Source organism: Leuresthes tenuis, unplaced genomic scaffold (assembly GCF_036924035.1).
Source record: "Leuresthes tenuis unplaced genomic scaffold, fLeuTen1.0.hap1 SCAF_7, whole genome shotgun sequence".
Classification (NCBI taxonomy): Eukaryota; Metazoa; Chordata; class Actinopteri; order Atheriniformes; family Atherinopsidae; genus Leuresthes; species Leuresthes tenuis.
In genome coordinates, this window is record NW_027325361.1 from 9,077,732 (window position 1) to 9,528,325 (window position 450,594).

Below are 450,594 nucleotides of genomic sequence, written 5' to 3' on the forward strand. Positions count from 1 at the left end.
GGTTAAGATCTTGGCAACTGACCTGTAGCCTTTCAATAACATTGCTGATGCTCTTTCCTTCACCCTTTTGAAAGAATAAATAATCAGTTTTGACACTGAAAAACTGATTTATTGGTTGATTCAGTCCCATTAACACTGGAAATGCTGAATTGCTTCAGGAGCTAATCTAAATTCATAGTCAATAAATAAGTCAATAATTGTGCTTATTGTGCATTTTATGTTTGTATCTATTTCTGAAGTGAAATTCTTTGCCGAAAACTCACTTTAACTGGTAATGGAATATAATATATTTATTGGTATGATAACAATTGGCTGGATGTAATTTAATTGTCTGCAAAAGTGCAGACAATTAAATCCAGAAAAATGCAGCTGGAGCTTAATTCTAATGCTGTACAATCTGCAACCCCTAAAACTACTTGTGCATAAACAGGCAACAATTATGAGTTACAGCTAACATCTTCAGCATGGCACAGATAATTCAAACAATGCAGGCACTCAGGCTCACTATAGTCTAACCCCCTCATCTTTCCCACGGAACTGTGCCAGGCCTTTCTTTCGTGTCAGCAGAGGGAAAAGTCACAAAAGTGTCACAAAGACACAAAGACGCCATTTGCCCCATGGAAGTACACAAAAACCTTCAAGGTTTTGCATGGTACTAAAGAGAATTGCGTTTCAATCCCTCTGTCTTCTTTGGTCTGTCCAGCACTAGAGAAGTGGGTCAGTGTATTGAGAATAGAATTACACACACACCCACATATAGAGTGTAGCACACAAGCTAGATTTTGTTGAAATAAAAGCTCTACTGCATGCTGAGCTTCTATTCTAACTAAGTGTTACATTTGTTTGTACAATTGTTATCAGTTCAATTTCTAATTAACATTCTAAGACCATCTCAATTACAGACAATGCCAACAATGCAAAAGAGGATGAATACAACAAGCAAATTAAGAGCACTCAAAAGCTTTATCTGTCACCTGATTTTGGTTTATTTGGAGAGGTCAAACCATCAATCTTGTTTTAAGGAAGGAGGATAGCACATGGTTTTTCATAATGCTTTCATAATGCTATAATTGCTATATAATGCTACCTTTATTTAATGTTACTCTTCTCTTTTCCTACGTTTTTTTTTTGTGTGTGAAAGTACACAAAAAGATGTTGACAAATTCTCATTTCCTGGAACTTCAGTAAACCTTTTTACATTTTTGATCACCAGCCAGTATTTTAATCTGATGCTGTCTCTCATTGAGCTCTCTTCTCTTTTCCTCATGGTGATAAAGACAGGATTATATCAGATAAACTCACATATATTACACAAAGCCAAGAGAAAGTGTTACTGTGTGATTTCAGCGAGGAATAACATGAAATTTAAAAAAAAGCAGCAATAAAAGTATTTGAGATATCACACGGAAGCCTGTAATTAATATAGAGATGCAAAGGTTGTTCAGTTAAATCCTGTTTTATTTAAAAAGCACAACAGAACTCACAACAATACTTATCTCAAGCCATCAAAACTATTCAAATCCAAACTAGTGAAATTCATAAAATGCCATTTCATAAAAAGTTGCCTAGCTTAGAAAACCAGCTGTTCATATCCAAATGTCTCTTTGATTCAGTTCCCCATCATGAGTATGGATTAGGTAAAAGTGGAGAGGAAACCTCCCTTTTTACAAAATAAATAAATAAAAAACCTCCAGGAGAAACAGTTTTGAGAAATCAGCCATCTGCCTCGACTGGTTGAAGGTTGAAAGGACAGGAAAGAGGAGTCAACACGCACCAAATCTGCAGTTCATGGATACCTGCTGAGAAAAAAAAGGAAAGAGAAACAACAAACAATTTTTTGACAACAATACTGTCAGAGATATTACACTTTATATTATTTAGATAATATTACACTTTTTATTACACTAGGCCCAGCAGTGTGGGCCTATAGCGGCATAACTAAGGGATATCTAAGGGTCACCTGAGCCATCCCACACTAGAAATTTAAGCCTTTTCTTAAAGGTAGAGAGGCCTGCTTCCAAAACCCATACTGGAGGCTGGTTCCACAAGAAAAACTGAAGGCTCTGCCTCTAAGTGTACTTTTAGAAACACAATTAAAACCTGCAGAGAGCGAACAACAAAGATTTTCCCTTTGAATCTGCAGAGCACTGCCTTCAGCCTCAGAAAGTGACATCAGATGGCCTGACCAGTTGGAGGAACCGGTAGCAACCAATCCTGACGACTTGCTTGGTGAGGCCCCAACAAGTTTTACAAGAAGCTAAAACAAGAAAGATTTAGTAACAAGTTGGTGTATTTCTCTTTGGATTCTAGAATGGCAGACATGACATGTTCTGGTTGTGACTGTGGTAGCATAAATCTGATTCTGTAAGCCTTCATGTTTCATCCAAGGATGCTGTAGTTGTTAGCACTGCTGTATGACATCAAGGAGATTCTTGGTTCAAATCTCAATTTGGGCCCTTCTGTGTAGAGTTGGCATGTTCTCACCGTGCCAGCGTGGGTTTTCTCATGGTCCTCTGGCTTCTTCCCACAGTGCTAAAACATGCATGTTGCATTGCTTCAGAATTGATTCTAGGGATGAGTTAGTGTGACTGATTATCTCATTTGTCTCTGTGTTCGCCCTGTGATGGACTAGTGACCTGTCCAGGGTGTACCATGCCTTTTGCAGGACATGGACATTTGGGTCTGCAGTTGTCATTTTTAGAGAGCCGTTTCACACATATGACCCAAAAAATGCTGGATTTGCAACAACATTTTTTTCGAGGACTGATACAGTTCCAGCCAATAATCTAACAGACACTGCAAATATAGACAAGCATGATCAATAATTTTATTTAATTTCATGTGATTTCTCTTCAGGGCAGAAGGCTCCTTAGACCAGCTGAGGTTCCCTGCTGTGGCTGCCAGTTCTGGCTTATCATAAGTTTGTTTTCTCAAATGTGTTTTCTCTCTGTCGAGAATAAAGCTTCAAGGAACACCACCAGCAGGCCAGCCACGAACAGGCTGCTAAAACTACTTGTGCATAAACAGGCAACAATTATGAGTTACAGCTAACATCTTCAGCATGGCACAGATAATTCAAACAATGCAGGCACTCAGGCTCACTATAGTCTAACCCCCTCATCTTTCCCACGGAACTGTGCCAGGCCTTTCTTTCGTGTCAGCAGAGGGAAAAGTCACAAAAGTGTCACAAAGACACAAAGACGCCATTTGCCCCATGGAAGTACACAAAAACCTTCAAGGTTTTGCATGGTACTAAAGAGAATTGCGTTTCAATCCCTCTGTCTTCTTTGGTCTGTCCAGCACTAGAGAAGTGGGTCAGTGTATTGAGAATAGAATTACACACACACCCACATATAGAGTGTAGCACACAAGCTAGATTTTGTTGAAATAAAAGCTCTACTGCATGCTGAGCTTCTATTCTAACTAAGTGTTACATTTGTTTGTACAATTGTTATCAGTTCAATTTCTAATTAACATTCTAAGACCATCTCAATTACAGACAATGCCAACAATGCAAAAGAGGATGAATACAACAAGCAAATTAAGAGCACTCAAAAGCTTTATCTGTCACCTGATTTTGGTTTATTTGGAGAGGTCAAACCATCAATCTTGTTTTAAGGAAGGAGGATAGCACATGGTTTTTCATAATGCTTTCATAATGCTATAATTGCTATATAATGCTACCTTTATTTAATGTTACTCTTCTCTTTTCCTACGTTTTTTTTTTGTGTGTGAAAGTACACAAAAAGATGTTGACAAATTCTCATTTCCTGGAACTTCAGTAAACCTTTTTACATTTTTGATCACCAGCCAGTATTTTAATCTGATGCTGTCTCTCATTGAGCTCTCTTCTCTTTTCCTCATGGTGATAAAGACAGGATTATATCAGATAAACTCACATATATTACACAAAGCCAAGAGAAAGTGTTACTGTGTGATTTCAGCGAGGAATAACATGAAATTTAAAAAAAAGCAGCAATAAAAGTATTTGAGATATCACACGGAAGCCTGTAATTAATATAGAGATGCAAAGGTTGTTCAGTTAAATCCTGTTTTATTTAAAAAGCACAACAGAACTCACAACAATACTTATCTCAAGCCATCAAAACTATTCAAATCCAAACTAGTGAAATTCATAAAATGCCATTTCATAAAAAGTTGCCTAGCTTAGAAAACCAGCTGTTCATATCCAAATGTCTCTTTGATTCAGTTCCCCATCATGAGTATGGATTAGGTAAAAGTGGAGAGGAAACCTCCCTTTTTACAAAATAAATAAATAAAAAACCTCCAGGAGAAACAGTTTTGAGAAATCAGCCATCTGCCTCGACTGGTTGAAGGTTGAAAGGACAGGAAAGAGGAGTCAACACGCACCAAATCTGCAGTTCATGGATACCTGCTGAGAAAAAAAAGGAAAGAGAAACAACAAACAATTTTTTGACAACAATACTGTCAGAGATATTACACTTTATATTATTTAGATAATATTACACTTTTTATTACACTAGGCCCAGCAGTGTGGGCCTATAGCGGCATAACTAAGGGATATCTAAGGGTCACCTGAGCCATCCCACACTAGAAATTTAAGCCTTTTCTTAAAGGTAGAGAGGCCTGCTTCCAAAACCCATACTGGAGGCTGGTTCCACAAGAAAAACTGAAGGCTCTGCCTCTAAGTGTACTTTTAGAAACACAATTAAAACCTGCAGAGAGCGAACAACAAAGATTTTCCCTTTGAATCTGCAGAGCACTGCCTTCAGCCTCAGAAAGTGACATCAGATGGCCTGACCAGTTGGAGGAACCGGTAGCAACCAATCCTGACGACTTGCTTGGTGAGGCCCCAACAAGTTTTACAAGAAGCTAAAACAAGAAAGATTTAGTAACAAGTTGGTGTATTTCTCTTTGGATTCTAGAATGGCAGACATGACATGTTCTGGTTGTGACTGTGGTAGCATAAATCTGATTCTGTAAGCCTTCATGTTTCATCCAAGGATGCTGTAGTTGTTAGCACTGCTGTATGACATCAAGGAGATTCTTGGTTCAAATCTCAATTTGGGCCCTTCTGTGTAGAGTTGGCATGTTCTCACCGTGCCAGCGTGGGTTTTCTCATGGTCCTCTGGCTTCTTCCCACAGTGCTAAAACATGCATGTTGCATTGCTTCAGAATTGATTCTAGGGATGAGTTAGTGTGACTGATTATCTCATTTGTCTCTGTGTTCGCCCTGTGATGGACTAGTGACCTGTCCAGGGTGTACCATGCCTTTTGCAGGACATGGACATTTGGGTCTGCAGTTGTCATTTTTAGAGAGCCGTTTCACACATATGACCCAAAAAATGCTGGATTTGCAACAACATTTTTTTCGAGGACTGATACAGTTCCAGCCAATAATCTAACAGACACTGCAAATATAGACAAGCATGATCAATAATTTTATTTAATTTCATGTGATTTCTCTTCAGGGCAGAAGGCTCCTTAGACCAGCTGAGGTTCCCTGCTGTGGCTGCCAGTTCTGGCTTATCATAAGTTTGTTTTCTCAAATGTGTTTTCTCTCTGTCGAGAATAAAGCTTCAAGGAACACCACCAGCAGGCCAGCCACGAACAGGCTGCATTTCCAGAATGCGTCCAGCAGAATGCGTCCAGCACTTCCTCCGTAAAACTGACTCTGTCTGTGCCACACAATTCAGAAATTCAGGATTTTGCTGGGGAGGCAGCTGCATATGGCATCAGAATTCTCATACAGCTGCTTCTGGAGAGATGAATCCCAGGCAGACTCTCTCTCTTTCCTGGGCAGATAGACCCGCACAACTGTACTGATGTGTCACAAAACACAAGTGATTGCTACATCTTTTATGAAAAGCCCATGATTCTGAGAGTTCGCAGTCCTGATCATAACTTCTGCCGCGTGAGTTTTGCAGAGTTGTCCAAACCTGTATACTTGATATGATGAATTAAAATCTGATCACCAGCCACCTGGTGTCATCTGATTCCTCTGTGACTATCTTTACAAGGTTTTAATATCTTAGAGCCTTTCTTCTAAACAACTTATCCCATGGTAACAGCGTGCTGAGAAAAGCTGTCAGCATTACCTAATTAGTTGTGTATCAATAAGCAGCTCATGGCACTGTACTTTTTATAATGAGCTCGTTAGTAGCAGATTCCCCTTAGGGATTTATGCAGTGATACACATTAGCACACTCTTGGCAATGACAAATTATTTTTGAAGCTATCATGAATAGAAAAATATTATTATCACCATTGATAATTAGAACTTTTGTTTGCCAATGTGTTTACAAGTCTTTTTTTCAATTCCCTTGTATGCAAACATATCAGTGACTTCAACAGAGCGATATCTCTACTGTGGTAGAAAAAACTATTTGAATGACTTATCACAGAGAGAGCATGCAAGAAAATCTGGATCACACCGCTTATACAGTCAATCATTATTCTGTTCACTCCTGGAATCATGCCAAAGTGAACTTTCAACTGTTAAAGTAAGTTAAACCGCAAAAACTGGTAAAACAGGCCTGCTGGTGATGCAACAGGAACTCTGTTTGACTTGTTAATCTTAAAAGTACAGGTGCACATAAAACTTTGATAATGCTGTAGGTCAAACAATGAAAAATGGAGACTGTCAGACATGTGCTGTAAGGACATGCATGTGAGCAAACAAGTGAAAACACAACAGCAAAACTGCACGTACACACACACAGAGCAGCTGCTGGCTATCTATAACACTTTTTTTGAGAAGTTTAACTTTTAACCAGAGAGTAGGTCTTACATAATTCAGTACCAGAGAAGCAGCGGTGATTTATTCAACAGTACAATAGTGCTGTCAAGTGCTGTTGACTAAATTGCATTTTACAATGTAATTGCTCTCATAAAAGTGATATTGTTCCAGATATTCCCCCAAGCCATGTGAGCTGAACATTTTGTGTCAGAAATAACAAACCACAATAAACATAACATGTTATATTCTTTTTGGACGAAAAGCATAAATGTTTACACACATCGTTACTATTCTAGTTTTATTAGATAAACTTTGTAGAGTAGTACCAGAAAAAAAATTGATCTGCACACCTGCATTAATGCTTTTAGGTTGCTGACCTGGTTTCTGCTGCTTTCATGACTTTAAGCTGAATTTGGCTTTAAGATTTAAAGGAACTTTGAAATTTAAAGGAGGAGAATATGTGTGAAAGTTTAATCATGTGGAAACACAGATTGAATCGTGTCTTGTATTGTGTCTGGGTTTTTCAACACGCCTTGTGCGTTTTTCATCTACTTCTTTCTCTACTTTGTTCTCAGCGTTTGTGCTAAATGGAAGATTAACTGAGCAAGCAGACACCACAACTGAGAGGTGCTGTAACAAGAGAAACTGTGGCATTTACAGTGCAGACTAGAAAGTGCAAATTGGTTGTGGTAAGAGACGGCAATGTGAATGTGTGAATATGCTGTTGTTCTCTATCTTTCAATGATTGAGTGCAATACTATGAAAGATAGTCGCTCGCTGTAGTGAGAGCTCAATCACATACAGTCATATTAAAAAGAATGTATATCTGATGTCAATTCTGAGGTTTTACAAATCCAGACATAATAGATAAAGAGTAATCTGATCTCTACCAGGTCTTCAAATTAGGTCAATACAGCAACACATGACCCATCAGGTTGTATCAATGTCTGTTTATTTTGGCACACTACTTTGGCCTACTTTTCTCTGGTTTACAGGATTTCTTGTGTGCAGCTCTACCAAAGGTCTCATCACAGCATTCAGTCTTGTTAAGGTCTAGGTTTGTTGTTTTGTTGCATGACCCAATTTCAGTCACTTTTTATCTGTTAACACATGGCCTCACATTTGACTCTAGAATATCTTGAGATACAGAGGAGTTAACTGTCGACTCAATAACTGCAAGACTTCCAAGTCCTGTTGTTACAAAACAAGCCTAAATCCCCACCATATGCTGTGTTTGGTTTTCTCCAAAAGTGCTGCTATGCATTATGACCCCACATCTCTACTTTGGACTTGTCTGTCCTTTTTTTTGCTTTTTCTTTAAGTATGACAGTCTGACCTTGGGCTGAACATGTTGCGACCGCCACTACTGAGAAGATGAACAACTGTCTTGAATGGTTTAAACATTGTGAATATTTTTTCTCACTGTGAACTGATGGACTCAAAATTGTATGGAAATGTTGAATGACCCCTTACAGACTAATAGGCCGCATCAATTGCATCTCTAAGAGCATCGTCAATCTTTTTACTCTTTAACATGTGTTAACACACCTTAATGCAGTATGTTGGTCTGGACCAACATACTGCCAAAACTCCTGCGCTTTTAGAGGTGCTCACACTTGCTGATGATGAGTTAAATGAGTGCATTTGATTAGCAGCACATGGCGAATCAAATAATTTATTGTTGTTCATCTGAGGTTGTATTTACCTCATTGTAAGACCTGGTAAAAACCAGATGATTAAAAAAAAAAAATCAAATCTTATCCTGACATGAAAAAACCTTAGAGCTGAAAGAGGGTGCACTTTCTCTTTAAAATGACTGTCTCTCTACACTTAGCTTCCCTCCAACAGATATATAATTTACTGTAGAGGAATTATGTTTTCTGTTCAACTCAAGCTGGCCAAACATCACAGGTCACATGCCTGCAGTCTCTTCAAGCATGTGATGAGGAGAGACTGTGCTTGTCTTGTGGGAACATTTGCACACCATCTTCCGTGTCTTGTGTTTTTCATTCAGCTTCAATTTTATCATCTTTGTATGTGATGTGTTTTGTTATGACACCAAAAGCAAAAGCCTTATTCAGCTGTGGTTCACCATAATATTTACTTTAGAATCAGGATCATAACAAAACCTTGTCAGCATTGTATTTTTCAGGCACTGAATATAAAGATATTGTGAACAGCTTAGCACATGTTAGCACAAGATGCCTGCATTTAAGAAAGTCATATGTATGTGAGTTATTTTAGACAATCTGTGCATGTCTATGCAGTACAGGAAAATAATCAATAGTGCATGAGTATTACTAATTACTGAGTACTATAGTCATATTACTTTGCATCTGTGCTACTGCCCCAAATAATGCTGTAATTTAGGGTTCAGTGTTGTAGTTTTCAGACTCGAAAAAACAATATACACACACATACATACATATATAAAGAAAAAGTTGAATATTCTGTATGTAAATACATAGTAGTATAGAGTATATGCTCCATACGCTTAAGCCCTTTAAAGTTTGAAAGATTTACAATAAGAGCTAAAGAGTACAAAGAGCACAACTTTTTCCATAAACACACTGAATAAACTATGACAGTGAGATGGCAACATGTTTTGTGGATGCAATAATAATGCATCTGCTTGCTGTGTTGAGGAATCTGTAAAAATAGTCCCTTATTGTGGCTTAGTTCAATGTTTATGTTTCTACAATGTCACATTCGAGCAGTGATGAAAAGTGTTGATATATTTTCCTATGTTTTGACCAAAAACACAGTCAGTGACTTCTTAGAATCATGTATTTAGCCCTCCTGAAGGGGTCATCCAGATGATTCAATGTTAAATAAAGTGACAAACACTGTGAGTCTTGACCATTAGGTCAGCTAAGGTGACTAAGTGATTGTGAATTAATAGAAAAGCATTTAGAGTGAACATTTAGTTTTAAATAATAACGAAATCCATTTATTTCTACTGGATCACTTAACACAATGAATTATGGCTTAATGCTGATTGTATGGTAAAAATAGAAAGAGATGGAAGATGAAATTTTATAAGCAGGGTCAAAAAGGGAATGACTTGAAATTGTTGAGTAACAAGAAAACAGTTATCACAACAGGCATCTTGGAATTTTGCATTGGCAGAAAATTTGCTTTGGTAATACTTTAACAAAAGTCTGATTAAATGTTTCCAGTTAGTTTTAATTTTGCTAAAAAGGTAATAAGTCAACCTTGTTTATTATTGCCGTCATAGTGCTTGTTAACTTTATGTTGTGCATTGCATTTACTGTAAGTGCACTAATTTCATTCTTCTGTAAAATACATTATATTGCAATAAGATAAGAAAATTGTAGAGGCTTCATCAGTAGAAGTTTTTCAGTTAAATTCCAGTTCATTTATATTGCGCCAATTTACAACAAAACAAAAAAAGCTGTATCTGGGCACTCTAAATAAAGAAATTCAATAATTCTGAGATACATTATCTGAAAGAGACTCAGGTAGAACTGTCTCTGCCTCTAACAATGATGTTTCTGTTCTTGTTTGTATGCCCTGCCAAGCTGTGGCATGTTAAGATCAGTTCATATTCATGTATAAATCTATCTGATTATTTCTAAGGTTGAAGAAATCTGCTTGGAAAATTCAATAAAAGCATAATAATTGTTTCCAAGGAAATACTGATGTTTCAGTGGTTGGTTTAATGTAATATTACCATCAAAGTATGAAAAAGCAATAACACAAGACCATTCATAGGTAACCTATTTCACCAAGATTTTGAGCATGCAGTGAGTCACACCTACCCGTATGGAGAAAACATACACACTTGTACGTGCACTCTCTTACTCATAAACACCTGCACCCAGTTTCATTGGAAAAACATTCAGTGACCTTGTTGATATTACCCCCTTGAAATATAAATCTGCTCACCAACCTTTTTAGCTGTGTTACCGTGATGAAGTACCATGAAAGTTCTTTAGGTACCACTGAGGTAGACAAGATTGAAATATGAATATGTTTTTCAAATTCAACGTGTTGTGGTAAAAGTAGGCCAAACGGCAATGTTTTGTTTAAATATTCATACTCTACACTTTTCTCCATGTGTTTGGAGCAGTTTGAGAATGATTGTGTTGCTATGGCTTCTTTAGATACTGAATAAATAATACTGCAAGAAATACAGGCTGTAGTTGGGGAGGGACACAGGGCACATATTCATTACTTTAAGGCACAAATTTTTAATCAGACTTTGGAATGCCATAAATGTTAAACATTGTTTGAATGAATAGCTAAAATGTTGATACATTAGTAACAGTTAAACAATTGATATTGAAAATAAAAAGTATTTCATCCACAATCAGTCTGTCGAGTGATAAGAGTGAGACAGTGAGCCAGCATGCCCAATAAATGCAGTCACTTTAGTCACCACTTATTTTTTGTTTGATCCTATAAGCTTATCATGGTATGCCACTTCTCAACAATTTGATGCGACAGAAAAAAACAGTGTTAATGTTGAACATTTTCAATTTTTTTCAGATTATGAAGGCCTCATATAGTTTTCTGTTAACTTTATGGATTGTTCGAACAATCAAAACTGTCCAAAACTGCAATCTTTAACCAGGGTCAGGGTTAATAGTTTCTTCTGACAAAATTAGAAGCAGGTCAGTTAATTTTAAAACCCAAGTAAGTGACAGATAGTCAGTACTTTAAATAGCCAACTACAGACACAGATTAACCTAGATAAAGTTAGCTAACAGTTAGATAACAGTTACTTGTCTGCCAGAAATAAAAAAAAAAAGCGATTTTTGAGGGTTTAAATGTGTTCCCTCTGCTATTACTGCAAACAGTGATTGATTTTTTAAATTTATTTATTAGATATTTTTGCTATTTAAAAGCCTAATCATTGAAGTGATTCTTTAAAATTTTCAAATGAATGTTTATCGTTAATTGACAAATATCACACTTTCATTTTTTCTTTAATTTGAATGATTTTTGTTGCTGCCCATTACCATTAGTTTGCATTGAAAATCTGTCCTGTGGTCTGACAAATAAATATTTGTAACTCATTTTGGACCACTGCATCCTCTGAAAAAATTTAGAGAAATTTGAAATAAAAAAGGAGCTGAAATTTTATATCAAGCAAGAGAGAAAGCACAGTGTCAAACCATCCATCCATCCATCATTTTCTATAGATGGAAGGGAGCCTATCCCAGCTGTCATCAGGTGAGAGGTAGGGTACACCCTGGATGGGTTGCCTCTAGTATGGTCTCCTCAGTTCCTAAATGTTTCACTTTGGAAGTGTGAAGTGCTGCTAAAAGGAGAGGTGATGTGTATAGTGGTAAATAAGCCTCTGGATCACCTTTTTTTTAGAAACAAATCAAGAAAAGAATGTGCTTCCTCAAGAACAATAAATAATTTCAGTCCTTCTATTAATTTCTATGGACTATGGAATTAAAAGTCTTTGCATGATATTGCATTCTGGTTTTATTCAAACAACACTTAATCTTTTTCAGAAACAGGGTTGTACTGTCGGGGCTGCACGGTGGTATTCCTGGGTTCCAGGGTTCCTGGTTAGAATTCCGGCTGAGGCCTTGCTCTGTGGAGTTCGCATGTTCTCCCGTGTACTTCGGGTACTCCGGCTTCCTCTCACCATTCAAAAACATGCATGTCAGGTTTATTGCTGTTTCTAAACTGACCGTAGGAGTGAGCATGCATGGTTGTGTGTCTCATTTGTCTCTGTGTGACCCTGTGAGGGACTGGGGACCTTTCCAGGGTATATCCCACCTCTCGTCCAGTGACAGCTGGGATAGGCTCCAGCCCCCCTGCAACCTTGAACTGGATCAAGTAGGTATAAAAGATGTATGGATGGGTAGTATTCTCTAAAATGCAGATTATAATTATAATGGCAGATATGCAGAACTGAAAACAGTATTCATTTTCCTTTTTGCAAAGAAGTACATGTGTTTCAAAGACAATATATGGTGGAAACTCACATAACCCAATTCCAATCATACTGGATAGTATGATTGGAATTGGGTTTACCATGCTGGTGTTTGTGAGTGTTCAACTAAAGGGAAAAAAAAGTTGAATCTATGCAGATTATGCACTTTCTTCCATACTCTCACAGTTTGTTAGAAAAACATAAACATTAGCTTCCTCAAGGCCATGGGAAGTGAGACTTGTTGATGAAACCTGTCTATTTCTTCCTTGACCGAAGCTTCCTTATGTGGAGGAACAGTTTGAAAACAAAATCTCCCTCTTCACAAAAATATAGTCTGCCTGCAGTCATGCCTTCTTTTAAGAAATAGGTGGTCTGTGAACGATTTTTGTTCTCACAAAATCTACTGTGGGTATAGCAGAAGTTCGATTAGAGCGTCAGGGAAATGCCTTGAGAAAAGTTTTGCATGGGAAGAGATAAGGTCTATTTTCTCATAATATTATGCTCACACTGTTTTTCACACATCTTGTTTGTTGGAGCTGCTAGAGGCCATTTAAAGACAGGTGCATGGATTTGTGTAAAGAAAGAGGAAGATACGGACTGATTTTCAGTCAGACTAAGAAACACTGTATTGCACAATAAACACATTCGCCCACTCACTCAGTCTTTCAGAGCCATGAATTTATTCTCTTAAACATCAGTCTCTTCTAACTCTCCAACAATCCTCCATCCATCTCACTGTTCTGTTCTTATTACATTGTACAGGGCACATTCCCTCACTGTTGTCCTAATTCATCTATCATTTGACTTTCACAGAAATTCTCAACTCTATATGCAGGCTCAGAGGACAAAAATAAATAAGACTAACAGACAACTTGATAGACACATTTGTCAGTTGCTACAATCTAATTGCTCCACTTGTAAGAGAAGTAAAGACAGGAAGCTGAAATTACACATGCAGGACAAGTCATATGACTGACCCAAATTCCCCTATACAGTCTTACACTACATGTTACGTCAGTGTTTAACATGGACAGTTTCATATCCTCCTCACAGCTCTGGTATCACTGCTGGGAAGGATTTGTGTTCTAAGAACCCACATAATCATTTTTCATGAAACACTATATTTGCGGCTCTGTTTTTTGGTTGATCAGAATTATGATGTATATCAACATATACAAGCGAATTCCATCTTTATCAGAACATTACTTCCTTTGGTCTAGTATTGAAAGAACCTATTGATTCACTAGTCCAGAGGTCCAAAGAGCCACGACCCCATAGTCTGAGATAGCTTCTTTATTTTTTCAAAGTGATGGTTCACATTTCTTGTTGGAAAACCAATTCAATCAAACAACCAAAAACAGACACATGACAGTTCCAAAGAGATGTAAAGTTACACAAAACAACTTCACAAAACAGAAAAATTTGGAATAACTTCAGAGTGAATCAAATACCAGCAGGTGATGCAAACCAACTAACAGATGCAAAATGTACACATTGTTTTATAAAATGACTTCATAGATTAAAACAAAAAAAAAGATGCAAATCAACAACAGACAGAAAGAACTAACCAGAAAGAGATGGGTAATGAGTATAAATGAATTCAGTTAATAAAGACAAAAACACTGCTATGAGTGCAAGAGGAAGGCAAGGAGACACAAAAAGGGTCTTAGTTACTGCAATGTGCGAAGCTAAACAACCAAAAATACTTAAATCAACCGCAAAGTGGCTTAAAACAGCCAAAGAGAGATGGAAACTTACTGGTAAGGGGCAAAACTGACATACAAAAAAAGCAAGGACCGCAAAAAAATAGAAACAACCAAACTATACACAATGTAACTCAAAGTGAATGCAAACTAATGAAAATGAAATGCATAAGTAACACATGAATGCAAAAAGAGAAAAGTAAGGCACAGAAACGCAAGAAGACACTGGAAGTAATTGCAAAACAATCAAAAAGAAAAAATGAACAACAACACAAATATGCAAACCAATAAAGAAAAGAAGATACAAATTAAATACAGGGATGCAAAATGTCCCTAAATATACACAAAATGTCTAGAAGGAGATACAAACTGACAAAAAGAGATGTAAAATGAGAATAACTATCAAGATTCAAAACATAATGAGATTCTGTACACACCAGTTGAATTTTTCAAAAAAATAGCATTAGACTATTTATATAGTACAGCATTTACATTAATTAGCTAATAAGCTAATCAACTATTTCAGTTTTTTTACGGTTTCATAAATATGCTCAAAACATGTGTACAACTTAAAATTGAGTTGTTGCTGATGGAGGCCATATTGATCTGCTCTAAGACTACATGTCTAGTGACCGGCAGGCTTCACTTTACACAAAATCTGACACAAAATGATTTAGTCTCGCTTTCAGCTGCTTGGCCTGTTTGCAGCAGTCACAGTACTGTGGTCTTGACATGATGGTGACAGCTGTACTGGACTGAGACAAAAAAGGCACATTGTCATCTGAACCATCAGCAGTGACTGCAGGTCACAAGCCCTGTTCCTGCAAAGCTACAACTTGTTCTGCCTCACACTTATTTTCTGTTTCTCTTTTACATTCTGATACGCCCTTGCACACACATGCACACAAACCCGTACGCAGTCTGTTCTCGCACAATCTGTGTCCCTGGCCTGTGAAAAGCAAAGCCTGGATGAGTATGCAATCAGCATTAACTGGGCTTTTTGAGGAGAGGAATGTGCAGACCAAATAGCATCAGTGGGAGGGACAGCAAGGACTAAAGAAATAAGATAGCCAAGCAACAGTCTTGTCCAGACAGAGCATATCCTCTCCATATTTGTCTTTTCCATTATCTCCTGACTTCAAAATGTGAAGAATGGTAAAGTGACAACTTTCTTAATGAAATATTTAGATGTCCCATGTCCCAAGCTCTCGTGTGTAAAATGTGCACTGTTTTGTGCTTTAAAATCCCAATGTTTTTGGAGATTAACATTTCTCCGTTGTTTCCCTTTTTTCATTATTTACAACAAGTTCCAGATAAAAATAGCAGCTGAACAGAAGACAGAAAGAAACATTGTCATCACTGTTTGTGTGTTGCTGATGTGAGTGGGTGACAGAGAGAGTCAGGGAATGAAGACCATTGTTTGAAGGCACAAATACTGGTATTTGCGTGGTTACCCATGTCTGTTGTATAGTATATGAACGGGAACCAGAGTGGGAGAAGGGGGTGAAAAAGAAGAATGGGGGGGATTACAAAGGGTATGTTGGTGTGTATGAGCAAAACCAGTGAGCCTTGATGGCCAGTTGAGTTGTTTTCACTACAAAGGGTGGATTTTAGTGAAATGAGAGGCTGTAATTCCAGGGATTAAGTCTGTTGGACAAACACTGCACCAGGCTCCGGGGCGCACTTTCTGGTTGGCTTATTGAAAGGATGGAGGCATGTGTCATGCGGATCTTGTTTGGGAGACAGAGGAGCTGATATTTCTTTGCTGCAGTCATGCTTATTCTGCAGGCCTGCAATCAGCAGCCAGTAATTTGCACTTTTCAAACTGGAAAACTACAACATGGGGAGAAAGACACACACACACACACACAGGGAACCTCTCGCAAGTCAAGAGGTTTAGCAAGCTAGTAAAAATGGTATTTGTTAAAGGATTATTTAAAAAATGATCACAAACAAATACAAGGCTGCTCACACATACATACGACCATACTGCCATTTTCTAGCAGTTTCTTGTCATCTCTCGAAGTTACGTTTGAGAAAGAGAGGTGGCAGGGAATAAAATACTATGATATGACTGACTGCTAGAGTTGCATGGAACTCAGGAAAAATGCTAGTGTGAAAATGCAATGTAGCTTCACGCTTATTCTCTCCTTCCTGTCATTACCTCAGCTCTCATCCTTCTTAGGAACTTGTATGCCTCTGTTGTTCACAGTGGTAAGATTAAATATTCGTAAGATAGCATATATTTGACAACACTATTTGCCAAAGTGCAGAGTAAACCTCTATACATTTAAGTCTATCTCATACTCCATTATTAGTCACATAAGAAATCTAGCCCCACCATCTTTATGAAGCTTGAAAAGCAGGATTTTAAAAACTATCAATTTTACAATAGCGTGATACCACAGTTCTGGAAATAGTCAGACCACAATCACTATCTGTCCTCACTGTTTTTCAGTTTTTTTACTTCTGTATTATCTGAAAAGTACAGGCAAAATTTATGGAATTGTAGTCTATATTAGTTTGCGAACATTAATCTTAGACATGGTGTGCAAACAATAGAGAAATTACATAACTCTGAGGCTGAGTCAACTGGATTATTTGGTTTAGTCAGGTTTGGTAAATCTTTGTAGCCACTGCCTCAGGCGAGTATAGTTCTGCCAACTTCTGGCAAACATTGCCAGAACCTAAAACAGACAAACTGCTTGCCAAATGGACCCTCTGCCATTTTGGAATAAAAGGTGAAAACAAAAGGTCTTCCAGTGTTTTCCACTTGCAGCAGCATAAACAAACAGAAACAGAGAATGGTTCTGTTTTGAGAGGCAATTTGCTGTGTAACACCTAAGCCCAGTCATATAACATCAGCTCTTGCAAAATGAGAATGGCTTGAACATGACTGTGTTCAGGGATACTCTTTTGAGGAAAGATGTAGAGTTTGTAGGGTCACAGTGCAGGATCTACACCTGATAGTCAACTCAGTAAATCATTGATCATCTTTAGATTAGAGCTGTGTTTGTCTTGGCGACAGTCTTGTGACAGAAAATATAATTCAACTTTTATACTTTTATATAGAGTCAAAAGCTTACAAAAATGTGTTTCAGTGTTTACCCGGAGAACTGGGTTGTGATGTGGAAAAAATGTACCAGCTTGTACTGAGCTTGGTCTATGGCTGTAAATGAATCTCTTGACCTTGTTAGAATAATCTGGAATTCACCTTAAAAATACATAACTGAAAAGCGCGATTTTTGTTTACCTATCTGTGAGAAAGTTCTTCTGACTATAGATGCACCTCTAATACAGTTCTGCCCTATGTCTTAGATTAACCATTAAATGGATGAATAACTTTTCTTGTGTGAGCGTGTTAGTGACATGGTGTGTCTCTACAGTAACTCCTGTTGTTTTAGCTCAGAGAAGACGTGATTTATTTATGTAAGGAAACATGTTGTGTAATCACTGTCTTAGTATAGTTTTCATGGTGCATTTTAAAGCAGCTCTGGCCTCCCTATTTGTTTGCCATGCAAAATCCTCATCAGCATATGTGCTCTATCCACATCACTTTTTCAAATCTTGGTTAGGTCTAGGCTATTATTTGAATGTTTCCATGTAACTTTCCATTCTCATTCTCCTATCAAGACCTGATGAACATAACCTTTGAATATACAGAGATATGCAATTTTATTTAAACAGTGTGCTTTCCAATATCTTTATATCCTCCCTTACCTGTCTTTGCTTTCAAAATTACCTTCTTTATTGTCTTTAAAAGCGGCCCAACTGTTCAGTGGTAGACTAGCACCCCCTTGTGGCAAAGGTATGCTAGTTCTTTGTCATTTAGAGATTTGAAAGAACAGAGCAAAGTCTGCAGAAAAAATAATAATCTATTGATGTGATACCCTGTGATGTATCCCACATTTTTGACAGTTCTTAACCTAGATGTGTGTAATGACTTAAGAAACAAATCCATTAGTTTTTTACAGCCCAGGACAAAGAAACCAGAAACTTAAAGTTAGAAAAATAAATAAGCATACAAAGGGCATGCTGTAGAAAGTAAAAACTGTAGACCGTGTTATACTTGCCAAGATTCTTGGAGGCTTTCAGAGGTAAATCTTGTATCAGTAAACTTTGCTGAGCAATAAAATGCTCCATGAGTCTGAAATATTAATGTACTATATTGATAACAGGTAATATTGTCACATCTGTTGAAGGTGCAGCTACATTTATCAGCTTTGTTTGATTCAGTGACTCCCAGTTTAAGTCTTCCCCAGGCTCTGGGGAGGATACATCAGTCCATAAGACCTGTTGGTACAGGTTTTTAGTCCCGTTCTTGTGTCTTTTGGCATATCTCAGCCTTTCCCCGTCTTAAGAATGGCTTCTTGACAGTTCCATGGTGACCATTTCTGATGAGGCTTCAGTGAACAACTAAAGGTCCAGATGCCTCTCTCGTGCTTTTGCTTGTTTTTCCCTCTATTTTCCAAGGACATCCCTTTTAGACACTGTTCTCCTGCAGTAGATAGAGTTTTAGGCCTGCCACTTCTTTTGTCCTTCACTTGTCTAGCTACTTTAACATTTTAGGACACACTAGCTCTTTAGAAATAAACATTGTTGCAGCAAAATACGATTCAATCCCTTTTTCTGGAGATGCAAATAAAGGAATTAGAACCAATTAAGTGCCTTTTGTGACAGGCTGTTAAACTTCTTCCTCTAAAAATGGTGAGGTACAAGGACTGGACTGGAAATGAGTGAAAAAGCAGCCAATGTCCAAAGAAAAATTTTGAAAGACCTTCAGAAAGTATGGAGAGCTATTGCTCAAGATAACTTTCAAAGATTCTTTCAAAGTCTGGTTCCTTGGAAGCAAAATATAAAGAAACAAGGGATGACTTAAGACGTTTTCACAGCACTGCAAGTATAAAACTGTAGTTTTTTTTATTTGACTTAATACGTCACATTACTTACTAGAATACTGGAAACATATTTTTTCTCATTAATAAATGTATGTCCAATGATTATATTTGAACATGTCTTTATAGTAGCAGGAAATAAAATGTGACGTCATCTTGCAACCGCTAGGTGGCGGCACGTGTATCATAAAGATTTCTAAATGTCTGCTGTTCAGTTTGTTATCGCAGATTTAAATTTTTCATAAATTGACATATGATTATTGTTTAATATTTTGCATCTAATAAGTTCAGACAAGTAAGAGCAATAACAATTAGCCAGCACTTAAACTGTTAATCTACCAAAATCGTGTATTCATGACCCTCGTTGTATAATTTTATTTTATTTAAAAAAAAAGAGACATTAAAGTGCTCCAAGTAGTAGCATGAGTGAAATATAGCAAAACACGCACAGGGTGCCTGGAGCTCATCCAAAACTTGTCGTCCAATGAGACGTCATTTGCGCCTTGAAGACGTCCTGGCCAGCAGAGAGGTGGTCTTTGTATGACAAAGTTGAACAAGGGCTTCTCACTGCAGATCAGAGAAAACAGGCACTGCTACAGCTGCTGGTACCAGAAGTTGAGCTGACAGAGGCTGCAACAAGCTGCAGAAACCAAAGAGGCGCACCGAGGGACTCCTATATTCAACTTTATTTGGCTGATGCTGTGCACTTCATAAACTGCTCTAATGTCTTTGCCTTTATGTCGAAACTCACCCTAAGATTCCCACTGACGAGGACAAAATATCCAAGAACTCTGACCGAGAAAACTCTTGGAGCAGAAATGGGCAGCACATTGATGTGGCTGTCGCTTATGTTGTCAGTGGCGTTTACCGCCGGGCAGGAGACAGGAACCAGAGCCACAAATGAGGACATCCCGGAGGGCGCATCCACACTGGCATTCGTCTTTGATGTGACCGGCTCCATGTACGACGACCTAGTCCAGGTTATCGAGGGTGCGTCCAAGATTTTGGAAACATCCCTGAGCAGACCGAAGAGACCTTTGTATAACTTTGCCCTGGTGCCCTTCCATGACCCAGGTAAAGCAATTAATTCGCAAGAAGTGAAAGTCAAATTCTGTGATGAGTTTCATTCAATTCCTCACTGTGCATGACTTCTTTCATCTGTAAAATATGTGTACTTATTTTGAAATGTATTTGTTCCTATTTTTGTGGTTTATTCCTTGTTGTCCACACAAAACCCGACAGAAAGGTGGGAAATGTGATAGTTTGCTCTCAATCTACCCTCTGAGTGACTAATGTTCCTCACACCTTCTGAGGAGGGACTATGGGGGACTTGGTCTCTGCACACAGATGTTCAGCTTGACAGTCACTATTATTAGCATTCCGCCAGGGTTACTGTGTGGCTCTAGGTTTGCAGTGTAGCTCGATGATTATCATCACCCTTGGATGCTCTCTCTCATTCTGAACAGTGATGCCTACACAGTATATGATTGGGCTATCGGACTCTTACAAAGTCATGTAAGAGTAAACATTTCAAAGCAATTAATATTCAGGAACCAAGATTTGAATTTGATTCTCCACCTGCAAAAATTGTTCATTCAACAAGAGCAAGATGAGCTTTGTTAGAGAACTCAGTGTGTGTGTGTGTGTGTGTTGTAGAAACTTTGCTGAAACATCTTGTAATGATCTCTTAATGGCCAACAGAGAGGTAGCGACAGAGACAATAGACAAAGAGAGTTTGAGAGTTGTACTTCATACCTGTCTTTAAGAATTTTTCTTTGTGCAGGACCCTACCAAATGTGCTTTGTTAGTATCAATGTGGGCTTACTCCTAACTACTTTGTGATCTTTATGTTTAAAATCTAAATAGTTTAGTCTAAAAATATACTCAGCAGAGGCAGAGACAAACTGTTTTGGGGGATCAGAAGGAGAACAAAAGAATGAATAGACAGGGATGATCTGTGTGGTGAAGACACAAATTCCTATTCCAGATGTTTTTTCTCTGCTGAGTTTCAGCATGTCACAAATTCTTATGAAGCACATTTCCTTAATCATTGATTCAATCTGCAAGCTCTAGGCCTAGAATAATAATGATATTCAAGAAAGAAATATGCTCAGTTTACACAAGTGTAATAAATGAGGAATTCATTATTTGTGTGTGCCTTTTGGGGGGGATTAATCTTAGATCATTAGAAGATGATAAAAGAGATGTGATGCATTATGTCTCAGGCATCGTAGCAGTAGTGGAAGAATGCTTTCATTTGAACCTGTAGCTAACTTGAAGACTTAATTTATAGGAACATAGCCCAGTAATACGATTCTCCTCTTACAGTGAGTTGCAACCACTCAATTCTGAGCTTCAGTGTCACCTCCTCTTTAAAAACCTCACATCTTTGTGTTTGTCCTTCACCAACAAGTGACGTTCGTTAGCTTCCTAAAATGTTTACGAGGATGTCAGAATGTGTTCTCCAAAACCCCCAGGGAATAGAGGAATGATTAGCACAGCACACTGTTCACAGAGACAGCTGAACATTTTGCCAAATGTTATTCTGACCCTGTCTCTCTGTCTCACTTTTTGTCCTTTTCCAACAATATCCCAGCTCCTCAGAGAGGATCCGTTTTGTTTTCATAGGGACTTTTATTAAAGGCTTGTTTCATTTTGACACAGATCCATTTTTCCTCTTTCCTCCTAGCCCAGTGCGATAACACAGTCCCTCCTGTTTGATTTGGCCTCCTTTAAATCAGAGCTTCTCTCTTTATTTACACTGCAATCTGACACAGTAAACACTAGAGTGTGTGTTTGTCAGTCTGCGTTAGTAAGAGTGTCAAGAGGATGCCTGGATATTGGGGTCAGGCCTGTGTGGGAAGATCAAGCAGGAAGTCTCCCCCCTTTCCTCCATCCTGCAGGGAGAGAAAGAAGGAAAGAAAAAGGATACTTCACAAATTATTTTACTGAGGTATAGGGGCTGTGGATGTAGCATTAAAGTCTGAGAACACTTCAATGAAACAGTGTCAGTAATGAATTTCTGCTACCCTGTTGTGTTTTTATTTCATTCACTGGTTATTTCTAAGAAGAACATTCAGGCAATGAGCAGAACGGTAATGTGTGGTTTTAGGCTAAGCAGTCAAAGTTTTATTGCATACAGACTCACTGCACTCATGGTATATTTTTTTGAGAGTTTGTAGCCAAATAAACTTATTTCACAATGTCCCTCCCATTCTCAAGTCAGGGAATGTTGCCTTCATCTCAACTTGTGCATTCTTCCAGTTAACCTTTAATAAAGAGTCTCTGCAATACTGTTTCAGATTTCCACTATGATTTTGCTTTGCTTTCTTTTTTCTATGTACAAATATTATGGCTCTGCTGACATCCTTACATACATATGCTAGTTCTTGTAAATGCTACCTTGCTGTGAGAGGGTGTGAGTCTTATACGTGCTTGTGTAAAGGTTTAATTGGTAAAGGTTGAGATGGGTCAGATTCTGGCACCTTGGGTCAGTGGGGGACTTAACACACTCGCTACAGTAACAAATGTTGAATGCAGTCAGAATGACGAGTGACTGAGGTTTAAGCTCTGTGTTAAGATTTGGATGTTGCACCCAGTTAAGAATTTACATTTTCCCTTTGAGAAAGGAAGTTTCTAGTGCAAAGCATCTAAGTTTGCTATTATGAAATTCTTTGAATTTTAAGTGTTTACATTACTGCTTTGTGTTAACCACTGATTTGTATGTTGTAATCAGATTTTAGCTGGTGAAAACTGTGTGAAAAGAAGTCTGAAGCATTCATTCTGAATTATTCGAAATAAAAATCCCAGTTGGTGCTCTCTGGGAATAAAGTTAATGACCCTGCGACCAGTTTCAACTGTGTTGTTTCAATTTGGTTTTGAGGAATTCAAACACACACTTATTTGCACTAAAGTCAGGAGATGTCACTGCTTGCTTGCTGTATCATCGTGTTAGGGCACAATTATGGGATATACTGTCAGTTTACATAAAATACACCCCACATTTAAAAGTGAGTTACCGTTTAAACCCGTTAGTCCATAACCTTCAGCCCAGGCGTAATATTTGGAAGGTATGGAGGCTGAATGGAGGGTCAAAGCTTATTTGCCTCTGAGCTGCTATGGTGTTTGAAAGCACATACAGCTACGATGCCACCCTTATGTGGTCACAAGGACCACATTAGAGTGAGCTTTGGCAACATAACCAGGATACCTTCTTTATTGTGTTATAGTACAAAGTTATTTTTTCTCAGTTTTCTTTTTTCTACCGTATCTTCTGTTAAAACCTAATATCAAAGCACACAATGTGAAGTACTTAGAGAAACAGGACAAACAGAGAAAGTGTGACTACCAAATACACTGATTAGTTGTGTAACTTCAGTTTGCTCACCAGCATCTTTCTTAGAGCTGTTTTATTCAGATCTTTTGTTTGTTTTAGCGATGTGCTGTGAACGCTGGTTTCTCTGAGGCGATGGCCTGCCTAACAAACATTTTCCTGCCAGTTGTCTTTAGTTAAAGGGAGACGGTTGTGGAGTGATGAGAGGGGATGATGGAGTAGTTTCCACCTTCTCTACAAGATCAAAGGCTCTCATCTCAAAGCCCCTCTTTGTTGGTGTTCAGCGTCTTTTCCTATTCGGCCCTTTTTCCCTTTGTTTCCTTCTTTCCAGGGCAATTTTTTTTGTCTGAGCCATCCCGCCTGTGTGAGATTACAAGGAGCCTGCATTTAGCTGGACAGAGTCAATAATGATGCTATTAGGCAGGAATGTCAAAGAGAGAGGTGGAGATCTTGGAGAATTAGAGGAGGGGAGAGGAGCGTGACTACAATGAGTGTCTAATCTGAGTTTTATGTTCTAACAGACGTAACCTTGAGTATTAAAATGGCCATTCATTTTTAGGACAGTATACGCAACTTCTAACATTGCCCAAAGGGCCCTTTGTGCAACTGTTTCAGCTCCATTTAGCTTTGTAATTGTTGCTCAGGATTGTCTTTCATCTTGGAAGGCAGCACATACCTGATGGCTGATACAGGAACACTTAAATGATTATCCTTACTGTTCCCTTTAGTAGGACAGCTTTCAGGATTTCAACGTTTCTGCAACATCAAGGCAAAACATATTTAAAAGAAATAATTTGTGTTTAGTCAAATAATGTGCACAGTAGATGGCCTTTAGGTGCACTGGCAAGCACATATTTATCTAAAGTAAGTGATCCAGTTCAGAGGCATTTTGAAAATATTTTGATCATTCCACCATGTTAGGTTTGTTTCCCTTCAGGCTTTGTACATGTTTTCCCATCCAACTCTGAGCCTCATCTGGAGATCCCGAGGTTTCATTAGCCCTTTTTGGGACCTTCAGGTCCTCTGTGACATCACTGTCTGGGCTTTTGCTCTCTTCCTCTTGACCTTTTGTGTCTGGATTTTGTTTGTGTCTGTTGGGTAATTATCTAAGCATGAAGACACAAACCTCTGACAGAGACCAGTAGTCAAAAAAGGAAGAGATACAGAGCAGTCATTACCTTATTATCATCATGATCAAAGTGTTACCCTGCAAACATTCAAGGTCAAAATCTTTCTTAGAATTAAAAAATGTTGTGAATCAAATAAGCATATTTCTTCTTCTTTTTTTTAATGGCATTGTCTGGCACAAATGCACACTTTGCTGCACATTTAAACTTTTTTTTTCTTTTTCTGGGGGATATGTGCCTGACCTATCCCTAACTTTTACCATGTGTCCTCAGTGTAAGCAGCAAGGCACACTCAGTTTAATTCCAATTCCCGAGGCAAGTCAGGTGATTTTGATAACCACTGCCTCTCGTTACCTCATGTTGGTGCTCAGCAATTTTTCTGTGGCAGTAATATTAATGTGACTGCATAAGTCTTGAGCTGCTGTTCACATTCAGGTTTTCAAAATATAGTCATAAGCAACATAGTGATGCATTTTTATGCCTTTACAACAAATGTTTGACTCCTAAACCACTTTCCAAACACACTACCCTGGAATCCAAGTGGATAGTTTCCAGCTGCTTGTTCCAGCTGTACACAAACATACACTATGTTCTGACATAGTTTTTGCTAGTGAGCATTTTTTTTCTATTTTACTCATAATAATAAGCAGCAGCCTCAGCACTTTAATGGTTGCCCTTAATTGAGGGCCTCCCTAAGATCAGCATTTTCAGATTGATGTCTAGACATTTCTGTTGAGGAAACTTTTTTTTTTTTTTTACTAGCACATTTTAATTCCGTTGTTTTACATCATACTTTTAGGGTCTTGGGGAACTCTGTTGGAACACATTACAGTTATGTCCATATAGACCTGACTCCAAAGTTGAACATTCACACAATGTGGTGTGGCATGACCTCATGCTGGCTGGGACTTCACTGTGTAAGCTGTTCTTGTACATTTAAGTATGAACATATGTCAGGTTTAAGCAGCGTGGCCAACGAGTGCAAAGTGACATGAGAGTGATTTGCACCCTACAGCACCCTACTGCTTCTATCACATGTATTTTCTACTATGTGTTAAGTATTGGGAAGTTTGTGTAGAAGTCAGGATTTAAGTTCATCTGCAGTGGCAGTCTGATTTTTCTTTGTTTTTGTTTTTACATTTCATTGTTCACCAACGCAGCAACTTTCAAAGGTGATGATATATCAGTTTTCTGTTTGTGGCATTTTATTCCACCTCAAAGTAATGAGAAACAAACCATTGCTGCTTTGATTGAATTTGTTCAACCAGATTCAATTTCCTGAAAAAGGCCAGACAAGGCATTAAATCGTTGTAAAAGAGTAATGATGCTATTGTTGCAGCTTTATGGCTGTAATTAAGCAGCTTTTTCAGTGTAAGTATGGTCACTTAAATGAGAATGCCCACACTGTTTACAGCTGTGTTACTTTGTTGTCTCACTACTGTCCTGTTGTGTTGCAAGTTTATATTATTTACTTTTTAGGGTCTAATTCTTATTCCTACTTCATTGTTTTTGGCCCTTTTCCTTTCAGAGACATATGCCACATTGTGCTGAAGCATTTCCTGAAAAGCAGCACAGCTGGTGCCACATTCATGTGAAATAAGAGATCACATTTGATTGACACAGCAGTTTGAGAGGGGTTTATTTCTGGTATATGTTTGAACCAGACAAGTGTTTTCGGGGAGGTTGTTAAAGCTGAAGGTTAGGTTGCCAGTGCCCTCTGTACCCTGCATCTACAGGGCATGTGTAGGGGGAAGTCATGCATCTACTTTAGACCAGTGCCTTCCAAACATTTCTTATGCCATGGCGCAATTTCTACATTTCAGGTGTGAAGCTTACACTCATCATGGACACGAATGTCATGGCAGCATCGGACTTTTTAAAACTATATTTTCTCATACAGATTGATTGTATAGAGTGAAGAATGTGATTAACAAATTCAAATCTATTATGGGTTTTCGAAAGTCAACAGGAGATAAACTATCTGTTGATAATAGTACATACTTGCACCTAAATTATTAATTCAATTTCTTTGAAATTTGCAAACTGTCTCCTGCCAAGGCCAAAGCTTTTTCACATCTTGTTAGTGATTGTGATTGACTGCAGCTGCTTGCTTCTCTTTGGCAACATTAAAAGGGTTTGCTTAACACCGCTCATTGCATTGACCAAGAATATGTTCAATGGGGAAGTCCAAAGAGCTCTGAGCAGATGTGAGAAAAATGATCGCAGATTGGGAGTTTTTCTTGGAGCCATTTCTGCAACCACAATACCGCATATTCCAAGATCATAGGTTCAAACGATTGCAGTTGAAAAATTGTTGGGAGTTGTGGCCAATCTGTCACTCTCGGCTCTGAGAAAATTGGTTTATATGGGAGGAATAACACAGGAACCACTGAGGCACAGGTCTGAACTGGAAACTGCTGGAACATCAGTGTCACTGTCTATTGTTAGGCAACTTTAGTATCACTATAAAGGGAGAGGACCTAATCCAAGGAAGAATGCCCTCTCCAAAAATGGACACCTTCACACTAAACTGTTCACCATATGGACCACAAAAAAGTCTTCTGGAAGGAAGTTTGATTCTGTACCTGACTGATAACAAACACAGGCATATCTTATGTTTAAAATTACATTTATCTGACACACGTTGGCGCTTGTATTTAAATAAACCATGTTGGAAATCACTACCTCAGACATCTGAATACACCACAGACCTTACTTAATGAATTCATGGAGTATGCATCTGTGTGTGATAGATGGTGCTTCGCCTTATGTTTCTCCAACTGCTTCACTTTGCACAATAAGAATCTCATTAGTAAAATGAGAGGGGAATTCTGAAAAAAATCCCCACCCAGCCATTACTGAGCAGACTTTGATTTCACTATCAATCATAAAATACCAGGTAATAACATAAGTTATGCAGTTTTGTGGTTCTAAGACTGAGGTAGGTCCCTCATATCTCCAAGATTTCTACTTCACTTCCAAAAAATGTTGATGATACTACATTTAAAAGTCCATGTTCAATTGCAAAGACTTAGTGAATTAATGTTGAAATGATATACAGGCAACATTCAGATGCTTTGGAGGTGGTTTTGTAAGTAATGTGGTTTAATAGGTCAGTGTTATTATAATTCAAAAGAAATTCTGGTGACACTGTCTTTGTGTTGAAACTCTTTGAATCGTTCTCCTATTAACTAGATTCACCACAGCTTGACACAGATTCCCCACCATCAGTCAATACTGAGAGAAAATGTAAAGTTTTTAGAGAAGCAGTTAGGAACTGTGATATGAACTCCTTAAACTTTTGATGGTAAATCTAATCAGAGCTCTTTAGGGGTACCCTATTGATTTACCAAATGTGACTTGTGTGTCAGTGGATGTTTGGGTTGATATTACTTCTAAGAGTTCATGCTTGAAATTCAACCTTTGAAATGTTGTTTCTACACACCAACTCAGTAGGGAAAATTTAAATTTCAGCTTATCTAGAACACCACTTGAATGGCTTCAAAAAGATATATTCAAATATAGTTTGAGTTTGAAATTATTGTAAGGATAAAAGATCTTTTTTTTTGTAAGAAAATCAGCAGAATATAGAGAGAAAGTAAGTTAGCTGTTTAACAGTGGAAATCTGTTATGTAAAATATCTGGTTTTAAATAGTGTTGTGGCATCATTACTTTGAAAATACTCCGGGTTGTGTTTTACCAATGAGCTAAAACTAAAATAGATTTTTTTTTCTTAATAATGTAAACAAATGTGCTCCAGATGGGTTTGTGTTGTTTACACTATCCATACCATATTCAGAGCACAAAGTACAAGAGCACAATTGATGATCTGTAAAAGGTCAAACATAAATCTTGGGGCCAGAGAGAGTCAAACAGGGCCTGAGAAAATTATACCGCAACTCTTTTTGTTTCACCTTGAATCCTTTACAGGTGCACAAACAGTACATCTAGTCTCTTGTAACATCACCCAAGCTAGTCTTAAAGCACACAATACATTTAGCAAAGACAGTTTCAGTACATGTTTGTGTAGAGTGTATATGTTAATCTTTTCTTTTCACAGTGCAAACTGTGAACATAAACCCTTGAAAGTGCAAGTTTCATGACCAAGCATGCAAAAAAATTCACCGAATGGTTTGTTGAACAGAACCATCTGGGAAGCTGTCATTGCAAACTGTTTTGTAAAAGGGACAGGACAGAGTTCAGCTCCTCAGTCTTTCACTGTATCACAAGATTACTTCAACAAAACACAACTGATTCAGTTTTGAATCCAGCCAAGAAAAAAAAAAAGCTTTCATTTTTATTCATTGCTCTTATTCCAGTGAAGAAAAACTCTTCTGTCTAGATATAATGTCAGTGTTGACTGTCATCCCACCTAAAATGTGCCAGTAGATGCCATCTTAGGATGCCCTTAATGGTAAGTAGCCTTTGAAATGGATGGATCCATGGGTGGGTGGTTGTGATCATGTTAATTAAGAATCCAGCCGCCATGATACATTAAAAATCTTGGCGAACTCTTCTCTTGTTGCATGTAGATATTAGGAACATTTATTAACACCTTCTTCATGAAGCAGGGAAGTAGTTATTGACAGTTTTTGCCAAATATTTCTGCCTCATTTTCAGCAATAAATATCTATTTTCCCATTTTCCTTCTTTATTCTATTGTGATCCTCTCCTGTGGCTGGTGTTTGGACTGAGTGTAGGCTTTCATTCGAGAGAGAGATAGAAATCACATTCAACTCTCATTTAGCTCATGGTTCACATTAGAACCCAAAATATGCCAATGTTTATATGGGTAATCAATAATGAAAAATAAATAAACCAACTAGTGTCACATGTAGGAGGTAGCGTGGATGGAGGACCCAGGTGCAGACACAGATAGAAAACCAGAGGTAGACGAAATAATTTATTAAAACTAAACAGACAACGTGCCCGAACAGGAACACTATGAAAAACTAAACCAAAAAACACAGAACACAGGAACTGACAAAACTGACTAGGAACAAGAACAAACTGGAGAAACAAAACCAAGAAGTAGTAGCAGCAAAGACAACTCAGGAGGACAACCTGAAGAGAACAGCAGATCTGACAAAGAGTGAATGAAACCAGGAGTTTAAATACAGAGGAGGGCAACTGGTGAGTGAAGACAGCTGAGTGAAATAACACAGGTGAAGGGAGTGGAGCTGATGACCGGACTAAAGAGAGACTGAGGAAGTGAATGGGACTGAGACAAGACAGAAAAAACACAAAAAGATAACTTTTGGATAAAGTTTATGCAGAGTACCATGTGATTATAGGACAGAGCATATAAAAGGCACAGTGGCTGCCATGTTGAATGTGATAGAAAAATATTGTTAACAGTACAAATGGACCAGATTTCATTAGCAATTTCATTTCAAAGAAGACTGAGCCAAAGCCAACCAAACTGCTTCAGAGTTAAAGATTAAATATTTCTAGCTGTGGTTTAATTAAACAGCATTAGTCAATTTTTTACAGTTTACATACACATGGTGGGCATGGCCAGCAAAGTAGCTGAGCTGTAGACATGTTGTGAGGACGCTTGTAGGGGCTGGAGAGAGTCAGTCCAACAATGACAAACTGTGGCAGCAGTTCATGGTGAAAGTTTGTAAAACGACCTAATAAAATATTAAAAGGGTGTTGATGATGATCCTCAACTTTTTATCACTGTGGCACTGCACGAAATCTTTCCACCGAGGTTTGAGTTCTTTAAGTAGGTGCACAGTACTCTGACCTCCACAGTTAGGGACTCACTCGTCAACAAATGATTCCTCGTCATGTAACTCTGGTAAGCATGTGCATATGCAGCCTTAAAAATCCGTTTAACAGTTCAATTCCACAATTTAGTACAACATAGTTTTTAGTATTTCAATGTGCTTTACTCAACTTTAGTTCAATTGTAATGGAAACTGTCTTGGAAACTGTCTTGGAAAGAGGAGGCAAATCAAAGCAGCCAAAGAAAGATGCAGCTACATCTGCTATTGTGGCTACTTGCAGAACCACTTCTTCTTCTTGTGTCACTTATGGACGAATGTGCCACTTCGTACTCACAAACACACAGTAGATTTTCATTTGCTGAAAGGGTCTTTTGTTGCATGGATGTCCACACTACAGAACTATAAATCCCAGTAAATGACAGTCATAGATTTGCATAGACTTAATAATGATTTCTGCCTAGTTGCATCTTTCTGTGCGTTGTTTCCAGCATCAGTTATACAGTTAGTTGTATAGCTTTGGGGAAACTCAGAACTGTCATCTGTCTCTGGAACATGTTCCTCATCGGATTGTGCATCTGGATTACATGCACATGTGTGGCGTGAGAGTTGGTTGGGTCTTGGGCTGTTTGGGATCATTTAAACTTATGAGTGCAACTAATAGAGATCTGTGGTTTTATGGCCCATTGTCCTAAAGCACATTCAATACTGTCAAGTAAAGTGACATATGAGGGGCAGGGCTGCAAACAGCAGACTCTAAACAGCCTGGTGGTCTCTTTCTCTGTTAGTTGTGGTGAGAAGTTTCCATTGCAAATTCAGTTTGTGCTGGTTTGAAAAAAAAGCATGCTGACAGCTCAGTTGCTTTGGGTTAAGCGGCAGTCATTAGTTGGTGGTTAGTGAAGTCATGCATCGTAAGAAGAGGTGCAGTTTAAAAGAGCAATGGCAAGTAAGAAAAATGTGAAAAGTCAAGAAGTATAGGAGAGTAATATTGTACAGTGTAGTCGGTACTCGGTTCTTGATGTCAGACTGACTTTGTAGATGTCTTTTTTGTTGCTACACATCTTAAACCTTCATTTGACGAATTCTTGAAAAACAACAAAAATATCACAAAACTAATGCTTTGAATTTTGAGGCAGAATTTGCTGAAAAAACAATGCTGCAATTGTGGCTCTGTTGCAAAGAAGACATGATTGTGGAACATGACTGTAAACACCAGACATAATCACACTTAATTTGAAATAAATGGAGATTATTATCCCATCAGGAGGACTAACCACTTCCTCTTCACGACACTCTCCCATTTAAAATAGACAATACTCAATGCACTCAGTAAGAATCTTGTTTGTATTTAACAATTTCCTGTTTGGAGAAACGTTTTGGGCTGATTTGTGTTTTCTCAGTTTAGTTGTATATTATATTCTTTATTTATTTATTAATTATTTATGTATTTATTTAGTAATATATTGACTCAGATCTGTGCCAAAACTATCAAAAAGAGAGCAGTAAATTAAAAAAATTAAAAGTTACTATTTAATGAAGTTATTAAAAATGAACAGTTGAAATCATAAAAAAATGAAGACAGAATGCTACCAATTCAATATTGTAGCTCTTTTTTGACTGTGCTTGTGTTTTTGTTAGTTTTGTTGCCTGTTCTCAAGAGAAACCTAACATATGTGCACAGTCTATTAGTGGTGATTGCAGCACATACTGGGGTAATTGTAGAGCACCATGCTGTTGACCTTTTATCTACACTGTTTGTTTGTGCTTGTGTTTGCATTTTCATGTCAAGAGTGTAAATGTACCTAAATCCCTAGACTACCTTATGTCTCTGCCAACTTATTTGCTCCTATGTACGTACGTATTTATTGCTGAACAGTTTTGTCACAGAAACACAATAATTGCACCATGTGCTGTTTCACATGTGTTTTCTTAGTTGGGTTGATTATGTGAATTATACCCCAAAGCTGACTTTCAAGATGACAGCCACTCTTATTCTGGCAGATTTGAGCCTGAGTCAGCAGACTGACAGAAACTGTGTATGTTTACTGCTGTTAAGTGCTGTAACAGCTACATGTTGTGCAACTTGTTGGATTTTGTGGCACTGGAAAAGCCATTTAATCTCCTTTTCATGACCATTTAAGTGAAAAACTTCTGCTCTTATGGTCTGTTACTGAGGCTCATTATTTGATTAAGAAATTAGGCGTATTGGGAACATTTTGCTAACAGAAATCTTAATCTGTCTGGAATTAGGAAACAAAAAACCATCTCTTTTGACTGTGTTGTTGGTGGTATTTATGAACAGAAAGGGTTCTTCAGGTCAGTATTGCTTTATATTGTCACATCAGCGTCTTGTTTCTGGACCCCTGGGATTTGACTTTAAAAAGACAGAATAAAGTTAACGTGCAGGATCCGGTTGCAGAAAACACTACCTTTTGTCATGGTTGTTGCACAAACTCCATTAACAGGCACCTCTTTTGGTGAAAGTGATTTTACAAACGTAAAATTTCATTTTTCAGGAAGATGCTTCATCCCCCACAGAAAAACCCTTTTAGATTAAGAAAACTCCCCCAAAGTTTGGGAAAAAAAATATTTTGTTACCTAGACATAGGGATTGAGGATTGTTTGTTTGGATTCAAGTAAAGTCTCTTCTTTGGAATTGGCTGGTGAGATTCTGCTGCTCTACTCCACCAACTATTGGTTTTCTGAAGTTGTATATTACCCCTCTAAGATGTTTTTTTAGCATATATGTGTGCTCAGGATTGAAAAGAAAGAAGTTTCGGGCTCTAGCTGTAATTGATGTCACTGCTGTTTAACACCCCCCTTTGTCTTGGAGTAAGTGAGCCCATGGGATTTAAAAGGCATAAAACTTTCCCAAACTATCATCACATCAGGGTCATAACTTTGGAGAAATCTAAGTAGTAAATTTATGACACTGTTTCTGTCAATTGTCTGTCATGTAGCAGCTTGTGGAACTCTTATTTATTGCTGCCAAAACTTTAGAATTTATTTGGTCTGGGGACACAAAGGGGTGTGAACTTCCCATGCATTGGCCCTGGAATTCCTTGCTGCTGATGTTGTGTCCAGTGCTCAGTAAATGCTCCAAATGATTCACAGCAAATTACTTCAAGCCTGAATGTCAAGGGAGGTGAAACTGAGTGTGCCATTGGACAGTTGCCCATCTCATTGGATGTTCTGTGAGCGTTAAAACCTGCGTGTGATTCATAGATGCACGCTTTAAGCAGGCTTTACAGATAAATGCTGCAAAATGCATGCATGAAGGCTGAAGTCATTGATTGAGAATGTTTACCAACAGTTTTCTTGTGTCAACAAAGTGCTCCCCTAACAGATTGAGAAAGCAGGATGCAGGGAAGGTCTTAATTTTGTTCAGATTGTGGTAGACATTTTCTTTCTTTTGTTGCTTCTTTTGTCAAACATTCTTTCATGCCAAGTTCATTCACCTGAACTTTTTCACAGCCCTCATCACTGAGTAAGCGTTGAAACACTTTCTCAATGAAAGCCAAACACATCTATGCCCCAGAAATATATGTGTTGCCACAGGATTGTAATTCTTCATCTGTTCATAGTTTATTCACAGATTACAAATATTATTTACAGATATTTTACAACTGAGGTCCTTTGTCTGACTCTGGCAGATGTGGAGACGTGCAGAAATAAGTTATTTGTCGCTATTTGACTGGGGTGCTGTTGTTGGTAAAGCACACACATGACCCTTAAGACCCCACAATGCAGACAAACACACATGTAAAGAATAGAAAAAAGGTAATGACACACAGCAGTGTCTTATGGAGTCAAAGATTATTACACCAGTGGATTTAAAAGAGATTTATTTCATCTCATGCTGTTTAGAGGTCAGGAGTATTAGCCATGGTTTTCCACATGCTGGTACAGAAGAGGGTGGCTGTGGTTAGGAGCACCATCGCCAAAACAGTCTACAGAATCCTTACAACAGCCATGGGAACTTCTCCCTGAAGGAAAGGGATGTCAGCTTTTCCATCTCTGAAAAGATTGGCTCCAAATCCATGTTCCGTTCAGAGCAGCCATGCACATTTCCATGTTGGTTTTAAAAAGCGATCGCCACAAAGGTTCCTTTGCTCCACATTGAGGATTTAAAATTATGCCAAAGTCTGGTTCATTTGGAAAAAGACTTTTTGCATGTTATTGAAACTGAAAGTGCATGTAAAGTTTTTTTTTAATGAAGAAGTATAACATGACAGGAGCTTCTGGGATTATGTGATCCTGGGATTTTGGATTTTGGACTTTATGTTGCCGTCATGTCACAGACTTTGTGTGTTCTCCCCAGTATGAAGTTACAACACTTCAGTAAACAGGAAAATGTCTTGTTTAGACCTGGTCTTTAGACTGAATTGAGGACTGTAAGTTCAAACTGTCCCCTTTTTAAACAGTCAGAGATCCTTTGTAATTGATCTCTCTCAACAAGGATACCCTTGTTTTAAAGTTTGCTTGCATGTGCAGAACTGCACAGCGTGTGTGAGTGTGTATGCAGGTTTTTTTGAAGACCCTCATCAATCTCATTCCTCAGCACAGCTGTAGTGGCTGAAAACCATCCAATTTGACTGAATAGGGATTTAGCAGCTCTTTAGCAAATAGTGCAAAGTCAGCTGAGAAAAAGAAATGACTACCAACAGTGGAAGAGTCAAAGCGCACATGCACTGTTGTCACTATGTGGTGATGCTACACTTTTACTATACAGTGGACGAAGGTCACCATCTGTTGGGCCAAATCCCAAATATAAGTGGACGAACGTCTCTTGACTGATCAGATTCTTGCTTGTAACCTTTCAAAGTTTGCAAACATTTGATTGAGTTTTGTGCTTTTATGTCTTAAAGTTCATATCTTGGTTTTGGATGGTTGGTTAGACAAAATATTTAAATGCGCTGTCTTGCACTGGGAGAGTTGTGACAGGCATTTTTCACAAATTTCTTCTATTCTATATTCAGAACAACCAATGGACTGTTTAAAAAAGGAAACAATCACCAGACCAATAGTCAATGAGAATAGTCATAAGTAATTTATTTGACATCTATATGATACTGATCTAATTAACTGTATTTTCAGGTTTCTCTAATTTTTTAAAAAAGTCACAGTGTCACCAGAATGAGTCTTGACACTGGAACTGTAAGAACGTTAGTGATATCTGTCCACTGTGCTACACAGGACCGCTTTAAACATTGTGGATAAAGATTGCTATCCATCCTTTACTAAGAGTAATGTAAGGTGTATACTACAATTTTGATAATTTCATATTCTTCTTGATATATTTTTTGCCAGAATTAAAAGTCAGTATTAATCTAATCTGTCTTTTAAAAATTTCAAGAATTTCATTGTGATCCTCCTTTATCATTCCTATTATCGGTACGTATCTTCCTCACATTTCCTTCGTCCCTTTTCTTTGTTGATTAGATACATCTTATTTCCTGAGGTTCTTCCTCACTGCAGTTCATACTTTGACATTTTAATCTGGACATCCGTTTGCATTTGCCAAAAGCAATATTTGGCTCAGGAGCAGAATTTAGGAAATAGAAATGCTTTCAGTTATTCATGCGATAAAGAATTGAGCCCTCGGCTCTATTAATCACACAGCTTCTTTTGTGTTGTTTCTTTGCAGAGATTGGACCGGTAACAATCACAACAGACCCAAAGAAATTCCAGAATGAGCTGAGAGAGTTGTACGTTCAGGTGGGTTCAGAGATCACATTCATCAAACTAAGGAAGCTGCAGCGCTGCTTAGGTCATCTGGCCTGAATAAAAGCAGCAGACTCTGGTCATACCAAAAGTCTGGGTAGGAACATCTGTGAGCTGCTGCAGAGCTTGTATTAGTCATTCTAAACAGGATCCTGAAAGAAGTCTCAAATTAAAATCTGGTATATAAAGGATCAGTCATTGAAGACTCTGGTCACATGTTAACACTTTCCTTCTTTTCCTGAGCTAATACAAAAATTGCATTAAAAAATCCAATAGCTAGACGGATACACAGAATACCATCAGGTCCACACTTTTTGTGATTTCTCGAAGAGAGGAAGGCTGTGCAGAAGTTTTATTGTGTAGGATTTATGCAAAGAAGAAAAGTTTGAAACCAAATATGTTCAGTAACAGTAAGATGAACAAAGGTAGCATTCAAAGATTCTGTGAAGAAAGACTTTGGAAAGTGCCCGTGCGTCTTTGGCATGTCCTTTTGCCAGTCTGGTGTATGAGCAGTGTTATTTATAGTAATCACAGAAACAATCCAGTTTCCTCTCACTTGCTGCTTCATTCCCGAGTCTGTTTTTCTTCCTTTCGCCTCTTCACCGGCACAACTGATGAGATTTTGGCCAAAGAACATGGAAAATATACTCTTTGGAATTGCCATTTTTTTAAGATTGGAAATCTTCTGTCAAGCAGGGAGAGGAATTAAGGCAACTCTTGATATCTGTAGGCCTTAGTAAAGTAATGCATGGTGGTTGGAGGGGGGGTAATCCGGCTCAGCGTTGGGAGCATTAAGTGAATTTGGGAGGTTGATGTTTGGCCAGAGGGGATATTTTGGGGTTCAGGCAAGACAGAGGAGTCTTGTCTCGCACCTACCAAACTGGCCCCCAACCTGAAATCATGGGTCACTCCATTCCAGATGTTACCCTTGAGGGTGATGCATACTAGCGAGCTACTGAACCTTTTAGACAGATGTACATGTGTCTGTTAGAAATGCCACAGAAAATATTTGTCTTTGACCCGATCAACAAGACAGTGACACACAAAGTGGATGAGTAGAAAGCAAGTTTTAATGTTGACAGGTTGAATCGACTGTCCACTCGGTTTTATTTTGGCTTAATATCTTTCAAGGCCACATATTCTATATTTGTTAACAGTCCGCTGGATGTATTTCCACCACTCAGGCATGATGTTGGTGCCGTTTATTTGTTTATATGAAACATTTTAAGAGCATTTTAAGAACAAACAATTACATTTGTTTCTCCAGTAGCAGATTCCTTTTTGACAAACTGATTACTTGAATTGCATACTTAATGTGTTATTTAGCTAAATTTGCTAGAAATGCAGGGCAACTTTTTGTTTAAATGTGACAAAATGATGCTCATTAGAAACCCACATGATGGCGGTTTTATTATGCTGTGAGGCTGCTTTGCTGCTTTATTTGGTGCCTGAGGTATTGGATTTATCAAAGGAATGATACAGTAAGAAGTTTTAAAAAGCATTTTAGATGTAAATGTGTAACCAAATGTCAGAGACTTAGTATTGAGGTAAACAACACGCAGAACAGAATCAGCAGCACAGAAGAAGGTTAAAGAGGAAAAGATGGATAGATTTACCATAATTGAATGTCTTTGCAGACAGGTGAAATCTGTGATTGCAAAAAGCTCTGCAAACCTTTTGGAGTGGCAGAAGCTGTCAGAAAACATGTGCAAGAAGCTTCTGGATAGGGACAAGAACTCTTTAGAGCCTGTAATTGTTTCCAAACTATTGGCAATCAAATATTAATGATTGGTGTTAAAATGTGTGTGTCAAAATATTCAGAGTTGATTAATATTGGTTCAATTTAATTTATTAATAAAGATTTTCTGAGTTATCTCTTCAAAATTCAGGGGCGTTAATGTGACTGACCAGCACATAATATTAACTAGATACCGACATTTTGCTGAGTTTATCACTGATGGTCATAGCATTTAGCTCTGAGGACATGGGTTTTTTGTATTTTACTCTACTGTGATAGGACAGACAGAAAGCCCTATTAGGGTGTTATATTCTGGTACACCCCATTTAACTATGACCTAAGTCTCAAACACATAATTTAATTTACACTACATTGTGCATTTTGTAAAGATAGAATAAATTATGTATTTGATCACTGATTTTAGGACTAACAGAGCTGCACAAATTAGTTTGTATAGTTTATATGTTTGACAAATGAAAGAACTCACACATGTACATGTGCACATGAACATTATTGGCTGATCATATGTTTTGCTCTCTTAGGGAGGTGGCGACTGTCCGGAGATGAGCATTGGTGCCATTAAGATTGCTTTGGAGATCTCCCTGCCGGGATCCTTCATTTACGTTTTTACAGATGCCCGTTCTAAAGATTATAAGCTAACCCATGATGTCCTGCAGCTTATTCAACAAAAACAGTCACAGGTTTGGAAAAACACTACGTAATCTTTATTGTTTTCAAGTTCTGGATCACAGAGACCACATTTTCATTCCTGTTTCTGCAGGTGGTGTTTGTGTTGACAGGAGACTGTGATGATAGGACTCACATTGGTTACAAGGTATATGAGGAGATTGCCTCTACTAGCTCTGGCCAAGTCTTCCATTTAGATAAGAAACAGGTCAATGAGGTAAGAGCATTGTGTAATATACATATGTTACTGTACATCCTTTTTACTTAGATTTTTTCCAACTTTTAAAGATTCAGAGTCAGAAGACATCTGACTTCAAAAGACATTATTTAGTCATACTAATCAAATCTTTTGAAAATGGTCAGCGCTTCTTTTAAGCTGTGGAAATTGCTATGACTTTTGCTATACCACGTTCAAATCTGGGCTCCAGATCTTATGTGCAGGAAGCATTTCATTGATTGATTCATACTATAGCTCTTTTTAACCCATCCAAAAAATGTAAATCAACAGTCTTGGACAGTCAAATTAACCAAAGGCTCAAGTTTGAACGTTCTGCTGTTTTATTACTTTAAGGTAAGATTTCTTGCAAAGGAAGTAAGGCATTTATGTATTTCTGCTAAGACTGCAAAAGAGCCCTTTGCTCCATACAGTAAAACAATTCTCTCTCTGGCCTCATGAGGATAATCTTTTCATGAAACACTCAAGATTAAATGCATTAGCTCCATGTTGACAGTTTTTGCCAGCAGAACAGACTTAACAGGAAGCAGGAAAGCAAATGCGAAACCAAGTTTTGTATCAAATGTTTTGACCAACTATTTTTATAGTTCTTTTTCCTTAACAATGTTTTAGATTAATGCCCTTTGATATGTAATTCATGATTTCTAAAGTCACAAATGCTCGCTAGTTCACATATTCTGCTTTGAGTAGCATCTGAGTTTTGCACAGTAGTTTTTGGGTTCCCCTTGGGTACAGGGAGGAAATAGGGGGTAGCACATGTGGGGAATGTTTGAAACTTACTCATGAAAGCTTTCACATGTTTGAGTTTGACCTTGTATGCAGTTGGGGAAGAACACATGTCTGTGTCATAGATTGCACAATATTAAAATGGGATTTTCTCATTATCTCTTTTACAACTTACTTTGTCTATAATTTTGATTACAGATTTCAATTGTTTTGTTCATTTCACCTCATACAAACTATTATGAAATTATGTCCATTGTTCACATTTTCCTCCCATCTTTTGACAGGTTCTTAAATGGGTGGAGGAGGCAGTGCAGTCCTCAAAGGTCCATCTGCTGTCCACTGATCATTTTAGTCAGGTCAGCAACACTTGGCAGATGCCCTTTGACCCCAGCCTTAAGGAAGTCACCGTGGCTCTCAGTGGACCAGCACCTGATATTGAGATAAAAAACCCCCAGGGTATGAATAATGCCACCATATATCAACAGTAATGTCAGTGAGATTCCTTTTTATATTTAGTTTTAGTGTTTATATGGCATATATGCTTAAACTATAACAAACTCTCTATTTTTAATATGTATTGATTTAATCTGAATTTTGAATATCAAGAAAATACATCAAATATGTAATTTGATTTCTTAGATTATTTTATGAACATAAGATTAGACCCCTAAGACTTAGAGTAGAATCCATTTTCACACCTAAATTTGTGATCGTGAATTTCTCATATAGGGCCAGAGAGGATGCAGAGGGTCCTGCTGGTGCCGTTAGGTCTAAACAATATGACTTCAATCTTGCTGTCATTAGACTGAAAAAATGTAGCGCCATCCATCTCCTGATGTCAATAAAGCAGTTGAGGAGAGGCTGGACAGAGCATGCACCAAAGTGCTTAATTGGGAAATAAACTTGACAGTCATCTGCATAATGATGAAAGGAAACTCTATTTCCACTAAATAGTCAGCAGGTACAAAGAGAATAGAGGAGGTCCAAGAGTGGAGCCCTGTGGTACCCCCCTGGTGGTGGTAAAGTCCTCAATGCTAACACAAAAAACTTCTGTCCAAGTGGTAGAACCTAAAACTATTGGAGAGCTGAGTCTGTGATACCTACCCACTGCTCCGCCTTGAGTAACACACAGTCACCAGAATCTGTTGCTAAAAGAATATAATTTTTTTTTAAAAAACAACTTAACAGAGCAGATTCTGTGCTGTAGAGTCTTAAATCCATACTGGAATACCTCCAGAATAGCTTTTTCATTCAAGAGGAGTTTAGACAAGAAAGATAGCTTGGAAACAGACCTAAAGTTTGACAAAACAGACCCATTTTTTTCAGTAGAGGTTGCACAACAGCATGTTTAAAAATGTTGGCACCACACTAGAGGTGAAACTAATATTAATAATAATGAGAATAGAGGGATATAAAGTATGGAAGACATTTTTTCATATTTAAGAAGTTAAGAAGAGCCAACATCAACTTCTTAGATAGTAACAACTTGCACAGCTTTTTTTGCTTTTATTAACTATTTTTCAGTCCCAGAAAGACTCTACTTTTTTTTATAGAAGTGATGACACTGGGTGTTAGAAGATTATGTTGCATTCTCTGAGACACCAATAGCCATAGCAGTTAAAGTACAGCACTGTTGGAAGTTTGAGTATATCAAAATACATTTTTTTCTCTTTGTACACATTTAATCAACATCAGGGATTCATACACCACTGTATGCAGTTTATGCAATACTTCACTAATGTATAAGAAATATATATTGTGTATTTAAAATTCCCCATTAAATCTCAATATTTTATGTTTAACTTGCAACTATGTTACAAAAAGTGGTAAAGCTTTATTTGTGTCAGTCAAAGCTGCAGAAAAGTTAAATAACTGTCTCTGTGTTCATGTCTGGCCTCCAGGGAAGCTTGTGGAGGGGAAAGATGGCCTGACCGAGCTCTTGCACATTCCCAACTCGGCCAAAGTTGTCAACATCAAGGACCCACAGCCAGGGTTGTGGTCTATCAAGGTAAACAATTCATTTTTTTTTACCTGGACACGTGTAAAATTACAGGCTTCTAGTAATTCCCAGAGCTGAGCTGTCCAACTGCCAATAGTTCAGTAGTATGACCTTGTTATGAGGTTGCAGCTCACACACCACGAGGGAGCTGTGCCCTTCAGGAAGTTTCTTTAGTTTAAATGCTGTAGTTACATATCAGCATGTTGAGTTACGATGATGTGGAATCAATTTAACATGCATGTTGTCTGGTGAAAGCGTCTTTCAGCCAACCAAAACACGATCAGAAAGAAACATTTGAGCTCAGAGAGGATTTTTATGAGGGTCCTGGTAGATGACGATAACGTATGTTCAAGGCCACTGCTGTCAACGCGGCCTACTGCGTTTTTGTTGGGGCACTCTTGCTGCTCAGTTGAAAGTGTTGGCACCCTGCTGTCAGTGTAATGCCAAACAGGTCAGCCATTTAACTGCCTGCACTGTCAAAGCCAGATGTTGGGAAATGACAAACATTTTTACCTGAGTGATTTGTTGATGGGGCCTCGATGGCCCCTGTATTCTCTGTAGCCCTCTGGTGGGACAGGTTGTCTCATTTCTGCGTCGCTGTGTTATCTGTCAGAACCCTATCTGATATACAGGGAAATGTCTTGAATGAACAACTATAACAGTGCAGCATTTCCTTTCCAAGCTGAGTGTTCCTGTGTTCAGATGATAATGCTAGAGGGTTGAAATATTTGCTGTTTTTTCTGGTTTATGTAACATTACTTTCTCTTGATGTTTATATTACTTTGTATCCAGGCATATACAGAGATGGCATAAAATGATTCAGTTATTTACAATCAAAAGTCATCATTGGACAGACATGGATGGAAACTACAGCTTGACTAGTTAGTGACAGCTCACTGCCATTACTCAGTAACTGTTATTGTACAGAGAAAAACTGGCAAATATTTTTGAAACTTCTTTCATCCTCATCTGTGTATTAGACTGAAAATCCTTCCTGTCGTGCTTTTACCTTTGGTTGACATTTTTTCAGCATTTGATTGACTGTTGGCGTAAAATTCTTTAGGCTACATAACACTTTTTGTCTCCTTCGGTGGGTAATGGTAAGTGAAACCTTAAAATAAAATAAAATAAAATAAAATAAATGCTCTAAGTTGAAAATTCTTTACCGTTACATGATGTTTTCCTTACAGTTTGAATGCACAGAGGGTTGTCCTTGTGTCTGTGCTTTCGGACATCAGCGAGTGTGGCAACCTGAGGTTATAAGGGATGAGGCATAGACATAAATCAGACTATCTTATAAAAATCTTATAAAAAATATCCCATGAAATTCCACTGTAAGGTCAAGGCCATAGAATGTGGGTGAAAAGGAATTTGAACCTTTCTAATCTGCTTTTAAAAATATTTTGTAGTGATGTGTACAAGCCACAATCGCCCCATTATCACGACATTTTCTGTTTCCCTGTAGTTCTTATATCATTACCTCTCTTACAAGTAAGTTCATTCTGTTTATATTTGCAGAGCAGACAGACCTGGGATTTTTTTTAATCCATCTGTTTCAATTCGTGTTTTAGTGGACTCTTATTATTTTTAACTTATTATTTTAAAAACGGTATGTGTTCAATGACATGTTATTGGAATTATTTAATCACAGCCATCGTAAATCTGATTTCAAGGTTTCTATTCTTAATGGAATTTGTTTAATTGACACATTAATCAGTCTACAGTCGTACACTCCAGTCCAATAAATGTTTGACACAGAATCTTCTATCTTTACCTTTCACTTCTTTCTCATCTCTACTCCAAAGAAGCATCCACGTTGCTTTCCTTCATCTGCTCATTGTCGTCTTTGTCCAATGTGTTTCTGCGCCACCTTTTGAATTGGAGATGGATCCAAGCACAATGTGTGTCTATTGTAAGTTGGCAAGTGTGCAATAGCCATAGTGTGTGTTGTTCACAAAATCCTGAACAATGAATTGGCTTTAAGTGCTGGGCAGGTCATTCTGTATGGGTGGGTGTGAAATTTGGAAATGAGCAGCTTTAATGATAGGGCCTCTTTTTGACTTTACTAAAAGCATGACCTTTAAAGAACCTCTCCCTAATTATAGCCTCATTTACAACCAACTATAGGTTCAGGATAATTCTATTGCAGCCATTAAGGCAGGTTTGATGGCCATCTAAATGTACTTTGTATTGTGACTCCTGATAGTAGGGAATAATGCTTAAGGCTGGGCTCCATTGTTTGAACTAGTTTATGGGCAGTTGTAGGTCAGGAGAAGCTGTCATCCTTCCATTCAGTGGAAGATCAATGGTTCTACATGTCCACGTGCTGAAATGAAATTTCACCTCTCGTCTGGCAAAAGTTGTCCCTTTGCTTCTTTTCAGAGCACTATTATGTTTGGTGTGTTTATGTCAGATGTAACTTAATCACTGAAAACTACAGAGAATCTGCACATTCTCTTTCATTTTAAGTTACTGCACAGTAAATGACGGTTCAGGATTGCATGCCTCTTTCTGCATTGTGACACCATCAAGGTGTTTTACCTAAGGTGAGGAGTTTCCACCTCTCACCAACATATACTTCAGGGTAATTACTTTGTCTCTGTTTCTGCGAGTCTTCAAAAGACCTTCACATTATGAAGACGACATGAGCCATTATCCACATTGATTATAGTGGTTGTGTTTTTTTTAAGTGAAGTATGAGTGTCAGTGTAAATGGGTCATCTCTAAATTGTGGATGTTTTATAAGCTCAGGTGTGATATTTGACAGTAAACAGTGACTCACTAGTTGTGTCTTGTCTGTGCATGTGGGGACTGTTGGCACACAAAATGCTGCTAGACAGCAGTGTCTCAGCTGTGTCTGTCATTAGGCCACTCAGCACTACTTTTGATGCAACAGCCAGACTTCCATTGAACTTATCACCATGTACTATTAAGCCAGGGTTTTGGGCAGGATAACTTAACAATGTTACGTAAAAAAAAGTAGGATAATGGATTTCTAATCACATCACCTTTTTTTTGACCCAGACCTCTAGTGAAGGAAGACACTCAGTTCGAATCACAGGTCTCAGCACCATTGACTTCCGAGCTGGGTTTTCTAGAAAACCCACCCTGGATTTTAAAATGACTTACAGTAGGCCAGTTCAAGGTAAGTCTGTCTAAAAGTAACACCACTCTTGTAGTTTTTTTCACTCATTATGTTGACTTACATCTTTTGAGACAATATACAGAATTTGACATCTTCACTTTCCAGGTATCCCCACACACATCCTTCTAAACACCACTGGACTTTCTCCTCCTGCTCGGCCTGACAGGCTGGAGCTCCTCACAATCACAGGCAAAGTTATCAAAACTTTGCCAATCCGTTATTATCCTGAGCGCCAGCCCTACAGCCTCTGGAACATCACAGAGTTCATCCCACCCAGTGACGCTTTCTTCCTGCGGGTGACAGGATACGACAGGGATGGTTTTTTGTTTCAGAGAGTCTCCAGCGTTTCGTTCTCCAGTATTATACCAAGTGAGTGAGTCTAATGCACAATAAGATACCAGCAATTTGTCATTAATTTGCCATTGAAACTGCCTGAGTGAATGCCAATGTCTTCCTTTTAGGTGCACCTAAAGTGGTGATGCCAGCCACTACTAATGGTTACTACCTCCGGAGAGGAGCTGTCAGATGCCAGGTAGACAGTTTAATACCCTTCACTCTGCGCTTCAGCAGGGATGGGAAACGACTTGGGGTGGACCAACTCTTCAGGTGAGGAAGACTGTGGAGGAGGATCTTTTTGTCTTTATCTGACTTAAGTATTTAGCTAAATGTGGCCATCTTTGTTAATGGCTTGCTTGTACGATTTTTCAATATATAGCACTGCTTATTGCTTCTGAAAGATATCTGTTCAGCTGGTAAAAAGTCAGAATACTAAAACAAAATAGATCAAAAACATGTTAGGCAGTAGAACTACTTCACTGTGTTTGCATCTCGTCATTCCCATATGACTAAATTTGACTGAATTCTTATCAGATCACAGGAAGTATTAGTGCCAGGCCAAATGTATTCAACATCATTCTTTAAAATAGTAAAGATAAAAACCCATTCCTGTGCCTGATTTTATTCCAGTGAGTCTGACAGTGCATCATGGGAAATAGGCCAGGTAACTCTGAAGGATGAGGGCTATTATGAATGCATTGCCATCAGCAGCGCTGGAACAGGACGAGCTCGTACCTTCCTGGATGTGTCAGGTAAGCAGACAACCCAAGACTGCCTGTGTACAGATACAGGCAGTTTTACCAGCAAATTTTCATTGGAAATGACTCTCTGAAGAAGTAATAACACTAAAATCATAGACACAAAATGCAAAGTTCTTAAAAAACATCTTGGTACTAATCTGTTATTTAATTCCACTTAAGGAAGCTGATTTATTTACATATTATGACATGTCGGACAGACCCGCAACACAATGGTATTGACTTTTGTCAGTTCACTGCGGGAATGTAGTTTATGTTAATTAACAGACCATGGTTAGATGCTCACCATCGCTATCTTTAATGAGCCAGGGCCGTTAAACAGGAATGCTCACAGGCTGGAAAGCATTAGACTGTCAGCAAGTGTAATTGGTGTGTGATGGATCTACTGGCAAGTCAGTGAGCAATTTAAAGCACTACTGTATTTAATGTCCTGTATCATGTTTAGAAAATAGCACTTAAATAACGCAATGATATAAAAACACAACATACCGTGGGTGAAATGGTACAGGAAGATGAAGTTTATATCATGCTTGAAAGTTTTACACACACACGCACACACACATCTATATCGGACCAGATGGTTGGAATCCAAATGGCCATTGAAATGGGTAGAGTTTTATATGGTCTGTCGTTTCTTGCTGTTGATCCCATGCAGAGACACCACAGAAAGGCAGAATTAATATGATTTATGGAACATTTGGCCCCAGTTTGCGACAGCATATTGTAATCACTCACAGTGATTATGTCATTGGTCTATGTACGGTATGATATCTGAGCCTGGTTTGTAAAGAAAAGGCTTGTAGAAATTGTGTAATATGATAATATATTGGTTTGTAAATTAGTTCAAGGCTGGGCACAAAGAGAAAACTGTATGGTGATGTCCTGGTTTCTGTTTAAGCAGCAACAATGATTCTGCTCACCACCCTTATAAATGCATGGCTTTTTACAGTCTCATGCAGAATTGAAGTAATAAACTGGATGCATGATGACTGTGATCATTATATTGTCAAACCTTTGAAAAAAGGTAAAACTATAGGGATCATGTCATGATTTATATCTCCAGCCTGACCACTGAGCAAAATAAAAGCTGGCCTGCTCCAGAATTCTCTGCAGTGCATTTATTTTCCAGTCAGAACCTTTTCCATTATGAGACAAGAGAAAGGACACAACAGGAGTCTGAATTCAGTCAGCCTTTTTGTCCTGCCTTTACTTTCCAAAAAAGTTTCTGCTTCGTGGAATTCACCGCACTTTCATCAACATGATGAGTGCCAAGCAGAAACGTAGAAGGTGGAGAGTGGAGAAAAACAGTGTGAAAGGTAGTTGAAAGACACTTTGTGAAACAGAAGAAAGGAAGAGGGAGCCAGGCAGGGATCTGGATAGCATATAAGCGTAACTCATTACTGTAACTCAACAACTTTGTTTTCTATGACAGTTTTTCTTTCTTTCTTTTTTTCAGTTTCCTCTTATGATGTTTTTAAAATTAGGTGAAAATAATCCTCCTCAGATTCAGCCTGTGGGCCAGTTACATTCTTAACAGTATGACAGGTCCCTTCATTTAGACATTTTTACTTGAGATGCGCACACTGACACATTCTAAGCTGCTCAACTGTTGGATCCTTTCCCTCATTTTCCCTTTTTTTTTCCTCAGTGTTTTTCTACTTATCTCTGGTTCAGTACCAAAAAAAGAAATAAACAAAATTTTTAAAAAACTAAAGAATTGACAAAACACCAAAGCCAAAGTGTTTTCAACATGGTGATGAGAGAAAAGTAAGAGATCTACAGTGATGGTAGTATTTCACTCTAACTGTACACTGACAGACAGTCCTCATATGAAGTCGTGAAAGAATGAAATTCACCATCTATTGCATTGGTTTTCCCATGCAGTGAGGATTAAGTAGTTATGCAGTTGACTATGAAATATTTGACAATAATATGGGTAATTTTCAACTTTCATCTTATAATCTTGTTTCAATATAATTTGGGGCAGTGTGCAAATCCAGCCCAAAACAAACACAGAGAACAATTATTCAAATAATTTGAACCTTTTTTATTGAAAACAGTAAAATAACGTGCTGTTAGTGAGAATTTTTTTTTTTACTATAGTTCATTTTAGATTTGATACCAGCATCGTGTTTGACAGCATCATCAAGCTTAGACTTAGGAAAGTCTAAGCTTGGAAAGTCTAAGCTTGGAACCGTTTTCTTTATTAAAAAAAGAACAACAAAACACAAAAAATAAAGAGATGAAAAATTGTAGTACATCTCACAGCTAAATAGGCTGAAGGCTGAGTGTTTAAGAGCTTTTTTAAATGCAGAGTCAGTGCTTGTTCACACTGGTTTTATTTTTAAACAGGGAGAGAGACAGAGAACTTAAGTTAACTCAAAATTTGAAAATTCAGTGCAGATTGTATCATTGAATTCATTGTGTCCACAAGATAGTAACTGCTGCTTCCACTCTCTTCTTACACTGCAGAGCCTCCTCCAGCCATCACAGTCGAGAGTAATGTTACTGTCTCCCCTGGCTCGAGCGCTGTGCTCACCTGTCACGTTGTTAGCACTGTCAACTTCAATCTCACCTGGTTGCGAGGAGGTCAGAATGCCCGCCTGGACCCAAGGGTAAACATCCTGGCCAACCTTTCACTCCAGGTCTCCTCTGTAACACCTGATCATTCAGGCTGGTACGAGTGTGTTGCTACAAATGAAGGAGGTGTGACTGCAGAGCGGATCTATCTCTCGGTGCAAGGTGAGAATTGTGTTTTTTTTATCGTCATGTGCTTGATATCTGGAGCTCGGATGAGACGTTGCACTTGTTTTTTTTATTTTTAAGAGATTGATTTTTATCTATGCCGTGTGGTGTCTGTGCTTGCATGTGTGTATGACTTTGTCTTTGTTACATGTATTTGTTTCTTCTCTGTGATTTACATCTAGGGGGAACAAGGCTTTTAGCAAACACAAATGCCTTCCCAGATATATGATTCTTTCCCAGCTGCCCCATCCCTTCTTTCCTCTCTTGGTCCCTATAATTCATCCAAAGGCTTTATGAGATGTGTGAAAATGATTTATGCTTGACTCTCAGGCAGCACCTAAGAAGGGTTTTCTATCTTCTGACACTTTTTTTGTACAGATGAGAAGATATTGCAGAGCATCAGTCAGCATTTGGCCAGGACGTGTCAATGTATTACAGCTGCTAAAATCCAATATTAGCCAGAATCAATTAAAATGCTATACAGGAGAAAGTAACTTTGTTTTACACATTGACTTTGCTGTACAATCGCCAGTCCCATAAGAAGCTGATTTGAAATCAACATGCTGCTCCCTGAAGCCTAATCTTCTCCTGGTGTGCACCTTCCTCAGGTTTTGTTGGTTTAAAAAAAAAGATGTAGAGTTGTGCGTTTTAGTAAGCTAAGGTTCACAAGTTCCTTGTGATCTTGCTTAGAGCCAACTACCGTCTTTTTAAGGTAAACCTTGTTGAACAAGATTTAAACGCTTTAGGTGATAAGTCATACAGTTAAGTAAAGCAATGCATTTTCATTTACTAGTTTTCTCATTTTAACATCCTCACCTGTGCTTCTTTATTTTTATATATAATTTGTCTTTCTTACTGTAATCTTGTTTAGACCAGATTCTTACAGCATCATTGGATCTAGTTTTTGCCTCCATCTCTCTTTCTTTCTGAAACAGCTGTTAGCAGGGCCTGGGGGTTTCCTAATTACCCCCTGGTCAGTCCCATCCTAGTGATTTAGCCTCGCTTTGAAGTAGGTCAGGTCTGCTTACACCACGAGGACGTAACACAATGGAATTGAGAGCATGACTACACTAAGCTGGCTAAATGTCAAAATTTACATTTCTTTTGATTTAGGCTTTCTTTCTCAACCAATTACTTCTTCTTAAAGACAATATATCATACAATTTATTCGTCATAAAATAGGATTTTGTCGATGTTTCACAAAGCAGTGTATAGTTACAACCACAATATATCTGACCAATTTTCTTGCTCAGTGGGAAAACTGAAATAGAGTGACATATTGAGACGAACAACTGAATCTTGAATGTTTGTTTTCTCTCCTGTGCTTAATAGAAAAAAAGTTTTTGTAGATGATCAATAAAAGAACAGAGATTTAACCCAGTCTTTAAAAGTTATTTTCTTGATTAATGCAAATTATTGCAAAATATAAACATAATTTTCCACATTATACAATGTGAATATAGACTAAGAGAGGGAGGGTAAGAGGTAAAGAGCGAGAGGAGTAAGGTTGAAAGTAATGACAGGAGAAGACTAGCTTTGATTCCCCTACAAGCTGGAGAGGTCAGAGATGCTGGAGATGACTCTTCAGTTGGAACAGGAGGCATGTGAGAGGGAGTGAAGACAGATGAGTCAAGGAGAAAAAAATGTATAGATGGAACAGGTGAAGTGGGGAATGCGTATTAAGACTGCTGCTGAGTCAAGCTTGAAGAATGCATCTTCCCTCTTAGAAACCTCCTTGTATCTGAACTCAGAGGTTTCTCTCCCCCCCTCTGGGCAGGATGACCTTGTGAGAAGCATTGCAAGGATGAGAAAACCTGGTTTAACTGTAAAAACAGTGAAGCTAAGCTTTAAAGTAGCTCTGGCAGTACATTGTTTGACCTTATCCTGGTTGTACAATCTGCACTGCTTAGCCTGAGGTGACACTAACTTTAAGATCCATACGATGGAAAGCTGAGGCATTTAAATTTTTTTTTAAGACAGGGTTGTAATATATCAAGAGTAGTGCCTGTTAATTTATTGGCAGCATCTGGTAAATGCGCTGTATATCTTTCAAAATGTGACGTCTCTCATGATTGAAGTTGGAGCACATGTACATAACGCTTCACATTCCTTCATTCCTTCACACCTACTGTACTTGTGTCTTTTTCTCAACCTTTTTTGGACGTTTCACTGCTGAACTTTGATCACATCAGCACATTCTTTGATTCAACCTGTTGAGACTTTCAGATATTAGGTTATAGATGGTGAAGAAGGAGGAACAACTTTCTTTTCTGTGCCCAAAATAAAAAAAGAAATCCCTTTAATTAGATTACTCACAACCATTTTATATGGATAAAAATTTGAATTTTGTGCTTTTGGAAAAAGTCACTCTTAAAGATAAAGAGTTTATATTTCATGAATCAGTTGAATCCCTAACCCAGCACCCCTTTGTATTTCACCAATAAAGAGGAAACTGTCACAGTCTGCTCTGTAACACTTTATGTCATGTCACAGTTTGTTTAATCATGTTTTGTTCAAGTCATGTTTTTCCCCTGTCACGTTCAGTTCACTCAAGACACCTGGTTAATTGTTTACAGCTGCACCTCATGTCACTGATCACTCCCCTCACAGTATTTAGCTTCCTGGTTTACTTTCAGTCACTGCAGAATCCTCACTATCCCTCCATGCGTTGCACAGATAAGTCTGGTTTTCCTGCCGCATAGCATTGTAAAGATAATCATAGCCATAGTGTTTTTTCATAGCCTTGTTTTGTCATAGTCTTGTTTTGTTGGTCATAGTCCTTTTTTCATGTTAAGTATTTTTGAATCCGGCTCTGCCGCGCCCTCTGTTTTGCCTTGCTCCCTATTTTTGAATAAACATTGTTTTTGTTTTTTTAACTAAAAGAGAACTGTATCTGGGTCCTACCTTCCCACGATCCTGACAGAAACAAGGTTAAAAACATATTGTGAATGCAGTGGTTGTTGCTGTCATCATTCCTCAATAAAAGTTTACATACTTTTCCGTCTTGTAAGTGGAACTTAATTCATCCAGAGTTATGGATGAACCCTTGTGTATTGTTTGGTAATATGCTTTTTCAATACTTTTTTCTCATCTATCTGAAATCTCAGGCCAGCTACACTGTTTTAATACATGACTAACTATAATTTCACATATTATCTTACTTGATGTGTCACTGAATCTTCCACTGACACAATGTAATGTAATCACTGACCTGTCTTTAGTGAACAATTTGATTGTGGCTGGATGAATAATCAGGGGACTTGTTATTTTGCTGCTCTTCCTCCAGCGGTGCCCAGGGTGTCAGTGGAGCCACGGAATCAGACCTTTATGATGGGAGATGATGTACGGATTAGGTGCTCGGCCAGTGGCTATCCTCCTCCCAGTCTGGTTTGGACCCACAATGACATGTTCATTATGTCATCCAGCAGGTGGATTAATTTCCTTTCATCTGAACACTTTTCTATATATTAAGATAACATTTCAGGCATTTGAGAGATTGTTTTATCTTTCAAATTTTTAAGTAAAACACTAATGGCTTCTCTAAATTGATGCTGTTGGGTGCTGTCATGTAACTGGTCATGCTTCAAGTCCCGATGGGCGTCTGATTTATTTCAGAACTTCACATAAAAAACCCCATCTGGAGAAGTTGGAATCAGTTTATCTTTGGAAACTGTTTATCTTTAAGTTGATAGATGTGTTCTCCCCCGATTGAACAAAAGCCATCAAATTCTTGTATGCTCAGTGGTGGTATTTAATCTCCTTGCAATGGAGACTCACTAGCATGAAATAAGACAAATATTTTAAAGTGACATGGTGTAATTTAAAAGTTGTGTTTCTTGCAAGGTAATAATACAGAAACAGGTGTGTACATGTGAGCGAACTCTCCGATTTTCATTACGCTGAATAAACCATCATCCTCCGCTAAAAAGCCTACCATAAAGAGACAGACTGTCCTCAAACTGTCCATTCCATTAGTCACTCATCATATGGTGTTCACTATATAGAGGACTAGTGGCTATAGTGGCTAGGGGTAGCCAGCTACTTATGCATCTCAGACAATACTTGAATGAAGCTGTGCTTCACAATTATGCACCATACATTTAAACAGAGATATATGCATGAGCAATCTGAGGTGCAGCTAGCACTAGCTAGCATTAGCACTCTCTGTGAGCTCCTGGCTGTGTACCATTTGACAGTTTGTGGTGCACTATAGAGTGAATGAAAAGTTTCAATTGAAATTTCAAACCGCACTATAGTGGGAGTTCTATTATATTAATATTTTTTTGCATTATTTACATGGACAGTCGAGATTGAAACACAGACAGTGATTTGTGGCTAAAAACTATTTCAGTCTTCTTGTTAAGTTGGGCCAGTAATTCTTCAAACCTCACTGTCAACATTCCTTCCTATCACCCTCAAATTTGCACTCTTTGATCACACAGAAAGTCCAGAGTAATGCTGAACTGCATATCTTACACCATTTTCAGACACAGGATGACTCCTGATGGAACTCTGGTTATAACAAACATGGAGAGGAAGAATGGAGGAGTGTATGGCTGCTTAGCCAGCAACCAGGCTGGTACCGACACAATGACCTCCATCCTAACCTATCTTGGTGAGTGCCACACAGTCAATAAATAAACATTTAGACTTAGCCTTTGTTGTCTCTGTTATGCTGACCTTTTGTCTATCCTGTGCTTCTCTCCTAGAATCTCCTATTGTGACAGTAACAGTAAGTGAGATTCTCACTGGTATTGGAGAAACCACTGTGATGGCCTGTTCAGCATCTGGAATCCCCCAGCCTGAGATCTGGTGGTACAAAGGTATCAGACCATCAAAACTCATAACACATATTTAGAAAACAAAAACAATTGTTGTTGCGGTAGAACACAAACAATTTAAATCACAAAAGGAAAAGTAATTATATTAAAATATTCTGATGATTTTCATTGTTTGATTATTTACATCAAACATATTTTTTTTTATAACCCCTATTATATTTGCTTTAATCATAAGGTGATGTTCAGCTGCAGTCCTCGTCCGTCTTGGAGGTGGACAGAGTTAGAGGGTCACTTACCATCAAGCAAACCCAGAATGTTGATGCTGGAGATTACACCTGTGTGGCTGTCAATGCTGCTGGCTCCTCGTCAGGGAAGATCTTTCTCAACGTTGGTGGTAAGATTTGAATGTTTAGTTAATGCTATAAAACTACTTCTCTAGTTTCAAGGGTGTTTTACAAAATGAATCAGCACTCCACCCAGGCTGTCTTGAGAATTTAGTCTGCTTCTGTCAGAGCCATAAAATGTGTTTTATGTGACTGATTATTTTTTAACGTTCAGTTTCAATTCAATTAGACGCCTATCTAGTTCATAATACAAAAATTTTTTGTTTTTTTTAGTTGGTGACAAACTTTCTTTAAGTTATTAAGCAGAAGCTCACTCAGAGGTATATCGGGATTGCAGGTCTATGTTATATCCTCTGGTTTTAGACCTCATCACATCCGTGAAATCAGTCATAGATTTCAAACATAGTTCTGGAGCCATACACAGAACTGATGATGGATGGCTTTTAAGCAAAAAGAACTACTTCTAGAACTACTAAGCTTAGGTGCAAGGAGTAAATCTTGGCAACAGTTTGTCTGAAGCCTTCAACCATTAAAACCTTATGCAGCATAAAGGTATATCAGTGCCCATCTACAGAGGGTGCTTCTAGTCTTAACTGGTTTAAACCATGAAGGAATTGTCTTTTTATGGCTCACAACATCAAGTATATCAGTATGTGATGGCTTTGTGGGATGTTATAAAGGCTTGTTTTGTGCGGTTCATGAATTATGCCTCTGCCAGAGCAAGTCTGGCTTTCATCAGAAGGTTACACAGAGGTGTATTCATTATGACAAATGGTTAGCTGTACAAGCTGACACACCCGTGTTTCAAATGTGACACGAATAACAATGCACGTCGAGAAGTCTGGAAATCTTGTGTGAATATTGCATTTGCATATACAGTATATACTGTTTTAAGAAACAGAAGGTAAAGAACAACTTAAACCAAACATGAAACACAACTTGATCGTCTGTACAATGCAATATAGATTTAAAACTATTAACTGACTACAACAAAGAAACCTTTTTTGGTATTACTTGACACATTGATGAGCATAGATTATTAGCGTACTATCTGAACATTCTTTTATGTGCTTACATGTATTACATATATATATGTATACATATATTCATATAAACATCCTAGCATCAACTTCCTAGCTATGTTAGACACCAATCAGTGTCTGTCTCCTTGAAAGGAGATGCCATGGGAATTTAGTATGAAAGTGTGTTCTCAGTAAGAACATTGGTGGATCCATGGGGACATCTGTTTCCAGAATTTTCTTTGACATTTTTCCAAACCATGTTTTTAGGCAGTTGCAAAATATATCAACATACAAAGTATGGTCACCAAATGTGCCACATGTTTTTTAACACAAGGTCATTTAACCTTCCAATTAATTTTGTTCTGTCGTTGGCTCCTAATAAACCTTTGATATATACATCATATGTTACCATGCACAGTTGCTAATAATGTCTCATCTTTATCACTGCTCATCTTCAACCCTGACCACTCTAGCTGCACCTAAATTTACTCGAGAACCATCAGATATGGCGGTGGACATCGGCTCCAATGTCACCCTTACTTGTCATGCCCAAGGATACCCTGAGCCACAGGTCACGTGGAGCAGAAAGGATGGTTCCCCTCTTTTCAAAAGGCCACGCAAACATGGCAGTATATCACAGAGGAGGGGAGATCTACATATAATCAGTAAGTTTATTTGTCAATTATACACATATACATGAAACGCAAAGTGTCTTGGTACACATTTTACTTTGCTTTTCTGTCAGATCTATGGGTAGAGGATGAGGCGGCGTATATCTGTGAGGCCCAAAACCCCTTTGGGAGGGTCCACACTCAGGCCAGCATCACTGTGACTGGACTTGGTAAGAGGAGCTCATGAAATATCTGTTTTTCTCAATGAATCTATTGTTTGTTCGTTATTTTATTTTTTTTAATCCCAAAGAACAAATAGTGCCTTTAAGAAAAATCCAGAACTTTTCATTCTGGGCCCATTCTCTCTTCTATTTAGTATTGATAGGCACAAAACTCTTTCCAATAAAGTAAAGTTTCTTCTTTTGACTGACTTGCAATCGTCATCTCAGTAAACTGTGCAAACTTGAAAGCTTCGGTGTAAGGACAGAAGTATTTGCAACTAAGTGTGACATAATTAACCACATCTTCAACATGCAAAAGCTCCGCTGAGTTTGTTTACAGTCTTTTTTTACACTGCTCAAAAAAACAGTAGTGTGATAAAAAAAGTGTTTGATTGGCTTTCAATTGCAGGTCAAATGACAACATCTGCAACAGTCAGATGTGTAAATTGACTCTCACTTTGTTTGGTATATGTCGGAGCAGAGCACCCAGCTGTACACATTAATTTTCAAGGAGGGTGCTGCATTTGCGATTACAAGAAGTGGCAGCTCACATTTTCTTTACAAAAGCACAAAATTACTGACCATAACATCTCACATTGAGGCTCTGAAAGTGACAACAACTCATAGAAATAAAAAAGGAGAGGGGGATCAATTTTACCCATCTGCAAGACAGCTGCAACAACAGCTGATGGGAAAGGAGTTCATCGCCTTCTTTTAGCGGATTTATCCACACTTTGAATACAATATTTTTGGTGTAAAAAGGTAGGACATGTCAGACGTTTGGCTCAACATTTTGCTGCCACAGCTCAGAAAACCAGTTTGATTTAGAAAGCAACTTATTCCTGCCCTGCAGTATAGCACCATTCTTCTGACTGTCCTGATAAAAATGAGAGCCTGTCAGATGCTAATAGAAGCACTTTTAATTTGGAGGGAACAATAGCCCTGTGGTGTAGCAGGTGTGAAAGTCATCAACTGGCTCTAGATGTTCAGAATCCAGCAGCCAGACTTTTAACAAAAACCAAGAAAAGGTGGCACATCACTTATGCACTCCATATGTTTTAGAATCGATTTTAAGATCTTACCACTGGCTTTTGATGCCCTTTGTAGGCTTTAATCTTCTTATTTGTCTGACTCTTTAGTGAAATGTCCCTGCATGTAAAATGAGTTCTTTGGGCAGAGGACCTTTACTTAAACCATTTGCAACCAAAGCCTCTTTCCTTATTTTACTTGATTTTTCTGATTTGTTTTTTTTATTGACTGATTGGTAAACTGCCCTACAATTATTGTTTTTATAATATTATAAAGTTATCAGTCATGGCATCCCTGCTGAATCTGAGTCTGATTTCAAAGGTTTTTTTGCACCCAAAGAAAAACTAAGGGAAACTACGGATTAAAAAATATCCCCAAATTTCCTGGTGGATTAGGATTTAATAATGACTTTTCTTACCTAAAAAACAGTTTACATACAACAAGATTTAGAATTTTGACAGCCAAGCATTCTGTCTCTCTTAAAATGTCTTTTCATTTCAAGGTCGAAACCCCTTTTATCCCAGTAGTAAATGATTACTTTTATCACATTTTTCTGATAAAGTTGTCTTCTTTTCATGCTCAGTGCATTTTTTGGAATAAGATGCAAGGCTTTCGAGTACCTACATCTTTGTGCATGTGTGTTTCTGTTTCAGTCTTTACATGTGAGTGTGACTTCATTAGCATGCTTCTGTGGCTGTGTGGGAACACATGTGTCTTGTTAACCACCATTTCAGTGTCACCTCTTCTCTGCAGTGTTAACACACTCATTTCTTAAATGTGGGCCAAAGGTTAGAAAGTACAGACCCACCCAGATGACATGTTACCCCACCATCCCTTTTCCCTCCTGGCAACGTTCCTTCAGAGGATACACACACCCAGTGCAGAAGCACATGTACAGTAGTTTTATTTGGACAGTAATGGGAGTGAATCCACTGCTTGTGGATATTGTGTGTGTCAGAGACTGTGTTCTCAGGCCAGTCAGGGTGGTTGTCAAATTCCGCTCAACAACATCCTGTTATCTGTCACATCTCCCAAAGATGACATCACCATTGTCTCTATGAACAATTCAGACAATTTAAATGCTATGTACCATTTTTTTTGTGTGCGTGTATTTTTGTATGGAGTGGGTATAAATATGTGAAAGAAGAAGGGAGTGTGTTGACAGTTTTAGCAGCTGAGTAAATGGATATTTAGTTTAGTTTTGACAGTGTGTTTGTAGCAACTACATTACACAATAAGACGCACTCGAAAGTGCTGCCTTTGAAATTGGCAGTGGTGAAAACATTTTAACATAGTCTGTTATTTTGTCTAAGAAGATTTAAGGTAGATTAGGTATTTACTTTGTTTTTCGTCTCCTTACAGTTTCCAAGACATTCAGATTTCCCATCTGGTGATGTGAATGAACTTAGTCTATAGTTGAATAATGTCTTGTTCTCTCAGATTCTTTGGTCGTTTACATAAACTTTGAATAATCCACAGTTTCACCAGTCATTGCAATGAATCCAGCTGTGCTCAGTGTAATCGAGGACCAGCAGCTAACTCTTCCCTGTCTGCTGCTGGCTGGAAATCCACTGCCTAAGAGGCAATGGCTACACAACTATGGCCTGGTGAGAACACAGAGGAGAAATCCATTGTTTCTATCTGTTGCATATGATAAACTTAGGATCTATTTAAACCTCTTCGAACCACAATCCCTAGGTGACCTCAGACCCATATATAACGGTGAGGAAGGATGGCAGTCTACATATAGAGAGAGTTCGGCTTGAAGATGTGGGTGATTACACCTGTTTGGCTGAGAATGTTGTTGGGGCCACCAACCAAACAACCACCGTCAATGTCTATGGTATTGTAACCAGCACATAGACATGCATGTGTTGACATATACATATAGAACAAGAACTGGGGAAAATTTAACATTTGTACTCACTCTACAGGATCTTAAGGCAAATGTGTCAGGCATGTTAATGCAAGACATATTCTAATATGCGTATCTTTCTCAAGATATTTTTAATTTCCGCCATATATTTAGTACAAAACAAACAAACACTATGAGGATCAGGACAAGACGAGAATCAGTGACTTTATTTTAATTTAAATCGTGTTTTTTCTCAAAGATCTTCTTGCATCATAACAAAACAAAAATAGGACAGTAAATGGAAGCGTAAAATAAGTGGAATATATGTGTTGAATACAGTAAGTTCAACTGGATACACACTTTCTCCAGGTGGAGTCCAGTCACACCACATATAGGTGGTGGCACTGTAGACAGTCATAGGCGCCGATTAGGGGATTTCCGAGCACCCACGTGTGCCAGGCAGCCTGAGATCTTCATTGATTTGCTAATTAGCACTCAGCCACATTTTAACGCATTGCGTTATGTCAGGTAAACCGCCAAAAAGGCCGGACATTAACTTGCTGTTAAACTAGCATAGTGGTTGATTTAGCCAACAAAATGGACAAATTCGTCACAAAAATATCCTCCGACCCGACACCGCCTTCCAGTGAGAACTCTACCGTGTCAACGACTGAGAACAGTAGCAGTGTAGATGTTTGGCAGAAAAAAGGTCGGACTTTTCAAGCTAGCTGGGAAGGTAAATGCCAGTGGATAGACTACGATGCTGCAAAAAACAGTCTTATGTGAGGTTTGCACTGTTTTTCCTTTATCTTCATCGAAGCCTTTTGCGTTAGGTTACATTAACATTAACTTGTGTAGACTGTGTGTTTGTTAAAGAAAACATGTGCGCGCGAGTGTCAAAATAGCAACGAGTCATGCAAGCACATGAGCCCCGACCAGCAAAAACATGAATCGGCGCCCCTGGATATAGTCTAGATGATCCATCCAGTATATTCTGTAAATACTTTCTAGAGACACAAAAACACACTGAACATATTATATATTTTGTCCTCGTGTCCACAGGGCTTCCTACTATTCAGCATGGCCCTCAAGTATTTAGCACGACTGAAGGAACACCCATATCTCTGCCTTGCCTTGCTAGTGGAATACCAAGCCCTGACATCACCTGGACCAAGGTCTGTAGGAGCATTGTCTTTGTTTATTAAAACTAATGAAAAGGAAATTACTTTTACTGTGGTGCAATCAAAGAATGTGTGTTTGCTTTAATGCCCCAAGAAAGAAATACAGAGAAATGACACAAATCAATGCGTTTTGGCAGGTTTTGACATAATTTTCCCCGATGAGACTTCAAAACATGCTATATTAGGAAAGCTCTCTGATCAAAAGCAGTCACAGCATTAAAATTCCTCTTATTTCTGACATCGTGATACACAAAGTGATGCTATTTATACAGTTCTTATTTTTCTGTTCCATGTATACATTTTAACGGAATGTTGTAATGTAACTCAGTAGCTTTTGAGTTGGTTTTGAGCTCTGTTTTAGAGAATTCATTTGAGTATTCATCATTATGAGCTACAGCGTAACAGGTTCCTTTGCTGTTTTGTATCAAAGGTAAGGACTGGTATGTCCTTTCAGCACAGCGCTCACTCCATTCAGGGGCTCTCACAACACAATAACACAATAATAATGCCCACATGTCTTCCTGAGAATACTTGTGTAGCTGAAGTGCTGCATCATCAAAAAAGCTCTACCTGTTTCTATCTGTTATATGCACTGTGCTCACTTTTTAAATGTGGACTTCTGTATGTTAATGCAAACTATAGTCCATTGTACATTTGTGGGCAGTTCCTCCCTCTTCAGTTTTCTACACAACTTTCTTGGAGTTGTAAAAGCTTTGCTGTTAAAGTGAACAGGGCAACAGGGATATATGAAACAAGACCCTGCTAAATTCTGCACTAGCTCTGCAGATGTGATTCTCTCTTTTTCTCTCTGATTCTTTTGCTGTTCTCTTTAACATCAGTCAAGTCAGATTAGTCACATCAGAGCCAAAAAGACAGGCCAGCTATGACACAATCCTGCATTAACTTACCATTTGGTTTGTGTTTTGGTTGTTTGATTGAAAAATATTAATGTTTCATTCACATCATTTTTATTTAACAGCGTGCATGAAAATCAGACTATAATTTAAGCCCTCCCGGGCATCATGTCAAGTGTTAATAAAGCTGACTAAGTGAAATAAACTATGGCCACTACCCTTTCCCTGGTGTAGGGTGGGGAGCTGCTGAACTTGGGTGGTCCATCCTTCTCTTTGAATTCTGATGGCAGCCTTCTCATCACTTCTCCTTCTGGAAACGAGACTGGAGAGTTTGTCTGCACAGCTACCAATGCTGCTGGCTATGCATCCAGAAAGGTTCAGCTCACAGTATATGGTAACCTCTCATCAGTTACGTACTGAATGAAATCTTTAGAAAAATAAAAGGGCGAAATGTTGAATGTCACTTCAGTAAGTTATCACTGAAACTGAGAATTCAGTTAAACAAGTTTTAAAATATGTTCTAAAGTAGCATGTGTTTTTCAGCACATGCTGTAAATGACTAAGACTTGCAGTTTTTTGTTCACTTTAAATGTAATAAAAATATTTTGTTCATTGTTTTTGATTACTTTTACTGTCAAATTATTCTGCTTGATAATCTTTGCATCCCTTGCTATAACAGCTGGCTTTTTTGTCTGTAATGGACAACATGTGTTATGTGATGGAACGTGTTCATTCAAGATTTAAAATACAATTTATTTGTTATTACACAACACAAGCTTACGTAACCAAATGAAAGATTTAGTTTTGCTTTCATTGCAGACATAGTCTCTAATCTAGGTCTGTTTTTACACAGTTGAAATCACCAGCTACAATAAAATGCCATCTGCTTGTGTTGTCATGTAATAATTTATGACTTCATACAATTCCTTTTGTGCATTTTTTTTTTTTTAAACTTGCGTCTTTGAGGTTGCAAACAGCAGATCTGCATCATAAAACAACGTGATGAAGATCACAGATGTAAACATATCCCAAAATGAATTACTTGGAATCAAATTAAATCTGTGTCTCTGTTTGCATGTCCAGTACGACCTCGGCCCAGTGCTGGTGGTGCTGGAGGCTCAACAGAACCAGTGAAAATGTCAGTGATTGAAGGGGAGGATACTGTTTTGCCATGTGATGTCCACAGTGTCCCACCTCCCACCATTAGCTGGGCCAAAGAGAAGCATCTCATCTCCCCTTTCTCTCCCAGGTAAAACACAATTAATACTGAACACATGCACAGAGCTGAGCTTGGTCTTGTACACTGTGTATATTCATTTAATTTTCTTCTTTTTTTCGTGTTTCTGAGAATAGTACAAAAACTACAGGTAAAGCCGTGTTAAAAACCCATGATTCTATATCGTGGAATAACTGCATGGGCTCAGTAATGCCTCTGAAAATAGAGATCACAGGTTATCTGCATCCACAAATAAAAGATGAAGCTTATCCATACAAAGAAAAAATTAAATAAAAACAAAGACCTTGTTTATTTCAGCAAGACAATGCCAAACCACACTGTGCATGTTATACACAGCACGGCTTTTTTAAAAAGCCAGGGGCTGAATGAGGCTGCCCGCAGTTCAGACTTGTCACTCTGAAAATATTTGCTGCATAATGAAACAAAAGAATATGAGAGAGGATACCTCAAACTGTCAAGCTGAGCAGCTGAAGTCTTATGTCGGAAAATAATGGGATAATGTCTTTTCGTGTTTAGAGTCGTATGAAAAGACTATTAAACTAAAAAAAAAACGATTAGACAAAAAAAAGGCCTCAAGTTGTTTTGATGGCAGAACCCAGTTAAGATCAAAGAAAACCAAAGTTGCCAGTTAATTTTGTGTATTTAATTAAGTGGATATTTGAATATTTTAGCACACCTGCCGGTTCAAAGCAGCAACATTTTTTGATCAAGCAAGTTATAAAACTTGTTATTATGGGCAAAAGAAGAAAAAAAAACCTTGATTGTCTTCCAGCTTAATTTCCTGGCAGAACATTTTTACGAAGCAGTCTTTATTCCAGTTATGGAGCTAGCCCTTCTAACAATTAGTTTTGTCATTTAAACAGACTAAAAGACCTCTGTGTCTGTCATTCTTTCATGACCTCAGGGGATAGTCTGTGGTTTTCTGAGATGACTGAGATCATGCTTCACTCTGTGATCTGTTGTATTTACTGTGTGACTGCCACAGTAACTGTAATTATGGTTGATGGTGAATTGGTAAGAATTACTGCAGCATATGTTTACGGTAATAACCAAATCAGTCAATGAGAGGAAATGATTAGTGGGTGAGTGTGCTTTTCTCTATTTGGCAGTATGGCAGGCATAATTGTTACCCAGGCTTCCACATTAAAGTTCAGTTGCTGTCTGATTTTGTGTTTGTACAATAAGTATGTGTATTTGTCCATCCCAGGCATACCCAGCTTCCCTCTGGATCTATGAAGATCTTAGAGACCAGAGTTTCAGACAGTGGGCTTTACGTTTGTGTTGCCTCTAATATTGCTGGTAACATGACTTTATTGACTGAGCTGAGTGTTTTGGGTAAGTTTAAAAGACCTTAATAAAGAGTAAACAATGATATCATAATATATTGTTTTTAAATTTCTATTTTTAAATCTACTGTATACTGTATTTTCCGCACCATAAGGAGCACCTAAAAGCCTTAAATTTTCACAAAAAACGGCTGTGCACCATATAATCCGGTGCGCTTTATGTGTGCACCGGATTCCAAAATCTGTCACGCATACCGCCATTTTGAATTTACCGCGGGGAGCGACGAGTTCACTTTTGCCGCGCCTCTTTGCTCTCCTACATTGGAAATGAATGGCAACTGGCCACTTCCGTCGCTCGCTTTGCGTTCGGTGTGAATCCAGCACCAGGCAGATCACAGCCATTCACTCTGAATGGGGCGAAGATTGTATGGAGCTCGTACTTAGCGATTTAATCGTGCCATCATTAATGCTTTTGCCCATAATGTCCCAGTGAGTTCTTCAGTCTGAGATGGGTGATGCAGACTGATGTGTTGTTTATAAGTTTATAAGTATAAAAACGACGTTGTCCTTGACTGTGGAACTATTTTACGCTGACACAGGGACGTAATACATACACTACGTGTGCTGGCAGCGATAAACCAATCAGAGAACATTAGGTAATACGTACGCCTTATAATCAGGTGCTCCTTATGTATGGGTTAAGTACAGAAATGGACCCCATAATTGAGGGTGCGTTTTATAATCAGGTGAGCCTTATAGTGCAGAAAATACGGTACATGTAATACTTTTAGATGTTACCAGAAGATCACATGATGTGAAATGCACAGATTTTGATCAAATTGGGTGGCTGAATATGCCGTTTGTGGTATTCATTTAATGTTTTTTTTTTTTTAAAACTAATTCTACTTCTGGAAAATGTTGTCATCCCTCCTGCAGTACCTCCTAGAATTCAGCCTGGTCCCAAAGTAATGAAGATACAGGTGGGTCACCCAGTGGAGCTACCCTGTGTGGTGAGAGGAATCCCAAAGCCAACACTCACCTGGACTAAGGAAGGGAAAAGTTATCCGGTGTCACCTGACGGCAGCCTGGCACTGAGGACTGTGGGACTGGATGATGAGGGAACGTACACTTGCACAGCCACCAACTCTGCAGGCAGAGACGAGGCTCAAGTTAATCTTCAAGTCCAAGGTTGGCTTCAGATGTGTACAGAGTTCATTACATCTGTGTGTAAATATGTTATGAGTTATGTATATCTGTTTATTTAGTTTTTTAACCTGTGACACCAGATATACATAAACACAAACATGGGGAAAGAGAGCAAAGTAAAGGCCCAGACAGCCAGGAATTGAATCATTACACTACTGAGTGTGTTGTTATCTATGTGATAGGGACCCTAACAACTCATCAAGTCTCTAGGTGTCAGTAGTGAATGTCAGTGTCAAACATCTTACAAATGTTAAGATAAGACTGTTCTGTACTTTCAGTTTAAATTACAACCGATACAATGCTGTGCAATTTTTAAAAGAGGTCTTTTTCTAAATTTCTTGCATATGCTTCATTGTATTTCAAAGTATGTATTTGAAGTCTGCTTTTGTCCTTGATTCCATCTGTTTGCATGTTTTTTTTTCCTTTTTATTCAGTGCCCCCTGTCGTTGAAGTTCTGGAGCCCCCCTTCAACAGCCCTCTGCAGGAGAGAGTTGCAAACCAGCGCATCGCCTTCCCCTGCCCTGCAAAAGGTGCTGGACTTTCTTCTCCTGCTTTTCGATGTCGCTAAAGAAATCATTGATCCTGCCATAATTTTGGAACTTACATTTGTTTGAAACAAACATCTAGTTAGACAAAGTGCTGCATTAATGTTTTGCATTAAGCAATCAAGTGCAATTCAGCTTTTCCTGGTTACTTACTTCTTAAAAGAATTGTTTGGCTTTCCTTCAGTTGTATCTTTTGGCCTAATTTAAAAGATGTTAGATTTTACTTAAAAATATTTTTAAGTAAGTTGGTTGAGATACGAGGTCAAGTTGGGAGTTTCACCACGAAGAAAGATACAACTGTTGCATATTTTAGAAATAGATTGCCTCTCTATCAGCTATAAAAATAGAAAAAAATAAATTAAATATATAAATAAATATAAATCATACTGAAGATGAGAATTAATTGTAAGTTACTGAATAGATTATGCTTCCTGTCCTCATCTTTCTTTCAGGTCTTCCTAAGCCAGTGATTCGTTGGTTGCGTAACGGCCAGGAACTGACGGGTAGTGAGCCTGGTGTGTCCATCCTTGAGGACGGTACACTGCTGATTCTTGCCTCTGTTTCACCTCTGGATAACGGGGAGTATGTTTGTACTGCTGCCAATGATGCTGGATCCACTGAGAGAAAGTACCAACTCAAAGTCAATGGTGATTGATCTGTTTATTAACTCTTTTGCTGACAAACCAGTGCCTCTCTGGTACAGTATTACTTTCTCACACATCTTTATCATATCATGATCACCTGTGATGCCTCCACAGTACCTCCAGATTTCCATGACAGTGACATGTCAGGCAACCTGTCAGTGGTCCTGAGCCAGCCCGTCAGCTTGGTGTGTGACGTCACAGGAAGTCCAACCCCTGTCATCACCTGGTACAAAGATGGGTCTCCTGTACGTGTAATGTCACTGAACTGAAAAAGCTGCTAATACAGTTTCTGTTTCATTTTTGTGTTTGTATAAAATGTTAAAATGCTGTTTTTCTTAAAAGTTAATACAAAATGAAATACTCATTCTGAGTCAGTAAGTAACTCAGCCCAATTATTTACATAACTTACACTCAACCTCTAGTGAGTCCTACAAAAGGATCGGATCACACTGTTTTTACATGTTTAAAAGAAAAGAGAAATTACAATGCCCTCTCCTTCCATTTGTTAATGAAAGCCCTCGTGAAAACCAAACAAGCTCTGATTGCAGGGTGTGCCATCCAAGAAAGCAGACTTTAATGTTTATCCATTATGTATAAATGCGTGCAGTCAAGACCAGCCTTGGTTCCAGCACCCAACAAGCTTGAATGACAGCATGAAAATGATTAACTGATGCAAGAGGAGGGCGTTAGCGCTCACTTTGCTGTAACATCCTCTTTAGTTGGCTGCCTTTTGCTGATTTGGCTGCTGCATTAATTTTTCCTGCCAGACTCTGATGGGAAAATCAGAGCATGTACCTTAATCTCCTAATGATGGATAATCTAATTTGAGATGATTGGCTATCTGAATGTTTTTGGCTCTGCGATACAATAGAATGCTTGTCACGTTTTTTTATACATTTCACATGTTCTGAATAAATCTTTGTGTGGACTATTGCTATGTTTCTAAGTCTTGCAGCTTTTTTTGGTTGAGATACTAATATCTTGATGTCTTACAATCTGTCCAATAATTACTGTCCGGCAGCATTTTCTTAACTTTCAGTTATGGTGTTGTGTTTGATTAAAGTATTTGTATTGATTAACAGGTAGCTGCCAGTAACAGCATCCAGATTCTTGATATGGGAAAAACCCTGAGACTACTGAAGGCAGAAACCACGGACGCAGGCAGCTACAGCTGTAAAGCCATCAACATTGCAGGCAGCACAGAGAAATACTTTTTCTTGGATGTAGTTGGTGAGTAAAGACAGTGTGCAGTTATCTCATTTCAAACAGGTTATAGCTTTATACTCTGCTCCAAAATATGTAAATAAGTAGATTTTAAAAATCTGCTGCGAAAGATCTGAAACACACCAAAAGACAGAAGACATAAGAGATCATATCTACAACTTGTGGATGGCACGGTGAACTGTGTTCACAGACAATTAGTAGATTAGTAGTTTATTTTCTCTTAATAGTTAACTAATTAATTTAATTCGTAGTTTATTTTCTCAGATGGCTAAACCTTAGTCCATTTATACTTCCGAGGGACTCTGCTTTTCTAAGGCGCTCTTTTTATATCAGGTCATTTTACTGACCTGTTTCTTATTAGCATAACTAGTTGCAGCTTCTTAGATGTATGACATTTGATGTATGACAAAGCAAATGTCTTTCCCCCAGTCCCACCAACAATTCTAGGTTCAGGCTCTCCTCAAGATGTTTCAGCGATTCTCAAACAAGAGGTCACCTTAGAGTGCAAAGTGCAAGGATCACCCTTTCCCACAATCCACTGGTACAAGGACAGAAAGTAAGTGTTTTCATATATTAAGACATTAAATAAAAACTAAACATTCTTCGTTCAATAATTCCAATCCGTCTCACTCTTATTTCTTTCCAGGCTTGTGTTTCTTGGTGACCACAATCTAGAGGTCACTAACAGGGGTCAGGTTTTGAGGATAAAAAGTGCTCGTCTGGGCGACCAGGCCCGCTACCAGTGTAGTGTCATGAATGCAGCTGGAAAACAGTTCAAGGACTTCAACCTTAGTGTCTATGGTGAGTGAGTATTTGGGCACAAGATAAGCAGTTAAGGTAATATGTGCAAAGCCTACTCTTAACTGCCTGCTCTTTTTATTTGCGATGTTGTTTCAGTTCCCCCTTCCATCAAAGGAGGAAACCTAACCACAGAGGTGACAGCACTGCTGGACACGATGGTAACACTGGAGTGTGAGGCACGTGGGGTGCCACTCCCCACCATCACCTGGTACCAAAAAGGAGAGGCCATCCTGTCAAGTCGAAAGGCTCAGTATGTAGAGCGAGGCCACTACCTAAAGATCCCTCGGGCGCAGGCTTCTGATGCTGGGCAGTACACCTGCAAGGTGACCAGTGTGGCTGGGAGCGCTGAGAAGAGCTATGAGCTGGACGTCTATCGTAAGTCTGATACCTAACATTTGTTAAACAGATGAAATGTGCCATGTGTCAGCTTTTATTTATTTATTTATTTTTTATTCTTTGCACAAAAAAGTCTAAAAATCAGTATTATGTATAGTATATTATGAGCGCATCATTGCAAAGATACGCAGCAGCACAGTTTAGTGTTTCAGACCACAGCTGTCAATATATCAGATTTTAGTTAGATTATTATTTCTTCTTTATTTTGTTAATTGAATTACATTTAAAACGGGAAATAAAGAAGTGAATCAGTTGTAAAAAGAAGCCTTATTTGCAATTGATTGATTTTCTTAGCTCAGATTAAATTCCAATATTATAATTATGTGAATAAATAAATAATATTAAATAAGTAAAATAAACAAAGCCTCAGAATGAAGATCTGAAGGTCCCTGGTTCAATCCCGGGTTTCAGCAGAGACCAGGTTCATTATGGATCTTTGTCAACTGGGGAAAACAAATAAGTGTCTGCCAAATGCATAAATGACAGAGAACTTGTACATGAAAATAAGAAAGCATTACAAAACTGTATGAAACGGTACTATTAATGCAAGTGGTTAATAATACATTAACATGTACACCTGAATTGGGTTACCTAAAACTTTAAGAAACCTACCTTACTATTGTGGTTGTGAAAATCTATAATAAAGGATTATTTATTTTAATATAAGACTCTCACTGTCCTTGTGGCCTTTCTGTTGTCCGTTATTAAGCTCTGAAGCTTATTATTATTTGAAATGGAGCTTTAGGGAATGTGGGTTTACTTAGGAAGCATAAGGACTTTTGCAGCAGTTAAGAATGAGTTTAAGCAGCTGTGAATATTTGGCAGACAATATGATAAAAACATTTTTGGAAAGAATTAAATGGAACCAGAGTTGGTTCCATTAATGCATAAAGCAATTTTATATGATGTTTACTGATGAAAGCCTTGAGCATTAGAAATAAATAAGATAACTATCAAACAGAGAAGTCCACAGAGATTTTACAGGTACATTTTTTCTTTCTTCCCATGAATTTCCCACAGTGCCTCCTACCATTGCAGGGGGGGATAAAGGGCCCACTGAGAGGAAAGTGGTCCTTGCTAAACCTCTAATCCTGGAGTGTGAGGCGGCAGGGCATCCTCCACCTTCACTCACCTGGCTGAAAGACGGAGTCCCTGTGCGGGATGGGGAAAGTGTCCGTGTGCTCAACCAGGGGAGGAAAATAGAAATCCTATCAGCCACCATCTCAGACTCAGGAAACTACATTTGTGTGGCCACAAGCATCGCAGGGGAGAAAGAGGTCAAATATGATGTCAAAGTTTTAGGTAAGGAGGCAAAAAATACTGTATTGATTTGGCATAAGGAGATACAGCACAAAAAAACCTTCTAAAGCAGATAAACACAGCTATGTTTCATTGTTTTGTTTTTAGCGAACATTAGACAAACCTTTATGTTTTCAAGGTGTACGCAGTCTGCTTTTATTAATTATTGTACAGCTGGTTGTATGAATGGCATAGCATTACTTAAAATAACTGCAGGACATGTTGTTTAGTTTGGTCTTTAACTGCTTGACAGCTGAAAAGAGATATGCCGTTGTCGGCAGGATTCGAACCTGCGCGGGGAGACCCCAATGGATTTCTAATCCATCGCCTTAACCACTCGGCCACGACAACTCACACTTAACATATGTTCTCCATGCTACGCCGATTCTGCCATCTGTGCATTCCACATGGGAAACCAACACCTGCTGCTTTACTGTGGCAGTGCATATCTGACTTTAATCCAGAACTGAACCCAGACGATATTCTCTTACCTCTTTATCATTTTTATCTAATCTTATGGGTTGTAGAAACACTTCCAAATGTCACTTAGATTTTTTTCACTCCTAGTTCCCCCTTTCATTGATGGAACTGAAGATGTAACAGACAGCACCGTTATAATCAACAACCCCTTGGAGCTGGAGTGTCACGCCACTGGAACGCCTGCACCTGTCATCATGTAACACACCCGTCTCGTGCAAAATCATAAATAAACATGTGAGTGCACACAAAGTCAGTGTAAAAACTAAACTCTCTCCAGGTGGTATAAAAATGGAAAACCAGTCAGACAAGGTGAAGGGTTGCGTATTGCAGCCAGCGGACGACGGCTGGTTGTTTCCCGCGCTCAGGTCTCTGACACAGCTCGTTTCCAGTGTGTGGCCACCAATGAGGCTGGAGACCACAAGAGGGACTTCAGTGTGGTAGTCCAAAGTAAGAAATAAAAGTACTAGAAGTAAAAAGAACATTCTCGATAATTTTGCATATGCTGTGAGTTTAATCTAAGTAACATTTACTCTAAATATAAGCTGCAGGAAATCTTCCACTTTTGGTAAACATATCTTTTTGCCATTTTGATGTTCTGCTTTTTTCCACATTTACAGTTGTTAAATGTTTTTACAAAAATAAGTATATTTTCTGCACCTCTGCAGTTCCTCCATCTATCCGTACGACTGGTCCTGCTGAACGTTCAGTGATTCTTCACAATTCTATCAGTTTGGATTGCTTCTCTAGTGGCATCCCTCCACCAAGTATCACCTGGCTTAAAGATGGCCGACCAGTTGACACAACAAAGGAGCACCTTAAGGTTGGTTCCTGATCGACAGTTCTTGATTTTAAAAAAGACATATCGGTAAGGCATGTAGATCTGCAGGCATATGTGCACATATTTGCCCCAGACATGCAATGAAAATAGTAGTAACACTTTATTTCAAGGGGTTTCTTTAATTCAGTCTGTTATTTTTAATGGTAATCTGTTAAAAAAACCTGGCACAACAGGCCCAGTTGTCAAACTAGAAGAAAATAGTTTACTTTTTGATGTTTCCTTTGAATAGATCTTCCCAATCACATTGTGTCCAATCCAAAGCATGTTGTACGTTATTATGTGATCCATTCATACTGGGACTATGATTCACAAACTTAGCGTCATACAAACTGCAAACTGACTTCTTTTTGCAACCAAGAGTCCCCTGCTGGCCATCAGATAGAATGTAGGTTGAAGGTAATTTAGCACTGGCTGCAGTTTTCGGACACTGTATACATTGTATACATTATATCTTTTGATGGACCGTTTCTTTTATATTTTTTTTATCGTTGGACATTGACATTGATGTGGTGTTTTTAAGCAGCAAAACATCAAGGTGAAGATTGTGTTACTAATTTCAGTTAGTCTGTCACAGGCAATTTCATATTTGTGGAATTAAACTGTTACCAGACAGTTATACATTTCTTAATTATACTATACAAACAATACAGCATGACTCATACAATATGATACTGTACAAAGTATATATATAATACAATATCCCATATTTTCCCCTTTAGGGAAATTTGTCTTGGGCTTAAATGCTGCGTCAATAGATGCCTTGACATTTGCAGCAGAAGTTTATCATAATGATAGATTGCATAAAGTTCCCAGTGTCATACATTTTTGTTGAGCTAAATAACACATATTGCGGAGCTGCCCAATGATTTAAAAAAACAAAAAAAAAACATGAAAAGATTCACTCAGCTTCACTCAGATTTGTTTAAAAGTTTAATAGAGGAAAGCACAAAAGAGCTTTTATCATCGGTGGTTTCATCTGTTAGAGGGCAAAAACTTGTATTTTGTATGTAGGATATGGTGATAGGTCAGTCAGTATCCTCTGAGATGTAAATTGTCTGAAAGAGGTAGTATTCACTCCTTCCTGTCACCTTCAGAGTGATGTGTGTCAGATGAACAAGTTTAATTTTTGATAAGTAACTCTCAGTGTTCTGTGTGTCTGTACCTATAACTACCAAAGCTGCAGTCGGCAGGCAGAACTCTCAAGATCACAGAGGCGAGACTTGAAGATTCAGGGAGATACACCTGCCTGGCCACCAATGCAGCTGGTGAAGCTCAACAGCATATTCAACTCAGTGTCCATGGTAATTCACAGAAACACCACACAATTTCTCAACATGTGTCCCTTGCTTCACTCATCTTTTGGCTTCCGTGGTACATCTTTAGTCTCTCTCCTTTGTGTTATCAAGAGACTAGGTGGAGATTTGTGAATATCATGTAATAAATTGTTGTACTTCCATGTAATACTGTATGTGTCTCTCAGAGCCTCCTATAATCGCCTTCTCTGGAGAGATCATCAACCAGACCATTTTGTCAGGCTTTCCCACTGAGCTTGAGTGCAAGGCCACAGGCAGCCCATTGCCTGGTAAGACTACTCATAAAACAATGTTTAATGGCAATAGAACACAAAACACATCAAAAGCTGAAAATGTTAGCTCATCTTCAATTTGATGGCAGCAAATTGTTTTAAAAAAGTTGCGATGGGAACAACGAAAGACTGGAAAAGTAAGTGATACAAAGAAGAAGCTGGGGGAACATGTTGCAACAGGTCAGTAACATGTTTGGGTATGAAAAAGCACTTTAGAGAGGCAAAGTGTCTCATGGGTAAAGCTGGGCAGAGGTTTAGGAATCTGCAAAAAAGTCAGGAGCAATTTCAGATTCGTAAAGTTGCAAGGACTTTGAACATTTCATCATCTACAGTAGATAATAACATCAAAAGATTAAGAGAATCTGAGGACGTCTCTATCCACAAGGGACACAGCCAAAAATGAATATTAGATAACATGATCTCCGGGCCCTCAAATGGTGCTGTATTAAAAACATGCGTGTTAAAGATATGTCTGCATGGGCTCAGAAAATCACTGTCTGTGAACACAGTTCGCCATCTGCAAATGCAAATTTAAGCTCTTCCTGCAAACAAGAAGCAGTATGTGATCATAACCCAGAAACACTGCTGTATTCTTTGTACACAACTCGTGTAAAACAGACTGAGAGCTGTTGTGGTCAGACAAATTGAAATTTAAAATCTTCTTGGAAAACCAGAGATGTTGCGTCTTCTATCTAGATCATAGAAAAGAGGAGCCGTGCGTCTTGTTAAAAGTGCTACAATGTCTCACTATAAACATTTGATGTGCATTTATGTTCTGTAGTGAATGAACTATTTATCTGTAAAATATGTAAATCATTGTATTTCATTTATATTTGACACAGAGTCCCAGCTTTACTTTAATGGTGCAACAGTGACATTACAGACTGTGCAATTTGTGAAAATCAACCCACTTCTCAATTAACTGATCACCTCAATAAACAAGTTAATGGCCTCTGTCTCTAGTTGAAGACTACTCAATACAACTTGAAATAGATTATGGTTGCAATTAGAGTACACCTGCAGATTGCTGCTTTATTAGAGCATTTTATTCATCATGTCCAGTTTTCAATCAATGATTTATTTTACTGTCTTTCTTATTCATTTTAAAATGAATTAATGCTTCATGTAAAACTCCAATGCCTCAGCTATCACTTGGTACAAAGATGGCCGACCTCTGACCGGTGCAGCTGGTGTGTCAATGCTGAAGCAAGGCCAGGTGCTGGAGATTGAGAGAGCACAACTGTCTGACGCTGGAATGTATAAATGTGTCGCTGTCAACGTGGCTGGAGCTGCAGAGATACTTTACAGCCTACAGGTGTTTGGTGGGTGTTGTTTTTTAAACATTCATGAAACATATGTTTGCTGCGTTTATCCAGTTATGATAAATAAACAATGGTACCTCCAATGTCTTTCATTCTTGTGCCTTACAGTGCCTCCGATTATCTCCAGCCAAGGTGGTACAGTTACAGTCGTGGTGAATGAGGCTGCCAGGCTGGAGTGTGAAGCCTCTGGTGTTCCCATGCCCAGTCTCACATGGTTAAAAGATGGCAGCCCTGTGGCGAGTGTTTCACATGGCATACAGGTGCCCATCAATTCATTGATCAATTCATTGTTTTTTAAATCAAGGATTGATCCAAACATTTTTTGGTGCAACTTTGATGAGACCAAAAGCAAGTTTATAGATACACGTTATCAAAACTTCTATCACTATCATCATGTAGGTAGGCTAAAAAAACATGCATGTTTTTAATGGTGCAAAATGTGACATAATGTATCCCCAGATTGTAATATATAGAATATTTTAGTTTTTGTATATTTCTGCAGGTGACTTTTTCTTTTTACATCTCTGTGTTGTTTGAGTGTGTGTGTGCGCTGATTGCTCTGATCAGGCCTGTGACCAGTTCCTCTCTTTCACTCAGGTGTTGTCTGGTGGTAGAGTGCTGTCTCTGAACAGTGCACAGGTTAGTGATACTGGAAGATACACCTGTGTGGCTGTAAACGCTGGAGGAGAACAACAGAGAGAGTACAGCCTGAGCGTTTATGGTGAGAAAGTCTCTGTTTGCCAGTTGTTGTCCATACATACGTGTATGGACGAAACTTCACTGTACAAAAACACGTTAATATTCTGTAAAAGCAGCCTTTTATGATGTTGTGTGTGATTATTATTTAGATTAAAGCTGACTTAAAGTGGACTAAGCTTAGAAATTATTCAACTTCTTCTTCTTTAAGATTCACAGCAAAATTTGCTATTTAATGCTCTTAATGTACATTTCATAAAAACTTAATCAAATTGTACAACCCTTTTTTTTTACTATACAAAGGCACAACAATTAGTATTTCCCCAAATAAATAATTTGAACAAACTTGCCACAACATCAACAAACAATGAGCTTATTTCAAGTGTTAGTCTCAGTCAAAGTGTGTAATCGCGGGTTTCAGTCCCCTAACCCCTGCTTTGACATTTGGGAGTAGATTCTTCTTTTTGTTTACTTCTGGTTTACAGAACCCTTTTTAATCCAACAATAACATAGCTTTCTCCATCATCATGATTCAAACCTTGAGAAGATGCCACACTAAATTAGAATAGAGTCAGTTTGTTAAGAAACATCTTTAAACATTTGACAGCTTCGAGATAAACTTGAAATTGGTATTCAGATTCTTGCAGGCACTGATTCCCTCTTCTGGAGAAAATATTCCTGTTCGTGTCTCTAGGGTCTTTTTTTTAAACTAACAAATGATTACAGCTGTCTGTACTGTGTCTCTCAGCAGAGCTCCAGACTAAACACAAAAACACATGTATTCAAATCCTAATACAACTGACAAAGGCCTTGAGTAAAATATGTTCATGTGGAGGGAATATGGTTTGACTGGGGTTCAGTAAACCTTGTCAGATCCCCTCATGGGGCTGAGCTTGATGACAAATATGTTATTATACAGGTCTTACCAAACCTAATGTAACAGATCTTGATTAAAGACAAGAAGTTTAGATGTAGGAATTGTATTTTCTGTGCTTGTCTGTGTCTATCCATGTATGTCTCGTATAAATAATGTATGCATAATGACATTTGGTTTAAAAAGAGAAACGAGCTTGTCCTCAGAGAGGCAGATTTCTAGATTGTTTGGCTTAATTGCTACCATTTTTAAGCAGCTTCGTGTGTCTGGCCAAATACTGAGCAGATGGCCTGTTTCTGTCCTTCCACAGTGACTTGTGGTTTGTCTTCCAATTAACATGAGGTCATGGAAATAGATCTGAAGTTTTTTACTAGACCAGGCCAGAAAAAAGGTGGACTGTCCTTTGTAAGAATGATGAACAATGCCTGTTGAACTAGATGATGTTTTTAGTCCTTTAATGTCTTGTTCTTTAATCTGATAGAGCACACTTTTCAGCGGCCATACTACATTTGTGGAGGTTAAAACTGCCTAAACTGTCTGTTCCGCCTGGTTTAGGTTTATGTAGTGCTAAAAGTAAGTGCATGTCATGCCAGTACTTTTTTAGATTTTGATTATCTCACCATTTCATCAAGTGACATGTCAACCATGTGTAAAACATTGATTCTTATTGTTATTACCCCAAGGAAAGAACGTTTTCCTCATTGTCTTTTTTTTCTTAGTGAGGACATTAAAAGGCTAAGGATTTCTGTCTTGTGTTAAAATACAGATGTGATTATTCACAAGTTGATGCTCCACAGTTGTTAGCTAATTTCTCTCAAATGGTTTCCCTTTTGTAGTCTCACAGGTGTTTGCTTTATTCTCAAACATTTAAAAGCCAGATGCACAGGATATTCATGTTGTGAAAAATCCTAGCAACACGCGTCTTTGTTGTCTGAGTCATTTCAAATTTCACTACTTCTTAGCAATTTCTCGGGAGATTAGGTCTGATAAACATCTGGGAAATTAAGCTGCCCCAATTCACAAGCAAATGTAGAACTGGTTTCATGGTGTTATTACATTCTAGGTGTCTGAGCATTTCAGGAAGCAATTTCTTGGTTCACTCATGAGGTAATCTGAAGAGTTGCCTGCACAGAACATGACATAGCAGATTTACTTTTACATTAACCTACATCTAACGTTAAAGAGCATCAAAATATCCACCTAGAATTATTGGGAATTGTTCACACCATAGATGTGATTTTGTCTGAGAATTTATTCAATCACCAAAACATTTTCAGTGACTTGGCTTCATGTCTGCCACAGTGCCACCCAACATCAAGGGTGAGGAGGTGAATGCAACAGTAATGCTTGGACGTCCAGTGGAGCTGCACTGCCAGAGCAATGCAGTCCCTCCGCCTACACTCTCCTGGCGCAAAGATGGTCGCCCCCTCTTTATCAAACCTGGTCTGACTGTATCTGCAGATGGAAGTTTACTCAAGGTAGAGTATGTTAGAGGTTAATCGTTTCAATCAGAAACGCAGTTTGTGGTGCTCGCTATGATAAATAACCATTTCAATGATGACAGTTTCCTTTTTGGCATTGCTTCTTTTTTCATTAACTTCAGAGATGATATATTTGTGCATTATTTCCTAAACTTAAACAACTTTCTGTGAATCTAATTGGTAGGTTGATAGTGCCCAGGTTCAGGACGCGGGCAGATATACTTGTGAAGCCACAAATGTTGCTGGAAAGACGGAGAAGAACTACAACGTCAATGTGTGGGGTAAGTTTATCTTAATTTTCACCAATAACAGTTTGTGTGTCATTACCATATTCTTAGAAGTTAATTTTGACAAAGCAACAGTTAAATGTACTGTTGATTTTCAGCTTTATGTGGAGTTTGCCAACTCATCAGAGACCATAGTATGTGGTGTTTCAACTGACCTGAGGCAGGATGTACTGTATGTTCTGCAGTAACATTTATATTCACATCCACTCTTTCTATAATAAGTGTTGGATGTGAAAAAAGAGCATCGATCTGGCAAAGGAGGAATTATTTAGATACAAAGTTAGGTTTTAAGACCATATCAATACTTCTGCTTCTCTCTGTAAATTCAATGTAAAATCTACCAGAATGACTTAATGGGATTTGAGTGCCTCCTTTTGGTGTCATGTTGTCTTTGCAGTTTCTCCCAGTATCCACGGCTCAGATGAGGCATCTCCTAGGACAGTGATTGAGGGAAGTCTCATCACTTTGGTGTGTGAGTCCAGTGGCATACCGCCTCCCAACCTTACATGGAGGAAGGATGGTAAATGTGCACGTTTGTAAAAGACATTGGGACAAGAAGTTAGAGTCACAGCACAGATACTATGTGGACAGGATATTGAAGCACTTTAATTGTCTCCGTGTTTTCTGCATGTTTTAGGTTCTGAGCTTAAGTCAGATCAGCGGTTAAGGGTTTTATCAGGAGGCCGTCAGCTGCAGATCTCCAGTGCTGAGAGGACAGATACAGCCTCTTACACATGCACAGCCTCCAGCGCAGCCGGCACCACCTCCAAGGAGTACAGCCTGCAGGTTTATGGTACGTATACAACATCTAATCATCTACTGATCAAATTAATTTAATTTTCCTAATTGTTTTTATCACTGGAAAGAAAATCAAATGATAACTGTACTGTCAGAGAGATCTTCTCTGATGCAGGGTAGTGAAATCACTAAAATCCTGCTATTGATACATTGGGAATCTTTCCCTTTACACAAGGTGATGTGTAACACACACATATAGAGGGTACAGTCAGATAAGCAACAGTCCTCTAAAATTGAGAAGTATTTACCAAATACTAAGGGTATGCCTCCTTTTGACAAGAGAAACAAATACTTTAGGTTTGGTGTTGATTACTTTAAGAACTGGATCTTTATATATTATTACTGACAACATGATTATATGTATATAGTATATATATACTATGCAAATACTGTATATCTATACATTTTAAAGCTATATAACATGTAATCATTTGGAAACACTGTATAGTTACCAAAGTTTGCTGTGCTATTTTGGTTACTTGAATGAAACACAGCTCACCGTCTTTTCTCACTTTAGTTCGCCCTTCCATCAGACGCAGTGAAGGCGACAATGAGGATGTTACGGTGACAAAGGGGAGTGATGTGACCATACAGTGTGCTGCAGAGGGCGTTCCGAGACCTGCAGTCACATGGTTGAAGGATGGTAGACCCATCACAGGCCAGCATGGTGCAAAAATCCTAAACGAGGGGAGATTGCTGCAGATTAAAGATGCTAAGGTGTCAGACACAGGACGGTACACCTGCATCGCTGTTAATGTGGCAGGACAGGCAGACAGCAAGCATGACATCAGTGTGCATGGTATGGATTTGTGATTGTTTTAGCTGATTTTTGTTATTCATTTAAGTAATAATACCTGAAGTTCCCTTCCTTCAACTCGTCTTTCATCATTCAGTCCCACCGAGTATAATTGGTCAGGTGCAGTTTCCAGAAAATGTGAGTGTTGTGGTGAAGAATCCTGTTGCTCTGAGCTGCGAAACTTCCGGTATCCCTCTTCCTGTTGTCTCCTGGCTAAAGGATGGTCAGCCAGTTAAGGCAACTAGCTCAGTACGGATCCTCTCAGGTCAGTTTGTGTTCGACCATTTGAGTATTGACGGAGGAAGAGATACTGATATTGTCATGTCAAAAGCTCATAAAACACATCAAGAAAAACGAATTGAGGGTTTGACTGGAACTAGTATTTGTCCCTTATTTTCTCTGAACTTTTTTAAGAGCCCTTGCACAGCAAAGCCTCAATTGGTTTTAAATCTAATTAAACTTGTTTGTAAGCGTTTAATTGCTGTGCAATTAAATGTGCCAATCCTTTGTGTTGATTGATCATTGTCTATAGAGGGAGGTAATGTGCTCTCACCAGGCTTTGGATATTGTTTACATCTTCTTGGAAAAGGACATATTTTCAGATAACTGCAACCGACCCATTTCACCTTTAGGTGGTCGGAGTCTTCGTCTGTTGCATGCTGCAGTTGATGATGCTGGAAGGTACACTTGTGTCGTTTCTAACAGCGCTGGAGAAGAAAGGAAGAACTTTGACCTCAACATCCTTGGTAAAGAAGCACTAGATGTCTATTATTGTCGTTTTTAATGTTATTCCTTAGAATTACTTCAAAATGTCCAGATTTAAGTCACTTTGCATTCATTCATTCAGATGTTTGTTTAGATTAAACTTAAAGAGAGATACAATGATCAGTGAAAGACCATGAGAACCATTTAACTGATTTGATTGACAGTTCCACCGAGTATTGTGGAGGAGGGAACTGTTGTGGATACTAAAGTAAAGGAGAAACACAACATCACTCTTACCTGTGAGGCATCAGGTAAATGACACAATCTCCTAATGAAAAAAGTCTTGATCACTTCTGTTTTAAGTTAGTCTCTGTTAACTGCCTTTAATAATTTCCCAGGTAACCCTGTACCGGAGATTAAATGGTTGAAGGATGGACAACTTTTGCTGCCTGACAGGCGCCACCAAGTGTTGTCTCATGGCCGCTTTCTCCAAATCTCTGAAGCCCAAGTTTCAGACACCGGCAGGTACAGCTGCCTGGCGTCAAACAGTGCAGGAGACCGCAGCCGCCATTTCAATCTCAATGTCCTGGGTACAAAGACAACTCTACTTTATCTTCCTGGAAACATTTTATAAGTGAAACAAGCAACTTTTTTAAAAATGCAGTCATAGCCATAATCTCATCAGATGTGTGTTCCTACTCTTTTTATTTACCAGTTTCTCCCACCATTGCTGGGTCAGATCCTGACATTTCCGCTGAGGAGGTTACGGTAACCCTGAGCAGCCCCACCTCACTGGTGTGTGAAGTTCAGTCTTACCCACCTGCTCTGATCACTTGGCTCAAAGATGGCACTCTATTTGAATCCACTCGCAATGTCCGAGTCTTGCCAGGTTAGAGATCTCATGTGCTGAAAAGAGACTTTATACATTAGAATTAGAATAGCGTGGTATATCTTTTACCTTTGCCTTTACAGGTGGGCGAACACTGCAGATTCTGAATGCTAAAGAGGAAGATGCTGGAAGGTACACCTGTGTGGCTACAAATGAGGCTGGAGAGACACTGAAACACTATGAGGTCAAGGTTTATGGTGAGAATTCTGCATCTATGAAAGCATGGCTATACATAAAAGTCATCAGATTTCTAACAATTACATTTTTACTTGAATTAAACATGTTGAGTCAGTGTTAACTTAAAAATATTTTTTACTCAAGTTCCGCCACAGATCAATAAGAATGATATTCCTGGTGAGGGACTGGTCCCTAAAGAGGTCAAGATCAAGATCAACAGTACACTGACCCTGGAGTGTGTAGCTCAGGCCTTTCCTTCCCCAGCACTGCTGTGGTATAAAGATGGACAGGTAGAGGTTAATAGTATTTGTCTTCATTTTGCTGTTTATATCTGTAGGAGATTCTTCTTAAAAGGCTTCTTTTTTCCACAGATTCTGCAGACTGATGACCACGTGTCCATCACAGCCAATGGCCGTATTGTTCAGATCAAGCATGCGCAGGTATCGGACACGGGCCGCTACACCTGTGTGGCCTCGAATATTGCTGGAGAGGATGAGAAGGACTTTGATGTAAATATACAAGGTGAACTGGGTTGACTGATGCTCACGGGTTAACTGAGACTAACACCAATAACTGCAGACAATATATTCTCAGGGATGAATCCAGAAGCATTTGCGTTACTGTGTTTCAACCCTCAAAACAAAAGGGTTTTAACAATAACAACAACAGGTTTTAAAAAATTGTGCGGTTAAAATATTTTCCACTCTTTTCAGTTCCACCTCATTTCAAGAGACCTGGTGGAGTTGGTGATGCCACATTTCCCACAGGGTTTGGAGGGGATGCTCGAGATGTAATACTTAACAACCCCATCTCTCTGTACTGTGAGACAAACGCCGTACCCCCTCCGACACTCACCTGGTACAAAGATGGACAACTGTTAACCTCTAATGACAAAGTTTTAATCCTGCCAGGTGAGACAGATGAAAAAACAGTGAGAAAGATAGGAAACAAGACAGAAAATAAGTTCATAACCATTCTTATTGTTTTATTCTCAGGGGGGCGAGTGTTACAGATTCCCCGAGCCCAGACTGAAGACTCCGGCAGGTACACTTGTGTGGCCATCAATGAAGCAGGGGAAGACTCCATCCAGTATGATGTTAGAGTCCTATGTGAGTTTTTGATGAGTTTAACAGTACTGGGGGGTAAAGTCTTTTTAAACTGAGCCACTTATGATATTGTATATCTATCCTGCACTAGTACCTCCGACCATACGTGGAACAGACAGCGACATGCCTGATGAAGTCACCGTCCTGGTCAACAAAACTACCCAAATGGATTGCCATGTGGATGGAAACCCCACCCCCAAGATCACCTGGTTCAAGGACAGCCAGTTACTCAGCTCTCAGGAGCCACATAGAATTATGTCCAATGGACGAACACTTCAGGTAACAACCAGGAAACGCAGACAGATTAGATGGGTTTCAGCGATACAACAGGTACAACACTATCAAACCATCAAGACTTCATGTAGAAATTCCAATACTTGAGTAAAATATCTAATAAAAAAAAAAAACTTGAATGTAGAATTTGTTTAGTTGACAGGACACAGAACCCTGCCATAAATGCAACCTGCAATGTTAGACTTTTGTGGTCCATTGCATTTTGGATAGGTGCTTTTTTTTCCTTTGTTTTCCTTTGTTTTTTATTTTAACTGTCGATTCAGTTTCGTTTCAGAGATGAACGGATTATGAAATTGTGGGCTGATACCAATACTGTCATTAAGACTAATGTTTTGGCTGATAGCCATTTGCTAATACTGATTGTTTTTGGCAATTTGTCATCCTTTAATATGAGTGAAATAAGAAAACATGCATTAAATTATTTAGGTTATTGTTACAAACAGTAAGTATATCATCCCTTCATCACTTTATTTTCGAATGAGCACAAATTCTTTCATAAAAACGTTTGACCTACCTTTATTATCACCTCTCACAAGAGAAAATCCTTTGTGTGAAAAACTTAGTTTTTGTAAGCTATTACAGCTTTCAGTCAAGATATTTAATGTTTTCAAAATTCACTTATATATGTATTATCTGTGAACATGGTATCTGCGGTTAACATTGCTAAATTGATAACAAGTAAGACGGTGTAGATTTATATTTTTGCTTATCATGCAGTATTTCCTCCATCAGGTGTTGACTGCTCAGGTATCTGACACAGGGCGCTATGTGTGTGTGGCTGACAATGTGGCTGGAAGTGCAGAGAAACACTTTAATCTTAATGTTCATGGTGAGTTATTTGAAAACATACTGGAATACCTTTTTTTGTTAAATTTGAGGAGTTGATCTGCCTTTTTGGACATGTGGAATCATGTCAGTATAATGAAGGAGACAAAATCTTCTGTTTTTCTGCTTCCAAGATAATTAGAAAGACGTTATTCGCTATATTGAATTCTGCTTTTTTTCTGCCTTGCAGTACCTCCCACCATTATCGGTGTTAGTCCGGAAAATGTGACGGTGGTGGTGAACAACTTTGTGTCTCTCTCTTGTGAAGCTTCTGGCTTCCCTCCTCCCTCACTGAGCTGGCTAAATGACAGGGGGCCCATCCGGGCTAACACTAATTCACTCATCATGCCAGGTACTGATAGGAGCTGTTTTAGGGTCACATTTTAAAAATTCAGTTTTAGGCTTCAGGAAGCAGGTGGCAACCAGTGAGGCTGGTTTACATTAAAAAGATGGTAAATGTTAGCATGATGTTGAAAAATTACCCAGATGAAACAACAACAGTCGATTACTTTAGATTCTGATTGTATTTTTTTCATTTGTGTCTTCAGGTGGTCGTACTTTACAGATTCTTAAAGCAAAAGTATCAGATGGGGGGAAGTACAGCTGTGTGGCCATGAATGCAGCAGGGGAGGCTTACAAACATATCTATCTCACTGTATTTGGTGAGTTCACATCTTTATTGTTTCTAATGTACCATAAGCTTCTGACTTTTAGGCCTTTTTTTTTTTATTAGTGACTAATGTTAATCTTTTCTCTGCTTTGCAGTTCCTCCCAGTATCCGAGGTAATAGCGGAGACTCTCCTGTGGTGGTTAATGTGCTGGTTGGCAAATCAATAACTCTGGAGTGTGAATCCAATGCCATCCCTCCCCCCACCATCACCTGGTACAAGAATGGCAGAGTGGTGACCGAATCAGCCAACCTGCGCATTCTGGCAGAGGGGCGGATCCTTGAGATTAGAGGCTCCGAGGTGCGAGATATCATGTTGTTTGTTGTGGTTTCCAAGAACTTGCAGATAAAAGAAACGTATTATGTTTAATCTTTTTTGCAGGTATCTGATACAGGACAGTATGTTTGCTTGGCCACCAATGTTGCTGGACAAGTGGACAAGAACTTCCACTTGAACATCCATGGTAGAATATGATAAAAAAAATTATTTTTACATCTGAAAATTCATTAAAAAAAACATGCTTTGGAGCAAACATTTCAATATGAAGAGTAGCATTAAAGAGATTTCTCCTTCTGTAGTTCCTCCCAGTATCGATGGTCCAGCAGTGGAGAGGGTTGTGGAAACCATCAGTAACCCAGTTTCTTTTGCCTGTGATGCTACTGGAATCCCTCCACCCAGTCTCACTTGGTTGAAAAATGGACGCGCCATAGGTAGGCCCTTGTAATAATGATAATAATTATGTTTTTTTTAAATATTTATCTGTATAGCACTTTTCTTGAGTTAGGCTGGATGTGTGATAAATGTATCGTTGCCAAAGGAATTTTCAAAAAGATTCAAAAAGTTTCAGGAAGGGATTTGAAGGTAGCTCAACTCTTCATGTGCCTGAGTTTATTGGGCAAAGAGTTCCATAAGATAGAGGCTCTAATGTGAGAGGCCCAATCTCTCTTTGTCACGAAATGTGATTTTTGAAGTGTTAGCAGGGCACTGTCTGTGTATCCTAATGGTAAGGAGGGCACATACCTGGTCTGAGGTGTAATTGTGGGCAAAGTCATTTAAAGATCTGAAGTGGAGCAATAAGATTTTAAAATCAAGACAAAATATAACTGAGCTAGTGCAGGGAGACAAGAGCAGGAGTGATGTGTTCATGCCTCTGGTCCTGGTAATTAGCCGAGCTGCAGCATTTTGAATCAACTGAAGGCGACAGAGGAAGCCCTAAATGATATCTGAATAAAGGGAATCACAGTTGTCAAGGCAAGAGTAGATAATCGTATGCATAACTTTTTGTATGTGAGCAGCTGAAAGGAATGTCCTGATTTTTAAGTTGGTCTTGAGCTGGAAAAATCAAAACTGAAAAATATGTTTGTTTTGAACATCAAAACAGAGGTTAGAACAAAATATTAACACTAGATTCTTGTGATGGTTTTTTAAATACTGCCAAGATTAGAACTAATAGGATGGACAGAATTTAGGGAATCAAACAGAATAACTTCACGCATATCATTATTGAATTTAAGGACACTTTGAGACATCCATACAAAGATTAGGCCTCTTGGATCTGTGGATTGTATTGTCATGTACAGCTTCGTGTCATCTGCATAAAAATGGTAGAGTACATTATGGGGTAGAATAAGCTGGAAAAGCGGTAGGATGTAAACAGAGAACAGAAAGGAGCCAAGCACTGAGAGTCCTATGGTACGTCACAAGTCAGCTGAGCCGTTGAGGAGGCAAAGTTACTCAGAGTATCTAAAAAGTTTCTGTTAGAGAGAAATAGGTGTAATAAGCTAAGAGCCGAATCCATAATTCCAACCCATGATTCTAAACAATGCAGAGAATGTTGTGATGGACTGTGAAATAACCAAAATCAAGGAGTATCCTCTATCTTTACTCAGTAACTGATAAATGGTTACTTTAATAAGAGCTGTCTCTGTACTGTGAAGAGCTCTACAACCAGACTGGAAGCTGTTATCATTCATGAATTATATCAACTGTGCAGAGATGACTTTCTCCAGATCCTTAGATATAAAAGACAGTTTGGAGATTGATCTATAGTCACTTAACACTGTTTAAAACTGACAAGAAAGAAATCAGAGGCCAGAGACATATTCAGAATTTTTAAGATACTACCACAGGTTTAATATAGTTTACAGTTGATAGACTTTAAGGTGTTTGCAAACACATAAACAGCAGAAGCATGTTTGTTATCGTGAATGTCCTCCTGAGAAAAGAGATTCATTGTTATTTTATAATCAAAATACCAGTTGACTTTTACCAAATGGGAACAAACAAAAATAAGAATAAATCACATGGTATTACGTGGTTTGAGAAGAGGAATTCGGTACAGTGGCTTTGTCATTGTCATCTTGTAAAAATAAATTAACTTCACGTTTCCTTCATAGAGAACTCAGACTCTTTGGAGATGCACATCTTCTCAGGGGGCAGTAAACTTCAGATTGCTCGGTTGCAGCTTTCTGACAGTGGCACATTCACATGTGTTGCCTCCAATGTGGAGGGAAAAGCACACAAGAGCTATCACCTCACCATACAAGGTACATGCACATCTTTACTGTAAGTCTCAATCTATTGTAGAAAAAAGGTTAACATCTTTACGATTACACAGTATTGTAATCGTATTTTAACTAACTGGATAATCTAAATCCATTTATCATGACAACCCAAACATTTCTACCATCATCAACTGGATTTCTGCTAACCAAGAATTCGCTATTAGTCCCACCTAGTATCTCTGGATCTGAGATGCCCAATGAGATGGGAGTCCTGCTAAATAAAAGCATTGAGCTGGTCTGTGAAGCTCAGGGTACCCCTACTCCAATCATCCAGTGGCTGAAGGATGGGAAGGTCATCAACGTGGGAAACGAAGGCCTCAGGTACAGAAATTTGTGCTACTAAAGCAAAGTGAGAAAAGTTGGAATTTTGGATTCTGCCAGCCTAGATAAATAGCATTAAAAAGGCAAAGGTATGTAATTGTCAACTAGATATAGATGACATAACATCCCCACAATCTGCCTCCGGAAATTGACCTTTAATATTGATATGATATATTAATATTTTAAAACATTACTTGAATTGTGTTTCGGATAAGGGATGTTTGGTATATTCATACTCAGGGTCAGCCCTGATGGCAGCACACTCACTGTGATCCGAGCTAACCCTGCAGACAGTGGAAAATACACCTGTGTGGCCACCAATGCAGCTGGAGAAGAGGGAAGGATTTTTAATCTGAATGTATATGGTGGGTTTATTTCATTTTTCAAATTCACACCACTTGTAGCATCCAGTAAAGACGATATCTTGTTCATTCTTGTTGATGACATGACTAAGTTGTTTCCCTTTTACTGACATTACTTTCCATTTGCCAACACAGTACCCCCTTTTATACTTGGCAACAATGAGGCTGCTTCGGACCTGACCACAGTTCTGGACAGTTCTGTCAACATTGAGTGTGTTGCTACTGGATCTCCGCTGCCGCAGCTGAACTGGCTGAGGAATGGTCTGCCTCTGCCAGTCTCCTCCAACATACAGCTCCTCTCAGCTGGACAGGTGCTCCGGTAGGTCAGTGGACAGGGAAAATGAAGAGGAGAGTCTTGCCATAACTGAAAGTTGTGGTGTAACACATTCATATTTGTTATGTGAAATAGCAAATATTGTTAACTCTGCCACGAGATATTATCTTAAAACTTCTTTATTGAAAATATATTAGACTTCTATTAATCTGCTTTTCCCACCTTGACAACCATGCAACTACAAATAAATATCAAGTGGAAATTGGCACATTTACATATTAATCTATAATGCTAACAATACTGTTATCTACCCCCAAAATACTGTTTTTCTTCAGAAAACAAATAGTTGGTAAATTTTTAGTGAGACATTGTAACTTTAAATGTGTCAGGATCACACGAATCCAGGCGTCTGATGGTGGAAGCTACACCTGTGTTGCATCAAACAGGGCGGGGGTGGACAACAGACATTACAACATGCAGGTTCATGGTGAGTCTATTAATGCATACTATGGGAGATCCCCTGTGAAACTGATTAAAAAAAAACAAACAAATGAGCTCTTAAATGAATCTTTTCAGTTCCTCCTGGTTTGGATGGAACAGGAAGCACAGAAGCTGTGACTGTAGTCAAGGGAAACTTGGCTTCTTTGCTGTGTATTGCTGATGGCACACCAACTCCAACCACTTCCTGGCTCAAAGACGGACTGACTCTAGTCCCTGATCACAACATCATTCTCCTGAACCTGAATACCACTTTACAGATTAGCCAAGCCCAGGTTAATGACACAGGACGCTACACCTGCATAGCTAGCAACACTGCTGGTCAAGCTAGCCGTCACTTCAACCTGAAGGTTCTTAGTGAGTGAAAGATTATACTTCTGACTCTCTTTCAATTTCTGATTCAAAGACACAGGAAAAATTAATTTCACTTGGTTTACACTGTCATTGTCAGACCCTCCACACATTGAAGGATCTGGTGTAACATCAGAAGTATCCGTGGTGGTTAATAACGTCCTGGAGCTCCAGTGTGAGGCTACAGGTATCCCTGCACCCTCTCTGACCTGGCTGAAAGATGGACGCCCACTCCCACAGATAGACAGCCTGCGCCTCCTCCGCGGAGGAGAGGTGCTTCGTGTGGCCTCCGCACAGGTCAGTCACCTGAGTCCACTATGGTGAAATCCTCATAATACAGCATCATTTCATTTAATATTTTTACGCTTTGTTATAAAACACTGACACCATTCACCCACCAGATGTTGCACATGATAACACAATCCTTCTCCTCTGTTCCCATACTAACTCCCACTTTTTCACACTCAGCTGGAGGATACAGGCAGATACAGCTGCTTAGCCAACAGTCCAGCAGGAGATGATGATAAGGAGTTCCTGGTTCGGGTGCATGGTGAGTAACAAAGTGATACATGTTGCATTATGCCATGTACATGATTTAGAGGAAAAAAAGGCCTGTGCTTTGTATTTCATCTACAACCCTGTTCCTAAAAGTTTGGATACTTTGTAAAATGTAAATAAGAACAGAATGATTTTTATCATTCTGTTTAACTTCATTGAGTTTTGTTGCTTGCATCAAAATTAACTTTTATTTTTTTGTAAAATAATAACATTCTCTGTTTCGGGGTTTGATAGGTTGTCTTTTACTATTTTCAATCATCCATCCATCTATTTTCTATACCCAAGATTTTTACAAGATTGAATAATGTGCTTTTAAAAAGGAAGTGAACTATAGAATTGATGACAGTACATATCTTTGGTGAATGACATTTCAGTTCCTCCTAACATTGCGGGGGAAAGCAAACCTCAAGATGTGTCAGTCCTGCAGAACAGACAGGTAACTCTGGAGTGCAAGTCTGATGCTGTTCCACCTCCAACTCTGACATGGCTCAAAGATGGCAAACCACTGCAGGTTAGTTATTAACAAAAATACCAAACTACCACTGCAATGTTGTCATCATTCCTGGCTTATATTTGTAAATGATTGCTGTCCTGTGTGCAGGCCTCTGCTCGTGTACGCATCCTGTCTGGCGGTCGCTACTTACAGATCAACATGGCAGAGCTCAGTGACAGAGCTCCGTACACCTGTGTGGCGAGTAACATTGCTGGCAAAACCACGCGACAGTTTAACCTGACTGTCAATGGTACAGTTTTTGAATATGTTAGATAAAAGCTTAAAAATGTATCAACTTATTTTTGTAATAATTCTGTAATAACTTTTTATAGACACAAATTAATCATGATAGAAAAATAAAACAGTCTTTCAGTATAAACACATGTCCCCTCAGTGGCGCCTACCATCAAGGACGGCTCCCAAATGGTGTCAGTGCACGTTGACAAGCCAGCAGTGCTTGAGTGTATCGTTAGTGGAGTGCCACCACCTCGGGTCACCTGGAGAAAGAATGGCGCCATATTGGCAGGAAATAACCGAAGGCAAAGCACATGATATATATCAATGAAGTCTCCTGTATTTTACAACATTTTCATTTTGACAGATTCTGTGTTGTATTTAACTTGTAAAAATGTGCACAGGTACACATTTGCAGAGGATGGGTCTTTACACATCCTCTCGGCTCAGGTAACTGATACTGGACGCTATCTGTGTATGGCAACAAATCAAGCTGGGACTCAACGCAAGAGAGTTGATCTGCAAGTATATGGTGGGTGGAAAATATGTCAAAACTAAGTTGTGTAACACAAAGCCATAGTCACGTGATTGATTAGTGACCCTTGTGTTTTATCTTTTAGTCCCTCCTTCCATAGCTGACAGTCACACCAATGTGACGGTTATCGTCAACGTGCAAACCACCTTATATTGTGAGGCCACCGGCATTCCCAAACCCGCTGTCAGCTGGCAGAAAAATGGTCGAACCATCAATACTGACCAGAATCAGAATATGTACAGGTTGATCCAGGTTTTCTCTCTCTCTTTACTAATTTAAGATATTAAGAACTCAAATTGGTTCTGCATAGACAAAACTGGAGCTTTAAACATATTTCATTGAGTACTTATTTTATGAAGAATAGATAAATCTCTAGTCTTTGAGTATTTATGTAGTATGAAAATTCTACAGGTTTGTAGATAGTATGATATGTAGTAAAACATTTTCTAAACATTAACTTTACCTTTTTTGATCATTTCCAGATTACTATCATCGGGCTCCTTGGTTATTATAGCCCCTTCAGTGGAAGACACAGCTGTGTACAAATGTGTGGTTTCTAATGAGGCAGGGAGTGACTCCAGATCCATTAATCTCACTGTCATCGGTTAGTGAGCCTAATTTGTAATGTTTAACTCACCAAAGGGAAGTTTTTTTTTTTCTATTTCACACTATAACTTATCTGTCTGTATCTGTTTCCCTAGTTCCTCCGTCTATAGCAGATGAACCCACGGAGTTAGTTGTAACCAGACTGTCCCCGGTGGTCATTGCTTGTACTGCATCTGGAGTCCCACAGCCCACAATCCACTGGAGCAAAGATGGCATGATGCTCCCTAATAAGGGACAGGGATACAGCATCATGCCAACAGGTAAAAATCATATCCATGCAAATGATGTTTTTTTTTTATATCTCTAAATACATAACCCTTCTTGACAAAAAGTACGTCAAAGAAAGCTGTTGTGTCAGTTTGGACAGTTTTAAAGAAGTATTTACACTACAGAGTAGCTCATGTTTAATGGAATTCTGCTGAGAGCATACAACAAGTTATTTTAGATATGTATGTACACTATGCCAGTGAGGACTTTGGTAACCGTGGTTGAATATATAAACTTACGTGCAATTTGTGTGTGTGTTGATCTTCGCTCAGGTCCAGTGGAGATCACCTCTGCTGAGCTCAGTCATGCTGGACGCTACTCATGCACAGCCAAGAATATTGCAGGCTCCACCCACCGCCACGTGCAGCTCACTGTGCAGGGTAAAAACTTCATAAGAATTTTCTTAGTGGACTTTATGATTTGGCATAGTAGGTGTAACTGACCACATGAAACTGTAAGCTTTGTAAGCTTTTAGCTTACTTATTCACCCACTCTATAGTGTTTGATTAATTGAAACTTTACCACTGGTTAAAGGCAGACAGCTGCTGAAATATTTCACTGCTGTTACACTAATTATGGACCAGATAGTTGTCATTTTCAAACGACAGAATATTTGCACCGTGCATTTATTTTGTTTGAAAATACCCAACTCTTAACCTAATTATATACAACATATTCCTCTTGCTGTTGTTTTATTTAGTTCTTCAGTTGTCCCTATCCTAACTTATTGGACTTGAGTGCTGCTGTCATCAAATTCAAGATGAGCTAATATTTTTCTTGAGATAGTAAAAGTTTTGACTTTCATCTTTTCATATGTTTTCTGTGCTCCGTTTTGAATGAAATATTTCTCCCTGAGATTTGAAAAACATCGCTTTCTGTTTTTATATACACTTTACGCAGTGCCACAACTTTTTTAGGAATTACAGTTGTAATAGGAGCTTCCATTCAACAATTTTTTACCTCTAGTTTTAATAAGTCATACTGGGAGGCAGATGACAAGACAAAGGATGGAAGCACACACACTAAAGCAATAATAGCACAGTAAATTAAGAAAAGTCTCTTCAGTCAGTGTATAAAAGTTAAGTATAACAGTATAACAGCATGTTCTTTCCTCTTCTCCCTATACTCAGAACTCCCAGTGATCCAGTCCCATCCATCCACCCTGGATGTGATCTTCAATAGCCCCATCACTTTGCCCTGCAGAGCCACAGGCTCACCCAGACCAACCATTACCTGGCAGAAAGAGGGCATTAACATACCCACCATGGGTAATTATCCTGTGTATTTGTGAGTCAATAATCACATGAAATCAGTTATGACAAAGTTTCTTTTGATTCACGGTAGGTGGAAGTTTCACAATACTCCCGAACGGAAGTCTGCAGATATCCAAGGCGTCTTTGTCAGACTCTGGGACGTACATATGTGTGGCTCAAAACCCTGCAGGCACTGCACTGGGCAAGACCAAACTCAGGGTGCAAGGTAGGTCACACACTGAGTGGCAGATTGATTATGTTGGTTGGTTAAAGGGAAGCGAGAAACCTGTAAAAATATGGCAGTTATTACAGCTCTGTCAACTTTAGAGCTGACCAAATTAAATTACTTTTACCCTAAGTTACTGTTATGCCTTTAGTTGTGTAAAAACACAATTCTTGTCAATGAATACACCTAATATGTTTACTGCACCAACTGTGTCCTGCAGTTCCTCCGGTGATCCGTTCAGAGACTCGGGAATATGTGGCACCTGTGGACTCCTCTGTGATGCTGCAGTGCCAAACTGAGGGCTCCCCTTCCCCCTCTGTCACATGGTCTAAAGACGGGCAGCAGCTGAGCGACTCTCTACGCCAGCGGGTGCTCAGCTCAGGATCCCTGCAGATTGCCTTCATTAAGCCAACTGATGCTGGACGATACACTTGCACTGCTGCCAATGCAGCAGGCACTGTCAGCTTGCAAATGAGCCTCACTGTACAGAGTAGGTTGCAGTTAGTTCATTATTCAACAAATCACAGATTTTTTATCTTTTAATGGGATCTTTCTTTTGTTACTCATCTTAAGCCACAATTCATCTACTTTCACAAGCTATGTATGCCAGTTACTTATTTGATTTACTCTTATTGTGAGAAAATGTTTAATTTGCACTGGAGGAACAGAGGCCCTTCTATTTTTCTGTTACAGTACAGCATGTTCAACCATTTTACAACTTACAGCAATTCCTTAAATTTCCTGGATTCTGTATAACTTCCTGTTTTTATGCATGATAATAACCTAAAATAGCATGACATTCTAACGAAAATCTTCAACTAAATAAAGAGAACCAATTAAACAATCAAAGTGAACATAACTTGACAATGATGGGGAAGAGTTTTGTGAAAATTTGGCTAAATTTGGAAACTATTGACCAGTACAGCACATCAACTGGGAGAAATTTCTTTATTCAATGGTGGCTTTTCGCACATGAATTGCTCACTTCAGGACCTTCTACATTTTGCTGCATCACCAAGTTTCATCATTCAGTTCAATGATGGATTTTATTTCTACTTCTTAGACTTCAGTGAAAGTTTGATCATGTCTAAGGCCATATTTGTGCTGAAATATCAAATATTTTTGACGTTTCACAAACATTAAAGCACTACTAAATGAATATAAGAATAACTGTACTACTCTTTTAGAAATAAAGTCAATAGAAAAACAAATAATTTAGGAGTCATTCTCACTTTTTTCTCATCCTCCTTCACTTTTTCAGTTCCTCCCTCCATTCGGGGTGGAGAGCAGGAGGTTATGGCAGTGGAAAGCAGTCATGTGCAGCTGGCGTGTGTGGCAGAGGGCATCCCACAGCCCAGACTGGTCTGGGAAAAAGATGGAAATCCTCTCAGTGAAATCATGGGGGAGTACACAATCCTGCCATCTGGGGAGCTGGTCATTGACAGTGCTCAGGTATTAAAGTAATTGACAGAGCAGATATCTAATTGTCTTCTATTCGGTTTTGTTAATGTCTGCGATATGTTTGACTTTGCTCAGTTCTGTAAATAACATTAGTTCCATTCATTTATTTGTTAAAAACCCTCTCTGCCCTAGCTTGATGATGCCGGCAGCTATACTTGTGTCGCCACTAATTCAGTTGGGCAGGACAGTTGGACAGTGACTCTGTCTGTTCATACTCACCCCGTTTTCACCGAGCTACTTGGAGATGTGGCCCTCAACAAGGGAGAGCGGCTTGTGCTGGCCTGTGGCGTCAGTGGGATCCCCTTACCTAGAATCAAATGGAGCTTCAACAACAACATCATCCCAGGTTTTTTTTAGTCATGAAATGTTTGCTTTTAGAGGAAACATTCTCATGCAATTGCTGTGTTTTCCTTCAAGTTTTCCCCTCTCTGACTTTTTTTCTCTCTTGTTTATCCACCTACGCTTAATGCTGTAGTTCACTACGATCATATGAATAGTCACAGTGAGCTGGTGGTTGAGAGAGTAAGCAAAGATGACTCTGGTACCTACACCTGTGTGGCAGAAAACAGCGTTGGAACGATTAAGTCACTGGGCTTTGTCTATGTAAAAGGTAAAACCATTCTCCCCTTAAACATTCTGACTCTCCTCCATCTCACATTGACTACTTTCAGTTTAGCTCATTCTTCTTTTTATTCAGAGCCTCCCATCATTGACGGGGACCTTCACTCCAACAGAATTGAACCTCTGGGGGGTAATGCCATCCTGAACTGCGAGGTACGAGGAGATCCACTGCCCAAAATCCAGTGGAGCAAAAATGGAATAAACATCCAGATCAGCAACCGAATCCGTCAACTAAACAACGGCTCTCTGGCCATCTATGGCACAGTGGTAAGAAAACAGTTAGATTAAGACCTCTTTAGTGTGATATTGGTAAAATTGTGAGTTTGAGTGTTTGATCTTGTGGCTCAGCGACTTAAGCTGCATACCATGTAAACGCATGCATCTTTTCACTGTTTTAACTTTTTTGCACTTATGTTGCGTGTGACAGAGTGAAGATGCAGGCAACTACATGTGTGTAGCAACAAATGATGCCGGTGTGGTGGAAAGAAGTGTCACCCTTACCTTACAGAGTAAGTGTTTCCCTGTGTCAGTCCACTAACTTTATTTATATAGTACCTTTCCTAAAGACATGTAGATCAAAGTGCTGCGAAACATTTGTGACATACACAATAATCACATAAAGTCAGACATAAAGCAAAGTGAAAATGAAAATATACAATTTCACAAACGCTTGTCAGAGACTAACAAGAAGAAAAGAAGAGAGAAAAGGAGCCAGAAATTGTCACAATCTGTATTAGTTGCACTAGGCCTTGCTGTAAGCCTTATCAAAGAAGAAAAATGTTGTCTAATTTTAAAAGTAGAGACAGTGTCTGCTTCCCAAACCCAAAGTGTAAGCTGGTTCCACAGGAGAGGGGCCTGAGATTTTAATATGGGAGAAATATGGTCTCTCTTGCTGGTTCCTGTCAGTTCTCTTGCTGCTGCATTTTGACTTAGCTGAAGATTTCTTAGAGAACTGTTGGGACACCCTGATAATAATGAGTTACAATAATCCAGCCTACAAGTAACAAATGCATACACTTCAGCTTTACTGTAGCATTTTCTATGTGAAGAAAAAGCAAGAGTAGTTTCAGTGAAAGTTTAATCTGATAGAAATACTGTGTTCTATTAGGTGCACCCACCATTGTTGTGGAACCAGTGGGGACTGTAGTGGATGCAGGCACCACAGTTGTGCTAAACTGTCAGGCAGAGGGCGAGCCTACACCCATGATAGAGTGGTCTCACCAGGGAAACCGCCTACTGGCCAACGAGCGCTTCTCCACTTTGTCCAATGGTTCCCTGAGGATCAGCAGTGCCCAGAAGGAGGACACGGCTGAATATGAATGTGTGGCCAGAAACTTGCTCGGATCAGTGCTGGTCAGGGTCACTCTTACTGTACGAGGTGAGCGACACGTCTTGGCTTCCGTTTACCTCAGAGTGAGCTGAAAGTGACAATTAAAAGAATTTCTTTTGACTTCACTATCTTTGTAATCAACAAAATAGAAAAAAAAATGCACAGAAATTGTTTACACTGACCAGATGCCAAATTATATTTAATCAATTTGATTTGCAGTCCATGGGGGATACTCAGAGTGGGCAGCTTGGAACCCCTGCAGTGTATCCTGCAGTGTAGGTGTTCAGAAGAGGCTGAGGGAGTGTAACAATCCTTTACCTGCCAATGGAGGCCGTCACTGTTCAGGATCAGATACAGAAACGCGCAGCTGTATGGCAAAACCATGTCCAGGTGAGAGTGCTTTAAAAGACAGAGGTATAGTATTCATCCTGTTTGTTTCATGCTTGTAAAGTTGTCTGTGTGCAAATGACACCTGTGTCCTCCCCTACAGTGGATGGTAACTGGTCAGAGTGGTCTCCTTGGGAGGAGTGCTCACGAACCTGTGATCAGGGCAACAGAACCAGGCTAAGGACCTGCAGTAACCCTCCAGCTCAGCATGGAGGGAGGCCATGTGAGGGAAGGGCAGTGGAGGTCATCATGTGCAGTGTCAGACCTTGTCCATGTGAGAAAATACATTTTCTGCAAATGAAAGCCATGAACTATCCATTGTAGAGAAGCACAGTAGATGTGACTTTAAGTGAGAGACCTTTTTGTTTCTGCTCTCATAGTGGCAGGTAACTGGGGATCTTGGTTACAATGGAGTCCGTGCAGTGAGAGCTGCGGTAAGGGCATGCAGTCCAGGATCCGGCTCTGCAATGACCCCCCTCCAGCATTTGATGGGCCGCAGTGTGAGGGCACAGACACCCAATCACAAGTCTGCAGTGAGAGACCTTGTCCTGGTAAGGGCACGACTATGTTTTGAGAAAGTCTCAACACTTGCTAGTAATCAAAGGGGCACAAATTTTTTATTTTCACACAAAATAAATGACTGGATCGCTAATTCTTCTCTTCTTGTGTCCTCCAGTGGATGGAAAGTGGTCATCGTGGATGAGCTGGGGAGCCTGCAGTGTTTCCTGTGGGGGTGGGACCAGACAGCGGACACGCCTCTGTGCAAGTCCCGCCCCTCAGCACGGTGGCAGGAAGTGTGAGGGTAATGATGTGCTTATAGATTTCTGCAACAACGACCCCTGTCCCAGTAAGTTTTATAACTTATTTGTTCTTCCTGCTTACATTTTACAAAAGAAGCATATTTTCTTGACAGAATATAACACATGTCCTCCATATCTATTTTTTATACCTGAACACCTCTTTTTCTGTTGTTTATCAAACACTACTTTGCATCAGTTAACGGAAACTGGGGTCCATGGAGCAGCTGGGGCAGCTGCAGCAAGACGTGCAACGGAGGTCAGATGAGGCGCTACAGAAGCTGTGACAATCCCAGACCTACTTATGGTGGGAGAGCGTGTGCAGGTGCTGATACCCAGATACAAAGATGCAGCACAGCCAACTGCCCGGGTGAGTCAGCATGTTTATACTTTTACTGACTCGGGGGTCATATATACTTGATCAAGTGCTTAAAATGAAGATGAATGTTGTGTTTTTGTGGTGTGTTGCAGTTGATGGGAACTGGGGTTTATGGCAGCCATGGGGAGAATGTTCCTCTTCCTGTGGAGGCGGACAAAGAACGCGTGTCCGGCTCTGTAACAGTCCCTCTCCCAGTAACGGTGGCCGGCCGTGTCCTGGAGACTCCTCTCAGCTTTCAAGGTGTAACACTCAGGCGTGCCCAGGTAAGGCATGTAATGGAAGTGATGCATGTCTTTTTGTTTTCACACATGCACTGCAGCCCTGAATATTCTTTTGACATGTTCCAGAGGGGCTGCATGTGGATTGCCTGCATCATTTTTTCTTAGCTACTGCAAAGATTATCCAGCCAGTTACTTTGTAATAGCTCAAGAAAATGACAGATTGAGACCATGTGTGAATACGTCAGATAATTCACTGGAGTATTTACACACGCTAATATATTGTACATTGTTATCCACTTGCTTGGCAACATTTCAGATGCTGTAATTTCAAATATACGTACAAAAACAGTCATCATTAAGATGTGCGCTTCACCCAGGTGCCACTTTTAAATATTTGTATTTAGTGGAGAATCCTGTGGGGAAGTCCATGTATGAACATAAAATATAGAAAATTCTCCAGACGTTCTCTGGGATTCATGTGTAAAAGTGTGTGGTTATTTGTCCACTTGATGCATTTACACTTATATATACCCTCTCTCTTCGTCAGGTGGGCCACAGACAGCTCGAGGAAGCATCTTAGGAAACATCAATAATATTGAGTTTGGCGTCTCCATCCTTAATGCCACCATCACTGACAGCAAGTCCGGCAGTAGAATCATAAAAGCCACTATTTCTAATGTACCGAGGACATTAGGTCAGTTTCATACATACTGCTCTTCATGCAGAAGTAAGTGGTGCTCTTGAATTTTCATAGTAAGACTAACGTTTTAAAATTCAAGGTCCTGCAATGAGGAAGCTCATCTCCATCCTAAACCCAGTCTATTGGACCACTGCACAGGAAGTTGGAGGGGCTTCCAATGGTTATACACTAACAGGAGGTATCTTCAGGCGTGAGACGCAGGTGGAGTTTGCCACAGGTAGAAATTCTCGTTGGCTGCCTATGGAATACATACATTTTTAGACATTTTACAGTTGAGTAGTAGGCTGAATAACGTGATACAACTGGATTCTCCAGGTGAAATCCTGAGGATGACCCACATTGCACGGGGCCTGGACTCTGATGGAGCACTGCTGCTAGACATTATTGTCAATGGCCACATCCTACAGCTGCCTTCACAGGCTGACATCAACATCAAGGTACACAAATTATACAAGTAAATACTTCCAGAATAATGTTTTTGCTTAATTTTGGTATATTTGTTTCACTGTGCATGGGCAATAATAACTGAAGTAAGATTAAAATAAGGATTTTCTAAGTGACAGAGTTCCACATATTTTTTCATATCATTATCATAGCCACAGTGTGGAACAGAGAACATATTTGTTTTTTAAAAAGTCATTTTATAGTTTTTCTGTTTTTTTAATGTTATTATTCATTTAGCCTGTTTTCTAGAAAGTCATTTTAATTATCCATGACAGTATTGTTTACAGTTTTACAGAGACAGCCATATATTTTATATTCTGTTTGCCCTCATTGGGTTTTTTCACCATTTCAGGCAGGTTTTTGTTGACAGTCCAGTCTATACATCAATTTTCCAAGACTTCATTGTTGCAAGGGATTTGTAACCAGCTAATCTGATCACTTCTTAATGTTGTGTTATCATTCTGTGAAAAATCTGTCGAAATAGCCATGTGTAATGCTTTTTTTAATTGTGCTCTTAGGACTACACTGAGGATTATATCCAGACGGGTCCAGGTCAGCTGTACGCCCTGTCCACTCGTATGTTCACCATTGACAGGGAGAGTGTTCCCTACTCCTGGAACCATACTATCACCTATGATCCGTCCAAAGGGAAGATGCCTTATCTGGTAGAAACGCTCCATGCTACAGCCATCAGTGCTCTGTACCGCCCAATGGACGAGGTGTTGGAGTATAGCATCCACGCTAGCATCACCAAGGGTGCGTTTAAAAATGTTTGAATATTTAAAACTTCTGTGAAAGTCAAACCAATTTAGAAATAGATTGGATTTTTAATTGTGACATTGCTCATTTCTAAACAGAATTTAAATGTATCTAAATTAAAAGTGTGTTGACATGATTCCAGGTGATCGCAGTAACCAGTGTCCACGTGGCTTCTCTTTGGTGTCTGCTGGGCCTTACTGTGCAGGTAATGCGAATCATAACATGTTTAGTGTTTCTTAATATCACTTTGAAATGTGTTGTTTCCTTCTTGTGTTATTATCATCATATATACTCTGCAGATGAGAATGAATGTGAGGTTGGCAATCCCTGTTCTCATACCTGCCACAACGCCATGGGCACCTACTACTGCTCCTGTCCCCGGGGCCTCACCATCTCAGCTGATGGCAGGACCTGCCAGGGTACGAAACACACAGCCCCGTGATCGACCCAGATTTAAATTCAAGTCTCATTGCCCACTTAAATCACTGCTCTCTGTCTCAGACATTGATGAATGTTCACTGGGTGGGGATGTGTGCCACGATGGACAAGACTGTGAGAACACCATCGGCTCTTACAGATGTCTCATGCGCTGTGGGAGGGGCTTCAGGAGAACAGCCGACGGCCTCAGCTGCACAGGTAGTTCAGCAGATGTAACTGAGAATTTTAGAAAGTTATTTAGTCATTTAAGTGTTTCAAAGCTGATGTGCAGTGTGTTCTTTGTTGCTCAGATGTGAACGAATGTCAGGAGTCCAATCCATGTAATCAACACTGTTTGAATACCATTGGTAGCTATCGCTGTGCCTGTGAGCCAGGCTTTCAACTCAAGAACAGACGATGCATAGGTGAGTCTGCTCTACTGTAGAGTCTCCTCTACATTAAAATTCTAGTACGTCATATTTAGTGGCCCAGAACAAAGCACTAACTATGTGGCATTTTTAATCACTAGAAGTCGCTATATCCAACACTCTGATCCTTCGGTATTGTAAACAAGTACTTTGGTGTTTAAATTTAGACCTGCTTTCTACATATTTATTTGCATTTCATTTATTTTTCATTTTAGATATAAACGAGTGCAGGCAGAGGGTTTGCCGCTCAGATCAGCAGTGTAAAAACACACGGGGTGGTTACACCTGTATTGACCTGTGCCCCAATGGTATGACCAAAGGTGTTAATGGAACGTGTGTAGGTGAGTGTGCACCACAAAGTAGTTCAGAGACAGATTCTAGTGTTACATTCTGATTAGTTGATCTTTGTTGGTCTCTTGTCATCTGTTCCAGACATCGATGAATGCAGAGACGGCAGCCATCAGTGCAGGTACAACCAGATCTGTGAGAATACCAGAGGCAGCTACCACTGTACCTGTCCGCGTGGATTCAGATCCCAGGGAGTAGGACGGCCCTGCATTGGTACCTACATCCCTCAAGTCTTCTTCTCAGTGCCAGGAACCGGCAAACATACATTTATATTCAATCTAGTATTTTATAACATTCAAAGAGAAATATTTTTTGTGATCAGGCAAGAAATACTGCCATTTGCCAATGAGCTATTCTGTTTAGTCAAGGATATCTGCATCAACATTTCTGTATTACTCCTCCTCTACACTCCCCATCAGCTTGCTTGCCTCTGCCAGCAGATTCTTCTCTTTTTCTTAGTGACTCAGTCCATCGAAGTAAAAACACAACTGCTGTGTTCAGCAATGTGGACATCATAAGCTGCCACTGCTTGCTCACATAACTAAATGCTGCAACACAAACTGCTCATTAACTCCTTACATCAAACAGCAGCTTTTACTGGTTCACAGATGCACTGCATGGTATCAGACCCTTACAGCTATAGCCTGATGCTACATCTACTTGCCAACATGTTGGGTAAACATTACAGAAAAAGTTTTGATTTGTTTTTCTGCTGTCCATTTTGAACCTAGTGAATATATGGACTTGCCTCTTAAGTGTTGTCACTTATTTGAAGTTTCTCCTCATGTGTGCCCCCTGTCTTTCCTCCATAATTGTCTAATGGCTGCCTAAGGATTGCTTGGCTAGACCCGTCACACACATCCATGTTTCCTCTGCTGTTTTCCCTTCCCCTTAAATACAAATGACAGGCTGCAGTGAGACAACTTAATTTCCCTAACTGATAGAGTTTGTGTAGCTACTTCACTAATATTGGGCAAAGTTAAGAGCAAAGAAAGTCAGAAAGAGAGTGGATTAGAAGACTGGATTCTACCTCAGGTGGAGATGTTTTAAAGACAATCTGTAGATCCTGTGATCTTGTCCAACATGCCAGCACTAAGAACTTAAAAGAAAAGACAGTTCTTATCAGTGATGCATCAAGCATTATTGATTATATTCGCAAATCAGAGCAAGAAAAAACAGACAGGTGAGCTGATGTAGACAACTTGTATTTTACTGCTTGTATTTCCATCTTGTGCTGCTTTATCTTCCAAAGTATTTTTGGAGGCAAATTGTGTTCTTTGGCTTTTAAGCTTCACAACTTTTTATTTTTTGTGATTATGATAAATCATTCTATTATAGTTGTTTTAGATTAATCTACCCAACAGGATAGAAAGTAAATAACATTATTATTATTATTATCAAGTTATATAATATATAAGATTCCAAAACAGGCCATTTTACTGGATGAGAATACTTTTGTACTACAAACAAAGTATTTCTCCACCAGACTATTGCTACTTAACTTAGGTAATGAGTATAAGTAACCCCCCCCACTCTTAATTTGTATTGCCCTTAGATCATCTAAATTGATTGTCTCCCTTATGTTGCATTTGGCACGGTCACCTGTTGTTGGCCTATTTGTTAGGAAGTAAGTTGTTTTTTCGGTCTTGTGTCCTTAAAACTAGTTGCTCGTTTCTCTTTCTAAAAAGACCAGCACCACTACCTCGCACCTCTGTCTGTCTCTTACTTCTAACTTTCCTCTGACTCTTAAGTGGTTTCTGACACCTTTAAGTTTGGATGTGGCTATTTCCTGATGTTGCTTTGTAATGGCATACGAGGCTTCTTCCCTTGAGATATTAACACTGGATGCTGATGTCTGTTTTCATCTGACAAGAAATGTTTTTTTTTGTTAGATATAAGGAATTATTAAAACCTGATATTTTTAAAGATAATATATTATCGTATTTTCCGCACCATAAGGCGCACCTAAAAGCCTTAAATTTTCACAAAAATTGGCCGTGCGCCATATAATCCGGTGCGCTTTATGTGTGCACCGGATTCCAAAATCTGTCACGGATACCGCCATTTTGAATTTACTGCGGGGAGCTCCGAGCATTCATCGGGGTATTAAGCCCCCTCCGCATCACTCACCGCGCTCCCTTCGAGCCGCTCACCGCCACGTTCACTTTTGCCGCGCCTCTTCGCTCTCCTACATTGGAAATGAATGGCAACTGGCCACTTCCGTCGCTCGCTTTGCGTTCGGTGTGAATCCAGCACCAGGCGGATCACAGCTATTCACTCTGAATGGGGCGAAGATTGTATGGAGCTCGTACTTAGCGATAGAATCGTGTCATCATTAATGCTTTTGCCCATAATGTCCCAGTGAGTTCTTCAGTCTGAGATGGTTGATGCAGACCGATGTGCAGTTTATAAGTTTATAAGTGTAAAAACGACCGACAATGTTGTCCTTGACCGTCGAACCATGTTTTAGCGCCTTATAGTGCGGAAAATACAGTAAATTGATTTTGAATTTTCTTTGGTCTTATTTGATATGAGGGGTAATAATTCTCAATCAAATAACGTGTGTACTTACAAGTATATCATCTCAATACATTTCTGTCTCAGAAACATGGAAATGTATTGTTATACACTTGGATAATTGACATATTCCCTTCCCCCCTCGTCTTCTTCTTTCTTTTCACCACTTCATTTATTCCTCTTGTTACTCTGAATATCTTTTAATTTCTCCACTTTGCATTCCCTCCCTCAAACCTCCCTTTCTGTCGCCTTGTCTTTTCTGCTTTTTCCTGGTGCTGGTCTTTTGTACTGAGGGCAGACATAAATGAGTGTGAGCGGCTTCCACAGCCCTGTGCCCATCAATGCATCAACACTCCTGGCAGCTTCAAGTGCACCTGCCCATCAGGGCGCCACCTCCTGGGGGATGGCAAGTCCTGTGCTGGGCTGGAGCGGCTGCCGAGCTATGAAAGTTACTCGTATGGATACCACACGTCTCAGTCCTCTCCTGAGCGCAGCTCCAACCAGCAGCTCTTCCACAACCTGGCATCTCAAAGCTACCACTCCTACACAGCAACCACAAACGGGCGCTACAGGAGCCGTAGCCGCAGAGAGAGTCACACACACTCCTCACAGCAGAGCGTCCTCTCTTGTCAGCAGGGTTTTAAACCCAGGGGTGGCCGCTGCTTAGGTAACTATGGAGGACAGGCAGAGTTGAGATGAGGGGGAGGATAAGAACTGTCAGAGGAAACGCATCATCTTACTTCTGCCTGAGGCTGCAAATATTGGCTTAACTTGATAACTGTATGATAAAGAAACATCTTTACTTTAGGTTTTTTATTCTAATGTTTTCTCTGTTTATGTATGTGAACCCAACAGACATCAATGAATGCGAAGTGAGGGACACTTGTCAGCACGAGTGCATGAACACACCAGGAAGCCACAGATGTCTCTGTCCCACTGGTTACCGCCTGATGGCTAATGGCAAGACGTGTCAAGGTGAGAACTTCGGTGTGCCATCAAAACCTGTGCAGTTGTACAACTAACTTATGCTGGAGATAATTCCATGAAAAATCAGCACCTACACTGTGCTTACTGTCGCATGTGATAATTACTCTGTGATGAGCTGTTTGATGTGTCTACAGATGTAGACGAGTGTCAGGAGCAGAACATCCAGTGTGGAGCGAATCGAATGTGCTTCAACATGAGAGGAAGTTACCAGTGCATTGACACACCCTGTCCACCAAACTACCATAGGGATCCATCCACAGGGTAAACCCTCATAGAAATACCCTTCCACACCACCAGTGACTACCAACACCATCAAATCATGCAGAGTTTGATAGATTGATAAGATTGAGTTATTCAGTTCATGTAGACAGCTTAATCTGACAAGAAATCGAATCGGATCGGGTTACTTGCGATCGAATTAAGACCCCGGGATAACTCAATCCAAATGCCCACTGAACGTCCCTGGAGACGACAGTGGATCAGATCGAGCGTTCTGTGCATGCTCGAGATTTTTCCCCGCGATCGCCAGCCGGAAGTCGGAAGGAGATGATATTACAGTTGCTGTCGCCGCCGTCAGAAAGAAACAAACAACGCGATGGAGAATGTGCCGTTTTGCATCCCGTTTGTGCCATAACCAGCTCATCACAAATGTAGAGGGACGTAGCTTCAGCTTGCTCTTCGTTCGCCATCTTTCTCGAATGCCTGAGTTTGTTGTTGTTGGTGGTGAAGACGTCAACCAGAAGTGGTTCTATTAGTGATAGTTGACATGGGAACAGCGCCACCTATCGTACCGGGATATGACATGCTTTGTGCCAGTGATTCGATTCATTCACCGCCATATATCCAAGGATAATTACCCTCAGATAAGGAGCATAACCCAACTATAGCTATAATCGAATTAATCTCATCATGTAAACACACTGAGTATGAAATAAATCCAGTAAAAACAATTATTAGTAGGTTTGTGGATCACCTGAAAGAAATGATTATTTAGGAAACCCACTTTGCTTCTGAATTTATAAGGGTGGGCAAAGTTAGATTACTTAAGCTTTTATTGTACCATGTCAATACATTACTTCTACTAAATTTTTCAATCAAAGTAAAACCAAGGTAGCCCATGGCCCACGTGCAAACAATACCTCTGCTTTTCATCTTGTAGGTTCTGCCTGAAGAATTGCCCACCAAACGACCTGGAGTGTGCACTGAGCCCTTACGCCCTGGAGTACAAGCTGCTTTCTCTTCCTTTTGGTATAGCAGCCAACCAGGATCTCATCAGGTTGGTGGCCTACACACAAGATGGCGTGATGCACCCCAGAACCAGCTTCCTAGTGGTGGATGAGGATGTCACTTTACCTTTTGCCCTGCGAGATGAGAACCTGAAGGGAGTGCTGTTCACCACTCAGCCTCTACGAAAACCCCACACGTATCGGATGAAAGTCCGAGCCCTCTCCTACAGCGAGGACGGAGGCATTGAGTACCAAACGACCTTCATTGTCTACATCGCCGTCTCCGCCTACCCCTACTGAGAGCACTTTAAATGACGTGAGACAAAGGTGTGATGATGAATTGCGTCTTCCACTGAAGCACCACATGATGAAACTGAGTGGAGGTGGTTTTGGACAAGGAACCACACCAGTATGCAGACTGAAAGGAAGACTTGTGTTGAGGGTGGGAGAGAGCCAGTTGGTGGATACAGCCCTAAAGACATATGGAAGTAAAATTAAAGAGAATATGAAAGAGGCTGAAAGACGAAACTTGGGTAAAACCAACTTTTTATTGGCTCTAATCTCTCTTGTGGGAATCTCCCATCACTCTGTCAGGAGTTGGCTATTCAAATTCTTTACATTTTGTTAATCATGTTAATTTCCCTTCCCCTTCTCATTTATTTATAAGATTAATTACATTTATTTCTACAAAGCAGAAACTCCCATTGATGTCTCTTTGATTAACTTATTGGGAAGTGCTTGAACATGAAAATGGGCAGCTCCTGCCTTTGTTTAGCCTTATTATCAATCACTACAGTGGAGATTAACTGTATAGATATGGTGCTCAAATTTGGGATTGAAGACCATACAGAAGTGCCTCAGATAGAAACTCCATCACCCTTCTAACACTAGAATTCTCCATCCAGTAGCTGATACCAAGATGTATTTTATTTTATGTCTTGTACATAGGTGTTGTTTTTCTCATTATGTGAGGCTGTACTTGTACTTATTTTATCCATTTTGTAATAAAAATGTAATAAATGAGATCCCAGTGAGATTAAAAACCCCACTGCATGATACAGCCATGATGCTCTATGAGCTCCTGTCCCATCTGGGCCTAAAGCTTTTTCAAATAAAGCTCAAGACTTCCCTTCAATGTCCATACATTGCACTAAAAGTAACTAATGAGATGTCATGGTTAAGTTTGGAGTAAAAGAGGCCATAATAAAATGACTGAGATGCTTTGCTCAAAATAACACTTTAATAATTTTCTTTTTTTCCAACCATGGTCCTACACAATTCAAAAGCACCATTTTGTGATGTTGGCTTGCCCTTAAGTGCAGACTGTTTTGCCTTTGTTACTGCCTCCCTTGCAGGCTCAGAGGCATATTAGCAGTGGATCAACGGCATAAGCCGCCTCTGTACTAACACATGACAATGATGCGTAACTAAAGGTGCCTCAGTCGTGAAAAGCACATGTGAAAAGGCCAAAAGGTATACAGCACCTTACACACACCCAACTTATAGAAGAAGAATTAACTGGCAATTTATTTTCAAATGCTTAAAGATGTCCTTGTCTGCAGTTGGGCCACAAACAGTCGGTCCCGTTCTCTATTTAAGGCACAATCTTGTCAAGACGGGCCCATGGTTGAAAACACTGCATCATTAAAGTTTTTTAACACCAATTTGTGCTGCTTTCATTTGTCATCACTTGACACCCAAAAAAAGGAAACGGCGATTTTCATTATTTCCCTTTAAAGTGGAAAGATTAATTTAAATCTATCAAGCAACCAAAAGTTCATTAGAGAAGCTGTCGGTGCTCTCGGAGAGCACAATGAGCCATAGATGAGGACTGTTGTGCCATGTCCTCTTTAGCAATCAAAACTCACATACCCTTACATATAGACATATAACATATAGACGATGAGAAATGTTTTCAAAAATGACTCGACATGAAATCAGTTGATTTATACAAAAGTTTTATGTGGTGTGTTTGTCAGCAGGATTATTCTAAAACTAACAACATTTTAGTGCAGAAGCATAACTTCTTTTATCTTTAAGCTAGGCATCGCCCTGTTAAGGCAGTTTTTTTTATAGTTTTTTTTACAAGTGCTTCTCAGGTTTTCAATTTAAAACAAATGTAAGAAAATTATGTACTTTTAATTGTTATGTTACACCTAGATTTAGAAATAAATTAGACGATGAGTTTAAAAAAAAATAAATAAACTGAATATAAAGGTTACCTTCAGCTTTAAATGATAAAAACGAGTGTGATCAGTGTGTGTTCGCTTCCCTCTGTCCAGCAGCCCTCAAATATAAGACTAAAGTACACTGATAAGTTCAGATCCTTTTTGTTTGTGTGATTAAAGCATAATCAAAAGACAGGACAAAGCCATGATCAGCATTCATACCTTTTTATTTTCTTCAAAAAAGCACAAACTTAAAAAAGGAATATCTGAGTAAGGCAGTTTGTTCATCAGTTTGATCTGCTCCCTTGTTTCCGACTAGAAGAGCATCACAGGATAGAATTACACAAAGCAGAGGAAGTCATCAGACCTTTCTGTCCTGGTGTATATTCATTCATCACTGCATTAGAAAAGGTATCTAATGTGTAGGATGCATCATCACTGATGACAGCATTCAAACATGACAAATCATGCTTAAATAGATACCGGTAAGTAAAACATTGTGAGAAAATCCATGAGTGACTAGTCTGGAAATGAGCAAGATCAAATAGATACTCTGGAATCAGATCCCCTCATACATGAGGAGCAAAGCCGAAGTTGCTTAATTTCAAAACTGCAACATTTTAAACCGTGCCACGCTTTGCTTTTATGTTCACTTATATTGTGATAAATCCACCGTGTCTTCTCTAATACACAAGCTCAACGAAATCACCAATACACCCTACATCAGTCAAATGAAAGAAGAATAAATCGTTTGGCAACAGATGTAATCTACCCGATAAGGCAGATTAAATATCAACATGTCCAGTTTTCCTCATTATATAAAACGTTAACTTACAGTCAGTGTATGTGGTGCTAAAGTTATGACTTCCAACGCTCAACCTACAGCATGAATATAAACTGAAAAGCTAAAAAAAAAAAAGTTTCCCAGAGACAAAATAAGTACAAAACACAGGTGTGAAATGCTCAATTTAAAGTTTCAAAAATGGGGTCATGCAAACCAAATATATATATTTTTTCATTTAAATAAATTCCCTCCTCATTTACAGCCGAACTAAAACAAATCATCTTACCAACATCTGTGTTGTCAAACCTCTTCGCCGGGTTTTAATTCTAACAAAGTGGAGATTTGGCTTTTATGTCAATATAACAAAAAGGGGGGGAATGATTAATCCTGCACTTTGTCTTTTCTCTGTTAAATAGTTAAAAATAACTAAGCACGTATTATCATAGTGAGGTGTTTTTCCTGAAAGTACAGAGAAAATGCAGCTCCTATAAACAGTACCAGCAGAGCCACAAAACGCCCTGTTCAGTAACAGAGGGATCATGTCCACACCAGGAACGGCAAAGTGGGATTAATAAGAGTGGTGGTGGTGGAGATGCATCGTGGGTAATAATCCTGCCCCTCCCCTCCCCTCCCCGGCGCGAGTGCCGACCCCTGTGGGCAAATTCATCACCCTCCATCTGTGACTGTGCTTTTCAGGGGACTCCCGCAGTTTGAGTGTTACCCTGAGAGGATTTACTGCTTTTATTCCATCAGGAAGTCTCTGATGCTGAAATAACACGATGGAAAACAAAAAACGAGGGGGGAAAAAAAAGCTAAAACCTTCTGGTTGTCGATGTGGAGATGGGTGCAGGATGAATTACTACAAGTCATGCCTGTGCCTCAGCAGTGTGTGAGCAGAGTGTACAGCAGGGCCACCAAACCTTTTTATTCAGGTCAAGTCTGCCGGTTTTGACTAGATCAAGATTACAGCATCGCAGGAATATGGCTGCAATTTCCTAAGATTTGCTCGCACTAGGTTTGGATCTGCTGCTGCACACACTGAGCACATGCACAGGAGTGACACACACAGAGGGGTTAACAGATCAGGGAATCCACACACACAACACGATATGGGATGTAAAGTTATCTGTAGCACCCTGTGAGGAGTACAATTTAGACTGTGATCAAGAGTGGGAAGAAGAAATTTTGTTTTTAAACCTAATATGACCCACATTGTGTTCTCATTATGCTTGCCTTGAGCAATAAAGACCTCTGGGTTCAAAATCTGTGTCATCTGGTACGGTGCGATGTGTCCGTGAAGAGTTTCTCCGCTCCGCCTTTAGACGGTCTTCCTTGCTGTTAGAACCCTAACGATGCTGCCCACTCCTCCAGCAGCCAGAGCCTGCCAACACAGTCAAGAGCAATGGAATCAGGCTTTTTTATTTTTTACCCCATTTGTAGCACATTTTGTCACCTCAACCAGACTCGAAGGGTCTTAAACGACTGAATTTTTTTTTTCCACCTTCTATACCTTTAGCTAAAACTATCTAAAATACATCAGAGATAAAGCATACAGGTGGTGTTAAAATCATACATGAACCTTGAAACTTTAGGGTTTTTTTTAACTCAGGCTCACGGGATCCACTTCTGTGTAACTAAAGTATAAAATAAATCTTGAAGATTGAAATGAGGGGGGAAAAAACATACGTGTAGATTTGAGCAAATCATGTATTAAGTTTCTTTACCTGCTGTAAACCAAAAGTCAGGACAAGAGAAAAAGAGAAACTGAAAGGATCTCAAAACCACTTCCTTTAACACTTCCTAAAACTGTGCCGCTGTCCATTTGCTCTACACAAAGTCCTCGGTGTAAACAGAAAGAGAGACGCTGACAACTGCAAAGTGTTTGTAAGTAATAAGACTGATTAAAAACAGCTTTATTTTTTCTGTCAGTGCTCTTTCATTTCAGTAAAAAAAAAAAAGCATCATCCGCCTCATGTTCAGTTTTGGTACAGGTAACATATTCAAACATTCATTTCACATAAAAAATTAAATAAAAGAGGAACTGGGATCGTTTACAGTAACTAAGTCACGTGAAGTTAGTAAGTACCGTACTGTGAGGTTTGAGTGTATCAGACTGGTGCTCAAAAGGGTCTTTAGGGACAGAATCGCTCTCACTCTTTAGGACTAAATAAAACCATGAAGTGGACTCCTTTACCTTTTCGTGCCACTGCAGCAGGACAGCGCTGCTGTTTTCCGACGGCCTCTCAAAGCCTTTGTAGATGTATTTCATCAGCAGGTCCACGCCGTTCTTGTCGAGCGACTGTACGCCTTTCTCGATGTCACTGCTCTTAAAGGCAGTGAGCACCTTCAGCACCAGACCCTCTGCGCGGTCCTGGTAGGAGGAGAGAGCAAAAGGTGCCTTTTTGGTCTTGTTTTCGAGCAGATTATCTTCTGAACACCAGAACTGATGCACTCACTGGTCTAAATTACTGAAGATCTACTAAACTAGAATAATCAACATAGATAAATGTTTGAATCATATCACTAAAGAGTCTGAAAGTCCTAACCAACAATGTCTCTGACAGTGAAAACAAACCCCACCTTGACATTCTGGTTCTTTGTGTTAATTGGTGGGTTCTTCAGAACTGCTTGCAAAGCCTCCATGAGATTTCCTGTGCAGTGAATGTTAAGGATGCAACACAGTACAGTATGGCCACCTCCAAGTCTCAACTGCATTTATCACATTTCAATGCATTACTTGAACCACAAGCACCAACATCCACGGTTCAAGCTCATTTTGAGTATTCTTAGCGAAGTTCCTACCAAATACTGTTATCGTGAAAAAGATCTGAAAGTATTTAAAAAATGTTCCCTGCCCACTAACAATATACTGTTCTCCAACAGCAGCGTGTCATGCATGACTGTGCACGTCAAAAGAGGAAGTGCAGAGCATTCAATCCTTATAAGGTCTGCAAAACAGAAAGCAAGGGATTTTGATTTTATGACGAAAGCAACTTTAATGTGCAACTTAATTTGTTTTCACAATAAAATTTCACAAGTATATGAACAAGACAAAGTGTTGAATCTATAGTGACACGAATGCACAGCAGCTTGCAGTGATTACTCACTATAGACAGCCTGAGCAGCCTGGAGCAGTAACCCCTGAAAGATGACTGTCAGGCAAGTCAGGACAGTTCCTGGCCTGCTAGCAAAACGCCCCTCATACAGGAAACAGCAGAAATATCTGGAAACATGCGGATAAATCGTAAAGTCGTAATCGACTTCTTCGTTTGCTAAACGTTGAGGATATCAGGCAAGCTAACTAATCAACAAAAGGATATTGTCTGATGAGGGAGTCCACCTCTGCCTCGTCAGGACCAAGCTGGTTTTCCCCTCCGTCTTCTTCGTCCACAAATTTGTTCTCGTCGTACTCGTCCACGTCCACTCTCCTGAAGCGGGCGGAGATTGTGTTCTTCGACATATCTGCAACGATTCGGGGGTCTCCTTCTGAATCAAAAGGGGATAAAAGTTAAGGCTCAAGCTTGCCTTTTTCTTTGAGACGGTTGTCACAGACGAGATACAAGCGGCCCTACTTCCTGCCCTCTTCGGTTTCCTGCTATGTGTTTGTTGGCTTCCGTTTACTCACCACTGCCGCCAATCGGAAAAAATGCAGCTCTTCTTTGGCCGCCAGGGGGCGGTAAAACCTAAGAAATATATCCACATCCAGTAAGCGGCACGATGACCAGACCGTTTCATCTGCGCATGACAAAGCAAGGAAAGTCTAACACTATCATGTAACATTATTTACCATAACAATAAGTGATGAGTTAAAAACTCCTTGAAATAAAAAATATTAGAAATCCATCTCCCTACGCTGTTTTGTCAGTTTCAGCGCCCTATGTCCAATGCCAAGTATATAAAGAAACATTTCACATATAGATTTACCTTTTGAGATTTTTTTTTCAATAGTTACAATCCTTTAACAAAAAATTCAGCTGTTTCAGTTGTGTTTATGTATATACAGACTTCAGCAATGACTTAAATCATTCTTTATTGTTTACATGTTTATGTCTGTCAACGTTGCCTCTTTTACAGTTATGATTACACATTCCTCTGTGAAAGAAAGATAGGGAGCTGCCCAGAAATAACTGGTTCAAACAGCAGCCTCACTGTTGGTGACTAACTGTATGTAAGCTTATGAAATTATCAGTGTAATGTGATTGCTTTCCTGCTACCCTTAGATTATTTCCTAAACCCAGCACAGATGAATTTATCTATTTTCATATCACCTTTGTTATATTTGTTTATTATTCTGTCCAGTTTGTGTTGATTGACTTTGCTTTTGTAACCTGTTTAACAAAGTTGAAACAATGATTAATTTTTAGCAAGCAATCTTAAACAAACCAGCTGAAAAAAATCACAATAGTAAATTTCAAATAAACTTTATTATTTACATTACTTTAGTACAATGACATCATACTATTTGAAGGTTAGAAGCTTAGTACTACTACTGCTGCTACTATTATTACTACTACTTATAAAAGTAACAATAATTGCAATAGTAATAACAATGATAATAAAAATATATAACTTGTACGACGGATTGAATAAGAAATAGATTTTTTAAAGGAGAATGATGATGAAAAGTAAGCCCAAGCAAATCACAACGACCCTCAGGGCCTTGATATCTTTTTCAGCCGTTTCCAGCGCCTTGCTTTACCAAAACTGATTTGAATGAGAAATCTCTGCATGTATAGCCACTTTTCTGTTCTGAAGTCCCAGTGAAGCAGATGTAATCACAGCCCTGCTGATCCAACGAGGGAGTTCCGTTATTCATTATTATCTGTTTACTGCTGAAGTAAAGTCTTATCTTTGGCAACTTGGCCCATTCACACATTTAGATTGGCCACATGAGTGTGTGTTGTATCTGCAAAATGCTCATCCTCACCCTCCACCTTCAGCTTGCATGGCTGTTTAATCTGAAGATACCCAGATAAGTCAGCTGCAGTGATGAAATCTGGGAATGTGTTGCAACACGTGTACCAGTGTGTACCTGTGTGTGGACGTATGTGCCAACTTTACTGTAGTGATTGCACAGACACCACTACAACTGTGGTGAGAGTCGTATGATATACATTCTCTTTGTAGGTGGCACCACATTACATTCACCTCTCATATTTATTTGCACCAGAGGGGCAAATTAACACGGGGCAAACTGTGGAATCTGCTTGTCAAACTGCTACATGTCAAGACCAATCGAAATTACTTCCAAACACACAAGCCTTCTTCTGGGAAGCCAAGGCAGCAGGATGGACACACCTACTGTGTATTTTCTTTTTTTTTTTTTTGGTTAGAAATTAAATTTCCAATTTCCTTTTCTGCTCTGTCTAGACTGCTGACCCTTCACGTCTGGATAAGCAGAATAACACCGACTGATCCCATTCTTTCCAGCATGTATGAGAAAGTGCTCCTCACCGCTCTGGACATGCACACGTAGGAGTGAAACTGGGCAGTAATACCAAAATGGAAAGACTGTGTGACTGTAAAACAGAGATCAAACACATTTTCTTTTTCTTTTTTTTTCTCACACTTTCCTTCCTCCACACCCCACAGACACACACACCACCTTGCATACATTGGTCATGAGTGTCCTTGTTGGGAGCTTTGTCTAGTGCCCCAACCTGTCTGTGCTCTGTGAATGACTCAGCACATCAGAAGGTGAGGAAGCAGGCACATACATGACCTTTATGTGAACATGCTAATTAAGAGGCTTAACAGGTTTGTCTTAAAGAGATTAAGGCCTGGATGACCTGTCATTTTCTACTTTTAAATCCAGGCACAATTGAGATAATCGTTTTTGGTCCTGGAAACCTCAGTGATTCCCTATCCAACCTCAGAGTTACTGTTACTGATGGTATTGCCTTGGCCTCCAGTGCCTTGGAGTAATTTCTTTTTCCTTCTTTTGACTTATAAAACAGGCCTCAAAAGCTTTATTTTTTCATCTGCATAATCCTCAAAGAAATGCTGAAAATCTGGTCAATGCATTTGTCATATGTAGGCTAGACTACTGCAATGAGTACTGAGAGGTTCTACCAAGAGAGATCACATTTCTCATGCTTTGGCCTCTCTACACTGGCACCGTGTAAATTCTTTTAGAATTATTTTCCAAATTCTCCTTTTATTATATACAAAGCTCTTAATAGTCAAGCTCTGACTTATGGGAAAGCTCTCATTGTTCCTTATCATCTCACAAGATCCCTTCGCTCTTAGCATGCAGGTCGACTTGCTGTACCTAGAACTGCAATGTCTAGATTGGGAGGCAGAGCCTTTAGTTTTCAGGCTCCTTTCCTCTGGAACCAGCTCACACAAGCACCCTTTCTGCTTTTAAAAATAAGCCCGAAACTCCCTTCTTTGAAAGAGCCCATATTCAATAATCTGTATGCTGTTTGTTTAATATGTCGTATTTTGTCCTTTCTACACTTATAATTCTTGTTTCATATTTGACTTCTTGTTTTTTTGATATTTGACTACTTAATCTTATAAAATTCAAGATGAAGTAGGAAAAAACTCAAGGCCATTTCTCTTCCAGTCCTGCAGTGTGTAACAAACCAACCAAGCACTGCAGAATACATGAAACCTAATAAAGTCTAAAAATGCACATGTGCACCCAGCTTTAGTGTCTGAGCAGTGTCTGCAGGGCCTCAGGCCAGGCGTTTCCGTGCCACAGAGAAGGACATTAAAAACTGCAGATTATCCTAAGCATGTAATTAGTACTTTCACATGAGGGGAATATTGCTGTTGGATGATGATTTAATTGAGGAATGCAATGACATAGCAGGTGTTGCGTTTGAGCAGGTCCTCAGACTGGGAGAGCCTGTGGGTGGTTTAATTAATTCTGAAGGCAAAAGTGTTTTTTTTTTATTTACCTGAGCTTAAGGTTGTAATTTTAGAACCATGAAAGTTATCACTTATCACAAAACTCCTATATTTGAGATAAACCAAAAGAATTTATTTACAGAACTGTTTGTATGATAAATTAAGAATGCTTACTATGTGTGTATAGAAAATATAACACTATCAAAGTATGTATTTATGAGCAAGTGTGTTGAAGTGAAATATTTAATCAGAATACGTAAAATGCTCAATTTGACATGTCTTTAAAAAGGGGTCCTTACACCTAAATCAGAGCATACTTTGTTGGTCCTTCTTATACAACAGTAACTGCTTCAAGGCATAAAGGAAAAGAGTCACAGAGAGTTTTTCAGCATTACATTAAAAACACATTTTCCAACTAGATGTAACACTATCTGTTATGTTCTAAAAGAACCTCATTCGAAGCATGTTCATTTTGAAGCACTTGCAAAACATTTCAGGCTCAAGCATTTAAAGGCTACTGTTGTGTTGGCAACTGTAATGTTGATATTTATTTTGAATTCAGTTTACAATTTGAGATTGACATGTCATGAATGCAGAAAAGCCTTAAGCAGATAATAAGGTGATTCATTTTCACTTAAATAGCTGAAACTCTGTGGTCTCTGCAATTCACTTTCTCTCTTGAGTTAAGCTTCCCAGAACTACTTATTCCTGTTTTCAGTAAAGCATGACTGAATACAAAGTTCCTCTTGAAACATTTTGACATAATACCAATGCAAAGGTCAGCAAATTAAGAAAACTCTTGGCTATAACATTAAATACAAGAGGTGTCAAGTGCATGTCTATAAGATAAATGTCCCTTTGCGATTCTGATTCGGTCCCCAACACCAGCAATATATGGCTCTAAATGTCACCTGTTTAATTTTTTCTCTCCAACCCTGCTATTTGTTTCAATCTGTGCTGCAGATTTGCCTTATTTGTTCTTTTGTGTGTGAGTTTTCAGTGGAAATAAGATAAACAAAACCAATAGCATAATCAACTTTTGATAGCTTACAAGTTTCCACCTAAATAATATATTTATAAAGGTTGACTTAAATGTTATGAAAAAAACAATGCAGACTAAAAGAAAAAGTAGTCTCAGTGAACAGCATATTTCTAGAGAATAACAGTAATACAAGTTTTCACTTCCTTGAATGAATATCATCACTTTGGGTAATTCTTTCAAGGTGAGATTTTCTTTGGTAAAAGGAAGTGCATGACTGTACTTGATGACAAAGTATGTCATCAAATTTGTCATCCCCGCTTTAATCCTTATTTGTGTCCTCTGCTGAATTACCGCATGACATGGAATCACAAGTCATTCAAGGATAACCTTTAAAACATTTTATCTGAAATCTTTTGCATGTGCTTCAAATGTAAAGTTTTAAACCTGCTTTGAAAAGGTTAAAAGTTAGAATGTGTTTTTATAGGGATTCCTGTTATTCCTGTTGGTTTTTATAAAATTAGCTTTCAGGCATTTACTTGCAAAGCTTTTAAAAAAAAAACATTCATTATTACTGAATAAATTCAATGAAAGCTTTAAAGCCATTGAAGGCATGAATGTCATTTCTGTTGTGGATTAAAATCCGGCACATAACTGGCTTTTACGGCATGGTTACAAGTTCTGCAAAGGTTAATCCTGTCACCAAAAAGGCAAAGTGGAGGTAAAACCCTGCACTTTTTCCTCAGCTTATGTGTTATTTCAGGAGGGTTCTCAGGGATATCCAATAGTTTAACAGAAAACATTACAAAATGATTAATGCTCTCTTTTATTATTGTCCTTTAACATCAACATGAAAACAATGCACGTCATGTTTTGCCAGTTATGATACAGTTAATGATCGCAGGAGAGTACGTGTGCACATGTCAAATCCAGAGAACTGACTTTTTATCTTGTTACATGTAAACGTTCTCAAACAAATTCTAAATAAAATATATAAGAATTAAAATAGCAACAGCTCGTGTTTACTCTTATGAAAAAAGAAGAGTCAAAAAATAGCATGACAGATTGACATGAAGTCCTCAAAAAATATCAATGATTGTTCTATTTTATGCAAAATCATGTGGGCTATTTAGAGAATTATCCTTAATCGTTTTTTGAGAGCGGCCTTAACATAAATCTCTGTAATACTCTCAAAATGTATCTGTATGGATTTTCAAGTCCCAGCCTGTCCCAATATCATGTCTCACAGCTTTCAATGGCCATTACTTCCCAAAAAAATCCTAAAAATCTGCATAGAAATGTAAAAAATCCTCATTACATTCATGCACTGTGGCCAACAGTTACTACTATCTGTGAACAGTGTAAACAATGTGACCATAAAAACATTTGCTGTAATGTTTATACAGATATTTATCACCGACATCTGCAGTTTTTCTGAAAGATTCATGCAGTTCACAGCCCACCATTTCACTCTTGTGGCTCTTATAAACTTGATACAGCCCACAGCGGTCAGCATTTTAAAAAATAACAATAAAAAAGCTCTAAATTCCCACACAGCAGGCATATAAGGTTAGTGGCTAAAGCGAAAAGTTGGTGAACACAGCAGAGCATTTAGTTGCATGCAAAGTCAGAAATGCAAATTGACATATGATCTTTTATGTTCTAAAATTAGTTTTGGTGCATTTGTGTCAAAACAGGCTAGTCTTTGTACAACATAAGCTGATTACTACTTTCTCATATGTACAGACATAAGACAGCGCTTGAGATTTTCATTGATATAAGTAAATATTTGATTTACCCCAGACACCAAACAATTTCTTTAAAGGACTTAAGGTGAACGCTGCAGTTACAGAGAAAAATCAAAACGAAACCAAAAAGGCAAAAAAAATGGCTAGAAACAGGGTTAAATCGTGAATATAAGTGTTTGCCACTGCTCTGTGTGCAGCCCTCAGGCTCCAGCAGGTAGAGGTGTAGTGTGTCAGATTCCAGGCCTTTACTGCTGCAGGTGTAGGTGTAGTGTGCAAAATTCCACCGGATGCTGTTGAGAGCTACCACTCTCAGGTGTGAGCAGGTCTTGTGATCGCCACACCACTCCATCCAGCCTTCTCTCCACTTATTTTATGAAAGGATCCAGCAGTGAGATGAGTTGGCTAGAAAAGGAAATGGTCATGGAAAAATCTAGCTGTGTCTATATCTAAAAGGCTCTCGGATGCAACACTGTCAGAAAGATAAACAACTTTATCCATGCAGACACAGGGCGCCAGAGAAAAACAGAAGCAACAAAGCTGTTTCCATGGCATCGAGTTTTGTTTTTCCAAAATGGTGGATTTAATAAGGCACTCCCTTCAGGAGAGCAGGGAGTGTTCCCTCTCTGTAGGTGAGTAAACATAATTCAGATGTTTGAGGTATCCAGAAGGGATGCACTTGGCATGTTTAAGAGTCGTCATTAAACATAGCCAAAGATTAAGAGCTCCTCATCCATGTTTCCAAACAGGAATACATGTTTAGACATGCCATCCGGTGAAAAGAAGAAAAAACATGGTTATTTGCATACTCTGTGGTGCATTGCTAAGTATAGAACAAGTTCAGCTCTCATGCAGGTACAACACAGGTGACGCTTCTTACTGGGAACTCACATTTGGAAAAATGCAAATGCAGCTATGCTCAGCTTTGGCAGTGTAAGTGAAGCCAAGAGCAGCCTCATGAGTGGGGAATGTTGGAACTGGAGAAAATTAACATGATGCAATGAAGTGAAGTGAATGAGCACATGGGTTTGAAGAAGAAATTTCTTTCAAAATGAAAAACTAATATATGGCATAGTTTGGGATTTTCGGTGGATATAAAAAAACAATAGAAAGGACTCACAAATGATGTGATGGTAGAGATAACAATCCAGTCACACTAGAAAGTTAAGTGTTCATTTTTTATCATCCAGTCTTCAAACAGCCAGCACGGAAAGGGACTATTAGCTCTCTGTCTGGGTTCAATACAGTTTTTCCAGCAGTCACAATGATGTACAAAAATGCTGATGAAAATGCTGCTGTATTTAAATGTAATCACAAAGCTTTTACTTGTTAAGTTTCTTTACAAAAACCCTCTATTAGACAACTATCTAAAAATCCAGAGTTTAACAAAACCATCATAATTTAAAGTATACAAAGATCAGGATAAGAGCATTTTACAAAAATAAAATGCTTGACTTTTAGGATTCATACTAAAAAAAGTCTGCTTATTCAAAGTCTTAGCTTCAAGCTATTGGTAATAATTTTAAAGATGATTCAAGGTTTTTGAGCTAGGATCTCTATTAAGAAACTTCTTTTTCGGAATCTCACTGAGGGAGAAGGGATGGGAGAGGCTCGAGGGGTTCTCCTTCCGGGACACGATGCGATCCTTGATGGCCTCTTTAATTACCTACAGGGGACAAATGCAGGGATTAAACTCAAAATACATTATGCCTCAAAAGTTCTGACACTTTTATCAAATAAATTGCTGGATACAAAAAGTAGTCGACACTGATCAAAACCCCCTTCGATCCAGAAATGTTGACCTCATGGTGGCACCATGATAAAAATCGAACACTTGTCTCCAGATTCAAAGTCAGTAGAGATTTTCCATGACATTCAGTCGAGTAAAACATTACACAATTAAAAGAATGTGGGACAAGAGCTGAGTGACTCATGATAAAATGAATAATCCTAGTTTATCATCAATAAAATGAGGCTGCAACATCTCAACCCCGGCCAACATACGTAAAAACATGGATACATTTTGCTATGTCACACACATACACACTTTCTGACTGTTGCAGCTGGTAATAACATCTGGCTGATGGAAAATCCACCCAGAAAGTGTTTTTCCACACTGTCCACAAATCTGTCAGCGTGAAGGTATTTAGGAAACAAAAGTACACAAAGTAACAGAAGTATAAGAGATGAGCATAAATTCTGAAATTACACGGAGAGCAGCATGGTTCTCCTCCATTGACTAAAGCATGTTAATAAATCGTGCACACATCACAACTTTCTGTCAGATGGGTTTGTTTGGTTGCCAAGGTGACGAATCCCATCTGAGGAGGTGGCGACAACACCACCACTTTTTTTGAAGAGGTTGACTCTGCTTCGTTGCACCACTCCCTCTTTCTCCGAAACACCTTTTTGTGGCTGCCAGGAATGACAGGATGTGATCCCACCATGAAAAATATGTTCCTTGATTTGAAATTAGCACAGTTTCCATGGTGTCAGCAAATAATCTCCAAGTATGTGGCCTCCACATATTTGGGAATGCTTTTTTTCCCCATATTGTGTGATTAGACTGGGAGTATAAGTCTACCTGATTGAGATAACTGTCCAGTGCAATGAAATCTGAATCCTTACTCAGCAGGGAAGTGACTCATACTAAAAGAAAGTCAGTTTGACCTTGCGCAGTGACACGCCTGTTGTAAACGAGTCAAAACTTGTGCCATCTGGTTCCAGATGGGGCTTTGTTATTCAAAATTTTTTAAGTTGCGCAATAAAAGAAGTGAAAGTGCAAAACTTCCATGCTGACAGTGACTGGAAGTAGATTTACAACAAACAACGGAACGACTCTAATCCGTTCGTGACTCTGAAAATTGCCCAGTGCGGTATTCACTTTTGGTGACCCACAGAAATACTGTTAATTTCCTGTCTTGCAAAACACCTAACTGACCTCGAGGTTGTTGAGAGTGTTGAACTCCATGAGGTCATGAAGCCGGGTGAATGCCTCGTTGGAGTACTGGAAGTTGAAAGTGGAGAATGGTGATTCAGGGTCATCAAAGATGTCAAAATCTGCCACCTCCTTCTCCTTCTCAGTCTCTCTGGGAACACCTGTAAGGTTGCCAAACATGCAAAGAAAGGGGAAAAAAAAGCTGATCCACAGGGATGTGTACAGTTTCTACTCATTATATATATATATATATAAACATTAACAGGCACTTACAGTCCCTTTTTTTCTTCATCTTTCTGGAGGTTTTGATCTTATTACATGATCTTCACCAACAGGAGTACAGTTTTAGTTGTTAATGAAAGCTTGATTGGTCACTAATCTATGTGTCACAAACTTTAAGATGTGTATTTCAAACGTAAAGTGCACTGTGCTGGACAACATATCGTTCTATGTTTGATCTACAACACTTGTACTTGTAGATTAAAACTTATTTACTGGGGTAGACGATCTACTTTTCTTTGTAGCCTGAGGCTAAGCTTTATAAACAGTTATAAATCGAAAAGAACCGTAAACGATTAACTGAATAACTTTCACTAATCCAAAAAAAGAAAGATGACATCCCTTTGAAATATGGTGCAACATTTGAGGAGCCATGAGCATTTCATATAATGTCTTGCTTTTCAAACCACATGTCCATCCATCATGTCATATTCTATACCTTCTTTATCTAATTCAGCGTGTGTGGGGAGCTATCACAGCTACCACTGAGAGAGGGAGAATACACCCAGGACAGTTCGGCAGTCCATCACAGGGCCAATGCAGAGACAACTAAGACAAACGACACTGCACGTTCACACACACTCATACTATAAATTTATTTATAGTGTATTATTAGTAAAAAAAAAATTATTTAAATTTTTTGGACTGTGGGAGGAAGCACCCTAAGACAGCCTACGCATGCATGGGGAGAACATGTAAACTCCACCCGTGTTTGAGGCGAAGGTGCTAACCATCAAACCATCATGCAGCCCACCACATGTCCGATGAAATGCATTGTGGTTCTCTGAGAGCACTGCAAACAGAAATAAATTACATCTCCCATAATGCATTTGCCTTTACCATGAATATTTCTGTAGATCACAACGAATACAATCAAACTCTGAAGGGAGAGGCTCACAGATCCTGGATCTCAAACTCTGTTTAAAACATAAATAAATATGAAATCTGAGTTTGTGACATCACAGAAAAGCTTGTTATTCAAGCCAGACACAGATGATTTAGGCAATCACTATGTATATGAAATTTGCTTTCAAAATCAGACAAAAAATTAGAAGTGCCTTCTGTTCTGAGATGTTCAGAGCATGTCTGCTGATGACTCCGTTTGACAGATCCCAGATCAGCTTAAATGATTCACCCGGGGAAAACAGAGCAAAGTTTGTTTTTGAACCAAACTCAACTCCTTACTCAACGTGTGAAGTTAAAAACACAGGCTCTACATATTAAATATTCTGGTCACCTTCCAGCTGTGGACACCGTCAACAACGCTGTTAAATTGGCCTGCTCTTCCAATGATGCAGGCCAGATGTCAGCACGTTGTGAGGATGGTAGTATGTTTGTGAATATGAGGATAAATGAGGATAAAACATTACAGCTAACTTCAAAGCTAACAAAGGGACGTAGCAAATGACTTTTCTGAACTGAAAAGCTGTTTTATGTCCTTTTTTCACACTTCAGTACAACTTAGTAATTTTCTATATATTATAAGCAGTTACTTTATCAAATGTATTTAGTGTTTCAATGAAAACCTGCACTAAAGAAATTACAGTTGCACACTGCAGCGAGCAGATATCAGAAGTCCATTTATGGATTTTCTCTGTCTATGGGATTCATCATCATAAACAGATTGAGGAAGTATGTGGGCAGACGGCCAACAGAATGTAAAGAGAAGAGTAAATGTGGTGGAGTGTTTCAGTATGCCTCCTGATGTATGGCCTGTTTATACACAGAGCTATACCACTGGAGCGAGAGCTTCCCTCCCAGCACCTAGTTCCTCCAGGAACCATATTTCACTCGAGGCAGTTGTAAAACACTGAACACGCTGTGGTTCACTTGTTCATGTGCACGCAGTTACACCAAGTAGACACACAGTTTCCAGCTGAAAACCTCAGTGACTCTGAGCAAATTCTTTCTACTTGGGCCCCTCAGATGAAGGGTCTAATTAAAAAAAACTGAAACCTGTCTGGAGCTGAATATGGAATGCAACTTCAGGGAAGCAATGTCTCATGTGCTATGAAGTAAAATGACATAACTGTAAAAATCCAAGAAGCGTTGTCATATTTTCCCCACATATGTGAAAATTTCCATACATGCACACACTTACCAGGCGCTTTGAACTGCCTGAAGTTAATGTTGACCAGGACAAAGTGGATGATAGTTGGGCAGTTCTTTTCGCCTTTTCTTGGTTTGAAGACGTAGCATTCTTTCAGACCCTCCCGGTCAAAGACTTTGGGGTCAATCTTGGGGAAAGGGAGCTTGTTCATTCTGGCCCACTTTTCTGCTAACAGAAGCTCCTGTGGCATACATACACATATAAGACAACTCTGTTCTTGATTTCCTATATAATTGGATTATTTCAAGCAGTTAATGATGATTAAAAAAATAGCCCAATTCGGACCTTGAATGGTGGGCTGGAGTCACTTGGTCGAGCAGAAAAGTCAAAGGAGATGATGAGGTCAACGCCACGCTGAGGCCGCAGAATGAGAGGGTAAGGTAGGTTGTAGGTCAGGCCACTGTCAACGACATGGATCTTCTTACTCTTTACGTCTAGAGGCTCATAAATGCGGTCAAATTCATCAGGATCTAAGAAAAGAAGGCAACGTCAAATAAAGAATGCAAGAATCGTGCAAGAATGGGAAAACAGTATTCCACCTAATTCAACTGATCCATGCAGTGACATGCCTCTGTGTTATAACTTTCTCTTCACTGGAATAGAAAACCTGTAGCAACTGGCTGGTGCAAAGTGGAGCATTTAGTAGTATCTAGTTATTATTTCCAAGAGGATGGTAGAGACCAAAAACAGAGCTATAAAGACACCACCTAAATGTCCGCTTTCATCAAACCAGAGATAGCCATGACTGCTCCAAAGGGTAAATCTAAGTCTAAATGCCCTGGACTCTGAAATGAGGCCTGTTCAAGACTCATAAGTGCCAGTCCTGAAACTATCGGCCCTGGCACACACTTGCTTTTCCACTTCTGGCAGATAGTGCAACAGCAGCAACTGACAGACATTTTAATTCCAGTCATGGGACTAAAATTCCTGTTTCCTGATTGAGAGTTCTGCAACTTATTCCTCCACCATGCCACTAAAGTGATAGCTATTGTGTAACAGTGATTGTTTTTTTTACTGCAACAGATCAGCCGACTTGGTCGCATTTGTGTCTCTGAATCAATATAGAAAGAGTATTATGGTTAGATTTAGAAAAACAGAATAAGACAAGAGGTAATATCCCTGTTTTGCATCTATTTCTACATAATTCAGTATCAGTCTGATTATGACTGGATGAATTTATTAACAAATCTTGAAAGAATTATCATGGACTTTTAGACAGAATAAATAATAACCCCAATAAGCAAACTGATAATTTGCTATGTTTTTTTTCATTTTCTTGGTGCAGCATCAATAATGCCAGTAAATCATGACTCATTTTATCTTCCTTGCCTGTTACGGCATCCACCTCCTCTTCAGGTGTAAGGGCGTGGTATGTAATCTCAGTGACTGGAGAGAAAGGGATGCTGGTGTTCAGGTTCAGGCCAAGCATGAAGTTATGCACCTGGTAAGATGTTAAGAAGGAATTAAAATGTTAGAAGCTACAGCTGGCTGTAATTTTGAACACAAAAAAAAAATGTAAGGGCTGTTTAGAAATGTACCTTCCCGGCCCGACCCTCTCTTGTATTGAACAAGGCAGAGTCACTAAAAAGTGAGGTGAACATTCGTTGAACCCAGCTGGCCTGAGCGGTGCGATGAAACTCTTCTTCTGCCTCCTGGTTTTCTGTCCCGCCTGAACACCAAAGTGATAAAGCATTATCAATTGTGCTGGCAACAATAAATATCATGAACAGTTAAAAAAACAAAGTACATGTGAAGCTAAATAAAATCCTACATATCTAAAGGGACTTTTTAAAGAATTTTTAACTTGGGCTGCTGTTGTCTTTTTTTCACCTTCTCATTTTTCTATTCTAACTTTTCTGTGGTATCAAGAAACCTGAAGCACTTTATTTCATGTTAAGCAAATATTTTACAAGCCTCTGTTCAACTTATTCAAATGTTTGCCCAAGGTGTAAGGCATAGTAGGCAGGAAAGATTTAAGGGACCTACTGAAGGTCAAAGATGTGTTAAATATAGTGGTGCTAAAAGTAGAAAAAGAGAACCCAATCACTCAGGGTCATTTATTTACTGAGAAAAATCATATGCTAAATATTTAGGAGAAGTATGTAATGTATTAATACTTAATTTGAAGGTGAAATTATAACCAAGTATTTTCAGTAATTTGGATGACAATCAAATATGAGTGGTTGCCCTGTTTTATCAAAACTCTCAGTGGGTCTACATGATGAGATTAATTTGATTCTTTACAGTGCCATGTAACCCCACTGACTGACATTTACATGTTTGTGGAATTGTAAGAGTTGCCAATGCTCATCAAGTGGGAATAGTTTAAAATGCTATCTCTAATCGCTAATAGTTTGGACTAAAACATAAACAGTCAGAAAAACTGTGTACAAATGGAGGAAATTTAAAACAGTAGTAGTCTCCTCAGGGGTGGATGACCACCAAAAATCCCCAAAGATCTGATGTGTAATAGTCTGTGAGGTCACAAAGAAACCCACTGTAATCTCTTTACTTAGAGCTTTTCTTACACTGGCAATTATCAGAATGTGTACATGAATCCACCATCAAGAGAACACTAAATAACATGCATGTCAGAGCTTGCACAGAGAAATACAGCAGTCTCAAACAAACAAACAAAAAGACTGCTGCTAAAGATCACATGAGCAAGCCAGAAAGCAAAAATGTGTTGTGGATTAATGACCCTAAAATAAAGCATTTTGGTTTAAAGCAAAAAGTATTAAGTTTAGAGGAACAAAACTCTATCTTCCAACATAAGATAAGAACATGATCTAATCTGTGAAACAACATGGTGGAAGTATCTTGGTTTGGGCCTGTTATGCTGCATATTGGTCATGACGGTTACCAGAATTTAAACAAGGAACTATACATGTGAGATTTACGGGAAAATATCAGGATGTCTGTTTTTGAAATGTACATCAAGAGACGGTGGATAATTATGAGAATCAACTAGACTAAATACACAGATCATTCTACCACAGAATGGACAAATGGGGAATGGTCAAAGTGCTGTGCTTAATCCAATATAAATGCTGTTCCAAGTATCTGAAGGGAAGACCTTGTGAGAAAATCTGCAAACATCTCAAGAATTAAAGCTATTCTGTACAGAAGACTGAGCTGAAATTCCTCCAAACTGATGTTCAGGACTGATTAACAGTTAGTCGCAACGTTTAGTTCCAGTTATGGCTGCAGAAAGATCACACTAGATACTGGAAGAACCACCCAAAGATATACAATATTCAGTCTCACTAGGTTCCCTTTATCTACTTTTAGGACTTGTGTGAAAATCTGATGTTTCCCAGCAAAGCTATATAGAAATATAGAAAATTCTAAAGGGTTCACTGTTCATGTAGGAATATGGGCACTTGACAGTATTTGGAACAGCTGATGATTCAAGACTCAATTTTTCTGTCATAACAAATAAAAGCTTTAGTGACGTCAAAGCTGTAATAAAAAGGCACTACAGATCAAATGTATGTACTTCCTCCAGTTCCAAAGCTTTTCATTCTAAGCCGCTTTTTGTAAACTTTTTAATTCTCCACTCCATCTCTCTTCCTTATCCCATCAATGGTTTCCTTAACAGATTCACTCACATGTAAAGTTCACACTTTAAAGATAATAGAGAACGTGTGTGTTTTATTCATTGGAACTATAAGAGCAGAACAGCCTGCTTTTGTAAACTCTGACAGATGGATAAGAGAGGCAAGGCTGTTTAGATCAGCACTTTGTTCATGACCTGACCACAGCAGCTGTTCCAAAGTGGGTGTGTCACACCAACAAATGCAAATAGCAAAATTACCACAAAATTTTCAAATGTGTTAAGGCATCAATTTTCGCTCAAACTCATCAGTGTGAGAGAAAAAAAGTCACAAAAGCATTAATATCATGCTGCAGAAGAAGTCAGTTTATGAAATTCTTGTATAAGGAATGAGTATCTTAGCTCACCTTTGCGTGGCTCATCATCATTGTCAAGACTGTCTTCTCCAACAATGTGCTGAGGTTTGATTTGCTCTGTAAAACAAAAATAATTTCACTCTTTAGGCTTTAAAAGAAGCTTGTCTTATGCATAACACACAACAAAACTGCACCTATAGTTGTTTATTGTTCATTTATGTGACATTATCAAATTCCCATCTGCTGTTTATTTCTGGCAGAAACATGAGCCCTGACATAACTAATACATTCTCAAACTAGGTGGAGACATTCTGACACTTCTGTGTAATCAACACATTTGAATACATAAAGGTCACCCCTGACAAAAGCATTCAATCAAAAGCAAACATCGGATGAGCTGTCAGGAAGCCGATACTTTCTCACTATTGTGGTAATATCCCCTTCAAACACGTACACATACACTGCATATTTCAAAGAATCATTGAGGTAATTTTAGATTGCTCCTTTTAAAGCTGTGAGTTGAACTACTGGCGTGAGGGTGTGTAAACAATGCTGACAGATGACACATAGCAAGTGGAAGAAATGATAGATGACAATAGAATCTAAGGAGGAGGTAATACCATGGAAGTTATTTTTGAGCAGTATACAAATACAAAGGAATTATCTGAAAACAAACACAAAGCACCCGTGACTAAAAACGCAGACACAAACTTTCCCAGACAGAGTGCTGCCAACATAGTATTAATTCTAACTATAATTAAATATTATAGAAAATGTGTTTTTATATAAACACAGGTAGTTTTATGAACCTGAAATAACTCTGAGTGAGTTTTACAGCTACAACAGCAGATAAAAAAAAAGCAACTGAAAGAAATTACATTGTTCATATTTCTATTAATTTTGTGATATTTGATGCATGAGGAGACTCATTTGGTGGCATTTCTCTTCTAAATTCTTTTTTTGTTGCATACATGTGGTAAAAAATGCACATACACTTCTTTTTTGTCAAGTGGACTTAAATGATCTGAGACTGATGATTAATGGTATTAAGTGGAATAAACTGATTAAAAGCTTCTACTCTTATCACACTCTTATCAGGCTGCCAAATTCAAAGCAGAAGACAATTTATTGGATCACTTTTTGAATTCATTTTATTGATTTTCAATTTGTCATAAAAAAACTGGTCAGTCTGAGCACAAAGGAAGAAAAAACAGGAAGATTACCTAACTCCTCCTCCATGGTGCTGCCACCAACTGTGTCCTTGACTCCAATCACTCTGTTGAACAGAATCGAGAAGGCACTTCCCCACACACCTGATGCACAAAATACATGAGTCAGTATGACAACAAAAGATCTGGCACAGTATTGACTGCTGTCATTAAATAATCTATTCTTACCCATCAGAAAATGAAGAGGGTTCTCTTCATATTTCTTTACCACAGTTCCCATGAAAAACTTGCTTCCAAACAAGTCGGGCGTCATAAAAGTTCCGTACTTTGCCATGCCAATTTCATACGGGCTGAACTCCACCCAGTCTGCAGGTTGAAATATCAGTGTTAGCAATCCATAAAGTAACATAATCAACATAAATCATTCAGTAAGTGCCTGATTGTTTTCCATTTAAATATAGAACTGCAGAAAACAGGATGCATTGGTCAGATAAAGTATGGAAAGACACCTATTTCCTGCACTGAAAGCATAGCAAGTATACTTGAAACATCAAACTAATGCTTAAACCCTGAACCGGTTTGAGTATATGGTGATGCTAGCGGCTCTGTGAAGTTGTACTTACCCAAAGCATTAAATTGTAACGCATATTTTCTATGTCTACCTTCATTAGAAATATTATCTTAACATTGGTGTCGGATTTGCTTTTGTTGTCCTTCTGTGTTTTGAGCTTTGAAATGTTTTGTGTTTTGGTTAACTGTCTTTCTTTGTGTATTTTGCTTAGCTTTGCTTCTTGCCATACTTGTTTCACACCAGGTTTCAGTTTGTATGTGTTATCTGTGTTCTCGCCTCCATTTTTTTTTTCAAACTTGCCAGTTGATCGTCTGACCTTTACTTTTGTTTCTCTTTGTCACATCCTGCCCAGTGTCTTTATTCTGCCTTTGAACTATGTTGGCTTATTTTTGTTGGTTTGTATTTTCTTTTTTTAATTTCTATTTCAACCTGCTTTTAAGTCTACATTTGGGTCCTTACATGCATTGCTAGTTTATAATCAGCAATGTGCTTAACTAAGTCTTTGTGTAAGCCTCAAATTATGGGCCAAAGCCTATAGCTTATAGAGAATTATATGGAGAATTTATTCACTGAACGGACAGTGAGTATGGATGCACAGAAATGGTTGCTATCATGTCTGTTTCTGCTGATGAATTAGTCAACAAATGACAGAGAAAATACATTAACACAGGCCACTGACAACTGGCAGTTCTTGAGGAAAGGCATTATAAACAGTCAGTTTCCAGATTTCCACTAATCGCCAAAATCTGTTCAAAAATACAAAAATGTATTAAAAAAAATCAAAAGACATCTGATCAATCAATAGTCTGAATGTCCAAGGATGACTTGGATTAGTTGATCAATTGCACTGACCAAAATAAAACATGCCTGACAAATCAAATGTTCCACAGTTGCATCAAAACTTGGGCCATATTTAACGAGACTATTCCACATCCATTATTCTATATCCTCATTTTATTTCTATTTGTATTTACAAACAGCATCCTCATTTTGACTAATTCATTCTAATCTCAGATGGTGACTTATTTTAGGTCACATATTTCTATTTCTCTGGAACAATTCTGAAGGTTACGCTGTGCTTAATCAATTTTGCGCTTTCATAACTGGACGCAAAAATTTCTCAGACAAGGGACTAGTGATTATAGTGAGTTTGTAAACTTGTGATCAACAGGTTTAAAAGAAAATCTCACGCAGCTTTTGATGTTTTGAATCTTCGACATGCGAGTTTCTACTTTCCAGGCCTGATTTGAATATGCAAATTAAAAAAGGTGGTCTTTAGGCACATCAGAGTAACACTGCACAATAGTATCTCTTTATCAACCTGAAACTTTAAATAGCCAACTTGTGGTTGGTTTTCCAATATTGGGAGTGGGACACCATAATCCTTTCACCGTTTATGAGCCTGATGAACTCCATATGTTTCTTCAATTTCCTTTTCTTTTTTTTTGTATTCATGAATTTAGGGGAAAGTTGAAAAGGAATTTCAGAAAGTAACTTCAATGCAACTGCAATTCAGTTTAAATTTTCTGATCCCACACGATTTTCTGATCCTGAAGTCAACAACTACAGATGGAGAGTATAACTGCATCAGATGAATGAGGATATAAGGTTTTTGACTGGAATTGTAGCCAAAATGATGCGATTTTTTTGTTGCACTTTTTGCTTTTCAAACATGAGGATACAATATGTTCAGACAGTTTATTGTTACATTGCTGCTACACTTGAGTCCAACGCCATAACACCAGTTTAAGTTTAGAGGCCTGGTGATAATGCATCAAAAGTTATTCATCCAAGATTACTGGAGAATTTAGCTGTTCCTTCATTTCATATTCTGTTCAAATATCTGTCTCTGGTCCACTGACGCAGTGTGAGCAGTTGCTGTTGAGGTCACATCAGCAATGAGGAAGTATTGCATAATATGGGACTAACCCTGAGTCCACCATGACTTTGCTCACACTATTCAGTTCCTTGAGATAGTTAAACTGTTATTTGCAAGTAAAGAGCTGTCATTAGATGACAGCCCACCACGTCATGTCATATCCTCTCTGTGGCAGAATGAGGAAATGTGCTTGCTGTTCATTTTGCATGTGGCCTGACTGATCTGATCATTTCCAGCCTGTTGTTACTCATGCAAAGTAGTGCTGTAAAGAATATGGGGTACATGCAACACACTTTTTACCTGCAAACATGAGCTCAGAAACATCTGGCTTGACATGCAGGCATGTGAAGAGAGGAAGAGGACTCTGGGCCTGGTTTATTTTCTCCTGGATGTCACTTAGCTTGATGTCCATCCTCTGGTTGGAAAGAAGGCTATTTTAATCATTTGCACTCATAGATGTTCATAAAGCACTCCAATATTCCACTGGAAATTTAAAATCCATCTGACGAGAACATTTTAAAAGAATTTCCAAGGAACTTAAACAACATAAATGACAGTATATTTAACTTCAACATTACATTAAAAGAAAAGATAGACAATGAAAGATGAACCCAAAAGAAGAACTGGGCCAACAGATTAGCACTATAAATAAGTAGAAATAGAGAAATATGGAATTTCTTTCGTAAGGAAAACAAATAACAACTGTAAGGTGACTCCTACCGCAGGTATAAGTGTCTCTCCTATGAGCATACCGAAGACATCGGTAAATGTAACAGGCTGGCCTGAAGCCTTCTTGGTCCACAGGGCCTGGATGTAGTTAGTGATGTGCTGGGGCAGCAACAGCCTCAGTGGGTTACTGCTAACTCTCTTCATCAGCTCATTGTTGATGTCTCGTGGGCCTCTATTTGGAAAGTCAGGGTGAGCGTAGAGACTGGACATGTACCTGGTAGGATAAAGAAGTGTTGTCCAGATCTCAATGCAAGGTAAAATGTTGTCAAATTTGCTGATACATGTTTAAATAATGTCAAGTAGCATTTTAAAAAGTTTATGCCGGAGGTGCTGTACTTGTAAGGAAGTTAGATCCACTAAGCCAGGAAGACTGAAATAAGCCAGAACAGCTTGCATGGTGACAGCTTCATACCAGCAGAAGAAGGCAGGAAAGTTTGCCAGAGAAGGAAGGAGCATTCACCCAATGAGAATCAGAAAGAAAAAGATGAAGATAAGAAGATAAAAGTGTTTTTAGACAAAAGAGTATTGGGAAAAGCAGGGTGTAAAGACAAAGAACTTGAAAAAGACAGACCATGTGGATCCTGAGAGGCCAGCGACATATGTGGCACAGTCTAAGACCCCAGACTCGAACAGGGCCTTCATCACTCCAGAGAAGCCAACCATGGCCCGAAAACCACCTCCTGAACCTGCTATGGCTATCACTGGCACCTGCAAAGCACACACACAGAAAGTGACAGTGACAATGGGAAGAGACAAAGGACAGAGATGTGCTTCATCACATCATTACAACCTACAGCAGTTAGTATAAATGTAACATTCACTTGAGCACTCTCTTTCAGCTTGAGTAACTTCCGTCTCCTATCTCAACAAAGTGAAAATGTCATGCTTGTTGCATCATATCTTACTTGTGATCTCAGTTTTTCAGATATTTTATAATTAACACTCTGTAACATTGGTACCTCTCAGCAGTCAGTGTTTGCCCTCCTTAAATCATCTTAAGGAGGGAGGTAAGGGTTGGTGTAAGGAAGTAACTGCATATCTCATTCCTCTGTGGCTTCCGGCACAAAGAAGTCGAGCATACCTGGCTCGAGATTACAGCCAGCCCCGTGGGTGTCTTGCCAAAACCAAACTAGCAGGAAAGGCAACTCAACTAAAAGCACTGGAGGAGGGGTCGGAGCTTTGCGAGGACACTAGTTGTGAGAAAATGTTGAAGTGTTATTCGTTGCCCAAGGCCAGACCTAAAGCTTTGAGCAGTTTTACTTTGGACATTTTTTCTTTTGTCTTCACTACAGCTACACATAAGGGTGAATGTGCGCTGGAACAAAGACTGTAAATTAAGCAAACATATTACATCCATCATTCCTGTCTACAAGTAAAAAATGCAATTGTTAAACAAGTATGATGTACATTTTTAATATTTGTCATCTAGGCTCTGACCTTTTCAAAAACTTGATATAGTTGTGAGTAAGGAGTGACAATTTCAAACTGATTATGATGATTGGCAGTTGAACAATTGTTCTTAGTTTCATGTGCTTGATGTCCTGGTAAAGGGTAAAAAATACAGAGTCCATCAGAATGGCATACAAGCTTATGCTAAGGTTTAAGGTGGTACCAACCCATTCTAGGACTTTTGAAACGCTCTATGAATGGCAGAGGTGGCAGCGGGTAGCAGCATTCTCATGGTGAGTGGTGAGACAGCAGGAGTACCTTTAAGTTCTGCTCTTTGAGTTCTGAGAAGAAATGTGAATGTAGCTGTATACTGCAGTGACTGCATGAAGTACACAGCTTCATTACATTATTGTGGTTCTATTGTCAAACTATTATTACTTGCTTTCTTGCAGGAAGAGAACTGATACCATTCACATACCTGTGTACTAAACATGAAACTAACACCCTAATTAGAGAGCAGTGAGGCATTAGATGGATTGTGTGAGCTTCAGACACAATCTGCCTCACCATTTCACTTTTTCAAGGCTTTGTGCAGATCTCTTTAGACAGTTTGACTGTGTTGCATCCACATCTAACCCACTTTAAGTGGGCTCTGACAACTTTCACTGAGCCAAAGCTATTGGCTTTATGTACTTAATGTCATTCACTCAACAAATAAAAATGAATAAGATAATATAAATGTTGTACATACATAGATGTATGCAAAATAAATACCACACTCATAACTCTTTTTTTTTAATCTAAATAAGCTTTATATAAAGATTAATCTCACAATGCACCATCGGCAAAACCAAGATTAGTAAGAATTATGAGATATGCTGAGATTGGCAGAGCTGGCTTTGACTATTTTGCAAAGTGGCCGAGGGCTGATTTATTTTACCTCTGATCGTATATACATGAGTGCAAATGGTTAATGGAAGTGAGCCTTGGAATAAATTTGAGCTATCATTTCACAGATTTACTTAAACACGTCATAACAATTGTCAGTTCAAATAGATACTGAAACATAAAGTTTTTTTGCCCACCTCTTGTGGAGAACTGGGGAGGAAGCGAGGCTTCTCCATGTCTAGCAGCTTTTTAATGCCAAGCATCACTCTTTCTCTGCGGGTTTGTCTGAACTGTTTTTCCTTGTAACACAGGGTGTGACTGAACCTCAGGTCCAGGTTTGTGCTGCAAACAAATGAGAGGTGTTAAGTTTTCTAAAAATGCGTTGCTGGAGAGACAAGTAATAGTTCATGTTTCTTCTCAGAGGCAGTTAGAGATCTCTCAAGGTGCAAAACACAGAAATAGACCTTTAGATCAGATAAGATCTGCTTTTGTGTTTCTGGTGTGAAAAACACTATCAGACAAACTGTCGTTACTTCAGACCCTTTATTACTCATTTTCAAATAAAAACTAACCCTTCAAGGTTTACCAGACCTCCCACCAAGTTCCCTGCAATGACGATGAAACTATTTTTATTGATCAGCATATTACTCAAGCATTCTGTTGTTTCTCAGTCATGCAGCTTCTGGTTTCAATCCTGTGCGGATGACCTGTACTGTCTTTCACTCAAGCGCTTTTAGGCTAAACAGGAAGTAACACAAACAGATATTGTTGTGTATCTCGGTTAAAAAAGCTCAAGTTTGATATTAATACATACCAGATTTCCAATGACATCTCTAAATATACTTTGGTTGCCTGTCAAAATAAATAAAATGTGGTTATTGCACAGCATCCAGTTTCAGGTCCATAATTTCATTGCATTCGTTAAGACCAGACATGCAATTTGATAATATTCATATTCAATCATATTTTCTTAGGATTCTTTCATTTAATCAACCAACTACTAAAAAGTTACTCTGTAGGGGTTCAGTGAAGGTTATAATGAAATATGCTATTTCGTATCAAACTAAAAACCTACGGTGCTATGTGTACACATCCTGATAAAACCATATTTGCATAAATTCTTTGGTAGTGATAGGATTTCTACAAGAATTTAAAGCAAGTTCCTGCAAGATTCAACAATGCTTGCTTTCACAACATGTGGAATTAATGGTGAATATAAAAAGTCAATGAAATTGACATCCTTACTTTGCCAATAAGGAACATTTCCATCTTTTTCTGGCCCACTCTGAGCTTTGTGACGTCGAAGGACGCTGTCCCGAGTGTCTCATCCATCACATAATTGGCATCCATTAATGTTAACTGATTGGAACAAATGGCAAACATTCAGGATTGAAAACATCTCAAAATAATGCATTAGCAATTCTGGTTTCTGTTTATGTTCACCTGAACAAGTTGTGTCAATGAGTTAAACAATGTGCAATAAAAACAGGGCTTTCAGAAAGGCTTTTCAAAAAGAATTTATTCATTTGTCCTTGGATGACCAAGATTAACATGAGTCATTCTGGTGCTATTTTAATGTGGTAATACTTGCATGTTGCTTCATATCAGCCTAAATATGATAAGATGTGTGCAGGTGTTCATCCTCAACTGCATCAACCGGTACTGAATTGAATCAGACTTTAAAATGCAGATCTAACCTCCAGGACATTCTGCTGGTTTGGGTCTAATATGAAATGAAAGGTCTCATTCCATTTTGGGTTGATGTTGTTGTCTATGTGCTTGGTTCTCTTCCTGCTCTCTGGCGCCGTTGGGATGAATAGCTCCACATATGGATCTGGGGTATCCACTAAACATACACACACACACACACATTGAAAAGTCTTAAGCCCAGTCATAAAAAAAATTCTCAAACCACCATAAGTATATTTACAGTAATTTTCCTTATACAAACACAAATGTAAATAACCTTGAAGGCTATTGTCCAACAAACACATGCAACATGATCTGAATAAACAAAAATATGTTTTAAGACTCACAAAGGTCACCCAGCGCTCCTTTGGTGACGTTCTCTGCTCGAACCACTATCACTGTGAATTTGTGCGAGAACTGCTGCTCCACCTGTGATACAACACTCATTCAGATCAATTTGGCTTCACTGCCTTGTGTGACAAAATCAGTCAAACCCAGATAAAAACATAGAAAACAAATCTCTACAGTTATAACATAACACAAGTGAGTTCACTGCTAATTCATGAAGCAATCACTGACAGCATCTGGGGTTTTTGGCAGGCAGACACTGACTGTCACACCCACTGTAAAACTCTTTAGTTCAGAGGTCAGCTCCCAGCTGTGTTCACATTGTTCAGTGATATATTTCTCTTTGTATTTTGTTTGAATAAATACTTTTATAATACCAGATTTTGTCGGGGGAAACCTACCTAGTAATTACTACAAGATGATGAAAAAGTATACTTGATTCTGTGTTATTAGGAAAATCTGTGTAGTCAGTCCCAAGAACACATAGCTAAGCTTAATAACCTTAAGTGTAATTCCCAACACTGTAATGGAATCTTTTTTTCTTTTTTCCGCTAAAATGCCAAATTGCATGCACCAGTTTAAATTTTTTTTCCATTCTAGGTACAGTTAAGTATCCTTAAGGCCAGTATGAGTATATCAGTGGTGCTTTACTCAAAAGATGAGGTTACATTCTAAATAGCAGGCTGCATCACCAAAACTGAACATGCCACGTCAGTTTGTACTTGTGCTTGCCTGTGCCGTTAAAATGTATAAGGCAAAAATTAATAACTCATCTTGAGGTATCCTTCCAGTCACATAACACTCTTCTCTGGATGCATTAATTTCTTCGACCATTTCCATAAACACTGCAGTGTCATGGATAGGATACAGTTAGAGGTACCTCAAGGATTTTTTCTTAAACTGGTGGCTAAGGTTTTTTTTTGTGCAACAATTATTTAATATGAAGGAAAAATCTCATGATACAGAGAAGTCTTTGATACTTTCTAAGGAAATCTTAAGAACAAGACTTAAGGACATTTTGCTCAACTGATTTTATATCAAAGGGCACTTAATTCAGACTTTAAGGAAAACCTTAACTTTGTGCAACTACCACCCAAACTGAGAACTCAAGTTCCATTTGCTTTGGCATGTTGTGTTTGGCCCACCTCCCATTAAAACAGAATTCCACTTGCAGCTTATCTATGTGGCAGGTTTGAAACAATAGGAATGTTCAGTGTCCACTCCACCATCTATCTAGCCATCTATCACAGTCTGAGCAGACTTATTTTGTCCCTTTAAGTTTGAGAATAAACTGAGATATTCCAAACTAATTCACGTTGGCACATTTGATTGATGGTGCTAGGCTAGCTCAATCCTTCAAATGCTAAAAAAAAATTCTCATTAATTTATTGAAATACAGCAGCTTGTGGAAGTCACTGATTTGTAAACATAATTTCCTTTGTCTTTTATTGATATCCATATCAGATTCAACATGTATGATTAAAAACAGCGACTGTTTCCTTCTGAGCTATCATGAAATGCATATTGGTTTCAAGTAACCATTTATTCTGTAAGATAGCAAATATTGTAAGAGTTTTTACAGACAGACAACAGCCCGATAATGCTGTGAATGCAGGTATCGCAGATTATCTCTCAACCATATCTAAACCTTAAAAGAACACGCAACTTATTCAACCTTGGCAAACACTGCAATGGTAATGAACTTGACCTTGATGTTGACATCTTGATTATAATATTTGCACAAATGTTTTATTTTTTTCTCTCTTTTGCTTTGGTGCAAGAAGTAAGATTCAGTCTACTGTGCTTTTATTGATCAATTGTCAATCTGAGCCCTGCCATGGATTGATTGGCTATGATTAATACCACTGGAATCTGTCCATCTTCATCACAGCTTGAATCTGTTTTGCATACTATACTTACTAAAAACAACGCTTCATACTCACAATTATATTGGAAGCCATTGTGTTGTCAGGTGACAAATTCTCAGGAAAGTCTTCGACCAGATGAAAACTTTAACTCAGGAGAACATCTCAGTCAAAAACTGATGCATTTAGAGTCTGAAACAAAGAAATACGACTTTATTAGAGTGTTGCCTTAACCGTAAGTCAACAAAACAGGAATGGACTGTTTTACTTTTGAATATAGTTCTAGGTCTAATGTCCTTTCGAGAAACTGTTACTTCATAAAATGACACCCTTCTAGAAAAAAAAACGCCCAAACTTCTTCAACAACATTAGTATCGGTGAAGCCTTGTGCATCTTGGCAAGGGCAAGGGGAAATGTACTAAGCCACAAAGTCAAGATAAGAAGAACAGGCAAATAGAACATGTTTGTGTATGTGTTCATGTATACCACATGCATGGGATTACAGTTAAAAGGTGCTGTATCTTTGGTGTCCCTAATATGACTAAGCAAATATGTGCAGCAGTTATATGTAAAGCTGGTTGTAAGTTTGCAGACAAGCTGACTATTTTTAGCAACATTAATGATTTCTCTTGAGAATGCTTGAACACATTCATTTGCACGAGGGATGAATGTGCATGTGTGTGTGCTGCCTGGTGATAGCATATCATGGTCATCAAGTCTTTTCTCTGCTGTTCATTAAAGCGTATCATTACTGCTGGGACTGAGAGCACGTAGGAGCGTCTGTGTGTTCACAGCGTCGGTCACGTACTTTGCAACAGAGGCCCAACTTTTGGAGGTGCCAGTTCACCACAGTGCACTGCCCTTATTCTGCAGCATACAATGAGAGCATGCAAGCAGCTTAACCCTGCAAGTGTGCCAAAATAACCTAGATCTCATGGCACTAAATTTTCATATGAGGATGCAAAGTGTGAAAGAGACTCACAGCAACCTGCAATGATGCAAAACTGAAAGCCTCCTCATGTACAAGCATGCTGCCACCTGAGCCATTAAAGGGAAAGGTAGGTAGAAGTACCTGTTAGACACATTCTGCATTTACAAAAATAATTTTTACCATGAAGACGCCATGAAAAGTAAATCCTTGAATTGAGCTTTCACACAAAACGTGACATTCCACACCACCAACAGGCTGATTCTTATTAAGTGGGCAGATTAAGACCAGATCATACAAGGCCTGAATATATGTTTGTACAACTCAAAATGATACGTACAGTTATAGGTATGTATAGACTGTGAACCCCATAAATTATTAAAGGAAAAACATAACATGACACAGCAGCTTTAATAAAAAAATGTCTATTCATTTATACAATTATTTCACTCTCTTATGGGCAACTATTTGTATATGTGTGCACCGGCCTGGCTTATTTAGAGCTCAATACTGACACTGACAGACTGCATCAATAAAATTCCATCTGTTGATGTGCCTGAGTGGCCGCCAGTTTTCAGTCGCCTTATCCTATAGATTGCGTAAAGTGTGAGCTCTCACGAAGACGCTGTTTCAACCTTTCCAACCACCACTGGCAGCAGTTGTTCGACTTCTTAAAATATAATTTCTCCGATTGTCTTCGATTAAGCACAACATTGTATGCTGACAAAGAAGGAAATAGCAACGTACCTTAACGTGATGGCACTATCAAATCATGTTAAATGTGTCATGTTGACCGAGAATATCGTTCCAAAACTGCACGAGTGAAGATGGAGGAGGTGCTTCTCGGCACAGACAGTACGCGAAACCGTGCTGTCAGAAAGATTCAAGCGATCCGAACTATCCAACAGAAGTTGGCAGAGGAGACAGTAGACTTAACAAGTAGAGAAAACAACTCGATCAAAGAGTAGCGGAAGAGTTCGATGAAGAGTTAGAGTTTGGCGCAGCTGGGGAAACTTCAGCCGACTGCCCTGCGCCACACTTCTCCAAATGCACAAGACTGCGTCACTACGTCCACACGGGGGCGTGAAAACATCGCTTGTGGTTAAGAGAATAAACGTATTTTTTTCTCTCCTTATATTTATCTGGGACATACAGACACCCCAAGAGCATGACACATACAGGGGTAACGATCAAGTTCAGTTAAAATATTCCATTTCGTATCAGTCTGTTACTCATTTCCTGTCTGTGTTTCCATCTAAGATTAAAATACCCTTTGAATTCCGAAAAAAATTCCACCAATTATTCTCCAGAATCCCGTATTTCCATGGATAAAATCATTAACGCAATAGAGTTGCACCGGTCCTAATGCCAACACACAGCTATGCTTGATTCATAGATATGTGTATTTGATGATATAACTTTCACGACTTCATCACACATGAACAGCATCTATCGGTTACAAATTTGTATATTTCATATTTTTTTGTGTTTGTTCCTTGAGAAATTTCACGTGTCTCTCCCTCCTTGTGTTGTTTGAATAAATTCAAAACAATTAGTACAGTTGGAGGATACTCAATTGTTTAAATGAAAATAATGCTAATACAAAGTATTTATGTTTGTTGTCGTTTACATAAAGATAATTACGGTTTCTAAAATGAAAGACGCTCGTGATCAGTTTTAAAAATATATGTATTATCATTATTAATTATTTCCATTTTTTAAAAGAATTAACATTAAACCAGGTAATTTATGTATGCTCGGTGCCAAAATAAATGAATATATTGAACAAATCCATTGTTGGATTCTGAACAGATTTTTGGATTGTGAAAGAACAAATTCTCCCGAAATGCATCCATAAACCGTGGCTGTGTAGTCATTCATAAAAAATGACGTCCCATAAGCTGACGTCACTGCGCAAGGTTAAAGAGGCTTCCGCGAGCGCCTGTGGACATTCAAACGTGAGAGCGACTGAGCGACGGAGAAGAGGAACAAGAAAAAGAGGACCTGACGAAGCACTTGGAGTATGAACAGATTTACATTTGCGGGTTTCCTGTTAGCCCTGGGCTTTCTTGTCTGCGAAGGGGGTAAGCTGAAAATAATTTTCCATTTTCCACAAGTAACAAATTTGCGGAAGCAAAAAATAAGAAAAAAATCATATTAGAAGATGGTTTTCTTGTTATTTTATTTAGGGAGTTTCCTAAAAATGTTAAATCTTTTTGAAAAAGAGAGAGAAACAGTTATATTTTGACACTACGCTAACATATTGAATTCTGAGTAATTGTGCATCTACCTGTTCCAGCCAACCTGTGTTGCTCAGAGCCATGCCAGAATAGGGGTGTCTGCACAGCTCTGGGGTCAGATGATTACGAATGTGACTGCACTCGCACAGGGTATTATGGACAAAATTGCACAACACGTAAGTATATGAACAGTACACAGGAGAAGAATCTAAAATTATAATGGGATTTGTAGTGACCTGTTAATTCACCTTCCCTTTTGGCCTTTACAGCGGAATTCTTCACCTGGATTAAAGTGTCCCTGAAGCCATCGCCCAACACAGTCCATTACATTCTCACCCACTTTAAGGGTTTCTGGAACATCATCAACAACATTTCATTTCTCAGGGATGCCATCATGAGATATGTGCTGACATGTAAGTCTAACCCTAAGCTGAAGGCAAAATGAAAAACTGGATTGGAAACCTCTTTAGAACGCATTAAATAATTTGTATAACAACTTGTAGAGAGGCAGTGGTAATGTTTGTAATAAATGAAAGACTAAAAGGATTTTTTTTTCTTCACTCTAGCCCGATCCCACTTGATTGATAGCCCTCCAACATTTAATGCCCATTATGGTTACAAAAGTTGGGAAGCATACTCCAACCTGTCTTACTATACACGTTCCCTTCCCCCTGTACCTGAGGACTGCCCAACCCCTATGGGAGTAGAAGGTGAGTGCTCGTTCTTTACCTTAGGAGAACCAGTTTTCTCAGATTCTTAAACACTGCGCAAGAATGTCTTGCTCTCATTAGATCATAGAGAGAGCACACAAGTTTTTTCTCTCACAGGCTGAGCAAAACCTGCCCCAGCAAGCCAGAGATAAAGCCTAGTCTTAAATAAATACTGAAATTATGAAGCAGACATAAAGAGCTATAATTTTAAATAATCTTTTCTTCAGCATTGTGATTGTGATATTTTATCATTTTTATGCTCTTATTTTTTCCAGGTAAAAAGGAGCTCCCTGATGTTAAGGTTTTGGCTGAGAAGCTCCTGATGAGAAGACAGTTTATACCAGACCCACAGGGCACCAGCTTGATGTTTGCTTTCTTCGCACAGCACTTCACCCACCAGTTCTTCAAATCTGATTTGAAAAATGGCCCTGCTTTCACTCGAGCTAAAGGTCATGGGGTGAGTACAGCAGGTCTCAAGATAAAATAGATACAGAGACCACATTTATCAAATGGATTTTGTTTTAATATGAATCACGTCTTAACTGTGTGGTTGATGTGATTTAAGGTGGACCTCAGCCACATTTATGGCAGTGACCTGGAGAGGCAGCACAAGCTCAGACTCCACAAGGATGGCAAACTTAAATATCAGGTACGAGACGAGACCGTTGCAGTTCAGGCAGATAGATGCTTTAAATCCATATTTGTGGCTCACAGTTGTTCTCTCATAGATGTTGGATGGAGACATGTACCCCCCAACGGTTAAGGAAGTGGGTGCCGAGATGCACTACCCGCCTCATGTAGCAGACTCTCACCGCTTCGCTGTTGGCCACGAGGCATTCGGCCTGGTCCCCGGTCTCATGATGTATGCCACCATCTGGCTCCGTGAGCACAACAGAGTGTGTGATGTGTTGAAGGAGGTCCACCCTGACTGGGATGACGAAAGACTCTTCCAGACCTCACGGCTCATTCTTATTGGTGAGTCTTCAGGCCGTTTTTAAGGAACTTAAATAAAATTTAAAAAACATGACAGGGAAGGTACCATTAAAATGAAAATTAGATTCTATTCCTGTAAGCAAGCAGGGCCTTTTGGGGAAGTTGTAGTCATTATTTTGCTTATCACCAACCATCAACAGGGTTGCACTCAGAGCAGGAAAAATGGTTTATTGTAAAACACAGCTGTTTCCTTATAGCAACAGAAAGAGGAAATGTTTCGGTTATTTACAAAAAACAGACTTTGAATATCTATAATGTGTTATTATTTGCCTTGCAGGTGAGACCATCAAGATTGTGATTGAGGACTACGTGCAGCACCTGAGTGGGTATAACTTCAAGCTCAAGTTTGACCCCGAGCTGCTCTTTAACCAGCGTTTCCAGTACCAAAACCGCATTGCATCTGAATTCAACACACTTTATCACTGGCACCCACTCATGCCTGATAGTTTCCACATTGAGGAAAAAGATTACAGCTACAAAGAGTTTGTCTTCAACACTTCGGTGGTGACTGAGCACGGCATCAGCAACCTGGTGGAGTCATTTTCCAAGCAAATTTCAGGACGGGTAAGAACTGTTAATGCTGTTGTAGCAGGAATCAGATTTGAACGCCATTGTTGTTTAAAGCTCGATGACTTACCTTTTTTTTTTTCTTTTTTACAGGTTGCTGGTGGTCGTAATGTCCCAGCAGCAATCATGTATGTGTCGATTAAGTCCATAGAGGACAGCAGAAAAATGCGTTACCAGTCTCTGAATGCCTACAGGAAGCGATTCTCCATGAAGCCCTACAGCTCTTTTGAAGACCTGACAGGTGAGATAAGTTCAACTTCATTTTATGTGTGGAAAAGATGATGGAATAAGATTAATGAATAGGTTAACAATAACATTGCTCATACCAAAGTATTATTACATTTACCAACTGTAAAGCGCATATGGAAAACATGCCCAAATACTACAACTACAGCTCATACCACAGTTTACTTATTATTAGGGAAATGACTTGGACATAGTCCCCAGTAGCTTTGGAGGTTAGGTATTTATTTCCGTGACTCTAAGAGCCAGATGTTCATTTCATCCTGACGTAGTGTAAGCAGAGTGTCCTCACAAAGAGCAAGATGTAAACACACAGGAGAGACCTCCTGTTTCTGGGGGGACGATTTAAATTTTCGAATGAAGATTTGATCTTGATTTTTTTCAAAAACAGTTTTAGCTTGTTTAAAAAGGAGGCTGGTAGCAAAGGCAAGAGGAAAAAGGTTTAGTTAGCCTTATGTAGGTCATATCTGGGCTGACTTTGCAGCTACAGAACCAGTGAGTGAAGCCAGATTGAATCGCTGACAAAAACCATTTTTTTTCCCTCAGGAGAGAAAGAAATGGCTGCAGTGCTGGAGGAGCTGTATGGGCATGTCGACGCCGTGGAGCTCTACCCGGGTCTGCTGGTGGAGAAACCTCGTCTCAATGCCATCTTTGGAGAGACGATGGTGGAGATGGGGGCCCCTTTCTCTCTCAAAGGCTTGATGGGAAACCCCATCTGTTCCCCTGAGTACTGGAAGCCCAGCACCTTCGGAGGCAGCGTTGGCTTCGACATAGTAAACACTGCCTCCCTGCAGAAGCTTGTCTGTAACAATGTGCGGGGTCCCTGTCCTGTGGCGTCCTTCCACGTGCCTGATGTTAAAGAGACCGGCTCCGTGATCATCAACTCAAGCACATCAAACTCACGCGACAGCAACATCAACCCCACGGTCATTTTGAAAGAAAGGACTACTGAGCTCTAATTATTATAAGGAAGTTTTTAGTAAATATTTATTTATTTATTTCTATATTTATTGTATTTCTATTTATAGATTATGAGTAAGTTTTTTATTTGTACGTTTGTACAGATTTTAGTGTGGAAGAGAAAAGTGTGTATTTATTGAAAATTATTTTCTAAGTTATTGTCTCTGTAATAATTTTAGTCACTGCAATTTGATACTTGAAATTTAGTTTACAGTTTTGACAACACAGTAGCAAACATTACACTCAATGTTTCCTTGCATTAAATGCTGTTATTCCAATTAATGGCCATGCAGTTGCACGGCTGTCTCCATCTAACACTAACGTTAGCGTTAGATGGAGACAGCCCAGCAGCTGGGAGCTTTACAGCATCATAATATAGTAACATTTACAATGACGACGTTGACTGTTTTGATCAGATTTAGCAGACATGAAAGTGCATTTCTGTTAAAGGATTTTGTTTTTAGTCTGCATCAGAGTGAATTGTTACTCTATAGGAATTGTGCGATATGATTGTATGAGCATGAAATTTAAAGTTGTTGCTTGCTCAACTTGCAACTTTGATGTTAATAAATGCTGACAACCCATTTATAAGAAATAAGATGATATTGTTTTCAGTTTCATTTTGAGACATTGCCATTGTTCTTGCATAAACTTTTTGTTTGGCTTTGGGAGGATTTTCCCTCCTTCGTTCTGTTGTAATTACAGTGCAAAGCATGCACATACAGCTGGAGTCAGGTGGACTACTGTGATGAATTTAGTTGATTGGACCTGATTTGTTAGGACAAATGTCCATATGAAGTCTAACAGACAACATGATGGTCATTTTGTTGAGCTGCACAGAACTTGTGTGGTACTGGCTGAAACTTTCATGAGAGCAACCCACCCATCGGCACTTTATGGCCAAATAGAAACCTTTGTTCCGTGACCAACACATGAAAGCCTTCAGAGTTCGTAGGGAAAAAAACACCAAAGTTGAATTGTTTGCACTCATTTCTAACTGTTGTGAGTAGGGAAAGAGCATGGTCTTAGAAGCAGCAAAGTTTAAAACTCAAGCAGGGACAGAGGAAACTGAACAAGACACAGAGATGTCTTTATTAAAAGCTTGCCCCACAGCACCCAGGATGGTTGAACTAAAAGGTTGGACCTGAAAACAACTGTTTACTGATGCAACTTCCATACTGACAAAATTTGAAAGGATCATCAGAGAAGACTGGCAGAAAGGTTCTGGTGCACACAGTTTGTCACATCATAACTTAAAAGATGTCCAGTTATAATCCCTGCAAGCGATGCTTCAACCTCCGAGTAGAAGCTCCAGATATCTGTGACAATATGATATGTCAGTTTTCCTGTCTTAAAGAAAATTACAAACATTTCAAGTTATTTTTCAGTTAGCCTTTTCAACATTTCGGGATGTGAGATGTGAATTTAGAGAGGACAGAAAGGAGATTTTAGGAAATTCATACAACATAACAAAATATGAAAAGAACTAAAAGCGGTTGAATATGTGTACTGTTATCAGTCCAACTATTCAATCCTAATCAGGATTGTAAATGCAATTGTAGCTGGTGATCATTCAGTCTGTTATATATTATTATTATTGAAGACAACAAAAACTTAATATAAAGTACAAATTGAATAGAAAAATGTATTAGTAACAAAGGAAAATGTCTATTTCGGTTTGGGTTCTTTATCTTTCAGAACACATCTTTCAGTCATTCAAATAGCTGAGAATTTGAAGCTTATAAAATAGGAAGAATGAAGTTAACCAACATGTCATCTTGGTTACATTATCAGATTGCATCTCAGACAAGACCACAAGATAAGGTCAGGCTGTGGGAAAGTGTCGTGAGAAATATTCTGTTACCTGCTCTTTACAAGGTAAACAACTAACTATAACATTAAAAGTGTATAGTAATACTTTTTTAAATTTATCTTAATGAATGCTATATATAAACATATTATCTAAATCCTAAAAGCAAGTCACTCAAACCTATAAAGGCATGACGTGAGCACAGTCTCCCACTAAAGTCAGTGTCCTGTCCTACACTCTTAAAGAAAAAGATCTGGATCTGCACCATTATCACAAAAGGTCTGTCCTTGCAAATGCTACACCTTTCCACTAAGTTTTATTAAATTCAGACTTGATGGCAAAAAAAACCCTCTTAAACTTGGCATCTCTATAAATCATGATACAGAGCAAGATATAAATCTGATTAATGCAATAAGGTTGAAGTGGAAGATTTTAAAACAAGAGAAAAAAAAACTCAACAGGTCCAGGTCATTGTTTTAATCTCAGCTTCATTCCCTTTCAAGATATCTGTAATTTACACACACATTTTTGTGCAGATCAAGAGCTTTTACTTTTCCACACAAAAGGTGAAATATGTCCACGCTTGTCAGACTTAAGCAGATCCGCATGCCTTCAGGAAGCATTGTATGATTTCCCACCTCACAGATCAGTGGTAGTGAGATGATGAACCACTTCAGATGGTTTTGTGAATTTCTCTTGGGCTCTGGTGATTCATATTTATCCAGCTCCCTGAGGAAGATAAGAGTATCTTTAGTTCCTTAATAATCCATACCAAGATATACCAATATAATTTTTTATGATTGTTAAAATAACACCCTCTGGACTGAGGTGCTTCAAAGAGAAAATAACAATGCATACATTGGAGCAGTATGAAGATCCCTAAAAAATTCCAATAGCTGACAGGGAAGGAGGGATAAAAAGGCTGTTTTACTGTATATGAGGCATGAGGGGGTTGGTCCATATCCTTTGGACTGGAATTGCACCCAGTCGAAAGGCATACAGGAAACCTTTCATAAGGGGGATGAATTATCAGTGTAACAAGGGCACAAAGTTTTTTCTTCCTTAGGTTCACAGTCCAAAACAAATACAGTGGAAGGAATGTTGACGTGACTGGCTGCACAGAGTGGTGAGTCAGACCACCAGGCATCATCCCTTCTACACACACACACACAATGCCTAACTAAATTTTCCCATCTATTCACACATTTCACACAACTGAAGCAGAAACCACGTTACTCTCTCCACTTCCAACTGTACAACTGAAAACAAAACCACGTACACAACTGAGAACATTGCATTAATTAAGTCATGTGCATCAGTTGTCATCTCAACTGAAGCTCATAAACAATTCCTCATCCAACACACAATCTTTGTCCTGTACTTCAAAGCCGTAGCATAACCAGTCGAAGGGACTTGGCCCATCGTAGCATGAAAATGACCTGATTGTGTGAGCATATCATTTGTTAGTTGTCGTTTCGTCTCTGTCAGATGCCCGAGCGTGACTATTATTATTCCGTTGTGCGTCAATGTGTGGCATGCTCAGATCTTGATCTATTAGACTGAACACGGGAACGCATCTCGCTTTGTGTGGATGTAATGAGCATGAGCAGGCAGTGTGTTTTGGTGCAGGAGAGGATCAGGACAGCTCAGTATGCGTTTTCCTCCTGACCGCCTCTAGACCTCTCTTGGACCAGACCCAGCGTGGATACGGTGACGGAGACCAGAGTTACGTGCCACCTTGCAGGTAGATGTTACTGGGGTTAGCTCCAAAGCTGATGCCATTTGCCATTTCAGGATGTGAAAGACATGGAACCATTGTCCAAAAGCATAAGTTCAAGGCTCTCATAAAAACTTCTTATTCAACTTGCATTTGCAAAAACTAAAGATTCACAGCTCTCACCTCTTTAGTTATATAGTTCATGTTTAACAGAAACTGCCATGTTCCTGCTTAAATGATTTCATTACTACAGATAAGTGTTCAACTCAATCAACCTCTTCTTCTTCCTTCGTCCTCTCCCTCTATCACAGGTCGCCACAGCGAGTCAATCTCGCATCATTGATTTGGCACGATTTTTATGCCCTTCCTGATGCAACCCTTGTTCAACTCAATCAACTAATTGATTAAATTACTTAAAAATTATTTTGACTTCAAGGTGACAGCTTATTGTGAGCTTTGGTGCACTTGAGTAAAACTAAGGTTTAAGTCTGTCACGGTGGCTATCCACATATGCACATTTATGTTGCTGTGCAAAGTTTTCCAGCTTATGTTCATACATGTAATGCTGAGTCTCTATTGTGACAACACATGTTTTGTGGTTGTTAAGGCAACAGCACTGCAGTAGGGACACTCTACATGTGTCATAATAACTGAAGTAATTTTTTTAAAGATGACTGTGGTTTACCTTGACATTTAATACACTCATACGAGTAACATTGTTGTGATACTTTCACAAGCATGAAGCGGTTATGGTGACGGTCTTAGGAAAAAGCCTGGGGCAGATGCCATGTCACTGAAGTCAAACTCTTCCATATTGTCAACAAACTCCTTTTTTGGTTATTGGGTTTGATCAATTAACGTGCCATCTGTTGGATCAGCACATAAAGGTCTAAATCAGAAAAGCTAAAGAACAGAGTTATCAGAAGTTTAAAGAAGTGTAATAAGGGTTTTATTTGGTACAGGACACAAAAGTTCAAAAAGGTCCATGGCACTCCTCTAGCAGTACTATTCTGCAATAAAAAATTCCAAAGACACAAACAGTAAATTAAGAAGATCACAAAGGAACAGTAAATATGCAGAAAACACATGATAATGAGACTATAAACTTAAGGAAAATATGTGGAATGAGAAATTCTCCAAAAACAAAGAGCTATTTAGCACATAAGTGGCAGAGACCTAATGATTAATCTTCATTGAGCTACTGAGTGTGCACACCTATTTGCTTTTGGATTGCTTAATCTGACAACCTTGGCAGAATTAGGTGAATATTATATTATGATCTATCAGCACTACATCGTAGGCACATGAAAGGATTAAAAGAAAAGCCTGTTTATTTTTTAAAAACTGACACCAAACAGAAAAAAAGCAAAAACAAATCATAATCTGCTGCTTCTTTTACTCGTGGCAAGGTTTTAACCCTTCCCCTGTAACTCTCTGTGACTTCAGCAATGAGGAATGTTTCACCTGATGATTACGATTCTGACACAACCCCCTGAAACTACCAAACCGCTGAGCAATAGATAGTCATTTCAGCATCACCCCTATGCGTTGGCTCTAACATACACCAATGTTATCTACACTGTAAATATCCTGGTTTAATCTCAAATGTTTACTACATACATAGTCATATATTTACCTGATTTCACATAAATATGTTAAATATTTTCTAACACATAAAGATAAATGAGAAACACAAGGCAACTGGCAACTGTTTTTGTCCAACTTGTCAAATGAACCTTTTAAATGAATTAAAATTGACATATAATAAACGATTAAACAACCGTATGTGTTCAAACAGCTGAGTGGGTGCAGTTTATAACCAAGCCTTTTAAGGTCAGTCAGGAAACGAAAACCTCTCTATGTTCAAACTATGTCTAAGGATGAGAAAACAGCTAAATAGAAACCTAGAACACCTGTGAAAACTGCCCACGATCACGCAAACATACGGTCACATAATGTCATCAACACACACTCACTGCTTGTTACTCATCTGTCAGACACCCACAAATCAGTGTTGTATGTTATACAGACCATCTGTGTGTCTAAATAAGCGGATGCAGTAGATCACATTACATACCAGAGATGTTAGGGATGATCTCTGTTTATCAAGTTCCACTTTCATCTGCACTTAAAACTGATAACAGTCACTCTATGAAACCTGAAACCTAAGAATTTGAAATATTGCACTTAGACTCACTTCTTTGGGAGTCAACATTAAATCGATAATGACTTACAAATATGCACTCTGACAACAGACGGGGCTCTTCCTAAAGCAGTTTTAAAGTATTGTGAAACAAAATCCACACCTGTGCTGCTCTGTATGAAAATGAATTGTGGTTTTCAGCTGAAGTTGACATGAAGCTCCAGCAATCAAAGTCAAAAAGTTACACTTAAATCTGAATGTTTCCCTCTTTTTGTTTTCACATGCAGTGTTTTCTTGCCACACCACGACAGAGATATAAAAACACAAAACACGAATGTAGAACTAAAAGCAGCATAATTTTATAAACCACAAGCTGATCTGTCAAATGTATCTTTGCTTGTTATGTGAGACTCATGAGTTTTGTTAACCATCCCTGACAGTGAAAATGTTATCTTTGTTGACAAATCAAGGTTGCTTACATGCAAATTAGTGTTGTTTTAAGATATACTTTAAAACTTAGATGACGTGAAAAAATAGCATTATTAAACAGAATTGTTCATATTTTGGAAGAGCATAAAAAACACAAATAATTAATTTGGGTTCTTGGTGTAATTTAAAATGTTTTAAAATGAGCTCAAATTATATTTCTGTCTTTTTGTTTTTGATTTTTTTATATAGGATTATCGGATCAAAAATGACTGTGAGGGCAATCACACTGTAACTTTCAATGCCAAGCTACCATTTTCAATGACAGTGCAGTGATAGTATAGCTCTTACTCAGCTGACGCTCCACTTCTGCAATAGGTTCTATGAAAATAAGCCAGATAGTGTTTACATGAACTTGCTGACAGGCAAACCCACAAACAATACATTGTAAAAACATGCTTCCACCTCAGCTCTTGCCTTGGTCTTAGAGCTGTTGAGTTTATTTGTTACCTTTGAACAGCGATAGAACACCTTAGTGTCTAATCTTTCTGTATGTTTTTTACAGAAAATAGACAAATAACAAAAAACTATGAACTGATTTGATTTATTGCCATTTAGCATGATTTTGAAAGTACTGCCTTTTAATAAGACATGTTGTTTGTGTATCAAGCGTGTATTTTTCTAGTAGAAGTTTTTACAGGAGGGAAGTGGTGCTTTCCCATTCAATAAGGGCGTTCTACAATCATAAGATGCAATTGGCAGATTAGCCTTGTATGTGCTTGTTTACATGATTTCTTTTTAACAATCTTTTCTTCCTGGAAGAACCAGTACCCTTACTGTCAAGTAATTGCGAAGAGTAATTCAAGCAAATCAAGTTTTGTATTTGGGGAATACCCACCAACTGAAAAAGTCCAACTTCTCTTCCGTAGAATACCATTGCTCTGTTTTTCATGTTTAGCCAAACAATGGGACTCAGCTGCCAGTAATTCTGGAAAAAATATTTTGATGCTATTCCTTTTTAGCTGGAAGGTTGGACATGCCTAGCAGACATGTTTCCACGTCTCCAGAAGACGTGTTTGTGTTAAAATTGTTAAAGAAAATATGGATTGAGTCCTTAGATAAAGATTTGAGACACTGAGATTTCTGTTTCTATGTTTTGTGAAACTCTAAGAGTTTTACACAGGTATGTAAAGCGATATAGTCAAACAGAATGAGGAAACTCAAGGTTATGGACACTTAAAAAGCTGAGTTAGCTGAGAGCTGGTAACAAACTGGCTATGGTGTGTCACTCAATGTTCCAGGAGTTCTGGTGTAGCTAGCAGAAATCCAGATAATGAATATCCGGCTAAAGGCTTCCTTCTTCCATTTGAAAAATCTTGCCTGTTACTGCAGATCAAAATGTTAAAATGGCATAAAAACACAATCTATTGATTCGTGTCCAGGGACACTAAATTCTCTGTTTTTGCAGGCAAATTGACAAATGTGCAATATAGACTCATGGAATTTTGTCAAATTGTTGTGAAACAAGTGTTAAATCATGTTTGACAAAGTAGAATGTCACCATTCATTGGTCTGAGGAACCTAGGGAGAAACTATACTAATACCTGAGAAGTATACCTGAGACCAACTCCGGTCCTAATCAGTGAAGTTTTGATGTCACATAACTTTGAAACATTGCACTTAAGGCTGCCTGTTTGATTCACAAAACAACTGCAGAATGTGGTTAAGGTTAGACATTAAAAACTACTTAATGAGGGAAAACAATAGTGATATTTTCTGGACTTACTAGATGCCAGCTATGCAAATAACACAAAATGTGCTGGAGTGATGAAATGGAAAAATGTTACTGACGAAAACAGTTTATCAAGTTGTGTTGATTAGCAAGAAAAACAATACAGAATTTGTGTTTAAAAATACAGTTTTCTCGATTATTTTCCTTCTTGCCATGAGGCCTGGTGTCAAGACTAATTTCTGTTTGCCATTTATTGAGATTGGGCTTCTTCTTTTTTTTCTACTTCTGTTTTCTTTAAAATAATGAATATGAATCTATAAAAGTAATAAAAAGTCTTGTCCCGGACTCTGCGTTCATATGTGCAGACATCTAAGCAACAATATATCCTACTCCTCTAAAAAGGAAAAAAAAGGCACATTCCTTTAAGAATCTGATTTATGTTGGCACTAATTATTGTACAGAGCAAGCTTTTACTGTGCAAAACAGAACGTGAATAAATTAAATATGATGATTTCGTAATTTCTTTGCAGGATTTTTAACAATGTTCCCATTCTGATGTTGCTCTGGTCATACCAAGATGTGTGCTTGTCTTTTCATCAGATATTAATGTAATTATAGAGAAACACACACACAAAACACAAACATACTCAAGCCTTTTTAAAAAGGATAAGTGTGAACTATGTTTCACCTTGTGAATTCTAGACAGCATTTACCAAACTTAATCCATTTCAGACATACACACGTACATTCAAGCAGTCCACATGCCGTACGTGTCATCAAGAGGGACTAACAGCTGCTGTCACACTCGGTCTCAGTGTTGCTTAGCCTGTTTCTTACACAGTGACTAATTGCAACTGAAAAGTGACAATTAATTGATCTTTTCTCCTTCCCATGTTAGTAATGGGCTGTGACACAAAGTCTCAGTCGGTGACACAGCTCGAATGTCTGTCACAGCCCTTTCGCAATATTTTACATTTACTGGATATTGTTTATTAAATCATTTTTCTACTGAATAACAGATGTTACAGTAACTGTCTGCTTTGATGGTTATCTACACTAGAGGAAATTGGCAGCTTATGTAGGTAAGAGCAGCTATGAATCCTGAAAAAGATAACCTCTTAAAATCTTTTAAGAGACACAGCTCAGGAGGAAGAGCAGTCACCCACCAATCGGAAGGTCAGTGGTTCGACTCTGGCTTCCCCAGGATACATGTCGAAGCGTCCTTGGGCAAGACACTGAACCCCACGTTGCTCCCCCAGTGTATCATTGGGGGTATGAATGTGTGTGAATGCTTAGAAAGCACGTAGTTATATCCTAAGACGTGCTGTATGAATGTGTGTGAGTGGGGTGAATGCGGCATGTAGTGAAGCGCTTTGAGTGGTCAGCTAGACTAGAAAAGCGCTATACAAGTACAAGTCCATTTACCATTTACAAATCTTTCAATCAATAATCCCACTATAATCAAGAGCCATTTGATTAACGTTTTCAGCAATTCAGTTGATGTTTTCCAACACATTTCTCACTCATCTCGTCTTGATCGTGTGAATGAAATTGCTTCTTCTTTTTTTTTTTATCCTTGGAATATTTAATGAATTGGAGTCCAAAGAGATCCAGGATTTGGCAGGACAGTCACAGAACACCCACAGAACATTCAGCAAAGCAACACTTAATTGGTGTCCAGAATCTGCACGTAGCTGTGATTTTAGCTGATGAATGATTGTGTATGTGCGTGTTGGATGTGTACACATTCAGTGGCCTTCTCTTTCATATTCAAGTTTAAATAATTGTCCATTGATATTCTTCCAGACATGTTCAAAGACTGAGTGTGAATGCTAGTAGAATTAAAGTCTTAATGTATAAAAAAGGAAAAAACACTAAACCTGAGTTGAGAGGTATTAACACTTCCAGGTCCAAAGGTAAAGGTTGGAGGTCATTTGTTGGAAAAGCCAGACTTTTATCTACAAAATAGCAAGCTTGATTTAATCGAATGTGTGTTTTGCACTCCTATATTTGTAGATAATGTTAATAAAAATGTATCTGGCATAATCTCTGTTATAATTCAACCCAGTCAAGCATAATCTATTTTTCTTACCTTACATTAAGTGGTTGCCATTGTGCTATATTTGTAGACTTTCTGGAAAGACCACTGCAAAATAATCTTTGTTGAACAACTTTTACACATTGACTGAAAAACATCAAAGATCTGCTGTATCATCAACACTCACATAAAAAACCCCAACATTTTATTGGCTTTAGTTCGATAAACATATATGTAAAGAAAGATTTGCTATTGGATTACAAACTCAAGTATATCTCAAACTGAATCAATGCAGAAAGATGAGGAAAAAGTGTATTTTGTCACTCAGCACAATTGTATTATTTTATGCCTGTTCTTCTTTTAGTGTCAGTTGTAGATAGGGCAGTACTTATCACCCTGCATACCAAGAAAATGGAGATTTCTCAAAGGTTTATCTTAACACAAGAGCACCGCAAGGAATGGCATTTTCCCCATTTTCTCCTCATTTTGGATACCCCAGACTCTCAGTCATCTGTCATTCTGTCATCTGCAGAAATTCTCAGATGACTCTGCAGTTGTGAGGTGGTGGACAGAAAGCTGAGTACAGAGAACTGGTGGAGGAGTGAGAGTAAACTGAACTCTAAGGTACGTTTAGTGGTAGTGGAGGATTGCAGATGCCCGATTTTTTTACCTGGACAACAGACTAGACTGAAAATGTGACAGGAAGAGTCTACAGGAAGAGACAGAGCTGACAACAACAACATTTATGGGAAGATGTTTCATATCTTCTATAACTAGTTGCGGATAGCTGGCCGCCTGTTGTTGCTGCAGCATCAGTGCTGGTGGCCCAAAGAAACCTAACAAACTGATAAAGTAAGCTGACTCTGCTGTGGACTGCCTCTCTGGAGCCCTTTGAGCTGATTGTGCAGAGAAGAATTTTACACAAATAAGCTAGATTTAATGGACAATATGGCACGCCTTCTATACAACATAAGCCTCCTTTTTCACACATGAGACACTTAACATTAATTGCTTTATCAATTTGTTAAAATTATGGTTTTACGTTGTTCAGACACTGCTTACTTTTACAGTCACATTTTCACATTTCACTTTGAAACCTACCAAAAACCTTCTGCAGACTAATCACCCCCCACAACATGCAGTATGGCAACACCACTCCCCTAAAGAGCAGCCTTCCACAGAGAGACAAAAAGCTTCAAAGAGCCTGAGGTGTTTCCCTGATCTTTAAACTCTTCAGACAGGGGGCCGCCGCTGTTGCTACATCACCCTTTGTGACAGTTTCTGAAACTGACGTTTCATAAGTTAGCTTTGCTACTTGTTTGACAGCCTATCCTTATGAACCAATGACACTGAGCCTACTAAGTTAGGCTATTACCCTGATAATGTTATGGTCCATTAATAGATATTAATTTAATTTAATTAGTATACTATTGCAATGGTGTGGTAGGCTATGCAACCAACCCTTAATGCATATCTTTTTAATGATCCTCTTCTTTTGTATGTGACACAGGGGGCATCTTGACAGGGAGAGGAACTGAGATCCTTTACTTAAAAGCAGCAATACTACACTGAGAACATGCTCAACTAAAATTAAAGAGTGTATTAAGAGTATTAAAGGTATTTTCCCATTACTATAAGTTAGATATTGACAATGTTTAAATAAAATGTAAACTAGTTCCATGACTCGAATATTGTTCACAGATAAGCAGCAGGATAGTTATTTTTGTCACACGTCTTGTTGCTTGTATATTTATGGTCATTTGAGCCCTACCTGTGAACCTACACAAACAATAGGTGCTGCAAAAGTTTCCATGACATGTGAAATCTTTGTATTGTTTTGTCACAACATATCAGATAACAGGTAACAAAGTGGGGAACTCTCTTTCAAAGCATGTCAGTAGAGCTTGAAATACACTTCCTACGTTGCAGCACATTTACTTGAATATAACTAATAGAAAGAGGTATAGAGATATATTATCAAGTGTGCTTAGATTACATAGATCAGTGTATCTAGCAAAGATAAAATTCTTAGGTATGGCTACTCAAAGGCTAAGACCAACATGAAATTTCTTCTTACTTATAGAGCGCAAATAGCTGATATTGGAGAACATGGTTGAAAGTTGGATTTTTTTATTCATGTATTTATTTCTGGTATGTATGTAATGCATTGAAACATTTGCAGTTGTGGTTTGAAGTAGTTTGCCTTGTCCAACAGAGGGACAGTAGGTAGGCCTTACAGTAGGTAAGCCTATCCAACAGAGGGAACTTTAATATCAGTTTGAAAACAGGCTCTACTGACTACTTAGTGACAGAAGCATATAAATTTCTGTTTGTGACAAATTTTGAGGAAACCAGCAAGCAACGCCATACTGAGAGGACAGTCATGACAGCAAAGCATCAGTGAAACAATGCTCAGATGTATTGCAAATTCCACACCGCAGATTGTGCATTAACAAATAAAGCAAAAACCATTTAGGCAGCTATTGTTCCCTACAGTGATAACAAAATAACAACAAAACTGTAGACTCGCCTGCTAGCTTGCCACCCAAGTGGAACCACAGACAGGTGATGTACATCTGAGTGTTCAGTGCCAGCCGTCTCCCCGCTACATGACAAAGCTGGCCCACCTGCCAGAGACAAATCCCATCAAAGATAAGACAGAGAAGCACCAGGGAGCTTGTTTCAGACATGACATCAATAAGTTAATATGCCCTCACAGTAATAGAGAGCAGAGCATATCTGAAAGGAGCTAAAGACTGTAGAAGTGCAACTCCGACAAGGTCAGTACAGAGATTGCAGACTGATTATACAGGAATGTAGAGTAGGGTTGCATCATTGTTTGAATGCACTTAATTATATAAATTAGTAGAAAAAAATCAAGCATCACCATTCAATGAACTCGACGGTTGTGTTTAAAGAAGTGGATGTAACCACTGTGACATCATCTATTGCTTTGTAAATGTCATTTCAAAGCCTAAAGTGAAATTATTCAGACAGTCACCATCTTGGTCTTTTTGGTGCTTGACACTGTTGAATTTTGGGGTGTACGGGTGGTTCTGTACAATGATTCTTGAAACCTGCTTGCACAAGAATATGCATCTTTGAGGTCAAACGTCTATCTTATTACTAGTGTTTCAAACAGGCCACAGGAACACCCATCAGAAGAAGTGAAATCTGCTGTACGACCTGCAGGAGAAATTTATTGAGTTAGCATTTAATAAAAGAGGTTGACGTATTTCATTCATTTATTTGTCTTGCCAGTTTCTAGTGGTGGTGTATATTTTTAGGTTCTTTTGTGAAATTTGTAGCCAAAATAAATATTAAGATTGATTTAAAAGGTTGAATTTTTTTTCAATTATGTGAGTGCTGCCATCACAAACATTACCACTGATGAAATAAACCAACAAATGAAACAAAATTAAACCTTTCTTTTTTCTATTTAAAACCTCCACAGTTATTTGGATGTTTACTGTGGATGAGTCATTGTAGGATAGTTCAGCAGTCAGGTCATTAAGGTGGGTGTGAGAGACCAGTGGAAAAGGAGTGGAGAGTGGTGAAGCTTAGGAAGGTAGTCTACTTGAGTTGACATGCAATCCAAGATAGACTTCCTGCAGAAACTTCCTCTGTTCCCTCTCTGTCCTTGGAGATAAGATGACTTGATCGAGATGTTTTGTATTTTTAATTTCCATGAACCATGACACCTAAAGCACAAGATCCTATATATTCTCTGTTGATCAACGTCACAGCTTGTCGATTTTTATAAATCACGTGTCTGACAGATATACTGTGACTGAGGCTGCAGGTGGTTTAAATTACGCTAAACCACACTGAAGGGCTTTTTGTTTGTTGACAGTATCCCTGAGTCACACAGAAAGTGTAGGTTGTACGTAAGGAGCATCCTGTGTCATTTGTAAATATTGTATTTCAACACTACGGAAGTACGTATGATCCATGGAGATCATAGCAACTCAACAAACACTTTTTTAATTACCAAACACTGGTAGAGGCAGTGTGTAATAAGGTTTTATATTTTAAAGACAAGATATCAGTGTCTTCTCTTATGACAGTACTTTGTCTCAGCTGTTTAACTCATTCATGCTTACATTTGAAATCTTCCTTTATTTTCATTGCTTTATTTTCATTGAACTTATATCCAACTTAAATACACTAAAGACATGTGAATCAGCAGCAAAAAACTACCTGTTTGATGTATAAAAGGCCAAAATCTTGATTAAAAGATGGTTAACTAAAGGTGAAATGAAATACAATTGAAACTTATCTAATTTGATTGATGAACTGAATAGATACCAGTTTCAAGTTTTTTTTTTTACTTTTACAGCTAGCTATCTCTGGAACCAGTTGTTAAATTTATGTCAGTTTATGTAATTTGGATTTCTCCACCAATCATTTTCATTCAATTATTTCACATTGCTTTGTTTCTGTAACATTGTTTCTGTTGTTTTAAACTATATTTTAATCTGTTTTGGTCATGTGAGGGAGTCATCTGCTTTGTTTATCTCTATTTATTACTTTGAACATTTTATTCTTTTGGTGATGGGTAACAGCTTTTCCTCTGAGAGTTTTTAATCGATCACATAAGAATCATCAGGCAGCAATGTGATATCTATTAATTCTTTATATTATGCATTTTGTCAGACAGAAAGTAAGAAAAAAAGAAAAAAACCTATGTACAACTCATAGAACTGCTTCCTTTTGCTCCGTTTTGAAGGTTAATGCAGCTTCTCTCATGGCTCTCTTTGTGCTCCTCCATCTCCCCCTAGTGGCTAGTTAGTTGGCACATAACATGATGTAACGTTTGGGTCTGTATCACTTTTTCCTTCTGAATCAGAAGTGTTGATGCGGGGCCCCCTAAACCCGAAACATAAACACCAGCATACGTCAGGGATTACTAGCATCTGAATGAATCGCCACATCAACAACTATAACTGGACAGGGGAGATGAGTGGTGTAGCCACTCCCTTTTGCTTGCTCTTACGCACGTGATCAGCTTTGGTATTGCACAACACTCAAGACTTCATGAGGGATAAAGCAGAGGCCCTTGAGGGGTATTTTACCACTAATCTGAAGAATGGAAACCTCATCCCTGTGTCATAAAATTTTCTCTTATTTCTCAATGTCCACTATGATGATTATGAATTTAAGTATGATAGCAGGATGCAGATTTGCATGAAAATGATAACAGAGCTGAAGCATGGCCCAATTTAGAGGTGATCATCTTTTGATCATAATCTAAACCTGGATCCAGGACCCCCTCCCCCAAAAAAAAAATTTTTTTTAGCAGAGGTATCCAGTTATCTTGTTCGTAAGTGCCTGAGAGACTGAATTTTGTGTGTACCAAACATTCTGGTACACATTTTAGTTTCTCTCAAACAAAAAAGATCCTTAACAGAAATGATGAGAAAACACTCAACAGGCTGAGTAATGTTTTACAGGAAGGCACAAAGCATTTTTACAGATTTTTTGGCCATAAGAGTCAGAGAATGGTTAGATCCATGGTTAGAGTTGACTTCACAAATGTGCTCATAAAACAGTTTGAATCTGGAAAAATTCGACAAACTGAGAAGCTAAAACATTTTCTCAGACCACTCTGAGAAAAAAAGAAACAAAGAATCAATGATGTAATGAACTTAAATTACAGGTAGACTTGGACCTGTGCCTATTTCAGCACCTGTGTGCACCTGTGTGTAGTCGGGTTTTTTTTTTTTTAAATTAGGTCAAGATGGACCTCTACAAGCTTGTCAGATAATTTCTCTTGGCAAAGCACATATTGACCTTTACTGTGTTGCTGGAAAGAAGGAAAATGGAAAAAAAAGGGGCCTCTGCAAGAATCACTCTCACAGTCCCTTTCTACGTCAGACATTTGTTTTAGCAACACAGAATGAAAAAAGCCATCACTGTTGAACCAGGAGATTCATTGAGAAATAGCAGGAGGTCTTTCTCACCACTGGTTTAATATGTCTGTCTCACTGAAGTGGAAATGAAACCTCCTGAGTCAGAGCAGTTGAACTAAGTTGACGTTGGACCTCAGATAAAGCAAACCTGGACTTTTAGCCCAGGAGTATAATAGCTCACAGCTGAAATAATATTGACTGACTCTTGTTCATAATAATGACTAAACCACATATTAAAAAAAAGGAAAATTACATCTTGGCTTATGCCTTGACTGTGGAAAGTTACCGAATCATAAAAGTTTTGCATTTTATGGACCAAAGGACCAGAAAATAACTTAATAGGCAGATTGTCATTGATTATACTGGGCTATAGAGGATGTAGGTTTAAGGAAGAGTGGCAAAAAAAGTTTTTTTTTTTAGTTATTACTCTTAATTCTAATTAATCTATTTATTATGCATAAAAGAAATTTAGTGTTGAATAATCCATGTTTTTTCTTTTGTATTAACATTTTTCGTTTATCTCCTTGAGAAGTTTTTGTGGTTTTTAAAATTGAAATTAAACTTCTGTGGTATCGTTGGCCAATGATAAGGCCACATCACCTCCGCCTGTCGCCATAAATCATAGCCTGAAAGAAAGCCATTGCTTAATTCTGCTGTTCCCACCTTATCTAAGTAATGCACCCATGATGAGTCACCAGAAGAATAAAGAACGTACATATTCTACCAAAAGTATAGCATGCGGGAGAGACACGCAAGATGTATTACAAGTAAAATATTTACAGCTTCATAGTGATGGTTATTTACATTCCACACATAAATGTGAGAGCTTTTTCTCTGACTCATCGCTTTGTTGAACGTAGAAACCGTGATTATGATGAATCGTCAGTGGGAAAGTATGTAAAATGACATCATTCTATGCTTTTAAATCCATATACCTGTATGTGAAAGAGCATATACTGTACTTACTGAATTAAACATTAAGTAAAACATGTCCTGCTTCTACGGAGAAGACAAGCTGATGCACATATGTACAATCTTCCTTCATTTATTCCTGGTCCCTTTTTCTTGTGGCCCCAGCCATCACAGCTTTTTTTTTTATTTGTTTTATTTGCATATTATCACTTGCCAGTCTCTCCGGGCCCTGCATGAGGGGAACATGCAAATATGATTTTATAAACAAAAAAGATTCACAGCGGTGTTGGGGGGTCATGAAGAAAGAGAAATTAAACATTTCAGAGTCAAATTCCTTTCTTTTTTCTTTCTTTTTTTTTTACCGTTAACATTTTTCATTCAACGAGAAGTTAAAAAGCTGACCAGGAGTCATCCTGTTAACCAGTTCATCCAGTTCATCAGTGACTATGTGACAGAGAGAGTCTGAATGGGGCACTCTTACACAATCCATGTACTCCCTTAAGATTTAAGATTTAAAAAAATGTTTCCTTTACTTCAACATATTGCTCTGAACCACTGTGCTACTACCTGAGCAAAATAGGTGTTTTGGTCCATTTAGTACAGATCATGACTCTGAGATTCCTCTCTTTTATTTCAGAATAATATGTTCATAATTTTAATACATTTTAAAAAAGACTTTGCTATTGATTTAGACAATTTATTGTTTTACTCAATGTTTCTGCCAATGTGTATACTTGTTCAAGTGTGCATCTGTAGAAAAAGGAAAAAGATGTCAAAAATGGATATAAACTGGTCAGCTGAATGCAATTTTAAGCAACCCATGCTTAACAAGTGGTGAAACCCCACCTGACATGCATGATCTGTGTGCCTGCATAAAAGAGTCCACTAATCCTTTAAGCCAATAAACGTAGAACAGAGACACAAAGACGAAGGACAGAAGTCAAATGCAGTTGCATGAGCTGTCCCAGGAAATACTGCGTGGGTGTGGAAAGCATTTACTCTTCCTATTTGCTCTGCAGTGACTCAACACTCAACTAAGGGAAAGCTTACCGTGAGGTATGCAGGGAGAGACAATGAGTCGCAGCAGGGTTGATTGAAGTGTCTATTTGTAAAAGAAGCAGCAGATAAAGTTGACCTTACTTACATATCATGAATTTTATTTAAATATATTTACATGTACTCCACTTCATAATCTTACACCACCGTATCTCAGAGGGAAACTGTTTGTTACTCCATTGCATTTGTAAATGTATCAATTATTAGCCAACCTTGTCGCTCAAGTTAACAGTTACAAGTAATTATCAATTTACAAAAAATATGTACTGAACGTGTAGCGTCTGCTTGCTGATGGTTCAGTTGTTCAGTCTTATATTCAAGATGAATATTACTCTAAGAAATGTAACGACTTCCATTAACAGTTTATAATTCATACTCCCTTTAGACATGGAGATGAAATTTTGACAGAAGAACTTTAACTTTCAATTGGTTGACTATCTTGAATACAAAGAAGTTTTTGGAAGATCATTTTTCCCCCATTTGTCCTATGATGGCTCTGTGACAGTGAATCATTAAGACATATTTTGCCTTTTAGTCCTAAATAGACTGATTGGTATTGTTCCTGTACAATATGTGTATGTATTTATTTAATTTGTGTATAGTTGTGTTTTACCAGACGATCAAGAAGCTTCCTGTCTTTGTTGGAATTATTTTCTAGACTGATAAATAAAGTCAATATTGAGATACCTCAGCTGATTCCTTCACCAAAATAATATATCTCAATACTTCTTTTGCCACTTATTGCAAGAAATTCTTGAGTAATGTAGACTTATAAAGAGACAAAAAACATTTTATTACAAAACCATAACAAAAGCAACATATTTTAGTATAAGTTTGAACATCGCAATCCTCAATTCTTCACTGCCTTACCATGAAAAAACTAAAGCAAGTCGTGCTTGCTTTTCTGTTATTAATTAATCATTTTAATAAATTATAATGATCTAGTTTTCTTTGGATTCTTAGTATTTTTAACTTTTTTACAGTCAACATAGTGAAGCTGTGTTAACATGTGCAACTCTTTGTTTAAAAGTTTTTTTTATACCCACAAGAAAAACTTTCTTTTTTTACATGATTGTGAGCATACAAAAAGCATAACCAGGCATTAAAGCTACTTAAAGGTACATATGAAAAGAAAGTCCTTGTGTATGGGGGGTGGGGAGACTACAGAGGGACTCTTGTCTTGAAAATAGTTGTGAAGCACATGATTGAGCATCAGTAGATATTCCCCACCCGTAGCTAGCGGGGATCCTATCATGTGTTGATTTCGTGTGAAGCTTTATGCCTGGAAGAACTTTGAATTCCAGACAAGATCACATCATTCAAAAGTTCATCTCTGGGATATGGTGCTCTTGCCTGAGTTAACTCCTAATGTGCTGCTTACAACAGTGAAAAGTAACACTGTAGCTCCTGTGTATTGCTTTTGAATGGGAAAGGCGCTCATCAACAGTCTGATAAAGTGATGCATTAAACGTGTAGTATTAAAAGACCAACAACTTAAAAAACAATTCTGAAAAAAAAGAGAAGTGTTAAGCTCTCTCCCTAATGTTCTCTTTTGTTATCGTATGTAGTCAGACCTTTACCTAGTAGAGGCTTCTAATTCCTGAAGTGAAATCCTCTTAGGATCTATTCTCTATTTCTGTTTCGTCCATTGGGTCCTTTTTTTGAAATCTCCATTAGACCCAGCTCATTGGCTGGAGAGGACACACATGCACAAAACAACACACCGTCCAGCAACAGATAGCTCAGTGAAGAGATCGAGAGTACAGCAGTGCATAATTAGCAACTCAAACACAGGGAGGACATTTTTTGTGACAGAGGGAGGTAAGAAAAACTAATCTTAAAGAAAGAAAAAAATCAGCTGAAAGTTGTATAGAAAAGTACATTTTAAGTTTGAATCTATGAAATAGGAGGTTTTTTTGTGGGTTTTTTGTGGGGACACAGGTAATTTTTGGAATAAATTTAGCCATTTATGCTATGTCATCATCTAAAGTATCAAATAGAGAGATTTTTATAAATTCTCTTTTAATTTCTGTATTGTTCGATAGTGAAGGCTTCTGTGCAGAACAAACAGCTCTTTTTTTGGGAGCTGATTTTAGTCATGGGTTCATGTCTTACTGTGAGTCAGCTGCTTACAAAAGTTTACTGCCAAAGCATTTATACATCGTTTAATTTGCTACAGCTAAACAACTCATGGAAAATGCTCACTTGTGAACTGGGAGCTAGATGGTGGCCATAAAGATCATTAGACCAGATCAGCTTTGTGACTGCAGGCAGGAGGGAGAGCTACTGAGAACAGGCCACTTAATCCAGTTAGATATCGGCTCAGCATATGTCACACAGAAATTACACATCAGTGTGTGGTCAAAAGCATATTGTAAAGGGACTATGAACTGACATCTACAAGAGTTGTATGTCTGCATACACAGTAGATTTAAGGGAAAATAGCAAGCAACACAGATTTGTAACAGTTCAGTAATCCTCTTAGACTGCATTAATTTAATTAAACATCATGACTCACTTGGTTTGCATTAGCTTTACCATAGTGCAAAGATATTAATTGTAGCTGTGACTGAGAACAAAGACACATTAAAATGATTATTCCCCCAGAGTTGAGATTATACAGAATATTTATAACAGAGTCTGTCTACTTGTTTTTTTTTCATACAGGCAGCTGAGCACCAAAATGTCTGACAGACTGGTTGAGTTTGAAGAGAAAGCAACCCACACAGGTGAGTAGAGGATCTGTTTTCTGTTAGCACACCATATTTTCCATGCCTATGTTTCAGGTGAATTCTTAGACCTCAGATTTTGAACTGTACGTTCAGACAAAAGTTGAGTATAAAATACCTTCTGACATGATGTTCTTAGGCATACAAATACTTCACAAAGCAATTGGCTTTAAACAGATAAAAGGAAGACTAAATCAGAGCAGAGAACAGTTTAACAGACACTCTAATCTTCTTTTTATTGCGCAACACTGATTTAATTGGTACACTTCCTTGAGGGTTAAGATAATCCCCACTTGAAAACAGGAAACATCACCTGACAGTGACCGGTTAATTGCTGCACAATGTTAAAAAGGTGTAAATCAGTCAAATATTCCTAGTGCACTAAGGTTGAATCTTGTTTGCCAAACCATGCCGGTTGGTTCCCAATAGACTGTATAAATGAATGGCTGAAAATATACTGCTCATTGCACCTCAGAAACGGAATACAAGCTGCTTTTCGCTTTCTCCACAGGTCCAAAAGGGGTTATCAATGACTGGAGAAGGTTTAAGTTGGAAAGTATGGACAGAGAAAACTTGCCTCCTGCAAAAAGAGAACTGCTGAGACAAATGTCATCCCCCAATAAGTCAAAAGATGACTCCAGAGCAAATCTTAACCGCAAGGTACAAATCAATATCCATAGGGTTAAGTCAGTGCTGATCGTGTTTGACTTTATCTGTGTCACGATGTACATATATGCAAGAAAATGGTTTTTGGGGTTGATCTTTGACACTTCACAGTATGAAACAAGCAATTTCCTGCCGTTTCCATAGCGATAACAGTGCGCCAGAGACATTTATATTGTACTTTTTTTTAAGCATTAGAAATGCCATGTGTGGCGTGTGAGTGTGTCTGAAACAAGTCTGTAAATAACCCTGGAATGTAGCACTATAGATTAATGCAAAACAGGATGTAAGAGTGAGAGCAATTCAGGTTTGCTTCTTTGTAATGATAACTTTGTACGTCACCAGTTTGAATTCTCTCAGATGCTGACAAATGCAATCATAGCAAAAAATCTGAACCAACTATTTTCCTTAATATCATTTTTCAGATGAGTGTCCAAGAGTATGAACTGCTCAAGGAGGAGGATGAAGGTTGTCTAAAGAAGTACAGAAGGAGGTGCATGGAAGAGATGCATAGCAAGCTCAGCTTTGGGCCCAAGTTTGAAGGTGTGCATGACCTGGACAGTGGAGAGGCCTTCCTTGAAGTCATAGAGAAGGAGCATCACAGCACAGTGGTAGTTGTCCACATCTACAAGATTGGAGTCAAAGGCTGTGAGCAGCTCAACAGCTGCCTTGACTGCCTGGCCACTGAGTACCCCACAGTAAAGTTCTGCAGGATTGATGCTGTTTCATCTGGTGCCGCTGAGCGTTTCTCTGATGAATATTTACCTACGCTGCTGGTGTACAAGGCTGGAGAACTGTTGGGGAACTTCCTGTCCTGTGTACAGCACCTAAATGAGGAGTTCTTTGCAACTGATGTGGAGGCCTTCCTCAACAGCTATGGCCTGCTGCCAGAGAAAGAGCTTCCTGCAGTGGAAGATGAAGAAGAAAATAATGTAGAGTAAACAAAGAGTTTGGCTACTGAGGGAGAACAGAAGCTATGTCAGGCAACTGGAAAAAGATATTCAAAGAGACAATTTCTAAATAAAATATGACAAGTTAGTCTTTCAGGCTTTGAAATATAGGAAAACACCCTCTAAAACAGTAGTGTTGGATTGTTTTCTAAAGGAAAATATTTACGTCCAGGTGGTGAGGAAGCCTCAGTAACCCCGACATGGGAGCTGCTGAATGGTGTGTGTGTCACAGCAAGGTGAGAAGATGCAGCGTTCCTCATCACCAACCTGATGAAAGCCAAAACAAGCTAACTGTTACTATAACTGCAATAATTTATTTTTTAATGTTAGGAAATGTTAATTCTGTATGTACTTGTATAAAATGATCATTCATAGCCTTTTGTAGCATTCTATTGAGTTGATATATATTCAAGTTATTTATAAATGAGAGGAATGATTAATAAAATGATATCCCCGAATCAGAAATACATCTATATTCAATATCAATGTGGTGTTCTGCTTAAATGAAAGAAAAAAACTCGCACAATTCTCCAGCTTTTACACTACAATGGCTAAAATACTCCTGATGTTTTAAGATTTGTCTTCAAACATACATAATCCTGCCTCTTAAGCCAGTGTGATGAAAGGTGAGTAATATGTCTGGAAAAACCTGAATGAGTCTCATTCTTGCCATTAAAATGTGAACAGAGAGGAAGTAGCTCATTGGCACTGTGAAAGAGCGAGAAAGTCACGGAAATATACAAAAAGGAAATTCAATATTGAGATACCTCAGCTGATTCCTTCACCAAAATAGTATATCTCAATACTTCTTTTGCCACTTATTGCAAGAATTTCTTGAGTAATGTAGATTCGCCTTTCAAAAAGGAAACTGAGTCTTTGATTTTTATCCTTACTCAGCCAAAATGGCCTTGACTCAGCATAACATCATTGTCATCACCATCAATATATTTTCAGATATATTTTTTAATAATATCTGACTTTGTAAAGGATTTTCTATTTTAACCAGTACATTCTATAAAACAGGATCTTGACCATGATAATTCTAATGAAACATTACGGTTCTGGGATGCATTATGTTGATTAGTAAAAAAGACCTTTGACATCAGAGCTCTGATCACTGTGGCCTAAAAGTAGAGTATTAAACAATAAATCTGTTTATCACTGTGAAGTTAAAACAATATCCACCTGTGTTTCATAATAGTCGTTAATAATAGATATTAATCACATGTAAATTAACGGTCACAGTGGTCATTAAACCAATATATCTGCTGCCAGTGTTAAAATATTATTTCATAGTAAAATTCTTGGAGCTTGCCGTTAGACATTTTCTATATATATCTATGCAAATCTAGATCAACAAAAAATGTATTTCATCACGGATGGCTGTATATCCAGCATGGTGAAGATAAGTGGCAGCAATCTTTTTATATTCAGAACTATACAGGTAAGGAGACAAATTAGCTTCTTCTTCTAATTCTTTTCCAAAGAATTTTAATGTCCTCATGTTTTCTAACAGGTCTTCGATCTATGATAGAAAACTTTCCTCTTGTTCTTTAACCACCACTATCTTCACTCTCCTCCATTACTCCAAACATGCAACCCTACCCTGTGGTAATTCATAAAACTCAAATTATTTAACTTTTTCATTTTGTTCATCTTAAATGACGCCAAAAAGCATTACATGCAGTACTGTGTTATTCTCCAATCACATTTACAGATATTCATTTAGACACTCCACACAAGTGAGGAACAACATTCAAGCTTCAGTACAGTAGAAAGCCCTGACCTCAGCATTAAGTACCAATCTATCTAAATTGTATTGTACAATTAGAACAAGGACAGGAATAAGTTCAAATTGGTGTTAAGGGGTTTTAGAGGTGTTATGAGAACGTGTTCCTGGAGGGTAGAGAGAGACACCCCAATCTGATAGCATTTGATAGCTTTCTGTTGAGATTTCTGTATCAAGCGACTGGGTTCATACTGACTCACTTATGGTCTAATTTTTCTTATGTTACAAAGTACAGCGTCACATGACGAGAGACAGGTGCAAATGGTAAGAGAAGGACATCTGGCCCTCTATCATGACACCCTGCAACCTTTGTCAGAGAAATAGTCATGTTTTTAAAAGGCAAAAAAGGCCAAAGGACCAGACCAGGGATTGGCGTTTCAAACTTGTTTAATCTTTGCTCATTAGTTGGTCAGGTCTAGATATCTAAACTACCTAGCTAGGATCCAGCATGTTATGGGATCTGTAACCTTTGAAATGTGATTCCCATCTCACCTGCACATTATACAAAATTCTGTACACGCACACTCCAAAATAAAATAAACTGTTTTTAAGTCTTTCGATCGTAATCTGAATATTAACACAATATTAACTGTTGTGCTGTTGTAAGTTGCAATTATGTAAGGAAGTCTAGCATAAGAGAAGAAATCTCTGACACCAAGCTGTTTCTTGTTAAATAACCTCAGTTGGCTTTTAAGATAGATTTGACTTCTCTGTGACCCCAGTGAGCTCCAGGCATACCAAAACCACAACATAAAAGCAGGTTTAGATTTGTAAGTAAGGACTTGCAATGTCAACCCACAACTTGCACGAACTGAATCAAATTAACTGTCTCATATTTGCTAAAAACTGCCAAAGCACACAAGCACATTCACTGCTACTGGAGGAAATGTAGATTTATTATAAAATAGACTTCAAGTTTATCAACATAGAGACTGGTCAGTAATGCTTTTAAAGCTTGACTCACTGGTCAGGCAGTCCACATGTTTTTTTTTTGCTTCTTCCTTAAATGTCTCCCTTGCTGAAGAATCACCTATCATCTTTTACTGTAATATCAAAACTATATGAGACATCAACATGTAATGCTAAAGCAAAATGAATCATTAAGAAGCAATGAAAATAGTCATTTAAATATTAATAACAGAAGAATGTCAGAGGGCTGTAGGAAAGTGTCTCAAAACCAAAATGGAGAATGTGATATGAACCACAACCATGTAGCTACAATTCAGACATCAATTGTCTTAATTCAATTCACTTCTATGCTCAACAGTTTCCTTTGAATAATTTCTGCAGCCCCACTGCGCAGAGGAAAAATGAGAGACTTACGAGGCAAGCCCACCACTCTCTCCTATGTTCTTTAATTTGGGGAAAAACCCTGTCACACTGTACACCACCCAGAAAACATCTGCCTATTCACAAAGTTGGGGTCACCATTATGTCGTGGGGGAAATGAGTAGCTGGACTCGTCGTGGTCAGCCTCTTATAGGGAATTTATTGAACAGACCGTCACAGAGACATGTACATTTCAGCATGCATGGAAATTCCCAATGACCTCAGTTTGTGACATCCTCTTATACCTTTCTATATCATTCAGTGTGTATGTGACCCAAACCCAATCTCTATTCAGTGCCTGCTGTCTGAGAATGCCACTACATATTTGTCATTATCTAGACAGGGTTTATTCTGACCTTAAACAACATCTGATTCGAGCAGTGTCAGCACAAAATATGTTGTTTGAGCAGTGTCAAGGCTCTGCTCTCCCACAACAGCTGAGACATGCCCCTATCAACGCACTGCCAACCTGTTCAACTTTCTCATATACATTTATATGCATGTCTTTCAGGCCAGTCCTCTTGCAGGATTAAATCTGCGGTTTAAATAATTCTGGGACATGCTTTTACAACCTTTATAGTCATCTCAATTCCACAGTTAAATAAAATTATTATTAAGGGATTATGCACAATTTGCCAGCTTTATTTGGCATCTTTTTGTAAGAATATACCTTTAGAAAACACCCTCCAACGTGTGAACCTTAACATGGCTACACAAGATCATTTCCAATAAGCTCTGTGATATTACCTGCAAAGAACTCTACTTGTAATTACACATAAAGCAAGAGTTTCTAGATCGTGACACGCTAATACATATTTCACTGACAATATACATGTGATTGGGATTCCGCTGTACCACATCTGGCACCAGTTGTATAGCCTTTAGCTAACAATGCCTCACTTTCACCAAATAGCGTGTGTAAGACCTTTTTGATAACTCCCTCCAGAGCATTTCGTTTTCCTGAGATGCCCAAACATGTCTTCTACTCTGGGTGGCGGTGACCTAAACTAGAATGCTGTATGCAAGAGGGCGGCCAACAAGTCAAAACATTATATTTTCATTTTTAGATGCATATGTGCCATCACTAGCCCACAGAGTTCCAATTGACTAAAGGAGCTTGTACACAAAAACCCTCAGTATATATGACATTCATTCATCAGGACGTAGGGTACAGTGGTAGCAGCAGACATTGTTTGCAAGAGCTGAAAGAAGATTAATACACAATAATTATATATGATTACTCATTTTGAAGTTCAGAATGAAAACTTAAATTTAAACAGTGAGAGGGGACAGTTTGCCTCAATATCTTGCAGAACCCATTTGCTGCACAAGCATGGGCTTCCTCTAAAAAGTATGTTTAGAGTTCCTGGATAACTTTTCTGACTAAAAATGGCTAAATAACTTTTGCGTTTTAAAGATGTAGGAAGGTTACAGATTTTACTCAGCCAAGTTACCCAAATACCTCTGTGAACTTTCCAATTGGAAAAGCATGATTTGACTCATGACTCCACTCAAACAAATGTTTACCTCAATGTTTACCCCTGCTCTGACCACATGATGCCACCCCCACTCTGACTTTTTGAGCCCCCCTTTTGTTTACAATGTTTCGCTAATTGGAGAACTTTTGTGCTTTTCATGTTTGGACTCTTGGAAAGCTCAGATGCCACGCTCTAATTCATCCACATAAAAACTCATTTCACTTGAGGTGATGTCATGAGATGGCGGTGGGAACCAAATATGGACAGCGGATGTGGGCGAGATCACATAAGAGCGAAATGTGCGCACTGGTTGTCACTGTAAATGAAAGCCTATTTTAAGTCATATTATTTAGATTTTGTTAGGATCCTACTGACTCATTTGTTTCAATAATGCAATGATGGTATACAACCTGTTGTTTGACTTCATTTATGCCTAGTTAGATTTTACTTTTTATATACAATCAACACAGTATTAGACTATCATTTTTACTAAGATAAAGGCAGGGTGAGCAATTATTAAAAGATAACAGGGGAAGGGAGATTAGGGCAACCAGGAATCGGGCGTAGGACAAGAGTATGAGTAACAAAACTGTGAGTCCCACAGAAAATTGAGTTATAGTTGACAAAACACACCCAGATTATTTATCATCATTTGGGTTGGTCTAATTGACATTTTCCAGTTGCTTAAGTGAATCAACTGATACATAAACAAATGCAAGATGGGTCCAAAGGATAAGCTGATGAGTAAGAATGTTCCTTAGAACTTCAGTCACTCTGTCCAATGTTATATGTAACTTCAAATAGAAAATCACTTGCCAATATAAATCACACATTAGCTATCTCCAAACCAGGGATTGTGATGTCCATCATATAGGAATGGGACGTGCTAGTGACAAGTTCTGACAACAACCAACATGACTCAGACAAAGGGGTTTGCACTGTAATGTTGCTGTAGGTTATCTTATATCTTGGTAACGTGGCGTGACAGCCAGTTGTAAAAAGTTGTTCTGCCACCTGAAGCAAAAGTTTACCACAGCTCTTCTCAGTTTCGTTCTCTTTTGTCTTGTTGAGGTATCCCACAGATTATGAGCCTATTAGCCACTGAGGTGTTTGTCAAAACTGGTCCAGACAGGGCCCAAATACCTACATGACATATGTTACCAAAGACAAAGTTAAAAAAAGAGACTGAAACTGTGGAAGCAATCAAAGCCCACGTAAAGGGGAGTGAGTGAAACATAAAGCAAACAGTATAAATCTAAGGAAAACTGGTGACACATCTGGATTTTCAAGTGTAGTCATAACTTACAGTGTTTCTAAGGTCATCATCCTGAATATTCTCACCCTCTAATTACATTGTACGAATTGATGCAGGAAACTCAGACTCATCTATATTGTTGAGGGTTAAAAAGAAATTACACTCAACCCTGTCTTGTTCTTTATTTTGTCATATATGAAAATGACCATATATGCAACCATGCTTATCTTGCAAAGTATCTAATATTACCCATAAGCTCTGCGCAAAAATTAATCAAATATAGTATGATAGTGTTATAGTCTTTGTCACAAAGACACAATTATGACCTCAAATTTAAAACATTTATTGGTAGCTTGAGAGTGCTTCTCTGATAAATTTTTGTGTCCTACTGGAGCATTGTTACTGTTATCTTGGATTTTCTTCGACATTCTATGTCGAAAATCGTGATACAGTGCATAGAAAAACATAACAACTTCATACATACGCGTGCTTAGAGGTATTTTGATGTGTGTTTGGCGCCATCTCCTGACTGTGTTTGGTTAGTCGAGACTTAAGGTCAACAAATATATCAGCATTAAAGCATAAGTTTAGCCTAAAATTAAGTCTAAATTACAGAAAAATTTGATCAATAAGTATACATTTTTAAGCAGCTCTGTTTTGACCTGAACAGGAAAGTGCTATCAGAGGTTACGCATCATGATCACGTAAAAGATAATATATTTCCCACAATTCAACAGTAATAACCTCAAATCATCAACTGCGCCTGCTCGTGTAGTTGTTGTCGGAAAAATGGCGGCACTGATGCTACTGGAACTGGAAGCTTCGGAAATATCTAAGCTACCGAAAAACATTCATAACAAACTTGAGAAAATCCTATCAGATCAGCAGTACAAGATCGACTCATTGAAAGCACAACAGGAGCAATTTCGGGTTGATAGTGGTAAGTTATCGGTAGCTATGTTGTTACTTAGCTATGCTAAAGTGTATGGCTCTGCATTGCTTGCATGCATGTGAATGGAGCAAAGTCAATAGTGTGGCTTTGAATGTACAGATTTATTAACTGTACATTTTCACTTGTGTTAATTCTAACAACTTTTTGTACCAGACCTAGTGTTTGATAAGATTGTTGGTTATCGAAAGCCATGATGTTAAGGCTACACGTCCTAGCATTAGCTAATCTCTGAAGCTAACTGCTAGATTTATTTAACGTAAGTAATATTATTGTAAATTACATAAATGATTGTAAAGGTAATTTGAATATTTAATATGACTAATACCAGTAAGTATGTGTGGTAGTTGACGAATAAAATAACTTATAACAGTCTTTCATTTGCTTTTTTCACGTAGAGCAACAATTTTTTGAAAAAGTTAAACAACTTGCTCAAAGTCAGGAAGAGTTTTTGACCCAAACTCAAGAACATCTTAAACTCAAAGAAGAGTTCACCAAACTCGGTAAGAGCGAAAATGTTGCTGTATTTTGAACATATTTATCTTAACTAGGCTTCATTGGGTTGTGTTAATTGACTTGCATTAAATGTTTGCTGTAGGTGAGGAGCTCAAAAATGTACGTGAGAAGAATAAGGAATATGAATCTACACAGGAAAAATTGTCTTCAGAAAAGGTAAGAAAACTAATAAATAACCACCCTCATTTTAGGCTGTTTTACTGCGTGCTGATACATTCCATGAAACACACTGAAATGAAAGAATATAGTGATGACTAATAGACGTATTGCTGTAATAATGTTTATTATCAATTCTCTATTGTGTTGTTTTTAACACAGCTCTATGAACACATTTGATCATATGGTGATTTCAACCAACAAATCAACTTTTTTTTTTTACTTTATAGAAACATTCTCTTGTTCTTTTTTTTTTTTGCAAAAGTGTAGCTTTCACACATGAACTTCAGGAAATTATTCTAAGAATCAGTCCGATAGGTGTCCTCCCATGGATGTACTAAATAAACAGAGATTGTCCACGTGGGATGAATTTGTGCTATTGTAAATACTCAAAAGTGGCATCTTGGTAGAACATACAAGAGGCAGAATATGTTGCAGAAAGTAACTCTGTGTCATGTTTACAACTTGTCAAGGATGTTAGATAACTGCTGCAAAGATATCGGCAAAAGTTATTCACTCGTGTGATGACTGGAGTCAGCTGTACAATCATTGGCTCTCTTCGCATGTTATTGTTTTATCGTCGACTTGGAGACTTGATTCTAAGAAGTTCCAAATGAAATGCTTTCCGATTGAGTCAGCAATTGCCACTTTTACATCTAACTCTCCAAAAGAGTACCCAGAAAGTTTCAAGGCTGTGTGAAAATGGCTTATGATGAAATATTGACTGATTTTCAAGACATGTTTATTCATATTAATTTGAATTGCTTTGTTTGTATAAAGGAATGAAGCAGTTAGCTGTGCTGACAGTCACTTGTGCAGTTATCACCAAACTTTCACATATGATCCATTAAGTGTGTTCAGCTTCTAAGCAACACTGTCAGTCTTTTTAGTTGAACTATTGCATTTGTTTAGATTTCGCTGTCAAAAGCCAAGGAGGAGCTGGAAGGAGAAAAGCGCGAACTTGTACGGACACTGGAGAGGAGATCCCTGGAAGTTGAGCATTTGAATGGTATTCACAGATTATTGATGTGGAAACATTTTTTAAGCTTTTCTATTTCTGTTCATTTAAAATGTTAATGGAACATTAAACTGATGTTTCTCTTGTTTGCTTCAAAAGATGACTTGAGGCAGCTCAATGATAAGTTGGTGGAAGCCAGTGCTTCTAAAATGGCTCTGCAGATTAAGTTGGATGAACTTGAAGCAACAGAAGTGAACATAAAAGTGAGTTAAACCCATTTTTGTATTGAGTGAATCATATTTTATACTTTTGACACCATAAGCAAATTATTGACCAGAGATGTGTTTGTTTACCATTCTAGTACAAGGAGAAGCGCATGGACCAAGAGAAGGAGCTGCTGCATGGCCAGACGTCATGGCTGAATGAGGAGCTGAAGGCCAAGACAGAGGAAATGCTGTCCTTGTCCCGGCAGAAGGGGAACGAGATCCTGGAGCTGAAATGCGCTGTGGAGAACAAAGAAGATGAGGTAAGTTTATTTTCTTTTTTATTACAGTAACTTTTTTTTAGACTTTTTAGTTAAGGTGTTATGTAGTCACATTCTATTTAGTAATCGCCTGGTGTGTTTCCATCAGCCTGTTTAGATGCGCATCAAGAAGTATCGCATCGGAAAATTATGATGGAAACGCCATAATCTGGATTAAAATCCCCTGGTTCGCACAAATGAAAATGCGCTCGCATGCACCGGGTTTTGGTTGATTCCAAAGGCATGGAAACAGCTGTGTTCGCATCAAGTCTAATGTAGCGCACTTTCACCCTGATCTCTGCTTGGATGAGGGCATTAAATAACACGTCTTGCCGCCTTCTCCTCATGACAGCCCCTCTAATCGCCAGGACTAACTGGGCTGATAGCCCCAATACCAGTTGCCTGATTTTTGATAAAGGTTCAAGTCCTCTCTCCATGATGATACACTCCGGGTCGGGAAGCCTGTAAAACGTTGACAGGCTAGTTGTCATGCCAACATGCAGGAAACCGGCGCGAGCTAGTAGTTTTCACCAGAGTCTGTACTTTTGATGGAAACACACACATGATTCGACTTTCTTTTAATGCGCATTTCCCAATGATTCGAGTCACTTTTGGATGGAAACTTGACTACTGTACCCTGTGAGTTGGCAGCTCAGTGTTGAGATGCTTTTAAGTACCGTCTTCAATCTGAGAATATTTTCCATCTAATTTCATTATTGTTTTTACTTCTAGTTAAATAAACTCCAAGATCAAGTGATCAGTTTGAAGACTTCAAATGAGCATCTTCAGAAACAAAATGAGGACGTGATCAGCAAACTGAGAGAAGTATGTGATTCTGATTTGTGTAGTCATGTTTATTATGCAGTAAAATCACCAATTGAGTGAATAAATATACCTGCGTTAAGAGTGATTTGTAATCACAGAAGTGTATAGCCACATAGTTGTTGTTTTTTTTTCAGGCAAAGGAGCAACAGGCCACCATGGAGGAGAAGTTCAGAAATGAGCTTAATGCCAATATTAAGCTTTCCAATTTATACAAGGTGTGGACGCATGCTAAAGCAAACAATGTGATGTATTGCTTTTGTCACCAGAACATCAAAACTCTGTTGCTTAATCCATAAAGTGTCAGTTTCGCATTTACAGTAGATGGTATTAGGACACTTTATGGTTTTCTCTGTAAAAAATGTTACTATGTCTTCTGGCAGGGAGCAGCCGCAGATTCTGATACTAAAAGTGAGGAATTGAGTCGGGCCGTAGAGGAGCTGCATAAGCTGCTGAAAGATGCTGGAGAAGGTACAAAGCTGTGATCTTCATGATCATAAACCAACATTCTGTTCATTTAGTGCTTGATAGTCTATCCTTCCTTGAGGGACAGACTGCATATGATTTGTATTTGTGTTTCAGGTTTGTAGTTTAATGGTTAATTGGATTTTGAGGTGTTTGCGTTCCTCAACTCTTTCTCCATTTCCTCCCTCGGCCACAGCCAACAAGGCACTGGAGGAGAAGCTGCAGGAAATGAATGATGCCAGAGAGAAAACTGTGAGTGAGTTAAAGGACAGGATCCAGAGCCTTGAGAAAGAGCTGGTTAACGCCAATGAACTGCTGTCCAGTTCTAAACTTAGAGGTCAGTTCTTTCTTGTCCTTTTGTAACAACATTACATGATCTGCATTTTAGGGAAGATCTGTGATTAAAAAAAAATTTAATTTCATTTGATTTGTTATAAACCAGCACTATGCCTTGCAGGGATAGATTTACAATAGATAAATGTCTTCTACTTTTTTCTGACTAGGCCCTGTTGGCACATCTGTGCTGACAGAGGAACAACTGACAACAATGTCGCCAACAGCAGCCGCTGTGTCCAAAATAAAACCTGCCATGAAGCTGACTGAGGTATGCCGCTCAGTTTCAGCAATCAAAAATCAACTTCGGTGTAACGCTTAACCAAACCTGGAGACATGTTTGCATACTTTCCTGATAGTTTTTGCTCTTGTACCTATAAAGTGTGTTTAAAAGTTAAACATTGAGACGGAGTTGCCTGTGCCCGTATTTTGACATGAGGTCTGTGTTGTTAGTTGTACACAGCTTATCTGGAGAGCCAGGAGCAGCTGCAGTTGGAGCGGTTGGAGAATAAGAGGGTCAACAAGTATCTGGATGACATTGTGCAGGAAGTAGAAGCAAAAGCACCCATCCTCAAAAGGCAAAGGGATGAGCATGAGCGCATGCAGCAGTCAGTGGCCAGTCTTTCTGCCAAGCTGGAGCAGGCTGTTACGGTGCGTATTGCAGAGTTGAATGTCTGTGAAATTGGATGATTTCCATTTCATTCCCATGGTGCTCTACAATCTCAAAAAGTTGTCTGTACCATTTTTATTGCGTCTGTATTCACAGTCGAGAGTTTGGGATATTGAATTTAAATGTGTTTGTGGCAGGAGGTGCACCGTCTGCAGAACGAGGCCGATGAATCTAACAAACGTTCATCTGTCCTGGAAAGGGACAACCAGAGGTTTGAACTCCAGCTGGCTGACACCGCTCAACAGGTAGGTTCATGCTCTACTTCATACAGAGAGGATCTCTACTTGCGGTGAAGATGAAAATATAAAAAAAAACGCCTGAAATGTATACACTCTGTACCATCCTCTTTCCTTCCTGTTAGGTTCGTGTGCTGCTGATCGAGCTGGAAGAAGCCCGTGGAAACCATGTGCTTCATGAAGACTACGAGAGCTCAGCTGACGTCAGCAGCACATCAGAGGTGATCAGCCAGCACTTGGTGACCTTCCGCAGTGTAGAGGAGCTTCAGAAGCAAAACCAACGTCTTCTTGTGGCCCTCAGGGAGCTCAGTGATGCCCAAGAGAAAGAGGAATTTGAAGCTACTGGCAAAAAGTATGTTAGTCTGTATACTTATCACTTTGTTTGTCTTTGTGATCAGCTTGTCCACAGTGAAAGACGTGGTGCAATTCAAATTCCGCCGTTGTAGTCATCACAATTATTGGGTGGAAGGAAGAACAAGCAACAAATATATTGATAAACCCACATTTGGTAACTGTCGTTGCTTTCCACAAATAACTGTGTCAGGCGTGGAGAACTTGAGCAGAGTCTGGTGAAAGCTCAGGCTGAGTTGGAGTCTCTGAAGGAGCAGCGCAGCCAGCAGATAAAGATGACTGAGTCTATCGTGAAGCAGAGGGACATGTACCGGCTGCTGCTGGCTCAGGCAACGGGAGTCGCCTTCCCACAACAAGGTAAGGCAGACAGTAACAAGACGGAGATGGAGTAGTCTGCAATAGAAACATTTGCATATATACAGAATATACACAAATGTTTTTTTAAGAACTCATTTGAATCTAAATGTAGTTTCTAGCATGTCAAACTACTTTCACTTGGACTTCAAAATGTTCTTCAGTTTTTGCTGTATATTTTAGTGTTATTACTGTTCCAGTAGTGTATCAAAACTCCTGGTTGTTTGATCTCAAGGTACCCCACCTGAGGAGTTCTCTCTGACCTCTACCCCTCGACGTTCACCAGCAGCCACCCCCACCACAGGGACACCTACAGCACTCGTCTCCATGGCTGCAGAGTCGGCTGAAGCATTGGAGGCCAAGGCAGCTTTGCGACAGGTGAGCTCCACATTTGCCGCATTAAGTTCAACCTTAAAGACGTGTCCGTTTGAATTTTTCCTGTCAAAGCCTCACAGCAGAGACATGAAATTAAGTAACCTTGGTGTAACTGTTGGCATTATTGTGCAAACAGTTAGTGTGTGTGTCGTTTATATGGAGTACTGCCTCGTATGAAAGAAGGCTTTCAGTTCCAGGCTTAAGTTTTTAATATTCTTCTGATTTGTTACCTTTGTTACTATTTTGTGATTGATTACAATGGGAAAGTATGTAGACCAGGTTTCTCTAAATGCTCACAACTAGGGATTAAACTGTCACTTTTACTTAATCAAAAGCAGGTTTATTGTGTTTTATTCATCCCTAATAAACATCACTTAGACAGGAAAAACTGAAGTGCTGTGAAAGTAAGTAAAATCTGGTTGACTCTGTAGTTGCAGGAGGTGTTCTCAACATACAAGAAGGAGCGCATGGAGAGTGACAAGACAATGACTGGGCAAAATGAAAAGCTCCAGGAGCAGCTCTCTGTTCTCCACTCGCAAAATGCCAAGATATCCACCCAGCTAGAGTTTGCTTCTAAGAGGTACATTTGGGAAACACTTGGCAGTCGGTTTTGCATAGACACTCTTTTTCTCTCCTATAAAGCGACTTCCTTTTCTACACTTGCAGGTATGAGATGCTCCAGGACAATGTTGAGGGCTACAGGAAAGAGATTGCTTCACTTCGAGTGAAAGAGCAGAAGATGGCAGCTGCCACGCAGAAGCTCGAGCAGACCATCCACACAGTGAATGAGGATCTTAAAGCTGCCAGGGAGAAACTCGCCATGGCTGAGGTTTGATTTATCATCCATTGTTTCTGAGTTTGTTTGTTTTGTTTTTTTTATTATTGCTAAGATAAATTATAAGGTGTTCGATTTTAAACTGTCACTGCTTGAAGAACTACTGAGACATAAACTGTAAATTTGTCTAATCTTGCCTTTCAGGGTCATGCTGAGAATCTGCGCAAGGAGAGAGATATGTTGAAGCTGGTGGAGTCCAAACTGAACCAGGAGCGAGAGAACATGCTGAGCCAGCAACAGAGCCAGAACCTGCTGCTGACCAATCTGCAGGCAATTCAGGTAATGCAAGTCTACTTTTTATCCTCAGGAACACATACACACAAACAAAAATGTTAACCCTTCTGTTTTTCAGGCCACCCTTGAGCGTTCAGAGACTGATACACGTCAGCGTTTCAACAGCCAACTAGAAAAGCAGGAACGTGAGATCTCCCAGCTACAGAAGAGGCTTGAACAAGAAGTGGAACAGCGCCACCTGCTCAGCAGAAACCAAGACGTAAGTATCATATTGAAGTGTTCTATTGGATATATTTAGAATAAAAGATTTTGAAACAATAATTTCAGATGTTTCTTTAGAGGTGATGACTTGGTTGCCGCATAAATTAGCAGACCTAAAGTCAACAGAAAAGTACAGTCCTTCCTAACCTGATTTTACTTATTTGCAGATCCAGTTAATGGATGTGAAGAGGCAGGTAGAGACACAAGTGGCATTGCACCAGAAAACAAAGGAGTTACTGAATGCGGCCGAGTCGGAGCTGAAAACCCTCAGGCTGCAGCAAGGCAGCATGGAAGCACGTCACACTCTGAGCTCACCATCCACCCCCATCATTCGAGGTTGGCATAATTACATGTTTACAAGCAGGAGCATTTAAAGGGCGTCATGATTGTTTATATATGCTCAACTAACAATGGATTCTGGATGTCATGTTCACAACTTTTGAAAAGCAATTCATTGGTTAACTTTCCAATTGTTTGAATTTGTTTATTGGTGCAATTAAACAATTAAATTGCTTACAAATTTCCATTTTCTAGTCAACTGACTCAGATTTTGTACTTTGCCTACTTGGTTAAGCTTGTGTGCACTGCTCCATAGCTCTTGTCCATGTGAGGTGACATACAGTGCAAGAGCTCAACGATATCTCTCAACCACACTTTTCAGTTTATGTTTAGCAGTTTAATGTTACTCATTTGTTAGTCCACAATGCATCCTCCCTCGGTTTTACATTGCAAATTGTTTCATCCAGTTCCAGGCCTGCAGGGTTCAGATCCAGACAGAGAGGACCTCCAAGGACGCCTGCTGCTGGCTGAAACCCGTGCAGAGGAACTGGCAGAGAGCCTCAGGGAAGCCACCTCCAGCATTGAGCAGTACAGAGCCATGGCTCAGAGCCTGGAGGAGTCTCTGGACAAGGAAAAACAGGTTGGAGGCACAGTCATGAAACAGCTCTCAGGTTATACGTGTTTATGGATCCATCAGCTCATTAACTATTATCAACACTGAACAAAAGATCAAAGCTGGAAAAGTTGCTGAGTGATTGTATGGCAAACAGATCCACTGTTACATTTATAAACGCACAGTGTTGATCTGATGGAACTGAAAGAAGACTTATTCAGATGTGATATAAGTGTATTGGCTGTCAATTAAGGGGAAAATACTAAGCTTTTAATGCCACCTATAAGGAACTGCATTGCATTGTAATAGTTTAAGAAGGTTTTTATCACAGAGCACATGATATATTTGATAGAGAAATATATGGAATGCATTTATATAGCACTTTTCTGTTTTGCTGACTACTCAAAATGCTTTTACACTACATGCAACATCCACTCATTCACACACACTGATACAGCACTTCTTATAGTGTCTGTGGTTGGTAGATGACTGTTCTTCCTGAGCTATTTTGCTTTCCTGAAAAGAAAACTAAATCTAAAGGTTTTCATACATTTTATTGTTTTCATTTAATTTGTTACAATCAATAAACTACAAAAAAAAAAGATATTTTGACTATTCTTAGTTTAGCTTTGAACACTTACTCTTGCAATTAAAAGCTTGACACTTAAGGCTTTTGTGTTGATTTCATACTTGTAAATATCCAATGACCAGGTAACAGAGCAGGCTCGCTCATCCATTGAGGGCCGTTTGAAGGAAGCTGAGGAGCAGTACCGCAGGCTCGAAGAGAAGCTCCTGGAAACAGAGAAAGAAAAGCAAGGCTTGGAGGAGCACAAGAGGAGAGCTGTGGCCTCTCTTGAGGAGCAGGTATAAAATTTTGCATCGTTAAGCTCTAAATATAGGTGGACATATGTGCAAAAAAGAATACAAACAAATGTGAAACATTCACTTGTATATACATCTAATTATATATATGTATCAGGAAATTATAAAAGGAAATTGCTGATAGTTTGTCTTTTTCTAGATAAATACCTTGCAGAGAAGTCTCAGCAGTGCCCAGGCAGAACACCAGGCTGTGCTACAGCGGGTTTCTGTAGCAGAAGCCCAGCAGCAGCAGGCTCTGCAGGACACCCAGGAACAGGTAAGCAGCGATAGTAAAACTTCAGCATGATTATGATCAGACTACTACAAGCATTTATACTCAGAAAAGTGTGTCTGGAGCCCTTTATAGAGTATATTGAGATGATAACAAAACTTCTTCTCCATCTCCAAGGCTAAGCTGGCAGCTGAAGCTCAAGACAAGTATGAGCGTGAAATGATACTCCACGCGGCTGATGTGGAGGCGCTGCAGGCCGCTAAAGCTCAGGTTCTGCAGGCTGTCGAACTCAGACACCAGCTAGAGACGAGAGCCCAGAGGGTCAGTGCTGAGCTGCTGGAGGCCAGAGTCTCCTGGGAGGAGCAGGAAAAGATCCTCAAGGTTGGTTTTAGACTTTGCACAATAGATCCTTTTCATATAAGACTATATTAGGTGTTTTAACACTGATTTTAAAAGTACTTGAAAGCCAAACGAGGCATTTTTCAAGACTCAGTTAAACTGTATTATATTTTCTTTATAAATTATGTGTTTTTAATCTCTATTACAGATATTGCAGTTGTAATTTCTTTCTTATCTTACAGGAGGAGACTTCCAAGATGGAGAGCCGCTATGAAGAGTTGCAGAGGCAGAATACCCTCCTGCATGAACAGGTCCAGACAATGAGCAGTGAGATGGCTGCTAATATGCAGCGTGCCAATGAGAGTTCCTTGAACATATCACTGACTGAAGAGGGAAAATCTCAAGACCAGCTTCTTGAGATTCTCAGGTAAGATATCTCTGATCATATCTGGTAGATGAACATCTAATCTGTATGTATACGATTCGAAAAATGTTCAGTATCTCCCTTATTGTTGTGCTTTGACCAGTTATATTGCTTAATGCGGTCTTGTCTCGCCACGTTCTCGATATTTTTAAAATCTTGACTCTTGTTCTCCGTCACAGATTTGTGCGTCGGGAAAAGGAAATTTCAGAATCTCGCTTTGAGGTGGCCCAGGGTGAGAGTTTACGTTACCGTTTGAGAGCGGAACACTTGGAACAGGAGCTCAAAGAGGTTCAGGACAATCTGAGCGCTGCAAGGGAGAGAATGCAGGTCTGTTTAAACCATTTTGATCCAAAGATCCCACAATTTATCACAATAAACAGTTACATTTCAGTTTTTATTTCTGTATGAAGAAATGAAAAATGAAGTTTTTGTCTGTCTTTCTTTTAGTTGATCAGAGAATGAATAAGTGGACAGGAAATGGACAACTAATTTTAATCTTGTCAAGCACTCCAACACTACATTTTGCGGTATATGACTGATGCCATCGTGCTATATTTATGTTTAGGTGACTGCAAGGACCCTGGCTCAGCACGATGAGCTAATGAAGAAGACTGAAACGATGAGCATCTTAATGGAGACCAACAAGATGCTGAGAGAGGAGAGGGACAAGATGGAGCAGGAACTTCAGCAAACTCAAGCTAAGGTATCAGTCTTATTTTATAGGAAAGTATTAGTGATGATAGTTTTGTTTGCTGAGTATTCTGATAGTTTTTGCTCAAGCTTGGCTTTTGTGTGTTTTAGGTGCAAAGGCTTGAGTCGGACATCATGCCACTGCAGCAAGCTAACTCCGAGCTGAGTGAGAAAAGCGGTATGCTGCAAGCAGAAAAGATGATGCTGGAAGAAGATATAAGGCGTTGGCAGACTCGAACTCAGGTCATTTTAGAGAATAACAGATAAACCAGTAACACCTCTTTAATGTAGAGGAGCATTTTAAAGGTTTTATGTTTAATATATTCATTTAATTTTTTTTTCCTCATTCTTCAGCATTTGGTGAGTCAACGGAAAGATTCAGATCCTGAAGAGTACAAGCGTCTGCATTTTGAGAGAGAGGGACATCTTAAACGCATCCAGCAGCTCAGTGAGGAGAGCAGCAGACTCAAAGTAGAGGTGGCCAGGTGAGGGATTACACCTAAAATTGCCAAATTAAGCCAAATATTAAATGTTTATGTGCCCTTTTTCCCCCCATCTTTTTGCTTTTTTTCCTCCCAACCTGTTAATTTTTCGAACTTTTTCTCTGTCTCTGAATAGGGCAAATAATCTAACAACATCACTGCAGGGTCAAATGCAGAGTTTGCGAGACAATATGAGTAAAATAACTGAAGAGAAGAATACAATGAAGAAGGAAATGGAGACTAAAAACCAGGAACTCCAGGAAAAGATGCGAACTATCACCCAGGTCAAGAAGATTGGACGTCGCTACAAGACTCAGTACGATGAGCTCAAAGTGGCACATGACAAGGTAGTAGTTTCTGTCTTCGCTCGACTTCGATTCAAAGCTTTAGATAAAAGTTAATGGTTTTGTTGTGTGCTTTATTTCGTGAACCGACAGTGAGCAGCATCAGTAATGCGCTTGTTTCGGGTTGATACATCATACTCCGTATCTTGCAGGTTGTTGCCGAGGCTGCAGTAGGCCCATCCCAAGACGAGGAAGCTCGTCAAGCCTTGGTTCAAGAACTGCAGAGCCTCAAAGATTCTCTGAATCAGGCTGAAAACAGGACCAAAGAGCTGGAAGGACAGTTGGAGAACGTTAACAAGGTTAGACATCATAATTCATAGCAGATTTGCATCAATCATTTTACTGAACATTACATTTTGTACACTCTTTCATGTTCTCATCATCGGCTAGTTTAAGCAATAGCTTTGAATGTCTTCTCCAATGTTTGTGACAGGTGGTCACAGAGCGTGAGACTGAGGTGCGTAATGCCCAAGAACAGTCCTCCAGGCTGCAGGCAGAGATCACCAGGCTGAGGCAGGAGCTACAGGACAAGACCTCTCAGGAGGACACTTTGAGGCAGCAGATGGCCGAGAAGGAAGAGAAGACCAGGAAGGCCCTTGTCAATGCTAAGCAGAAAATCAATCTGCTCACAGGTGAGCGGATTTTCTTAATCTCATCTGCTGCATTTTACAACCAGTGGAAGTAAGCATAGGTCAGTATGAGATTCTGACGGTATCGATAACCTTAAGCAAAAATACCACTGTATTGAAATAAAAAGTCTCTATGGGAAATCTTTCCTTTTGAACAAAATCTGTTTTATTTAGATGGCATATTGAATACTTGGAACATCAGTTGACGTATAAGTTCTCCTACAACCATTAAACACAGCTGACTGACAGCTCGCACTAACTGGGGGGATTCCAGCAACCTGGGGTTCCCGCACATTGTTTTACTTTTCACATATCGGTTGCAGCCTATTGGCACCAAAAAAACATCCTCTTAAGTCATCCACTGTTCTTCCTCTGTACCAGGCACCAAAGACCAGCTGCAGAAGGAAAACGAAGAATTAAAGCAGCAGCGGGACGAGATGGAGGTGCGAGTGAGCGCGCTCAAGTCTCAGTATGAGGGTCGGCTTAGTAGACAGGAGAGAGAGCTCAGAGACCTGCGAGGTCACCAGGAGAGACAAGAGCAGAGGGACGAGCCACCTGAGGCAGGGCCCAGCAAGGTGAGAATCTAGCAAGTTTTCACAAGCAAGATCTTTTATTATCACAGGTAAAATTTATATATTTTTTTACCTGTGACAGGCTTCTGATAGTTGCATGAGGCAACCTTTATTTTTCTTTTCCAATTAATTATTTCCAGTAGAAATAAGTGGACTTTTCACATTGACACTGTTATCCTTAAGAAAATAATTCAACTGTATATAAACTCTTACAGATTACATAAACTTCCAGCATTTCTAAGTTGTTGTTTTTTTTTTTTTTAAATCCATGACATCCCATGTGATGACTCTTATCTTTTTTGATAGCTTGAATACATCACCAGGAATTTAAAGCATTCATATATATAGTGTGAAATGTCATTCAGTTTTTTGTTGGGTTTTTTTTGTACAACTTGCCCTCTGATTACTCCAGACTCAAGAGCAGCAGAGGAGCACAGAACAGAGGCAGATCAGTCTGAAGACGACCCCTGCTGCTGACAGGGGCAGGTATGATTTTAGAGAAATTACTTTTTTTTAAAGTTTTTTTTTTTTTTTTTTTTTTAGAGTTTTAAAGCATAATTTAGAAGTCAACTGACCAATTCTGTAGTTGTGGGATTTGTCTCAATACTGAACTTGTCAACCAGGTGTGACCAGTCTGTATTTATTACTGTTACTAATTTATTCTTAAGTAATTTTTTCTCTTATGTGTAACATTTGTTCAGTTATGCCTGTATTTTTTACTCGGTGCCACAAATGTATAGGCAGCTGTTCTACATAAATAAGATAAATAAGTCTAGGGGGAAGAGAGCAGTGGTGTCAGACTGTTAACTTGAAGCATCCTTGAAATGTTCTCTGACTCCTGTAGAGTCGTTATTGATCCCAGTCGTTATCATTGTCAGTGCCAGCATCTCAGAGCCTCCAACTGCCAACATTAAGCCAACACCTGTAGCTACAGCCAGCAAACAGCCTGTCAACCCGGGAAACAAGCCCACTCCAAGAGCAAGCATCAAGCCCATGATCACCCCAGCCACTCCAACACCCACCGCTACAGTCATGCCTACCACACAGGTGGAGACCCAGGAAGGTAGGTGGAGCTGCAAAGCTTTAGATGTGGTCCTTCTTACAAAGTTAGGCACAAGCCAAAATGTTATTGCTCATAGTTATGAGTTTCAGGGGCTTTTTTGAACCAGTGGTTTAACATTAGTTGAATTTTTCACTAATTCTGGATTCTTCAGCAGCCATGCAGTCGGCCGAAGGCCCTCCTGTGGAGCACGTGACTGTGTATGGCAGTGCCAGCGGCTCGTTGCGCTCTGCTAGCCCCAATGTCCAGACAACTTTAGCTACCCCCATGCTGACTGTTCAGCAGACGCAGACACAAGCCACAGCATTTGTTCAGCCAACACAGCAACAGAGTGTGACCCACTCAGAACCAGCCAATCGGGAGCCACCGCCTGTGGTGATCGAAGCGACACCTAGTTCGCAGGTGGAGTGGCCTTCAACATCCTCCACATCCTCTGTGTTTGGCACTGGTGAGCAGCTGTCCTTTTTAAAGTGGAGATTATTAGAACTTTATGTGGAATATTAGTGGTGTTTATTCTATGAGAGGAGATGGTGTATGTTTTAAAGAGGAAGAGCACAGAAGAATTTAAATAAGATTCTGTTCTAAATCACTAAAACATGGTGTCAGAAATTACTGATTGAAAACTGAGGCTAGAAGCCTTGCAAATTGTAAAAATAACAAACGTCTGCTAATACTGACACACCAATTTAGATTCTTTGATCTTATGCTTCAGATCCACAATGCTCTTCATACAGTATATTGAGTATTACTTTACTCCAGTTTCAGCAACACCAGGAACCTCTACCATGTCCAAGAGGCCCCGTGAAGAAGAAGAGAACAGCCCTGTGGTTACTGACACTGAGGCAACCCAGGAAGACGCTCCTAGAGCTCCCATATCAAAGAAGCTGCGCATCATCCAGATAGTTGGACCAGAGGTGAAGGGAAACGCACTGAAATCTGTCCAAAAATAAAGTCTGTCCATTACATTAAAGTGGTGTGTTATCTTAAATGTCATGTGGTGCTCTTAGGAGGAGGTGCTGGCTGAGGAGAGCGCTGAGGCTGAGGGGGTGGTGCCAACAGACAGTCAGGATGGTGCTGAAGCAAGCCAGGTCAGCCTTCAACCTTACAGAGATGATTATAAAGAGAATGCATCATACCAAAATCTACATAAGATCTTTCAGTGTTGCAGTTGCAAACAAATAAGCTCAGAACTGTCAACCACTGCGTTTTTCAGGATTGTCTTCATTTTGCCTTTGTACCACAATTTAGCTTGACATAAAATATTTCAGTACTGTAAGAGTTATAACCCCATTTTTGTTCTGTTTTTTTTATTTAAAGCTGTATCTTACAGCTGTGGATTTATCAGGAAATCTAGCTGAATGTGGCGGTGACAGTGTGTAACGGGCAGGAGGAATTCAGGGATGTAGAATTGGCATTAAAGTTAGGATACCCACTTGGGGAAGTTCTAAATGTTTTCACTATACAGACAGAGGAATATCCAACCTTGGAGGAAGGAGATGAAGGTGCAGCCTCTCAGTCCGTCGCAATGGAGCAAGAAGTTAGCCGGACTCGAAGTGACACTCCTGACCAGCAGGAAGTAATTGTCATACTAACTGACTCTGAGAGTGAGGATGAGCAGGAAGAGGAGGAGGATGAGGAGGAGGAAGAGCAGGTAGAGGCTTTGTGTTGAGTATTTTTAAAGTTACTTAGTGAAAACATCCTTTTATTGATGCTTTGACCCCTCTCTCCCCTGCTCATTGTAGGACTATGAAGAGGAAGATGAGGAAGAAGATGATGAGGAGGAGGACGATGAGGAAGATGAAGAGGAAGACGATGGAGGAATGGAGGAGGAGGGAGAGGACAGCAATGAGGGGAGCGGAGATGCCAATGAAGCTTACGAAGGAGACGACACAGAGGTTGGATTACCTCTGACACATCGTGTTCTTACAGTCCTAACTTTTTTTTACTCGGTCACCCACGCCGCTGTCATTACCCGCATATGTTAACCCTTCCTACGCTTTCCTTTCCAGCTCACACTCAGTTGTTCCACATGGGCTCATTTTAAGTTCAGTTGTATTTTACCTCCCTGGCCTAACTTCCAGCATGCGTGCAAGCTTTTCCTATATTGACGTTAGTTGTTTACCTTTCTCTCTTTTCTTGGTTGTGCATGTTCAGTCTGATGAGTCAGTGTCTGAAAAAGCATCATTTAATGGTCCTTTGATTGTACTGTTTGGTGTGAGGCATCAGAAAACCCGTTTTTAGTGTGTGCGTGACAGAGTGTGTGGCCACATTAGACGCTGGTCCAGGACACATTGACCCTTATTTGTTTGACTGTCTGAACAGAACTAATACTCATGAACAGCAATCTGTGTACAGAGTGATGTGGAGAAAACAGCTGTTTGCCCACTGGTGAGCTTCCAGAGTTCAAGAGGTTAAAATCTTCAGTGTGTGTCTGTCTTGAGCTGACATTGAGCTCTTTTTGTGCACCTTTACTTCTCGTATTTCATCTGGTACAAAATGGAGCTCCTTGAAATGTGACAAAAACTAAAATTCACTAAATTGGTTACAGTTGGCTGAATTTAAAATCTGCGGACGTTCCTCATAAACTGTTATCGGACCATGATTATGATGCATGTGACACTGGAGTATTTGTTGTTTTTGTTTGTTTCTATATCTGATACGTTGCCATACAGTAAAATGCCCCAATTAGTGCAGTTTAATTTGGCAAATAAATATCATGCTAAAAACAAAAATTGATAGTAGTTAGTTAGTTAGTTTCACTCCCAGTGAGCCATGTACACTCCCTTTGAAATACTTTCTTGAATTTCTTGAATGCATCAGTACAAATAAGGATACGTATAATAAATGTATAAACTAACAAAAAAAACTCCCAAGTTTTGAATCTGAGCTTTAACAATAATGAATAATGATGTTATCCAGTCAGCAGTATAAACTGATGATGTGTATGGGTTCTTCACTCGTCCCCAGCAATTTAATGGAATGCACACAGATCTGTGAGCATTTACTCGTATTTAGCCTTGAAAAGGCCTCTTTGTTTGTTTCAGGGAGAAAATGAGTTGTTAATTTGTATATTTTGCTTTTCCAAGCCACTCCATACACTCTTCTTCTTCCACTCTGTTTTTTCCTGTTACTGTTCATATTCACTTAACCTCTTATTCTATATTTGACCCAGTTCAACTTTTTTAAATTCCTCATAACGTCTTTGTTTTAATAATTTTTTATTATTATTATTATTTATTTATTTATTTATTTATTTATTTATTTTTTACTTTCTTCCCTTTCCCAGGGAGCTGATGTAACAGACCCAGGCACCGAGACAGAGGAGAGTTTGGGGGCGTCTGACACCGCCCAGAGGCCAGCAGATTCCCAGACTCCTAGCTGTAAGATCCAGGAAACCCTGTCAAACAGTCATACTGTGTAGATCTTCCTCCACATGTGCTCATAAACTGTCCCGCTATCCAATTAGTTATCTGACACTTTACTGGAAAAGATGTAAAATGCTGTCTGTCTGAGGGGAGGTGTGAAGGCTGCTGAAAGCAAGTCATTTCCAACAGGGGCCTCTAATAACAAAAACTTCAACTTCTGTTACATGCAAGCAGTCAGATAGTTCCAATGTGTTTTAGTTTTGGTCTTTATAGTATTATTTGCTACTGTCTATTATTTGGAGTAGATTTTAAAACTCAGCTGAGATAGTGGCTGGGGTCACACAAAGATGGCTTCAGGTATTTTTTTTTATTCAGCTCTCCATTTTAATGGACATATTAATGTGACATTTTATGATTCAAGTCTTTGAAATAACTGATACAGGTTATTGTACAAAACATTTTCATATCCTCTATAAACTGATCCATAAATGTGCTTCTCTGTACATTCAGAGCAAGCTTGTAGCAGTTCAGTAGTTTTATATCTGCACATTGTGGTTTCATGTCAAATATTCCTCTGTTAAGCTTATCCTTCTTAATGTTTTTCTTAGTTGAGGGGAGCACGATGGAGGCCTTTTCAACAGAACAACCCATTTCAAGTTCTGGCACACGCATGCCCCAGTCACCGCGGAGACCAATGCAACAGCTGCCTCCCCGACTGAACATCCATCCCGCCACGACATCAGAACTTGGGCCACCCGCTCAGGTTCAGGTATGCCACACTGAGGGGGGAAACAACATGTGTTCCTTTAATGTGTTTTCCTTCTTTAACCTGTTTTGTGTTCTTTACAGCGCATGCCTGTCCGTCGCCAGTCGGTGGGCAGACTTACTCCTGGGATGTCGGGCAGTGCTGTAAGTCACATTGGCAATTAAAAAAAAATGACTGTCATGATGTTATTTATACAAGTGTCTGTTTCAAAGTTTCTGCCCCCTCTTCCTTAGCAGCAGCACTTCTTTGATGAAGATGACAGGACGGTTCCCAGCACTCCTACTCTTGTGGGGCCTCACCGCCCTGATGGATTTGACCAGGTTATCCAGTAAGTCTCACAGGCTTTGACACACACACACACACACACACACACACACACACACACACACTCTAGAAACCAGAAAACATGTACAAAGTGTAAAAAAATATGCAGTGAAAGTGCTGGTAATGAACTGGGGTCTGGGGAAAATGTGTCTACGTTGTTCCCGTTGTTCTCTTTTGTTTTACAGTATAATGTTTAATGTGTTGTTTTCAGTTGATGAAAGGAGGTAAAAGTAAATCTGTATGTTTTTATACTTGAGTCATTTCTATTCACTTGTATTGTTTCATTGGGGTGAGGAAAGTTGAAACTGTAAAATACTATAATTTAAATGTAAAGATGCGTTCATCTTTTGCCCAGAGCTGTTATTTAAAAGCAAGGATCATGTGGTAAGAAAAGACTGACTGGATTTTAAGTCGCCATACAGCCTTTCGTAATCATGCGACCCGTCTCTGTGTTTGCTTTGTCAGTTCTCCCCAGGTGCCTCGCTTCAGGTTTGGTGCTTCAGAGGACATGCCACAGACCAGCTCGTCCTCACACGCTGACCTTGGACAGCTCGCATCACAAGGTGGTGCTCCATCACACGTTTACAAACACTGAACATGAAGTCTTATTTCTTGTGGTATTTTTGCCAGCTTTAAGACAAAATTTGAAGGAAGGTGTGAAATAAGTGAAGAGAAGGAAAAGAGGAGCGTTATCATGCAGCACTGATATGAAACATGGATGTTGTGGTTAAGCTGTATAAGCCTCCAGTTATTCTGTAATAACAAAATAATTCTTTTCTTCAGGTCTGTATGAAAGTTCTCTGTACTTAACACCTCATGAGGAGGAGTCGGGTGGACGCAGCGTTCCCACCACACCACTGCAAGTTACAGCACCAGGTATCTGGCTCTGTCAGTCTGTTATGAAGGGATCGGTTTATTATGTGTGCTCCACCCTTTTCATCATATTAAACTTTGTTTCCTGTCGTTGGAAAACTTTCAGATTCTGAGGTGGTATCAGTTTCTCAAAACAAGACGTGTTTTTTCTTATCTTACAGTAACTGTGTTTTCTGAGGCGGCACAGTCCGACTCAGCAGAGCACGCCTCACAGTCGGTTCCCATGGTGAGCACATCCACACCAGGCCTTGTGCCTGGAACAGCTGGTACAGGGGAGGAGAGAGATGACATCTTCCTGGAGCCAGACACTGATAGGTGATTTATTTATTTCTTTTAATGATTATGGAATTCATGTTTCTGACTGAAATCAAACTGCAGTGTTTTTTACTGCTTGCTAAAGGAAAAGTTTTGATGGTTTGTAAAGGTCATAATCAAAGGGTTTTCTTGCATAAATGCGTTTTGTTTGTTCCTCCCAGGCCCAGTGCTGAAGTGTCGGTGGATCCCGTGGGGTCCCAGGGAGACCTTGAAGAGCCAAGCCAGCCATCTGACAAAGCCAGCCTCCCTTCCACCAGCCAGGAGCCTTCCTCCAGCTCTGCAGGTACAATGTAGTCTCATTGCCGTGATCTCTTCATTGCTTTAACAGTAAATAGGATTTCTCTCATGTTACTTTTTTTTTGTCTGTTTTGATTTGCCAATGTCATGCCTTTCTAGATACAAGCAGTGCTCCACCTAAACCCTCTCGACCTGGACCCAGCAGACAGCTGCAACGCTGGCCAGAGAGTCGTGGTGGGCGCATGAAGAGAGGAGGTACGATATTTGAAAGCAAACAGGATTTTTTCATTTCTAGTGGTAAAGTGGTCAGTGACTCTCAACAAGTTCATGGAAAACTAATACCCCGGCATCTTGGTGCATCAAAGATTTTTATATCAGTGGGAGAGCTCACCAGAATATATTAAAAAGCATTGCTAAACATCAATATGAATATCAATATAGAAAATCTCCTCTGCCTTTAGTCTCTTCAGTCTCAAACTTAGCCAATAGAACATGAACCCTGATACTGTGAAAGAAAGTTGGCGTAGTTGATGTGGGTGAAAAAGTCAACCATAAGAAAAGCGGCAGCAGATTAAAACCAGCTGACTTTATTTAACATGTTTTGTTTGAATATACAAATCAGGCATTTTATAACTAAACATGTACTTTTTTTTTATAAATCAATAAAGACTAAATAAAAGTTGATATGTAAATTTTTTGTTCCTCTACTCTGAAAGAAGTTGTGATAAAGAAGCAAAAAGAAACCCAGAATCAGTTCCCCCTGTATCACCCGTTCAGCTTTAAAATCTGAACGGGTGATACACAAACGGAGTGGGAAGGAGCACATGGTGCAACAAAAAAACAAAAAAAGAATTTACAACAACAGATACCATCTTAAATGTTTAAAAACTTTTAATAAGTTTTGTTACGATACATTTTTTCTCATTTTCAAACATCTTAAACTAAGAGGGAAAGAAGGGACTTGGTTGCCAGAAACAGGACAAAAATGTTGAAAAAAGATTTTATTTTAATGTGTAAAGCGCATTTTTTACAGTTTTCACGCACAGTTGCAAAAAGCTTGATGTTTTTATTCAAATTCAGTTTTCAGTGACAAAAACGATAACTGCAACGGTAAAAACCGCTGGACAGAGTTTACATCAGTGTAGCAAGCTTGTCTAAAAGTAGATTTTACACCTGCACAGGTCAAGCCTTTCCTTCCCGAGGTGTGCCTGGAAGACGATTCGCAAGATGAAGCAGTAATCAGAAGACCTGAGAACCCACCATTCCCATCAGAAACAGACTGTGTAGACTTAATTCTTTATAATGTTTCCTTGCTCTGAAGCCTGTTTGTTGGTCTGTTTTTATTTGCCTCTAATTTCTTTTTTAATGTACTTAAAAAGTACCCCTTGTTATCAAAATCTGTGGTGTTGCAGTGTGTTTTATGAAGAGTATAATAAACATAATAACTAAAAGAAAACTGTTGTGAAATGCGGCTTTTGTGGCACAGAAATTGCTGTTTGTATTTAGGATTTTTTGGGACATTTAAAGAATTTGTTGGTCTGAGGGGACGTGTTTGCTTTCGGAGCAGCGATGACGGGGCGCTCGCCATTGATCCTCACATTGTGGGCTGTTGCTGCAAAGGAATAGAAATTGTTAGTGGATGAGTTCAGTAAACATTTGAATACATGAAAGCATGCAGGATGCTCCTACGTGCATCTGACAGCTTTCATTTTGGTGAACATGAATTTGTTGTGAAACCTGTTTAATTTTCCACCAGTTGTGGCTTTGAGGTTTTAGGAAACTCTTGGCTGCCGCAGGGCCTGAATTCTAATAGCCTGGCTTTTGCAGGAATGATGTAAATGACTAGAAAGTTAAAAAAAAAAAAAAAAACTTCCTGACCAGACTTGGGTGCTGTTGCCTTTACTCAGAAGCTACAGTTTTCTTCAGACTATTGAAATCATTGAGATGGAACATTTTGCTGTGGTCACTCTACAATGAATAAGACGCGAAGATGAATGGACACCGCCTTTAAATGGTCTTTATAACTGTCTATTACCTCACCCCTAACAGATGGACACACATGGTCCCCATTAAGCATTTCAGACATTATGTTAACCCTCCGAGGCCTGACAAGTGAAGCACATTTAGTTCTTTAAAACTTTAGCTTGGAAATCTGAACAAAGCAGGGAATGAAAACCACATTTGCTACTTAAAGACCTCCTAAATTTTAGTTTGTCTCGTAAACTCTGTTCCATTTTGCGAGTTCTTTTTAAATCAGGGTTTGAGGCTGAATCCCCGTAAGTAAAACTAGATTTACCATCCGCTACTGCGCTCAAATTCTTTCATGTAAACTTTTCAACACATGATCTTGATCCAAATTCCACAACAGACCAAAAAATGGTGTCTGCAAAGAACTCAGCGATTTATTTTTTTTATTCCAAAATTAAACTCAGCAGCTGATGGTCTCGATGCAAAAGGTAGTGATATTTAAGTTAATGATGCTGCAAATTCGCTCCTCTGTGAAGAACACAGATTGAAGAAAAAATCCATTCAAACTGTTGAATGTTTTGCAGTTTTAATCAAAACACTCAACACACAAAAGATGACTGTGTGACTGTGACATGTGCTGACTTACATCTTGAGAAGACATAATATTTGTACCCCTCCGGCTCCCTGCTGCTTGGGACAGACACAGCAGCTGTGATGGTGGGGGGGAAGCCTCTCCACCCTGTCCGGATGTTGATGGCTGGTTCTAAAACGGACACTGGAAACAAAGCAGTCTAGTGTTAAATTTTGCATTAAACTGTAAACAGAATGATGGTGACACTCTCATACTGATTAGAGATTCACAATCCCACATTTTCAATTGAAAATGGAACATTTTTTTTATTTTATTTTTATTCTATTGAATGTAGAATGTAATGTATTAAAAATAGATTGAACTATTACATACGTGTTCAGACTCCTTTAGGAACATTGGGTCATCCTACTTCTGTCTTTGAGCTTATTCAGCCCGAGTTTTTTTTTCTCCTGTTCTACTCAAAATTCAGTGGACATAATTAAGAGAGCACACACCTGTTTTGTTTTGTTTTTCCCTAAGTCTCATATCTGATGGTGTATTTAGAGTAAGAACCAATCCATGAGGCACAGAATCGTCCATTGAGCTCTAAGGCTGTGAGACAGGGACTGTGTTGAAGCACAGATGTGGGGACTGATGGAAGAAGACTTCTGCAGCATCTAAAATGCATTTAAAAAGTGCCTAAATGCACAGCAGCCTTCATCATTCAAAAATGGAGGAAATTTCTTAATCTACGGTGAAGATGATCAGAGCACAAGAGCATAAGGTTACCCATGGTCAGATGGTTAACCGACAAGCCACTGGCCACTGTAAATAAGCTGATGGAGAATCTGAGAGAGGGATAGCTATTGGTGGAGGAAGTCTATCAACTACAGTCAGTATTCATGATTTATGAGTGCCCAGGTGGAAGAAAATTCACAGTAAAATGACATGCTGCTAAAATTCTTCTGAATGGCTCCAAGATTCAAATTCCTTTGATCTGATGAAACAAATTTTGAACTATTTGGCCACAATTTCCAACAGTTAATATGGAGGAAACCAGACACTGAGCATTACGTAGTAAATATTATCCCTATAGTCAAACATGGTGATCTTTTTATGTGACAGGGATGATGAGACTTGTATAAAAAGATTAATAGAAATATAGATACAGAAGAATACTCGGCTATCTGAGTGAAAACCTTTTGAGAGTCCTCAGGATCTCAGGTTTAAGTGAAGGTTTAAATTCCAAAAACTCAATTACTGAAGAAAAAAACTTCAAAAGCTAAGGTGTTTCGAGCTCATACGATCCTATCCAAGTACTGCTGTCCAAGACACTTTAACAAAGCACTGAGTGAAGGATCTGAATTCTTGGTAAAGTAGATATTACAGTCTATTATTCAAGATGAATTTACATGCATATAAAGTTGTGTGTAGACGAATGAGAGAAAAAAATGTCAGATAACAAGTTTGTATTGCATACAATGCTGAGCTTGACTGCTTTTTTATCAGTTCGAATGTATGAGACACGTATATTAACTGTGATTTCAATATTTTCTTAGAAAAACCCTGAAACTCCTAACAGTGGAAGTCCCATAAACTTCACACATGCTGCATGTTTTCACTTTCTAGTTATTTACAAGATGAACCCTCCTCCCTTCACCAATCCATGACTCACTTTTTCAGAGTGCTACATGTGTTGTTACTCCAACAGAAAATGTTTCAGCCAGTCTCTTAAAAATGCTCAGCAAACATCCAGCCTTTTTTTAAAGTCTAAATTGTCACAAATGTGGAAGAAATGCAGCCCCTGTCTGGCAATCTTAGGACAGATTTACACAAATCAAAAAATCTTATTGATATCCCATCAAGAATGCTTTTGGCCATAATAATTGTGTCGTGAAAGTCTCATATCTGGACAACTCTATGCAAAATGATTTAAAATGAGTGTTTTATTGACTTACCTGCTTGCCGGGCTGTTCGGGTGTGAACTGTGTAAATGGGATTGTGGACTTTCTTGCCACACGTTGAACTGGTGCCAAACTGGTAGGAATATTTCTGAACAAATCCACCTGTAATTACCAGCATAAATATTTCCCTCAGTGAACTGATTCAGAATACAAACGTGATGATGCATTATTCAATAAATATCAAACAGAAAATCAACAAAGCACCAAGAGAAAAACAGTCGTGTTTAGTTTAAATGGTTTGACCTCTCTTGAAGAAGAAGACGGACTCTCTCCTGGTTTTGTACTGAGGCACAGACAGGGCAGCTGTAATGTGGCCCTGCAGCCCATCAAAGCCTAATTTAGTGACTTTGGGATATCCAGGGTCCAGTACATCATTTTCAAATCTCCAGTATCTGCCTCCCTGCAAGCATTATGTAAAGCAACCCAAAACATCAAAAAAGGAAAATATGTTCCATCATAGACTGTCCAAGGCATTCTTTAGGGGGTAAAATCGCTGAGTTACATTTGTCTGATTAACTCATTGAGATGAGACCGCTTACCTTAAGAATGTATGTTTTGCCCTGGCAGTTGCAGCGAGTGAACACAGTGTCAATTGGGGAAGGGACACCCCACACTTGTGTGATACCTTGGGCTGGGCTTGGTACCCTGTTTCTGTCCAGGAACCAGAAGTAATGACCTATGAAAGATAGCATTAGTACACAAGACTGGCCTGCACACAGGCTTACAGGATACACAGTATTTAGTAAATGGACTGCATTTGTAAACCCTATGATTTATAGGTCACATTCAGCCATTCACAGACTCACACTCACATAAATACTGTTCTTCTTAGTACATACATTCACACAATCATAGTTTGACACGCGGTTGAACAACTGCTTTACCTTCTGAGCCACAATCACATGAAATGGGTTTTCATCACAACACTGAAATGCATTATTTTAAGTTGTGTAAATGATGTGTTATACTCTAAAGGGTAAATACTTCCGTTATTTTTGCTTGGGCGAGAAAAATGGAAGAGCATTTAGTGGCAGATAGATATTCTGCTCTCAAAATCGGGAGGAGGTCAAAGTAAATTTCAATTCATAGTATAAATTTTAGTTCTTATGACTGTGATTGCCCTTCATATCAACTTCCTGGCACTAACCTCTAAACACGACCATTGTGCCGTTCATCAGTGTGGTGACTGCACTGACCGGCCGCCCACTGCACAGGTTTGTGTCGTTGCTGTCATCTGGAGAAAAGGGGACACATTTGTCAATAAACCATCTGTTAAAATGAACAAGCAACAGGACCAGTTACAGACTTGATTGCTGTGTTTAGAATAATTTTCAGCCTCAGACATTGTAGGCGTCGTTTACATTTTGCATTGTAAATGTATATTTGCAGATTGTTAGTAGGCACTGCGTATTTCCACCTCCCATAAAAAGAGTTGAGGTTCGTCACCCTTTCAGAAAAGTAATGTCTGCTCTGATTGGTCAGCTTCCGGCTCAGTCAGCCATTCTGTATCAGCTCTGCTCAAATTCAAATTTCAAAATAATTCAAATAATTGGATGCAAAATTAAGTGTAGGATGCATCATCAATCTTTTAAGTACTTTTCAATGAATCAGGAGTACTTTGAAATCCCCCCCCTCCTCCTTGGTCTTGATACTGGCACAAACTTGTCTTGTGTAAAACTATATTTTTATGGTAGAAGATCTATTCATCCTGTGGCCTAAAGAAAAATAACTGAGCTCATAAATCATAATCATAATCATATTACACTGAAATGTCTTCTCCCCGTTTTGCTGAAATAATATTTGGATTGATTTCTTTCCTGTGTGTGCCGGTTTAGGATCAGAACCAATGATGAGAACATGTATTACCTGCTTGATAATCTCTTGGGTTGTCTAAACTCAGGGTTTGTGTATCCAGGGGCTTAGTCTCAGGTTTAAGGGTGGGCGTTAGTTTGTGTGGGTCAGGTTTGCCCTGGGGTTTTGAAGCAGGTCCAGAGTCTGGAGGACTGGTCACTTCCATGGTAACTTTTAGTGCATCTGCAGTTGTTACCTCTGGTGAAACATTATTTGTGGTGTCATCCAGCACTGCAGCTGTGGATGGGGGGGAGTGAGTTGTCTCTTCAACAAGCTCTGATAAATTCCCAGATCCTCCTGGAGACACGGGGGTAGTAGGATCTTCAGGTTCTTTCAGTAAAATGTCCCCTGAGTTGTTCTCAGTGTTGGGGTTTGCAGTTGTTTCCTCTGGGTTTGGAGCCAATGTTGATGAGGCAGGAACGGTGGTGAACTGGGAGATATCTAGGACTGTGTTTGAGTCCTGTGTGTTGATGGTTGTGACTTCTTGTTCATCTGACAGAGGACTGGTAGTCTTGATGTCTGGTGTTGAAGCTGTAGGTTCCATTTGTGATACTGAGGTTGAAACAAGTTGGCTGGAGTCGAGGTCAACTGTGATCTCTATATCAGGGAGACTTGTTCCTTCTTCAGGGGGAATTTTAAGATCTCCAGCATCTGAAAAGAGTAGAGCATGATCATGAACTATTAGGTTTGGATCAAATGTACTAATCCACAGCAGAGGTTGCGTTGATAGATTAATTGCATACAGATGGTTGTCAAGAGAAAGTAAAACTTGTGACTAGAATTAGTCACGAAAACTGTCCAATGGTAATAAATCTCAAGAAAAGAATAACCAAAGAGACCTCGGTGTTAAAACATCACATTACAATGGATGCCACAAATCAACAAGTAGAAGATACAGTATGCCTGAACATCACACACCTGTGCTCTCAGTTGTGGCGTCTCCAGCAGTGGAGTTAAGGATGGGGAGGTTGTCATCTTCTAAAGGAGTTCCCTTTGTGTGAGAAAAGACTTGCTCTGTGGTGAACTCCAGAGTGTCAGCAGCCATAGTGGGTTCAGTTGGAACTTGATCTCGCGGGTCATTTGTAGATAGTCCGTTCCCACTGCTGCTCTCTGGGACTAGACTCACCTCCGGATCCTCCACTCCAGTTTTGGAATTATCCTCACTGGAAGGGACCTTGCTGTACACATCTGCAAGAGCGAGATACATGCTTAGATGCTACACTTTTGAGATTTACTGAGAGATTTCCCAGGATTTATCATCCAGAGTTTTCTTCGCTCACCATCACTGAAACCATCTGGAGGGTATGATGTTGGATTGTCCAGAGGATCTGAATAGTCATCTGTCACTACAGGAGGCAAAGTCACAATTAGTGTAAATGTTGGTCATTGGTTGTGTCCAAAACATTTATCGACACTGTCCTCATGTTTCCTGCTCCTGACAGTAAGATCAGGACTTCCCTCTTGACTTCTGCCTGACTCTCAGAGAAGACTTGATTCATAAATACACCCACGCTTGACTTGTTTAGAATCAACTACAGATTTTTTTTTAAAAGGAAAGAAACAAAAAGCCAGGGAAATATGCTGTCATTCTTTTTTGGCTAAATTCTGTGGTTTGCTCTCTTGTGACTGAGCTTGTGCCCAGCCCTCCTACACAGGGTCCACTCAAAACAACACTGCCTCCTTGAGTTTTATTTGGCACATAAAACCAATGCTCTTGGCTTGTACTGTTGAGACATGGACTTGAAAGCAAGCCACAGGGGCAGTCTCAGGGTTGCAGTGTACCATAATTATCTTTCTTCTCCAGTCTTCTCCAGATATGTACCTTATTAAATCACAAAGTTCAGCTCATGATAATAGGACACATGTGAAACATGTGTTTTACGGTTCAATTTAGAGAAAAAAGTATTCAAGCATGACATCAAGTTTTGTTTCGTCTCTGTGAGTCTAGATAAAGTATTTGAGCCTAAATAAAGAACACAATCACCTGCATTGTTGCCTTCAATGAAGGGAGTCTGCTCTGTTGCCTCAATCAGCATTGGTTCTGTGGGAATATTCATGAATAAAAATGAGTTGGGTTGCAGTGGAGAAACCACTTTGCTTAAGTCCTAAATGGTTGAAAATGTAGTAAAATTCAAGCCTGTTACCAAGAAAATATACCTTTATGTTTTCTATCATTTACATTATCGCAAGGACTAGACTTCCTTGGTGCTGCCTCACTGGCTGCTCCTCTGATTTCTGTAGTAATTACCAAGACAGAAGATACTGTCAAAGACCCAATGCATCAGTGCAGATTACTGCATGCATTACATGCCACTGTTGTACTGGTGTACATGCCGATGTGCATGCGGCTGGTGGACATGCAGGCCATGTCTATGATGTCAGATTCTTTCCGTAATTTCACTTCATTTGTGAGGGCTACACATATACTGAAGCTGAATTTGATGGATATGGAGCTTTGTGAAGGGTATTAAACTGTAAAGGAATTCTGCATTTGTTAGCATGCAGGAAAGATGCACGCACAAGTCTTGGAGTTGCTGTTTAAGGCTTACCATCTGCATCGCAGTGGGTCTTAAAATCTGGACAACACTGCTTGTACTTCATGCAATCAGAGTCGCAGCTACACCGTCGTCCCCTCTTGAAGGACTCTCCACACCGGCCCTTACATGAGTTTTCTGTTGCACACAAAATCAGCAGCTTTCAACAAAACACACCCACACATTTACACTAGATTATATGATATAACACTGGAATGTAACTTTAAATGTTGTACTTAAGTATTGTTTTGAGGCACTTGTTCTTTACTGAAGTATTTCCATTTCATGCCAAAGTATCCCACCATTCCACTATATTTCCTCCACTATGACAGAACATTTCTACTTCACTACATCGATTTTGTACTGTGGGTACTCGAGGAAGCTTGAAAAACACCACCTCTTTTTAAAACATTCAACCAGTGGTTTTTGGGCATCTTGGGGAAAAAAAGGTGTAATCAGTATTGTTTCTATGTGTTACTAGCAGCTCAGTCAAATAATGATTTTTCTATCTGAACATCTAACAATTAAAGGCGAAATAAAGGTTCAAATGAGCCAGTATCATTCAGAAAATAAAAACAGATCTGTGTGTCAAGGCTTTGTTTTTCTTTTCTTCTCCCTGTTAACTATTTAACAATCCCTCAGATTTATTTAGAGTATAAAAATGTAATTTGCTTCAGCTATAACAAGTTGCTTACACACAGAGGAGTCAGTACTAAAAACTTCATCAACAACAATATGTCAGTGAGAAGGACCAAAGTGGTACTTTTGCGCTCATAGGTTTTTACTTAAATAGCAGGTTTGTTTCTATTTCTTCCACTGGAACATGAACTTAATCATTAAGCAAAAGCATGTTTTTTTTTTTTTTTTTTTTTTTAATTTGCAATGTATTTACATTTGTTGAGTGCAAAGCTTTCTAATCAGTAATAAAGATTTGTTTTTTTTGTGTGCTGAGAAAAATAAGAACAGAAAAAGCCTCACTTGTGGTGCATTGAGATTCAAAATCTTGGCAGCACTCTCCATAAGACAGGCAGGTATAGTCACACTGGCACATGTAACCCCTGTAGTACTCAGCACCGCATTCTCCTTTGCAGCTTCCTGTTTTCAGAATGTGAAAAGTGAAAAAAAAGAGAGAACTACAGAGATAGTATGGTTTACTCTGAGTACTAATAACAAGGTCTACATGAGGACAAACTCTGTACAAGGCTGCCAGAAATTGATTTCTGAGCTGATGACAAATACAAACGTAAACACAGTTTGTCCCTCTAGCGAATAATCATTAACAGAGAGAACATTGACGAGTACAGCACAGAAAACATTAATCGCCTTCCAGGAAAGCTCTTCATTAAAAACAAATGTCTTTCACAAAATGTTAAAGGACTCAATTTAATTAAAAATGTCTCTATGTAATATCAGTTTTGCGCAAATCGTACTTACTCTGAGCCAAACTAGATTTCAAAGCACAAGCCAGCAAAATAACAGCACAAAGTACTTTGGAAGACATTGTCCTGTAGATCTGAAATGAAGCATAAGACATAAAGTCGAACCAAATCACATTTTAATGAGTGTTCTCATGAAAAGTCTTAACACGTTAAAGAGATTATACTTAAAACAGAGTGTAGCCTACCTCGTTTGAGCTTCTGTCTGAACACCACTGAAGGTTTGACTCGGGCTGCTTTTAAAAGGCAGGGGGAGACAGTCTGACCTCCTGCTAATTGGCGGATCTGGTCTAATTAAAAGTGTGATGATCTCACAGGCTAAAGGGAGGATCCTGTAGTCCAGACATCATGAATCCCCACAAACAACTGGAAGCACATCAACACACATCTCTGCCAGACAGACGGCTGACTTCACACACTTCTGAGCAATGGAAAAAAAGTGGTGGTTGGGACTTATAGTTCATTCACAAATACGAGAACTAGACACTTTCACATAAGACCCCTGAGGTGTGCCAAATCAATACCATCTGGACTGTCACATAGCTCAGTACCAGATGAGTAATTTCCTTAACCTTTTCAAAATTTTATGTAACTGTGATTTTTTTGTAACTGCTTCCCTGGCAAACACTACTCTTCCTTAGGTCCATTTTAGGATAAATAATTTTAGTGTTGAGGGGGGGTGAAATGCTAGTTTTTGTATTTAAATCTAACAATTCTTAAATAATTAGACTGAAGATACAACTTAATCTTTGGAACCAATCAGCTTCTGTCATCCAGGTGTGCTGTTTACTCTTTAGGTGCTCTGAAACAGTGCTGGTAAATAAAATGAATTATATTCTTTCAATGTGTAAAAAGTGCCTACAAGTGTAGTTGAAAAAATAGCCATAAAAACACTAGATTTGTCATAAGGTTGCAATGATAACACAAAGGAAGCACTCACAGGGATGAGTCTCTGTTTGACAACCACCAGTTCAGCTATAAGCTGATTTCTGTTCAGTAATGCATCAGTTTTTTTTCTTTTATGCACATTTTGCTTTTCTATATTTCTGACCCATCAGATTTAATTACCAACCTCTTTGGTGGGTCCTGACCTCTGGAAGCAGTTCTAAAACTTGTTATCTTGTGCTTCCCACAAGATAACAAGTTTTAGAACTGCTTCAATCAGAACCTTTCCCTTAGGTATTATATTTTATTCTGTGTTTTCTGAATGCACGTAAGCTCTGACAGCAGTGTCTGTACATACACTTATATCTAAATATAGAGGAATAGATAAATCTGGCAAGTACTTAATCTTAAGCTTAAAAAACTGCTATGAGTTTCTTTCAGCTTTGGAGACCAGCAAAAAGGGCGCCTCTTGCTATGTAAGTCTGATTAATGTGTTGATGTATTTTGATCATTTGGGGCTGGTATTTTTTGGTTGGAAGTGTTGATGGACCATATCATGGCTCTGGTATTTTCCGATCATGACACGGTCCAATTAGAGGAAAAGTGCGTGTTAGTACACTTGTGTCAAAGCAATAATGATAACAGGATCTGAATGAAGCAACTGCACCTTCAAAACAGACTGAATGAAAAGTAACAACATGAAAATGAGAGGAGACAGCTTGCTACTATCCCGTCATCCTAGTTTGAAAACCAACAAGCATGCCATAGCCGGTCAAGACGGAGAGTGGAGTCATGGCACCCTCTTGTGCTTTTAACTGTAACTGCCTCTCTGTGGTAGATCGATATCTAACAGCTCAAGAGAGCAGTAATTCTTCTCAGTAACCCATTGCAAAACAACCTAATTTAAGTGTAAGCAAACATTTTGTAGTGGGAGCCCGGGCCAAGGAGTAACTCATCATGGGCCCAGGTTAAGAATTTCCATTCTAGTTTTCCTGTTTGGTCCCAGTGAGGTTAATAATTTTTACATACATTTATGTTTATAAAACCATTATATCTATCATCTGTCTTCAAACTTGGTTCTTCTTGTAAAGCATGAGCTGTACCATCTTCAACTTTGTATAATAAAATAGACTTGTACAACTTGTCTTGCACTTATATGGATGGCAACCCACATATTAGCTTAGAGCTACTGGGCTGAAACAAAATCAAAATCTGAATTTGTGCTTTTTGTTTGTTTTGCATGATCAGAAAAGGGAATATGAACTGAGGACATCTTTGTGTCAAGTATAACTTTAATTACATTACTTCAAGCATTGGAAAACAGACATGCTGTTCATTTTCACACATTTTCAGACTAAAGAAACATTTAGACATAATCAGCAGATTAAGCATTGGTTGTCGGTTGCATCCTTAGAGCATAGATTTATTTTAGTTTCATTTGGAAGCAAGTCCTCTGTTTGTCCCTTAAGCTTACAAAATACCCTCAAAAAAGGTTTCATTTGTGAAAACTGAATGCATTGTACAGTAAATCATGCATCCAGTAGGGAAAAAGATACAGTACATTTATGCACTGTTATGTTATACTCTTGAAATCCGTAACTCTAATTGGATTTTAGATGTATTTCTATATTCTCTTTTCAAAAAGAGAGATTTTGTGACTCTCTGTGACTGTTCACAAACATGAGCAACCTTATCACTGTTCACCTCCCTGCAGGCCAACAAGCCCACAGAGAGGCAGACACCTGAAGCAGAGGGACAGCCAGAGGAAGGCAGTAATATCGAGATAAAGCACTTATTACCACAGATGGATGCCATGCTCATTTGATCTCCCAAGGAGATTAGAAGACCACTGAGAGGAGTGAGCTTGCTTTTCTAAATCCAAAACTCTGTTGGGGCTTTGTGAGCAGTGGAGCCCAATCTTCTGTCTTGGCAGCTTTAATCAGCCAGTCTGTACAAGCAGGAGCTGAGCTGATTTGTAAGAGCCCTGATGAGAGACAGAAACAGGGAGACATAGAGAAGGAGAGGTGATGCACAGCATGTGGGAGTGCACACTGGGCCTCATTCAGCAGATGATTTTACCATCTTCCAAGAAGAAAGAAAGTCTGATGACAGCAGCTCTGCAACTTCCTGATTGCATGCAAAATGTTTCTGCAAAAAAAACTGACTAAAGTTCAGCTCAGAACAGGAAATTGCTACAAGCATAGCACATTATCTGGTAAACATCCCCTTGTCCTTTCAGTTCTGTTATTATACAAATATCATTGCAATTCAGGGACCAAACAGATCCGATTGCCCTTCGAGCATCTATAGAATTTAGCTGAAACAACATAAATCCTCGCCAAAAGGTGTTTGTTTTTTTTACAGTGTAGAAATATGATGAATGAGAATGTGATCAGAGAACCTTTAGGAGGAGACAAATGAGAGAGCATCAGCTGGTGTCAGAAGCAACACTCAAGGAGGATAAGAATATGAACACCAATAGGTGGCAGGGACTGATGATGCATTATTTGATTCGGAAGCTCAGTTAATTTCATTTGGGATTTTAGTCTTATTTGGGATTAAAGTCTCAAACAATTGTTCTTCATTTAATTTGTGTTTGCAGAAGGAAGACTGAGACCTTGCCAGCTACAGTCTGAAATTATGATGGGTTGTAGTATTGTAAAATAACTTCAGCTTCCTTATATTCTCTTCCACTCTGTATCTAGAATTTATGTTAAAATACGTTGCTTTGTGGTTAAATGCAATCTTCTTGTTGTTCTTGTTGTTCTAAATGTGGAAGTGATGATGACCTAATCTCACTATTTTCATTTCTACACAGGAAATGTATACCAACTATAACTCTTCAGTGCCTTTGACAGTGTGCTGGTTTCAGTATTGCACCACAGAGGATCAGTTCAGGCTTCAACACCTCCAGCAGAGGACTCTCACTGCTTATGTATTCTATGCCTCATAGCACTTAAAAGGACAAATAAAGTCATAATGGGCTCTTATTATCAAAACACAAAATGTGTGTCACTCTATTTGATTCTGTTTGCTCAAACTCTAACCCTTTGAGCAAACAAAATCAAACAGAGTGACACACATTTTGTGTTAGGGTTAGAGTTATGGCTCTTGGGGAACATTTCATATAAATAACATTGTGGCCACAGACAATCTCAGTCTGATATTTATTACCACCTGCAATTTTAAATAGACTAGCTGGTACAGATTGGGTTTTACCTGTGCTTTTCCTTAGCAGGTCCAAAGAAATCAAAATGTAAGGAAGAATACGAGTTCAGAGTTGTTTTAAAGCAATATAATTTATTCCCAGTAACAATATTCAAACTTGCACAGCCCCATATTCCAATGATTTTGCTTGCCATAATATAAGCCCCCCTATGTTAGATTTATAGTGCTGGGTGTTGGTAACAGCCAGCATAAGAGATCTTCAGCTGTGGCATGACAATCAGACTGCATTGTTGTTTGCTGCTCACATTGATATATTCACTATTCCAATAACAGATTAGTGTACTGCTGATGGCCTCTGTATTCAGACTACCATAATAGTGTTGAGATGAAAGTTCACTACTAGAGAATACATGTATGTGCCACAATGCATGCTTCCTTATCTTTGGCAATCAGATGATAATTCAGTATACTACATCTTTATTAACTCTCTAGTATGTGGTAGGACCTTGGGAAGTGATTGAGAGAACTGCTTTTGCCACAGTCAATCTAACTGCCACCATTACCTCCTTCGGGCCTACTTTGAATGTTTCAGCCATCTTATTAAACTTGCAGTTCATATGGATGTGAATACCCACACTGATAGCAATAACCTTCAGTCTGCACTCCTATCAGATACCTACACTGGCTGATTTTTAGGACTGCTTCTGAGTTATTATGGTAGGGAAGGTAAATGCTTTTACACATGTATGCCTTTTCTGCTCTTACTGTGTGCAAAGTTATACTGTCTGCCTTAAGAGAGTGTAAACATTTAAGATTTTCAGGACTGCAGGGCGCAGGAATAAGCTTTGAATAATTTCCATCTTGGAAAAAGCGTTGGAGGTGGTATTTACAACAGATTCCACTGGGTTTGTAATATTAAGGCTGTCTACAAGAAAGGACAGAGCAGACTTTACTTCCAGAGGAAACAAAACTTATCCAATGTAGCATATATTCTATAAACCAGTGGAGAAAGCATTTTTACTTGTACCCATCTGTTGGAACTGCAGCAAACTGGTGAAGAGGGCCTGCTCCGTGTTGGGCTCTGCTCTGAAGCCCCAAGAGCTAGTTGTGAAAAGAGGAATGCTGCACAGGATGCTCATCATAATAGATAACATTATACTACTGATCTACAAAACAGATTGAACAACAGAGCATCTTCAGTCTGAGGCTTCTTCCTAGTTCATCCCTGTGATGCCTCGTTTGAGTTGCTGCAATGCAAAATAATGTATCTATCTTTCATTAATCTTGTTCATTTATTAATTAATTAATCTATCTATTTATTAGGGTAAATGGTAGATTTTTCTTTAGTAATAACATAGCAGCACTACAATTTCCCTTTGGGGGTTTAATAAAGTTTTCTACTCTGTTTATTCCACTATGAGAAGCAATCTTAAAATAAGGATCTAAAAACAGTAAAACTGTGTCTAAAAATGATGACTTAGTATCTCAAAATAATGAGAAACTGGCGAAGATCTTGACTTAGCTTGAAAGCCGAGGCAGGTTTTTTCATCGTTTTAATATATTAATTTACGATGAGATTATTTTTTCGTCACACTTTTTTGTCACACTGGCTTAAATAGACTAGTATTTGGTATTTTTGTATTTTGTTGTTGCTAACGCATTAAATCGCCGCTCCTTATAGTTTATATTTTGTGGGCATTACCGTTGCAAAAAAACATCCAATGAGATTCTGACATACACTCTTCAACACGCCTTCAAGTGGTTGCTATGCCTACTACGTGTTCTTCTTTGATTGACGGACCAGATAACCAATCAGCTTTGGACTGGGCGGGACTTTGCGCTCAAAGTGAAAACTGCCTGGTGAATTTGTACTACTATGATCAAAACGCTCAGGGTACGTGCAAGTGCAGAAACGACGCCGCTGAAAACCCGGGGATGGGAAATGTACGCTACGTTGTCTGAAAACTCTGTCCAGGTAATGAACTGTTCCTTGTCTTCCCACCACTCCATGCAACGTGAAGATAATTCAGAAGTAGACTGGAACGACTGCACTCAATAATGCGAGGCTATTCAAAATAGCGAGCACTAGTAGACACGCTTGTTTGACATTTGAACGGAGGGAAATTATGCTAGCCCTGGTGGAAGAAACAAGGACATGTGCGTGTATGACAATGTTTTTATAAAGCCTGATTTCCAGCTCTTTATCTCGGTTTAAATGCGCATAACCTGTCAAGGTGGCCCTCAGTTTTTCAGTGTTGCTCGCACACGTTTATTCCCTACATCTTCTACTTTACAGTCATTTCTGAGACTCTTCCAGCCATTCATTTTGGCTTATACACTGAAATACATATTGCATATATGTATATATGCAATATGTATTTATATATATATATATGTGCTATTTGTAGTGTGGATTTTCCCTTGAAAAGTTTATACATTTATATGAATATATGACACCAATACAGGACATTTGACAGCGTTATTGACACTGAGTATAGGAGTTTCAAAACACTTTAAGTGAGTCTGAGAGTATATATATGCTTGATAGTGCAGTCGACAAAAACAAGTATCTTAATACAGTTGCATGAGCTGAAACTGAGAGATGATCCGTTAAGGTTAGTCTTGCATGTGCCACTTGCTGTTCTGGGTTTCACTTGAGAAACGCCTCACAAACCCTCACAAACTTAATCAGATCAACGTTACGGGTCAGAAACATCCAGAAAACCTGTTACGGGGTGAAGGGAAATGCCTGCAAATGTCTAATATGTGAAATGTTAGAGGTCTGGCACGTATTTGTTTGCTTCTTTTAGACAGAAACGGGATAGGAGAGCAATCTTTTGTTTGAGCTGTTATCTGAGAAAAATCCAATTAAGGAAAGATTTCTAACTCCTCTGCAGTTGCTCTCAACTGTTTTATTTTAAAAAAGGAAAAATACAACAACAAAAAAAGAGCCAAAATGAGATGAAATCAGCTCTGGAGTCTCTCCATTTTATAGCCAATTTAACTTCGGCATCTCCTGACTTTAGTTTATCTAATTGTATGTGTTCAGAGTTGAATGTGTTTGGTTTCTCGGTTTCATTAGATTGCTTTTTAAGACAGCCGCCTTCTGGCAGCACCAAAACAACAGGTCTGGAGTTCCCCTTTGAGTTCATTGACATTGACTGAATTTGCGAACAGCTAGAGCATAAGCCACAGCGTTTGCATCGTCAGACCGTTGCACAGCTGCCTCCTTGTGCTATAGTTGTCTGTTTGCTGGCATTCTTTTTCTCCCTGTCTCTAAGAGCCAGTGGCAGGAGTTGAGTGCTGCTGGGTCTTTTGATATCAAAGTGGTAAACAACTTTCTCCCTTGTGCCTTGACTTTAACAAGAGATAAACCTTTTCCCTCCTGAATGCTCAGAGAGTGAGTCAGGGTGAGTGGGATGGAGAGAAACTAATGAAAGGAGGAGGTTTACGATCATAAAATGAATGAAAATATACCAGTGCTTGAAGGTCTTTTCTTCTCCTCTTCTCAGTTTACAGCTAAAATCTTGAAGAATTACTTTTGATCCTGGTCATTTACAACCACGGGTGTATTGCATGCCTGTTAAGTAATGGCTGTCTAAAAATAAACTTGGACTACAAATTAAATCTCAGGCTGGAGGACAATGTATATTGGTCCTTCAGAGAAACAAATATCTTGCTTTATCTTGATTTGTACTGTCTTGTGTCGTCCTTTGTCAAGATGCTTTTTTTGATTGTAGCTTTTTGATGTTATATCTGTAGGTTAATGTCTTACAAGACCTACAATCTAACACTGACTATCATTTGGTGTGATACATCTAGCCTCAGTTGAGGAAAGAGAGTTTAGCTGTGGGTGAGGGCCTCTGGATAGATCCTGTATGCAAGATCATAGTAAAAATTGCATTAGATCTGTTTCAGTCAACAATGTTTATGTGGATACTGTATTCACAGGAACACTACAAAGGCACTGATGGTAATATTTAGAGAAATTAAGAAACTGGTATTAACCTGTAGGTAATTTCATGGTTCAACACAAAATCTTTTAATTCCCCTTGTTCAAGCTTCTTAACTTTTAGGATCTTACTTAAAGATAAATGATAATTTAAAGGGGAAAACCACCATAAAGTGTCTTATTAAGGTGTCCGGCAGCATCAGTGGGCCTCATCTTCCAAAAGGTTTTCTCTCATGTGTATTTCTGATGATGGTGGAGGAGAGTGCTCTAACAGGTGTTCAGCAGGAAGATGATTATGAGTCATTATTTTCATACTCATCGAACCATTCAGCAACTTCTTTTTCACGATGGGTGGAAGCATTGATACACTGGGGAAGACCACTCAAATCAGTGGAGTGTGACAGCAAACAACATCTTTTGAGTTGATTCGCAGCAATTCTTCCCTCTAAGGAGAAAAGTGGACACATGATAGAGCCCTCAGAAACCCTCTCTGTAGGGGTCAAAGGCCCATGTTTTTCATTTAATGGGTCACCTGACGTATCCTCGGGGTTTGATGAACATCTGGGCTTTACAGCCTTTCTCCTGAACCTAATGATATTATTACATTCATATCTTAATGCGGGAACTGTGTCTCTTGTTGTTTTCATCTTCGTACAGTGATGACATTAACTAATATGTGGAGACAGAGACAAGAGACTGTGTAAATTGGAAATCAAAAGCAAAGACGCCCATCAATAATTCTGTTTGAGACGATTAGTTACAGATTGTTGGAGAACGTGGAAAGGCTTTTCACCTGAGAGGATGATACAGGCTATGAAAAAGCACCCAAACCAAGCTTTTGCTGGCTTGGGGGTTTCCTCTCAGCTGTGCAGGACACAGCCAATTACTAAATTACAAACACCCATGCCAAGCCGGAGTTTTTACTCCTCCAGGCATCAGCGGTGGAGGAGATGACAGTAACAGGAGCAGGTGAGGAAGGAGTGCTCCCTGTTTTGCATTTTGATTTGACTGAGCTAAATGTCTGTTCTGGTATGACAGCAGTCTGTTGTTGACTATTCAAACAGCCCCGACTGCTCATATGTTCACAGTACCAGCATTCAGAAGGACTTTTTGACTCCCCTGATGACTCTTTATTCTCATTTTTTTACCCTTAACAGTGTTGGAACAATTAATACTTGTGGTCCTGGCTTCTTTTGTTCCTACTGGCTTGCCTACAACACACTGTAGGGTGCCCATGACAACTATGAATTATACATGCGGCCTCTCATATGTAGGCTAGAGTGCCGCAAGGCCTCCTCTTGTGATTGCCAAGCTGGGCAGCACCAAGAGGCAGGAAACAGTAAACTTAACCTTTACAGAATAAAAACATAAACATTAAGCCCTGATTTACAGTGCTGTACCTTTCAGTGTTGCGCGGAATATGTGGACTGCAGTTGTGATGATGTGTCAGGAATTTAGATGAGAGCAGGTGCTGAGCCTTGTGCTGTACAAGACCTCAGTGTAAAACCATGACCAGCAACTGAAGCCGCTAATGACTCCAGTCAAGGTCCTCGTGTGGCAGATGGGTGGATCCTGGGGCAGGATGGAGGAGGGGGCTCGTCCCTCGGCTTCTTGCTCAGTCCACTTCGGAGTTATGGATGATAGGTTGATTATACAGAAAGTAGGAGTGATGTCAGTTAGCTATAAACTCCAAGTTGAACCAAAACGAACCCTGAGGAGGAACAAGTGAACTCCATGATGTTTTTAAACGTTCATATTCACATGTCCTATCTGATAACTGGATCTGAAACAATTATAGTAGATTATTAATCAAAGTAATGACACTGATGTGTAGCTACCTCTTACAGGCTCATTAGGTAATTAATCAGAACAAGTATCAATCAGTTGATTCCAGCTTTACGGATAATTGATCAGTTGTTTCTTCTGTCAGTCAATTGACTGTTTCTCAAACCCATTTATTTAGTGTTTAAGTTGCTTTACAAGAAGAATTATTCCTTCATTCTGGCTTCTTAACTGTGCAAATTTGAAATATGCTTCCTTTTAACATTTCTCTTTTGACAGAACATGCTATTGTTTTTTTTTTTATTTAAGATGGGAGCTTAAAGAGTAGATGGCAACAATTTCATGGTTGGATTGCTTTTTGCAAATCGCGTCAGATTACTCAAAGGTGGTCATTATTCCTCCCTTTCTCACTCACTCTACAGTGTGAGGGAACAGTAATGGACAGAATGGGTTTCCACTAACCCTTTTTGATCCTTATTTTGTAGTGGCACTTAAGAAATAATGTATTTAAATGGCAAAATCGGGGGAAAAACTGTTCTGTAGATAACTGTTAATGGAAATATGTCTTTTTTGATTTATCAATAGATATCAACAGAAATGGAAACGATAATATAGACATTTTTGTCAAATGATTTGAAAACGTAGAAAACAATTAAGTTGGAGAACAAACTAAAGCCTCAGCATCTCTGTAGATACAATCCTCTGTAGTGTTACAGTAGGCTTAAAACACAGCTGAGCAGCTACAAACCGGCTCCTAACCTGCTGCGTATGGACCTTGACTCGTGCCCTCTGCTCTCACCCAGCTGGTCATGCCAGGGCTTTGAGGGGATGCTCGCCTGGCTCGTTGTCATAGACGGGCCTGGACTGGAGCTGTAAGCTGCAATGACAAAAAGCACATTCAGACTGGGACAATGGGGAGCTGACAGCCCGAGTTGTGTTTATCACTCAGCTTTCTCTTTCTCTTGCGCTGCCTCCTCCTGTTTATTGTGTTTGTTGTCTTACTGCTTCTCTGTGTGTCTCAGTCACCAGGCAGCCAGTTTATCGCTTCAAGAGAATAGCTTTGCTCTTTGTTGCTTAGTCATTAAATACGGGGCGTATGCTGGTTTCAGTGCGTCATCAGTAAAGTGTGGGTTCTGTTTTAGTGTGTTATTGTTGACAACTCGGGGGTGTTATATTACACATAATTTTAGCAGTCGTGTCTTTATTGTAATAGACAAACGGGGAATCCCAAACAGGATCAATAGAATGTTTTGTTTTCTGTATAATATTTCCAGTAGTTATGAAAAAATACTGTAGTGTGAATGATACCCCTGAAAATGTATTTACATGGTAATTCACAGAAAAGAGACACATTCTCTTATTTTTATTGACATGGAGAACAGATCTGTTCAGTATTCACCCATGCAGTCATTGATAAATGGCTCAAGTGTTTGATTTATTGTTCATATTCATTAAAGATTAAATGATTATCCCAATTATCAACACACCGAGAGCCAGCTAATCATTGCAGTCCTTTTTCAAGCTAAAGCTAAACATTCTTGAAGGTGTTTTTTATAAGATTAATTCTGGTTGTGAACTGCATATTGGTAATTGATTAATTGAAGGCATCGTTGGCAAATGAATTGATTGAAAGGCTACATTCAGACTGCAAGCATCAGTGCTTAATTCCGATTTAATGCTCGGATCCAAAGTTTTATGTGGACCTGTTCACATTACTTTTTACGTCAGAGTTCAATGTTTAATACTGAACCGACCAGCATGCTCAAAAAACAACAAAGACGTCACTAGACACAGAAAATAAACCCCCAAATGCTTATTAAGTCCAACACCCCGCTGGTCTTCCACTGGCTAACATCTGTGCTCGCGTCCATCGTGTTTAGAACACAAAGATGCTGACATGTGGTGAATCCAGATCCAGAGTGACGTAGAAGTCGTATGAATTCCGATATAAAGTACAAACTGAGGTTGCATCTGTATCCAGTCTGTGACCACATACTGAAGTGACACAAATTGAAATTGAAAAACTCCGATTCAGAGACTTGTGCAGTTTGTGTGATCAGAGTGCCAAAGTTCAGAATAAATGCACATTTATAGTCACATTTTCAGTTGTTTGACTAATCAGTCCATTGATGCTTGCAAAATGTGTAATTATCCTGCATTCATGTTGTTTTGCTGTCAGTTCTGGGGATAATGGTTGGTATCAAAAATAAATAAAGTTGAAATAAGTGCCATAATCTTGCAAAATAAGCTCTATATGTGCTGCTTTTATTTTGTTTATTCATTATTTATTCATGACATCAATAAAAATCCATCAGTGCACGAAGGACTTCAGTGACACGTGTACAGATGTGAACAATGAAGTCTTGCTGTGCGTCACAGCAGATGTGGCAGAGGAGAGCAGAAGACTGTCGGTAGCGGTTGATGGGAAATTGGGCCTGACACAGAATGATCTCCCTCGCTCGCTTTGCCAAATCAGGTTTAAAACTAATACAGAAGGACATCGGAGTCTGTCTGCAGCACAGACTCAAGCTGCTCTGTAAATGAAGTCCGTTTGTCCTCATCCTGTTTCTGTAGGTCTCACATTTGCACTCAACTAACTGATAAATCTGAACTATCTATCACAAACTATTTTTTCTTAAGTTCATTCTTTATTCTTTTTTTGGGGGGAGATATCTTGTTTTGTCCACCCAGTGTATCAAATCCCGATGATGGACCAAGAAAGGTTTGATATATAGTTCCACTCAAAAGATCCTTTAAATAATGGATTTGTTTTGTATGCTAAGGCTGTCCAACATTCCCCTTTTGAGGCTTCAAAGTAGAGATTTGCATTGGGACTGATACCCAAATCTTGTGTAAGCGGGTGGTTTTAACATTGCTGTGGGCTGATACCGGGGATCAAAAATAAACTGTAGGTCCCAGTGTGACACCAGCTGTGGTGCTTAGCTAGCTTCAACCACAGTGATGGAGTCAGCAAATAATGCTGAGAGGAAGATTATAGTATGACTTCACAGTATAAACGCAAAGCAAGGCGAGTGTGAAATAAGAAAAGGGGACTGTGAGTAAGAAAACAGTCTGCTGCAGGACTCGGTTTAAACATTCTGATGATGATTATTTATTGATTATTTGTTGAAAATAAGGACAACAGATGCAACAGCAGTAACGAAAACAATCATTTTCACTCTGCTTATTCAGGACTGAACTTCTGCAACGTAGGTTTGCATCAGTGTCCCGTATGTAAGTACAGAAGCGGAATTGAGGTGGACGAAGTTAAGGCCGTTTATGTACATCTAAGTACTTACAATGACAAATTAGCTTGTGTGTAGGATTGGGCCGACTTGACAAAACTCATCGCTGTTCCAGTGAAGCTGTTGTCATTCAGCAGATTGTGCTAAACCTGCTTGCTGTGTATAAACACACATTGATGTGGCACTGAGGCCACTTTGTTTGGTCTGTGGGAAAATGCAGAGGCTTAATAAGAGTGTCTTGTTAAATTTTCACACCCACGGGAGACAAGAGGTAATAGGTCAGCTGAACTATTAAGTTCTATATAAGTCTTTCTATATAAACTATATAAGTTTTTAGGTCATTTTTCAAACTGTAGAAATTCGTGACATCTGGTACTAAACTCTTTTAGTGTGATCCCAGACCATAGACTTTAGACGGATGCTGTGTTCTTTTTATTCTATTCTATGTTGATTTTGATGCAGCTTAACTTATCTGCTCTGCTCTCATAAGCATCATATTTTAAGCTGCTGACTCTTTTAATCTGACTCCCTGTGTCTCTTAGCTTTTTCATGTAATTATTTATCTTGTCCTTAAACTGTTTGAGAGCTCATGTTTACCTGTCTCATTTTGAAATCTAGCTGTTAGCTTTATTTCTGAGGCGCTCTATCCACCCACCTTTCCTCACACTCACATCTGCCTTTCACCTTGCTCTGTCCCTTTTCTTTCTTGCCTCCTTTCCTTTGCGTCATTCACTTTTTCCTTTCAGCTTTGCTCACTGAGCTCTTGAGAAATGTGCCTGTACAGAGGTTTGTGAAGCATCTTTATTCCACATACTGTTACATTTAACCCAATTCCGTTGTTTTATTGTTCCCCATAAGTCAGAGAAAAGGAGCTGCTTTATTGATGTTTGCAGCGAGAGGAGAGGAATGGGGAGTAATTCCTGCTCAATCTCTCATTTTTCTCAAGCGGCGGAGGGAGAAAAGCAGGTGGAGGTGGTGAGGAGGAGGAGGAGGGTAGAGAGAGACATCTGCCAGTAGAGCCATCTCTCTCCAAAAGCAGGAGGAAAGGAAGTGGAAAGAGGAATGCTTAGAATGGGTGGACAGGATGGATCATTTATTTCCTGCAGGATTTCAATGGTTTGTGGATAGTTTTTGTTTGTGTGACTTTCTTTAACTCCTCTCCATCTGCTTTTTTTTAAGTCCTAATTTTTCTTGGCAGCCATCTGTGTGTGTGTGTGTCAGGCAGTGGGAGGGCGGCAGAAGAGGTCAGTGTGTCTTCACTGATAAGGCGGATTGCATTTTTGGTCTGTGTTTCTGTTAAAAGATTATGACCCTCATCTCAAACGTTGCATGCAACTGTGTTGATGCTCTGTCTTCTCTGGCCCTCGCTGACTTATTGAGTTGTTGTACATAACCATCCTGCACAAAAACAAAAAAGGAGTAAATCGAGTTGCAGGGAAATGGGATAACAAGCCACGGACTATGGGCGTTTAAATGGAAACAAGTTTCAGAATTTAGTTCTTAATTGTGAACATATTTTCATGTATTTTCTGGTAGTTTTTCAGAGCAACCACAAGTAAAGGCTGTAAACACATCTTTTCTATTTTGTAGTGGGTGTGTTCCCCTGGGGCTGTTTCTTTTAGAACCTTTTTTGTGATCTTTGAGAGCAGCTTAAGGTTCCCTGGAATTACTGCAAAACAAACACATCTGCTTCTTCTTGAATTTTGCCTCATGTCTTGGAACAATCCACTGACATGATAAAAAGGCTCAGAAAATGTTTTGGAAAGGTAATAAAAAAAAATAATATTGAGAAAATTAGGTTTTGTCCCAAATATTGATGCGCAGCCACCAGTTAATAACACCTTTAGTTTGGTTTTGTTATTACAGATACTCTGGTTCACTGGTAAGAACCGACTTTTAAGATGTGATAGTCTCAATTATTATTTTATTAATTTTAAAAGGATCTGAGTCTGTGAGGATTTAAGATTAGAACTACACAACATGTCGGGTTTATCAGCTGTCTGTTCAGTCTTTGCAAAGATATGAAGTTAATGTAAAATCTATATTTCTCTCCTGAGCCACGAAAAAATGGAACTGAGATTAATGGATCTATCTGCAAGTCACACGACTAAACATGCGATATTTCTCAGAGAAGACCTTCATCTTTTGTTGAGAAATGATCCTGTTGTTTAAATGTTTCCATGTCTCTTATGATCGTGTGTAGATCTAAACAGACACCAACATGTTGTGCTTCTCATAGCAGATGATGTGGTGACTCAGGCAAGTCAGAATATTCACATTTTTAAGATCAAACCAATTGTCTCCTCTGTGCATTCGTTTAGGGTGTTTGCATTTCAGTATTTGTGTAAACAGTTGCTGATCTTTTCTGATGCAAATGAGCCGTAGCTGCAGTATGAGTGGTGACATGTCGAGCAAGTCCCAAACTGGTCCAAGCATTTCATTTCTGAATAAAAGAGAGTGAGAAATCAAGGTCACCGCGTGACCCACTTCTTCTCCGAGCTTTGTTTGCCTCAGAGCTTATTTCCCCTGAATGTCCAGTTAGAACCAGATGGAGAATGCTGGATGTCGGCGACTTCTATACATCCCACCGTGGCGGGTGTCCACATGGGGTCCCGGTGTCTCTGGATTGTGTTGCATCAAAACTGTGAGGGTTAGAGCTAAATGATTAATTAGCTCAGGTGTACAGGATGTTGCAAGAAGGCTCGCTAGGCTGGGATGAGGCAAGTGAGCTTGGTTGAAAACCATCTGGTGGTTTGTTCAGGATCACAGTCCCCCCTACATGGCTGCTTTGCCCTGGAAATCTATCCAGATAGCTTTTGTTGGTAAGTTAAAAAATCTCCAACACTTATCTTTACAATGTTTTGACAACAGGGTTTCAAATAGTCTTGGAAATATTGTCAGGCTAAAAAGAAAATCATTTCAAGTCTTGATGCTGTCTTATCATTTGTAATTCTTTTCACACTGTCCTTTCAAAATGGGGCTGAAGAATCCCTGCTGCTTTTCACCTGTTCAGCAAGAAGCAGAATGGAGGGGTTGAAGTAACGCACCCCTGAGCTGGCAGTGGAGTGTCACAGAGCCGAATCGATGTGTGTGCCTGCAACCGGCAATGCTGTTGCTACTCCGCTTATTCCCAGAGGCTGTATCTGTGAGGGCCCTTGAATGCGCACAATTACCATGACTTTAGGAAATAGTCAAAAATGGTGTTAGTCAAACCGGAGCTGGACTTTTTCTTTAAGTTTGTGCATATTCCTTTTGAACTAATCTGACACGTCTTTTCACTCAGTCAAACCAAACCTTTTTAATTAGTCCGCCCAAGTTCTAACACGACGTGGTCACGATGAAACCACTGAACTGGAAATTGATCAGAGGTAGAATTGATTCATTATGCGGCCCTGCTCTAGCAGTTCTGTGTTTCTGTGCTGGATCGTCCTTATCTACCAGAAAGCTGTCTGCAGGGCCTCTAGTCCCCCCCACTGAGCTAATTAACAAGGTGTGAGGTGTGTGCTGTTCGTGTGTGTGTGTTTGGACTGTAGGGGTGGCTGTGTTTGTTACTGTGTGTGCTGCTTCTGCTGGATGCCAGGTCACCTGGCCGGAGCCGAGTCCACGCCAATACAGGAAAAAGCATTTGGTCAGCACACACTCTCCCATAAGCGCTCACAGTCAGCAGAATAACAGATAACAGGAACGCTGTTGGGGGGGCAACCCTGGGGAAACACCTAACCACGTTATGCATTCGCTTGGAAAGCACAGGACCAGATTCCAGTGTTCCTTTAATGCGTTTGTGTTCCTTTGATTTATGGAGGTCAAAAGCTATATGTTCAGCTGCTGTTACAGCGCAGTTCCGCATGCTAACAATTCAAAATGTCTCGCACATTAAAACAATGCTGCTTTTTTCCCTCAACGTGTTACAATGTGTGTGTTTTCTTTTGAGCCAACATAGATTACGTGTTCTAGTAGCTGTGGGCAGCAAGTCGTCATCACAGCATGATCTTCCCCACAAAAAGCTTTCTGTCTGTTTATGCCTGGTTGATTGTAGAATTGTTTTATGAATATGTTATTTTGTTGATTGTTTTTTCCACAAAAATTGTTAATGGCAACAACAGAAGGCAGAAAGCTGCAAGTTGATTAAACGTTGATGTAGACAGGGCTTGGTTTAAGTTCAGGTGTTAAGTTATAGGTGTAAAAAAAGATCATTTCTGGGTTTGTCAATCAAGGTGATGATTATGAGCTTTCCCACCAGCTCAAATGTGTCGCAGTTATCTGAGCTGAACCGAACATCTTAGATGTCAAATGGAAAACTCTGTACACTGTACATGTGTAATATATCAGTCAGTCTACAGCTGTGGACTGTGTCCCCTGTTATTATGAACCCAAGCACACAAATTATAACTTGCACACATTGGAGTGTTATCATGTTTGCCACTGATGATGGTAACCTTCCTCATCTTGTTAGTCATTCCTGGGAAATTTAAAATAGGATCCAGAGCTGTGCTTCTGTAGATATGTTCAGAGACCATGCATTTGTAGGGGGAAGGCAGTATAGTTATGTGCTAATACACTCTGGGGAGGTGTCAAAATGACTCCTGTTCTGAGAAATGAATTCTGACTCCACAACTCATTGTTAAGTGATCTTTTTCATGTGGTCCACAATTATTTTTCTACTGTGAATATTTTTTTAGTTTGTTTCAAATCAAATGTTCAGCATATTGAGGTGAGCTAATGTTGCTCGAGCCATATCTGATCTGATCTGTTTTTTAGTGCTGTAAAAGCACCAGATGGAGTGATGTGGTGAAGCCTTCAGATATAAGAACCTGCAGCCACAGACATGAGCTAATCAGCAGCTGTGTCTGTGAGTCAGTCATAGCTAAGGGCCGCGTTCATCTCATCTCCTCGGTGGTTACTAACATCTCTTCCGCCTCGTCTCCTTCATCGATTTGTCTTCTCCCCTGCTCCCCTTATCAGCCTCCTCCATCCTGAGTTTTGTGTTTGAAGTCATCTTTTAAGGTCCTCTCTTCTCTCCCTCAGGAGCTCCCTTCCTTACTGAGGGTGTCTCAGGAATTTCAGGAAGCGTGTTTAGATGTATTCTGCTGAGACTGATGCTGCAGTTTGTTGTCAGAGAGTAGAAACACTTTACAGACTAATGCAGAAGTCTCCTCCAGGTAATTCTAGCCAGAACTATTCAGAGAAAGTAGAGGTTAGACAGAAAGAGAAAACTTTTTATAATGCAGCTCTATCTCTTTTTACTTTACAGATTGCTGTCAACCTCTGAGTGAAAATGGCCTTCTTTCAGAACAACTTCTGGGTGAGTATCTGTGAAAGAATAATGAGCGATCTTAATCGCCACTTATGATTTATTCATCCATTACAGCCGAATCCTAGCTATGAGTCACCGAGCCTTTCTTTCACCTGCTCATGGCTCCCTGCTGCCTGTCAGGTGCACATAGGAACCGCTAACAATAGAGATTAATCTTTTATTCAGACCTCTGTGTATTTCCAGCCACATGTAAAGTAATATTGTTGTGGTTATTGTAGCCTGAAATGATGTTGGGAGAGTAGAGGATGGGAAATAGATGGGGAAATTGTCATTACTTGCTGCTTCCTGCTTCATTATTTGTTTGATACAAAGCCAGGTCAAGAGGTATTTGGACGGTGATGAAACATTTTTGTAATTTTGTGGCAGGTCCACCACCACAGTCAGTTCTAAAATATAGCAATTAAGATGAGATTATACACTAAACTTTCAGTTCGAATCCAAAGGGTTGTTGATCATATTTTAGTTCTAGTTTAGTAATTAGTTAGTAATTAGTTGCTGCTTATTGCCACTTTTTAATGGAGGCACCTTCAATGCTGATAGGACCCAGTTCTTAGCTTTTCGGGGTGGAGAATATGTGCTAGAGTTGTACCACGTCCGTGTCAAACACATTTAAGGTGACATAATGATGTGGCTCTCTGGTGGCTCTATAGCATGTGGAAACACACCAGCACTGGCACCTCACCTGGTACGTATGGGCTGAAACATGGAAGACAACGATAAAGAGCTGTTAATACCAGTGAATCAGGCTGCCATTATGTTGTAAAACTTAACAGACTTATCACAGAGAGAGCAAAGACTTTAGAGGTAGTCAAAGTGACATCCTGTGCATTTTTATGCAAGAGAAAGCCAGTTTAGCAGCTCTAAAAGGCTTAAAAAAAAAGTGGAAGGTCGACAAATTTATTTTACTGGTAAAGAAAAATGAATTGACGACATCTTCCTAAGTGAGGAATTTTCTTAAGGAAATATATTGATCTACAGTCAATGAAGGAGATATGCATGTGTTGATTAATGTAAATACCTAAGATGTTTGCACATGATGCAAACGGAAAAAGCTGAGTTAGACTTTGCTACAAAGTCTAAAAAATATAAAAATATTTAAAAGGAGAAGATAGGATTGATGAACAGCGTGACAGCGTTTTTTTTTAATGTTAAGCTGCCAATCAAACAGGGTCGCTGGTGTTTAAGTTGTGATACATGAAGCATAATTAATTCAAAGCTGCACTCTTTGCACAGATTCAGTTAATTACCTCTAAATTTCATCGGATAACGACCCAATGCACACACCAAGGGCAGCTCAAGAGCTTCTTAAGGCATAGAAATGTAATGTTGTCGAATGACTCAGTTAAACTGAGTGTTTTCCAGCTGATAAAGAGACAAAACTGAAAGCAAAAGGAGACTCAAACGAGCAGCAACTGAGGGCTGTTTCAATAAAGGTCTGGCAATTATCTCAAGGGTAGAAACTCTTTATCTCTTTATGCACTTGATGTCCATCGGCTCTAGACTTCAGCACGTCATTAGCTGCAAGGAATCTGTTGATACACAGCAGGTGAAACGTCATCTTGTGTAAAAGCTGGTTTGCTTCTTAATGCCTTTTTTGATCATTTAATTTGGGATACATGGATTTCCTTTATCAAGCTAAATTTCTGGAGATGAAAGTTGTGACATACAGTCATAAAATGGGAATTATTTGATCAAATATGAAAGAGCTAAAAGCTCACTTCGTACGCAGAAGTTTGACCCTTAGATGGTTTATATTTCTCATATGCAGATAGATCACTGTGAGATACAGAGATGTTACAATCATTTTATTTTCTCTGTTTATGAATCATTTCAGGATTTATGACACTATATTAACAGTAGATTCTACAAATGAACCAAAAACTAGCAACATAACATAGCAGTACTGTTAAATAATGTGTTAATTTGCTACATTTTTACACTTAATGTCCTCATTAGCAGCTATGCTCACATGTTAGAAGAGTGGGATGCTTTCATTCCTCTTAACACTGCCGTAATCCTCAAGTGAATCTTTGAGTTATTACAGGCTTCCTCCTCTGTTCTCTCCGTCTTCTTCATTTTTCCCTGTGTCCTCACTTTCTCTGTTGTTCTTTGTCCCTGCACACCAGCTACATCTATTTCAGGTGTGCCCTACTTCTCCCACTCCTGTCTCCTGACACCTACAAAAGTCCTCAGTTACAGTTTTACACATTGAACTAAAATTAGCTGGAATAATTAGAATAACAGAATAATCGATTCTGACGAGGAAAAACGTTGGTTTTTTTCTGGAAAATTTAAAGTTCTGACACATGAAATTATGTTTTTTTTTTTCTTTTGATGAAACTTTTAGATTTGAAGCTGATGCAGATATTAGGAGGAGTTGCCACCTTTAAGCCATCATCTGTTCATCTCAGAAATCTCTGATTAACATTTATTTGTGTTTCAGATGTGAAATTTCACTGGAAAATGATAATAAAAGGCCAAAGCATTGAATGTTTTAGTCTTAGTTGCAGGATTTTAAGGAGGGGTAATCATTTTGCTCATTCTTTATTTGTAAAAGGAAAAAGTGGGATAATAAGACTTTTTATTTTGTGTTATTTATGAGCTTGTGTGTCTGTTTACATATATATAAAAAGTGTTTTCCACCCATGCTGTTTTGGGACCCAAAAAGCTGTGTAATACAAACCAACCCTTTAGTTAATTCACCAGCACAGCCGCTTGGGAAGGAGTCACACACAGAGCTGCGTCTTGTTTGGCTCAAGAACATTAATAGCTGCTCACAAAGATTCTTCATAAGCACGCTTTGGTTTTCCATTAAATATATAAGAACTGTGCTAAGAATTCCAAAGGGGAAACCATCAGCTAAATTGACTTTCTGCTCGGTCTGGGCAGCAGATATAATTCCAGCATGCTCTGAATTACTTTACTGTCCCTTAAAGTGTCGCACCAATCCACAGTTTAATATTTTAATATCCCTATAATTACAACACACACATGCAATACCTGATAAGAATAGTGATTCTGAACATTCTGTCTTTATTATGCTTATACATTCACACTTTTATTAAACCCCTGTATTTCACATTTTCCCCTCCTTTCCTCCCCACTCTAAGCAGCAGAGCTTGTTTTTTTGCTCCTTCAAATGAGCATAATAAAGATAAGGATCCAGAATATAGAGAGGACATTATTTTAGCCGTTCGACACGTTCAACACGACAGGAATTGCTTCCTGAGAAGCTTTGATTGAGTCATGTGATTCTGAGTGAGTTTCCAACTCATAGGTTTTCTCTACTTGCTGTGATTCGGTCTGATTTGGTGAGTCCAATCAACGTTTCCTTGTCCCTGCGATATATGTTGCAGGGAAAATCCCACTCTACTCTGGAATCCTGCTCTGCTTGTTTGCGGAGAAAAAGCCAAGTAGCTCTGGTCTTGGCTCTGCTAAAGCCACAGAGAGGGTTGTATTATCTTGGTTGGCTGCACACCAGACCATTTTACCTTCTGCTTGCTTGACTTCTTTGCAGGCGTTTGGTGATGTCTCCGAAGCATCCTCAACATTTCAGTTCTTTCTTTCCACCTTTCTGCCTTTCTTTCTTGTTAGTTTAGGACCATCCCAGATTCAGAGCTTGGATGGATCAGTAGTAGTGTTGCTGAATTTTTCCTTATGTCACAATATTTGTGTAATATGAAATGACCTCAGATAAGACTATCTGTGAGCAGTGGAATAGGATTTTCAGGAAATATTCCTTTTCAGGGACACATTAACATCACAATCTGGATTTGGCTGACCTTCTATTGCCAGGAACTATCCATATGTCTGTCCTCCATCTTCATCACCACAGAGTACAGACTCGCAGAGGTGGTATTTCTCAGACTGACGTTCTCAGCAAATTGGCCATCTGAGACGTTGGGCTGTAGCTACCTGCTCCTGTAGCTGTTGACACCTCTCTTCTATGGGAGTGTTCATTCTGCACAGCCTGCAGAAAAAGTTTCTTTGAGTCAGCAGAACCCACAGCAGCACTGACAGACTGGTCAGGTGGCTGGCTCTATGGCTTCATCATGCAGTGTCTGAGCCGGGGATTGGGAAATGTCTGCCTTCCTTTTGAGAGCAGGCTGGTTTTGTGTGGTTTAGTGAGCTTTTTCATATTCAGGATGTGTGGTCATTATATTATTGAGCAGCCCATCCTTGACCCAGCACTGCTCTGTGCTTTTATTCTGAGTAAAATGCAACATGTGAAACTGAATGATGAGACCTGCATGACATTTCATCAAACTCTCAAAGAATCTTGCAGTTACGAGCCAAAAACTTCCTCCTGATTCTCACATGAGACAGGAAAATATTTCTCAGAATTCGTGGTCTTAATATTCGGAACAAAATATGTATCCACTTGTAGCGTCAGGGCTAGATTTGATTGTACTTACAATAAAGCAACTTTATTGAGTTTATTGGACATCAAAATCTTCAGAATTCTGTTGTAATATCAGATCAGCCCTCTGTTGTCAGTGAAACGCAGCAGATGGCACGGGTAGACGGGTTGGTAAGAATCTAATTTATTTATGTAAATAGAGCTGATTTTCTGTTGAAAAACCATGTTTATTAGATGCTGTTCAGTTACACAAATGCCTGCAAGAGGAAAAACTAGCAGTCGGATTAAATTGCTGTACTGTGTGGCGTGTTCTGAGCAGAATATCGGAGCAACTCTGGTTACACTGTGGCTCTGCAAAGTTGATCAGTTCCTGTTTGTAATACTGGTGACGTCCATTTTTTATTTTATAGCCGTTAAATTAACATTAATTCGCTTTTTAATGTGATTATTGAAACTGATAGAAGAAAATAAATGACCTCTTAGTAGAATTGATAATAATGATTTATTCATGATATTGTCTCCTCCTGCAGGGATGACCTAACAATTCCATTGATGTGTTTTTATCCTGAAGCAAAGGAGAATGCACCAACATGAAGGTTTTATCAACAGAAACTGGCTGTTTTGCACACATCCACTCTCCTGAGACACTCTTAAACCTAATTTACAGTCTGTCAGGCCTTTTCTTTAGAAATGTAAGTTTCATCCGGGCTATGCAGAAATATTATGCCCGTCACTGTTGCGTCCATAGCAACGCTGAAAGCACAGAGTGAAACACACACGTGTGAAATCGCAGTTTAACACCAGCAGCTGAGAGACCTGAGGTGCTGTATATTCTTTAATTCTATGTGTGAAAAGTCTCTCCAAACCAAACCGTTGTGTAAAGATTGTTACGGTATGTGTGTCAAAGTTTCTTCCTTAAGATGCCGGTTAATCGCGGGGATGATCTCAAAATGTTAAATCCACTGCTTTATGAATTTAAGCAAACCTGAAGAATTGTAACTCAGCGGATATTTATAATGTCAGATATTTGACATATTGAACACTTGAATATGTATTTAGATATCTGAACATGTGCAGTTCGACCCAAACATCCAGAACAAGCATCCATAGTGTTTAAATGATGTTTAGAAGTTTTAATTATTACATTTTAAGACTTTGCTGAACCTATGCAGCTTTGTCTTTTCTCATTTGTTTGTCAAATCTGCTGTTTTCAGCACCTTAGTTTCATGTAACTGAAAGGCTGTATTTCAGAGGAGGAATGTACTCTGACATTGGATCCTCTGAGACAGACTGCAAAGACAGATTTGACCATTCACCAGAACTAAAGGCACAGCTCTGAATGTTGCCAAAGAACAAAGCAGCTCACGGTGAGCTAAGCACTCCTATAGAGTGTGTTTATTGGACTGGGAACGATGTAAACAAACTGCATTTTTGCATTTTATTTTGAATTTCAGATACAATGAAAAGAAGGTAAAAGTCAGGAGTGTAGCACACCTCCTTCTATGTAATATTCTTAAAAATGCCACTTGTTTTTTTTCTTTTTAAACAGTTCAAAATCTAAAACATCATATCAGCCTCTTCCTTTTTTCCTGCCTGGCAGCAACTATTTCTCTGTTTGGATGCCTTTTTATACCCAAACTTCAGACTCTTATTTGGGTGGATGTATCAGGAGAAATGTCACATTTCTGAATCGTGTGCATTTGTTAAGTTTGAAAATCAGAAGCAAAGACTGGCGCTGCAGTGATCCAGTTTGGTGAATAAGCCGTTGATGCTGATGCTTGAGGAGACAAACTCATGTCAGACACTCATCATTCAGTCTGTTTGGAGTAAATACCTTTCAAGTGTGACTTTGACACAATTTTGCTTGTCTACAATCTGTTTTATGAATAATTGTGTAAAAGTTCACAGGCACGCATCCCAGCTTGTCTGTCCTTTTGCAATCAGCAGCATTGCTCTAACTACTAAGACATTTTATTAGTTGTAGTAAGTACGCCGTGACGAGGCCCTGCAGCGCAGAGCTGAGCTCAGCCCATGTTGCTTCTCTGTCTGTAATTAGTTTCGTACAAGCCTTGGGGGGAAGTTGTACGAAGTGTCTAATTAGAATCAAGTGAGAGCAGTTAAAAAAGACCCCACCCTGGAGATGTATAACGCTCTCACAGTTTTCATGAAGACACACAAACTAAAAAATGATTAAGCTGAAGAAAAAAAAAAAAAGTTTTATTTACTGGATTCTGGAGTATAAAACTTTTATAATATGTAATTTGCCTTTTTAAATGTGTAATCAGAGGATTATCGCACCACCTTAAGCATGTTACTCTTATAGCAGCTGTTCTGAACCCCTTCGGATCTTCAGTGAAATCGTAGATTTGATGTTGTCTGAGCAGCTTTTCTTAGATGCATAGATATGAGAGATCTACAAAGAGTGGAACAAATCTATTCTTCAGTCATACTCAAACAGCTTGGCTTTACAGGGGGAACTTTTCAGCTGCAGGGAGACTGTTTTTCTTTGTAAATCTCATTTATATCCTAATGAAAATGCCATGAATATTCATCAGCACCCCTGTGTAGAGAAAAGGATTCTGTTCTGTACAATGTGGAAGGCCATTAAATCAGTCATCCTATAGCTGCTGCCTGAAATAAGGTCGGAGTTGATGCCGATAAGAATACGATTATTTGGTTAAAATCTACTCAAACTGTAGCTTTGATGCATCTTAAAAAGTTGGAAATATTACGATAGAGCACTTCTGTTCATCGTTTTACTATTTTGAGAGAAATACGAAGTATGAAGCCAATTCACTGCACCAAAGCTTTAGCAAAAACAACCTCCTGTATCAACATCATAAGGTTCTTATTGTAATGTTTTGGGTTGCTATGACAACACAGAATAACTCTAAAGACGTGCTCCTTTTCCAACGCTCAGCTGATCTGAGCCCTATCTGAACCAAACCTTTGAAGAATTGTTGTTTTCTTGGCTGTAATGCTAAAAAGCAAACCATAAAACTACTGTTATGTACTGACATCTTGTCTTGCTTTAAGGTATGGGATTGACTGTCAGTACAACTATTTTTTTAAATCTCAAAGTTGGCCCAGACTTGGCTTAGAGAGCCTATCCACAGGCGTTCTATCCACTTAAAGGACTGATGCTGGCTTCTAATTTACTGAGATTAAAAAGGAAATTTCTCTGCAGAACCATCCCCCTGAACACATTAAAGCCAATGTCTGGCTATCCTTAGTGTCCCCCTAAGTCTTCATGTGAAACTTGTCCACATACAGAGTTTACACCTCTCCATAACCCCCCCTCCCCATCTGCAGTTGCTTTAGGGTTTGTCTCCTCTCCCATCGTTGTTCTCATTGTCATGGTAATGGACTCCATCATGCATGACCAAAATGGTCCACTTAATTGATGAAAAAAGAGATCAGCAAGAGGGGAGAGCAGAGGGGGTTTGCATATATCAGACGTGAAGGATTTTCATTCACTAAAAAGGCTTAAAGAATACGTTATGACACTTGAAGACTGTTGGTTGGTTCAGGGCTCTTGTGCAATCAGACTACTTGGCATGACTCAATGTCTTCAAGAGCCAATTTTCATCCACTTGCTCAATCAAAAACTTGCATTCACAAACAAACACAAATGCAGCTTTAAATTAAGAAGAAGAAGCACACCCACATTAATCATTTGACCTCAGGTTATACGGCTATTATGGAAGTTTCTCATAAACTTATGGACTGTTTTGATGTTAAAGAATAATGTCAAACACGAGACAACACACACTCACCATGGCAGAAGCACCGGGCCCGAGCGGCGAGTCTGTCGCGGCACGCTGTCAGTAGCACCACTAATCAAAAAAAAAAACCCAAAAAGGCTAGTGGATCTGTTTTTGTTTTTGTTACGTATTTATAACTTGTATAAATACATTGCAGTTAATAAAAATGATAATGATTTAAAAAGAAAAAAAGGAACCCGGCAGTGATACTTTGTCTGGTATAGTATTACTTATTTTGGTATCGTGACAACTCTAGCTCAAATCATGGATCTACACACCTGGTGTTAAGTGTGTTTGAATGACATACATTTCTGAAGTTTACAAAGCCAGTTGTCCACACGTCGAGCTGTCAAACCCGGAAAACTTGTCATAGACTGACCCAAATCGTGACGTAGTATCCTTTTGAAACAGATTTTCATCTGATGATGGCTTCTCTGTGAGCAGTCGTCTAAGCAAGGTCACTGCAAACAATGATAAAGTACGAAGTGTTCAGCAGCTGAGATTCTGTGACAGTAAGCAGTGTTTGGCTCTTATCACAGTGTTCATATTTGCCTTTTCAAATAATCACAAGCCACCTCTCTAACTATTACTGTGATCAAACACTGTGTGCAGAACCTTTTGAGGACTGTAACAGGCAAGGTCTTTGTATGCAGCCGGCAGACTGGCCTGCCAGCAGAGGCAGACAGGTGCTGTGTTTAGCTGTGAAGAGGCAGGTGTGTGTGTGTGTGTGTGTGTGTGTGTGTGTGCGCCTCTGAAGCGTAACCTGGCAGCTCGCCTTTCTGCAGTGAGGGTAGAATTTCTACAAAAAGCATTCGCCAACTGGAGGAAATAATAATAAAATAATACAGTTTGTTGAGAAGTAGTCAATGTGCGTTTCCCTTTATTTAAAGTTAAATCGAAGCAGTAAAAGTTTGTTTCTGGTTCATTAAACCAACCTGCGACATGGGCAAAACTATGTTTTCTGAGTTAAGATGGAGACATGTTCAGCATGTTGAGTACAGTAGGATTTAGTGCATCTCAGATCGAACACAGGACTTTTTGAGGGTTAAGCCTTGGTTTTAGGTTTAAGTTAGATTCTGATTTATGTCAGGGTTTGGGAGGACATTATGTCACTGAAAATCCTCCCAAAGAGCCATACAAACACCTTTTTGTGTTTTATGTTATGGTTGAACTTTCCCTTTGAGCACAGATTAATATTTGTCTCAAAAGTTACAAATATTTGACCTATTTTCTCTAAGATTCGCCATAAAACTATAGATTATTTCCTCAAATTATATTTTAATCTTTTAAAATACTTAAAAATAATTCACCAAAACCTCAGGGACATGTCTTCAAATAGCTGACAAATGCACCAAGCCTCAAATATACTCTGTTTTCTATTTAAAAAAAAAAAAAAAAAGGATGATGGGCAACACCTTATGTCAAGCAGAGAATTGCTTTTTAAAATAATAGGATAATCAAATATTTCTTTCTTTCTTTCTTTTAGATTTCAAATTTCCATTTGATATAAACCTGAGACTTTAAGGGCTTTATGCACCGACTTAAAATGTCTCTCTGGCTCTGCAGTTGTTGTCTTTATTTCTCCAAAACGCTTTTACAGCAACCATCAGTGTGGAGTGAAGAGGCTGGTAAAACAACATCACTCAAGAGGGACCGGCTCTATTTGACCTGACTGAAATACACAAAGCACACGCTGCTATGATGCTTTTTTTGTTTGTATATCGCACATTCTGCCTCTGCTCGGGCAAGTCGGGTCCTCTTTCACAGGTGTAGATTGTATGTCCTGGCAGGTAGTTGGAGGACGTGTTTGTGGTGCGTTCATGTACCTTTTATATGTGCTCAGATGCTGACGATGTGAAGGGACCCAGCAGGGGGCCTGGTTATGTGTGCGAGCCTTTAGAGGGCAGCTTTTCTGTCAGGTCTCATCTTATCTACCTGTCTGAGATGTCTCTATTTTTCTTCCTGAATGCAGGGAGTTGGTTGCTCAACCCTCCTGTCTAGTTCTGGTTTTTATTTCCTACTTTGCAGGGTGTGTGTCTGTCTGTGTGTTTGGCTTTTGGTGACTGTTCCTTGGCATTCCAGCCATTCCCCTGGTACCTGGGAAAGGGTCTGTTCCCCTTCAGCAGGATATTTTTAGGGCCTGAGTAGCAGCTGTCTGTCTCTGTCGGCACAAGCAGCTCAGCCGTCTGTTGACTTAGAAAAGTGGCGAGGCTGAAGACAGTTGCTGCTCTCTGTTGCACTTTTTTGGATTATAGGGACTTATGCAAAGCAAGTGTAGGTCTGTGTAATTACAACAGTGATGTATGTGAGATGATGATATAGTCTGTGTTAAATCTGCTTTGCTGCAAGGTAAGCAGCTCGTCTCAACAACTATTTACTGTGGCGTTCTAATTTTTTAATGATACTGACTCAGTCCTGTTTGCGCTCCACAGAGAAAGAATTACAATATATTCTAACCAAACAAACATGTAGACCGCTATATTTATCACTTTGTTTCACATTTTAGACGCAGCTCTAAGTAACCATGCTGAAACTGAACATTATCTATAAATATATATAACAATCTGAATCCCTACACTTGGCCCTTCCCATCCATCTCGCAGAAGTAGGGCTCCGCCTCTTTTCTTTTCAGGGTCAAGCCATCAAATGGCCCTGAAAGCTCCATTTTAGAGACTAGGAAAAAGAAGAGGCCTCCTGTCTCCTGCAGAGTGCAGGGCAAGGGCCAAAGGAACGGATTAAGATTGAGGCGTGATATAGTTTTCTCTATCCTTTTAGAGGAGTTACTGAAGATCTGTTGGCACATGGCGGCTGGTATCTGAATAGAACTTTTACTAATATACGATTGAGCAAACAGTGCTGTGTTTAAAGTAGTAGCTCGAGCAAAAACAAATACAAAGTTAACACGATGATTTGGAAATTAATTAAACTCTATATTTAAATGGTAATAACACAAAAACGGCATATTAAATTTGAAACTCAAAAGTGTTGTTTTTTTTAAAGAATATTCAGCCATTTTGAATTTGATGCCAGCAGCATGTGTGACCAGGTAGTCAGTGGGACGCCTTATCCTCTCACAACTGAAATAAGTCAAACTAAAATAACTACAATTTGAGTCTTTTGAGACCGTGGTGGAGAGGAGAATGCTGAACAAACTGTTATCCATCATGAACAGTGACCAGCACCCTCTCCATCACACAGTAGGCAGACAGTGGAGCAGCCTCTCTCACAGGCTGCTCCAGCTCCACTGTCGATGGGACAGGTACAGGAAGTCTTTCCTGCCACATGCCATCACACTGTACAATAACAGCTAAGACTCTGAAGAACACTGCTTATTCATACATTTTATATTACATTTTATATAGCTACTTTTAACATGTCTAGGCTGTCCTTTTTTTATTCCATTTAATGCTGCTGCTACACTGTAATTTCCCAGCTTGGGATCAATAAAATCCATCCATCTATCCATGAATCTATGAATGATACCAACATATAAAATGTATAAAGACAGGAAGATAAATTAAAAAGATGGGATGAAAAACTGTGTGACTTTGGTTTTTGCTTCAATTCAAAATGAACTAAATTGAACAGAATTTATTTGGTTTAAGTGTTACTTGGTGATGAGTAACTAATAAAACCTTCCTGTGAGTAAATTCTGCGAGACGTGGTCCGGTGGAACCTCTGGTTGTTTGTTTAAATCATCAGAACGGCACTATATTGGCAGCTGGAAAACAGTACACAAATATTACACAAATATTTGGCTGTAAGGAAGTTAACAATATGTCACCACTTTTCTTTGCTCCAAGAGTTTGTTGAACCTCGAAAAGTTACTCAGATGTGATACTGAAGCACCAGCTGAGATCGCTCTCTTTAACATGATGGTGTCAGTTTGCTGTTTCAGGATTTGGAGCTAACCGAGGACGTGTGTGTGTGTGTGTGTGTGTGTGTGTGTTCTGTTTGTGCCTCTGCAGGGGGAGAAGAATGCCGGCTTTGACGTGCTCTACCACAACATGAAGCATGGTCAGCAGGCAACCAAGGAGTTGTCCGAGTTTGTCCGAGAGAGGTAAGGTTTGTCTGTATTTGGGAATATATGCGTGGGAGGCGGTGCTGGTGATGGGGTTTCGGAGGAGAAATCCTACATTCTTGACTTGATACTTGGCACAGTTTTTCCATCTTTCTTTCCAAGTCTGGGTGAAATTCTCCAATTTTACATCAACTGTTAAAGAGTTTTGTCTCTTGCAGCTGCCAAGATGTTAGCATTTCATATTAATTCAAAGTAGAAAAAACCTGAACAAGTTTGTCCTTGTTTGATTCATTATTGTTTGTCATCTTTCTGGCCTCCAGCTCCTGTCCTCACCTCTGTGTTACTTTTAAAGGCACACAAGCCTGAACGCCGTCTTTGGATGAGGTTTTTTTCAATGTTCCAACTGCTGGTTTTCAACTTTTGAAAACCATCAACTCAACTGTTAGTCAAGCGCTTTCTCTAAAAGTAACACTTTAAAATCGGGAAGTTTTTTTTGCTCCTGAACCCCCCTACAGATGTGGGATGGAACACCTCTGCGGTAAAAACAGACCTCTGTCCGGAGAAGCCAGTGAGAATACCACCAGAAGCCACCAAAGAGGATAAGACTGTAAAAAGATGTCATATTTTAACCATTAGAAGACAACATGACCACTCCCCTCCACCACCTCCAGCCTCACTTGCCTCTTGTCCTCTTCCTCCTTTTATCTTCATAAAAATTCATCTTGTGTTCACACCATATGGCCTTACTTCCACTCTAAAACCCCTGGCATGACCAGCCCTGAGCTCTTATTTTTTAATACAACCTGTAAATAACAAGCACAGTCATTATGTTGCATTTCATTAAGCTAAACCTGCTTCTGGATGACTGTGATCATCCAGAGGTTTTGGATTATAAGCAGCTCTGTGGTGCCTTTCATTGAATTGCAGTTCAGGCAATGTTTACTGCATATAGGGTAGTTGCATTTGTCATTATTCTAAACTCCTATAGTTAGTGTTATTCTTAATATATGACTGAGTCAAACAAAGTTGTTAGAGTGAATTGATACTGTAATCTTCTGTTTTACTTAATAACATACTTCTAGTTCACAAACGTGTGCAATAGAAGAAAGACTGTTTACTCTTCATACAGGTGTTTACTGAATGGCTCTTGCAATGGAGGTCATGTGTATGTAAACTGTAGAGATGGAGCACACACAGAACAGAGAAACCTTTGCTGTAGAAACACTACTCTTGTTTCCTTTGTGACTTTGCAGACTCTTACACGCCTTGTTCTCAAAGTGCCAAACTCTTGAGATGGGTTTTGTGGCCTTTTTTCAACATTGACGGATCCTTCCATGCTAATGAAATGAAGTGCCCACAAACATCTGATTGAAAACACCTGACTCAAATTTTGCCTTTAAATTAACTGCTAAGTTCACATTCCTTTGCCACTTGGAGTATACATTATTGGATTATACCTAAGTCAATGAAGCAGAACGTTTTTATCTCGCTCGTTTAATTGAGATCTTTTTATCTTCTCTTAAGAACTTTTCTTGGCAGAAATAAAGAAATTTTACATTTCTCTCTGTCTAAACCAGGAAAGGTTGAAATCTGGTTGCAGTTTCACCTTCTTTCCAAAACATCAACATCAGCAAACACAATAAATGATGGTGTAATGCTGTATTTGTTGTCATTGTAAAAAGCGTCTGTGCCATGCAGAACAAGGAGTTTGACACACAATTCTGCTGTATATAGTTGCAGCTCTAAGTTACAAAATTAAGTGTCTTCTGAAGTAGATAGTTTGACATATTCAAGACGTTGTGTCGACACTGAGGGAAGGTTCCCACAGGAGCCTGTACTCTATAAATCTACTCACAGAGAGCACACTGTTGGGCCACTGATATAATTCTGACATTGATTCAGAGCACTTGTGCACATTCCTCATGGGGGAAATTCACTTATCTGCTCGGACAGACTACAAATCAGCAGTCAGGAAATGAAACAGGAGCACTGTGGGTAAAGATCGTCCAGCAGGACGACAGAAAGGCCAGTGGGTTGATAAATTTCCTCTCCCTGTCTGTTTGCTTTTTGAAAGGTTGTTTTTGATACGTGAGTGTGTATGAAACACTGGGATTTGTCAGTGAGGTTTGAGTATGATCTGTATAAATGATGTTAGACCAGTGCTGGAGCAAAATATTAGCCTTTAACTATCAGTCACCTAATCAATTTGCTGGTTATTTAAGCAACAAAGTTAAAGTATCAATCTTTGAATTACTTAGTTAAGTTAATGATCATTGGTTCCAGCATATCAAACATGTCCGTCTGTTGATTGGAAGTTAAAAAAAAAAAAAAAAAAAAAAAAAGCTGTGTACCTTTTTTTTTTTCTGTTGCATCACTACTTTTGCATGCAAAAAAAAAAAGCTAAATTATTCATTGCTCCAAACAAACAAATATATAAATGCCAATTCGACTGAGAATATGTGTCATTCTAAACCCTGTTTGTGACCCTATTTACGCTGAAAATCCTGTTCTGAGGAGCAAATTGTTCTTTTCCCCCTTTGGGATATTTGGATCGTTGCTTCTCCTTTCTTTTTCTGTAGGGTCTACAGATGGTTATTAAAGTTTTACGATCAGCCTGGTGAAACTCGTCTGTTTGTCGTTTGAATGTGGCTCAATGAAATATTTACCCATCGTTATTGAAATAATATTAATCTGACAGACTCTGATTTTAGTGGAGGATGCCTTGTGTTTGGAATAAAGTAGGCGCAATATAGAGATCACAACATATGAGGCCATTAGCAGAGGCAATGGCATTTGAGTACATTATGGTGCCAGTCTGAAGGCTGTCTAAGAGGATTACCATTTCAGAGCATCCACACATTAGTCTTCCTGTCGTTTTATTGGCCACTTTGTTTTTGTAGGGAAACAAGTGAAGCTGTGCATCCTCTAACCTCATCCACATACAGAATATATGCACCATTCTGGTTTTAATATAGTTAATCTATGGTTTTCTTCTTGATTCTAAAGGACTTCATTAGTTATGCTGCTCATGTTTTCTGTATCTGTTTGTTTTGCAGGGCTGCCATTGAGGAGACTTACTCCAAATCAATGAGCAAACTGGCTAAAATAGCCAGTAATGGAAGTCCACAGGGGTGAGTACCACCATCTGAACACAGCCAGTAATTTCACATAGCCATCCAGCCATGCTTCCTCCTTCCCTTCAGTACGTTACAGCAGAATTTCTTCCCCCGGAGGTGTTGTTTTTGTAATTATAGATGTAATGATCATATGGTTGCATATGAGATATTGATGAGTACCATCTGCATCACCAAATGTCCATATTTGTGATTCAAGTAACGCCTTGCCTCCCAATTAGCCTATATGTTTTTGTGCATATGTTGCATAAGTTATCTGTATACATGTTTATGCATGTATACAGATAACTTATGCAACTACATGAGTTCTACAAATCAGGTTGAAACTCATAAAAGGCCCAGAAAACACAGGTATCTCCTAACTGTGAAACTGACTCGATCCCATGACAACGTGGGTTTCTGTTCAAGTGTTTTGGCTCTTGTGGAGCTTTCTGTAATGCATTTGTTTGTGCTTCTCTTCCTCCACACACTTATCGAATTAGAGTTGATGGGTTGTTTCGTCATCATCAATCAAATCTGATGAAACACACCTACACAGTCATAAAGAAAATGGATGAGCCGCAGTTTTTGTGTTATAAACTTGTATTAAATAGTTGACACTTGCTTATTTTGGGTCTGTTTTAAGCTGCCCATTTATCATGTGGCATTATTGATGAATTCTTAACAACACCATTTAGTGTAGAGATGCAAAAGTATCACAAAATGACACCTTTTTTTTGTTTGTTTTTGTTTTTTATGCCAGGTGATATGTGCTTCACATGCCGAGAAACACAACTTCAATAAAGCAGTCTATATTTGGTTGTTTTTAAAAACTTATGGTTCAGCAAACACAGCTTTCCCGTGGAGTGTAACACATATGACTGTGCAGCATGACAGTCAGAATAAAAGCTAATTGTGTCCACTACACCCAGTTAGGTCCATAAATCATATTGCAACAAGAAAAGTTTTTCCATCTGCCTCTTTGCTTTTTCCATTTTGCTCTTTTCTTTTCTTTTTTTCTCCTCTCTTAAAAAGTCTGATTGGCTCTTCTAATCAACTTTTTTAAGCACGGGGGTCAACTGATAACCAATAACTGTTAAAGGATATCAGAATCGTAAAATCGATGTACATTTAGTTGTGGAGCTTCAGTTAGTTTAATCGTGCCAACATTTTACTGTTTTGCTGTATTTATATGTTATGCTCGAGTACATTAAAACCTGCTATTTGATTAAAAATGGATCTACGATGTCATGTTATGCAGCCTCACGTGTTCACTCGATTATCTGTGTGTCCTACAGGACTTTTGCACCTATGTGGGATGTGTTCAGGGTGTCCTCAGACAAACTGGCTCTCTGCCACCTGGAGCTGATGAAAAAGATGAACGACCTCATCCGTGACATTAACAAATACGGAGACGAGCAGGTTAAAATTCATCGGAAGGTATGTATCTGGGATGAAAACAAGCTGTCCCTGCAGAACAAACTGGCTGTTGTCTCTGTAAAGATGCAGTATACTATGTCCCCTCTTGTCTGGGTGCCTCCTTCGTGATGATCTGATTTATCTCACAGAAAACCCAGTACTGTCTTCTCCTTCATGGTAATTGCCACATGCCCCCTTAAAGTATCAAATGCAATGATGATCTGTTCAGTATGTCCATATGAAATATTATTTTTGTATGTGTGTATCACCCAGACAAAGGAGGAGATGGTGGGGACGGTGGAATCTGTGCAAGCCCTGCAGGCTCAGAGCGGTCACCTCCAGAAGTCAAAGGAGGGCTACCATGCCAAGTGTTTGGAGCTGGATCGGCTCAGGAAGGAGGGGGCACCACAGAAGGAACTGGAGAAGGTTGGTCACCACTCCTCTAAGCCCTGGGCCGTTAAGTTCTGGGTGCATCTTATTTTCTCCTTTCATCTGTACTTTTGGATACAAAAAAGTAAACTCTTATGTATGATTCTGCACAAATTAATCAGTGTCCCATAAAAGAAAATCATCTGGTTTGATTCCAGTAAATCACCAAAAAGTCTCTGACTTACCTGTTGTTATTTTAAGATGTCGAGATAGTTTGTTGTAGTTGCTCGGATTTCCCCTTTTTTAAAATCATGTCACACATACTCTAGATAATTCAAAGACACTTAATTGTACTCAGTAAATTTGTTGTACCTTTGTCTTTATGTTAACAATCCCACTAAATTCTCATTGTATTTGAAAAGTTAGGCGTTCTTGTTGGGTATGATGGAATCTTATTTTCAGGTGAAATTAATGAAAATACATCAATGTTCCTATTCATGCTGGTCGTGGAAATGAAAGTCATTTAAAACTGAAACCATTGCTTTAAAGGGAATTGATTACCTTGAATTGTGCTTTGTTTTTATTCTATGACATATTATATCCCAACAAAATCCCTGCAACTTTGAGATATGCACTGCTACAGTGTGATGTTGAGCTAAACCTTTCAGACTTTTCACATTTCTCAACTTAAGAAAAACTGATATTAATAGGAGAGAAAATTGAATCTGTAGCTATATCTAAAAATATGTTTAGTACATATTTTATTCCAGAAACACTTTGTATAGACGGCTGCAGCAGCTCAGGGACTTGTTTTTAAATGTTGTAGTAGATTATTAAACCTCTTAATCATGTGATATATCAAAGATCTAAAAGTGATCAGTCAGTGCCTCTCAGCTCCCAGGTGATGGTATCTTATTTTTACGATGAAAGATGAAATAACAGCTTTATATCTTTAATTATCAGTGAGCAGTAAGTAAATGTTGAGGATTTAAAATGGAAGAATCTGTCTGTAGTGTCACGTTATTACTTTCTGTTCTTTTCTTTTTTTTTTCTTTCGTCAGCCTGATGTTTGTAATTATTTATATATATTTAGTTTGTAATAACAAATGTAATAACATTGGATGGTTGTTGTTTCAGTTTTGTGAATGAGAGTCAGTGGCTCGATGACCATTACTTTCCTTTTCCTTTTCTTCTCACTAGGCGGAGCTGAAGTCTAAGAAAGCGGCTGAGTCATTTACGTTGTGCATCGAGAAGTACAACCGTGTGGGAGGAGAGTTTGAGCAGAAGATGAGCGAGTCCGCCCAGGTCAGCTCCAACTCCAGCTGGGCCAAGAGCCACTTTGTATCCGACTCTCCCACCCTCTTACGTGGTGTTTTTATGTATTCCTCCCTCTCACTGGCTTTATCTTTCTCAGAATCTCCCTGGCTTGCCCTCTCTGTAGCCTCCCACCACACAAGAACACTTCAAGAACACCGTCTTTCATTTATTATTCCCAAAAAAGGAAACCTCAACCCCCGACTCCTAAACACCCACCCACTTGCACACACATCCTGCACCCTGCTCATTACCTTTAATAACCGCCTCCATGCTTCCATGGTTACCGCTGCTGTTTCCATGGAAATCTTCAACAAACCCAAATGAGTGCTTCTGCGTTTTACATTTGAAATGATGAATGGAATCCTCGTGACCAATTATCGCTTTTAATAGCTCTGAAGGGGGTAGTTGGGTCATAATTGTGAGGGGAATATGTGGTACCTGGGAGAATATATTGTAACAAAAAAATCAAAGAAGTATCAAAGAAAACAAAGTATGAGAAGCGGGTGCTTTCTGTTAGACTAAAAGAGATCAAACTAGTTTGACCCTTCAGTGGGAACCATACTGACTGATAACCCATTGACTGGCAGTTGGAACCATGTTGGAAAATCAAATGTTGGTGACTGAGAAAAAATCCAGTCTTTAAGATGTTAGAAAATACTGAGAAATGGTAGTAGTCTGAAAAACCAGATATTCTGTTAAAATCACCTCATCACTCTTCCTTACATTTGGTGAAAAGCCAACAACAGGCCATGGTTCAGGGCTCTTGCTGTGGACATTGCACATATGGATAAAGCATATGAGCGCGGATACATTTTATAGAAGCTCGTAAAAAAGTTAAATCATCATCAGATGGAGGCAGATGTTTTGTGAGATTGAGTTTTGCCTCTTTTGCTTTACACAAGAACGGTTTGCCTACTTATAACTAAGACGAGCTCAGATATGATACTACAGAGGAATACCAGTGGAAATCATAAAGATTTCAGTACCAAAACACCTACAGATTTTTTATATTCATATGCAGATATCAGCTAAGAAGTGAGAGAGCCACATCATTACGTCACTTTGAAATTCTCCTCCAATACACACCCGAACCTCCTTCTATTATTGAGATGCAAATAGGATAAGTTAAACACACTGTTTTGAGTGAGCTCAACTGGTGTTACTGGAACTTAATCATCGAGCTCATGTTCTTCCACCACTGCCTCATCTTTACATCCAGAGCTCGATGGAAAGCTATTTTTTTGTTGTTTGTTTTCTCTTGAAGTGAACCAGAAGTGGTCAGATCGCATAGCCTGTTTTACCTAAGAACCTTCCTAACTAAATGAAATGACCCAAAAGTCAGGAGATTTCTTTTATATACCCTTTGGCATCAAACACCGGACTGTCCTTTATGAATAAAGGTGTTAATTTTGTCCTACAGTTCCTTGCTACCTCAACTTTTATAGAAACTCTACATTATTTTCATTCAGTTGTACTAATTTGGATTTGTGTGAATAAATATCAAGACGGGAAGGTGTGTTTGAGCAGCTATTTCTCTTTACTGTATTATTAAAAATCATCTTTATTAGCTCTAATGAGATGACCTTGTAACAGTGTAATATCTTTTCTTAACCCCATGACATTTTCCATCAAGGTAAAGAGGTTAGGAAATGAGTTTTTTTTACTATAGAGTGAATCCTTGGTGTGCAGTGGGGTCCAACTCGGCCGACAGCAAACAAACATGAGCTGAAAAGATCAAATGCTCCAGAGTTGATGCAAACCACAGCCAACCAGTTGGATATTAAATCTTCTTGGGATTCTGTTTTACAACTTAGAAAATTGCTGTGACACCTGGAGCAGTGGCACTGGGACAGATAGAAAAAGGGGCTTTGGTGTGTTTTATGTTTGCTCTTCATTCTCAGACTTTGACTGTATAAATGGAGAGGACACTGGCACAGCTTCTGCTCATAGGCTCACTGCTCACAGCACCACTATATCAAGACAATTCTCCTCAAGCAGACAGCAACAAATGAGCTGGAGTAAAGCAGGATCTAACTTAAATACTAAATCCTCTCGAATTATTGCTGGTTTAACGACCTGGCAGACCAGTTCCTCTTCTTCTGGCTGACTGCCTTCTTGCAGCTCAGCTCTCTTTCAGAGGCTATTCTTTTTTTTCATTGCATATAGGTGGGATAAAAAGTTTCTGTTTTGTTAGATTCTGGTTGCTTTTTTGAGAACATCTGACACTCGCACCGTGTGGAAATGATAGCGAAAAACAGTCACAGAAATAAAAATGCAATAAATCATACCAACTCAGATGCACATGCACATTATAAGTAAAATGATAAAAAATAATACAACAGCAGAAAATCTAACTTGTGCAGCCATACAAAAATAAAAAAAAAAAGGCTGTAGAAGGACGTGCCTTTGACAGTAATGATGGTAGGAGAACCATTCTAAAGAAGGTTTCTGTTTTCTTTGTGGTTGTGTTTGACTAGAGGTTTCAGGAAATCGAGGAGGCTCATCTGCGGCAGATGAAACAGCTGATCAAAGGTTATTCTCACTCCATAGAGGACACCCACGTCCAGGTGGGACAGGTAAGTTGGAGCTCATCTGAAATTCTGATCTGATGGCTGAGCTCGTCCAAATTTGTGTTTATCCATGATCCTTCCTGCTGTTATTTTTAGTCAGAGCTTAGTGGGATGAGCTGTGGAACCCCTGTCATATAATGAATTGTAGTTTAGCTTCCCTTGTTGCATATCTTATGATAAAAGGCCCGCTGTAGACCCTTCTAGATGTATTACAAACTAATTAAGACCTGATAAATCGCTCTGTTCTTCTCGGCTGCAGGTCCATGAGGAGTTCAAACAGAATGTGGAAAACATCGGCATCGATAACCTCATTCAGAAATTTGCTGAACAGAAGGGCACGGGCAAAGACAGGCCAGGTAGAGCAGCACTGCGTGACCCGCTGGAAGGAAATAAAAGAATAAAAGAATGCATCTACAGCAGTTGTGTAACAGCAAAAACACGCAGACACTCACACCCAAAACAGAAGCGTAAAGGGTAAATAATTCATGGTGGTTAAGTGTGTGTGTGTGTGTGTTGTTGTCTGCAGCTCTGGCTGGATTTGAGGAGTACATAACAGCTTTGGCTCCTGAAGGTGGTAAAAAGAGTCGAGCAAAAGCCTTCAGGATCCCCGGCCTCGGGAAGAGGGACAAGGAGCCAGACTCTACGTGAGTGTGTGCACAAACACAAAAAAAATGTGCTCAGACTGAAGTGTGATTTCTGTTCTGTGCTGCTGGCTTCAGTCCCAGTTATTTCTCAATGGTTAGAATAATTCATGGGTTTTTATTTGAATGTTTTTCTATTTTGCAGAGATTCAGCTGTAACGGAGGCACTGGTGAGTATTTGACATATTCACACCCAAATGCTGCAGCTCAAAAAACACTGCTTCACTTATCAGTAATGTCCGGAGTGTCCTGCAGATACTGGGGTTCTGAAGGCTTCTGCTCAATGAGTGTTTTTGTTCGGTGGGGCAAGGCGAGGGATCATGAGTGTGTGATAATGACGTGGAGGGTGTGGGGTTTCCCAGGTTTATTCCTGTCCTTCTGAGAAGAGGTTTCTGGGATCCTCTTGCAGGCACAGGGGGGAGCACATAGCTACACGTGAGGGAGAGAATATGTGTTTGTGTATGTGCAAGGCTGTATGAGCGGTGTACGCGAGAGAGGTGTGTTAGTGTGTGAAAGGGCTTTGGAAAGCCAGAAAGTCATCTGACGGACTGATGAGGAAGCAAAGAGGAAACAGAAGATCAGAGAGCCACTGCTGCTATTTTACTCTTTCACAGGCTTCAAGTTTCTGAAAAAAATAGCTTAGACTGCCTTCACTCTGTCTCTTGGAACAGTCATTTTCTTCTAAAAATGGTGCTTCAGTGTTGACTTTCTTCTCCTTCTTGATTGGTTGTAGTCATCCCACTAAAAATGGTCACTGCAAGCCTGATGATTTGCAATGTACAGTGTGCAGACAATATCCACAGCATCGGTGTCCCAGTTATACAAGCAGTACATAAAAGTTTAGAAATCCAGCAGGGGTAGAGTGGCGTAAGATGAGCCATTTTTATTTAAATGGTGATAAAGACAGGAGAAAATGAGGCAGAAGGAAAATGAAAGCATTTAACGAAACTTCAAGGTGTGCAATTTAAACATATTACTTTGTGACAAAGCGTCCTAAAGATATGGCCTCCTATGAAAAAGAAGTTCCAGTTTGCCCCAGATAAGGAGTAAGTTGCATTGTCTGGGGATAAACTGACCATCTAACTGAATCTAAATCTAACCCGTGAGAAATTTGAAAGAGGCTTTCTCCTTACAGTTCAAACCCCAAATGTCCGGTGTCTTTTGCTGCTGGGCGAATGACTCTTCACATAGTTGCTAAAGCAGCATGCGGCGGATTTATTAGAGCTTTTGTGGCGAAGATGTTGTCCGCTGCTGCAGCTGAAAACATGGAAGATCGACATGATGGTTCACCTGCTGCGAGATGAATAGATAATTAACTAATGAATAACTTGAGAATAGCTTAAAGTTAGAGAGAATTTTGTGACTACCAGACTTTACATTTACAACCCCCCGTCTTTGAACTGTATCGGCCTAATTACAGGCTGCTACATCAGATGTTTATCGTGTTAATTTGGCATTTATAACCCCCACTCTTTATTAGATATGGGGTTATACACGTTTGAAAATGGATGATTATTCCAAAATCAAATACTCTGTCACTGTAATCACACAAGAAAGTTTAAATTTTACCAGTAACTCATTGAGATACTGAAATTAAACATAATGAAATATAATGTTTTTAAGTCCAAACTCAGACCCATATTGGTTGGATCTCATTCATGGCAACATAACTCGACACCGTGGTTTGATTAGATAACTTAAATCAAGACCACGTTTAATGTAAAACACTTATGGATGTTATTCACACTTGTGACAATCCGTGTCGAACGTTTCTAGGGTCTATTTTCTCACTCTAATGGAAAGCTGTCAGTAAGCGCAGAGTTTTACAATGCGACAAAACACTTGTGTGTGTCGGATTTGCACCATTTGTCTCTGTGTTGCTGACCCAGCTGCCTCCTTTCTGTTCCCATTCATACAGAACTCACCGCTGGAAGTGGACGATGAGGGTTTTGTCATCCGAGCTGACAGCACTCAGAATGATATCCTTTTTCCGCTCCTGCATGTTCGGTCTGGACATTTGAGAAAAATACTTGTACACAGGTGGGAAGAGCTTGTGTGTTCATAGATGGAGAGTTTTCTACTGAAAACAGGGACAGCGGTCTTTTAAAACATGTGACAGGAGTAGAGACCACTGCCTAACAATATTCAACCTGCATCTGCCATTAGTTTTGAGCTGGATTGAATGAAATCAGCATCTCATTAAGATTAGCGAGCCTTCTGGGAGTATCACTGTTTAAAGGGCTGTTTTAACTCAATACATTGTCCATCTAAGTCATTTTCTTCTGAGGCTAGAAGCGAGTCCTTGAAAATCAAATAGTGGGCCACCATCATGGCATTAGTCCCCCTTCATTTACACCATGCAGAAACATACAAGGCTTGAAAAATTGACATGCTTGTTACATAGCTGTTAGCTACTACCTGAAGGACATTTATATTAGCAGTTTAGTTTGCTGTTGGTTTAACAAAATACATAACAATGCTAACAACTTGTTACAACAAATACAGTGAAAACAACCTTGGTGACATTAAAAAGCATGTTGCACCGGCATCGATCCATCCTCTCTCTGCGTCAGTTCAGACGCGTGAAGAGGATTCTGGATGCTTTAAAGAATGCTTTGGTCACACAAAAGGATCCTTCAGTTATCCTGGAATGAATGACTACGTCCTTTAAAGGATCCCCGACACTGGAACAGTCCTTTGGTGATACCGCATCTGTTAAGGATCTGTTGTTAGATGTCTTCATGTCATCATCATCATCATCATCTTCTGCCGCTTATCCGGGGGTCGGGTCGCGGGGGCAGCAGCTTGAGCAGAGAAACCCAGACGTCTCTGTCCCCGGCCACTTCTTCCAGCTCTTCCGGGGGGACCCCGAGGCGTTCCCAGGCCAGCCGAGAGACATAGTCTCTCCAGCGTGTCCTGGGTCTTCCCCGGGGTCTCCTCCCAGTGGGACGTGCCCGGAACACCTCCCCAGGGAGGCGCCCAGGGGGCATCCTAACCAGATGCCCGAGCCACCTCATCTGACTCCTCTCAATGCGGAGGAGCAGCGGTTCTACTCCGAGCCCCTCCCGGATGACTGAGCTTCTCACCCTATCTCTAAGGGAGAGCCCAGACACCCTGCGGAGGAAACCCATTTCGGCCGCTTGTATTCGCGATCTTGTTCTTTCGGTCACTACCCACAACTCGTGACCATAGGTGAGGATGGGAACGTAGATTGACCAGTAAGTAGAGAGCTTCGCCTTCTGGCTCAGCTCCCTCTTCACAACGACGGGTCGGTGCAGAGCCCGCAACACTGCAGACGCGGCACCGATCCGCCCGTCAATCTCCCGCTCCATTCGTCCCTCACTCGTGAACAAGACCCCGAGATACTTGAACTCCTCCACTTGGGGAAGGATCTCATTCCCGACCCGGAGAGAGCATTCCACCCTTTTCCGGCTGAGAACCATAGTCTCGGATTTGGAGGTGCTGATTCTCATCCCAGCCGCTTCACACTCGGCTGCGAATTGCTCCAGTGAGAGCTGAAGGTCACGGCCTGACGACGCTAACAGAACCACATCATCTGCAAAAAGCAGAGACCCGATTCTGAGGTCGCCAAATCGGACACCCTCAACGCCCTGGCTGCGCCTAGAAATTCTGTCCATAAAAGTTAGGAACAGAATCGGTGACAAAGGGCAGCCCTGACGGAGTCCAACTCTCACCGGAAACGTATCCGACTTACTGCCGGCAATGCGGACCAAACTCTGGCACCGGTCATACAGAGACCGAACGGACCCTATCAAGGGGTCCGGCACTCCATATTCCCGGAGCACCCCCCACAGGACTCCACGAGGGACACGGTCGAACGCTTTCTCCAAGTCCACAAAACACATGTAGACTGGTTGGGCGAACTCCCATGCACCCTCCAGGATCCTGCCGAGGGTATAGAGCTGGTCCACTGTTCCACGGCCAGGACGAAAGCCACACTGCATCTCCTGAATCCGAGGCTCGATTATCCGACGGATCCTCCTCTCCAATACCCCCGAATAGACCTTACCAGGGAGGCTGAGGAGTGTGATACCCCTATAGTTGGAACACACCCTCCGGTCCCCCTTTTTAAAGAGGGGGACCACCACCCCAATCTGCCAGTCCAGAGGCACTGTCCCCGATGTCCACGCGATGCTGCAGAGGCGTGTCAGCCAAGACAGCCCTACAACATCCAGAGCCTTGAGAAACTCAGGACGGACCTCATCCACCCCCGGGGCCTTGCCACCGAGGAGCTTTTTGACCACCTCGGCAACCTCAGCCCCAGAAATGGGAGGCCCCGTCTCCGAGCTCTCCGACTCTGCCTCTTCCGAGCACGTGTTGGTAGGATTGAGGAGTTCCTCGAAGTACTCCCCCCACCGACTCACAACATCCCTAGTTGAGGTCAGCAAAGCCCCGTCCCCACTGTAAACAGTGTTGACTGTGAGCCGCTTCCCCCCCCTGAGACGCCGGATGGTGGACCAGAATCTCTTCGAGGCCGTCCGGAAATCGTTCTCCATGGTCTCACCGAACTCCTCCCAGGCCCGAGTTTTTGCCTCAGCAACCGCCGAAGCCGCAGCCCGTCTGGCCTGTCGGTACCTATCAGCTGCTTCCAGGGTCCCACTGGCCAAAAAGGCCCGATAGGACTCCTTCTTCAGCTTGACGGCTTCCCTCACCACTGGTGTCCACCAGCAGGTTCGAGGGTTGCCGCCACGACAGGCACCGACCACCTTACGGCCACAACTCCGATCAGCTGCCTCGGCAATGGAGTCACGGAACATGGCCCATTCGGACTCAATGTCCCCCACCTCCCCCGGGATATGGTTGAAGCTCTGCCGGAGGTGGGAGTTAAAGCTCCTTCTGACGGGGGATTCTGACAAACGCTCCCAGCAGACCCTCACAATACGTTTGGGCCTGCCAGGTCTGATCGGCATCCTCCCCCACCAGCGGAGCCAACTCACCACCAGGTGGTGATCAGTTGACAGCTCCGCCCCTCTCTTCGCCCGAGTGTCCAGGACATACGGCCGCAAGTCCGATGATACAACCACAAAGTCGATCATCGAACTGCGGCCAAGGGTGTCCTGGTGCCAAGTGCACATATGGACACCCTTATGTCTGAACATGGTGTTCGTTATGGACAGTCCATGACCAGCACAGAAGTCCAACAACATAACACCACTCTGGTTCAGATCGGGGGGGCCGTTCCTCCCAATCACACCCCTCCAGGTCTCACTGTCATTGCCCACGTGAGCATTGAAGTCCCCCAGCAGAACGAGGGAGTCTCCGGTAGGAGCATTCTCCAGTGCCTCCCCCAGAGACTCCAAAAAGGGTGGGTACTCTGAACTGCTGTTTGGCGCATAGGCACAAACAACAGTCAGGACTCGTCCCCCCACCCGAAGGCGGAGGGAGGCTACCCTCTCGTTCACTGGGGTAAACCCCAATGTACTGGCACACAGCTGGGGGGCAATAAGTATGCCCACACCTGCTCTGCGCCTCTCACCACGGGCAACTCCAGAGTGGAAGAGAGTCCAACCCCTCTCAAGAGGACTGGTTCCAGAGCCCAAGCCGTGCGTCGAGGTGAGTCCGACTATATCTAGCCGGAACCGCTCAGCCTCGCGCACCAGCTCCGGCTCCTTCCCCAACAGAGAGGTGACATTCCACGTCCCAAGAGCTAGCTTCAGTAGCCGAGGATCAGACCGCCAAGGCCTCTGCCTTCGGCCGCTACCCAGCTCACATCGCACCCGACCCCCTTGGCCCCTCCCACGGGTGGTGAGCCCGTCGGAAGGGGGACCCACGTCATCATTTCGGGCTATGCCCGACCGAGCCCCATGGGCACAGACCCGGCCACCAGGCGCCCGCTGCCGGGCCCCACCCCCGGGCCTGGCTCCGGGGGGAGGCCCCGGTGTCCCACATCCGGGCAAGGGATCACGAGGTCCAAATTTTTTGTTCATCATAAGGGGTCTTTTGAGCTGTTCTTTGTCTGGTCCCTCATCTAGGATCTGTTTGCCTTGGGTGACCCTACCAGGGGCTTAAAGCCCCGGGCAACATAGCTCCCAGACTCATTGGGGCACGCAAACTCCCCCACCACGATAAGGTGACAGCTCAGGAGGGAGTGTCTTCATGTGATGTCTTCAAATATTTTATTTAGGAGTCTGCTGGAGTTTATAGTTACCATGAACCACAACTTCCAGTTAAAGTCTGGCTGGGTCTTCTTTCTATCCCTATTTGTTGTCCTCTCTTTACTACTGAATTTCTAATAATACTATAAAAATAAATTCATTCAAACATAATTAAACATTTTTGAAAGTTTTCCAACATGATGTGAACAGCATTCAAAGGCTAGATTACTGCCAAAGAAAAAGAAGCAACCTTCCAGGAGCCACAATCAGCTAATCATTTGTGTTTTTTTCATGATAAACAGCAAAAATGTCTTTTTAGCTTTGGATGATTCACTGCTGAACTGAGCTCACAAGAAATATCCATCAAACCATTTGAAAAAGAAACAGGACACAGGGGTTCAGCCACTTTGTGACCACCATTTCCTGCATTCATGCATCCATTAACTTCTGAGCTCAACCATTATAAAGATCTATTTTGTGTTTGGTAGAAAGAAATTATGAAATGTGTTCCACCTCTTTAACTTAGGTTAAGTCAGGCTGAACTTAACCACTGGCAGTTGGATATAAATGAATGGTCCTACTGACTTAATAGTTGAATACTCAACTCTGCAGCTCCGATCCATTTATCAGTGTTAGCACACTCCCCTAAGAGAGGCAAGGCTCTTCCTGCCTTTTTCATCCTCTCATGCAGCCTTCTGCCTGTGCAGACATTACACATTCATCAAATACTCTCAAAATGCACATAACTCAGACTTATGCGGCAGAGCATAGTCCAAGGAAAAGAGGAATGACTTTTGTTGCAAGTGAACACTGCACCATTACTGTAGTAAACATTGCATTGCCTCTGCTTCTGCTTATATGTCAAGTATGGCTATTAGTTCCTTGTTTTTGCTGTTTCTATGATTAAATCAACACAATACAAAACTCTTTACCAATATACTGCAGTTTCCTTTCTTACAATCCATCTGCCAAACATCAACATTTCTCTAACCCGAGCTTGTTCTCCTTGACCCTCGTCTGTTCTTTGTACGCTGCTCTGAGGAGAAGGAGAGCAACTTCTACTCCAGTGATTCAGACTTTGATGATGAGGAGCCCAAGAAGTTCCACATCCAGATAAGACCGGTGGCCAGCAGCAATCGCTGCAACTCAGTCGCCACAGAGAAGGAGCTGAAAGCCACGGTGGGGACTCTCACTCTGCCACCAAACAGAGGAGTGCGGCAGCAGGTTGGGCCACATTCTTTGGATCTGCAGTTATATGCAATGTTAAAGGATGTTCTTACAAAACTCACATAACCCCTAAAACAGCCATGGATGTGATCCTACGAATGAAAGCACGTCAGAGCGCAGTTACACTGCATTCATGAATAGGTGCAGACTTGATGAATAAGAATATTTAGGAATGGACCGAGTGGCTCTGAAAATACTACAAACATGCATTTGTCTAAAACAACAGCGCAGTTTAGGAACCGATGAGCTCAGAGCTGATTGTCACAGAGAAGGTCTGTGGACAATTAATGATTAAAATGTGCAATAATTCAACTATTGCCTCATTCTCTTGATTTTCAGGTGTCAGCGAAGCGGCATCTTTCCAGTAAGTTTAGTCACTTTAAATGTCTGTTTTTGGAATAATTTTCAGTCTTTGTTGATGGGCAGCATTAACAAACTTTTTCTGTAATATAAGCAAAATGAAATCTACAGTATGCTGTTATCTGTGCACTGCATCTGTGAATCTTCAATCTCCTCCTGCGGCTCTGTAGGAAACTCGAGTACTGCAGGAGGTCGATCAGAAGATGGTGAGGCTGCCTCTCACAGAGGTGAGTCAGTACATCAATCAGACCAAGCTGCTATCACAACAGCTGTGATGCCAGTGTACAATACCCATAGCTGATGATATGTTTATACACCAGATACCTTAAAACCCTGCCAACCATTAGCTTTTTTATTTAGCATTCAGTCTCATGTCACATGACTGCCGTGGTCACCGGTACACTGAAGGCAACACAACACCTGGATGTATCTTATTATGAATCTTATAAGACATTTACCGAACTTAACGTTTCACGTAGAGCTTCTGAAACTGACAGCAGCGACTGATCTATCAGTCTAACCATCTGCAGCTCAGTCCTGCTGTGTGGTCTGACTTCTACGGTCTTGTCAAATAATAATAAGTTTGCCTGATTATCTCAACAAGTCAGCGTCATCTGAAATTTTGGTCCGAGAAAGCCTGTAGGATACGGTGTGATGCCATCTCATACGTTGTTGTAAAATAGCTTACAGACTAGTCTCTTAGGATCTAAATGTATTTAGCGGATGTTTTGTCAGTTTTAAACACAGTACTTTAGTTGTTAAAACAGTCTGATTAGCTAGTTGGACCTCACCTATTTTCAAGATCTGCCCCGATTTGTATATGCAAATAAACCTGTAACTATATCTATAGATGTATATCTCTATATATATATCTATAGATATAGATATATATATGAATTATGACTTAAAAAAATTAATCAATAATTAAAATGTCACGGTCACATCTGTAATCGGGGTTTCGTGTTTCTATCTTTCCGCCCTCACTTTTCAGCATGAGTAAATCACTGATGCCCTCATCTATCATCTCTTAACCTCCAGCCTGCTCAGTCTCCATGTTTCCCCATAGACCGCAAATTTCCTCATTGGCTGACCTTGCACGAACAGCCGACCTTCTGCTCGAGCTCCAAAGCACTTTATCACCAACGCGTTCGTTAGCTGTCAGCAGGTTAGGCCGGAGTGAGAAGAACAGCCCGCTGCAGTCCAGCAGCAGGGAGTCTCTCCCTCTCAAATCCAGAGGCAGCGAGATTAATGAGCAGCATCTGATTAAAGCGGTTACTCTGCAGCGACAGGAGCGGTATCTGGAGCTCAGGGACACCAGGCTAATTGCTGGTACTTATCATGGTGAAAGGTATTGGCTGTTGGGTTTTCCCTCGTGTCATCTCATCTCACCCCATCCTGCCTGCTCTCAGCATTCTGACGAAGAGCGCCGTGCTGATGATTAGTCCTGATTAGGAAACATCCTCTGCACTGAGTCACTGCAAATCATTGGGATTGTGTGTTGTCTCTTGCAGATGGAGAGCAGGAGGGCCTACGCAGGTCCACCTCCAGCCCTGATCACAGCAGGTGAGATGAATCGGCTTTTGCCTTCATCACTCTTATATCTTACTGAGTGGGGCAGACAAGCTCAGAGGGTGAACTGTCTCATTAGTGGCCTCTCTGTCAGTTTGAAGCTCATCTGGGTTTTTTTGCAGCTCAAACAAACACCAGCATTGTTTTCATTTGCGTTTTCTAACGGAGTCAAAACGAAAGAATAATGCGAGCACCGGTGACAGCACTGGTAAATAAATAGAATGATGAAATAGATATAAAAAGATAAATATGTGTAAGAAAATGGATTCTTATGTTTACTTTGGCTTTCATGGTCAGTGCAGACAGTATGAATCTCAGATATTCATTATTTGTTATCTGTTGATATAAATATTTTTTTGCATTTCAGGACTCCAAACATATTCCAGATAAATTTGGGACAGTGATGCATTTGCCACTTTGTAATGTCGACATTCCCTCCCACAACACTTAAAAGAGGCTCAGTCATTAAGGATATCGAGTGATGGAGTGTTTCAGTTGGTATTATGTTCATTCTTAATGTGTCTCAAGGTGTGCAACGGTACAGGCTCATCCTTTAATTTTTTTCATTAAAAATTCCCCTTCAGGACTGTATCCTGTCCTGTATCTGTGCCTTCTTCTTCCTACAAAAGATTTTGTCTTAAAGGCACCATATGTGGCTCTAGAATCTCAATGAACTTTGAAAAGGAGCGCAAATTAACTGCCAACATCACGGATACCATCGCAGAGTCTGGCTTTTGGACTTGTTGCTGTTAACAGCCTGGAAGCTCATTTTAATCTTTGGTCCAGAGCAAATGGACCAAATGTTCATTTTCCTCCACAATACACATTTATACTGTGTGATGGTTCATTCCAGATGCCTCCGAGCCCACAGAAGTCGACGCTACCTCTTTAAAGGGTTGACATAAGGCTTTGTTTTGCACAGTTTACAGTTTAAAATGGCATTTGTAAATATAACTCCATTATGTAGTACTTGACAAAGGTCTCCCCCAGTAATCCCTTACCTGTGTGATTATATCAACTATTAACAGAATTAACCATTCTGGATGCAGTGCTGTCTGAGGGATCAGAGATCACGGATGTCCACCTTAGTTCTTATAATACTTCCTGGTTGCTACGATGGTTTAATGATATTTTGCACTACAGAAGAAGAAATATGCCAATTCCCTCCAATCTTTGCTTAAGGAGCATCATTTTCAAACGGTTTTCTTTGATTAATCACACATTTCTTGACAAATTAGATATCCTCTGCTCATTTTTCTCCTCAAAGCCTTTCATGGATGCTGCTTTTTCACCAAAATCACCTGTTGGTGTCACCTGCTTGAATTAACACTATTATTATTTGTTTTAACCCCATAACTGGCTCTAAATACTCCCTCACACAGTTTTTTGTAATCTGCTGCATGCCTGGAATGTAAAAATGAATATATTTGATGAGGAAAAAAATGTGACCTTGTGTGTAATATTTAGATGCAAACTCAGTATCTTAGCTGAGTTCACACAGAATGGAAAAATCAAAAAGTATTAGAGGTCACTCCTCTCGACATCATTACATCTGTACAAATCAGAAGCGAATGTTTGTCCTGACCCTGCAGAAACGTGTCATCATAACACAGAAGTTAGCAGTTTTTCTGCAAACAGCACAGTGCATTCTTACTTTTACAGACAGGAAAACGCCACCAGCCAGTGATGCAACAAGAAAAACAGTTTGTCACGCTCTATCCTTTCGTGTCCTGCACTCTTTGGCTTCCGTTGTTTTTACAATCTCCCAGTTTCCTATTTTCTCACTAACACCATTCCTCGCTTTCCATTCCTTTCTCTCAGTCATCACTCCTCTGCTCGTTTCTTCCTCCTCAGGTTGAGTTCTACAGCATCCGGTTCAGACAGCCTCTTTGGACCTCCGCTGGAATCAGCCTTCAAGTCCAAAAGCTTTGACAGCCGGGAACAGCTCAGAGAGCAGAACACTTTCGGTGCTTCTGAATGTAGGAAAAGTTTTAAAAATTATTTTCCCCTAAACTTTTTTTCCCCTGTATTCATATTGGGACAATTGTAAGACGACCCTAATAGATGTTTTCACACCTGATGATCACATCACTGATGAGTAACATCACTGATGACAGCAGAGGTGGAAATATTGGCGGCTCTCTTCCATTAGGTATCCCATGAGGCCATGATAATGGATCTGCGTGCACAGACGCAGATACTCCCCTAAGTGGAAAGCAAGTCATTAACACACCTGCAATTTCCATGTTGGAGCCATTGTAAGATGATTAACTCTTGTCCTGCACCTGCCTTTTTTCTCAGTTTAGGATGAGAATAAAGTCTTCATAAAACACTCTTACGTATTAAAGAAAACATGGACCCACTTTTATGGCTCATATAGGTGTTCGCTCACCCTCACCTCGTGATGAACTTCAGTTTGAAGAATGGTCTGCATCTTATCACACCCACGAACAGATAAAATGTAATCCAAAGAAACATTAAATGACAAATTATTACAATTTGTATTGTTTGCTGTGATAATCTGAAGGAGAATAAAAGCCTTGGCAGCCTGTGAATAGCCTGAAAGGCAAGACAGAGGGTGTAAAAAGCACTCTTTACAGTCTCTGAGTGAACAATAGCAATAGAAGGTGAGATGAAGGAGCTATCAATATTATCACGTGGAGTGTAGCAGCTGGAAATTACTCAGACAATGTTCAGAGACCTGAAATTTGAGATTTTCTAAAATAAGAGGTCTCTCATTACCAGTGGAAATGACATCCTTAGTTTGGTCTTGTATGGGCAAAATACTGTATTTTTGTTCAAGATGAGGAAAGATGAAGTCGCTCATTGGTTTATGGAGAGAGCTGAAACTCAGTGGGAAAGTAGTCTTAAGTCTTGCCTTTTTAAAAACTAATTGGATGCCTAAACAGTGCAAGCGTACCTCTGGCACTATTGGAGCAGCCTTTGATCGTGTTGGCCCCCTCATCCCAAAGCTCTTCAGATATCTGAGAGCCAATTTCTCCACTTGTCTTGCGGTGAACACGTGATGACTCTGCAAAGGTATCCACAAAATGGCTTCTTAGATGTTTAAAGCAAGGAACTTAAACAACATGATCATAGCCAGAGGTAGGCAGAAAAGAGACTTTATGATGTGAAGGGTTCTGATTTTAAATAAGATCTAATAAGACTTAGTTAAATCAAAGCGAATACCCTCAAATGCCCTCCTTTCTAATATAATGCCATCCCATTTTTTCACCTGTTATGTCCAGAAAATATAGTGCCTCCTTTTTGGGCCAAACAACACCTACTGGGGTTTAGTTTTTGCTTATTTTCCCTAAAACTTTTAAGGGGATTTTGTTTCCCTTTGTTAATGACAACCTGATTTACTGTGCTGACTTTGTTTTTTATGTGTGTCAGATGCTGCCTTCTCGTCCGATTCCTCATCACCAGAGAATGTCGAAGACTCGGGCCTGGACTCACCTTCCCATCAGCCTCTTGGGCCCTCTCCTGAGCCTGTGGGCTGGGCAGCTTGGCCTCCTGTGTCACAGAGTAAAGAGCAGACACAACCGCTGGGGCGACCAGTGGATCCTTTCCTCTCTGCTTTCCTTGACCCGTCCCCTCGGCCCAGTCCTAACCCTCAGGACGAACCCACCAACGTCTGGTCTGTTACCTCGTCACGTCCATCGCGTGTCCCTCCAGATATGGACCCCTTGCCTGTGCGGTTCCCTGCTTTCTCTCAGTCCCTCCACCCACCTGAGATGGAGTCGTCGGTGTGGAACTGCAAGCACATTCCACCTGAAGACCCTTTCCTTGCTGCCTTTGAGAGGACAGTCACCCAGGAGACATCAAACCTGCCTGACGCCTGGGCGTGCCCACCGCCTCGCCCATCCCAGGAGGGCAGGGGAAAGGAAGTACGCGGGGACCCATTTTCTGCCTCCCTCTCCGATACCAAGACACTTCCACCCCCCTCCTCTTCTTCGTCATCATCCGCCTCCAATCGTAAAGAAAAAGACAGGAAGCGAGACCGTAGCCTCCCCCCTCCTGTCACTTGTGATGATCCGTTTGCCATCACGATGATTGGCAGTCCAACGCACCAGTCGTCGCTTGCTGCAGCAGGTGGGATGGTGCCTCAGCAAAGCAGCAGCAGCAGCTCCACTAACAGCAGCAGACTGGGTCTCGATGCCACTTCAAACTCTTTACCTTCAACTCAGACCAAGAAGGAGCTGAAGCACTGGAACTCAGTCCACAACCCATTTAGTGAAGGTGTCTGCTCCAAATCACAGGAAGGAGGCGGAAAAGGTGAAGGAGGAGGTGGTGGAGAGAGGAGAAAACATCGATCATCAGAAAGCGAGCCACGTAGGAACGCCCCTCCCCTCACGAGGCATTCAGGACCTCAGGAGGATCTGTGTTTTTCGACAGACAAAGATCAGGACTGTCTGGATCTGAACACTCAGATAACCTGCAACGTCGGCTCTCACAAGGGTACTAAATGATTTACTTTCATGTTATTTGGCTGTTAAATTCTCAGATAAAAACGACAAAAGAGCCACCCACCTGGAGCTCTCTGCTACTACTCTAAGTCCAGCTTCAGTTTATCTCTCACATGAGGTGGGTCCTAGAGACAGCTGTGAAGTAAAACGCCAGTAAACCTCGTGTTGGTTAGTTTCTGGAAGTTAAAACCTTTTATGTGAAGTCAAAAGTTTTTTATGCCAAACTGTGATGGAGAAATAGAGGATCAGAAATGTTTCACTGAGCAGTTTTAAACTTTCTATCAAACTAAAAATAAAAAAATATTTAGACATCTACTTATTTAAATAAAAATGTGTCATTAGTTTCAGCCTCTACTGACTGTTCGAGGGTTAGGGTTGCTCGTCATTTAGTGTTTTGTGTGTGTTTTTATTTAAAAAACAAAAGAAAAGAATTTGTTTTGTAATGGCATCTTTGCAGTGAGTTCTAAGTGTTCCAACACATCACTGGTTCCTCATACTCTCTTTCCTAATGGTCTATATCAAGTAGAACTCGTCTGTTGGTGAGAACTGACTGTGGATACAAGTGATTAACACAGTTCTTCCTCACTACAGAGGGAAATCTCTTTGAAGCACAGTCACACACTAACAGAATGTTTAATCTCTCGGTGCAAATAAGATGCAGATAAGATGTCACATTTGCTGGCAGCTTTTTTCAGGTCCTCTGAACACATTTCTGATGTCTGCTTTTACTCTTCAGTCCAGTGTGTGATTCAGATTGAGTGGCTTTGTGTTTGTGTCTCCAAAAGGTTCCAAACATAACTTCAGACAGGAGACAGCTGAGGTGGTTGCAGCTGCTCCTCAGAGAGCGACTCGGGCCAAGAGGTCCTCGGCCCGACTCAGCGGCAGTGAAAGGGTGAGTGTCCGTCATTCATTTCCTGCACTCTGGAAGTATCTGATCAGTTTGGGGCATCATCTCGACAGCAGTCATGAGATCGTCTCTGTCCCCCTCCCCTCTGTGTTTCAGTCCCGGTCATTGTGTTCCTCCCCGATGCTTGAGCCCTGCCCTTCCCTCACCTCCTCTTCCTCCTCCAGCCCCAGTGAGTGGGGGCCTCAGGGCAGAGACTGTGAGTGGGGGGTGCAAAACCGAGCACCCAGTCCTGCCAGAGTGGTGCAAGCCTCACCCCTGCCCTACCAGCACCAGGACCACCAACAGAGACAGTGTAAGCCAAATAATCACAGCTCCAAACTGAAAGCATGCAACACAGAACTCCGTTGGATAAATGAATGAGTGAGCTTCACTGGCTCTTTGAACGGGAGCCTGTTGGAGCTGTGAATGGCACTGAACTCCAAAGCATTTCTCAACGGCTTTACGTTTCACAACCAGTGGCTATGTCCGTCTTTCCCAGTTCAGAAATGGCTGTTTTTCTGCTTTATAAAAAAAGAATCCATCTCCCTCAGCATCAGAGCCCCTTTCAAGTATTTGTGATAAGCTAAGTTAACTAGCTCTAGATGGAAGGTTTATATTTACTGAAAAAGGGATAATGAACTTATCATCAAGGCAAGGAAGTGTATTGTTATTGATTTTCAAACGTGTATGGTAAGCATACTTCTCAAAACTATCCCTTTAAAAGTGACTTTTTATTTTGTAACAATGCGACTCACAGCTCCTGCATTTGTCCTCCTCAGTGCACCTGTCCAGAGGTCCCAGTCCCATTTCTCTCAGCATGCAGGAGGCCTGGCCGGTAGCTGCCGCCATAACAGAATATATCAATGCCTACTTCAAAGGTGGCCAGCACAACCGGTCAGTGTGGTTTTCCAGAAACATTCTCTGTTGTGTGCTGACTCGTTGAGTCATTGATTGAGTTAACTCGGGGTAAGAAAAACACGAGTAAACCAACTTGTTTTGTTTTCTTCTTTCTTCAGCTGTCTTGTGAAGATCACAGGCGACCTGACGATGTCCTTCCCAGCAGGAATCACCCGGATTTTCACAGCCAATCCCAACGTTCCGGTGCTCAGCTTCAGACTGGTCAATATCTCGAGGATTGATCACTTCCTTCCCAATCAAAAGCTGCTCTACAGGTCAGTCACCTTCTGTTCTTTGCACTACAATCCTGTCCACTCCAGTATCAAATCTTTATCCTTATGTCATGTCTGCGTCTCCATAGTGATCCTTCTCAGACTGATCCAGACACCAGAGACTTCTGGTTCAACATGCAGGCTCTGCAGCTCTACCTGCAGAGAGAGGCTGAACTCAACCCCCAGGCTTCGTACTACAACGTTGGCCTGCTCAAATATCAGGTCAGGATTTAAGATTCTCATCCTGTAGATATTTTTATCCTATTTTTTATTCAGCCAGGGGAAACAATTCCATTGAGATTGAAACAAGCTTGTGACAGATACATCTTAAAGCATCTACTTCTTTATGCCACTGTGGTACAGTTTTACCTCATGGATCTTAGATGTTACTGGATTTCCCAGGAATTCCCATATAAATATAAATCTCCTTTTGTGTTTGTTTATCACTGAACCCTGTCCTTCGTAGTGTCTGCTGCCATTTGTTTTTGTTTAAAGTTTACTCGCTGGATCATTTGGGGAGTCATGAGGAAATATCTTGGTAATTAAGATGATACACTCATTGCAAGCCTCCTTTCTTTATCAGGTGTCGTCTCAGGATCCGGGTCGGGCTCCTCTCCTCCTGTCAGCTGAGTGTCAGCGGAGCGGCACGGTGACCCGTGTGTCCCTGGATTATCACTGCTGCCCTGCCACCGCACCCTCCACCCAGCTCACCGCCGTCCAGGTGCTGCTGCCTCTGGACCACACTGCCACAGACCTGCAGTGCCAGCCGCCTGCCTCCTGGTGAGCCGCAATGATGAGATGATGGAGCAATTTCTTTCAAAGACGGATCTGTTATTAAGCTGATGAATGCCATCAAGAGAATTACGTTAATGCCCAAACTGAATCAGAAATGAAACCTGTGCTCACAATGTAGAGGCTCGGCTGCTGTCGTTGAGTCTTTAAAGATTAGGGAGGCTGAGGCTGATGTCAGTGTGCTTGTCAGCCTGTCTCTCTATATGAAGCTGGCTCACCTCGTATGCTTCTTCCTATTCAGGAAACCAAACTTACTCTGAAGCAAGTTAGCCTCAAGATAAGAGATCACCACATGACCACACAGATCTGAAAGTGTGAAGTTCCCAATCATAATTAATGAATTAAAAAGTTAATGCTTTGATTGATGATATTCTGTGTTGAAAGCAGCAGAACAGTTGGTAGGCTGCCATATATTAGTTGTTTTCTGACAACAGAGACTAAACTTACAGAAATAATTCTACTTTTTATACCTCACTTGTTAAGAGACAAGACAGGCAGCCAACCAGTTAATGTCAGCAGTTGACACCGAGAACAATTTAGTGGAATGTAACTTGAAGCTCAACTATATACACAAAGACATTTACATTACTAAAACTTTTTGTATTACGGGACAAAAAAGTTTTCTTTCACACTGAGACATTAGTTTCTGTGTGGATACACGCTACTGAAACTTGGTGATTTACCCGAAGAGCAGCTGTATTTGATTTAGAGTGTTCAACACCAAAAAAAAAGCCATTTATACTGTCATCAAAGGATCAGGTCCCACTAACTATTCTTTCTTCTTTTGCAGGAATGCTGAGGAACGACGGCTGATGTGGAAACTGCCCAACCTTTCCCCAACCAACCACAGTAAAGGTAAGAGCTCTGCTGCTTTAAACATATCTGAACTAACGCTGTGCACAAACAATCCGTGCCAACAACAAACCAATAAAGAAAAAACACTTAATTGTGACCATAGGAGCTTCAGAAAGTACACTGCCTGCTGGGTAAACAGCCACGGGTCAGGGCCTGTTAGAAGGTGACTCCTTGGACTGAAAGGACAGATCTGGAGCTTTGGGGTTGTACTCTCGGAGTATTTCCATGACGATGTGGCGACTGATTGAGTTCAGAATATCATAAGAATGTGGGTAGAAGTGTCCTGGAGCACCTCTGAATCCTGAGTGCATTCACACTTTTACTTGGTGCTTGGATCACTCAGGACAGATGTTTGCATCAGGTCTGAACAGGTTCTCTTACTTTTAACTCATGAGGTTTCTAATAAAAGTTGGTGACCGTGTTTTCAACTTGACCCGATATTGAATGGTTTCACACCTCTACATCTCGTCAAAACAGTTGTTGTGATGATGAACATATATGATGGTCAATGACTCGGTTTCACTCCTGTGCACGTGTACTGGGACAAAGTCGAATTGTAACCAGAGCTCAACGTGCATGTAACCGTGCTGACTGAGTCTGGGCCATTTTTCCTGTTGACGCCCCCTTAAATCTTTTTATTACAGCAGTACATTAAACATGGTGTGTGTGTGTGTGTGTGTGTGTGTGTGTGTGTGTCAGGCTCAGGGACTCTGTGTGCCAGCTGGCAGTGCCTGGAGGCTCCCCGCGGCCCTCCGCCCAGCCTCGCTGTGCAGTTTGTGGGCTCCGGGACCTCGCTGTCGGGCATGGATGTGGAGCTGGTGGGCAACCGCTACCGCATGTCGCTGGTCAAGAAGAGATTCGCCACAGGTACTCTGAACATTTACAAATATACAGTACACAAGCTATCAGGCCCACTATGGACCACTCACAGGGTTCATCACAGTATTGCTTTTCACTATTTACTTTTGAATCAGATTTAACGAAACTCAAAGTGCGCAGTTAATCCATAAATGGAATGACGACCTCAAAATTACCAAGAATTATGATAACAAGTCTCATCTGCCATGTCTCACATTAAAATACTAAACATGTATTAACTCTAGTTTTTCCAAATGTGAGAATTAGCTTCTTTTTGCTGCCGTTAAATTCTCAGATTCTGGATTTCGGCTAATTGCTCATGTCAAGCTCTCTAACTGCCGTGAATCTAACGTTGTGTATTCAACGGCAATCGTTGGGAATTGTTGTAAAAGTGAGAAAACCCATGAACATTTATAACCTCACGATTACAAAACTGAGGCTTTTTTACAGCTCTGCAACACAAAATGATGTGCAGATGGCTTTATTCCATATTTACCAGTAAGAAACAGGTTATGAGCTCCTTTCCAGGAGAAAAGCTTTAATAGTTTGTGTAAAGAACATTTTTTTGAGTTTAATAGATTTTTTTTTTTTACCGTAATTGTTTACAGTGGTTAAGACCATACCCTTGCTAGCCTTGTTGCTGGGGGTTCGATCTCGCTTCAATAGTTTAAATGAAACACTGAAACTGGAAATTGGGGAAGTTCGTCTGGCTTTACCCAACAATAACAAACTCCACCTACCAGCACCTGTAATGAGCTCTAAACACCTCATTAGAGGAGTATTTCATAGCTGGATGCAGGAAAAGCTGCAGTCACGATGCCATGGTGAAAGTTGCCAGGAAACAAAGGTTCCGTGCTCGCCCAAACAGTGCAGCACTCGTTATATTTAAGTAGTCGTTTTTACGCTCGATTCACAGATTGAACAAAGATGTCGCTTGTTAATTAATGACATTTTAAAGGTGTGAGGAGAAAGTTCTGTTACATTTCACTTTGATTCCAAGCGGACTGTGTCTTCAACATATTTTATATTCGTCTTTGACAGGAAAGTACATGGCGGGCTGCTTCTTGTGAACCGTGTAAAGACCCATCGCCACCGATTGGGAGAACTTTTCCCACGAGAGGTTGTTCCCGGTAAAACAAAGCTGCTGTACTCAGCCGTGGAGGACAACGTGCACTTACTTCTGACTGTCCTGCTGCTTTAGGACCAAGCTTTTTTGTTCCTTTTTCTAACTTAAGTTTTGTGTTGTACGTTGTACTTTTCCAGGAGAAAAAAAAATTGACTCTCCTCATTGTGTTGTGTGCCTTCGTATCCGAAAACTGCGAAACTAAGCTAGATGTCTGAATATTTCTTAAATTACAGAGCGGGAAAAAAAAAAAAAAAAAAAAGTGTTAGTTTTAATTAAACATATTACGCTCTGGAGCTGAGTTGCCATGGGAACTAGGATTTTTAAATTATGTAAATAGTGTATCTCTATATTATCCTAAAGGATCGAAGATTCATTTGTGAGGAAAAAATCTACCAAACTGTAGAAAAAGCTGTTTGTAAATCTGACATTTGTTCCAATAGGTTTTGTGATGTTGATTTTTGATTTAAAAAAGAGAAATAAAAAAATACTACTAATAATAAATGTACTCGAATATTTTGGTTTCCACCAGTTTATTACACGTTGTGACCAAGTACAAAATACAGCTGAACTATGCAGTTTTTTTTACAGACCATCATCTGTCCGTAGGCTAGTTAAAGTGTAGTCAAGAACAGGTTTAAAAAGACACAAAAATAAGGGTTCGGTATACTTGTAAGAAGAACCTAGTTCAATAAAAAATAATCCTCCGCCAAAAGATCTAAAACAGCCTTACAAAACATTACAAAGTACACATAGAAATTATTTTTTTCCAAAGCACTTTAAGGCAAATTACTGTGACAGGCACAAGTTACAAAAAGCCTTAAATAAGTCAAACTCAAAGACTCTCATTGCTACAACAAAATCATCTTGGAGGGGGGAAGAAGGAGGGGGCTGGGGTGGGGGACGATGTAAGAATTAAACAACCAAACAGATTCCAACACAAAGCGGAAATCCATCAAATCAGATTAGTTCATATAAATAGGATCTTTTCTTGGGACAGTTTAATAGTTTACTGGGGAGCAGCAGCAGCACCACTAACTAAATTTGAATGACTAAATTTTATACATTTAACAGCTGGGATTGGAAACTATTTAATCAAACATGCCAGTTTAATCAGTTACACATTGAAGCATTTTCTTCTGATACAATGTGACCAGACAAGTACAGCATCAGAAGAGCGATTAGGCCACAGAGCACGCACTTTCTACATCATATAAAGTTCTATGTATGTATCTATATGTGTGTGTGTATATATATATATATATATAATTTATCATGAACAAGTTCCCCGAATTTTCCTATCTTTTTCAAACAGAATATAAGACTTTAACTGAGTAACAGCATGAGGTCAAAGTATCTGAAGTCTGGGGAGCGTGTGCTGGCTCAGACGCCAACCAGATCCTTTATTTGTGTAAGGGTTTTGGTTTACAGGTCCAAAGCTCTGACATGTATTGTATTTAACATCCAGTCTCCATTAAACTGATTACTCTGGATATTATTCCAACTCTGTGATGACTGAGTGAACTACCACAGGTCTGTACATGTATCCTAACAGCTTTTAGAGCCGTCACAGGTTTGAGACCAACATGGAAAACTATTTACAGGAGTGAGACACAGAACAGAGGCTACATTTTTTTTTGTTTTGTTTTTTTGTTTTTTTAAGTACTTCTCATGTCATCAGAGCCAAACTGAGCACAGCATAGAAATCTGAGGTAAACGAACCAACGTCTTACTCCCTGCCTTCCTGACTACAGCCACATTATGAAGTCCAGCTGCCTGACGCAGAGCTTGGGTTTGACTAAGCTGGTGGGAATAACCGAGGGGAAAAGTCCTTTGGGTCAGTAGGCTGTTTGTTCCTATTTTCTTTTACCCTTTTTCATGCGTTTGCTACGAGCTGCAGCAGAAGAGACAAGAAGAGCACATCAACACCTGATCAACGTTAAAGGTGCTTCGAATGTTTGAGGTTTGGAGACGATACATTCATACTGCGGTAGAGGCACAGCTGAGGGACAGACATCTGCAGTGGTGGTTTCAAAGTTAGCGATCTAAGGCACTCAAATTACACTATGGCACAGCTAACTGAAATTCAAAACAAAAAAAAAGAGAGAAGATGAATCACAAACACCACCACTCAAAGTTATATATCCAATAAGAAGGTACTGCACAAAAATTATTTGTTTTCACAGTTGCAACAAAAACAGAAACAAGCAGAGCTGTGTTACACCCCTGTGAGTTAAAAAAAAAAAAAAGAAAGGTTCACCGCCCTTATAAACACTAGTGAGGGGAGGACCAACGCTGCTACACTCTTTTCTATTTACATTGCACACCGACTGCAGAAAAAAGGACACCGCTGCGTTCCTTAAGGCTCCAAACGCCACTTCTCAGAGAGATGCTGCTCCCTGTGGATTGCAGACAGAACTCACATCTCCTGCAGAGGGTGGCTCATTTCAATCCGCTCCCTCTTTACAGCTGGTTCAGAAGGTCCCCTGGTCGCATCAGCGTCACTGCCTAAGTTACTCATCTCAGAGAACGGCGTATCTGGTGGCACAGAAGGGGAGAACAGATTGGTGACCGTGGAGGTTAATGGTATTGAGGTTACGTGACAAGGATCAAAGGAAGATGACTGTAGGCAGAAAGGAGAGGATTTTAAAAGATAAACATGGTTTTATTAAGTCACTGTTGTGATATGACAGTTCACTGCCCCATACTTTTTATCTCCACTCCCAGCCCAGTGGCTGCTACTGAAGACGCTCATTAAAAAGCTGTGTCTTCGGTAGCAGCCAAACATCATTAGAAAAGCTTGCATAATTCCCTCATACCACTGTAGTCCACTGTAGTTTTCAACAAACACTGTTCCCGTGGAACAAATTTCTCCAAATGATTCGAGACATTTGACGCTCAGGTGTGTGGGGATGCAGAACAACATGAACAAGTCATCAGTGGCTTTGAAATGAGATGTCTGACCAGGAGGTTATGGTGAAATTTGCCCTGGCTGTGGTACTGCCAGGACTGGCTTTGGTAGAGGATCATTGACACTGGTTAAAGTGGCATGAAAATGTTATAAATGAATTTAAAAAATGTAAAATGTATTCAGTCATTTCCTTCAGCGTTATGCTTTTACACCAATGTTCACTAATAATGAAAAAATAATAATAAAAAAAAATAGAAATCACCCAAAGCAAAGGTGTTACTCTGATAAATATGATAAGAGAGCTGGGATTTAATGCCAATAAGAAAAATGTTGTAAAATATAGAATATCTGCATTTTTTGGGACATGCTTGTAAAACCCAGAGCCAAACGTAATTCTTAAAGATGAAGGCTTACCCTTTTCCATGAGAGATGGCATCATAGAGCTCAGGTCACTGAACTGTAATTCAAGTGTTACGAGAGTTTTTGTCAAAAAAATTTTTACGCATTGAATCATATTCAAGTATTCTGACAGTATGTCTCCTCATTGAGATCTTCTCGTTTACCTCTCCCATAACAGCGATTGGAGTTTCTCCAGTGGCCTGAGCCACGCGGTGTTCCACCAGGTAAAACATGTACTCATCATAAAGCAGGCGGATCAAGTGGAAGGAGCCGAAACTAGCAGCACTGCGCAGGGTCAGATCTCTGATCACCATCGAGCTACAGAAAGGAAAGTAATCCATGAAATGGTGTCTCACAGACTCACGATCACATTGGAAACTACTGCATTTCACTGAGTTTCAGTGTTCCACTCCCGTACCTGTAGAAGGACCACTTGAGCAGGAACTGGCGAGCAGCTTTGGGGAAGCTGGGGCTGCCCTGGTGAGGTTTCAGAACCTGAGAGACCACGTTATCCAGCCAGGTAGCCCACTGGTCCAGAGAGCTCTGCTGCTGCAGGGTGACCTTAAAGTCCTGCTCCAGACGCTGAACCACGCTCTCATCACACTGACACACCCACGACGCCTGCTCCTGTTAAAGACACAACCCACACAGCCACAGTGTTAGCTGCAAACACAATGCTGACGACGCACGGCCGACATTTAAACCCAATCCTCACTTTAAAATGACCTGAAAGCTGCCGAACGGCTTTACCTGGACGTTGGCAAAGTCCACCCTGTTCAGGTCGGAGAGCATCTGGTTGATCTGGGAGGTGTTCTGAAGGACGGCACGTGCTGCTTGCGCCAAATGGTTCAGACTGGTGTAGCGTCTCAAAGTCTGAGCAAACGCGCTGACCACCGCCACCTGCAAAAATATTTACCCTTTTAACGTGACAAGAACACCTCTACAAAATAAGTCCAGATTAAAAATGTAAATTCACCTCAATGATTGTAAGTAAAAGGCCTTGTGACATTAGATGGGTGTTTGATTTTACAAAATTAGCATGTAGAAACATTTGAAGTCTGCAACTTACTAAAGATGTAAAAAGAAGAAAAAGGCAGCAGACAGCTTCCATACATAAGTCATGCGTTCATACAGAATAACAAACAGTAGAAGAGGGAAATATTCTTGTTACCTTAGTGCGAACGGTCTCTTGAGGGAAGTTGGCCATGGCGTTTGTCAGCCAGCCCTCCAAACTCTTGGCAAAGTTTCGGATGGCCTGAGTGAGAGTGCCTGAGGAAACAGAACAGCCTGGATTACAAACTGAAAATATATACATGGATAAAACGGCAATACTGAGAAAACACACGCTGGGTGTTGTGTCAGGACTCCAGGGTGTCATACATTAAATTCATCCTGTGCTTCATGGATTTATTCATTCTAACTAAAGATGGTTCCAAGTCTGCATATGTCTGGATTTGGGCAACTTATTTTGAATTCCATGATTTGAATGAATTTCTCAAATCAATGGCATCTTTCTTTAAAAACGATTAAAAAAAAATTTAAAAAAAGGAAAGCAGCAGTTGTACTTACTGGGAACAGGACGCAACACATCAGGGATGAGGATCTCCACCAGGGCCTGGTAGAGGATGTGATCACAGCTCCTCATCCACAGTCTGACTGGTTCATATTTACACAGAGCCACAAGCTTCTCTCTGGAAATCATTCCTTCCACGTCATCATCACTACACACAGAAAAAAAAAGGGTAAATACTGCCGTCTTTCTAAACTCAGGTGAATTCAGCTTTAGAGGTGACACCATAAGATCATATAGTCATGAGCTGTAAACACAGAAGCCTTTTCCTGTCTGTAATCTGACCTGTTGGGGATGGTGGTGCTTCCATCACTAGATGGCGGTGTTGAATACCAAAAGGTCTGCCAGAGTTTTTCAATATAGTGGAACTGGAGGTTCATCACCACATCCAAAGTAGCCTGCCGGAGAGTAGCAAAGGAGGGAGGGAGGAAGAGGGAGGAGGGACAAAACATACAGAGCTGAACCATGGCAACCAGACACACAACAAAGTTTCTACAGGCAGGCGGGCAGGCAGCCTCTCGCTCAACCTCGGCCCTCCTGGTTAGACAATGAGCCAGCTCAAACACAGCTCCCTGCACATTAATCATCAGGAGAATCCCACTGGCCACGTCTAAGGCTTCAGCTGGACTATCTTTTCCATTTTACTTGCTTTTTTTAAAGAATATTTATTTGAATGCCTTCACAGAACTCAGTCTCACATTTGTGCATGCATTTGCTTACTGTCAGTGACCTGAACTAATCTATGAGACTTCCTCCTTCCTGTTGTATGTGTGAGCCTTCTTTGAAAGCTGCATATACTGGATATAAGTAAACAAAACGAAGCAGTGGCAAGCTTTTGATCTAAAATGATATTATGGCTCAGAACCCTTAACCTCAGCACATTCATTTGCAGGGAAGTTAAAGGCAGTCCATCAGACCAGAGGACATTCAATCTGACGAAAAGGACAATCTGTCTGTGCTGGTCTCAAACAGCTCAGCAAACCTCAACATTGCACGTCTGTTGAGTAGAAGCGTACGATTCACTCTGTGCCCAGAGATTCTCTTCTCTTGATCTGGCAGGACATGCACTTGCTGCTGGATCTTGTTACACAGCAGCGTAAGCCTCAATCACATGATAGGTTTTTGCTTCCTCCCTGGTCGTTGCCATGGGAACCATGTTTACGGTTGCCCCCAGCAACAGGTCAAACACAGAACTCCAAAACAAAAGGGAGAATTTCCCATTCCCTCCAAACAAGAGCATTTTACCTCCCCTGTTTTTCTCTCCCCCACACAAGAAAAACAGCATGCTTTGAAAAAAAAGAAAAAAGAAAAAGTGTGGAAGAAACAACACGTGTTCACATGCAGAGTCACAGACAGACAGGCGAGCAGCCTGCGGCAGAGCTTCCCCGAACGAAACCACTCATGTCTGTGCACTGATACAACAACTACTGTGGTTTACAGAGTGTTTTATTTAACACTCAATCATTTGTGCACATTACTTTAATGAGACCTGTTCTGGCATCAGGTGTTACCATGACATTAGTAGACACACTCCATGGTTGATAAGGATCCACTGACAGCCCCTTTAAAATAAGCCATTAACTCTATGAAAGTTGAGACAAAAAATATAAAACTGTGTTTTTTGTGGTGAAACTTTAAATAATGCCACTTTAAAATCAACTAAAAGTCGGTGATAATGTCTTAACAGGTCACTGCTGGCTCGCAGGCTCGAAGAAAAAAAAAAAAAAAAGTGAAATGCATAAACATTAAACACTCAGAGGCAGCGAGAGCTGTGAGAGTGACAGAAATGCCCTGGCAGACAAAGACAGGAGCCCATGTGCCTGTCCACAGACAAGGCAACACAAAGGCCTGAGGGGAGGCCACCACAAAGACACCGAGATGTCCACCCAGCGCGCTGAAAGGTTAATTGGCATGTCTTGAAAGCTGCACAGAGATGAAAAGACGGCCGGAACAAAGGGAGTGTGGAGAAGCTGGACAAGGGGAGGGCAGGGATAATATGATGAAGCCAGAGCTTTGCTGCTTTAATCGCAGCTTCTCTCCTGTCTGTAAAGCCCCAAATTCTGATGTTCGGTATTATTTCTACTCCTCATTGCCAGTGTTTCGTCCTCTGCCGACTCTAATTTACTATTCGATGATGAGACTATGAATTATACTCGAACTATGAGTAAAACGATGTTATGTAATACACCATTTCTCCGGATCTCTTTCTTAAAACACCTTAGATCATTGTTTACGAACAGGACACCTGAGGACTGGTTTCCCAATTAATCTCTTCTAGAAAGGACAAACATGGGATACATGGTGCATCTCTTAGAGAGTATTTTCAGCAGAACACATATTTTATATTTAACATGCTATACATCTTTCAGCTGTCACTATGCTTCTCACAGTTAACAGATATTCTGATTAGAAGTGTAGCCCCAGCTCAACATGTAGATTTTAAAAGTTCTACAGGGATGGAACCCACCTCGCAGTGGTCTCTATAGACTGTTTGCAACTTCTTGATGTCAGTCATGTTGATGCGCTCGGGCAGAGGCTGCGTGCCCAAGTCAGGAGAAGGAAATGGAGGCAAGGTGTGAGATGTATCTGCATTTGAAAAAAGAAAAAAAAAAAGACGTCACCCACAGATCCTCAAAGAAATACAAATCGACCTTTATATGAAGTGTACGGCGTTAACTGTATTAGTTAAGATGGTAGGTTCATATAGTATGTCACTACACAAATAAGACGCCTGTTTTTTTTACCCCATCAGTCTGGGTTTTCATGGTATACGTTTAGATTCTACACAAGTGGAAAGCAAACATAAGACTGTGCCAAATATGATCAATTACTTCAAATTATATAAGAAAAAACAAAAAACTGGACAACAGAAGAGTTGCGAGTTCTAATGGCAGCTCATCCTCACCTATGTACTGCTGGTGGTGTTGGCTTTGAGCAGCCACCGACTGCTCTGGAGTGCTGCTGCAGTGCTGAGAGCTCCCACACAGGCTGTCAGACATACTATCCACCTTCTGTAGAGGTTTGAACCTGTGCAGAGACACGAGGGCAGGGCATGTAAGTTAGTGTGCAGCTTTAGGAGAGCAGAGAAAAGAAAGAATTCTAATTTAAAAACAAGTAAAACAAGAGTTAAAAAGAACATTTTATAATTTCATAATTCCCACATGAGCACAAACTGACGCAAACCTGGGCTGATTAATGAAATAATTAGTGGAAAGGTTTTGTTTTTGGGTGATTTTTGATTTGGTGGGATTACAAAGTGAAAACTCATCTATATCCCGCACACAGCTGTCCTCAGTAGTTGAAAGTATAGTTGTGAGTGGTCTGTGATTAGAATAATGGGAGAAGAAAGTCAAATAAACAGAAGTTGTGATGAACTCATTTTTTTCAGCCACACATCGATGAGCACATCCAGGACAAAGTGGAGTTCAGTGTCTAGCTCAGTGACACTTTGGCGGTTCACCCTCAGCTCCTTCTAAGTACCAATCTTCTCACTGGAAGACATCCGCTCCATTACCTGACCCACTAAAACAGTAATGCTTAAGTGTTACTAATCCAATGATGGGACGAATCCATCACTTTTACTCTTACTAAGAATTGCACTTATTTACTTTAGCACAGCCATCCTGCCACGGGTAAACAAACAAGGCCAGGTTTTTCCACATGGAAAGACATGTACACTGTTGATTGTGGTAATGTTTTAGTGTCTGAAGAAAAGATGGAAGAAAAGTTCATATACACTACACAGCAAGAAACACTGAAAGATCAGTGTCATAATCAAAATTTGATTTACGTATGAACATCACAAAACATCAAAAAGTAATTGTCAAAAAAAAAAAAAACAAGTAAGAAAAGGCATTAAGTGAGCAGAAAAACAGCTGAACGTTGAGAAACATCCATCAAAGAACACAAAATATGGAAGAGGACATAGATGGTACACGACGAGAAAGGGCTGACCTCTGTTTTTGATGGACAGGCTGCTGCCTCATGGCCATGTACTGGGTGTCCTCCTGCAGCCGGTTGAGTGGCGAGTCTGGCTTCACCCGGATGCCATAGTAATGATACTTTGAGTTGCCTCTGGTGGACACGAGAGAAAAGCCGGAAACCAGTGAGGAAAAGCCTTGCCGTCGGTGTAATCACTATCATTACCCCCCTTCCACCAGCAAGTCTCCAATGCCTATGAGCATCATCACACTCATCACATTTATAATGACGGTGTGATTACTGTAATCAGCATCTGCAACAAGCTCTTCCTACCTGGTGCCAAGGCGGCGGGTCCTCAGGCCCATAAAGACCGAGCGGATGAGTTTGCCGAAGGAGGCTGCGTTGACCGGATCCAGTTTCTGTTCCCGACAGTGCCGCAGGTAATGGTTATAGAGGGAGCATCGGGGTAGGCTCACTCCTTCTGCTGTCTCATAATTGTCCAGCAACCACTGGAGCTAAAAATACACAAAAGAGGACACATTCGCACAATCAGCTGCCCCAAGGGACAAACTCCACTGTGTGATAGTCACCTGGCCAGCAAGAGAGAAGCAGTGAATCTTATTATCACATCAAAAGACAGAGCACACACACACACACACACACACCCTCCTATTTTTAAACACCAGAGCGACCACTGCTCTACCAACGAGGCTATGTTTAGGTCTTTATTTTCTTGATTCAGGCAGTAAGTGATTGCCGTATTAGAAACTGCTGGCTGAGTGAAATTTCAAACATCCAAGGCTCATTATTCTGTCCTAGTGTTGCCTGTAAAAGCACTATCAAAGAATCTACTAAGTTCAAACTCTCCTTTTGCAAATTGGGTTTAAAGAAAGTACTTTAAACGCAATTTGGACAAACTATTTTGAAATGGTGAGACAACAACTGTGGTTAGAAGTTGAGGATAATAATCTCAACCTCATATTTCCCTCTGCGAGTAAATGTTCTGCACAGAAATGCTACTTAAAACGTATTTATTTATTTTACAATTGATTGACAGCCTCTTGGGAAGAGCAGAAGTTACACTGCAATAAAATCTACTGCCAATGGGTGCACATATTTAGGTATTTGGAGATGAAAATGCTAGAAATCTCAAAATAATAATAAAAAAAATAAACCAACATTAGTTCATGCAGAGTATCAAGCCACACATACAAGATCTGCACTTAGGGAAAAGTGATAGCAAATGCAAGTTCAGATCAAGGACGAAAATTGACTGAGACATTTATGCATGTCAGTGGAACAGTGCAGATTAAGTAAGTTAGCAGTAGTCTGTGTGTTCAACTGAGCAGAGCACAAATAGAACACAGAGCCTACAGGTTCAGCCACAGCTTTCTTTTTTTCCCTCCCATTTCCTCTCCAAAGAAAGTTTCTCGTTGACTTACATGGCTGTTGAGCAGGCTGCTTTTGTGACTTGCAATTCCTTCAGACTTTTGGAGGTTTTCAATCGCCATTTCAAGCTAAAGAAAGAAGAAGCATGCAAAACAGAAAAAAAATAGAGTGGACACAGAAAGGGGAGGAAGCCAGAGAGTGAGGGAGAGAAAGGAAAAGGGACGGGGACAGAAATAAGCAGGGATATAATGAAGACAGAAAGGACACAAAAAGATAAAGGAAATCAGACTGTTAGCGGGCAGCCAGATCTCTGCATTTCCATTAAAATCAGTCAGTGTTGTAGCCAAATCCATTATTGGCTGACAAAAGCATGCAAATCAAGAGACTCATAAGGTTAAGCTGCTCACTGAAGGCTTAGGGTCAGACATACTAATGTATGCAAATAGGAACCACAAACAGGGGCACAGGTCACCTCAAAATTTAGGACAGAGGTTCAACAATGCCAATCATACCAGAGCTTATCAAATGTAAAAATATGTATAAAACTAAAAAGGCAGAGTAAGTTGTTACAATGACTTAAGTACAAAATACAATGACATTTAATTCTATCGTAGCACAAAAAGAGTTAGACTGTCGAATGACGTGAGTCATTCTGTGGAGCTGTAGAAGAAAATCAAGTCAAAAAAGAAAAGATATGTGGTGCTGCAGCCAAACTGGGGACGGAGGAAAAGGAAAAAGAAGCAGGCAGTGCTCCAAGCCTTAAGAAGGCTCCAGAGGGCTCTTGGCCAAATGGTAATGAGCCCCAGGGGTTGCTTTGTTTCGTAGGGCGCTCAAGTGCCTGTGAAAACCCCTGAAACAAGGCAGCGTTGAATTATTTAAGCCAATGTCCCGTTTCTGCAGGCTCATGGCCTTGCCCTACTCTGCTCTCTGTGTTCATATGGAGCTACAAGGCCCCAACTCAGACTGCACAATCCTTAAAAAAAATGGTCATTCAGGACACATACACACACATATATATATATATATATATATATATATATATACATATACATATATAAAATGTGCTGTGGAGTACCACAGGAACTCTGGGACAGGTGTTGCTCACCATAGCTGAAGAGGAGCGTGATGAGTGTGATATGTGGTTGCGGTTTCCCTCCATACTTCCGCCATGGATCAGGTAGGTGCTGCCACTGGAGATGATGTGGCTACTGCCCACGTCCATGGCAATTCCAACCATGCCATGAGGGGGCACGCCACCACTGGCAGAGGAGACCACCGTGGTGACATGAGTCCCACCAGCCTGAGAGTCAAAGTAGGTTCCTCCACTGCTCTGCCCATACAGCTGAGTCTCAGGGTTATAGGAGTAGGCTGCTCGGCTGGGGAGAGATTATTGTAATTAGCATGGAAACACATTTCCCCTCTGATGCAAGTCGACTTCTGTGTCATGTATGAGAAAAAAAAAAAAAACTGGAATACAACAGGAATGCTGTTGCTATAATCCATAATTGTGTTGACATGGAGAAGAATCTCACTGATGTCATCAAAATATTTGTTCACACTGGAGTCATATCAAACATTCAAACTGTGGGAGGAAAAACAAAAAAATTGGCACTGCAATTATAGCCACTTTAAAAGGAGTTGGTTGTGACACAGTTAAAATGATGAGAAAAGTGGTCTGAAAGTCTCAGCTGTCATTATGTTTTACACAGCACTCATTCATACATAATTCAAGATGACTCTGCAGTTGGAGTGGAGCCAAATATGTGCGGTTCTGTACTGCGATTTAAAAAGGAAAAAACTATTTAGTTCGAGGATCTATATTTTGTTTTGAAGTAAGACAAAAATAATATACCATCACAGCCTATAGCAACATGTCGGTGTGAAACACCTGATGATATAACTTTGCTCACATTGTTCCATTGGTATATACAGCATCTCCGCTTTCTCCTACATACTGGACTTGAGATGGGTAGACATGCTGCACCTGCTGCACCTGCTGCACCTGCAAAAGGCAACAGTATAAATAAGGAGTATTCAAGGGTGACAATACATGTAAACATTTAGGTGTTTACATGCAATGTAATGCAAAAATGTGCACCCCTTAGCTTATTCCCAGTCATTTGCCCGAGGACACTCCTGCAATAATATAATTTGATGTTTAAACATAGGAGCGGTTGTGTTTAAACCAACCAACGTCTGTTGTGTACAGCAGAGTTTCCTAAATTTCCTGTTAGAAAAATGTTTTTAATATACATTGAAATCAGCAAAAAGAATTTAAAACACGTGGATTAATTTGTACATTTGATCAAAATTGGCAAAGTCATAATTAAACTGATCCCCACTTAGAGCCATACATATGCACGATTTACCAAAAACAAAACTGACATACAGACAACTGGTGATGCATGAAACACTGAAGGATGAAAATGGTCAAAAGACTAAGGAGCTACTGGGATTTGGTTCAAGCCCACAGGAACACCACTCAACTTTGCAACAGGTTTCTATGAATCACCGGGTACCAAAACTGAATAGAGACATTAGAGAAACCAAGAAAAATGTCATTATCATCAACAATAATACAGCAGTAAATAAATCCCTAACCAGGTCTTTGTATTTAGACAGCCAAAGAACCAACTCTCAGTTTTAAAGACCTGCGTAGATTAGTGCAAAAATACAGACAACCTAAAGATTTGCAATCTTAGGTTTTAAGTGAAATAGAGCCAGCGCAGAACCTACCCAGCACAATTAAAGGGAGAACAAATAAAAACATAACTTGAGTGGATATTAACTATTGAGTTGAAGCAGCAGTCTAAGAGATCATCGTGCATCAAACCTTCCATGCAGTAAAAATCCATTTACGAATGTATAACTCACATCTGCTGTATGCAACCACGTCAATAAATGCAGTTTCTATACGAGCAGCAGCAGTTTAGAAACACAGTTTTCACTTGTGTTAATAAACCTTTTTTGCACCATCATTCACAAATTACAACTTTTGTTCTCTTCAATGGGAAAGCATTAACCACTGACTTTAAGTTGGTCCATCTGGTTTCTGTTTTTATTGAAAAGCTCAACTATCAACTATTCAGACGGACCGTTATCTAATTTGAATGTAAAATTTTGAATCAATGTGAGCAGCTGACGAATATTTGTAAATGACAAAAAAAAATCTTTGAGAGACAGACTATATTCTTGTTCTGGCAAATCTGCTTATATAAATTTTTCAGGAAAATATGACCATATTCTTACTTAAATGTAAAATACTATATGTGTCTCGGGAAAAATTCAAAAAGTAAGAATTAGAATTAAAGTCAAGAGGTGTACAAGTATTTTCAGAGCACTGCACAAGTATGCACAGTACTGTGTACCTGCTGAGGGACCTGTTGGACCCTGGGTACTGAAAGCTGTTGTACTTGTCCTCCCTTCTGAGCTGAGCCTGTGGCTTGAACCAGCACCCTCTGTGTGGATACAAGACATAACTGAATTACATAGGTATGCACGTACAATCTCACACAAACACACCGGTCTACACATACAGCAGAAAAACAACATGCAAAACACACAGGAAAGTGCCTTAATTCAAGCATTTGTGGTTGTTTTATGCTAAACTTTAAGCCTAGTTTCGGGAAAAGTAAAGATGACATTTTTTTTCTTCAAGCCTGACACACAGTCCTTAGCAGAAATGTAGAGCAGTGAGATCCACAGTCAGGAAAACAGATGTTTTGACTATCCTTAAAAAGTTTTTGCCTTTATCCTACCTGCTCTCTTTGCCTTTTTTTTTTTTTTTTTTAAAGAAAGGAGCAGCGGAGACAAGCAGTAAGTGTGTGGAAAGACGGCATGTGAATTATATGAACTATAGGTCCTGCCAGCCAATCAAACAGGGGACTCGCTGCTGAGAGCATTTGCACCCATGTGGTATGCACCCAAAGCTCTCAGCTATCATGCAGCCCCTTCATATGGTAAACTGATACAAGAAGCATCTGTTGGCAGAGTTGAAGATTGCTGCTTTAGCTGCTGATGAGATACAAATCTGAATAAAATTTTATTTTAAATGTATCCATTCCTGGTGGGACTTATTTCTGAGTGAGTGAATGAGCTGTAAGTGCATTAAGGAGAGAATTTGTTACAAAGACGCTGCACTGTCTTCTGTTTGGACACCAAAAGGACTTCTTATATATAATTAAGGACTGAAAAGCCTTGGGTTGAAGAATTTAGTCACTACAGACGTGATTCTGTCATTACAGAAGGGGAGAGGTGTTACGCTACCTGCTGGGAAGCTGGGACGGGCTGTACCACAGGAGCCTGGGCTGATGATGATGTCCGTAGCGCTGTCACGCTGGTCGTGGTATCTGACCCTCCCTCTGAGTTCTGCATGCTGGGAGGCATGAAGAGGGGGAATTATATACCTCACAAAAATAAAATCATGATAATAATGCCTTTACAGTTAAAAATAAAGTTTAAAAGAAAAGAATAAGACTATTACACATGGCTAACCATGCTAAATAAATGCTTTCACAGCCCACCCCCTATATTGTGGAGCCACCAGAGCATTCATTGGGCCTCAGCGGTTCTCTGTCTTTGCCAAGTAAAGCTGAGTCACCAAAGCGCTCAGAGCCACAGTGGTTGCCCACCTTTGGCCCTAATCAATGGCCACATAAGCAGTCCAACAGTATCACACAGATGGGCAGAACAGGCCCATGTGGAAAACTTACAGTAGAGGAGCTCAAATTACCAAGAGGACTTTAGTTCCTCTGGGGTACCAGACCCACTGCCACCAATATGCTGTCCACTGGGTGACAATGTGAACAGCATAGCAAAGGGAAGCTAAAATTGGAGTGGCACAAAAGCTCTTTTTTTAAAACAGAGACAGTGAGAGAAAGAGCGGGAGCAAGGCAGGGACGAGAGAAGAATGGAGCTGCAAGGGGGGAGCAGGCAGGGGGAAAAAATTGAAAAAATACAACTTCCCCACTCTTTCCAAAAAGAGAAGGGGAAAAAGATGGCAGTGGGGTTCCAGTCCCTGCCAGGGTCCTGATGATATCCAGAGTTTGTTTCAAATGAGAGCCAGTCTCTGAGGGCTCCAATAATCCAGCTGATATGAGGAAATTCCACAATGCTTTGTAAACGTTTGTCGGTTGCCATGGTGAGGAATCCATGACAACCACCACCCCAACTCAACCCCCCCTCACCCCACCATGTTCACTCCTCTACACCCCCGCCACCCCCACCCCACCTTTTTTTTTTTTGCTCAGGAACTCTTGAGTGCGACCACAAAGAGAAGAGGGGGAGGAGGACTGAAATAAGGGAGAGAGGGAGAGGGAGATATGGCACAACTGGGGGTGGGTTGAATTGATGAGCACTCAGTAGTTTAAAGCAGAAATCATAGGGCTGCAGAAAAAGTCAGTAGGAAAATGAAAGAGTTGTGGTCATAAGGAGCATTAGAGTGAAGGGCCACAAGACACAACCTGCTCCAGACGTGCTGTGATTAGTCATAACACTCAGCATGTGAAATAATGGCATTTCAGTTCACCGGAAGAGATCAGTTAAATGCCGCTTGTCTGAAATAAGCTGCACAATGAGTTACAAAAAAGCAAGTTGGGCTCCTTTTTTCTAATGATGGGCTTGAATATTTATAGGTTAATACAATAATAATAAGATTGGCTCTTATGCAGGACCCTTTGAATCATTTGCATCAAACCAAGTTCTCTGAAAAGCTCTCATAACTTCATCAATAAGCTCATAAACTGAAGTCAGAGGCGGCAAAAACAAAAACATCCAAAAATGACCCGAGTCCGGATCAAGGAAGCCCCAGGAGTGATGAAAGGGAAGAGGAAATACATTTGATCAAACCATAGCTCCAACAAAAATGCTGTGCTCACACCAAAACAGATGTCACATCCTCTTCTGTGGAACATTTTAATAGTTAGGGACGTTGATGACACAGGATAACACCATTTATCATGTTGAAGGCATGAATGTATCCCAGACACTAAAGAGTTTAGAGGGATGCCTGTTTTTCACATGTGCAAATATGTGTCAGAGAAGTGATTCTCAGCTAAATACACAGTAAAAACATTTTTTGGTCATCATATTGTCTCAAATCGGCCACTTTTCAGCATAGTATAGTGCTCAGGCAGTAGGTATGTCACCGGCATGAAAAATACAGCTGTCCTGCTATGATGATAGTAAATGGTTTTCTGTTCTTTTTTTTCTTTTTTTTTTTCTTTAAACTGAGCGGAGATGGAGGAGATCACTCGGCTGCCTTGGCCATCGACTACTTCACTAACTGACAGCATGTGAGGCCTCGCCACTGTGTGTGTGATGTGTTATTCTGCAGCATGTGGGCCCCAGAGGGAGTAGCGCTCTGCCACTTCCTCTTCACCGTGTACACAGTGGACTTCAGACACAACACCAGTCACATCAAGAAGTTCCCTGATGACACAGCCATTGTTGGACGTGCGTCGGATGGGACTTTGTCTACTGGTGTGAACGGAACAACCTAAAAACATCAATGACATCAAGACAAAGGAGATAGTGAGAGGCCTTTTGCACCAGTTAACATACAGGGTGTGAGAGATGGTGGATTATTTATGTGGATCATTTCATACCATGGGGTGGAAAAATGCCATAAGGGATAAAGAGTTGTTTGTCCCTGTAACAGATCCAAGTAATCAAAGAATGAGTTTAAATTCAATACTTGCATTTCCCTACAGCATCCAGTTGCAAACTGCCCACCACGAGTTAATTTGAGTAATTCAAATCAATACTTTGTAGGTGGTGAGGGCAGGGCAACAACCTCTATTCTTTACCACATTACCTTCTCTGTAATCCTTCTTGCCTTATCGCTTATGCACAGGAACTTCTCTCTTTAAAGCCTCCACCAGCGCATGTTGCTTTAGTAGAACCTCTGGGTGAGCTTGTTGTATTCAAAACTTTAGGTGCCAATCCAAATTAGTATTGAATGAAAATCTGTCACTACCAACTCACAAAAATGACAGATGACAGACCAGCAGCAGTTGAACTCTTCCTCTTTAGAATATTTCCACACAGTAGACATGTTTCTGAGATCCTGCAGCAACTCCTTAAGGCAGCCACATTATGCTGCAGCTGACATAAAACAACAAACGTCGGAGTTGCGGTTTACTCAGTGGCCCTCAGCAATCAATAAAAAAAAAAACAATTATCATAAACTAAACTAGATTCTCTTAAGTTTGAAGGAGAAGCAACTTGTGGAAAATGTGGAATTGGAGGGTACTTCTGGGTGTTAGTGTTCCTTTAAGACAGAAAAACTACAGATTTGGGTGTGCCACCACTGACAGCTTCCATGCGTGCTACAGACAAAGACAAAGCTCTGCCTACATGACTAACAGAGTGAGTGGAGGACGCCTGTGTCGAAACTGTTGATATGCCTCAATCTTCAAACAGAAACATGGTCCAAGTTAGGTACCCATACTGAGTGTTCCCTAAGCATTCCTCTGTGTCAATGTTCAATTTATTTGTCAGCACTGAGCACAATTATCACTTGCATGTGGCGACTCTCATATTCCATCAAAATGTTTCTTCACACTCCTGACTCGTGTGTCAGTAAAGTACTAGATGTCTATTATGAGAACAATGCTAACAACGGTTGAAGGTTTAAAAAGCTGCCATGATACTGCAGCATCTTTCTAAGCCAAGAATTTGGAAATCAAGTGTCAGCTGAGTTATAAATACTACTATAACAAACCCGTCATTTTCAACTGAGGAAGTGACACAAGCCTCATTGGCTTAATGAGAGGGTGGGACAGTCAGAATGCAGGAGATCACAAACCAGAGCACTGACCTGCATGTTGTCACCCATTAAAGCACTGGCGTAAATGTATGGCGAAGTGTGTCAAATCACTGAGTTGGGGGGAGAGAGAAAGAGAGTGAATGAGGGCTTAGAAGAATCTTTCCGCTTGGTGTTCAGGGAAGGTTAAAAGCCACACAAATTCCCCACCAGCAGCTTAGAAAGGCACAAAGGTAGAACACAGCAGGAGGCACATGATGGTCTGCTATTAGGAGCCAATCCATTTTTGCTTCTAACTCAGACAAGTTCACACGTCTAATTTCACATCCAGTCTACAAGCCTAAGTTTGTTCGAGCAAATCCCAGACGAGCACTCAACACCACAACAGCAGCCCCCCTTTCCCCTAAATGCCTTAGTTTCAAAAGCTAAACAGAAACAATAAAAGTCACTTTTTAACAACCCAATAGCCCCACAAACCGTCACTAATCCTGCAGTCTATAATGTTAAGGATAAAAACAGAATATAAACATGTCACTGACATATCTAAATTAAAAAGGGCTCAATCAAAGAAAAACACATACAGATGTTCAATTAAAAGCAGGAGCCCACAGTCTTGGCTCATGTTTGTACTGGCCCACATTGTTTGCAGAGCAACAACGGTTGCTACTGGCAACACCGTCCACTCCCGTTTCCAGGAGCCTGTTGCTATGCAACCAACAGAATACTTCCCAAACCAAACAATGCCATCCCCCACCTGATCCCTCTATCTCACGCTAAGTAGAAACTTACAACAATAAATACTATGTAAGCCATTAATTTCAGACACCGGGGGACCAGGAGTTGTTTCTGTGTCGAAGCTGCATAAAAATGTACCGACTCTAAACTGGCTGAGACTAGATTGACTGGGACAGGATAAAGTTTTCTGTTTTTGTAACTACTTGGTGGTCAAAAGAAGGAGGAATGCTTAAGTCATTAAGGAGACAACAGACTATTTTTCAAGGTTTCTTTATACGCATGCCACTTGAAAATAAACTTCCAAAAATGAAGAGTTTTCCAAAGTTTCACAGGCAAATGACACGATAAACAGCCTGAGCAGAGCAATGTTTTTTCCATCTCAGTAAAATATATCAAATAAAACTTAAGTAACACTTTCGCCTTTTAAAAAGTTACATCTTTGGAGTGAAACTGCATATTTAGATTTTTTTTTTTTTTTTAATCCCACATTCATATATCTACCAACAAAATGCAACAGGTAGATATAGATGGGTGGGATGAAACGCATGCGCCCTATTTTGAGAGATCATTTAGTCAATTATTAGTCAGTTATTTAATTTCATACAAATTCAATGTCATTAGTGGGCTTGAAAAAAAGCATTAAGCTTTGATTTCATTAAAAGAATTTATAGGATCATACAGGCGCACGCGTTCACACAAAGAGCAAATTAAGATATGATAAGAGATTTCCACAACAGAGGCTGTTCTTCAAGCCTGTCTCATTAATTCATGGCTAATCCAATCAAAGCAGCTCTTGGGGTCTGCAGATGGCAGAGTTGGAAGGGGGGGTTGGCAGAGAAAGGATGCACCGACCACTGTCTCTGATCCAAGAATACTCTTCCCCTCCCCACCTCTGGTCATCAGCACAACCTGTCCACTCCGTCACCATGTGCACTGCAGGCCTGACAGCCTCAGAGAGAAAGATCAAACTGTTGCCATGGAGATTGTGTGTTCGACTAAGCTTTACACTTCCTCCCCCAACGCCCTACATCATCTAACCCTTTCCAGATCCCCCCTCCACACACCACCGCCCCCACCATCAACCCCAGCATTTATCCTTAACATTCACCATCAAGATGAAGACTAAAGAGTTGAAACTGCAGTTTTTTCGAAAAGTTAAAAATAGAAAACACAAATAAAAGGAGAGGAGCGGGAAAAAGAGGAAAGATGGTCACAGACTATACTCATGCGTGGGCATCTGTCTCCATCATAATTATTTATCTAATGTGTTTCCGCAGTGCCACACTGATTACTGAAAGAAGGAACTTCACTTACATGTCTTGGCTGCTTAAGGATACAATGTGAGATAGTTTTAGGTAACAGTTGTGATTCTTGCATAATATCAGTTTTATTCCCAGCATGCATATCATCGCCTGGACTAAGTAATTCTTACATTTTTATGTAAAATCTTTGCATACAGCAATCAAACAAAAGACTGCAAAACACTCCCTGTAATGTTGTATAAAGCTGCTTGCCCCTGTGTTCGACCTGTACACTTGGGAGTTTTATTTCCCATGGAAGCACATTCTGCACAGATGACCTCAGATGCTGGCAGCGTGCCACCTTGATTTTGACCAATGAACCTATGATAAGCATCATGTTGCACTTGAGGACTCTGTCTTCTTGGCAAGCATCCACTGAACAGATATATGACTCAGAGAATCATCATGCTGTATGTAAAGTATGCTTTCACAGGCACTACTTGACACAGACAATGAGTCATCAGTTAAAGCTTTAAATCCAAGACAGATTCAAGTTTCTGTTGTTTATCCCGCAAATACTACACCAGCTTTCCAAAGAAGTATTACATGTTTATCAGTTTCACACACAGGTGCACTCTGCATATGACGATTAATTCAATAACACTGCTGACAACAGTTGCCATTTAGCACGGTCATTGAATTAGCTTATTGTAATGTGTTGTATTAACCATTTTGTGGTCAACAGTGCAGCATAACCATCCCATACTATCTTTTTGTAACCTAGATTACCTAACTAACCACTGATACCACGCTAAGTGGTGTCACAACACCGGTAATCAAATTGGAAACCAAACCCAGGTTTTCCGACTTCTGCACACTTGTAAAAAGGGAGGTGTTGGCGTCAACTTACATAAGAGGAAACAACAATCCCAATCAAAAAGCAGCTATTTAAACACGTCATCCTGGTCAATCTCTATGTGTTTACTATGATATACTATATGTCATATGTACAGTATAAATAAAAGTTAATGAGTTTAGGTTGTTTCAAGTCTTGAGAGAAATTAAAAGTAACAGACCCCTAACTGTCCACACACCAATTTTTTCTCCTGCTTTCATTTTCCAAAAGTAGTACCGTAATTGGTCATGAGGCTATACTTTTATATGCATTGTTAGATATTCACTTAGCTGCTGTGGGAATGTACCCGAGTCAGAAGTGAACCAGCGACACTTCAAAGCTGACTTACAAGTACAGGTACAGTACAGGCTCCTAGGCCACATCCACGTACTACTACAGATGAGGGACATGGTACAGATCTTTAATCATCTTCTATTCAGCGACTTGTGGGGCTAAATCAATTTGTATTTTTGATCAAAATTTTGGTTTCCAGCAATTAAGAAAATAAGTGACATAAAAAGCCATTGTGCTACATTCTGTTCCACAAAGATGCTCTCATTTAGTCTTGTGTTACAAATACAGTGCACCGCGGTGTATCATCAGACCCCCCCCAAAAGCCCAAACTCGCACCCTGCTAGGATGCCACATGTTTAGTTCTGCACAAATCACTATGACTGGAGGGTAGAAATCAATTCAACTTTTTGGAAACCTTAAGCCCCAAGGAGTTCTGTAAAAGGAACAATAATCACATTTCTTTAATGTTCAACAAGATAGTAAGTAATCGTGTTTAATAAATGTGATGCAACTATTGACCAAAGTAACTGTGATAATGATTTTTTATATAGTTGACACCCCCTTGCCAGAACTCCCCTTCCAATGCAAACTATGATTTACATGCCGTTTACTCCAATTTCACGAATCATACTAAGGGTAATCTAAGGAACATTAACCATCAAAGTACACAGGATGGATCAGTTGCACAGTAATTTACATCAAGATGGAAATCATGAAACCATACAGCAAATGATGAATACTGTTGATTTGTATGGAAATAATGAACATATAATTCTGCTGTTTAATACCAAACATATTGAGTGCTGCAGCATTAAGCTGTTCTCTGTTTAGTATTCACTTTCAGTAAAGTGCCACTTGTTATTATTTTATAAGAGTTGGGAATTATTTCATTATTGGTCTGCTTATGGTGAAATAGTGACATAAAAATGGCCAGAGACAAATTCTTAATTGCATTATTTTGTTTGACCAAAAATTTTTTTAAATCAGCTTAGCCCTACTTTGTATGGGGCCATTTTTTTTAGATCTTCGTCTTGATCTTCAAGAACTCTCCATTCCCACTAAAAACATCCAAGAACCTTCTAAAAATGTCTGCCTTTAAGGTTTTCTTAAAAAAAAAACAATGGGGAATGAAGACTTTTCTTCTATTGGTTTCATCCAGCTGTTTTCAAGCAAGTGAATGGAGACAATTATGCAACCTTGATCATGATTATCTTAAATAATTGCCATTACACAACTAACTGTTGGTCTAATTGGGGCTTCCGCAATTAAGCCAAAACAGATCCGTTTCCACCTGTGCATCCTCTGCAGCTGCTGCCCATAAAATCTAATCCCTAAACGTTATCTGAAGAGCGCTTTTGGAGATCCAACAAAACCATCAGCCTAAAAATAGTGTCTCAAATTCCTTCCCTGCTAATCTCGACAAATCTCACTTCAACAAAAAATTTTTTTAAAAAAAAGGACAAGACTAATCTTGTATTTGCTTATTACTTTCTGCCAGGTTTACACTTCACCTCAGTTTTTGCTGAACAACCATCTCTAGCCTAAAACTCCACAAAAGAAAGAGAGTGAGGAACGAATGGGGGTCTGCTACTATCCCTGCGTGAAAAGAAGTGGGGGAGGAGGGGGCAGTCATTGTAATGCAAATATCACAAATATCACTGCCTTGTCTGCCGTTTGTGGCAGGAAATTTAATTACAAGTTGTGTAGCTACGATACAAACAGGTGGAATGTTAAGAATGCTGCTGATGACACATACGCATAGACAGTGAAGACGGGCTGAAAAACATTTTATTTCACAGCGAGTTTCAACTTGTTACCACCGCACAAGTGCCAATAACTGACAGCATTTTTAAGGATATGACAAAAGCTGTTGCTTTGCATCCTGGCAGCAGAGCCCACAAATATTTCCTGAATCTTTATAGATGGACGAACTAATGCAGGAACCATAGGGACATTTAGATACTTCAACTTTTTTACTTTTAATAAATAACTGGTGGTTTTCCCCTCTTTTTTTCTTCTTCTTTTTTTAAGTTATTAACAAATGAGCTATAAAGATTACAAAACTGAAACATTTCATGTGTACAAATGGCACTATTAATTTCTACTTAACAAGGCCCACAGGGCATTTTCCTCTCAGCCTCTGTGTTTTGCTCTGTGATTTCCTGATATGCCTTTGACTGGAGTTATGGGAGAAACCATTAAAACGACGTTAAACTCATACGACGACGCGTGAAAACGCCAAACAACTCACTTATAATAGCAGGAGGTAAATGCAGTTCTATCTCGTATGACCAACTGTAAACAGCAGCAGAAAAAAATGGATGGCAGTAATCAGGTCCACGTCTATATCTGTAGTGGGCTATTGGATGGAGAACTTCTCCCCAGGGCAGCAGTGGGCCTCAACAAGATTGCTAAATACAGCATGAGCAAGCACACACACACACTCCAACATAACACACTCATATATGCACACAGAAAATTCACACACACAGAACATGTGACCAAAAGCTGTGTCAAGTCACCCGCTGCCCAAGAGACCACTGCAGCTGTCCTATTGATAGTTGAACTGTACACAGAAGGGTCCATTAACACTCAAAATGGCACACGAGTAACAGTTGAAACAACTACTTTTAAAAAATTAAAGATGATATCATACGTGTAATTTTAAAGGTGTCACACAAGATGGCTGGAGGAGAGAAAGTTAAGCCAGAGGAAGTACAGTGTAATTTTGTGAAAATGACAGGCCAGTCTGGCCCATATTGGTGATATGAACTAAAGCATGACAGTCACAGGCTGCAGGCTATGCTACTAAAGCCATGAAAGGTCACTAAAATCATTGATACTGACAGGAGGACAAGTAACCTGTAACAGAAAACTAAATTAAAAATGGCCTCCCTTTATAAATTTTTATGTGACAACGAGGGAGACGAGAATAACCTGATTAAAAACACTGACATTTTTAAAGAATAACATTTCACCCCCTGGCCCACTCTAACCCCTTTCTTTCCATGACTTGGGTGTATTTGTATATCAAGTTGCCATGTAAACATAACAGTGTCACGCTCAAATTGAGAGGTGGGGATGGTGGGGGTTACACAGTTTAAGCACAGTCATATCATTGTTATTATCTTTTACCTTTTTTAATCATTTCATTTTCATCACCATGAAAAGCTGTCTGACTAATTAGTTGCTAATTTCTCTGAGAATTGCTAATAAACAAGCCCTCAAATATTCTATTCAAGAGCTAGTAAAATGGACATATTACGCAGCCTATGTATTAATTAAAGACTGTATTCAGACCTACTTTTTGGCACTTTTCAAATAAAAGGAGACAGCCATTGTTCTTCATCAACTACATAATTTAACTTCCTTTCTAATCAATATAAATACTATACGTAAATACATATTAAAAAGCTCATTATTCCGTTTATTTGTCTCGACAAATGAGGGCATTAATTAGAGACACTTTCATGCTTTAAAGATTCTTTCCGATGCTTCAGTGGTAAACAATACAAATGACCGAGCACCTGACAGATGTCTCTGAGAAGATACTTTGCTAGAATTAATGTTTCTCAAGGGACAAAGGCAGACAGGATCCCAAAAGGAGAGTAAAATGGCAAGTGCTGTAAAAACCAGCCACAGAAACACAGCAAAACTAATGAAAGGGGGAACTTAAAATCACAGGGGGTCTGCTTTATCCTTTGTTGCTCTTTAAAGCTGTAGCACAGAATGATCAGAGGGGTCAAACAACATTAATGAGACCTACCATTTGAACAATGAAGGTGTCACTGAAAATAACTTGCTAATTGACGCACAATTTGCTTTTGGGTCTGGTCAATAAATATGACTTAGGTAAAACTGTAGGGATTAGCAGTTAATTATTTGTGAAGTGATGGCAGTAAGAATAGAAATCAGGTGCACTAAGTATAGCTGGCCATAGTTTTAAAATACACAAAACAGTATAATACACGACAAATAAACCAGAGTAATATTAAAAGAACCATCAAACAGTAGCACCACCTAGCTGTTACATATCCTCTCATTAAAGTTATAGTTGAAATATCGAAAACTTCATAACTTTGTAAAACACCACCTTGTTCCACTCTGATATCGGACGTTATATAAGCAGATATCATTTCATTTTGATCTTCTGAAATACAGACCAATGGAAACGTTAGGATTTGAGTCGATGTAACAGTGAATGTCGTAACCACGCTGGTACAAGTGGCCAGTGGTCGACTGAGTAATGATTTTGAATCCTATTTACGACAAAACTGTGGGTGGAAAAACGCCCTAGAAGAGCTGACAATCTGCCTTCTGCCATGAAAGTAATCGTGGTGATGAGTTCACAGTTGCTTGAAGCGGACGTTGGTAGCAGTTGGAGCTCCTTAACCAACGGTGCTAAAGCTAGCTAGCCGCACTTTCACCTGTTTAAACGCGGTTCTAAGACGCTTCGAGACTGAAGTTTGCCCTCGTTGTGAACAACAAGAGAGAGCTGCCGCTGACAGCGCGACACACGTCTAAACTCAAGAGCGAACTTGCACTCATGGCTGCTGCCAAATTAGCATTAGCTGCACTCGAGTTAAAGCTCGCCTGACCATCCATCCTGCTAGGACTGAGCTGGAAGTGCGTTCACGTCTCGGTACACACAACACAACGTAGCAACAAGTGTAAAGTGATGCTGAATCAGTTTAGAGTTACACAAACAACACCGCCTTGTGTGAGCGAAGTGTAGCTGAAGTGCAACAGATCACCGGCGGACATTAAAAGGCTGTCGTTTGTTGAATGAAGAGAAGAAAGCCGTTCGCAACTAGGAGCGGATGACACAAAGAAGGGAAAGGGAAAGTTTTGCAGTTTGTAACCAAGACTCGTTCGGTTAGAAAAGATTTGCTCACTAATTTAAAGAAGAAATCGGTTTCTAAATTCTACAGACATATAGTCACCTTTGCCTTGAGAAAAGTTCTGCACTCGCACTGCTCTCTTTCCCCTCTCTTCCACTCGCTCGGTGACTTCCAGATGCTGCTGCTGTTGCTGAGTGTTGCGCCCGTTGGTAAGTAACTGTCTCCACGGCTACAGTCACTATAGCGCGACGGGGTCTCGAGGCAACTGTTGCTACCCTCGAATGCCTACGTCAGGGCTCTCACTATATAAAGGAGGGGCTAAGTGGAGAGCGCTACGCCCAGTTAAATAAAGCTGTGAATTAAAATTGCACCACTAGAGGGCGATATTAGGTTTGGAAGTGGTGAAGTCCACAATTTTTACAAATCCTGTTAAACCAAATATCAACCTTGAAATGCCTGGATTGACACGGACAGTATCTATGATCTAAAATAGCTTTCCCGTGTATCACATGTCGCAATTTTGACCTGACTAATTAATTTTAGACATGATACAAACAAATTCCAAAATAAAAATCCCAGTACAGATACACCATACAAGTTTTTCCTTTTTTTCTAAAATGTTATGTTTAAACACCAGGAATTAGAGGCATCAGTTTTTCGCACAGATATTTAATGAACCCTAGTTTTTATTTTCATGACTTCAATTAAAAAAACAAAACAAACAAAAAAAAAACATGTTTTTGGAATAAAAAGGTTCTATAAACCAGGTTATGAATGATGGGAACATATTTCTAAAACCTTTAGAACAAATATAAGGAATAAAACTGGGAAGTTTAGTTTGTGCACGTGGTCCCGGCTGTGGTGATTTGGAAATATTTTTGGAAACACTTTTCAGGGATTCAAATTTGTCAAGACATTTTCCTAGAAACCATGATTTAGGGAGGGGAAACAGCTGACATAATCACAAAATATACTTTTTTAATTCCATGGTTTTTAGTATTTGTATAACAAAGTTTTCTGAAATTTTGTTTCAGAACATTGCCTTACTACAAGACAGGGCCAAAGAACTTAGTAAAACTTCTGGCTCTGCTGATACTTCACTTTTGTATTTTAAAGACCAAACGTCCGACTAAATCAGTCAAATGAAACTTACTGACATGTAATAAACGTGGCTTGTGTGGCTGCATATATCCTCAGTCGCATGGCAGTTTCTCTCTTTACCTTATAATACACCTATATTAGATTTATTGGATCTGATTGCCTTCTTCATGTGTTTCATACGTTTATATTCAAACTAATTTTTGATTGAAATGTCAAAACCCCTTCAAATTTGCATCTCTGTCTCTCTTTTTTCTATTTCTTTTTGTGCTAAATAATAGCTGCACTTATTTTGAGTTGTTTTAAAACTGGTATTTTCATCCTTTTGAACTTTTCTGTTCTTCTAATAAATCTACATCTATTTGTGGTATGTTTGTAGTTTTTAACTTTAAGCATCTGTATATCATACACAAATATAATCACTCTTTGCAACAATGCTATCTCGTCACCCTGCAGTTTCTACTTTGGGCACAAGATGGAGGCATAAATCTATATTATAACACTGGCTTGTCAGGTGAATAGAAATCCCTATCAGTCATCTTGATGAACTGAGGAGAAATGGTTTCTGCGGCAAGGTGAAACAGAGGTGAGTCTCAGTTGTCAACGCAAATGTTAACTGAACACAAAGCGGTAACAAAGAAACAGGAAATAGTAACATGTGAACTTTCCACTGCAGATATAAAAAGGGACAGTAACACTATGGAGTAAAAACATAGAAATCTAGGTTGTTTGATTGTATAGCTTTGCCACAGTTTTAAAGGCCTTGAGATTCTGAATATGATTCAACTTATTCCAGGCACTTCCGGTGACACTAAATGCACTGAACTTTTGGGTTTTGGTATCAGAACTGCTGCAGATATACTGCCCAAATTTCCAAAACAACCTAACTGTGAGGGGGAAATAAAAGTCTATCAAATGGTCCTTTTTAACCAAAAATAGAACAAATGCTCCTTTAAATAGTCTTTTACATGGTCAGACCAAAATCTTCCTTTGAAGTGCGGTCTGACTATTTAAGTTTCATCTTATTTTATCCAGGAAGCACACAATGTTGCATCCAAATGCTTTATTAAATCCAATTTAAGTAAACTCAAATGAGATTTTCATTGTTCTATAGACATGTATTATCTAAGTGTATTTCACATAGCAAGGCCAAGACCTTATCATTAAAGAAAAATGTTTGTCCATTCATGGTATCTAGTCATGATACCAATCATAAATTCATTTACGGGTGACTACTTTTTGAACACATTGAATTTTCCTGTACATCTCTGTACACTGAGTATCCCTTAGTTTTTCAAAATAACACTGGAACAATGAGCTCTTCAGTTGATAAGCTAATCAAGAAAAGATTACTTGTGGTCTGTTGATAGTTTGCATTATTCAAAACAGAAAGACACCAACAATTAAACTACTCCAACTTCTCAAATTTGAGAAGTTGTTCTTACTTATCTTACACAAAAGGAAATTGAGTATCTTTGTTTGTTTTTTAATTTGAGTGGGAAAAAAACACAATATACTATTCATCCTTGCAAGTTGGAATGTTTTGTCAGGCGAGTATTGATCGCTTTAGTTCATGTCATGCATTTGAAGTGGGAGTGCTATCTGCAGCTGTAAAATTGACAGCTGGTTCCAGCAGGTGTTTTAAGAGCAGCAGATCAGCACAGTGCGCAACTCTCACTTCACTCACAGCCAGAATCAGAAGCTTTCAAATACTTTCTACAAGTGGTAAGTGATGCTAAGGTAATTCGTTTTCATTCATATTGACATCCTATGTTTTTTTAAGTCTATATAGTCTATTACACTGTCAAGTGTGAGGCTGATTACTTCTTCAAAATGAAACCGTTTAAGTAAACACATTTTAGGAGAACCCGGTAATCCGCACGGTAAATTATCACTTTGTGTTGATTTTTTTAACTGATTTTCATGGCACAGAATCTATTTATTACTACTTGAATCGTCTTTAGTTTACCAAAACTCACCCTGCACCAATACTACTGAAGTCTCCGCAAATTAAAGCCCGCCTCTTCTGTTGCTAGCGGCTGCTGTACTGTTCATTAGCATGTAGGCTAATTCAACAGGTTTTCCCTAGTTGAACTTTTATGATTAAAATCGACTTTGTGAAGTTGTGAAACACGTTTCTCAACTTTCTGTGCCCAATATAATGTGGACGAGCTTTTGACTGGTTAAATTGAAACACCTTGATATTTTACCCAAGGTAAAGCCATAAACTGTCATATAGATTATGGATAAAACGTTTTTTTGTAGCGTTTAACAACTACATCTCCCATGAGCCTTTGCTCTCTAATGAAGCCTTCTGGGAGCTGCAGTTTTCGGATGCTAACGATTAGGATTATAGCGCTTATATGAACAAGGTATGCAAAATTCTTTATTTAGAATTAGTTAATTAAATAATAGTTGGGAAATCTTTACATTTATAAAATCAGCTCAGACAAGGGAACTCTGTGAAGACCGTTGAATATTTTACTCACAAAATATAAGTGTAGTATGTTTTATTATTCATTAGCGTACCCAGTATCAAATTAGAATCAAATGTGTTACTACTTTGTAAATATATAGTTCTGATGATATCTGTCACTCAAAAGGTAATTAATATAAAAAATGCAAGTATTAACAATAATTTGACTGTGCCGCAGTCATGTATATGCAGGTAAAGCAGGTCCAAGTTAAAAAAATTCAAAAGCAGCGTTCTAATTAGGTAACTGACGTTGCCAGTGTGATAATGCCCATTTTTATGGCCGTTGCCATGTTGGTCTGTTTTTAATCCATTAAAGTGCTCATATTTGGACAAGATGGTGGACCTGAAGGGGGATTCTGGAAACCTGGTTGGACAAAAAAAGCGTCTTTGAGGAATCTTTTTAATTATTTTCTAAATGACAATGAGCACACTGATCAGAAGGAGTGAATCAAACTGTCCAGAAGTTCACATTAAGCTGTTACAGTGCCGAGGGGTCATCAGTGGCCGTTAGCTGTAATTGTTTATCCACCTTCTCCTCCCCATCTCCTTTGTGTCACTCGATCAAACACACACTTTTGTCCCGACTGCAGACACTACCCTACTTTAACAAGGTTAGCCTACAAGAATACAATTGTAATACGGGCTGTTGTATTTTATAGTCTCATGGCGGCTTGAGAGAGCGCAGATATTTAGAATGTCATGGTCAGATCTGAATGCATCTAAATGCAGCTTCACTCTGTCTTCATGCTGTTGCCTCATCGTCGGGTCAGCACCAAACACATCTTCCAGCATGTCAGTGCACTGCGCATGGGTCGTACTGAATCAGCCGGCTTATGCTTGTCACGTGATGTTGTGGTGTGGTGGCCTTGGGTTTTCGTCTCGCGTGGCGATTGGCCGAGACTTGTCTTTCCAAAGAGCAGTCATGGCACACTTTGGTGAAGTCATGTGAGCATTTGCATGCATGAGACATTTAAAGATTCACTTTAAAAGTCAGCCACATTAAAGAGGGTAATGGCATGGGTTAACATCCATGCAAAATGGCTGTGGTGCATATGTGGACTCATTTTTGGTCATTTCATGGTGTTTTCAGTGAAATTACCTTATTATAAATGTATAACTTCAACTTTCATGTTGTGTAATCATAATATCTGTATTTTTTTTTTGTAAACTCATGAGTTTGAGCAGAACAATTGTGTGCTTTCTGCTTCCTCTACTTAAACATCTTGACCTATCAGATGCTACAGGAGGGACTTTAGAGGAAATCGTCTGCCACGTTTACATTCCCTTACGGCTTGTGGTTATGAATTGTATCAAAGTGAAGTTTTCTTTGTTTTCCACTGCTTGACATTTTTTTGACTGACAATGTCTTCATTTGTTCCTTCGTCAGAGGTACTGTCTCTGTTTTGTTCACCCTGTCTGTCAGGTCACGACTCACAAAAACTAGAAGTACAGGAATGGCCTGTCACGATGTGTAATTGGGCTGACAGCTATGTTTTTTAAGTTTGAGGGCTAAAATTAGGTCGGCCTGAGTACAGCAGTCTTTTCACTAATCTCTAGCAGCACTTAGCAGTCGGATTTACATTTAAAATCATAATCTGCGGAGTAACAAAGTTGTCAAATTTTTTACAGCAGTGTAAAAATCAAAGTAAAAATTGATTTTGATTGTTATGGAGTAGAACTGAATATAGTGTCATAAAGCAACCGCTTTCTATAATCGCTTTTTTTGATTAGTAACTTTTGAATAACACATGAGCATATTATTGAATCTCTATTTTTAGGATTATGATTAGCCTCTTTTTAAATGTTTGCAAAGTTCTCTCAAATCATTACATATGAACATCCCAAACCTATTGGTCCACATTTGTCAACTTTTGCAGATTTAATGAGTACTGAAATTATTCAGCTCCAGCATTTAATGGCATTATGATCATTTAAATTTAAGGTAGAATGTGAGAGACAAAAGATCAGCGTATAATAGTTTAGATGGTGTAGCTCACAGGATGTGGGTCTGTTTGCAGCGTGCAAAAGAAAGATTTGAGTCAGTGTAAAATTGTGAAGCTAAGCCAGCACAGCTGCATTTGTAGCCTGGCCCTTTAGAGACCTTTTCATACTGTGCGTCCGATAGTAACCCCCGCTGGCGTATCTGCAACGTGTAAAGCAGAATCTCTCTCTGCTGGGGGATGGGCATGAGTTTCATAGCATCATCTGTCAAGAGAAAATGTGTGTGCGTGCTTCCTCACAGCAACTTCCCCCACCTTCTTCATTTGGGTTTGCATGGCCTTATGTGGAAAATGGGTCTTGTGGTGTGAGCAGTGTCAGCCAATCAGGGTGCTTTGGGATGAGAAGAAGGGGGAGTTACTGGAGGAAGCTGGCAGGCCTGTCTGGGTGGGGTCTTCAGGGGGAGGGACCAGCATAGCCGGCTGCTGTTTGAAAATGAATGATATCCTGCTTTAGTTGTAGACACAGTAGTGGTTGGAGGGTACATTCGTGTTTCACGGCAAACTGAAGCCGCAACGTTTATATAAAGGAGACGGGCAAAGAGGACGATTCCATTAGAATTCAGTGGAAAAACGACTCAGCTTCCTGCAATGCAACGTGAGTACTGCAGCTCAATTTGAATTTTTAACACATGAAACTGTGAGGAAGTCCTTTCACCTCAAATTCCAGCTTTCATTTTAAGGTATCAAGTTTGGGAAAGAGCTGTCTGATAATCAACCCTGATAAAAAACACAAGCTTGTTTGTATATTTCATATAACATCATTGCATTTTACTTGGTAAAGATGAATAACGTACACAGGTTTTATGCTATACCCTAATTTGCGTGTTTGTGTTATCTGTCTACCAACACTAATCTCACTAATATATTTGAGTGGAGCTCATATTTGGCTTGAGCCATGATAACATAATACCCAGTATTAAATCTGTGGATGTAAAGAGTTATTGAATTGAATTGGCTTGGCTGCCTCTACCTTTAAACAACACGAGCAGACCTCTTGCCTTGATAAATGGGTGTAACCCCACCAGCAGATCGCTCTGAATATGCCAGTGCAGCTTTTGCTTATACCTTTTTAAAGCATCTTCTCCCTATAAAGTCATCACTGGCTAAAACATGTTTGCAAATTGGGAAAGGCAAGGCAACCATACAATGATGGTGCTGAGGATTACGCCCAGTCATAAACTGCTTTACTGTGTGCTGCACTCTGAGACAGCGTCCGGCTGTGGATTCATATCATGCAGGGGACAGATTTATAGAAATTTAGCATATATCTTAGCTGCATTTTCAGCTACAGTGATAGCTTTCAGACAGTCAAGGGTCATGGTGGATCTAAACAGACAAAAGAAGACAATGCATTAAGTTCAGAGACAAGACTGAAAGCTTCTAGGCTGTTAGACGGGGAGGGGGGGGATTATTCTAAGTGAAGTTTACAGGCATTATGTTATTCTTCTGTATTTGGGGGAGTCCCTCGCTTGGTTTGGGCAGACATCTTTAAAGATGGGGTTGTGGTAGTTTGTTAGAAGACACACTTGAATCCTCTGTTAATCAGCGATGCAGCATAAGAGGTTTATGTGTTGTTATCCTCCCAACTGTTGCTGCGTTTCCCTTTCTGAATGAAACAGCTGTTGCTATGCTCGACTTTAATCCTCTCCTGACTGCAGTATTTCTGTTCTGGATGTTCTACCCCGTGATGAGCAAAGCTTCAAGAAAAGATGCTAAACAGTTAGTCAGTTAGGCGTTTAATGTGTCAACATGAGATGAACAAATCACTGATTAATTGCCATTTTGTTATTTCAAAACATTCTCCTCCTCCAACTGAAGATGTCACCTTGGCCTCTGGAGAAGATGTGATAATCAGTGTCATGGAGCTGAGACAACTAGTCATGAAATTTATATCTTATTTAATCTTTTTATTACATTTTATAGTCAAAGCAGTTCCTTTTCAGTTGAATCTATGCAGAAAATAATCATTTGGTTTTGCTTTTGGTTGTTAATTTGAGGAGGAAACCCCCTGAGTATCCCATCGGGGATATTAGGAAACCTCTGCTCTTGAAAGAACTGAGAGTGATGATTAACCGCAGCAAGCAGCAGATTTTATATTTTGTAAGACTGTGTAACAATGACCGTGGTCATGTTGTCAACTAAGGATTGATGTCATAAGACATTTTTCAGGGACTGACAAGAAGTAGGTTGCTGCTGTTCCAGGGCCAGATAAGAGGCGTCTTTATCGAGCATTTTCTATGCAATGTTGATGTGATGGGCTCATGTGACGTGAATGCATAATCTGAGATGGACGCAGTGTTTAAAAGAAGAAAGGGTAACTAAAGAAGAGAAGTGAAACAAGCTTGATGATCCTCCTCCCCCCACCACATCTGATTTTTTTTTTTTAAAGCTATATCACCTAAAATTTCTGGGTTTATGAGAGATGAAACTTTTTCCTGCTCTCTCTGTCACTGCTCTGCTGGTCTTTTAATGTCTGACCCAGATGATTCCCCGCATGCCTGTCATGCCCTCATCCACCCACAGCTGTGTCCCTGCAGGATCTCTGACTGCATTTGTAAGTAGACTATAATGTGTTGTCCAGAGCCCCTTCAGGGTGAGCAAGTCCCCACATGACCAAGGTGGGCTTTCTCTAACAGTGGTAGCGGCACTGGGGTGGGGGTCCCAGACTGAGAATTTAAGGAATGTTAGCATTAGCACGACTTTGGATGCGTCAATGTGAAATATTCCATTTAAACTGTTTTTGTAATCACACCTGGAAGTAGTGTTTGGCAAATGTGTGTCAAACTCTTTGAGCATGCAGAAAAATATTTTTGTCCCCGCCCTCTGACCTCTCTGGAGCCTGTTTCTTTCCACTTACTCAAACCTAATTGTTCCTGACAGACAAGCCATGATAGGCTGTTGCTACAACAGGCGTACGAAGCTGCTGGTATGTGTTAAATAAACAGGGCGAAACTGCTCTGCGAGAGAGGTGGGGTCCCAGTCCAGCAACAGCAGTGGTGTGAGTGAGAGACGGGGGCATGGATGTGACAGTGACAGAGGGGTGGTGGTTAGACGTGGTTCCTGGGATGAGGTAATAGTCATGACAGAGAGTGTCCCTGCAACACTTCTGAAGCACCTCTGTACCATCTTACACTTTGATCATCTCTGATCATAGGGCAAAATCAAGCTGTTTCCGTTTATCGACATGGCCTTCCTGATATTTGTGGAGGGTGGAGGCCATGGAAACACTTTAAAAGCTGTTTTGTTGGCTGAGAACAACAATGAAAGATAGATCATTATTTGTAGACAAACAATGTTATCTCCAACTGTGACTTCAACCTTGTCAGCCACACTCCATATGCTCACACCTTTCCTATACGTATTTTATCAGCAGAACACTACGGAGGCCATTTGTTTGACATCTCGTAAAGTAAGCCATAAAAGTCCAATCATATACTTCCTTCTCTTTTGTTTCTGCCCATCACTTTTTCTTTTTTCATACTCATGCAAAACTCATCCAACGCGTTACGAACGTATTTACTTCTGAATGTCGTTTAATTGAATTTCTAATGAACTGATTTCACTCTAAAGCCTGGACACAGCAGTGTAAACACGACCCTGACTGCAGCGCGACCCTGTGCCAACAACACTGAGACGTTAGTTTTGTGATGTTAACACGCAGCTGGCTGTCACACAGAGCTGTTGGTGTTTTACTCAGTAGCAATTAGACAAAAGGAGTCTAAAAAGATCTAAATACTGTGAAAATCTTTGTCTAATGTTCCATTAAACTATTATTGTCTATTACTATTCCTGTCATTGTCTTTTACAGGTTCCTTGTTGTCTATTTTTTTAGATAAAAGAAATAAACAAGCTGTGGCGCTCCTCTCTTACAGTGACAGCGTGTGAGCCCACCTCCATGTCTGAAGCCGTGGTGACGGAGCCCTCTCAGGCAGGGGGCTTCCTGGAGTCACCCTGTGGTGCAGGAGACAGCGCCGCTTCCTTCGATGACGGCATAGTGGACACAGCAAAGTACGTCAGTCCTGCTCCAGATACTGGACGTCTTTCTCTCTTCCAGCTTCAGAATATAACTCTCTTCTGCTTGAATCACATACAGATTATTTGTGTAATGTAGCATTTGGTGACAGCTTGTGTGGTCATTTTGTGTCATTTTTAAGGAAACAAAATGAAAAAGATAGGCAAACATTGTTCTTTATCAGACGTGGCCTGTTCTTTTCTTTTTTTTTAAATATATTTTTGGTTTAGGAGTGACTAGGTTGTGCCTTTAGTGCTGTACAACTGTCTTTTATTCAGATTTGACTGTGAGTACACTGATAGGGAAATTAGAAAAGCTAAATGTGTCAGTAGCAGAGCTACAGTCCTCAGTAGTAGTTCAAATATTAAGCTTTCATTTAATGTAAGCACGGTATCACTGTGAAACTGCTGTTCTGTTTAAAAGACCTGCAGTTAAGATTGTATTATGTGCTGTCATGATGATGAGAGCCACTATTTTCCCACCATGTGACTCAGCACGGTGTCACTTTTCAGCCCCTGGGCTTCCCCACCAGGATGCAAAAGATTGCAGCCACTTTGGGAATTTACTCACTCATGAACTGACATGTTTTTCCCCTTCCTGTTCTGTAGTGAGTCTTCAGAGGAAGAGTCCCCAGGGGAGAAGGAAGAGGAGATCACCATCAGCACCAAGACTACAGAGGTCCCAGCTGAACAGAGCTCAGACACACATGGTGAGGGCTGAAGTCACCTCGTGTTCACGCTGTCCTGTCCCCTCCCTGAAGTGCAGCATTGTGAGGGTGGAGCAGCTGGATTTATATGATAATAATCAATGTATAAACATATCATTATGCTGTCTTCTAATTTGGAGGTACGTTGGAGGTAGGTCTTTCTTTTGTTGCTGATGTCAGCATTCATGGCTGAACGTTTTTTCCGGAGGAAGCAGACTCCACATTCTTTGGCAGAACAAATTCTACTTCCTCTTTCTTTCCCTTAAACTCAACTTTGACATTCTTTCCCATCTCAGTCAGTGAGGCAAAACACATATTCCATAATGCTCTTTAACATAATAAAAAGTGTGTCTGCACTGTGATTTAAATTTAATTTCTTAGCACTAAAACGTACACCAAAATCCTCTGTTTTCCTGTTTTTTTTTTAAATGACTAAATTACTCATATATTTACTCATAATTACTCAATGTTTCTGTACTTATTTTATGCTGGTACATTTTTGCCTGCCTATCATTTAGAATACTGATAACCAGCTGTACCTTTCGTCATAAATCCACAATATGACACGACTTTATGACTAAAACATCCTGCTGGCATCTGGGCCAGTAACCCATCTGTCTCTCCTGAAAATCCCTAGCTTGGCAAAAGCTTCCCCCTCTATTAATGATTAAAATCCTCTGGGTTTTATTATCGTAGCCAAAGTTATTCTCCTGACTTGCATATGATTTTGCAGTCACTACTGAATAGTGCAGAAAAAGACTTAAGAAATATGCCATTGAAATGATAGAAGACATTGTAATTCAAACCTTTTATCTAAAAAAAATCCTCGCTGCACATGTAAACTGTTTACTTGTGGTTCATTTTGGTTAATTACTGCGGCACCACAAATTTTGGTGGTTTGTGTACTGGCTGATGTTTTGTTGGATGTCTCGATAGTGACTTAATTGTATCTACTGTATCTCCAAACATAAAACAGGTTATTATCAGTAGAGAAACCTAAGCTGGCATTGTATTAAATTATTACTTAGTCTCATCATTTCTTTTAAATCTATTTTAATATTGCTGTCAGTGTAATCCAAGTTAGCCTGACAACGCGATTATGAACCTCACAATACCAGTGAAATGTGGCATCGGAGGTTTTGTTCGTCTCTCAACACAAGTTTAAAGCCTGCACAGTTTATGAAAAGGTAAACAGGTAATATTGGCTTTGGTATTTCAAAGAAAGCTTTGTGTTGAACTTCTTACTATTCCTTAATTGGACGGTGTTGTGATCCTGTGTGGCTGAGGCCGGAAATCTTGCCGAGGGCTTGAATTAGTTTCACTCGTTTTCTTTGCGGCCGAAGCTTTCCTGTAGCTTTAAATGCCAGAGGATGAATGGGGTGTTTCCCTCCAATGCCACATATACACTGAACTTAGACAAACAGCTGATTGTAGCAGTAAATGTGAGAAATATTTCTTCCCTGAGGTTGTTTTATCAGACCTTTTATCATTTCTCTAAACATCTTTTTCAGTGACCGCCCAGCGCCCAGACTCCCTGTCCCTGCCATCAGCAGAGCCACGTCTGTGGACATCACAGGGCGACGCAGAGGTGAAACTCAGGATTGGTGACTCTGGTGTGGCTGCTGAGACCCCTTTGACTGTTAACCAGATGTTCGCCTCAGCTGTGGAGCGCTTCGGTGACTATATAGCTTTGAGTTGGAAGGAGGACGAGCAGCAGAAAAGCCTCAATTACAAAGAATACTACCAGGCTTGCCGCACCGCTGCCAAGAGCTTCTTAAAGGTATATGACACATTTAGGTAATCTTAATGGCCATTTTGCCCAGTTTCCTGACATTGTCCAGACAAAATAACCCAGTAAAACAATACTATCTAAAACTGAATCAGTCATGAGAATGGTTGCAGATTACATTTAATTCTGTGTGAAATATGAAGCCCTTTTCTGACAAAGGACTTGTACATACAAGATTAAAGCAAATGCTTTGGGTTTCCAAAGAGATTTACAATTTTATAGGTTTAAACAAGTTCTCAGAGGTTAATTAGCTTGTTCGCGTTATGGCTTCCTCACAGTTATCATCAGGTAGGAGCTGCATATTTCTAAGATTTGTAAATACTCTGACTCCTCAGACCCTGTCCCAACAATCAGCAACACTGGTTCCTGTGAGCATTTTAGTCTAAAGATTAGAATAACTGACATCCGCAAAGCAAGAGAAGACTATAAGAAGCTGGCAAAGCGTCTTCAGGTAGTTGGAAATGACCGTTAACAACAATTGTAGATGTCATGTTGAAGTCTAGAAAAGAAAGATCTTTCTTGGAAGGCCAATCAAAACCCATGTTTGATTACAAAATACATTCGGGAAGGTTTTTGGGGACTCTAGTTGTACTTTACTAACTAGAAATGTTATTATATCTGAATTACTACGATTTCTAGACCTTTTTATGGAAAAATAACCAGTGCGCTCATTCAGACATTAGGCTCACTTATAGGGAAAGGAAGTCCAGCAGTGAAAATGACTCGGGTGTATTTTTCCAGATGTTGGAAAGCAGAACTGGAACAATTCAACATAAGCAGGTTCCCACATGGAAAAAAAATGACACAATAGCTTGCTCGTTATGGGTATTCCAGGCAGTAGCTCGAGTTAAAAGAGAAGGTGTAAAGATCTGAAACTCTTTGATTGTTTGTTCGTCCACTCCGCATAAACGACAGATTTTCTCCAGTGTAAAGATTTCTTTTGTCACCGTTTGTAGGCTTGATTTAAGTCTGTTGAGACAACACGCAGCTCAGCTCAAAAAGAGCTGAAAGCCTGACAGTGATGCTGCTCAGGACAGACCTCAGCTGCTTGTACAGCAAACAGCATGGTATGGTTTGTTGTAAAACTCATCACAGTTAGTCAGCACGGAGACACACGTTTGACTTCTTTTGTTAAACTGAACTAGACTTCAGTCTGCAGAGGAGTTGTGTATTATTCACCAGTTCTTAAAGGCTTAAAAAGGTAATTAAAGGCTCACCGCAGTTTTAAATCAGTTCGGTTTGCAATACGACGGTGCTTCGTACGCTTCTGTACTAACAGCCCAGATCTTCTTTTAGATCGGCACTCACACAAAACTTAAGTTATCAGTCCTTAACTGATAAGTGCCACAAGGAAAAGTGTTTCCTTATCATACTTTGTCCAGCAGGTTCTACTGGGAGTCTTTTTTGTTATTCTTGAGATATTTATTTATTTATTTTTTTTAAAGGTGCAGTTTTTTTCTTCATGCCTAAACATTTTTGCTGGTGTTCCTGCAGCTTGGGTTGCAACGCTACCACGGTGTCGGGATACTGGGCTTCAACTCAGCCGAGTGGTTTATTTCCGACATAGGAGCCATTTTGGCAGGGTGAGTTTGATTTTCAAAAGTATGCGACTGTCAACAACGAGCTCAGTGTTCTCTGTTTCAGGGGTGTTTATCACCGTGTGTGTGAGAGAGAGAATGTGTGTCAGTGTGTACATCTGCATTTCTTTCATACCTGAGTGATGCACTCGAAGACTTGAAATATGAGTCTGCCGGAGCACATCCTTGGGTGTCATCCAGTTTGGCACGTAGCTTCTTGGAATGAAGACACCTTCATTGATTGATTGACTGAGAGCATTTACTCGAGTACTGTTTTCAGCACACTGTGAACTAATTCAGACTTCCGAACCCATCGTCAGCTGGAAGCAGTTCTTTCAAAGACTGATTTCCCCTCTAAATCTATTCTGATGAGTTTGGGCCCCAGAAAGGTTTGCAATAATGAGTTCCTCTTCAATTAATCTTCTCAGTCTCTTACATTTTTTGTGACTAAAGGACTCTGAACTGTAGGTGTGTGAACTCTGAATCAGATTACTTTACTGTACATACTGCAGTAAAAACAGCTCAACCAGCAAATGCTGTTCACATACTGATTTATGAGAAATCACTAACGTTGACATACATTATATTGAGTCGTGTTGTGCTGGTATGTTGGTATATTATAGCATTCCAATAGATGATGAACTGAGCACGGATTACGTAAGAGAACTCCCTGTTCTTTTTTTGATCACGTATACAGGCACCAAACTGTTATTCAACGAGCCAAAGAAGCAAGAAAAAGCATCTGAGAAACCAAAACCCTTGAGCTAAATGAAGCCTTAACACATTGATTGGTCGCGGCCACGGCTGCAGCGGCTGAGCTGCTTACATCACCGCACATCTGTTGCATGACTGTGGGATTTTTTCACAGCGTGTCTAATTTTAAGATCATAATCTAATTTTAAATAAGTCTGGTCACACCGAAGCTCAGAGCACCGTGGTTCTCCTGTGTGCAAAGGTACAATGCTGGTCCCTTGGAGCTTCAGCACCCATACTGGTGCTTATGTGGATTAGCCCGACTCCCACGCCTTCTGTCTGCTCACTGCTGACGCATCACAAAAGGAATGTGAACCTGTCAAACCAGTCGCAGTGAACCACATCGCAAATCGTGTGGGAGGGTCACACACCAAAAAAAAAACCCAGAAAGACGCAGCTCAGTCACCTCTGCAGGAGAGGGGGAGCCAAGGTACTCCAGCGAAACGCTGCTAGTTGATGAGGTGGTTCCTGCTGTCCAATTCAAACTGAAGGTGAACCGGAAAAACCTGAACCACAACTCTTCAGTGATGTTGAATTTATGCGAGTGATTTGATGTTTTATCAGCTCATCATGAATGTGTGCCATTATAGCAGGGTATCATCTTAAAAGGTGTTATAGTTTTATAACAAGTTCAAATGTCATTATGTTTATGGGATTTATTTTTTTCTGTTTTATGATTAGTCGATGATTTCGTTCCAGTTTGTTGTTGAACACAGCTGGGAGCTTAGGACAAGAACAAATGATAAAGAAGTCGAATATATATTTGATCTGTCAGGACATATCGTCCCTGCTGATTCTCTAAAAGTGTATTTCTTTGGTTCCTGTTAAAATTAATTTGTTTCAGTTAGTCTTTTGTTATACATTTCTTTAAAAACTCCTGTGATTGGCTGACACAAAAAGCAAGCAAATTACTTAATAAAACAAAGTTTTTCACATTTCTTCTGCTCATAACGTCCGAAGCTGGTACACGCCCTGAAACAAGAGTGTTTGGGGCTTATTGAATCTTCTGAATTAGATTTCTGTCAGAGTAACACGACTGGAGAATTTCATCTGAGTCACCGTATCAGTGAAAACTGAGCAAAGTCTGCTAACTTTGACCCTCCCTCATCTCTTTCAGTGGGTTTGCGGTGGGCATCTACACCACCAACTCTCCTGAAGCCTGCCAGTACGTAGCAGAAAACAGCAAAGCTGATATCATTGTGGTGGAGAACCATAGACAGATGCAGAAAATCCTTCAGGTGAGACGAGGACGACCCGTCACCTTTTTAAAATGATAAATAATGGCTGGAAACAAAGTATATATGAATATGAACAACATTACAACAAACTTAGAATAATGGAACATATTTTATACATGGTAACGAGTAGATTTATTTCCCTTTTCTTGTAAAAGTAAAAATGTGCTCGTTTCTTGTGAACATTTATACGAAAACATCAGGAATTTATATTTTTCTTTAGATTTAGAGGTGTTATATTAAGTTATTTAAGTGTTACTTTATTTTCTTTAAGGTAAAAAACACTTAGTGCTTGCTTAGAATTAGCGTAATGTGTGGATTTTGTATTAAAAAAAAGGGTCAAATTTAAAAAACACCTTTTAGAAACACAACATTATTTCTTCTTTTGTTCCCAGATTGAAGACAAACTGCCTAACCTGAAAGCCATTATCCAGTACAAAGACGCACTGAAAGAGAAGAGACCAAATCTGTACACCGTAAGTACACACACTTTATACAAGAAGCATGAAAAGCTTTATTAAGTGCAAGAAACCTCATCAACTGAGTGGTTTTCTTCTTGCTACAGTGGGCAGAGTTCATGGAGCTCGGCCGAGATGAGCCCGACGCGCCTCTTGATGCAATCATCTCCAGCCAGAAGCCCAATCAATGCTGCACGCTCATCTACACCTCAGGGACAACAGGGCAGCCCAAGGGAGTCATGCTGAGCCATGACAATGTAAGTTATGAGATCCACGTGTCTCTGAACCCTCAGGGTTTGGTGCCGGACACCAGAAAGTGGTTTGTAACGGGAGGACAGTGCAGAGGCAGCAGAAAGATGTGCACAGCGTTACTTCGCCGTTGGGAAGGTCGCAACGTATGAACCAGAAGTACATCTTAAAGGATTGGAATGGTTTTTTAGTGTCAGTGGTCAAAGCTCTACTTCAGGACATTTAACATGCCGTAATCCTGTTAAATATTTGATTTGAGCACTGCTCTTAACTGCAAAATGTATTTTTGGGATTTTTCTCCGTTTTATACTTTTACTCTATGACATTCCAGAGATAAATGTTGTATTTTACATGCTGTAAACATGATAAAATGCCTTTTGAAAGATCTGCCATGTGACTCGTGTTGTCAGGAGCAGTCAAATGTCTCGATTCGTTCGCAGTTTCTCCTTCAAAGGGTTAACTTTTTAACATACGACGAGACAAATGCAAACAAACTGAGAAAGTAAAAGAAGTGTGAGAATAAGTATGTTTGCATTTTTACAGTTTCCACCACTCCTTGTTATCTTGGTGCTCAACAGTCTGAGCCAGTTAATCTATTCAGTGGACTTTATTCTCACTAAAGTTCATCTATAAAGATATGAAATGCTGTTTACATAAGCCCTGCGTAACCTCCTGTGCACAAAACAAAACACAAAGTGAATACTGCGTTCCCATCTCTCTCTGCACAGATAACATGGACTGCCCTCTCCACCGGCAAACATGTGCATCTCACAGACGCCACCCAGGCTCAGGAGGTGGTGGTCAGCTACCTGCCGCTGAGCCACATCGCAGCTCAGATGGTCGACATCTGGGTCATCATGAGGGTCGGCGGGGCCACCTACTTTGCTCAGCCAGATGCCCTGAAGGTGAGACGCATCAGCGGTATTTTTATTCTTTCAAGAGATAAATGCCCAGCGGCCTGTACTTGTTTCCACTTAATCAGACAAAGAATTTGTGGCTGAGCTGTTGGAGGAAGTTTTTTGTTCAATATTTACTGCAGAGGATAAGATAAGTATCCAGTTTTACTTTGCTCAACATCACTTTCGCAAATGGAGTTTCAGCTCGATATGAAATTAAATAAACAGCAAAAACGCTGATAACAATGACCTTTAACCATTACTGCAAATACAAGTTTTAAAAATGAGGACACAAATATCCCATTTTATTTAAAATACTAAGCAAGTTTAAGTTCTAAGTTATAAAGATGGTGATCCGTGGTTGAGGGCTATAAAAGAGAAAGTCTAGTGGATTGTACTGAATCAGCCTGTCACCAAAAAGATCTCAGACCCTTAAACCCTTCATGAGTCCACGATATGTCACTTTATCTGTGATGTTAAAGTATGTTTGGTATGCTGAGCTGTTTTCTCTTATTGCATTAACTCAACACAAAGACACGTTCATTAATGCAGTTGAAGTGAATAATGTGGTTAAAAGCAGTGGATTTACAGAATTCTTCCAGAAACAGTTAAAGGGACATCCAGAGGGCGACATGTGACTGTTACACAAGCAGAAAAGGCGTCTTTGTCTCTTGTTTTTACACAGTCAAGCGGACACTGTGGTAGAAGAAGTTGGAAAATCTAATTCATGTGAGAGTTTGTGTACAAAAATAAACAGCATTTTAATGTGTTTCATCAGGGTTCGCTGGTAAGCACCTTGAAGGAAGTGCGTCCCACAGCCTTCATGGGCGTCCCACGAGTCTGGGAGAAGATGCAGGAGAAGATGAAATCAGTCGGAGCAAAGTCTTCGACTGTGCGCAGGAAAGTGGCTGCTTGGGCCAAAGATGTGGGTCTGCAGACTAATCTGACCAAGATGAACCAGTAAGTGCATGTTGTGCGATTACGGCTACATTTAGTCAGGGTTGTTAGAATGCATTGTGTTATTTGTGGGTATGTAGACATACACCCAAATTTGACTTGAACAAACTATACTTTGGGTCTCGTTCTTGGAGCCGTGTTCCACATGTCGCCTCACACGAACACGTCGTCTCTCTCCAGAAACGCAGCAGCTGACCAAGCTTCATTCAGCTATCGCATAGCCAAAAAGCTTGTGTTCAAAAAGGTGCGCAAGGCCCTGGGCCTGGACCGCTGCAACAAGTGTTACACAGGCGCCGCCCCCATCACCAAAGACACCCTGGAGTTCTTCCTCAGCCTCGATATTCCTCTGTATGAACTGTACGGCATGAGTGAAAGCACCGGTCCTCACACCATCTCCCGTCCTGAGGCCTTCAAGCTCACCAGGTGCCTTTTTCTGTTTGTTAAGATACAGAATTTTCCTGCGTTCTCCATCTCAAAAACAATTACAAAATACATGCCTGGTGCCAACTTATATAAATGTTTTTGTCTCGTAGTTGTGGTAAAGAGATCCCCGGGTGCAAAACAAAGCTGCACAACCCCGACGAGGAGGGCATCGGCGAGATCTGCTTCTGGGGTCGCCACGTCTTCATGGGTTACCTCAACATGCCCGACAAGACAGAGGAAGCTCTGGATGCAGAGGGTTGGCTGCACTCAGGTGACCTGGGCAAACACGACAAGAATGGGTTCCTCTTCATCACTGGACGGATTAAAGGTATTCACTCGTTCAGGGGAATTTGTTCCTGAACTGCCTTGGAGCACCGGTTTGCTTTTCACTTGGATATATCTTGTTTGGAAAATGTTAAAACTCTTCTGCTGTTTAATCCGTTTATCCACAGAGCTCATCATCACTGCAGGAGGTGAGAACATCCCCCCGGTCCCCATTGAGGATGCTGTGAAAGAGGCCCTGCCGCTAGTTAGCAACGCCATGCTGATCGGAGACAAGAGGAAGTTTCTAACCATGCTGCTCTCCATTAAGGTAAAAAACGGAAACCCTAGAACAGATATGGTTGTCTCACTGTAGCGATCGGGAGGACTCCGCTTGTGTAGTTAAACTTTAATCTGGGAGATAACACAGAATGGAACTCATAGTTGCAGAGTGAGGGATATCTGATGCAGACTGCAGATGTGACACTGTATCTGAGGCAAGCATTTCAAAACACTCTCAGAGTTGTAAACTTTGAGGCTGCGTCATTTCTATCTGATCTCAGAAAGAGTCAGTGTGTCAGTCATGAGGGACATCAAAAAGAATAGCAGTGAAACGCACCGACCTGTAATTTGTTATGTCAAACACTGCCACCTGGTGGGCATTTAGGAGGACCACGTTTAAAAGCCAAAATTTGTAACAGATTTCTAATGTTCAACAAAAATAAACAAACAGATCTTCCTCATTTTTCTCCCTGCAGTGCCAAGTGAACCCAGAGACGGGCGACCCCGAGGACGAGCTGACACCGGAGGGCGTGGAGCTCTGCAGGAAGCTGGGCAGCAACGCCACGCGGGTTTCTGAGATCGCAGGAGGTCGAGACCGCAAAGTACACGCCGCCATTCAGGAGGGAATCAACCAAATCAACGAGAAGGCAACTTCCAACGCCCAGCGCATTCAGAAGTGGATCGTTCTGGATCGGGACTTCTCCGTTGGTGGAGGAGAGCTGGGTGAGTACAAATGTGCTCTTTTAATTCTGCGCTTTTCACTTCTTTGTGTAGCGTCGACAAAACAAAAATAGTGATTAGGGCACCATCTTAGTCTGAGGTGGCCAGTTTGTCTTTTTACTTTCTGCTTTGTAATATAAAGCATTAAGACCTCTCGTCACTTGGTTCTTATCTCAGCACTAAGCCGCTCATACTGAATGTTTCCTTAATTTTAATGGATTTTATAGGTGTAGAAAGGAAGTATTTCAATTTCAATAAATGTAATTTATTTTATGGTTTCCTCATGTTGCTGCTGTAGTTACCTTAAAGGCTGCTTGAGATGTGCTGAAAGGCACCCGCTGTGTCGTTTATTGTCTGACCATTTGCAGTTTAGGTCAGCTGAACTAGAGCTGACTGGTGTTTAAAAAGGGTCTATTAGTCCCAAGATGGACCTTATTTCATGTTCAAACAAACTGAGCTTTGGCCAAACTGTGGCTAAACGACATGAGATAGAAGTTATTTCTATGTCCTTCACCACAGAGTTGATACCCACTCATACATGCTGCAGTTTCACTTGCATGGTTAATAAATGCCACTAACTGCTGAGGAAAGTATTTAAAAACACTGGAACACATGCTGCAGATGACTTTTCACTTTCACAAATATACGGTTTTAATTTAATACAAATGTGTAAAACATGACATTTTGCCCTCCTAGTTCTTAATAACTCTGCACGACCCATTTTACTTATAAACCACACTGTATGCTCTCAACAAACTGTCTCCTAGAGCTAATTTGCTTGTCTTGGAGGAGTCAGAGTATGTCTTGGTTTGAGGCTCTTTATGGCAGTTTTGAATCATTTTATGTCTCTTTTAGTCAGTGTTAAGTGTTTTATAGCAGTTTGAAGCCACTTTATAAGTCTCCTTGATGTAGTTTGAGTAGCTTTGTAGTCATTCTGAGCCTCAATTCAAACAAAGTGTGTCAGCGGCAGGTCATTATTGTTGCATGCTAATTTCTCCAGGAAAAACCTTACTGCGTTTAGGAAGCACTTGTTAAAGCCTTTAGGCGCTGGGTGAGTTTCACAGTCCTTTGTCGTCCCACAGGTCCAACCATGAAGCTGAAGCGGCCGGTGGTGCTGAAGATGTACAAGGAGCAGATTGACAACTTTTACAAGGAGGTGACAACTCCAACGACCCTTGACAACCCGCTGCCTCCCAAATAGACGATTCTGCACCTGCAAGGAAATCCAGAAACAAGCGGTTCCCTGAAGTCATCCTACTCCTGTATAAATGTTTTTTTGCCTTACATTGTGCTCATTGGTTTACATTTGTGATTGTTGTACAGATGAGAACTGAGAGCAAGCATTTGTAAAATAGCTTTATAATTTTGAACATGTTTTAAAGTTGAATTCAGCTATTTATTTGTGTCCGAGAGGAACAATAAGATGAAGTATCAGCAACAAGCTATATGTAAGAAAACTTGAGCTAAAGCGACCGAATCCAAAACAGAAAACACACAGTGAGAGGAGATTCTTAAGAAATAATTAACATTTTTATTTATTTTTGGTTTGCCAAAGTTTGTTTTACCAAAAAGAATCAAATGAAAAAACATTCCTAGAAACAGTCCAGATGAACAGTTTCCTGGCGTTTACATGCATTTGGTGTTTCTCATGTCTTTGTCTTTGCTTTGCTTTATTCCTTTATTTTGTACGTGTCGAGGGGTTTTACCCTGATCTTAAAGGTATCTCAAAATCCGAAACATGAAGCCATATGTGTTGCTTTGGGTCACGCTCTTTAACGCTGTAATTTTGTGGATTTTGTAAATATGATTTTTTTTTCACTTCCTCATCTAGCTTTATTTTTCATTTTCAGCCATTCTGTGGACAGTCACGAAAAATGTCACGTCGGTTTTTGCACTCCCGCATGTACACAGTGAAATGTACATAAGTTCAGTTCCATGTGAGTTTATATCAACTGCACACACCTCGTTCTTATCAGCCTGTTCCCCACATTTATGCAGAATATTTGAAGTGTTTGACGTTTTGTTTCAAGGAAAACTCATAACAGAGGTTATTGCACTCCAAACAGCATTGTACATGCAGTTATTGTATATAAGCGTATTAAAGGTGGGCGCAGCCTTCAATTTAAGGTTAGCTTGGTGGTTATGATTGACTTGAAGTAGCCGAAGTGAATGCTGAATAAGAACACCTTATTTACACAGTTAAATAAAGGAAATGACGGTAATTCAGTGGGTCTGAGTGAGTGAGTTTCTTCAAGTTCAGTCGGGCTGGTGGAACCCATTTAATGAACTTATAATGGAAAAAAAAAAAAGGGGAGGTTTGGTATCTTAAGATAAGCTGTGATTTCTTCGTGGTTACTTTTATTGTCAGAACTGTTGTGTTGACATGTTTGCCTCGAACACATTGAGAGCTCACAAGACCCCAGACCGAAACTGGATTAACCTGAACCTGAAGAGCTGTTGACTATATCAGGGTTGAAAGGTGGAGCTAAGCTGCGGGGCACAAAGTGAAGCGGCGCCCGTTTGTGCTGACAGAAATGTGAATGAGTGTGTGATCAGTTCTGGAATAAAAGGTTATTACAACCCTGTGTGGACATCTTCTTGTGAGCTGTCAAGATGCCTGAAGTAGAGATGTTCAGCTAATGATAGAAAATGACCAAAATAGAAGCCAACAAGTGGAGATTTAAATATTCAAGGAGGAATTCATTCTAGTGAGTGCATGCGTGCGACTGGCCGATCTTCATCATCCAAGACTGGATGACTTCAACCTCAGCTCACAGCTCACCTGAAGATTGTTGGGGGCTCTTAAGAGGATGTGAAGAATCTGTCCAAACCAATTCTTTGGCAACTCGAAGCTTGGAAAAAAAGATGGTTATCTCAAGTTTTAGGTTATGTATTTATCCAACTAATTAATAAACTTAAAAAAGGGTGCTGTATGAGCCTCATTATTAGCCGCTATTTAATAAATCATACTTCTTTAACTGTTGATCAGGTGTACAGACAACTATACACGAAGTCCCTGATAATGAGGTAGCATAGTCACGTTCCTCATTATCAGCCGGGAGAAGAGCAATAGTGCAGTACAGTCTAGAAATAGGTCAACTTGATCGTTCAAACTCCAGATATCCTGTTTCATCAAACAATTTCAGTCTCTACAATAAATCTTGTTAACATCTGTGATTGGGCTGCTTTGTCAAGCATCTGTAGAGGAACCTCGTTGGAGGCAGCTGTTCGTCTGCTGCAGCTGCATAATTACAGTGTGGGGGTGTTCTAGGTAATATTAAAAAACTCTGTTATCTGATACGTGCCACTTTGGCCGTACATTTCGATGTTAGGGTGATCTCTTGTGGTTTTCAGATTACAAAGAAAGCCACAATAATAACGTATTCTCATGTTTCTCCGAAACACATCAAAGTGCATCGGGTTCAGGAGGAAATTCGGGATTACTTTCACTCACTTTGTAATTGAACAGCTTCTATTAAATCAAATTAAATCAATGTGAAACGATTTACTTAAAGTACTTTAACACAAGAAACAGAAATAAAACCAGTTAATATTCACATTAGAGAGGCTGGAGACAATGACAATTTGCATCATCTCTAACACAGTTAATCATTCTAATCAGTTTGTTCAATAATTGTTTCAACCATCACAATTAAAAGTATAACACAGAAGGCCTGTCATTAATATTCCCGTCATTAAGGTCCAAAAGTTCAGTTTTGGTTCATTAGAAAAACTCATTTCTGTTGTTTTGACACTGACAAATTAATGGGCTCAAATGTGAAACAAGCACGAGGCTGAAATCAGGGCAGTGAATCAGGGCTGCTCCATTACACACTAAGTCGTAAAACACTATTCCAACTCTTTGACTCTTTATCCTTCACATTTCATGCGTTTTAATTGTGAATTAGTCCAATTTTAATTTCTCACCAATCGATTCACATTGCTTTTAGGAACGTTTGGTAAAACTTGTATTGTAAATAAAAATAGATCTGCAAATCTCAATATTTTATACACAACAGAGCAATTTTACTAGTTTATACAAATATATTCATGTGAAAAACGTTGGGACAGAGCAACAGACGACTGGAAAACAGCTGGAGGAACATGTTGCAACTGGTTAGGTTCACTGGCAGCAGGTAGATAACATGACTGAGTGTAAAAGAGAAAGGCAGAGCCTCTCAGGGGTAAAGATGGACAGAGGTTCCGCTATCTGCAAAGAAAACAACGTCTCAGAATAATGTTCCTAGATGTAAAACTTGCAACATGATATAATTAAAAGATTCAGAGAATCTGTGTGCAAAGGGATAAAGCTGGAAATCAATACTCAGCCCCCATGATCTCCGGGTCCTCCGGCAGCTCGGCACATAAAAGAGAAACCATTGTGTCATGGAAATCACTGCGTGGGCTCAAAACACTTCAGCAGGTTAAGGAAATCAGCAGCTTAAAGCTCTTGCGTGTAAAGACATTTGGGGACACGATCCAGAAAGGCTGCTGTCCTCTCTGGGCAAAAAGACATTAAAAATGCAATGAGGTAAAGTGGAAAACTGTTTTGTTGTCAGACAAATTACAATCCACATCCTCCAGAATAAAGGGTAGCAGGACCAGCCAGTTTGCCATCTGATGTATGGGGGTGCAGTAGTGTCTATGGAAAGGGCAACTTACACATGGAAAGGCACAGTCAATGCTGACAGGTACATACAGCTTTTAAAGCAACATATGTTCCCATTCAGATGACATATATTTCAGAGAGGAACACTTACTGCATCCATTACAGCAGCAGAAGAGTCCAGGTGCTGGACTGGTCCAAAACGGAGCAGCCATAAATCCCCATACAGGACGAAAACGGGACGTTTCTCTCCTAAAGGTCCAGCACCTTATGTCCTGAGTTCCAAGAGGTTTACAGACTGATGTTAAAAGGGGAGGAGATGGTAAACAGTGGTAAACACGGCCCGTCAAATTCAAGATCAGCGAATGTCTTTTGTCAAATCAAACTTTTCACCTTCGACATTTGATGTTTTCTCTGCTCATAGGATTTACGAATTGTATTCTGTTATTTACATTTGACATAGGTTGTAAAGCGTAGAACTCAATAATGTCTGTGAGAGGAGACACTGAACACTTTCTGAAGAATCCGTGCAGCACGGATATTTTGACTTACGCCGCTCAGTGAACCAGCATCAAGCCAGAAGCAGCTATAAGTCACATCATTCCCTGCAGTGAACGAACTCTTTAAGTTTGTCTCTCAATGCAGAGCAGAGTCACAGACATGTTATTGATCAGCTGTTGCCATCAGACCTTCCTCTCCATGGTGACATTACTGGCCGACCTGCTGCTTGTCCTTTTAACCCCCCCGACCACAACATGAACTTTCCCCGAACCCTGCGCCAGGTCACCCAGCGGTCAATGATCGGACACACAGGGACAACAGTAATTAATGACTTTATTAATAATATGATTTCAAAATAAAAAATAACATTAAAATAACATGTTTCATCCTTGTTAACAACTTGCATCATATGGCCACATGGTGGCATCGCAATGCCAAGTTCTTCTTTTTAAAAATACCAAATTGTTCTTCTGCCATCCAGTTCATTTGTTCTGCCCGTCGTTGCTTTGACCACAAACATGGAACACAGTTCAGACTCTACCCTCCCCCCCACCCTCCCCACAAACCTCCCAGTTAGGAAAAAAATAAATCAAACCTTTATAAATACAGGCAACCCTGTCCCCTTGTCACAGACACATTATGACACCACTGACACAGGAAACACCCCGTCTGCACACGCCCCCTCCCACCCTCCTCCACACATTTGAAAGGAACCACTTCTGCTCTTTTTCTTTGTCAACTAAAAGATCCACACAGTAGATAATCTACCTTTGTTGTATCATACATATTATATATAATATAGTCTCAGCCGAAATGTTCCACTGTCGCAGCCCTGCCCAGAGAGTTAGAAAGTGAAGGGGCTGCTGGTGTTGTTCTCCTGTCCGTCTTCAACGTCAACAGTTAAAGCTCAGATTCGTATTATCACCTTTTAGGACGTACGATTCTAAAGACTACAGTACCCATGATCCTCTGCTCAGTTGAGGAAGAAGCCAGTCGGAGTCCATGTGGGTCGGAAACTTTAAAATACTTAATTGTTAAAATAATCAAGGCACCACACATGGTGAATTCAGACAAATATGATTCAGGCTTTTTAACATTTATCCTTACAGCTTGGACGATGCTTGTAGCAATGCATGCTGGGAGTCATTACGCCACGGATATTTTGCACATTCTCTGCACAGATGCACAGAAACGTTAAAACCAATGGCACCTTTCCCTCCAGATCAGCTCCCCCCACTTTGCAACTCTTGTCTCCTATGATGTGTTTCTTCAAGCTCAAGTTATCCCTAAAATGATAAGAATCTAATGAAAATGACACTTTCTGTTTGGGTACAGACTTCTATGAAAGCATCACAACCAGTTATGACACAGGAAATCAACTTTTTTTTGTTTTCAGTTCCCGGAACCAAAGTGTGGACTCTTCGTGTCCTCCCTTCTGGTCCAGTTATTTGTACTCAAAGCAGAGGGTGACAACAAAGTTTAGCTCATCCAGCAAAGATTTTCCTACACCTGCTTCTTGGTGTTTAGCTGTCATCAGAATCATGATACACAAAACGTAGGGGAAACATCCCCCATAACAACATCTCATGCCTAAATTAGATTCAATGGGCATGTTTGTTTGTGAATAATAACAACACATGCCAAAGTAAAGACAATTAAATAACAAAAACAAAAAGGTTGGCAAATAAAAACTCAATTCATGTTGTATTGCATGTAAATATTGTATAAAATCCTTAAAAATACAGTTTAGGTAACTACTTAAGTACTGAAATCATCACAGCCAAAAGTGCAGAGGTCCATAAATAAAACATTGACTGCGGGTAGACAGTGGGGCTTCTCCCGTGTGACTCCCCCTCGCCGCCGCCACCACCACAAGGGACTGAATGAGTGCCTGGTCAAGGGTCAGAGTTCATGAACTAGGACTTAAAAGCTCCCACACTGGTGCACAGAGAAGAGGACAGAAAGGAAAGTTGTTCTTCATCAACTGTCTCCTGTTATCGTTGACGAACACGCTCGCAGACGTCACTCACACGGTTGCAAAGTTAATTCTCAGTAATTGCAGCCTGAAGTTCTGTTGACAGAGGCACACCTTAAGGAAATGAAGGTGGCACGGGGGGAGGGGGAGAGAGGAGGGCAGAGGGGAGGTTACTGCAGGGCACGTAAGGCGGCGTGGATTCAGGCTTTCTGTTCTTGTTTTTAATTCCGAGACAAATTTTCCATGCTCAGACGGCGTTTACGGTAAGGGAGTGTGTATGTGTGGCTGAGTGAGGCAGGCAACAGAGAGAGAGGGCGAATTATTAAAGCTATAGAAGCGTCAGGAAAAAAAACAACAAACAAAAAAAAACACGGTCAGCAGGAAGATGAGGAGGCGAGGAAGGGAATTGCTTACCGAAGGACCGCCCCACAGAGGGCTGGTGAGTGTGTGTTTGAAGCCTAGAGGGGCCACAGGAATGAACACATGACGGGCCTGAATTGAGAAGCAAGTTCACCTGTTTCTGGAGATTTTGTGGTTTTTAGAAAAACAAAACTGGCTTCTGGCTGCGTTAACACATCGCAGACGAGCAAAGAGTAGCGTCACTGATCCACGAGAAAACTGTAAAAAACGGTCAACTGTGTCAGTGCAGCAGCAAAACGGGAGATGAGAATATAAAAAAAAAACATAAAAACCATTAGGTGATATACAGCAAATATAAAAAGAGCATAAAAATACACAATAACAGTCAAACAAAACACTGTAATCAAACACTAAAAGTATGCTACAGCTGAAGAGTGGGTGCTATACTGTACAGGGACTATCTACACAGACTGTGCTTTAACGTTCATTTATACGGAAAAGAGTTTTTGCTGCAAAAGCCTAAAGAGAAAGTTTGAATACAGTATGATTTGACAAAAGAAACCTGAATTATTGCTCATTATTTCATGATAATATATAAAAAAAAAATTCAAAATGGCTGCCAGGTGTACAGCAAATATCTGGAAATCTTTCAAATTGCAGCTTAATTGTTCAAATCAGAGTGCAATGTGAACTGGATGCAACCATGAAAACAAAAACTCTTAACTCTGGTACAACTAACCTCATCATGGCTTCCAGTAATTACTGATCTGTGTGGTAAGTGCCTGAGATGCAAGTATATCAACGCTCTGTCTCCTACATCCTGATTACAGCAGACTGCAGTGCCAACAGCTCTCAAAACAATTAACTAGCAGCTAATTTTCAGTGTGTGGATGTTAATTTAGTACGTGTTAATAAACGCATGATTGTCACTTTGATTTATAAAACCTTTGACCGAGTTCATCTGAGCTGCAGCAATGGATTAATTATGTAAACTAATCGGTTCTTTGGCTGAACCAATCAGAGAATTTCAGTGCAATTGAACCGTTTGTGGTAACATCGCAGTCAGGCCCACTTCCAAATCCTGCTCTGGGCCCCCACGCTTGGTCTTAAGCTTCAGTCTTGAGTTAATTAAAATCTTCAACTGGAGCTTTGGGTCATCTGCATGGCAAGATGAGCACTACTCCTTGATCCCTAAAAGAAAAGTGGCGCAACTACCTCTGCAAAATGGATGGTTAGGGCCAAGGAGAGGAACTGGGATCGGGTCTTAAAGAGTTTGTGTGATGGAAGGGCAGAGCATGGGCAAAGAAAGCGTCCTGGTTTGAATCTGGTGTGAAACTCGGATTATAAGATGGGTTACGAGCCGAGGTTTACGCGAAGCAGCGTATGTATCAGATTAAAGATGTTGAAGTTAAGCCCAGAGATGATAAATGTACGTTTTGAAAACAGTAAACACGCTTACTTGTTGTTGTGTCAGCCTGAGAAGCCCAAACACACATCCCCACATGCACTCCAAACAAAATAGTAGGAATTCGAGCTTCTCAAAGCCAGACTAACACACCTAAGATAATGTGGCTGGGGATCAAATCCCTCCTGCATGTTTACGCTCAACTAGAATCAAACGGGCTGAGGCATTCTGCAGTATAAGTATAAGTGTGTATTAATGCAGCCAAACTCCCATTAAAGCTACTCTTGTTCACATATCGTTCTGTTTCTTTTGGCAGATGGATGACGGATGGATCACAGATGTCACTTACTGTTGATTGACAAATCAGCCTGTGTAGACTATGCGTTTCCAAACTGTTCTGATCAGTTCCTGATTTTTCTTTAACCGCAGCCTCATTTGACAAAGCCACCGTTTCAGTAACCGAGAGGCAGCGCCTGTTAGATGCACGATGATCTCCCCAGGTGGAGGCGGTCTTAAACCTTTTCCTCACACAGCTCCAGAATATGTGTACCAGGAAAACGGGGGTTATCAAACTAACTGGCCAGGTTGAGCTGTAACTGTACAACATGCAACCGTACTCACTGTCCACCATAGAAGACACACCAGTTTATTTACTAATCGTTTTGGGCTGTAGTATATCATTTTTTTTAGCCTGTCAGTCAGGCTGTAATCTATTGGTGATTTGCTACGATTTGTTTGATATCTACCGCTGCGCAGTGTTGTTTTCACTCATCATCACTAAACCAACCAAGCCTGATTTGCTGATTGGTTAATGTGAGCCAGTTTTGTTAGACGTACAAGTTATCCATCAACAATATCACTTCTCAATTCAGGCCCCTGTGAAATACATTTCCAACATTTAGGTAGAAATAAAAAAGAAAAAAAAGAAAGTGTTTTGCTTTGCTTTACTTCTTTTTCTGCCTAAGTCTATCATTGTTGCTGTGTAAGTGCTTGGCATCCTCATATCAAACGCTCCACCATTAGTTGAAATACTTGAAACTGCTTCAAGAGGGAGCCCGGACCCTTTTCAACAACAATACTCCCACAAAACACACAAAGCAAAAACACAGCTCGCACAGCTCTTACTAGAGCTAATTAAAGTGGGAAATTACCACAGTCATCTGGCGCTTCCTCTTAAAAGAAAAACACTAAACCTAATCTCAGAGAGCAAGAACATTAAAAACATGACCACCATAGATGAAAAAAATCACCATCGAGCAGGCGTTATGAACAGAGATATTATAGATAAATGGACAACAGCCTTGAAAGACACTGGAAGGGAGAAGCAGGGATGGAAGCCATTAAGACAATACTGGATATTCAGGCATCCCAATTAACACTTGTTTCCCCGAGGGGGGTATTGTAGGGGGGGGAGCGGTGTGGGCATGAGTAACAGAGCGCACACACACCCCCCATCCCACTGCGAGATGCAGGAAAAGGCACTAGAGTGGGGCTGTTGCTAGCCGTAGAAAAGTAAAAGCATTATACATTCATAGCTCACAGGTTATCGTAACCGCAATCTGGGAATAAATACACAAATGCACTTGTAGAAAAATAAAATGTAAAAAAGCGTGGCCCCTATTTTTCTCTTAATTTTTGGATTCTGGGAAACAAGTATGGCTACTTTTTCACGGCTTTTTATACCCCCCTCCCACCCGACCTACCCACCACCTAGAAGGCAATTCAGGAGTGATCCTCCACTGCTCTGGCCGCGAGCAGTCGAGCCCTTTCATGCACGCCATTATAGGGAATAAGGGAGGAGGGGGGAGGAGTAAGGGGCCTTTTGTGGGAGGGAGGGGGGTGGTGGTTGTTGGTAGGAGGTCAAGGCTCAGCTTTCAGTGCGAGGAAGCAGAGGAGAAACTCAACAGAACATATGTTTTCAGATGTTCAGACAACAGAAAACCTCAGCAGAGTCTCACGCACACATACAGCACACACAACAGTGTCTTCGTGAACAGTGTGAAGTGAAAGGTTCGGGGGACGAAAAATGTGTCCGCATCTGGGTAATACTTCACTCAACCCCCCCCTCCTTCAGCATTAAATACACAACAATATTCAAAAACTGGCTTACAACATGCTATAATGTACTCGCTTACAAGTTTTCTTTCATCAAATACATTTTTGCTTTATTGCCATTTGCTATGATGTCACAGCAGCCATATTTTTTTAATTTGATACACATCTTTTAGGGCATGTGAACACGGAACAGCACTGAAAAGATGTAGTTTTCTTTTACTGATTGACTAACAAATGTTTACGACATCTGGTATCTTTCCTCTTCCTTCCTTCTTTCCTCTTTTCTAATGGAAAGCCAAAGCTGCAGCTGCAGAGACATATAGAGTGTAGCTTTAAGGGTCAATTATAACACTGATGCCATTAGGCTAAAGTGTGTCATCAATCACCATCCAAGTGTGTTTGTTTTTTTCATTAACCAGCAAGAGTTTCATGTAACGTGTGTTACTTTATTAATTAAGAGAAACCTGTAGTCTTTTCTGCATAGACAAAATCTGTCAGGCAGCCATGAATTAGCACTGTGATGAGCGGCTCAAAGAGACAAGGACAAAATTGATTTTCTTCCTCCAAAATCCTGACCTGACAGTGTGACATGTGACAGATGGAAATGAGAGGCTGTAAGCAACTCTTCATGAAGTATTTCTTCAATTATTTCATTCTAGACAAATACAATTGTCTTCTTACAACGACATTTAAGTGTTTTATAAGCCACTTAGTCAGTGTTCATTTACTATTAATGCTAAAAAGGGGGGCTAATAGAGTAAAGTGCAACCTAGACGTGAATTCGTTGGCATGTATGTGTGTTTAAAAAAGGAGCGGAACCGGCTGTTTATGCTCGAGTTTCACAAAGAGAAGTCAGTAACCACAAAGACAACATCTCCTCTTTAACCTCAGCAGTGCTCGCACAAGCACACACACACACACACGCACGCACGCACGCACACACACGTACAATTCACACGCTCACAACTCGAGTGTGCTGGGACAGAAATGAGCTCCAGCTGACAACAGGGGGAGGGAACTGGAGTGTTCTGCCAAGTAAGGAGTGTGGATTTGAAGGGGGAGGAAGAGGAGGAGGGGAAGTATTAGGTTTGCAAAGGCGGGAGCAATATGAGTGCAGGAGGGTGAATGAGGGGGGTGGGGGGTGAATTCCACAGCTCTGCACAGACTCAAGAGAAGAGATGTGTAGTGAAAATCCTGACTGTAGACGGAGTTCGTATACTTCAGTGTTCCCTCCCACGCCTCCTCCAGTTTTCTCCCCACTGTCATGTGAAGGTGGTGTTGTGTGCTTGCGTTTGTTCATGTGGTAGTTGATCGATGCTTCAGTCGGGCGCGTGAAAAGGCCGCGACAGGCTTGGCTGCTCGTCTCCTCAAAGGGCAGACGTAATGGCGAGGCTACCTCTGCCGCGGACATCCACACGCCAGCTTCCACCTCCTGTCACGTGGCTGTCGCCTCCAGGTAGCTCTGTAGTTTGCGGACAGTGGACTCGTCCAGTGAAAAGAGGTCAAAGTCAAAGGTGGTGTTTGTCACGTTGAAGTGGCCCGTCTCTTCAATCAGGTTGACAATCTGAGAGGGACGAAGAATGACTAATATCATTCAAAGCTGCAGCAAATTTCACCAACGTTGCAGTTTCGTTTTGGCAATAACAGCGTCAGTGTTGGATCGTTTGTTTCTCAATAATTACCAGTTGTTTCCGGTCAGGTTAAACAAGTTAAAACATTCACATGCAACAGCTCTACAGCAAAATATTGTCATGTGACGGTCATCAATGTCAAGGGATGAGCACACACCTGCTGTAGGACGTTTCGCTCCCTTAATGCCATCAGTCTGCGGTGGAGGTCCACCAGTTCCTCTGTGTAGGCCTGCGGGGATTATGAGGAAGGAACAGAGTTCATATGTGCATGGAAAAAAGTCAAAATTCAATGGTTGAACTGTTTTCCTCTATGATTTATGAATCTAGAAATAAGCACATGGTGCCCTGAGGGCTTTAAACCAATCTGAATCTTGGGGTCAAAGGATAGGACAAAGCTTCACACACATTTATAACCAGGCAATCCAGTACAGGAGCCCTCACACATGACCTTTAACACACCAAAAGGGGAGTCATCTGCCATTCTTCCTGTGGTTTTCAGAGGATTGTAGGGTCACAGCTTCTGATTGTCTGGTTTGGGGTACTTCCCTGCCCTTAACATCTTTGGGTATATGTTTCTGCACTTTCTCTGTTGGCTGCCCTGGTATTCTTCTTCTGCTGTTTATGCTTGTCATTCTCACCCTCATTCACGACATTGCGCGCCAATATAACTGGCGCTCTGAGAGCTTCTGTGTCATTTCTGTCCAGACATGTACCTCTCGATTTTTTGTAACTTGGCACAAGCTTCGTGAGGGCTGTGCATGAAAAACAGGAAGAGCTGCGGGGAAGCGTATGCTACCTGGTCCATCTCTACAGGCATCTGTGCGACCAATCCAGACCCAAGCAGGTACAACTAAGGTAAATTTTAGAAAAACATTTTAAAAAAGTTTTAAAAGTGAAACAGAGAAGCTGAAACTTCATTTATGCATATTGAACGTACTGTACGACTTCTTCTGAGGCTATTCCTGTGGTGTCACAGTGGGTGCCATTGTCCCAGCAGCAACGCCTGCTGTTTATGAAGGAAACTGCACTGACTCCACCGTTCTGAACCACCAGTATAAACGGTTACGGCGCCGTTTTATCACAATTTGCTCACACAATGACCAATGCAGTGAGCATAATCACTGCTTAAGTCTGGGAGCTCTCTTCAGTGTAGTGATGCCTTTGTGCCACTCAGAACTCTAAGGTTTGGTAACAGAGAAGACCAACTTGTCATAGCTGTTAGTTTGCTCGCTCATAATGTTCCACATTCCCATGTGTTGTCACACAAGTCTGGAATTGGCCAGCTTTGACCCCTGTTTTTCAAATACGTAATTTTCCTTCCAGGCCAGTGACAGGAGAAGCCTCTCCCTGCCTACGGATCAAGTCTTACGAGAACGTTTCCCCCGTCTGTGTCACACAGGCTCAGCCATAGTACAGCTTCTTGGTCACTGCTGGATCTTAACTACCAGAAACAGTTGCTGCTCAGCAATGAATCAAAACAGGATGCAACTTTTGTTTGAAATGAACTGATGATCTTGAGGCGTGCAATTGGTGAGAAATGGTTGTAAAAGACACTCCTGACTTGTCTACATCTACAATCTGGTTTATCAGATCTCCACTGAGCTCTGTGGACTCCTCTGTGGACTTTTCTAATCTATTGTGTGTTGATCAATGTTGTGGGTGAAGTCAAACATAGAGGCTACCAGCTGCAGTCAACAACAATCAATGATGGCAGGTTAAGAGCCTTTGGCAGGTTGAAATATTCTAAAAACTAAATAAACTCTTAATTAATTAATTGATGTAAGTGGGTGCATCTAATATTGCTTTGGTGTTCATGTCGATGGTGTGTATGTGCACTTCCAACCGGAGCTGTATTACACTCCCACAGGCTTCAGTTCAATAAGTTATTAAGTGATTAAGTAAACTGATTAGATAGATCATGGGAGAGTTAAATAAGTTAAGGAGATGATTAAATGATCAATGACATTTAATCTAAACTTCACTTATCCAAGCAACACAAAAAAATGGTGATCGAACCACAGACGGTCTGAAAGGTAGATAATTACTCTTAAAACCGAGTTTCAGCTTCCCAAAAACCAGGCAGAGTTCATTCTGAAGCGGGACAATGAGCCCAAACTTACAGCCCTACAGAACAACCTTCACTCACTGCCAAACGAGTGAGATCTGTTACAGATGTTATGGCCCCACCAGAGTCCTATCCCTCACCGTTATGTAGTAATGAGACAGAGAACATCCACAGAGGAAATTCAGCATGTTGTTCTTGATGCTTGGAATAAAGAACCTCGTAAGTACACAGAAAAAGTGGAGAAACACACTGAGATTTCTGATGCTGTTTTAGAGGCAAAAGGAAGGTCACACCAAATATTAATTTAGAACAAAAAAAGGTTAGAGTAAAAAGTATTTACCCCCAAATCAACCAGCTTAACTTTAGACTTTTTGACCACATTCTCCTTTGTTAGTCAGAGAAAGATTTAACCCTTTCCCAAAGTCAACAGTCTTATTGTAAAAGTTTGGTGTACGATTAATCCGTCTTCTTGTGACAAAAACAAAGAAGAGCAGTTTTCTCTGGGGTTCGTGGGCCTCGCTGATCATCAAAGCATCTTACATTTAATAACACACTCACTAAAAAGTGACTGAATGCAGCATGTGTGAGAGAGTTTAAACATAAAAAGTTTGATTTACCCTTCCTACCTTGTCGTATCCCTTCTTCATCACCTTCTCTGAGCGAAAAGAGGAATCTGGACTCTTTCTGACCACCTGCAGTTCACAGACAGAGAGCAAAAAAAAAGATGCAAAGCAAGAAAGGAAATATTAAAGCAGAGGCAGCGAAGAGAGGCCATCAGACTACAGTGACAGTTTATAAAGATGAAATGTAATTGGATGCTTGGTGCACTGCTGCAACAATGCAGTTTCTATGACTCTGTGCTGAATAGCTTTAGGTTATTTCCTGCTGAGCAGGAGCTAAGCTATAAATGTAAAATATGTCTTAAATTCAGAATAAATCCTCTGCCAACTTAATGTGTCAAACTCTTAGCACACAGGAGAATTCCCAAGTCAATTTTAATCACAAAAGTAAAATTAAAAACACCATTTCTGTTCACAAAGGTAAAAAAACAAATGTAAAAGCACAGTGACATTTAATCCTACTGATATCCAGCTGAAATTAAACTGTATTTTCTTATCTGAGAAGTGAATCTCTGGCACTGTCCCTACTCACAGCTCCACCAGCCAGCAAAAGATCACAGATGATCTGCTGTGTTCTCCACCTCACCTGCACTAACTTCTCATCAGCTGACTAGCTTCTAATTTCATCCGTTTCTCACAGCACATGTTAGTTAGCTGCACAGTCCTAGTTAGCGCTGGTTCACCTCACCATTCTGAGACTTTCCGTGGCGCCCTGCAGATTTCAAGCAGAAATCCACAGCCATAGCACTGATGGCTGATTGAGCTCACGATGTCATCTCATACATAAAAAAAGCCTCTCATGGACATGTCAAAGAGGTTAAATACATGATGTTTAAACCTTTTGACTTTAAATTGCAGCAATGTTTTGATCGGACTGAGAGACCCGAATTGTTTAAATATGTCAACCCTGATTCATTCAGCAGGTGAATTATCCATTAAAGTGTCTGTCAATACGAGAGTGTTAGCACGCAGCAAAGTGGGGTGTGGAGGACTCACTTTATTATTAGAGGAGCTGTGTTTCTGAGGGGGCGGGGCGGGGTCTCGACCGGGGCGGTGTGAGCCGTCACTGCTGTCACTCTCGCTGTCCAGGCTGAGTCTGACAGGGGTACAGGGTGAGGTCAGAGGTCATTCATGCAGACAGACAGAGCTCATGGTGTCACTGCTCAGTGTGGTACATCCAACATTATATTTGACTTAGACTGAAAGTCTGGTTAGAAGAATTACAGATTAAAATCTAAAACAAAAATACTGATGAAAGTCATACCCAGTGGAAAAAAATATGCGAGCTATATGTGTGACATCACTGATGATGATGTAAACTTCACAGTTGAAATAAGCTTTGGGAGACCTACCGAGAGTCACGGTTGGGCGGGTTAGTTTTGATGGGCGTCTCTTCTTCCGAGCTGCTGTCGTCATCGTCTGACTCTTCTGACTGAATCTCTTCCACCATAGATCGCAAGGGGCCTGAGGAAAAAAGCACAGATTTGTATCAACTCTATTTACTAAGCAACTCCAAGCTTGTGAAGCCGATTCTCTATCAAAGAGAGCATCTCAGCAGTGAAATAAGAGGCATCTCTGTACCTTGCCCTTGTTTCTGTACGGGCTCAAAGTCTGAGTCTGAACTGGAGTCAGAACTGGAGCTGGAGTTGGAGGCACTGGAAGGAGCAGACTGCTGTAAAAGAGGAAGAAAATAGGAAATATCAGGATCACAGATGACCTCTTTGACATCTCTGGTACATTAAGCCTCATCCGGTCTCATCCTCATACCTCTGACTTAGACGATGCTTCGTCCTCTGAATTGGACTCCTCTGAGTCTGGAAGTTTCTTGTGCTCCTTTAGCTCCTGTGTTTCACTTTTGCTTTTGGCCCAGCGGCCTTTGTCCTTGGAAGGTTTCTTCTCGGCGTAGGACTGGCTGGCCGTAGAGGAGGAGGAGACACGCGGAGAGGTTCCTGTGAAGGTCCCGCTGGTCGGCCCCTTGAGCCCCTCGGAGCTGCCCTTCTTCAGCTTCTTAGCACTGGGTTTGGGAGACTCCACTGTAGAAGGTCGTTTCCCAGGAGCTTTGGACTCTGCTGGCCCTCCCCCACCTCCCCCTCCACTCCCTGCCCCCCCTCCTTTGGGAGACATGCCATCCATCTTTGACTCCTTCAGGGTGAGTTTGGGCTCCTTGAAAGCCGCCTTGGGTAGGACCTTAACTTCATCTCTCACTTTAATCTCTGAAGGCTTTTTTGAAGACGACGATGAGGAAGAGGAATGATCACGGCCGCTCTTGGTGCTTCCATCTCTGTCGTCTCCTTTCGACGTGGCTTTGCTCTCAGAGTCTTTTCGTGGCCGTTCACGGTGCTCCTTGGTCAGCTTGTGAGGTTTGGGTCCTTTGCTGCTGCCACCACTTCCTTCTTTGCTGGGTTCCTGAGGAGAGTAAACATCAGACTGTCATAAAGCACACAAACTGGAAAAACAAGACACTAAAAGGCCTCATCAAAAGAGTTTAAATGCTCCATCACCTCCTCAGCCCCTGAATGAGGCCCTGCTGGTACGGTTTGTCAAGCAATCACATAATTCACTATGGATGTTAAACTAAACATTTTAGCCAGAAAGAAGCGAGCAAAGAAGTGCCTCGTCAATTATTCTAAATAAAGTGTAAACGGAGGTGAAAATGGAAAAATGGCTGAGGTACAACGTTGCTCTGAGCTTAATTCTAACATCAGATGGAGGACATGCTCTCATCATCAGTGAGAATAAACACTCCCAACATTAACGGATATGGCTTTAACTTAGCTGGAATTTGATGCTACATTAAGGAATTACACAGGCTGATGACGGCACTAGATTAAAAGTTAAGGAATGATGGACTGATATTAGACATTTCTTACAGCAGACAGGAAGAAAATCAGTCTTTTAAAGAAACTAAACACAGCCATTCATACAACAGTCAAATTTACAATAAAACAGACAAACCCTCAACAGGTGATGCAGAAAGCAACTGTGAAAAATGACTGATAGTGGATTGAATCAGATTAAACTATTGCTACTCCACTTTAAGTTTAAGCTTTACAGCAGCTGGTGTTATCAAGAAACCCGACTGTCTTCTTACTCATTTTTAATAGCGTCACACAACAGTAAGGACCGATGCTTTTATCGGAAAAAAACATTATCCAACACTTAAGGACACGTAAATGCAATTTCCATGCTATCAATAATCCTAAAAGCCAAAAATCTCTGTCGCGTGGCATCTCTGAAGACACTAACATCAGAGCAGAATTTCAGAGAAAAATCTGACAGCTGTACAAAAAATGTTTTCTAGGCCAAAGAATCCATTGGACTATGATTAAAAACTAAGAACTAAGATTAAAAAGAGCAGCAAAAAGAGACCACAGACGTAAGAGTTCGCCCCAACATCAACTCTCAGGATGCAACGCTAATCTCAGAAGGTTGTGTTGCTTGAACCACATCAGATCAAACTTACCAACAGTAAAGGAGTGTAATTAAATCTTTTCTAAAGCAAATAGGATAAATGAGCAAAACTCCTCGCAGCCACATGGTTCTCAGTATCAGTATCCTCTGGCAGAGGTAATTATTTCCACACTGTACACTCTACACCGTAATGAAAGGGGAAGTTTAGTTTGGAGGAAAGGATGCTATTTGTCAAGATCACAAATTCAGGTCAAACGGTTAAAGTGCGGTAAACTGTACTAAATGTACTAAAAACAATAAGAAGATGCTAACTGGTTGTGTTACGCAAAGAACAAAAATGTATCACGAGATAAGATGATCAATGAAAACAACAAATGTTGTGAAAAGCCTGTTTTTCTATCATTTAAAGAGTAAAAGGCGTTATCGGGTTTAAACAGTTGGATGTGAGGTCACATTGGAAAATATAAAGGAGTCAGTTTCCTGTTTTCTTTAGATATGCCCCCCCTCTCCTGGCAGATAAGCAGGCTGAATAATTCTGCATACAGATGCACAGAAACAGACGGTAACCATTACAAGCCTGAATCAGCTTCTTCATGCGGTTTTCAACAAAAATAAAAAAATGTCACCCTTGGGATCAATAAAGGAGACACGCTTTAAGAATAAATTCTTAAACCGAATGAACGAGTTGAGCAGAACACAGCAGACAAAGAAAGTCCCAAAATAATATATTTTGGCCCAACCTTTGATACATGTGAGGTCTTGGTCTTCTTGGGGTCTGAGAAGGCAGAGAGGGGGATGGTGGGGAGCATCGGGTAATCCGGACTGGGCCTCGACACAGCCTCAGCCCCCTCGGGGACCACCAATATCTGGAATTAAAGAGACAAGAGTCGCTGTGTTTCTCTACCAACAGTCAAAACCTCAGCAGATCTAAGTAGGATGGACATAACTCGGGGGAAATCAGTGTAAAGTCTGTGCACAAATAAATAAATACTGCAAATTATACTTAAAATTCTGCTAATTTCTCCACAAACAGACGGCAAAAGTGCTGGGCTGGGAAAATAACCAGTGGGAGACGTGACCGAGCGGTGACGGAACAACAATAACCCCAACCCCAAGGACATCGCTATTAGACAAAACTGGTGACCTAATGTTGTGTTTTATTACCATGTAGGTTGCGTCCGCTTCACAGCTAAGCTGCAAGCTTCAAGTCATTTGCAAAACTCAACTTCTTGTGTTATGTTCAAAACCTTTAGGCTACTTCAGACCACAGACTGTATAACTACAGTGTAACTGTACCCCGTCAACCATGTTTCAAAGTGTTTCATCTCCAGCTACATGCAACATTTTGCAGCTAATTTAGTAGAAAAAGGTTAAAGCCAATGGCATTGGGGATGGGCTAGCCTTCTTCTGTCTGACAGGCTACAAGATCAGCTGTTTCACTTTGTCTCGTTCTGCTGCAGCTCCTTTATGTTTGACAGTGTTCGCTCTTTTCTTTTAAATATTTCTGTAAACCAGATAGACGGGCAGTTTAAAAAACAAAAACTTCTCAAGACTGACACAAACACTGCATCGAGGACATTGTTTAAACATTAAAATGGATGCATGGAAGAGGGACTGGAAGCTCCTCACATTTCAGCACTATGTGAGAAATTATAGTAAAACCCAGTATGAGGTTGTTACTCCTCACTGTTAAGAGTGCCCCGAACTTTAATCAGTTGTTTAGCTTTCAGTCAGTCAACCTGGCAACGAGCCAGCGTGTCAAGCAGCCTCACCCCTCCGGCTTTGATCAGCTTGCTCCTGAATTCTTTGGTGGGGTTGTTGAAGGTGAGCTTCTCACAGCGCAGGTGGTTAACGGGTGGGTTGCCCTCCAAGTTAAGGAACAGGTCATAATTGAAACAAACCTTTTTTGGCTCCTCCTGAAGAAAAAGGAAAAGAACAAAGGCTGTTTTAACTGTCCTCTTAACGGTTACGTGTCACACAAACTAACTCGTGTTTGTCTTTCTGCTTTGCACACATGTAGCTCTCAATACCGACACATTTCCCAACAGACAAAAGCTGAATGAATGAACTATCAACCAGGGGGTCAATAAAACAGACAGACATAGCTGGAGTCAGCACACTGATAAGAAACATTCCTGAGAGAAGCTGTAGAGCTGTGGGGTGGCGGAACAATAAAAAGCTGCGAAGAAAGCATTAAGCCACTCTTAAGAGATTTTATAAACAAAAAGAATTTCTGTAAGCGTGATGATAGATTAATGGTTGCTGATATTTACCTTTTATTGTCTTTTCTGATCCCCCTGACAGATCTGTCTATTGTCTATGAGTTAGGTGCATATATAAGGAGTGAGTGAGTGAGTGTGGCATTTTTCTTGGATACAATCCATATGTTTAATACTGTAAAGAACTGCACTGCCCTTATCTAAAAGTACTGGGCTTCCTTATTCATTCATCGCTTTGTAAAGGTCTAACAAAAGTGCATATCATATATATATATATATATATATATATATATCTCAGAGAAATGTTTTGGTATATAAACAATCATTCCGGTTTGCAAGAACAACTATCTAATCTACTGAAGAGTGTATACGTAAGGTATTCCTGATTAAAATAATAAATATACTGGTCTACTGGGAGTTCAAAGGACTCTATGTGCACTTAAGTAAACCGATTGCTTCTGGTTTAGGCAGTAACTTGATTTTCATTAAGCATTAAGCAAAAGAAAACCCATTTTTCTTTATCAAGTTAAGGAATTAAACAGTCGATTTCTGATTTCTCCAGATGACCCGTAGACTAAACCCCCATTCAGACTGGAGTTATTTCCATGAGCGATTTTAACCCCATTCAGGATGTGTAACAGGCACATTTACAGACACAATCGCCTGCCGTTTCCCAGCAAACTCCCAGATCCTCCCAGGTGTATTTCAAAATTCATCTCTGACTGAAGTGGGGTGTTTTTTTCTCCTCTTTTTTTACCCTTTCTTCAGCTTTATCTATTTATCCATTGTTTATTTAGTCCAGTGTAATATTTGACTTTTGCGTGAAAGGCTCACACCAACAGCCAGGCCTATTTGGAAATCAACATAAAGCCAAAAGGACAGCAAATGCCCATCAAACCGGTGGTTTTCCAAGGCTATTAAAGACCACATCTGATAATTCAATGGTTTAAAAGCCTTTCAAAAGAAAAATTTGAAAAATTCCACCCCTCATCTCACCATCTTAACGTCACAACAAAGTGGGCTTGTGTTAAAGTTTCACATTATCTATCTATACAACATCCACAGCCGCAACATCTTCATTGAGAGGCCCAGTCTTTTTTAACCGTGTGCAGGTGCTCTCACCTTGTTCTTGAAGTAAACCTCAATAGGCATGAGGAAGCCTGCGTAGCCCGATTCTTCTACTTTGTATGGAGGCTCCTTGCATACTGCAGACAGACACACACACGTCACTGGCAATACTTTTCAAAGGAATTTTATATTTACATTTCTGTGATGCTCTTTTCTGATTAGATTCAGCCTTTTCTCTCATGTGCAATTTGTATTGCTTCTTAACTTTTTAGCAGTAAAGTTCAATAACTCTGCTTACAGAGAGCAGGAATGTCAACTTATACGCTCTGTCCTACCTCTCTTGGGTTTGGGGAAGCTCTCATGCAGGCGGAAGACAACCTTCTCTACAAAGTGCTGGATGTCGCCGGTCTCTGGCCCTCGGACAAACACCATCCAGTCGTGGGTGAAGCCCTCTGATGTCACTTTCTTCCTCAGCTGAGCTCTGTGGCCCAACTCCAGCTTCACCTGCACTGTGCACTGCAAAGAAAACAAGAAATACATTAAATGTTGTACATTACTTTAATTCTGAGACAGACAAGGAAACAAACACAAAAAAATGTTAAATACACAGCAAGGACAATAATAAGACGATAAATGAATGACCATAAATGTCAAACAAAACAAACCTGGTTTATGTAGGTTGGTTTTCATATTCCAGTGTTTTCTGGGTGTTGGTTAAACAACTCATTTTAAAGACATCACCTTGGACTTCAGCAAATTTATTTTTGATTAAACAATAAATACAAAAACAAACAAATAAATAATAAAAATAACTGTTATGCACAGCTTTGGTGTACAATACACATCATAGGCTTAAAGGTTAACCCTTTATATGTTTTATACATGCTTGTTTAAGCTGCTTTTTAAATCAAAAGATAAATATAAAATATTTTACATTTTCAGCTTCTTAAAATGGTGAAAATGTGCAACTTTTTGTTTATACTATATGAGAAATTTGAAGACATCACTCTGACCTGTAATAAGCTCCTCGCTTTTCATTGTTCTGTTATCTTATAGATTATAACGACCGATAACTAGAAATTGATCACACAAATCGATAATGAAAATGATTCAAAGCCTGAGCTGGTGAATTAATCCTGGTTCCTGGCAGTGATGAATTATAGTAACAAAAGCACCTTGTAAACCGAGGCAGCTTATGAAATAAACATAAGTAAAGCCAGTAGTAAGATTAATCCAAGAGGACAACAGTCATCGTTTCCAGATTCAACCTTGAACAAAACCTTTGTTTCTATCCCCCAAAAAATGAGATAAAACACTCAAGAGGGGAAGGCCTGGACAGACACAAAGCTGGACTGGTGTTGGGACGCTTCCAGTGAAATGAGAGTGATTAGCAGCCCGAGCCGGCTGATCTCAAAAGGTTTACAGAAGAGGACCTTATTATTGGGCTTCTTCTGTCTGCAAAGAACAATGACAGCAGCAGGTCACGCAAATGACACTGTGCGGGTGGTGGCTGGCCCATGGAAGTGAAGAGGCTATGGAGACAGAGTACAGAAGGGGAACAAGGGGTGGTGGCGAGGACTGGTGGGGGACAGAAAGGCACTTTATGCCCAGGGTAAGACTGAAGAATGTGGAGATTTGGCCCCAACCTAGAGCAGCTCGTGAGCTGGGACTGAGTAGGGGGATTAAAGGGGACAGGACTGAGATGAGCTGGTCTGGCACTCTCCAGTTTGCTCACACGCACACACACATACAAACCTCCCTGCCAGGCCACTCTGTGACAGTAATGCCCTTAAACTCCAGACTCCACCACACCCACAGCGAGCAGCCAGGCAGTCACGCTGATCACCCCCCCCCCGCCCCCGGAGGAGTCCACAAAAAAACAGATAAGTAAAACATAAAAATCAGGATGAGACTGAACCAAAGAGGAAGTCTGTGATTCTATAACAGAAATGAGAGGAGACTCAAAGACTCAAAGCATGGAAACAGAACGCTGCAATCTGCCACAACAATTAGTCAACAATCAATTAGCTGACTGGAAAAAAAAAAAAAGAAACCCCCAGCAATTACTCCAGGAATAATGACCGTTATTAGTTATTTGAGACACAAAACTTTAAGAATTTGTTAACTTTTTTCTGTCACACAAGGTTATAAATCAAAAATCTTCAGACAAAACCAGAAGATTGAACACTGTTGTTCTGAAGAATGTGTAAATTTGTTTACTTTCCCCCCCCAAATTCATTTAACATTTTATGGATTAAACAATTAAATTGCTAAATTAGAAACAGATTAATTGATTATGGCGGTAAAAAAAATCAATTAGCTGAATCCCTACATGGAGTATCTGCCAATGATAAAGAATTAAGAGCCCAGAAGGCAACATGAGGTTGATAAATTGAGCCTATTAGCTTAAAATTAATGAGCAACAATTTTAGCAACAGCAAACCCCAAAGTCATTTCTAAGCAAAGTAAACCTCATTCATGTGCTTCAGCTTCAAAATCAGAGGTTTCTAATCTAATATTTCATTAAATCACTGAATTTGGAAAATGATTTAAGCAGTCTTCTAGTAGTTTCTCAAGTTCAGCATTACATTGTCATACGTAGCATTTCCTACAACCAGCAGTCACAATAACGTTACAATAACGTAATAAACAGATAAAAGTCAATTCAGGCTTTTTAGAAGCTGACTAAAAGGTAGGACATTTTTACAACAAAATAACCACAATTTCAGACTATTTTTCCTTTCACCTTAATCAACTACAGCAAGTCCAACCATTTGGTTTGCTAAAACAGAGAGAGGCACAGAGAAAAAGAGCCAAACTGCCGGAAACAACTGGAATGTTTAGAAACACATTTGTAATAAAACTGACAGTTTGACCAATGTTACAGCGACATAAAGCTGAAGCAAAACCGACATGAAATAAGAACAAAAACAGAGGAGATGAGAATCAACTGAACTATAAAACTGCTTTAAAACAGAGGGGAGGTTCGCCTAAAAAAAACAAAAAAAAAACTGTATACTTCTTAGTGCTTCAGTGGGACAACTAATATGACACAGACAAAGTGGCGTTTGGAGATATATTAATTTAGGAAACTTCTATCAAAAGGAAATTAAATAATACAAGGATTTAAATACTGTTCTGAAGTGTGCATGACCAAGCTCTTTTTCCCTTACACACAATGCTCCAATTGAAGGGAAATACAAATTTTGGCAGACACGCTAGCTCCCATGAAAACAATGAATTCCCAGACGTCATGTAAATAACACCACTTGATCTCTTCCAGCAAATAAAATGATTGGGGGAAACAAAAAAAAGTTTTCCTCATAAGACACAAACAACAAATACTGACCAAAGTTGAGTTAAGTTGAAGAGAAATCCTCCATCATAGCCAACAATAAATATCTACAACATCACACAAGTAAAGATGCAACAGTTATTTGTTTTGGAAAATGCTCAATCACTGAGTCACTGCTAAGTTACAAATAGCCTTTCTGCAGAGCCCAAAGAAAACAAGTGAGTAGTGGAAATAGTTAAGAGAAGCTGCATGACCACTCATCCTGTCGTCTCATCTGCAGCAACATACACACTGATCTGAACACAACAAGAAAACAGAGGAGCTCTCAGTATTGGCACACAAAGTCACGACCCTGCTTCAGTTTCCCCGCATGAAGCAGTTTGACTAATAAGGCTGCTAACCAGTGGTGTCACGATGCTCTAATCTGCCAAAATTTGATTCAAATGAAACATTTACAAAGTCAACCCTTTTGCATTTGACAGACCTATTCAAATCGAATGCCGTGCCATCCAGCAACTCTTAAGTCTAAAGTTTATTTGCATCAGTGAAGCCGGACATAATCGGAGATCAAAGCCAAATCAACAGGACAACAAACTGCGGCCCTCAAAGTGAAAGCAAGTCCTGACAAACCACAGCCCTCAAAATGAAAGCAACCTATATATGACAAAGCGTTAATTAACAAACATATTATCCTCATCAGGTTAGCTTTGTGTACCAGTAAACTGGCAGCCGTGCATCCAATTGGACAAACGTAACCACCAACTATCACAAAAATCGTTGTGACTACTGTGTTAACCGCCATTTTCTGTTCAACCACCACCACTGGTTTAAGACGAACGGTGTTTGTGACTGACGCCTTTATTGCTTCAGAATCGATGAGCTGCAAACTCAAAGTCACAGCGTTATCCGTTTTCATAGGGGGTTCAAATGAAAATGGGCCCACAGCGATGCTTTGAGCTTGCGACTAAATCTATGACGATAATGTTAATAGATACTCACTGAAGTACAGTCGGAGGGATTTTAGAGGTTGAGCACTTTGAGATGAACAGTTATCAAACCATGACTGAAAAATAGGTTGAAATAGTGGAAAATGGCCCTTATATAGTGCTGGAAAAGGGAACATTTCTGTCAGGTTCATCAAACTGTTTTTACAAAGATCAATGTTAACATCTGTAACAGTCCTGGAGGATAAACACAATCAGATTAACTCACTGTGATCAGATTAAGTAATAACTGTAACAAGTCTATTATGTACAGTTTTTACGTAATAAGGATGCAATGAAAATCTTTCACATGCAACAAAGATGGCACGCGTCAACTAAACAACACTTTACTTTTAACTTGTAGCAGAAGACTTCCTCTGCACGCACTTTCACAGATGTTTAAACTTCAAAGAGGCCAATGCTGAATGGAGACTAGCTCGAAGAAAGTGGCTCAGCCACTTTCCACAGTGTGTGTGGCCTAACCATCTGAAATACAGCCTTGAATAACCTCAGGCCTTTAGGAAGTCCAAAGCTGTATCTCCTCGACGGTGAGAAGATATGCAATTTGGTTTACCCACTTTTTTGTTTTCTGTTAAGTAAATTATGTACCTCTTTGTGATCACATAAACCATAAGTGTGCAAATTGATACATTCAAGTGTGGTTTACAAAACAGCCTTTTAAATTATTTCTTATATTCTGGGTTCTTTGCCTAACGCCGAGTAGCCAAATCAAGGTAGATCATGACTGAATTCACACTTGACACAGCCTGTGACAGCTTTTCCTCCACGGTACATGCATTTTACTATCTACAACCATTAAAGTGGCGAACAATAAACAAGTGAGGGTAAATAACGCAGAGATACTACACAGTCTGTTTGAAGATTCCTGATTTTATTAGCCCTCTATGTTAAGGTCTGAGGCCGCTGGCAGTGGAGACAACACCCCGCCTCACCAGCCCAACCTGGAGAGGACAAATCTTTTCCCCGGCGCCTTGTAGCGGCTCCCGAGTCTTTAGCTAACGGCCGACACTGTCCTGGTAGATAAATTAGCTTAGCTTAGCCGCTCAAAACCTCGGCTCAAATTAACCGTCGGGATGATTAGCAGTGTGCATGTGTGTTTTTAAAGGCACCATGGCAGAACAAACAGCAGGTGTGGGTTTCTTTGTGTGCCCGGTTGTGGCTACAGCTATGCAGCGGTGCTGTGAATGGTGTAGTACACTGAGACTAGCTAGCGGTAAATACCGATGTATGAGTGCCCAGCTAGCATAGCTCCAGAGCCAAACAACTACGAGTTCAATAGCAGCAGGAGCATTTTTTTCTTCTGGCTAGCAGAAAGGAGGATTCATTCCTGCCCTGCCAGCGCGCTGCCTGCTACCGTTTTCACCATTAAAAGTTCATATTCCACAAGGAGACAGAATAGCCACTGTACCTGATTCTCCATGTTTCTCTGGCCTCAGTGAATCTTGTATTTATTTACAGCGGCGTTTGCGGAGCGTCTCCCCTGCCTCTGCTCCTCATTGTGTGTCAATCCAGCCCAGAAGCGGAAGGCAGACGGCTCCCCTCCCCTTCCAGACGGCTGCTGGCAGGCAACCAAAACAGAAAGCTCTCTCAGCCAATCGAAGTGCAGAAAATTCAAGCACTCTTAAAAACAGCCAATCAGAGTATGAAGGGGGCGGGGCCGGTTCTAAGCTACAAATACAATTGAAGCATTTTCTGGTGGTTTTCTCGAGTGACAGTGAGCATGTCCCAATGGCTACAGCTCAGTTTCAATTATAAAATGCACAAGATGGTAATTGATTAATCAGGGCTCGACTGTAGATTGTTTTGCAGTTGGTATGGCAAATGCTAAATGTCTCAAACAGTCCTTTTAAAATGTATGAGGAAAAACATTTCTATCAATTTGTTACAATTTATGAAATTAAAGTTTCCCATATTTAGATATGATTTACTCGCCGAGTATGTGAGCTTTTTCTCTTATTATCAGTCAATGAATATGTGTGATAAACAAGTCGAATAGAACCGTGATTAACTCACTGATGTAACAAAACAAAGCCTGATGTAACAGAGTAGTCCAGTCAAGCATAATACCATGATGTGTGCAGATTGTGTTTTTAATGTCAGATCCACTTAAAGCAACATTAGAGAAGTTTGTGAACCTTAAAACGATTGGCTTCTGCCTCGTTTTGAGTACATTGACTTTTGTTATGCACATCCTCAGCGGCACCAGAGGGCAGACATTCTGAAGTTCACGATTTTAGTTTCCAGACCTGCAAAACACTGCTTTGCTTCACAGTCGTTTGACATTATTTGGGCTTTTGATGTCATCTTTAACATTACAACAAATTATTGAGTATAGCAGTGCATTTGTAGGGCTCACACAGATTTGTTTTGATGAAAGTGGTGTTGCATCCCACATCAGTAGGGGGAGCTAAAGAGCAAATAATTAACCAAATTCTCTAGTATTACTTTGACGGTTGTGATTGCGTGTCACATAATAAGAGTATTTGTTACAGATATAACATAACAAAACATTGTATGAACTAGAAAAAGAAATACTCTACCAATGCTGTGCATAATTACTGAAATGATATAGCAAACTTTTACAAGAGCAATTGCTCATGCAATTAGTTTTAACTGTATGAGCAACTTCTGCTGTAATTCAACATAATATATTTAGTCATGAATACTTTGAATTCTGAGCATTTATGTTTTTCTTGTAATTATCAAAAAGCAACAATTTAAATATAACTAGTTAGAGCATCTTAAACCCCTGTATTACCTTTTCATAACAAGTCACGTGTTTGAATGTGGAAAATTCTAACATCGGTGACCCATTCAAACCAAAAACTTACAGTCGGTAAGTGGATCCAACCATAGACTGTATGCCTCAGAGAGTTAGAAGTAATGTGCCTAGTAGTTTGCTTAGAAGTAGTCAATTGCGGCAAAAATGGAGGAATAAGTAGCAATGCTGTTCCAATATGACTATCATCACATCTGAGATGCAGTTTCTGGAAGTATTTTTGGGATTTTACACCATAAATGGTAAAGTAATGAATAAATAGTCCCCTGGACGTCCGTAAAGCATTCAAACATTCACTACTAGTTGTAACAACAATGTGCTCTACAAGCCCTTAGGCTGGATTCATGCACCTTTTCTATGACAGATTTATTTTTTCTTAATAGATATATGTTTCTGAATCTAATATTAATAGCATTTATTCTTTAAAAGTTGTTACAGGGACATGTTTAGCGCTTTTTCGTTGAACAACTCTGTAAGTGTTTAGGAACTAATGAGACCATCTGCTGTAATCTGTTTTGAAAGGAAATTATTTTCTCATTCTTGCTTGATAATTAGATTCCATCTGCTATTTCATAGCAAAGACAAAAGTAAAATGAATCACCTGGGAAATGTGCAAGTCTACAGAGATAGAATGGTGACATCTGTATCATCTGCTGACATCTTTTCCCTACAGTTATAGAAAAAAATCCTGCATACTCACTGCGGGGCTCATAAAAAGTCATTTTTCCTGCTTATTGTTATGCAGTGAAACAGGGGTGGGCTGTCATCAAATTTGTTAACCCAGCAGGTCTATTGACTGTGAGGCAATAACACCAAAAACACATTTATAGAAGTTGGTAATTATGCGTTTTTGTAAAGAAAATATGAGCTGTGTCCATTTTTGTTGCCCTGATTATAGTATCCTCACCGGAAATTAGTTTATACACCTGGGTGTTGTGCTCACATTGAGGCTGAGTCGAGCTGGAATCAATTAAAACCCACATCCACTGTGAAGCTATCTGACGTGGGACTGAATTCTAATTAAATCTTTTCACACTGTACTCCAGAGTCAGATGGTGCTAATGAATTTTGATGGGCTTTTTGACCGGTTTAAAAAGGGCTTTATGTGTATCAAAAAATGCCACTGCAGATCATTCATCCCCACAGCATTCAGACATTTTAATAGTCACATAGTCTGTTATTATGAATCACTCATGTTTCTCTGCTTGATTCTGTCATTTCACAGTATTCTTTTCTGTGTCATTCACACTGTGGCTTTACCCGCCTCTTCATGACTTCTCAGTGCAATATTTTTCAAATCCACAGAACAATGTGGTCTGCAGTGTATTCACAGATCATATCTATGGTGTCTTTTCACAACTTGTGTGTAATTCAAATATTTAATTTAATGATTATTTTTGTTAATTTGTAATCACTGCTTTTCCCTGATTGCTTCTACAAAATGTAAATTTCCCCTGTGAGGTGAAATAAAGTCATATCATTTCAGCTAAATTTGAGCCATTTCTCTTTATCTTGCAAAGAATTTCCCCCTAAAAGATCTTTACTCATTTTATTTTGTTCTGCCAACTCTTTTTACGCTCAACCAGGTTTTGCAATTGTAAACTCTTTTTACCGTAACTAATTTACTTCTCTGCTCCCCATAGTCCAGTTTTCATTTTATGCTCATCTTCTTTAGGCTGAATCATTTCCTTTGTGGCCTTCAGAATTGCTTTTCCAAAAGAAAAACCTTTCAACCTAAATTTCCCAATCAACACAGCTGAAAACCTTTCCATCCTCGAGTTTCTATAATCTTCTAAAACTTATGCCTAACAATTTCCCAAGTTGAAACACCTGCAACTGTTGAAGCTCTAACAAGAATGTGTCTTGACAAATGGTACGTTACTTCTGACACCTCGGTTTATTTGCCTTTATCTTTTGGAGCACCTTTTTCAAATCGATCATTTTCTTCTTAAAGGAAAACTGTTTTCTAATCTAAAATGGGTCTGTTGCAGTCAAATCTCAGCAGTACTCACACTTTGATAAGAGAAAAGTGGGTCTTTTCTCTCTCTTCGGCAACATTACTCCCCTTACCCTGCTGTTCATGCTGCTCACGTCTGCCTCTAAGCCAAATCTTAAGAGAGGAATCAATTTGTGGTCATTTGGTCAATTACACCATTTAGCAGGAATAGGTCAAAGAAACCATATCACACTAAAAACTGAATTTATATCCCCATGGTATTCGTGACCGGGGCTGGAAAGCTGAAGAAAATTATTTTCAGGACTCCCACCAGCCAAAAAAAATGCCGGTTAGGTTAATTGGTGACTCTAAATTGACCCCAGGAGTAAGTGAGCATGCATGGTTGTTTGTCTTGTCTGTCTTTATGTGGCCCTGTGATGGACTGGCGACCTGTCCATCACCCTGCCTTTTGCCCAGTGACAGCTGGGAAAGGCTCCAGCCCCATCTGCGATGTAAATTGGATTAAGCGGGTATAGAAAATAGATGGATGGATGGATGTTATCAGGAATGTTTGCACATGGCCCACAGGGGGTCACTGCTGGACATATGCGTGCACTGTGTGAGTATGCCTGTCTGTAAGATCTATTGTTGCATCTATTATGAGCTTCAGGAAAGTTCATGTGAATGGAGAAACAATGCCCCTGAAAATTCTCAAAACACTAACAAATCCAACAAAAAGGTTTGGAAACAGGTAGTTTTAGTAAATCAGAGTCAGTCACACAAAAGAGATTGTCAAACAGATTTGTATTCCGGAGGAAGTGAACACTATTTTCCCAGATATACAGAGCAAAGAAATACCTGATGTGTTACTGAAATGTTACTGCTGCTATTCATTCAAAAAATGACACAACTCAGTTCCTATCACACAGCACATTCTGGCCCCAACACAACTTTTCATTGACAAACAATTAATACAATCATTGTAAAACATAAAGCGTATGAAACTAGTCTAAATCAAATGTACATACATATCTAGAAAAAGAAAATAACAACGTTGAATTACAAAATTAATCTAATTGAGTTAGGCATTCAGTGCACCCAAAGACTTTCTATAAACCACATATATCACTGTTTCTTGTTTAAGGGCCATGGCCTTGAAACATAAAAATGCATTTCCATGAAATGCAAGTTTTATTCACATTTTTCAACATACAATTCCTCTTAAAAAGCCAATAATATCTCAAAAAGAGAAACTAAATGTAAAAAATAAGTTAATTATAACATGAGTCTAAGGGATATAGAAAAATATCATCAAGGTGACCAAATATGTGATCCAACGTTTTAAATGTTGTATATTTTGAATATAGGATTTAAATGGTAACTGATCATTTTGTATCTAAAACGAAGACTAAATGTTTGTTTTCCTTCAAGAGTTCACCATGAGCAATGGTGTGCATGGCAGGGCTGCAAAGAGAAAGCTACTGTTCTCCAAAAACAGCACCGCTGCCTGTCTACAGTTTGCCAACAATCACATGAACAAGCCAGTAGACTGTTGGAAACCCATTAAAGCTCTCAGTAATAAATGTAGGAACTGTATATACTGTATGTATGGCAATCATGTCCTCTTTTGACAAGCTTTTTTGACGTTTCTTCATGAAAGGCACAATGGACAGAAATCACTGGCATCACTTCTGCATCAGACAATCTATACTTCCGCCAGCGCAGAGTTTCCATGTCGCAACACTGTCAGCGGTGCGTTCAAGAACAACTGCAACAATGAGAGTACCCCGACCCATTCCATGTTATTATGTCCTAAATATAGTTTTGGCTCGATTCGCTATGAATTTTATTTAATTTGAGTTGTTTTAGACCCACTTTCGCCCCAATCTGATTAGCTTTTAGAATTAGCCTACCTTTTAGTAAAGCTTCTGATTCGCCAAACTGAATCCTCTAACTAACGTGGGTAAGACAATGATCACTCAGTGAGTATTTCATACAACCCTACTTAAAAAAGGGAAATATCCTTTTAAGCTACCAGCGCAGTTGGCCTGGAACCTTCCTTGACAGTCAGAGGAGAAAAACTTTTTTTTTTATTTTTGACACAAATATGTTTCTTAAATTTCTGTCGACAAAAGTTGAAATGCTGTGATTCAAGCCTCATCCGTGTCTAAAAATATCTGCAATTTCCCCCCAGTTCTTGAAGTGAACTCATCTGTAATGCTCTTAAATAAGACCCCTATAAAATATATATATATATTTTGCAAAGAACCCTACTTTCAGATCACAAATACAGTCTGTAAGGTAAGAAACCTGAGAGATAATTTGATGGCAAACTAACAGCAATGTTCTACCAAAGTTATCATGGCTTGTCAGCACCGTTTCTGAGTCTTCGTAGTGCCTTTCAGGACAATGTGAGGAAATCCAACAACCCATTTATCACAGGGCCAGAACTGCAGTCCAGGCAGGGAGTACGGTATTTCGTAGCTGGCGTCCAGGTAAGCCACCAGCGTGCTAGCGTAAGCTACAGCCATCACGATCAGAATGTGCCTGGAGGACAGAAAAAACAGAGTTTAAAACTCAGAAGCAAGCTTTTTCACAGGAAATGTGAATAGGTTCAGGCAGCAAACTATAACAGGGGATTCAGTATGAATTCCTTTTAACTTTTTAAATACTAAACAAAAACCCTTTCCTTACTGTAAGCGCCTTTTGTAAGTACCATATCACAATATGCTGTGAATAAACATATTGCTGATGTGTTGAGAAAGAATCTCCAGGAAACACGGTTAAACATAAAAGAAAAGAACACAGAACACAGACCAGCCTGAGCTTACCAAATGCCATGCAGGTAGCAGAAGTTAAGCCGCTGCCAAAAACTGCAGCCAAAACGGTCACTAATCCAGCAGGAGATGGCGAGCACCCACAGAGCCACCGAGAGCTTGGCGAGACGCAGAACCTTCTGGTCAGTGCAGCTGAAATTAAGAGAAGATTGGCTGTCACATCGAAATCAAAGCAGCACTGTGTGCAATTACTGTTCCCCCGAAGAGACGTATATTTCTTACCATCTCATCTCGACAGCGAGGGTGTAAAGCAGATGGAGGCCAAAGCAGTTTAAGGCGTAGGCATTAGCTGTAGGTTTAACAAACGATGACACTGTGGTGATGACGGTGATCGCCAAGACCAGCCTTGAAAATGTAGACCTGTTGTCAGAGAGTCGAAAGAAAAGATTTCAGGTTAAGGTTGAATGGATACAAATGGATTTGCTGGGAACACAGATGAGGTTAAGGAGCAAAACACGGGTCCAGGATATTCCATTATTGTATTATTGTCTACCAGAGCTCAGTGACTTTCCAAGATGTAATATTAACACTTTTAACAGAAGCTCTGAGGTTCTGCGCCTGTAGGATCAGTCAGTGAGTCACATGTGTTCAGAGCGATCCACCCATTAGCTTGAAAAACTGGAAAATCACTCTGGGATTGTTTTCAGGAGCTCATCAAATTTTAATCTCCTTCTCCTATCTTGTTAAATATTTACACCGGTTGGGTGGAGCTCTATTTTTGTCCCATTAAGGTGAAGATCTCAGCATCATATTGTGTCGTAGGACAAAGACTGGTTGGACAGGCTGCTTAGCCAGAACAGTTAAGGTTTCACAGTGGTGTGCCGTTTTTAATATATCTTACTATGTTAAAGGGTTATGGGTCCACACAGATTAAAGACAGATATCAAGACATTGAACAATCTTGTGGAGCAGCATCTGTTCCTGTATTATTTGGTCTATGCCAAACTTACCTGTCTTTTATGAAAGAGGGGAAGAGTTTGCGAGGGAACCAAATAGCGTATCCCACTGCCAACACCCACAAGATCGACAGCTCATCCAACATCTGACCGACAAAACTAAGAGTCATGTGGAAGTATGCAGAGAAAAGTCCTGCAGAGGAGAGAAGAACTGACTTTTAACGTGACCCAAGTCACGTTTTATTTTTTCTTACAGACACTTACAACCACATACAATGGATTACGGACTGAAGACAAACTTGTTTAAATTGACTACGTGAGCTGGTGTGGTTCAGCTCTTACATCTAAAAATGTTTTGAGTTTTATTATAAATCTGCAGCAATTAAAACGGAGAATAAAAACATTTGTGCTGCAGAGTGTTGTCACACATGCACATGATTAGAGACGCCACATGTCTTATTGTTGAGTCAACAGGCTCACAATATTGAGTTTATCAATCATTACCGGTCTGCATTCAGGTCATGAATGTGATCGATTTGAGTTGAGCCACGGTTATAGCTCCACCATCCTTTATCTCAGTATACATGCATGTGGGCTGAATTGATTCATTAACCAAAGTATGTCCTATGCTGCAACACTGTAAGTGAAATATTATTCAAGACATTCTGTTGCTTCTAATTTTTCTCTGAGGGAGATCATCGGGAGAGGGAGATTAGCTGTACTAATATGTACTTGAGCTTTAGTGTTATTTGAGAGCATGTGTGGAGCACCTAAGCCCATTTGAGTGTAGTTAACAGTGTACACGCAGGAATTAATCGACCCTATTGGAGGGATGGATACACCTGAGTAACATAACAGCTTTTTTTAAAAAAGGAAAAATGAATAAATGTCTGCGTCTTCTTTCAATTAAAGCCCTCTTCTTTTAAACCAATGACTGTGAGTGTCTATATTCTGTATATAATATGCTAAAGTATCATGTATTGTATTTCAAACTCTAGTATAAAACAATCTTTCTACCTGGACTGGTAACACGTGTTAAAATAAATGTCAGTGTAAAATAAGACATAATTTTCTTGTGTTCTACAGATAAGAATGACAAGTCTGTATGTGTGTATAATGGCGGGACAGCAAGACATCAACAAGACGAACAGAAAGATCAACTAACCTACAAAGATCATCATGATCCAGACCAAATGGATCGCTAAGTTCCTCTCTTTGGCGTAAGGGTGCAGCAGGTGGAGCATGATGGGAGATACAATGAAGAAAAAAAAGCTGCTCATCTGCAGGAAAAACATCAATCTATGAATAAATCAACCAACCGAAAAGGGAAAACTATTACGTGCAGTTAATGAATGTGGCAGGTGCTGAGTAATTTTAAATATCCCTTTGAAAGAAAAAACTTCCTGAATGTTGCTGAGGAAAACTTACTGTGTTAAAGTACTCCACTACATGCTCAGAGTGTTTGTAGTTGTCTTCACACCAGTCGATTTCTGAGCTCTCGTAAGCAAAAACCTCTGCAATCTTCTCCCCAGAACAGACCCCTGAGAGACAGCCAGAGGAGAAATGATCACCTGTATTTTTACATAGTCATATTAAGATGATTGTGTCACTTTTTCCTTTCAGCAGCACATTTGTGTAGGTGGTTTATGAAAATCGGTTTCACTCCCTTGGTGAGTTGTAGTGACCACAGTCACATGAGCTTGGGCACATAAACAATAAACATATAAACAAAATAGCTAGTTTCTAGTTTTACTTTATCATAAATTTAAAACATTGCATTCACAAACAAAGTAAATCCAGTCATATCTTGACCTGTTCATACAAAGTGTGTCCTGCATCTTTGTAAAACAACTTCAGCACAATATTGTTGTTTTTCTGAGAACACAATTAGATGATCTTCATGACTGAAAGTGACAGAGTGCCCCTTTAATGCCCCCACAACAGTGCAACTGGTAACTGAGCAGACTGTAAGGAGGTATGATCACTTGAAATGAAATAACACACTTAAGCATTTCACTGTGTGACAAGTTATTTGATGGTTTTGTAACATTTACTAGAACTGTACCCTCCTGGGTTTGGAGGGGTCGCACAGATGTATCTATAGACATGGATCTGCTTGCACACTGTTTGTGCTGTTTGAGCAATCGGTGACAGGTTGCAAAGTCAGGAGGTGTACGGACTCCAAAATGCCAACAAACTGCCCGGCACACCAGGTGTTGTAACGTCAGTTTCGGCCAACAAGTGCCACCACAAGCAAATTAGTATGGCGACTGCAAACTTAGCTCAAGTCCTTTCAGTTTACATAGAATGCCAGGGACTTAATGAGATCACAATAATGATCAAGGAAAACTTTTTCTTACTTCCATTTTAAACTTCTGAAAGCCTCAACCATTTTTTCTAAAGAATAGTCTAGACTCTAGATAGTCCTTTACAGCTTTACACACTCTCACTAGCCACTATAAATATCAGGTTATGCCCTTTGGTCTCATTATTGTTCCAGCTATCTTCCAAGCCCTGGTTAATGGCTTCCTAAGAGAGTTGCTGTATTGATTCAATATGTGTACAATATGCTCAGGAGCACATACAGCGTATGTGCATTGTTCTCCAGCAGCTTTTAGAGAATCAACTATGTGACATTTATTTGTCATTGTGGGTAAATGTGAGTGTCATGGAGACTGTCCTCCCAAATATGACCCTATGAGTCATGAACCCTCTTTTGGTTGTTAAAGCAACTGCATTTGAAGTGTAAGAATGGTATTCAGTGAGGCGTTGTTCGCGCTGTAAAATTACATATTTTACCCCAGATCAGGGTCATATTCATATTCATAACATGCCATCCATCAACCCCCCCCCCTAAATCTGTCTGATTTAGAAATTATCATATGAGTTGAACTTCCTTCCTGCTGCCTGTAAGGTGAGGCAATTGTGGGTCGTATTTATGGGTATAAACAGATGACATATTTGGCTGTTTTGATTGAAGGACTTGTTGATTTCAGGTTACCGTGTATTCTCTCCTGTGTTTTATTGCCATCAATTTTATGTATGATAGAGAAATAGTGCTATGTAGAATATCCATCCATCCATTTTCTATACCCGCTTAATTCGTCGGTCAGGTCGCGGAAGGCTGGAGCCCATCCCAGCGGTCATCAGGGTATACTCTGGATAGGTCATCACAGGGCCACACAGAGACAAACGAGACAAACAACCACACACACGCCCACACTCACTCCCTAAGGACAATTTTAGAGACACCATTAACCTAACATGCATGTTATTGGATGGTGGGTGGAAGCCGGAGTACCCGGAGAGAACCCACGCATTCACGTGGAGAACATGCAAACTCCACACATAAAGGCCCCAGCTGGGAGATGAGCCTGGAACCCTCTTGCTGTGAGGCGACGGTGCTAACCACCACACCACCATGCAGCCCTATGTAGAATATATAAACTGGATATGTCTGAAAAATGAGAAGCACTGTATGAGAGATTGTATGAATAGGTAAATGAGGAAAAACATGAATAGAAGCTAAATTAAGGTTCAAATGTGCTACATAAGGGAGGGCTATTTACTGTAACAATCACTGTAACAAGCACTATCTTGAATTAGTTTATTGCGCCACACCTGTGTTCAGTTAGTCATCAGCCCCTGTGTATAAATACTCCATGTATACTCTTAAGATGCCGTTTTGTCTTTGTACCATTGTGTTAAGCTTTACAGCTGTTTGCTCCATGTTTTACCAGTTGTGCAAGGTCCCTCCCTATTCCCATTAATTTGCCCTTTGACTGAACCTTTGCATTGTTGCTGGAGATTCTGAATGATGTCTTTTTACCTGCTTCTTGTCTTTCAAGTTTGTCTGGCTGACTGATTACTTTTTGTTGGAATCAAGACTTGTTAAATAAACCCTGCCATTTGGACGTTTGTGCTCTCTTTTCCAGTTGGATTTCCACCTGATGACCAATGAATTAGTCATGATGGTTTATTACTGCTAACTAAGGCTTGTATTAATAACGTCAATTAGAAAGGTGACCAACAACTAAATATATCAGTGCATAGGTACAGTGGAATACAATCAAATGAATTACAAATACCTCACAACTGTGTTTAAACACAATGCTGGAATAAACTTGCAAGATATAAATGCAATTTATAAGTCGAGATCGAGTATTAATGTGGTGTTGACACAGTAAATTGAATATGTGCCTTTAAAGGATAGCTGTTTTTAACATTTTGACCAAACGCTGTATTGATCAGGAGAGTCACTGCCGGAGTTACAATGGGAATATTCTGGTGATTTCTTGTCATAAATGTGACAGTTTTACATTTTCTCTAAATGAAAACGGACTGAAATTGAACTCTAATAATAATGATAATTTTAAAAAGCCGGTCTCATCTAAGAGTAAAAAAAAAAATCACATACGGCTGTCTCTTTGCCTCTTACCTCCCATGCTGCGGTCGTCTCAGCCTCCTGTCAGTGCTGCTTTGCTCCAGGTGGTGCAACAGGTGGATTTAACTGGGTGGAGGATCGAAACGCTCCTACTGCCCTATTGCATGAGAGTGTGACGTAACTGATAATCACGCTGGTCCACATCTCTGGGCCAATATGTCACCAAACGGAAAACGTCTGGATAGGTCTCAGTTGTCCTTTTTTTTTCATTCATTCAATACATGTCACAGTTTGAAACAGACAAAGGCAGGTTCTCTTGGATGTCAGACTGAAAAAATACGTTGGACTTGATGAAACGGATAAAAAAAACACAAGTTGAATCAGTTGGAAGGGGCAGCTGCTGTCGCTGTACTTCGGTGTCATCTCAGCTTCAAGAGGCTGAACCGGTCCTTCCGCCTCCGCCGCGGGAGGCCCCGTAAACGCGCCGTGGGCGGAAAGCAGGTATGTTAGAGGTATTTGTGACTGTCAGTTCCTCAGAAGCATAGGCTACACCTATAACAGGTGCAGGGGTGGCCGTAGAGGCATTCATTTATTCTTTTCTATTTACTGCTAAATTATTTTACTAATTATTTTAACTTACGATAGATTTAAGTATCAGAATTAAATATGGGTTACAACATGGTCACCAAAAGTAGGTACAGTCAGTACATATTAGCCAAACTGGCAGAATCCAGTGTTATATCAGTTATATTTATACTTAAACTTTACATTATTCTGGCTTATATTTATGTTAAACTATCAACTTAACAGGTGAAAAACACTGAACATTGAACGTAACATAACAAAGGAGAAAGTGCTCATAATAAAAAAAATGGCACATTTCTGGATAAATCAAAAGTAGGATGATTTAGTTTGATGCTTTAGTCGGTATGTTAGTCTAATTTCAAAGATGTTATCTTCACCAGCATTAAAACAATCTGTCATGCAAACGAACTGCCCCTGAATTATTGTAGATTTGGATTAAAAAAGCCAAAGTTAAGTTCGGTGTTGTACTTGTGTACATTTATTATTCACCACATACATGCTCAATAGGCAGAGAAACCAAGAATGTAGCAGCAATCACCAGGCTTTGGTCAATCCAATTACACCAGGCTGCAGAGCTTTAACCCTTTAAGAACCGAGCCACCCTCCAAACATGGGAACAGATGCTTACATGTTGCAACAGCTCTTAATCAGTACAGCAAAGTCCTGGCTGCTGAAACACACCAAGTGTGTTCTGTATCACATATTTACATCAACTTGAGTTGGTTGTTTATGAGTTCAATGCGATCACACATCCGGTGTGCATATAGGGTATGTCATTTCAGGTATATCACACTGTGGTTATGAACACAATAAGGGTTGTATATCTTTTAGGAAACTGACTCTGTGCATTAACATTTGCTATCTGATTTCAGCTCAATGTGGACACCAGCTCAGATAAAGTCTTGGAGTGGCTGCTTATCAACCATTTTTGTTGAAATAACCCCTCCCTCCGGATATTTGTACACATTAAACACACACAAAAACATTGTCCAACCCCACTCACATTCTACACACTGAGCTCCAGAGGTCGAGCTTCCAGTAGACAGAAGAAACCAAACCTCAGCTGAAACATTATATTGATTTGACAGACCTCACAGACCATGTAACTATGGGTTTATGAGCAAAAGAAACTCTCTCTATAGATACTGCTGCATGGAACACTGTCACTTCTTCATTCAAGACCAGTAAAACCTTTATGTGTCTGAATACCTGTACGAGTATATACAAAATTTCCCATATTTGTGCTCTTTGCGTTGTATTTTTTATTTTTTTACAAACCCTCTGTTAAATCCTGTTTTGGAGTCATCTTTGAAAAAAAAAATGGGTACAATTTGCTTTAAACACGTGACTTTAATACTATATAAAAAAAAACAAAAAAAACAACGTAAATAAAATCTTTTCTGTGAAACTTTATTCCTCTCATCACATTTATATGCAAAATCACTAATTGACTGATTGTGAGGAAAATCACGTTATTTTACAAAAAAAATCAACCTAAAATAATTTTTCAAAAAGAGGCTAAGTGGCAAGAGTAGATAAGTAAAAAGTGGCTTATTACTTACTCATGTCACAATACAAACCAGTGCAAAAATCCACAAGGTAAAAATATGAAAATATATTTCTATTAGTTTTTATTAAAGTGAAAAAAGGTCTGAGAAAATACCATCAATATTAGTTCAAACAGACACAAAGAAAAAAATCTAAAGCACAATGTTGTGTCTCCAAGAGCTCTGATTTTATCTGAGGATTGGTCACGGAGCTAAAGTTATCAGTCAATAGCACTTCTTGCATATTCAATATATCTTCAAATGTATGTTCTTTTTTTGATTTTAAGCTGCTGCTCAATCAAAAACAGCGAGCGGTGGTGGAAGCTAATCTTGAGAAAAGCTGGAGGCAAATAGAAACAATGAAGAAAACAGGAAGCAGTGGAGTATTTTCAGGTCACTTTCCAGTTTTGGCTTAACTTGAGCCTGAAATCATTCAGTGACGGCTGTTCAAACGAAGGTGTTGTACTGCAGATGAAGTCATAGATCTTGTTCCTAAGTCATTCACAGCAGAGTCATCTGACACTACAACAGAGATGAAACCTGAGCGGCTCCTTTCAGTTGTGTTTTCACAATCATGACCATCGTGTCTCCCGTCCTGTCTTCATACAGTCCAGTCTGCCAGGCAAGTTAGTTGGGGCTCAAATGTCAGAAAGATCCTTCCCTAAGCGGCCCTGTTTCCACTATGGAGTGAGAACTACCATGCAACTCTGACCAACTCTCAGGTACTTTTTTAGCTAACAAAATGTGCTGCGCTCAACAAAATGCAAGGATTTCTCAACAAACACATACATGTCCACAAGAAGTTCTCATCAAATCTTTTCCACATAGTTACCAGGGAAGAGACCTTCTCTTCCTCTGATCCTGCCTGTCCACCAGCCGGTTGGATCTGCAGAGAGGAGAAGAAGAGACGCATAAGGTTAATAATTTTAATTCTATCATCAATCCAAACTGCCCTCCTTCCTCTCCATCTTTGTTTCTTTTGTGCACGAACCCTCTTTGACGAGATCAAACACATCATTGACCTCGAAGCTGATTTCGTCCGTGTCCTGGCCAACATACTGATACAACGCCCTGCAGCGGGGACCCTTAGGTGCTGCCTGAGGCTTAGGAGCAGGAGGAGGTCGATGGCTGATGCTTCTTTTCCTCTGCTTCCTATGACAAGAACAGACAAAATGATGAAGTCATGAAAGTCCTTCACAGCATCATAAATCGAGTTATGTGGCAGCAAAGAGAAAGTTTTGGGAGCATACGTAATAAAAATGTTTTTTGCCTGCACACAAACATTAGCCATTGTTGCTGGTTGGCTGGAAAATAGTGTCATAATCTTTGATTATCAACACAGTCAATGCAAAAAAAAAACATTATAAAGGGGCTTTGTAGAACTTAGATAAGGTTAAAGACACTAAATAAGTGTGGACCATTTACAGGAAACACCCTCCACACATATTTTCTGACATGAAAAATGGAACAGTTACATGTGCAAACGACATGCTTTCAGGAACTGACAATTCAATATTTGTGCTTACTCCATGTAGGGTTGGGACAGGTGTGGCGAGGACAAAGTTTTTTGTCATTGACAACAAAACTACTTACTACCTAAGTGTAGTAACAGGAGTGCACTGTGCCCATATATACTATGCTAGTATATACTATGCTATATATATGGGTAATAAGAAATTATTCTATCTTGTGTGAACCACTGGAACTGGTTCCAGCACGACCCCCAAAAAACTAGTGGCATCGTGGCTTTCCTGGAGATGGCATCAGAGATTCAGCTCGCTATAAACAGAATGTGTTTCACGTTGACATTTACTTTGGCTCATAGATGCACTAAGCCTCACCTTGACAAGCCCTAACAGCTCATGAAACCCATATGCACTGATTTTAGAGAATAAAGAGCTCCACCTACTCTGTCATCATGCCATTCAAATTCTTTTCACAAGTTGATGTGTCTTACCCTGACATTCCTTGGTCAGGCACATTAAGGAAGTCCAAGTTCCCCTGGTTGTACTGGGTCTGGGCTGGGGCTCGAGGAGCTCTCTGGGGGTCCAGTTTGGGCAGGACTGCGCTGGGTGGCCGGCCCTGTTTGTGCGGGGTGGAATATGTGATATCTGACTGCTGGTGACGAGGAGCACTGGAGAACTTGGTTGCTCCATTCTGGTATGCTGAAAGGAGAGAATTCATAAGAAAAATACGATCAAATTCTTTACTCAGATAAAATAACAGAGGTCGAAGTATCAACATTTTCTCCTGTTGTGATTCCGAGTGACTCGTGTCAGTGTCTCACAACAAAAATCGACTGCTGTTACCGAGTTTGCAGCATCTTTTATGTTGGAGCTGTTTATTTTTTTGCTATCTTATGTACATCTGGGTAGTTCTCCAAAGTTACCAGTAACTGTAGATTACAATTAGATTAATTAGAGTAGCATATGATGCAAACAATGTGCTCAGTAACTCTACAGAATATAATCCAAAGGCTCCAGATGGAATTGAAAACTCCTGTTTTTGTGGATATGAGTATAGGAGTTCAGACTAAGGAGTGACTTACCCCTACTGGCTACATGCTTTCCTCCACCACCATGAGACTCTGGAGCAGACTTCCTGTTTGGCTCTAATGAAAGAAACAAAGTTACAACATGTGGACACAGAATCTACCTACCGTGATATTTTAATAGCTTTTTAGGATTCTGGGTTTTGTTCCTAAAAAGTGTTATATTAACTGCAAAGATTAGCCTTGCTTTTCCTTATTATAAGGCCGTATTATATTTTTATTCCTTTTTACTTACTGGAGGACTTGGGTAGACCGTCTCCTACTGTAATAGAGAGGGTCTTCCCACCAGGTTTGAGCTGAGCCAGGTCCCCTTGACCCCTCTGGAACACAACCATTCTGGAGCTGCCTCCACCCCAGCCCTCCTTCTTCACTCTAAATTCCAGTCTGAATTAACAGAAAGTGCGTTAGCGGCATGCATGTGTGGTGCCTCATGTCAACAAAGGCTACGTGTTTGTCTACCTGTCAGAGAAGGAGATTGTTAGTTTTCTCTTGGTCACCTCCTCATAGCGTTTAGACAGCAAACTGAGGAACTCTGTCTTAAAGTTGGACTCTAGCAGACTGTCGTAGTCGGCCTCGTGCAGGATGAAGAAATCATCTTGTCTCGTACTGAAAGAAAGAAAAAAAAAGAGAAATACAGCGTCAGCGTAGATTAAAAAAAGAAAAAGGAAGCAGCACTTCTAAAAGAATCATAAGAACAAGTTTCGCTTAAAGTGAGTCCTAGGAAAACGAGAAGATACCATGAAAGATAAAGATAGGTTTTACATATGAGGGTGCAAATTAAGCAACATAGACTTACATTTAGAAGATATAATTGTGACTTTAGTAAGTAATTGCATGTAATTCCAGCATGAAATTTACCAAATTCCACCACTGCTGAAAGTTCAAATATAAGGACAGAAAACCATACAGCAGCTCTGTTACTCATCACTCTGTGGAGATTACTTTGTCCTATCCATGTTCTGCTGTGTATACATCTTTATCGACAGTGAAACATAAAGTAATTGCCACTGTTGTGACTGGCTGAGTGACCTCTTTGTCCTGAATTTCTTTAGGGTCAGTTCAAGTGTTAAAAACAGAGAGCAGATTTTTGCTGATCGCTTCACATGCTGAGCATGAAATTGAATCTCTAACTTTGAACTACTTTATTTATAGATACGCAGTCCAGAGCCTCTACAACCTTCAGGTGTGGTCTTCAAGGATCATTGATTGAACTGCTCACAACTTAAACACATCAGAAACACGACAATGGGACCAATCAGACAAAATAGTGAAAAAAAAAAAACAACAACAAGCATGTGGGGTTTTTAATAGTTTGTAAGATATTTACCAAAAAAAAATATTCATAGCAGAAATCAATTTTATAGAGGTTGTAATTCTGGTCAGTTTAACTGTAACTGCATAACACATCTCCTAGTACACTACTCCTTGTACCAACATTAGCATTTGTGGAAGTAGTGGTCAACAGTCAGTCATGCATCCCTTTTTTGAGTATGTGCTGCTTATCTACAATGGCAAGAACTGTTGATAATGATCAATGAAGTTCTGTTGTCTATGGATAGGGTTGTGAATTGTTTGACTATTATCAACTCTAATTTAGTTTCTTTTTATGAATTTTAATTCAAGCATATTTCCCAGTTTTGATTCCAACATTAGGTCTAATGTTTGAGAAGTAAAATTAACTTTACTCTGAACATTCAAACTCAAAATGTTAGTTTTGGTATTTATTTATAGGAAACATGCTCACAGAAATCATGGCTGACATTAGTGCACAGCAAAGGCAGGTCAAGTGTGATCAGGTCCGGAAAGAGATGTGTCCTTTATTTGTAAAACAGCAACCTGTCCAGAGGGTGATTCTCAAACCTGCATAACTCTTACCCAAGACCTTCCTATGGTTGTGCTCACGAACTGATAAGAAGAATTGAAACTCTTTTTTTCTATAGGTGCCAGAAACTGGGTATTTTCTTATTGATTCCTATTTGGAATTGAGTCTCGATTTGTAACCCTATCTATAGGTTAGAGTTACTAACCTGTAATGAAAGTAATGATAGCTTTGTAAACCAGACTTCACTAGCAAAGCAATTTAAAAAAGGCCAGATTTTCAGTAGGGTGTTCATCTGCTATATTTAACCCCAGTGCAACATATTCTTCTTACTGGTAGTTCATGACTAAGCATGCTGTCAACCACAAGTGTTCCTATTACCATTATGTTTAGTCATGTGTCTCTTGTAAACTGGAGACCTACCTCAGAGAGACAGCGCTGATGCTTCCAAACTCCAGTTTTCTTTTCAGCACCTCTTTTATCTGTCCTTTCTCAGGTCCTTTCTTCACCTTTTCACGGCCAATCAAGTAGATGCCCTTAGGGGTCAAGATCAGGTCTCTCTTGATAGACTGTGAAGAAAAAGAAATGAGAACTGCTGGCATTGCAAGAAAGGGGAAGCGGATGTCACAGTTTTAAAGGCTTCCAAATGTGAAGAATAGTTAAATTGCATATCTATAATCAACAGTCATCTAATAAGCTTCTCACATTAAACCTGCGGTCAAACTTGTTGACGGAATCAGCAAAGTCGACACGCTCCCTCTTAGACAGGAACTGTCGCAGCTCAGGTCTCTGCTCTAGCCCGAGGTAGTCGCCAACAAAGTTCCTGTTGATGCTGTTCTTCCTCCGCTCTTTGGAGTTGTACAAGATGTCGGAGGCTGAGAATCAAGAGGAAAGACAGACATGTTGAATCAGATTTCAAAAGGTGTAATCTAGCTGGAAAAATATATGGAGACTCTTTGTTTTTGTTGCTTACCCTCTTCTCTCATCTGTTCATACTTCTTCTTGGCAATGAATCGTCTCCAGGCCTTTTGGATGATCCTGGCAAAGGTGTCAAACTTCCTTTCCCTCATCTCCTCCAACAGAAACAACTGAAGGGAGTAAAGCATGTGGCAGAAATTAATTTCTTAGTGTATTTAATTAATGGAATGTAAATTAAATCATCATCTGGTCCTTATGAGGTCTTAGAATGCGATTTCAGAGGAGAAATCGTTGCCGTCCATCAGTGTAGGAAGGGTTATAAGTCCATTTCTATTCTATTTGGAGTCAACCATTGTACAGGGTGAAAGATTATTCATAAGTAGAAGACATTCAAGACAGTTATCATTCTCCACAGATTGGTAAATGTTAAAGTTGTGAAAGTACAATTAGAAAAAGACTGAATCAGTGTGGCTTGTTTGGAAGGGTTTCAGGAGAAAGCCTCTTCTTTGAAAAAAGAACATGGCAGCATGGCTTAGATTTACAAAGATATATCTGAACCAACCACAAGATCTGTGAAACAATGTCCTTTGGACAGACGAGACCAAAGTGGAGATGTGTGGTCATGTGTGCACAGCGGCACGTTTGGGAAAACCCAAACACAGCGTATCAGCATAGACACCTCATACCAACTGTCATCACAGGTGAATGAGAGAGGATTTGTGCTTGTTTTGTAGCTGTTGTAGTTTTATTTTTAACAATATATCATGTTGTTGAAGTGTTTCCAGCTAGTCAGTAAATAAGTTCAATGAAAAGTCACTTTCAATCTATAATGAAATTATATAAAGAGCTCAGTACCGATTCTGGGTGTTTGACAAAGACTTTGGTGCGTCCCATCTGGTACTGATCGTTATCCATGTTGACAGAGCGGAGGAGATGAAGGACCCCCTGCTGCTCTGGTCCCCTCCAGCATGGCCATGTTTCAGCTGTTAGAATGGCATACCTGGATTCAATTCAGATACACGCCAAGCGTTACCCTCAGAGAGAGTTTTTTAGCGGTGGTCTTCATTCAGGACAAATACACATAGAGATCAATAATGTGCATGATCAAACTGACCTCATGATAAACTTATTGAAGACCCTGCGGTACGCAAATCCAGCCCTTCGCACACGTATGTTTTCTCGTAACCCAAGGTACTCAACTTGATGCTTAACCCTACAAAAAGATGGGGCCCTTACATTAATCAAAGAGTGGTTTCCTACCATATGTTTTATTGTATGCGTTTGTGTGACAGTGAGCATGCTGACCTGCTCTCCTCCCAGTCTTTTGGCCTTTTTGTCTCGTTGGGCTTGATGCAGCGAATATAGTGGGGAGTGCACTTCATAAGCGTGTTCACCAGCTCATTGGCTTGTCTCTGTGAAAAACATCAATGTCCTGTCACAATTGAAAACATTTCTTTTCCTCTGTTTTATGTAGTCGGATCAAATTTAGGAAAAAGCTCCCACCTTGATCTTTGAGCTCGCTGTGGTTGGCCTGCCTTTTTTGTCTGTGTTGAGGTTTTCAGGGAACAGGCTACAGATGAAGCCACTGAGAAAACACATGGATTTTTTTTCAATGTGTTTTTTTTTCTCACTAAAATAATATCAAATTAAGCCATTTCATCAGTAAAGGACTCACAATTCACTGCTTTGCATGAGCTCAATGAGGTCAGGAAAGAGCACATCTCTATTTCTCTCACAGAAGCCGTTGATATCATATGAAACCTGAGAAAACATTGAAAATCATAACTGTTGTGCAAACTAAACAAACAGCACAAATGTTATCATTCCTGCTGGTGTGACCGACGCCTCAAACATATTTGCAAAGCTGCAACTCTTCAGGTTCTGATTTCCATTAGACAAAGCTCACATTTCTACTACGGGTGGGTTACTTTCAACCGACTTTAGGTACCTACCTTCCCAGCGTAGTGATGTATGACAAAGCCAGAGTTCCAGCTGTTGAAATGTTCATGTGTTCCCACAGCAGCCTGCAGTTTCTGCAGCAGAGTGCCATCTGCACCCTCTCCTTTGGCATGCATGGTGGCACACACATCATCCAGCACACTCATAATGCCAGGAGGGTTCTGAAAGAAGAAGACAGCTCTGTGAACATTTTAATGGAAAATATCACCACTGATGCTTCAAATTTAAAAATATTTGCAAAGAAGGAAACACATCTTGTACAAATACCCAGTATAACGAGGCTTTATTTGAAATTAGTTTGATACAATAATGAATGTGAATAAAACGGCCTGCCTGTGAACAGACAAAGAACTCTTCTTCTTGAGGTTCAAACTCTGCATTTACCTATAAAACAATACAGTTGTGAGCTTACCAGTTTATTTTCAATGAGGTCGCAAACTATCTTGTTGTTGAAGTACTCGATGGCTGTCCACTTAATGCCTTCCTGAACATACTCTTCCTGAGAGAAAATTTGAGAAGAACAGAAGTTTGTTCTTTTTCCCATTTACTTAGCAAAATAAATCAAATCAAGACATCCAAAATCAACAAATGCTCTGCGGTTACCTGCTCAGCCTTCAAAGTGAGTTCAATAAAGATCTGCTGCAGTTTCTCATTGACAAAGTTTATACAAAACTGCTCAAATCCATTTTTCTGAAGAAGAAGAAAATACATTTCATTGAATGTCAGATGATTGTCATGCACACCCCGCAGTCCTGTACCATCTGTAAGATTTGATATTTTTTCTCTGCCCATAAATGTATCTGTAAGTTGTAAGAGCACTAACCTGGAAAATCTCAAAGCCATAAATGTCAAGGACCCCAATACTGAATTCCTCATGAGGTTTTTGGATGGCTTTATTTATGGCCTAGAGGTGACAGACAGAGATTCAAGGTGAAAAGAGAAAATTATTTAGATCTCTGCTCAACAAAAGTTAATAAATGACTTAATTTAAACTGTTTTAGTTTCAACTGTGTTGTAAAACATGACTACCTCCACCAGGTAATCAAACAGGCGGGCATAAAGAGCTTTGGCCAGGGCATCCCGAGTGTAGGTCGCCTGCTCCTGATTTAGAGTCACGTTAATGGACTCGGACTTCCCCCCCCACTTTGAATCCATCTTTCGGCTGGTCAACTTGTCCTGCAGGCGGTTTGGGTCGATTCCCAGCAGATAGGCAGGGAAGGCGAGCACTGTTGCAGACCAATGCAAATTTTGGTTATAAATGAACGCTTTTTCAATAGCTTTATCAGAAATAGGTCGTTGTAAATATTCTTATGTGTTTAGCTTCAAGATTTAGCATATATAGTGTCTGAAAATATATAATTCAATGATGTATGTGGATGAATTCAAAGACTTTCTGAAACAATTGGAATATTACCCAATCATGGCCATGGGATGGTTAGATTGCCACCCTGAATGTAAACACCAATTATATGTTGAGCGGTATATCCCAAAGCAGCAAACAAGAGAAGATAAACAAGGTTGTTCAGATGGGTGCAGTTCTTATCAATTAGCTGAGAGACTGCCTTGGGGTTGCTTTTGTTAAGATGAGCTCTAATTTGCTCATATCCTGAAAATAAATATGTCCACAAGCACGGGTAAGTGAATCTGTGTGTGGCTGCATTATATGAGGGTTAAGGTGTGCCTGTGTGTGTGTGTGTGTGTATGTGTTTAACTCACGGTCTGTGCTTTCCACCTGTCCGTAGTTCCCTGCCTCTATGAAGCTAATGTTTCCCAGGTGGAGGATACCTGCGATGATCTGCAGCACCTGAGCCTGGATGTCACCTGGGATTCCAATCACCTGCATGGCTTCCTGGAAACCACATGAAAGCACAAAGAGCACAAAAAGCTCTGTCAACTAAGATGGGGAGATTAAGTGGAAATATTTTCCCGTCAGATTGGACAATTTTAGAATATCTGTCAATGCAAATATCTGTCAAACTACCATAACCTTTACGACTGTTCCTTATTAAATGGTAACTGTATGTACAATAGCCACTAACCACAGGGAAAAAGGAAAGCTGTACACTGGCTGTTTCAAGTTGAGCATCATAACTGCATATGCTCATGCTGTTGTTATGGTTACAATTTGATTAAATTATGTGTTGGTGTGCCCAGTGGTCAATAAATATATTGTATTTGTTGCATTTGGGTGAAATAGTCTTTAGTCTTTGGGTGAAATCCTTATTTATGTGTTTGCCTGCTTGTTCAGAGAGCAGTTAACTCATCAGCTTAGATTTGGGAGTAGGACACCTCAGCTTCTCCTCTGATCACCAGGGATACCTTCTTATGCCTGCTTCACCAATTCAGAATAGTTTTTTTTATAGTTCTCTCTCTTACCTTCAATTTCCTTCACTCAGCCATCCTTCCTCCCTCTCTCTAATCCACACATCTTCCCTCTTTCCTTCCCTCAGTCATCCACCTCCTTCCGAACCTACTCATCCCTCTCAAAAGTGAGCTTTAAAACCAGCAAGATCAGCTGACTTCAGAATAAGTTTGTGTTTTGTACAAAGCAAACCTGTGACCATGTATTGTTCAAGTGTAGGAATGCTGCACCATCCTCTTGAAATTAAGGATTTTGTGCAATCCCTTCTCTTTGAGAGTTAACAGCTCAATCAAAGAGATTCTTGTCTTTGAATATTGTTAACAGCCTAAAGAGGTCAGTAATTGACAAGACAATTAATGGTTATCAGCATGCTCACTTGTAGGTCGTCTTAGCCATGTGCTCATCTGTCATGGAGGTTAAATGTAAATATAACTGTAGTTTTCCACAGTAAGTACCATGGTTTCTTGGAAGTCTTTGCTGTCATTGGTCCCATCCACCTTGTAGGTCCCAGACTGGTTGAGGTAGCAATAGTAGTCAGGAGTCATGAGGCCCAGGCCTTCTTTCTGCTGAGTGTTGGCGCCCTCTATGAGCTGGAAGACAACAGTGCAAGAGAAGTCATACAACTTTGACTTTGTCTGTATGGCATCTTTCCATTTAAGGAACACTTAGTGTGTGCTGAAGTAGCTAACAGTGATTCATGACTGTGCTCATTGGCCTCTCACCTGATAGTAAATGTGGAAGTTCCTCTCGCTCTCATTCTGGCTCACCACCCTCGACTTCTCCAGCAGGAAGTTTGATATTTTCCCACCATCTGGTTCTCCTCCTCTGCTGAACTGAATCTCAAAGTATTTCCCCTGGTAGATACAAAGTCAAAATTGACCCTTAGGCAGGTGTGAGCAGGTAAAGCTGTCAAATCTGGTTAGCACAACAGGTGTAGCATACAAAAGAAAGCAGAAGTTATTCCCCATATTGTGCACTCAAGCAATGCTCAAGCAGAGAAGCATTGAAATAAGCAACATCTACATCATTAATAGCAGCAAAAAAACACTTTGCATGCGAACTCGAACTGCAGCGGTCCATAAACAAGACCCCTGATGCTACTGCAAGGTTTACAGGAAATGTTACAAAGAGATGCTTTCTGCTAAAGCAGCACATGTGCATGTTGATGTGGTTTATAGGTGTGAAATGAGTCAATAATGACCCCACTGATGAGAAACTGGGAGCAAAGGTTTCTTCAAACTGCGTGCATCAAACCCCAGTAACCAGTGCTATTTTTAATTAACTATCTTATTCATTTGTTGTTTCTGTTTTCGGTTAACAAATTCACATTGTGTTTCCATTCATGGACATGGACGCCCAATAAGTCTAGAAGCGTACTATTGGTTTTCCATTAAAAGAAAAGGCAAGGGTTTGTGGTGTTCAGAATCAGGGTTTTAACAAATTAGTACACCAGCATATATAAAGCACAGCTGATACTTTGTAGATGATAGTTCACCCAGTAATAGACATTTTGAAATTTTGGGGGTTTATGAATGTGCCAAATTTCCTCTTCATGTCAAGTGATGTAGGAGCAAAAGGAAAAAATAGGCATTAGGATTTATCTTCTTTATCTGAAAAATGTCAAATTTGCCATTTGCTGCACTGTTAAGAATAAAGAAGAATATACTAATTGAATACGCAAGCTAAGAGAGGCCATGCGTGAACGTTTCTTTCTTTAACATCATTAACTTGAGATATTATCTGGAGATAGGAATGATCGTCTGGTGTCAGTTTGGCCCAGTAAAGTTTGTTTGCTCATCACTACAAACAGAGGGATCACCAGAAGCTTTGCTACTGAGTGAAGCGTAATGGAATAAGTGAAACTCACAGATGCCACTTATCGGCGCTCAAAAGCAGACATTTATCAGAGTCAGAGCAGCAAACGATAAAACTAGATGCAAACATAGAAATCACTTTTCTAAACTTTTTTAAACCCACCATAATCACCATGTGATCCCAAGAAGAAAAATAATCATGATAATAAGAAGTTACCACAATAAATGTTGTGACCCTGAGACAACAAAAGGCCTCGATAAAATAAGATAATAAACAAGATAAACATACAAACTATCAATGAATTAACATAACATAATAATCAGCTGTTATCTTGAGATAACAGCATCTCATCAAATAATTGCAGGCAAAGCCCCTCTCTGCTCATGTTTTATCATACGGCGTCTGCAGTACATACTTAAGTAAAGACCTCACTTACAAAACGACTGGAGTTGTTGTTGCGGACAGTCTTAGCATTACCAAATGCTTCCAGCAGAGGATTCGACTGTAGGATGATGTCTTTTACGTGCTGTGATAAACAGTGACAAATCATGAGACACAAAAACGCCTGCACACCACACTGCAGGAAAAGGTCATTAAAGGTAATTTTCAACAGTCAGATAAGCTGCAGTGTTGTCTACCTGCACTTTTGATCCGCCTCCGGATACTTTAGAAATGTAACCCATGATGTATTTGGCAGCCACTGTCTTTCCAGCTCCACTCTCACCACTTTCACAACACAATAAAAATGTGAAAAACAGGAAAGCAACAATAAACTCAATTTACACATCATGCAAGGCAAACATATTTGTATGATTACAGTAAATGATGAAACAGACAGTCGGGATTACCTAATGATAACACACTGATTCTCTGCCTCAATCATCATGTTTCTGTACATGTTATCAGTCAAGGCGTAGATGTGGGGCGGATTCTCATACTGGGCCTACAGAGCGAAACAGATCAGTTAAAAATAATGAATAGGACAGTGGCAGGAAGAGCCACTGCAACAGGAACACCACAACTTTACAGAAGTTTGTGACAATTGAACTCACAGCCCCTTGGTATAGTTCAATCTCTCGGTCAGTGAAATAGGGCATCTGTTTGAACGGGTTCACTGATATCAATACAGGGCCGATATACGTCTGAGGAGGGTAGTTAAGGTAGGTTTGCAAATAATGTGTAATAATGAGGTTGGACGGGTGGGAGAAGTTTTGTTTTAAAGTAATTCTCTCATTCAGTCACTGGTATTAAACAACAAGATTCAGGAAGGAAGACGTCATAGCTTGCATTAAAACAGACAAATAAATGTAAGAGATAAAAATTAATTTTGTCTTGATTCCTGTTTGGCTCAACACATAAAACGTGCTGGACACATAAAATAGAAATATATTTCTATATTTAACATGAAATATATATTGAAATGTGTCAGCGTCCACAAGCAGAAATAAACATATCCACCTTTCCTCTCAGCTCTTCAGACAATGTGGGAGGTGCAAACTGCTATATTTCTGGATTCTGTGAAAGGCTTGCTCTGTTGGGTTGTGCCTGTGACTGGTAAGTGAATTGATTTTCTTCGGGTTTTGGTCATATCTGCTGTCACAAAGTTGTGTTTCATTATTCACGCCTCTTCTAAACAGCCCTCACAATCTGATGCAGTCATTAAGAGCTGATTGAAAATGAGAGGCTGCCAATTTCTTTAACACAAGACTGTTGTTGTGAGATGTTCTGTCTTTGTACTAGCAGTTGATGCTTGTGTTGTAATCTGCATTTAAACATTCTTGTTATTAGTTTTCCAAAGACATTCTTATCTGATCTTTTTGTGACTGTGATCTTTGTGTTGCTCTGTGCTGCAGGGCCTGTCAGGATGGCTTTGGGGACTTGAAGGAAGCTGGTGGAGATGCTCATTGTAGGTTTTCTCCTCATCTTTCCCTTTTTTTTTAATTTTCAGAGTTGCGTTTTTGCTTTTGTCACAAATTGCATGTTTCTTTCTGTGGGTCTGTGGCCACCTTCAACCATTTCTTGCCTTGATTTCCTGTCAGAATTGTTTTTGATCTATTGTCTCAGATTTTATCATAGTGAATTATTTAAAAACTTTGTGATTAAATAATTCACTATGATAAAATCTGAGACAATAGATACTGGTTTAACTTTATTTAATTTGTGGGTATTTTTGTACTCTGAATAAATACTATTATCTTGTGAAAATAGCTTCTATTTGACATTTCACTTTTTTTGTCTCTTTGGTGAATGAACTTTCTGAAATCGGCTACAGCAGCGTGAGATGTTTAAATGTTTAAATTTTTACGCTGCTCCTCACTTACTGGCTGACACATACTTAGTTCATTTATTAGTTAATTTAGTTAATTTTGCCCAGGTAATGGGGCAAACCTATTATGAATGCATTTGCAATTCTAATCTTTCAACAAACCTCTGGTCGATATCAGGACCCAACGGTATCACACTGCCAACTCTCCTCATAGTGATACAGAATCTAACTTTTGTCATTTTGTTATGTAGCCAGCTTTGATTTCACTTTATTAGTGAGCTATCACCAAGGTTATTTCCTGAGAATTCACAGATAAAAGTTGAAGGTATTTCTGGCACAAGATAAACATAAATCTTCTAACTGAAACACCAAGCTGACAATCGGCCATCTGGAGCATTGGCGAACATCTGTCTGTGAAGTGAAGTATTCATGAGGCAAAGGTGATCATGTTTATTACCCATGCACTGACAAAACTAAGGCTGATATTCAGAATAATGTTGAACATTATGCACTACAAACAAAACACAGGAGACGAAAAGTCAGATAATCACTTACTGAACTTCTATAGTCACAACTAATCTGTGGACATCTTTAAGAATGCTGAACATTCTCTCATTTTTTATTCTTTTAAGCTGTAGTTGTTCTTGCTTTCGACAAATGTCACCGCACACAGAAGGATGATGGCAGACCGATGGTTGTGGAAATACTGAAGTTGTGCCTGCATTGTGGTATGACCGCAGAACTTCCTGAAAATGTATTTTATAGTGGTGACCATAATGGGGATTGAACACTCATTACACTTCCTGATTTCTCTGAATAAGGTTCAGAAAGTAACACCAATGACAGTGATCTTCTCAACTAATGTTGATTTAATAATTTACCATTTAAATGAACTCATCATAAAGATTTGAATTGAAAATACAGACCATTTAAACATGAATTTTGGTTACAGTGTACTTTTACTTGCTTGCATGCAAATTTGAGGTCATGTTTTTTTGATGCACTCTAAATATGGTTTGCATATGTGTTTCTAAGAAGACGGAAGTCAGCTTTTGTGTCAAGCAGTCATATCAAAGGAGGAAGAGTGAATTCTTTGTTTTGATGACCATATATGTTTGCTTAACTGTTTGATTTCTCTGTATTTGTATTTTGGTCTACATATCTGTGGGTGGGGATGAACAAGAGCACAAGAGTTTGTGTGATGAACACTATAGAGGGGAATGTTTCTGACTGAGAGTGGGAGCATCAGTGCCCCATATTACCTTTTTTATTTATATGTTGTGGAATTATAGCTAAACCTCCTTTGCCACAAATAATAAAATGATATGAAATGCACGTGAGGATCTCAACAAGATGTTTTCTGTTATTTTTTTTCCTGATACATCTGCAGCTTTAGACGTTGGTACTCTTCCCAAGGCCAGTTTAAAATAGTTAAGATTGTCTCATTTCAGAGCTGGCCATAATTTAAAGCAACAGTAATCTAACAGACAGCTCGTAGGATACAAAGATGTAGTCGTCCATGTATCTCTTCTTCAGGTTTTCCACAATAGCTTCCTCACTGATCTTGGACAGCAGGACCATGTCATCCACTCCGCTCTGTTTCACATTTTGACTCTGCCAGTGGTACTTCGCCTAAATGACACAACAGAGAAAGACACAAAAAAAAACTGCACTATTTCCACATTGCAAAAGGTTTAACTGAAAGTCACATGAGTTGCAATCCTTTCTAAACACATTGAGGCGACCATTTATAGTCAAGATGATTTCATCATCTCAGAGAAGACTATAATCTCTTATATAAAAGGATAATGTTCTCTGTGGTTTTGCTTGTTTCCAGACTCAGAAAAGCTAAACCTGATTAAACCTAATATTTCTGCAGGTGGAAGCAGTCTAATCTCACAACAAAATGTCAAACAGGTACGTTTGTCCACATGTCCAAACCATAGTAGTATCACAATAAAGGTGCAGAAATTGAGATGGTAATGTTTTGCATTGCCTGTTTTTTGCATTGAACAGCACTACATGATACCAGAGTGAAACTTTGTAAAGCTTAAAGTTGAGTCAAATAATTTATTTTTGTTTTATGCCTAAACCTAATCAACCACCCCTGACAGAAAAGTTGAACATTAAAAGGAATTGGGTTGGGTAGGATGGGGCTCCAATCTGGTGGTTTTCTGTGACTGTCTGCAGTGTAACATCATCCAAATTCCTCATGAACCTGCCACAGTTATGCAATTTCACATTTGTGACAGTTTTACTAAATCTAAAAGCATAGAAAAGATTGGAATCTGAAAATGTAGATGTTGGCATGTTATGATTTTGCAGCTCAGAAAATGAGAGGCTTTTTTGTGAAACTGCAAGGTTTCATGCTGTTGAGCTACACAGCATCCTGTAGTTAGACTCCATTAACAGAAGGCACATTTTTTAAACAGATATCAAAGATATATGTTATGTAAGAAACAGAAAAAAGACAGAACTTGGAAAAGTAATGAAAGAAGACAAAACAAAAGAAAATGTTAAGTGCTCAGCACTGACAGATAAATGTGGGAAACTAACGAATTAGATGAGCAAGAAAAACTGGTTTAGCATCAGTGAAGACATTTTTGAGAACATAACTCTTAGTGTGGTTGCCATTAACAGGAAATTGAGGCTAGGTGCCAAGCAACTGGTCGCCGATATGATGAGCTTTCTAACTTGGACATTTTTTATAAATATCCTTTAGAGTACTTCAGCACAGGCAATCTCAGATATCACAGAGAACAACTACAACAAAAGCTTTAACTTTTGAATTGAATGTTTGTTTCCAAGAAGGTTTTCTTCAAATGCAGCTGAACTTCGGGTGAAACCTTTTTAGAGAATCCTGAGGTCAAACCATTTTTTTCCGAAAAGACATTGGTCTGTTTGATGTGTGAAGCCTTATACGGTTTGTCTTTGGCAAAGGGATTGGGTTGTGGTTTGTTTCTACAACAGATGTTCACAGCCACACAGGTAGAGCTTCACCGGTGCTCACATACTACACTCAACAGCAACAATCTTCCTTCAAATCACCTCCAGCTCTAAGATTTAACATTTTGTTCTTTCTTGTCTAATTAACTCTAACTTTTTAGATTCTAAAATATCACAGAAAGGTTTTTATACGCCTTTGCTTAAAACTATAGTTCCTATTCTTTGAAAAGATGCTAGATGAGTCACACAAAAGTTTAGGGAAATGTGAGCAGAGAGGGGCTGCATGGTGGTTAGCACTGCTGCCTCACAGCAAGAGGGTTCCTGCTTCAAATCCCAGCAGGGCTTTTCTGTGTGGAGTCTACACATGCATGCAGGGGTTCTCTCCAGATACTCCAGCTTCATCCCACCTTCCAAAATGTGAGGATGTGAGGTTAATCAGTGATTCTAAATTGACCCTATGAGAGAATATGGGTACGCATGGTTGTTTGTCCCATGAGTGTACCCTGCCTCAGATCCAGCCCCCAACGACCCTAAATTAAATTACATGGGTGTATAAAATAGATGGATGTGTTCAGAGAGATGCATGACACTTGGAATATGTCAGTTAAAGAGGCAACTTCTTGGATTCACTGTCATGTGCAGTGTTGTCAAAAACAGTTGCTAAGGTCTTAGACAAAGTTTCACAACACATAGGACATGTTATATAAAGTGTCATTCAGCTTTTTCCCTCCCAAATACCCTTGAGGGGAAATTCAGACAGAAATCCTAAGGGTAAATATAAATCAAATCCATCAAACTAAAGGTTAGTTCTATTTATTGTATTCATTGCAAAGGGGATGCATTTAAAGTGCGCTATTTACAGACTGAAAAGATTAATCAGACTGTTCTTTTCTAACAACAGCATGAAAAGAACTAAAACAATCCATCTTTGAAGGTGATAGTTTAATATGTTTGCATGTTTTCTTAGAACAGCTGAAACATGTTCTTGCTTGCAATAGAGCGCACGTTAAAGGCTATTTTTAACTCTTGAGTACAGATGTGGCCAGTAATGATTATTTACAGCAGCAGGACTGAGTGTTTGTGTGTAAATTCAAACAAGCATCTTCCATCCAAATTCAGTGTGACGCAGCATGAAAACACACTATGATGAAGAGAGGAACTGGATCAATTAGAAACTTTGGTCTTTGTAAAAGAAAACGTGCTATTGTTGCTGTTGTAAGGCTGTCTTTAAATAGCTTTCACAGTTCGAACTGTGATGTTTTTTTTTGCTTTTCTACTGAGAGAATCTGTGTATGCTGAGACAGGAAGCAGCACTCTTATGTACATGACCACTGTATCCTCTTTATTGGCCTCACAGCTGTTAGATGCTAAATGTCCGCTGTTACCCAAATAGCACCTGAACCTGCAACTGTGTCTGGGTCATTGTTTTTATCTGAGCTTCAGCCTTAATTCTCCTTTTGCATCTTATCTCTTTATATTTATGAAACTTGCTTCACAGTCTCTTTGAATGCACAACTGGACCTGATTGTTGGACCCACTGCTGTTCAAACTCACCAGTATAAGTACACTAAAGGTGTAAACTGTGAGATTTTAGTTCACATTAACAGTATGTGAATGCAACTTTGCTGTCTTGCTCTCAGGACTTGAAAATAAGCTAGAAACCCCAGCGCATTGCATGCTATTTCTACCTCTTTGCATAGTGTGACAATATGACATTAAAAACAGATTTCAAAGCATCTAAAAACACATTTGATTTTACAAGAATCTGATCAGAAAAAAACAAAACCTCATAAGTGAGACCAGGGTTCATTCATATGTTGTTGAATAAAAAAATCTAAATATGTGATGAGATGACAACCAATGCCTGTCGCCTGTTTTATTGAGGTTTTGGCAGTAAACCAAGTTAAAATCTTCAAAAAATCTCACATCGTATCAAACCGGAAGTTTCTGAACGGTTGTTCAGAGAGTGAATTACGCCCGTGAGACCTATCACCTCCCTTGGTCGTTATTACTGTCACATTTTGCCCTTCCTCCTTTGTTGTTACTGTGTCAAATTCCATTGATGACACTGATTATGAAAGGATAATGAAGAGGACCTGGGTTATTTTCAATCTCTTCCTCTGGAAATTACCTGTTGTCACTACTTCACCAAATAAGATTTGGTTTGTTAAGAATTTTTTTGTGTGTGTGTGTGTGTGTGTGTGTGTGTGTGTGTGTGTGGGGGGGGGGGGGGGGGGGGGGGGGGGGGGGGGCATTCTCAGTGCGAGGAGGAAGTGTTGTGACAGAAACTATAGGCCTCTCCTGTAGTCCACTTCCTCCTCTCACACCTCATTGCTGCTTCTTGTGAAACTCTCCGAACTTTGAACATGCTACCGGCTCTCTTCCTGCAGCTGCCTGTATCTCTTTTTTTAGCCTCCCTAAGTTCACAAAACAACATGAGATAACACCACAGCTCAATATGTTCACCCTGAATTCACGATAATGTGTTTTTTCTTATTATTTTTGCAGAACTTTCTATTGTCTTCTCTTAGATAGGCTTTAAATCAGCGTTGTCTAAAGTTATATTGTATCTAAAACACAACCTCAAATCAAAGCACACGCCAAAGCAGTCCATGTATTGCTACTCTGAGCTTGTCCTGATGAAAAAGCTTTTCCTTAAAAGAGGAAACTCACTCCGCTGCTACAAAGAAGGTAACTTTCCTTACACAGACTGACTTTCAAGGCACATCTCTTGTCATGCTGAAACTGAGTTATTTCTGACATCAAATGACGTTCGTCAACAGCTTTTGTCACTTTTGAAACCATCAAACTGTCCAAAAGCACGTTATTTGCCAAGAAACCATCACGATCCAAACTCTTTTTTTTAGAGAAAATGAAAACTGGGTACTCTACCATTGTTCTGGTGGGTCTCTCCTTCCCAGGTGTCCACCGTCCAGAGAGTGTGTGTTTGTGTGTGTGCTGTTAAAATCCAAAGTTTTATCCCCTCAGACTGCAGCCATGACACAGGGGGACAAAACCAACAGCAGCCAGCAAGCTACAAGATACCCAGCGCAACATTTAAAATCTACTTCCTCATACTCCCACTGACACAGTGTGTGAAACAAGAACTGCTTGAAGAGAACACACACAGTGATGCACATACCCACCACACAAAAACAAGAAGCTACTTCTGTATTTCTGTCATACTCAGAGTCATCAGACAGAGCACAGGATTAAGTAACGGCAAAACACAGTATGCGTTAACAGGCGATATCCAAGTTTTACAACACAATTAGTCAGTCCAATTCTTATTGCTCGCAGCAGACGAGTGTTGATGACAACAACAGCAGCAAGGGGATAATTATCTTCAGCATCTTGCCAAATGATGGGTGTTTCAGTTGTAAGGTGCCGGCTCCACCCGGCTGTGGTTGCTTCACTTGTTTGTGTTGTCAGAGAAACTGCTGCTTCCAACGCCTATAAAGCCAGGGTGTAAAAGAGTGCATGTATGGAGGTTTCAAGCAGTAGTTTCTTTTAGTAGTGAATTTGTGGTTAAACGTTTCAAACTCCTTCGCAGGGGGCATAAATCAATGTGAATTTGTTCTCATACAAGGGTTCTCTTTCCGATCGTCATTTTAGTCTTTTTGTATTTCTTGAGTATTGAGTAAATTAGTGTAACAATTGTCAATTTGTTACACTAATTTAGACTTCTGGCTTTAGAAATATTTGATCTGCACATTTAAAAAAAAAAAAAGCCACATACAATAAAATACTCTGTACATTTTGTGTTCTAATCCTGTTTTTGAAGCTTTGTATCTCTTTGCTTCTCATTTTGTGTCTCTTCATTAGTATTTTCAGTTTGATATTTTCAGGTTTTGGATCTCTTTGTTGTCATTTGATTGACTCTCCAGCAGGAAATGCTAATAAGGTCATTCAGAGTTTCTGGTGGCTCAGAGTTTCCGTCCGACTCACAGCACCAGGGATTACCAATAAAAAAAAATTACCAATAAATATATGTACCTTTCGTGTTCTTTTTAAAGACATAATGTAGAAAAAGAGATATAACATATCTACAGCTGAACACTCAACCATCAGACTTTTCTAATGGTTCAGTTTCACTGATGACTGATTTCAGCCACGTTCAAAAAAAGGGAAGAAGTCTGTGCTTCATTATTTCCATGAAATCAGTCAAATCCCAAAATACACCACCATCACTGATAACCTGTGCCCCAGACTGCGGCGTTAATCTGGATATTTTAGCATTCGTTTTGGTGTTAGTACAGACACATATATAGAAAGTGTGAGGTCAATGAGGGATTTGGCGGAAAAAAAGCAAATCAGATCTCATGTCTTAAAATCAACAATGCGCCTGGTTTAATCAATTTAATATTTACTTTTAAAGAAATGTACATGGGGGACAAATGGATTAATCTCCTATAGTATTGAACAATATACAGTACATTTAATTAGAAAGTGAAAAACAGAATAACAAATACTGATACTGTCCCTCCTTTTTACTCAGACTGAAGCCTCATTCTCAGCCCTGTTAAACACAGAAAAAAAAAGCCTTCCAGACACAGATGGTACCTGATTTACATCTAGTCTTAACGTGTCTGGATAAGTTATCCAGATAAGCTGAAAAGCATGCTGGTGAAACATGTAAATGTACATTAGATTACTTTGGGATCACTGGATCAGGAGGACCAATTTGAAGACGGTCATGTAAATTTGGGGTGCGGTCAGTAGTGAAGAAGGGTCCTAAAAGAGTGAGATGAGCAGGGAAGTATCTCAGTGACAGCCCCGATAAAAGCCGTTCCCCTTTAGTGTAAGGTACATTTAACCGTCCTTACCAAAGGATCACAATTCCTTACAACAGCAGCATTCAAAACATTGCCTCTTTATTCTTATACAGTCATAATTACTGTGAATCTTGTAGATACATATGAGGACAGATGGATCTGGCCACATTGTAAAGAATAAAATCCTTCCAGAGATTCTCCTCACTCAAGCAAGCTCCTACATGTTAGTCCCAGGTGTAAAATGGGACCAGATTCAGGTTTTACCTTTGAAATCTCCTCTGAAACAATTTGAGAGCTTGACAGATTTGCAGAAAGTATTTCTCCCTCTTCGGTCCACAAATCCACAAACTGAATATACAAACCACAAGTATACTTCATGTTTAGGTGCTCTGCATGGATGATTACTGGACATTTGATTATATTTATACATAAATAGGTTAACCAAAATTCGCTCCTTAAGCGTACCAAAAAGCACTGTCAATATCCTAAAATGTGTTTGTTTAGTCCATGCTTCCAATAAAGGGTTAAAGGGTCTGATACCTCTGCTGCAATTGCTATATAATTTGAGATAATAAAAAAATATTTCAAATATATTTTATACATATATGTATTTCAACTATATTTTGAGATTTGGAGGTGCACTTTTTGCTACTTAATCAATGTCAGAGTATTAAATTATTCAAAAATTATCTTAAGAATTAACAAAGGTTTCCTAGTGGGTAATAAGCTCCTAAGCAGCCGCACTTGTACATCTCAGGCCAGTTCTGCAGATTGGTATATTTAAAGGCTCAAAAACTTTTAACAGTTGGTGGACTGATTTCTCAGAAACAACAACAGTGATCTAATAGCACCATTAAAAACCAAAGCACCATAAAAAAAAAAAATTAAAAAAAAGAGGAACAACACTGCAGAAAAAATCCCACAACAGCGTACAGTCTCTGTCTCAATACAACACTTTGTGACATTTAGTGTTACACTGAGCGCAGCTGTCCAGCAACAGCGGACTTCAGAACACAGTGGACGTCACGGTGATGCTGTGAGACTCGATGACTGACCTCTGCAACTCTTAGGCAACTCTTCTGAAATGATTCGATGCAGGATGGAGAAACAGCCGAAACAATAAAACCACTCTGAGTAATCAGAACGACAGTTATTTGGGTCAGATGACATCTCTCCAACACGGACGACAGACATTTTGAGCCACGTTTACATATCTTTGTCTATAAAAAGAAAAAGCTGATGTGGTTCACAGCAGAAGCAGCATGCGTGCAATTTTTAATCTGAGGATGAGTATTTGATCTTTCCGTTCTGTCATTCAAACAACCAACAAAAGTGTCTCGAGATAATATATCTTAAAACTGTATGTGTGAAATAACAACATGCAAGACGTCAAAACAAGTGGAAATAGTTACTTGTGGCAATGAATGTTCATAGAATTATCAGTATGAGTATCTAGTTTTATTTTAAGCTTGGGCTCATTGTTTGATTCTCCAGCTGAAACTTTACTGTTCTGTTCACTCATCGCTCTCATAGTTGTTTTTGGCTACAGCAGGCAGCAGCTCATAGAGAACCTCTGTAGCTACAGCAGATGGACTCATTTAGCAACCAGCAGGTGAACAGCAGCCAGTGAGCCAGATATTTCCAAATAAGTGTTGTTGGAGACCAAAAGCTGTGTGAACACAGGACAAAACTCCACAAAGATGACCGTGTTTCCCCATTACAGTGGGATATTTTTCTTATTTACCTAATAAGGACACAATACAAAAGTGCTGCATTCACATGTGGCCAGCTTAGTCAGATATGAGATGTCAGCATAGTTTGGCAATCTTGCTGCACAATGACAAATTGAGCTTGCTTGTCTGTTACACAACACTATAAGGGTAGTAGACTGCAGTGAATATAAGTCCCTTCAGTTGATTTACACTCAGTGAATTATCAGACAAGCTCCAAAGATATTCACTGACCCATTACACAAAATCTACAAAGAATATGAGCTGTTGCCCATTGACAGACAATAAAAAGTCCCTGGCTGTAAAACTAAACTGTTTCTACGTCTATTAAACATTCAAACAAATCTGTGCGATGCTGAACGGATTGTGCAATATTTTCATGGTGTTTTACTATGAAGTGTGTGCAATATGTGCTGTTTTTAAGGGCGATCGAGACTGTGAGACAGATGGGAAGTATATGCAAATTTATTATTGTGATTATCTTTTGCTGCAACTGGCATCTACAGCACCAAATCAGAAAAAAATTAAGTGTTGGAACGGTAAAAAAGTAAAAGATAAAAAAAAAAACGCATGAAACTTAAGTTTTTTAAAAATGTTTTCTTGTCAGCTTTGTTTGATTTGTTGATATACATCCGTTTTTTGCATCTCAGGCCTGCAACACATTCCACAAAAAGTTGGGACAGTAAAGCTGTTATCGACTTGTAAATGTTTACCTCAAAATACTTAAAAGGCAAGACTGTAATGCATAAATGGAAATTAAGACAATGTGATATTGTCTCCAATGAAATACTAGTAAAGTATACGGACTATACATAATAAATAGATAAATGTTCTTATTATTTATCTATTTATCCATTTTTTTAATCAACTCTTTGTTCCCAAGTGTTTCTGATTTGGGGTTGTATGTGCACTGCATCTGAGTCCAACACAAATGTCCCAAAGAGGACAATAAGATCATATGATAAAAAGAAATTTTAGAATTTCTTTTTTAAAAAAAAGGTTGAGCAACTTTGATATTTTGACCTATTTCTATATGTTTAAATTAGCAACACTTTGAAAGGTTGTGGATATTGTCCCACAGCAGTCTGAACAAAGATTTCAGGCAGCCGTGAGTACATCAAGCGTATGCCATAAATGTAGCTGGATATTTCACAGGTGTAAATCCATCCTCAGATTATCACTTGTGTTATAAAACATTTGAAAGCAATATGGTCAGGAGGCCTCTTCCTGCTGAGAGAACTCCTTCTCTGTTGCTCACTGTGCCCTGAATTTCCATTCAAAGCACACATTGCACACCTTCAAACATGGCTGCACTGAGGGATTTTTTGATGACAACAAGTTCCTTTCTAAGGACTTTACGCACGAGCTGCAGCCACAGCATAAACCGATATCCTGTAATCTGAAAATATCCGGGTGAGTAAGCACTCGTTTTGCTCACAATACTAAAGGCTCTGTGCAGCATGAAGCAGTGTTACACTGTAGAGGTGACATCTGTTAGGATCTAAAATGGCAAGACTGTGGCAGGTTCACTGCTCTGACACATTTATAGCTTCCACAGAGACATCAAATCAAATCACATGATGGCAAACATAAGATACACAAGTCCTCTGACTGCAGACTCTTTGTGCAAATCAAACTCTGCTCATACAACTGTGTAGCAGCGAGGACTTGATGAATAAACTGATATGCAACAAAGCAATAACATAAAACAATGTGGTCAAGTAACAACTATCAGATAACATAGAAACAAACCTTTCATGGAGTTATTCCTTTTTGTGGGGAACGATATCTGGAAAATGATTTTCCTTACAAAGTGGATTTTGAAAATTCCTAACAGAACAAAAATCACCTGCAGGTTTAAGAGATCAGGCTAAACTTTTCAGGCCACTCAAGTAAAAACTTCGAGGAACTGCGACCAGGCCTGTGGCTAAAGTGTAACAAAGTAGCACCAAAATATCACAACAAAAAGGAAAGTTTAGAGAGACGGAGAGAGCGTTCATCTTTCTCTCTCAGCCTCTCCAGGTTTCAGCAGCCCCTCCCCCCCTCCAGTGGAATGTTTAAACTCAGCTCAGGCTGCTTCGGCCCAGAGATGTCTGATCTGGATTCTCGATGAAGAAAAAGGGTCCCTCTGGCCAGTTACAGGACCAGGCGTCCGTATGACAGCGTCCCAGTCGGGTCCCACACTCCTCTGACAGAGGCACTGTGAAGACTGCTGTTCTGAGGCTCAGCGGGAAGGTCTCAGGCTTACTCTGTGAGCGTACAGGACCCAAAGGTAGATGCTGTGATTTTCGTGGTGTCAGTGACCCTGGCAGGTCTTGCAGCACATTTGTCTGAAATATGGCCGGCTGCAGAACTTGAACCTGAGCACCAGGGGGCAGTAGGCCACAGTGTTCACATCTTTACACTCTGCAGTGGAGACAAACCCAGAGTTACACCTTCATCAATGCATTGGTCTTCATCAGTGCAATCACAAATCAAGTACTAATCCTGACATCTGAAACCCCAAAATGACTCACAGCATTTGTGATATTTTCAATCCTAAGGGTGTTGGAATCTTTTTGTTTTAGTTTTTCATTGCTTCATTTTGTTGATATGCACAAAATGTAAAGTGTTCTGGTTAATAATGAAACAATATCAATCTTCAGTTTACTGCTCACATTTCAGTTTTCCTGGATGGATTTAGGAGAAATCTCAAAACTTTTAAGTATAAAACACATGTAGTATATAAATATTTAGTGGTGTAACACGGGAAAATAATTAAACATGCTGGGGTTCTTTAATTTACTGCTAAACTTTCCAAACAGCTATTTGAACCTTTGAAAATTAAACTTTGTGTGAAACATGAAACTGCAAGATAATGAAGATTACCAGGACTGAAATTTGTCCTCTGACCTTCAGGGTTGTCTGTACTGATGGGCAGACTGAGGTCACATTTGCTCTTGCACTGCTGCATGGCTGCAGGCCGCTGATGTTCCAGACACTCATTGGATGGCTGACCGGTGTGGGTCAGACACTGGACCGAACGCATCTCCTGACCCAGACCACACTTGGCAGAACACTGAACCACAAAAACACAATTCACACACAGATACAATTAAACCTCCAATTAGTTTGGCTTTTTGGGAAATACACTTTTTGGCTCACATTCATAATGAGAGTTAGAGGATTGATACCGCTGTTATATCTCATCAAGTAAGTTGATAGAGATGCCAGTTAGCAAACTCGCTATGAAATGATACCTCAATTCCAAAGGTAAGAAATTCTTCATATTAGCACCTCTAAAGCTCACCTATAAACACCTTATATTTAGGTTGTTTCCACTTCTTCCAAATCCAAATTGTAGAAATGTGTTATGTGATTGTTTCTTGGCTGGAAGATGCAATTTCCTGAAGTCTGCAGAGTTTCTGGAAAGCCAGACATTTTCTGTAACTGCCCTAAACTACTTTGAGCAAATTACATCAAGCCATAGAGAAACACTTCAGATTACCTTCCTGTGAAGCTGGCTGGAGGCTATTGTTGCCCTTGCTAATTATATACACTATTGAGAATTGTTCCTGAGCCACCCTTCATTTCTTTACATATTTCCAGGAAAATGGGACATATTTGCAATCATAAATGGAACAGTACAATTTTAACTAACTGTCATTTCTTTAATAGTCAGGAATAGTTCTCCAGGCTTCTCGAAGGACATTTCAAAGCTCTTCTTTGGATGTTGGCTGCCTATTGTTTCGTTCTCTGTCAAAATGATCCCACACTGATTCAATAGTGTTGAGGTCTGGACTCTGGGGATGATTCTTCTCTTCCAGAAAGATGCCTTTTTGATAATGGACACCATTTCAGGTGAGGCTTCAGTGGAGAGTAGATGGATCAACTGAAGGTCCAGATGCATCTCTCTGGTCCCGTGTCAGGTCGTCACTGGATCACTTCCAGATACTGTTCATTTCCTTCTTTTGTTTTCTACTTTTCAGTTGCCTCAAAATTCAAAGGACACACTGCACACCATGCCAAGTTATGTCAAATTTTCAGCTAATTGCTCTTTGGAAATCACCTTGTTAGTTCAAATGACAGATTTTAGGCCTATCAAGTTGTGTTATTTTTGGCATTTATTTGTAGATGAGGCTAAAGAAATTAGAACAAATTACACAACTAAGCAACGGGATACTACTATCAATGTTTCTATAGATACAATTTAGATAAGCTCTTTGCTAAATTGTCATGTATAGACACAACAGTGTTAGGTGCCTTTTCAATGCTTTAATAATCCATAAATCAGTGTTAGTCTGCTTCATGAACAAAAAACAAAACAAAACACATTCATCTGAAATTGGCTGTGAAAGAGCAGCCAGTGTTCAAAGAAAAACTTTGATACACCTTCAGAAAGCCAGGAGAATTGTTGCTCAAGACCACTTTACAAATTGAAATAAAGTCTGACTCCTTGGAAGAAAATAAAAAGTAATGAGGACTGGTTTAAAGTATTTGCACAGTATGTAGCATATTTATTCTGAACAAAGAGGTACTCAGACAGATTAATATAAATTTCAGTATACAATATAATATATATGCAGTAATAGGATTTCAATACATCTACCTATTGTACAGAATAATTCCCAATACAAATTGAGCTAATAATAAAGTGTTTGGCATCTTACCTCTCCCCATGGACCCATCACCCACTGAGGGGGAGGGCAGCGCTGCAGGTTACAGCGCACCCTGGAGGTAGGGCGGCCATGTTTGGAGCATTTTGATTCTGGCAAAGTGTCACCGCTCTCCCCACTCTTACACAATACCACACGATGCCTGTAGCCTGGACCACAGCTGGGCGTACACTGCAGACAGAAGAAGGAAAGAGAAAAAAAATGGAAAACATCAGGCAGGAAGGTAGGGAGATGGAGGACATGGGAGGGTGCAGGAGGGGGTCACTGCGGTCATGTGAGCATGCAAAAAGAAATCCTCTTAATCCACTCAGCAGAGGGCAGCAGCTGTAAAGGAGACAAGTCAAGAGCCAGCTGAGTTCCTGTAAATCAACTGGACATAATTCTACAAAGTCCAGAACTATGAGAACAAAGTTTAACTCCAGGAACAAAGTAGCAAACAAGGAGAAGGACTTGTCAGTCTGCTGTAGTTAAGAAACAATGCAAATGAAATGTCCTCAGACTGCTCACATGAGAGGTCAAATTTAAATCAGTAAGGAATTCCCACATGACAGTTGTAACAATATGTGTTCATGAGTGAAACAACATGTTCAGTGTATGCGTCTGCTCCGTGCCTCTGCTGTGTATTTCATGGTTAAGGTACTCTTACTTTCTGCTGGCAGATGTTTGGGTTTTTTGGGTTCAACTGGAAAAAGAAACTATTACTTCACCTGATTGGAATTTTGTAGAAAACCCAAGTATTGGTTCAAAACCAGTAATGAGTTGACTAAAAACATAGCAGAAGTCAATGCAAAACACATGCATGATGACAAACTTCTGTCTACCTCTGACCAGTCCAGAGCCAGCCATTCAGGGGGGCAGCTGTGGTTGTTGCAGGGCTCAGTGAGCGAAGGGCGAGGGAGGATGCAGGCTGAGTCGTCCAGGACCTTCTCTTCAGTCACAGAGATCCTCCTTTTGCATAACACGTCTCGAGTCCGTAGGCCGCCGTTACAGCTGCGACTGCACTCCGACCACTCGCCCGTCCACCAGCTAGAAGCAGCGAAAATCCTGTAGTTTGTTTTTAATATCCTCATCTGCATTGCATGAGCCACTCAGACAATAAACACATGCATATGTGCATAAAACATTTAGGACACAAATTACTTACAAAAGTTGCTCGTGTACGGCACAGAAAATCTAACATCACGTGTCATCACTCTGACAATTAATGAAACATCTATTTTTTGTGATTTTTACTAAAGCGTGATTGTAAAAAAAAGACAATCATTACAATGTTGCAATTAAATCATGTCCATTCAAATCTCACTAGACCATCCATATGATCACAAATGTCAAATAATAACATCTATAAAAGAATAAATGAAAAAGTCATCTTACATGGAGATGATGGACAGTACAGACAGATGGTTTAAGATGGGATAAAATGCTAAATTATTCAATACAAACACACTCGAAACAAGAAAGTCATCAGAAATATTTTGCTACAAAAGACCACTCACGTGGGGGAGCATGGCTCAGTGTTGCAGGATCTTATCTTGTCTTTTGGTTTGTTCTTCTTGTCACAGAAATGATTGTAGACAACTGAGTGATCTGTCTGCCTCTTGCACACCACCTGCTGGGTCTGCACACCTGAACACAGGTGAATAAACACACAACAAACGTACAAGAATTAGTGACAGATACTGTCTCTCTGTTGGGTTGTCCTCAAAAATGCCCACAGCCTGTGTTTTCTACAGTCGCAATTTGACTGAGAGCATCAAGAACTTCAAGAGATGGGGGATTTTTCAGGAAGATGAAAGATTATTTCAGCCCTAGGTCTGCATTTACATTGAGATCTAAGGTAAAAGTTGGATAACGAAAATTCAGTCTGCTGAAGTGTGTCGCCCCGGTCTTTGTTAGATTGTCTGAGCTGCAGCACTGAGCACACAGCAACCTACAAACTGTCAAACTTCAGCTCCACTAACGCAAAATCTGTTAATGTTAATCTGTTAAACATTTCTGCAGGTTGTGGGAATTATTACTTGGTACTTAAAACCTAGCCACTGTGAAACAGTCAGTGATTAATGTCTTATTATTCAAATTCACATGTTTTTTGCGGGAGCCATCTTTTTTTGTTCATTCTGGAGCTTGCTCTGCTACCGCAGCTCAAGATGTGCTTGTGCATTCTCAGCTGACTGAGGCACATATGATAGTCTGAGTCTGAATGTTGTGTTTGCAAAAAGTAACAACTACTCATGTGGAACAACTTAAAGTTAACAGAATTTGCAAGCTGTTGTGAAGATTAAACGTGGCATAACTGAGACAGAAAGCTGGTAATACAATTATGGGAATATTCAACCAATCAGAAATGTTCAATGCTGCAAGCCTCATCCTGAAATTTCCAGGCAGTTTCAAAACGACTATCTCCACATCAGGGGATGTGGGGTGAAATTTTCCCTTTGTTTAGCCACTGGTTCCCACAGTGGATATGGAGGGGGCTGAGGAGCGACCCCCCCCCCCCGAAAGGAACCTATTTCCTAGTTCTGTGGTAAAAGGCAGCTTATGTAGGACCAAACTTTACTATCGTATTTTGACTAGTACCTCTTCTTGCAACTCTGCCATGCGTTGTACCCAAATGGTACCAAATATAGACCTGCTTTGTGGGCAACGCACAATTTAACCATCAAAATATCCCAGCATCATTTGGGATTGTCGTTTCTTACTGGTTCACCAGAGCTGTAGTGAAACATTCATGGAAAGATAAGAAGTTACCCAGAAACTAAAAAAGAAAAAAACAAGGAAAAAAAATATCGGTCTATTTTATATCAAAAAGCCTGTTAGAAGAAGAAAGCCAAGTCAACATGAACTGCCACTGAATGTTTATCTTCCATGTTCTCATCCTCCCCTACACAAGGGTGCAGGAAAGATGCAAAGAGCAACAATCTATCAGAGGGAAAACAAGCTCTTATCAGGTAAGGCTACATGGATCATTAACTCACAAAGGCCAAAGAGGAAAAGCAAGATTGGTTATTTGAGATATCTCTAAAGTCTCTGTGAACTGCTAAAATGCCTCTGCTTTCGACGTGGACTAAGCTCCAATCTACAGATTTACACTGTGTTTTCAAGGGCCACAGCATGTGTGAGCGTGTGTGTACAACGACTGAAACAAAAAGCAGAAACGTGGATAAGAGAGGGAAAGTATGGCCGAAACACTCATGTTAAACCTCTTTTTATTAAATGCAGAAAAGTTCTAAACTCAGAAACGCATGACCAAAACATTGTTCTTTGCAAAACGACTTCATATTAGTTAAATGAGAATATTCGTACCTCTCTCATTCATCTTTAAAAAACATCAAACTTGTTTTAAGAGCGACATCTCAGGGAAACGGCTTCAATCTGTCCAAAGAAAATTTGCCAAGCAGCACTTAACAGACTTGCTAATTTACAACCCCGGTTTCCGAAAAGTTTGGACGCCGATTGAAATATAAATTAAAAACAGAATGCAATGATTAGCAAAACTGATAATAAATCATATCTTACTGGCAGTACAATACAGACGATATATCAAGCATTGAAAGTGAGACATTTTACCATATCATGAAAAATATTAGCTCATCTTGATGGCAGCAACACCTCTCAAAAAAAGTTTGGATCGAGGCAACAAAAGTCTGGGAAGGTAAGTGGTATGAAATAAAAACAGCTGGAGGAACATGTTGCCACCTAATAGGGTAACTGGCAACAAGTCAGCCACAATAATTGTGCAAAAAAAAGCACTTTTGACAGGCAGAGCCTCTTAGAAGTAGTGATGGGCAGGGGTTCAACAATCTGCAAGGAACTGCATCAACAAATTAAGGAACTATTTCTGAAGAATGCTCCTCGACAATAAACTGCAAAGGCGCAGTATTCCATCATCTGCAGTACATAAAATCGCCAAAAGAGTCAGAGAATCTGGAGACACGGCTGCATCTGAGGGACAAGGCCAAAAATCTGTATTATATGTCTGTGATCTTCAGGCCCTCGAACAGCACTACATTAAAAGCAGACATGATTCTGTCATGGAAATCACTGCATGGGCTCAGAAATCTTTGTCTGAGAACACAGCTCACCGTGCCATCCACAAACTGCACGTTAAAGCTCTATTGTATGAAGAAGAAGCCGTATCTGAACACGATCCAGAAATATTGCTGTCTTTATGGGCCTAAGCTCATTTAAAATGGACTGAGGAGACATAGAAGACTGTCAGACAAATCAAATGGATGCCGCGTTCTCTGGACTAAAGAGGAAAGCAACCATCCAGCTTGTTATCAGCGCTCAGTTGTGCCTCTGGAAGTGGCAGCTTGAACATCTGAAGAGACATCATATATGCTTCAGAAAGGCATATACAGCCTTAAAAGCAACGTGTTGTGCTCCCAATCCAGACTTTTTCAAGGTAAGGCCTAGTTTATGTCATCAAGACAATACTAAACTAAATACTTTATCTATTACAACTGCATGCCCTCATAGTTAGGATCTGGTTGCTGGTCTGGCCAGGGACTTCCATGAGTCCTTCAGAATAACCAAACTATTCCTAGTTTTTCTATGTTGTAGTTCTCCATCTCTCCTTTTAATGTTTTAAAATAAAAAATTAAACCTAACCAGCTGTCTTAAAAGGAGGTAATGGAAGAGCATTCCTCCCAAGATGGCGATCCCATCCCAGCATGCAGCACTGTGTGACGTATCTTCACATTCTCTATGAAACTATTTAGTTTGGTGAACAAAAAATATTATTTCTTTTTCGGTTTGTGTCAACCTGTGCATCACAACTGACTAGTCTTTGCTGCTCATGAGTGCCCCCAAATTAAGTTGTTATTGGTTTAAATCTAACTCTTCATGTTTTCCTCACATTATGGTTTGGGTTTAAGCAGTTAGTGGTTGCATTCAGCGAAAGAATGTAAGCTGAACAAAATCCTCCAACATTTATTTGATCGTTTTGTTTCCAAAGGGCTGCAAAAGAAGGCAACTAGGCTTCTTCTCTTGTCCAGTTGCCTGCTTAGGATTAGGATGGCCTCGAGGACAGAGAATCGAAACATATTGTTTTGTCTTGTTTTAACTACCTCCAGCACACAGAGCTGAGCAGCGCGACCAGGAGGTGTAGTGCCAGGCAAAGCCGCTCAGGGGATCCCTGTTGAGGGGTGGGTTAAAACGATAGTGGATCCCTGGGTTCTCCTCCCTCACCAGCACCTACAAACACATTTAACACAATGTTTTTCGATTAGTTTGTCTTTTCCAAAGCCCAGCTTTCTTAATCTTTTGTCAAGCAACTCATATAACGACTGTTTGAGCTCTTCCAGTAGATGACCTGTTTTATTCTTGTGGTCTTACCATGACTATGAGGGTGATATTTGTGGGGCCCAGAGCTTCAAGAGTTTCAGGTCCGTCAGTGGGTCGTCTGTAGAGGAAAGTGGTGCCAGCAATGTTGAACCTGCGAGGCGTGTCAATGGTCAGTTTCCCATTGATGAAATATTGGTCACTTTTACTCTTCAGCACTGAAAAACAGAGGAGGACATGAGAGTAAGACACATAGCACTACCACTTAACTTTTTGGGTTCCTAGACCACATTAACCACTTATATGAGTCAGTTTATGTGAAAATTAGCGTCAATATCATCTTACCAAGGTAGTTGAGGGAGATGTTGAGCTCTTGTATGTGGATGAACACTGATCCCTTGGGAATTCTGACCACCTCTTCATAACCTGAGACACAAAGACCCGCACAGAGTCAAAAAATGAAAGCAAGGTGAAGGAAGTTTGTTCACTGGGGATCAGGCGAGAGATGCATAAGTAGCATTTAGTTCTGTGGGACACCGATGGACTAAGCAGAGGCTTCAGATTCCAGCTGCATTCCTGGGCAGCTGTCCTCGGTTCTCTGCTCAAGAGCAAGAACTTTGCCAAGAGTCGGCTTCTTCTCTCCTTTTCTCTCCATTCCCTCCATCTGTCTTGGTCTCTTGTCCCTTTTCTTTTTATGCACATGTCACTTCCAACTTGGCTCACTCTGCTTTTTTCGGCTTTGCCCTGCTGTCCAGCCAGCAGGCCAGGCGCTGCAGCTCTGTAAATAACTGCAGCTCACTAGAAGAAGACAGATTGAAAAAAAAAAAAAAGAAGTATAATCTTATTTCTTCCTGTTACTTTGGATTGTGACTTAGTGGAGCTTTAAAAGGTAGGGACCTGTGTGGTAAACACAGAACAGAGGGGCTGTAAACCTCCTGCCCTTGATACTTGAATGACCTCTCATGCCTACCAGAGCCATGAGAGGACAGATGGAAAGAGACTTGAAAGGACATAATTGTATCTATACTGAGACCAAATCAAAATTTAAATAATATGGTGACTTAAAGAGATAAAAACTTTCACTTTTCCAGAATGGAAGAAACTCTATTACACATTTGTGTCTTTTTTTTTCTTTTATATTTAGCAGGGCAGACTTAGTGGTTTGGCTTCATCTTGAAGTCATAAAACACTCACAAGAAGGATAATGTTATTTGTGGCTAATAAAATAATCGACTGTTGTGGTGTTGATAAAAAATTTTTTCAAGGATATTCTTCTGACTTGCTGCCACGAGTACTTTGAAGATGTATTTTTTATGTGTTTACTTCAGGGATACATCCTTAAAATCTAACAAATGTGATTATCAAATGTGATTAGTTTGTATGTTTGCAAGCATGTGCTCTCCTGCCTTTGCCAGCACATTGCTGCACATATGGGCCTATTAGGCCACCTGAAGATCAGCAAAATAAGACAATTATATTGCAACGTGTGCCATGTGCATCATGTGCGTGTGGGTCAACGTGCACATGTGTGAGACAAACAAAATGGTGAGCCACACACATTAAAACTGCTACAAAGCACTGATGGAGGTCAATGACTCCACAGGGATCCTTTAAATCTCTGAAGCAGACAAGAGAGGAGAAGTGTTGGCTGAAGGCTTTAGCAGTTTAGAGAAATCAAAAGCTGGCTGTAGACATGACTGAGTGATTCTGGTAGTCATAAATCTGCCCGTGACCAGAATAAGCCTTCAGTCCAGTGCCTGGAGTTTGAGTTTGGTTAGAGATGAGAACATGTTGTGCTGTAGTTGTGATCAAACCAACAGAGTTTAGACAAAAAAAAGTATAGAGCCAAGTTTGAACTCCAATGAACTCAGTTTAGTTGGGTTTTATTAGCAAAAACGCACTAAAAATATTTTTCTATATAGCTCAAAATATGTGAACTTTTTGCCTCCCATCATACCTTGAGCTGAACTGGAGCAGTGGATTAGAGCTCAGCTTTATCATTCATGCTCACATGGCTAAATGAGAGCAAATGTCTGAAATCTGGTTCCAAAGTCTCGTGATAAACCTCACAGAAGAGTTACAGCAGCAAGTTAATAGTCACCAATCAACTAATTAAAGTGAGGTGTGCACAAACTTCTGATCATATGGTGCACATTTTGGTAATAAAACCAAATGAAGCAATATTGCATGTTTGAGTGTCCTAAATGATATAAACGCTGTGAGAGGTAACATTAAAAAGCATATTGATTTTTCCACTTGATGACCAATTACTGCAGAGCATGCTGGGATGTAAGGACAGAAGTGTCACAGCAGTTTATCTGTAAGTCTCTTGGCGTAGTGTTATGAAGGCTTTACTAATTGTTCTGCATCAGAGAAATAAGAGATTTCTTTATATTCTGAAGTGAGATTCAAATTAGTTTCAAGTTCTGTCTCCAGCATTTCCTTTACCTTCATAGCTTTACCTTTTAAAATCACCTCAATCACATCTATTATGGCGCCATTAAAAATAAAATACACAACAAAGCCTACACTTTGACTTCAGCTTTTTAACATTTTTTTGGGGAACCATAATGTTAAGATATTTTGAGGGCAGTTGAGACCTCAGCTGGGGTTTATAGACTGGCCTGGTCTCTGTGGTTCAGAGCACCACTGCCTGCTCAGGGTGTGTCCCCTCTGAGGAATCGTGGGAGGGGGTGATTGGTGTTGACAGTTGGGTGAAAGACTCTGGAGTTCGTGTTGTGGGGAGAGGGTAACTCAAAATAGACTGGACAGCAGTAGGACCTCAAGCCACACTGGCTGGACCTCACCTAAATCTGTTTGCCACGTTTCCCTGGGTGGCTAGTGGATAAATATGTCTATGCATACAATATAGATGGTACAGTATGTATATGTACTTATTTATGTGTGCTTCCTTAAATGCCATGGATTTTTTTAAGGAGTTCTTCTTTATCCTCTTAAAAACCTTTGGCTGACTCATTACTGTATTTTTTTATGATGCTGACCTGTCTCAAATCATCAGTTTATATATATATATATATATATATATATATATATATATATATATATACATATATATAAGGAATTTGTGTAACTTGAGTAAGTTGTGCAGACCTTTACCAGTAGATCCCAACAGTGACAAGAGACCCCCAGTGAGCAGCCGATGTCGGCCTTTGCACTGCCTCAATACCCCTCTCCATGGCTCCATATACATTACATGCAACTACTGAAATATCATTTTTATACGTAATATCAATTTATATTTTTATGCAGATGACACCCGACTTTACTTTTGTTTTGACTCTTTCGTCACCAAACGACCAATTTCTCTTAAAGACAGCTTAAAGGAGGTTCAGATCTGGCAACCAAACAACTACGGGTCTGCATATATTTTCACAGCTCAGTTCATTCTCCACTAAAATTGCCTCCAGCTGCAGTTCAATCTTGTGTTATTCAGTTACAAAGAATCTCCGAGCCCTTGTCCTTCCTCTATCCCAGAAACGTAAAGATGTGTTTTCTGTGCATTTATGACAAGACTTGACTGGTGGAATTCACTATGTATATATCAATGGATGCCTACGGATGTCTACCACATATGAGCCTGGGAGTAGATGGAGATCCTGCGGTGAGTCCATTTATGAGCTTCCAAGATCAAGACTGAAAACTAGGGGTGACTGGGCTTTATGGGACAGTCAGAGGAAGTCAGGTGCATCACATCTTCGTCCACTTTTAAATCTCTTGTAAAAACCTTCCTCTTAAAATGTGGTTTAACTTCACTCTGATGGGGTATCTTTTTGGTGTTCAGTTGTCATTTTATTACATTTTTCCATGTGCGCTTAAGAATGTACACATGTATTTGTGTGTGTATCTATAAGTACATGTATATGCACATTTGAACAGTTATTTTCTTATTAAACTGCTGATTCATTTTCAACTACCTGTAAAGCACTTTTTAAAAAAGGTGCAATATAAATAATTGATATTATTATCAATCTTCACAAAATTAGCAGACATATTTGTTTTATCTGTGCGCACATGGTACGCAACACAATGCACAGACAACCTCTTTAAAGACAACATTTAAGGACTGATAAACTTTCCAAGGGGTGATTAATGACTGACCTTGAAACGTCTTACTTTGAAAGAGAATTCCAATTTGTCCCTGGTATTAATGATAAATTTGCATAATCTAGAAAAGTCACTGTTTATATCTGTGGAGCCAACTTTAAGTCTGGACTGTGTAAACTCTCGCTTTTGTGTTTCTCTCTCCATTTCTGTCAGAGCATTCATCAGAAAAATCTTTAGGTTAAACATTTGCAGAGATTAAGAATTGCTCTGCAGAGATTGTTGGCTTCATGAAATAAATGCTCCTGTGAGCTGACAATTACATGATATATTTTAAGTATCTGGCGTATCCTAATTCACATTTCAAGCCATCTTTCCAAAGAACAGTCACGACCCAGAGTATCAGAATCCAAATTTTTGGGAAAAAAGACTACATTGCATAACTTCTCCTGGTAAATGCCTCCAGTTGACTTGATCCAATGTTGAAATTAAAAAGTAGCACCCCCCTCCACTGTCTTTATGAATTCAGGATTAATCAGAGTCCGGAGCTACATGTACAGAAACCTCCATAGCAGCTGCTCAACAAAGAAAATGGTGAAATAACTGGAAACGAAGAAGAAGCTCTCAAGAAATACGGTTCTCTACCTCCTTCGGGCAGCGAATCATTGAAGACTCCCTCCACATAGACGCAGCTGCTCCCGTCACCCCCGCAGATCCGGCAGCGGTCCTCACGTACATCCGAGCTGAGTATACGATCACAACCTACGTGCTGCGAAAAAGGAAGAGACGAGTGAGCTGCAGGGGTCACTCGGGGTCATGAAGAAAGGGGCACAGTCAGTGAGTTGAGAGGTGTCAGAGGCCGTGCTGACGAATTACCTCCTAATGTCTTCCAGACCACTTTTTCAAAACACAGAAATATCAGATGGCAAGTCCAGATGTGTTTTCTGATCCTCTGCAGACATAATGCTCTTTGGTTGCTAAACTCATAGCTGTCGACATAAATAAATTTCATGATGAGCGAAGCAGGTGGTTTTACTCAAACTCTTTAACAGGGAACAAAACTTAAACAAAAGTGTAGAAAATAAATGGCAACTGATCGTATTCTCATATATTTGTTTGGCAGCTGCTTATTGTAGTGAAAGATAATGAGGCTTGAGTTTATTATTACTTTTTAATTGACTGGATCACAGCTGAATCGGGTCGAAACTGGTGGCTTTATGTTGTGAGTAACTGAGTTATTAAAGATTAAAACAGTACCGATCAAAACTAGCAGGATGCCTCATGTGTACACACAAAGCGCTTCTCATAGCTCCTGAGGACCAATAGCTTACTTTAGTTTACATACTGTAGATTTTAAAAAATGGAAGTGGCCCTAATCTTTAACCATCCACTTTTAACTGGATCACCTTTAATAATCTGAATGATGTCAGCATGTGTTGCAGATGAAGACAGATAAATCAGCTTTTACTCAATATTGAGCAATTAGTCAAAGAACAGGAGAGAATACAGGCCTTCTTTCACAGCTGCAGGCTCCACCACACATTAGTGTCTTGTGATGGTAGCTAATCTAAGACTGGCGAATGCTGACAGCTTTTCTACCTCCATCAGCTGACCATCTTTCTCACTGACCCATTCTTTGATTGTCAGACTCTGTCACTGCCAGCATAAGGCTGCAAGCAAAAGACGGAGATTTGTCTGCAGTCTGTTTGGACTTTAATGTGTGCATAAAAAATTGTAGTACAAGAGGTGAAATGAGAGGAGGGGCTGGACTGAAGACAGAAAATTTGCAAGAAAAAAGTGGAGAGGTGCAGGGAAAGGAGAAAAATTGAGACAATAGGGTGAAGTGAATGAAAACCAGCCTGCGGTGCAGACAGACTAACAGCTGAGCTGGAGGGTCACTGAGTTCCTACAGAGAATAGAGCAGAGTACAAGGGAAAGAGAGGGGAGGAGAAATGAAAAAATAGGGGGTGTTGGTAAACAAAATTGTCTTTTTGGGTGAGCTCAAAGCCTTCAAATAAAGGAGCTCTGTGGGGGGTAAAAGAGGCAGCAATTCTCAAGCTAGAAATCCTGATTTTACATTTTTTCTCTTTCCTCAAAGCTTTTACTCTGTGGTTAGAGCAGAACTAATTGTGGATTTGGATTCATCTTGAGCCACAAAAGATATGCACTATTATTGTTATGTTTTTTTTTGTTGTGTAACCTGGTCTACAAATTGGCTTCGTGGGTGTTAAATTGGTTCCAGGGACCTGTTGAAGCTCCAGGTGGTCTCCAATTTAAATCTCAAAGCAGTTTAAAGTTTTGTTTTGATTAACAGCTGTGATTACGAGAGAGGCCATTAATGGGAATCTCAGACTGCTGCCAAAGTTACGACAGTTTATCAGCTGTGCAGCTGATTGTGATGAGCGTTAGTGGTTAGTGCGTAAACTACACAGTGGCGGCTGTCCAGAGTCGTCAAAGTGAGAATAAACAATGTTATCCGAGATGATGACAATCTTCTGTTGATCGGTGTTAACTGTCTCCTCTAATGGCCTTTATTTCAGTTTAGTGCTTAGTTTAACTGACCTTACACTCTCCATTGACACACACATCCAAAGACTCGTCTCGGCACGGCGTGCCGTCCACCACAGCAGGAGCACGCTCTGTGTAGAAGTTATACCCTTCTGCAAGGCAGTTGAGAGAGCAGGGCTTCACCCCTCCTGGATAAATAAACAGACACACAATGCACGGGACACATAGTATCAACATACAACAACTATCCATGCAAACAGTGAGAAAAAGAAGAGCTGCATAGACAGCGGTCAAAGTGCAACTAAGGTACAAACACACACATGCCTTTGCAAATGAACTTTGAAACTTTGCAAATGAAAGAAGATATGTTGTTTTTTCTTAATAACATTTCAAATGATTTAAAAACACACGCTTTCCAATGTGACATCTGTTCAATTTTAGGCAGTTAATTTATTGTGTTTATTTTAGCACATCTTAAATTTTAAGCGCTTTAAAGTATTTTCTTCATAAAGATGCATCGTGATTACTACATCTGCGTTTGGCACTAAATGGACCGTTGAGGGAGATTGTTTTTTCAGCTGTAAAACCATGTCTCTCATCTTACGAGCTGAGATTCATAAGACGATTCTAAAGGAACTCAGTGTCGTGGCAAAGGTTCAACATGATTTTGAGAGGTCTCTTCAGGGTCTGATATGCTAAGTCTCCTGAGTATCATAACCCCGCAGTCTGATGCAAATATAAAAAAACAAATGAATTAAATACAAGTTAACTGAAGAGAGTCCCTGCACCAATCATCATCTTCACTCCTTACTGAGGAGCCAGAACTGAGATGAAGCATGCCTTAACCTGACAATGAAGATGTGGTAATCCTTTCTGAATGTTGCTGTTTGGCATTGAATTCAACACTGCAACACAATCTGAAAAAGCATGTTGTGCTGACATGTGAGAGACAAGTCTTCTGCTCCTGTTCTGCTGAATACATCACATTTGTACAGGGGTGCAAGGCAAAAGGCTGCAAGAGAGTAGGAAATGTTTTTACTGTGGTGACATCCAGAGAACAGGCAGCTGAAAGTGATTATGTCACTTTTACTCTGGATTGCACATATACAGACACCAAACTGCTGAGAATTAATTCAGTGAATGCATACAAACAAATATGTGCACAGTCTGCTTAAACTCCTGAAAGATTTCAAAGTAAAAAGATAAGAAAGGTAAAACATGGCCCGTGCCAGTTATAACACCAATGTGTGTCACATATACCAAGTCAAAGTTAAGACAAACGTTGCCTTTACTGTTTCCCAAAAGTCTCCATTTTTAATATTTAGCAGCTCCAGTGACTTGAGGAAGTTAAGTACTTAGTGGCCAATAAATACACCAGAATATGAAGACATACACACATTCACACACTCTAGTCGTGCCACAAATCTTTATTCATCTGTGAAACTTGCCAACAGCTCCACAATTTGAGTGGCTGTTGACATCAGCCTGGGCTGTGTTTGTTTGTGCTGGCAGCTCTGAAGCAGGTACAGTATGTGCTGGGAAACAGCGAGAGTGAATATGTACTGGTAGGGGTTGCAGATAATAAAGTGGTCAGACCATGGAAAACTACAATTCCCATGGTGCTGAGCTTTGGCAGGACAGTTTTCAGGAGAGCGTGTGCATATTAGAGGGTGTGTTGAAGGTTGAATGTGAAGGCTGCTGGATTGAGAACAGTAATATGGAGCAGCTTGTTTGAAGGAAAAAAACTGTGTAAGAGCGAGAGCTTTTTTAATGAACTGTCCTTGGCTGTCTGAGCTGAGAGAGAAAGGCTGTCTCTGTTCTACATGTCAGACAGAAATGAGAAGGAGTGATTGTACAATGGTGAACTAAATAAAGTGAGAATGGAAAGAAGTTAACAGAGAGGGGATAAGGAAAAGAGGAAGGAGAAGTAAAGGGAAGCTGCACTGAGTTAGAGGGTAAAAGTAGAAGAGCTGAAATGAAGATTTAAGGACGGTGGTGTGATCTGGCCTTAAAACGGAGCACAGATTTAGGCACTTGTCCCATTTTAACAGCTGCAAGGGATTTCCATTGTAAAATCAGCTGACTTGATGAAAGGAGCACTTGTTGCTTGAAGATGGAATTGGATGGCTGGCCATTTCTGTGAGCCATTATGTGAATGCAGGGCCCGATTAAAAGCAGTTATATCATTTGAACTATTTATCTTTCATGTCCAGTTTCAGCATCTCGTCCTCACAAGAAACAAAGAATTCCTGCAAGAAATTCCAGGACGTGTGGCTCTCTGCAGCCAGCATCTGCTGGCCAGACAGGACAGAGTCTGCAGCTTTGGGTTGCCTGTTACTCTCTCCTCACATACACACAACTATTTTTCTTTTAACTTCTGTTTGTTCCCTGCATATACAGCCTATGGTCTTCCTGTCATCAACTCTCAGCTCACTTGCTTTCTGTTGACCTTTCCTCGACGCTAATTTCACAAATCTACTTCTTTACTTTCTTTTTTTCTATAATCTGGGTTTTAGTACATGGAAACAGTGGGTTTATTTTCAGTAGATTCATATATTTTTTATGTTTTGTTTCATCAGTATCTCTGCTTATCTGAGATCAAGTTGGGGACAGCAGATACAGCAGAGATCCCATGTCTCCCTCTCTCCTCTATCTCGATTGGAAGGACAGGGAGGCAACTCCAAGCCAGCCAGGACACATAACATCTCTCCAGTGTGTCCTGGATTTGCCCAAAGGGGGTGGGCATGTCCAAAACACCTCCCTTGGAAAGCGTCTAGAAGGCACCCTAACCAGATGCCGGAGCCACCTCAATTGGTCAATTTACCCAACAGTTGCTGTCAAACAGTCAAAAGAATCATGTCCTAAGTCTTTTAGTAAGTCCAAAGCATTTGGCACCTAAGTGGAAAACAAAGCACCACAGCTGTCTCTTCAGAAGTCTCCCGAGAGAATCCAACTGGGCTTCCACTATAGACAGATCTTGCTTTTAACTACAAATGTTTTCATGCAAGTTATATCAACATGGCCAGCCCAGTGAATATGTCACTTCATCATCAGGACTGAAATTAAGACAAAAAAGCATCGGAGTACAGGGTACTAGTCTCAATGAGAATGGTTGGTCATGCTCCTACTCTCTTCAACTCATATTGCTTTGAATCCCCTGTAGCATGGCTTACTGACTGAAACATATAATTTGGCTATACGTAGCTTAGATCCCTTATTCCTAAGGGATGGTTTTCTAGTAAGTGTGCTATTTTTGACTGGAAGCTCAGAGGACTGTCCTGGTGTGTTATTTTAAATGTTGCTCCCCCAGAGAACTGAGGAACATCACAATCTTCTTTCCTTTCATAAGGGATGATATATTGTATAATCTGCCACAGCAGATAAGAAGTGCTCGAAACACCTTTCCTTTGCATTCCTGGTCATTTGACTTAGTTAGGAACCTTGCTGAATGAGACAAACTTCTTCTTCTTTGTCCTCTTCCTTGAATCAATGAGACAGAATATTCGATTCACTTTTTTCTTGAATGCAAGCATTGCCTTTGTTGTCAAGTGTACGACCATGAGACTGTTTTTGAGGTATTGGAATTTGGACTTTTGCCTATCTCTGCTGGACTGCGTTTGGCTCATGTCCAGGGTCAGAGAACACCTCCCTTTCACTCACTGTCTACCTACTACTGCCTAGGATGAGTGACTCAGATTGTGAGTGACTTGCCCTGAAAACTACACTTCAGGAAAAAAACAAGTTTCAACTTTATTTTTCTGGCACTGATCATCGTTTATGATACCAATATACACAGAAAGTTTATCAACTAGCCTGTAGGCAAATGCCAGAGAATCAGAGAATGATGGGCAACCTTTTTTTGTCGATGCTCTGATTGACAATAAGTGACAACCCTCAATAACCCGTCGCTGTTTTTGCTTCATTTGTGCTGTATGTGTTCAACACTTAGTTTAGTTTAGACCTTAGGCTGGTTTAGACCGATTTGACAACAGCGGAGTGAGTGGCCTGTGGTTGCCAAGCTCACACGACACTCAAACAGACACCAACGTTACACAGGACAGGATTATTGACTCACCTCCTCTGTAAGGCTTCCAGGTGTAAAATTTTCCCCGGAAAGGACTGCTATCAAAGTTGGAGCACTGAATCTCTCGGAAATTTCGAGAGCCTGCAGGGCACTCCTGTAATGCACACAAATGCACAATTATTTTTTTTTTTTTAGGTTGGATCGCTTTTGAATTAAGGCTTAAATTGGTTGAATGAAAAAATAATATGTAGGTCCTAATATGTATGATTACAACAGGGTGTACTTTCTTTTCAAATTACTGTATGTATCTTTCACTAACATATGCATGCAGTCTCACATTCAACAAGCATCAAAATTTCATGATTTACGCTGATATATGCTGACAAATTGATGAAAGTGATGTTGAAGGTTGAGCGCAGCAACACTCACATCTATATTACAGGACCTGAAGCGCTTTCTTTCCCCAAGACAATATTTTCCACCGATGGTTGGCCTACAACGAAACACAAAGAAAATCAAGCAACCTGAGTATAGCATGACTACATCCAATCTCCATCACATCACCAGACAACATCTCAGCTTTCTGTAACTTTGTCTCTGTGTTTCAAGTCTCTCTGCCCATCTTTCTTGTAGCTGTGGCATTTACACAGACCAACAAACACAACATGTCTGGATTTTAAAACTACGGCTGAGAAAGAAGCAACAATTTGTCACTGTCAAATGGCTGCTTCAGCTAGACTTCCAACAAGTTTTAAGAGATTGGAGGCAAAGCAATTGTGTGCAATGATGCTCAGAAATGAAACAGGAGAACACAGTTGGCTTCAGATTTGGGTCAATCCATTCTCAGTTTAATCAGTTCAAGATGAGGCATCTGGCAATGGGCATTCAAAGGACTAGTCATTCTGTGATGATTTAGACTCCACTGCTGCTTGCAAGAAGTTTTTTGGTTTAAATAGTGCCACTGATGTCTTTTTGTCATACTTTTACAGCTCTTGTGAGAATAAAGCAGAATTTAAAGGTTTCTCTCCCCTTTCAGTCTAATTTTGATCTGCATCTCCAAGGCCTGTTTAATTAACTGCAATTAATATGCAGTTTTTTTTTTGTTCTGTTCATTTTAATTCTGTTAACATTTCATGTGTGGCCTATTTTTCCAAGCAATGTTAACATTTGTCAATTGTTAAATTACCTTAGGGAAATAAATATTAAACAATAGTTTGTGCAGAACTGGGATGTGATAATACAGGGTTACAACTGTAATGTCTTCCAGGTTGCTTAATAAAAGTCAGTTAACTGGTTATTTTCACAGATGCTCAAAGAATGTGAAGTGGATGTCATGCCACCTTGAATTTCGGGTATTTGGGTTTGTTTATGTGTCAAATTGTCAGGATTCCACAAGCACCAAGGCTGCCTTCAACATAGCAACTTATAACACCAACTTACTACAGCTGCATAAAAATGAGCACACGGCTGAATGAATTTAAAAGTGATCTAACTAGCTTATCAAATTAGCTAAAAAAGGTGGGCAGATTTTACAGGGAATTAGATTTTGGCACAACACTGTTATTTAGCATATTTTACACACAGTCACTGCAAAACTTTGTGAAATGGCTTGAATTTATAACTTTTAAACTTAAAGTAAAGTGCTTTAAACCAACAATGGTAGTGCATCAGGTTCAGTAATCCAGTCCAGCCTATGGATCTGTGCTGTTTATCTTGTTCATTAGCAGTGTGATTCAATTTCTCTTGGTAATGTCAGCATTTAACCATCTCCATCTCACCACTTTTCCTCCAAATTTTGGCCATGTTTTTAGCCAAAGTAAAAACCAAGCTAACCAGACAACAATGATGTCTGGAGCAGATAGCAGGAGAACGTTCCTCACAAGATGGCGCACTCGATACAACATGCAACCTGCTGTGATATATCTTCATGTTCACAACTGAAACACCAACTGTCACCCTCTATTCACATGTGTATCTGGTGTTCTCACTGATCTACTGAAGCAATTTCAGTTTTACTGTGAATGCAGTCATAAAAGAGTAGAAGAGTGATACTGCATTTCAAACGGGTCAGCGCTAAGATCTGTACCTGGGGCTGTCACAGTGTCTGACAGAGGAGGAGACTCCACCGCTGCAGGTCCTGCTACACTCCCCCCAGGGTGACCACAGACCCCAGCTTCCATCCACACCCTCTGGACGAGTCCCATATGCCACACACATCCTCTTGTAGCACCACTGTAGAATATAGGATACAGTATATAAATGAATAAAGTATATGCACAATGCTCGCAGAATTATAAAACAACAAAGCAAATATCAGTTAAACTCCCAAAAACACGTCAGGATTTTCAGTATTATTTTTCTTTTTGCTTTAAAAAAAATCCAATATTCTTTATTAGAAAACATGTAATCCAAACAAAGCAAAAGTTGAAATAATGCAGCTTGAGGACTTGTGCTTATTGCAACATTCAGTTCAGGCTGAACTCTTCGCCTTTTAATGCCATAACCTCTAAAAGAATAATACTGTCAGTACTTACCCCTTTCTCTATGGTATTCGTCTGACAGATGGTTCCCTCTGCAGCAGGAATACTGCTGGTGATGCAGCGGTTGCTCTTACTCATGCACCAGAGTTCACTGCAGACTTCCTGTGTGTGTGTGAGTGGGAAGAGAATAAAAGCATCGATGAAAGTCAAAGAGAGGGAGAGAATGAGACAAAATGTCACTGCTTTTATGTATTTTTTTCTATAAATGATTGTTGGTGAGACACAAGAGCAGAAACTCTCTTGTTCACCTTCACCTCTTCTCCCTTCTACAGCAATGCCTTTTACACATGGGATTATGTTTTACTGTGTACATATGCTGTGACTACATAGTATCGATAGTAATGAGTCTATAAAGCAGCTTGCTGTTCCAGATGTCCATTCACTCTGAAGCTGGCCTTGTAAAACTTGACCATGCAATAAAAAGAATGTTATTTCGTGAAAGTACTGCAAGATGTGTTGTGTCACAGATTTGAAGGAGAGCGAAAGAGGAGTCTAAATCAGGAGTGTGCTGTGAGATAAATAACTTAAAGAAAGATTAAGTCAGCCTTAGACGACTTATACGCATACTCTGAAATGACTGTTGAAGGAGACTTTTAACATTGACTGCTAAAGAAATGCAGCAGACTGTCAATAGAAGATCACTACAAACCTCAACTTATATGGATCAATCAATGAATTCACCAGACATAACCGGAAGAATCCATCCACATCTACTTTATTTGACTTAATCTTTTCAAACAGGAGTGAAGATTACTGCAACTGGAGTCTTTGGATTAGGAATGGGTGATCACTGTCTTCACCCAGCTAAAGAGAACCTCCTCACATATGGTGATAAAGAGAAATATAGTTAACTTTAACAAATGAACCCTCTCTAAAGAGCATTTATGACCTTCATCATACTTTGAAAGGAACGCACCTCATGATCACTTTAATATCGTCTCTGCTGTCATCAGACAGTTTGCTGCACAGATAGTGGATATTCAAAACATATTGTCTTATATTGACACTTTTAATCAGAATTTTGTTTGATCTTTAAAACATCCTTGATCCCCTCTCTCAGTGAGGTTAGGAAGTCCCAAAATACTGACCAAAATAAATATATCTACATGTGTGGACTGTCTTTTTTTCTTCAGTCATTGCCGAAAAAGTCATTTTTAAATTGTTCCACTAACCAGTGGCCTTGTACCCCAGGTTTGGAAAGCTGCTCATGTTGTCCCATTACAGTGGGTAACTATAGACAAAAATCCATATTGTCCTGTTCAGATACAATTTGGAAACACTGGTAAAATCTCAAGTGAAAGAATTCAGTCCCAAAGTAAACTATCTATTCTGAGCCTACATCAGTCAGGATTCAACCCTTTGGTGACTTTTGTTATGAATGACATTGTCAGAAAGACAAAACATTGTGCTACCATTCTTATGAATCTGCTGAAGGCAATTGACTCAACTGACCACCATTTACTTTTACATACTTTTAGAAGAAGCAGTTTCAGCTCTGGTGCATGTGTTTGATCTCTAAATGATCTGAGTGACCAGGAACAGTCAGTGATTATTGATACTCAGTCTGGGTTTTATTGACAACCAAAGATAATCCACAAGGTTTTGGGAGATCAAAGTGTGGCTAATTTTCTCAAGAGGCAGCAAAGTTGCTTGTGACCATAAAACATCAACATTTTTGCAATGAAATAGGTTTAGGCCATGATGCTGTGATCCAAAATGTTATTTTGAGCACTTTTTATAAAACAGACATTCTTTCTTTGTGAATTTCGCAAGGGACTTTCCAGGAAACACACAAAAGGAAAATAAATACAAATATATATACAAATACTCTGATGCTCTGAAAGCCAGGAGAAGGATTTATGAAAGAGGTATACATCTGTGTGCTCACCGCGTATTTACACTGGCGAGATCTGACGCCGTACTGAAAGCGGCACTGCTCGTCTGCATCGTAGGCTTGACCTGGAGCTGTGGTGGGGTACACAAACTCCTGCTTTGGAGGCACGTTGTTCAGACAGGAGCCCATTCCTGAGCTAAAGCAAATCAAACAGAAGAGAAAAAGGGGGGAAATGGATAAAAAAGATGTTTAAGTGGAACTGGATTTGCTGAAAAGATTTATTTGACCATCAAAAATGTTCCTAATGATTTTCTTTTTCCTCAAACTTTTAATAGGAAATGTTCATGTTGTTGCAGATATCTGATTGGCAGACTTACTCCAGGAAGCTGGTGATGTAATCCCGACTGCAGGCAGACCAGATGAACGGGTTTGTCTTCATGGTGATGTGGTCAGCCATCAGCTTGGCGGTCTCCTGGCTGCGGGGCCCACAGGCGTTCCCCATACCGTCATGATTCATCCCAAACCTAAAGCCCATGATGATACAGTGACAACACTTTGAGGCCATGTGGACGGGTAATAATCCCGGTGGCAGCAATGGGGACAGTGGAAAAAAGATCTCTGTGGATAACCGAGAGGGATCGAAAGAACAGGCAAAGAACAGTCCACAACTTTCATAAATGCTCACCTATCACATTCCGACAACAGAGAATAAAGTGTGCTGGTGGTTCTCTGTTGGGCATCAAACCAGGGACTGATTTACAGTTTGTAGACTGTAAGACTATTAGTTTTTACCTTTTGAAAAATAGAAAACTGCAGTTCTGTATAATGGCCAAGTTAGAGGCTGCAATTAATTGATCATAGCAACAGTTGTTGCTGTCGTTGGTCATGTATCTTTTAAATGAAAAAATGGAAGATTTCAAATGCTGCTTTACTTTTTTTTATGTCAATTACATATTTATAATGAAAAAAAAATGTTGAAAAAAATATCTAATCCTGTAATGGAGCTTTATATGAAGTTTACCAACTGTCTTGCATTTTACATACCTTACTGTACATACCAATAACCAACGATGATTAATGGAGAGCATTGCTAGTCGTGTGTGTCACTACTACACCTGACTAAATACTGCTTCTCTGGTTTGTCCTTTTGATTAAAATAATTATTAATTACTTCATTAATTAATAATTAAAATCAGACTAAAAGGTTTATATTTTTCAATTTATTTTACAACATAGCAAAATATCAACTCCTTACATTTGAAAAGTGTGAACCAAATAAAAACCATTTGTATTTTGGGTTGGTAATCATGCTGAAACAACCTAGATGCACATTCTTTTTTACAAACATTTGGTGGTGGCTAAGTAACACAGGGTCGCCCGGGGGGCTGGAGCCTATCCCAGCTGTCATTGGGTGAGAGGCAGGGTGATGGACAGGTTGCCAGTCCATCACAGGGCCACACAGATACAAACGAGATAAACAACCAGACACACTCACACTCACTCCTAGGGTCAATTTAGAGTCACCATTAACCTGATATGCATGTTTTTGGGAGGTGGGGGGAAGCCGGAGTACCAGCAGAGAACCCACACATACACAGGGAGAACATGCAATCTCCACAGAGAAGGATTCAAACCAGGAACCCTCTTGCTGTGAGGTGACGGTGCTAACCACCACACCACCGTGCAGCCCCACGAATATCCCAAAAACTCCAACAACAAAATACTTTTTAAAGAATGAAAACCTTAAAAAGTCTCGTCCTGAAGGTTACCAGTTGGTAGAACTCCAACTGCGTCCACAGTGTCCCTCTAATCAGTGAACATTTATAGCAAACAGCAATAACACTCACGGTAGCTATGTTTGATTCTGAATTATAAATGCTCTGAAAGCTTCCATCTCCCAGCAGAGTCATTTCTGTGGGTACATTTCACCACAAACAGCCCTGCATTTGATCTAACACGGCACTGTGCTGTCAAAACAATTTCTTCCACAATTAAACACAACTGCTGATTGTACTGAGGCCAGTGAAACAGATTGTATATACATGCACATTCATTATAGTAACAAACACTGTCCAGTCATGTTGATAAGATGGCCCCTGAGCTTGAGTGCTTGAAAACCTGTGTAAACCATTAGAGAAACTGATGGATCCACCATCTGCTTAAATATTTCTCAATGTGGTTTGCAAACACAAGTGAATGGGACACTGAATTACTGAGCAAGTAGGATCGTACTACAGCAACTTCTCTCGATTCACTGTATGTGGGATCTAAGTTGAGGATATAAGCTGATAGAATAGCTAGTTAATAAATTTTGCTGATCATCTATACCAGGCTATGGAATGTCAGCGTCATTCACTGGAGCCAAATATGAAAAACAGATGCACATCCAGGTGTTTCACCAGCCCCACGTGCAACCAATTCCGCTGTGACTGAAATAAAAATATAAAACTATTAACACATTCTCAAATGATGGAACTGACTCATGGTGTTGAAGGTAGAATATTCTCTCTCTGGAGAAGTGGAAATAATAATCTGAGGAAGCGAACAATTTACAGCAACAAAGTACACAAGACACCTCAGGGATTCTGGACATTTTGTCTTTCAGGATCAGCAGAAGAGACCAAAGTTCAAGTTCATGGATAAACGATTCAGTCAATTTTGCAGAACAGTTCTGTGCCCTTCATCTTTGGTCTGGGTGGGTCATATCTCAATGATCCCTATGCAACAGTTTAACCCTGTCCTGAAATATTTCTAACATCACCCCAAACAATTTTCCATTTTATTCCCATTTTCTATGGAGTTGGTTATATGGCAATTAAACAACACTATGATTAATCATGATTAACTTTTATCAAACCCACATTTAACTCAAATATGAGAGACAACCATGATGGAAGCAAAAATGCTGTTGACAGCCTATTTGATAATAGTAAAAACAGATCACTCTGGGCCAGTTCAACTAACTGACACTGTCATCACTGGCCTGCAGCATAGCAGAGTATTGGAGTGGAACGGGGATCCTCCAGCCGTGCGATCTGTGGTTTAATCCCCAGCCCCTCCACATGCCAACCCCACATTGCCACCATTGCATCTGTGTGCGATATATACATATATATATATGTATATATATATATACATATATATATCAAATAAGTGTTGTATGAGAGCATAAACGAGGAAATGAGAAAGATATTTAAAGACTTTGTAGAACCTACCGTTAATAGTTTAAAGGAACATATAAGAGCTATAAAAGTGCAGTGCCATAGTGAAAATGATTCTTAAATGGACAAACTAACTGGATGTTAACTAAGAGATTTTTTAGCTATATTCTTCGTAATTCTTTCCATAACACTGGCTACTATCAAGCAGCTAAATCAATACATTTTGCAGTGTGTAGCACAAATTTTCCACATGATTTTTCCAAGAATGAACATTTAACAAAGAAATCCTTTCTGAATACTGGAAGGAACCAGATTCACCGCTCTGTAGCACTACTTCATTGCAAAAGTAAGTTTAGCCGGAGCTGGTTCCCTTGATATTTCTGCTGCTTTGGAAGCGCAGCTTTCTTCTTTGCCCTCTGATGTTGGAAAGTTGCTGTCTTTTCCAGATGCATTTCCTTGATGCATACTCTGCATACTACACGGCACGTATTGGCCTAACACATCGTATGCATCACCACAGGTGATTTTGAATACAAACATTCTTTACATTTGCAGGACTAAGAGATCTCTGAAACGTCCAGGAAATCAATAATGTTTCTATCTCTGTGTGTGTATGTTACTCACGTATGTCCGATCTCATGGGCGATAGTGAAGGCAGTTCCCAGGCCGATGTCCTCATTGATGCTGCAGCTCCTCTCTGGCTCACACATCCCTCCGACTGGAGCCAGACCTAACAAACAAACAAATACAGTACATGAATATCCATCTAAAGTGTCTCACAATATCAACTACTGGGAGACTGAGATTTAGGTCTGATGTGTTTCTAAAATCAGAACTATCCCTCACACATAACTTTTGATGTTATTAATGAAATACAACAGCATCATGCACACTGAATCTTCGTTATTTTTAACCATACATGATTTGCATCACACTTTTCTGTGAACGAATAAAACGTGTGTGTGGTTGCATATCTCAATTATGGAAACAAGTCTAAGTTTGAGGTCATAAAAGAGGAGGTATCTTTGGAAAATAAGGACAATGGAAAGGCTCCAGACTGTGGAAGGATAATCAGCTGGTTCTTTAAGAGTTGGTTTTATTTTTTTCAAATAAGATTTAGGATCTCTAAGAGTTAGGGTCGGGGTTAGGTGTGCTGTCGTGATGGCCAAGATTAGCAGCAGGGACAAAAATGTGCCTTTTATCAGTGGAGGTTTTCATCCTGGAAAAGCAGAATTACAATAACACATTTGTGTAAGTTACCTAAAGTTTCACAGGGCTTGTTTTTTTGGATGCAGATGTCGTACCTGTGGACGTGAGAGAAAATAGAAAAGGTTTAGGCAAGGCAAGGCAAGGCAAGTTTATTTGTATAGCACAATTCAACGACAAGGTGATTCAAAGTGCTTTACAGAGACATTAAAACAGAAGAAATAAAAAGCATGATTTAAAATTTAAACAAAAGAAAGAAATAAGAACAATAGATAAAACTATATATATGAAAGATAAAAGCAGTAGTTAAAATATGATTCCGTTTTGAAACTCAAGCTTATTTAAATGAAGCTGAAAATAGATGTGTCTTCAACCTGGACTTAAATACAGTGTTTCAGCTGACCTGAGGCTTTAAACACACATTTTCTCAGCATCCAACTTTTGGCAAAGTCCAAAGTTTTTGGCACACACTTGGCTCAGGTGGTGACAGACATACACTCACAGACATGTTATGGACAGAAAGTGGACGGCAGTGGCACCAGGCAGATGTAGCTTTAAAGAAACAATAGGGGGAAACCATAGATGGTCACTGAGGTGTCATCTGTCTGGACAGCTTCCATCCTTTGCTTGATAAAAGCTGTTGCAAAACCAAACTGTTCCCACAAAGTTAACCCTAAAACTAAAAAAAGTGACTGACGTAGGACATTCCTGAAGACAAAATAGTATTTGTGGTAGTTTTGCTGAGCTCTGCTGCATTCAGATGACTCTGACCAAACCATGGTTGTGTTGTATAATATGCATATAATATGCACTGGTGTCTCTGTTTTCCTCAGGAGGTATCTGTAAGAGAGAGGGTAGCGAGCGAGATGAAGAGAAAGCTGAGAGAAAGCACCACAGTCAGATTCAAGGTAGCTTTGCTTTGATTTCTGCTCGCTTACTCAACATCTCAAGGTGTCTTTTTTTCTTTTCTTTTTTTTTTGGCAGCTTACTTTAAGAAAATAAATCTGTCAATGTTTCTCAAAACCGCTCTCACATCTTTCTTTTACATCTTCTGCCCAGGTGCTGAGCCATGCAGGGAGGCCTCATCTACTGTCACCCAAGACAGGACAAGATACAGCCCAACTCTGCTGAACTTGGCTTAATGACAACCTATGAGGAGAGGGGCTGGGAATGTGAGAGTTCAGCTTGGAGGAAACACTGTTTTAACTCTTACTGTATATGAACAGGAAGACATATTTTCCTTCATAGACGCTGTAGAAGATTTGTTTTGGCAGTTCATGCAAATTGCTGTTATTTTTGTATGATTAAAGCTCCAGAAATGAATAAATTTCTCATTCCTGTAAGACTGCTGTGTTGTTTCTGACCTGGTGATGAGCACAGCGGTGTCATGGTGAGCAATGCCATTGTCTGGTATGGCGTTCCCGTAGCTGCTCCGGTGCTGGATGGTTTTCTGCCACTTACAGAAGCTGTCTAAAGACTTCCCAGCATGATGGTTGATTTCCAGTGTTGGCTAGTAGGGAGACGAGAGGAGAAATACAGACTTATCCCCAAGTTTGGAAAAAAGGAAATTCTGTATTCTTTCCTTCAAATGCAAAACAATCCAATTCATGCAGGTCTTACATTTACAAAGATACTTGATTAATTAACAATGTCAGCGAATAAGATATTCCAACAATCACATGATAGCTCAGCAATGTTTTGATAACACAGTACTAGTCTTCCTGTATTACACTGATTTGGGCTTCTTTTCCACCACTGTATGTTAGTCTTTCCTATCTGTGAAAACTCTGCACCTTCACAGCATTGTAAGTGCACGTAGAGGAGGAGAGGAGGAAGTGCTCTGCTGGCCACAGCTGGCGAGAACTCGTAACCCAGGAATGCATGTGGTGACATAACTAGTAATTGTCTCATCCCACAGTCCCTCATCTCTGGGCCCACTGCTGGCCTCATTTTCTTTTTCCAGGGCCAGCTTGCCTTTTTAGACCTGGAAACCGGCAACAGAACCACTCGCAGAGACCATGCTCAACACTGTCCCGACCTCAACCTCAGCAGTCTATGGCATAAGAATAACAACACTAATGCTGCCCACCGCTAATGATCCTAACATTTACTTCTTTATTCGTTCAGATAACGAACACATCCGGGCGGAAAATTCTGGTGCTTATTTTGAGGCAGCATGAATCATAAAATTTCCCTAATAAGAAAGTTATGGAGGAAACCTCAAAGCCACACTGTAATACCCGATGGAACCAGCTGTGCTGTCTCGCCACATGCTGTTAATGGCAAGCTAATAAGGGCATTTACTCGGCAGTCAGGTGGCTCAGTCATTGCGTGAGCTATGCTGGTAAGGTCATGCACTTTTTATGAGCTGAACTCTTGCCTTATGGTCAGGTGTGGATTCTCACGCTGTGTAAATTCAGACCTTCACTCACTCACCTACATCATACAAGAGGAGTCTGCAGCCATGCTGCTGTTTTTAGCCAAGATGGTTTTTGAAGTTATATGCTGACATAAGCAACCTGAAACATAAAGACCTTCTGATCATCTAAGCTTTCTAGGAATGCCAAAGTCTAATCAAAACTGAAATCATGACCTGCAGTGCCAGAAAGTTCAAACTTAAATATAATTTATCCTGGGGTGACAATTGCAATGTAAAATTGCATTACAACAACAGTAAGAAACCCTGGTGTAAGCAGTAAGAACTGAATGTATTCAAAGAGTACGAGCAGAACGGGTAAAGAAGTGCACAGTAAGCTGAGGTTGAACATGTTAGAGCTAGAGATTTAAAGAGAGCAGGTGTTCTCAGAAGAGTTGAGCATTCTGCATCATCAGAAGATCACTTCAGTCAGTTGGACTGTAGTATTCATATTCTGACGTCTAGAAATATATGACATCTTTCATGGTAATCCAACCGAAGGTTGTTTCAGCATGGACCAAAGTAGAGGATAAACAATAGAGCCAAATGCTTAATGTGGCTTGAGGATATTGGTTGTTTTGATATCTCAAGAGCTTGAGGTATCAGCTGTTTTCTTGTGACTTTAATGCAAAAACACAAGGGTTCATCTACCTGCGTGTGCTTTACATCACTGTCTCAATGTAACTTTGATAATTTCTACACCCTAGACTTGCGTCATATCAGTGGTCAGAGAAGTCACTGTTCCCCACAGTAAGAATCAGGACGGTTACAGAGCAGCTCTATACGACAGGTACAGAACTCCCCTCATTCCCTGAGTTTTCCCCCTTCTCTGAATCATTTCTCTCTTCCCTGCTTGCTTACATCCTGTCATTCCTGTCATTACAGCCGCCATTCACAAGAGCCACTCTCACACTCTGAGTCCACTGGGAGTCGTGGGGGAAAACACACTTAAGCCAATAATTTGACACAAATAAGGAGCTCATATATACTGGTCAAAGTTTGATTTGGACCGAGACGTAATAAGGACAAATACAGTGAAACGTAGAGAAATAAGAGGAGGTTTGTGCTGCTTATTGCAGCTGTTGAGTTTACAAACGTTTCTTACCTGGTCTTCCATAAGCAGGATGAGCCGTGTCACCACAATGTTGACTGCATTCCCCAGGCTAGAATCCTGGAACAGTTTGGCAACCTGACCTCCAGGGAAACAAGAAAAGACCAGTCTTAAAAACGGCTGATACACCAGTTGAGTACATTATAGTTGAGATGAGGCAACACTGGAACAGAAAATAGAAACAGGAGTAAATAAGTCGTAAATATGTACAGTACTTGTAAGTGAAGAGAAGCCCAATTAAAAAAAAAAAGACACTAATGCATCATCCATTAATAACCACAACTTTAGCATTGACCCGCCAGACATATTGCAAGGCCCTATCTAGACTGACTTTACGCTATAGCCAAACAGTTCATGAAACAGACTGCACAGAGAGTAAAATTCATCATTAAAGACCTAACATTAGGAAAAAAAGACCAGTTTCTCCAAAGCTGCACTTGGATATGTTGTTAGTTTTTCTGTCTTTGTTTTCCTGCGTTGTCTGCGGACCACCCTTTCATTAAATACATTCCTGAAATCTCTGTGCATGTGTGTGTGTGTGGTTTCAAAATTTAGCATGAGAAGATCTACCCCGACAGAAATAGTGCAGTCGATAACAAAAACCTCAGCATGTCTGAGTGAAACATGTGGCTTCCCCCGGGAGAACGCAGGCAAAGTCTACACATTTTTCTTTCCTTCTTTCTATGAATATTACTCAAGCAACTAAATAAGCGTGCATTCAGTTTAATTTGTTGGCATATAAATGCATTAAAAAGTTTGTTTGGCTTATTCTTTTCCTCTCCTTCCAACTCAGCTTTAACCTCATTAAGAAATGTTTCTTAGTTCACTTCAAGCGGTTTTCCTTGTTTTTTGCAGCTTAAAAAGCTTAGAAAAACTGAACTACAATAAATCAGAAGATATTCTCCCTTAAATTCTGTTCTAATATCAAAATCGTAAGAAAGTACTTAATTTTCTGATAGATGGGAAATATTCTCGTTTCTGGAACGGACGCACGTGTGAATATTTTGTGTTATGAAACTTACAATATTCATGACAGCCAGGATGTACTGCTCGATGTCTCTGCGGCCATGGTAACCCACCATCATCTTGTCAGCGACCACCAGAGTCTCCACGTAGCGCTCCTGGCTAACTGAGCGCTTCAGAGGCAGCTGGCCGCGGCCGACATGATGGGGAGGCGTCTTCAGAGTCCGCTGCCACCATGACGCACCTTTCATTGGCTTCTCATCTGAAATAGATCATCAGAAGAAAACAGTTTTTTCACGTGCCAACACTTACACAACACCTTGCCAAGCATCCAGAAGGATGCCTGACCACATTTCATATGACTGTAGAGCAGAATTGAATCTTAGCTTTGAAAGAAGTCTACTTATTTCATTTTTGAGAGATGTTTTCCTGCACATATTTTTGCTTTTTAAACAACGCCCTGAAACAAAGACCCAGTCACGCCTAATCACAACTGGGAACTCAAACCCAACCACAATCTTCTGCTGCTGGCTGGTTTGCAAATTATTCTGAGGCTGTTTACTCCTCCAGTCTAGATCTTACTGTTATTAGACATGAATATTTCTCCAGAATAGGACCAGAACATCTCTCCTCTCACCAATGACCCCACAGGACCGGCCCTTGTACTGATGGCGTAGCGATGACCGCTTGTAAACCACATGGGGGCGCCCCTCTGTTCTCTCCCCACTCTCCGTCCTCGTTTGGTTATCTGGTGAGACAAGGGGTTCAATCAGGTACTCCTCTCCTCCTGCAACAATCACCCCCTGCTGCAGAAAGACAGATTTGAAGAACAAAGTAGAACAGAATAACAGGAAAATATCATAAACTTCACAGTGAAAAGATATTTACTGGAGAAACACTGCAATATTCAACATTACAGAGCTAATTAGTAAAGGTTAATTATTTAACCTTTACTATTCACTTTTCTTTGATTTATTTTCCAATATGCATACATCTCTTGCTAAAAACATTATCATGTTGTTACAACTTCTCCAAAATGTTATCATATTTCAAAACTTTATTATCATTATTAGAATTGGCATGAATATGTATTGACACAAGACTGATTGATATCAAACAAGTAATCATTGTTTTATCATTGTCTCACTAGTTAGTCAGATTATGATGACAGTACATACACATTAGATGAAAAAAATGCAATAATCACAAACACAGAGCAAAGTAAATCCACATAGTGCAGGATGTGCTTTTTCCAAAACAGAGATAGCTTGAGTCAACGTTCTTTAGTTGCAGATATGTTTAAAATGTCATGAATGAAACTGACTGAATCGTTTTTTTTTTCTTATCCTTATTCACAGCAACTGTTTCTCTGACTGTTATTTCAATATTATGAGCTACAAAATCTAAATCAAGGGAAATCTACTGAAAGTCTTCAGCTTAAACACAAGCATATAGCCATGTGCCATTATTACTCATTGTAAGTAAAGGTCATATCATATCCAGTTGTTCTAAAGATGCTGTCCCCATCACAGGGTCCTCTGTGGGGAACTTTGAACCCATCTGAGTAGTGGATCAGGACACCACAGAACACACACACAGACAAACACACAATACAGCATGAAAGGGTGAACGAGAGCGAATAAAATGAGAGAGTGAGACAGAGAGCGATACACTAAAACTTCTTTTGATTCTGCTCAGATGTGTCGGTCCCGGTCAGAGCGAGTGTCTCTCCTCGACTCGCTGCGGCGGTTTTCAAAGCTCTTTTAATCCTATAACAAAGTTAGTGATGCTCCTCTGGACACGCAGCGTGCTCACTGGTGAATGCGCTCATGCTGGTCTGACCAACAGTAATTACGTGTGCGGCTTATTAACGCCTCGTGAACACATCTAAAAAGTTATTGTGGGGCCTGCTGTTTGTAGTGAGAGGATACACAGATACACGGCGCAATGATTACAGCAGAGTACCTTCAGCCAACAAAATGATGCATCACAATTCAGAATACCCGGTCAAAAGGTTCACATGAGTACTAACTTTGAAGCATCATCAAACAGATGCCAGCTCTCTGTTGTGGTTTGCTGAGATGACCTCATGAGAAAAATGTGAATGAAAGGGAATTGATGCTTTCCACAGTAAGCGCTAAACAAGTCTGAACATTAGCCTACGTTTTGCAGAAGCCTTTGAACAGCCCGAAGAGAGCACGCTCGAATGTGAAGCTCCGCGGCTTATAGGTAGAGTTTTCTGGTCTGAACTTTAAACGCTAAAACAATCATTTCTATTTTCTTGTCAAAAGTGATTACCGTAAACACATTTCCTCTCAACATGTAAGGCATATTTAGGATAAGACAGCTTCCACATTGTCAATTTGAGACAAAGAAATGTGGAACGCTTATGCCAATCACTCAAAGTCCAATTCAAATATCTATTGGAAACAGCATCATTTTCAACCCTCATATAAGTAACTCCACATCAGCGTACTACTTTTTGCTGTCAATAATGTCTTGATTTGTCTGAATATTTTTCACCTCAATCATCCACCTTGAGAGACAAATGGCAAGAATAAATTGCAGGGAAGCTGTACTTGTATACAATTTCTCTTATATTATCAATGTATCACTGAAGCTTTTGCAGATTTCACAATTTACAGTAGCAGCATTGGATATTTGGCATCACAGCTTCCTCTACCGTTGCCCATTCATCTGTAGATGAATGAATCTTTAAAAAGATTACCTCCTTTGAGATCAGATTTAGAAGGACCAGACCAAAAGACCACAGCAGTCAGTTTGGCTTAAGATTAAGGCTGGCTACAGGATTCAAGATTTGTTCAGATGTCATGCTTTGATGTTGGAATCAAGTGTTTCAGAGCCAGCGCTGCTGCTGTTGCTGACCTCACTCCAGTTGTGGATTAGATTGTAAAGTTTTAGTCTTACCAGGCCGTTACAGTTGCTCAGGGCTACTTTGCTAGAGTGCGGTTGGTCTTGGAGGTGTCCTGTGTAGTGGCATTGGGGAGAGTAAGGGTGACTCCAGGCTAATCGTCCCCTCTTCCAGTACTCCACCCTGAACTGCCGGGACAGCAAACCTCCTTGCAGTGTCAGGTTCAGCAGGAAGTTGTTCCGTGAAGTGGACAGCTGGTAGAAGAGCTAAGAGACAGGGAAAGGAAAATATATAGGAGAGATGTTTATATGTGTATCAGTGTAAATGAAAATGTAGATAGAAATCTAATGGGAATTCTCTCAAAAAGTTGAATACAGAGTCAGGCAGCCTGTCTTCAGTACTGCGCCGTCTTCTTTGGTGGTTTTGCGTCCTCTCTGCATCCAGCATCTCTCCATTAGGTCCTACACGTACAGGGATGGCAATCTCATACTGGCCAAGGCTGGACAGGAAAGCAGCTGGAGAGAAAAAAAAATAAAGAGGGCAGAAAGTCACCGTCAGAGTTCAATACAGCCTAAATTCAGTTTAATCTAATTCACTCTAATTAAAAACAGTTGAGGACTTTGTAGTTGCCCTGGGCCTCTTTACTGGGAGACTAACCCAGTTGGCAAAGAGAAACAGACTTTTTGGCCCTTTACTGGCAAGGCCCAATCCACTCCAAGTACCCTTCCCTTATGAGGCCAAAAGGAGGTTACCATAGTTACCTTGAAACGATATACTTCCTGTCTGTCCGGGGCCTGTTGGGAGATTTATTGTCCAAACACACACACAACTCCAAACAGCCATGGTCAGCTAACTAACAGTGAAAAATGAGTCCAGCTTTCATCAAATCTTTGGTTTCGGTTGACGGAAAAGCAGCTCCTTCCCACACAGAACAAAAACCCAGAGATCAGAGTTCTAACTGCAGACTTAGAAAGCTACGCAAGCGGGGAACAAATACTGTTAGTCACTAGATGTGGCTTGGATTAACAGCAAGCACAATCCCAAACTACCTTCACACGAGCTTTGTGATGTTGTATAGCTCAACATATCTTAAGTGTTTCAGTCCAAAGAAAAAAGAAAAGTCAAAGCTTTGTTTTCTGTTAAACCTTTTCATTTACTATGGTGGTAAAACAAGAAAACTTTCCGTTAGAGTTCAGGTCAGCAGGGTGGTCTTTAAGATTCAAAGGGAAGTGACTGTTATAATGAGAAAATAGAGGCAAAAAAATCTGTCTAATGAGCATCACTCGTTTATCCCTTAATTTCCTCCATGTCCAGCAGCGCCTATCCGCCTTTTCTTACCTCCACACACACCTGCACACCTGCTTCCAATTGCTTTATCAGCATTTTAACCATCTGTCTCAACAGGATCATCTACTATGTCCTTCCCACAGTAGGGTCCAAACTCGATTTCTCTGTCTTACGCATCCTGTTTTATGACACTTGACTGCCTGTTTATAATCTGTTTTAAAATTGCAGCCTGATCCAATTGCCTAGTAAACTTAGATTTCAGTTGACATGTTCTGTCTGGATTTGAATTTTAATTAATTCAATACCCTCACATTTATCTAACAATTTACAAGTTCAGTTGTGAAGAACATTAATGGTGATTTGAACTGCATCAGTCAGACAAAGAGAAATGTCAACTCATAACATTAACAGAATCATTTCACACAGCTACGTCATGGGATAGCACGAAACAGGCAAAAATGACATGCATGTTGACAGGATAGATAATATAAAATTATAACTACTGATGATGTTCAAACGCAGTAAATCAGGAGAGTAATTACAAGATATGGTGTCTTCACATGTTAATGTCACAAGTCTATATCAACCCCCGTCTCCCAACGTCCCCATCTCATAAACAGAAATTTACAGGTCACAGTTCACAAGTTGTGAATATGACTTTCCAGGTCATAAACACGAGCTCACAAGCTTGATTTGAGCAGGCTTTAGTCAAACCCGCGTGGAAACGACCATTTCGGCTCAAAGTACACACGCCCTAAAGCATAACCTAATTCTATTTTCCATTTAACCCTCTGGGGTCTAAGCCGTAATGACGTCATGCGATCTGACCACGCTGGCGCGATCATAGACCTTAGAGGGTTAAATGTTTATGGGAACCTAATTCAGAAGGTGAACATTATGTAATAAAAAAACTACAAAGTTAGACTTTAAGCATTTCATAAAGTGTCACCTCTTCATGTTTGTAAAGTCTTTAAATGAGCATGAACAACATCTACTAGCAAAATAGCAAAAGGTCTAATATTTTTTTAACGTTTACAAAAAAAAGAAAAAATACAATCAGACAAATGAAAATGGGAATATCTGGCAAATTTAGTAATGACATCTTAAAAAACACTTTTTGTCTCAAGATTGTATGTGTTGGACAGGACCCAAAATAACATTTACAAACAGGAGACAGGCAGATGAGGAAAATTAGCTTTTTTTAAAAATAAAACTAAAGGCAATGCAGCGGCAGGAAGTTGAGAAAACATCAACCCAAAACCCAAAATATCCTCTTGGCAGGAGGGTTTAAACACTCACTCAGAGACAAAGATGAGGGGCTGACACTAAAGAAAGGAAACCTGGAACTATATATACTGAGGGAGATGGTGTGAATCAGGAACTGGATGTAGAACATGTACAACTGGGCATGCTCTAAGAAAGAAAACAGGAAGTAAAAATGTCAAGGAGAAAATGTTTCAAATATAGAAATAAACTGTATCACTATGACAATGACACGAGAAACATATCAAAACTGATAAAAACACAAGGTTTATATGAGGCTATAAACCATCGTATATGGTTTATACAACCTATTAACTGGGGCTATCAGAAACCTTTCTCTTAGAAAGCCAAGACATCCCCACTATCGGCCCTTTTTAAATTCACAACAATGGACACCGAAAGCACTTAGGGTTCCTAAGAGCGCTTCGCCTTAAACTTCCTCTAAAATGTTGCCATCTTCTAATCACAGATCTGTGCTCAATGGCACATCAATCCTGCTCTCACAAACCACAGCAAGCGATCAGGCAGGTGGTATCACCATTACCCTTCAAGCAGGGAAAAACTCCTGGAGCGAAAACGAAGGGGAGGGCATTAATAAAGTAGATAAAAGTCGCCTCCATCGAAGAAATTAACGAGACCTCTCACAGGATAATGACAACCAGCAAAACAAATTAGTCTCCTGTATGAAGTCAAGGCTTGTAAGGGAGGGCTTTTTAAAAACCCATTTAGACCTTTTCTCCACAGGATTCCCCACAGCTTCCTCTCATTCCCACTGAGTGTGTCCAGACCACAAGATAAATACAAGACATGCAGCTATAATGGCTTGTGTTCAGGAAATAAAGAAATGGCTGTTATATATGCAAAACTAAAACCTAAAAAGACTATAAAAGTTGTTCTCAACAGAAACAGAGACAGAGCAGATGGTGGTTCAAAGTAGGTGGTATAAAAAAAACATGCAGCATGTTAACCAGTCTGTTAATCACATTTTGATTTCATCTCTGTGCACAGAGCACACATACTACACATCAGTCCATTTGCAGGCTTTTAATTAAATTACTTTTATTAGGAAGAGTATCAAATGTATGTCTACCAAAGATGACATGAATGTCAACAATTACACATATTGGACCCATTACTATAAAAGAATTGCAATAACAGCCAATGGTGCAAACAAGAGAAGAAATCATAAACAAATCAAAAAACTGAAAATGTAGCCATGAAAACAGAGAGAGCAGTGGAAACATGCTTGCTAAATTTAACAGGAGAAAACACCCTGACCAACAGGACCACATACAAAGGAGTCTGTGCAGATAAACACACCCCTGCTTCTGTTATCGCCAAATGAAAATAGTGGAAGGAAGTACTCTGGATGGAAAAGTGCACCTCCCTCGATGTCAGACACACCTCCACGGTCCCTCAGGCCAAACACTGCTGCCCTGCTTCTTTGAAAGGAGATTCTACGAGAGCAGGAAGAACCTGTAATTAATCTGTATAAAAAGTATGGGAGTCATAAATGGAGGGAGCGTTCACTTTTGAAGAACAAGTCGACAGAAAGTTTTTAAAAGACAGTGAGTGTCAAGAACTGCTTCCTGTTTACACGTCTTTCTTTTCTCCTAGAAGCAGTCTGGGTGGCCCATGTAAGGAAGCCATAAATACAAACACAACCAAAAGTATGTGGACACCCCATCTTTTTGGAGCTGGTTTTCATAGGTTAATCAAGACCCATTTCTTAGAGGCAGTCAGTTCAGTCTTAGTTGGACCAAACATAAATTTAATTGAATTATACCAGTGCACAGGAACAGACGACTTAGAAGTCCCCAAACTCTCTGGCAACTCGGTTTTAATATGAGCGTTGTACTTCATGGTAAAATAATATTCCATTATCAATTATCTCCAAATGGAAAAAAAGTGACATGTTTTTTTTTAGAAATTGCTGTAGGACAACTTGACTGGAGTCCTGAATTCATCCCCATCCAACACTTTTTGAAAGAACTGAGTTATCAACTCAAAGCCAGCTCTTATTCTTCAACATCAGAGCATGACTTCACTAATGCTCTTGTGGCTGACCGGGATGAAATCCCAGCTGCCAGATTCCAAAATCTAGCGGACAGCTTTCCAAGAGAAATTGCAGTTGGAGAGAGGAGTTCTTTGGATGAGAAATAGTGTTTGGGTTTAATGCACATTTACTTTTGTATATAATATAAGCAGAGGACAAAAGAACACAGATCAGTGTTGATCCTCGTTACAAGTATGAAATAAAGCTGCATTGCTCTGCCTAAGAAGAATTTTAAGGATACTCATTATGGAAAAAGTCCCTTTTTCTGTGTTTGAGAGCATATGTGTGGGTGTCTGAGGTTACTTTAACCTCAAAAACTCATAAAAAATACAATGCTGGCATTTTTATTTGGGGCCTTTAGGGTTTTGCAAATATCTCCCTCTGAACGGTTCAGATTTGCAGAGGATTTCCACGTCACACTTCCAGCTCAGAGGAGAAATATCCAGCCTCCTCATCTTTATCTCCACCAAACCTCAAGTTCAAATCATTCCTATTTGCTGTAAATTGAGAGTGGGAAGTCAAAACTCTCTCATTTTTTTATTTGTTGTTGAATGAAAATTCTCATAAGTAACATAGTAATAGTAATGGTATCAAGTATTTGTCTAAAGATATAACTTCCTATAGGTTTTACCTCACAGTCAAAAGTTGGAAATTGTGATTTTCCATTTCTCACTGAATGCACCGTCAGCACCTCTGCCATTAACTACAATTAAGTTTCTTTAAATTTAAGTTACATTTTGTGAAACGTAACCTGTGTGAGAAAGAAATTCACAAAAAAAAGAAAAAACTGCAGTAAAGCTAAAACAAAACAGAGACGACTGGAGCGACAGTGAGATTACAGATCTCAGGCAGATTCTGAAAAAACAGTAGAGACAGTAGAGTGAACGAGTCATCCAACCCACGCCAAAAACAGGTCAATGTGAATAGAGGTGGAAAGTCATGGTGGAAAAGAATAGCACAGCACGGTAGCACTGTCCGTCTGTGCTATCGTGATCAAAGCATGTCACAGACATTTTATTAAAACCCCAGGAAAATGTGTCATAATGTGAAAAATTGCATAATATGTTTCCTTCAGCTTCACTTTAGGTCCATAGCTGTGATTGACAAAAACTTAAACATAGCCCGGTGCTGTGAGAACCAGCAAATACCGGCGAGATATGCTTATATAACTTTTTTTTTTCTATGATGGAAGTTTCATGGAAGTTCTATGAACTTCCATCAAAAATTACTCAGAGGAGTTATCCTGATAACATGCTGAGATAACACATGTATTACTACTTAAAATAATGCGCTTATATGGTTCATGGCAAAAAAGATTCCCAACTTTACATAAATGATGTATTCATCCATCGTCTATACATATTAATCCATTTCAGGGTCACGGGGAGGGCTTGGAGCCTATCCCAGGGATACACTGAAATGTACACCCTGGACATGCCATCAGTTTAACACAGGGCCACCCAGAGACAAACAACCATGCACACTCTCACTTCACTCTACTCTACTCTACTCCTAGGGCCAATTCAGAATCACCAGTTAAACTAATCTGTATGTTTTTGGATGGTGGGAGGAGGCAGGAGTACCCTGTGAGGAGTATCCTCACAGAAAGGCTCCAGATTTGAGATTTGAACCAGGAACCGTCTTGCTGTGAAGCGAAAATGCTAACCACCACACCGCCGTACAGCCCAGACGCAAAGTCTACACAGCACAATAATTGTGTCTGAAGTTGTGTCTCTTACGGTATCGTTCATTTTTCACCCTCCTTTTAGCTGCTTTTGGTCGCACTCCACGATGTTCCCCTTCTAGCTGGTAAATTGGTGTGCCTGTTTATTGGCGTGAGCCGGGAAATTTACAGTGGATTATTAGAGTTTATTAATTAGCTGCTTATTTGATAATAGATAAGACAAATAGCAAATGGTGTGAGTGGAACAAAAGGAAAGAAGGAGAGAATTTCCAAACAGTGAAATAAAAAATAGAGCTGAAAGGGACTGCGGATATACAGACTGATAATCCTTCGTGGGTTTATCACCACTTGCAGCTCTTTAAACATTTCACTTAATCCACATCAATAACTGAAATACCAGTTCAGTTTTAAAGGCCTGACTTCCTGTACCTGTGGAAAATGCAGTGAATAAGCCACGTCAGGGTTTTGAGGGTGGCTTATTTAAAGGAAGTAGCACGGCAGAGGATTAGAGCCAGATGGCTATGAGGGGTCAGAGGTCAAACTTAGGAAATACACAATCAAATCTTTGTTCTGAGTGATGAGACACAGACACTGAGAGAATTTATGTCTTTGCCTTCAGGGGCATTTCTGTCACTCCAGCTTCAGTGTGCAAGAGAAAGAGAGGCTGTGTGGTGAGCATGATTTGTGGAAGCAGAGTCTAAGTTCAGATAACCCGGACCTACAGGAATGGAGTGTGCCTCAGCCTGCTAGACAGCTGTGATCAGACCTAAAACATTTCCTCTGCCTCATTTCATCCAACTTGTGCTTCATTTTTCTACTTTGGGAACAATGAGGTGTTTTTTTTTTCTTGATATGAAAAAGAGATTCCACCCCGGGCACCTTAACCATGAAATACATAAAAGCAGTCTCACACTCCAATCAAAAAGGAGAGAGGTAAATTTGATACTGCAACGTTCTCAAGTCATTCTGCTGCCTCAAACTTTCTCTGTGGGAGATTATTAAACATGCAAGTAGCTGAATTCACTGCACTGACGTTGTCTTTAAGTTACTTGAATAGTGATTTTGTCAGATGATGCTGCGGTTATAAAAATCAGGATTTTATTACAGCGGAGCGACAGTCTGGAGATGCTTTGAGGGACTGTGAGTTGAAGTGTAGTCTTAATTTCAGTCAACAATTATGACAAAAGTAACAGAAAAATATGTGAATGAGAGCAGCTTTGTTGGGCATTCTGCTGTATTAACACAATGGTACACTTTACAGTTTCATAAAAAGATGGAAACAGATAGAACTTTGGAGTATGTGCTGTTTTATGTCCGTCGATTCTGGTCAGTCAAACGTGTGCATGGATTTTAAGTACCAGGTTTTGGTCAAATTAACATAATAATTAGTTTTTTTCTTGTGTATTGTTTCTGGTTTTTTTGGGGCAAGGAAAGGGTGAATATATGAGATGACTGTAACCTTTTAGCAGATGTAGTGTTCATGTCTATGAACCATTTCACAGCCTCAGAGAACCTTAAACAGGAATCAACGGAGAAACATTGCAGCTATAAGGTAACTCCAAAGGAAATAAAGAAACACACAAATACAAACACTGTCATGGTGGCTATTCAATCTAAACCATGCAGGTGCTAAATATCAACAGCTTTGATATTTCTTCCATGAAGGGTTTTTGGGTTTCTTATCTCACCTTGTGACTGAGCAATCTCATCTCTGTGACCTCGTGCGACCTCGGTGGCAACCATGACGACGATGACCGTGCAGACCAGACCAGTCCTCCGTAGAGTTTCCATGGTTACTACAGTAGTTGCTATAGTAACAGAATTCAGTGCAGTGGTCCCCGGGCCTCTGTCCCAACATGTCTCCTGCCCTCTCGGATGCCCCGTTGCCTAGCAGTGGGACAGCTCAGCGCTCTGTTGGGCCATGGCTGCAGGAAGGTCTGAGAGTCGGCAGCACCTGCAGCGTATTGGTCAACGAGTGGCGATTAATCCTGCGGAAGTCCTCGTGGAGGCAGAAAACACCTGGGCTGACTCCTCAAGGGGCTCTGCAGTAGTGGCACGTTATCAGTCCTGTCTGTTGCCCTGTAGAGGAGACACTGTCAGCAACTACAGGAGGAAGCCCGGGAAAACTAATAAAAGGGAGGGGAGAGAGACGGATTTAGGCTCAGAGAGGAGGGAGCAACATGGGAGACTAAACATATACAGAGAATGAGAGCATGAGATCCCACTGACCCATGCAGTTCCCAGTCTGGTTCATGTTCAGGGACCACTCAGTCCTGCAATGTTCCTTCAAGTAATCAGTCTTGGAGCAAAAGGCAAGTATCACAACTTCTCCTTCTAATGGACAGACATAACAGCAGGTCCCAAACTGGGGCCCCGCACTTTTCAAGCTGTCTACCCATCGGAAAGAGTTAAAAAACAAAGGAATCCAGTGATCTTGTAAAAAACTGAGCTTAACACCCAAACAGGGTTTGAAGTGAGTATTATGTCAGAGGGGGCAAAATGAGCCAATTTGAGAAGAACAGCAGGTTGCCATCACCGCCAGGCTGGCTAACTATGATGTTTGGTTGTATGGTTGAGTGATTTGCTGGCAGCCTGCCTGACTGTGCTAATTGGATAGCATGTAGCAAACTGATGGCATGTGGGCCTATATGAAGCTGGTTTTACACCTAAGACGATCTATACTGTAGCAATTATTCCATGACTGATAACTAGGGTGGGACTGAGATTTGGCAGCTTAAAAGCCAAAAAAATATTATAACATCAAATGGCAATCTCGATGATCCTTTAGATGTTTATCACAGTTATTTATTCACAGTCAAAGTCTGTTTTCTGGTAGGCAATCTGTGTCATGACCTTCTTTCTAAATTATATCGTACCCAGTTTGGCATTTATTAACTGCAATTTCTTATTAACAGACATGCAAAAATGTCAAGATATCAATTCTGAGGAAAGCTAAACATCTATAAACAACCTTAAGTATTCAAAACAGAGACTTAAATGTTAACTACCAATTGGGACCTGATACGAAAAGGCTATTTAATGAGAAAGAGTTTTAAGATAAAAGGATCTCAAGTTGCTCTTTAGGGCTGCCACAAACGATTATTTTAATAGTCAACTAATCACGATTATTTTTTTCGATTAGTCGACTAATCGGATCATACGTAAATTGAATGTAAAACATACAGCTTATCGCACCAGGATGCAGCTGCTCTTATATAACCATCATTAGCTTTCAGCTTGGAGTGTTTAAGGTATATGCTAACTAAAAAAAAAGACAATTAATATCATAGTTCATTAACCCTTTAATGAAATATGCAGCTTGTTGCAACAAACAATTATTTAACTATGTAGCAAACACACAAAAATAAATGCTTAAGGTTTTTGGGGTTTTTTAGGTTTTTCTTCATTTGTCTCTGGCATCAAACATAGCTGCATTTAAATCAAATAAGGTAGGCACGTCAAACTTATTCACAAAAAGTTTTGGTCTCACTGACTCAAATATAACACCAACATGTTCAGTATGGACTCAGTCAGGACATTCGCTTGCTGAGGTGTGCATGTAGCTAGCTTTGTAACAAAGCCGTCCATTGAAGATGAACATACTTTTTTAGCACTGAAACGGAACGTTAGAAAACATTAGCGTTCCTATTCATACACATCAGTGTTATAATGTTACAGAAAACACATGAAATATGTGTGCTATGGCTAATTAATCAAATCATCATCGCTAATGTTAACGTTTACAGCTATCAATATGAGTGCGTAGCAAGTTAACTCTCTGTTTACGCTAATTTTACCAAGATGATGGTCTCTCTTGACAATAAGCCACAAGAACATGCTTCCTTTTCAAGTGTTCGTGCATCGTCGTTGTGCTGCAGTGGAAGGCAAGTTTTGCCTTGCAGATATTGCATTGCACACATTTGTCTTGAGTCTTCTTAAAATGCTCCCACACTTTTGAGCTCCATTGCCGGGTAGCCATGATGCCAGAGCCAGCTGACCCCGGTTACCACTACTGCGCATGCATGTCAAGGATAGAAAGCCAGATGCAGCAGTGGAAGGTGCCGCAGCAGTTTTGAGACAAAAACTACGCATGGACTATTAAATTAGTCGTCAACGATTTTAATAGTCGACATAATCGACTAATTGACAAGTCGACTAATCGTGGCAGCCCTACTGCTCTTATATTCAAATGGTAGTGCCCAACCATGCAAGTTAAAACAAGAAATAAAATGTATTTTATGTATCAATTTCAATAAAAACTGTTGTAAATCATAGTTCAAACTGAAGTGGTCTGACTTATTCAATTTCAAAGAATGTTTGCACATCCACTTCTTCACAAACTTTGCACTTGCATTTCAGGACAGTTTCATGTGTCGAAGCAAGGTGCCTACATCTTCCACACTGCAGCCTGACTGCCGACAGATCAGAGTAAGGCGTGTTATGCAAGTCACAGCTAATGCAGCCTCAAAGCGCTCCAACAGAGGCTGCAGATGTCTTGTGAGACGTATGTCTAACTTCTAACAACAGCATTTCTTTTCATTCTGTCTCTACCAACATTCACTCCGGTGACAAAGAGATTAATAAAACTCTATTTTAACATATACAACAGTGCTCAACAAGACCTGTACAATAACACCCCATAATCAGCCTGGCCACTGATCACAGGAACATCTGATACTGAAAAACTGAGGTGGTCAGTGTAAAGTGTGATCAAGACTTAAAAATGTGCATTCATACTGAAAGGTCCGCTTTGAGCGACAGGTGAGTTATCCAGCGTCCTCTGGTTTTCACTTAGCTCCATCTCTTGCACGTCACCTCTGGTAGGGAACCCCGAGACAGTAAAGGGCAAATGCTGAACTTCAGACCTCAAGTCAGTGGGCCATAGAATCAGAGACGTTACAGAAGCTTCATACTCTAATTAAAATCTAATTATTGTGTTAGTCCAACTAAAATGTAACTATCAAAGTACCATACAGGAAAAACATTTTACTCTGACTGAAATCATACTTAACTGAACTTCTCAAAGTCAAACTAAAACACTCAGATAATGCAAATGGATAGATACAATCAACTGGACTCCACAGTTTCCATCCCTTTGACCTGAAAGTCAGATTTAAAACGCTCAATATAAAGACAAGACAACTATTTGAAGGTAACAGCTCAGCCCGTATGAGATCATACATTTACATCTTGGCAAGAAAAATTTTTGTTCATTTTCCACACTGCTTATTTGGCTGTCCTCTGCTAAAAATAAATCCAAAGTTCCTTTTTTAATTGAGCCCTATTGCTCTTTAAGCTTGCCTCTTTATTTTGAGATCAACATGGATCAAATCCACCTTAATATAACAAAGGAAAATTGTTTCCTCAGACCCACGATGCTTATTAGGAAACCAGACCAGTGCCAGGATCAGAAGTTTCATTTTAATGGGTGCCCTTCTCATTGACTTGAGTTTCCTGGTTACAGATTGCACTGTCAGCTAAAACACAACCCTTGCTATCCTCCAGTAAAGTCTGCCCACCCAGTTTACTCCTGTCCCAGCGTAAACTCCCTCCCCACTCCCTCAGAGCCGTCTGGGGAGAGAAAAGCGAGCGGAGACGCCACACCAGCCCAGATGGCTGGCGGCTAACCAACTGCAGCCAAAGGTAATCAGTGGCAGATGGGAAACCTTTTGGTGACGAGAGCAGGGGGAACAAGTTGCCTCCTGAAAAGAGGAGGGAAAAAAAAAACAAGTGCAAAACCCGAGGGGAGTGAAAGAGAGACATTAGCCATTCAAGCTGACCAAGAGAGCCATTTTTGAGTGTTAATATCCTTAACTGAGTGAGAGGGAATGGGTTTAAGTGCTTTAATGTGCTCCTTGCTTCATTTCAGGAGAAATGGGCAGGTACAGTAAAAGCAAAGTTTACTTAAAAAACACTGAGGGGTCTTTGTACTGTTGCAGCTTCTCTCATATGTGGAACAACTAAAAGTCTTTCTCTCATCCCCTCCCTCTGGCTTTCTCCCAGTCATTTCCTGCACAAGCTAAACTGCCCTCCATTTTCATTACTTCCCCTCCTCCCGTTCACGATTTATTGTGGAGTTATTAAACTTGGTGCTTGATATCAAGTGCTTTTCATTACCACTAACTCTCCTTTTGTTTATTTAAACCCAAGAAAGAGGGGGAAACTAAGGCGCCCCCCTAGTGCTGTCCCTTGGAGGTTTTTAAGTAAGGCTCCTTAGAAAGATTTGCAGACAGCCTTCACAAAATCCCTGCAACAATAACATGCATGCATTGCCTTGCACAGCTCTTCCACTAAATTATTACTCCATTACAAACCACACAGAATCGCAACTAGATTAAGAGTGAGCTGTCTTGCGGAGGTGATGGTGCTGTACATCGTTCGTGGTCTGTTGTGCAAAACTTTCCCTCTGGGCTGTATCACTTTTGCAAAATAAAAACATATGTTTGTCAGCTGGCCAAGTGAGCACATACACCGACTCTCTACTCAGTGTTTTGCTTGGATGAGCTACGAATGAGGAGCATATAGCTGCAGTCGTGGCCAAGCGGGAAAGTGGTCTGAGCTGCAGACAGGCCACACAACCTCCAGTGCTATCACAATTTGTCGAGGAAAAAAGAAAGAGGGGAGAAGAAGGGGTCGTTATTAACAAAAGAGAGAAAAGCTGGACTGCTCTGGATAATTAGGTGGGAATTTAAGGGTGGGCCAAATTTGCAATGCAATCAAGCCAGTAGACCCTGGGGCATTATGACACGTCATTTTTTTCATCTTGTCGTCTACTATAGAGCACTGTCTGATGCTTTTCATGTGGTGGAAGAGATGTACAGTTAATGTTTCCCCCCCCTTTACATACTGGAGCTAACTATGCTGTCCTTGTCTATAACTGCTGCCAGAGAGAGTGGAGCCATCTAATCAAGGCCATATGACCGGCTCAAAGTAAAGTCTGTGTGGAGCGAACAGATGCTGAGTGTCCCTCAGCTTAGATTTGGGTCTAGCACTCCCCCATACTGTCTCTACTTTGATCAGGGAATAGCTCATGAATCAGCTTCAGGTTCAGTTTATTATTTCATTAAACTGGCAGCCTTCTCTAATAAGACTGTGAAGCTGTGGGATCAAATGGCTCGTTAGACCGATGTCATAAGTCAGATGCAGTGTTTCAGTCTGCCTCAGCAGCAATTGCTCCCTCATTTAGAAAAAATAGTCTAAATTCAAACACATCTCGTCAAGAAACTCTGAACAGGTGATACAGAACACAGTTATACCTCAGACTAAACTCTCAGTCTGGTAGAAAGACAGAAAGAGAAAGAAGCAGGCATTCCTTTCTCAATTTCCCCAAATAAACAGTGTGCAGATGAAAAGTGGGAACATAAACAGGCCAGAGAACCTCGGATGTGCTCCCCTCACTCTGAAAATGTGCCTCTCGAGTCTGAAACAATATTTAGTGAGAGGGAGAGCTGACTCGACATGAAGGGAGTGAGCCAGCAGCACTGGGAACAGAGCACATGGTAGTGGAGGGTTTTCTTATTCCATCTTTCTTCTGCTTCAAGGCCATTTGCCAACAGTCCAAAACACCAAATATACTCAATTCACGGTCACATAACACAAACAGAAGCAAATCCTAACATTTGAGAGGTCTTACATGTTTGGCTTTGTAACTCAAAAAGAAGATAACAGAGTTGCCCAGTCAGGATTCTGCCCATTTATTATTTTAGCTCTTATCTTCAAAGAGCCTTGATGTATCTGGTTCGGGGGAAAGGTGTGCTACACCACCACTCTGATGAGATACAACAAACTGGCACGAGTAAGTCTGCTGACTAGGAGGGGTATCAGCATGATACAGTTTTAAAATCCCTTCTTTGCTCATGTTACTATGGAATTCAGATTCCATTTATTGGAATTATAATAACGATAATATTCTCTCTTTTAAAGACCCAACAAGAGTCCCACAAATGTTTATGGATTTCAAACTTGGAGAAAAGAGCAAAATGCTGAAGTAGAGTACCAGATGAGAGAAAGTTGTATCCGTGCGTTCTCACTGTATGTGTGTGAGCAGCTCGGCCCAAAAACCCAAGAAAATAAACTCATGAAACACCCCGCCATCATGTGCGAACTACAAATCCCTGTCACAAAGGCTTGCCTCTTGGATCTCAACTATCAAACAAAATGATTAAATAATGCATCCATCTGGGATAACACAATCTTCTTTTTCTTTTCCTTTCTTTTTTACCTTGAACCTGCAGATTCCAGCAGAGACAGCGAAATTCATCTCATTTCTGCCATTCACTGAGGGACCACAGATTAGCAAACATGTGCCTGCATGTCATACAAGCAGCCTACTCTCTCACCATCAGGCTTCTTTTTCAACAAACGCTTGACAAAATCATAAACAATACAATCTAAATGTAATCTGAAAGTCGCAGAACTACTGCTTTTGCTCCCCCAGCCGGCGAAGGACACAATGCCACTCTTCACTTGTGTACCTGATGGCAGCTGACAGCCACATCATCCATTCACCGGCAAACACACAAATGCACACACACTCTCACACACACACACACACACTGCCCTGTCTTCAGCCAATGAGGAGATCTCAAACTCAAGAAATGCTCCTGAAGAGAAGAGTGTCATTTTAGGAGGAATCGTATAACATTTGACAGCATAAAATCCACAACGATGCACTTCAGGAACTTAAGACAGCATAATGAAAAAACTCTGAATAAAACACAAACAAAGGGCGACTGTGAAAGCCTCTGCAGGAATAATCCTGCAGGAAAGGAGCGGGTAAGAGTTGAGAATCGCCTCCTTTCAGCATCTTTCTCCCAGAGCTGTGCATGAAACCCCAGAGAGTGTGGCCGGGCCGGCTGACCTACCTTCCTGCGTCCCCTTGCAGAAGTTTCCGCCGTGGGTCTGTCCTCTGTCCTCAGCTGCGGAGCGGAGAGAGGAGGCGGCGCCGGCGGTGGACTGAGGAGACTCGACTTCTTCGACAGAGCCAGTGAGCTGCAGCTTTGTGTCAAGTTTCAATACTGTGAAAACGGAAGTAATCAAATATACTTTCAAAATAAATGTAACGTTTGCGACTATGAAATGACTGTTTATGCTGAGATGACCTCTCCAACCCACCCATTTTCTAAACTGCATCCTATCCCAGCTGCCATTGGGCGGGAGGCAGGGTACACCCTGGACAAGTCGCCAGTCCATGACAGCGACAAACAAACACGCACACTCACACTCTTAGGGACAATTTAGAATCACCAATTAACCTAACATGCATGTTTTTGGACGGTGGGATGGAGCCAGAGTATCCACGCACACACGGGCAGAACATGCTAATGCAACAGAGAAACCAGGAACCCTCTTGCTGTGAGGCCATGGTGAGAGTGACATGACCTGTGTTTAATTATGATTTCACCTTAAAGCACACTCCAGTCTTTAAGGATCCAGATTTTAAAATGTTAGTTTTTTCAGCACAGCTTGGTACTATACAGTAAGTATTGGATTACATTTAATTTATTTAAAACATCACAACACAAATAGTAGAAAATAATCTGAAATGTCCAACTATTCCCACTCCATTACACCATAAACTATTTTTATGACAGTTGCACCTTACTCCAGAAGTATTTTCTCATTTTTGTCATTCACACCTGCTCATGTTGTCTCCAAGAGTCTAAACACAGAAACTCACTTCACAATCAAGATAGAAAATATACTAATGACATTTAGTAGTGTTTCTATCCAATACCCAATCTGCATCACCGATTGTCCCATTGTCAGTAAAACTGGCCTTTTACCTATCTGCTGTTATTACACGAGTGAATCCTACAGATCAGCAACATTTGTCTTGTGGATTCAGCCCCTTTCCAGTCTGAAGAAAAAGCATCCATGAAACTCCAGGCAACATTTAGTAATGTCACACTTGACTACAAACAGTTTTCAAAGGTATTGCACAAAGTCAAGCTGCAAGACATTTATCGCTTAACTTAGAAGGTTTACTTACCATTTTCATGTTTGCTGTGATAATACTTATTAAAACCAGTCAGTCTGCATAATAATAACCTTTGAAACATAAAAGTCAAGTTTGAATGGAAGAGAAACTGATTTGCTGAGAAATTAATCTTACTCCATTCGACATGCATTTATTTTGCAGGAACACCTTTTCCGCTTGGGTTCAGTTGTGTCTGTTTTTAAAGTACTTCATTTAGCAAAATCCCACTGACTGGCTGCCAGACCTGAGACTCAAGGAAGCAGCTGCAGCTGGCAAAGTGGGGGTGACGTGAATGTGTGTGCGAGATGTGGGGCTTTGGGGGGGGGTTACTGTCTCTGTCATTGGTTTGGTGGTGTGAGTACTGCACAGGTGCAGGAGTATAGATGTCTAAATGGGTCATAATGGTTTAAACATATGGTTCTTCACGGTCAGTTTAATCCATAGATATATTTGAGGTTATACATAAAGAAAATTTAAAAAATAAAAAGATTTACAAACTATAACTATACATTTACATGTTACATAGCGTCATATATCTCACACTGCCAAACACACACCCTAACATCTGATATACGAACGCAACTCAATTTAAATATGAGACGAGAGCCTGTTGTTTCACAAACCATATTAGAGTAAGTGACCTTGTAAAAATATGGACTCATCATTTATCAGTGATGTTCAGTCAGCTGTTTTATTAATAGAAAAAAAACATTTGTCATGATTTTTATTCAAAAGATTAAATGAAAATGTTGTAGTTAATGGCTTTTTCCTGATCAAGTAGAAGAAAAAGGTTGAATAACTTAATAATGAAACAAGTCATAATGAGGTAATCTTGCATTTTGCATTTCTAAAAAGTATAAATATGCAAAGAAGTGCTTCCAGAGCTTCAGGAGCTGTTACACCTGCCCCCGACAAAACTTCATCAAGAAGTTATTTTAACTTGGAGGGTGGCAAAAAATGCTCTTGGTTCCCATTCAGCTGTGTATCAATGTTGGAGCAAGTAAACAAAATGGGAGGGTTATAAAAGGGAAACAAAGCACCAGAACAAAAAAAAGACCACAAAGCAATATGTTTTGAAAACAAAGGAAATGGAAAACACTTGGGCAGAAACAGGAGTCGGTGTTTGTGACAGAACCATAAGGAACCGGCTGACGGAAATGGGGTTTGAGTTTAAAAAAGTCAAATGTAAACCATCATTAACAACTAACCTGAAGAAAATAAAGTTACAGTGGTCTAAAGAGAGGCAGTCATGGACTGTGGATGATTGGATGAAGGTGCTATTCAGTGATGAATGATCAATCTGCAATGGACAAGGAGACGATACCAGCACTTTTGTTTGGTGCGGATCCAATGAAACATATAAAGATGACTGCCTGAAGAAAACAAGCAAAGTTCCACAGTCATTGATGATGTGGGCTCTATGTCAGCTACCAGGGGTAGTAATTTATTCTACAGTTATTGAATGGGTGCACTTTGAAATCTTGGACATGATCCATCTCACCACAAAGCAAACTCACAACCTTTCTGCAGGAAATACAGATCAAGTCAATGATGTGGCCAGCAAACAGTCCGGATCTCAGCCCAACTGAAAATTTATGGTGGAAACTGGAAAAAAAGTATCCATGATGACACTCTGTCCTGAAAAACTGATCTGTCAGCTGATGACAGTGAGGATCTAATCAATGAAGAATATAGTTTTTCATCAGTGAAGCACTCAAAGAATTCAGGCTGTCAGAAAAGCAAAAGGAGGCGACACATTGTAATATCTGTGAATGTGTAATTGTGAAAACTTTTAATTTAATGAAAAGAGTTAAATCAACTGGATGGACATCCTTAAAGAGTGGCGACTCCATATTTCCACGGTGGGGTTGTATTATTGGTTGGGAACAGAGACGTTCTGGAGAACTGCCGCGTTGTCCTATATAACAACAAAATCAACGTTTTACTGTTTATTTTTTTGTACAAAGCATAATGTGGATTTGTTTCGATTTGATCATAGATCGTAGAACAAATTTTTCACTAAACACAACATTTATTTAAATATTTTATGCTTTTTAAATGTTGCTACTTTTTCCATTTTGGTCATTTGTGTGTGTGTGTTGGGTTTTTTCTTTTAAATTTAGTATGTTATGTACTTCCAAAATGAATAATTGCTTTGATTTAAAATCAGTTAGGGCTGTATGTATATCTGTACACTGTTTTCATCAGAATGCAGTAAACTAGCAGAGCTCACTCGACTTCTACACAGGTGGCAGTAAAACCCAATGCAAAGCTCCATATAGTCATTCCTAGTTGTGTATGTGTGTGTGTGTGTTTAATTGTCGCCAACCCCCATTCTTACACTGCTGTCAGATCAACAGATAGATTGTTGTGTCTGAAGCAACAACATCACAGCCGTGAAGTTGAGAAATGTGAGTAAGTTTTGTTGTTATATCAGATTATTTCACAGCATTTGTGTTTTAACGGTAGGATGCTTGTTTCCTTTGAGAAAAACTTTGTGAAAAAATGTGATTTAAAAAAAAAGGTGACATTTGGTGTAGGTTAAACCAGGGCCACAAAGACACCAGCATTCCAATGACACATTTTTTTCATACAAAAAACAGCTTTGTAGATTGAAATATAACTCAAACTGACATGCCACATGGACAAGACTACACACGGCTCAGCACATGCCAGTTTAATTGAAATGGTTGGCCATTTTGAATCTGTGTGTTTCAACAAACTATTTTAGTCATTTCTTTTTTTTAATTTTGTCTTAAACTGAATTTGTAAACTACTTTACTCTGTGATATTTATACTCCGAGTGATCTTTTAAATTTTAGACCAAAGAAATATGTGTCTGCGGGGTAAAAAAAGATTTGTGTGTGCCACATGATTCTACGGAGGCATTATTGCTCCAGCTTTGACCAGCAGCCAATATAGAAGCAAAATATAAATAGCGGCTTTCATTGTGTCTTGGAATAGAAAACCAAAAGTGGGTGAGTTTAACACACCCAAGAGGTCCATGTGTGTGTCTTTTATTGCTTGTAACTTTTCCTAAAATCACTGGACGTATTTTTGGTGCTGGACTGAGGCATATTTGCAAGACGTGCAAGCCACAACTGAAAGATAGTGGCTTGGATGGCAAAAACTATGATTTTAATGTAGAAAATGTTTACTTTTTAATTAATGCATAAACTGACTCAAAAACTCACGATAATTAACAGATTTAACTGGAATTATTTCACAGTTAACGGAATTGAAACAAGGGATTTACTACTTTGCTGTTTTAGTTCTAAGACTTACTGAAGTACTAAAAAGCAACTCACAATCACGTCTAACACCATATTTTGAATGTAGATTAAAATCTCAAGACGTTCATTTTAGTTTGGAATATTGAAAACAATATCAAACACTTATTTTAATGTCAAATTATTCCCTTAATTTAGGAAATTATGGTTCCGTTTGGGCCATTTAGGCCTGTGATCTGATCCACATCCTACACAGAGACAAAACAATAACTAAAACAAATACTTTCATATATTAAAGAGTTAAAAAACATGTTGTCTGCTGTCAAATGCCTACATAGTCTCACAAGTTGATGTATGAATGGAGGCTGAGTTACATAGCTGTGAGCTAACTTCCTGATAGCGCAACAAAAATAATCATGTCCCAAAATTTCTAAGTATCTCATAGCTATCACTGAAATGTTCATGATTTGATATTGATGCTGTAATTTAGAGAACATGCCGCTTGCATTTGCCAAACAGGTTATTTAGATCGGTGACCTCATGGTGAAATTTACGTGTATGGTCAGAAGAGTGATAAAGAGTCCCTGTACCGAGTTACTGAGACTCTGAGCCACTGGGCAGACTTTGATTTTTGTGTTTTTATTGTTTGCTGTCAGCAGATATAATTTAGACCAGATCCTGAGTCTCTAACGTTAACAAATTCCTATCCAGTTTTAAAGTGTCATATGCAAATAGCGGTAGGTCTGGAGTATAAATGATCTTAGCCACAGTTACACAAATATTACACACAATTGGTGTTATAAGGCTGCTTCTGCGAAATGTTCTCCTTCCCAACTCATCACATGCAGATGCTTGGGGTCATATTTGAGAGAACACAATATTCCAATTGAAAATTCAAACCAAAACACACAATACCCTTTCGAGTGTATTATTTCAATCTGAAAGATAAATGAAAGATCTGACCAACCCTAACCAATGAATTTTGTTGCTTCAAACTAACAAAGTGTTTCGTTTTCTAAACTAACCAGTTATATCTTGGTGTCTACTCGTACTTCACAGCAACTAAAAATGACAAATATTTAACAGAGATGATCCAATATGAGACTCAGTCTCCTGGTTGATAGTTGTGTGTTTTCTGATTTTCAGCCATGTTAGTGATGTGGCTTTAAATAAAGGGTGGACTGCCATAAAATGTGAAATCATGCTCTCCCCCTAACGACTTCATTGTATACTTGACTTTTTCACAAGTGCCACCATAAGGTGGATATTTTTTAATAGAATATTAACATTTACACAAATTTGATGTCTATTCCATATATCTCAACTGCATCTTGTGTTTAGTGATATGTTCCTAAAGCATACTAACACACTAAACATTCACTTGCTAAACAGCTACATGCTTGCACTAATTGTGAGTATTTCAGCACGCATTTAGCTTAAAACAACTCTGTACTTTTAAGTTATATGAGCTGGTTGACTTTTGGTTGCTAATATTTATGTTTGCTTTTCTTACATGTCAGCTGTAGCTTATCTTAGCTTCTGTGTCTGAGCTTTTAATTTATTTGCTGTTGTTGTCGATAATTTGACAAGATAAGTAGTAATTGTGAATAACGACTCCACTGGGTTCACCCCACTCTTTGTGCTTTGCAAAACCTCTCTGTCGTTGAAAACCACTGTTTTTTTCCCTCTGTAATGGAAAACTAAGATTGTTGCTTTGTACTTTATACCATTTGCTTTAATACCGGAAAAACAAGTGTCTGTAGACTGATTATATCACTCACAAACTTTTTCCACAGCTCACTGGTTGCTCACTCTGCAACACTTCATTTATAAAAGTATCTCATACCCATTTATACATTGAAAGCTACCAGTTCCCACATTCAAGGGGTCTTCGGCCCCATACACATTGTGATAGATAGCACATAACTTTGTGGGTTCAAAGCAGTCTCAGGAACTGTGTCAGTTGTCACCCGTCTCCCTCCAGTTGTTGTTTTTGTGGTTTATTGTCTATAAGTCATGTAGAGAAGCATAAAAATCATATTTTTAGATAACAAAAACAGAGCTTCTGCTCTTGTTGGAGGTTTTAATGTTTTGCTATGTTTTTTTTTAACTATAAAAGAATTATGATTTCTATCACTTCAAAAAGAAGTAACTAATATGCTATTATGTTGTAATAAACAGGGCTTGTTGGTTTGTAATCAGATTTAGATTAACTTCCTCTTTCAGTTTGCTCAAGTACTGCCACAGAAGTTGGCGACAAATCTAGATCCAACAGGTAAAAGCTATCACTCAATTAACTTTTATATTCTCTCTTAACAAAGATTTATTTTTTTTACAGAGTCAGAGTTCAGATTTATGTTTCTAAAACATGTCAGACCATCAAAAAAGCGTCTAAAGCGGGTGTTATTCAGAGTTTAAGGCAATGGCTTCAAATCACTTATTTTGTTGAACCAGGGGTTTCAGACTGAAATGTAAGTGGTGTACAATTGTATAAAAACAACAAAAAGAGCAACTTTGCAATATTAGAGGCTGAAATCAGCACTCAAAAAGAAAAACTCACTCATTTTCTCACTGAATTATAAGAACAGCCACAAAAATGCAAAGGAAAAGACCTCAAAGACTTCTTACCAAAGCTTGAATTAATATGTAAAATGTAGTAAAATAGTGGCCCATTTACCTCTGAGCAGTAACACAGTAGAAGTGTAAAAAGGGGGTACCTGAAGTACCTCTAATCTATATGTAAGGCACTTTTTTGTGCAAAATAACATCTGTGTCATTATAAGTCAAGTCAAACATCAAGGTTCTAATTGATTGTGCATCTAATCTTACTTCACCTGAACTTTGCTGACTAAAAGATCTCAAAGAAACATTGTCATTGCTTGCTTTCCTGTGACCTTGTGACACAGAGCTTGTGTTTATTCGAATGCCTGGACTGTGCTGTCTGGCTCTCTTTGTTGTGGTGAGCTGGGGGGTCAAGCCACAGTGGAGCTTTGCTTCTTGTGGCAGTTGTGATTTTTCTGCTTGGTTGTCCACTGTGGATGTGGGCAGAAACTCAGGTATGAAGCCAGGAAACAGAGGTTTCATGTTTTTTTTTTCTTTACAATATGGTTTTAAACTTTTATGTCCATTTGAAACATATGAAAAAAAAAAGGAAACTTATCAAAGCGTTTCCTTTCACACCAAGACAGGAAACTGCTGACAAAGAGATTTTCAACACAAAAAACATTCATGCTTTTAAATATCTAAAACCACAAAGAAAAATCTGACATATTCACTTAAAGTTCAGTTTTTTTTTCTTATCTTTGATGGGTTGATGGATAGATCATCATTACATCTCAGCCTTTATTCCATCCAGCTCTGGACATTTACATTGTTTCCATTCTTTGTTTGAAGCTGAAGTGCGTAACGTGTTGTGATCGCTGGAAATTTCCCTTTTTAACTGAAACTCACAGGTTCTGTCTGTTATCATATAAATGTTCCATCCATAAGTCTTATCTTTCTGTTGTCACCACAGTCGACTCAAAAGTCAAATCGGATTCCTAACTTACACGTCTCGTTGCACACAAAGTAGCTGCTGCAACAATTTTCTGGAACAGATTATCTCACCATAGTTTACATTTTTTGTTCCCATGAAGGAAAGATTCTCAAACCTGAACTTATAAAGGAGAGGGAATGCTCTAGAACCAAAAAGCACCTGTTTAACGGAAGAGCGACATGCTGGAGAAATGAGGCTGTGAGGGCGGACTGCAACTTCCTGTTGTGGCTTTGTCACCAGTTTGTTAATCTGCAAGCTTCATGCAGTCTCAAACTGTGGGCGCTTAATGTTAAATGTCTCATCCACAACTCCTCACAGCTCAACAGTGTAGAGCTGAAAAGTCCTGAAACACATCAACTGTTAAGTTTGTTGTCGGTCCTGTTATAACCCAACTGGGAAAAGAAGAGGTGGTGAGGATCTCATGTGATGTTATGTTTGACTTTTTTTGGAAATATCTGTAGCGCTGATATGTTTCCTATTTTCAAACTGTTTTTTTGCAACTTTTTATTATTTGGTAAATGATGGTAGATGATTTAGTTTTGCAGACAGTGGGGGAAGTGGTGAATAAAAGGCTGAAAGTTCAGAAGTCACAAACTGGATTTAAATTTGCGTATGTATATTATGTACCGGTCTACGAAACCAGCATTTCCAAAGAACTTTCTTTGTTGTAATTCTGTTTCTACAGTTTCCTTCCACCACCTCCATCCAGGACTTCAAGACCGACAGGACCTGCTCGACTCTCCCAGGTCTCAACATGTCCATCGACCCCGCAGTTGAGCTGCCTTTCTTCTATGGCTGCATCAGTCGCACTGATGCGGAGCAGCACCTGAAGCTGGCCGGCATGTCCGACGGCCTCTTCTTGCTGCGCCAGTGTCTCCGCAGTTTGGGAGGCTACGTCTTGTCTGTTGTGTGGAACCTGGAGTTTCACCATTACACCATAGAGAAACAGCTTAACGGAACTTACTGCATCCCAGGAGGGAAGCCTCACTGTGGGCCTGCAGAGCTCTGTGAGTTTTACAACAAGGACTCCGACGGGCTGGTGTGCACCCTGAGGAAACCTTGTCTGCGCTCTCCAGATACACCAATACAGACCGGCGTGTTTGACAAAATGAGAGACAAAATGCTGAGGGAGTATGTGAAGCAGACCTGGAACCTGGAGGTGAGAGTCTGGGCACTGCTGAAGTCTTAATATTTACATAGTTTAAAACCCACAAGTGCCTACTTATCAACACTGGTGAACAAATATTTATTCAGCTACAGCACAGTTTTGAGTTACTCTCAGATTAAGATACACAGAAAAGAAAAAATTTATATTTATTATATCCAAATATCATATTCAAAGTTTAGTTTCTTTAAGCTCTTTTTAAGCCATTTTGAATTCAAGGCATTTGCTTCTAATGGATTATGAATTCATTATTTGAGTAAGTTTGCCTTTCTGCTTTTCTGTCATGATATAGTTTGAGAATAATTGCCCATTGTCAGATTTGTTGAGCTAACCCCCCCCCCCCAAAAAAAAAAAAAATCAACATTCAAAACTGAGAATTCATTCATACAGAAGGTTATTTTCACCTGCCTCTGTTGGGATGTGCTGATGCAGCCCCAGCGGATATGAACTTTTACATTTCCATGAGCAATATGTCATTGAAAAACTCCCCAAAACACACTAAAAACATCTCATAGTTTGGTAAGGAACATCATGTGATTTTTTTATTGTAAATACAACACATAAACTTATCATGTGTGGACTGATTCTATTAACTCAAAATGGTTTTGATCAAAGTAGAATTTATCTTTGAGTGCTCATGTGATCAAACGTCGGGATAAAAGATGTGTCTTCCAGCTTTTAGCTGAAACTATGTGCCATCACTGAGAGAAATGATTGAGAATATCTCAAGGAATATCTTTTGGAGGTTAAACAATATCCTTACGCCGCTGGAGAGACAGTTCAGTGTCGTTACCTTCCCTTTTGTCAGGATGAGGGGATGAAAATCAGCATCCTCCCAGTTTGGAGAAGCAGTCAGCGGTGTCATTATGGAGGCTGAGTAATATATTGCTTTTAGTGAATCTAAAATCCATGAAGAAAATCTGTAATACTTTATGTGATATTGAGGATATCTCAACCACTTTATATTGCAGCACACAGCTCTCTTTTCTGTGGGAAACTAAACCGGCTCCTTTAGTTAAACAGTTATTTTAACTTGTAGGGCTCAGCAGAGTTTCTGCTACCTAGTTCAATGATCTTGCTTGTGTAATTCTGATATTTAAACACATTAGTCTGGTGCACACTAGCCTTTTAGGAACTTGAGGAAAGTGTAGACCAGCTGCTCCAGTCTTCTGGAAGGTAAAAATGAAATAGAGCAAAAGATGGAAACACAGAAAAATATCAACCAATTTTGGACAAATATAGTCTTTTTATCAGTTTAACGCTGTTGTGGTTGCTCAAAAAAACCTAATTGGCTTTTCACTCAGTTTACAGTCTGGTCCTCTGTAGTGCTTTCCAGCTTTAACCTTTGCGTCCTGCTGCTATCAGTCGCACACAGAGACCAGTCTCCTTTTACGGGCTCCTGTTAAACACCAAAACTAGCTCCAGGTGTATATGGACTCAACCTGCTGCCTTTTCTCTTTGTCATTGTATCCACTGTCCAGCACATTTCACACCCTAGGTGGGTGAACAAAGTTGGAAGCATGAGCTGTGGTTGCAAACTGTGCAATCCTCTTTTAAATTTCATACACTGTAGTTGAGTTAAGAAGAAAGTGGGTAAATACCAGAACCCTGCAGGCTGTGGGATGCTACAATGAATGCATACGTGTTCATTGTGAATGCTTCTGTGTCCATGCAGGGGGAAGCCATGGAGCAGGCCATCATCAGTCAAGCTCCTCAGCTCGAGAAGCTGATCGCCACTACTGCCCATGAGAAGATGCCGTGGTATCATGGTAAAATCAACCGCCAAGAAGGAGAGAGGCGACTTTACTCTGGAGCACAACCGGATGGCAAGTTTCTGTAAGTTACTCAAGGTGATGCTACAGCCTGTGTATCTACTTTAATGCCGTTCTGTTGTCCAGCCTATGAAGATGTCCAAAGATTTGGTGCAGCTATTTTGTGTTATGTTTCTTAGAATCAGAGACAAAGAGACGTCTGGTACATTTGCTCTCTCCCTGGTGTACGGGAAAACAGTTTACCACTATCAGATCATTCTAGACAAATCTGGAAAGCTGTCCATGCCAGAGGGAACTAAGTTTGACACAATCTGGCAGGTAATTCTACAAATTAGTTTTTAGTTATCTGTCATTTGTACAGCAGCTGAGTGTAACTTTCTCTTTCTGTTCAGCTCGTTGAGTATCTGAGGATGAAACCTGATGGCCTGGTAACTGTCCTCGGGGAGGCGTGTGTCAACGGCAAATCTGTTGAACGTACTGACCATCTTTGTCAATCACACATTATCATAAACATTGAGGGGTTTTTTTGGTTTTTTTTTTGCTTGTTGATAATCTTTAATATGCAGCACTACCTAAAATTTTCATTTAACACTAATTTGTCTTGTAACATTTCAGAGACACCCAGTCTTCCTGCACAAGTGAGTATTCACTGCATCATGCTCTGTTAAAGTCAAAATACTTTTCTTGCTCTGAGGTTAACTGAAATGTACTCTTTTAGAGGCGGAACTTTTTCAAAGAGAGATACACACCACCACCTACAGGTTAGTTGCCTACATTACACCATGCAGGGGCACTTTCTACAGCAGCTCCCAGGAGCTCTGGCAAACACACAAGCATGAGCCACACACCACACCATTTTCAGGCTAAGGTCATTTGGAATGCTGTCCAAATGTGGGCCTTTAAAATACAAGGAAATACAAACAAAACAGCACAACACCGCCAACAACAGCGATATCAGTGGTGGAGGAAAGACTCAGATGCTTTACTTACATTATCTTAGTAATTAATCAGTGTAACAACATACAGGAAAAGGCTGTGTGTTACAAAATTCTGTTAAAGTAAAAGTGCCTTGAAAAAGGTTCTCATGTAAGTGTCTTATCACTATTAAGCAAAAGATGTCTGTCCTTGTTATTACAGTTGCATAGTTCTGTCAGCACAAAGATATGGAACTAGCTATAAGCCCATTTTGTATCGTTTGATGCCTTCATTTGTTGTGTTTTTTTGTCATATTTTTAAACACAAATTATTCTCTGTGAAAAACTGCACTTTAAAAAGTAACTTCAGCCATCAAGTGAAAGTAAATCATGTCATACCATGCAATGTTCAAATGATAATAGTAAAGCAATCAATCAAAAGGCAAGAATCTGACAAGAATCTGGGATTATTTGATGAAATGACTGATCATATTTCAAATTTGATTCAGCTTCCTCAGATTCTTTACAAGACTAATACTGTGAAGAAAAAAAGATACAAATACAAATTTGAATGATTTAAAATATAAAATATAAACGACTGATTTTTAAAAGATTCAGTCAGGTGTTAAACGGTGTGCTGAGTGCAAAAAAGTTGTGATTATGATGACCGATTAAATAGAACTTCGTCGGAATTTTCAGCTGTTTCAAAAGCAGCTGCTGCTGTACCTGCAGATCTTCTGCCCATGGACAGCCCTGGATTCAACCCGTATCATAACCCGAATGAAATAAAGAGATTCAACATTCAGAGGGACCAGATTCTCATGGACGAGGTGGAGCTTGGCTCAGGGAACTTTGGCAGCGTCAAGAAAGGAGTCCTTAAGACAGACGCGTGAGACTTTCATATTATAAAATAAAAACTGCTTTTAAGTTTTACAGCCCGTACTGCATGTGCACTAATCTGTACCTCTGCTTTACCTTGTCTCAGGGGTCAGGTAGATGTGGCCATCAAAGTGCTGAAGAATGAGAATGAGAAGTTGGTGAAAGAGGAGATGATGAGGGAGGCAGAGATCATGTACCAGCTGAGTAACCCGTTCATCGTCCGCATGCTCGGCCTGTGTAACGCTGAGAATCTGATGCTCGTTATGGAGATGGCTGGTGCTGGCCCTCTTAACAAATTCCTCTCCAACAATAAGTAAGTACCTGTTGAGAGAGAAGGTAATGTGGTGTGGAAACATGGTAGAAGTAGAAAGTGTTTTCCATATTGCAAATTAAGAAATAAACGGTTTAAATTACCAAAGTGCAGTCGACACAGAAAATATCAAAAAAGCATTAATGGAGGAAAAGAGGAAAAGTGGAAACCTAGCTGGGTTTTTTTCCTGTGATAATAGATAACAAAAAGTCAGCAGCCCTAAATCATTTCTTTATTATACAAGGAACAAATAAGGTTTTTAGTGGGCTGGGATCGATAATCATCCTATACACCCATCTGGTAGTAAAATGTTTCAGTTTCAGGGAGGATTAAAAAATTAGACTTTGGGTGACTGAAAAAACCTTAAACAACTGTAAGTTATTATCGTTGCGTATGTGAAGCACCTGAAACTGAAGAAGGCTGTGCCCGAGTCACATTTTTGGGGAGAGAATCAAACCATCTGCTTCCTGCAAACACATTTCTTATACTTCTGAGCCCGGCCTCTCATCCAATAGCAGGATAACGTGGTACGAGGAAGGAGATGTGTCTGCTTGAGTTACATGGAGGGTCACAGGGAGTTCTGCCTGATCAAAAACCAGAGTTGATAGTTATAAAGAAAATTATAAGGATCCTCTCCAGATTTCAATGGCTTTGTCCGCTGCTCACGTTTCACTGGGTAGTTTTTGTATAATCTGAAAAATAAACAGGAATGTTTGCATTCCTCCACTTTAGCTACTATGATGGTGGAGGAACAAAAACAATTAAAGAGGATGTATTTTTATATCACAGAAGCATCACTCATTTGTTGTATCGCTCTCTGTCCTAACCAGATTCTGACAACAGCCCGTACTAAGAAGGAAGCACCGTTCTTTGGCGAAGCATAAAATACAAAGCACAGCCTGTAGATGAACATACTGATACACAACAAACAAAAGTCACAGTATAAGTGAGCAGGGACAGCTGCAAACCAACATCAGCCTCTCCCAGACAGTAGGAGGTAGTTTGGTTTAAAGAGTTTTTTGTTGTTGTTTTGTTTTGTTTTGCACATAACCTTCAGATGTACAAGTGTTAATTACACTTTGTTGTCACATTGGTGAGGGAATCTGGAAAGAGATTTTTTTTTTTTAAGTGCATCCAAGGGGAGAAACAGTGCGAGGCAATTACTGACATCCAGTGGTCAAGTTGAAGATAGATGTTATATAAAACGACAGCCCACAATCAGACAACACACATCTTTATCTGTGTTAAAAGAACATCATTCATCTCAAAAACATTTGCTTTTTAACACTGATTTCCATCTGAAAAGCAGTGTTTATTTCTGTTTTGTGGCTGCTCGTGTCCCAAATTCACTCTGTTCAATTCACCAAATTCAATTCAGTCCATGTTCATTTTAATCAGTTCTTTGAAGAAGTTGATCTACGTGCTCCACTCTGTTCCTGCAACAAGCAATAAGTGTGATCCTCCATTTCTCAAATATGTTTCCGCAGTTAGTAAAAAGGACCTCAAATAATGCTTTTCTTCTAAGTGTGTTTCATCATCTGTAACATGGTTTTAAGAACCCACCGCACAAGTTTATCTAAATGGTTTATTCCAAGGGGATATTAACATAACAATTCACTTAGCAAAAGTATAAGATATCCTTTTTATTGTTACACACTAACTTCAATGTTTGCATATGTTTAAAATGGTCATGATAAATAAATACATAGATAAGCCTTATTTTGGTGAAATATGTCTCTGATTCATGCAGGGACCATGAGGTTTGGAACCAGTGCCATGCGCATTCTCCACAGTGAAATCCGTACAAATGAAAAAACATGTATTTAAAAAAAAATGACAACATATTGCTTAAATTCTCATGATTTGTTTTCCCTGCAGGGATACTGTTACTATGGAGAACATTGTTAACCTGATGCACCAGGTGTCGATGGGGATGAAGTACCTAGAGGAAAAGAATTTTGTTCACAGAGATCTGGCAGCTCGAAATGTCCTGCTGGTCAACCAACAGTTTGCCAAAATCAGTGACTTTGGGCTCTCCAAAGCACTGGGGTCAGATGACAATTACTACAAAGTATGTTGCAACATTTTTTTTAAAGCTCTTTTACTGAAACATAAAGTGACATACTTATTAAAGGACTTTATCGGTGTTTGAAGGAACACAGATGGTGATTCTTAAAATGATTGCTTTTCTGAGAATGTTTGTTCTCACACTAACTGGGCATCCTTTATTCCCACAGTGCTCCCTGCTCAGTTTAAAATAAACACGCAGTTGATTCTTTACTGACCTACATCTGAAGGAAATGTGGCTATGAGAAAATACCAGGAATGCCGAACCCAGAAGAATAACATTCTACATGTAATGAGAAACAGGATCTAAACAGCCCACCCTCCATTCATGGGTCCCAATCACCTTTAAACATCAGCACCAATTCAAAGAGATTCTCATTTAATCCCTGCAAATGTGCCTAAAAATATCGTAAACATTAATGTTGAGTGAAACAAAAAAATGCCATAAAGAAATGAGTTGTTGAATGAACCCGGTTTTATTGATGAAAACAGTCTTACAAACTGTGTGAAAGAGATGGTAGTGACCGACCTTAGTGTTTAAGTAGAGTAGAGTTTAAGTGATATTTGCTGCTTACGTCGGGGTCACTGTCCTGCTGCTTATTGTCACACGTTTTGCATCAACAGGCTCGTACTGCCGGTAAATGGCCACTGAAGTGGTACGCTCCAGAATGTCTAAACTACCACAAATTCTCCAGTAAAAGTGACGTGTGGAGTTTTGGTGTCACCATGTGGGAGGCGTTTTCCTACGGAGGAAAACCTTACAAGGTAAAGTGTGTTTCTGCGGAACAGTATCATACCAGCACAGGCAGAAGACTGATCCTCAGGACTGAATATCAGGTCACAATCCCTGTCTTTTTTGATTTTGTCCAGAAAATGAAAGGTCCGGACGTGATCCGCTTCATTGAAAGCGGGAGCCGCATGGAGTGCCCAGCAGCATGTCCAGAGAGAATGTACACAGTGATGAAAGAGTGCTGGACATACAAGTGAGAAACTGAGTTTTGTTCACGTGTTTGCTATTTACCTAAGTGTCACACGGTCAGGGATGAAGATCTCCTACTAATGATGTTAAATATCTCAGCATACATTTTTCTGACTGTGTAAGCCAGGGATGTCCAAATCCAGTCCTCGAGGACCACTGTCCTGCCAGTTTTAAGACATCTTCCTACTTCAACACACCTGATTCAGATGAAATAGATCTCTTCAAAAGATTGTTAAGTTTTACACAAGCCTGTTAATGACACATTGATTTGAATCAGGTATGTTGAACCAGGAAAACATCTAAAACCTGCGTTTTGAGGACTGGATGTGAACATTCCCAGTGTAAGCAATTAAAAAGCACCATGATATGTGTATATAAAATGATTTAATTCAGAGTGGACATGGTGTTGGTGGAGTGTTTAATGCAGATTTAGTCTTTTGGGAATTAAGTGTGGCTTCAAAGGATAAAAGGAGGTGTGGAGACCATCAAAACCAAAGCATAGTCTGGAAGATTGTGACATACCTGATGTTATTGTCAGCATAAAAAAAACACTGCAATTTACAGTCATGAGATAGAAATAGTAAAAATATCAACCATCTCCAAACTTTATTTGAAACAGTCTGAACTCCACCACAAATGTGAGATTAGCATTGTCATATATTGGGCTCTCCTCTTTTCTTGTCAGACATGAGGAGCGCCCCGACTTCAAGAAGGTTGAAGAGTCCATGAGGACTTATCATTACTCCATATCCAGCAAGGCCAAAGTTAAGGGAGCTGAAGCTGCCGCCGCCGAGCCTACCAAGTAGACAGAAAAAAAAAGGCACATTCTGTCCCAGTGCTGCACAAAGCATCCTTTCAACTGAACATTAAACTACCAAAACAAAGAGTGTTTTATGAGCTGTGCACACTGGCCAGCTTTGACTACAGTGCAGATACAGCTAAACAGGCCTCAATGACAATAAATATGCATTTGTAATTTGGACCTCAGTGTTTCAGCTGTTGTGAGGGTCTCTGTCTGATGTCCTGGTTTGAATGTTAAGTGTCTTCATACTGACGAACAGACTTATTCTATATTCTGGTATTTCTGGAGTACAATGAGACTATATGTAGACGGAGGTTTTTTTTTCCGCTTTTGTTTCACTTTACCGCCACCGTTGGAGAGCAAATTGTTGTTTTTAAGCCAAATAAAGTAGAAAGAAACTGATTATTTGAGTTGAACTTGTATGTTAAATTATCTCATTCAATAAAGTGAGTGATCATGTAGGTAGCATAGGGTGTTTTCTTTGACTTATGAGTATAGACTGTATATGACATGTAAGATTAAAATCACTGATTATTCTTATTGCTGAGGCACAGAGAAAACATGGTTATCTCTAACTCTATTAAGCATGCAACAGGATAAAAATCTTATAAACAGGCCAGACTCCTGAATTGAAAAAACTTGTGTAGAAAGAAAACCACAAAAAATCTCCCAACGTTAAAACCCACTCAAAAGTCAAAATGGTTTCTAATTTTTAGAAAAGTGAGGCCATTCGTTATGTTTTCGTGTTGTACAGGTTACATATTTAATCACCTGTAGTTTATGTGTTGGAATGAGTGCTATTTGACAGGGCTGTTGATAGATTTATGGGCCGAAATGTTTAACAAGAATTTTTCTTTTGATCTCCCTGTCAGTTATTTAAAACATTATGCATTATGGTTTAGTCTGTCTGTGTTACGGAAATAATGAGGTTAGTCACTCGGAGACACACTGTTTCAGAGGAAGTGCTTCTGTACTGCCAGGCAACGCCGACAAATTCCAGGAAGTTGTCAGAAAATTCTTCAAAATAAGGTTTTCACAAACCCATGAGTGGATAGCGACGTTGAAATGATTCGCAATACTGCATACAGTGGAGACATGCTTTGATCAGTAAGATTACAAGTTGCATTGTGGAAAACTGCTTAGCGTATGTTAAAATCTCCCTAGATATAAAGGAGATTTAAGAAGTCAGTGTTAAAGTAAAATAAATCCATTAATATTTTTTGGTATGCACTTGTTCAGCTGTATTAGTCTAGAAGCTGCAGACAGTCCTGATTTTAGTTATATGTTATGCACAATGCCTCCAAGCTAAAGAAAACAAAACTGAGCTAATATTTTTCCCGAAAAGCTGATGATTGGGATATTCAGTCCATAATTGTGAGTGTTTATCATTTAATGTGCAAACTTTTAGAGCAGTATGGCAGTGTGTAAGATTTCAGTATGTATGTGTGAAGCTCTTACCTGTCAGATTGTCTTTGTGTAAAAAGTTGTGTTTGCTCTGAGATGCAGAAAAGAAACATTCTTTTAAAGAGGCCTATATCTCAAAGAACATTAATGTACATCCAGTTGAATGCTTCCCAGTCAAATTAGCAATGTCAGAAACATGAATAAAAAATTATAAATAATTTGTGTTTGAACACAACCATCGTGGAGCATTTTTGTGTACCACGAATCATCCCATTATTTTGAAGGTCTCGCCCGGAAGTGGCTACCAATGCCTCGAGCTTGTCAATATTGTACTTTTCGTTTCGCAGGGAGGAGTCAGCCATCAATTTCTTCATTAAAGTGACATGTTTAGTGAATTGTCTGTAATTTGACAACATGTATCACATTATGTATCCATAATGTAGGCTGTGAGTGCTGCTGACGTAAAGCTATCGATCGGTTATCAGGTCATTTTCGGCAAAAGATCGAAGGAAGCAGGAAGGCGGAACAAGTAAGTTCGGGAAAGTAGCTTTTCAACTGTGCGATTTCGTCATCGTTTGAAGAGCCGTCTCAGATAACTGATGCTATTTGGTCGATTTAAATGAAAAAGTGGTGTGAACTAACTGTGGATAATGTAGGTGCTTCGTGACTTGCTGCCTGTTTTTTTTTCTTTCTAGCTGTTCCAGAGCAACAAGTCCGAGTTAGCTGGCCGCGTCACGAACAAACTTCTTCGTGCAGTCGTCATGTGCCCCGCTGTTTAATCTCCGGCTTTCATCCCGGAAAATGGGCTAAAAACGTTATAAATGCGCATTGTTAAGGGGGGGATGGTGCTTATATTTTCAGAAGGAGGTTTAAATAAACGCAGTAATGTGTAGTTGTGTTGGTTTGACTTGGTTTAATTGTCGTTCCGCAGATTGCTGTCTTCACGGCGGAATTTATGTCAGATATAGGAAATGACTCAGACACCATGTTTCATCTTTAATGTGCGAATATCTAAACTGAGAACCTCACCTTTAACTCGTTAATATATTTAAAATCAGCTTTCTAGTGCAGCCATGTTATGGAATCATTTAAATACTATTCGCCCTTTACTTTGATGATGATGATGATCAAGCATAATTGTTGTAAAAAGTTTACTTTTGCTTCTGTACGCAGTTTTTCAGATGACCTTCTAGTATTTATGCCACTCCCCTGGATAAGCTGTTAGATTTAGGTAAATATGAAGCCAAGGAGTTGATAAGGGGTTTACATTACTGTAAATCCACGTGTGACTGGGTAAATTTTGGAACAAATAACTGATTGTTGAGTAATTTCCCAACAACAGTTTAAAAAAAAAAAACAACAGTTGAGCTTTTTATACCTTTTGAAAAGAACCATTCGCTAGGAAGTCTTGCAACTTATTTTGAGTCATTCATTCATTAGACTGAATCAGGTTTCAGGCTTCTTTATTGTGAGGATTTGCATTTTTTCTTTAACTGATGGGCATTTGTCACTGATATTGTGCATTTTTAGTCAGTTTAGCTAGTTTTAGTCCTAGATTTCAATATTTAAAACATGAACACGAGTTGTATCTCCACATAACTCGCGCTCCTAATTGGGGAGTGTGTATTTTGGTGTAAATGTACATTAATTGACCAAATTATGTCCTTTTATTTCTTTTTTATCATACGCAGGACCAGAGTCCCAGACTGAGTCCAAACAAATACCAGAAGGCTTCATAACAAAAAGTCTGCACAGGTTGTTTACACAACCTTTTTGCTGCTTCCATCTCAACAGTAAATAATTCACCTGAGGCATTCAAACAAATCGCCCGCCGCCACCACATGCAACCATGTCCCTGGCCCTGAAACAGGTCTTCAACAAAGACAGGACATTCCGACCCAAGCGCAAGTTCGAACCTGGGACACAGCGCTTCGAGCTGCACAAGAAGGCGCAGGCGTCTCTGAACGCAGGCCTGGACCTGAAGCAGGCTGTGCAGCTTCCCCACGGCGAGGACCTCAATGACTGGGTGGCCGTACACGTGGTCGACTTCTTCAACCGTATCAACCTCATCTATGGCACCGTGAGTGACTCGTGCACCGATCAGACCTGTCCCGTCATGTCCGGCGGGCCTAAGTACGAATACCGCTGGCAAGACGAGCACAAGTACAAAAGACCGACTGCCCTGTCAGCCCCCAAATACATGAGCCTGCTCATGGATTGGATTGAGGTACAAATCAACAATGAGAACATCTTCCCCACTAATGTCGGTAAGTGTTGAGATGAGCCATAAATACTGTTGTTTTTTGTTTACTTTCCGGTATAAAACCAGGTCCAATTTCACTATATTTTACTGTAAGGGATCTCAGTGATTGGAATAAATCTAGTTAAGTCAGGTGTTGTGTGAACCAAACCACCGCCCATTCAAAGGCGGATGTCAGCCGACTCCAAGTAAAATAGGTCCAACCAAAAAGGTTCACATTTAAACTAGCTTATTCTGTGTGAACAGCAGTTCAGCTTCCACAGGTTATTTGGTGAGGGATTACAAGATTTTCCTCTATTCTCGGTTTAACTCATCACAACTCGAAATTATACGCAAGACTAGTATAACCGGTTGTTGACTGGTTGTTGAAGCAGTTTTAAGGGATCACAATCCACAAAGATGGGAAGCTGCTGCTTTAACGTTCCAGCTTTTTTTGTTTGTTTGTCTTTAGGCCAATCCACTCCAATCCAAACTAAAAGTAACCCATTTCAATGTAGCAATCTTTAAAAAAAATGTAATGAGATTTAGATGGTTCTGCAGAATTTAGCCATCTAAAATGTGAAGCCTCTACAAGGACAGATATATCAGGACACCTGCAGCATTGCACATTACAGACATTACAGAACCAGTTAATCTGTTTCAGTGGCATTCTTGGTTTTGATATTATCTCTGCGCATGTGTGCATGATCTGTGCTGCGGCTCGGCAGCTGACTTAACAACAGAAACATCCAGGCGATGGATTAAAAAAATGGGTCACATCATACCCAGTGCTCCGTGAATGAAAATGACCCCCGACATGCTCGTCCTCCAGAACAAATTCCTGAAGTATTGTGGAATTAGTTCAAGCTAAATGACGCGAAAAATGAATCGTTTGCTCATAGTTGAGGTTAGTCTACAAAAAAAGTTGTTGGGTTTCCATTCATGCGCGAGGTGACACTAGCTGCTTCCTCTGGCAGGCAGAGGACGAGAAGTGATTAACACCGAAGAGTTGACCTCACTTTCACATTAAATACATCAGTTCAAGTGTGTTTCTCTCTGTTGTGCAAACTGCAAATGATTGTTGTGGACTGACCGGGGTGTTCTCCCATCTGCTTGACTCCCAGGTACTCCCTTCCCTAAGAGCTTCATGCAGGTGGCTAAGAAGATTTTGTCACGTTTGTTCCGGGTGTTTGTCCACGTCTACATCCACCACTTCGACCGCGTGAGCCAGATGGGGGCCGAGGCTCACGTCAACACCTGTTACAAGCATTTCTATTACTTTGTCACCGAGTTCAACCTCACAGACCACAAAGAGCTGGAGCCTCTGGTGAGTCGAGCGGTCGACAGGACCTCAGCTGGAGCTGAAAATGAATACATAGAAATAGATGCATGCATAAAAGAAGATAATGAATTCCTAATTAAATAAATGAAAATGTAAATTTGTTTATGATCTTTCAAACAGCCCTTATGATCATAAACAATCCAATGATTTCATAAATATTGAAAATTGATCCAAATGAAAAGCTTTTAGATGGAACTTTCTATGAAAACTTAGCAGCTGATATTATTTGTCATATTAGTTTATTTAATTCTTTGAGACAAATTACGCCAGATAAATTTTATTGTGCTTTTTCAAAACATTTTACATGATTAGAAAATAAAATAGTGGGAAAACTTTGTAAGAGCATCACATTTAAAAAACAAAAACACTAAATATTTATGTGGCTTCTTCTTTTGAAATTTAATACACTTACTTGAATACTTACAAATTATGCTGACTTCTATCTACACTTAACTCTTATAGGGAAAAATGACATAAAGACATAAATCATTCATAAGCTCATGAGAGGTAAAGCGGGGGGGCAAACAGTGACCCTTGTTGCCTGCTTATAAAAAATGTCCGTCATGGTGGCTCAAGGTGCGCTGCGGACGAATGGAAACAAAATCTGCCTCATGCAAGCGGCGTTTTTCTGCTCGTGAAGCTTTTCGGCTCATGTGCACGTGACATTCGACCCCTGCAGGTTGAACAGAGGATTCTGGAGGACCTGCATATTGGTCCATATTCCCGTGTTTGTTTCCAAAACTAACGATGAGATTTCAGTAGCCGTGTAATTCAGTCTTCTTTTTTTTTTTTTTTTCATTAATTAGACAACACGTCCGTTGTTTGTCCTTCATTTATTTTTCATGGATTGAATTTTTACCCTGTCGAGTTTAACCAGCTGACAGTCGAACCGTTAGGTTTGCCGTTGGCGGCCCCTCCTCCCTCTGAGGGAGTCGTGTGTGCACGTTTACGTGCTGTGTACATGGTTGACATTTCTCAGATCTGAAAGTAGGCCTCGCTGATAAAATGACTGGCAACTCCATGTTTTGACCTTTTCTTTGGCCTACTTTTTGTTCCGATCTTGCATTTTCTTGTCATGTGACTCGTGATGCAGCAGCTTTGTAAACTTCTAAACCGCCTCGGCAACAGCAGTTTCTCGTGGTATTATCACCTCCTCAGATCTGTTGCTCCCTCTCACCCCAACACGGTCTTTTCCTCATGACTTCCGACTTATTTAAAGTATGCACTTTCCTCTTCAGTCGAGTATTTGCTGTCAGGACCATTGTATTTTTAAAATAAAGGAGAAGGGTAATAGTCAGGTAAACAAATAGAAATTTAAAAGATGGAAATGAACGTAAAGCTAGCACATTTCTTCTGTTTGGAAGATGGGATCAACAGCATCGGATTATACACAGCAAGAGGATTTGGTAACAATTTTATCACCACAGAGAAAGAGACGTTGTTAAGAAGAAGAAAGCAGCATAGTGATTTGCATGAGGTGGTGGGGCAGCATGTTTCATCCTGTCGAACCTCCTCACTAACATGCTGGAGACGTCTGTGTGGTGTAATGAGGTTGATCCAGCCTTATAAAAAGGAGCAGTCTGCTTCCTTGACAACTTTTTAACTCTATCCTGTAAATTTTCCTGGCACATGCACGCCTTCATATTCTCAGAACGTTCAAGTTCTTTTCTCATCACGTTATATTTTCTTCTGTGAATGTTATCCCTGCTGCCGTGCCTTACACCTCACTATAAACCGTGGTAATATTCAGCATTGTGCTGTGGTGTGGCTTCCTTATGTTGGACTCACTGTGCTGTGGTTTGTGTCTGCTACAGAAAGAGATGACCGCTCGGATGTGCCACTGAGGGACCCGTGGACACAGCGCACAAACGCATCCGTCCACCTGGGAGTCTGAATCGGAGAGCGAAAAGAGCAAACAAATTCAGAGTCTATTTTTATATTTAAGTACTGTAATCTATTTTAGCCACATACTGTAGGTTTTAACCTGGAACCTTGTCATGTGAGGCGTTCTGTTCCTTTTAAGAAAAAAAAAAAAGTTTCAGACATTTTATCGGAGCACAGTATTAAGGGGGTGTATGTTTGTGTTGATGTTTTTTCTATTTTATTGAAGCTCAATCATTCCGGGATGCTAGCATCTTTCCCTGTTTAAAATAATCTTAAATTAGTAGGATTTCTTTCTGTACGTCTCTAAAATCACTTTGTTGTTACATTAAAATGATTCTCTACTCTTACAATTTGACTTTCAAAAGTCTTTTTTCTGGTAGAACAAACGTGGGTTGAATTTTTACAGTAACGAAATGCCACCTTTGACCTTTGGAGAAATCTTAGGGAAATCTTTTAAAAGTTATCCTCTATTTAAAGATGAACTAGATACAGTTATGAGCTGCAAGTGACTCATGTAATTGTCATGGCTGTGTTGTGTTACACTCCGGGCTTTCTGCCAGCAGGCAGGTTCTCAGATGTCAAAGCCGCAGGTGTTTGTTGCAGATTCTCTTGGCAGATGTAGGGCACACGAGACTCAAACCTCACATGACGACGCTCGGGAGGCGAAGCCCGCTCAAAAGGCCGAGTTCCCGAACGCCCACCAGGTGGCATCAGACACTAAAAGCTGCCCGCTCCTATAAAATATCGTTATCCTACAGTTTCTGCTCTTACGAAATCTGCCCAGTGTACCAGTTATAGTCATGAAGTAGAGACCTGATTCAGGCCAAGCTGCTTATGTAAGAAACAGGCCAGACTGTACTGCAATGAATAGAGGGAGGTTTGTTTTGAATGAACTCAGCTGATTGGATCAACAACCATCCGGACTTAGTGGCAGTTGTCAGTCTTAATGGACTGAATTATATAAGGAATGAGAAGCAATCTTGCACACCAGGTACCTGCTAAAGAAAACAAAAATTAAAAAACAACTTCTAAGAACCTTAAACATGTGACTAACTTTGCAAAGTGCATATTGTAGAGGGACATTTCTCCCTTGTTTCCTCACCCGGAGGTCAGTGAATAGTTAATAATTTTCATTACAGGAAATTTAAGTATATTCAACAGATTTAGTGGATGCACATGTGTCGTCTAATGTAATCCTGCTTTTACAACATTAAAACATGAAACTGTCTGAGCTTTCAGGTGAAATGTTGTGTTGTAATAATAATATGCTTTAGCATTGAACTGTGGGCAATGACACTGTTTTGAAAGGTGTTATATTGAAAGGCCTTTTTTGTACCCTTCCCTTTAAATAAGGGGGACAAAAAACAGACAGTGTTCAGTCCAATGAACTCAAGATAATTTTAACTGATGACCTCAGACAAATGTAACTATACTGACACACTTTCAACACTGAAAGTTGATCTTGATGAGCGTTGTCAAGATGTTAAGGCAACACTGCTGCTGTCTCCAAATGGCACAGATGTCCCAACAACCCGATCATTTTTTTATATCACTCTCAAGGAAACTGATGTCAGAGATAATAAAGCAGAGTACACATGATCACTGCCATTTTGTTTAGATATTTATGAGGTGATTTATGTTACTCTCGTTTGTAAACCTGAAAAACTACCACCTGCAGCTGCTATAAAAATGTAGTATAAAAAGAGGAAGAAGTTGTGATACACTCACACATTTTAATGCAACTCCAACTGGGTCAAAGGCTAATTCTAAAGAGGTTTGACTGGTGGATAGACTGAAAGAAGAAAAAAATAATTCTGTGACATACTTTTATTCTCTTTGGGCCACAAAAGATGATCTAAATCAGATCAACACTCTTAAGGGAACAGCTCACAGCTTCTAGATATTATAGATGTGATAAAGAGCATCTGTACACAGGTTTTATTTGTGTTGGGTCAAACCAAAATGGTGATGTAAATGCTGTATTTTGTACAAAAATGTTTAAAATTCATCAAAAAATGTCTAATGGCTATAACTTTTCAAACATATTTAAAGCGAGGGGTAGATTTATTGGAGCAGTTCTGTCCTCAGAGGGCGATTTTAGGGAGCTTAAGTAGGAAATGACCAAAAATACATCTGCTCTTGTGAAAAATCATCCCAGTGTGTGTCTGTTGGCAGGGAGAGCGCTCCCACTGGGACATCCCCTGCTCCAAAATAACATCACTTACTGATCCTACTGGAAAACATGTACAGCTCAAGGCTACTATCAGTCACGCCAACCGAATGTTCTGCATCAAACTGCATTTCTACGAGCATTCGCAGCTTAAACACACCACTTCCACTTCCACGTCCTTGGTTCGAGCTGAGAAAAGGTGAAATTCTGATGTGCCTGTATGAAATTGAAAACAAACATGATGTAATAATCTGCTGCAGGAACATCACCCGCTGAAATGACCTCACAGCCTTCTGCAACCCGATCCTTTAACAGGATTGTCCCTCCTCTTCCTCTCCTCTAACAGTGGCTTCCTTGGAATACTCCACTCTGCTCTGGCAGCATGTGTTATGCTTCTTGCGTGTGAGACGAGCTCCATCCAACCCACCTTTTGCTCTTCCCTCCCCCCCTCTGTGTTTTTCTCTGTTGGAATGTACCAGACGGCCTCTGCAGTTGCAGGATGTGAAGGGGAATGATGGGCAAGAGGTAGAGAACAAGGGAGGAATTTGTGGCCACGGCCAATCAGACTGAAGCATGGCCAACTCTGGTTTTACACAGCCGTGTCTGGCTGTTGTTTTGATGGTACAGTGTGCTTGTTTACCTAGAGAGAAAAGGGTTTGGGAGATAATGTGACTCAGCAAGTGCTGGATTGGGCACACACCCTTAACGGTCTTGTGTGTGAGTCAGGTGCCTCATGGCATTGTAGTTTGTACAATGTAGCAAAATGATCATACTTGTAGACACAGTAAGATCATATATCATGTAAATGAGGCCCAGAGGAAAGTTTTTCTTTTAAGAGGTTTACAGATGACTAAAAACGATTCAAGCAGAAATGCCTCGTATTTGCTTCAAAATCCTTAAAAATGTGCTGTTGTTACACTGAATTGAACATCTAAATGTTCTGCTGGAGAAAATGTAAGAAATGATACACACGATGATGGGAACATTGTATAGAAACGTGCATTACGGCTAGTTATTCAGAAAATGACCAAAATCCTTTCTTCTACGGGCTGGCTACCGTTTTTTGCTAAGTTTCCCAATGTGAAATAAGATTCCAAGACGATAAGAACAAGATTTATTTCAAAATGCTTTGACATACATGGTTACATAACACGACCAAAGTGCAAAAAAATAACACAAAGGGCTCCAAAAGCACAACTTGAAACAAAGTCGGAACAAAAAACAAATAGATAAATAAAAATGCTGTTGCGAAATCTTTGGCAGTTCTGTGCGAAAGGGTTTTTCAGGGTCAAATCAGTGGACCGGGTGCCCTTCTCACTTCTATAAATCCTGAAGTGCGTCCCTTTCTGCCAGAGATGATGTCTCATGTGTCTTCCTATCTGGAAGCTGCTTCCTTTT

The 450,594-nt window shown here is 39.8% G+C and overlaps 16 protein-coding genes and 1 non-coding gene across 39 annotated transcripts; 8 read left to right on the forward strand and 9 right to left on the reverse strand.

Moving 5' to 3' along the window:
* Positions 1–19,716: 19,716 nt before the first annotated feature.
* hmcn1 (hemicentin 1) lies at positions 19,717–105,309 on the forward strand. The gene is made up of 107 exons (XM_072389137.1): positions 19,717–20,310; positions 36,073–36,143; positions 38,430–38,588; positions 38,669–38,791; positions 39,820–39,991; positions 41,437–41,543; positions 44,559–44,679; positions 44,785–45,048; positions 45,141–45,285; positions 45,646–45,767; positions 48,246–48,515; positions 51,805–51,946; positions 53,006–53,133; positions 53,228–53,341; positions 53,535–53,693; positions 55,139–55,330; positions 55,411–55,506; positions 58,006–58,133; positions 58,225–58,369; positions 59,444–59,556; positions 60,651–60,810; positions 61,500–61,665; positions 62,861–62,988; positions 63,876–64,127; positions 64,580–64,675; positions 65,143–65,337; positions 65,449–65,579; positions 66,417–66,564; positions 66,988–67,114; positions 67,205–67,359; positions 67,456–67,734; positions 68,776–69,057; positions 69,622–69,730; positions 69,812–69,981; positions 70,200–70,354; positions 71,550–71,673; positions 71,853–71,954; positions 73,103–73,279; positions 73,388–73,539; positions 73,877–74,000; positions 76,152–76,327; positions 76,515–76,611; positions 77,015–77,137; positions 77,255–77,410; positions 77,933–78,214; positions 78,309–78,476; positions 78,844–78,957; positions 79,141–79,227; positions 79,315–79,506; positions 79,632–79,805; positions 79,889–80,002; positions 80,127–80,272; positions 80,354–80,504; positions 80,696–80,893; positions 80,978–81,091; positions 81,180–81,367; positions 82,115–82,211; positions 82,398–82,559; positions 82,756–82,869; positions 82,973–83,175; positions 83,257–83,338; positions 83,454–83,585; positions 85,272–85,421; positions 85,604–85,760; positions 86,001–86,125; positions 86,258–86,441; positions 86,786–86,883; positions 86,973–87,251; positions 87,346–87,542; positions 87,714–87,795; positions 88,178–88,314; positions 88,405–88,546; positions 88,691–88,835; positions 88,935–89,062; positions 89,151–89,307; positions 89,548–89,669; positions 89,767–89,931; positions 90,211–90,318; positions 91,069–91,206; positions 91,283–91,417; positions 91,638–91,907; positions 92,679–92,869; positions 93,011–93,224; positions 93,354–93,488; positions 93,576–93,766; positions 93,927–94,008; positions 94,608–94,877; positions 95,049–95,219; positions 95,320–95,490; positions 95,597–95,767; positions 95,893–96,063; positions 96,213–96,383; positions 96,485–96,655; positions 97,161–97,307; positions 97,393–97,530; positions 97,629–97,750; positions 98,276–98,513; positions 98,659–98,721; positions 98,816–98,935; positions 99,018–99,152; positions 99,245–99,358; positions 99,577–99,702; positions 99,794–99,922; positions 102,525–102,893; positions 103,082–103,201; positions 103,348–103,474; positions 104,373–105,309. Exons 1-107 carry the CDS (start codon positions 19,974–19,976, stop codon positions 104,737–104,739), a joined length of 16,953 nt encoding a protein of 5,650 aa, XP_072245238.1. The 5' UTR covers positions 19,717–19,973; the 3' UTR covers positions 104,740–105,309.
* trnas-aga (transfer RNA serine (anticodon AGA)) lies at positions 69,324–69,405 on the reverse strand. The gene has a single exon. It is a non-coding gene; the product is annotated as a tRNA-Ser (tRNA).
* Positions 105,310–106,816: 1,507 nt separating the features above from the next.
* arpc5b (actin related protein 2/3 complex, subunit 5B) lies at positions 106,817–110,977 on the reverse strand. The gene is made up of 4 exons (XM_072389138.1): positions 110,711–110,977; positions 109,972–110,043; positions 109,586–109,762; positions 106,817–108,772 (listed from the first exon to the last, which is right to left on the reverse strand). The coding sequence occupies exons 1-4, from the start codon at positions 110,849–110,851 to the stop codon at positions 108,710–108,712; spliced, it is 453 nt and encodes a 150-aa protein (XP_072245239.1). The 5' UTR covers positions 110,852–110,977; the 3' UTR covers positions 106,817–108,709.
* Positions 110,978–116,040: 5,063 nt separating this feature from the next.
* On the reverse strand, positions 116,041–138,730 carry pla2g4ab (phospholipase A2, group IVAb (cytosolic, calcium-dependent)). Of its 2 annotated transcripts, none has more exons than XM_072389139.1 (19): positions 138,412–138,730; positions 136,815–136,928; positions 134,871–134,952; positions 134,532–134,680; positions 134,080–134,193; positions 133,649–133,686; positions 133,032–133,176; positions 131,129–131,265; positions 130,549–130,771; positions 130,129–130,243; positions 127,607–127,744; positions 127,433–127,522; positions 126,261–126,326; positions 123,836–123,966; positions 123,627–123,738; positions 122,583–122,767; positions 122,289–122,478; positions 119,912–120,069; positions 116,041–118,636 (listed from the first exon to the last, which is right to left on the reverse strand). In XM_072389139.1, exons 2-19 carry the CDS (start codon positions 136,830–136,832, stop codon positions 118,493–118,495), a joined length of 2,235 nt encoding a protein of 744 aa, XP_072245240.1. In that variant the 5' UTR covers positions 136,833–136,928; positions 138,412–138,730; the 3' UTR covers positions 116,041–118,492. The 2 variants fall into 2 exon arrangements, with proteins under 2 accessions (XP_072245240.1, XP_072245241.1); XM_072389140.1 differs by lacking the exon at positions 138,412–138,730 and adding an exon at positions 137,719–137,741.
* An 854-nt stretch (positions 138,731–139,584) lies between these two features.
* Positions 139,585–143,415, forward strand: ptgs2b (prostaglandin-endoperoxide synthase 2b). The gene is made up of 10 exons (XM_072389141.1): positions 139,585–139,748; positions 139,964–140,080; positions 140,174–140,317; positions 140,471–140,614; positions 140,890–141,071; positions 141,180–141,263; positions 141,343–141,589; positions 141,885–142,171; positions 142,268–142,415; positions 142,964–143,415. The coding sequence occupies exons 1-10, from the start codon at positions 139,688–139,690 to the stop codon at positions 143,374–143,376; spliced, it is 1,827 nt and encodes a 608-aa protein (XP_072245242.1). The 5' UTR covers positions 139,585–139,687; the 3' UTR covers positions 143,377–143,415.
* Positions 143,416–162,921: 19,506 nt separating this feature from the next.
* Positions 162,922–165,748, forward strand: pdcb (phosducin b). Its single transcript, XM_072389142.1, has 4 exons — positions 162,922–162,944; positions 163,791–163,852; positions 164,364–164,512; positions 164,941–165,748. The coding sequence occupies exons 2-4, from the start codon at positions 163,807–163,809 to the stop codon at positions 165,454–165,456; spliced, it is 711 nt and encodes a 236-aa protein (XP_072245243.1). The 5' UTR covers positions 162,922–162,944; positions 163,791–163,806; the 3' UTR covers positions 165,457–165,748.
* A 6,339-nt stretch (positions 165,749–172,087) lies between these two features.
* On the forward strand, positions 172,088–193,120 carry tprb (translocated promoter region b, nuclear basket protein). 4 transcript variants are annotated; one of them, XM_072389143.1, is made up of 51 exons: positions 172,088–172,256; positions 172,664–172,768; positions 172,864–172,937; positions 173,850–173,946; positions 174,055–174,158; positions 174,257–174,421; positions 175,151–175,243; positions 175,378–175,458; positions 175,624–175,711; positions 175,902–176,042; positions 176,209–176,309; positions 176,492–176,689; positions 176,846–176,953; positions 177,070–177,296; positions 177,489–177,652; positions 177,885–178,027; positions 178,456–178,604; positions 178,691–178,853; positions 179,004–179,138; positions 179,212–179,352; positions 179,522–179,690; positions 180,101–180,273; positions 180,958–181,110; positions 181,268–181,384; positions 181,517–181,720; positions 181,921–182,105; positions 182,282–182,429; positions 182,668–182,805; positions 182,904–183,035; positions 183,147–183,277; positions 183,411–183,621; positions 183,771–183,917; positions 184,052–184,250; positions 184,629–184,822; positions 185,232–185,305; positions 185,698–185,882; positions 186,034–186,327; positions 186,639–186,793; positions 186,887–186,967; positions 187,345–187,530; positions 187,622–187,774; positions 189,166–189,259; positions 189,853–190,013; positions 190,094–190,153; positions 190,244–190,338; positions 190,800–190,897; positions 191,118–191,210; positions 191,369–191,522; positions 191,684–191,805; positions 191,919–192,014; positions 192,941–193,120. In XM_072389143.1, exons 1-51 carry the CDS (start codon positions 172,106–172,108, stop codon positions 192,988–192,990), a joined length of 7,080 nt encoding a protein of 2,359 aa, XP_072245244.1. In that variant the 5' UTR covers positions 172,088–172,105; the 3' UTR covers positions 192,991–193,120. The 4 variants fall into 4 exon arrangements, with proteins under 4 accessions (XP_072245244.1, XP_072245245.1, XP_072245246.1 ...); XM_072389144.1 differs by having other exon boundaries at positions 190,247–190,338; XM_072389145.1 differs by having other exon boundaries at positions 186,037–186,327.
* A 122-nt stretch (positions 193,121–193,242) lies between these two features.
* On the reverse strand, positions 193,243–202,530 carry prg4b (proteoglycan 4b). Of its 2 annotated transcripts, XM_072389147.1 has the most exons (15): positions 202,272–202,530; positions 202,082–202,160; positions 201,626–201,742; positions 200,663–200,785; positions 200,271–200,348; positions 200,098–200,154; positions 199,394–199,459; positions 199,032–199,301; positions 198,129–198,764; positions 197,410–197,496; positions 196,802–196,938; positions 196,506–196,662; positions 196,257–196,364; positions 194,374–194,502; positions 193,243–193,371 (listed from the first exon to the last, which is right to left on the reverse strand). In XM_072389147.1, the coding sequence occupies exons 2-15, from the start codon at positions 202,146–202,148 to the stop codon at positions 193,262–193,264; spliced, it is 2,142 nt and encodes a 713-aa protein (XP_072245248.1). In that variant the 5' UTR covers positions 202,149–202,160; positions 202,272–202,530; the 3' UTR covers positions 193,243–193,261. The 2 variants fall into 2 exon arrangements, with proteins under 2 accessions (XP_072245248.1, XP_072245249.1); XM_072389148.1 differs by lacking the exon at positions 200,271–200,348.
* Positions 202,531–208,023: 5,493 nt separating this feature from the next.
* fcho1 (FCH and mu domain containing endocytic adaptor 1) lies at positions 208,024–261,473 on the forward strand. Of its 3 annotated transcripts, none has more exons than XM_072389149.1 (27): positions 208,024–208,111; positions 220,367–220,417; positions 232,522–232,613; positions 235,631–235,705; positions 236,986–237,127; positions 237,380–237,532; positions 238,676–238,780; positions 241,270–241,368; positions 241,622–241,781; positions 241,889–242,006; positions 242,149–242,173; positions 243,922–243,982; positions 249,150–249,343; positions 249,686–249,710; positions 249,877–249,933; positions 251,218–251,269; positions 253,130–253,254; positions 254,672–255,736; positions 256,530–256,636; positions 256,748–256,943; positions 257,410–257,524; positions 257,647–257,802; positions 257,889–258,021; positions 258,383–258,579; positions 259,382–259,446; positions 260,146–260,313; positions 261,346–261,473. In XM_072389149.1, exons 2-27 carry the CDS (start codon positions 220,391–220,393, stop codon positions 261,372–261,374), a joined length of 3,741 nt encoding a protein of 1,246 aa, XP_072245250.1. In that variant the 5' UTR covers positions 208,024–208,111; positions 220,367–220,390; the 3' UTR covers positions 261,375–261,473. The 3 variants fall into 3 exon arrangements, with proteins under 3 accessions (XP_072245250.1, XP_072245252.1, XP_072245251.1); XM_072389151.1 differs by having other exon boundaries at positions 241,622–241,718; XM_072389150.1 differs by lacking the exon at positions 208,024–208,111 and adding an exon at positions 220,250–220,274.
* Positions 261,474–261,943: 470 nt separating this feature from the next.
* On the reverse strand, positions 261,944–287,679 carry rfx2 (regulatory factor X, 2 (influences HLA class II expression)). Of its 5 annotated transcripts, none has more exons than XM_072389153.1 (18): positions 287,491–287,679; positions 275,884–275,992; positions 274,986–275,075; positions 273,528–273,610; positions 272,723–272,993; positions 271,671–271,745; positions 270,562–270,743; positions 270,262–270,381; positions 269,213–269,334; positions 268,775–268,893; positions 266,593–266,705; positions 266,307–266,458; positions 265,909–266,006; positions 265,488–265,637; positions 265,156–265,364; positions 264,902–265,055; positions 264,753–264,795; positions 261,944–263,965 (listed from the first exon to the last, which is right to left on the reverse strand). In XM_072389153.1, the coding sequence occupies exons 2-18, from the start codon at positions 275,989–275,991 to the stop codon at positions 263,847–263,849; spliced, it is 2,208 nt and encodes a 735-aa protein (XP_072245254.1). In that variant the 5' UTR covers position 275,992; positions 287,491–287,679; the 3' UTR covers positions 261,944–263,846. The 5 variants fall into 5 exon arrangements, with proteins under 5 accessions (XP_072245254.1, XP_072245253.1, XP_072245257.1 ...); XM_072389152.1 differs by having other exon boundaries at positions 273,528–273,619; XM_072389156.1 differs by lacking the exon at positions 274,986–275,075 and having other exon boundaries at positions 273,528–273,619.
* Positions 287,680–290,141: 2,462 nt separating this feature from the next.
* Positions 290,142–309,860, forward strand: acsbg2 (acyl-CoA synthetase bubblegum family member 2). Of its 3 annotated transcripts, none has more exons than XM_072389159.1 (15): positions 290,142–290,226; positions 296,835–296,970; positions 297,583–297,690; positions 299,196–299,460; positions 300,964–301,052; positions 302,917–303,037; positions 303,430–303,510; positions 303,600–303,749; positions 304,470–304,646; positions 305,416–305,597; positions 305,775–306,017; positions 306,128–306,345; positions 306,470–306,609; positions 307,037–307,283; positions 308,363–309,860. In XM_072389159.1, the coding sequence occupies exons 2-15, from the start codon at positions 296,858–296,860 to the stop codon at positions 308,479–308,481; spliced, it is 2,253 nt and encodes a 750-aa protein (XP_072245260.1). In that variant the 5' UTR covers positions 290,142–290,226; positions 296,835–296,857; the 3' UTR covers positions 308,482–309,860. The 3 variants fall into 3 exon arrangements, with proteins under 3 accessions (XP_072245260.1, XP_072245259.1, XP_072245258.1); XM_072389158.1 differs by lacking the exon at positions 290,142–290,226 and adding an exon at positions 293,367–293,557 and having other exon boundaries at positions 297,583–297,683; positions 299,192–299,460; XM_072389157.1 differs by lacking the exon at positions 290,142–290,226 and adding an exon at positions 293,368–293,557.
* Positions 309,861–312,703: 2,843 nt separating this feature from the next.
* On the reverse strand, positions 312,704–335,010 carry mllt1a (MLLT1 super elongation complex subunit a). Of its 4 annotated transcripts, none has more exons than XM_072389166.1 (12): positions 334,904–335,010; positions 329,532–329,712; positions 329,251–329,333; positions 327,682–327,825; positions 326,650–326,775; positions 324,266–324,904; positions 324,080–324,167; positions 323,851–323,962; positions 323,495–323,594; positions 322,505–322,570; positions 319,971–320,042; positions 312,704–319,746 (listed from the first exon to the last, which is right to left on the reverse strand). In XM_072389166.1, the coding sequence occupies exons 1-12, from the start codon at positions 334,913–334,915 to the stop codon at positions 319,618–319,620; spliced, it is 1,752 nt and encodes a 583-aa protein (XP_072245267.1). In that variant the 5' UTR covers positions 334,916–335,010; the 3' UTR covers positions 312,704–319,617. The 4 variants fall into 4 exon arrangements, with proteins under 4 accessions (XP_072245267.1, XP_072245265.1, XP_072245266.1 ...); XM_072389164.1 differs by having other exon boundaries at positions 322,496–322,570; XM_072389165.1 differs by having other exon boundaries at positions 324,080–324,170.
* A 5,530-nt stretch (positions 335,011–340,540) lies between these two features.
* acer1 (alkaline ceramidase 1) lies at positions 340,541–346,587 on the reverse strand. Its single transcript, XM_072388662.1, has 7 exons — positions 346,382–346,587; positions 343,372–343,484; positions 343,109–343,223; positions 341,998–342,136; positions 341,270–341,407; positions 341,042–341,179; positions 340,541–340,757 (listed from the first exon to the last, which is right to left on the reverse strand). Exons 1-7 carry the CDS (start codon positions 346,386–346,388, stop codon positions 340,580–340,582), a joined length of 828 nt encoding a protein of 275 aa, XP_072244763.1. The 5' UTR covers positions 346,389–346,587; the 3' UTR covers positions 340,541–340,579.
* A 1,699-nt stretch (positions 346,588–348,286) lies between these two features.
* myo1f (myosin IF) lies at positions 348,287–368,381 on the reverse strand. 2 transcript variants are annotated; one of them, XM_072389160.1, is made up of 28 exons: positions 367,988–368,381; positions 363,653–363,781; positions 360,936–361,025; positions 360,732–360,826; positions 360,522–360,609; positions 360,320–360,409; positions 358,791–358,922; positions 358,524–358,658; positions 357,423–357,555; positions 356,736–356,932; positions 356,530–356,610; positions 356,310–356,396; positions 356,119–356,205; positions 355,700–355,867; positions 355,423–355,508; positions 355,251–355,332; positions 355,053–355,159; positions 354,862–354,960; positions 354,603–354,747; positions 353,803–353,917; positions 353,535–353,704; positions 353,253–353,398; positions 351,470–351,616; positions 351,246–351,394; positions 351,008–351,070; positions 350,417–350,624; positions 349,451–349,611; positions 348,287–349,345 (listed from the first exon to the last, which is right to left on the reverse strand). In XM_072389160.1, the coding sequence occupies exons 1-28, from the start codon at positions 367,988–367,990 to the stop codon at positions 349,269–349,271; spliced, it is 3,270 nt and encodes a 1,089-aa protein (XP_072245261.1). In that variant the 5' UTR covers positions 367,991–368,381; the 3' UTR covers positions 348,287–349,268. The 2 variants fall into 2 exon arrangements, with proteins under 2 accessions (XP_072245261.1, XP_072245262.1); XM_072389161.1 differs by lacking the exons at positions 360,732–360,826; positions 363,653–363,781; positions 367,988–368,381 and having other exon boundaries at positions 360,936–361,022.
* A 1,063-nt stretch (positions 368,382–369,444) lies between these two features.
* Positions 369,445–416,592, reverse strand: adamts10 (ADAM metallopeptidase with thrombospondin type 1 motif, 10). The gene is made up of 25 exons (XM_072389162.1): positions 416,214–416,592; positions 408,611–408,750; positions 408,292–408,501; positions 406,001–406,169; positions 405,423–405,625; positions 404,395–404,478; positions 402,238–402,383; positions 400,928–400,971; positions 400,292–400,397; positions 396,884–397,030; positions 396,561–396,702; positions 394,667–394,774; positions 394,219–394,364; positions 392,562–392,625; positions 392,184–392,286; positions 388,163–388,296; positions 386,246–386,369; positions 381,884–381,964; positions 381,593–381,756; positions 381,325–381,451; positions 377,752–377,881; positions 377,077–377,281; positions 376,250–376,426; positions 374,493–374,658; positions 369,445–374,006 (listed from the first exon to the last, which is right to left on the reverse strand). Exons 1-25 carry the CDS (start codon positions 416,314–416,316, stop codon positions 373,897–373,899), a joined length of 3,333 nt encoding a protein of 1,110 aa, XP_072245263.1. The 5' UTR covers positions 416,317–416,592; the 3' UTR covers positions 369,445–373,896.
* A 10,256-nt stretch (positions 416,593–426,848) lies between these two features.
* On the forward strand, positions 426,849–441,209 carry zap70 (zeta chain of T cell receptor associated protein kinase 70). Of its 6 annotated transcripts, none has more exons than XM_072389171.1 (13): positions 426,872–426,915; positions 429,961–430,009; positions 431,955–432,428; positions 434,110–434,270; positions 434,386–434,524; positions 434,599–434,844; positions 434,925–434,967; positions 435,820–436,009; positions 436,106–436,312; positions 438,188–438,380; positions 439,001–439,141; positions 439,247–439,359; positions 440,041–441,209. In XM_072389171.1, exons 3-13 carry the CDS (start codon positions 432,024–432,026, stop codon positions 440,159–440,161), a joined length of 1,959 nt encoding a protein of 652 aa, XP_072245272.1. In that variant the 5' UTR covers positions 426,872–426,915; positions 429,961–430,009; positions 431,955–432,023; the 3' UTR covers positions 440,162–441,209. The 6 variants fall into 6 exon arrangements, with proteins under 6 accessions (XP_072245270.1, XP_072245272.1, XP_072245269.1 ...); XM_072389172.1 differs by lacking the exons at positions 426,872–426,915; positions 429,961–430,009 and adding an exon at positions 430,721–430,790 and having other exon boundaries at positions 434,599–434,680; positions 434,822–434,844; positions 435,853–436,009; XM_072389169.1 differs by lacking the exon at positions 429,961–430,009 and having other exon boundaries at positions 426,849–426,915.
* A 2,024-nt stretch (positions 441,210–443,233) lies between these two features.
* Positions 443,234–447,376, forward strand: mob3a (MOB kinase activator 3A). Its single transcript, XM_072389174.1, has 3 exons — positions 443,234–443,828; positions 444,925–445,127; positions 446,957–447,376. The coding sequence occupies exons 1-3, from the start codon at positions 443,411–443,413 to the stop codon at positions 446,984–446,986; spliced, it is 651 nt and encodes a 216-aa protein (XP_072245275.1). The 5' UTR covers positions 443,234–443,410; the 3' UTR covers positions 446,987–447,376.
* The last annotated feature ends 3,218 nt before the right edge of the window (positions 447,377–450,594 follow it).

Coding starts and splice junctions, on each gene's coding strand:
- hmcn1 (XM_072389137.1), top strand. CDS start 19,974: ATGTCGAAACTCACCCTAAGATTCCCACTGACGAGGACAAAATATCCA. Junction 89,670..89,766: donor CATTAATCTCACTGTCATCG/GTTAGTGAGCCT, acceptor CTGTTTCCCTAG/TTCCTCCGTCTATAGCAGAT. Junction 96,064..96,212: donor CAACAACGACCCCTGTCCCA/GTAAGTTTTATA, acceptor ACTTTGCATCAG/TTAACGGAAACTGGGGTCCA.
- arpc5b (XM_072389138.1), bottom strand. CDS start 110,851: ATGTCGAAGAACACAATCTCCGCCCGCTTCAGGAGAGTGGACGTGGAC. Junction 110,044..110,710: donor TGGACTCCCTCATCAGACAA/TATCCTTTTGTT, acceptor ATTCACTGCACA/GGAAATCTCATGGAGGCTTT. Junction 108,773..109,585: donor TGCTGCAGTGGCACGAAAAG/GTAAAGGAGTCC, acceptor CTGTGTTGGCAG/GCTCTGGCTGCTGGAGGAGT.
- pla2g4ab (XM_072389139.1), bottom strand. Junction 133,177..133,648: donor GAGATGTCATTGGAAATCTG/GTATGTATTAAT, acceptor ATTTGTTTGCAG/CACAAACCTGGACCTGAGGT. Junction 122,768..123,626: donor GGAGGTGGATGCCGTAACAG/GCAAGGAAGATA, acceptor TTCTTTTCTTAG/ATCCTGATGAATTTGACCGC.
- ptgs2b (XM_072389141.1), top strand. CDS start 139,688: ATGAACAGATTTACATTTGCGGGTTTCCTGTTAGCCCTGGGCTTTCTT. Junction 140,318..140,470: donor CATGAGATATGTGCTGACAT/GTAAGTCTAACC, acceptor TCTTCACTCTAG/CCCGATCCCACTTGATTGAT. Junction 142,416..142,963: donor CTCTTTTGAAGACCTGACAG/GTGAGATAAGTT, acceptor TTTTTCCCTCAG/GAGAGAAAGAAATGGCTGCA.
- pdcb (XM_072389142.1), top strand. CDS start 163,807: ATGTCTGACAGACTGGTTGAGTTTGAAGAGAAAGCAACCCACACAG. Junction 163,853..164,363: donor AGAGAAAGCAACCCACACAG/GTGAGTAGAGGA, acceptor CTTTCTCCACAG/GTCCAAAAGGGGTTATCAAT. Junction 164,513..164,940: donor GAGCAAATCTTAACCGCAAG/GTACAAATCAAT, acceptor ATCATTTTTCAG/ATGAGTGTCCAAGAGTATGA.
- tprb (XM_072389143.1), top strand. CDS start 172,106: ATGGCGGCACTGATGCTACTGGAACTGGAAGCTTCGGAAATATCTAAG. Junction 176,310..176,491: donor CTGCCATGAAGCTGACTGAG/GTATGCCGCTCA, acceptor CTGTGTTGTTAG/TTGTACACAGCTTATCTGGA. Junction 177,297..177,488: donor TTTGAAGCTACTGGCAAAAA/GTATGTTAGTCT, acceptor TAACTGTGTCAG/GCGTGGAGAACTTGAGCAGA.
- prg4b (XM_072389147.1), bottom strand. CDS start 202,148: ATGTCTTCCAAAGTACTTTGTGCTGTTATTTTGCTGGCTTGTGCTTTG. Junction 201,743..202,081: donor GAAATCTAGTTTGGCTCAGA/GTAAGTACGATT, acceptor TTCTGAAAACAG/GAAGCTGCAAAGGAGAATGC. Junction 199,460..200,097: donor CATTGAAGGCAACAATGCAG/GTGATTGTGTTC, acceptor TGCCTCCTGTAG/TGACAGATGACTATTCAGAT.
- fcho1 (XM_072389149.1), top strand. CDS start 220,391: ATGGCCTTCTTTCAGAACAACTTCTGG. Junction 237,533..238,675: donor CACAGAAGGAACTGGAGAAG/GTTGGTCACCAC, acceptor TCTTCTCACTAG/GCGGAGCTGAAGTCTAAGAA. Junction 251,270..253,129: donor TCCAGCCCTGATCACAGCAG/GTGAGATGAATC, acceptor CTTCCTCCTCAG/GTTGAGTTCTACAGCATCCG.
- rfx2 (XM_072389152.1), bottom strand. CDS start 275,991: ATGCAGAACTCAGAGGGAGGGTCAGATACCACGACCAGCGTGACAGCG. Junction 266,706..268,774: donor TCTATAGAGACCACTGCGAG/GTGGGTTCCATC, acceptor ACTCTCCGGCAG/GCTACTTTGGATGTGGTGAT. Junction 265,365..265,487: donor TGGACTTTGCCAACGTCCAG/GTAAAGCCGTTC, acceptor TGTCTTTAACAG/GAGCAGGCGTCGTGGGTGTG.
- acsbg2 (XM_072389157.1), top strand. Junction 299,461..300,963: donor CTGCCAAGAGCTTCTTAAAG/GTATATGACACA, acceptor GTGTTCCTGCAG/CTTGGGTTGCAACGCTACCA. Junction 306,610..307,036: donor CCATGCTGCTCTCCATTAAG/GTAAAAAACGGA, acceptor TTCTCCCTGCAG/TGCCAAGTGAACCCAGAGAC.
- mllt1a (XM_072389163.1), bottom strand. Junction 329,334..329,531: donor CTTCCCCAAACCCAAGAGAG/GTAGGACAGAGC, acceptor GTCTGTCTGCAG/TATGCAAGGAGCCTCCATAC. Junction 323,963..324,079: donor CGTACAGAAACAAGGGCAAG/GTACAGAGATGC, acceptor TTTTTTCCTCAG/GCCCCTTGCGATCTATGGTG.
- acer1 (XM_072388662.1), bottom strand. Junction 341,408..341,997: donor CCCTCTTTCATAAAAGACAG/GTAAGTTTGGCA, acceptor CTCTGACAACAG/GTCTACATTTTCAAGGCTGG. Junction 341,180..341,269: donor CTCGCTGTCGAGATGAGATG/GTAAGAAATATA, acceptor TCTTAATTTCAG/CTGCACTGACCAGAAGGTTC.
- myo1f (XM_072389160.1), bottom strand. Junction 358,659..358,790: donor ACTTCCACATTTACTATCAG/GTGAGAGGCCAA, acceptor GTTGTCTTCCAG/CTCATAGAGGGCGCCAACAC. Junction 355,509..355,699: donor TACATCACTACGCTGGGAAG/GTAGGTACCTAA, acceptor ATGTTTTCTCAG/GTTTCATATGATATCAACGG.
- adamts10 (XM_072389162.1), bottom strand. CDS start 416,316: ATGGAAACTCTACGGAGGACTGGTCTGGTCTGCACGGTCATCGTCGTC. Junction 405,626..406,000: donor CCGGTCCTGTGGGGTCATTG/GTGAGAGGAGAG, acceptor GATCTATTTCAG/ATGAGAAGCCAATGAAAGGT. Junction 374,007..374,492: donor CAGTACAGACAACCCTGAAG/GTCAGAGGACAA, acceptor TCTCCACTGCAG/AGTGTAAAGATGTGAACACT.
- zap70 (XM_072389167.1), top strand. Junction 434,271..434,385: donor CAACCGGATGGCAAGTTTCT/GTAAGTTACTCA, acceptor TATGTTTCTTAG/AATCAGAGACAAAGAGACGT. Junction 438,381..439,000: donor CAGATGACAATTACTACAAA/GTATGTTGCAAC, acceptor TTGCATCAACAG/GCTCGTACTGCCGGTAAATG.
- mob3a (XM_072389174.1), top strand. CDS start 443,411: ATGTCCCTGGCCCTGAAACAGGTCTTCAACAAAGACAGGACATTCCGA. Junction 443,829..444,924: donor CATCTTCCCCACTAATGTCG/GTAAGTGTTGAG, acceptor CTTGACTCCCAG/GTACTCCCTTCCCTAAGAGC. Junction 445,128..446,956: donor ACAAAGAGCTGGAGCCTCTG/GTGAGTCGAGCG, acceptor TGTCTGCTACAG/AAAGAGATGACCGCTCGGAT.